Raw genomic sequence first — 576,716 nt, 5'->3', positions numbered from 1 at the left:
AATCATGAAAATCCAGATTGTGGGAAATTCTATAGGACAAATGATCAACAAATAAATTGGGAGGGGAAGAGGGAGAGAGAGACAGAGAGAAAACTCTAGATTAAAGTAGATTTTAAAGAAATCAATTAATCGCAACTCATGGACTATATTATAACCCTGATTTGCTCAGGTGAAAAGTTATCTGTGGAAACTTAAACACTGATTGGACACTGAATAATATAAGAAAATATTGTTACTTTATTATAGGTATGATAATGGTATAATGAAAGTGTTAGTTGCTCAGTCATGTCTGACTCCGCGACCCCATGGAGTGTAGCCAAGCTCCTCAGTCCGTGGGATTCTCCAGGCAAGAATACTGGAGTAGGTAGCCATTCCGTTTTCCAGGGAATCTTCCTGACCCAGCCCAGGGATTGAAGCTGGGTCTCCTGAATTGCAGGCAAATTCTTTACCATTTGAGCCACCTTGGCATAATGGAATTAACACTCTCACCTATATTCCTGCCCACCACCCCCATTCCAACACATATACCACTTTGTTTCTAATTTCACCTCATCCTGCTCTCCACCAGGGGCTTCCTTGGTGGCTCAGCTGGTAAAGAATCCTCCTGCAGTGCGAGAGACCTGGGTTCGATCCCTGGGTTGGGAAGATACCCTGAAGGAGGGCATGGCAACCCACTCCAGTATTCTTGCCTGAAGAATCCCATGGACAGAGGAGCCAGACGGGCTAAAGTCCATGAGGTTGCAAAGAGCTGGACACGACTGAGTGACTAAGCACTACTCTCCAGCACACACAGCTCAGCTCAGAGACCTCCCTGTTGCTCCCTGCCTGTATTAATACCAGAGGCACTCCTGTTTCAGAGCCTTTGTTCTGTTACTCTCTGTGCCTGGATGTTTCCCCCCAGGTATCTGGTTGGACCCTAGCTCTTTTAGGTCTTTCCTCACTTAAGCTTTTCTCAATTAACCTTTTCCTGACTTTATTGACAAATTCAACAAGCCATCCTCCCTACATTTCTTATCTCTGATTTTTCTTCATAAAATTTACCAGTACATACCAAACGTTCTGGGGCTTCCCAGGTGGCACTAGTGGTAAAGAATCTGCCTGCAATGCTGGAGACGTGGGCTGGATCCCTGGGTCAGGAAGATTCCCTGGAGAAGAAAAAGGCTATCAACTCCAGTATTCTTGCGGGTTATAGTCCATGGGGTCACAGTAGAGTTGGACATGACTTAGGGACTAAACAACAATGAAAACAACAATCATACACGTTACTGTCTTCCTCCACTGGAGTATAAGCTTCAAAAAACAAATGTCTATTTTGTACTTCAGTATGGTTCAGTCCTTGGGTCAGAAGATTCCACGGGAAGGAAATGGCAACCCACTCCAGTATTCTTGCCTGGAGAATCCCATGGACAGAGGAGCCTGATGGGCTACAGTCCATAGGGTCACAAAGAGTTGGACAGGACTGAGTGAGTACTACTATCAGCAGTTCTAGCATGCAGCTTTTCTCAAAAAAAATGTTAAATGAAAGTGCTTATCTCAACTAACTTGCCAACTCCTTAAAGGCATATGTATCTTACTTGGCAAAATGTGTCTAAGCTCCAGCACACAGGATCAAAAGTTAAAGTAACTGTTTTCTGAAAGATTAGGAGAGAAATAAGGAGGCAGTTGGTGTTTGCAATACTTTATCCTCACCCTGCACTCTCCATAGGCAATTTCACCCATGTCCACTGTTTTTTCTACTACCCATGTGCAGAAGACAAGCAGGTTATCTTCACCTAGATCCTTCCTCTGAGCTCAAAACCTGTACTGTATTCAAGTTCATACTTGACACTCTCTGGACCTCAAATTCAGCGTGGCCTAAACCTACTTCTTCCACTGTAACCAAACTCAGCAAACGCCACCATCTAAGCCCACTGTATGTCACCCTTGACATTTCTCCCATTTCACCAATGTCCATCACCCAGCCCCCCAAATTTTATCCTCTGAAAAATCCCTAAATCATCTACTTGCCCATCTCCAACACCTCACTCTTCTCTACCATCAAGGATCGAGCCATAAGCCTCTGTATCCTTGCATCCAATATGTGCTTAGTTGCTCAGTCGTATCCGACTCTTTGCAACCCCATGGACTGTAGCCCACCAGGCTCCTCTGTCCCTGGGGATTCTCTAGGCAAGAATACTGGAGTGGATTGCCATGCCCTCCTCCAAAGGATCTTCCCAACCCAGGGATCAAACCCAGGTCTCCAGCAATGCAGGTGGATTCTTTACCGTCTGGGCCACCAGGGAATCCCAAGAATACCAGAGTGGGTAGCCTCTCCCTTCTCCAGAGGATCTTCCCAACCTAGGAATCCAACTGGGGTCTCCTGCATTGCAGGCGGATTCTTTTACCAGCTGAGCTACCAGGGAAGCATCCAATATGACCTCCACTGAAAACCATTCTTCATAAAGCAGCCACTGATCTTTATCAAAATGCTTACCTCATTGGATTCTCATTACCCTCTACTTAAAATTCAGCACTTTTCCATAGCTCTGGATTAAAAGGAGGCATCAACTTCTGTCCTACACGGGGTGGCTTCTACTTAATCCTTCAGATTCTTCTCATGACCAGTCATTCTACTCCAGATGCATGGTATACCAACCAGACCCCCAATGTCCTGAGAACTTTAGCTATGCTGTTCCCTCTGCCTGAAGCACCCTTTTCTCTTTACCCAGAGTTGCCTTTGCCTGTTCTAGGTCAGCTCAAACACTTCCTTCCATTAACCACATCAAACTCTTTTAAAACCCCTTTGTTATACTTTAATGCAATTTTCCTCACCATGTGGTCAGTTTCCCTCACAATACCAGAAAGCAGGCTGTTTTTACTTCAATGCATCCACCATGCCCAACAAAGCACACAGTAGGATGTTGGTGGAAAACATGAGCAATTCAAACGGGGCAGAGTTAAGGGAGGAGTGGCTGTGTTAACTTTGGTGAGTACTTAAAGCTCTTAATAGAATGAAAACATTTAACACTCCCAAAACCAATTACACACACATCTGTATTTAGTTGGAATAGTCAAAATCTGGCAAAACTATTCTACTGGCATTAGGATTCACGGCCCATCTAAGTACCTAAGGTACTACCACCACCCTGAGATATGGCTCTAGTACCTCCCTTCCATTAATTCTCATCTACAATTTGGAGATTGTTAACCATTCTGCTTAAAGAAAGTGAAGAGGAACTAAAGAGCCTCTTGAAAGTGAAAGGAGTGGAAAAGTTGGCTTAAAGCTCAACATTCAGAAAACTAAGATCATGGCATCTGGTCCCATCACTTCATGGGAAATAGATGGGGAAACAGTGTCAGACTTTATTTTGGGGGGCTCCAAAATCACTGCAGATGGTGACTGCAGCCGTGAAATTGAAAGACACTTACTCCTTGGAAGGAAAGTTATGACCAACCTAGATAGCATATTCAAAAGCAGAGACATTACTTTGCTGACAAAGGTCCATCTAGTCAAGGCTATGGTTTTTCCTGTGGTCATGTATGGATGTGAGTTGGACTGTGAAGAAAGATGAGCACCAAAGAATTGATGCTTTTGAACTGTGTTGTTGGTGAAGACTCTTGAGAGTCCCTTGGACTGCAAGATCCAACCAGTCCATTCTAAAGATCTGTCCTGGGTGTTCTTTGGAAGGATTGATGCTAAAGCTGAAACTCCAATACTTTTACTCATTGGAAAAGACTGATGCTGGGAGGGATTGGGGGCAGGAGAAGGGTACGAGAGGATGAGATGGCTGGATGGCATCACCAACTCAGGGAGTTGGTGGACAGGGAGGCCAAGCGTGCTGCAATTCACAGGGTCGCAAAGAGTTGGACACGACTGAGCGACTGAACTGACTGCTTAGATTTCATTTACACATTGTACAAAGATAGACTGTTGATCAAATCTAAATATTTTATTATATAGTTACACCCAACTGTGTTTTTGCTATATACTTTTAACTTGAGGACGTCTGTAAAACCAGTACATTAGATAAATCCTGAAATTCCACTAGCTATAAGCTATTTAAATATTGCTTATACAAAATATTTGGGGGTGGGGGGGAGGTGGACAAAAGCTTATTTACAAAACAGAAATCAGATGCAGAAATCTTATGATTACCAGGGGATACGGGGGAGAAGGATACACTGGGAGACTGACACTGGCACGTATACACTACTATACATAAAACAGATGACAGTAGGAAATGGCAACCCACTCCAGTATTGCCTGGAGAATCCCATGGACAGAGGAGACTGGCAGGCTACAGTCCATGGGTTTGCAGAGTTGGACACAACTGAAGCAACTTAGCATACATGAAACATATAACTAAAGAACTGCTGTTATAGCACAGGGAACTGTACTCAGTACTCTGTAATGGTCTACATGACAAAAGAATGAGTGGATATATAACTCATTCACTTTGCTATATACCTGAAACTAACACAACACTGTAAATCAACTACACTCCAATCAAATTATAAAAAAGTATTAAAGGAAAACCAGCACCGTATGAACAGCATACACTTAAATAAAAGATGAATGTTTAACATACAGAGTAATGTTTTTTATTCACTGATAGCCTAAAGGTCCATTTCAAGATGTTTCTTTTGTATGCTTAGTTTTATTAGCAAGCAAAGCCCTATGAAGGATGGCAAGATCTAGTCCTCAGACTCAGATTCATCTTCATCTTGACTAATCTGGAAGTAACGAAGCTCGTAAGTCTCCTTGTCAGATGCAACCACACGAAGCCAATCACGAAGATTGTTCTTTTTAAGGTATTTCTTGGTAAGGTACTTCAAATACCTTTAAAATAAAAATAAATTTCATTAAATATAATACTTAATAAAGGCCTATATAAGATGCACTGTCATATTCATCTTCTGTGTTCCTAGTTCCCTCTATTTCATTTGTACTAAACACTGAGCAAGGCTGCTAGGGATATAAGGTAGCATTCTCAACCCCAATTAGTATCAATTTATGCCCTACAACAAAACCCTTATTCTCCCCCACCCTCGCAATAAACTTTATATGCTGGAGACTAATATGAAGGATAGCAGTAATAGTAGCTTCCTCTTCAGTCTTACTGCGACGTTAGATTTTTAAATTAAACAATATGATCTCATTCTTCAAATGTTACAAGCCAATATCGACATTCTCTTTACCACCAATCTCCCTAATTTCAATCCCATCTTGGATCAACAAGAGGCAACCTGTCAACAGGGTTGAATCTTATTCACAAGTTCAAGATTATCCAGTCTTAAAACATGCATATGGCACAGTCCTTGTAAAAAAAGCTTTCAGCGTGGCCTGATTTCATTATTCCAATCACTCTCCCTTTATGTTTTACAATTCTGAACTCCTACGCATTCCTCTCAAGCTTCCCTGCCCTCTGTCAATGTTGCTCCCCATTAGGAATCTCATTCCATTGGCAACACTAAGCTTACTCTCAGGTTCTCCGCAAACTCCTGCTATCCCAATCTCTACCTGCAATGCAGCAATTACAATATTGCATTTTTAACAGTTATCTGCATGTTCATAAGAACCTTGGGGACAGATACTTCATCTCCAAATCCCTAGTGATTAATTCACAGCCATAGCTAATATGTACTACCACCACAGGCATCTAAGTCTTTGGTTCACTCCTGTATTTCATTTAGATGAAGCTTTGCCTGACCACTTTAAACAACTTTCTTTATGCACTTACACACAGCTCTTATCAACTACTTACATTACTGCATTTCATTATCTCTCTTCTATGCTTAAATTTAAGTTCCTTGGTAGTGGCTACCTAGTGTGTTTGGTTCATGCTAGGCTATGCAGTAACAAACAGTGCTGTCACTATGAAGTATTAATATTTACTATCTGTTAAGAAAATTTTAATGAATGAAAACTGGCCACAGGACGAACACTAGAGAAATTTACCTCTGACTGGCTGCTCTATTAGAAGCTAGGACACTACTCCCGTATTACACAACAGACATGTTTCTTCAAACACATTCTAATATTACAGCACCCAACACTGTTTAAACAAAACACGATAGAAAACACATACCAACCTTTTAGAGAACTGTTTCTCAGAAACGACTATGATTTTATTCTTGAAGCGTTCAATGTGAACGACATTCCCAAGATTTCCAGTTTTTCCATTCACTTTAACCTTTTCCCGCAGAAATTGTTCCTATTTTAAAACAGAAAAAATGCCACACTAGGGAAGAAAACCCTAGATATTCACTAGGGAAGGTACCCTAGGAACAGAGATTAGGTTAAAATCCAAGATTATATAATTTATTATTAGAAATTCTACTAAAATGATAAAACCAAGCTGAGTAGAGTGATACTTACAAAATTTCCAGAATCAAAAATTCCATCTTCTACTGGATGAGTAAGATCCAAATTAAACTTCCAGGTTGACTTCTTAGGCTTCTTGTCTTTCTTCTACAGAAAAGTTAATGTAAGTATGGCTCTCTACAACAATTTATTCACATATAAAACCAAAACCCTGTTATCAGTGCAGAGATGTACAATGAGGCTATATATGTTTGAAATGGTGCAAAATTCTACACCCTAAGTTTTTCTAACCTGGCTATGAGTAGGGGAGTACACTCATTAACTTGGTTAAAAACCAAGTTTCATGAAATCTGCTGGAAATTTCCCTTGTTCATCATATAAATGTTTCACAACTGCAAAATTCAAGAAAGCTCAAAGTACATGGTGACCTATAGTTTCCTTCACCAGAAGATTCCCAAGAATCCTATTTTTCAAATGGAAAAAATTAAGAGAATCAACCTCCTTTCAACAAGTTACCTAGAGCTTGATCAGAACTTCTGATCAGGTCCATTTTTTCCCCCCTCAAATTATCAACACTAAGTTTTGTGGGCTTTTATTATTTTCCAGACGGCACATGTTCAATTTCAAATTACCAGGTATGTCTTTACTACTGCCACCCCCACTGCAGGTGGGGAATCAGGTAGCCTACCACTTGGAATCTTTAATCTGTTCTGCTTTTTAAAAAAACATATTTGTGTCAAAATTTTTTATCCAAACTTTGAAACAATCTATGGTTTTTCCAGCAGTCATGTATAGATGTGAAAGTTGGACCATAAAGAAAGCTGAGCGCTGAAGAATTGATGCTTTTTAACTGTGGTGCTGGAGAAAATTTTTTAGAGTCTCTTGGACTGCATGATCTAACCAATCAATCCTAAAGGAAATCAGTCCTGAATATTCATGCTGAAGCTCCATTACTCTGGCCATCTGACGAGAAGAACTGACTCACTGGAAAAGACCCTGATGCTGGGAAAAAACTGAAGGCACGAGAAGGGAACAACAGAGGATGAGATGGTTGTATGGCAACACCGACTCGAAGGAAGTAAGTCTGAGCAAGCTCCTGGAGTTAGTGATGACAGGGAAGCCTGGCGTGCTGCAGTCCATGGGGTCGCAAAGAGTAGGACACGACTGAGCGACTTAGCTGAAACTGGTATAAGAGAATACTAGCAGCTGGACTTGACTGGGCAATTTATACCTCTGAGTACCAATTAGGTTTAGAAATGCAGTTTTACCCTAACATTTCAAATGCTCTTTGGATGGCTTTAAAGCTCTTTAACCGGCTTTAGGTACTGGTTCCCTTATTTAGTAAGTAAAAATTTTGAAAAACGCCACTTTTACATTCGCCTAAGAGTTCTGGCTTTCACCATTTAAAAAACTTTTATCGTGAGATAATGAAGAAACCTCTTCCTAACTTTTAACTTCTCTGAAACTTCTGCAACCGCGGCTATTCCGGAAGTTGAGTGCCTCAGCTCTCTCCCTCCGCCTGGCAAAGCCATTAGACTTGCTGCATTACCGACCGTCGCTTCCTTGTGGAAACAAACAGGGTATCATCGGCGTTATCAGGCGCGAGATAAAAAAAAAAAGTAATGGCCCAAAGGCTGTCCCACTAGCCCCGCTCACCGTCCTGCCTCCTCTTCGTTCCCTGCGCTGCCACGACCAACCATCGTAAGCCAATTCGGGCCTACCTAGAAATGCACAAGACCGCATGGCAGTCGACAGGAGTTAAGAAAAAACTCACAACCTTTACGTTCTGCTTGTGTTCCTAACCGAAGTCCCCATTTTACCCTTCCTCTGCTTAAAATTAGACGATCTCAACTAGCCAGCTACAAAACTCATCTACAACAGGCGAAAAATCAGCTCACTCCCGGCACCAACACGAACACTCACCTGCGCCATCTTGAAAGCTTGCCGCGCGATGAGAGAGAGCGAGGCTGCCGGCCGCACGTATTTATACCACAGCGTGCTGCGTCACGCGCCAAGAACGTAAGATCGCCGTTTCTCTGAGAGAACATGGGAGGAGCGCGGAGGCCAGTAACCCAGGAAACCGGGGGTTGGCTCGGAGGGCTGCAGGCAGTCTGTTTACTAGGGAGCGCCGGCTGGCGGGTAGGAGAAACCGTTCAGGGTACTGCGCTGGTGACTGCAAATGCTGGTTGACCGCAGTGGTCTCTGCGGTTACTTTCTGGGAGACCGCTCCAGCTGCACACACCCGAGGGATGCAGGAAACGTTTTTCACTAATCGCCTGGGTCTTTCGTCCAAATCAGGGCAAGGCAGTGTCTCAGGTTCCTTTGGGATCTCCTGTCTTATATTGCAATTATAATCCTCTAGCAAAAAAGTTATTTCTATATATATGCTTTGACCCTTAAGTCTTGTTTTCTAAATGACTGTTGAGGGAAATCAGTGTTTTGTGGAGCCAAAACTAGGTTCTTGAGGGTAAAAAGAAAATCTTTTAAGAGAAAAATACGTAGTGCTCGCGTTTTCACACATTGTGTGTAATTTATTATATTTTATTCTATTTATAGGTTTTAGAGTTAATCCTGGACTTCCCTGGTAGCTCCGCTGGTAAAGAAACCGCCTGTAATGAAGGAGACCCCGGTTCGACTCCTGGGTGGGGAAGATCCCCTGAAGAAGGGATAGGCTACCCACTGCAGTACTTTTGGGTTTCCCTGGTGTTTGAGATGGTAAAGAATCCGCCTGCAGTACGGGAGACTTGGGTTCGATTCCTGAGTTGGGAAGATCTCCTGGAGGAGGGCATGGCAACCCACTCCAGTATTCTTGCCTGAAGAATTCCCGTGGACAGAGGTGCCATCCGCCCTCCCAGTAAACATTCGAGGAATATTTTCAGTTCAATTCAGTCGCTCAGTCGTGTCCGACTTTTTGCCACCCATGGACTGCAGCACGCCAGGCCTCCCTGTCCATTGCCAACTCCCAGAGTTTACTCAGACTCATGTCCATTGAGTCGGTGATGCCATCCAAAGAATATTTTGCTGAGATCTAACTACTAAAATGTGCAAGACACAAGAGGATGGATATGTGGTGGTGACATACTTGATGAGAAAAGAAAAAAAAAATAGTTTCTGAGCTTTGAAGGATTCTAAGTTGATGTCATTTCGGAAATGTGGCATGCCTCTCAGTGTTCTGCGGTGTTTTTGTTTGTTGAAGTGAAACTGTCATGCAAGGGGGTGGGGTGGGCAAGTGTAGAGGCTGCGGTGGATTTTTGTTAGAGAGCGACCCTAGAAAGGGATAGCTGTGTATGTTCTTGGTGAAAATGATTAGTAATAGAGCTATGTTTAATGAAGCATAAAACGTGTAGATTCTAAATTGAAGTGTTGAATTTCTAGAAGAAATTCATTTCAACTTTTTTTGCTTGTTTGCTTCAGGAACCACTGTAATTTAATTTATTTTATAAACATTAAGGAAGTGAAGTGAAGTCACTCAGTCGTGTCCGACTCTTTGTGACCGCATGGACTATAACCTATCAGGCCCTTCCGTCCAGGGGATTTTCCAGACAAGAGTGCTGGAGTGGATTGCCATTTCCTTCTCCAGGGGATCTTCCCAACCCAGGAATCGAACCCAGGTCTCCCACATTACAGACAGACACTTTACCGTCTGAGCCACCAGGGAAGCCCTAGAGCAATTGGCATTTTCTCCTCCAGGGCTGCCCAGGCTGAAAAGTAGAAATGATCCTTGTACTATTGATATTTTGAAAATAAGCCATTAATTGAGGCCCTTATTACTTTATTGCTTGTTTTGGCAGTCTTGCATGCAATGACCAAAAAAATCCTTAAAACTAGTAAGTCATTTGTATAAAGTGGATATCAAAAACAATCCCAAGATAATTAAATAGAAACTATAACAGAAAAAAATCTTTTAATTATGAAAAAAACTTAAGAATATTAACCAGAAACATAGTAAGATTAAATATTATAAATAACCAAATTTTAAACACAGATTCTCTGTCTCAATTATATACATAGTATATGTACATACATTGCCTATCAACACCCTACGAATATTTTTTATTTTGACAATAGATTCTAAAACATATGAAATAATAGGTGTCTAAAAAGAGCCAAGATAATTTAGAACAATGAAGGGAAGTTGTCTTTTCTGCTATTCAAATATAGATACTATAATATGTGATAGATATATTTCTAATATAACCTTCAATCATTGGGTCTATATTATAATAGTTTCTGAATAGAGTAGTAAAATAAAATATTGAACAATATGGCAGGTTAGATTCACAGGGACACCCTCCCATTTTTTGGAGGCAGAAATGAGCAGTCCTCATGCTCATACCAATTTAGGGCTAGAATTAGTTCTGCTCAAATGGTATGAGACAGCTCCAGCCTAAAAAGACAGTTTAAAAGTGTGCTTGGCTTGATAGTGCCAGGCAGAAGCAAATGCAAATAACTATCTTCAATATATTTAAAAGCTAAGACTATTTAAGATATGATAAAAGAACCAGGGACATTTGAAATTGGCCAGAAATTTTCTAAAAACAAGAACAAAATAGAACTTCTAAAAATTAAAACCAAAATCTTTAATTCGGAAGAGTGGATGAGTTAAACAGAAGAGTAGACAACTGCAAAGAAAATCAGTGAATGGGAAATTACTTGAAATGCAACATAGACAAGCAAAGAGAAAATGTAAAAAGGTAGGGTAAGAGACAAAGATGTTACAGTAAGAATGTTCTAGTTATGTCAGATGGGAGATCTAGAAGAGTACCAGGTCAGTAAGGTCCCCTGGAGAAGGAAATGGCAGCACACACCAGTATTCTTGTTTGAGAAAATCCCATGGACAGAGGAGCCTGGCGGGCCACAGTCCAGGCGGTTGCAAAGTTGGACATGACTTAGCAACTAAGCACACACACACGCACAGAAGGGTACAATAGAGAAAATGGGGGTAAGGCAAAATTTAGAGAAATAATGGCTAAATTCTTAGATTCAGGAAGCCTCAAGCAGGATAATTGAAAAGAAATGCATACCTAAACACATTGTAGTGAAACTTCAAAACACAAACACAGTTATTTCCAAAGCATCCAGAAAGAAAAACCAAAATGTTTATTAACAGGAGATATATTAACAGCTGATTTCACATCAGCAACAATTAAAGCCAGGAGCAGAGAATTATTATCTTCAAAGTACTAAGAGGAAAAAAAAAAATGGAGAAGGGCATGGCAACTCATTCTTGCCTGGAGAATTCCATGGACAGAGGAGCCTGGTGGGCTACAGGCCATGGGGTTGCAAAGAGTTGGACACGACTGAGCAACTGACACATACACAAGAGAAAATAACTGTCTACCTAGAACTAAAAAGTTTAAAAGTATCTTTCAAGAGTAAAGATGCGTTTAAGATATTTTTAACAAAACTGAAAATTTGCTATTAACAACAACAGATCCCTAATAAAGGAACTCTGATAAATATACTTTGGGATAAAGAAAAATAACCCTGAAAGAAGGGCTATCTTCCAAAAGAAATAGTGAGCAAAGAAAAGGTCTAAGATGTGAGTAAATCTAAACAAACACCTAGTGCATATAAAAAAAATTTTATTTTGTGGGTCTGTTATGCTAGTAATGTACTGTTTCTTGATCTTGGGGGTGGTTACATAAAGTGTGTGTGGTTTGTGAAAATTCAGGCTCAGTAGTTGTGGCCCAGGGGCTTAATTGCTCCACAGCATTTGGGATCTTCCCAGACCAGGGATCAAACCTGCATCTCTTGCATTGGCAGGTGGATTTGTTATCACTGACCAACCAGGGAAGCCCTCAGTGTATGTTTAGAAAAACCAAAGTTATTTTAAAATTATTTTTAACAATTGCAGTTTCAGAAGTAAGATTTTATTGCTATACAATGCCAAAAGAATTCTGAATAATTGATCAACCGTTAAAATAAGAACAAGTATCTGTTTTCATTGCTTAATTTTATTACTTATCATTTTTATCATACTCATTCACCTATTTGTGTCCATTTAGATTATTTCTATTTTTTCACTACTGTAAGCAATGCTTTGAGAAACTTTAAAAACAAAATTTTTATCCTCTTATGCTGAAATAAATGGCTCATAAAAGGAAATATAAAGAAGTAAAAAAGATAATGCATAAAAATATCTAAAGTCACACCTGCTTAAAATAGCTATTTAATCCTTTGGAACATGCATGTTTATGAATGTGTATTTATATATCTATATAATTTAGATTATACAAGTAATTTTTACATTTGTAAATATTAGTTGGTACAATACATACTTTTTTGAAATGTAAAAAACTTTTTAAACTATTTCAAACTTAAAATTGTAAAAATATTTCAAAACACAATATATACATATATAAATACATGAAAATCTGGTAAAGAATATATAAATATATGTTTGTGTCTATGTATCTTTTATCTAGACTTTTACCTACTATTAGCATTTTGCTCCATTTATTGTTTTTTTATCTACAATATATCTATATAGCTATAAATCTTTTTATTGTATCTGGATTTTCAGTCATAGTTGAAAGGAAGCCAAGTTATAGAGAAATTCACCCATATTATCTTCTAGGACTTGTAGAGTTTATTGTTTCCATTTGGACCACTGCTTCAATTGAAGTTTATTCTTATGTATGTTGTATGGAATTCATTTAATTTTTTCCAAGTTTATTTTTTTCCAATTGTCCCAGCACAATTTAGCTAAATAAATATTTGCCCAGTGGTTTGCAATACTACTTTTATCAAATACAGAATTTCTGTATATATATTTGGGTCAATTTTGAGGCTTCATGTTTCACTCTTTTGGTCTGTTTATTTGCCAGTACCTCTCTTTTCATTATAGAGTCTTTGTGTGTGTGTGTGTGTTAAGTTGCTTCAGTCCATGTCCGACTCTTTGCAACCCTGTGGACTGTAGTTTTCCAGGCTCCTTTGTCCAGGGCATTCTCCATGACAAGAATACTGGAGTAGGTTGCCATACCCTCCTCCAGGGGATCTTCCTGACCCAGGGACTGAACCCATGTCTCTTATGTCTACTGCATTGGCAGGTGGGTTCTTTACCACTGGCACCACCTGGGAAGCCCCATAGAGACCTCATAGTGAAGTTGCTCAGTCGTGTCTGACTCTTTGCAACCCCATGGACTGTAACCTACCAGGTTGCACCATCCATGGGATTTTCCAGGCAAGAATATGAGAGTGAGTTGCCATTTCCTTCTCCAGGAGATCTTCCTGACCCAGGGATTGAACCTGGGTCTCCCACATGGTAGGCATTGTAGGCCGACGCTTTACCATCTGAACCACCAGGGAAGAGCCTATAGAGACCTCATAGTAAGTTTTAATTTCCATGGTGCTAGTGGACACGACTGAAGCGACTTAACAGAACAGAGTCCCCACTTATAGCTCTTTTCAGTATTTTTCTAGCTATTTTCTAGCTCTTTTCAGTATTTTTCTAGCTATTTCTTGTTTATATTTCCACATGAACTTTTTAGCAACTTGCTTAGCTCCATAAAAAAGCTTGTAGTTTGAGGGGGCTGCATTAAGTTTATAAATGAAGTAGAACTAGCATCTCAATCAGAGAAGGCAATGGCACCCTACTCCAGTAAGAGCCTGGTGGGCTACAGTCTATGGGGTCGCTAAGAGTCAGACATGACTGAGCAACTTCACTTTCACTTTTCACTTTCATGCATTGGAGAAGGAAATGGCAGCCCACTCCAGTGTTCTTGCCTGGAGAATCCCAGGGACGGGGGAGCCTGGTAGGCTACAGTCCATGGGGTCGCAAAGAGTCGGACACGACTGAGCAACTTCACTTTCACTTTCATCAGCCAGGAACAAGGAATATCTTTCCACCTGTTTAAGTCAGATTCGTGTCTTTCAGTAGTGTTTTATAGTTCATATAGGTTTTGAAAATTTTTTTGTATGTTTCTTCACTGTATTTTATCTTTTTGCTGGTCTTCCTTCCATTATATATCTTCTAATTGGTTATTATTTTTGTATATAAAAGTTGTTGTATGTTAATATCTTTCTACTTTGATGAATAATTCTATTGTTAGCTTTATCATTGATTATCTGGGATTTTCCAGGTATTCTATCAGATCATCTAAAAATAGGAAAGCTTCTTCTCTTACTTTTACAATTCTAATGTGTCTTAACTGTTTTCTGTTGTGCAATAGTACTGGCTGATACTTCCAGAACAATATAATAGTTGTCAAGATAGTAGGCATGCTTGTCTATTTCTTGACCTTACTGAGAATGCCTTCAGTGTTTTCCCATTAGGTGAATGGCTAGCTTTTACAATTTTACACACAAACACACACTCACATGTGATCATGCACACACATACACACATATAATGTTACATATACCATGTTATCATGTTTGTAAATGGAGATATATTTATGGTAAATAGTCATCCACCTCTTTTTTTCTTTTGAAGAGTTTTTTTTTTTACCAAGTTCAGGTAAAATAATTTGGTTTCAGAGGTCCCAGATAATCTCTGCTGAACTTTGGTCCCAACTTTGGTGGCACTGGTCTGATCTTGCAGGAAAACCTTTAGTTACTTTTTTTTGAATGGCCCACTTGGGTTGTTACAGAAACCTACCTGTGCTTCATGTAAACAAGTTGTGGGGGGAAATCAAATTTATTGCAAATGGGAACATAGCACTAGTAACACAAATAAGGAATTTTTCTATAATTTCACGAACCTGACACAGCTACCATTTGAGAGAGATGTTTTGAGGATAGGTTTTGTTTTATCCAGAGTTTTTTTCCAGCATCTATGGAAAAAATAATATAACCTTTCTCTTTAGACTCAATATAGTAAATACTATTAAGAGAGATTTCCTAAGATATTAATCTATTTCCTTGGGAGTGAATTGATAATTTCATAATATTGATTTATTTTGCATCTCTGATGTAAACTCCATGTGGGTGTGGGTATCATTTTCTTCATGTGTGGTTTGCATCTATTCACTACTAGTATAGTATATTAAGATATTTGCATGAGTACTTGTATTTATTTTTATCTTTATCAAGTTCAGGTATCAATGTTATACTTGTTTTGTAAAAAGAATTTGGAAGTTCTAATTTTCTATGCCCTAAAACAATCTATGTAACTTTGAGACCATCTGGACTCTAAAAGTTTGGTAAAATTCTGTGAAACTACTTGCCTGGTTTTGTTTTTGGTTGTTGGGTTTGTGTGTGTGTGTGTGTGTGAACAATTTCTTGATAACTTTCTCTGTTTTGAAGTTGTTCTGTTTAAGCTTTCTCTATGGAGGTTGATTGTAATAACTGTATTTTCCTAAAAAATCATATCTAGGTTTTCAAATTTATCCACATAGGATTTATTTTCATTTTCCCTCTGCATTGTTAGTCATTCTTTCTTGTTCTCATTTTTTACTTTTGTTTTCTTCCTTTATTTACCTTAAATAAATTAGCCAGTGATTTGTTAGTTTTTTAAGAAACCAGAATTTTAATTTCAATTTTTCTATTCACCTGGTGGTTTAGTCATTAAGTTGTGTCCAACTCTTGCAACCCCATGGACTCTAGCCAGCCAGGCTTCTCTATCCATAGGATTTCCCAGGCAAGAAAACTGGAGTGGGTTGTCATTTCTTTCTCCAGGTGATCTTCCCAACCCAGGGGTCAAACCCATGTCTCCTGCATTGCAAGTGGATTCTTTACCAACTGAACCACCAGGGAAGTTCTCTAGTCACCTAATTCTGTTTTTATCATTTCTTCCCTTATGCTCTCTTTTGGTTTTTTTTTTCTGGTTATTTAATTTAGGAATTTATTTACATTCCTTTCATTTTTGATATAGATGTTAAGGCTACAAATTTTCTTGTACACAGCTTTACAGAGATTCTGATATAGTTTTCATTATTTTTCAGGAATTCTTTGTTGGTAATACTCCTTTCACTATAGAATTATATAATAGGTTTTCAAATTTCCAGGTAGAAGGGTCTTTTTATTTTCACTTAGGATTCGTATCAGCGTTATTTTTACCTTTTCCTCTTTGTAGAAACTGTTTCTTTGTGCCCTAAATGTCCTGTTCTTTTTGGAAAGTTCCATGTATTTGTATTTTTTCTCTAAGATTTACCTCAATGATTGTACAAAATTAAAATGCACTAGAGTGGCAACAATTTTAAGTGAAACTCAAGACACATCAATGTGAACAAAAAAGGCAGACACACTATCAATATTACGTAGATAAACCTCCATTCTCCCAATTAGAATCTTTGTCAGGGATCTGATAGTGATTGTGGTTGCCATTCTAAACACTAGGACACAAGTCACTGTGATGCTGTGTAGTACCCACGGGTGGGATCAAAAATTGTTTCGACTGGATTCAGATAACTCACAAATTGGACAATGGGTTGATAAAACATTGTAGGAGGGTCCTTTTGAGCTGATACACACCCAGTGATTATAACTGATCCTGCTGAATGTATTGTGGGAATCTATGTTTTAAGTTCCCAGTGGAACACACTTTAGACAGGCAGTACAAGTTCTAAAAGTGGCAATTCCATAGGACATATCCTATTTGGATAGAATATTTGTTTAAATATGAGGTTGGGGTTGGGGGCGTGAAGAAACTCAAGCTGATATGTGACATACAGTTAGTCCCTTTTCACTCTTTTTTCCCTCCCATGCCTAATTCTGGGATACAAGTTATTAGTGTTTGCAAGTGGCAAAAAAGAGTGGGGCTGAAGTGTACAAGACTTTAATCTGGTGCTTCTCCCACTGCCCAGTTATGCTTGCTTAATCTCGAGGGTTATGGGTAACAGTAATACTCATCACAGATATGAGGTGACAACTATGCTGGTAGTCTTGATATGGTCCACACGTCAGGAAGTGAGAGAGATGTTCTAGAATGGTACAGTGGGTAAAAGGAAGAAACTGCTGCACCACCTCAGGATGAATCTGTCCAGATGATGTTGATTAGATATGAGGAGGATTGGGAAAAGACTTTGCTTCTGGGACTTATCACACCATTCACATCAGTATAGAAAGCAAACAGCAAGCCTGGTGGGAAGGAACACCTCAGACCCTGATCAGGGGCTGGGACCACTGAACTCTCTTGCATTATGTATCCCTGGAAGAATGCACAGAAGAGGAGGAAGAGATGTATTTATTCTTGTATCTACAGAATTTTGAACCATGTATTTTATATATTCTAAAAACTATTAAAAACTTAAATTTTTTTAAAAGTATATCTAAATCTGGAACTGAAATTTAGAAATTAACATTTCCAGATGTAAAGCTAGGGTGCTGTATAATAAGAACCTAAAAGATAGAAAAACAAACAAAATACAAGTTAGTTTTTAACAGTAGTTAGTTTTCTAGTATGAAAATGTCTCTAGGAATGTATATATACAAGAATAGTATAAGCTGTTAACTTTATTAACTTTACTTTTATTTAATATAACTGATGAAGTTAACAGACAAATATATTGTAACAAGAAGTTATAATTGATAAGTTTACTATCTACATTTTAAAGGATTTCACAATTATTTTAACATAGTCAAAGGCTTAATATATGAATTTTACTCATTTTTGAAATGTAAAATACACAATTATAATAATACCCATACTACATATCTTACAATTTTAAAGTTTTAGCTAAAACATATGAGTCTCTGCAGGTAAGAGCATGAGTTCTCTTATACCTATGACAAATAAAATGTATTACTAATAAAGTGCCACTGGATTAGACAATGCCATTTCAACTATTTCCTTTTTGAAGGACAGAAACAGTACAGAGCTAGGAATTTGCATTATTCTTTATAACAAGCACAAGAGTGCTTATTTATAGTAGAGATTAACCACATAAAGGATTCCTCTCAAGAAAGATCATAACCATGACTTATGACAAGCTGTGTAGTCACCACTGAATAAAGTTTATATCCAGAGTTTTAAAAAAGTGCAATCTTGAACTATGATAAACTTAAGTCTACCAATATCAAGACATAGTTTTAGGGACTTTATATAAATAAAGGAACCTCTCATTTAATTGTAAAATAAGTTGCAACCTATAATAAGGAGTCAGGAATAGTGGTGGATGGTAAGGCTGGGCAACAAGAATGCTTTTTTAGCAGGTGAAAGCCTGATATGCATTGCTATAAGATGCATCTTTCATGTAAGGAAAACATGTATAGATATATACAATACTTTTCAGGCACTTGACCTCACTTGGTAGTTATGTTGATGCTCAGATGGTCATTTAATGAAAAAATATTAAATTATATAGAACTTCAAGTCATGTTCCCATAGAACATCTGTGTTCTGTAAGCTAAATCCAAATGTTCCCTGCTAAAATCAAATAATACCATATGCCCAATTCAGAGAAAGAAAATTTAATAAAGTTAATGGATTGAATTTTCTCAATTTTAAGGTTTTTCACAATAAATTTTTCTTAAGCCTTTGTTACCTATTACTCGTCCAAATGCTGGGATGAAAAAAGGCTCGTTTTCATAGTTTTCTATGAAATATTATCCCTAGATATCAGAAAATTTTAAACTGTTGATCAATTAATATTATGCTGTTTATGGAAATATGCTTACAGTTTGTACATATACTGCTTAAGAGTCATATTTTCTTATAATAAATTTGTTGCTAGTTCATATACAGAATTCAATCTGTAAACACTTTAATGTACCCCCCAAAGTATTATGAATTTTAATTCTTTTGTTCCTAGACATGTTTTGAGAATTACCACATCAAAGTTTGGCTCTAAAGCTATCTTTGGGATCCATGCCAAACGAATGCTTTCAGGTGTATCATTAAGGATAAGGTTCTAAGGTAAGACCACCAAATTCTTTTCTAAAATGAAAAAAATATGGCAAGATTCCAGTATAGATGTTAGCAATGTTCCCATTTTTTTTTGAATATTTAGCATGTAGTTTAAGTGTGTAGATATTACCGATTTTTATTTGTATGTATCACTGTATTACAATGTGGGAAAATTTTGCAATATTCTTTCAGGCAGTTAGCTTTAAAATAAGGAAACCAGCTCTTAGCACAAACAGCCCTGAGAACAATGCATTCAAATTACAACTAGAAATAATCTAATTGAGAAACTTTAAAATACAAAAACAAATTCTGAAAAAGTTGTAAAAAAAAAAAGTTACCAACATTTGAGGCACTACCAGACTACAGTACTTTTAAGAGTTGGAAGGACTTTGTAAAAAGAACAAACATACAAAGCTATGTGTGCATATGCACACATGTTGTGCTATAATGAAAAACTGTATCCCCAAATTTTATAGCCTAAACATTTTATTGCAGCATCTCCTATTAAAGGTTTCATGCTCCGGCTGCCGGAGAATTTTGGTAATAGTTATAAAGCATCCATACAGAATTTTGTACCATAAATGGAAATGGATTCAAGAGCTTGCTGCTGCTTCTGCTAAGTCGCTTCAGTCGTGTCCAACTCTGTGCAACCCCATAGACGGCAGCCCACCAGGCTCCCCCGTCCCTGGGATTCTCCAGGCAAGAACACTGGAGTGGGTTGCCATTTCCTTCTCCAATGCATGAAAGCGAAAAGTGAAAGTGAAGTCGCTCAGTTAGCAACAATTTCAAGTGACTTGACAGCCCTTGCAGGGGAGCATGAAAGAAACATCATAGTTATGTTTATGATGCAAATGCTAAGTCAAAGTAGCAATAATTTGATCTGTTTCAGAGGGTGTACAACTTGGTAGCAAATAAGATATAACAAAGTCTTCACAGTAGAAATAAAATGTGTCGTTCTAGAAAGAAACAAATATTCCACTTGTTAGTATAATACTGTATATAAATTGGTGAAATGCCTGCAGACAAAAAGGTATATCACTGTATAATCTATCAACGTGACAGTCTACATTCTACACATGGTAACTGTGACATTTAACATTTACTACAAAAAAGTACAACAAATCCTAGGAATCAACTTTTGATATTTCTGATGTCAAAAAGAATGAAGTCATTTCTGTTCTATTAAAAAATGTTTCCTGCTTCCTTTTAAGACAATTTATAAAGCTTTTCTAAATGAAATATATTGTTCAAGAGAAACAAGTATTGACTTACATGAAAATAAGCAGTCCCGTATCTTTAAAATCTATACCTGTAATTATATGTCAGAAGAGTATTTACACTTAATTATAGTATTTGAAGTACTTATGCATAAGTAGCTTTTGCCATTCAATATATGAGTATAGGTGCATTATTATAATTTATATATACTTTGCAATTGAAATATTTTACCTTGCAATTGAAAATATATTTATGTGAAGTTTGATAAATTAGGAAGAACAAGGGCATGCTAATCCAGAATTAGTACTAAACCAGAATACTAGTGTAGTTAACTGGGGTCATATAAATGGCCAGCAAGAAGCACAGATTGGTAACTTTCTGAAATTCCTGCAGGTAACGATGCCAACTAGTCACAAGTAAGATACATACCACAGAGTATTAAAAAAACTAAAGCAGTATCTAGTAGATACCTAAATGAAATTCTGGAAATGAAAAAATTTAGCCTAATTACTAATTGTGCTTTAGATGGGCAAAAGCTAAAATGTTATACTAAAAAATGATTAACTATAACATCAATATTTCTTGTGCTTTAGAAATCCTCTTGCATTTCCTTAAAGCATTTTGCTTCTTCTCCAGGTGGTTTTGCTCAGGCCAATACAAGATTTAAAATGTGGGCAAATTAAGTAACTAAAACTGGGATCTTCTGTTCCTAATGCTATTTCCAATCACTGAGTAGACCGATTATACCATCATGCAGATTTTCCTCTAGGTGATAGGGTACAAAGGCCTTTTAGAAGTCAATGTATGATGGGAGAGGTCTTATAATCAGTCTTAGAGAATGAAAGTATTACTGAAATGGTGATTTTGTTCCAAGTTTCACTGCAATATAATGGCTGTTATTGAGTCAAAAGTCCTCACAAACCCAGTGATAATGCCTAGAATTCTGGAAATAGATATATGATCCAAAAGACTGAACAGAAATGTAGCAGAATCACCTAAAATACTTTTAAAAGTAATTCAGTTTATAGAAATCTTTCCTAGCTATATTTCATACCAGTAAGTGAATTAAGTCACATGACAACCAGATAAATACATATACTTAAGTTAAATAATAATCATATAAAGTAACTTTTCTTCTATGATTCACTTTCATGTTAGAAAAAACATACATAAATTTAACAAGCATTCCAGATAATTTAAAGTAAGAATTTCCAGTTTTTGTTTAACAAATATTCTGATTTCAAAAAAGAAACTTCCTATTTTTATGCTGATTACAAAGGCCTCAAATAAAAAGCTACAGCTTTTACCAACACCCTCTGCCACTGTCCTTTGGGCCATCTTTACAATATGACTTGCTAACAGTCACACAACAGTTTAATGCCTCTGTTAACCACAACAAAGTATTAAAATGACCATAATACAGATTATATTAAGTCTGCCAGAAATTTGGCAAAAAACAGAATGACTGAGGAAACACAGGTGGGCTCCACATGGTTAGTAAGATAACTGGCACTTTTGATAACATGATTTTTGTTTAAGGATCTGTACTTGCCACACCCAGGCTGAAATTCTGACAATTCCAATCCATAATCTACTTATTCTATGATATTAAGTTTGAAATCAATGCAGAGCAATTCAACTTAAATGTGATACATCAATACCACTGGATGCTACATTGTTTAAAACCCTGGTTTATTTATCATTTAACTAAAATTCAGGAATGATTTGCTCAAATCACATCTGCTGAAGCTATCTCATCTGTTTCTTGGACTCACATACTGAAAACCACAGGAATGTTATAGTAAAGACACCTACAAAATTTAAAAAAAAGTTATATATCTTGATTATTTTTTTAAATTACTAATTGCCTACAAAACTAACTCAGCACAATTTCAAAACAACTGAAAAAGAAACGAGGTTGCTTATGAAGGCCATAGCTTTGGTGACAAATCAGAACCAAACTTTAGATCTGTAGTTGATCCAGACCTAAACAGTTTGGTCATGCCTGATGTTTCCATTTATTTGCAGGGCTTTATGGCTACAGCATATTCTTCACTCATTGCACACATGACAGATATCTAGAAGGAAAAAAAAAGCAGGTAAAAAGTTATTCAAAAGGCAATATCTGTATAAGATATATTTAATTCATCATACACTGGATAACTGTGGATCTGTTTTTCACCCTGCTCATTTAATTTTAAAAATTTATTTATTTGTAATTGGAGGATAATTGCTTTTCCATATTGTGCTGGTTCCTGCTTTACATCAACAGGAATCAGCCATAGGTATAGCTATGTCCCCTCCCTGCTGACCCTCCTCCCACCCCTCTAGGTTGTCACAGAACTCTGGGTTTGAGCTCCCTGCATCATACAGCAGGTTCCCACTGCTCATCTATTTTGCATGTGGTCATGTATACGTTTCCAAACACAGAGAACAGACTTGTGGATACAGTGAGGGAAGGAGGATGAGGTGAGTATGTGTGGATGTTTTATACATACTTATTTTGGAAAGAGGCATTCCAAGATCAAATCATCTTTCTATATAGTTTTCTAGAGAAGAATTTCTTAAACTGTGGTTTTTATAACAATTTCCAGGGAACAGGAGAATAAGAACTATAAATGCAGCAATACTTAGATGTTATACTTCTGAAAGTTATAACAAAGATAAAATAAATCACCTTCACTCTTTAGAATTCCCGTAACATCCTTTCTCATTCTTCAGAATAGTTCAGACTGACCTTCAAAACAAATTTGGGGTTGACAGTGTCTATGTAGTGAAAAATGAACTTTGATACTTTCTTTCGAAATAGGCATGGTAAAAGGTATCCTGGGGAAACTGCCTAGTTCTAGAGTTCCTTTTCAACATTTCAGCAGTATTTAACAGCCGTATTTCTTATAGTATTTTATGCTAACTAATTTAGGTCAAAGCTTTTATAAAATAGCTTTAAAAAAATCTCCCCATAGGTCTTTACCTGTACATCTTCACCTGCATTATATTTTCCTTCTATTTCTTTGCCTAGTTCACCCTCTGGCAGCTTAAGATCCTCACGGACTTCACCAGTTTCTGTTAGCAGGGAAAGGTAACCATCCTGAATGCATATCAGCTATTAAAAGAAATTATATCATTTGCACTGATTAGATTATATTTACTCCTTTGTAATTTTAACATGAATTGCCATTTACATTTATTTGTATAAGTACACAGTAGTGATACATTAAATATGTCTTAGAAATCTTTCAATTTTGGAAAATATGGACTTACCTTAATCTCTTTAATCACTTCAGAGCTGCATGGATACAGTTAGTGATTTAACCATTTTTCTATTAATGGGCATAAAAGTTATTTTCAGTTTTTTCATGACTGTAAACAGTATGTTTTATAATTTGATTATAAACAAACTGAAGTGGAAAATTTTTAGTCTCCAGCTCACTACTAACAACACTAGATTTTTTTAAAGAGGAAAAATTAGCTTGTTGATGACATTAATGCAACAAACCCAGTCATCAACCTAACCTGCAAAAAGACATAGTTTTGATATCATTGAATTTTTTTCATTACAGGTATGAGGAAACTGGCAGGCCACATTCATTTATTCTAAAAGCAGGTACACCATCAGTGTGCCTAGAATTCCAAGAGGTTTTATGAAAGGCAACCAGCCAGTACGCCGGATGCTAACACTGAGATACACAAAAGGAATCAGAGACACAGTCCCTGGTCCCCTTCAGCCACTATGACATACACAGGCATACCCCAGAGATAGAATGTCACAGCACTCCTTTATGGCGCCACCGACTTGGGCAGTGGCTTTCCACAGACACTGCACTGACCACAGGAGATTTCAGTTTTTGCACATGTCTGTAATCTCAAAAACAAAAAGCCAACACAAACACTTTAATCTTTTGGTCACTCAAACATTTGTGAGGTAGCTGGCAGAAAACGGAGGGCACCGGGGGGGGGGGGGGGTGGGGAGCAAGGAGGCTGAGACAGAAGTGTAACTTTCAGACAACCACAGGCTCACTGTTTTTATTTTAGCTCCTTTAGCAACTCCCTGAGATAGAACTTGTCAATTTCAAGAGTTAAAAGGTTCCCACTCCATTAGTGACTGAACCACATAAGCAAATAGTAATATTGGTATTTTGAAATTTATATGGTATTTTATTTTTTATGAGCAATTCATAACATAGCATTCATAAGCCATGCGATGAACTATAAAGCATTTCAAACACAAAAATGTACAGACATACTATAAAACATCTTCTAAAGTATTTGTTTATAAACATTAAAATAAATTGCTATAATAAAATTAAAATTTTCAAAAATAAAACTAAGCTATAGAAAAATGAAATTAATAAAAATGAATTATTTGATCTTCTTAAAGAAAAGTCATAAAAGTAATGCAATGAAATCCTTTGTCTTTTACTTAAATTTACTCTTTGTTAACATTTAACCAAGTGCTTTTTTTTAACCTCTAGTATATATGGAATATATAAAATGCTTCCATACACATTCTTATTCTTTTATTTTTACTGAACTATTTGAGAGTAAGTTTCAAACATCATGACTCTTCAGCAATAATACTGTGTTCTTCTCAAGAAAAAGGACATACTCTTATATAATCACAGTTTATTTCTCAAAATCAGGAAATTCAATATTCAGTTCAGTTCAGTCGCTCTTTGCGACCCCATGAATCGCAGCACACCAGGCCTCCCCGTTCATCACCATCTCCCGGAGTTCACTCAGACTCACATCCATTCAGTCAGTGATGCCATCCAGCCATCTCATCCTGGGTCATCCCCTTCTCCTCCTGCCCCCAATCCCTCCCAGCATCAGAGTTTTTTCCAATGAGTCAACTCTTCTCATGAGGTGGCCAAAGTACTGGAGTTTCAGCTTTAGCATCATTCCTTCCAAAGAAATCCCAGGGTTGATCTCCTTCAGAGTGGACTGGTTGGATCTCCTTGCAGTCCAAGGGACTCTCAAGAGTCTTCTCCAACACTGCAGTTCAAAAGCATCAATTCTTTGGTGCTCAGCCTTCTTCACAGTCCAACTCTCACATCCATACATGACCACAGGAAAAACCATAGCCTTGACTAGATGGACTTTGTTGGCAAAGTAATGTCTCTGCTTTTGAATATGCTATCTAGGTTGGTCATAACTTTTCTTCCAAGGAGTAAGCGTCTTTTAATTTCATGGCTGCAGTCACCATCTGCAGTGATTCTGGAGCCCCAAAAAATAAAGTCTGACACTGTTTCCCCATCTATTTCCCATGAAGTGATGGGACCAGATGCCATGATCTTAGTTTTCTGAATGTTGAGCTTTAGGCCAACTCTTTTGCTCTCTTCTTTCACTTTCATCAAGAGGCTTTTTAGTTCCTCTTCGCTTTCTGCCATAATGGTGGTGTCATCTGCATATCTGAGGTTATTGATATTTCTCCTGGCAATCTTGATTCCAGCTTGTGCTTCTTCCAGTCCAGCGTTTCTCATGAGGTACTCTGCATAGAAGTTAAATAAGCAGGGTGACAATATACAGCCTTAACGCATTCCTTTTCCTATGGAACCAGTCTGTTGTTCCATGTCCAGTTCTAACTGTTGCTTCCTGACCTGCATACACGTTTCTCAAGAGGCAGGTCAGATGGTCTGGTATTCCCGTATCTTTCAGAATTTTCCACAGTTTATTGTGATCCACACAGTCAAAGGCTTTGGCATAGTCAATAAAGCAGAAATAGATGTTTTTCTGGAACTCTCTTGCTTTTTCCATGATCCAGCGGATGTTGGCAATTTGATCTCTGGTTCCTCTGCCTTTTATAAAACCAGCTTCAACACCAGGAAGTTCACGGTTCACCTAATGCTGAAGCCTGACTTGGAGAATTTTGAGCATTACTTTACTAGTGTGTGAGATGAGTGCAATTGTGTGGTAGTGTGAGCATTCTTTGGCATTGCCTTTCTTTGGGATTGGAATGAAAACTGCCCTTTTCCAGTCCTGTGGCCACTGCTGAGTTTTCCAAATTTGCTGGTATATTGAGTGCAGCACTTTCACAGCATCATCTTTCAGGATTTGAAACAGCTCAATTGGAATTCCATCATGTCCACTAGCTTTGTCTGTAGTGATGCTTTCTAAGGCCCAGTTGACTTCACATTCCAAGATGTCTGGTTCTAGATTAGTGATCACATCATCATGACTATCTGGGTCATGAAGATCTTTTTTGTACAGTTCTTCTGTGTATTCTTGCCACCTCTTCTTAATATCTTCTGCTTCTGTTAGGTCCATACCATTTCTATCCTTTATCGAGCCCATCTTTGCATGAAATGTTCCCTTGGTATCTCTAATTTTCTTGAAGAGATCTCTAGTCTTTTCCAATCTGTTGTTTTCCTCTATTTCTTTGCATTGATCGCTGAAGAAGGCTTTCTTATCTCTTCTTGCTATTCTTTGGAACTCTGCATTTAGATGCCTGTATCTTTCCTTTTCTCCTTTGCTTTTCGCTTCTCTTCTTTCCACAGCTATTTGTAAGGCCTCCATTTCTTTTCCATGGGGATGGTCTTGATCCCTGTCTCCTGCACAATGTCACGAACCTCATTCCATAACATATTATTCAAAGCTGCAGTATTGTCTTTTTTTCCCTCCCAGCTCCAGGATTGTGCCTGGTATTTTTTTGGCTATCATACCAGTTCTGTCTCTTAATTTGGAACAGCTCCTGATCCTTTGTCTTTCATGACACTGACATTTTGGACAAGCAGATTCATTGATTATAGAATGTTTCTTAGTTTGAGTTTGTCAGTTTCTTAATGAATAAGATAGTGCATTTTTGGAAGGATTACTGCATAAACGATGTGTCCTCAAAGTATCACATCAAGAGGTAAATAATGTCTATTTCCTATTATTGGTGATATTAACTTTGATCACCTGGCTACAGTATTACCTGCCACATTTTTCCACTTTCAAGGTACCATTTCCCCTTTTATAATTTTCAATCTTGTAAAAAAAAAAAAAAAGCTAACTGTCATTTTTGTGTTTCTTTTTTTAAAATTTTTTATTTTTACTTTATTTTGCTTTACAATACTGTATTGGTTTTGCCATACATTGACATGAATCCACCTTGGCTGTACATGAGTTCCCAATCCTGAAACCCACCCCCCCCCCCACCTCCCACCCCATATCATCTCTCTGGATCATCCCCGTGCACCAGCCCCAAGCATCTTGTATCCTGTATCGAACACAGACTGGCAATTCGTTTCTTACATGATAGTATACATGTTTCAGTGCCATTCTCCCACTTTTTTGTGTTTCAAGCTTTTTTCTGTGCAACTTTTTCAATCTTTCCTCAAAGCCCTCTCTGATTCTATAGAGTCAGAAGGAGATGGTAGTAAGGAGACAGTTATAATTCTAAATATTTCCTTCTGATCCTTCACCTTAAGCAAATCTACTCACTGGCTACACTAAAGCCTTTGACTGTGTGGATCACAACAAACTGTAGAAAATTCTTCCAAAGATGGGAATACCAGACCATCTTACCTGCCTCCTGAGAAATCCGTATGCAGGTCAAGAAGTAACAGTTAGAACCTTACATGGAACAATGGACTGTTTCAAAATTGGGAAAGGAGTACATTAAGACTATATATTGTCACCCTGCTTTTTTTTTTTTTTCACCCTGCTTATTTAACTTATATGTGGAGTACATCATGCAAAATGCCAGGCTGGAAGAAGCACAAGCTGGAATCAAGATTGTTGGGAGAAATATCAATAACCTCAGATATGCAGATGACACCACCCTTATGGTAGAAAGTGAAGAGGAACTAAAGAGCCTCATGATGAAGGTGAAAGAAGAAAGTGAACAAGCTGACTTAAAACTCAACATTCAAAAGACAAAGATCATGGCATCTGGTCCCATCACTTCATGGCCAACAGATGGGGAAACAATGGAAACAGTGACAGACTCTACTTTCTTGGGCTCCAAAACCACTGTGGGACAGTGACTGCAGCAATGAAATGAGAAGACGGAAGAAAAGCTATGACAAACCTAGACAACGTATTGAAAAGCAGAGATGTTACTTTGCCTACAAAGGTCCATATAGTCAAAGCTATGATTTTTCCAATAGTCATGTAAGGATGTGAGAGTTGGACCATAAAGAAGGTTGACTGCCAAAGAATTGATCCTTTGAACTGTGATGTTGGAGAAAGACTATTGAGAGTCCCCTGGACTGCAAGGAGATCAAACCAATCAATCCTAAAAGAAATCAATCCTGAATATTCACTGGAGGGACTGATGCTAAAGCTGAAGCTCTAATTCTTCGGCCACCTGATGTGAAGAGCCAACTTGGTGGAAAAGACCCTCGTGCTGGGAAAGATTGAAGGCAGGAGGAGAAGGGGACAACAGAGGATGAGATGGTTGGATGGCATCACCGACTCAATGGACATGAGTTTGAGGCAAGCTCTGGGAGCTGGTGAAGGACAGGAAAGCCTGGTGTGCTGCAGTCATGGAGTTGAAAAGAGTCGGACTCAACTGAGTGACTGAACAATACTCATTTGGTAATTTTGAAATGTTATGAACAATTTTTTTTTGGTAGAAAAAGAAATCATTTTGTTAACAGTAAGCAAGGAGACAGGAGAGGGCAGGGTCAGAAAACTTGTAATAGAAGAGTCAATCATGCAGTGGCATACCAAGCTACTGAATGACATCTGAAATTATACCATACCCCCAAAATACTAGTACCAGAATGTGGTATCTATTATTTCCTACCAAAAGAATCCAATGTATGGTGTTATTTCTCTCCATAGGGCTCCTGGATAAAATGGATAATTCCAGGTCCAGAGTAGGAAACATACAAGATGTGAAAGCATGGTGATCCATATCAAAGGGATTCAGGAGCTAACTGAAATAAGGGCCCTCTGGCCAAAGATAGAACAATTTGAGAATGAATAATGATAATAATTACAATATACTAAAACATGAATTGTGTTTAAATGCTTGAGTTCAAAGTGGCAAAAAAACATTTCACTGGTCATCTTCAGTAAAAGCCAGAGAACCAACTAATTTTGAAAAGTGGTAATTAAAGGGCAAGAATCAAGTACTTATACTGCCTTTCCTATTATATACTGTTTCAAGGGTAATCAAAAAAGCTAAAGGAAAGTTTCTGTTTATAGAAGTGTTCTAGCTTTTATTTTTTTTTAAAAAAAGAACTGATTATTATTACTTTGTCTTCCCTAGTAAGTTAATGGATTGAGGCAGTTATTACATATCTAATAACATCACAAAAGAGCAAACTATAAGATTCATTTACTTGATGACTGCACAGAACATCACCTTTGGGGTAGTTCTTGTTAAAGAAAAAAGATGAAAAAAATAAAAACCTAAACTAGATCTGTACATTTAATTATCCATTTTCAGAAATATATGGGACAAAGGAACATATTAAAGAACGAGGAAAATGCAATTAGCAAAATAAAGCCTGTGGGAAAGTCTACAGAGCAACGTTCTTCATCAAACAATTGAGAGGGGACACACAGAGACAAATAAGGAAGGGAGGAAAGAGAGACTCAAATGCATGTATGAGAGAGGAGAGCCTATAAAGCAGATTTAAGAGATACCTCAACCAATTTCAATGTGTGGACTTTATTTAGGTCCTGATTTAGAAAAACTACAAAATAAAAACAATTAACTATCACATTTGAAAAAGCAAAACACAAATACAATTAAGAAAATGTAGATATTGATTGGATATTTGAATACATTAAGGAATTACTAATTTTGGAGGTGCCATAGTTTGCTTTGATCTTGCTCTTTACAGCCCTTGCCTTTTAAAAATGTGTATCAAAATATTTGCAGATGAAATGATAAATAACATAATATCTGGAATTAGCTTCAACATAATCAAGAGATAGAGGATACAGGATATAAAAGTAGATGGTGGGGTATAAATGAAATAAGATTTGCTATGTATTGATAATTTTTTAAGGTGGATGATGGGTATATGAGGTTCATCATATTTTGAAAATGTCTACTATAAAAAGCAAAAAAGAAAATGCTATGGTATATCAGAATTCTAGAAAGAGCACTGTAACCACTAAATAGCTGGAGGCACAGGGAGCTGAGGAAACAAAGCATGAACTGAAAGCAAGTATGTGGGGAAAGCCAGTGACTGAAGATTCTGTCCATTAGTGGTCAGATAAGAACATGAAAAACGAAAATTATGGGGCAGCTTTTTGCCTGTATTTGTATTATTGGTACACAACAGCAGAAAGCTGGAGAAGGAACAGCATCACTACAGGTGCCTTCTTAGCCCTAACTTCTGAACTTAATTTTATTTCTCTATATATTTCAAAACAGTCAGACTTTTCGGTAAGACCTCCTTTTTTTCTCCTTCTTCCTTTTCCTCTTTCTCCAGCACTCTCAAGCTACTTCTTTAGAGCTGCTAGTCCCTGGCAGCAGGGGGAGGAGTGGGGGCCTGGGGAGGAGATTGAGCAAGAAGGAACTGAATGCTTGACCACTGTTATCAAACAACACAAGTAAATAACACTATTACCAACTAGAGTGCTATCTGACCCATCAAGCCATAAAACTGGGTATGCACAGCGCCACTTCATCAAGTGGAAGCTGCATATATGAGACCAACCTGAGCAGGTCCTGAAGGCACAGGCAAGCTGTATGAGACTCAGAAAGCACCTTCTGCAACATCCACCACTTCCCCCTGAACTCATACCAGTGGCTTTGTTGGGGGAGTTCCCTATGAGCAGCTGACTGAAAAATTAAAAAATGCAGAGTGGTTTCTAGATGGTTTTGCATGGTCTGATGAAACTACTCAAAGAGTCAGTGAGGATGAGAACTTCATACACTGGACTCAGAAGATAAAGAACTGAAGGTTTAGATTTACACGGATGATGGGCAATGGCTCAGAGTCTGTCTGGAAGTTTAACCACACTGAAAGAACAAGATGGGAAAACTGCTGACAATACGGTTTGAGAGAGTGGTACCTGGAGGGGCCTCTCTGAATAGAGAATGTGTCTGTATAAATGCTTACCAAGAGGACATGCTACTGAGGAGGCAGATAGTTACGTGACAAGATGATTCTATCGGTGAATGTCACTTAGTTTCTTACTGTAGTCTTCTCAGTCCTTCCTCAATTGGCTTATCAATGACTGGCCATTGTGGCATAAGCTAATTGACACAGGTTTTTTCTCACCAAGGCTGATGTGACCTACAACCACTACTGACTACAGCTGCTGCTGGTACCTCAGAGCACAGACCAATGCAGAGTCACTGATATGGCACTATTTCCTACGGCAAAGGTCAGGAGCCCAAGGTCAGGGGCAGCGGCCGAGAGGAGCTGCCTCACGTCGAAGGTCAGGAGCAGCAGCTGCGCTTTGCTGGAGCAGCCATGAAGAGATACCCCACGTCCAAGGTAAGAGAAACCCAAGTGAGACGGTAGGCACTGAGAGAGGGTATCAGAGGGAGACACACTGAAACCACAATCACAGACAACGAGCCAATCTGATCACACGGACCCCAGCCTTGTCTAACTTAATGAAACTAAGCCATGTCCTATGGGGCCACCCAAGACAGGTCATGGTGGAGAGGTCTGACAGAATGTGGTCCACTGGAGAAGGGATGGCAAACCACTTCAGTATTCTTGCCTTGAGAACCCCATGAACAGTATTTAAAAGGCAAAAAGATAGGATACTGAAAGAGGAACTCCCCAGGTCAGTAGGTGCCCAATATGCTAGTGGAGAAATAACTCGAGAAAGAATGAAGGAATGGAGCCAAAGCAAAAACAATACCCAGCTGCGGATGTGACTGGTGATAGAAGCAAGGTCCGATGCTGTAAAGAGCAATATTTCATAGGAACCTGGAATGTTAGGTCCATGAATCAAAGCAAATTGGAAGTGGTCAAACAAGAGATGGCAAGAGTGAACATCAACATTCTAGGAATCAGCAAACTAAAATGGTCTGGAATGGGTGAGTTTAACTCAGATGATCATTATATCTACTACTGCGGGCAGGAATCCCTCAGAAGAAATGGAGTAGCCATCATGGTCAACAAAAGAGTCTGAAATGCAGTACTTGGATGCAACCTCAAAAACGACAGAATGATCTCTGTTCGTTTCCAAGGCAAACCATTCAATATCACGGTAATCCAAGTCTATGCCCTGACCAGTAATGCTGAGGAAGCTGTACGGTTCTATGAAGACCTACAAGACCTTTTAGAACTAACACGCAAAAAAGATGTCCTTTTCATTATAGGGGACTGGAATGCAAAAGTACGAAGTCAAGAAACACCTGGAGTAACAGGCAAATTTGGCCTTGGAATGCAGAATGAAGCAGGGCAAAGGCAGTGCAAAGAAAATGCACTGGTCATAGAAAATACCCTCTTCCAACAACACAAGAGAAGACTCTACACATGGACATCACCAGATGGTCGATACCGAAATCAGATTGATTATATTCTTTACAGCCAAAGATGGAGAAGCTCTATACAGTCAGCAAAAACAAGACTGGGTACTGACTGTGGCTCAGATCATGAACTCCTTATTGCCAAATTCAGACTGAAATTGAAGAAAGTGGAGAAAACCACTAGACCATTCAGGTATGACCTAAATCAAATCCTTTATGACTATACAGTGGAAGTGACAAATAGATTTAAGGGACTAGATCTGATAGAGTGGCTGATGAACTATGGATGGAGGTTCGTGACACTGTACAGGAATCAGGAATCAAGACCATCCCCAAGAAAAATAAATGCAAAAAAGCAAAATGGCTGTCTGAGGAGACCTTACAAATAGCTGTAAAAAGAAGGGAAGCGAAAAGTAAAGGAGAAAAGGAAAGATATACCCATTTGAATGTAGAGTTTGAAAGAATAGCAAGGAGAGATAAGAAAGCCTTCCTCAGCGATCAATGCAAAGAAAGAGGAAAACAATAGAATGGGAAAGACTAGAGATCTCTTCAAGAAAATTAGAGATACCAAGGGAACATTTCATGCAAAGATGGGCTCAATAAAGGACAGAAATGGTATGGACCTAACAGAAGCAGAAGATATTAATAAGAAGTGGCAAGAATACACAGAAGAACTGTACAAAAAAGATCTTCACGACCCAGATAATCACAATGGTGTGATCACCCACCTAGAGCCAGACATCCTGGAATGTGAAGTCAAGTGGGCCTTAGAAAGCATCACTATGAACAAAGCTAGTGGAGGTGATGGAATTCCAGTGGAGCTATTTCAAATCCTGAAAGATGATGCTGTGAAAGTGCTGCACTCAATATGCCAGCAAATTTGGAAAACTCAGCAGTGGCCACAGGACTGGAAAAGGTCAGTTTTCATTCCAATCCCAAAGAAAGGCAATGCCAAAGAATGCTCACACTACCGCACAATTGCACTCATCTCACACACTAGTAAAGTAATGCTCAAAATTCTCCAAGCCAGGCTTCAGCAATATGTGAACTGTGAACCTCCAGATGTTCAAGCTGGTTTTAGAAAAGGCAGAGGAACCAGAGATCAAATTGCCAACATCCGCTGGATCATGGAAAAAGCAAGATCTATTTCTGCTTATTGACTATGCTAAAGCCTTTGACTGTGTGGATCACAATAAACTGGAAAATTCTGAAAGAGATGGGAATACCAGACTACCTGACCTGCCTCTTGAGAAACCTGTATGCAGGTCAGGAAGCCACAGTTAGAACTGGACATGGAACAACAGACTGGTTCCAAATAGGAAAAGGAGTCCATCAAGGCTGTATATTGTCACCCTGCTTATTTAACTTCTATGCAGAGTACCTCATGAGAAACTCTGGGCTGGATGAAGCACAAGCTGGAATCAAGATTGCCGGGAAAAATATCAATAACCTCAGATATGCAGATGACACCACCCTTATGGCATAAAGTGAACAAGAGCTAAATAGCCTCTTGATGAAAGTGAAAGAAGAGAGTGAAAAAGTTGGCTTAAAGCTAAACATTCAGAAAATGAAGATCATGGCATCTAGTCCCATCAGTTCATGGCAAATAGATGGGGAAACAGTGGCTGACTTTATTTTTGGGGGCTCCAAAATCACTGCAGATGGTGACTGCAGCCGTGAAATTAAAAGACGCTTACTCCTGGAAGAAAAGTTATGACCAACCTAGACAGCATATTAAAAAGCAGAGACTTACTTTGTTAACAAAGGTCCACCTAGTCAAGGCTATAGTTTTTCCAGTGGTCATGTATGGATGTGAGAGTTGGGAGTATAAAGAAAGCTGAGTGCCAAGGAATTGATGCTTTTGAACTGTGGTGTTGGAGAAGACTCTTGAGAGTCCCTTGGACTGCAAGGAGATCCAACCAGTCCATCCTAAAAGGAATCAGTCCTGGGTGTTCATTGGAGGGACTGATGTTGAAGCTGAAACTCCAGTACTTTGGCCACCTGATGCAAAGAGCTGACTCATTTGAGAAGACTCTGATGTTGGGAAAGATTGAGGGCAGGAGGAGAAGGGGACGACAGAGGATAAGATGGTTGGATGGCATCACCGACTCAATGGACATGGGTTTGGGTGGACTCCGGGTGATGGACAGGGAGGCCTGGCGTGCTGCAGTTCATGGGGTCGCAAAGAGTCAAACACGACTGGGCAACTGAACTGAACCTAGGGCAAAGAGCCAGCTGCCTGGTGATAGTATATTCCCTCCGTCATGGAAGAGGCAGCAGTTTGTGCTCACTGCAATATATTCTTACTTTACATATAAATTTGCCTTTGCTGCCTGCAGTGCTTCTGCTGAAATCTCATCTGTGGATTTATAAACTGTCACATTCCTTCAGTACCTCACACAGTATCATTTCTGGTTAAAAAATTCATTTGACAGGCAAAATAGACAGCAGGACAACGCTCAGAGGATTCACTGCTCCATGTACTCCCATCATTCTGAGTTTGCATTGGCCTACTCTTCTTTGCCACCTGCTGGACAATGCAGGCCTGGGTGCTGTTTTACAAGTTACAATATATTCCAATATATGGTACTATTTCTCCCAAGGGAAAATACACAGGCCTAGGAACCAAAGGTAGAAGGCTCTTCTCACTATTACCCTCACTGACCCTGTAGTAAAATATGTTTCTTCTCCCTGAAATACTGGGATCTGCTGATTTATAGGGTTTTTATTCCAAAGAAACACTGCTTCTACCAGGGAACACAAAGATTCCACAAACAGGTTAAAAAGTATAAAAAGACTTCAAACACAGAGAATTCACTGCATCATTGTTTTCTTTGTTGTTCTATTTTAAGTTGCAACAACAAAATTCGACTCCTTATACAAAAGGCATACACTTATTTGAAGAGTATACTAGGATTTACTATTCATCGTTTTGGAAATTCACCAATAATCCAAAGATACACAATCTATACTTTAACATGTCCTGTAGTGATTAGCTTTCCTTCTGAAAAATGATCTTTAAATGACAGATAAAACTTTAGTGAATGACGAAAATGTATTTAACTTGTGGTGTGGTGCACAGGAACACAGAACTTTCTAAAGCAATATGATTCAAGGGAGTAGCAGAGTTTAAACAAGCGTTTCTATACTAAAGAGTCTGGGGATTCCCAAAAGTGTTCAAGTGTATTTATATTTTACACTATCAGTGAGCCCCACACAACCATAACTAGTTTTGAGAGAAAGGATAGAAATTAGCAATTCCAGCTACATCTTGGAATGGAATTCAGGGGACAATTTTTCTTTCATTTTGAACTTATTTTAAAATACATAAAAATATAAATACTTTTCTTTTCTTAAACAAAGATTTACCTTTTAATTATTATAATGAATACACATACACACTTATGTATATATTTCACTTCAGCTGACTGCCAAACTGGCACTTGAAATACTGAATTCAGCAAACACAAAGGACTACAAGTAGCCAAAGAATAAGCAGAAACTGAATCAAGCCACTTGGATAGTGAAGACCACCATAGCACAATGAATATAACTGGAAAGGTTCATCGAACTAATTTTTTAAATGAACAGAAATAAGTATTCTATGCTGACTTGATAAAGAAGGGGTGTGATCACTGAGTGCTTACTCTGCAAGGCACTGTTCTAAGAATTAATTAATCCTTACAGTGATTCCATGAGGAGTTTATTATTATCCTTATTTTACAAAAAGGCAGATGAGAGATTAAATAACTCGTCAACAAACGCCATGTAATTAGTAGATGGCAAAGAACGGATCTAATCCTAACACTGTTAGGCGTGAGCCATTTTCTTACCAGCTCTGCAACACAGACTATATACCAAAGGCTGGGACTACAGTGAACCATGTGAGGCACTTGTTTTGGGTGCAAAATTTGTGCACACAAACACACAAAACCCTCAGTGATCAGGTTAAGGTAGTATTTTTAAAAATTAAAATGCAAAAATTCTATAATGAACAAATTTTCAGACAAGATCAGAATTTCTGATTTTTCCCTTCTGACTTAGGCCCCTGTGTGGCTTGGCATTGTTACTGGTCTTGTCTTTATGTAAAATTTGTGCTTGAGGCAAGTGGTTTACTAATCTCATTTCCCTCATTCTAGTTCTGGTCCTGCCAAAATACAACTCAAACCAAAATTTTCCTTTATGTTAATCCTGAGTTCTAATCAATGATTGGCTAATTTGATCACAGTGGTAGTCATCTGAACTACTGATACTATTTTTCTGAAACACTCAAAGGCAAAAGCATTATATACTGAATGAATGTTAATGGATATTGCATATTCAAAGCATTCACATGTTAATGATGAAAACAGAAATTCATTTTTGGCAAAAGAAAATTCTATGCTTAGCTTTAGTTGGCTGTACCATCCTTACCTCATTGAATAATCATATATGCATTTAACAAATGTTTACCAAGCACCCACTGAGTCAGATATGACTGAAGCGACTTAGTAGCAGCAGCAGCACTGTATGCAATGTCTAAATTAAATACTCCAAGAATAAGTGATTAAGTGAAGTTTTTATACAGGAAAAACTACTTTGGAGCATATATCTAATTAAGAGGTAATTAGGGGTACATTTTCTCATTTAATCTTCATATTATCCCTCCTTTGTAGATGCGAAGACGGAGGCTTAGAAAGGTTGCATAATTTGTCCAAGATCACCTAGCTTGAAAGTGGCAGGACTAGATCGAAACTCACATCTGCCTGACTTAAAAAAAAAACTTTCTATTATTCTACTAAGACAATTCAAATTTCTACAGACTTTTAAACAACAATAGAAAACATTTATTAAGAGGGAAAATGAAAATATAAAACTGCTTACTAGATTAAAATTGTGTAAAAATATGTTTACATGTGGACAAAAACTAAAAGGAAATCATCGTATATTGCAGTTAATGGTAACATTCTTTAAAAATTATAAACACAATATAAGGTATGGAAAGAAATCAGTTTAAATTGGGTAAAACAAATTGAGCATCACATTTGTATTTTTCACTATGTAAAATGAAAAGAAAAGAGTTCTATATATAGCATGCTTGATAAAGAAATTGAAGACTTTCAAGAAAGACTTTAGTTATGATTAATCTGAGTTCCCACATCCTATGAGGTCAGTGGTTTAGTTACTATCAATACTCCAAACAAGAAAATGCTATCATGTTTATGACTTATCCAAATGTATAACTGGAACTAAAAGTTGCAGTTTATACCTATAATTTCACAGCATGGTCAGTAAACATAAATAAAACAACTAGGAAGCTTTTTTTTAATTTCCTTCACCTTATTCAGTGACCATACACTTTATCCTTTGTATTTATGGCTTTCAACTTATTTCCCTATTTAAGGACACCAAATTCTGACACTCATTAATACATACAAACTTGGTTGTTGGAACATGAATTCCAGAAATTTCTTGAGAATCTTAGGTCTGGTAAGTTTAAAAAAAAAAAAAAATACCCAGAAGGGAATTATTTAAACTTGAAATAATTTACAGCAAAGAGAACAGTAATTTTACTAAACATTGGACTCACAATATGGAGTCATGTGATCTGAAAAACAGGAAGTGTTCAAATTTTTAAAATGCAAGAATGTTAAAGGGCAAACTAGCAGTCATCCTAGATAAAGTACAAGTGTTAAATAGCACGATATTTCTCCCATTTCTAAGATAAGCAGTACCTAATAATGGGTTAGAAAAACCTACAAAACTACTTGTGGGTTTTATTAAATTACAACTGACAGTAGAAAGTATTTGCACCTTTAGGAAACAAGTAGTATTTTAAAGGAAATTAATACTTACTTGATAATCATTTCTCTTAATATTTGGAACATCCATGTTGTGAGTAGAAGGGCAAATATCTTCATACTTCTTGCCCGTGAAAATATCAATTCCAACAAGGTGAACCTAACAGAGAAGGGAGAACAGGAAATCTGTTTAATCTTTGCCAAGATATCACTCATTACATACACAGAAGCATAATACCAATGCTGATTATGACAGATTCTTTCTCCTTCCAAGGTCATCTAATTTTACTTTCTTAAAAAAAAAAAAAAGCAGTGATCATACAACTGAGAAGCAGTGAACAACTAAACAGTATCATGACATATCAAGACCCAATATCATACAGTCTAGTAACTCAATCATAAAAGTGCTTAAGAAAAATTCCTTAGAATGATGTTAGAACAGGTTTTCTCATTTGTAAAACAGATTGCCTAAGTCACTAGGATTCAGGAAAGTTTCAATTCCCAGTTAATGAAACATTATTAGGGCCCAAGAAGGAAATGCTACCTTTCAGTATTCAAATAGCTGATCACCCAGTAATTGTGGGAAGAAAAAAAATATCTGTTCTTATACACTTATAAGTTCAGAAACCTCATGTTCTGTAATGGAATACAAGTGATCAAAACCCCAACGCCAAGGCAGACCAGGATGGGCATTTACCTTGGCATGACCGTGCTTTCCAGTTTTGGAAGTTGACATCTCCACTATCTTGCATGGTCGTCCTTTGAGCACCACGAAGCCGTTTTTGCGCAGGGCGGAACACTGCATAGGGTAAGTGCTGGAAGCCCCAGCATCTCCAGTAGTGAAATCAATTTCATCCGCCATGGTGGGCTGGGGAGATTCCTCTGAGGGTACTATGCAAAAAGTTTGTTTGGTTTTTAACAACTAGCATGCAAGCAGGGAAACGCCTCATTTCGGACAAGTTACGAGCCAAGCATCATGGATCTATTATTTCTGCATTTATAGAACACCCACCCGGAATAGTAGGCACTTTTTAACTCCGGCCTTGCAAACTTTTCCATCCTTTGGTGGGGAGGTGGGAGAGAAGTCGCAGCAGAGCGCGCTGGGGTTGGGGAATACCCGCCGAGGGCGCTCACCCGCTCGGGGGGGCAGCAAATCCCGGCCCCCCACCGTCCCACCGCCGGACGACCTTCCCGTACCACGCCGCCCGGCCCTCCGCCGCCGCCCGGATCCTCAGTGCGGGGGACCCAGCCCAGGCCGCACATCCCTGCGAAGGATGGGGATAACAGGACCTGGCCTCAGCACCTGGCCCTCGGGCAGTGGGCGCACACTTCTCCCTCCAGCCTGCAGCGGCGTCACTTCGACCTCTCAGACACCCTCTGTCCTGCCGACATCCCCGGCCCGGCGCCTCACGGGCCTGAGCCCTGGCGGGTCCCGCGCTCGCCTCGGTCCCCCATCCATCCTTCCTCCTCTTCTTGGTCGGGGCTCGGCTCTGGCTGCCTACCCCAGCCCTTCCTCGCTCCGGTCGCAGCCCCACCACCTTTTCCCCGAGTCTTCACCTTTCAGAAGGTAGAGAGCCTTTTGCCTGCGCACCCGCGCCGGTCCCGCACAGCTGCGGCGGCGGCAGCTGTGGCGGCCGCGGCAGTTCCAAGAGACGGGGCGGGGCCGCCACACTTTCCACACCCCGGCCTCCCCGCCCTTTCCCGCCCCCACCTCAGCCCCACTTCCGGGATAGGTCCCGGCGCGTCATAGGCACCGCCCTCTCGCGCTACCATTGGCTATAAGCTTCCTGAGGCCCCGCCCAGTCACGTGAAGAGCGCCCTGGCAACCCCACGTGCTGCGGATTAGTGCACTTCCGGCGTGAAGAGCACTTTATGGAGTTTGGTTGCTGAGGGTAAACTCGCCGGCAAGGAAACGTGCTCTCTCAAACTTCCAGGTGCGATTAAGTTAGGGTCCCTGTCGAACTGAACGGAAACCAAGCCACGCACTCGACCACCCGTACCCTAAGGTGTTGTGGTAGTTGTCATGTGACGGCTGTCAGAACTCACAAGGCGTGCGAATTCAATGAGTGTATCTCGTGGCTTTGGAGGGAACTTTGGGTTCCAACTTCTGGCCCAACTTGAAGCCCTACTTGGCCTTCCAAACCATGCTTTTTCCTTGAGGAAGAGCCCCAGTGCAGTATGGTGTTACTGGGCTCCCACTGTGGGCTTCGCGGGAGACACCAACCACCCACGATGAGATTCCAGCAGCGGCTGCCACTGCTGATCTGCTCTCAAGCGTGAGAACTCCTGAGACATCCACGAACTAAAAAGCAGCAGTGAAATGACCTAACTCTCTCCTCACACTCCTCACATCAGAGGCTGTTACCGAGTTTTGGAGGCAAGTGGTGTCTGACTCTTACTGCATTGTCCAGCAGAAAGATGTTCTGCCAAACTCAGCTCTTACATCCTCCTGGCATTGGCATTCCTTCGAGTTTGAGGTATGCCCGTACCTCATTAGGCCAGTTGGGTTGTCTTGGAATTAATGTGGAGCCAGTAGTGACTTGAATAGGATTAGGACCGAGTTTCTTAAAAAGAGATGCATTCTCCTTTTCTCAGTGGTTTCACAGCCCACCAAATTCTACTACCTTGCAGAGATGACCTTAACACCCCAGTTTATTTGGCCCTGTGATTTGTACTGCTGTCTCATGAAAAATTCCATTTCTCACTCTTCTGTGTGACTCCATGGTTTACACAGATGTTTCACATGTGTTGTCCAGTCTAAGATTTACAGTAAGCAAGTGAACACCCTAAACTGAGCTCAGCATCTAGCTAATATGTGAAAGAGCCATAGGACCCTGGTTCAGGAGTGCACTCTGCTTTTCCTTACACCCCCTAACCTTTCCCTATTATTGTTAGAAAGTTACAAGTATTTCGAGTATATAAGCGGGTAGTGCAGTAAATGTTTTATGTGCATTATTCCTTTAATCTTGACTGTTACTCCTTTTTCAACCTTCAAATCTACTGTTAGAGTTTATACAAAATGAAATTTACCCTTTTAAGTTCTATGAGTTTTGAAAAACATAGGCAGTTATGTAACTACCACTGTAAACCTATAAACAAGATACAGAATGTTTCTCAAAACTTTCTTTGTGCCTCTTTGTGGTCAGTCCCCTCCCCCAACACCCACCCCAGGCAACCATTAGCAACTATTTTGTCTGCACTTTAAATTGTGGAAGAAGGCAGAGAAAAGTTAAATAATTTGCCCCAAATTAGACAGCTAGCAAGTCAAAGAGCCAGCATAAACTCTAAGGAAGTTTGTCTCCACAGTCACTGTTACCATATACTACTGCATGCTGCCTATATACCACCATATACTGCAGTCACACAGATTTGGGTTTGGAATCAAATAATCCAGCTTCATGCATTCAACAAATATAGTTGATTCTAGTCAAGTTGCTGGAACACTGGATTAGTGAATATTGAACTGTTGCTACTAGAGGAAGTACATATTACAGTCCCATGAGCATCACATTTTGGTCAGCTAACATATATAATCTTGCTTTGTGTGTGCTTCTGTTTGAAGACACTGTATTTAATATAAATTGGTTCATTAACATTTAAGTCACAGCCAACAGCACTGTAATTCATGTACAAAGGAAGCTTATCTAACACGTGTGTTCTCTGTAAGGCACATCACAGCCTACATGTGCTTAGGAACACTAGAGAGCACTACAAAATACTATATTTGGGACCATTTTAAGCAACCAAGTCATCAACGAAAGTCACAAAAAAGCAAAAAGAAACACGGATTGTGAAAAGAACACTTGTTTACAGTTTGATATCTGAAACAAGAAGGCAGAGCACTGCCTTCTTTGACCTTAGCTAGGAAAATGTGTATTGACTGACTAAAGTCTTCTCCTACTTTGTAAATGTCCACAAATGAGCAAGAAAGCACAGCAAAATTTGATTTTGGGGTCACAAGTAAACTTTAGTAATCAGGCATATTCATAAATGTGTAATCTATGAAAAATGAGGGTTACTTTTTATCTTAGTGCATTCAGCACTGAAATGACTGTGTTAATCAGGACAGCCTGTTGTTCATTAGGTACTTGCTGTCCAGTGCAGGATACAATCTAACAATTTTAACAGATATAATGCTGCTTAAGAAATAACTACAGGATGCTGAAATAAAGGTCTTGGCCCTCTTTATCTGGTCTAGGTGTTGTTCAGTTGAAATATAACAATTGATAAATTACTGGAAATGTCCAACCTACCAAGACTGAATAATGAAAAATCTAAACAGATCATTTAGTAGGAAGAATTATAGGTCAGGAATCAAAAGCCCCAACAAAGAAAAGTTCAGAACCAGAAAGTTCCACTGGTGCATTATAACAGACATTTAAAGAAGAATTAATACCAATTTTTTGTAAGCTCTTCCAGTGACCGTGAACTTCCAGATGTTCCAGCTGGTTTTAGAAAAGGCAGAGGAACCAGAAATCAAATTGCCAACATCTGTTGGATCATCAAAAAAGCAAGAGAATTCCAGAAAAACATCTATTTCTGCTTTATTGACTATGCCAAAGCCTTTGACTGTGTGGATCACAATAAACTGTGGAAAATTCTTCAAGAGATGGGAATACCAGACCACCTGACCTGCCTCTTGAGAAATCTGTATGCAGGTCAGGAAGCAACAGTTAGAACTAGACATGGAACAACAGACTGGTTCCAAATTGGGAAAGGAGTACGTCAAGGCTGTATATTGTCATCTTGTCACCCCGCTTGTTTAACTTATATGCAGAGTACATCATGAGAAATTCTGGGCTGGATGAAGCACAAGCAGGAATTGCTGGGAGATGTATCAATACCTCAGATATGCAGATGACACCACCCTTATAGCAGAAAGTGAAGAAGAACTAAAGAGCCTCTTGATGAAAGTGAAAGAGGAGAGTGAAACAATTGGCTTAAAGCTCAACATTCAGAAAATGAAGATCATGGCATCTGGTCCCATCACTTCATGGCAAATAGATGGGGAAACAAGGGAAACAGTGGCTGACTTTATTTTGGGGAGCTCCAAAATCACTGCAGATGGTGACTGAAGCCATGAAATTAAAAGATGCTTACTCCTTGGAAGATAAGTTATGACCAACCTAGACAGCGTATTAAAAAGCAGAGACATTTTGTCAACAAAGATCTGTCTAGTCCAGGCTATGGTTTTTCCAGTGGTCATGTATGGATGTGAGAGTTGGACTATAAGGAAAGCTGAGCACTGAAGAATTGATGCTTTTAAACTGTGGTGTCACAGAAGACTCTTGAGAGTCCCTTGGACTGCAAGGAGATCCAACCAGTCCATCCTAAAGATCAGTCTTGAGTGTTCATTGGAACGACTGATGTTGAAGCTGAAACTCCAATACTTTGGCCACCTGATGTGAAGAGCTGACTCATTTGAAAAGACCCTGATGCTGGGAAAGACTGAAGGCAGGAGGAGAAGGGGACAACAGAGGATGAGATGGTTGGATGGCATCACCAACTCAATGGACATGAGTTTGGGTAAACTCAGGGAGTTGGTGATGGAAAGGGAGGCCTGGTGTGCTGTGGTTCATGGGGTCGCAAAGAGTCAGACACAATTGAGTGACTAAACTGAACTGAAAGATGAGTGATCACTTCTGGACTCACTTTATGAGGCCGGCATTACTCTATTAACCAAAACCAGACAAAGACACTACAAGAAGGGAGAATAATAAGCATAGTGCAATATGAAAGTATTAACAACCTGAATTCAGGAAGGAACAAATTAGAGGTATGGGATTAATAGATAAAAACTACTGTATATAAAATAGATAATTAACAAAGACATACTGTATAGCACAGGGAGTTATATCTACTACCTGTAATAATCTATAATGGAGTATAATCTGCAAAAATACTGAATTGCTATACTGTACACCTGAAATTAATATTGTAAATCATCAATACTTTAATAAAAAGGAAGTCCAGTTGCAATTTCTTCAAAAAGAATAAAATTCTAGGAAATAAATTTAACCAAGGAGGTAAAAGATCTGGAAACTCTTAAGACTTGGAAATTGAAGAAGACACAAATATATTCCATGCTTATGGACTGGAAGAAACAGTGTTGTTAAAATTTCCATACTACTCAAAGCAATCCAATATTCAATGCAGTTCCTATCAAAATTCCAATGGCATTTTTTGACATAAATAAATCATAAAATTTGTATAGAACCACAAAATATCCCAAGTAGTCAAAGTAATCTAGTGCAGGAAGAAGAATAAAGCTGGAGGCATCGTGTTTCCTGATTTCAAACTATACTACACAGCTGTAGTAATCAAACAGTACAGTATTGTGCAAAAACAGGCACATAGATGAACGAATTATAAAAGTAGTCCAGAAATAAACTCATGCCTATATGGCCAATTTGATGACAAAGGAGGCAGGAATATACAATGGGGAGAGTATAGTTCTTCAATAAATAAGGTTGAGAAAATTGGATAGCCAGATGCACAAAAATGGAACTGGTCTCCTATCTTATACCACACATAAATATTAACTCAAAATACATTAAAGACTTGAACATAAGAACCAAAACCATGAAACTCCTAGAGGAAAACATAGAGGGTAAGCTTCTTGACATTGATCTTGGTAGTGATTTTTTTGGATAGTTCATTAAAAGAAAAAGTAGCAAAAGAAAATATGAAGAAGGATTACATCAAACGGAAAAGCTTCTGCATAGTAAAGCAAACCATCAACAATGTGAAAAGACAACCTATGGAATGGAAGAAAGTATTTGCAAGTCATACATCTGATAAGGTGTAAGTATCCAAAAATACATCAAGAATTCATGCAAAATTCAGGGACTTCCCTGGTGGTCCAGTAAATAAGAATCTGCCTTGCAATGTAGGGGACATTAATTCAAGCCCTGGTTGGGGAACTAAAATTCCTCAAGCTGAGGGGCAACTAAGCCCTTGCATCGTAAATAGAATCTGTGTGCGACAGTGAAAGATCCTGAATGATGCAATGAAGATCCCATGTGCTGCAACTAAGACCTGATACAGCCACATAAATAAATATTAAAAATAAGCAATTATTAGAGTTCTTGAATACAAAATTAGCCATTGTTGTTTTTTTAAAAGAATTCATGCAATTCAGTAATCAAAAAAAAAATCTGATTTTAAAATAGAGGAATGGAATATACATTTTTCCAAAGAAGACATACAAATGGCCCACAGGTACATAGAAAATTTCTTAACATCACTAATTATCAGGGAAATCAAAATCACGATATTATCACCTCACTCCTGTTAAAACGGCCATCATCAAAAAGACAAGAGATAACAAGTGCTGGCAGGTTGTGGAGAAAAGGAAATCTTTGTGCACAGTTTTGGGGACTGTGAAATGGTGCAACCGCTATGGAAAACAGCAGGGAGGTGCTTCAAAAAATTAAAAATAGAACTACCATATGATCCAGCAATCCCACTTTTGTGTATATATCCAAAGGGAATGAAAACAGAATATTGAAGAGACATCTGCACTCCCATGTTCATTGCAGTATTACTCGCATAATCAAGGTATGGAGATAACCTAAGTGTTTGTCAGTGGGTGAATGGATAAAGAAGGTGTGGTATATATTCACAATGAATACAGTATTATTCAGTCATGTGAAAGAAGAAAATCCTGCCACTTTTGACACATAGATGAACACATAGATGCTAAGTGAAATAAGCCAGGTGGAGAAAGAAAAATACTGAATTTAGATTTCATTATATGTGGAATCTTGAAAAACAAACCAGAAACAGAGAGTAGAAAATTGTGGCCAGGATCTAGGGAGAAATAGGAAGAGATTAGTAATCAGGTATAAACTTTCAGCTATAAGATGAATAAGGTATAAGGATGTATTGTATAGCATAATGAATCAACACAGTGTTGTATAAGCGAGTAGCATGTGAATGTTCTCACCAAAAAAAGATAAAAATGATATATGACATGATGGATGTGCCAATTAACTAGATGGGAGGAATCCTTTCACAGCATGTGTTTGTGTGTGTACTCAGTCGTGTCTGACTCTTTGCAACCCCGTAGACTGTAGGCCACCAGGCTCCTCTGTCCATGGAATATTCCAGGCAAGAAAACAAGTGGATTGCCATTTCCTACTGGAGGATCTTCCCCACCCAGAGATCAACCCCTGCATTTCTGCATCAACTCTTGCATCTCTGCATTGCAAGCAGATTTTTTTTTTTTTTAAGCAGGGCTAAGAAGTTATTTTCATGCCCAAGCCAGCACAGACCTGGCAGACAGCAGTACCATAGGGCAAAGAGTGAGGGCAGTGTCAAATGGAGCCAGGCCCAGTGCCAGTAGGGCAGCCAGGGCTAGGCCAGCAGGAGGCTCAATGCAGGGGCAAGAAAGGGATGGGTGAGGTAGGCAGAAGCTGGAAGCACCAAGGGGAGATGCCCTGGGTGGAAGACCAGAAAGAGAGGCAGAGAGGGCAGCCAGCCAGCGAAGGCCAGACTACCATTGCATGTTGAGCACATGGGCAGAGTGCCAGGGGTGCCAGTCCTGGAGGTGGGTGTGGCATGGGCTCTGCAGCTCCAGGACAGTTTTCCCTTGGTTTCTTCAGGTGCTTCTCATCAGGTCTTGCATGAACTCGGTGCTCGTGAGGTGGGCGAGGATGCAGAAGGAATGGGACTGGCCTGTCCCAGACTTTGGCTGCCAGTCTTCCATGTCCTCCATCAGCCACTACTTGCTGAGCAGCTGTCCATTCTGCTACAGGGCACTGTCAGCGAGTGGGGTTGCCCCGAAGGCCAGGTGTTTTGTTGAAGGAAGCACTGGGTGCAAAGGTATACTGCCTGGGCGAGGGTGGGAGTGGGGTGAGGGGGGTCCATGGTGAGGGGCCAGGGCCTTCTGCTGTTTCCTCTGAGGGGGCTGAGACCAAGGCTGAGGCTCTCCCCACAGGCATGAATCTTGTTTTGGGCCCAGCATGTGTATGAGGCCCTCTGCATCCTCACCATCAATACTCAGGACTCCTCCAGGATTGAGTGAGCCAGGAGATAGAGAAGGGCACATTGAAGTCCTTGCCCACCTGTGGCCAGAAGCCCCAAAGTGCTGGCCCCTCCAGCACCACTTTAAAGGAATCCACGGTGCTGCTCCTGCTGGGATTGTGAAGGGATTCCCAGGTGGCGCCTGCGGGCAGAACTCCAAGTAGTAAATTTTAAAAAAAAGATAAATTGAATGTCATCAATATTGAAAATGTTTGTACCTTGAAGGACAACATCAAAAAAGTGAAAATAAAATCATGCAAAGGGAGAAAATATTTGCAAGTCATATATTTGATAAGGGATCTGTATACAGAAATGTAAAGGTCTCTTACAACTCAAAAATAAACAGAAAAATAATTTTTTAAAATTGGCTAAAGATTTGAATAGATGTTTCTCCAAAGATATGGAAATGGCTATTAAACACAAAAAACTTATCAACATCATCAGTTATTAAGGAAATACATATCAAAACTACAGTGAGATACCACTTTACACCCACTAGAATGACTGAAATGAAACACAGTAACAATTGTTGCAAGAATGTAGAGAAATTGGAACCTTCATACATTGCTAGTGGGGTTGTGAAATAGCACAGCTGCTTTGGAAAACAGTTTGGCAGTTTCTCAAAATATCAGACTTAGAGACAGCATATGACCTAACCATTCTACACCTAGCTATATACTCAAGAGAATTTTCATCCCTGCAAAAAACTTGTACATTAATGTTCATAAAACATTATTCATCATAGTAAAAAACTAGAAAAAACTTAACTGCTCATCAGCTGATGAATGGATAAATGAAATATGCTATTCTATATAATGGAACATTCAACAATAAAAAGGAAGAAAGTAAAGTGAAAAGTGAAAGTGAAGTCGCTCAGTTGTGTCCGATTCTTTGTGACTCAATGGACCATAACCTACCAGGCTCTTCTGTCCATGGGATTTTCCAGGCAAGAGTACTGGAGTGGGTTGCCATTTCCTTCTCTAGGGGATCTTACCAACCCAGTGATCGAACCCAGGTTTCCCACATTGCAGGCGGACGCTTTACCATCTGAGCCACCAGGGAAGGAAGCCACCAGGAAGAAGTACTTATAAATAGGAAGTGTGGATTATCCTTAAAAATTATGCTACATGAAAAAAAGCCAGTCACAAAGGCTGCATGTTGAATGATTTCATTTATATGAAAGGTCTAGAACAGGCAAATCCATAGAAACGGAAAGTCGATTAGTGATTGCTGGGACTGGGTGGAGGAGAGAATGAGAGATAATTGCTAATGGGTACAGGCCTTCTTTGGGGGCGATGAAAATGTACTGATAATAAATAATATGATGATTGTACAATTCTGAATATACTAAAAATCACTGAATTGTACATTTTAAAGGGGAAATTACATGATAAATGAATTATACCTCAATAAAACTATTACTTAAGAAAAGATAAAAAATGAGGATTAATACTCATCCACTCAGCATAAATAATTTCACCATACTACAGTGAGTATCCTTTTGCAACCTACACCTTTATATGCTTTAAATGAAAAACTCAATTTGTTGTCATTACTTTCCTGAATATTAATTAAAAAGAGAAAAAGTATAATTCACCACATTAATAGAAAAATGTTGAAAAACATACAATTATCTAAGTGGATGCAAACAAAAGGGACAAAATTCAGTACCCATTGCTGAGAGAAACAGCAAACCAAGAATATAAAGGCACTACTTCAGCCTGTGGGGTGGAGGTGGCCAACTAATGCCATACTCAGTGGTGAAAGGCTGAACATATTCTCTCTTTATTTCTTTTCTATTGTCCCCCAAAACAAATTGCAACAAATATAGTACCCTAAAATAACACTCATTTAAAAATTACACAGTATACATCAGAAGTCCATGCCAGTGTGGCTCAGTTTTTTCTCTGGATTTTAACAGGCCAAATTCAAGGTTTCGGCAGAGCTGTTTTTTTGTTTTTTGTTTTTCTGAAGGCTCTGAGGATGAATCCACTTCTAAGTTCATTCAGGTTTTTGACAGAATTCAGTTCCATGCAGTTTTAGTATTGGAGTTCTATTTCTTTGATGGTTGTCAGATGGAGATTGTGCTCAGCTTGCAGAGGTCACTTGTGTAACTTGGCTTATGGCCCCCTTCCTCCATTTTCAAAAACAGCAATGGCTAGTCAAGTCCTTCTTATGCCTTGACTCTCTTTGAAGAATTCTTCTTCATGTGTCATCTACTACTTCTCCCTACTACTTCTCCTTCTTCAGCATCTCTCTGACTCACCTTTCTGCCTTCTTCTTCCACTTTTTAGGGTTTATGTAATTACACTGGACCCAGCACGATAATCTTCCTAATTTAATGTTGAGCTGATTACTACCTTAATTCCATCTTTAGAGTCCCTACACAGCCTACCCAGGTTGGTACAGACATACCTTACAGATATTGTGGGTTTGATTCCAGACCACTGTAATAAAGGGAATATCACAATAAAGTTGGCCACACAATTTTTTTTTGGTTTTATATAAAAGTTATATTTATACTAAAATATAGACTAATAAGTATATAGTAGCACTATGTCTTTAAAATGTATGTATCTTAATTAAAAAAATGTTTTATTGCTAAAAAAATATCCAACCATCATCTGAACCTTCAGCAAGTCATAGTTCAGTTCAGTTCAGTTCACTCACTCAGTCATGTCCAACTTTTGGCAACCCCATGGACTGTGCATCAAGGTCTTTTCCAATGAGTCAGTTCTTTGCATCAGTTGGCCAAAGTATTGGAGCTTCAGCTTCAGCAACAGTCCTTCCAATGAATATTGAGGACTGATTTCCTTTAGGATTGACTAATTTGATCTCCTTGCTGTCCAAGGGACTCTCAAGAGGCTTTCTCTAACACCACAGTTCAAAAGCATCAATTCTTCAGCACTTTCTTTATAGTCCAACTCTCACATCCATACATGACTACTGGAAAAACCATAGCTTTGACTATATGGACCTTTGTTGGCAAAGTAATGACTCTGTTTTTTAATATGCAGTCTAGGTTTGTCATAGCTTTTCTTCCAAGGAGCAAGCATCTTTTAATTTCATGGCTGCAGTCACCATCTGCAGTGATTTTGAAGCCCAAGAAATTAAGTCTGTCACTGTTTCCATTGTTCCCCATCTATTGGTCATGAAGTGATGAGACCAGATGCCATGATCTTTGTTTTTTGAATGTTGAGTTTTAAGCCAGCTTTTTCACTCTCCTCTCTAACTTTCATCAAGAAGCTCTTTAGTTCCTTTTCACTTTCTTCCAGAAGGGTGGTGTCATCTGCATATCTGATGTTACTGATATTTCTCCTGGCAATCTTGATTCCAGCTTGTGGTTCATCCAGCCCAGCATTTCACATGATGTACTCTCCACATAAGTTAAATAAGCAAGGTAACAATATACAGCCTTGATGTACTCCTTTCCCTATTTTGAACCAGTCAGTTGTTCCATGTAATGTTCTAACTATTGGTTCCTGACCTGCATACCGATTTCTTAGGAGGCAGATAAGGTAGTCTGGTATTCCCATCTCTTTAAGAATTTTCCACAGTTTGTTGTGATCCACATAGTCAAAGGCTTTAGCATAGTCAATGAAGCAGAAGTAGATATTTTCCTGGAATTCTCTTGCTTTTTCTATGATCCAGCAGATGTTGGTAATTTGATCACTGGTTCCTCTGCCTTTTTAAAATCCAGTTTGAACATTGGGGAGTTCTCAGTTCATGTACTGTTGAAGCCTAGCTTGGAAGAATTTTGAGCATTCCTTTGCTAGTGTGTGAAATGAGTGCAATTGTGTGGTAGTTTGAACACTCTTTGGCATTGCCTTTCTTTGGGATTGGAATGAAAATTGACCTTTTCCAGTCCTGTGGCTACTGCTGAATTTTCCAAATTTGCTGGCATATTGAGTACAGCACTTTCACAGCATCATCTTTTCGGATTTGAAATAGTCCAGCTGACATTCCATCACCTCAACTAGCTTTGCTCATTGTGATGCATCCTAAGGCCCACTTGACTTCACACTCCAGGATGTCTGGCTCTAGGTGAGTGATCACACCATCGTGGTTATCTGGGTCATGAAGATCTTTTTTGTATAGTTCTTCTGTGTATTCTTGCCACCTCTTCTTAATATCTTCTGCTTCTGTTAGGTCCATACCGTTTCTGTCATTTATTGTGCCCATCTTTGCATAAAATGTTCCCTTCGTATCTCTAATTTTCTTGAAGAGATCTCTAGTCTTTCCTATTCTATTGTTTTCCTCTATTTCTTTGCATTGATTGCTTAGGACGGCTTTCTTATCTCTCCTTGCTATGCTGGAACTCTGCATTCAGATGTATATATCTTTCCCTTTCTCCTTTGCTTTTTGCTTCTCATCTTTTCTCAACCATCATCTGAGCCTGCAGCAAGTCATAATAGTAACACCAAAGACCACTGATTACACATCGCTACAACAAATATAATAATAATGAAACAGTTTGAAATATTGAAAGAATTGCCAGACTGTGACACAGGGACATGAAGTGAGCAAAAGCTGTTGGAAAAATGACACCAACAGAGTTGCTCAACACAGTGGTGCCACAAGCCTTCAATTTCTAAAAAGTGCAATATCTGCAAAGTGTGATGAAGTGAGGTGGAATAAAATAAGGTATGCTTGTATTTGAATAATCAGAAGATGGGAATCTTAGGGGACACTTTTAGAATTCTACTTACCAAGTCCTCTAAGAACAGGAACAAGACAAGGATTCCACTATAATTGCTTGTATTCAACATTGTATTGAAGATGCTACCCAGTGCAACAAGATAAAAAAAGTATACAGATAAGAAATTACTTTATTTATGATGTCATGAACATCTAGTTGCAAATTCCACAGTATATAAAATGGACTAAAATTAACAAATGAGTTCATGAGAATTGATAAATGAGGATACAAAGCCAACAGGAAAATCAGGTATATTTCTATGTTAGTGACAATTATAAATTAAATATTTTAAAAAGGAACCATTTATAATAGCATCACAAAATTGAATACTTATTAATAAAATAGGTGCAAGACCTGTATATTGAAAACTGTAAAATAATAAAAATATTCTGGAGGTAAGGTAAAGAAGACTTAAATAATTGGAGACATATGCCATGTTCATGGATCAGACGACATAATATTGTTAAGTTGTTTGTACTTCCTAAATTGATCTATAAATTAAATGCAGTCCTAATAAAAATTCCAGTAGGCTTTTTTAGAGAAAGTGACAAGCCTACCCTAAATCTATATTGGAAATTCCAAGGACTTCGACTAACCAAAATAATTTATAAAAAGAAGAACAAGGTTCACTACCTTATTTCAAGACTTATAAAACCGCAGTAAAAATTCTCAAAAAACAAAAGACAGTCCATTTTTTAAAAATGGGCAAAGGACTTGAACAGACATTTCTCAAAAGACTATACAAATGTCTGAAATACATATAAAAAGATGCTCAACTTTATTGGTCCTTAGGTAAATGCAAATCTAAACCACAATGAGATACTCTTCACTTTCACTAGAATGTCTGTAATTTAAAAAAGCAAAACAAAACAACATGTATTGTTGAGGAAATAGAGAAATTGGAATGCTTGTGCATGCTGGTGGGAATGTAAAATTCTGTAGCCACTGTGCAAAATAGTTACATCATTTTTCAGAAAGTAAATATAGTATGATCATATGACCCGTTAATTCCACTGATAGGCATACACCACAAAGAACTGAAAACAGATAAACAAATACTTGTACACAAATGTTTATAGCTGCACTGTTCACAATAGCCAAAAGGTGGAAACAACCACGTCTTATTCGTGGATGAATGAGTAAGCAAAATGTGCTATATACATACAATGGAATATTACTCAACCATAAAAAAGAGTCAAGTATTGATACATGCTACAACGTGAATCTCGAAAATGTTATGCTATGTGAAAGAAACAAGATACAAAGTCACGTATCTATTATTCCATTTATACAAAATGTGCAGATTAAGTAAATTTGTAGAGGCAGAAAGAAGACTGATGGTTGTCAGGGATAGAAGGAGGAGAAAAATTGGGAGAGACTGCTTATGGGTACAGAGTTTTCTTTGGGGGGGATAAAAATTATTAAATACATAGAAATATTTATAGCTGTGTGTATTATCAAGGTTGGTATACATGTATATATTTCCTTGCTCTGTCAGCTGAGAAGGCCTGGAAAAATAAGCAAATCTGTTGCCCAGATCTTTGTTTCTAATATCATTCTGCAATAAAAGGAACTAGGACTTCTTGGAGAAATGTCTGATTCTACAATTAGAGCAGGAAATACACAAGATAAGCCTAGAGCATTTTGTAAGTCCAGCTTGTGAAAGTGAAAGTCGCTCAGTCGTGTCAGACTCTTTGTGACCCCATGGACTATACAGTCCATAGACTTCTCCATGCCAGAATACTGGAGTGGGTAGCCTTTCCCTTCTCCAGGGGATCTTCCCAACCCAGCGATTGAATCCAATTGATCGCATTGCAGGTGGATTCTTTACCAGCTGAGCCACCAGGGAAGCCCCCAGAATGTAAGGAAGTGCTCAAAAAACAAAACAGAAAAGAACCAAAACAAAAGAAGGGGGATGAAAAGAAAAAAACCTTACATTGTACAACACCTTGAACAGCAAAATAAAGTCACACTGGATGATAACCCAAAGTATAAAATAAATATTCATGAGTACAGACTGATACAGGCAAGTGATTAAATTACTAAGCAAATGGGAATAATAGATAAGTTATCAGCACAAAACAATTCAAAATAATTTATGTAGCTTTTCCAACCTTAAGGAAGTGAAACATGACTCCCTGTTCCATAAGTTTGAGCTTCATATAGGGACATTCTTCCTAAGAGTTATGGAAAGGGAGAAAAAGTATCAGTGGGGAAGCCTTTCAAACACTACATTAGCCAAATGATCAGGGTCAATAGCAACAAATGAATAGTGTTAGATTATAGCTCTAAGTATAAAATAAATATCATGAATCCATGGTGATGTAAATAAATGATTGAATAAACAAGGAGGAAATGAATGGAGGATAAAAGACAAGTGTCCCTTGTAGAAAAATTCCAAATAATTTATGTAGATACTCTGCCCTCAGACAGAGGGCACATAAATCCCAGCTGTGCCTGGGGATTACCTTTCAAAGAGTACAGTATAGAGAGAGGAAAAAAACCATGCCTTTAGGCTGGAGAAACATATCAACGCTACATCAGTGAGGTGATCAAGGCCAATATCAACAGAGGTAAACAATATTGATAATATGTGCATTTGATATGATGTGAAAAAAATGACACTTTATCTCTGTAGTCTAAAGCCCTAAAGCCCATATTCCCAGTTTAATCATGAGACACACAGCAGTAAATTCCAATAGAGGGACATTATACAAAATACTTGACTAGTACTCCTCAAAACTGTAAGATCATTAAAATAAAGGAAGTCTGAGAAACTTTCACAGCCAAGAGGAACCCAAAGAAACAGGATACATAGAATTAATATCTTGATAGGATTCTGGAACAGAAATATATATTAGTTAAAAATAAAAACCTAAGGAAACTTGAGTAAACTATAGACTTTAGTTAATAATATCAGTTCATTAATTTTAAGAAAATACCATAAGATTTTCTTATGTAAGATGTTAATAATAAAGGAAAGTGAATGAGGGAGTCTATGGAAACTCTCTTACTATATTCTCAATTTTTCTGTAGATCAAAAACTTTTGTAAAAAATATGTATATGGGAAGTGGCTTATATTTTTATTAATTAAAGAAATCCTAATAATAAATGCAAACAATAAAAAATGGGCAAATGACTTGAACAGATACTTCTCAAAAGAAAATATATGAATGCCCAGTAAGTGCATGAAGTACTTAATATGACTAATCAGCAACGAAAAGCAAAAGTAAAACCATGATGAAAAGACCAAATGTTAGCCAGGATGTGTAACTCCCAGAATTATAAAATGGCACAACACTTTTGGAAAATTTTGACAGTTTCTTATAAAACAATTCCAATTTTAGTTACTTAACTTCCAAAATGAAAAAAAAGAAGTGTATAAAACAGCTTGAACATGAAAGTTTATTGCATTTTCACTCACAGTGGTCATGTATGGATATGAGAGTTGGACTGTGAAGAAAGCTGAGCACAGAAGAACTGATGCTTTTGAACTGTGGTTTTGGAGAAGACTCTTGAGAGTCCCTTGAACTGCAAGGAGATCCAACCAGTCCATCCTAAAGGAAATTAGTCCTGGGTGTTCATTGGTAGGACTGATGTTGAAGCAGAAACTCCAATAATTTGGCCACCTGAAGCAAAGACTTGATTCATTGGAAAAGACCTTGATGCTGGGAAAGATTGAGGGCAGGAGGAGAAGGGGACGACAAAGGATGAGATGGTTGGATGCCATCACCGACTCAATGGACATGGGTTTGGGTGGACTCCAAGAGCTGGTGATGGACAGGGAGGCCTGGCGTGCTGCGGTTCATGGGGTCGCAAAGAGTCGGACACAACTGAGCAAATGAACTGAACTGAACTGACTCGCAATAGCTAAAAACTGGAAATAATCCAAATGTCCATCAATACTTATCTTTATTGAATAAACAAGTTGTGTTGTATTTATAAAATGGAACATTACTAAGCAATAAAATGGAAAAAACTACTGATAAACCCTAGTGATATGCATGAGTTGAAAGAAGCCAGAACATTATGTTAGATGGAAGAAGCCAAATATGAAATAATTCATACTGTAATGTATTTTATATGATGTTCTGGAATAGGAAAAATTAATCTATGGTGGGAATAAAATCAGAAAAATTAATTCTAAAAGAATAAAAAATTATTCTGAGAGGTATTTGGATGGGGGTCATGAGTGGACTTTCTTAGGTGATTTAAATGTTCTGTATCTAAACATGTGTGGATTACCTGGGTGTATGCATTCATCATAAGTCATTATATTGTAGAGATATGTGCATTTCACTATAAATTTTACCTAAATAAAAAACTCTTAAGGGATAAACTTGAAGAACAAATAGAATTTTGAATTGGTAATTTTAATAAATTGAACAATTATTTTTAAAGAATCCTTGAGTATTCTGTGTTTAAAAAACTATCAATAGAGACTTTAGAAAAAAATTCAAAATTAAATAATTTTCTCCAGAGATTTTTGCTGAGAAGAGGCGGAAAGAAATATTATGACAGATAGAGTCATATGTGCAGTCAAAGGAAAGTTATTTTACTTGTTTGTATATAAAGTTTCTGTTTGAATGAATCTTAGATTTATAGAAGTATTACAAAGATAGTCAAGAGGTCCTATATACCCTTTACTGAGTTCTCCCTAATGTTTATATCTTACATAACCATTTTATATTAATCTAAACTAAGAAATTGACATTAGTACCATATTATTACTAAATTAGAAATTTTACTGAGATTTCATCAGTTTTTCCATTGATTTTTATTCTGTTCCAAGATCCAGTTCTGGATACCACCCCATTCTATTTCATTACTTTCCTCTAGTATCTAACAGCTTCTCAATATTTCTTTGTTTTTCATGACTTAGATAGTTTTGAAGAGTACTGCTGAAGGTATTTTTTAGAAGGTATTTTGTAGTATGAGTTTATGTGATATTTTCTGTTCTATGTTTCCTTAGATTCTGTATTCATCTATTTGACATCCATTACTCACAGAGCCAAATGAATGGCCAAAGTTCTTTGCACTTCCCCTGTGATTCAGCCTTCATAGATAGGCACATGAAAATCATTTTTTTTATAAACCCTCGAGCCAGTCTGGGTCCATACCCCCAACCATCTCCTTTATCTAACTCTCATATACCAAGCCAGTATGTCCCCTGCCTAAAATCTTTACCCAAGGTACTAGACGTCCTATAGGTCAGAGTGAATTGACATTTTTCAAATTAGTCAATCCTAAGCTTAAGCGCGGCCAAGAGGAGCTACCCCGCATTCGAGGTCAGGGGCAGAAGCCGGGAGGACCCCATGCCTGAAGGGCGGCGACCAAGAGGAGTTACCCCACATCAGAGGTCAGGGGCAGCAGCGGAGAGTGCAGGCTGCGACGGCGCAGGAACGGCCGAGAGGAGCCACCCCGCGCCCAAGGCAAGGGGCGGCGACGGGGAGGAGCTACCCCACCGCTGAGGCCAGGGACGGCCGGGAGGAGCCACTCCACGACCAAGGAGCGGTGGCTGCTCCGGCGCAGGAGGGCCTAGAGGAGCTATCCAAGGTTGAAGGTCAGGAAGGGCAGCGGTGAGGAGATACCCCTCATCCAAGGTAAGGAGCAGCGGCGGGGCTTTGCTGGAGCAGCCGAGAAGAGATACCCCAACCCAAGGTAAGAGAAACCCAAGTAAGATGGTAAGTGTTGCAAGAGGGCATCAGAGAGCAGATAAACCATACTGAAACCATACTCACAGAAAACTAGTCAATCTAATCACACTAGGACCACAGCCTTGTCTAACTCAATGAAACTAAGCCATGCCTGCGGGGCAACCCAAGATGGGCAGCTCATGGTGGAGAGGTCTGACAGAATGTGGTCCACTGGAGAAGGGAATGCCAAACCACTTCACTATTCTTGCCTTGAGAACCCCATAAACAGTAGGAAAAGGCAAAATGATAGGATACTGAAAGAGGAACTCCCCAGGTCGGTACGTGCCCAATATGCTACTGGAGATCAGTGGAGAAATAACTCCAGAAAGAATGAAGGGATGGAACCAAAACAAAAACAATACCCAGCTGTGGATGTGACTGGTGATAGAAGCAAGGTCCGATGCTGCAAAGAGCAATATTGCATAGGAACCTGGAATGTCAGGTCCATGAATCAAGGCAAATTGGAAGTGGTCAAACAAGAGATGGCAAGAGTGAACGTCGACATTCTAGGAATCACCAAACTAAAATGGACTGGAATGGGTGAATTTAACTCAGATGACCATTATATCTACTACTGCGGGCAGGAATCCCTCAGAAGAAATGGAGTAGCCATCATGTTCAACAAAAGAGTCTGAAATGCAGTACTTGGATGCAATCTCGAAAATGACAGAATGATCTCTGTTCATTTCCAAGGCAAACCATTCAATATCACAGTAATCCAAGTCTATGCCCCAACCAGTAATGCTGAAGAAGCTGAAGTTGAACAGTTCTATGAAGACCTACAAGACCTTTTAGAACTAACACCCAAAAAAGATGTCCTTTTCATTATAGGGGACTGGAATGCAAAAGTACGAAGTCAAGAGACACCTGGAGTAACAGGCAAATTTGGCCTTGGAATGTGGAATGAAGCAGGGCAAAGACTAATAGAGTTTTGCCAAGAAAATGCACAGGTCATAGCAAACACCCTCTTCCAACAACACAAGAGAAGACTCTACACATGGACATCACCAGATGGTCAACATTGAAATCAGATTGATTATTTTCTTTGCAGCCAAAGATGGAGAGGCTCTATACAGTCAGCAAAAACAAGACTAGGAGCTGACTGTGGCTCAGATCATGAACTCCTTATTACCAAATTCAGACTTAAATTGAAGAAAGTAGGGAAAACCGCTAGACCATTCAGGTATGACCTAAATCAAATCCTTTATGACTATACAGTGGAAGTGAGAAATAGATTTAAGGGCCTAGATCTGATAGATAGAGTGCCTGATGAATTATGGAATGAGGCTCGTAACATTGTACAGGAGACAGGGATCAAGACCATCCCCATGGAAAAGAAATGCAAAAAAGCAAAATGGCTGTCTGGGGAGGCCTTACAAATAACTGTGAAAAGAAGAGAAGCGAAAAGCAAAGAAGAAAAGGAAAGATATAAGCATCTGAATGCAGAGTTCCAAAGAATAGCAAGAAGAGATAAGAAAGCCTTCTTCAGCAATCAATGCAAAGAATAGAGGAAAAGAACAGAATGGGAAAGACTAGAGATCTCTTCAAAAAATTAGAGATACCCAGGGAACATTTCATGCAAAGATGGGCCAGATAAAGGACAGAAATGGTATGGCCCTAACAGAAGGAGAAGATATTAAGAAGAGGTGGCAAGAATACACAGAAGAACTGTACAAAAAAGATCTTCACGACCCAGATAATCACGATGGTGTGATCACTCACCTAGAGCCAGACATCCTGGAATGTGAAGTCAAGTGGGCCTTAGGATGCATCACTATGAACAAAGCTAGTGGAGGTGATGGAATTCCAGTGGAGCTATTTCAAATCCTGAAAGATGATGCTGTGAAAGTGCTGCACTCAATATGCCAGCAAATTTGGAAAACTCAGCAGTAGCCACAGGACTGGAAAAGGTCAGTTTTCATTCCAATTCCAAAGAAAGGCAATGCCAAAGAATGCTCAAACTACCACACAATTGAACTCATCTCACATGCTAGTAAAGTAATGCTCAAAATTCTCCAAGCCAGGCTTCAGCAATATGTGAACTGTGAACTGCCAGATGTTCAAGCTGGTTTTATAAAAGGCAGAGGAACCAGAGATCAAATTGCCAACATCTGCTGGATCATGGAAAAAGCAAGAGAGCTCCAGAAAAACATCTATTTCTGCTTTATTGACTATTCCAAAGCCTTTGACTGTGTGGATCACAATAAACTGTGGAAAATTCTGAGAGAGATGGGAATACCAGACCACCTGACATGCCTCTTGAGAAATCTGTATGCAGGTCAGGAAGCAACAGTTAGAACTGGACATGGAACAACAGACTGGTTCCAAATTGGGAAAGGAGTATGTCAAGGCTGTATATTGTCACCCTGCTTATTTAACTTCTGTGCAGAGTACATCATGAGAAACTCTGGGCTGGAGGAAACACAAGCTGGAATCAAGATTGCCGGGAGAAATATCAATAACCTCAGATATGCAGATGACACCACCCTTATAGCAGAAAGTGAAGAGGAACTAAAAAGCCTCCTGATGAATGTGAAAGTGGAGAGTGAAAAAGCTGGCTTAAAGCTCAACATTCAGAAAATGAAGATCATGGCATCCGGTTGCATCACTTCATGGGAAATAGATGGGGAAACAGTGGAAACAGTGTCAGACTTTATTTTTTTGGGCTCCAAAATCACTGCAGGTGGTGACTGCAGCCATGAAATTAAAAGACGCTTACTCCTTGGAAGAAAAGCTATGGCCAACCTAGATAGCATATTCAAAAGCAGAGACATTACTTTGTCGACTAAGGTCCGTCTAGTCAAGGCTATGGTTTTCCCTGTGGTCATGTATGGATGTGAGAGTTGGACTGTGAACAATACTGAGAGCCGAAGACTTGATACTTTTGAACTGTGGTGTTGGAGAAGACTCTTGAGTCCCTTGAACTGCAAGGAGATCCAACCAGCCCATTCTGAAGGAGATCAGCCCTGGGATTTCTTTGGAAGGAATGATGCTAAAGCTGAAACTCCAGTACTTTGGCCACCTCATGCGAAGAGTTGACTCATTGGAAAAGACTCTGATGCTGGGAGGGATTGGGGGCAGGAGGAGAAGAGGACGACAGAGGATGAGATGGCTGGATGGCATCACTGACTCGATGGACATGAGTCTGAGTGAACTCCGGGGGTTGGTGATGGACAGGGAGGCCTGGCGTACTGCGATTCATGGGGTCGCAAAGAGTCAGTCACGACTGAGTGACTGAACTGAACTGAAGCTTTTCCCCCTGCCCTGCCTTGCCTTTTCCATGGAAAACACAATGAAGATTTTAGATCATGCTTTCTATATTCTATTCAGTGGAAGCAAATCACTAAATCCAGCATACCCTCAGGAAGATCTATTAATGTCCACCTTTTAGTTGAAGAAATAACAAAGAATTTCTGGACATTTATTAAAAATGCACCACAATTATTCATAAATATATTGGGGTAGGTATTTCAAGGCTATACACTTATCTGGTCTCTCCTTAAAGTTTTTCCTACAAATTATAGCATTCATCCATGGATCTTGGTTGAACAATTGTTACTGTGATATTTTAATGGTGATTTTCTATTTTCCCCATCCCTTCTTATTACTTGAAATTCTTCTATAAAGATTTGTCCCTTCTATTTGTTTATTTATTTTTATCAATATGGACTCATGGATATTTCTTTTTTATTTGGTGTATAATCAATAGTATCACTGTTTTGTAGTTTAAATTTTTCAGGCTTTGGCTATTGGGAGCCTCTGTCCTTTTGACATGCCTCATGTATTTTGTTTGTTTGTTTGTTTAAGTATTTCCTCACTTTTTGGGATTATACAATGCTCCAGGTTCATTTTGTATTTTTCCTGCCTAACTCTGAAATCAAACGGTATTTGTTTACATATCAAGATCTTATCTCTGTTAGGTATGCTTGCTGCTTTTAGGCTGTCTGTATACAGAGCTAGGAGATTTGTGTGTGTGTTCTGAGTCAATTCAGTTACGTCTGACTCTTTGCAACCCCATGAACTGTAGCCCGCCAGGCTCCTCTGTCCATGGGTTTCTCCAGGCAAGAATACTGCGGTGGGTTGCCATGCACTCCTCCAGGGGATCTTCCCAACCCAGGGATCAAACCTGCATCTCTTACTTCTTGTGCATTGGCAAGCGGGTTCTTTACCACTAGCACCACCTGGAAATAAATGTATATATACTAAGTCATGTGTACACAGTGTGTGTGTGTGTTTCCTTCAAATACGTTAATCTTTTTTCCACATTGCCAAATCTGCCATTAATCCTATTCACTGAAATCTCATCGCAGTGATTTGGTTCTTTTTTAAATTTCCAAGTATTTACTCAACTTTGTGAACACGTGGAATTAAGTTGTAAAAACTGTGTGAATGTCTTTCTGTGCTGATTATAACATCTTTGTCAGTTCTGCATCTTTTTCTCATGATTGATTATCTTCTTTTACGTGTGTTGTGTTTTCCTGTTCTGTGCATGCTGGGTAATCTCTGATTGGATACCAGACCTTGTAAACTTTCCTTTGCTGGGTGTTAAGATATTTTTGTATTCCTATAAACTATCTTGAGCTTTTCTCTCAGATGTAGTTAAGCTACTGGGAAACAATTTGATTCTTTGGAGCCTTGGTCTTAAGATTTACTAAGTGGGTCAGAGCAGTGCTCCGTCTAGAGCTAATTATTCCCTTCTTCTGAGGCAACACCTTCCTGATTTATGCCCCTGAATTGTGAAAGTTTTGCAGTCTGGCTAGGGGGAACAGTCGCTGTTGCCAGGTCTGAAAGTTCCAGGCATTTTTTCCCCTGTAATCCTTCCTGATAGTTCTTTCCATGGCTTCAGGTAGTTTCCTTGCACACATGGACTGAACAGTGATGGGAACCCTCGATGCAGTCTCTGAGGCTCTTTCTCGGTGCAGCTTTCTCTTCTCCAGTCTTTCGTCCTTTGAACTCTAGCTGCCGGGGCCTCTTCATACTCTCAGCTACATCTCCTCAATTTAGGAAGACTGCTGGGTTCTGCCTTTTCCCCTTAGTTTCCCTTGTTTGTTTTTTGTTTGTCAGGGACTACTGTTCTTTGTTTTCTAATATCTAGTACCTTGAAAACTGTTGTTTGATGTATTTTGTATAGGTATTTTGTTGTTGTTAAGGGAGAAGAGTAAATCTTATCCTTTTAACAAAATTTTGACTGGAAGCAAAAGTCTAGATCAAAATTTTTTAAAGGAGTAAAAGAAAAAACTGTCAGACTAGAATTCTGTATCTGGTGAAAATGTTCTTAAGAAATGAACATAAAATAGAATTTTTTACATGCAGGCCAAATTAGATCAAGAAAAGTTAAGGGTATATATTGCAATTTCTATAGTAACCACTGAAAACAATAGAAAAATGTGAGAGGAAGTTCTATAAGCTGAAGAGAATAAAGCCAGAAAGAAACTCAGATTTTCAGAAAGGAATAGTAATTTAGAAAAGTTAATATGTATATAAATATGAAGACTTTTCCTTATTTTAAAATATACATATATACAATATATGTACACATATGCATATATTTAAAGTACATATAACTATTTAAAGCAAACATTTTAATACTGTTTTGAAGTTTATAATATATGTGAATGTAATATATTACATATTAATATTACAACTATAGCCTAAAGATGAGAGGTTTCATCAGCCTTCTGATTACATAGTTAAACTATATTTTATGTAAAGTGATATTAACTATGGGCTTCCCTGTGGTTCAGCTGATAGAGAGTACACGTGCAATGAGACAGACCTGGGTTCGATCCCTGGGTTGGGACGATCCCCTGGAAGAATGGCTACCTACTCCAGTATTCTGGCCTGGAGAACTCCATGGAGTCCATGGAGTCACAAACAGTCAGACACAACTGAGTGACTTTCACTTTTTCAGACTGAGAAAATTTAAGGATATATTTTGTAATCTCAGTTCAGTTCAGTTCAGTTCAGTCACTCAGTCGTGTCTGATTCTTTGAGACCCCATGGACCACAGCATGTCAGGCCTCCCTGTCCATCACCAACTCCTGGAGTTCACCCAAACCTATGTCCATGGAGTCATTGATGCCATCCAGCCATCTCATTCTCTGTCGTCCCCTTCTCCTCCTGCCTTCAATCTCTGTAATGACCACTAAATATTTAATGCAAAAAGGTATAACTAAAAAGCAGTGGATAAATAAGTTAAATTTTTAAAATTAAGATATTTCACTAAATAAAGCAAAAGCAAAAATGAAGAAACAAAAACCAGGTAGCACAAGTGGAAAGCAAAATAGTGAAATGATGGACTTAAGCTATATTAATAATTACATTTCATAACAAACATAATAAGACACTTAAGAACACTCCAAGTAAAATGCAATGATGATGATCAAATTGAGATAAAGAAGCAAGACCCAACTATATGCTATGTAAGAGGCACTGTAAGTGCAACTTAAACAACTGTCAACTTAAAATAGACTATAGTATATACAGGTGGCTATATATGACCCTCATGGTAACCACATACCAAAAGCCTGATACATATACCAAAAAAAGGAAGAGAAAGAATACACGAACACTAAAGAAAGTAATGAAATTACAATAGAAGAGAACAGAAGAAGAACGGAGCAAAGAAAAACTACAGGACAACTAGAAAGCAGTGAACAAAATGCAATAAATATGCCTATCAATAATTATGTTAAATGTAAATGGACTAAATGCTCCCATCAAAAAACATAAGATGGCCGAATACATTAAAAAAAAAAACCAAACAAGACTTATATGTTCATATTGCTAGAAAGAGACTCACTTAGATTAAAAGAAGTATAGTATATACTTGCAATGAAATACCATTCAGTCATGAAAGAGAATGAAATCTTGCCATTTGCAACCACATGGATGGAACTTCAGGGCATTAGGCTAAATGAAGTAAGTTCAGTTTCACTTACATATGAAACCTAAAAATAAAAATGAACAGAATAAAACAGAAACAGACTCATAGAGAACAAACTGATGATCGAAAGAAGGAAGAGGAGTCAGTGAATGCGGGAGATAGGTGAAGGGGATTAAGAGGTATGAGCTTCCAGTTATAAATTAGTAAGTCCAGAGGTGTAATGTACAGCATAGAGAATGTATGTACATTACAATAATACTGTAATGATGTGATAGATGATTATTAGACTTATTGTGGTGATCAATTTGTAATGTAGATAAATGTCAAATTGCCATGTTGTACAACTGAAACTGATATTTTGTATGTCAACTACACTTCAGTTTAAAAAATAGAAAGGAAAAACACTTATGTTTCTAAAAATTTATTTTGACATTTAACATGTGTTTCCTGCTATTCAGCAAATGTGAAATATCTAAAACACAGAGTTGGAGATGATTAACCCCTTGATGGTATTTAATAAAAGATGTACATCTAAAATTTTATTTTACATAGACCATAGATTTATACATAAAAAGCAAAACTAAAGCTTTTAGAAGAAAATATTAGCATATCTGTGACTTACCATTAGGCAGAGTTTTTGGGGGACAAGACACAGAAGAGCAATAACTATAAAAGAAGAAAAATATATGAATTGAACTTCATCATAATTAAAAACTGCTTGAGAAAATAAATGATACAGCCAGAGAATGGGAGAAAATATGCATGAAACATATATCTGATAATGAACTCATATTCAGAATACATAAAAAAGTCCTTCAACTCCATCATAAAAAACAAACAACCCAGTAAAAACAGGGAAAAGATTTGAGCGGGCACTTCACCAAGGAAGATAGGCAAATGGTTAGTAAGCGTATGAAAAACCAAAATCTGGGTGCTCGTTATGCTGTTGCTACTGTAATACCTTTGTTTACACGATTGTGGACAGAACTAAGAAGTATTTTTTTCCTTAAATCATGAGTTAATATTTGATATTTCTAGTTCAACTGTAAAATTATAGCATTTTCCCATACTTGATTTTATTTTATATGTGGATCTCTTTTACAGTGAAATCTTGTTTCCTAATTTGATGAATATAGTTGTTTATTTGCTTTATTCTAGAATTATATTAAAAAGTTTCAGAATTGCAATATCTGTGTAATTACTAAGAATATATTAACCAAGTAGTTTAAGTTTTCTTTTTTAGTTCCTTTTGTCTTTAGAATATATTTCACTAAGGATGTACAAAGTACTTGGTCAAAATCTACTTGAATCTCAGTTATTTTCTCCTTTGTTATATCAGTTTGATCTATAGTTAGATTAATCTGTTTCTGTTTAGTAATGCATGTCATAAGAATGATAGAATATCATCATTTTGCAATTCCCAGTGCAATAAGCTGATTCAAGTAAGGATTGTCATTGTATGTTAAAGCCTTTGGCTAAAACTTTGTCAAGGTCAAGGTATTCACATGGCCTCAAAATAACACCCCACACATGATATATTTGCAGTTACTACTTAACCAATTGATCAAACATAACAACACCAGTGATAGGACAACCTGGTATTGTGTTTCCTGAAGTGATGCAAGAAAAAATACACAAAGTCACTTATGAAGTATTCTTGCCAAAATATTTAATGTGAATCTAATCATGAGGGTAATAATAAGACAAATCCAGAATATGGGACATTCTACAAAATAACTGGTCTGGATGCTTAAAAAATGGCAATGTCATGGGAAGTAAAAAAAAAAAAAAAACAGTAGCGAAAATTGTTCTAGATTAAAAGAGACCTTAGAAACATAATCAAATGCAAAATAAATCTTGTAGATTAAGAAAAATACAAACTTCAAAACATTTTTTATGAAATTTGAATAGCAGTAATAATATGATGATGTAAAATTATTGTTAATTTTTCAAGTAAGGTGATGGTATTATGTTTAAGTAGAGGATATTCATTTTTTAGGAACTTCATGCAGAAAATTTTTAAGTGTTTCAGTGTCTGTAGTTTACTATCAAATGACTTTGCATACACACACACACACACACACACAGAAAAAGAAAGAACTAAAGCCAGGCAAAGCATTCAATTCAGTTCAGTTGCTCAGTCGTGTCTGACTCTGCGACCCCATGAATCGCAGCACACCAGGCCTCCCTGTCCATCACCAACTCCTGGAGTTCACTCAGACTCACATCCATCGAGTCAGTGATGCCATCCAGCCATCTCATCCTCTGTCGGCCCCTTCTCCTCCTGCCCCCAATACCTCCCAGCATCAGAGTCTTTTCCAATGAGTCAACTCTTCGCATGAGGTGGCCAAAGTACTGGAGTTTCAGCTTTAGCATCATTCCTTCCAAAGAAATCCCAGGGCTGATCTCCTTCAGAATGGACTGGTTGGATCTCCTTGCAGTCCAAGGGACTCTCAAGAGTCTTCTCCAACACCAAAGTCCAAAAGCATCAATTCTTTGGCACTCAGCCTTCTTCACAGTCCAACTCTCACATCCATACCTGACCACAGGGAAAACCATAGCCTTGACTAGACGGACCTTAGTCAGCAAAGTAATGTCTCTGCTTTTGAATATGCTATCTAGGTTGGTCATAACTTTTCTTCCAAGGAGTAAGCGTCTTTTAATTTCATGGCTGCAGTCACCATCTGCAGTGATTTTGGAGCCCCTCAAAATAAAGTCTGACACTGTTTCCACTGTTTCCCCATCTATTTCCCATGAAGTGATGGGACCGGATGCCATGATTTAACAACTGGTAAATACAGATGATCATACAGGGTGATATAGGGGTGTTTATTTTGGTATTCTTTCAACTTTCTATATGTTTGAAATTTTTTCCAAAAAAGAAAGATATAATTCAGGACAGTTGGGGTAATCTGAGTTACTGTCACCAGGTGGTGCTGATGCTTTTCAAATAAAGCCAAATAAACAGGTCAATTAATTGAATATTTATTTCGAAAAAATTTGGATGGGAGGGATTACCAACTATAAATCCAGCTTTTAAATTTTGCCAGTATTCACTCTTGCTTGCTTTATTATGTCCTACATATATTGAAGAGTCTTAGCTATAAAATTTTTTGGCTCGCTGTCTGCCTCTCTTCTGCTCTTTTCTGTTACTTACTTTTCACAAGGGCTGCTGTAATGATTCCCTATGCCAAAAGCTGCTTTGATCCACACTGCTGACACAATGACCTTCCTGCAGCATTTCTCTCCCCTTCATCAGCTCCCCATTTCCTTCCAAATAATTTCCACTCCTCAGCAAAGTGTTCAAGGTTGATACCAGTCTGCTTCCCCAGTGTACCTCCCATTAAATTTGTCTTGTATCAACTCTACTCATGAGACACCTTGATTGCTGTCTTTTTTTCCCAAATGAATTTTAGATACTTTGTTGCCCTTTAGTGTTTGCTTCATATGTCTCCATATCCAAGGTGCCCTTCTGCTCAACACGCCCAACACTAGACCAAATCTGACCTTATTTCCATCAGAGCTAGATTAAATGTAATTTTCTTTATGTAATCTTCCCAAGCAACCCACTCAGAAATCTTCCCACAGCACTAATTTTCTTAATGACTTATCACATTTTGTATTATGTAATAACTATGTGTGAATACTAAATTACAAACACTTTCAAGGAAGCAGTTTGTCTTTATAGCCTCCACATTGTGTTTAGTTCTATGTGGCATTCACTCCAGGTCAGTGGAACTGAATTTCAGGATTATTCAAAGCTAGTTTACAGAAGTGGTGAAAGTGCTGACTAATCACCACCAATTGCCAGGCTTACTCTGGTTTTTCATTTCACAGATATGCAATGAAGGGCCACTATGGTAAGAAACCAGCCTGGATGAAGGATGTCCATGGCTTGTCAATTACACTAACCACTAACGAAAAAATTAACAAATTTGAAGGTAAATTTCCACCCAATTTGACATCTTATGTGAAAACTCTTAAACCTTCTTATGTCATTTGATGTATATTTCATTCCTAGGTAAGAACATGATAAGAATGCTCAAAGATTTGTTTGAAGAATATTTGGAAGGACATATTTATAAAAGATAAAAATTGGAAATAGCCTAACTAGTCAACAATACAGAGGGAGTTAACAAATTCATACAATTAATTACTGTGGAGACTTCAATAATATTTAATGAACTGAGACTTCTCTAAATATTTAGAGAATAATATTTAGGAACATAGAGGCATCTGATGTATGAAGTGGAAAAAAATTACAGAATAGTATTGATGTCATAATACCTTTTAACAGAAGGAAAAAATACATATGTTTAGAAAAACTAAACATGATGGCAGAGATATTTGTAGGTTTGGGGATTATTTTTAATTTTGTTACTTTTTGAGTTTTAATGATGAGCAGCTATATTAAGAAAAAATAACAAAATTTATTTTTAGAAAATAATTATATCTGAGTTATTCTATTCTATACATAAAATTCAGTATACATACAGTATTCAGAATACATATTATATACATCAAATTCAGTACGACAGGAAGGAATTTCAGTCTGTAATACTAGTCGTTAGGCCTCACACAGAACCAGGGGATTGGAAGGGTCAAATGATGACACAAGGGAAGACAGTATTAGAGAAAAGGTGAGGAACCCAAAGAGGGTTAAGAAGTATGGTTACCGTGCTTAGGAACAGAGGGACACAGGAGTACAAGTAGAACCAGAGAAATCAAGCAGATACCAAGATTTAATGTAGTAGGAAGATAACTGCGCTTAGAAATCTGGTAACAATATTTAGTACTTTTAAAATGTGTGTATATATTTATATGTTTTGGTCCCCCCATGGCTTATGGGATCTTAGTTCCCCGACTTGGGATTGAACCCATGCCCCCTGCAATGGAAGCATGAAATCTTAACCACTGGACCTCCAGGGGAGTCCCTAGATTCACCTAAGGAACTTTTAAAAGATGAGACTGTAACCATAACCAGTCTCATCCCAGAACAAAGCCCCCAGCAGATGTGGGAATAGGTAGGGAGCCAGGCAAAATTAATTTCTTTTCAAACTTCTCAAGCAAATTCTTTAAAAAAAGAATTTATCTGTGCTAGGTCTTCTTTGCTGTGCTCAGGCTTTTTCCAGCTGTGGTGAGAAACGGGGACCGCTCTCTAGTTGCGGTGCACGGGCTTCCTATAGCGGCGGCTCCTCTCGTCTCGGAGCATGCGCTCCAGGCACATGGCTTCGGTAGTCGTGGCACGCATTCTTCAGTAGCCGTGGCTCATGGGCTCTAGAGCACAGGCTCAGTGGCTGTGGCACGCAGGCTTAGCTGCTCTGTGGCACGTGGGATCTTCCTGGACCAGGGACCAAACCCGTGTCCCTCCATTGGCAGGTGGATTTTTACCCACTGAGCCACCAGGGACGTCCTTCTCAGGTAATTCTAATGAGCATATATGGTTCAGAGTCACTGTTTTAGATGAGTGCTATTATCTCAGCTAAAGCAGTTAGGCCACACTAGGCAAAAGATGCTGGTGGTTACACTGAAGCGGCACTTTGATTGTAGTTGACATTGGCAACTGGGGAATAAGAGTGGTAGAGGGGCCTCACAGCAGGCAGCATCCCCAGTGGCTGAGCGCCATCCAAGCCATGCCACCACTGTCTGCAGTACACAGTGATTCGGGCAGTAGTGCTAAGTCTCCAGTTGTGTCCAGCTTTTTTGCTACGCCATGGATTGTAGTCCACCAGTCTCCTCTGTCCATGGGATTCTCTAGGCAAGAATACTGGAATGGGTTACTGTGCCCTTCTCCAGGGGATTTTCCGGACCCAGCGATTGAATCTGAGTCTCTTATGTCCCCCGCATTGGCAGGCAGGTTCTTTACCACTAGCGCCACCTAGGAAGCCATTGGTCAGTAGCAGCTGTAGATACTTTGTAAACAGCAGGCTGCCAACCACACAAGAAGGCAGTTACTCTATTCTTATTTTACATTCCAAAAAAAAAAAAAAAATGCTTGACTTTATCACCAGAATGCCATTTTTGAATATACAAATTCAAATGGCCTGATGAGCTTTGTGAAAGGCTCCCAGATAAGCTAAATGGTGGGAACCAATGGTGGGAATGTGGAGGGTACCAATTGTCTTGACTGGTTCCAGTGGGGCAGTTCATAGGTCTGGGAAACTGTTTATGTAAAGGATCAGGAATGTGGTATGGGAGATGCACACTTCACGATCAGGTTGCAAGAAGCATCAATCACCTGAGAAAGTTTGTCCATCAGCTGTTGCCTGTGGAAAGAGGAGTGGGTGGAGGGGAGGCAAGCAAGTTTCCGTTGGGACATCACAAGCTGCCTTTTCCACAGTGGGGTCTAACTGCAACTTTGTACAACCCGGAGATGGGAAGCTTCCAGTTTCTCCAGTGGATAATCAACACTCAGGACAGCTACACACAATAATTGCTATTGCTAAGTCACTTCAGTTGTGTCCGACTCTGTGCAACCCCATAGATGGCAGCCCACCAGGCTCCCCCATCCCTGGGATTCTCCAGGCAAGAACACTGGAATGGGTTGCTATTTCCTTCTCCAATGCATGAAAGGGAAAGGTGAAAGTGAAGTTGCTAAGTGTCTGACTTAGCGACCCCATGGACTGCAGCTTACCAGGCTCCTCCATCCATGGGATTTTCCAGGCACACAATAATGCTGAAGTATTATTCAGAGGACCAGAATAATTTGTTTTTATTACTCAAAATACTCTCTCCTTCCTAGGAAGGGAAACTGGAGATAATATGCTCAGATGCTCAGTCATATCCAACTCTTTGCGACCTCATGGACTGTAGCTCGCCAGGCTCCTCTGTTCATGGGGTTTCCCAAGCAAGAATACTGGAGTGGGTTGCCATGTCCTTCTCCAGGGGTGATAATAAGTGAACATTTATTATAATGTCAGCGTGTCAAGTGCTATACATTTTAGCATTTCATTTACACTTGAAGAAGGCATGGAAATCATGCCCAAACTCACAAAACTGGTCAGAGTGATGAGAGTAAAATTAAAACCCTCTGGCTGATTCATGTCTATGCATGGCAAAAGCTACCACAATATTGTAAACTAATTATCCTCCAATTAAAATAAATAAATAAAATTTAAAAAACCCATCTGGCTCCAGATTGTGCTAGCCCTCCTGGGAGATTGAGCAAGAGTTTAGAAGGCTGATCAGGAGACAGAGAGAAGCGAGAGGAACGCACCTGATGGAAATGTCATGAAGGCCATAAGAATATTTGCACTACACACATCTCATAAGGTGGTGGATCTCTCTGGTAACCAGAATGATTTAGGTTGTCAAATACAGTGTCTCTCTCTATGTTTTGTTTCAGAGTGCTATGTAATCCTTATTTCTTTTCTTCCTTAACTTGCTAAAGTCTCACAGAGAAGTAAACAAATTTTAAGTTTATACTTAAGAACTCAGTGGACTTTTACAAATGTATACACGTCATATTGCCATCGCCTCGATGAAGTTATACATTATCAGCAGTGCGATAGCTTCCTTCTTGTTCCCCTAGTCAAAGCCCCACTTCATCCTCAGCCTCCATCCCAACCACTATTCTGAACGTATGGATTTGTTTTGCTTATTCTAGAGCATCATGTAAATGGACCAGATAGTATGGATCCTTTGGTATTTGATGTCTTTCACCCTACGCTAGCCTGTGGAATTCATCCGTGTTACTGTATGTAATTCTTAATACAAACCACATGGTCCAAGAAGATACCTATTCTAGCCACAATCCCAGCCTCCAAGCAGTCAGACTACTCGTATTTGATTAGACTTGCTTATTTTTAGTTATAGTGCTGTTCCAAAGACACTCCCTGTACACCCAGATTGGACCTCATATATATTTCATATCGACATCAACTAGATATATAGGCATGATTTCTTAGGATGGGCGGTATCTATAGAGGTTTTAGATACCCATTATGTGCTTGTCCTTATTGTTATCACTCTCAATAGTAATTTTTTTTCCCGTTCAAGTTACTGCCTTTTAGCTACCATAGCTCTCTCTTTAAAAAGAAAAAAAAAGAGCTTTGGGTTTTCTGTGTTTTGTTAATGCATTGTTGTCTCTCAGTATAAACAATTTCTTTCAAGAAGGGGGTTTTTACTAAATATTGTGTTTTCTAATGCAAAGAATTTCTGTGGCTTGTAGGGAAGTCTTGTAATGGTGATAAATGGTTCCCAGGCTGTTGTGTGTATGACTCCAAGGTGTAGAGAGGTGGAGCTGTTTACCTTCTTTATCGTCCCTTGCTCACATCTGGATCATCGCTCCCACTCCTCTCTATTCCTTCTCCCAGTATTGGACACTGAAGTCTAACCCTCCCCACAAAAAGATGGAAGGAGGGCCAGTTTTCAGTGACTCACAGGCACATCCTCCTCTGCAATCCTTCCTCATTAAAAAAGATATATATCCTGCCCATTTCATTGACAATTGAATTCTTTACAAGAGCCAGCAGTAGTATTATTCACCTACTACCTTGAAACTCCGATACTTTGGCCACCTGATGCGAAGAACTGACTCACTGGAAAAGACCCTGATGCTGGGAAGGATTGGGGTCAGGAGGAGAAGGGGACGACAGAGAGTGAGATGGCTGGATGGCATCACCGACTCAATGGACATGAGTCTGGGTGAACTCCGGGAGCTGGTGATGGACAGGGAGGCCTGGCATGCTGCGGTTCATGGGGTCGCAAAGAGTCGGACACGACTGAGCGACTGAACTGAACTGAACTGAACCCTTTCCCTCCTCTCTTACTTTGTTTCCCTCTCTCTCTCCACTCTTTCTTTTTGTTGTTGTGGCAGGGAAAAAATTCAGAAGTTGTAATCTTGACATGACATTTTTCAGAAACTTCCAAGCCTGATGTTATTGGAGGGGAAAAATAGAAAGACCTAAAGAGAACATTAAAAAAAACTGTTTTTGTCTAGAATTTTTGTTTATAACCGCCCCCACCCCCTCCCCGAATCCAATTACACAGTTCTAGGTCAGGAGCAATCACTGTCTTACCCTTGTTTACTTTTTTTCATTTCTACAACCAGCACTTCTTCTTCTTTTCGGTGGCACTTGTTATTATGAAGAACTTGTTATTACTTGCAAGTTTGGTTGGTTGATTTTAACCAGTTCATGGGACTTGGTGCATTCGTTACAATCAGTGGAGAAAGGTAAAAGCATGAATGCTTTGAATACTTTAGTCAAGTTTGGGTGATGATGGTCTATTGTGCTTTTGTTTCCACTTTGAAACTATATTTCTCAAGAGTCACCCATTCCCCTTACACATGCCTACATACAGTATTTGAACTAAAGGATTGACAAAGAAAACATAATTGAGTATATGGGCAGAAGTTGTATGCATTCCTTTTTAATTATTTTATACAAGTAATTTATTTGTATTTAGCAAAAAATCAAAAGCAGGAACAAAACTTTTTATTTTTCCCTTTCCTAATGTAATATATGTTTATTGTAGAAATTTAGAACATACAGATCAATGAAATAAAAAATAAAATTCATTTCTGATTCTATTATAGAGAAAAGCATTATTGCCATATAGGGCTATAACATATCCTTTCATAGTTTTTATGTGTACTATATATACCATTTTGTTTCTCCTTTCCTTTCTGACATGCATGCACAAAAAATGGTTTTAATTTTTTAAAATATTTAATGTATTGAGAATATACTTCCATGCTATTACCCATTAGTTTTCAGCATCATTTTTTAATAGAAGTCTAATATTCCACTGGGTGAACAGATCATAATTTATTTAACTAATTTCCTACTGTTAAATATTTATATTCTTTCACTAGAAAGCAGCATATAATAAGCATAAAAGCATAAAAGACCCTTAACTTCTAGCATGTGTGCATCTGTTTGTCTTTTATTCCCTAGGTTTCATTCCAGGATCTAGTTCAGCAGTAAGACAGCCATTTAACTTGTAGAACAATAGAATGTTACCACTGGTTCATTATATCCTTCATTCATTTATTTTACAAATACTTACTGACTGCCCACTTTGTGCCAGGATCTGTGCAGTATACTCAGGATATAATGATGACGAAGGCACAAGTAATCGTTAATCTGAGGAAGTGTAGTTTTATGTGAGAGAAACACAATAAATAATCATAAAGACTTCGGACACGTGCCATTAGAAGAAGTACACTCATCCAAGGGGGCTTGTGAGAGACAACTATTCCAGACTTTGAGGAAGGGTAGTTAAGGGGAAATGTTCACACTGCGTGAGAATTTCCTGTGCCATGTATTCTCATGGTGAGTAAAGACTTCAGATGTCATTTAGCTCAAACCTCTTTTGCTGCTGCAATTTTCCGTGTCAGCTGGTGATGCAATACACAGGGCTCTGCAGTATGATCAGTGGAGTTAGACTGCCTGAATGTGAGTCCTGGCTCTACTTACTTAGGGTCTGCACATATGATTTCAGGCATATAATATATGATACTCAACCTACAGTGGTTCGACTTAAGATTTTCTTACTTTAACTGAAAACTGATTTAAAAGTAATAGGCATTCAGCAGAAACTGGACTTTGAATTTTGATCTTTTCCCAGACTAGCAATATGTGGTATGATACTCCTTCATGATGTTGGGCAGTGGCAGTGAGTCTCAGCTCCAAGTCAATGAAGTCAGAAGGATAAACAACCGATACCCTATGTGTCCTATGTTTGAACACGTTTAAGGTAGGCTAGGCTAAGCTGTGATGTTCAATTGGTTAAGTGTATAAAGCATTTTCAACTTATGATGTTTCCAGCTTATGATGGGTTTATTGGAATGTTACCCCACCATAAGTGGAGGAGCCTATATGCATATAATTCATGTACACTCAATTCATGCAATGGTCATGTTAATAGGAAACTCACTGTCCACCAAAGCTTTTGACTGTTAGAAAGTTATTCTTGATTATAGGCTGAAATTGGGTTCCTTTAGCTTTTACCTGGAAGATATTTCCACCTTTAAAAATGGAGAAATTTCAGGGAGGCAACTGTTGGTTCAGTTTAATGAAGTCATTTCCAACATTTAGAGCTTTCTAACAGAAATGGACAGCTAAGGAGGGGTGATTTTCACAAGTTACAATAACCACACAGCCTCTTGATTGCAGAGAGTTCCCTGGATAAAATCCAGAATAGCAGACTTCATAGCTTATCTGTACTACAAGTGGACTCTGAAATGCATTTTGAAAGCACGTGAATATAGGCCCATTAAACTTTGGTTTTGTACTATAGGGACACTTATTGGCAAACCCGATGTGATACAGATTTGCGTAAGAACATGAGCATATTATCTTGCATTAAATTCTGCAAAGGAATTAATATTCCCCCAATGCTCAGATTAAACTCGGCTCTACAAGAGAGAACTGGGGATCATTCTCCTTTGTTACTATTGAATCAGTTAGTACTTGTGATGAAATTTAGATTATGACATTGGCAATCAAAACCAGCCCTCGACCCCACGACTCCTGCAATGAAGAGATATTAGAAACAAAAGAAACCATGCTGCATTTTGTTAAGCTGGTTTCCAAGGTTTAACTGAACTAAATATGCTTTTGACTGAGAGAGATTCTCACCATAGATTTCCTAGTGTGAAAGGTTTATGGCAAATTTTAGGCTAATGGAAACAAGTATGCTTTGGAACAGAGCTTATCAGTTTTGAATTGATTTACAATTCTTAAGGGCCTCAGAAAAGAATGACCACTCCATGAGGCACCTCGGGGAGGATAACAGGGGTAGTCAGCAGAGGCCTAAGGTAAATCAAGACTGTGAATGGAGACTTGCAGGCCACTGCTGCTGCTGCGGTGGCCATTCAGTAACACAGAGGGGCTTGCCCTCCCCTCCTGTGTAGCATTTTCATGTCCTTCAATATATAACCTGAGTTATGTAACTGAGCAGCTTATTCTTTGAAGATATGACTCAAGTTGGATTATTTCTAGGGTCAAACTACTATAATTCCTAGCAATTGCATAAAGATTTACATTTGAAAATTAGAAGTAGAACAGTATATAGAAAGGGCTTCCCTTGTGGCTCAGTTGGTAAAGAATCTGCCTGCAGTGTGGGAGACCTGGGTTCGATCCCTGGGTGAGGAAGATCCCCTGGAGGTGGGCATGGCAACCCACTCCAGAATTCTTGCCTGGGGAATCCCTATGGACAGAGGAGCCTGGTGGGCTACAGTCCATGGGATTGCAAAGAGTCGGACATGACTGAGTGACTAAGCACACAAATAGTGTAGAAAAAACATAATATATTGTTTTTTCCTTTAAAAAAAGTAGGTCCTCAAATTTTAGGTGAATTTACCAACTTAGAAGGGGTAATTTCTTTTGGTCATTTGAATTCAAAACTACTGCCTTATCTTGCTCTTGCTTTTATTTCTCAGTTAGTTTCAGCATCATCTTTCAAGCCAACCAGGCTCAAATCTGAATCTCAAAACAGTATTGTCTCATAACTGAATCTTAAAGGATCCTCAGTCTAATCACCTGTATGCTACTTAAAGCTTTTATTTAATTTGTGATTCCCCAAGTATTTGAGTACCTACTCAGTACCAGGCACTGTACTCATTCTACTGAGTAGTACTCATTCTAATCATTTCTGCCCAATATGAAGCACCTCTGGAAAGGAAGGAGATAGGCAGCCATGAAATTAAAAGGCTCTTGCTCCTTGGGAAAAAAGCTATGATAAACCTGGACAGTATATTAAAAAGCAGAGACATTACTTTTCCCAAAAAGGTCTGTCTAGTCAAAGCTATGGTATTTCCAGTTGTCATGTATGGATGTAAAAGTTGGACCATAAAGAAGGCTGAGCATCAAAGAACTGATGGTTTCAAACTGTGGTGTTGGAGAAGACTCTTGATAGTTCCCTTGAACTACAAGGAGATCAAACCAGTCAATTCCAAAGGAAATCAACCCTGAATATCCATTAGGAAGACCAATGCTGAAGCTGAAGCTCCAATACTTTGGCCACCTGATGTAAAGAGCCGACTCATTGGAAAAGACCCTGATTCTGGGAAAGATAGAAGGCAGGAGGAAAAGGGGAAGACAGAAGATGAGATAGTTGGATGGCATCACCAACTCAATGGACATGAGTTTCAGCAAGCTCCGGGAGATGGTGAAGGACTGAGAAGCCTGGCATTCTGCAGTCCATGGGGTCTCAAAGAGTCGGACATGACTGAGCGGCTAAACAACAACACATTCATAGCAAGGCACAGCCTGCACTAGTGGAAGAGACATCTAAGAACATTTTAATACGATGGAGTGAGTGCTTTGCAGAGGTCATGTAGAGGACTGGGGAAAAGAGAGGAAGGGTGTCTAGCCCAGAGGAGGCTCCAGGAAGGGGTGTTGGGCCTGCTTTCTAGAATAAGGAACACTAGAACTGCATGCTGAAGGGTGAGCAGGAGTGATCCAGGTGACTGGCAAGTGTGTGTCCCAGGCAGGGAAACCGGAAGGGCAAAAGTGCAGAAAGTCCATGTGTATCTCTATGAATCTTGGTCTTCTCATCTGTAAGTGTTTACTTTATAGGAGCACTGTAAGGTATAAATGAGAAAATGTTTATAACAAACATACAAAGTGCTCACCAAATTATTATTGTTATTATTCTCATCATCATCATTGTTATTACAACTGCTGTAATATATCAGTGTAGAGATATACATAGTAACCATATAGCAACAAGATGACCTCCCCAGGCCCCACATTCTGGCCGGATAAATATCCTAACATATCTGTAGTTGGAGTGTTCCAATCTGAAACAATCTCAGAGCCTAAAGTTACTAGATACCTCAAGTTATAACATCTCCCCTTGCTTGCTGACATTCCATGTTTACTAAGAACCATGTTGGATTACCTTCCCTTAGATCCCAGTCACATGGCCGGGATCTAATAGATGGGGAATAGATGGCGAAACAATGGGAACAGTGAGAGACTTTATATTCTTGGGCTCCAAAATCATTGCAGATGGTGACTGCAGCCATGAAATTAAAGACTCTTGCTCCTTGGAAGAAAAGCTATGACAAACCTAGACAGCATATCAAAAAGCAGAGACATTACTTTGCCAACAAAGGTCCTTCTAGTCAAAGCTATGGATTTTCCAGTAGTCATGTATGGATGTGAGAATTGGGCCACAAAGAAAGCTGAGTGCGGAAGAATTGATGCTTTTGGACTGTGGTGTTGGAAAAGACTTTTGAGAGTCCCTTGGACTGCTAGGAGATCACACCAATCAATCCTAAAGGAATTGAGTCCTGAATACTCACTGGAAGGACTGATGCTAAAGCTGAAGCTCCAATACTTTGGTCATCTGATGCAAAGAACTGACTCATTGGAAAAGACCCTGATGCTGGGCAAGAATGAAGGCAGGAGAAGGGTATGACAGAAGATGAGATGGTTGGATGGCATCACTGACTCGATGAACATGAGTTTGAGCAAGCTCTGGGATCTGCCAGGAGTTGCTGGCCAGTGGCCCAGAGGCTGGGGACTCCTAGTGTAAGACATCCAAGATTGGTTTCCCTATATACAAAATATACTTTTAGCACCCTATATGCAAAATATACTTATTAGATGAATAATGGAAACAGCAGATCCTATACACTGGGAGATAAAAATTAAAGAAAGTAAGCATGGGATGGAGAAAGCAAATGGAGAAATACTTAATGCGGTAGATGAAATATTGTTCTGACTTCCCCTGGATTTTGCTTGTCCATGCCCTCCTGCTGAGATAGATATGCTTTTGCAAGGCACAACTGGACATGAGTAAACAGGAAGGGGGTTATCCACATCACAGCACTCCACATCATAGTTCAAGAAAATGCTAATGAAGAAAATTTTGTGAGTGTGTGGAATCAGCACCCAAATTACTTTCAGAATTTAGAAGAATCAGAGTAGGAGGACTTCTCGGGTGGTTCATTGATTAAGACTTCACATTCCAATATGGGAGGTGTGGGTTCCATCCCTGACTGGGGAGCTAAGATATCCCACATGCCTCAGGACCAAAAAGCCAAAACATAAAACAGAAGCAATATTGTAAGAAATTCAGTGAAGACTTTAAAAAGTGGTCCACTCAAAAAAAAAAAAAAAAAAAAGAATCAGGGTTAGTACAGCACCAAGCACTTAATCCAATGAAACAGAAAAGCACTAATGGGGATGATCTTCAAGCATTAGGAAAACAACCCCCGGGCTCCCGCTGACAGGACACTTTCCCAAAGTACTATTAGTTATAATGCATTATCAGCTAATTTCAGGCAGTGGACACCCTTTCTATCTTAACTAGAGTGCAACAGCCTTTTAGTTAGTGGGGCTTGCTCAGTCTTTGAAATTGTTTTAATCATTAGTGAACTAGTTAAACAATAACATTAGGAGATAAAAATAATCAGCAGTGTCACTTGGGAACAAGTCTAAAGTAGAACTGGTGGCCAGAGGCTCTGGGTACAGACATTCCTGATTGTGCAGATTGATGGCTGAAAATTCATCAGAGAGAGCCTCATCCTGGCCTCAAGGTTACACAATATCATGAGATCATTGTTGCAGGCTGATTTCTGCTACAGTGTGACAGGTGTGTGAGACAGGAAAAGTGCTACCAAGGCATTTCTAGTCCGCTCTCAATCATTCAGAAATTGATGATGCAGTTAGCAGATTTTTGAAACTCGTGTTCCTTTCAATGCTCTCTTTTTTGGGTCCATTTCACTGATTGTTAATGGCTCCACCTGGGGAAGTCTGGCAATGATGCTGAAACTCAGTCAAGCCTCCTTGACTGTTCTGGAAAAAGGTTTTGAGTGTCAGCTCAGAGACTGTGAAGAGAAGTTCAAATTGTGCTTCAGAATTATCTCTGGATTTTATTGATTGGCATATTCCTCTTCTAATGCAAGTCACTCATAGTTAACAGAATAAACAAGGCTTAATTTATTTGGTTTTGATTCATGTTTTGATGACTGGCCAGATGTAGAAAAAGATGGAAAAAAAAATCTCCAAGTAACCTAAGACAATAAGAAGACATTGCCTTTCGTTTTATCCAGCTTTTACAAAACACTAAATTTACTTTTTATAAACTTTATACATTAAAATTCACTCTATTTGACATATAATTCTATGTTAAGACAAATATATATTTCAATAAACCACCATTGCAATCATAATAATTTGTATGATTCCTTCAACCTGAAAAAATGCTTAGAAAATGTCTTTAGAATTTCTTTTACAATAGTAACAAAAATTCCTTGTTTTTTCCTTCATCTGAAAATGTCTTTTCTTTCCCTTCATCCTGAAGGATATTTTCCCTATGTATACCACATTTCTTTTGGTCCTTCTAGTTGTTGTTTTCCAAATTTGGCACTTTTTCTCCATTTGCAGCTAATTGTTTTGGCTAGTGTGAAGTAGGCATCTATTTTTTTTAACTTGTTAGTATATATTCGGGCTTCCCAGGTGGCACTAGTGGTAAAGAACTCTGCTTCCAATGAAGGAGATTAAAGAGACGTGAGTTCAATCCCTGGGTTGGGAAGATCCCCTGGATGGCATGGCAACCCACTCCAGTATTCTTGCCTGGAAAATTCCATGGACAGAAGAGCCTGGAGGGCTACAGTCCATAGGGTCACAAAGAGTTGGACAGGACTAAATCGACTTAGCACTGCACAAGCATATATTCAGTAACATTTGTCATGTTATAGATAATTTCCCTGGTTGATCAGCTGGTAAAGAGTCCGTCTGCAATGCTGGAGACCCCAGTTCGAAACCTGGGTTGGGAAGATCCCCTGAAGGAGGGCATGGCAACCCACTCCAGTATTCTTGCCTGGAGAATCACGGGGTCGCAAAAAGTCAGAGATGACTGAGCAACTAAGCATAGCACGTATACTTTCCACTTGTTTGAAATACCCATTTTATCAAGTGTTAATTACTTTTATATAGTTGTGACTGCTGAGTTTTTAATTCTATTTTACCATAAGTCTGTGTATTTGTTGATGTTGTCTTTCAGTTGCTAAGTCGTATCCAACTCTTTTCGACCTCATGGACTGTAGTACATCAGGTTCCTCTATACTCCACTAACTCACAGAGTTTGCTCAGATTCATGTCCATTGAGTCAGTGACCCTCTCTAACCATCTTATCCCCTGCTGCCACTTTCTCCTTTGCCTTCAATTTTTCCCAGCATCAGAGTCTTTTCCATTGAGTCACCTCCTCACATCAGGTGGCCAAAGGATTGGAGCTTCAGCTTCAGCAACAGTCCTTCCAGTGAATATTCAGGGTTGATTTTCTTTAGGATTGACTGGTTTGATATCCTTGCATTCCAAGAGGGAGAGGACACATGTATACCTATGGCTGATTCACATTGCTGTATGGCAGAAACCAGCACAACATTATAAAGTAATTATCTTCCAATTGAAAATAAGTAAATTTAAGAGAAAAATCACACTGCTTATAAATGCTAAAAAAAGAGAAAAGAATCTTCTCCAGCACCATGATTTGAAAGCATCAATTCTTTAGCGCTCAGTCTTCTTTATGATCAAACTCTCACATTGGTACATGACTACTGGAAAAGCCATAACTTTAACTATACAGATCTTTGTTGGCAAATTGATGTCTCTGCTTTTTAATATGCTGTCTAGGCTTGTCATGGCTGTTCCTCCAAGGAGCAAATGTCTTTTAATTTCACGGCTACAGTCACTGTCCCACAGTGATTTTGGAGCCCAAGAAAAGAAAATCTGTCATCACTTCCACTTCTTCCCCTTCTATTTGCCAGGAAGTGATGGGACTGGATGCCATGATCTTAGTTTTTTGAGTGTTAAGCTTTAAGCCAGTTTTTTCACTCTCCTCTTTCACTGTCATTAAGAGGCTCTTTAGTTCCTCTTCACTTTCTGCCATTAGAGTGGTATCATCTGCATATCTGAGGTTGTTGATATTTCTTCTGGCAATCGTAATTCCAGCTTGTGATTCATTCAGCCCAGAATTTCACATGATGTGCTCAGCATGTATGTTAAATAAGCAGGATGACAATATACAGTCTTCTTGTACTCCTTCCCAATTTTGAACCAGTCCGTTGTTCCATGTAAGGTTCTAACTGTTGCTTCTTGACCAGCATACAGGCTTCTCAGGAGACAGGTAAGGTGGTCTGGTACTCCCATCTCTTTTCCCACAGTTTGTTGTAATCCGCATAGTCAAAGGCTTTAGCACAGTCAATGAAGCAGAAGCAGATGTTTTTTGGGAACTCTCTTGCTTTCTCCATAATCCAATGAATGTTGGCAATTTGGTTTCTGGTTCCTCTGCCTCTTCGAAACCCAGCTTATAATATCTCAGAATTCTTGGTTTACATACTGCTTGAACCTAGCCTGAAGGATTTTGAGCATAACCTTGCTAGCATGTGGACTTCCCTGGTGGCTCAGACGATAAAGCATCTGTCTACAATGTGGGAGATCCGGGTTCAATCCCTGGGTCAGGAAGGTCACCTGGAGAAGGAAATGGCAACCCGCTCCAGTATTCTTGCCTGGAAAATCCCATGGGTGGAGGAACTTGGTAGGCTACAGTCCATGGGGTCGCAAAGAGTCGGACATGACTGAGCGACTTCACTTCACTTTGCTAGTATGTAAAATGAGCACAATTGTACAGTAGTTTGAACATTCTTTGGCATTGCCCTTTGGGACTGGACTAAAACTGACCTTTTCCAGTCTTATGGTCACTGCTGAGTTTTCCAAATTTGCTGACTTATTGAGTGCAGCCCTTTGACAGCATCATCTTTTAGGATTTTAAATAGCTCGGTTGGAATTCCACTACTTCCTCTAGCTTTGCCCGTAGTAATGCTTCCTAAGGCCCACCTGACTTTGCACTCCAGGATGTCCAGCTCTAGATGAGTGACCACACCATCGTGGTTATCCAGGTCATTGAGACTTTTTTTGTACAGTTCTTCTGGGTATTCTTCTGTGCCACCTCTTCTTAATCTCTTCCGTTTCTGTTAAGTCCTTGCCCTTTCGGTCCTTTACCATGCCCATCCTTGCATGAAATCTTGATATCTCCAGTTTTCTTGAAGAGATCTCTAGTCTTCCCCATTCTATTTTCCCCCTCTGTTTCTTGGCATTGTTCATTTGAGAAGTCCTGCTTATCTCATGCCACAATTTTATATTGATATGTTTTGAGTGTTGCTGGAATTAGCAAATGAAAATATGGGCCACTCAGTTAAATTTGAACTTCAAATAAACAATGAATAATTGTTCAACATATGTATGTTTCAAACATTTCATGAGATTCCAAAATTCAGATCTAACTGATTCACCTGTATTTTTCTCAGTTCAGCTCAGTCACTCAGTTGTGTCTGACTCTATGTGACCCCATGAACTGCAGCATACCAGGCTTCTCTGTCCATCACCAACTCCCAGAGCTTGCTCAGACTTATGTCCATCAAGTCAGTGATGTCATCCAGACATCTCGTCCTCTGTCATCCCCTTCTCCTCTGGCAATAATAAATTCCAGTGTCTGTCACACATATTTCCCATAATCCTTTTTCTTTCACAGAATGTTCTATTTTTTTTTTTAAAAAGTGAAGAGTAGAATCCTTTAAGAAAATGATGGGTAGGTGCTTTGGGAAGTTCTTAGGTGTGAAAGATTACATCAGAGGGACTTCTCTTGTTGCCCAGTGATCAAGAATCTGCATTGCAATGCAGAGTATGAAGGTTTGATCTTTGGTCAGAGAACTAAGATCCCACATGCTGCAGAGCAACCAAGCCCGTGTGCCGCAACTACTGATCCAGTATGCCACAACTAGAGAGTCTGTGTGTTGCAATGAAAGATCCCACCATGACACAATGAAGATCCTGCATGATGCAACTAAGACCCAACTCGGCCAAATGAATAAATGTTCTTTGCTTTTAAAAAAACCAAAAGACTGTACCAGCAAAAGTAAACAAAAATGGGCTACATTTTCATTCTTCAAAATAGAATATTCAGTTCAGTTCAGTTCAGTTCAGTCGCTCAGTCATGTCCGACTCTCTGTGATCCCATGAACTGCAGCATGCCAGGCCTCCCTGTCCATCACCAACTCCAGGAGTTCACCCAAACCCATGTCCATTGAGTCGGTGATGCCATCCAGCCATCTCATCCTCTGTCATCTCCTTCTCCTCCTGGCCCCAATCCCCTCCCAGCATCAGAGTCTTTTCCAGTGAGTCAACTCTTCTGCATGAGGTGGCCAAAATACTGGAATTTCAGCTTTAGCATCATTCCTTCCAAAGAACATCCAGGACTGATCTCCTTTAGGATGGACTGGTTGGATCTCCTTGCCGTCCAAGGGACTCTCAAGAGTCTTCTCCAACACCACAGTTCAAAAGCATCAATTCTTCGGTGCTCAGCTTTCTTCACAGTCCAACACTCACATCCATACATGACTACTGGAAAAACCATAGCCTTGATTAGACGGACCTTTGTTGCCAAAGTAATGTCTCTGCTTTTGAATTTGCTATCTAGGTTGGTCATAACTTTCCTTCCAAGGAGTAAGCGTCTTTTAATTTCATGGCTGCAGTCACCATCTGCAGTGATTTTGGAGCCCCTCAAAATAAAGTCTGACACTGTTTCCACTGTTTCCCCATCTATTTGCCATGATCTTCGTTTTCTGAATGTTGAGTTTTGAGCCAACTTTTTCACTCTCCTCTTTCACTTTCATCAAGAGGCTTTTGAGCTCCTCTTCACTTTCTGCCATAAGGGTGGTGTCATCTGCATATCTGAGGTTGGTTTAATAGAATATTAGAACATGTTAATTCCTCCAAGACAAGTTGGTCCTGTTTCTACTTCCAGCCCTCCCTCATTGTGTCTTTTCTTTTTCTCTCCTGAAGGTAAAAGTTCCTTACCATTTTTTATAGACTGAATGTTTATGTCCCGTTAAATTCATATGTTGACATCCTAACCCCGAAGTGACTCTGCTTAGAGTTGGGGCCTCTGAGGAGGTGATAAAGGTTAAATGAGGTCATAAGGGTAAGCCCCTAATTTGACAGAGCTGATGCCCTTATAAGAAGAGGAAAAAGCACTAGAACCCTTTCTGCCTTGTGACGAGAAGTGACCATCTGCCAGCCAAGAAGAGAGCCCTCACTAGGAACCAAATCAGCTGGCACCTTAATCTTGGACTTCTTAGCTTTTAGAACTGTGGGAAGTTTCTGTTGTTGAACCTACACAGTCTATGGTATTTTGTTAAGGCAGTCTGAGAAGACAAATACATCATTAGAGGACTAAATTATGTACATATTTCATACTGCATTTCAGTTAAAAATGTTTTTTTTAAATAATTGTACCTTGCAAAATCCTATAATGTAAGCAAAATCTGTGCTATCTTTACTTTCATTTCACATTAAGAGCAAATGATTGAAACTTTAGAGGATTGTGTAAACTGCCCAAGATGTGTAAACTCAGCTGATAATTCTATAGGCAGGGTTTAGCGTTAGGGTGCAATTGATTTATAGGAGTTGGTTCAGGAATCAATGAACTTCAGGATTCCTGCTCAGGTAGGAGCCCATCTAGTCCTTTCTCTGCAGAAAATGGAGAGTTAACCTTATACAAGCAACCTCAACCTTTTTACTCTTTGTCTCAAAATGTCTTCATATCATTTTTCATTTTAAATTTTTTTCTCTCACCTGTCTCCTCCTTTCTAATATCACTGCCTATAATTTTTTTTATGTTAAACTTTCCGAGGCTTCACTTATCCTCTCTCATGTGTCTTAAGATTCTTCTGTATTTCTCTTTTCCATGAGTCTGTAAATACATTCATGCATCCCCGCATTGTAATAAAGTTCTTTATCGTTCCGCAAACGGCAGACCTGTTTCTCCTTTTCTTCTCACCATCTATTTCTGAAAGAAGGTTAATTCGCCCCACATTTTTTTTGGCGTATTATAAGCATAATATACATGCACAGTGAAGGAAACCTGGACCACATGCTTACACAAACATACATAGCTGAACACCAACCCCAACCGTAACCCTAACCTAGCTGAAATCCTATCATCTTTCCATAAACACTAACTATTGTACATTCTTCTTCCTCTCTCCTTCCTGTCTCTTCTCCCTCCCTTTCTACCCCTGTTTACCCTCTCAGCCTCTCTCATCTATCTAAATATATTTGGTATATATAAGCTCATCCACCTTTGTGCTGAGTAACATTTTATCAGTTGATTCAATAGTTCAAATTAAAATATTTATTGTTATGCAATAATTTTTTATAAAGTAATACATGTCTATAGTTTAAAGGTCAAATAATAACATAGGCATATATTACATATATTTGAAAAAAACACAATAAGTTCTTGCCCCAGCCTTCTTCAACCATGAATATTCTTATAGGTGAATATTTGAAAAATTTTTGTAGTTGCTGCTGTTTAGTTGCTAAGTTGTGCCTGACTCTTTTGCAACCCTACGGATTGTAGCCCACCAGGCTCCTCTGTCCATGGGATTTTCCCGGCAAGAATACTGGAGTGGGTTGCCATTTCCTCCTCCAGAGGATCTTCCTGACCCAGGGATTGAACCTGCATCTCCTGTGTCTCTTGCATTGGCAGGTGGATTCTTTATCACTGAGTCACCAGGGAAGCCCCTTAAAAATTTTTTTAACTGTTTCTCAAAGCTTTAATTTCTGCATTCAAGTTCACATGTTGTATTCTTTGGGTCTCAACAGAAGCAGCTGGCCCACTGCAAAGGAGTGGTTAAAGAAGCTTAATGAAGAAACAGTTTACAAGGGAGGGGGCCAAGTTAAGGAACCGCAAGGGATGGTCAAGTACCTGGGACTAGTGGTAGTAGAACTCACAGTAGTATGATGCCATTGCCAACTCTGGGATTAAAAGAGGCAAGATTTGGGGCAATGATTACCAGAACCCAGTAATGGATATAACTGGAGCTATACGGAAGCTGTGGCCATAAGTGGAGGAATACAGTCACTGCCCAAGGAGAGGGAGGCTGGAAGCTGAAGGAAACAATAGCCTTCCTTCTCCCTCTTCTTATCCTTCATTTCCCACCAGGGCAGCGCATTAAGCAAACTCAACTAGAAGCCAAAGGCAAGGAGCCTAGATGATAGAGTCTGAAGAGACCAGCTTTCTGAGTCACAGAGCAGAGCACAACGGGTAAACATAGACTGCAGGGGCACAGGGAAAATTTCCAGCACAGGGCCTCATATGGATATTTTTTGCTTTATAGATTTTGGTGGCTGTGTGTCAACAACTTACTGTGTTAATTATCATTGAGCTTTTCCTCATAATTCCTCACCTTTCTTTTCCACATATCTCATAAACAGTACTATTAGAAACTTCATTTGAAAATGAGAATTGTAACAATATCCAGTCTTTTAAATAATTATTCACCATTGAGTTGAGTAGTGCACCAGGACATTTCTTTTCTATGTTGCTCCCTACCGCACTCTCTCCCCAGGAATTCATATTTGCCTTGTATTTGCATTTGTTTATTTTTCTATGTGTTTGGCACTATTCGTTTTTCCTAAAGGTTCCAAATTATTCCTCATATGGCCAAACACATCAGAAAATATTTTCGTTCTGTTTTTCCCCAGAACCTTCTTTTTCTTGCTTCAGTCTGAACTGGTTGTCTTCTAGGCCCTGGTGCTTGCCGTCACCTATGACCCAGGCCCTGAGACTTTTCTTCCATCCTCCCCTTTTGCTGAATTCCATGTCTTTCATTTTCAGTTTTTCCTCTCTCTCTCTCTCTCTTTTTGGCACCGTACACATTCCTCTTGCTTCAGGAGAGAAGGTACAGAATAGGTAAATTTTTGAGTCTTGCATGTCTGGAAATGATAGTACATCTGGGAACAGAATTCTAGGCTGAAAATCATTTTCCCTTAGAATTTTGTAGGTATTGCTCCACAGCCTTTCAGCTTTCACAGCTTTTGTTCAGATATGACATGCTTTTATGAATCCTGTTTCTTTGTATGTGACCTGCCTTTACTTTCTAGATGCTTTTATATGTACATTTTACTTGCTAGTGTTCTTAAATTTCATGATGAAAATTTAAAAATAAGAAAAGGAATAATTTCATCAAAAATGGTTATGGTGAGTAACAAATTACTATGGTAATTAAATGCTATTGGATAAATAGAGCATAGTAATTTTTAAATGTATATATAAATTTTTTGAAAATTTATATCCTTTGAAGCTATTTAAACATATGATGAAAATTTTAGATGTCCACTAAAAATTTTTAAAACCACTAACTTACAGTTTTTCCTATTCTGCCCCTTGTGCCATAACTATTTGTTTTTAAAGTTTAGCTTCTTTATGAGAATGCAGGTGATTGAGGACAGGGACCATGTTTTCTAAGCTTTTTATCTTTTACAAAACTTTAATAAAGTGTTGTGTCCATAATAGGAGCTCAATTAAATATTTACTAATTGAAGTATTTCTATTTTCATCAAAGGGTGTCCTTCATTTCTCTTCAACTGTTCTTACCTAGCCTACCAGTTAGTTTTCCCTACTAAACTGATAATCAAAACAACTGCTTGATGGAAATAATATTTGGATTTAAAATGCAACTCACATGTTATCTTTAGTATGAGAACAGGAAAAGTATTGTGAGAAGGAAATGATTATATATAGTAAACCAATACCAATTTTCTTAAATGTGGTTATTTTCTACATAAAATAAAGTAACACAGTAATTAGAAATATATTTATTGACATAAAACTGCAGTGTATACACACTCTTAACTAAAACCAGTGTATTTTCATGATTCTTTCTAACGTGCACCCAACTGGAAAGCAGTTTAAACACCAGCAGATGGCTCAAGAGTGGTTGGCAATAAACCCTTTCTCCTCAGATCACTAATATACAACTGTAATGAAAAATTATATTTTTGCACACTTTACTCAGCACTTTTGCTTAGGACACTGTAAGCACAAGATAATGCCTAATATTGCTTTGCTATGTATACAATAATAAGCTAGCAAGAAATATTCACGTACACTAGTTTATACACTTTTGTAATTAGTTTTATACCTTTTTAGGTAATCTAATATTTTAAATGGTTTTAATTTTATTTCCATATTTATTTGACTATGCCAGATCTTCACTGTAGCACACAAGGTCTTCGATCTTCATTGCGGCGCACCGAATCTCTTAGTTTCAGCGTGTGGGATCTAGTTCCCCCACCAGGGTTGGAACCTAGGCCTCTGCACCAGGGGCACAGAGTCAGCCCCTGAACCGCCAGAGAAGTCCTCATTTTTGCATCTTATCAAGAAGGCTTGGCCTTGTCCTGTGATTTAATCCTGTTGTTACATTTATATATGATACACAGCATTTTATTTTGTACTTAGCATTATCCAAAGAAATAATACTACATATAGACCTCTTAAAAATAACTTAGGCAGAAGCAAATTTTAAAAATACAAGAAAAACTCTTATACCTTACTTAGAAATATCAAGTATGGGTTTAAGTATTCGACAGCTTAATATTCCCCCTAATTCTTACAATTCCCTTGTCATTGTGGGATTGTTGCTGGAAGTAAGAAAATATTATATTGCGTTTATAAAACATTTTTTTATTCAAAAGAAAAAAACTGGAACTATCTTATATATGATAGCTCTGTGTCCTAACAGTATTGTCATGAATACTAACGTTAGGTAACATTTATTGAGTGCCCTCTCTGTACCAGGCACTCTGCTTAGCACTTTATGTTTAATCTTCACAGCTCTCTGAGGTAGGTATATTATTGAGGGCATCTTATTTACAAAGTGCTCTACACTGAGGTGACGGAAGGCAAGACATGCAGGTGATCTTCCTAAACTCCTCAATAGACTGAGCTCCTTGATGTGAGGCATTCTCTTACTGTGTCTCAGAGTGCATGACAGTGCTGATCCTGTAGAAGGGAGCGGGGAAGAGGAAGTGAGAGGAAACCCCTACACTGGTGTCAGGACAGTGGGCAATACTAGATGTAGCTGATGAACGACCGGACCATGCTCTGAGCAAGTTAAGAGAAGATCACATTTGTAAGGATGTTTGACTATGAAAACGACTCCACAGAAATGATGGTGTATTACGAAAATTAACCATTCAAACTCACATCTAATTTCCCTGGGATTAAATCTAACTAATTAGTCTCACTCTTATTATATATTATGGTGAATATTGCTGAGAACCTAGGAGTTTGTATTATGTGAAGCTAGTTCCTTTTAGTATGAAGCTTTAACCGCTTATTTCATCTGAATGTTTCTTTTCAACTCACTAGTATCTTTGCAAGGAAAAAATTATGAAAGGGAAACAATACATGCTATTTACATTTCTCTGAGGCAGAAAACATCAGGGTCTGAATTTTGAGAATTTGTGCTCAGTCAGAAAAATTAATCAAAACTTAAAAGGGGTCTTGTGGGTTCTTTATTTAAACTCTTACTTGTTGTTCAGTCACTAAGTCGTGTCTGACTCTTTGCGATCCCATGGACTATAGCCAACCAGTCTCCTCTGTCCATGGGGTTCTCTAGGCAAGAATACTGGAGGCGTAGCTATTTCTTTCTCTAGGGGATCTTCCTGACTCAGGGGTTGAACCAGCATCTCCTGCTTTGGCAGGCAGATTCTTTACCACTGAGTCATCAGGGAAGTCCTAAACACTTACTACTTTATTCTAAATGAGATCGGGAATAGTGATTTGAATAAATCACATTCATCACCTATAAATATGTTCAATTTCTTTACTGGTGCAACTTTGGGCTTCTCAAAGGCCACCAGCATCCTGAAGAAGACAGGAGCCACGGACGAGCCATTTTCCTGCTTCTGCCCGACTCCAAGTCCCTACTTTTCTTTTTTTTAAACTGAGTTTACAGTTTAGAAAAAAAGGTCTACCAAACTATTTAAGCTCACTTGGTGTCCTAGAACAGCTAAGGGAACATAGATAATCCCAAACTGGCCAAAAAGAAACAAAAATCAAAGTGAGAAAAAATAATTTCGTCTTGCTTGGAATGTCAAATTACATAAAGGTAAACAACCTTGGTCAAAGAAAAAAAAAGCAAACCCCCTCAAGTGTTCAGTATTTTTTTCCCACTCTTGAAAAGAACTTTTAAAAAGAGACTCTTCCATACATTAAAGCAAGTGTAAAAAGGATTGATTCAGTGCTCCACTTTGTGAGGAAAAGAGCCTGGAGATATTTCAGCTCCCTGCTAAGCCTTTGGTATCCTTCAGAACTCTATTTCCATAGTTGCAAAATTGACTGAGTGAAAGTCTGTTTAATCATCTGTGTATTTCCAATTTGTCTACATAGGTAAAAGCACTTAGTGCTTGGCACGTAAGTAGTATACAATAAATGTTAGCAATCGTAATAGAACAGCTTAGATAGCTCCATATACTGCCAAGGCAAAAAAGGAAACACCAAAAAGAATGATTGCTTTGTCTTTGGGAACTCAGTCTTTCCAGGAAAATTAAATAAAGATTTTCATCAAGGCTGAAATTCAATGTTTTTGAATTTTCGGGAAGTCACCCTCAGGATCTTCCAACCCCACCTTTTCAACCTATTTTAAAACATAATAGTTCAGAAAATATTTTTTAACAAACAGAGCAATCTTTTGCTTCTAATTTCTAGCATTAGACTGCTGTATTTTCACTGTTTGAGTGTATTTTATAAGACAACTCAGAAAACCAGGCTGTGGTCAATAAAAAAGCAAAACAAAATATAGCTCAAGGGATTCAGCCAGCAAGGAATTAGCACAAGTTTATGATAGTTGTTATTATTAACGGATAACCCATGCTAAATGACCAAGCCATTTAGTGTTTAATTTTATAAAAACCATTTGGTCATCAAAGTAACAAAAAAAAATTTTTTTTGGTACTAAATGTACTTGCCAGTTAGTGTAACAAAATGAGCTAGACTTTTTGGTTTTCTTATAGTCTTACCACCCAACATAGATTCTTTAAGTTAAAAGAAAAAAATACTTTTTTAGTAATATTTGATGATACTTCTGATCAGAGCCTATAAAGTCTCTATAAAAAATAAAACAATACTTCAAGATACAGATATAAAATTCTCAGAAAAGTGTCATTAAAAAAACACTGCTTTCTTCCTGTTATTGTTCATGTCAAAAAGCAGGTTATCTCTACATGGTTTCTGTAGGTCCCAGGAATTCCATTTCTACAGCAGCTTTGGGCGTTTCAGCTGAACCCCTCTTCTTTCGGAACTCTGCTGCAATTTCCTCAAAGGATTTTCCTTTGGTTTCTGGAACTTTAAAAAATGTGAACAGAGTAAAGGCCAAGACCACACCAGCAAAAAGGAAAAACACATAAGGTCCGCAGAAGTCCTGCAGAGAAGAAACAGAGTTCCAATTAGCAGCTGTTAAACCTTATCTTCTGTTCAGTAAGTTTGCACAGAACTAGGCTGCTTACCGCAATGTACTGGAAACACAGAGCTATAATGAAATTGCCTGTCCAGTTGCTGAATGCAGCTACTGCTAAAGCAGCAGGGCGTGGTCCTTGACTGAAGAACTCAGCCACCATGAACCAGGGGATGGGGCCTGGCCCAATTTCAAAAAAACAGACAAAGAGGAAGATGGATGTCATGCTCACGTAACTCATCCAAGGCAATTTATTCTGAGGAGAAAAAATAAAAAAATAAAAGTGGAACTGGGATCACTGACTGCTTCTTCCTGTAGCTAAGTCCTTGTTGAGTTCAGAGGGGACAGAGCACTCTTCCTGATGTGTTTATGTTCAGTTAAGTATAAGTTATTCTAGTTGTTCAGTTCAGTTCAGTTGCTCAGTCGTGTCCGACTCTTTGCGACCCCATGAATCGCAGCACGCCAGGCCTCCCTGTCCATCACCAACTCCTGAAGTTCACCCAAACTCACATCCATCGAGTCAGTGATGCCATCCAGCCATCTCATCCTCTGTCATCCCCTTCTCCTCCTGCCCCCAATCCCTCCCAGCATCAGGGTCTTTTCCAATGAGTCGTAGATGAGTCTTTTTTCCCTTTTCCTAGTCTGAGTCATCCTTAAATCTTTTGAGCTATAAGAAATCCCCTGGATTCGGATTTTCTCTGCCTCCTAGTCACTCTTTTTCTGTGGAAGAAGCAAAGCAAGGATCCAGTGACCTCTGCTTCTACTCATACCAAGGTCAGTAGACAGGATGCACAAACACCCTGTAAAGTGGTGGAACGGTCTAGGTACTTGTTCAAGGTCACACAAGCAGCCAAGTGGCAGAGCCAGGGTTGAAACCTGGTTATTATACACCCTGCCTCTCCCGGGTGACAAGCACCATTTACTTGCTGATGTTCAGTCTTTAAACCCTGAAGCTAATTCTCTTTTTCTTTACATTTCTCTTTTGTTTTATATGCTGTTTCTCTTGCTTTATTTTGTTAAGTAAGTCTCATGTTTAACTTGGGGCTCAGAAGTGCTATCATTGGGTAACCAAAAATCTGAGTGCAGGCCCCAGACTCACCAGGAGCACAAGTCCCACCGACATGAAGATGGCACAAACAAACATTCCACTCATTCCAATTAGGAACAGAGAGCGTCGCCCTGCCTTCTCCACGAGGAACACCTAGGGAAGTTTTAAAACATAGTGGCTTTATACTTCAATAGATTCTACTGCCAAAGAGATCTTTTCAATCTATACAGCTGAGAAGAAGCCATTCTATTATCCCATTTTGCAGATGTGGAATTAAGCAGGGAAGTGACTCTTGTCCAGAAAGGTAGAACTGGTCTCAGTGACCAGAGATGTTTAACAGATGCTGTCTTCCTTTTGTCACATTGATTTGAACAGGTCATTCTAGAGAAAGAACCATAGCATTATCACCACCTGATGTTTATCACTTTGGGTGCAATAGTTAGAGACTGAACATCTTGGATGTCCAGTATTTCTTCTACCCTTAAAATATGAAAGTGAAAAGTGAAGTCACTCAGTCGTGTCCAACTCTTTGAGACCCATGGACTGTAGCCCACCAAGCTCCTCGTCCATGGGATTCTCCAGGCAAGAATACTGGAGTGGGTTGCTATTTCCTCCTCCAAAAATAAAATATGAAGGGTCTACATAAATATGACATTAATTTCCCTTATGATAATTATCCTCTTATAATTAAAAGCGTTTGAGCACTGCAGACTTCTGAAACAGTGCAATTATTGACGTGTCAACTATCATCATCCAACTTCCTTACTGCAAACAAAGTCAAATTGTGACCGCTCAGGGGGAAAATACAGAACTTGATCATCTTACCGAAGAGTCAGGTCTGTATTTTTTTTGGTGAGCCTGAATGTACTTGGTCTTGGTAATGAACTATCCACTTGAAAAGATAAGACTTTAAAGCAAAAGGTTAAAGTGCTTTTTTATCCTATTTTAGGAGAGTTGGCATCAACTCCTTTGGGTCGGGATCTTTGCACTAATGTTTAAGATTTACAATTAGTGAGGACCAGAGTTTGCTGAATAGACTCTGGCTTGATCCTTGGAATACTGCCAAGGTTGGTGAGTCAAACACACACAAAAATTACCTGTCATAATTTCTCACTTGGCTGTTCTTAATAATCTATCAGTAAATCAACAGCAATCCAATACTCTTAGTGCAGTGAGCTTTGGCTCTGAAAATATCTGAGAAACATTTCTTTTCACTTATAGCGAAAACCCTTTTTCTCAGGCTTTCAGATCACTCCAGAGTGGTAAGCAAGGAACCCATATTTAATTGTTGAGAATGAAGTGGGAAAAACAAACCTTCCTCTAGTTCATAAAATTTCTCTCTATATTTTGACCATTTCTATATTATGACTTTTAAAGTTGATTTGATGATACCATGTCAAGCCGCCAAGGAAACTGGAGCATTTCTTCAGCAAAAGGGGCTTTCACTACATCTGTTTCTTCTATTTCTGAACAAGTATTACTGATAGGATTATAAATTCTAAAACTACATGCCTTGAAAATTGAGTCAGTCTCCCTTGGGGCCAGGTGAGCACTGCCACAGGGTGAGACTTGGTCAGGTCGTAGAGACCTGGATGCCTGACCTTAACTTCCATTTTCCCCACAGATAGTGTGTAGCACTCAGATCCTCAATGCCTACTTGGAGGCGCTCTTTCTCCTCTAGACCCATGCTGTCTTTCAGTTTGCTTCATATTTCTTTCTGTTTTGTTTTCTCACTCAAGATTACAAGTTTCCATCTATTGGATCATTAGTGTAAAAGAAAATACAAAATATGGAACGTCATTCAGCATCAAGTTTAGAAAGTCTCTCTCTCCAAATACTCATTCAGGAAAAAAAAAAAAAGGATTATATTCCCTCCAAATTGTTGAAACATTACTATGTTGTCAGTACATATTCCTATTTGCACATCTTTATTTGAATGGATACACAGAATTCAGTAACATTGGCTGATTTTGGCAAGAGGTCTGGATGATTGAGAGGTTATCCTTTTGGTATTTCTTTGAACTTTAAAACTTTTCAAAAATAAATATAATTAAAAGTGTTAAATATTACTTGTAGTCCTGGAGGGTTCATTAGGTGGCTGATTAGAGTTAACTTTTTAAAATTATGTCACTCCTTCAAAAATGTTCACCGAATAAAAGAATGAGTTCTAAAAAGGTATATTCAAAATAATCAGGACACTATTTTCAGAACAACTCCTCCCACTCCATGGAGTTGGTGGGGTTGGATGGGTGGACAACAATGGAATTTTACACTAGTTTTCTTTTTAGGCATTCTTAAGAGTTTGGATTACCCTGATCTTGGTAACTTGATTCTTCACAGAGCAAATCCCGTTACACATAAAATATTTTAATCACAATCTCTATATGAGAAAAATATGTTGAAGTGAGATTTGCAAAAATATTATCTCAGGAGACAAAAGAATGCAAATAGTTGCTAGGATTCCATCCCAGTACCAATCCTTTATTGATTTCAGAGTGGCCTTTTGGATTGAACAAGCATTAACTCTAAGGGCATAAGCACTGGTGTTCCCTTATTATCTGTTCTTCCTTCTCTTTCCAAGGTCCAGTTCTGTTTACTGTGGTCTGGACAAACTTGCCTTTTGATCTAGGTAGCAAGGCTGTAATTATTGACCACTCTAGGTAATAGTTAAAAGTCCATGTGCAGAAAATGAAAAACAAGTGATCCCATGAACTGTAGCCTGCCAGGCTCTTCTATCCATGGGATTCTCCACGCAAGAATACTAGAGCAGGTTGCCATTTCCTTCTCCAGGGAAACTTCCTGATCCAGGAATTGAACCCAGATCTCCTGTACTGCAGGCAGATGCTTTTCCAACTGAGCTACATGTGAAGCCTCAGAGCTTCCTGGAAGCTCTGCCCAATGACCTAACATCATAAGAATCTGCTCAATCAGTTTAATTTTGCTAGAGGCTTAGATATCTAATTGAGAGGACAATGTTTATTTTAAAAAAAATTTTTTCCCCCTAAGATATCAGGATAAAAAATTTCAACCATGGATAGGAATCAAGGTGGAAGATCCAGTACTGACAGAAATGACAAGCTGTTTGCTAATATCAGGGGCTTCCCAGGTGGTGCTTCCCAGGGTGCTTCTCTGCTTCCCTGGTGGCTCAAACAGTAAAGAATCTGCCCTGGATCCAGAAGATCCCCCAGAGAAGGGAATGGCAATTTGCTCCAGTATTCTTGCCTGGAGAATCCCATGGACAACAGTACATGGGGTCGCAAAGGGTCGGATATGACTGAATGACCAACAGTTTCACACTTTCTTTCCCAGGTGGTGCAGTGGTAAAGAATCTGCTGCCAATGCAGGAGACGCAAGAGGGTTCGATCCCTGAGTTGGGAAGATTCCCCTGGAGTAGGAAATGGCAACCCACTCCAGTATTCATGCCTGGAAAATCCCAGAGGAGCCTGGTGGGCTACAGTCTATGGGGTCGCAAAGAGTCAGACACAACTGAGCATGCATACACACATTTGCTAATATTAAGGGACTTAAGTACAGAGCAAAGGAGAAAAAGCCTAGGTATTTACACAAAAATACCAAGTGTCTTGTCCCCAAGTGAGTTCCTGATTCACAAGTGAGTGACAAATGACATCTTTGGGAGACAGGGATGCCTAATCAATTATGCCTAATCTCACTACAATGGTTGGTTATTCACATCTGGGACTCTTCTTGTGACTCACATGGTTCTACCTACATATCCAGTACATGCAGACAATAAATCACAGGTTGCTTTTATGTTACAAGGGTTTTTTTCACTCCTATTTCTGGACTGAGGAACAAGCAGAATATTTAGAGTATTTCACTTACAGAGACAGCAGTGAAAACTGTGTTGACAGCACCAACTCCAATGGTTGCATAAACAGGTTGGCTGATTCCAGCTGTCTGGAAAATGCTGGTTGAGTAGTAAAATATCTGAAAGATGAGAATAGTTTAGCTTTAATCAAGAAGCCTAGTACTAAGGCTTTAATGCAAGAATTATTTTAGGTTCTTTATTTTTTGAGTGTTTCAATGGAACCAGAGTTCCGAGAGATCCCAAAAGGTTTTATCATCCCTCTTCTTCCAGAAAAGGAGAAATCACAATCTTCCTTTAGTGTGCAAAACTTCCAATCATTTAAACTATCCTTATATTCAGCTGAAAACTCTACATCTGCATCTAACATTTTTCAGTTTTAAAACTTTTTCTTAAAGTTAAAATACATGCTAAAAGGTACATATATCCTTTAAGTGTACAGCTCAATTAATTTTCACAAACTAAACACACCTGTGTCAGTTCAGTTCAGTTCAGTTGCTCAGTTGTGTCTGACTCTTTGTAATCCCATGAACTGCAGCACGCCAGGCCTCCCTGTCCATCACCAACTCCTGGAGTCCACCCAAACCTACGTCCGTTGTGTCGGTGATGCCATCCAACCATCTCATCCTCTGTCGTCCCCTTCTCCTCCTGCCCCCAATCTTTCCCAGCATCAGGGTCTTTTCAAATGAGTCAGCTCTCTGCATCAGGTGGCCAAAGTATTGGAGTTCCAGCATCAGTCCCTCCACACCCGGGATTGATCTCCTTTTGATGGACTGGTTGGATCTCCTTACAGTCCAAGGGACTCTCAAGAGTCTTCTCCAATACCCCTGTATAATCTAGGTAAAAAATAAATCATTTCCTGCCTTCTGGAAGCCCCCTAAATGTCACCCTTTTTTCAAAGGAAACTCTTTCAACTTCAGCCATTGTAGATAAATTTTGCCTAGTCTTGTACTTGATATAAGTGGAACTGCTTGATGTATATTTTATATCTGGTATCAACATTACCTTTGTGAGAATCATCCACATTGTTGCGTTGGCAGGCTGTTTATTATCACTGCTATTTAGCGTATTATTGTAGTGATATACCACAATTTAGTTACCCATTCTACTATTTAGTCACCCATTCTACTGTTGATGGTTATTTAGGTAGTTATCATTAGAGTGATTATGAATAGTGCTTCTGTAAACATTCTGTTCTACTACAAGCCTTTTGGTAAAATATGTACACATTTACACCTAGGAATAGAATTGTTGGATCACAGTGTGTGTGTGTGTGTTCTCAGCTTTGACTGATACTACCAAATAGTTTTCCAAAGAAGTTGTGTCCATTTGCACTCTTACCAGTGAAAAGGCAGAGGAACCAGAGCTCAAGTCACCGAACATCCACTGGATCATCAAAAAAGCAAGAGAACTCCAGAAAAACATTGACTTCCCCTTTATGGACTATGCCAAAGCCTTTGACTGTGTGGATCACAATAAACTGTGGAAAATTTTTAAGGAGATGGGAATACCAGACCACCTGACCTGCCTCCTGAGAAATGTTTAAGCAGGTCAAGAAGCAACAGTTAGAACTGGACATAGAACAACAGATTGGTTTCAAATCAGGAAAGGAGTACATCAAGGCTGTATATTGTCACCCTGCTTATTTAATTTATATGCAGAGTACACCATGAGAAATGCTGGGCTGGATAAAGCACAAACTGGAATCAAGATTGCTGGGGGAAGCATCAATAACCTCAGATATGCAGATGACACAACACTTCTGGCAGAAAGCGAAGAAGAACTAAAGAGCCTCTTCACTAAAATGAAAGAGGAGAGTGAAAAAGTTGGCTTAAAACTCAACATTCAGAAAACGAAGATCATGGCATCTGGTCCCATCACTTCATGGGAAATAGATGGGGAAACAGTGACAGATTATTTTTTTGGGCTCCAAAATCACTGCAGGTGGTGACTGCAACCATGAAATTAAAAGACGGAAAGGACAGAAGGAAAGTTTCGACCAACCTAGACAGCATATTAAAAAGCAGAGATATTACTTTGCCAACAAAGGTCCATCTAGTCAAAGCTATGGTTTTTCCAGTAGTCATGTATGGACGTGAGAGTTGGACTATAAAGAAAGCTGAGCCCAGAAGAATTGATGCTTTTGAACTGTGATGTTGGAGAAAACTCTTGAGAATCTCTTGGGCAGCAAGGAGATCCAACCAGTCCATCCTAAAGGAAATCAGTCCTGAATATTCATTGGAAGGACTGATGCTGAAGATGAAACTCCAATACTTTGGCCATCTGAAGAACCAACTCATTTGAAAAGACCCTGATGCTGGGAAAGATTGAAGGCGGGGAGAAGAAGGGGACAACAGAGGATGAGATGGTTGGATGGCATCACCGACTCAATGGACATGAGTTTGAGTAAGCTCCGGGAGTTGGTGATGGACAGGGAGGCCTGGTGTGTTGCAGTCTGTGAGGTCACAAAGAGTCAGACACGACTGAGCAACTTTGAACTGAATTGAACCAGTGTGTATAAGAATTTTGGTTTCATTGCACTTAATCCAAAATTTTCCACTTATGTCAGTACAAATGGAGAAATCTGATTCACAGCCTCCTTAATAGCCTTTAATATTAGTTACGTCTTTATGTGGATAACAGTCATTTTCTTTGGCTGTGTCATCCTCTGTCATTCCTTTCCTACAGCCTCGTCCTGCAGACAGGGCTGATGCAGAAGGACTGTTCAGACTGTGTTCAGTGCGGAATGGATTACTCACTGCACACTATCCTACCCAAAAGCCTCTGGTTCAACATTTCCTGGATGCCTCTAAGCCAGGCACTGGGATGGAAGCTAAAGCAGGGACACTCAGAGAGATGAAGTGTTGTGCTCTTGGATACACACGCAGAGCTGAGAGAGAGGATACACACGCAGAGCTGAGAGAGCTCAGAGAGATTTGGTCTCTGAGACCCAAAGTTATAAAGAATTAAGAGATTAAAAAATCAACATCAAGGACCCTTAAAGGATAGAGGCCAGAGCAGAGCATTCAGCTTGTGGAATGAGGCTCACGTCTCCTTTTGCTTCACCTCAGGGGAAATACTTTTTTGCTTCCTCTAAGTCTCTGCCCATCCATCAGTCACCGCCACAGTGTCTGTGAATCTGGGGTTGACTCGCTGTAGAAGCCCAAATCACATTTTTAACAGCATTGAATGGGGATAAGTGGTTTTTAAAATCTAGTTTCTTAACCAATGCTTAATTTTTTTCTTCTAGCAGCTAACCGTCATCAAGACAATTTTAGTCTGCATAATACAAATATTTCAAAACCTAAAAGCTAGCTAGTTTAGTATTCAGTGTGTTCTTCAGTCATGTCTTTTCTATTACCCTCACTCACCAATATCATATCAGTCCCTTCTATTGTTTATTTTGTGTGCTGTCTCCCCAAACAGTGAAAATTTCTTGGATGACAGGAGACTTTGCACTAGGCTATCTGCTACACTTCATTTAAATAGATAGTAGGAACCATGAGTCTTACTGCCTAGGCTATCTGAAATCCTAAATTTGGTACTCAACTCTAGAAGCCCCTGGTAATTCAATCTTCTTGGTATATTTATTCTCCTTTGCCCTCTTTTGTATTTATCATGACTTGCCTTTTAATCTTCATCTTAATTGACATGCAGACCACTGATCACTGACATCTTTTAAAAATTGTAAGGTAATTTTAGAAAGCAGACGAGGCAAGGTAAAATTAATGCTCATTCAAGATATCTGTGATGTCAGCATTTTAACATGTCCTTTAGTTACTTAAACTCCTGTCCTCATCTGTCTTAATTCACTTTACTCTTAAGAGTGAGGGAGGGTGTTCTTAAACTTACCCCATTGATTCCAGAAAATTGTTGAGCCCCATGCAGCATCAATGCCACTAGAATAGGCTGTCGGTAGCTGGCATTGGTGAAGAGCTGAATTATGGAGACTTTCTTTTCATTTGATGCTTCTTCCCTCTCTTTTCTCATCTCAGTGATATCTTTGGTGACATCATCACTTCCTCTGAGTCTTTTCAAGCCTGTCCCCCAAAATGATCAGGTTGACACAACTCAGGTCAAAACAAAAATAAATTTATTTTTGTTATGCTAATGAAAGAACTACAGTTCTGCATAGCCCTTTCTATTACCTAAGAGAATGGGTGTTGGAAATCCTTTCTTGTTAAATCCTGTCTTTGTATTTTTTAAGAAAGCAGAACATTTGGCTTCATCTTATTCCTCATTATCATAGACGTATAATGTAGGGAAGATCTGTTAGAAGTCTCTGAGTTCAATACACTGCATGTGGATTTTCTATTTGGGCTTGTGTGAACGTTTATGGTTGCAAAATGACAGGTACCAGTCATATTAAGTGATCATGCATATTCTTACATACAATCACTGACTTCATTTGAAAAGCATTGGTACCAATTTCATGAGTATCCATTCACGTGCAGTGTTTCTCATTAACTGATAATTCCAAAACAATAGGAAGAAAGGAAAACCACCACAGACTTACTTTTCTTTGCCTTGGCTTCCTCATCCAGCTTGATGTAAAGGTATCTGGGGCTTTCTGGACAGAAGAAGAGCAGCAGACATTGGAGAATGGCTGGCACAGCAGACAAACCAAGCAGGATGTGCCATAGCTCGTGATTGCCCAGGATAAAGTCAAGGCCGACAATCTAAAAAGGCAGGGAGGAAGCATATCAACTACACATCACTTTGGATCCGCCTTCTGAAAGAATTTGTTGAAAAAGCACATTGGCTGTTTGATAGTAATTCCTGACAACTTTGATTCAAGTATGCGCAAGTATGCTTAACTAGTATGTCTCTCCTTAACTGAATTAGGGACTCTGTTTTACAAAGAGTTCACCTAGATTTGTTTTCATTAACTCTTATGGGACATTTAGGATAGAAATCAACCAAACTTTTAAGCACACATTTGATATCTAAAATAACAGCAAAAATCATGCATAACTTTGGACAATTACCCAGAACTTAAATAGAACGGGTTACATAGATAAAGCAATTACTCTGAGAGAATGAGTTTTGTGATCTCTATTGCAAAGTAGTTTATCCTCTGGATAGTCATAAAGTTTGAGGTTCTGAGGACTCCCTCTGAGAACACAGGAGAGAAGGAAAGAATAAGGTAACTGAACAAGATCTGCTACTGTAATCCTTTGCATTTTAAATCTGAGCAGGAAAGATGCTCAGAAAAAAGGAAACCCAGGCAGCCAAAATTTTGAAATTTTTTCCCTTGAAATCTAAATGGAATAATTTAATTCTGGAATAGCTCCAGTAGTTAAGACGTGGCTTACCAGGTCACCTTCAGTGCCAACGCCACCACAACTTCCAGAGGAAAAGTGAGGCGTGGATTAGTAATATTTTAACTTTGAGCTAAAAAGCCTATGTCTCTGTACTGCCACCTCCAAGACCACTTGTGGAACTGTCTTTTCCTCTGTGTTGTTTTACAGTAAGAGTGTCCAGTCGGGGGAGTGAAGCTGGGTAAAGTACAGGATGGGTGAGGGAAGGGATGGGAGTTTTTACCTGACTAATAAGAATGCCTGTGACAACGGCCAGCTGATGAAGAGCACCAATAGCACCCCTGAGTGTGGTTGGAGCAATTTCACCAATGTACATTGGAACCAAGCCTGAAATTAGCCCTGAGTGAAACATGAACATACACATTAAAGTGTAATCAGGATGACATCAACAGCAGTAACCTTGTTTTAAGTACAGTCAGTATTCTTTCTGCGTTTATTGGAAGGAAGAGCCCTTGTCACCAACGGCAGACACGATTTATGGAAAGAATGTTTGTTGATGAGACTCCAAATGAAATTGTAGTTGGAGATATAAATAGGAGGAGATGGTTAGTCATTCATCTGGCAATTATTCATAGCATTGTCTTTATTTAGTTAAAAAATTCATGTTAATATTGAGTTTGTATCATGATGCCTTAGGTTATCTTCAGAAAAGAGATTGAAGAATGCTTTAACAATATTCTTAAAAATACAGTAATATTCTTACTCTAAAATCATGGGATTAAAGGAAATTAGAACAAGTCTATGCCAACCTCTTTACTTGATAAAGGTGAGAAATGACTTACCCAAGATCACAGTGCAATAGAGTGTTAGCAGGAGAACAAAGCCCTTCTTGAGTTTCCACAATGTGGAGGTGCCTCAAAGTTACACTTAAGAGTGGAGGGGCGGGGTGTGTAGAGAGGTGTTAGGGGTTAAGGGACTCAGGGGCTCTTCCCCCAATTACTCCAACCAGAGCAAACTAGCTTCTTTATTCTCTCTAAATAATGGGCTTCAGAAAAGATTTTATTTGAATAAAGACTTCTGATTCTTGCGTGTGTGCTAAGTCGCTTCAGTTGCGTCTGACTCTTTGCGATCCTATGGACTGTAGCCTGCAAGGCTCCTCTGTCCATGGGATTCTCCAGGTAAGAATACTGGAGCGGGTTGCCATGTCCTCCTCCAGGGCATCTTCCCAACCCAGGGATTGAACCCACATTTCTTATGTCTCCTGCACTGGCAAGTGGGTTCTTTACCACTAGGGCCACCTGGGAAGCCCTCTGATGCTTAAAAGAAAACAAAATTTTGAAAAGTTCTCAGCTGTTATGCCTTCTGTAGTTTTCCTAGATGCAGATGTAACCAGTCATGATGAAAATGGTGGAGAATCTAGCCATTTGCTAAGAGCATAAAAAGATCAGAGACTAGTCAAGGAGCAAAACTGAACGCAATGTTTGGCATTTTCTGAAAATGAGATTTGTCAGAGGCTTCCTCTTAGATATACTGTGGGCCTATCAAATGGAAATGTATGGTCTTTGTATAAAAGATGCTTTTGAGAACTGTTTCAATATTTTTTAATGCTTCAAATTGTTCTTAATATCCCATGAACATTTGCATGGCTGATATAGCATCTAAATTTCTGCTTTTACATGCAGCTCTACTGTGTGGTCTGTTGATCTTAAAGAAGCAGGGGGAAAAAAATAAAAAATAAACTTTGTTTGGTCCTATTCTGGACTGTAGTATTTTTGTTAAAGCCAAACATACCTCAAGAACAGAAAATGCAGATAAGCTCATAGGTCTGAAGTCTTCAGTCTAACGCTCTCTCCAACTGAGCTGTTTTGGCCACCTGGTCTGAAGTCTTATGAACTCGAAATTAAATTGTATTTTCTATTAATTTTTATTAATTTATTTTCATTAATTTTTAGCTATTTGAATGTTCATAATAGGATCAGACATAATTTTAGAAGGTGCTTGGAGAGTACAAGTTACTTAGTTATGATAGTAATAGGTTGCTACACACTGTATATAACATTTATTTTCAATTCTACTAAAAATCTTTTATAATTTTTTTTCTTATTGTATTTCAAAAAGTAGAGAGAAAATAAAGAAGAATCTTGATTTGCATCTCTTTGATGGTGTTATTAGTTGCATTTTACAGTCAAGTGAAACTGAATTTGAGTCTTCAAAACTGTAAGAAAACAAATTTGTGTTGTCTTAAGTCACTAAGTTTGAAATAATTCATTAGAGCAGTAAGGGGGAACTAATACTGAGGAGGAAATCGAGCCTTCTATTCAATTACTAAGGCCAGACCAAGACAGTGCCAGAATTGACGCATTCTGAATCCAAAGCTCTTCCCATAAGTGAGTTGCCTCTTTACCTTGATCAAGCTATCATTTCAGTTATTTGTATTAACATTGAAAATAACAAGAAGAGCCATTTAATTAAATAATCTTAGATTTTTATTTTGAGCCTCCCTGGTAGCTCAGCTGGTAAAGAATCTGCCTGCAATACAGAAGACCAGACTTTTCGTTCAACCAATCATTGACGATGCACAGAATTGTAGTCTTTCCTCTTTTTCAGGTAAAAGTGTTAAAAATATTTCATACAGCATTTTGTGCCATCACCTTCCCTCTCTCACCCGCAACGGTTATTATTAGTGGCTGTGATTTGGGACAATGGGTATTACTGGGATTGAGGAACAAAAGATTTGACTATTTTAGAGAATGGACTATCCTCCCTTTCTTTAGGCTGCTGCTGGTAAATTGCTTCAGGAAGATTGAAGAGCTGTTTCCAAGAAATAGTGATTCAGATATTTAGATGGGAAAAGCAGCTTTCCACCATTCTGAACTCCTCTACCGGCTGCTTCTACCTGAGCCCCTCTCCCTATGGCCACCTTCACTTTAACACTTGGACCAGCCAAGTGTGGAAGCAGATAGGGTAAGGGAATGTGGCCTGAGAGATGGGCCAGAACATCAAGGTCTTTCCAGATAGGAGAAACAGAGACATCAGTAGCCGGGCAGGCCATAAGGGTAGAGTTAGGGGTTCTGGGCATAGCAGTCTTCCAGTGTCTACTGAACAACTAAGTAATAATAACAGCTAGCTGTAGTCAGATTTTATGCTGAACATTTTACACATATTCTCACAAGCGCCCCCACGAGGTAGATATTATTATCCTTCTCATTTAATGGATAAGAAAACCAAGAGTTAACTAATTTGTCTTGGAGCATATGACTAGAAATGATGTCATTGCTTTGGATAAGAACATCTCATTACAACTCCACTTACTGGTCCCAAACCTCCCTGACTCAGAACTGAAACTTTGTGCTATTGCCTTTCCTTTTTGTGATGTCACCTTATGCTCAAAAAATTCCCTACATGTAACCACATCTACCTTGAGAATAATTTTCAGATGTACATATGTGTTTGTGTGGAAGGGTGTGTGTGTGTGTGTGCACGACTTACCACAGTAGAGTCCTGATATGCCTCTTCCTGAAATTATAAGAATGTGAGATGGTCCCAATTTCGAAAACCCCATCAAGAGAGCTCCAACTAATGAAAGAATGTTTGCTACCAACAGGGCTTTGATTCTGAAAATTTGAAAAGCAAGGATTATAAATTTAGCATCGAAACTTGATAAAAAGGATTTGCTTTCAGAGCATGCTGAGATTTTTACCAAAGAGTGATTATTTTAATTTTGTTCATAGAGCTAGTTGGGGAATCTTAAACCATGATTGCTACTTTGATTTGTCTATGTGTTAAAGCATTAACAACACATAATATTTTTAATGAGAGAATTTGGGTTGCATGTACCTAATCTCCACATTTTGATAGAGATGATTCCATTGTGATGATGACTAGTTTGCTTTAAGATAACACTTCTGAGACCGTTTTAAATAGTTAACAATTAGTTTTCTACATGCTGACTGTTTTGAAGAATAAATGCCTGGCGATAGCTAAATTTAACTCTGTAGCTGTAACCTACGACACCGACACTTTTTTTTCTTTTAATGGTACAACGTTTTAGCTGCTATAGATCATGAAAGAACTTTAAAAGTTAAATTTTCTTTAGTATAAATTATTTGGAAGTAGATTAAAACCTGCTTTTACTTTAAGCCTTATCAGAGAACTATAATTATTCATATTTTATCAATATACGCCAGCATATTTCCAGAATCTATGAATCAATGTCAACCAATGCAAAATACATAGTAAAGATGATAATAGCAAAAAAACCACCATTTTCAAAATTGATCATACAAATATTGACATTTGCAGGTATCTGATACTCTTTTTCCTGTTAAATGGGAAAGTGATGTACACAAAAACCTTTTTCAAAGTTCAGTCAATGATGATAAGGCCAATAAAAGAACCTGAGTGAATAAATGTGAAGATTTGTCCCACAAAGAAACGTAAGTATCTTGTTGCATTCTGTTTCAGTGTTTCAAACTTTAATAGGTGAGCTTTTTTTAAACAAGTAGCTTAAACACCAAGCAGATTGTTTTTTTCCGGAAGAATAAAACTATATAATCTCATACTCGTTTTCCCAACAAATCATGTGATGAGCTGGATAATACCCCACAATAGTCAACATTTTAATCTTCAGATCCTGGGAATATATCACTATATATGGTAAAGGGATTTTGCAGATATAATTAAGAATTAAATTGGATAATCTCTTCATCTGAAAATTGGGCCCAATGATGTACCTATATTAAGAAGGCAGAAGAGAAGGTGATGAGATGAAAGAAATAAAGCTTTGTAATGATGTGCTTTGAAAATGGAGGAAGAGGCCACAGACAAGGACAGAGCTGGCCACCAGAAGCTGGGGAAGGGTAAGGAAATGGACCCTTCCTTATAACCTCCAGAAGGAATAGGTCCTGCTGACACCTTGGCTTCTGCCAATGAAACTGAATTTGGTTCTCTAGAACCGTAAGGAAACAAACTTGTGTTGTTTCAAGCCACTAAGTTTGTAATAATTCATTAGGGCAGTAACGGGAAACCAGTATATGGAATGGAGAAGGAAATGGCAACCCACTCCAGTGTTCTTGCCTGGAGAATCCCAGGGACGGGGGAGCCTGGTGGGCTGCCGTCTATGGGGTTGCACAGTGTCGGACGCGACTGAAGTGACTTAGCAGCAGCAGCAGCAGCAGTATATGGAAATTATCAACACCCCAGAGGCAGGTGGATAGAGTGATTTAGAGCTGACCAGCTTCAGAACTGGAGAGTAGACAAACATAGGGGTGTTTCTCTATGAAGTTTTTTCTCTACACAAGGACAGAGGGTAGGCAAATTCAGTAATTTATCTTAGGAAATTGTTACTAGCTAGCTGATAATATATTCTAGTAGGGAAAAAAGGGAAAAAGTCATACCAGAGACAGATAGCCTGAAAGTATTTTTGATACCAGATTGCTCTCAAGTCCCTCTTCCTTACCACCAGTGGTTGCTGGAGCATTCTATACAACTTAAAGGATTTTAACTTCTACTCAGATGTGAGAAAGAGCCACGAATAAATAATCTAAAAATACACGAAATGGTTGAATCAGGGAGAAAGAAATATAGGTCTATTTCTTTAAATCTGCGCTGAATGCTTCTGTTAGCATAAGTTTCTTCTTCATTATCATCATCTACGTTTGCTCCCTGCTCACTTTGTGGCGGGCAGTGTCCTAAACCTTTTAGATTCATTTTCATTTAATCCTCACAATAATGCCACAAAAGGAGGTGTTTTTTTCCCCCACATAGCAGATGCAAGGAAATGTCTTCGAGAACCGAGGTAACTTGCTCATTAAGTTACAGAGCTGGGACTTGATCTCTGTGAAACCAAAGGTTAATGCTTTATTTTGGTCAGTTCCATTTTTGGTTCAAAAGGAAGAACACATTCAAAGGCAGCAAGCTATGGATATCTTCCTTCACTCACGGTAACGTAGACTGTCCAGATCATGGTCTCCCCTACCTTACCCTGGTCCTTAAATTTTAAGTAAAATTTGACCTCGAGAACCCAAATCTATACCAAATTTGACCTTGAGAACCCAAATAGTGGCCACAGATACCTATTAACACAATTATAAGCAAAGGCTTTTTTAAAAGCAGTAATGGAATAGTACATTTTTATTTGTTTACTTTTCATGAGTGGAGCAATGATCCTGGCAATAGGGATAATCATGTCAGTGACTTTTCCTAGGAAAATAGTTTTTTTTATAGAGACTCAACAGTTTTGTGTTAATTTTGAAGTTAAATGATTAGTTTCAGGGCTGTCCTCAAGGAAGCAAGCATTTTTCATTTTTCTACTGAAAGCTAGAAGAAACTTTGCTTTTAATCCACCACAAGTAATTAAATAAATCATAATTTGACATTGTTTTGGGGTATGACCATTGTCAATGCTAGATCCTAAGACTTGAGAAGACGTGCATTCTGTTTTCATCAGCAGGACACTAAATGTAGAGTGAGTCACTGAATTGTTAGACTCTTATCTCTAAACGAGGGACAAGGGCTTACATTTTTTTCCTTCAGTGATGAGAAGTATAAAACATCAGTAACTGCTAAAAGAACTGGTCTGTCCATGTTCAAAATTTAATTTAGTTTTAATTTTATTTATTGTAGAGATAAGTAATCTAGAAAAATTTCCAATTACTGCTTAAACTTGGTTCAAACTGAAATAATTTAAAAAAAAATTTAAAATAACTAAAGCCAGTTAATGACCTGCATAATTTATGAATACTGATTTATAAAGTTCAGCTAAGGGGCTTCCCTGGTGGCTCAGTGGTAAAGAATCTGCTTGCCAGTGCAGGAGACATAGGTTCGATCCCTGGTCTGGGAGAATCCCACATGCCTGGGAACGTCTAAGCCCCTGAGCACAACTATTGATCCTGGGTTCTAGACCCCAGGAGCCGCAACTGTTGAGTCCATGGACTGCAGTTACGGAAGCCCTCGCATCCTGGAGCCCATGCTCCAAAAGAGGAGAAGCCACCGCGATAAGCAGCCCGCACACTGCAGCTAGAGTAGCCCCTGCTCACCACAACTAAGGAACAGCCTTCGCCACAGTGAAGACCTAGCATAGCCAAAAATAGAGAAAATCATTTTTAAAAACAGCTCAGCTAAACACCAGTAATTTGATAAAATTTGAAAAACTGATCATTTTCTTTTATGGTAGAGGGAAGTCCCTTTCAAATAAGAATAAGAATAAAACTTGTGTTTCTGTGCTACCTATTAGTTTACAAAAATTCTTACAGTCTTATGAAAAGCTCCAGTACAAAAGGAAGAAATTCCAAAGAATAGCAAGACGAGATAAGAAAGCCTTCTTCAGTGATCAAGGCAAAGAAATAGAGGAAAAGAACAGAATGGGAAAGACTAGAGATCTCTTCAAGAAAATCAGAGATACCAAGGGAACATTTCATGCAAAGATCGGCTCGATAAAGGACAGAAATGGCATGGAGCTAACAGAAGCAGAAGATATTAAGAAGAGGTGGCAAGAATACACAGAAGAACTGTACAAAAAAGATCTTCACAACCCGGATAATCACGATGGTGTGATCACTCATCTAGAGCCAGACATCCTGGAATGTGAAGTCAAGCGGGCCTTAGAAAGCATCACTATGAACAAAGCTAGTGGCTGCTGCTGCTGCTAAGTCACTTCAGTCGTGTCCGACTCTGTGCGACCCCATAGATGGCAGCCCACCAGGTTCCCCCATCCCTGGGCTTCTCCAGGCAAGAATACTGGAGTGGGTTGCCATTTCCTTCTCCATTGCATGAAAGTGAAAAGTGAAAGTGAAGTCACTCAGTCGTGTCCGACTCTTAGCGACCCCATGGACTGCAGCCTATCAGGCTCCTCCATCCACAGAATTTTCCAGGCAAGAGTACTGGAGTGGGTTGCCATTGGAGATGATGGAATTCCAGTGGAGCTATTTCAAATCCTGAAAGATGATGCTGTGAAAGTGCTGCACTCAATATGCCAGCAAATTTGGAAAATTCAGCAGTGGCCACAGGACTGGAAAAGGTCAGTTTGCATTCCAATCCCAAAGAAAGTCAATGCCAAAGAATGTTCAAACTATCCCACAATTGCACTCATCTCACATGCTAGTAAGGGAAGGGAAGGGAAGGGAAAGTCGCTCAGTCGTGTCTGACTCTTTGCAACCCCATTGACTGTAGCCTACCAGGCTTCTCAGTCCATGGGATTTTCCAGGCAAGAGTACTGGAGTGGGTTGCTATTTCCTTTTCCAGGGGATCTTCCTGACCCAGGGATTGAACCCAGGTCTCCCGCATTGTAGGCAGACATGCTAGTAAAGTAATGCTCAAAATTCTCCAAGCCAGGCTTCAGCAATATGTGAACCGTGAACTTCCAGATGTTCAAGCTGGTTTTAGAAAAGGCAGAGGAACCAGAGATCAAATTGCCAACATCAGCTGGCTCATGGAGAAAGCAAGAGAGTTCCAGAAAAACATCTATTTCTGCTTTATTGACTATGCCAAAGCCTTTGACTGTGTGGATCACAATAAACTGTGGAACATTTTTCAAGAGATGGGAATACCAGACCACCTGACCTGCTTCTTGAGAAACCTATATGCAGGTCAGGAAGCAACAGTTAGAACTGGACATGGAACAACAGACTGGTTCCAAATAGGAAAAGGAGTACGTCAAGGTTGTATATTGTCACCCTGCTTATTTAACTTCTATACAGAATACATCATGAGAAATGCTGGACTGGAAGAAACACAAGCTGGAATCAAGATTGCCAGGAGAAATATCAATAACCTCAGATATGCAGATGACACCACCCTTATGGCAGAAAGTGAAGAGCCACTAAAAAGCCTCTTGATGAAAGTGAAAGAGGCGAGTGAAAAAGTTGGCTTAAAGCTCAACATTCAGAAAACGAAGATCATGGCATCCGGTCCCATCACTTCATGGGAAATAGATGGGGAAACAGTGGAAACAGTGTCAGACTTTATTTTTTGGGGCTCCAAAATCACTGCAGATGGTGACTGCAGCCATGAAATAAAAAGACGCTTACTCCTTAGAAGGAAAGTTATGACCAACCTAGATAGCATATTCAAAAGCAGAGACATTACTTTGCCGACTAAGGTCCATCTAGTCAAGGCTATGGTTTTTCCAGTAGTCATGTATGGATGTGAGAGTTGGACTGTGAAGAAGGCTGAGCGCCGAAGAATTGATGCTTTTGAATTATGGTGTTGAGAAGACTCTTGAGAGTCCCTTGGACTACAAGGAGATCCAACCAGTCCATTCTGAGGGAGATCAGCCCTGGGATTTCTTTGGAAGGAATGATGCTAAAGCTGAAATGCCAGTACTTTGGCCACCTCATGCAAAGAGTTGATTCATTGGAAAAGACTCTGATGCTGGGAGGGATTGGGGGCAGGAGGAGAAGGGGACAACCGAGGATGAGATGGCTGGATGGCATCAGTGACACGATGCACGTGAGTCTGAGTGAATTCCGGGAGTTGGTGATGGACAGGGAGGCCTGGCATGCTGTGATTCATGGGGTTGCAAAGAGTCGGACACGACTGAGCAACTGAACTGAACTGAATAACCAAAGAGGGAAAACTATAATTTAAAGTAGGAATTTTAATAATTAAATGAATTGTAACCCAGTACACCAATGCAGGAGAAGTAAGAGATGCAGGTTCAGACCCTGGGTTGGGAAAATCCTGGGGAGAAGGGCATGGCAGCCCACTTCACTATTCTTGCCTGGAGAATCCCATGGACAGAGGAGCCTGGTGGGCTACAACAGTATAGTCATGAAGAGCTGGACACGACTGAGCACACACATTACTAAGGTATTTACCTAAATCATTTAGATCTTTACAAGTTTTTGCATTTTCTAATTTTTCCATATTTGCATATTTTTATCATCAGAGAAAAGTGCTAAAGAAAAAAGTGGATGCAAAGACCAGAAAATAAATATAAAGAAATAACTGTTTGATTTTCTATTTTATTTCCTGTCTATCGATAACGTCAGATATGCAGATAACACCCTTATGGCAGAAAGTAAAGGGGAACTAGAGCCTCCTGATGAAAGTGAAAGAGGAGAGTGAAAAAACTTGCTTAAAACTCAGCATTCAAAAAACTAAGATCATGGCATCGGGTCCCATCACTTCATGGCAAATGGGTGGGGAAACAATGGAAATAGTGACAGACTTTATTTTCTTTGGCTTCCAAATCACTGCAGATGGTGACTACAGCCATGAAATTAAAAGACGCTTGCTCCTTGGAAGAAAAGCTATGACAAACCTAGACAGCATATTAAAAAGCAGAGACATTACTTTACCGACCAAGGTCCATATAGTCAAAGCTATGGTTTTTCCAGTAGTCATGTATGGATGTGAGAGTTGGACCATAAAGAAGGCTGAGCACCCAAGAATTGATGCTTTTACACTGTGGTGTTGGCGAAGACTCTTGAAAGTCTCTTGGGCTGCTAGGAGATCAAACCAGTCCATCCTAAAGGAAATCAATTCTGAATATTCACTGAAAAGACTGATGCTGAAGTTGAGGCGCCAATACTTTGGCCACCTGATGTGAAGAACAGACTCATTGGAAAAGACCCTGATGCTGGGAAAGATTGAAGGCAGGAGAACAAGTGGACAACAGAGGACGAGATGGTTGGATGGTATCACCAACTCGACGGATGTGAATTTGAGCAAGCTCCGGGAACTGGTGATGGACAGGAAAGCCTGGTGTGCTGCAGTCCATGAGGCTTCAAACAGATGGACATGACTGAGCAACTGGACTGAGTTGATGGGGGTGGGGGAACTCTAAGAGCTTTAGTATTTCACATGACTAAATGAAATTTAGATGTAAAGGAGTTCTACTGATGTTTTTAATCCAAAACAGGAAGGTTCAATCCAAAACAGAAAGTTGAGGAATTTGCTTCATTTGTGGTTGGGTTTTGAGACAGCAGTAGCAGCAGCTAGAAACCCCCTATTAAGTACACTGGGCAACTGGGAGTTGGTGATATTGACTTAACCTTATGATTTGACTGATCCAGATGTCAAGTTCTAATCTGAAAAGGAAAAACTGGGTGTCTGAGACATGGAGCAATTTGGTAAAGCCAACAATAGATTTAAAAATTCCATGCCTGACTCTTCCCTTGAGTTTGTGACTAAACCACATGGGCTGTGGTTTCTTAATACATTTTATAAGTTATAAAGTCAGAGAATCAAAGTGATTATCTAGAAATACACACCAAATTCACTTTTTCTGTAAATATCTTCACAATCAAGTAGTTTACTGCAACAGCTTTCTCTATTATTTGGTCCAGAAAGTAAAAGTGTTAATCACTTGGTCGTGTCCGACTCTTTGTGACCCCATGGAGTGTAGCCCACCAGGCTCCTCTGTCCATGGAATTCTCCAGGAAAGAATACTGGAGTGGGTTGCTATTTCTTTTTCCAAGGGAACTTCCTGACCCAGGGATCAAACCTGGGTCTCCTGCATTGCATTCAGATTTTTTACCATCTAAGACACCAGGGAAGCCCTTATTTGGTCCCATACCAACCTAACTCATAAGGTCATGAGTTGAAAAAAACAACTCTAAAACTATCCCACAAAATGGAGGATTATTTCTTTCTAAACAAATTCTGAAACCCCAAATAGTGACTTCTCTGTGTGTATGCTTATTTATGAAATTTGCCTACCTTCCAAGCTTGTCCCCAAGCAACCCTCCAAAGAACGATGCAATCATTCCACCAACTGCAAAGCTGGACACAGACAGGGACCAGAACATGGTGATGAGGCTAGCTGATGTCATAGCCTCTTCCTCAGCCCAAGAGACTGGTGTTGGATCTCCTGGGCTTGTGGGCAATTCCTCTGTACTGTTGAGAGCATAGTTGTTGATAGCTATTCCATCATCCAGTGAAACACCCAGAACATGTCTATAGTGGGTTATAATTACCTAAGGAGATAAAATAAAGAAAAATAGCTGAAATATTTCAAACATTCTATATATTTTTGGCTTGTTTTTCCTTGAAAGTATTTGTTAGGTGTTCAAGCAGGATTATTTCAATTACGTGTGTTATGCACATACTAATGCATATAGATTGCTTACAGTTGACCACATCCTATAAAACAGGTCACAGATTCCAGTGCCAACAGGAACCTGGCAGGAACAAACAAGTAAAGGAAGCAAGAAGAAGCTTGATAACTTGAGGGCTGAAATATAGTCTATACTATTGAGAATATGGGCTCCAGTGGTAAAGAATCTGCTTGCTAATGTAAGAGACATGGGTTCAATCCCTGAGTCAGGAAGATCCCTGGAGAAGGGAATGGCAACCCACACCAGTATTCTTGCCTGGGAAATCCCACGGACAGAGGAGCCTGGTGGGCTACAGTCTATGGAGTCACAAAGAGTCTGATATGACTCAGTGACTAAACAACAACTATTGGGAATAGAATACTGAGTGGGCAGGATTTATTTGTCCCATCTGAAGGAGGAAGCTGCAAGTTGAGACTAGCATTGCATGGCCTTTAATTTTTAAAGAGAAGCCAGACATGTGTATTTCTATGTAAAATTCTTCAAGTTTTAAAGATCGGCAACTGTCCATATTGAAACTATCCTGCAAGCTGAAAAGATACATTTCCATGCCACTGTTAGCCCTGCATAGCAGGATTTAAATTAGCTACTGTAAATATTTTAACAGAAACAAAAAAGTAAAAAGTTTGAGAAAGTTGAGGCCAAAAATATATTTAGCATACAAAATTCAAACACCAGGTGCTCTATCCTTGCTTTAGGTAAGCTACACATTTATTAATAAGTTTCCCAGCAGCCAGTGAAAAGAGAGGAAAACAATCATGTATATGGGTGAATTCTGAAGATCAAAACCAACTCAGAAGTGGCTGAGAAGGTATTGGGACCTAAAGAAAGTGTCTTGTGTGGATCCTCAGAGTGCAGTAGGCAACAGAGTAAACAGTGTTCAAAACTAGATTTGACAGAGCCATATTTTATAATGATTCAGTAGAGGCAAACTCAAACAAAAGTATAATTGAGTAAAGGCACATCCTTCCGGCTCTTCCTTCTTCCATGCCATTCCTCCGGATGATTTGGTCACCACTTGGCAGCAGTGGGCTGGGAGGACCTCTAACAATGACCTGGAATGCAGCTCTCCTAGGCTGCCAGACCTGGGCAAAGTCCTATGTGGTAAAGTCAGCTGATGAAGGAGAGAACTTACATCCTCTTATGATAAAAGAACTCCAATCCAGACCTTTGCCTCATGGGAAGGTCACTCTATATGGATAATATACACAGAAGAAAGGCTGAAAGGAAATAGCCCAGATGTTTTCAGCAGTTTGCCCTACATGAATAATCATTAATGGTTTTCTTTCTGAAACTTTCTGCAACAGGTATGCATAATATTCACAGTCATAAAAAAATGTGATTTTAAAAATACCCTAAAATAATCCCAAATGTCATTCTGCTAATAAAAAACAAATTCTTCTTACACAACAGTGTTTAAACAGCTCTTTAAATACAGATGGAAGGGGCTATAGAGGGGCACTAATCCTGATGCTGGAGAGGGATGACCTCTGTTGTCAGGTCTGGCTCTAGGACTTGGATTAGAGGAGGGGAACCTTAGGTTAATATTTATGTCCGACACTGAAGAGGATGGTTTAAATAAGGATTTGAAAAGTTCTCCAAGAAGAGAAAAGGTTCTACCAATGCCAAATTTCAGGAATCCTGCTACATTGGCACATGTTATCCGCCACAGAAAAAAAGATATGACCCCCTAGAGTGATTCCTTAAATCTCTCAGCCTTGGCAAGACCTGCCACATTCATGATGCTATGTGGTGCCTAACCAGAGAGCATCTTTTGGTCCAAGGATCAACCCTTTCCAAAAGATGGACTTGACAAGTACACATTTCACACATTCACACCCTGTAGTCTCTTACATCTTCCTTAGAGTCCACTATGTTAAGAGAAGCAGACGAAATATGATGGGTTCACAGAGAACACCCAACAGAATCTTGTATTGTCACCTTATGCCATCCCTTTCCCCAGCTTCTCCTCTCTGTCTCTCTCCCTCTTCTTCATTCACTAAACGCTTTATGTTTATATCAATCACTGTGCTTGGCACTGGTGTTAAGAGGAACACAATATCAGTCCCACCCTAAATGACCTGGTGGTCTGAGTTAGGGAAGAGGGAGTAAAGTCCTGATTTCCCCCACTTGCAGGCTGTGGGATCTGAGACAAATGACATCTCTCTCCTGTGTATTTCCTGGAAACCAGAGTAGGGATGCATACAGTAAAAGTGAAAAATGATAGAAAGTATCCAATATTAAAAATACTCAAAGAGTCAACGTGGAGAAAATTCAAACTTTGTTGGACTTCTTGACTTATTTAAAAGGTTTATATTATTTTACTTTGGATCATACATGGGAGACTGACGTAGAGGGAAGGACTAGAATCTTTCCAGTGTTAGGCTCCTACAGAGTTTCTCCTTTGCTTGTCTTTTTTTTTTCTTGTGATGAGAACTCTTAGGATTTACCCTCTTAACAACTTTCATATATAACACACTGCTGTATTAGTTATATTTAATTACATTTGTCATGTTGAACATCACTTCTATAGTACTTACTTATCTTACAGTTAAAAGTTTGTACCTTTTAACTACCTTTATCTGATTCCACCCCCTCCCCACCCAAGGCTCCAAAATGCTTTGATCTGGACAAAAAATGGGCATAACCAGGTTGTTGGGCGAATCAGCAGGGGAGAGCCTATGTTGGTTCCTGACACACAGTGAGTTGGTGCTCGGTACATGTTTCTGCACTGAGAAAAACCTATACTCCCACTGTTTCTTCTTACACCCTGGCATTTCTATCCATTTTTGGCTAGGAGCTCTGAATATATGCTGCAATAAGCTCTTTAGCCTTTTTTTGTTTTTGTTTTTTAATCCTTTTGGCACGTGGTATTCTGGCTGAAGTTTTCTGTGAGCTCAGCGAACAGCAGAATCAGAGATCAAGAATTATTCATTACTCTTTCTTTTTCTATGAGGGTTATTAAATGAGGAGTAAAGGTCAAGTTATCAGCATTGGAATCAGGCACGTGGTACCTGACAGAAGACTGGATTACCACGTGTTCCCCATGTGGGCACACTTTATCTCTCTGGATGAGGAGCTGATATCTTTCTGCCACTGACAGAAATTGCCAAAAAGAGAACTTGTATGTTTCACTTGCCTGTTGAGGTGCATTGATCACACCAATGTCATATCCAAACTGGAAGGAACTCAGCACAGCAGTGAAGACAGCCAAAACCAAGGTCCCGGTGACCTGCGGGGAATGAAACACAGGGCTGGGAAACACCAGGCAATTTCAGTTACCCACCATCCATCAGTCTGCAGCATGGGCTTCTGACAGGTTCCATGGGCTGGTTCTTGCCACTTGATATTTATTCATCATATACCCCTATGTTCCTGGCAGGGCTCATTCATATGGGAGTGTGGGTGTCTTTCATTTCTCCTATACTGACAAAGTAGCAAAAAGTCTGGGACAGCTTCCTCCAGGGAAGGAACCAAACATCCTTCTCCACATGTGTATGTGCTAAGTCACTTCAGTTGTGTCCGACTCTGCAACCCCATGGACGATAGCCTGTCAGGCTCCTCTGTCCATGGGATTCTCCAGGTAAGAATACTGGAGTCAGTTGCCATGCCCTTCTCCAGGGGATCTTCCCAACCCAGGTCTCCTGCATTGCAGGCAAATTCTTTACCGTCTGAGTTACCCGGGAAGCTCAAGAATACTGAAGTGGGTAGCCAATGCCTTCTCTAGGCTTCTCCTGCATTGCAGCTGGATTCTTTACTGAGCTACAAGGGAATCTGAGTTCTTTATATGAATAGGCAGGGTTTTGAGATAGGCGATAAGAGGGGTTCCTTGTGTCAGACTTGGTGTGTACTGGGAAGCATGAAAAAATTTTCAGTTAACACAAAACCCTAAGTGATGGGATCAGGGCATATATGTTTAAAGAAGCACCCACAGGACACGATACTAAATTGTCTCCGAGAACTGCTTTACAAATGAAGTCACTTACTTTGCATCTTGACATGGAAGCATGATGCTGTATGTGCAGAGTTGTTAGTAGCACCCAGAAACTTGAACTCAAGAACCAAACCAGAAATGCAACCAAGAGGGCTGGGCATGGAAGTTACAGAACGCAGAAGAGCAGCAAGGCAGGAGGCCCAGAAGCCGCTGGCTGGAGACCACCTCTTCCCACAGTGCTCAGCTCTGCCCTTGGCAGGCTGATGTTTTCTCCTGAAAGACTGTTGTGCACCTGCTCTCTGTCATACATGGTTCTGCATTCTCATCTTTGTCATTAAATCTGCTCTCCTATAAGACAAGGGGCTTCCTAGGTGGTGCTGGCGGTGGAGAGCCAGCCTGCCAATGCAGGAGACAGATGTGGGTTTGATCCCTGGGTTGGGAAGATCCCCTGGAGGAGGAAATGGCAACCCACTCCAGTATTCTTGCTTGGATAATCCCTTGTACAGAGGAGCCTGGCGGACTACAGACCATGGGGAAGGACAGAGTCAGACATGACTCAAGTGATTTAGTATCACTTCACACACACTTTGTGTGTGTGTGTGTGTGTGTGTAATAGTTTTCTCTTGTCACTATTACAAAAAAATCAACAAACTAGTGGCTTAAGTAACACAAATGTATTGCTTTACAATTCTTGTAGGTCAGAAGTCTGATACTAGTCTCAGACTGTAATTAAGGTGTTGGCAAGCTGGGTTCTTCTCTGGAGGATGTAGGGGAAAATTCGTGTTGATAGAATTTTGGTCCTTCTTGTTGAAGGACCAGAGTCTGTGCTGGCTGTAAAGCAAGGGCCATTCCCAGGTCTGGAGGCCACAACATCCCTTGATTAGTTGTGCCCTTCCTTCATCTTCATAACAGAATCTCCCTATCTCAAGGTCCATAACAGTAAAGATGTTTGGAAGGCCCTTTTTTTCTGTGTAAGGTAACAGATTCACATGGGACAAAGGACACAACCAGGGACAGTTAAGAGTATCTTTCGAGGGCTCTTATTCTGCCAACAGCACTCCTCACAACAGTACCATTAGTATCCCTATTTTATAGATAACTAGGCTAGGTTATGGCACCCCGCTCCAGTACTCTTGCTGGAAAATCCCATGGTCGAAGGAGCCTGGTAGGCTGCAGTCCATGGGGTTGCTAAGAGTCGGACACGACTGAGCAACTTCACTTTCACATTTCACTTTCACACATTGGAGAAGGAAATGGCAACCCACTCCAGTGTTCTTGCCTGGAGAATCCCAGGGATGGAGGGGCCTATTGGGCTGCCGTGTATGGGGTCGCACAGAGTCAGACACGACTGAAGCGACTTAGCAGCAGCAGCAGCAGGCTAGGTTAAGGTCTTACAGCCAGTAAGTTGTAGAATAATGATTTGGATCTAGAACCTATGCTTTTAATTACTTGGTTATTTTGAATTTCTCATGAATCAGAAGACATTCAAAAGCCAAACATATCTGAAAATCTAGGATCCTAATTTTCCTAAATTGGAAAAAATATCCAAGAGTGCACATATTCATAGAATTTGCCAATTTTGATGCTGAAGCCAAATGACCAAACACCCACCAATTCCAAGCGCATTTTCCTACCACTCATCACACAAATGCCCACCATCCTCACACACCCACAGAAGACTTTTGTGAAGTTTTTGGCAAAAATTGAAAAGACAAACAAAGGCTACTCAACTGCTCCTCTGTAGCTCAGCTGAAGACCCTTAGGTTCTACCCAACACCAAGCCCAGAGCCACAATATACTCTCCCAGTTTCCCCTCCACATCCCCTGTCCCTCCGGCGGCAGGGTCTCCCAGCACCCGGTGTCTTAGTGACGCCCCACCCACCCCAGGCTTCTGCTCTCTGCTGGCTCTCTGCTCCCTACCAGACAAGCATATGGTTCCTCTCTTCTTATTTTGAGTGCAACCAGGGACCATGGCAGTGGTGAGCAGGAATGGAAGTTGGGGGTGAAGGTAGTGGCTGCAGCAGGTTTGGTCTGCTGTACCCAGGTGGTGCAGCGGTAAAGAATCCACCTGCCAATGCAGGAGACCCAAGAGATGAGGGTTTGATCCCTGGGTCGAGAAGATTCCCTGCAGGAGGAAATGGCAACCTGCGCCAGTATTCTTGCCTCGAAAATTCCACAGACAGAGGAGCCTGGCAGGCTACAATCTGTGCATGCTGCGTGCTAAGTCGCTTCAGTCGTGTCCAACTCTTTGTGACCCTATGGACTGTAACATGCCTGGCTCCTCCAACCATGGGGATTCTCTAGGTCAGAATACTGGAGCGGGTTTTCCCTTCTCCAGGGTCTCTTCGCGACCCAGGGATTGAATCCGCGCCTCTTACAGCTCTTGCATCAGCAGGTGGGTTCTTTACATTAGCACCCTGGGAAGCTCCAGGCTACAGTCCAGAGAGTTTCAAAGAGTGGATACAACCGAGTGCATGTGCTTGCATATGGATGAACACACACACACACACACACACACACACACACACACACTCCATCAGCCTTCCTCTGACACTCCAAATGAGTCTCAGTCACAACAGTGTTAGCTGTTCCTACATTTCTTTGACAAAAATAAGTTAATTTTTAAAGATAGAACTCCCGTTTCATTACCTCCCAATTAAATTGTTCTAAGCCATTGCTGTAGAAATGCTGGAGTTGCACCTAAGATCACTTTCTTCCACTTAAAGATAACAAAAAATGCCACTGAGAAGGAGACAGGAAAGAGAGGTTTTTTTGTTTATTTTTTAATTGTAAGAGAATTGCTTTAAAATGTTGTTTTGGTTTCTGTCATACAACAACTTGAATCAGCCATAATTTTATATATATATATATATATACACATATATATATCAACAAAGGTCCATCTAGTCAAAGCTTTGGTTTTTCTAGTTGCTGCTGCTGCTAAGCCGCTTCAGTCGTGTCCGACTCCTAGCGACCCCATGGACTGCAGCCTACCAAGCTTCTCCATCCATGGGATTTTCCGGTAGTCATGTATGAATGTGAGAGTTGAACTATAAAGAAAGCTGAGTGCTGAAGAATTGATGCTTTTGAACTGTGGTGTTGGAGAAGACTCTTGAGAGTCCCTTGGACAGCACAGAGATCCAACCAGTCCATCCTAAGGGAGATCAGTCCTGAATATTCATTGGAAGGACCGATGCTAAAGATGAAACTCCAATACTTTGGCCACTTGATTTGAGGAACTAACTCATTTGAAAAGACCCTGATGCTGGGAATGATTGAAGGTGGGAGGAGAAGGGGACGACAGAGGATGAGATGGTTGGATGGCATCACTGACTCAATGGACATGAGTTTGAGTAAACTCCAGGAGTTGGTGATGGACAGGGAAGCCTGCCATCCTGTAGTCCATGGGGTCACAATGAGTCAGATATGAATGAACGACTGAACCGGAACTGGAACTGGAGCTCCTCCCTCCTGAGCCTCCATCCCCTCCTCCCAGCCCACCCCTCTAGGTCATCTCAGAGCACCAGGCTGGGCTCCCTGTGTTGTATAGCAACTTCCCACCTGCCACCTATTTCACACATGACAGTGTACATATGTCAATGCTACTTTCTTCACTCGTCCCACTCAGGAGAGGTTTTAAATGCTTAGGAATCGTAGGATATTCTTAAAATCTTTGTCCTCTGGTCTTCCTGGCTTCTTTTCTTTAGTGAAGGCTCTGGTCCTGCCACTCTATGGCCTGTAGTTCCCCACTTTAACTCCTCGAGAGAGAAATTTTTGGTCAGATAAGGAGCAATCTCATTTATTTTAAGCGGGTTATTTGAATTCCCAACTGAAGCAATCATTCCAAATATCGAAGTTTCTGGAACTGTTTGATTGCATGTTCTTTTTTTTGTTTTGCATCTCTTTCTTTCAGGCTTGACTTCCCTCTCTGAACTCCATTCTGAACTGGCTCTTTGCGTCCCATCTTTTCCTTTTCCATTGTCAAATAAAAAGAGGTAACATTTGTAGTCAACCCTCTATGTGGTTAGATTTGGTCAAAGTTCTGTTTATGAGAGGGAGAATTTCTGAAAACTACTACATTTGAATTAGCCCATTAACCCTAATTCATTCAATCTATCATCCAAGAGATTAACCCACAAATAAGTACATAGGAGCTAGTGATAACTTAGCTGGGAGATCACTCTGTCCAGGCTCTGTGACTAACTGGTTTGTCTTTTCTCTCAATAACCTTGTAGGTTGGAATTCTACCATTTTACCTATGGGAAAACTGATACAGAAAGGGTACGGAACTTGTCTGAAGCCTGTAACCACCAAGTGGTAGAAGATATTCAAGTCTTTTCTCAACCTTTCATAGGCTGCTGCTGCTGCTAAGTCACTTCAGTCGTGTCTGACTCTGTGCGACCCCATAGACAGCAGCCCACCAGGCTCCCCCATCCCTGGAATTCTCCAGGCAAGAACACTGGAGTGGGTTGCCGTTTCCTTCTCCAGTGATGAAAGTGAAAAGTGAAAGCGAAGCCGCTCAGTCGTATCCGACTCGCAGCAACCCCAGGGACTGCAGCACCAGGCTCCTCCGTCCATGGGATTTTCCAGGCAAGAGTACTGGAGTGGGGTGCCATTACCTTCTTCGTTTTCATAGGCAGCAAAGTATCAAGTCTGCACTTTTTGAAAGACATTGGGAGCTTAATAATTTTAAGTTAAAGAAAGCTATGCTCTATATCCAATTAAAAATATGCTGCTGGATAAATGTAGAAGAAAAGAATGTGGGCAAGTAGGGTAAACCTTAACATAGAACAAAATGTGGTGTTTATTTTGTGACTTAGAGGTCAGATGGAGTCCATCAGGAAAAACAAAACTTGGGAGTCAGAAAACCTATACGAGTCCCATCCAGGCCCTTAACATCCCCAAGTGTCAGTTTCTTTGCCCCCAAAATGGGTATAATAGTTATGCATAGCAGAGAAGGCAATGGCACCCCACTCCAGTACTCTTGCCTGGAAAATCCCATGGATGGAGGAGCCTGGTGGGCTGCAGACCATGGGGTCACTAAGAGTTGGACACGATTGAGCGACTTCACTTTTGCTTTTCACTTTCATGCATTGGAGAGGGAAATGGCAACCCACTCCAGTGTTCTTGCCTGGAGAATCCCAGGGACAGAGGAGCCTGGTGGGAGGCCGTCTATGGGGCTGCAAAAGCAGCAGTTATGCATAGACTTATTATAAAGACTGAATAAGACACACACTATGCTCTTCCTATAAACAGTAAAAGGGCTATAAAACAACTGATTTTTAATCACATCATTATCATCTTGTTCATCACTCTTGCCAAAAAAACCACCTGTCAATTTTTCAAACATATAGATTTCACAACACTACTATAAAATATCCCCATTTTGCAGGTGAGGAAACCAGGGCTCAGAGACTAAGTGGTATTCCCAACACACATAGCTGGTAAATAACAGATACTCTTTTATTGGAACCCAAAGCTCATCTTAAACTCCCACTGCTGAACAGAATGATTTTCAGATTTTCAGCAGCTACTGATTGACTAGGCCGGGAGGAGAAGCTTGTACTCTTTCCTCTACAAAATACCACAAACACCAAGTCAAAGGCGATCTTGCACTCAGCTTTGGAAAAGTCCAGGAGTTTCTCCAGCTATAGAATTTTCAAGTTTCAAGGGACCTTTGAGAGCAATGGATTCTAGTCTAATCCTTCTTTTTTCAGTTGGAGAATCGAAGTCCTTTAAGTTGTACAACGCATTACTGGCTATATCCAGAGTGAGAATCCAGGGCTCCTACCCCTCAGTCTCCTGCTTAGCTCCTTTCAACCCCGGGTGAATTTACAAAGGTGACAGAGTGCTTTACGTTAGTTCTCATTCTTTCTGGGTTCCCTTTTTAGCCAATTCTTTAATTCTCAAGAGAAGTGCTATAGCACAATGTCTAGGGCTGCTAAGGGAAGGTAATAATCACTTTAAATGAAACTTGAGTATCTTCTCTGTGCCAGGCACTGTGGACAAGCACCTTCTGTTTTGCAGTATCTACCAAACTTCAGTTGTTTGAACGCTACCTTCATGATTTTTTTGCCAAATCTACATATCATCTGTATAGTTATTAACTCAATATTTATCTTTATATTGCTTTTAAAGTTTTATCTACTTCAGCTGTATCCTGGGCTATAATAAGAAATCATGAAATCCTAGTTAGTATTCCTTAAATATACATTATACAAACACACAGCTATTGATAGTAAACTGTTTGTCATCTGAGTTTCTCTAATATTATCTCATTTAATTACTCCCATACAGTAAAAAGAAAGAAAGAAAGAAAGTAAAGTCACTCAGTCATGTCTGACTCTTTGCGACCCCATGGACTGTAGCCTACTAGGCTCCTCCATCCGTGGGATTTTCTAGGCAAGGGTACTGGAGTGGGTTGCCATTTCCTTCTCCAGGGGATCTTCCCAATCCAGGTATCGAACCCAGGTGTCCCACATTTCAGGCAGACACTTTACTGTCTGAGCTACTAGGGAAGCCCCACACAGTAAAGAACTATTATAATCCCTATCTCCCATACTATATCCTTATGTTCGATTCCAATGTGGTTTTAATTTGTTGCAAGACAGAAAAATCATTTGAGAAAACATTACACAGACTAGTCAGAAAGCAGAGCAAATATTCTTAAAATCTCAAGTGGTAGATAGGCCAATTAAAAAACTTAACCCTCATATCACAGCAGGTAGGCAACATTAGCACACTCCCAATCTAGGATCATGACCACAAAGCCTGTGCTCCTAGCCTTGTCACTTACTGACATGAAGGAAGGCTCGGCAGAGTAAGTTACACCAGATCAGAACTCAGAGGTCCCTCCTCGAACACCCATTTACCTACTTGTATGATTGTGATTTGGTTGGGGGACACTTATAAGGGAGCAATAGCACTATACCCTTTCTCTTTTCAAGTTTTTGTTTTGAAAAGTATTTTTATACAGAGAACTTGAAAGGATAGTGCAGTGAACACTCCATAACCTTCACCTGTGTTCACCAATGGTTAGCCTTTACATTTGTTTCACTCTCATTGTGTGTGTCTGTGTGTGTTATTTTGGCAAATCATTTGAAAATAAGTATCAGATGTTATGTCACTTTACTCTTAAATCCTTCAGCATGTACTAAGAAAAAGACATTCTCCTACTCCCATTATAATTGTAATACTATTATCATATCCAAGAACGTAGTAGTTATAAAATATCATCTAATACACCCACAATTTCTATCCCCATATTGTCCCTTGGAGCTGTTTTCTTCTTCCTTCCACAATCTAAGCTCACTTGTTGCATTTGGCTGTCAGTTCTTCTTTGTCTCTTTTAATCTAGAATAGTCCTTTTTAGTCTCCTTTAATCTAGGACAGTCATTCTCATATACTGATATTTTTGAAGATTTCAGATCAGTTTCATGATTAGTTAGATTTGGGTTAAAGTGCCCTTTTTTGCACATTCCTTCAGTAATATGGTTATGCCATACCGCTTGAGAAAACATTACACAGGCTAGTCAGAAAACAGAGCAAATATTCTTAAACTTCCAATTACTGAAAAAAAATATGATTTTTTAGCAGCTAAATTAGCTATCAATTGGCCAAGAGAAGAAGGGTTCATCTGTAGTTCTGTAGTAGCTACACCCAACGTTCCCCAGATCTTCAATATACGCCTACAGAATCCTCCATATGCTCACTGACTTGAACAGATTTCCCTATTCGTGTCCTCAAATGGACATAATACAACTGTACCTTGTCTTCTGTCATTTTATGGGCCGGAGTCTTCCTCTTAACTCCAGGTCTAGAGTGGCAGATGCAGTGGCCAGCTTCTGACTGTCCTTCTCCAGCTTTCTGAGACTAGTTATACATTAGAATAGGAGGGGCCAGGCTAGGAGGCATGAGGCCAAGTGTAATCTTGGGCAGAGGTGAATATTGATGAGAATCTAATCAATAAATGCTTTGCCTCTGTTACCTGTGGCTTCAATGTCTTTGTTCCACCAGGAAAGAAAACGGGAGCAGGTTTCTTCTGTGTAAGTTACAAACCAGAAATGGTTGTGTTTTAAGGCACGTGCTAAGTGGGGCAGTAACCAGGGGCAAGGGAAAAAGAAAGCTTATAGAGTCTTTTATAGAAAATGAGATATGCTGGGCTGCCCTGGTCTGTTGTGCGGACAAGAAAGACAGGCGTACAGGAGGCAGACGCCCTGCAGAGAACCAGTGCTGTGGTGCTTCTGCTTCAGAGCCCAACTGTGTGGTCCGGGGTCACTGTAGGCTTGAGTGGTTACCTGAATGAACTTGGACAGTCATGAACTTGGGTTTGAATCTCACCATTTTTCTAGTGGTGTCACCTTAAGCATGAGACTTTTCTGTGCCTTAGTTTTTTCACACGACAAAAGAACAGAATATACCCTTTTATTGATTGGGTTAAATGTGGTAATATATGAAAGAATAAGTGCTCAGCAAATGTTGGTTGCTGTTGTTTTTGCTATTACTATTATTGGTTCAGTGTATGTCAGGAAGTACCTGTCAGGGGCAGTAGTGGAGAGGTCTCAAATAAACCTGCTCACAGGGCCTGGGCTTGTGCCCTTCTGTGTATCCTCTGTGATGTCCAGTCCTTGTGGGGAGACGGGTGACATCTCATTCGGTTGAGCTTGAACTATGTCTAGCAGAGAGTGTTACTGACTCCACTGAGGCTCAACTGGAACCAGTGTCCAACAAAGAAAATGTAACGAACAGCCCCTAAATGAGGGGTGTTACAAAGAAACAGAGGGTGAGGATGTAAAGGACACTCAGACTTCATTTGTCTTTTATTTCTCCGCCCTCTTTCCATTTCTGTCACTTCTACCCGATAATGCAAGTGAGTCAATAATAATTCATTTCAACTCACAGTCCCAGGCTCTGCAATGCACGATATAAAAAGAGACTTCAGAGCTCATAATGCACACGGAGAGATAAATGTAACTATAGACAACAATACAGTAATTTCTTGGTGGAAAGGCATGAACAAGTATTATTAGCAGAGATAGTTAATCTTTATGAGTTCTTGCTTGGTGCCAGGTGCTGATCTCAGCACTTTACACGCATTAACCAGTTCAATCACAACAGAAGGCACTCTCCGTTGCACAGCCACGCTTTAGGGGGCAGTTTTGAAATCAGACTTTGAAGACCCCTGGTAGCTCCACTCCTCTTCGTGCATAGCCTGGCTCCTGGCTTTCTGCTCTAGTTTCAGTTGGTGATGTCTACAGCCATTGTCAGAGCGTCTTAAATCAGGAGAGGACTCCTTAGCAATCATTTTCCAGTGACATGATATTCTGCCAGAAAGTCTTTGTGCTGCTGTCAAAAATAATAGTCCCCTCTGTTTACCAACCTTTGTTTATGGAACTTACCTTTTAAGAGATGGTCTTGAGTGCGGCGTGAGGTCAGGAAACCTTTAACTTTTACTAGGTTGGAGCCACGCAGCGCGCGCAGGGTAGCTGTTCTCTCCATTGGAAGTGCACCCTGCTATTCGTTAACCCGGGATGCGGGACCTTAAGCCACCCAGACCAGTTTCCTCTGGTTTAGCCCAGACCTCTCCTGTTCTGCTCTTACTCAGAAACAAGTAATCTCTGCACCTTTTAGGGATGGGCTGGAACTTTATCTCCAGTTGTAGGGTGGAGGAATTGTTAAAAGTGACTGCACTGGCACTTAGCTCCCGGAGAACTGATAATGTATTTCAGCCTCTCAGGAGAGTCTGCCTTAGCATCCACTCGAGGAGCGGCGGGTCCGGTTGCCTGGAGTTGTCTCCATGCTTCCCTGGTTGTGAGATAAAGTCAGCCTTTTCTCACTTTGCTGGCGGGATGGTGGCCACCCAATGAGGTACACCAGTGCCTAGAATCACCCAGAGATGCCCTGTGGGTGGTATAAAACCAGCTATGTGTGGTGGGTTTTGTTTGTTTTTTTAGGATTCGCTTTTTAAACACTTGAAGTCATATTCTGATTACTTCTTGATTAATTTAATCTTCATAGTAGGCACCAGTGGCTCTAACTGGAGAGAGTTTTTCAAGGATGGAAAAGAGCTTCCCCTCCTTTTTTCTGTGTTATCTTTGCCCTCCCAGTTGTTCAGTCATGTCCGACTCTTTGTGACCCCATGGACTGCAGCTTGCCAGGATCCTCTGTCCATGGGGATTCTCCAGGCAAGAAGACTGGCGTGGGTAGCCATTCCCTTCTCCAGAGGATCTTCCCCACCCAGGGATCGAATCCACTTCTGCTTCTTCTGCATTGGCAGGCGGGTTCTTTACAGGCTGAGCCACCTGGGAAACCCCATAGTATCTTTACTTTGAGTGAAATGAGAGTTTATTTCTATAAATGGAAGAAAGACAACTCACTCTCTTAGCATGCTGCATCCCTCTCTGATAGGCTCAGGTATGGAGAAGTGCAAAGGCATCTCTGCTGCTGCTGCTGCTGCTGCTGCTGCTAAGTCGCTTCAGTCATGTCTGACTCTGTGCGACCCCATACACGGCAGCCCACCAGGCTCCCCCATCCCTGGGCTTCTCCAGGCAAGAACACTGGAGTGGGTTGCCATTTCCTTCTCCAATGCATGAAAGTGAAAAGTGAAAGTGAAGTTGCTCAGTCGTGTCTGAAAGGCATCTCTGGGGAACCAAATAAAATGGGTTCAAACTGGGCCGACCCAGGAGTGCGGGAAGAATATTGGGAGGTCCTAGATTCCGAAGAAAGCCAGTGTATTTTAAGATTTCTGAGTCAAGTTTGTCCTTATTGTAGCCTGCCTCTTCTCACCCTCTCCACAGATCCCACTCTGATCCATCCCACCAGTATCTGTCCTGAATGTGTCTGCCCAGCCTGGCTTCCCTGCCCCCAGTCTCATCCTATAGTCTCTTTTTGACAGAGAAGCCAATGGTGATTTTGGCAATGACGACCCTGTATGCAAGACAACAAAAAAGACACAGATGTGTATAACGGACTTTTGGACTCAGAGGGAGAGGGAGAGGGTGGGATGATTTGGGAGAATGGCATTGAAACATGTATACTATCATGTAAGAATCGAATTGCTAGTCTATGTCCGATGCAGGGTATAGCATGCTTGGGGCTGGTGCATGGGGATGACCCAGAGAGATGTTATGGGGAGGGAGGTGGGAGGGGGGTTCATGTTTGGGAACGCATGTACACCCGTGGTGGATTCAAGTCAATGTATGGCAAAACCAATATAGTATTGTAAAGTAAAATAAAGTAAAAAAAAAAAAAAATCAGAAAAAAAAAAAAAAGTAAACCAGACAGTAAGGCATGCATGCTAAGTCGCTTCAGTGGTGTCTGACTCTTGATGGCCCCATGGACTTCTCTGTCCATGGAATTCTCCAGGCAAGAATACTGGAGTGAGTTGCCATGCCCTCCTCCAGGGATCTCTTCCTGATCCAGGATCAAACCCACAGCTCTTATGGCTCATGCACCAGAAAGTAATACCCCTTGCTTAAAAGTCTCCAAAGGCTTCCCTGTCACCCTTAGAAGGAAACCCACATTGGTCAGCACAGCCTGAGAGGCTGATTTGATATAACCTTCCCTGACACTGACCTAGCCTTTTACTGCTCTCCTTCTCCGGGCTTAGCCACACTGTCCTCAGACTTGGTTAACATGTTCCAGTCTCAGCTTTGTACTTGACGTTGCTCTGCCTACAGCACTCCACCAGGCTTGTCTGAGGTTGGCTCCTTTACATTCCCTTGAGGATTCAACAAGGCTCTCCAAGCAGGCTCCTTAAGGTGGGCACAGCCTACCCCCAACTCATTCTCAGGCCTGTTTCTTTGCTTTATTTTCTTCATAGATCTATGCTTGAAATCTGATTTACCATTATTTATTAAAAATTAAACATTTAATAAATTGAAATGTCTAGTCACAATATCTAATTATTAAAATATCAAATATTGAAATTATTTTGTTATTTAAATTTATTGTTACTATTTTATTATTTGGACTTCCCTGGTGGCTCAGATGATTAAGTGTCTGTCTACAATGCAGGAGACCCAGGTTCAATCCCTGGGTCAGAAAAATCCTCTGGAGGAGAAAATGGCAACCCACTCCAGTACTCTTGCCTGGAAAATCCTATGGACAGAGGAGCGTGATAGGCTACAGTCTATCATGGTCCACTTTCCTCACCACATTTAAGTTCCATGAATGTGGAGGAGATCTTGCCCTTCTTGTTATCTGCAGCGGCTTGAGAGTGCCTGGTACATAGTAGGCACTCAATATTTGTTTAACAAATGAAAGAAGTTCAAAAAGAGTTACTTTCTTGCAATAGTCTGAGGCTGGCATTGGGACATTTATTGGTTTAACATTCAATAAATGCAGTATTTACTGAACATCTTTGTAGGCACTAGTCACAACAATGAACAAAACAGAGTATCTGCTCATGTGGGGTTTACTTTCCATGAAAGAAACTAAACAGGTGCTTAGGAAGAGAAAGCAGGGGCACTCACTTTCAAAAAGAGTCGGACATGACTTTGCAACTAAAGACCAACAGTAATCTGTCCAGGAAGTCGAGAGAGTCACAGCCCCAGTGACCAGGGATACTTCCTCTTCCCCGCACCTGGGGGCCACAGGTTTGCCTTTGGGAGGCGGTCAAGAGGTCCCCAGGCCTCTGTGTGCATTTGGGTTTATCATCTGAGAGTGTCTGAGTGTTGCTACATGATCACTGAGCTAGCCAGAAGAATCTACTAATCCCTTTTTCTGTGTGTTAGGCCCTTAGCTGTGTCTGACTCGGGGACCCTATGAACTGTAGCCCGCCAGATTCTTCTGTCCATGGGCTTCTCCAGGCATGAATACTAGTGTGGGTTGCCATTTCCTTCTCCAGGGAATCTTCCCGACTCAGGGATTGAACCCAGGCCTCCTGCATTGATTCTTTACCATCTGAGCCACCAGGCAAGCACTAGTTCCTCCTAACCCACCTATGGATTAGTTATTGAATTGACTCAGTAATGGGCAAGTTTAAAAGAAAGAAAAGGAATAAAGGAAATAGGCTAATTTATTGACTGCCACGGACAGAACTGGCACAAACAACCTGCCCCATGTCCTTCCCTCTTAGCCTCAGCACAGGACAATCTTCTTAAGGTCCTCAAAGGTTACATGCTGTGATGATTAATGTGATGTCTCAACGTGGCAGGCCACAGTGCCCAGACATTTGATTAAACATTAATCTGGATATTTCTGTGACGGGTTTGGGTGAGATTTGTATTAAAATCAGTAGACACTAAATAAAGTGTGTTGCCTTCCAGAATGTGGGTGGGTCTCATCCAATCCGTTGAAAGTCTGATAGAACAAAAACTTGACGTCTCCTAAGCAAGAGGGAATTCTCAGGCTTTGGACTCAAACTCTAACTCCTTCCTGACTTCCCAACTTGCTGGCCTCCCCCATCATATTCTGGACTCACCAAGCATCCACAACCACATGAGACAATTCCTCAAAATCTCTCTCTCTCTCTCCCTGGGGGACCTCTTGACCCCCTCCCAAAGGAAAACCTGTGGCCCCCAGGTGCAGGGAAGAGGAAATAGCCCTGGTCACTGGGGCTGTGACTATCTTAACTTCTTGGACAGATTGTTGTTGTTTAGTCACTAAGCCATCTCCGACTCTTTGTGACCCAACAGACTGTAGCCTGCCAGGCTTCTCTGTCCATGAGATTTCCCAGGCAAGAATATTAGAGTGGGTTGCCATTTCTTTCGATCTTCCTGACCCAGTGATTAAACCTTATATCTCCTTATATCTCTCTTGTATTTCCTGCATTGGCAGGTGGGTTCTTTACTGCTGAGCCACCAGGGAAGCCCATTTTGGACTGATATAGTGACCTTAATAGCCATTCAGTGACTCACACTGGGAGTCTCAGGTACCACTTGAAAAGCTACCCAATAGCTGTGCAAGTCTAGACACTGCCCTCACCTTTCATTTATCTGTTTTTCTCCTTTCAAAAATACTTACTTCATTTTAATAGCAAATTAAATATAAATACATGAGACTATTGTCACTGAGAACATTTTGTAGGCTACAGATAAAGCTGGAATGACCCTCTGCCACCACTTTCAGCCACAACAGTTGGTTAGCAATGTCTTTGTTTTCAGTTTAGTAGGTACCTTTCCAATTCACCAGCCCCTTTGAACCTCCTACTTTTGTTTCTATCCCTTTGCCTCCTCTCCAGATTTGTCCTGTCTGCCATGTTAGGGTGAGGTCTTAGTTTAACTCCTCCTCCTCGAGAAGCTTCCTCTTAGTTTGCTTTCCTAGCGTGGCTCAGAAGCTGTACACAGTGATGCCCAGTTCCTCAGGTGTCCCAGTAGCCCTTTCCAGCACCCCAGGCCTCTGCTGGTCTGAGAGAGAACATGAGAAGAAGAGCAGCTGTGTCTCTACTTCTGGCCAGTCCAGATGTCACCTGGCTGACCCCTTTAGCCTACAGGCCATCAATTACTCTGGACATGATGGAAAGTTTCCCCTTCTTGGAATGGTTTTATGTCTTTTCTGAACTCAGTAAACCTTGTAAAATGAATTCTTGCCACCCTCTTACAAGGGTTTGGAGCTCTGGACCGGGGTCAAGAGATGTCCTTTGGGTTTTCCCTCCCCAAAAGGTTAGCTCTTTGACTATGGGCAAGTCTTGCTCAACTTCTCTAGGTTTCATCTATAGAACAAACTGGATAATCTCTGTCTCGTCACATGAAAGATGAAGATTGGCTCAGTCTCTAGGGATTGTTGTGAGGGTTAAATAAGATAGCACGGGTACCGTGCTTAGAATAAAGCCCAGAACGTCATCAGCTCTCAGTACATGTCAGCTCTTAGAATTTTTCTGCTCTTAGATTCTTTGTTCCTAACATGCTCTCCAAAAGCTATGACCCCCAAGGTTGACTAGCTACGTGAGTTCTGTTCCTTCTTTTAGCCTGCGGTTTGTGTTATTTGTCCTTGAGGTCAATGAAGGCTCATGAAAAGAACAAGGGCCACCTAATGAGTGGATGTGTGTCATTCGTATCACGGGGATTTGACAATCCGTGACAAATTCCTTTGACAGATGTGCACCTATAGCAATCTATCAGTGAGCCCTGTCTCAAATTAGTTAATCACTGGGCCATTCGGTCTAAATTGAATGGTGCTGCTGCATGCAGAAAGTTTTTGTTTGCAATTCTTGAGTCATCTCAGTTTAAATTAAGTCAATTAAAATTCCCTGTTCCTAACCATTTTTATATCAAGTGTGCCTAAATGCCCACAATACTCTGCAGGGCATCTTTCTATTTATGAGTTTGTGTCTCTTTAATGTCTGTGAGTTAATCATTTCCCGACACTGTGCTATTTTCTTTCACTGCCTTCTGTACCATTTGCTGCCTAATTTTCAGGGTGCTAAGGGAGGTTGATATATAAATTGGGAGTGAAGATCATGAGGTCATCATTGAGGTTTAGCAAACAATGTTGCTCAGTGCTCTTGACCAAGAGGTCACCAGTAAAAGAAGCAGTGTCAGGGAGAAATGGTTCTCGTGACAGCTGTTTACCAGACAGAGAAGAGTTCCAGGAATGTACTGTAACAGGCAGATGGTGCAACTCAGTGGTGGGCGAGTTGTTGACCAGGTGCTTTTTTGTCTTGTAGAACTTGAAGAGACACACTCAGCTATATTTGTTAATCCCATTCTCCTCAGAAAGGGCTTCCCTGGTGCCTCAAACAGTAAAGAATTTGCCTGCAATGTGGAAGACCTGGGTTTGATCCCTGGATTGGGAAGATCCCTGAAGGAGGGCATGGCAACCCACCCCAGTATTCTTGCCAGAATAACTCCATGGACAGAGGTGCCTGGTGGGCTACATTCCATGGGGTTGCAAAGAGTCGGACAGACTGAGCAAGTAACACTAACTCTCCTCAGAAAATCCTCACTGTTTACAAACAGCCAATGTGGGCTCTGGCATCTCTTCAGAGACTTGGAACGTCAGTGGCAAGACAGGTAAAAATAAACCCAAATGGAATATCTCTCTCCCTTACATCTTGAAATCACCTTCCCTCTTTGAACAGGGCAAATGGATTTGGGGAAGCACTTTGCGGTGGTTGGTGGGAAGAGGAAGTGGTTTTCAAATGAATACATCAAAAATTGAAGCTCAAGGGTCTTCCTTGGTGGTCCAGCGGTTGAGAATCTGCCTTCTGGTGCAGGGGACACTGGTTCGATCTGTGGTTGGGGAGCTAAGAGCCTACATGCCAAGGAGCAACTAAGCCTGTGTGCTACAACTAGAGAGGCGTGTGCACTCTGGAGCCTTGGTGCCACAACCTGCTGAGCCCACTTGCTCTAGAACCAATGCTCTGCATCAAGAGAGCCCCAGCTTGCCATGACCGAAGAAAGTCAGAGCACCATAATGAAGACCCAGAGCAGCCAAAAAAACAGAAAAAAAATTTTTTAATGAAGCTCAGTGCGTCCGTGCTTCCATGTTGTAGATAGCACAGTGTCCATGGTCCTAGGAGCAACCCGCTGGGCCTCTAGGGATGTCTGAGACTGCTGAAGGATGGAGCCTTCTTTGTGGTGGCCAGTCTCCTCTCATAAGAGGGGTCTACCCTAAGGTTGTGCCCTGCCTGTCTTCTCGCTTCCAGTCGCTCCTCTTTCTTCTCTCTTTCTAAGGTCTCCCCAGGTGGCCTATGCTGAGCTGAAGGTGGAAATTGCTCTGCTTTGCTACAGCAAGAACACAGGCCTCTTACCCTGACAAATGTAAGACTGCAGGTCAAATGTGTATTGGTTTATCCAAAAAGGGAAAGAATAGGGTGTTGTGCTACTCTCGATACTCCAGATCATATCCTCCCCTTCTTTTCTTCTCTTTTTATAAATCAGATTAGCTTTTATTGACTTTCTATTGTTTGGTGCACATTTCCATCCAGAGCTCTTGGGTTTATAGTCCTATGCTATATGCCTGCTTCATTCCTCAAGTTCTGATGGATTTTTAAAAATGGATATAACACTACCTTAAGGAAAGATACATTTGGTCAACGTTGTAAGACCAAATGTTGTGGGTGGGCTCTGTTGCCTCTGTTTTGTCATTGATGTACAGGGTGAAGAGGGTCAGAAACGTGGGGAGGAAAGAATGTCGTCCTAGGAAGCTTCTTGCTCCACTGCTGATGCAGGCCTCCAGGCCACCTTGAGTCACTCAGGGACTTGAGGGTCTCTGACGGGAAGTTGTGAGTTCTAAGTGAAGAACTTCTAACTGAAGTTCTAAGTTCCTTGCAATTTTGTCCTTCCAAGACATGTAAGATCAGAGTAAGGCGTGTGAGATCACGTGTGAGATCACAGCGAGGGATAGGTTTCTTGCCTATGGCTTCATACTAAAGGGCAAGAAGATGGTCAGGTGCTCTCACACGTAAGTGTCCTGAGTGACAATTCTATTCTAGTTCTTTTCTGGTGGTTGTAGCACTGGCTGGGAGGCACCTCCAGGTCTAGAATGTTCCTGATCCGTTGTCCTCATTAGTAACATCCATTGTTCTTACTCCCACGTTGCTCACCAGTGAGAATTTACTCAGCATTTTAATCCATTAATTTGCTGCAGCAGAGCCCGTTCTGCCTCGGAGATAACCACCCCAGATGCCAAGGCCCTGAAAGATTGCTGTCTGAAAAGTTTATTGGCTAATGAAATTAAAAAATCATCTCGAATACCAGATGTGCAAGGTAATGCTTGTTCTCATTGTCATTGTCAACTTCCACAAAGATTGTAGTGGAATGTTGGTGGGAATGTAGAAGTAAGAAATAGGTCAGGGAAGAAACCACAAGTTTGCTGCAGAAGTCATTGCTTGATTGGTAAGATCAAATTTGAGTCTAAAGACAGAGTTTCTTATAAAGTATTTTTCTTTAAGGTATTGTTATATTCATTTTTAAAAATCCATCAGAACTTGAGGAATGAAGCAGGCATATAACACAGGACTCTAAACCCAAGAGCACTGGATGGAAATGTGCATCAAACAATAGAAAGTCAATAAAAGCTATTTTATAAATAGTTGATTTATAAAGAAAAGAAAGGGAGGATATGATTTGGAGTATTTAGAGCAGCACAACATCTTATTCTTTCCCTTTTTAGATAAACCAATATACATACTAATATTTAAAAAGTAAAAGTGGTGTTCTTTATAATAATATTCCTCTAATATTTCTCTTGAATTTTATAGGCACTATAAGAACAACTAGGCACAAAGTTTACAAAGAACTTTTCTGTTGGTGCTCTGATCTGATCAACATAACAAAAATGTAAGTATGGCAGGAATAGCCAGATGATTCCATTTTAGGAACAAGAAAACAGAGGCTTAGAGTTGTCTGTTTGCTTAGAGTGTTTGCACGTTGTGTTCTGACTTCACACCCTGTTTTTCTGTGTATTTTACAAATAAAGTCAATTCTTGGCTTTCCCTTTTTCACATTACTTCCACATGTTTTTTTTTAGTGAAAGGTCAAGAAAAACCTTCTCCCGGGGTGATCACTGACACTGAATCACAGTCTTGACTCTAATGTCTTGTAAACCTAATGTTCTTGAATGAGATGCTACCCAGGCTTTCTTTATTTTATTGTATTTTATTTTCCTATTTTTTTGGCTGTGCCACAAGGCATGTGGGTTCCCTGACCAGGGATCGAACCCACCTCCTCCACCCTGCCGACCCCGCCCCTCATAGAAGAAGCACGATGTCTTAACACTGGACCTCCAAGGAAGTCCCTGGAATTCTTTATTTTAAAGAAAATGGGTACTCTTTGCACATGCGTGCATGCTAAGTTGCTTCAGTCATGTCTGACTCTTTGTGACCTGTGGACTGTAGCCCACCAGGCTCCTCTGTCCATGGGATTCTCCAGGCAAGAATACTGGAGTGGGTTGCCATTTTCTCCTTCAGGGAATCTTCCTGACAGAGGGATTGAACAGAGTCTCCTGCAGCTCCTGCTTTGCAAGTGGATTCTTTATGATCTGAGCCACCAGGGGACCATACTCTTTGCGCAGTCATTGTTATTGGAGTGGTTTCCTTGAAAAGCACAAGACTGGTCACCAGTAGAGCCAGCTTCTTATTTAGGTTCCATCACTGCCCATCTTAAGATCTTTAGCAAGTTTTTTCTAACTCTGCATCTCAGCAATTTCATTCACAAAATGAGGAGATTAAGCATAAAGCTCTAAATTAGAACTAGGGAAATTTTTAAAAATATGATGGAAAAAATTAAAATGTATAAGGAAAAATAATTAGAACATATAAAAAATAGGCAAGACTAATGAAACAACCAAGAGACTAAGGAATTAAGAGAAAAGAAAGATTATAAATGTAGATTAAAGCATAAAATGTAAATAAAAAGAGGGAAAGGGTTGAAAGCAAATAACATGAGGTAAATGGAGATATTTATGCATAAAAATATTCAAAGAAGGAGAAAATCAAATTTAAGAAGAATTTTAGGTTGCAAAGAAGCAGAGATCAAGACAGTTGCCAAATAAAAGGAAGAGGTTAAATAGAACAAAAAATATATATATAGCTAAGTAAGAGAAATTAGAAGTTGAGTATAAAAAGACAGGGCTTCCCTGGTGGCTCAATGGCAAAGAATCTGCTTGTCAATGCAGGAAATGCAGGTTCCATCCTTGGGTAGGGGAGATCCCTTGCAGAAGGAAATGGTTGCCTACTCCAATATTCTTGCCTGAAGAATTCCATGGACTGAGGAGGCTGGCAGTCTACAGTCCATGGTGTCTCAAAAAAGACAGGACTTGGCAACTAAACAACAATGACATAAAATGACAAGTATTAAGCAAGTAGCAATAAAAAATTTTAATCTCAACCTAATTCTAAGATAAAAAGGATGTAAAAATAAATGGAGGTTTAAAATTTTGAGACAGAAGGAGGGTCAGTGTGAAAAAAGAAAGGAAGTTCTAAGTCATATAAATAAGAATAGCAAAGTACAGGCAAATAGGCGAAAGTAGCTTCCCTGGTGGCTCAGAAGGTAAAGAATCTACCTGGGTCAGGAAGATCCCCTGGAGGAGGGCATGACAACCCACTCCAATATTCTTGCCTGGAGAATCCCATGGACAGAGGAGCATAGTGGCCTACAGTCCATGGGATCATCAAAGAATCGGACAAGACTAAAGCAACACACACATACACACACACATAAGCAATAGAATGTGCTTTTCAAAAGGTATATTTTAAAAGTAAAAGGTATTATTAAATTAACTTCACGAAAACAAGAAGAAGATGTCCTGTGTAGGAGAGCAGGTAGGCGTCCGGTGTCTTCAGCAAAGCCTCTGAGCTGAGGCCACAGGCTGCAGTGTTGTGTCTCCAAGTAGGTGGCTCAGGCCCTGGGGGCAGCAAAGCTGCTGGCTGTTAGGAGAAGAATGCCCCAGTGATGAAGGGAAGCAGCAGAGGAGATGAGAAGGGTCGGTGGCCTAGGTGGCCTGACCCATTTGGCTGGTCATAGCAGCTTCTGGGTAAGTCTTCTCCAATCCCTACTGGGGTCAAAAAATGGTACCAACATGCCTGCACAACATGAGAAGGGGTGGTTGTTTGGAAATACTTTTGGTGTCTAGACACACTGGAAATATGCTGAATCATTGAAAGGGGAAGAAAGGAAAACTCTAGAAGTGTAGCATTTCTCAAAGTATGAGATGTTGTTGTTCACAGTTGTTCAAGACCATGGACACCCAAATTACAGACTGCTGTTCACAGCTGGGTGGGGGTATTCCAGAAGCTTGTCTTAGTAACAAGCACTTGGGTGATTCTTAGGAGCAGGGGAGTTAGGGCAAGTAGGGCCCAGGATAGCTTCATGCTTCAAAGTTGGGGTTCAATAAAGAAATTTGGCGACTTGCTGCTAGAGACAGCAAATGAAAGAATGCTGGGAATAACATGCCCAAAATGCTCCATTCTCACGGGTTTCCACCACCAACACAGAGAATTAACCATGTTCCTTACTGATGGTATGATTCATTCATCAGACATTGCCCACGGAGGCCAGGCAGACAGCTGAATCAGGATTTTGAACTCCTGGGGCCTGTGTTAGAGCATGGAGTGTGAAGAATACGCTCACCATCTAAGTAGGCATGTGACTGATTTTCCTGCTCCATCAGCACTTTCTCTAGTCCTGCTGAATTCCTTGCCTGTTTCAGGGCCTACATCTTCATTCCTTTCTACCTTTGTTCCAGCCCCTCCCACTCAATGGAATATCTCTCTCCCTTTTCTTCCTGTCCCATAATCTGGTGAAGACCACCTCTTCTTGGAAGCCTTCCATAAACATTCCAGGCAGAGGCCCTTTCTCTTCAGTCCCAGAGCAGTCCCTGCCTTCCTCTGGCAAATGCTGGGCTCTCCTTTTGGTGTGGTCTCTGTGTCTGTTGGTGTTCTTCCCTTGCCTTCCCCACCTTCCCTTTAGCAAAAGGAGACTGCAGCTCCTTGGAGGCAGGGATCATTTCTTCATCAGCTTTCTGCCTCAGCATCCAGTGTGAGGACTGCTATGTAATGTGTATGTATGCTAAGTTGCTTCAGTCATGTCCGACTCTGCAAAACCAAGGACTGTAGCCCGCCCGGCTTTTCAGTCCATGGAATTTTCCAGGCAAGAATAATGGAGTGGGTAGCCATTCTGTTTTCCAGGGAATCTTCCCAACCCACAGATTGAATCTGTGTCTCTTCTGTCTCCTGCATTGACAGGTGGGTTCTTTACCAGCAATGCCACCTAGGAAGCGCCCCTGCTACGTCATATGTGCCCTGCGTGCCAAGTCGCTTCAGTCATGTCTGACTCTTTGTGACCCTGTGGACTGTAGCCTGCCAGGCTTCTCTGTCCTAGGCATTGCTTGGTTTTTCTCTACCTAGGTGGGTTTGTGTGTGGCTTGTCAAAAGTCAGATTGTGGCTATCTCCAACACTTCTAAAAGAAACAAGATGGCATATACTTCCCTGGTGGCTCAGTTGGTAAAGAATCCGCCTGCAATGTGGGACACCCGGCTTTGATCCCTCGGTTGAGAAGATCCCCTGGAGGAGGGCATGGCAACCCACTCCAGTATTCTTGTCTGGAGAATCCCTATGGACAGAGGAGCCTGGTGGGCTACAGTCCAGGGGGTTGCAAAGAGTCTGACATGACTGAGCAGCTAAGCACAGCACAGCACATAAGCAGGCAAAAAATAAAAATACTTTTTTTTTTTTTGAGTTCTCTGATACTTGAAGATGATAAGGCAGCTTTGTTAAGATGAACTGAACCAATGACCATTCATATATCCACATTGCTGCTGCTAAGTCGCATCAGTCATGTCCGACTCTGTGCGACCCCATAGGCGGCAGCCCATCAGGGTCCCCCGTCCCTGGTTCTCCAGGCAACAACACTGGAGTGGGTTGCCATTTCCTTCTCCAATGCATGAAAGTGAAAAGTGAAAGTGAAGTCACTCAGTTGTGTTTGACCCTCAGCGACCCCATGGACTGCAGCCTACCAGGCTCCTCCATCCATGGGATTTTCCAGGCAAGAGTACTGAAGTGGGGTGCCACTGCCTTCTCCGTATCCACATTAAACGCTGCCATAAAACACAACAAAGATACAAAAGAAGGTTCTGGGACTTCTCTGGTAGACCAGTAGTTAAGACTCCATGCTCTCAATGCAGTGGCAGGGTTTGATGCCACATGCTGCAGAACGCAGCCAGAAGCAAGCCAAACAAATGAAGGTCTTTAGGGAAGATGCAAACAGTTACAATTTCCAGATTATGGACCCAGGACTTCAGCAGGGCTGGGGGTATGGATCTAGAACAAAGGGTCCAGTACCCAAGTGTATACTGAGCATTGTTTGTAGACTAAATGACTCACACGTACAAGGAATTTTTTCAAATGATGTGGCTTATAAAATGCAGTTATGTTTAGAAGCGCTAGTGAACTTTTTGTGCTTTTTAGTGTCTTAGGTGATTATGGGAAGTCATCATATTTAAAATGATTGGGAAACGCAGGCTTATAAGGTGACTGGGATCCAGTTAGCTGACGCAGTGGCCTCTGTCTTATGGCATGGCCACTCTGTGCGGTACTTTGGCCTGTAGAAGTGCTTTGAATTCTGCCTAAGATTAACCACCAACTACCTGGGTAAAGCTAGCAACAGAAATCTAAATATGGACACCAAGTGGGCCATCTGCTTTGAGCCTGATGCTGGGTGATGCCCCTCCCTCTTTCTTCCCTTTCTATATTTATCCCATCAATTTTTGAGATGGGCAGTACATTCCTATACTAAAAAAAAATGATCTGGACTTTCATAAGTTCTCTAGAGCAGTTATTGGGCTTCCCTGGTGGCTCAGTGGTAAAGAATTTGCCTGCCAAGCAGAAGATGCAGGTTCGATCCCTGGATCAGGAAGATCCCTTGGAGGAAGGCACGACAACCCACTCCAGTTTTCTTGCCTGGGAAATCCCATGGACAGAGGAGCTTGGCAGGTTAGAGTCCACGGGGTCACAAAGAGTCAGACATGACTTAGTGACTAAACAACAACAATGAACAATTATTACCACATTAAAAAAATTTCCACTAAGCAGGGAAATTTCAAAAACAAAACTAAAGTGTTCCCTATGCTACCCCAAATCTTCTGGGGACCAACAAAAAGGGTGCCAATTAAATTTACCAAACTAGAACATTCAATGAAATGAATGTATACATATTTTTATCAGACTCTCAAATACATCTTCTTCATTATATGAGAGCATGCCACCTGCAAAAAGACTGTCTTTAAATGAGCGTTATGGAAAAGTCACTCTGTTGTTCTTGGTCTTGGACCGGTGATAACTTTGGCCTGTCAGATTGATGGGCCTCCAATTATTAATGGCTGTCCCAGTGAGGAGGAAGGATGAGATGAGGGAAAAGCATCAGATTATCCTGAAGGCTATACTATTTCTTTCTGCTCCAGTGATGCCTCCTAGCCCTAAATTCCTCAATCTTAACTGGCATCTCTTTTGCAAAATGAGTTTAGTAATACAGGATAACCTGAGATCCTGCGGCATGGGCATAGGGCTAGAACATTCTGTCAGACCATAATGCTGCTGGTCTGTGTCGTCCTGACATTATCTGGTAAAGTAACTTTGAACTTTGGAATCTAAGATGACTATCTTTTGGCTGGAGGTGACCCTTTTAAAATTGTTATTGTCATGGAACATGAACTTAGTTGCTTACAGATATATAAAAACACATATTCAAGCTGATGTTATTCAATTTTAAACAAAACCAACACTCTAAAATATTGTCACATAAATTATTGAGAAATTATTTTAGAAACATTTATGGTGTCTTTTACAACTGCAATTTGTGATGCTTAGATCATCTGCCATGACTGATACCTCAGGCATTACTTAGCACCTGTTTCACGTTCTTCATCTATAACGGAAACCAATACTCTCTATCTTCTGTAAAGGACTCCAAGAATCAACAGCATTTTTGGAATCCAAAAATGGCTTTGGTACTAGAAAAGGTTGATTAAGACCATCACTCTTGCTATTTAACTTGAATTACACATTATCCTGCATCTCAACAGATTTGTGAAAAGACATGAAAAGTAATAAGCAAAATAATTCTGTTATATTGCTTTATATCACTTCATTATTTTCTTCTTTTATTTTTAATATTTCTTTTATTAAGTGAGCAGGAAAATACATGGTTGAGCAAATTGAAACTACAAGTTGTGCCCTTTACAAGACTGAGTGAAACAAAGATTCATCAGAAGGCATGTGTCAATTTCCTACAACAGAACTTCTTGCAACAACATTCAATGGAGCTGAATACATACAGATGTTACAGGCTGCCCAGGGAAGCCTCATAACTATTGTCACTTGGAAGAATGATAAAACCAAAATGTCATTAGGTTTTCATTAGGCTTTCTTGAAGCTGCATTTAGCAGGAGATACATTTAATGTTGTTTATTTCTTGTTTTAGAAAAAAATAATTGTTGTTATCATGTTTAAACATTTAGACCAAAAAAAAAAATTTAGAATCCTCTTCCCACTTCTAGCAACTCTGCACTTACTGCAGTGCCAGTAGCTTAAAATGGATCACTATCTGTATAAATGTAAGAATCTTGAAATACTATTTTTCTTAAGATTCTATATGGCAGCCTCTCTTCCAACCCTGCAGGGCTTCAACCCTTGACCTGTTAAGATGATTCATGGAGCCAGAAAGTACAGCCAGATGCTTTCCATCCACAGAAGCCTCCCAGGAAAGAAAATCCATTGAGGGTTTCATTTTCTACATGGAAGCAGACCTATGTTTTTATAATATAGAATTTGGACACAGCTTTTTGTTTTGATATTGAAATGAAAATGGTCTTATAGGCTTATACCTTAATAAAAGAATTCCAAAACTCTGTTATTATTTATTTTCATTCATTTTTTCATCCAATATTTACTGATTACTATTTGCCAGGCATTCTTATAAGTACAGGAGATAGGCCAGTGAACAAACTAGATGTTGATAAGCTCTATAAAAGGCAATAAAGTGGAGACTAAATGGGGAATTGGGAATTATCTTGTATAGGTCTCTGATAGGATAGGAATATTTGTGCAGAGACCCAAAGGTGGGGGAGAGCACATTTTACAGATACATGGAGGGCTTTCTAGACAGAGGAGACAGCCAGGGCAAAGACCTCAAGACAGGCGCATGCTTTGAGTGTTTCCTGGATAAAGCAAGGAAGGCAGTGTGGCTGAACAAAGTGAACCAGGGAAAAAGTAGATGAAGTCAGAGAAGTGGTAGCCGTGGTTGGGGATGGAGCAAAGTGTAGGTCAGATTTATGAGGGCCTTATAGGCCACTGTAAGGACACTGACGTTCTGAGTAAGATGGGAAGACCTTGAGCACTTGAGCAGAAAAGTGGCATAACCTGTATATTAGTCGATGTTTTAGAAGTGTCATCTTGGACTTCCCTGGTGGTCCAGTGGTTAAGAACCTGTCTGCCAATGCAGGGCACACAGGCTCCATCCTGGTCTGGGAAGATCCCATGTGTCATGGAGCAACTAAGCCTGTGTGCCACAGCTACTGAGCCTGAGTGCTGGAACTACCGAAGCTGGCATACCTAGAGCCCATGCTCCACAACGAGAGAAGTCACCTCAGTGAAGGAAGTAGCTCCCACTCGCCTCAACTAGAGAAAGCCCTTGGGCAGCAGCAAAGACTCAGCACAGACAAAAAAGGAAACTAGAATATCATCTGGTCTGGAGGAGCAAAATTGCCATTTACTGACAGAGAATACTGTAATGCTGGGGGAAGATTGAAGGCCGGAGGAGAAGGGGACGACAGAGGATGAAATGGCTGCATGGCATCACTGACTCGATAGACGTGAGTTTGAGTGAACTCTGGGAGCTGGTGATGGACAGGGAGGCCTGGTGTGCTGCGGTCCATGGGGTCGCGAAGAGTCGGACACGACTGAGCGACTGAACTGAACTGCATACTGTAATGGGAGTAGATTGGTAGGTGGAGTACAAATCAGTTTGATTTTAAACATGTTGAATTTGAGATGTCCACTGCACATCCAATGAAGATGTCAAGTGAACAGTTAGATGTATAAATCTGGTTTTCAGAAAAGAGGTTAGGGCTGGCAATAAAAATATGAGTATTGTCTTTACATAGTTGGTTTTTCAAGCCCCAAGACTGGAAGGGATCACTTAAGAGAGAGGATATCCAGTGCTGGGCACTCTAGGAATTCAGCAAAGGAGACCCAGAAGGAATGGCCAGAGGGGTGAAAGAACATGAGGGGTGTCCCCAAGCTGAGACACTTCTTCAAAGAGGAAGGAGTCATTACCTGTGTTAAAGACTGAAGATAAATCAAGAAGCATGAAGTCAGAGACCTAGATACTGCGTTTGACATCATGAATGTAACTGGTGCCCTCAGCAAGAGCTGCTTGTGGTGGGGATAAAAGCCTGATCTGAGGTTTTCTTGTGTGTGTGAAGGGGAGAAGATAAGATAGCAATTAAGGAGGATAATGGGGCTGAGAGTGTTTATAACACAAGAGATTACAGCATGAACATGGTGAAATTCTCCAATAGAACGGGTAAAGCTGGTGATGCAGAAGAGGGCGGGGGGATTCTTGGGGTGATGACCTTTATTTGGTGATGATGGATAGACAGCTCCACCAAGAGCAAATGAAGATTGACTGCTACCAGCTTAGGAGGTGGTGAGGTAATCTGTAATCCTTAAATTTAACTGGTCAAGATCAGGAAACTGAGAAGCCAGGGTATTTAGAGGATTATCTAAGTGGTTACTGAGATCACAAGAACTAATCAAGGGTGCTGTTGGAGATAGTGAGAAGGAGCTAAGAGCCAAGATACTGAAACAATGAGGGGGAGAGGCTGAAGATAACTGGAGACTTCACAGGCTAAGGGCAAGAGCTTCAAAGCATTCCACTGTTTGGGAGGAAGAAGGGATAATAGTTTGGGTATGGACCTAACAGAAGCAGAAGATATTAAGAGGTGGCAAGAATATACAGAAGAACTGTACAAAAAAGATCTTCACGACCGAGATAATCGTGATGGCGGGAGTACTCTTGCCTGGAAAATCCCATGGACGGAGGAGCCTGGAAGGCTGCAGTCCATGGGGTCGCTGAGGGTCAGACACAACTGAGCGAGTTCACTTTCGCTTTTCACTTTCATACATTGGAGAAGGAAATGGCAACTCCAGCGTTCTTGCCTTGAGAATCCCAGGGACGGGGGAGCTTGGCGGGCTGCCGTCTATGGGGTCGCACAGAGTCGGACACGACTGAAGTGAATTAGTAGTAGTAGTGATCACTCATCTAGAGCCAGACATCCTGGAATGTGAGGTCAAGCAGACCTTAGAAAGCATCACTACGAACAAAGCTAGTGGAGGTGATGGAGTTCCAGTTGAGCTGTTTCAAATCCTGAAAGATGATGCTGTGAAAGTGCTGCACTCAATATGCCAGCAAAGTTGGAAAACTCAGCAGTGGCTACAGGACTGGAAAAGGTCAGTTTTCATTCCAATCCCAAAGAAAGGCAATGCCAAAGAATGCTCAAACTACCACACAATTGCACTCATCTCACACGCTAGTAAAGTAATGCTCAAAATTCTCCAAGCTAGGCTTCAGCAATATGTGAATCGTGAACTTCCAGATGTTCAAGCTGGTTTTAGAAAAGGTAGAGGAACCAGAGATCAAATTGCCAACATCCGCTGGATCATGGAAAAAGCAAGAGTTCCAGAAAAACATCTATTTCTGCTTTATTGACTATGCCAGAGCCTTTGACTGTGAATCACAATAAACTGTGGAAAATTCTGAAAGAGTTGGGAATACCAGACCACCTGACCTGCCTCTTGAGAAACCTATATGCAGGTCAGGAAGCAACAGTTAGAACTGGACATGGAATAACAGACTGGTTCCAAATAGGAAAAGGAGTACGTCAAGGCTGTATATTGTCATCCTGCTTATTTAACTTCTATGCAGAGTACATCATGAAAAACGCTGGACTGGAAGAAGCACAAGCTGGAACCAAAATTGCCAGGAGAAATATCAATAACCTCAGATACGCAGATGACACCACCATTATGGCAGAAAGTGAAGAGGAACTAAAAAGCCTCTTGATGAAAGTGAAAGAGGAGAGTGAAAAAGTTGGCTTAAAGCTCAACATTCAGAAAACGAAGATCATGGCATCCGGTCCCATCACTTCATGGGAAATAGATGGGGAAACAGTGGAAACAGTGTCAGACTTTATTTTGGGGGGGCTCCAAAATCACTGCAGATGGTGACCGCAGCCATGAAATTAAAAGACGCTTACTCCTTGGAAGGAAAGTTATGACCAACCTAGATAGCATATTCAAAATCAGAGACATTACTTTGCCGACTAAGGTCCATCTAGTCAAGGCTATGGTTTTTCCTGTGGTCATGTATGGATGTGAGAGTTGGACTGTGAAGAAAACTGAGTGCCGAAGAATTGATGCTTTTGAACTGTGGTCTTGGAGAAGACTCTCGAGAGTCCCTTGAACTGCAAGGAGATCCAACCAGTCCATTCTAAAGGAGATCAGTCCTGGGTGTTCTTTGGAAAGAATGATGCTAAAGCTGAAACTTCAATACTTTGGCCACCTCATGCGAAGAGCTGACTCATTGGAAAAGACTCTGATGCTGGGAGGGATTGGGGGCAGGAGGAGAAGGGGACGACAGAGGATGAGATGGCTGGATGGCATCACTGACTTGATGGACGTGAGTTTGAGTGAACTCCGGGAGTTGGTGACGGACAGGGAGGCCTGGCGTGCTGCGATTTGTGGGGTCACAAAGAGTCGGACACGAATGAACGACTGAACTGAACTGAATGAAGAACAAGCAGGCGTCCTACTACTATCAATATTTTATTATTCACATTTTGATAGAGATAACATAAAATAGTATATTCCAGGGTATGGCAGTCACAGTCAAGGAAAACCTTGGCTTAGAACCCACCAAATCATTTCTAACTACTGCTTGAACAACCTTAGACAACAGTAACTGAAGACTTTGTGAATGCAGGGAAAAAATACCTGAAAGTAACCAAAAGGTTCAGACTAGAAAATATGCCAAGAAGATTTTCTTTCTTTATACCACTACACAGGTGAGAATGATCCAGTTTCAGCATATTTTTGACAATTTAAAACACATTAGAAAACTGGAGATTTAAACAGCATTAAACACTCTTAGGCATAGCAAAATGATAGTTTTCCCTTCCAATATTATAAATTTGGCATTTCTACAGTTAGGTTAACATTGTTAAAAAAAAAAAAAAAAGACAGCTAAATGCACAAAAACAGTTTCACAACATCCAATTTGAAACTTCATCTATGCTGTCATCCTTTTTTTCCCCCTGCTACAGATTTATTTCTTGCTGTCACCTAACGTTTGAAATTCTGATTCAGGGTGATGTCTGAGGTTTTTAAATAAACCATAATACAAAATTACTATTCCTTAACACTAACCCCAGAGGGAGAAATACGAGGAAGAGACAACTGGGGCATGGATGTTTGCTACAGATGAGCAATGATCCATTGCTGGAAATGAAAACTTACCTTTCCTCCAGCCCCAACTGTGCAGTGCAACTTGGCGTGATAAAAACCAACTATCAAAACCAAACCCTATCACTCAAGGAATTGAGTTTGTTTGAAGATATGTACACAAACCCCCCAAATCTGGAAACTTTAGGACATTTCTATTTTAAACTGTATTTTCTAGTCTTCCTCCAAATGTTTGGCATCATGGACACAGAGTCCAAGATTTTGATGTGAATTTAGAATATCTCAAAACTTATTCAGAGATTTTTGTTTTAAAAATGCTTTTATGAAGATTTTTATTTCGGTGCATTCTGGCATTTTCTGGGATGACAGCCTTAGAAGAATAATTTTCAAAGCAGAGAGTTATGGTCTCATACTGTTTAATGTTATGCAAATTTTTGAATATCCTAAGTAGCTACAGAAAATCCCCCAAATCCCAATGATACAATTTGGAAATCAAGAAATACTAGAAAATGTTTGGTGGACATGTGTAAATGGTCAGTTTTTTTCAGCTGTACCATGCAGGGTAAGGGATCTTCGTTCCCTGACCAGAGATGGAACCGGTACCCCCTGCAGTGGAACCGCAGAGTCTCAACCACTAGACCACCAGGAAGTCCCTCAATGGTCAGTTTTAAACTTGCAAATTCTCAAGAGGTTTTCTTTTTAGCTGGGGCTTCTGAAAGAAGATCAGTTTATATCCATTTTGAGACCCATACAAGGACAGAGCATTTTAAGATTCTTTATATTGCGACCCTGATCAAGGCCAAAATGTAATGGTATTTATGAGAAATATTGACAGGCAAATGAAATCAAATTTAGATTTTTGGATTTTAGGTTGTAACTATATAGTCTCAGTTAAGTCAGTTTTGGGTTTGTTATTTTTTTGATTTGTTTAGATTTAAGGTTAAGAGGAATGAACAAAAAAGTGACTAATAATTCACCAAAACTGTTGAGATGGTTAGAGCATGACAGAGTCATTCAGAATTGCCATCAGCATGTTGCGGATATTCTATTTTCCTCCAGAAGTTTAAAAAATTTTGACCAATAACGGCATGTTCTTTCTTAAAAATATGGCACATCTTGTATCTTGAAGCAATCAGCATGAATGAAAGTGATGCCTGTTCAAGCAGACTTTGAAAGACAACACACACTATTAACACAAACAGCTCTTCAACATTTCAAGAATACAGTGACAGGAACTCGGACACGTACTAGTAGGGAAATTTTTTTTTTTTTTTTAGCTTATGGAATGTGAGGTTAGACTTCAGCTGCTTCCTTGTCTGGGCAACAGACAAAACCCGAATGGCTCCGGCCTGAATTTTTCAAATCTTTCTAATCTACTGCACAGGAGGGACCAGAGACACCACTTACCAATAAGTCACAAGAGCAGACAGAAAACTGTTAGTAGGTCTTGACAACCAGGAATTAACAGGCTTTAAAAAAATGTGTACTTGATGCGATGTACGTAAGAAGTATGCCTTAGAAAGCAATGTTAAAGTGTGAGAAAAATGGAATACCTGTTTGAGTGGCCTCGTGGGATGTCATCTGTATCTTAATCTACACTGTTGAAATAGCCCTTGGTCTTCTTGAGGCTGTTAGAAAGTCTTCAAGAAAAATGAGCTCTATTTAAATAGTCAGTAGATTTTGGGTGGCACTTAGTGCAAGATATCTTCCCTTAGCTTGTGTGCAAGGACAACGATCTGAATGTAACTGGCATGGGGAGAACTCTCCCCATCTTAAAGGATCTTGTAGGTCATCTGCTCCCACCATGCGCTGCATGGAGGAATCCTCACTAATGTCCCGGACTAGTACCCAGCAATGACAATCACCTGACAGACCCTGGCCCCCGACTGTGGTGTAAGCAGCCACACTGGATTTCATTGCATGATCATCAATATTGAGTAGCAGGGAATGAAACGATCTAGTGAAACTAGAAAATGGCACCCCACTCCAGTGCTCTTGCCTGGAAAATCCCATGGACGGAGGAGCCTGGTGGGCTGCAGTCCATGAGGTCGCTAAGAGTCAGACATGACTGAGCAACTTCACTTTCACTTTTCACTTTCTCACATTGGAAAAGGAAATGGCAACCCACTCCAGTGTTCTTGCCTGGAGAGTCCCAGGGACGGGGGAGCCTGGTAGGAGGCTGTCTATGGGGTCACACAGAGTCAGACACAACTGAAGCAACTTAGCAGCAGTGAAACTCTGGGGGAGGGAGGGCTCCATTTCTCTTTGTATACAAATCTTGATAAAAACTTTTCTAGCTTTGAAACTAGTTTCAGTTTTAGTTTTTCTCACAGGTGAATTTTTTAATCTCTAAAACTGGCTCATTTTAAAGATGATATTGAGGGATGAAAAGCACAACCACCCCCTTGCTTCTGCCAAAAAAAAAAAAAAAAGAATTAAGGCAAACTGAAATGTTGGTAATTGTTATGAGCCACAAGAACAGTTATTCTGAAATATTCTGCATGACCTAGGCCTTCAGTATTTCAGGGCTAGGGCCTGTCCTTATGGAAGAAAATGTATTTTTGGAGATAAAAGCGTCAAGGAATTCTTTAGAAATCTTTTAAGGAGCACAGATTTGTGGGGGGCTGTTTTAAATTTTGTTTTGCTTTGTACTCTGTGTAAAATATTTGTACAAAAATATAAAAAGCATGGCTTGATGGTTAACGTCTGTGTTTTATTTTTCTTGGCACCAGAAAAGCTCATGGTCTATGTCATGTCAGTGTACATACTGTAAACAAGACTGCATTAATATTGTTTTCTTATGATTTTTTGTTTCAATGAATCTAGATTTTAAAAAATACATTCACAAACTACCTTATGTTTAAACACAATGATTCCCTTTTATTTCTTTACTGTACCCCAAATCCCACAATAAAAAAAATCAGTTAAAGCTGTGTGTTCCGAACTTATCACTTAGAAATCAAAACGGAACAAAACATAAAACAAAGATCAGTTTGCAACATAATTGAAAGAAGCTTCTGGTTCAAAATACCACAGCAGCAATATAAAGAGCTGGTGGCAATCACATGCGGAGATGAGACCCAAATCAATGTCTTGTCCACGTCAGCATCCAATGACAGTAGTTGCTATTCGATCCCAAACCTTATTGCTGAATTTGTGGCATGGAATTTGCAAAGATCCTATTGTTCAGCAGCAGAACCTTAGCAGTAGAAATGAGAACGGGAGGATTTCATTGCCTTTGAGTGCTAAAGGGACCACAATGAGGACATCTTGGTGACCGCCTGAAGATAATCCTCGATTCCATTTGTGTGTTACCTGCTTTAAATAAATGCAAATGACAACCACCTTTACAGGAGGGGCAGAATCAGCCACTTCAAAAACTAGAGTAGTTCCCCTTCCGTGTGCCCCCCTTGCCCAAGCCACCAGATTGAAATGGCGCTGTTTTCCTAATGTGTGTTTCGTTCTCATTAATAGTACATCAGCTGCTCATGTATTTAGGCAAAATCAGTAGGCTCATATTTTTCGTTTTGGATCTGTTTACAGTAATTGTTTTCTCCAGAAACGAGCCACATTAGTTTTGTTGCTGTTGGATTTTTTTTTTTTTCAATTTTTCAAGAACAATTTGGTCAACTACTGTTTTGTTTTTTTTTAAATGTGAAATACACCTGAGATTGCCAGTTGAGCTCTCTATATGTCTCCTGGAGATAACACTGCTGTGATGAACAGTGAAAGAAACAAACGAAACGAGGTAGGTTAAAACAGGAAGCGCAACACAGATACTGTTTTGCAACACCTTGATACCACAGGCGGCCATGCTCAGAGCTTTGGAAAAAAAATCCCAGACAGTCACGCAAAAGTTCAAATCATCCGTGGAAGAGTTTATAAGGACACAAGTCAACCTGAACGAAATACATACATATCTCTGCACAAACGTTGTTTACCGGATGTTGGGTAATTTAGAGGAAGGTAAAATGATTAGGGTCTCAGAATTTTGGCCAAAGCCTTGCTTTCAAGTTCTATAAAATCTGAACCAATGATGCCTGCTGGGTCCCAGGCAGGCTTAGTAGTCTAGTCCCTTCTCTCACCAACCCAGAGAGAACACAGGCAGCTCAGAAACATTTATTATTATTATTATTTCAGTCACAGTTTTCATCTTGAGACAGTGGCACCTCAGGAGGAAGCTGGAAGTAACTAGAGCCTGGATGTCATCGATTCTCCAATTCCCAGAAAGAACAAGGTCTTAACTCCTAACGAAGCCCAAACAGAGTGACTTCCTAGCTGGGAAGTTTTGTGCATTTGAAAAAAAAAAATGTGTGTGTGTATATATATACATTTTTAGCTTGTTTCCAGAAGCTCTTTCCATCTGACCCCCTCTATCATCCCATCTTTTGCCCTGATCTGTTGCAGTAATCACTGAGGCAATGTTGTATATAGAGTCCCTCATTTACTAGAGTCAACTTAACTCAATGGCACTACTATCCCATGAGACACACTCTGTTCTGTACAGGGCCCTATAAAATAGGGCCTGCCAGACTCACAAAAATGGTAGTTGATTTTATTAGTCTAAGGCTAGTAGTTTAGCCATTTAAAATCTATTTCCCAAAAGAGGGGAATACTAGTATTTTTCTTCTCTTTTAAAAATTCATTAGTAGTTGCTATCAAAAAGCAACCTCTTGGGTTGGTGAAGGCAAAAGAGTTCTAAAATTACCCCACTGTGTAGTTATGGCCTTCAGTGTAAAGAGATAAGGTACATTTATTGTGCCGTCTCTCACCATTTGAAGTTGGAGATCTTAACAACATATCATATACTTAAAGCTAGCAGGCAGACAGAATTAAAAACAGACACTTTCTCAGTATGCATTCTCTCCCCATTCTTACAAAGTAAGGGGGTAAAGAAAAAAAAAGGTAAAAAACAAAACAAAACTAAAAAATCCACCGTAACACAGCTTAATCATAAGAGCACACAATATTTGTTTCTATCCCTAACTCCGAAGGGCACATGGTCCATCTCTGTCCATAGACAACGCAGCATTCTTGGGGATCTCCTGGAAATTCCTGCCACCTTTTTCTCTCCTTCTCAACCAGGCTGCAACATTGAAAGATGGACTGTATCGGGACGGGTGGAGGGAGAGGAAAAGGGGAAAGCAGTATGTTCAACCAAGCCTTCTGATTCTGCCTCTAGACTGGCATTAAGTCCACATGAGTTATGTTCTTTTAAATTAGAAATAACGCCATGAAGATAAGTGCCAAGTGCTCTTCTGTTACCAGTTCATCATGGAATTTCTGTTGAGGGTCATGAAAAACACTTGGCTACTTCCTCCAGATCGCACGGATGCAAAAAATACCTGTTTGAAATTAAAAAGAAGTTAGTTCAACTGCATGGTTTCTCTCCCGCTTTTCTTCAACCGTCCATCCATTTTTCTCTCACATGTCCTATCCTTGCCATGTGTCAGCTCTTAAGACTCAATGGCTGGTGTTTTTAAAGCATCTTTTAATACACCGCATCCTCTGTAGGCATTCCTGCGTTTATTCCTATAAGGTTACTATTACTTATCATGGTATTGGCCTTCAGGGACCCAGAAGGGACTACATCTTGATTTGCAACAACCCTCTGGGTGCTCACTTTTTACAAGGGAGTTTCATGCTAGGATAATATGCTGGATTTCTGGTCAAGAACACAACAGGTCCTTTGTTAATTTCTGGAAAGTCACAAGGGCTCCCCTCATCTCTCTCCTAATGACAAGAGGGCAGACTTTGGGAATGAAAGTCAAGAGAGAATTTGAGGCCTACTGCCTACTATACAGCTTCATTTTTCAATTAAAAAAACAAACAAACAAACAAGTGGCTCTAGTCGGATAGGATAAGGTGTTTAATGCCTATTCACTCTGGCATTTCAAGAGTTAACACTTGGCTTCTCTGCTGATGTGATGAAGAAGGCATATCCTAGGCTGAAGGAGATCATGGCATTCATAAGGAGAACCGCAGTCCATTAGGTCTGGGTCTGCTAAATCATTTTATCCAACAACTGAGAGAAGGGAGCAAGATTTGGGGTACTGCTTGCCTGAGCCGAACACCCATGAACCGCTGCCTAGGAAAATAATATTACGTGCTTTGGCCGAGTCCTTTAAGAATCAGCCGACACCACACTTTGGTCCAAGGCATTTACTTTGTCACTAGTATAAAGTCTCTGCTACTTCATTTCCACAACTTCTTTAGAACATTGCTGTCTCTCCCAACAGCTTCTTAGGAAGCTCTGTGGAAATGTGTGTCGTTCAGCTAATGCTACATATGTTAGTAAAGCTACTGTGGGGTCAGTGATCACGGGGGGAAGCACAGAGGACGTGTGGAAACACAAGGGGAGGAAAGGGCTGCTGCTCTCCAGGTTGTGTGTGCCCCGGCTCTCAACCTCAGCGCCCTGACACTGCTGTGGTCTCAGCCTGTTCCTGAGGGTGTGGACAGGCCTTGCAGTAAGGGCTTCTAGAGTTTGGGGGTCCGTGCCTAGATCAGTCCTGACCTTAGGATCCCCGGAGACTAGGTGGGGGCTGGAATTTTACTTGGGGTCAGGTCTGTTTTCTGGCATATTCTGATGAGGCCTTGGAAACCATTCTTGCCCCTCCCAACTGTTGTCCACCCAGACCACACCATGTCAGATTAATTGGCTGCTCCAGGGTCATACTAAGACCAGCCTGGCTTCTAGGGAATGGGGGAGAGCCAAGAGACATAGGTCTGTTCAACCCATCACACTCTTTTCTATAAATGTTTACGTTGGCTGATTTGGGGGACAGCATTTCTAAACTGACCATAGTCACAAAGGATGAATTCACAAATACAGTATAGCTTCGCTACCGAGAACTCTGGGTGAGTCTACAGGGAGGGCAAGGGGGAAGAATACCCTTCTGGGCGACTGTTACGCCAGACGAACACCGCCAATTTCACTGGAAAACAGTCCCCCTATGATACTTCAGAAGAAACATGGCTGGAATGACACAGGACATGGCACTAGTTGAGTTTGTGACTGTGCATTCCTCAAGGAATGGGTGGCACTTCTCAAAATCTTTATATTTCTACATGTCACAGGTTTTACATTTAAAGCTGAATATAATGTGATGGGTTATGCCCCAATAGTGATTCTGTGAAAAGTCTAAACATGGAGTGTAAGGTTGACCCTCTGTGAAATGATTAATGATGGGCCAACTCTACTAAGTGTGTAGGAGAATTTGGGGTATTTGCTGAGTCATCTTAAGGCCTGCAGGCCACACGAGTTACTAAGAGTTTACAAGAAATTTTTAGATGTTTCCATGTCTTTTTTTGATGTGTGAATAGTATATTTTGAGGGTTCACATGAGTCAAACCAAATAATGCCATTTCAAGATAATATTGATTGTTTAACACAGATGTGATTCAAATCGGTATAAAGGAAAATGAAGGTTTCACAGGTACCTGGTGGTCTCTTAAAATGCAAACACTAATGCAAATGTTGAAACGGATTTACCTTATCATTTCTTTCACATAGAAACTTTAACCTTTGAGCTCGCTTATGCATAAATACTCCATCCAAATGTCCTGTTTCCACTGACCGGATCTCAATAGCTTTCTCGCCCCAGCCCATTATCTGATTGGAATGAATGTAGGCTGTCAAAAGGAATTTCCAAAACTGCATTAAAAACATTAGATGGGCAATAACTCACAGCATCTGTTCACATCTTAACCACAAAAATGACAAACGACTTGAGATAAACAGACAAAGCAAGTCTTACAAGTGTTATTCACAGACTTTTTTTGCTTTTTTTTTTTTGGTGGAATCAAATGGTTGTTTCACATTTCTTGACTTTCGTTTCATTTGGGGGGTGTAACTGCTGAAGGAGATAAGGAATGGTTAACCTACCCACAGACGTGGGCATTTCTCCCCATTGGAGCACCACATCCTTAGTTATCCGGCCGTAGGTGTTTACATACACCCCCTCATCCTCATAGCAAACAAGCATTTCCATTCCATCTGTCTTAGGCAAGATGACAATGGCATGAGGAGTGATATTGCCCTGAATCTGGAAGACAAAGAAAGGCCAGGCATTATTCTTTTTCAAAATGAGACAGTATCTTAACTATCAACTTCTAAGAATTGAAAAAAACAAGTTCTTTCATTTCTCTTTTTCATTTGCACTCTAGAGACTGATGTTTTGCTTTGCTTAATTTAACCACTGACCTGCCAAATACCCTGGTAAATACAAACTTTGGGATGAAGTCAAGAATCCAATTCACCTGTTCCTAAAAGCAACAACTACAACGTCGGAGCACCTGCCTTGTGCCAAGCATGGGCTCTTTACATACGTAACTTCTGGGTCTTAGAACAGCTCTGCACGGTAGGTGTTTCTGTCTACAGGGGAAGTGACTGCATCTCAGAGGGGTTATGTAACTTGACCAAAGCTGTACTAGCATGTGGTGGTAAAATTGGGATTTGCGCATATTCTCATGAACATTGAAAAAAATCTCGTGTTTTCTGTCTACTTTTGAAAAAGATGAGGAAAAGCGCAAACCAGTTGAATATTCGGGAAACAGCCTACATGGGACCAAAAGTTGGGACCAAAATAGGCTGTGAAAATTCCATACAGATTGTTTATCTGGGTGACCAAATTAAAGAGTAATCCAAATTAATGGCTTGTTGAGAAAAAATTTTTAAATTACCATTCATTAAAAAGAATCATACTATTCAAATAAGTGTAGACTGACGTGTATGAAGACAGACATGGGATTGCTGTGACCCCCTGGTGTAGAGTGTCATGGCTGTCCAGTAGGTGCAGGGTGGACATGACCGAGGGGCTGGAGAACGATCATGGGGTGGCTTGGTCCCCTCATAAAAGAGCACGGGTTGCGAGTCCGTGTGCATGTACACACACGTGAGGGAAAGCTGCAACGTGGTAACAAATGATGTGCGTGTGTCATGCACTAAAGTAACTTTTTTCAATTGTTGTGCTTCTGTGGAGTAAAGTCTTTAAACTCTTTAAAAAGCAACAGACTGAATCTCAGACTTTGTTGATGACTAGTTTCTACTGTATGTTAGCCTTGGGACTATATATATATTGGAGACACAATTTACATTGCACTTCTACAATGTGAAACCATGGGCAGCATTTCCCTTAAAAAGTCATGTTTTAGGCAATGTGTCAGGATAGTAATATTAATACTGCAAATTGCAGGACCCTGTGCCATGTTCTTTAGATGCATCACCTCATTTAATGCCAATGAGAACTCTTTGTGATAGGTCCTCTTAGCCCATTTTACAGATGTGAAAGCTGAAGGCCAAAGAGGCTGCCCATTATGTGTCCATTATTGCAAAGTGAATACATGCTAGAGCCAGAGCATGTGCTTGGGGGTGTCTGATTTGACCACATGATATTGCCTTCCATTTGAAGAGAGGAACGAGAGCAGAAAAAGGACCACTGGCCTTCTTCCACATAAAATGAACCAATCTCCTTCACAAAGTAAAAATAGAAGCGCATTTTTACTCTTCCCCTTGCTTTAAAAAAAAAGAATTTGTGCCCTTGAATGAAAACATCATATGTATTTTAATATAAAATCCAAGGAAACAACATGTCCAGTAAATGGCAAATAATTGCTATTACATGTTACTCAGTTTCAAGCAGCTGTAAAAATTAGTTAAATTTACATGTTTTATGTATGAAAAGTATAATCTATTTGGTGAAGGCTAAAAGTCTATCTGCTTTACTGATTAGTAAAAGTTAGCATGACTTTCACCACAAATGTACAAAAACAAATCTCTACATGCAGACTGTCGAACAGAGAGTCTTGACAGTCTGCTTTTGGGAACTTACATGAGATGGTATGTAGATATCATAAGAGTTTCCTGAATCAACATCAATTACATGGAAACCAGTGTGTGAACCAAAAATAACCTTTAATCTTTGACCTTCTTCTACTGTGAGATCAACAAGCAGTGGCTTGTGCTGGAGATCTGCAAAAGACTTTAAAAATCACCCTGTGAGAGTCCACATCATGCAAAGACATTATCATAATGGATTTTTCCTTTAGTTATTTCCTGTGGAAGTTCACGTCTGACTTTTCTTAAATCAAAAAGCTAGGAAATCTTTCTTTCAATTTTAGAGCTAGTCATATTCTGGCTCTAGGAGGAAGAGTCTAGCATCCATTCGTGCCCCTTGCTCTACCCCTTGTCCTCCAGGGAAGAGAAGTTGGTTTACAGTTGTCAATTTTGATAGTGTTATCATATACTAAACATATGGTGCCTGGATACTGCTGTTCTTTCCTGTTTATATCTGGCCTTTTCCCCAAGAAGGTCCGGTCACCTCTCTGGCCCCTCTCCTTCCTGAGTGACAGCCAGGCCCATGCATGGTTACTACCTATTTAGGGACAGCCTGAGGAGGGGGGCAGCTGGGGCCAGTTCTGTGCTAAATGAGCCTGTTCTGAGTTATCATGCCTGCTCTGGTTCTGATTGTCCTGGTGAGTGAGTGCCCATCAGATCAGCACCTTCTCTAAACTTAATGCAGAGATCTGAGACTTGGGTTTGACCAACAGAGAGGGAAGGTTGAGGTGGTACATCTCAAGACGTGTGGCTTACATTGGCTAGCTGAGTTTACCTAGAAAGAAAACAAAGAGCTCCAGCCACAGCTATCAAAGTTCTGTGTGTGAGACTCTGGAGTCTAAGCCCCAGGTAACTGTTCAGTCTCCCCTCCTTTTCCTCTGCCAATATTTCAATGCCACTCTACCTGTACTGGCCTAGAAATCTGGGAGAGAATCTGTGAAACCACAAGTGCCGTGGCCGCTTAACAGACTCCTCCTTCCTTTTTCACTAACATCATTTTCACATATGGGAGGTTTGAGCCAAATCCTCGTGTCCCATAGGAGGGCTCAACCTCCTGCCAGCTCTAGACTTTTCCTATTCAAGTCCTTGCCTTTGCTCATCCTCCTTCCAGGCTGGGCATGGTTTGCTGAACAAAGCATTCTGCCATCAGTTCTGCACTTTGGCTTGTACACTGATGGCAGTAACTTCAGAACTGGAACAGGTCTCGATGGAAAAGCTTTCGCAAAGAGAGATTTTGGCAGAACAGCAGCGCCACTGTAGCTTTCAGGAGTCATGCCAAGTGTTATTCCTAACCTAACGCAGCCCAAAAATTCTTCTCCATAAATGTGGGGTTATGGAGGGGTACCCATTTCCATTGATGAGCCCACCTTCCTGAGCACATCACAAACGAACTCCTCGTGCTGCTAAGAGAGTAAGACAGAACTGGGGTGATTCGGCCCTGAAGAGGGGCTCATAATGTTCCCAGGGCAGCTTCTGCCCTCACATGGCTTAGGTGGCAAGAAATAATACATAAAGGGTCAAAGAAAGACGAGAGTTGTAAAGGTGGGGAGAAAAGTGAGAGCCAAGGAGATATAAAGAGAGAGATGTAGGCAAAGAGAAAGAATGAACAGAAGATAAATTAACACTGGCTATGGGTAGACTGTGTACCTCTGAAAACATCAGACTGCCTGTAAGTCCTGGTCCTTCTAGCATTTGGGGGTCAGCTTTCATGAGCTGGAGTCAATGGGACCAGCATTACTCCATACTACTTCTGTTGATTCTCATGAGTGATCAAGCCAACCACGGTGAGTACCGATTTAGACAAGATGAAAAAATGAAAAAGCAATGAAAATTGAAGGATGCAGAGAATCTAGGCCATTTCCACATGTGACTCTATTCAGTATTCACTTCAATGAAGTCCAATAGCAATGGGGATATATGACCATCAAGTGAGTTTTAGGGACTTTAAACCAAAACGGCTTAAGAGGATTGTAAGATTAACAGACTCAGTTCAAACTTGAGATACAGTGCTGCTGTTGGTCTGCCTTTTTCAGATGAAATATCAGAGTTAGGTGGGGGTATAATGAATTTCATTGTCTAACATTACAATGAATGCTTTGCCTGGTAACCATTCCCCATTAAATGCCACTTAGACGTGATGGTGCATAGACCTGAAATGGAGGAGGAAGGTACACCCAAATTTTAATTTGATTAATTTAATAGCATTTGATAATACCCAGTCTTTACTTCTAGAATAACAAACAAGAGTTCATTCACTTTTAGAAGAGAATTATTCTATATAGAAAACTTGGTACAAGTCTCTGTGTAAGATGGAGCAGTGTTACCTGATAGAAACCTACAGAAACAAGCCCTTGTTAGGTAATTTACATGTCTACTTACCTTAAATGCCATGAACTTATGATACGGTTTAGGAGCCCAAGCATATATCTCCACAGCATTCTTTAAGGCAATCACCAAGAATTTGATCCTTTCATATTTAACTGCAATAGAAACATTACGAGTTAAGTTTATTAATTTAATCCAGTTTCTGTGTTGATGACTGGTTCCCGGTGCCTCAGTGGTAAAGAACCCGCCTGCAGGATTCGATACCTCAGTCTGGAGGATCCGCTGAAGGAAATGGCAACCCACTCCAGTATTCTTGCCTGGAGAATCCCATGGACAGAGGAGCCTGGTGGGCTACAGTCCATGGGTCACAAAGAGTCGGACACAGCTGAGCAGGCACGCACGCAAACACACACATCACTATATATCACCCTAACTGAGAGTAGTGCTCTGGTGTGGGATGTTCTTGAAACTGAAAGTCACTCGGTCATGTCTGACTCTTTGCTTCCCCATGGACTATACAGTCCACAGAATTCTCCAGGCTAGAATATTGGAATGGGTAGCCTTTCCCTTCTCCAGGGGATCTTCCCAACCCAGGGACTGAACCCAGGTCTCCTGCATTGCAGCTCTCCGGTGTGGGATATTCTTACAGGTATGGATTTAACTTCTTTTAGTAAACTTGTCTGCAGAATACCTGGGGCCTTTTGTTTCCTCCTGAAAGCTCTATCTAAAGATGTAACTGGTTAGGACTGCCTCTCTCACCACCAAGTCTAGATGTGAATTACTTATTGTAAGAAGAATCTGTATAAAAATCCTTCATGTTTCCTTGCTCGGCTTTTATGTTCACTCACATGTAAGCAGCTGAGAGCTGGTATGTCAAGATGGCAGAAGAATCAACAAGTGGGTAGAGACAGAATGTCTGCCATTTGCTTATTATTCAAACTTGGATTCCAGTTGTTGGAAATTTAAAAGGGACTAGTGCCCTTAACAAGAGACCCCAGAGAGATACCGCTCCCTTCCTACTATGTGAGGCTGTAACAAAAAGACAGCTTCCTATGACCCAGAAAGCAGGCCCTCACCAGACACTGAATCTGACAGCACTTTGATCTTGAGCTTTTCGGCCTCTAGAGCTTTGAGAAAGAAACTCCTGTTGTTCATAAACCACCCAGCCTGTCATATTCTGTTATAGCATCTTGAACAGACTAAGACAATACACATGGAATTGCTTTAATTCTTTCCTGGCCGCACAGCATCGTATGTGGGATCTGTTTTCCAACCAGGGATGGGACCTGTGCCCCTTGCACTGGAAGGCGGATTCTTTTTAAAAATTTTATTTTTAATCAAAGGATAATTGCTTACAGAATTCTGCTGTTTTCTGCAAATATTAACCTGAATCAGCCATAGGTATATATGTCCCCTCCCTCTGGAACCTCCCTCCTGTCTCCCTCTCCATCCCACTCCTCTAGGTGGATACAGAGCCCCTGTTTGAGTTCCTTGAATCATACAGCAAATTCCCACTGGCTATCTATCTATTTTACACATGGTAATGTAAGTTTCCATGTTACTCTCTCCATACATGTCACCCTCTCCTTCTTCCCCCGCCCACCGTGTCCATCAATCTGTTCTCTATGTCTGTTTCTCCATTGCTGTGGAAGGTGAATTCTTAACTACTGGACCGCCAGGGAAGTCCCAGCAGTTGTTTTATTTTATCTTTTATAAAATGTTTGAACAGTCAGAGTATTCTGTATCCTAAAGAAATTAGCCTAGGATAACTGACCAAATTCTTGCCCTCTGAATTCTTTCTCTAGAGCATACCTCCCCATATTCTGTCTTTAATATATTTTCAACTACTTCCTCTGCAATTCACGTCCGTATTTCTCAATGACATGCTAATAATGTCTTATTTAAGTTTCTTCAGTTGTAGATATTATCTGATATTAGCTACTGACTCTGGAGCATGGAAAGGATCTCGTCTCTTATCACTGCCTCCTCTCTCTAGTTCTCTCTCTCTCTCAAATGTACCCATTTCTTCTTCCCTCACTCCTCCAACACAGTTATAGTTACAACTTTTGGTTCAATATCTTGTGTTAAAATCATTACTGTTCATAGATGAGACATGTGGTATACCCTTATTATAATTCCTTTCTTGTTTTCCCCAATTTTTTTCCACTCCCTATTTTTTATGCATCTATCTCTAAGCACATGGAAATTTTCTGTTAGTGTTATAAATGCCTTTAATACAGTCAAATATGACAGGTAATCTATTAGTAACATTTTTTTTCTTGGAGGTACCTCTTCCTAAACTCTCCATTGTCCCACTCTGCTTGGACTAATTTCTTTCTCTCTCTCTCTCCACACACACACACAAACTGGTTTTGTTTCTCTGGAGAACCTTGGCTAATACAGATGGGTTATAAATTACTAAGTGAAAAAAAATGTTTCCTTTAGAACTTTGAAGGCCTTGCTCCATTGTCTTCTAATCTTCCAGCATTGCTATAAGTCCCAGGCCATCTAATTCTGGGTCTAATTATAAACTGTTTATTTACTTATTATTTATTCATGGTTGCATGGTGCAGCTTGGGATCTTAGTTCTCTGACCAGAGGTCAAAACCAGACCTTTGGCAGTGAGAGCGTGGAGCCCCAACCACTGGACCACCAGGGAATTATTTACTTGTAATTTGAAAGCTTTAAGAGCCTTCTCACTTCCTGGGTACTGAAATCTCATGTTGCTGTGTCTTCTCGTAAGTCTTTTTTCATTCATTTTTCAGTATTTCATTCATTTTCATATACTGGGTACTCAGTGAATCTTTTTATTTGGAGATTTTTGAGGTCTTAATTCTAGAAACTTTTCTTGTATTTTTTCTTTGACGCCTTCTTCCCCTTCCATTTCTTAATTTCTCTTTTTCTTAAAACTTACATAACTTAGATTTTGAACCACTAGGATTGAATCTTTTTTTTTCTTACCCATCCTCTCCTTTTTCTTTTCATTCCACTTCCTAGACATTTCTCATCTTTATTTTCCAAGTCTTTTATAGTACTTTTTATTCTTGCCTATATATTTTAATTTCCAAGGTGTTTTCCTTATTCTCTGAATGACATTCTCCAACCTTGTTTCATCTTTTTAACTTCTTTTAAAAACCCTATTCTTCTTTTATGGAAATGGTATTTCTAATCTCCCTGAAGCGGCAAAATTTGGAGAGCCACGCAGGATAAGAAGGTGTGTGTGTATATCCGTGTGTCCTCACAACTCACTGTTCCCCATCAGGAGGCTGGCTGTGCCCGCCTTCCACCTCCCGCTGCAGTCAGGGAGGGTGCTGCCTGACTGGGCTCTGCAGGATTTGCTGTTCACGAGCTTTTCCAACAATCCTCTCCTTTTTCGTCCCACCCTCACCTCCACCTCAAATACACCTGGGGCCTCAGGTCCCAGGCCTTTCTGGGTTCTGTTGAGTGACTGGGTTGATTTTGATGACTTTCCTGAGAGCAGACTTAGAATTCAGCATTTCCTGATCAGTCAGGTCTATTCCAAGTCATCTAACTACTCCTGTTCAATTTGTTGACATCTCTTGTTATCTGGTTTGTCTTCTTCTGGTCCCTTTGTCCTGTGGGTTGATAGCATTTTTATTCCTTTATTGTCATTTTAATGGGTCTTTGGGAGGGAGTCAAATTGGAGCCTAGGACTTTATTCTGAATGCACTCTTGGAACTTCACCGATCTGACTTTTGGGGAAATAATGCAAGTATATTTAAGGTTCCAGCAGTGTCTTAAACTGGTCACAGATGCATCACCAGTATCTGATAGAAAAAAACTGAATGAAACTTAACTGAATAGTTTGGATTGAGCAAACAATTCCACATCTTGAGACTTACCAACTTTGTAATGTATACAGCCTTCCAAGTCTCCCACAGTGATCCAGCCTTGTTTCTTTTCTACTTCTGGGTCATTGTGTAGTATTCTGTTTCTTAACCATGAAAGATAGTAAACTCGTAACTTATTCTTCTTTCCTGTTAAAATAACAGAGCTTTAATTTCAAGGTCTGGAGACAGCTTTTTCTCTTAATCCTTCCCCATCTCCATTTTATTTTTATTTACAATTGTGTGCATGTGTGAAGGCATAATAACCAGTGTCTCCAGCATCATCAAAGTATTGCATCTGCCAGAACTTATAATTAAAACAGGTTTAAGTGTTTTGGGCAAATAATCATTGTATAATCTGGCCACCTGATGCGAAGTGCCAATTCACTGGAAAAGACCGTGATGCTGGGAAAGACTGAAGGCAAAAGGAGAAGGGGGCAGCAGAGGATGGGATGGTTACACGGCATCACTGACTCAATGGAGGTGAATTTGAGCAAACTCCAGAAGACAGTGGAGGACAGAGGAGGACTGGTGTGCTGCAGTCCATGGGGTCACAAAGCGTCAGACATGACTTAGTGACTGAAGAACAACAACAACTTTTTACTTTCTGGTAGCTTCTTTTTTTTCTTTCACATGAACTCTATTTTTAAATATTTATTTTAAAAAATGAATAGTTGCCAGGTCTTTGGTGTGGGATCTAGTCACCCTGCCAGGGATTGAACCTGGGCCCCCTGCATTGGGAGCACGAAGTCTTAGGCCCTGGACCACCAGGGAAGTTCCTGGTGGTCTCTTATTTGAGCAAGCTACTCTTATTCCCTTCTCCCAATGCAAACGGCAATGTCTGCTCAGTAAGACCTAATTCTGTAGCAGAATAGATGATCAGCATTCCAAAACATTCTAGATCTAATTACATGAAGGAGTGTTGATGGACATTTTAGCATACTCAGGTGTGACTGCCTTTTCCTCATCTTCTACCAAACACACCATATGTTAATGCAGAGCCTCTTACTCGCCTCCTCTCTTACTTTAAAGATGACAGCTGGTCGTAGTTTCATTTTACTAAACAGAAAAAGGCATTGCATAAGGATATGAGAAACAAGTTCAGTGAAGGCAATCTGGGCTCAGAAAATAACCCTGGAAGAATTTATGGTGCTGAGATCCCTGAAAGAAGTACCAAACAGAAATAAGAACCAAACAGAAATAAGAATGGACAAAAAGAGGTGTACTTGTGCAAAAATGTACAAGTTCCCTTTGGGAAATGTTGGTAAAGTGATCCTAGAGTAAAGAATTCTTAGGATGACAAGAAAACACCTTAAAAACATTGAGGTATATACAGGAGCTAAATTTAATCAACCATCTGAGATTATCTAAATACCAGATAAGAAACGGTCCTCTGGGGTGGCTTTTTCTAAGTGATCAGAAATTTACCCACTTCTTGGGTACTTACTTTTCCTTTGATTTCTTGTAAAAAAATATGTTTTGCAGATGTGATATATAACAGAGGAAGAGAATTCATTAAAGCATTGCACACTTCATTTGACAGAAGAATATCTTTATTATTGAAATTGAGGGAACCACTGTGCAGTTATTATTCCTCTTGGTAGCCAAAAGCCTTGAGTATGTGTTGATCACAATAGCCAGGATGGGCAGGAGGTTGGTGCTTTCTCTTCTCTGTGCCAACACAGATCAGAGGGCACTTCAAGAATCTTTGGCTCCTATTTTCATTTTCTTCTTTCCCTACCCATGTGCTTCATGAGAGCAGGGAATAGGTACACTTTTAAAACTGATACATCATATATTGAAGCTTGAACATGAATTTTCTGATATCACTTCCCCTTTTGGTAGGTGTCTGGCAGATGCATGGCTGTAAATTTGATTTGGGGGTATAGCAATCAAGAACTCATTACCCAGACCAAAGGATGGTGTTAGTCCCTCAGTCGTGTCCTACTCTTTGCAATCCCATGGACTGTAGCCTGCCAGGTTCCTCTGTCCATGGGATTTTCCAGGCAAGAATACTGGAGTGGGTTGCCACTGCCTTCTCCAGGGGATCTTCCCAACCCAGGAATTAAACCTGGGTCTCCTGCATTGCAGACAGATTCTTTACCATCTGAGCCACTAGCAAAGCCCAAATAAAGGACTATAGTGAATTAAATGATAATATAGGAAGAATTTACTTGGTTAACGTTTGTTTGGGGAGGATAAAAAGATGAAACTGAGCATCCAGTGGAAAAGTAAAAGACAGAGAGAACCATGGCATCTTGTGAAGGTATCTTCTCAAAATAGAAGCACAGCTTAAGAGCTAAACCCTATTTGAGACTCAACCCACGAGGAACCCAATGTGTCTCTTTGAGAAACAGAGGCTGGTTCTCCAGCTTGGCTGCACAGTGGAGACACGTCAGTAGCCACCAAAGCCTCTGTGACCCGGGCCACATCCTAGACTCTGACCCACTAGTCTGGTGGCATCCTAGATTTTTCACATCTCCTCAGGGGGTTCTAATGTGCAGGGGTACAGTTGGCTTCATACTGGAGGGGATGGGAGGGAGTAAGAGGGGCATTATTTATCAAACTCCTTCAAACACCATCTATAAGGAAAAACTTTCAATAGACAGAGCCTTTCAGGTTACATTTTTAACCTGTGAGTAGTAAGGCCTTCACTATTGTCTCCATATTTTTTATTTCTTTACTTGCTGCGTCGGGTTTTAGTTGCATCATGCGGGATCTTTGGTTGTGGGCCACGGGCTCTCTAGTTGTGGCACGTGGGCTCAGTACTTACAGGACATGGGCTCAGTACTTGCAGCACGTGGGCTCAGTAGTTGTAGCACGTGGGCTTAGTTGCTGCACAGCATATGGGATCTTAGTTCCCTGACCAGGGATTGAAACCTAAATTTCCTGCATTGCAAGATGAATTCTTTTTTCTATTTGTTTTTTCCACATTGATTAATTGTATTATTTTTATTGAAATATAGTTGATTTACAATCTTATATTGGCTTCAGGTGCACAGCATAGAGATTCAGTATTTTTACAGATTGTTTTCCATTAATGCAAGATGAATCCTTAACCACTGGAGCACCAGGGAAGTCCCTGTCTCCATCTTTTTTAAGGCTCTTTGTGTGAACCAGAAAGCTGCAGAGTGTAGCAATAATGATTCCTACAGTCAAATCTCCTTGCAGACACAATCACCTATGGGCCAGCAGCACTAAGTAGAGCATCCATGAACTACAAGCTAAAGCAGTTCTTATAAGAAAAGAGACCAGAGAAATTTCTGCTTACAAAATTTCTCACTCCCAGAAGCCTACATTTTTATATTCTCCTTCTGAGAACAGACAGTGGTGACTGGAGTACAGACACCTTAAAAAGATCCTTGCTGAGTCCCAGTAGAGGTAAAGCCCCATAAGCACACAGCTATCATGTCTCTGTCTGATTCAGATTTCGGGCAGAGGTGAGAGACTTCCCTTGGAAGGTCAGCCTCCAGAGTTAGAAAATACGGGTGATGTCACTCGCTGCACTGTCATAATTCACTATGCCACTTGCTGGTGGGACGAGCAGAGCTTACTATTCCTTCAGAAGCGAGGCAGTCACCTTTCCCACCCATGCAGACCTGGTCACCTCACAACATACCTGATATTGTCACGAGGACATTCAGTCCCTCGAGCACATCCATCTGCTGAAATCGCCTCCGGTTGATCAGATTATAAACTTTGCCTTGCCCACTTCGGTCCAAAAGCATCAGGCCATTTTCAGTTCCCACCAGGAGGTTTACACCTGCAAATTTATGAAGGATCCCAAGACTGACTCTTACAGGCTTTACTCTTCTGTGTCTGGGGTCCCTGTAAAACCTAAGAGCTGTACCTTGTAAATATAAACTAGTGAGCAAGTAGGCATAGCACAGTAGAGAGTGTAGAAGTAGAAGCTCTGAGATAGTAATTAAATCACTGTTGCTCTAGTAATGGAATTAGTTTTCTTTTATAAAGTGCCAGCAGCATTCATTACATGAAGCTGCTCTACTGCCTAGAATAGTGTTCTTGAGAGGAGCCTGAGGCATGGCTGTCATGCCAGCACAATCTGCCTTTATTCCTTTCCTGTGACACCCACCCTTTTCTTGGCTCTCTCAGTAAATCCCACCTTGAGACTTCGCCAAGGTTCACCCCGCTCCTATTCATGCAGTGGTTCCTGGACCTCTCACCTTTCTCATATGCTCACACTGTGGGCACACGGTACGTGAGCATTGAGTGGGAGCTACATCTGCTGTTGGTTTGAGCCCATCCCTGATGTGCGAAAAGATCATTTTGGATCTCCTTCTGTTATCCTGAGTATACCAGTTCTTTCTAAATATAAAATTGCTCTCGATCTTTCTTGAGGCCAAGACAGTCCCAAGTCAGGTCTCTAACACCCACGATTGAATCAACATTCTTCTGATGGTAAGATTCCTCTTCAATCCATTAATGAATGTTACAAGCACCAACTTACCCCACAGAGCTGCACAAAGTATTTCTGAATTGAATCGCTTCTTATATTTTCTGATCTCCGGTGTGTCGCTATGAGGCCGAATGTTGGTTGGGTTTACATTTACCACTGAAATCTTTCTTGCTTCATTTAGTTTGGCCTGTTCTTGCCTAAGAAGTTCGCTAGTAAACAGAGCTTTGAGAAAAAGAATCAAAGATGTCAGTGGCATCTTGAAATATAAACCAATGGAGACATGGAGAAGGGGCTTCAAAACACTAGGATTTTTCCTTGTTTAGTGTGCTTTATAGTAAAGGCAAAGAAATGCTGAAACTATAAATATTTTACACTTTTTTTAGTAGAATCAAGTACAAGTCATTCATAAAAGCAGTATTTTATCTATTAGTAAGACAGGTTTATAGACACGACTTGAGCAGTTGAGGGAATTAATGTTCATCTCATAAAATTAAATATACCATCCCCATCTCCTGTAACATATGCAAGAAAGATTACTTTTTGAAATGCCACGTTATCCATCGACAAACTGGCCTAAGGTGAGTCTGATGATTAGTGAGTTGCAGAATTCTAGAAAGCAAGACTCTCCTCTAAATCAGCCAGACTTCTGCAGTGGGAAGCACACACCTAGAACTCAACACAACTCAACACGCATTTATTAAGTATCTACTGCGTGCACAGCATTGTACCCAGAAACTGCTTTTGAGAAATAGGTGGTGAGTTTGGAGATCTTGGAGGAACAGCTTTTCCCAGGGCCCCTGGATACCTCTGGGTTCCTACCAGAATCAAAACAGAAAAGATGAAAAACAAAACAAAACAAAAAAACAGAACTTTGAGGAATCCTATAAAAAAATTAAAAGTCTTCCTTTTAAGACAGGGCCTAAGCAGTTAATGGCTTAACTACTGAATGAAGAATTAATTTTTTTATCAGGCCATAAGAGAATGGAAAAGCAAGCTGTTTCTAAAACATCGGGGACTTCTAGCTTACCCGCAGCTGATGATTCCTCATCTTCTTCATCTTCATCAGTGGGAGACGTCTGGTATACCCTGGGGTCCACAAAGGGGGTGAAGGAGGCTTTGGTGCTGCTCCCCAGGCCGTACTAGTCAATAAGCAAGAAGATTAAGAAGAGCAGATAGGTAAATACCACAGCAACCAACAACACTAACAATACTCTGCTAGGGCTTTAAAATTACTAAGTGAAAGTGAAAGTCGCTCAGTTGTGTCCAACTCTTTGCAACCCCATCAACTGTATAGTCCAGGCCAGAATACTGGAGTGCTTCACCTTCTCCAGGGGATCTTCCCAACCCAGGGATTGAACCCAGGTCTCCCACATTGCAGGCAGATTCTTTACCAGCTGAGCCACAGGGGAAGCTTACTCAAGACTCTTCAAACTATCCAACTGTATATACTCTAACCACCAAGTCAAAGTGTGTGCTTCTTTCTCTAGCTTCTCCTGGTATTGGTTCCTCACTGAGCGCTAGATCTTGGTAGGAGTTCGTGAATCATCAGACTGCAAGAGCTGCAGTGAGCAAATGACATTATGTGCCACATGTAGTACCTGGTAAGATGGCTGTGGAGACAGAGAGATTATCACTCTCTCAAGTAAAAGCAACCTCCCACTGACTAAGTAGTCTTAAGAAAAGTAGACAAATTGGCAACGAGTTAAGTAAGCATGTAAACATAGCAGCACTTCTTCCCGGACATTGAGCCACTCGACTCCCTCCTGGCCCATTTGAGGCCTTTCATGCTCCCTGGTGATGCAGGTGGACTGGTGTTGACTCAAGAAGTCTTAAAATCTGCAATTCAGAGACAATTTCTTCCAGGGAATAAAGATTTTTTTCCTTCTCATGATGGTTTCCTTAAAACAACTCATATTTATATGCTCTCTCTAGAGTCCTCATGAAGATACTAGGTTTGCAGGCACCTCGACAGCCTACTTAAAAAATAAACTGAAGGGTCTGGACTGCACTGTTTAACTATGAAACCAGAACTAGACTAGGAAACACTAAACTTTCAAGGTTTCACATCACGATATTCTACATTTGACTTTTGCCAAAGGAGTTTCAATAACCATCTCCTTGTTTTGTCTATTATTGTCAAATCCTTTTAATATCACCAACAGATTTCCCTTTCTTGTGTGATTTGGAGTCTAGGAAGATGAATACTTTGAGAATGTATTTATTTTTATTTTTTATAAGCAAATCACTTCAATCTTATTTCATCTGCTGCTGCTGCTAAGTCATTTCAGTCATGTCCGACTCTGTGAGACCCCATAGACGGCAGCCCACCAGGTTCCCCCATCCCTGGGATTCTCCAGGCAAGAACACTGGAGTGGGTTGCCATTTCCTTCTCCAATGCATGAAAGTGAAAAGTGAAAGTGAAGTCGTTCAGTTGTGTCCGACTCTTCGTGACCCCATGGACTGCAGCCCATCAGGCTCCTCTAATTAATGTAAATATGAATCTCAACCATGAACATAAGAAGCATCTTTTTGAGGGATAAATGCCTTTTAAGTTTTCAGTTTTTAAAAAGGTTTTATGGAAAAATAAAACCTGTATCCCAAAACCCCTAAACATATAAAGAGAAAACCACAAAAGCCTAATCTGATTCAAGATTTCCCCTTCACATTATGAATCAAAACCATTTCATCCTTCACAAGGTAGGATTCCCCTTCCCAAACAGAGCACTTTCACAGACATCCTCTCCTTCAATCTTTAGAAGTCTGTGAAGGAGGTGTGGCAAGTACCAACACTGCCACTTAGAGTTGGGAAAGCAGCAGAATTTTAAGCAGAGTCCAACCACAAAGAATCCTCCTTGGTACCCAAAGAGGTATTCAGATAGGAAACACCTGTCCACAGTGCATGAAGCTGCAATATTAATAGAATGCTCTGTGTTCTTTTCCCTGCAACAAATAAAGTTCATCTGCTCTATAACTTTTGAATCCAAATGGGTGCATTATAAAACTCAGCATGTAGACAACATCAAAAAGTGCATAGTCTATATAAATACATGTAGAGTCTATGGTGATTCACAGGACTATTCATTCATGAAACATGGCCAAGCACCATGACCTCACCCAACCTGCTTGGTCAAGGACATGCACAAGCACTGCCCAACAGACTGCTTTTACTTTGGCTTTTTCCCCAGACTCCTTTCTGCGCAGGAAAGATAATATCCCATCTCTCCCTTCCTTGTGCGATTTGGAGTTTAGGAAGATGAACCCTTTGAGAATGCATCTACTTTTCATAAACATCATTTCAACCTTATTTCATCTAAGTCAAATTTAGTTTGACTAAGTTAATGTAAATATGAACCTCAGTTATTGGCCTTGGAATCTCTACAGGCTGAAGTTTTCATCCCTAGCCTGAGAGACGTGCTTAGTCACTCAGTCATGTCTGACTCTTTGCGACCCTATGGACTGCAGCCCGCCAGGTTCCTCTGTCCACGGGATTTCTCCAGGCAAGAGTACTGGAGTGGGTTGCCATGTCCTCCTCCAGGGGATCTTCCCAACCCAAGGATTGAACCCAGGTCTCCCGCACTGCAGTAGATTCTTTACCAGCTGAGCCACCAGGGACACGCAAGAATATTGGAGTGAATAGCCTATCCCTTCTCCAGGGGACCTTCCTGACCCAGGAATCAAACCAGGGTCTCCTGCACTGCAGGTGGATTCTTTACCAGCTGAGCGACAAGAGGTCCCAGTTCTGGTCCCAGGTCTGTCACAAACCAGCTGTGTGCCTTGGGCAAGGTACTTAATCTCTATGAGCCTCAGTATTCTCATCTGTAAAAACAGGTATTGGTTCAGCTGCTACCTGTGAACTTTTCACTGCTCTGCTCTAACACTGCCTCCATTTGAGTATATGCATAAGTAGTTATGTGTGTTCAGTCGCTCGGTCATGTCCAAATGTTTGTGATCCCATGCTCTGTAGCCTGCCAAGCTCCTCTGTCTATGGAGATTCTCTAGGCAAGAATACTGGAGTGGCTAGCCATTCCCTTCTCCAGGGGATCTTCCCGACTCAGGAATCGAACCTGGGTCTCCTGCATTGGCAGGTGGATTCTTTGTCATTGCACCACCTGGGAAGCTTGCAGAGCCCAACCAAACAGGTTTCTGGGAGCTTGTCAAAACCTCCTCCTTGAGGAGACCAGGGTCTCGGAATCTCCAAATGAGAACAGAGCTGTTGTGGCTCCTACCCAGCACCTACTTCAGTCCCGGCGTCCATTTCCTGGGGGTGGGTGGAGACGCGCCCCAGGCCCTCGGTGGGGGTCCCCGCAGGGGAATGGCTCTGCTGTACCAGGTCCGGGAGGTTGATGTGGCCGGCAAAGCCATTGCTGTCACTGTGGCCAGGTCGCTTCTTCTCTCCGGACGGCTGGGGGGCACACAACACACACAGAGTGGCGTCAGCCCTCACACAGCACAGGCACGGTGGCCTGCAGGCCGTCCCACCGGGCTGCGGGGAGGCACTCAGGCTTCAGTTTCATCCAAGAGAAAGGTTAGGGTTGCTACTGCTTAGTACACGGACTGACCCTAGGGCATTATACTCCTGCACGAGGGGCAGTCAGGGGCACATGTGATGTGGGGGTGCCCTGTGGGAAGACAGTAACACCACAGGCGAACTGTGGAGCGGGGCTTGGCGGGGACCGCACATGATGCTCCTCTTCTGCAGTGCGTCTGTGTGTGCACACCAGGCCACATCACGAGGTTACAATGACATAAATAAAAAACAGTAACATGACCTAAAACATCTCTGAAGAGAAGCAGTATTCTGAGATAACATTAACAATCCATGCCTAGGATACTCCAAGAAAATGCAGAAATGATTCCCAACTCACAGGGTTCTTGGTCAGCTGTGAGGTCAAACCAACGATTAACTCATCATAGCTGATGGGAGTGACAAAGAAAACATGGAAGTAACCTAAAGATAATTTGAAAATAAGGCTTTACATCCACTATCACTAATGTTGAATCTCTTAGTAAGCAACTATGGTGCCTTGTGCCAGGAACTGGTTAAAAAAAAAAGAAATCAACTCTCAGATGTAGAAAACAAACTTATGGTTACCAGGGGAAAAGATGGGGGAGGGGTAATTGAGAGATTGAGAATGACATTTACACATGACTTTATATAGAATACGTAAGTAATAGTGACCTACTGTATAGCACAGGGAACTCTACTCAATACTCTGTAATGGCCTAAATGGGAAGAATCTGAAGAAAAAAAGGGTGGATATATGTATATGTGTAACTGATCCACTCTGCTACACACCTGAAACTAACACAACACAGTAGATCAACTATGCTCCAATGCAACTTTCCAGAAACATGAAGTCATCATGACCAGCACTGCATCTGAAGTACTGTTTATAGCACCCACTCCGCCCACAAGTATTATCTCATTTATTAACTGCAGTTCAGAGATGTTAAGTAACAGTCCAAGATCACACAGCCCAAGATGATGAAGGCAGCAGGGCCTGGCCATATGTTGGCTTTGGCTGGATGCCCCTGCCAGCTCTGGACTGGGCAAGCACCAGTCAGGCCCTTGAGGAATCTGTGCTCCAAGAAAAGTCTTCCTCAAAGGTCTGGGAACGAAGGAGTGACTCTGGGCCACTAAGTTATCAGCTGGGTCAGTCCTCCGGCAGGGGCCCAATCTTCCCCACTAAGACCTGGGAGATCCCTCCCATTTCTGGTTAGGTCCTTGTACCACTCCCCCACTGCCCCCCCCACCCTCCCAGCCTACCTGTCTCCTCTCTCCCCCTTCCCAGGACAGCTGGGAAAGAGTGTGCTGACTCAGCATAAATGCAGTCCTGAAGGGAAGGGTGGCCTGTAGTTTCACCTTTTCAATGTCCTTTAAAGGTACTTTATAATATATATACTATGTTAGTGCCAAAGGGCAAATGCGTGGTTTATAAATAAATAAATACACTGTATTATGTGGCATTCCCTGGATGTCTTACTGACAGGGCTGCATCACTTAACAGGTTGGAAATCATTGCCCTGGAGGGCAAAGCCTCCTCCCAAAAATTTTAGAAAAGAAACAGAGTTGCAAGGAAATTCTGCTCCCAGAAAGCCAGGGCCCACACTGTAGTCCTGTCCAGGACTGTACTTCCTAACTTAACATTTATGTGGCTGGCTCACTGAGGTTTCTTATAGGAAACCTAATTTGAGTAATGATTCCTTTCTTTGACTTTTCTGTTTTTCATTCATTTGACCAAAATTTCTGAGCATCCACTTAGTGTGGAGCATTTTGCTGAACATGAAGACTTGATGAGGAGCATGGCAGGTACCCTCCCTGCCTTGTTTGGGCCTGGCATGGGCAAGGGTTGGTGTTCCTTCTTTCCGGAGCCTGTCCCGGTCTTGCAATAAAAGCTCTGCACCTGCTTCTGGCTGAAGTGAAAGGAGGCCCTTTTGGGGGAAGACGAAAGACTCCCAAGTTCCTCAATGGGTGCATGTAATTGATGTCACCAGGAAGCTTGAGAAATAACTGGAAAGCCTTAGTGTCCTCCGTGTCTCTTGGCACAGTGCTCCTGGCCCATGACTGATCAGGAGAGGGGCATTTTCTGGATTCATTTTGTCACAGTGCTCATCTGAACATCTCATCTGTTAAATGACATTTAAGAGGTTCAGTCCTAATTTACTTTATCATCTCCTATGTGTCCTGGGCAGCTCCTCCGTCCTGCTAACTTCTGCTGGAATATTGAAAAGCTTTCCACCATTTTCCCCACAACTTCCAAGTAGCATAAATCACGCACTGTTTCTTTAGAGTTTTGTGGTCTCTCTTGGATCAGCAGCATTCCGTCTCAAGCCAAAACTCAATGTAGACATACTGGTTATAAAAGAAAGAGTGGAAGAGTCTCACAGGGGAAATGGTACAGACACTTAGAAGCCTGAAGGGATTCAGCGGTGACCCCTGAGTTTTCCCACTTCTGAGTCATCACCCTTTTGTGCGTTCAACCAGCACCCTCTTAGAATTAAACACCTTCTGTGTGCCACACATTCTGCTGGGAACATGAAGAGAAATGACCAGCAGCTCTGTCCTTTAGGATTTCATTAAAAGAGTCCCAACTAACTCTTCATGAGCTCACTAGTGCCATGGGGTGGGCATTGGAGTGTTCTGAGTATCCCTATATGCCAGGTACTTTTCTAAACACTTTAGGTTCGTATCCTTACAGTACCACCAGGAGCTAGTTTCCATTATCACCGTTTTACAGATGGAAAAACTTCAGTGTAAAGAATTCAATTAATTTGCCCTGAGTGACATGGGCTGTAAGTGGTGAAATCCGGGTGTTGCGGCAGAGCCTGGGTGCTCTGGCCACTGCTGTCCTGGGTGGCTCTGCTCTTGGCCACAGCTGATCGATTGGACCAGGACACTTGAGCTAACTACAACTAGACTCCCATTGGAATTTCCAGTTAGTCTGAGAGATACCAGTCAGTCTCTGTTGGGCAGCTGAACTGGGATGTAATGAACACCTTGCAATGTTGGTGGGGGGGGCGCGGTGGGGAGAGGTCAGAGCACAAGGCTGCAGAAGAGAAACCTGGTATGTGGAGAGAGAGAACAAAGGAGAAAGCAGAGGGGACAGAGATAAGGATAAAAAGAGCCAGGTGGCAAGAGGGCCGGAGACCAGCCCATGAGAAGCTGCTGAGCACCTAATCCCTTTGCAGTTTCTGATTCTAACTCTACTGAGGGTCCCAACACATCCTCTGCTTTTGATTCCTTCTAGGCAATGCCTCTGAATCCTTATTCCCCAATCGTTGATACCTGCTCAGCCTTTATTTTCCTTTTTAAAATTTATTTTATATATTTGGCTGTGCCTGGTCTTAGTTGCAGCACTCAGGATTTTTCGCTGTGGTGTGCAACTTGTCCTTGGGGCATATGGGATCTAGTTCTCTGACTGGGGATCAAACCTGGACCCCGTGTGCTGGGAGTGCAGAGTCTTAGCTACCGGACCTGCAGGGAAGTCCCCTGCCTTGTTTTCTTAAGCTGTTGTAAGTGGATTCTTTTTTTTTTTTTTTTCTATTACTTATAACCCAAACAGTTTCATGGGTAAGCCAGTATCCTGGTTCAGGGCATGAACAGACCCTGGAGAGATACCATCTGGGTAATGAGGAAGGTACTGTGGACAGAGGCCCATGGAGAAGCTTCCAGGGGGAAGGGAAGCTGAGCCAGACCCCAGGGGTCTTTGGGGTGAACAGTGGGCTGTGAATAAGAATAGCTCTTTTCAGCAGTTGGTCCCCCGTGGACAAAGTGGCAGATGACAGATGGTGTGGTGGTGTTCTAGAAAGTGAGTAAAGAAAGGTCCTATGGGGTCGTAGGCAAGGGAAAGGTAGACCTGCGAGGCAGGGGTCTGTGCTGCAAGGGGGATTTGTGTCTCTGACAGGGCCATGGAGGGGGGAGCCAGTGCATTCCTAAAGAACCATTTCATCCACTCTTATGAGAAAGATGAGCTGAGTGATTCTCTTTAAAAAATATATATATTTTTGACCTTGCTGGGTCTTCTGTGCTGTGCGGGGTTTTTTCTAGTTACGGAGAGTGGGCCTCTCTCTAGTTGAGATATGCAGGCTTCTCATTGCAGTGGCTTCTCTTGCTGCAGAGCATGGGATCTAGGGCATCTGGGCTGAGCAGTTTCAGCTCAAGGGCTCTAGAGCATAGACTTAGTAGTTGTGGCACACGGGCTTAGTTGCCCTGTGGCATGTGGCATCCTCCCAGACCAGGGGTCGAACCTGTGCCCCCTGCATTGACAGGTGGATTCTTAACCACTAGACCACTAGGGAAGTCTGAGTTGAGTTATTCCCCTTGATGTTCATCTTATGGAACTGAACCATTAAGAGTTTCTACTTTCTTATTCTCTCGGTCACACTTTAATTTGTACTTATCTTTTTAATACACACATTTTAAATGTGTTGTTATTTTAAAACAGGTTGTTATTTTAAAAGCCTGTGTTTGGAAAGAGTAGAATTTAGAAACCGAGAGGACAAAACAAATTATAGGGTCCTCAATAGATCAAACTTATATACGACGCTGGTGAACGCAATTTTCAAGGTGACTGGCTGCGGTCGTAGTGTTGGAATGCTTTAAATATTACAGAGTCATTTGATTGGTGACTGAGCTCAAAATGTGGCTCCAAATAACCATGTCATGGTATTGACTTTGTCCTAAAGGTTCCAGCAAATCTGAAACCACATTAGAAATGGGAGTCCTTTAATTTGGAGTCAGAGAGTAACTCATTCCAGAACATTTCCCCTTATGTTTTCCCCGGTGACGGGGTCTAGTGAGAGAAGCCCTCTACACTTCCACTGAAATTATCCATTTACCACGCAGGGAGATTTATATGCCAGCATGACACAATGTCAACTTCAGCAGCCAAGTCCATTTTTCATTCCAGGCTTCCGTGAAAGGGCTCTTTAAAGTCTACTTGAAATATTCGGCAAGGCCAAATGAAATTCCAGAAATCTGCTTTGTGAACTAGTCTTCCAGTTATAGCTTTACTGCTCATCATTATTTCAAAGGCCTTAGTCATCCTAAAACTACAGTTCCTTTCTTTCTTACAAAAATGAGATGCCCTTTGCCTTTTTGGAGAGCAAAGCTTGCGGTTAGTGTTTTCTAATCAATCCCAGCAAAGGAAGGGGAATGACAGATGATATATGCTAATGTTTCAGAAAGGAAGAGTGGGAATTGATAGCAAGTAAAAGGAGAGCCTGAGCCTGTGGGGAGAGAGAAATAAAACAGGTAACATTTAGTGGATGCTTCTAGGCAATTAGTTTGACTTCACATTCCAGGATGTCAGGCTCTAGGTGAGTGATCACACCATCGTGATTATCTGGGTCGTGAAGATCTCTTTTGTACAGTTCTTCTGTGTATTCTTGCCACCTCTTCTTAATATCTTCTGCTTCTGTTAGATCTAGACCATTTCTGTGCTTTATCGAGCCCATCTTTGCATGAAATGTTCCCTTGGTATCTCTTAATTTTCTTGAAGAGATCTCTAGTCTTTCCCATTCTGTTCTTTTCCTCTATTTCTTTGCATTGATCGCTGAGGAAGGCTTTTTTTAATCTCTCCTTGCTCTTCTTTGGAACTCTGCATTCAGATGCTTATATCTTTCCCTTTCTCCTTTGCCTTTTGCTTCTCTTCTTTTCACAGCTATTTGTAAGGCCTCCCGAGACAGCCATTTTGCTTTTTTGCATTTCTTTTCCATGGGGATGAAAGATGAAGTTGTGAAAGTGCTGCACTCAATATGCCAGCAAATTTGGAAAACTCAGCAGTGGCCACAGGACTGGAAAAGGTCAGTTTTCATTCCAATGCCAAAGAAAGGCAATGCCAAAGAATGCTCAAACTACCGCACAGTTGCACTCATCTCACACGCTAGTAAAGTCATGCTCAAAATTCTCCAAGCCAGGCTTCAACAATACGTGAACTGTGAACTTCCTGATGTTCAAGCTGATTTTAGAAAAGGCAGAGGAACCGGAGATCAAATTGCCAACATCCTCTGGATCATGGAAAAAGCAAGAGAGTTCCAGAAAAACACCTATTTCTGCTTTATTACCAAAGCCTTTGACTGTGTGGATCACAAGAAACTGGAAAATTCTGAAAGAGATGGGAATACCAGACCACCTGACCTGCCTCTTGAGAAACCTATATGCAGGTCAGGAAGCAACAGTTAGAACTGGACATGGAACAACAGACAGGTTCCAAATAGGACAAGGAGTATGTCAAGGCTGTATGTTGTCACCCTGCTTATTTAACTTATAAGAAGAGTACATCATGAGAAACACTGGGCTGGAAGAAGCACAAGCTGGAATCAAGATTGCCAGGAGAAATAATAACCTCAGATATGCAGATGACACCACCCTTATGGCAGAAAGTGAAGAGCAACTAAAAAGCCTCTTGATGAAAGTGAAAGAGGAGAGTGAAAAAGTTGGCTTAAAGCTCAACATTCAGAAAACAAAGATCATGGCATCTGGTCCCATCACTTCATGGGAAATAGATGGGGAAACAGTAGAAACAGTGTCAGACTTTATTTTTGGGGGCTCCAAAATCACTGCAGATGGTGACCGCAGCCATGAAATTAAAAGACGCTTACTCCTTGGAAGGAAAGTTATGACCAACCTAGATAGCATATTCAAAAGCAGAGATATTACTTTGCCAACAAAGGTCCGTCTAGTCAAGGCTATGGTTTTTCCTGTGGTCATGTATGGATGTGAGAGTTGGACTGTGAAGAAAGCTGAGCGCCGAAGAATTGATGCTTTTGAACTGTGGTGTTGGAGAAGACTCTTGAGAGTCCCATGGACTGCCAGGAGATCCAACTGCAAGGAGTCCATTCTAAAGGAGATCAGTCCTGGTGTTCTTTGGAAGGAATGATGCTGGAGCTGAAACTCCAATACTTTGGCCACCTCATGCGAACAGTTGACTCATTGGAAAAGACTCTGATGCTGTGGGAGGGATTGGGGGCAGGAGGAGAAGGGGACAACAGAGGATGAGATGGCTGCATGGCATCACTGACGGGATGGACCTGAGTCTGAGTGAACTCCAGGAGTTGGTGATGGACAGGGAGGCCTGGCGTGCTGTGATTAATGGGGTCGCCAACAGTCGGACACGACTGAGCGACTGAACTGAACTGAGGCAATTAGCTCATTGAGTCCTCCCAATCATCTTGTGAGTCATTTACTATTATTTATGAAATTTTATAGATGACAAAACGGCTGCAGGGAGAGGTCAAGTAACTTTCCCCAGCGTCATCAGCCACTAATTTCCTTCTAAGAAAAGACCTGCTGATAAACTCACACAGTGATGATGGAGTGAAAAATGAGAAAAGATGGATTCTAACGTGTCCAGGCCTTTCTGGTCAGGACAGATACAATGGGAAAGCACTGCATGCTGGAGGGGCAGGTGAAAGGAAATGTGTGCCCCTGCCCTCCAAAATGATGTTCCTAGAGTTTAAAAAAACAAAATTACTCCAAATGCTAAGGTGCATTTTTTTTTTTTTTTTACGTACATCTCGTTATCTCTTTGTTCTTTCACCTGGACAGCTTAACAGTCTTTAATGTTCGTTTAACTGGATAAGATGATATCACCATTTTTGGAACCAGAGAACATTTTCTACATAAAATGCACAAGGATAAAACCTGGAGTGGGATGAAGGAGGCACAGCAAGGCCACTGATGGTATCTGAATAGACTATTTGTTTCTGTTTTCCTGTGCTAGGAAACATCTGGGTTTCCAGTTTTATATCCTTAGGCTCAAATGCTATATTCTAATTTGCATAGCTTCCACTGAAGAATCTGGACTAACGTGATTAAGTCACACTGCAAAAGCTCGGAAGGATGTGGGGAAGAAGGTGGACAATTAAAATCACCCAACCATTTAGAAACATGGGCCCTTCTCCCTCCCCCACCCTTCATTCCCTAAAATACATGCTGTAAGCATCCTCTGTGAAAGCTCTAATATAAAAACCAATTAAGAAATACACTTCTATACAGTTTTTATACCAACTTACTTCTCTTATCATCAAGGTTCCTTCTCTTGAAATACTGCTGCCGAAAGTATCCGCGTGAGAGGTCTCCAGTCCGTGTGTGCTGACCATTCCCACATTGTACTGCTCAGCACTCCCGGGGGCTCCTGTGGGTCTGAAATAGGAGGAAACAGTATTCATGACAGTGTATGCTTGAGAGTCTCTTGGACAGCAAGGAGATCAAACCAGTCAATCTTAAAGGAAATCAACCCTGAATATTCATTGGAAGGACTGATGCTGAAGCTCTAATGCTTTGGCTACCTGATGTGAAGAGCCAACTCATTGGAAAAGACCTTGATGCTGGGAAAGATTGAAGGCAGGAGGAGAAGGGGATGACAGAGGATGAGATGGCTGGATGGCATCACCGACTCAATGGACATGAGTTTGAGCAAACTCCAGGAGATAGTGAAGGACAGGGAAGCCTGGTGTGCTGCAGTTCCTGGGGTCGCAAAGAGTCGGACATGATTTAGCAACTGGACAAACAAATGCTTAGGGAACATCTGTTTCCTGTCCACGCTGATATATTTTATTGTAGTAAAGTAGATATAACATAAAATTTAAGTGTACAGCTCAGTGGCCTCAAGTACATTCCACTTTATTCTTTAATACTGCAAGGATGCTTGAACTGGGCTCCCACTTCCCCAGTGTCCCTTGTCTTCCTCCTAATAGTCCTCCCCTCCGCCTGTTAGCCAGGGTAAGCAACTGGGCCCTGCAAGATCTCCCAGTCCTCCCTGCTCCTCTCTGACCAGCAGACGCCCTAAATTCTGTCCATGCTGTCTCCTCTGCCTGGAAAGCTCTCTTCTACCCCGCTTGCCTGGTTCCCTATTATCCATCTGATTTCGGCTTAACCGATAGTTTCCCAGAGAAGACATCTCTCACCAGCCATCCACATCTTATCCCACCAGCTCCTCTTCTTGCTCTGCACCCTTTTTCTTTAATAGTCCTCATCATGATTTGCAATTCTAGATCTTTCTGACTCTTCTAATTTTCATCTTTTTTCTCATTAGAAAAGATGCTTGTGAGGGCAGAATTCTTGACTTTTTGCTCATCCCTAAATACCCAGTATCCAGCACAGAACTTGGCACAGAATAGGAGGATAAAAACAATCATTGATAAGTAAGTTTTACACTATTTTATAGAGAAGAAATATCTATGAAGAGCATTCTGGTGTACCAGGCATTCATTAACAAGGCTATTTAACTCAAGAGCATCCAGTACTTTAAAAAATCTCTGTAATCACCTCACACTGTGGTATATTTATTTCAGTTTGTTTCTTGCTCTTCTATTTAAGATACAGTGGAAGAAGGGAATCGGATCTTGACATACGCTCTGAGAGCAGACACTGATGTTTGCTGTGGCCCCTGGCACAGAGCAAAGCACTGTGGGAAACCGAGGACCAGATAGGTGCTGTGGGTACCTGCAGGACTTCAGTTCTCAAGGCTGGACCTATTGTTACCCTACTGTGCAGCTAACTCTCTTTTATACTGAGGCTGAATTCTGAATTAAATACATCTAGGTATGGGTTAGAATTAATGTGTCTGGGAAGAAATTTCAAAGAAGTATTTTTAATATTTCACTCCCAGGAAGGAGCTATTAATAGTGTTACAGAGACAGGGAAAAAGAAATTGATGTAATGAATTCCTGGTGTCTTGCTAGATCGGTATATCAGAATAATTCTCATAACTATGATTTCTTTACTCATTTATTTGAAAATCTGTTTTATCTTGTATTTTATTTTTTCTTAGCAGTTTTAAATTCTTTTTTGGGATAAGATGATGTAAGACAAGCAAGTCAGTAAATTAAGCATTTATCAAGAGCCAAAGCTTCCTAGGAAGGGAAGCACTTTCCTTTGTCACTCAGGCATTTTTTGCCCACTGTCAGAGGCTAGACTGGCCTGGTGGCCACCACCAGGTTGACACCATACAATCAAGTTCTCTCTCACCATTAGAGAGTCCCACCTGAGTTCAAATATTAAGGATATTTTGCCTCCACTTATCTTCTTTATTCTGATAATGTTCTGATTCTGAAAAGTGAAAGTGAACTCAACTCTTTGTGACCCCACAGACTGTAGTCTACCAGGCTCCTCCGTCCATGGGATCTTCCAGGCAAGAATACTGGAGTGGGTTGCCATTTCCTTCTCCAGGAGGTCTTCCCAACCCAGGGACTGAACCCCGGTCTCCCGCATCATAGGCAGACGCTTTATCGTCTGAGCCACCAGGGAAGTCCAAACATTCTAATCAGAAATATCTCAATATGGATGAATATTCATGAAAAAAGTATTTCCTAGGGCTCTTTCCAGTAAGACAATTCCTTACTTAATTTTTTACATATCTCAGTTAAACTCTTCCCCAATTTTTGCATTTTCATCATAATTTTAGTAAAATTGCCGTTACTGGTTCTAACTCTTTTCTATGCAGATGTTACGGCAAAGATATGATACATCAATCAGCTTCTTTGTATAATCTTCCCAAAGCTTCTGTGGTCACTACTTCTACCAGGTCCAATTTTTCCTGGCAACATGAAAATTTTATTAAGATTTATCTGTCAATTTTCAATCAACAGCAAATTTTACAGTGTAGAGTATTAACCACTGTCAGTTTTACATTTCATGGAATATTTTTCTGTGACTATTTCTTCCTGGGTCAATTTTATGAGCCAGAACTGCTTCATTTAATGATAAATTTTAATGTTGATCAGTTTGGGCTGTTTTGAATTTTATTCTACATTAGTTCTACTAGTAATATTCCTTATAGCCTGACTAAAGGATGCCTATATCTCTTCCTTAGTCAGTCTTCTAAAATGGTAATCAATTCCTCTTAGAACGGTTGTTCTATTGTGCAGGATTTGTCTGCTGTATTGTGAATCCTCTGAATATATCTGCTCATTCAGTGTGTCTTGTATTAATGGTCCACACCATCAATTTTTCTGTTAACATGTAGTCTGATGTAAGATCATGGCTTTTGATGATGAAAATTCACATAAATTTCTGTGTGCTCCAACGCACCTCTCTCTACATTTTTTTTTTAAAAGGCAAAGTGCAGCCTGTAGTTCATGTTTCAGGGACTGGAAAACATTTTTAAATCATAGAAGACTTCTTGCTGTGTCTGTCACTGTTGGTCACTTCCTTCTGTCCTTCTTACCCCCACCCCTGGCTGTCCTTTAAATTCTGTCCCCGTATGTTTCTATTATGGCTCCAAGCTCCCAGCTCTACCACGTCAATCTTTACCAACCCGTTAGAAATTCATGCATTCATTTAATTATTAAAAGTTTGTTATGTGACGTATGTTGTACCAGATGCTAGAAAAAAATACCTAAAAAATGAGACACAACCCTAAACTTCCATAAGATTATAATCAAATGGAGGTTGGGCAAAAACCAAAAGACTTAGTTTAGAAATGCAGTATTTCTAACTCAGTGAGAAGGGTAACTAGAAGAGCAGAGGACCAGTGTTAACTGGAAGCTACTCCTATCCTCCTTCCTGTGTTTCCACTCTCCCGTCCTCTGTACTGGCTCTTTCTTCCAATCAGGAAACCTGATGAGGTCTCTCCTCTGTCCCACTTCATTAAAATCTCTCCCTTGAGCCTAATTCTGTATTTACCACCCACACATACACTTCTCTTTTCTGAAAGTTCTCCTTACAGAGTTCTCCAATTCATCCCTCATCACACTCTGGTTGACTTCTCACGTGACCTCCTCCTCTGTTGCTGTTCAGTACTCAGTTGTGTCTGACTCTTTGCAGCCCCGTGGACTGCAGCACACCAGGCTTCCCTGTCCCTCACCATCTCCCAGGGCTTGCTCAGACTCACGTCCACTGAGTTGGCGATGCCATCCAACATCTCATCCTCTGTCGTTCCTTTCTCCTCCTGCCCTCAATCTTTCCCAGCATCAGGATCTTTTCCAATGAGTTGGCTTTTTTTACATCAGGTAGCGAAGTATTGGAGCTTCAGCTTCAGTACCTTCCTATATGTAACATCAAGAACCTAAAGGAAACTCTTCAAGTCACTTCTAAAGTCTCAATGTCAGTGATTCCTCTTGGACACTGCGTTTAGTCCCTTGCCTGTGTCTGATAATCACTCAGCCCCACTCTCCTCTGGGTTTTGAGACAACTTTCCCAGGGTTTTTCTTTTGCCTGTCTGTTCTCTTCATAAGTTCCTCTTAAGATGCTACTGATCCCCAGTACTCTGCTTCACTCTATATAAACCGCTACAATGTTAATGATAAGAAAATGGAAAACTGTGTGGGAGAGGGGTGGGAGGGTAGAGGAATAACATGGACATCTACTATTTTCTTAATTTTTCTATAAATCAAAAATTGTTCTAAAACTACTTTATTAATAATAAAATAATTTTAAAAAGCAATAGTTCAAAAACACCGAGGCTCAAACAACTATAACAGCTTACAGTTAAAAAAAGATCCTCTGTTCTAACAATTATTTTTCTGATATAGAGTCTGGGTAGGAACAAGCAGTTGTCTGAATTGCTACAAAGACTGTAAAAAACAAAACACATCAACTAATTAGAAGGAAAACTATAGAAAATTTACTGTAATTAGGCCACATGTCTAGAACAATAATTCCTCTAATTGGATTTGTCAAAGTGTTCCTGCAGGTATTGATTTAATTCAATTTCAATATACATTAATCGAACACCTGCTACATGAAAGGCCCTCAGTTTGGCACTGGGTAGTGGATATAAAAGCTGAAGAAGACACAAGCCTGAAACTAAAGAGATTAGCATCTGGAAGAGCATAAAAACATAATGCAAATATTCCAAAGCAAGGCAGGATGTGAGAATGTGGGACATAGGGAGAGGTCATTCCAAGAAGGGGCACAACCCTGGGAAAGTGCATGGCATTTGGAAACGAGGAGGTCAGTGTGGCTGCAGCATATGCTGTGTCATGGCCCCAGGAGTGGAAAGAACTCTTTGTTGTAAGGTGTTAGGCAGACAGCACAACCGCAGCCATGCTTCTACAACAGTCCAGAGCCTCAGCACTGGACAGGAAGGCAGAGAGGATGGCAGGCGGGGTGGGGGCAGGGCACAACAATAGAGGGGGGTGAATGGGGCCAGATCCACAGCTTTCTAGTGAGGATGGGAAAGAGGGGACATGAGACACGGGGCTTTCACTGTCCAGACTGTATTTTACGAGACTGTACAAAACTCAAGGGCTATGACAGAAATAGACGGTCCTAATGATGAAGACTGCACTCCATAGGTACATCTAAAGCACAAAATGGGACCTGAGTGAAAGTGGAAGTGAAAATCGCTCCGTCGTGTCCAACTCTTTGTGACCCCATGGATTATACAGTCCATGGAATTCTCCAGGCCAGAATACTGGGGTGGGTAGCATTTCCCTTCTTCAGGGGACCTTCCCAACCCAGGGATCGAACCCAGGTTTCCCACATTGCAGGTGGATTCTCTACCAGCTGAGCCACAAGGGAAGCCCACAAGGGAAGATGCTGATATAAACGGCTGTCTCTTCGGCTTGCTTGGGCTGATGCCAGTCAGCTAACATGGCTATCATTCCTTCCTTCCTAGTCTATAATGCTTTTATTATTTTCCTGATTATAAAAATAGTGAGTGCTCACCATAAAATTGGCTTCCCTGGTGGTTCAGTGGTAAAGAATTTGCCTGCCAATGAAGGAGACTCGGGTTTGATCCCTGGACAGGGAAGATCTCCTGGAGAAGGAAATGGCAACCTACTCCAGCATTCTTGCCTGGGAAATCCCATGGACAGAGAAGCCTGGTGGGCTACAATCCATGGGGTTGCAAAAGAGTTGGACATGACTAAGTGACTAGACAGCAACAACAACATCATAAAATCAGGCATATATGTAAGAATCCCTTACAGTAGTATAATCCAGTGTGTAAGTTGCTTCAGTCATGTCCGACTCTTTTGTGACCCCCATGGACTGTAGCCCACCAGGCTCCTCTGACCATGGGGTTATTGTGGCAAGAATACTAAAGTAGGTTGCCTCGCTCTCCTCTAGGGCATCTTCCTGACCCAGGGATCGAACCCATGTCTCTTATGTCTCCTGCACTGGTAGCCAGGTTCTTCACCACTAGTACCACCTGGGAAGCCCTGCTTAGTCTGGAGGTAACTGCTATTACGATTTCCCCTCACTTATTATTTTTCTAGGCTTGAGGCACTGGGAAATAGTGCAGTTGGTTAGTTATGGAATACAGTCTTTGTTATGTGCAGTCTTATAGGTTACATTACACACTACTAATATGAAGTCAATATTGTATATAGAAGTCACTGTTTTGCACATTGGCATCTACAGCTGCTTGTTGGAATGGTGGGGCTCCATTGCTGAAAAGCTCTTTAGTGTACACTTCATGGTAGTGAACTGTGCTGCAATAGATTTTGATTTTTTGCTCCAAAAATACACAGTATGAAATGTGAAGGTTTAGCTTAAGAGGAGAAAATAAAAGTGATAAGAATATGAGAAGCAGTCTACCTCAGAAATGTCTTACTCCTAAAGAAACCATGGATTTTTTAATAGTAAGAAGTTTTTTAAACATACAACTATTCATTCTACAGCAGAACATAGTGTATATATTTTATATTCACAAAAATGTCTATATTTAGCAAATAAAGTACACATACACACATCTGTATCTTGTTTTTTCTCTAAAGTGTGTTTCACACATAGTTAACTATTTTAAGTGTTCTTTAATGGACAATTGTGTCAATTTGCCTAAAATTTACCAATTCCTCAAAAGCTCCATCAAGTTTTGCCTCCACTACAAGCATTCAATGATAGCCTATTTATTACTTCTGAGGAATACAATAATAAATTCTCTGAATGCCTTTACCAGTATCTAGTCTGTTCTCTTTCCAAATCACCTTGGTGAAACAATTTCTCTCAAACATGGCACCAACAACATCACTCCCCAGCTCAGGACATCTTCCATGGTTCCATGCTGGCTGCATGACCAAGTGCACACTTCTTGGTCTGGCTTCACTAGTCCAGACTTTTCCCCTTTATACCAGCTTTATTTCCACCAAACTTAACCTTCTGTGCCTTTACTTCAAATTCCCTGCTTGCCCCCTGCACCTTACGCGCCGTATTCCCCGCCCCGCCTCCGCCCAAGCATCCTGCCTGGGATCCTAATATCACTGCGTTTTCCTTTCCTCCTTGATGATAGTTATTTGTGTACACATCTTTCCTCTGGATTAGGCTATAAATGCTTTAAAGCCAGGATACACAATTTCAGTTCAGCACAGTCATGTGTATCCTGCGCTCCATCAAGTGGCAGGTATGCGTAGAAGATACCACGCAACACAGATGACAGCATGGGCTCTGCCGCATGGACTAGGCTATGATAGGCAATCCCCAAAGTGACAAGAGTGTGCCAGATGGCACAGGAGGCATAGCGCAGCAGGGACATCTACAATTTTAGAAAGATGGGTGTTTCTACGCACAAAGAGATGGGTTTGCCTCTAGAGATATGAGGATGAACACCATTAACAAAATATGACAGGGGGCTTAAAAACCCAATGAGATTTAACATCTCTACCAAGGTGGTTCTTGGTTATTCTTCCAACTATTTATACTACTCTGAAGTTTTCCATGTATAATTATGTCTCTCGTCTACTCTTTGTGACCACATGGACTGTAGCCCACCAGGCTCCTTTGTCCATGTGTTTCTCCAGGCAAGAATACGTGAGTAGGTAGCCATTCTCTTCTCCAGGTGATCTTCCCAACCCAGGGACTGAACCTGGGTCTCCCACATTGCACGTGGATTCTTAACTGTCTGAGCTACCAGGAAAGCCCCAACTAGAATGTAAACTTTCGGAAAGCAGAATTCATGTACACACTTCTTGAATGTCTCAAAGCCCTCTCAATACTTTGAATATCCCAAAGTATGGGGTCTAACACATAGTGGAAGTCTTATCAATCTCAAATCCACCCTCAGAGTTGTGTGCCCAGTGCTTAAAGGGAATTCAAAACATCTGGTAGAAGAATGAATCAATGCTGAGTCAAGACAAAAAGTGAAAGGACCAGCATATTTTGCAGGAACGTTCTGGATTAGTGATTTCGCCTCTAGAACAATTTTATTTGCTGTTAAAAAAGCAATTTAAAGCAATCTGTTTTCAAATGTCATATTTTAGCATACTTATGGCTGTCAATAATGGGGTAATCAGCAGTAAAATAACAAGAATGGATTTTTCAGCTACGATAATTGGATTTGTCTTTCAGAATTGCTTGTACGTGAGGATGGTTAATCAATGGATGACATTTCCAGCAGACTAGATGGCCCTGTCTCTCCAGTCTCTGCTGAACAGGACAGTCATCTGTGGCCTGAAATTCCATCTTCTCTACAGGGAATAAATGTGGTGTGATGACCAATGTAGTAGCTGAGCCAAAGAAATGGAAACAAAGAGGAGCGAAGGAAAAGTTAGCACCGCTCTCTATCAAAGTTATAGCAAACCAGAGCTGGGCATCTTGTGTTTATTTGAGGGAGGAAACAAGAGATATATGTGAGTGTGCTTGTATGAATGATTGAACTGGGCAAGTAAAGGGGAAGTGGAGAGGTTCTTTTGCAAAAGGATCCATTCCAGTGAGAAAAAAGGGAGTCCCCCTTCACTAAAAAAAGAACAGAGAAGAAGGAAAGACTGCAAATACAAAGGGAAAGCGAGGTAGCTATCAATATCTAAAAAAGAAGAGGATATGTGGTGAAGTCAGAGAGCAAAAAGGATCACATAAAAGAGACATGGGGAAGATGACGTAGAAAATCCTAACAGGAGGGCATTTAAGTCAAACTCTCAGAGGTTTCACTGTAGGCTTTTGCTGGGATGCTAACCCATGCTGTCTCCTGCATTCCACCCACCTTTGTGGTGGTGGTGATGGAGAAATATATGAATCATGTTATCAATGTTAACCTCGAAATGTTATTGCCTATAATTTTGCTCTTCAGTTTTAGGGTCTGACTTTCAATATCATTTGCCCTGAGTTGACAAGGACCAACAGAGCATCACCCAAGGGACAGTCAACCTCACAACAGCCTAGATAAAGTATATGCAGTCCTTGAAACACTACATATTCTGAGTTACTGTATCTAGGGAGAAGGGGTGAATGTAGAACGATGCTCTAAAAAGTATGTGAATCCCCAAAGTCAACCGATCCTGCCAGAGACCCATATTTCACATTTCTTGTCTTCTTGTTTTGGAGAACGAACTCCTCCTGGCCTACAGTGAAAAATCAGGTCACTTACATCAGTCTGGGTATGTCGCTGACAGCCACCGTCCCGTCCTGGGTCTCACTCTCTCCATCTTCCTCCTCTTCGTCACTGCTTTCTGACTCCTCACTGGAGGAGGAGTAATCTGTTACCTTCTTCAGTGGGCGGTTTGTTTCTTCAATCCGAAGTTCTCTTAATTCTTTGGCCAATGCCGTCAGATCCTACAAAAGAGAAGTTTGTCCAGCAGATATGACATAGATATGAACAAAACACTATCTCTTAGCAAGCTTAAGCAACAAGAAAAAAAAAGTAAAAAAAAAAAATTAAAAAGCTCTCTACAGAACCATTACAAACATAGTTACTGCATGAAACCAAGAAAACGATGTTTGTAGCGTGGAGAAACTAGAAAAGAAAGATGAAATAAATTTAAACTTTGTTTACAACCAATTGCTTGACTAGACGGAGACTGCTGGGTTCTGAATCTGCACATGTATATATGTGTATGTGTGCTGTGTGTGTACACATATATACAGACTCTGGGTTCATCTTTTGGGAAGGTGAAGTTGGTCACCCACCCTCAAGAGTTAATGGGAAAATACACAAGATTAGAAATAATTTTCTGGTATTTCAGGATCGCTGCCCAAGCCACAGTCATGGCCTCTTCTTCATTATGACTGCTACTGTACCAAAATCTAGCATCAGTCACAGAACAGAGCAATTCCCAAGGTTCCAGCTACTAAATGACTCATTCGGTGTGTCATCATTCCCTGGAGAGCCGAGGCACCGTGTCAAAAAATGGCCCACCCCAAAGCCCAGTGCCACTGAAAGTGATAGCCACAGAGCTGAGTGAATCAAGAGGAACAACAAAATAAAACCAAAAACAAACAAAAACAAACAGAAAAAGAATTCTTTTCTATAATGGTAGGTGTTTCAGTTTCTTTTGTTTTAAATTGCAGTCGACTGGCAGAAATCCTGGCAAAGAACACAGAAATGAATGTGCAAATACCAAAAGGAAGAGGTAAATTTTCAGTTTTCCATGAATATGATGGAACCTTTAGCCTTATGGATGTGATGAGGTGGTATTTAGTCACCAGGCACATGGCAGGCAGTGTGCTGAAGATCTGACTACCTTTTAATTTACATGCTTTCAGAGCAATGCAGAGGGAAGCAGTTCTGCAAAAGCATGGCCGCTCTATGTACATGGGTTAAACTGCCCTTGGCACACAGCATGCACATGAAGAAAAAGCAATTTGACATCAGTCTTACCATTTCTCCCTATATTAGTGACCCATGTGGGAATCAGAGCATTCAGTGAGAGACAGGGGATTAGGGAGAAAGAAACTCATTTGAAAATACTAAATCCCACAGTTTTCTTAAAGGCCATATTCTCTCTTTATTTTAATCCAAAAATGTATTTGTCCAATTTGTCTGATGTAAGGTCAGAGTAACACAGATAATGTAAATAACATCTGATAATCTATCCTAGTAGATTAGGAGAAAAACTGTGATAAATATGTGTAACTAAATTATAAATATAATTTTATTTTGAGAAGACAACAGGTCATCCTGTTTCTTTACTGTTGCCTATATGTCAGGCATTGGTATATTGGTTAAGACTAAGGGCAGAAGATGGCTCAGGTTTTTCATGGTCAAAATTTAGGAAGTTAAGTGAAGAATTTATTTCTAATTTCATAAAAACCAAAGGGGCAGCAATGACAACTTCACATTTGTTCTGTAGTCATTTGAATGGAAGCCCTTGGAAAAGGGAAGCTTCTGAAAATTCAAATTGTGCATTTTCCACACAAACATGCTCACTGGGCTTTTACACACATGCACACAGCCATGGCCTCACTCTCAGTGGATATATTTATCCCATCCATGAAGATGAAAACACAATTGTATTAAAAAGACTCAAAAGATGTTTGAATATAGTGTATACCATTAATGAGGAGAAAAATTATGGCACAGAATTTAAGGTAAATTTATTATTGGTTTCTTTGGCAATAAGCCAAAATTCAAAACGCTAATACTCAGATTTCAGCTTTTTCCCTCTTATTTCCTCGTAACAATTGCCAATGTTTATTTACCTTTACCAAATTGAGGAGAAATGAAGGGTGTTATACCCTTGAGCACATTGAGAAAATACAGTTTAGATATTTTTAAGGCAATTAATGAAAAAGGACATTATAATCCTCTAAACCAATAAAATAATAAAAAATTAGATAAATTTATTTTGTATTTTTTGTTCTCTATGTTAGGACCATGATACGTCTCATCAAAGACTATATCTAGTATTTAAAATGTACTTATTAAAAATTTTAATTATAATTTAAAGAGAGAATATGGTTTAAAAGAGTTTATTTCTAATGTCAATAATTCTGAATAAAATATAATGATATTAACTTTTATTTATTTAAATTAATAGTTCATTTTCCCCATGGGTTGGTTTTCCTTATTGCTGACATTTCAAAACAAGACAATTAAGATTTTAAAAAATCAAAGCTATTTAGCAACATTTAGCTGGTCCAAAGCTCACTGATTTAAAGAAACTCTCAATTGTTAAAATGATCTAAATTTCTCCAAACACTGTATTTAGGAACACTTTAAAGCTCTGACATCTTTATAATTTCACTTTTAATTGGAGGGTTTTTTTTTTTGGTTTCTGTGTTATTAAAACGTTATCTTTCCTGAAGCATTACAAATAATTGCAATTTCCTTTTAAGTTTAATTGGTAATAGCATGGTGGGTGAGACATATATAAAAATCCCAAGGTAACAATAATGGGTAACTTGAAACTAACACTCCAGCCAAAAAAAATTTAATCTTCCATTGCCCATAGTCTATACATTTAGTTGAAGATTTGTTCCTTGTTCATCTATCCTGGAGAAACTTACAATAGTAAACTTATAGGAAACAAACTTGATCTAAAATTGACACTATTGGGTTCAGATCCATTTTCATATGTTTTATTTTCTGACAATACCCATTTTCTCCATGTAATGAGTTTTTGTGGTAATTTATTGCTTGACTGTCACAAGCCTGGAGCTAAAAAGTATTAAAAAAGAGAAAAATGGTGCTATTTACCATGAAAATATTTGAGAATATATAACTGAAAAAGAAATATGGCAAAATGGTAAGTTTTCTGACTACAGAGTACAGATAGTTAAGCAGCTCTTACCCAAACTCTTTTTTATGCAACACTTTTTAGAATCAATTTGGTATAATTTTTCTTTCAACAAAGTTTACTTAATCTGACAATTCAATATAGTTTACGAAAATCAGTTCAATTTTTTAAACAATTAAAATAATAGTTAAAAATTTTAAAGTTGGTCTTTTCTTTAAAATTTACTTATTTTTATTTTTGGCTGTGCTGACTTCTCGTTAGAGCATGCAGGCTCTTTGTTGCCCTGAGGCATGTGGGATCTTAGTTCCCAGGGATAAAACCCACATCCCTTGCACTGGAAGGCAGATTCTCAATGACGGGACCACCAGGGAAGTCTTGGTCTTTTCTTCACATTTTAAAATAATTCATTTCATTTTTAGGAAGTGTGAAGATATGACTTGGGGAAGTCACTTGTCATCAGTATCTTCAACTGGGGAAAAAAAGGTTTGGACCACCTGTTATCATTCCAGTTCTGTCCAATCTATATATGTGCTCTGCCAATTGTCAGATTTCTACGTACTAACGAAAAAAATGCTGGTAAAGCCAGTGTTTGCTTTTGTATCTGATCTTCATGACATCTGTTTAATTGTGCTAAAGTGAAAATAATATTTATTTTGGAAGGTGTATTCAGTAATCAGACTACTCTGCACAATCTCATAACTGCATTAGGAAGGAATGCCAAGTGAATGGACTCTCCCCCAGACTGACTTTTATAAGAACTCAAACCATTAAATTAGCAATAAGAAGCAATTATGTCTTTGGCATTTTAAGACTGCTCATTTCAATCTTGGGTTATCTAAATGGCACATCAGTCATTGGAGACTGGAGAAGCCATATTAAGACCTAGGAATGAAGACAGGAGAGAGTTAAGTTTCTTCCCCTGTGGCACCACTGACATTTGGGGTGGATAATTCTCTATCGCAGGTTATGTTCCTGTGCACTGTAGGGTGTTTAGCAGCATCTTTCTGCTCTACACACGACATGTCAATAGCACTGCTTCCCATGTCCCACTCGTGACAATCAAAACTGACTCTCGTGCGCACTCAGTTGTGTCCGACTCTTTGCAACCCCGTGTACTGTAGCCTGCCAGGGTCCTCTGTCTATGGGATTTTTCAGATAAGAATACTGGAGTGGGTTGCCATTTCCTCCTCCAGGGAATGTTCCTGATTCAGGGATTTAACCTATGTCTCCCGCACTGGCAGGCAGATTCTTTACTGCTGAGACACCAGGGAAGGCCCCCAAACTGACTCTAGACTTTGCAAACGTCTCCTAAGAGGAGGGCAGCTGGGGGATAGTCATTCCTCCTTGAGGACCACCAGGTGATGGAGAACCAAGGAATCCCATATTTTCAGTGGTTGGGATCAGCGATACTCAAGGATAGAGTTATAAGAATCACCTTGAGGGCTTTTCCCAATCATCTATTGCTCCAAGATTTTGGTGCACAGCTTATATCCTCTCAATTACTTATACCTCTGTTTCCTACCCCTCATCTCTGCCCAGTGTGCTAGAGTATCCTGAAAGAAATAAAGCAATTTTTAAAAGCCCAAAATAACCTGGGTTAACCAGACGAAATCCATGAGAGTCCTTTCCCCCACGACAGCCACCTCCAAGCCAATTTCTGGACTCATAAGAGGAAACCTTGAGTTGTGTACACATACAACTATTTTATTGGTAGCCTGAGCACCAGAACTGTGTGGGAGAAGGTTGATAAAAGCTGTGATAATCCCTGTCCTTCTCACTCTCATGAAGAGGAGGGGCAAGGCTGCAGCACAGAGCAATTCCAAACAATTCCCTTTTAACTTTCTATAAATGCACCCACACACTGTGGACATGTGGAGTCTCATTCTTTTGTGAACAATAATTCTTCAACTATGAAAACTTTCTTTCTAAGTCACTCTGAATGGTAAGGTGGTTGTAATTCTGAAAACGTGAGGCTTTTTGGTAAAGATCAGACACATAGAAACATGCTTTTCCCACCAAACTAGTCCCATGCCTCAGGCCTTGCCTTTACATAGCATTTCACACTTCAGAAAATGCTCTCGAACACACACGATCTTGCGGGAACCTAAACAATCTTGTGAGTGAGGCAAGGCAGGTGCTTTTATCCCCACTGAACAGATGAGGAAACTGTGACCCAGAGAGTTTGTGAGATTGGCCCCACCAGTTATTTATTGCGGGAGCCAGAATTTGAATGCAGCTCGTTGACCCCAAAGCCAGTGCTTTTTCCATGTCATTTCACAAAAATGGTGCTCAGCAGAGTTCAGCCTGAAAGCCATAATGCTAGTCTTCAGATTTCATGCAATTATAGACTCTGCAGAAGGCCTGTCTCTTCCAAAACAACTCCACTACGTTGTATTCATGCAGGCCTGACAAAGAGCAGTGAGGCAGTCACCCTTCTTAGCGAGCTACCTAAGAGCGGCAAGACCATATATTTTTCTAATGGAAAAATGTCTCCACCGATAAGGAAATAAAATTACTTAACTGCTCAGGATTCATTAACCAAAGTTGATGTTGCTGCTGATGCTGTAGTTAATGTCCCACAAAATTAATCTAACAATACCCAGTGACTCCTTGTTCACAAATCACACTCTATAAATTTGGACGGCCCTAGAAAAAGATGTCTCTTTTTTCTGTTAGTAAAACCACCATCCCGTAGCCAGGCTGGCGAGTATAGGTGAAGAGCTCAGGATTTGCTACCAGAAGATACTAGAATGAGAAACTGCCGATATCAAAGCACTAATGCATATCTTCAGCCAGACTGGAACACTGGAAATGTGACATTTTGGCTTTAGGAGGAAGGTCTCTGGAGGTTTAAACGGTGTCAGAGGCACTCAGGCTGGCTTTTGTGGGAGGGATTCTCCTCCCAGTAGATCACTCTGAAGGAATGAAGTTTAAACTGAGATCCCATTGGCCCCCTTTCTGCATATCAACCTCAGGAAGTCAGTTTATATTCACATCTTGTAAAAGCATGACCAAGAAAAGATAATACTAACCTCATCTATAGCTTTCTTATAGCTCTGAGATAAGAGGAACCCAATCCAGAAGAATCCACGGGAGGGGAAAAGACGAGAAGAAAGGCAGCAGGTTAAACACAAAACGGGAATGGTTAGTACACAACTGGTAAAGGCAAGGGGAAGGAGAACCTCTGCCCAGAACGGTGTCAGTTCCCTTCATTGCTGCCCTCACTGTGCTTCCTTACTTTTAAAGGTGAAAAAAACAAACTATCTTCACATTCATTTCACAGAAAAGACTCTTGAAAAATTCAGACAAAACAAGTGGAAAGTAAGTCATCCCAAATTAATTTCCAACTTTGAAATTTCGGCCTCCGAGCTCTTTTTTATTTCTTTAAGGCTATCTGGGGTCTGATGTGCTAGAGCAGTGGAGCTAGATTTCAGGTTGTCCGGTCCTCTATGAGATCATGCTTATCAAGTTTTGGTCCAGACAATGCAGTCCCAGAGCAGCAGAAACGTTGCAATATTAATTCACATGGAAAATAATGTGGAGGAAAGGCCAGAATATTTCAGAGAAATCCACAGAAAGTGCCCAAATATTCTCAACTGCTAGTTTCAACATCTCTTTGCCAAAGCTGCTGAGTAGAAATCATGGAATAATAGGAGTTATTTCTCCTCCTGTTTTGTTTTCTAACATAGTGCTGCTGCTGCTAAGTCACTTCAGTCGTGTCGGACTCTGTGTGATCCTATAGATGGCAGCCCACCAGGCTCCCCCGTCCCTGGGATTCTCCAGGCAAGAATACTGGAGTGGGTTGCCATTTCCTTCTCCAAACATAGTGCTAATGATCAGCAAAATATCCAAAGGTAGGAAAGAAATCCTGAATCAGCTCAGTTCTTTCCTAATCAGGTATGACTTCCTTCCAGATGCTTCTAGCACCTGTTCTTAATAAATTTAACAATTTTTGTTTCAGAGTCATGAGCGCATCCCCAACTACTTTACCCTGTGGGTTCTCTGGTGAATGAAAAGAGCTCAAAACTCTTCTGAGAAAAAAAGCACTCACAGCTGGGCGACTTGGTCGGGTAATTTCCCTGGATTCTTCTGGTTTCACCTTGGAGGGCTCATGGGGGAGCACAGGTGATCCTTCCGACTTACTGTTGGCTAGAGGAAAGAACAGAGGGCCAAGAAAGATAATGACCATCAGAAGGTGCTGGAGTCCTCTGGTGAGTCATCCTTGCGATGACTCAGCGGACAGCTCACTCAGCCAGACAAATCCTCAAGCACATCTGTGAAAAAACAGTAAATGTTCCGGCAAACAAAAGCAGCCATACACATTTAGGCTTGTCACCTGGAAGTCACCAGGAACAATAGGAAAAACTTAAAAAAAAAAAAAAAAGAAAAAAAAGAAAAACTAGCAAGCCCCCACCATTTACGGAGCACCAATGTCATGCCATGGTTAGGGTCAAACACCTTTTAATGTCAGTTGTCTCATTGAATCCTTGCTGTAACCCAATGGCCTGGCACTGGTTTCCTATTTCACAGTTGAACACAGAGAAGTAACACAACTAGCCCAAGGTCACACTGAAATTGTTCGCAGAGCTGGTATTCTGTCTGATTTCTCAAAATCCTATTCTCAATTATCATGGTAAACCAGCATCTGAGTTATTCTATGTTTGATTTTTTTCTTTTACCACTTACCCATCAGGATAAGTGTTTTTGATGAAATGTTGTGGAAAAAGAGAAACTTGTTTTATTTAGGGGAATGATTTTTAAATGGGCAGAGGGGAGGATGAGCTGGTTGTCTGGGTCCTTTAAGGAAGAAAGAATGAGGTGAGGGAGGGAAGGAGAGTTTGGTGATAAAGGGGATGTGCCCTGGAACAGAGCAAGGGTTGGGGCAGGGCTGCTACAGAGTGAGGACATCTCTCTGATTTATGAGCTTACAGGTTAGAGAAGAAGCAATCTCAGGTGGGAAATACTCTTTGGTTTGGTTTCAGAGTGGTTTTTCCTGGGTAGGGACATAGCAGGGTAGGACACACTCGCTTTTAACCAGAAGAACTAGAGGTCAAGGGAAGAAGTTAAGAATTAAACCTGAACCAGATTAGACAATTAAAATGACATGCTTAAGTTTGGATTTTCTTTAGCATTTGCTCTAATGAAACATATTATTTTATTTTATATGAACAGAAAAAAAGGTAAGAGAATGGCACTTTTCTAAAGTTAGTAAGTCTATATCTGGATCAAAGCAACAGAAGCCTCCACAGTTCTGGGTTGTCATGGATGTCAGAAGATTGTAAGAAGAGGCAGCTGCAGGCCAGTCCCCGCCCCAGTTCAGAGACAAGGCACAGTATGTCTGACATTCACCTTTTCAAAATAGACATACAGTGAGTTTACTTAAAAAAAAAAAAATTAGGAGGTAAAGAATGATTGTGTCTATTAAAGAGGCTAAGAAAGAGTAAAGAACTGGTGCTTTTCATCAGGCAGAGTATTAAGTGTTTTCAAATTGCACTTAAAAAAATCCCAGCCTTCATTACTTGGAAGCAAAATTATCTTCTGAAGAAGGTTTATGCAGAAAGAGTACATTTTGATTAGCTAGAAACAATAGGTTGTCATGTATAATTAGCTGGACACATTAATGTTTTTCACGAGTTTCCTCATTATTGAAAGCTAAACAATGAAGGATGACTTGAATTAAATGGTCAGAGAGGCTAATTTTTACCTCACTAATAGGAATAACCAGAAGGGTCAAGTATATTTTTTTAAGTCAGAGATTTTATATCTTCTCTCCAGTGCATATTTATCCTACATTTAGCCTTTATTAACGTTTAGTTTGAGAAATACCTTGTATTCTGAACAATGTTGACACAAGGGGAAGAGGATACTTGTGGGTCATGGAACTCTAACTAAGCAATCAAATAGAAATGGAAATTGAGCTGTCTGATGACTACATTTTCAAATGAGACCAGTATTCTGCAATCTCCCTGAAGAATTCTGGTATCTGCAATTAGAAAGGATTGGGTCCACACTGATGTCACACACGTGACTGGGATGGTGGACCACTGCCCTAAGGAGACTGAACCCAAGTGGAGTTAAGGGGCTTCTTGGCATCACATAGTGGTGGCCACACCAGGACCATGAGTCACAGAAGTCAGGAAGTAATCTGATTCCTTGTCCAGAGAAGCCCTCCTGGAAAGGTAGGGGAAAGCTTTACCTCGAACCCGGGTCCGCTCGCTGGATCCTGCTTGTGACCCAGGCTGAGAGCCGCCTTGGGAGCTGGGCTGGGAGCTGGGGGTGCTGGAGCTGGAAGAACTGCCACTGCTGGTCCTCTGCAAGGAGCTCTCCAAGACGGGCTCGGTTCTCCGGAGGTCGGGGTTGCTGTAGGGACAGCGATGCACAGGGCTTACATTCTCAAGAACTGGCCACTGGTAGACACAAGTGTAGTCCAGTCCCGCCCTCAGTACAAAGGGATGAAGACAGTGCCTATGTGACTTTGCATTAAAGGGGTCAATGTTAATGACAGTCATGCTGTCTTCTGTGGAGCTCCTGGCCAGATTCCGCATCTGGACAGGATGAATTCTTGACCCAACTCTTGGGTCATCTCACATCAAACATATTAGCTCTGAAATGGTGAATCTTCAAAGGAGGCTGGCTTTGAAACCCCTTTCCCTATGCTCATTGTAAAACTGCTACTGCTAAGTCACTTCAGTCGTGTCCGACTCTGTGCGACCCCATAGATGGCAGCCCACTAGGCTGCCCCATCCCTGGGATTCTCCAGGCAAGAACACTGGAGTGGTTGCCATTTCCTTCTCTAATGCATTAAAGTGAAAAGTGAAAGTGAAGTCGCTCAGTCATGTCCGACCTTCAGCGATCCCATGGACTGCAGCTTTCCAGGCTCCTCCGTCCATGGGATTTTCCAGGCAAGAGTACTGGAGTAGGTTGCCATTGCCTTCTCCATATTGTAAAACAGTAGAGAATATTAAACGATAAAAACAAGGGAGCAATGCATGCCATCTCTGAATCAAGAGACATTCAACTGTCTTTTACTGGACGATATATTATCTTCTAGTCTTAGAAAAAAAAATATTTATTTATTTTTGCCTGCACTGGGTCTTTGTTGCTGCCTGTGGGCTTTCTCTAGTTGCAGAGCACAGACTCCAGGGAGAGTGGGCTTCAATGAGTTGTAGCTCAAAGGTTTAGGTGCCCCGTGGCAAGTGGGATCTTCCCAGACCAGGGCTCAAACTTGTGTCCCCTGTATTGGCAGTCAGATTCTTGACCACTGGACAACCAGGGAAGTCCATTTCTAGTCTTTTTTCTTTTGTATGTATGGAAGCACACTGTGTATTCAATTTTGCATATTGCTTTTTTCCCCCCTTTGCCTTTTGAGCAGCTTCTAACACTTCTAAAAACAATAATGGCTGCATAGTAGTCCATTATATAGGTGAATTAGTTCAATCATTCTTCTGTTATTAGGTGCTTCCAATATATCGCTGGGACACATAATACTGAAATAAACATCTAGAGGCAAACAAACGTTCAGTCACATCTCTCCTGGATTTGGAATTCTTGGGTGGAGGGGCATGAACTGGGGTATGCATGTGCACATATGTATGTATGTGAACATATAAACATACAGCAGGTTTTCACTGCAGTGTATGAGACTATCCATCTCATTGAATTCTTACCAGTCTTTATTATGAACAGCTGACTTGCAAAAAATTATATTTTGCTGTTTTAATGCAGTTTTAAAAAATTACTGTGGAGGTAGAATAATTTTTATTCACATTTATTTGTTATTCAGAATTCCTCTTCTGTGAATTACCTAAGTTCTCAGCTCACATAGCTAGTGGTATCTTTGCATTTTTAAATTTCTTGCAGGAAATCTTTATATACCTTGGCTATTACCAAAGGGAAGAATGTTTGAAAATAATTATTAAGTGCTAAACCCAAGAACAGTGTTCATCTACTGGCAGGCTAAAAGCCCCCACTGGTTATAAACGCTGCTCTATTATTCACTCTCACATCTTTACTACTCCCAAAATAGTGCATTTATTCATTCACTCAGCTGGTCTATACCGGGCACTGGGTCAGACCTTTGAGATACAGTAATGAACAAGATCCAGCTCGTGCCCTCTGCCAGTGTCGCCAGGCACACACAGCAGTCTTTGCTCATGCTGTGCCTGCAGTGAGCGTGGGGCAATATGGGAGCATGAAGCGGACTCCAAGGCCACTTTTGGTGACCACAGGGCTGCAGAGGCGAGGAGGCCACTAAGCAGTGGTGGTGGGAGGAGACTGGGAGGATTTTAGGATTTTGTTATAAAAATAAGCAGTATTTTCCAAGTTTCTTCTAAGCTCTTCCTTTCAAATTTATAAGCCATAGACCTCTCCATTTCTTCCTCTAGACTTCTGTACTGCTGGGCCTAAGTGGTGATTTGGTGAGATCTGAAATTCAAAGATCCTATCCACTGCCATCCACCTGCCGAGGGAGAAACATAGGCTCCTCCATGATTTCATTGTCTTCAGTTCCCCACACAGAATTTCACTAACAGAGTCATCACAGTGCTATTATTTTCATGCAGTGAGCTATCACATTAAAATGTAATACTATGCTTTCATTTTTCTCTGCCCATTTTAAGAGTATCAAGTGGGAACCAGGCACTCTGTGTTGTGTTGGGTGTCAGATGCTTCACATGTAAATGTGAAAATAATATGGCCCCTTCCCTTGAGACACTTGCAGTTTGGCCCGTGAAAATCTGGCCACAAAATAGCAGTTATGGCAGCTGCTGCTGCTGCTGATGCTGCTGCTAAATCTCTTCAGTCGTGTCCGACTGTGCGACCCCACAGACGGCAGCCCCGGGATTCTCCAGGCAAGAACACTGGAGTGGGTTGCCATTTCCTTCTCCAATGCATGAAAGTGAAAAGTGAACGTGAAGTCTAAACCAAATAATTTCTTTCTGAAAACAAAAATATTTGGCTGAATTACAAAAATTCTTAAACATTGAGTTAGTGGAAGAGATGGTAGGTGATTCTGGAAAATGTAAATATAACTATATCTTCATGATTTATTAATTTTGATAATATAAATGTAGATTTTATGACAATATTCACCTTTCAATTTTTTTTACAGTAAAGGGGTGGCTAAGTCAACCTAGCAGTAAAAATTGACTGCAGAATAAAGTCTCGGTAAACTTCAGGAAGACTTTAAAAATTCTTGGTATTTTTATGGCACTCCTTTGGGTAGTAATTAGCATTTAATTGATAGAGATAGATTTGGATCCATAAAAGAAAAAACCTCCCTCCTATTTGGAGAATATCTAATTATTATCTAGATAATAATTAGATAGTATTAGATCATCTATAATAATATTTAGATATCTAAATATCTATAGTATATCTAATATAATATTCTAAATAGAGTAGCACAATAAATGAATGCTAATTCTGCAATATCTCACATTTCTAATTTTTCATTTTTTTCCAAAAAAATAATCCTATTTAAATTCCTAAATAATAACTTCTTCCCTACTGTTCTCTTTCATTAAACAGTAGTGGTCAGGAATTATTTATGTATAATTAATAAGTCCTAAAAATTTTTTTTTTAAATTACACGTTAGGTTAAGGTTTCTTGGTGGCTGTTCTCATTTTGTAGAGACGCAGTGTTCTTTGTATGAAAAAAAAAAAAACTATTGGGAGAATGGAGTTCTGTGAGCTCTGAGGATCCAGCTCTTTGCTCGAATGCAGCACTTCTTTGATCATTTAGCCAAAACCTTTCATTAAACACCTGCCTTTGTGAGACCATGAGGGATGGAGGAGAGTCCAGGTCACAGGACAGACAGTCAAGTTACAACATAATCGTAGCAATGAGACATGCAGTGGAGGCCGTAGCCAGCAAGGCAAAACTCTACATGCTGTGCGAGCATCTGTAAATGGTGGCAGAGTCTGGGGAATGCAGTGTAATGCAGCCTGGAGTGGTTGGTGGTGGTGTTGGGAAAGAGAAACGACTTGATTAAACTTCAGGGGGTTAGCAGCAAGGCTAGGGGAACAGTCTGAGCAAAGACATGGACCTGAGTTTTCCTGGGGCTCCTTGGTATAAAGACGACCCCATCCTGGCTGAGTACCAAGTCTGTGTAGGAAACCCTGGGATAGTGGATCATCAAAAGAAATGGGAAGCTTCTATAGCAATTCTCTTAAAGCCAGGCAGAAAACACGGGCCTCCCAGGGCCGGCTTATGAATGACTGGTCAGGACAGAGGCAGGCTGACCAGGGAGGAGGCTGCAGCCACGTTAGACGATAAGACCTGGGCCAGGGCTGCCCTGGGATGACAGAGGTGCCAGGGCATCAGCAGAACCAGCTGGAATGAGCCTGCGTCTCTGACTGGGGCTCAGGCCTCTCTTGGTGTGAAGCTAATTGGATCCCATGAGCATTAAACCCCTGATCTGGGCTTCATTAGCACAAGTCTGTCCCCCCCATCCCCCCACTGGAGCTAACCAGTGTGGGTACTGATCTTAATAGGTTGCTATTTTTGCTGCTGGAGTCTGAAGGAAGTGTTTAGTTTCTATGTAATCACACATAGAAATAGGGAAAATTTCTAAATGTCTTTCCTACCTTATTATTATTTTTTTTTTTGGTAAAATATGAGTGTTTTGAGAAAATGTCACACTGCCATGTTCCTCTCTTCCTTACTATGGTGTCACCTGATCTGGGCTTGGGGCCAAGGTGCCTGAGATAAATGCTCTTTAGAGGGATCAATTTCAGAACAATTCCATGAAATAATAGATTTCCTGTGTTTTTTATGTATTAACTGATCCTATTCAGATCCAAATATGTAAAAACTTGAAAACATTCATATAGATTTCTTTAAATGCTAACTTTTAGTTCAGACATTTGGCATACTGCAGACAATGCTGTTTGGTTTATAAAACACACAGTAAAAAGAAAATTATTCCATTTATTTGAATCATATAAAAAAGTCAAAACAAAAAATTAAGATTACAAAGTGATTTCTTGGCCCAAATATTTGGGCCAAGTCTATAATTAACTGGCTGCCTGCCTACATTCATTTTCCTTTGTTCTCTGATGACATAGCCAATGAGAACAAACCAGCCATAAGCAGATAGGTTTGGGATAGGCCAGAGAATTATTCTTTTTGAAATTAAACATTCAGTCATTGGGCTTTGACTGGGTATTATTGGATTAATTGAAAAGTTTTCATATTCTGAATGTATTCACTTAATCAAATTTTAATTTGTTTTAAAAGAACACATGAATCAAAGTTAAATGTTAAAGTGCATGGGAGGTTTTAAAACAGAAATTTAAAAAATGAACAAATCAAATTATAATTTAAACTCACCAGTTCACCTTGACAGTATAAGGCATTTGGGAGTCCATACGGTAATGCAAAGGACAAAATATTTAAAAGCAATCTTTTTATGGCTTTATGGATGGGCAGTTATCTGACAAATGGTACCAATAAATCTATAAGGACTTTATTACAACCAACAGAAAATAGGACAATCTCTGTCCTATCACGGTAATCCACCGCCCCTCTACCCCCCAACCATTGGTGGATCACATCATTAGCAAAGATGATGGAAGCAAAAGCTTCAAAAGTGCTTGTATTTGCAACAGCCGGGACATGGAAGCAACCTAACTGTCCATCACCAGATGAACAGGTAAAGAAGATATGGTACATATATACAAGGGAATATGACTCAGCTATAAACAGGAACAAAACTGGATCATCTGTCCTGATGTGGATGGACCTAGAGTCTGTTATACAAAGTGAAGTAGGTCAAAAAGAGAAAAACACAGATTGTATATTAACATGTATGCATGGAATCTAGAGAAATGGTGCAGGTGACCCTATTTTCAGGGTAGGAACAGAGATGCAGATGTAGAGGATGGACATATTATGTGGACATGGGGGAGGGGAGAAGGAAGGCTGGGCTGAAATAAGGAGCAGCGCTAAAATATATAGACACTATTGGCTTCCCTGGTGGCTCAAATGGTAAAGCGTATGCCTGCAGTGCGGGAGACCTAGGTTCGATCCCTGGGCTGGGAAGATGCCCTGGAGAAGGAAATGGCATCCCACTCCAGTACTCTTGCCTGGAAAATTCCGTGGACTGAGGAGCCTGGTAGGCTACAGACCATGGGGTTGCAGAGTCGGACACGACTGAGCGACTTCCCTTCGATAGACACTACCATGTGCAAAACACACAGCCAGTGGGAAGCTGCCACACAGCACGGGGAGCCCAGCTCCGTGGTCTGTGATGATGGAGATGGGAGGGAGGGAGGCAACATATGTACACATATGCTGCTGCTAAGTCACTTCAGTTGTGTCTGACTCTGTGTGACCCCATAGACGGCAGCCCACCAGGCTCCCTCGTCCCTGGGATTCTCCAGGCAAGAACACTGGAGTGGGTTGCCATTTCCTTCTCCAATGCATGAAAGTGAAAAGTGAAAGTGAAGCCGCTCAGTCGTGTCTGACTCTTAGCGACCCCATGGACTGCAGCCTATGAGGCTCCTCCATCCATGGGATTTTCCAGGAGAGAGTACCGGAGCGGGGTGCCATTGCCTTCTCCGATAGAATGTGAGAAATCATGAATAGTTACCGTTTCAAGCCACCACATCTTGGCATGTTTTATTATACAACAAAGGTGAACTAAAGCTGTCTCTAGCACAATAAATACACCGAATCCCGAAACGTTTCAAAATGCAGTTCAATCTAGAGCTGCAGAGTCTGTGTCACATTTTTAAGTGCTGGTCACTTAGAGATATGTGATAGAAAGGACTGTTCTACACGGCAGAGACGGGGATTCTCCAGCCCCCCTCCCCTGCAATGCTTTTGATTATCATTGCAGGTAAATAATTATTACTGCTAAGTTCATTTCCTCCCTACATTCTCTGTAAGCAGAAAAATGTTAGCTGTATTCACAAGATCTCCTTTTTTTGGACAAAATACAACATTTAAGAGGTTCCAAGGGAAAAGCACATGTTTTGCAAGCCACTGACCATTTATTGGGCTTCCCTGGTGGCTCAGCAGGTAAAGAATTCACCTGCAATGCAGGAGGCTTGGATTCGATCTCTGGTTCGGGAAGATCCCCTGTTGGAGGGCATGGAAACCCATTCCAGTATTCTTGCCTGGAGAATCCCATGGACAGAGGAGACTGGCAGGCTCTAGTTCATGGGGTCGCAAAGAGTTGGACACTACTGAAGCAACTGAGCATGCATGCACGACCACTTATCAGTTATTTTGGAGCCTTAATATTATTAAATTAGTATCTCAGAGGGAACAAAGGACTGCTTTTTATTTGACTAGAGGAAGACAGTTCTCTTTCTTTTGGGTTGATAGAGGGAAAAAGACTTGAAGTTGAAATGATGCTTGATGTACAGAAACTGAAATTCTAAACAACTTTTCTCATGAACACAGCCTAGAAGGCAGGGTTCAAAGGAGCAAGAAGCCCTGATAACTGGAGGTTTACTATTGCTTGGAGAGAAGGACTGGTGAAGTTCAGGCTAGCAATCCAGCCTCACATTCCTTTCGCTCCCTGGTTACAGTCCACAGCAGGGGTCCTCAGCCCTGCTCACAACACCGGCTCGGTGTGAACCTGACAAGCTGCTGGACAAAAAAAAATTCAGAGCTTCTGCAACTGGTAACTCCACTCAGAATGAGCTAGCTTCTTTGCCCTCCAGAGATGAATGTTCTTAGTACAGTTCTGTCTTATTTACAGACTGACTCCTTCCTAAGGCTTTTCATATGAAGAGAAAAATGAAAGCCTTATGATCAAAACCATTCCATATTTTAGGATCTGTACAAATAGTCATAACCTTCATTTCCAGTCTCTCTTTCTTTGACTAGCAAGAGACTGTCCTCTTATGAACACAATGAAGAATAAAACAGTACCCCTAAGTTCCTTTTTATAGTCTCAACAGAGGCCATTTGCTATTTCAGCTGATTCTAAAAAGGAGTGTACTCATGAAACATGTGAGGGGAGTTTGATGAACGACAGCAACAAACAGCATCTGTTACCCCATAAAATCTGCTGTGATACTGTAAGGATATTGTTTATTTTCCAGCTTCTGTTCAGACCTCTACACCCACCAGTAGGTGGATGCAACTTCCTGATTGTAGGAATATACATGGTTGGTAAAAAATTCCAGAAGAGCAAAGAGCATCACTGTATTTCAGTGACACTCCACAATGCCAGAGATGACTTCCTCATGAGAACTGGTCCTTTTGCAATTTGCCAAACTAGGACAGCTCTGCAGCTGGTCACTATGGCACTTCTTTGCCAATTATTTTCTTTCTTTCTTTCTTTTTGGCTGTGTTGGGTCTTCATTGCTTTGCAGGGGCTCTTTCTAGTTGTGGCGAGCACGGGCTTCTCACTGTGGTGGCTTCTCTTGTTGTGGAGCATGGGCTCTAGGCCTGCAGGCTTCAGTAGTTGTGGTGCATGGGCTTAGTTGCCCCAAGGCATGTGGAATCTTTCCAGACGAGGTATGGCACTGAACCTGTGTCCCCTGCATTGGCAGGCTGATTCTTAACCACTGTACCACCAGGGAAGTCCTCTTAGCTAATTACTTTCTACTGTCTCAATAGTCCTCAGGGCACATTTCTTTCTTTTTAAAATTTATTATTTTTATTTTTTAATATAAATTTATTTATTTTAATTGGAGGCTAATTACTTTACAATATTGTGGTGGTTCTGCCATACATTGACATGGATCCGACACGGGTGTACACGTGTAAATTGGAGTATAGTTGCTTTACAATGTTGTGTTAATTTCTACTGTATAGCAAAGTGCATCAGTCACACATATACGCATATATACTGTCTTCCTTGGATTTCCTTTCTATTTAGGTCACCACAGAGCCACAGGGCACGTTTCTTTACCTGATGCTAAAAATCATCTCAGATCAGGCCACTTTGTTCGGCTGGCTTCATCAAACGGTCTCTGAGGTTAATGGTCAGGGGTACCACACCCAGACTTTATTTGTAGTTTTACTCCCACATTTGAAAACCTGCCAAATAAGGTAAGCCAGACTGGCTTCTGCATTGATTCCGTGATTCATTTACTCATTCATTCATGAGCCCACATTATACACTGGTTTCTGTGAAAGGCTACAGAAGAAATAAAAGACTTGCCTCTGGCCCACCAAAATTTACAGTCCAGGTGGCCAGTCAACATGCCTTAGAAGTGAAAAAAGAACAAAGATAGTATTTTAGGAAAGCAGTAATGACAACGGTAGGTGGGGCTCTTCCCTTCACCTTACCCATCTTCCTTCCCTTACCTTGCTCTGATGGGTTGAGATCCTAATCTGGGTCCCAGAGCACTACCATTTCCAGGAGAATTCTTTCTTGCTAATGCTGGGGATATAGAAGTTGTTCTTTGAGGCACCTGAAAGGAAACCGGAATTCAGAAATATTTTCCATAAAATAACTTCCATGTGGTACTGCCTGAAATGCAGCCTACTCCTTTCCTAGGATCTGCCAGGAGACATGGAATGATCAGAAACAGGAAAGAAACATCTCAAAGAAATACTTAACTCCCTAAACAAAATCAAAGGAAAGGCAATGAGGCACATTTTGGCAACTATTAATGAGTACTGCCTTCAATGTTAAAAACAAATTTAGAAACACAGCAAGTGAATTACTTTGATGTACAGGGCTAAAATAATTGCCTTCCCTTGTGTGCACAAGAGTGGTGGACACCAGAAATTTCTTTGGGGTATCATGAACTCAGTTGGCCATTGGCAACTGCATCTGATGACAGTCATCCAGATAAATAGGGTTCCATTTTTAACTCACAGCACAACTGATAAACAGATGAGGAAACTATGAAATCTGGTGAGAAACTAGGGTATCAGACTAGAACTTGGGACATAAGCTCAGTGAGCTCAGAGAAATGACTGGAATAGGTCCTAAATATTTCCACTTGCTAACCAAGTTGCAATTGCTAATTCAAAACAAACTCCTAACACTGCGATTCCAGAGGTCAATTTGCAAATGTAGTTTAAAAAATAGGATTAATAATGAAACTGCTGGAAGGTCTTCAAAAAACTATGTGAGTACCAGTTAGACAGTGAACTACAGTAGGAAATTGTATCATTAGCTTATTGGTCAAGGGACTTAGGTAAATTCAAGTATGCCTCATTGTATAAAACATTTTCTAATGAAATTGAATACTGTTAAGCACACCAAAGGAGTTTCAACATGAGGGGAGAGGAGAAATTTACTTTATGAAAAGTGACCAGGAAACGAAAATGTGACAGCTAGGTGGGCTAAACATTCTTCAGGTGCTTTGATGTTTCTTTTTTGGAGGTCCTTTTAAAGTGGATTTATATTGGGTTGGCCAAAAAGTTCATTTGGTTCTAAAAGTAAAACTAAGAAAATTTTTTTTCATTTTCACCAAGAACATCATTGAATAATATATCCACTAACAGAACGAACTTTCTGACCAATCTGATATTTTGTACTAGATATTTTAAAATTATGCTTTGTTTTGATATTATTGCTTAATACGTTAAAGAATATTTACCATGAATACAAGTTTTCTTGGTTATTATAAAACATTTTAAGATAAAGACCTAGAAAGATAAGTCAGTGAAGTGATGCAGAATGACCAAAATCAGTGCTCCCACCTGCTCAGTTAAACATTACTGCTATTTTTCCTTTTGTATTTGGTCACCTGAAATAGTTGTAGAGAGGGTCTAATGAATCATTAAAAGCTAAAACCCTTGTATTGATCTAAAGTTTTTCTTCCAGAGTTAATAAATGTGTGCTTGCATGTTTGAAGAGAATGGACCAATGACCTCAAATGTCTCCCCAGCATTCCTGTCTGCCCCTCTGCCCATCCTGTTTTTCAGGTTGAACTTTGCTCCATAAATAACCTTGCCTAATGCCATCCCCAAGACAAGAACAACAAAAAAGCCGTCATCAGCCAATTTCCTTTGCAAAACCATGGAAAATTTTTTGAGAGGAAGATAGGAAAAATATTTGAAAACATTTGGATAAAAAGTACTATTTTTTTTTTTTTTCTAGAATCAGTAATGGTATGGATCTATGGAAACTGTGAGGCATTCCATTTGTCCTGGCTCCTCAGCTAAGTTCAGGAGAAAGGGAATCCTGAACCAGGAAGAATCTGATGCAACATTTCTCCAGTGTTTTGAAATACTTCAGGTTGTCTGTAGTGAGATGCACAGCCATGTCTTAGGACATTTCGGAATGTATAACAGCTTGATATAGGCAAACACAAAACAGATGGAACCAAGCCAGTGCAATTTAATCCTCGGTACAACCTGGCCTAGCTTTCCTTAGTGGAACCAACTAACATATTCTAAGAGCATTACTATTTTCTGAACACCTGAAATGTGGTTTCACTCTGTGCTTTAAAAATAGAAATAAACAAATTCTTTACTTTTTAATCTGGAAATTTTAAGTTTGTCTAGATATAGATTAAGTCATCAGTGAGAATATCTGTATTATTCTATTTCTCAAGATGGATAGTATTAATGAATAATTTGGAAGGCTTGGGGTTGGGAGTTCTAATTCTGGATACAGGATATATGCTTTCACGTAGAGCCTCCATTTCTTTGGGGAAAATGGAGATTAGGGATAATGAATGACAATCCAAGTCTTAGCCTGGGAATGAAGAGGGACCAATATAAATGCTAGAAGGGATGGTGCTGTGTTACCATGTTCTTTGGTATTATGAATGGTCTGCAACAGGGGTAATAATGATAACAATAATAGTTAGTAGTAGTAATAATAAACATTGATGACAATGATAGAGATGATGATAAAAACTCCAGTAATGTTACCTTTGGTGGAATGTCTTCTTCCTGTCGTAACCAAGAGCTTCGGTCAAACTTCTCAATGCGAGTGGGGAGAGGTGGGTTTTCAGAGGTGGGATCTGAGTTCTGGCGTGGCATCTCGACACGGTGAGAGCTCACATTCAGAGCCTCCTGAAACCCAGAGAGGCCCTTCGTGGGCTGCTCATGCACCGACTGGGAGGCGGTCAAGGCAGGTCCCTGGGATTTCACAGCTACCAGATGCGGGATCTAAGCATCAAACCAACATCACAGCAGCATTATTAGAAGTAGTAGTAGTAGTTGCTCACTTGTGTCTGACTCTTTGTGACCCCAGGGACTGCAGCCCACCAGGATCCTCTGTCCACGGGATTCTCTAGGTAGTGATTCCTGGAGTGGCCATCCCCTTCTCCAGGGGATCTTCCTGACCCAGGGATCAAACCTGGGTTTCCTGCATTGCAGGCAGATTCTTTACTGTCTGAGTCACCAGGGAAATGCAGATCAACTAGGATCCCATGAGAAAGGAGGATAAAATTTTAGGGAGAAAGAACCAGAGCACATGGAGCCCATAGCAGCTCTTTGCAGCATGCTTTTCAAAGCTCTCCCAAATTTCCTATTTTAGAGCTGGAGGGCTGGACCAGACTTGCTGGCAAAGAGTTAAATGATGGACTTGGGACTGTTAGGAAGTCAGTGAAATAAGTGTCATGATAATAATGATTTTCAGTGAACATTTATTGACCAGCAATACATTTACAAGCACTTCTGATCATACAAACTTCCTCCTTTCAACCTCCTAACTTGGACTTCAGAGAGTGCTCTGTGAAACAAGAGCTGCTCTCAACATCTTTCTTCTTATGAACTCATTAAATACCATGAGCTGGACACAATTATTCTTCTCATTTTACTCATGAGAATGTAAGGTATAGAGAAGGTAAATGACAACCTAGATTTCATAGCTAACATGTGCCAGACACTGGATTGTAACCTACACATACGCCTCATTCCAGTTCCCATGTTGTAACAGCCTAACTGCTATGTGATCCCGCTTCTGGTGAACTGGCTCTTACCACCTAGGATATTATACATCTCACAACACTAGGAGTTTCTTTTAGAGCTGGAAATCTCACAGTTTGGCAGGTATTGATATCATTCATGCAGGGAAGAAATGCAGACTTTAGGTAGAAATACAGCTTTTTAAGACAAATCATGACCACCTATAGTTTGGAGAACCCTTCATCGCTCACACTTCCTTGTTCATGCTCACGTGAGCCTATCTTCTCCTCCAATGTGCAGGGAAGCTCCCAGGAGACAAGAGCCACGTCAGACTTCCTCTCTATGAGTCTAGCACCATGCCTGGCATATTGAAAGTGGTCATTCAATCCTGGCTGGGAAAACATCTAGAGTATTTTCTAAATTAAACTGTTAATTCAATAAAGATTAATCTAGTATTTGCTTTGTACCAGGCACCTATCAGACTCTCTCTGGTCTGAAATCTCAGTGCCCAGACTGCTAGAGGACACCGCCACAGCCCTCCTCCACCAGCCTGGCCCTGTTCCTTCTGCGCTTGAGGTCTCATCTCTGGAGCAGCCTTGCCCCAGACTCTTCAGACCCTCTTGATTCGGGAGACTGGAATGTTGCTAACTATAGTTCCAAGGAAATTCTCAAAGTCCCTTTCAGCTGAGTGTATGCTTCAACGAGAACAGAACTGTAACCAATCAAATTTATATTAAGGTTGTGTAGGTGTGTGCTCAGTTGTGTTCGACTCTTTGCGACCCCTAGGACTACAGCCTGTCAGGCTCCTCTGTCCATGGGAATTTCCTGGCAAGAATACTGGAGTGGGTTGCCTTTTCCTTCTCCAGGGGATCTTCCTGACCCAGGGATCGAACCTGCATCCCCTGCATCAAAGGCGGATTCTTTACCTCTGAGCCACCGGGGAAGTCCATATTAAGGTTAAATATCATTAAATATATTAAGCATTAACACAAAAACAAAGCCTGTCTTACAAGTATGTACCTCAGTGTTCATAAAAGCATGATTTACAATAGCCAAGACATGGAAAGAACCGAAATGTCCGCTGATAAATGAATAGATACAGAAAATGTGGTATGTGTGTATACGCATACATGCATACACACAAACACACACACACACAAACACACATATATACAATGGAATACAACTCAGCTATAAAAAAGAATGAAATATTGCCATTTGCAGGAGCATGGATGGACTCAGAGGTTATCACACCAGGTGAGGTAAATCAAGAAAAGAAAGATAAATACCACATGGTATCACTTATATGTGGAACTTAAAACATGCCACAAATGAACTTATCTACAAAACAGACTCACAGACATAAAGAACAGACTTGTCATTGCCAAGAAGGAGGGGGTGGGGAAGGGAAGGATTGGGAGTTTGGGATTAGCAGATACAAACTATTATATATAGAATGTAAAAATAACAAGGTCCTACAGTACAACACAGGAACTATATTCAATATCCTGTGATAAACCATAATAGAAAAGATTGTGGAAAAGAATGTGTATATATATGTGTAATTGAATCATATTGCTGTGTAGCAGAAACTAACACAACATTGTACATCAACTATACTTGAATAAAATAAATTTTAAAAATATGCAGTACAAAACACAAACCGACTTTGAAAAAGAGTCCCTTAAACAAAAACAAAAACTGAAGCTCCTGAAAAATGCTTAATTCGCTGTCTGTCACAGGATATCAACATTTTTATTTCCTAGTCACTTTCACATAGTTTTTTAAGTTTTCTCTCTACTCTCTCCTTTTACAGGGAAAAAGTTTCCTAAAAGGTCAAAGTTAGGGGTTTTTAAAGAGGAATTTTGTGCGTTTTGAACCCATGGATGCTTAGGCCTGAATTCATTATATACAAATTAAAAAAGGCAAGATAAGCTAATTTGGCTAGTACTGAAGAATTTTGGACCTCATATACTAAAGGCAAACTTAAAATCAAGAATTCTTGATTGTATCTGCTCTGAAACTCCAGTTCAAATAGCATTACATATATCAAAGGTGCCCTCAGAATATCTGTGGGAGTGTAGACAAAGGTGGAAACCTGGAAGAAACTTAAGACATTTAGGTGAAAACTGCTGCATAACCTTCTTTTTTATGAAATTTCATACTACATCTCAATTCCTATTTCATTTTTGGTTTACACAATTTAAAAAATTCCTTGAAAACTTCCAGAAACTTCCCGCTTACCTAAAAGTGAGTAAATCTTTTCTTTTCCAAATAGCTTATAACAGTGGTTCTAAAACTTTGAAGTGTATCAGGATCACCTGGAGGCTGTTAAATCACAGACTTCCAGCCCCGCCCCTAGAGTTGCTGATCAGTAGTCTGAGTTGGGCCCGAGAATCTGCAATTCTACCAAGTTTCTGGGTGATGTTGATGCTGCTGGCCCAGGGACCACACTTTTAAAACCACTGGCTTAGAAAACACAATTTTACTTCACCTAGTCCATTTAACTTTTCCAGTTTCAGGCTCATGTCAAAATTCCAAGGAACAAAAGATAATATAACAGTGTATATACACATCAAGCTTCCTTGGTGGCTCAGATGGTAAAGAATCTGCCTGCAATGTCAAAGACCCGGGTTCGATCCCTGGAGAAGGGAATGGCTACCCACTCCTGTATTTTTACTGGAGAATTTCATGGACAGAGGGACATGGTGGGCTACAGTCCATGCGGTCACAAAGAGGTCTACATAAATTTTAGCTTTGGTAATTTCAACTCACAGGATGCCTGTTCTGGACTAGCAGGAACTTCTATGGGTCTCTTGAGAGGCCAATTTACCAAGAAGTGACTGCAGTTAGCTTAAAGTTAAGAATGGTGCTTTTTTCCTTCTCATTTCTCCCTCTATCTTGCACATTCAGTGGGGTCTCCTATCTTACTAGAGATTTGTTATGAAAAGCCATGATTTGGCTGGTCTCATACCCAAATCCATGTTACTACTCCCTGTTACTTTTATTAGACTTTATTGTACACCTTGTTGAAAAATCCAGTGGAATGAAGGGACACTGTACCTGGGGATCGACTGATCTGAGCATGGGGGGTGTCCGAGCAGGCTGAACCCCACTGATGCTAAAGGACTCCGACCGTGGGGGCAGGTTGGGGTCTGATATCCTGTTGGCAACCTTGTGAGGCATGGCAGGTGAACTCTGCCGGTTGAGCCTTGACCGTTCTTCTACCTAGAAAACCAAAAAAAAAAAAAAAAGTACTTCAATGGATAGAAGCTGATTTATTTCCTAGTCAGGATTTTGTGTAGTCACCTGCACAGCCATTTTGCATCCCTCCAATCAAATCATTTTAGAAAGCCGAAGCTCTATCTGCTCTGCATCAAAATTTGCAGAAAGCTCTTTTCTGTCAGAGTAAATAACAGCATGGAAAACACATAGAATACTTGAGGCACCACCCTTCCATTACCCATTATCTCATGCTATTCTATTGGCTGAGAATTTGGGACCCTGCTTTTTAAAAGTTTCTCATGTATTAGCTGGAACACTATCCTGTTAATTGGTCACAAATCCAGGGCTCAGTCAGGGAGAGAGGCAACTATGGCAAGTATTACAATTGCTTGGGGAAAATAGAAAATTGCTTTGAGCTGACAAATGAGATAGGACGGGGAAGAACACAGAAGGGCTGATAAGAGGATGTGCCGAGCACACTCACCCTCCATCGCTTTCTGTGCACTACTCATGGGCAAGTGGGAGTCTTGCTCAATGAGCATGGCTTGTCTTAAACTGACTTCCTGTATCTTTTTTTTTTCCTCTCTTGAGGGCCTTTTCTTTTCAGGTGTCTCTCTTCCTGTTCCCTAAAATGCACTGCCCCACTGCATTTTTGCCATTCCAGCGTGGACTCCTCTCTCTCTCTTCCCCATCTCCTGCCTGCATTTCCACACATCGCGCTTGTTCTTGCTTCCCCTCCTCTCCTCTCCAGCCCTCTGGACACTTCATTCCTTTGTCACTCCCTTTTTTGCAGAGTCTGTCTCAGCCGAGAGGAGATAACTGAACAGAAGTGCTTCACAGGGAAGGCTCAAAGGACCCGGAAAGGCTATCTTTATAGGCAAAAGTCACCCTTCGTACTTATTTGTTGCAGACAATCTGTGGCAGAGGACAAATTATAAAGAAAAAGGTAGATAAACAAAATGTACACTGCAAGACATTTAAAATCTTCGACAGCTTTAAAAGGTCTAGCACTTTTCTCCAGATCCACCTTGTCTTGTCCTTTATTTCTTCAGGGTCAATTTGACAGTTGTAATTTCCAAACCCACTGGGGCAATAATTCCACCCTGATGCCCATTAACTCTCTTCTGCTGACTCACTATCTTTGTGTTGTAATAGCCTGTTATGGAACCCACATGTGGGTCCTCAAGACATATTCGTATGTAACAGCTAAGATCCTTTATTCATTTTACTTCCTGATTTGAAATAAGTCAAAAGGGCTCTTCTTTCCCATCCTATTCTGAATATTCCTAGAGGCAGACTCAGTCTCATACACAAAGTAAGTCTATTTTTAAAACTCTCAAATTAACTATAAACATGTTAACATGTTATGATGTGCTACAGTAGAGAAAACCACCCTTCTGCCTCTACACAAGAGCCATCTGAACACCTCTCCCCTGGCCAAGGCTATGCATGTATGTGCAATTGACATCCAGTTGACTTTGGTTTTGAAATTCCATGTCTCAGAAGCTTACCACATACCAAATAAGATACTCAGCAAAAAACCAGGGATATAAACCCGAACACATATACTTTGTGGAAGTATGTGTGTGTAAAAAGTATTACATCAGCAATAATTGTTTAGCTATTGTGTTGAGCAAAAAGAAAGAACAAAGCCAGCTCTGAGATGAGAACACAAACAGAAAGTCCTGCAAAGATAGCCCTAGATAAACTGAGACCAAGGCATGCAATGTATTATTTTCCCAAATACTAGACTCTTTGAGAAGAAGATGACTATTTTTAGACCACTGGAATTAGTCAAATATCAGTCATTTTCTTATTTCTCGGGAAGATCATTAAATAGAAAAATCACATGTATAGGTACCCCTCAATATTCAAACCATTGCAGTCTGAGGTCAGAAATCCAAGAGGTTCAATTCATCTTCAGATAAATAATTGTTTATCCAAACTGAAGCCACTTATTACCTGATATTTATGAACCAAATATTGTAAGGAAGTTAAGATACCTGCCATTCTTTTTTTTTTTTTAGCTGTAAAATATCTTTAGACCTTTTTAAACCCACATTCAGAAACAGTACATTAAAAACAACAGCTAAAATGTCTGTCCCCAAAGATCTTCATTGAACAAAGAAACCATTTTCGAGATGAAGAATTCTTTTGGCAACTGCCAGCAACAAACCTCCAGGAAAGGAAGCAGCTTTGTCTCTAATAAGACCATGGGCCACATATGCCCTAAAACTGTTGTTAGAAATCAGTGGCGCACAAAGAGGGATGCTGATTTTCACAGGCAGTTAATGGGTTTGATTAGTCATGTATGGATACCGTTGTTGATGTTCAGTTGCTAAGTCATGTCCGACTCTTAGCGACACCATGGACTGCAGCATACCAGGCTTCCCTGTCCTTCACTATCTCCCTAAGTTTGCTCAAACTCATGTCCATTGAGTTGATGATACCATCCAACCATCTTATCCTCTGTCACCCCCTTCTCCTTCTGCCCTCAATCCTTCCCAGCATCAAGGTCTTTTCCAGTGAGTTGGCTCTTGAAATCAAGTGGCCAAAGTATTGGAGCTTCAGCTTCAGCAACAGACCTACCAATGAATATTCAGAGTTGATTTCCTTTAGGATTGACTGGTTTGATCTCTTTGCTGTCCAAAGGACCCTTAAGAGTCTTCTCCAGCACCACAATTTGTGTGTGGATATTACTAATGTATTTCTAGTAACATTGCCTATGCCTTCTCTCAGTTCGTTTATATACTAAATCCTACCATCAGTCTGTTTCAGTCTTTACCATCATAAAATATATGGTATGAATAATCTATTGTTATACTCTGCAGATTATTTCAGGATGAACCCAATGTGATAAGATTTCCTGGGTTGGAGTTTGTCCCAAGAATCTGAAAATCTGAATAAGTGTAACAGTGAGGCATCAGGCTACTCTGTCTCAAGAAAATCTTGTCCTAAAGTCTTCAGGAAGATAACGCTGTCTGTTGCTTTTGCACCAAAGGAACATCATGAATACTGGAGTAAAGACACCAAATCAAACATCCTAGTAACAGTTTCAGATGGACAAAGGTCTGTCTCCTGATTCATCACGTCCAATGTTTACTAATTGAACACTGAGTGAGACAAAAGAGGTGTTTTTCCCCAGATTAAAAATATATGTGATTAAAAACTGGGTTTCAATGGAGATATATTTCAAGCTTCCTTTTATGACATGATTTAAAAAATATATGAGTCTTCGCTTCAACCTCCTGCTACCAAGATGTAAAATATCTTAAGTACCACCAAAAAAGTGTTCTAGTAGCATTGTATAAAGAATGTCAAGATGCCATTCCATAACAACAGAAGACATCTGTTAGAAAGGAGCTCATACTTGATGGGATTATCAATAAATATAGAGAACTATATTAGGAGAGAAAGATCAATTTTACCATAGAATCAGGCTTTTTTCTTAATAAAGAATCGTTTTACCATCAAAACTAAAATAACTTTGAATAGGTTTGAATCACTTCTGCAGAAATGCTATACTATTTATTACAGCATTACAGGGAAAAATAAAAAAAATAACTGTGGTCTCAGAAATAAGATTCTACTCCAGGCAGGACTGTGTTACCCACTGGGTAACACAGGAATGACATCTAAGCCCTCTGAGATATATAAAAGTAGCACAAATACAGAAGACCTGAAAATAAATGTGTTGATTACAAGATTGAAAAAAATTTTCAAAATAAGCAACTATGTTGCAACATGTATACAAGTATAAACATTACATCAACATCAATTGTTAAATTGTTTTGTACATCTGAAAACAACTTATAGCTTCTAATGTCTCACAGAGCAGTAAGAAATGTTATCTGCTAAGAGATTTCAAAACAAAATCATAGAAGGAGTTTTTTAAAATGTTGACAACAAAATATATTTACTGTCATATGGGTGTATTTTAATAACACTTTATTAAATATATGACTGTAGGGTCTGTGGGAGTCTATGTAGGTCTTCAAAGGCCTGCTTAAGAGCTAGTATGTGGTGAATTGAACACAACTGTATGGGAAATTTTCCCCTCTAAGTGGACAAAACATTTGATTTTTGTCTTTATTGGTAGTGCCGGAGGAAGAGAAAGAAGCTCAATGACCTTTAAGTCCTGATTAGGTATTCTGACCCTGCTCTCACTGGGCACATGAAGAGGTGAGTCATGATGTCTTTTGGCAAAACCACATGGGCAGATGGTTACTGAGCAAGACTGGGGCTATCCCTTCTCTGGGGGCACCTTGGAGGACAGAGGAAACACTCATTCCTTGTTGAGTTTGCTCAAATTCATGTCCATTGAGTCAGTGATGCCATCCAACTATTTCATCCTGCCACGTCCTTCTCCTCCTGCCCTCATTCCTAGGGAATGCTTAAAATGTAGTCTTGTGAAAGATAAGGCCCTGGAGTACTTTACCAAGATCTACTCCTAACCAATGACTGCACAAGAAAAGTATAGATCCTCAGGTGAATGGACAACTTAAAAGTAAGGAGGCCAATCTTTAGCAGGCTGAGATGAGCAATTAAAAAGTGTGCATCCATCTCTGGAGAGAGATAAGTGGAGGAGATGGGAGATGCACGTGAACTGCTCATGTGAAATCCCAACCAGAAACAACAGAGGCAAAACACCTATTCCTTGTGGCCAACAATAGCCTTTGGAGCAAAAGAGAAATACGTTGACTACTTCATTTGCAGTTGTAGAGTGCCTACAGTTTCAATGGCATAGTCACGTACATGATTGCCCAGGATCGTCCCAACTTTGAGAAAGAAAGTACAGATGGGTAGGCTATACCCCAGGGAATGAATATTGGAGTAAAGATACCAAATCAAACATCCTAGTAACAGTTTCAGATGGACAAAGGTCACACAGCCTGGAAGTGGAAGAATGAGAACTCAGACGAGCTCTTTCCTATTTCCTGCCAGGTCTGTTTCATGCTAAATCTTAAGAGAGATAAACAGAAACTAAGGAAAGATGGGAACATAGCTATAAACTCTCTAGTTATATGAGAGCTCATATAAAATAACTCATATAAAAAGAAAAAAAAGTATCAGTGTAGAGCAGAGAAAACAAGTGGAGAAGGAGTTCTTATATACAGGGATTTCCAAGCCCAGTGAACTGATGGGATATAAAGAGACATCTTGGCCCAGCATTGGCTAAATAAAACCATGACCAGATGACTGGCATGTATCACAGAGAAAGAACATGATGAAGTGTTAAAAAAAACTGAAAATGCCATCTCATGCAATACTCATAGATAGAGCATTCTGTTGCTGCTGTGTGTTGGTGAAAATTAAAAAAAAAAAAATATCGTCAGGCCCCAGTAATCACAAGCCATTATAAGAAACAGGAATCTGTACCATTATAAAGAAAAGGGCCTTAAAAGAAAAGAAGTATCCATCTTTCAGAAAGAGCCAGTGCAGGGGGTGGGGGGAGAATCTTTAAATTTTGCTGATGTTTTTACAGAACAAATCTGACTTATATTCCATTCAAAAATGGCAGAGAATTTGAAAGGAGTGAGAATGTCCCCTACTTCTCCTTTTAATGGAGACATTAGTGTTTCTTTCTGGCTGAAATCTGAAAATCAAAGCTAATGTGACATTTAGGACAACCAGAACACTCCGGGAAAGGATAGAGAAAAGAGTTCAACAAGATTTGCCAACAATGGAGTGTTTCCATTTGTTCCCGCTACATCCGACAAATTAATAAGAAAGGAAATGAGAAACATGATGATGACTTATGTTTCACAAAATGAAGAAACAAAACCAGGAAGGATGAACCATTATAACAATGTTAAACTGCTAATGAAAAAATGCCGATTTGCTATAAGGAAGAGAAATCAGTGGATGGAAAAGTAATCAAAGAAGGAAAACTCAAGATGATGAGAAGCTGTGGTGGTGTTTTAGCTGCTAAGTCCTGTCTGACTTTTGCGACTCCATTGACTGCAGCCCGCCAGGCTCCTCTGTCCATGGGATTCTCCAGGCAAGAATACTGGAGTGGGTTGCCATTTTCTTCTCCAGAGGATCTTCCAGACCCAGGGATCGAACCTGGGTCTCCTGCATTGCAGGCAGATTCTTTACCAACTGAGGTACCAGGGAAGCCCGGAGGGTATAGAGGTGAGTTAAAAAACAAATATAGAAGCAGATTACAAAAGAGGCAGCTGTAAGTGGAAGATTGCTGGTTGGTGTCTTCAAAGGCATATGGTACAAAAAGGCTCAGAGCCTCTATCACAGGAGACCATGCCACTGCTGCGGCCTTATCCCTGGTGAGGATATTTTCAAATTTATATCCTGGGATTTGGAAAAGAAAATGGCCCCTCTTTTTATACCTCCAAAAGACAGTTAAACCTGGGTCCTTTTTATCGATTGATAATTAAAACACTGCTGAGCTAGAAGTTCTGTCTATATCTAAAGTCTTGAAATGTATTTTACTGTTTGGCTACCTTCAACTTCCCTTACCTCCCTACTTAAGAAAAGAAATCTGTAAATAAAGCTCTAGAAGAAAAGTTCATACATTGCTGATAGAAGCACTGAAAGATCAAGACAATAAGGATCCTTACAGTCATTTTTATTCCCATTTTAGGAAGTGGGTGTTAAAAAAATGATGAATCAAACTCAGGCAGACAATCATTTGTTTTTACTTGTATACCAGTTGCTATAATCCCCAATTTAGCACTGTCATTCATTCTATCATTTAAATGTTTCATCTTTCTTCTAAAATAGGAACCCCCACTCAAAGACTCGGGAACTGCTTCATGAAGAGATAGGTGGTTAGTTGGAAGCTGCATTATGTTAACCACACCCAGGAAGATAGGATTAAATATAAAATCCAAAAAGACAGTGACCCTAGTGGTAAAGGATCTACCTGTCAATGCAGGAGACAGAAAAGATGCTGGTTCAATCCCTGGGTTGGGAAGATCCTCTGGAGTAGAAAATGGCAACCCACTCCAGTATTCTTGCCTGGGAAATCCCATGGACAGAGAAGCCTGGTGGGCTACAGTCCATGGGATTGCAAAGAGTTGGACAAGAGTGAGTACACAGGCACACACACACATGTCCAAAAGTGCATGAAGCCCCAAAGAAGAATTCCAGCTATCAGGAAGCCAGAGACCCTGGAAGACGTCACCCACCAGAGGTGGGCCAGACTTAGGATGGCCTGGGAACCTGACATCAAGAGTAACTGATGACACAGCCATGCTGTTTGCACGCCCATTATCTAACTTTTCTTTACCCTAGGAGCCTGGCCAAGAAGCACAGGGGAATTAGGAGGTCTAGAAAACTTCCCTGATGATATCTGCAGAGATGCGTCCCCAGGAATACCATGGCTCCTGAAAGCTTGGCACCCTTGAATTAGTTCTGAGTAGAGAGGACAGGCCAGCCAATTTAATGATGAGGACAGATGGTAACTAGAAGTTAAAATGAAGTTAAAATGTTTGAGTGAAAATAAGAATGTGCTGAGTAGCGGTGAAAGGAAGGAAGTGGAAACTGCTTCATGTTTCTTCCCCTTTCCTGGTACATTTGTGTATGAGGGAGCTGCCCAGGGGAAAGGAGATTCTGGTATACTTTACAAGGCATCCCAGTCCTCTCCAGGTGGTGTCTGGAGGGATCTGTAGGTGTCCCTTTCCTAAACTTATGCTTGGGGCTGGGAGCACTGAAGGACAGGTGGTCATGCATCCCAGAGAGGTCATTTAGCGATGCAGCACTTCTTGGAGGAGACGAACTACTTGTATGGACGCATGAGTTCATGCCCCGAGGTCCACATGGGTCTCCAAGGCCCTTCTTACTTGCAGAAATAGACAGCTGGGGGCTCATCACTTTGGAGATGTTTGGAGAGGACACACAAATGACTTGGGGTCCTGACTCTCAAGGTGGGCTACATCCTTGGGAATGAGATCGCTTTCTTGATCTCACTGTGGTCCTTGAAGCTCCCTGAGGCTTCAGGTGATCTTCAAGACCAACTCTAATAGGATAAGCTGTTTCATCGTTCTTCTGTGAGTGATGCTCAAACAAGAGTCCTGATCTGGAATCATTAATTTCTGTAGGTGTTACTGGTATTAACTTAGTAGAGGCTAGTTTTTCAGCCGTCTGAACATCTGCCATGACCAGGAGCTGTGAATCTGCCTTAGCTGAGGGTTTCAGCTTGGCATGGTTTAGCAGTGGAGGAAAGTGGCACATCTCTGCTAGCCAGGAAGCACGTGAGCTGCTGTTTAACAGCAGTGACTCTGCTTAACTGGAAGAACAGATGAGTTGCTAAAGGGTTGGTGCTATATCTGCGGGTAGGATCACAAAACTGAATTACTGACCTGGGGGAAAGAGGCAGTTTTTACAGACATAGGTAAATATAAATCACATTTACAGACTTTAAGGGAAAGTGATCAAAAATGTTCTTTATATCGAACAGAATGATTTTCTCTACAGATTAAGTTTTTAAGTCTTAAAAGAAAAAAGTTACCAGTTTTATAAACAACAGTGCACAATCATAAAGGATTTAAACAAAAAGCCTAAATAAAAGACTCTGTAGTTTCTACTCCTCATACACAACCATTTTTTATATTACGACAACATAATTTCAAGTGTTTTCTATACATATGTAAGATAGAACAGAAAATTAAAAAACTTATAAAAATAGGGTCTTATGTAAGAAATCCAGTTCTAGTAATACTGTAGTCTAGATAACTTGAAATAAGCTCTAGCTATAAATATCTGAAGACACTAGGACAAAATGTAAAGTAATATAAATCACTCTGTTGAATGACTAGTTATGCTTACAGGAAAATAAAGGAAATCACTAGGTGTTAACCCTAACCCTTCTTTAGTCTGGTAGTTGAGCAAATGAAGGATCATTCCCATGAAAATATTTGTAAAAAATATAAATGACCTCTGACCCTGTAAGTGAACCACGACCACAAGTCTGGGCCCAACTGTATCTTCACTGGTACCACAGAAGGATATAGGATATTAGTGACAATACCAACGGTCAGTTTCAGGGTCTAGGTATGGATAGGAAATTATCCTACCTAGAATTCCTGAAGTCTTAAATCACATTCTTCCACTGAAAATCCTCCAGCCACAAACTCAATTGGATTCCAAATACAGAAAAAGATCTTCTGCTTCCTGCTGTTACTTACAAAAAAGAACCACAAGTGGATTGCGGTATAGAAATAAGGTAGTAGTTCTTCCCAAAACAAAGCATGTGTGTCTCGCAAAAGTTGTTTCCCAGCTTTGTAGTTTAACTCTCTGTTTCCACAGGAGAAACTCATTCCGGCCCCTACACTCAAGGCAGGGTAGGTGCAGGCTGTGCTTGTTCGCTTGCTTACCTCCTTGGCCCACGCTGGTTTCTCACTAGGACTCATCCCTTCTTTGTAATGATATAGTGGCTTCTTCTCCACAGGCCTCTGCTCCTGCCGCTGATGCTGAAGAGAAACCAAGTAGTCTCTCTCTTGCTTTAGTTGCCTCTGTAGCCTTTCTGCTTGTCTCTGTTCTTCCAACTGCTTGCGCTTATATTCCTGTCCAGATCAGGAAAGGAGAATTAAGAAGAGGCTAAATTACCATAGGGAAACCACTGGCCAGTACCAGGGAAGCATGCAATGGAAGCAAAAGAGATGATAAATCACAAAGGACCTTAATACCAACTAAACCACAAGAGGACACAGGGATGAGCCATAGAGATAAGGTACAGCCTCGGGTTAGCATCAACACGGAAGGTGGCATTTAATGAAAACACTACTGTTTTAATGGCAACCCCTACAGAACTCCACCCTTCACAAAGTGACTCGTCCTGGATGAATTGCAACCAAGAAAATGGCAACAATGAGGATGTTTGGACGGTCAGCGTGCAACCCCTGTAAGGAACTGTCCAATTCCTGGTTTAGTCATTAAACTATTCAAACATGTACAATTTACAAAACAAAATAAGAACCTAAAGATACTGCCTAAATCATCTTTCGTTTGACAAAGCTTAGACCAACAGAAACCATTAGCAAAAACATGTACCGGCTTAAAAAAAAAAAAAATCACAGTGCCACTGAATAAAAAGTTAAGTTAAAAAAGCAGCCCATTTGGAGAGCAGTGCAATAAAGCTAAGGAAAAAAAAAACAACAAAAAAAAAACACTTCAAGTGGAAGCTGCCTGAGCAGGGAACACAAAATGTTCCCATCGTGAGGGTAAAACTAATAGTCTGCAAATGAAATATGACTCCAGAGCTGAGTGGTTTCCTACGGATGAGGGATACTCTGCTGTGATTGTATTCCAGCATGTTGCAAATGACTGCGAACATTACTCTGCAATAAACACAGTGGGTCTCAGAAACAGTCTGAACTTGTACTAAGACTGGATTCACACTGAAGTTTTGCAAATGGCTGGTGTCCATAAAGAATGTGCAACAAGTATATTCAAAGTCGTGACTCGGCACCTTGGGTCAGGAAACTCGTTAAGTTTTGGAAGATTTTCCAGGTCTATGAGGCTGGGTGGATCCCCATTTCTTGACTGGCACATTCGAGGAGACCACACACACACACACACACACACACGAGATGGACACAGAGCAGACCAGTGGGCTTGGCATTCCCATTACCAGAAGTAGCGCTTGTTCATGCAGTAGCTGCTGCTGTAAGATCTCTAGCTGCCTCTGCTCCTCCTCCAGCTGTCGCCTGATGTACTCCTGGAGAGGCAGGCAGCAGAGAATGCAGAGGAACACAACGAGAGGGAGAGGGAGAGGGAGAGAGAAAGAACCGGTAATTTCAAAGGTGAGAAGAAACTGCCAAGTAAAGTGTGGAAGGAAGAAGGAAAAAAAAATACCCAAACACCTCTTCACTAAACAGGAAAGATACCCTGCACCACAGCAAAAGCACTTCAGTGCAGTCAAAGGCACAACAGCAGCGGATGGAGACAGCTCAATGCTTTGCTGTGACTATCTGGTTTTGAGAACCCAGCTTCTGTTGTTGTTAAAGTATTATCCATATATATTTTTTGTTTTTTGGCCATGTGGCATCTTAGTTCCCAGACCAGGGCTTGAACCTGTGCCCACTGCAGCAGAAGCATGGAGTCTTAACCACTGGCAAGTTCTGAGAACCCAGCTTATTTTAAAACTTTTCATTATAGGCTCTCTCTTTACGGGCTACCTGAATTAACAAGGCTATACAGTTCAGAGGCTCCCCGTTGTAAGCAGTGGGGATAAAATAATGGCTGAATGCTGTCATGAACCGTCTTTGTAAAGGAACCATCCTGCAGTTTCACTGCACTGTCAGAACATGATTCTAACAAAGAGAGAAAGGGCCTGCATCAATGGCTCAGAGTCATGGAGACCAGAGCAGCGTGAGTAGAAAAGCTCTTCTGAAGCGATGAAAGAGGAGGACTTGGCTCATTTATCATGCCTCAGTGCTACTTTCAAAGCAGGTGCCCTGGGCTGGGAGAAGCACGAAATCAAGGTGTCACGGGACTTCGGCCTGGGGAGGAAGCCAGGTTGAATGAGCAGGTTTTGCCACGGTTGTGCATTCGACTTCTTGAATAGGTGAGAATAGTTGCTGGAGCAGAGTGAAAACCGGCTTAACCCGAGCAGACCTAAGAGAAGGTGGCCGCAGCCCAGAGGCGGCCGGTGCTGCTGTTCACGCGGGGCCATCTGTAGGGCTCCCAGGTCCCCGCTGTACCTGCTCGTGCTCTGCGCGCCTCCTCTCCTCCTCCCGGCGCATCTGCTCCTCATAGTGTCTGCGCTGCTCCCTCTCTTGCTGTTTCCGCAGCTCCTTCTCTCGCCTTTGTTGCTGTGGGGGACAAGCAGACAACCATGAAGGAAATCAGCAGAGAGAGGTGCACAGCTGTGGGTATGACTGTTCACAAGCTGCCTGCACGCCTGAGGGTCTCTCACCTGTGCTACTTGGGGACACATTGGTCAGGACGGGGTGACAGCAATTCAGTATTTATCACACAGGTGAGCTCCCCAGGTTTATCCGCCTCCCAAGAAGTTCCTGTTCAGAGTATCCTCCCAGTTGCCTGATGGCGGTTTTCAAATCAGGGGTGGGTAACACGGATGGATAGCTTCCCTGGTGGGTCAGTGGTAAAGAATCTGCCCGTCAATGCAGGAGACGTGGGTTCAGTCCCTGGGTGGGGAAGATCTCCTGAAGGAGATGGCAAGCCACTCCAGTATTCTTGCCTGGGAAATCCAATGGACAGAGGAAGCAGGCGGGCTTCTGTCCACGGGGTCACAAAGAGTCAGATATGACTTAGCGGCTAAACAACACCACCACTGATGTATAATAAATTAGTCATTGGTCATGTATGGATGCAAGAGTTGGACTGTGAAGAAAGCTGAGCGCCGAAGAATTGACGCTTTTGAACTGTGGTGTTGGAGAAGACTCTTGAGAGTCCCTTGGACTGTAAGGAGATCCAACCAGTCCATTCTGAAGGAGATCAGCCCTGGGATTTCTTTGGAAGGAATGATGCTGAAGCTGAAACTCCAGTACTTTGGCCACCTCATGCGAAGAGCTGACTCATTGGAAAAGACTCTGATGCTAGGAGGGATTGGGGGCAGGAGGAGAAGGGGACGACAGAGGATGAGATGGCTTGATGGCATCACTGACTCGATGGACGTGAGTCTGAGTGAACTCCGGGAGTTGGTGATGGACAGGGAGGCCTGGCATGCTGCGATTCATGGGGTTGCAAAGAGTCGGACAACTGAGCGACTGAACTGAACTGAACTGAACTATCATCAAGCTGTGAGATTCTATAGACTTTAAAGCACATTCGCAATGCAAATGCTATTCAATGTTTTTGACACCTTGTAGGGCATAAATGGGGCCTTTTGGCTCCGATGGTAAAGAAACTGCCTGTAATGTAGGAGATCTGTGTTCAGTTCTTGGGTTGGGAAGATTCCCTGGAGAAGGGAATGGCAACCCACTCCAGCATTCTTGCCTGGAAAATTCCATGGATAGAGGAGCTTGGCGGGTTACAGTCCATGGGGTTGTAAAAGCTGGGCATGACTGAGTTAGTGACTAAACCACCAGGGCATATACAGATGAAGAAAGTAAAAACCAGAGAAGTGAAATGACATGGTCAAGGCTATACAGCAATGATGGCTGAGGGTGCAACAGAATCCACTGACTCCCACCTAGTCCATTCCCCTTTCTAATACACCATGTTGTCTTTCTTTTCTGGAGTGTTCACAAGTCAGTGTCAATTTCAACTTGTCACTCAAGTAAGACTGTGAGCTCAGGAACCATCATCATCTCATACAGTTATCATGCCTCTGAAAGTGACACCGTGACCAGCACCTTTCATGCTTTATCTTATTTAATTTTCACAAAAATTGTCTGAGATATATACTATAGTACTATTATCCTCCATTAAATGAGAAAACACAGGCATGGAGAGATTAAGTAGTTGTTCAAGGTCATACTCATATGTTCAGGGTCATGTTGAGTAAATGGTAAAGCTTGATTTGAAAGCCTGACAACATGACTCCAGTCTGAACTCCATCAGTACAGAAGATGAAGGGCAACAGGAGCGACAGATCATAATTAATCCAGCTCTTCATTATGCTCCCAGTAAAGGAGAACATCTCAGGAGCAGGGAGAGGGGCCAAGGTTTCTCAGCCAGGGATGGTCCCATTCCCCAATCCCTGGAGCATGTGGCATGTGCGGGGGCATGGAGAAGGTTTTCTGGTTGGTGCAGTGACTGGGGGGTCATGACTGGCATTTAGCCAGGGATGCTAAACACCCCACAATGTGTGGGACACACAAACATTACAAAGTATTTTCCCTGACCATGCGCCTTTTGAGAAACACTGAAGCCTCTTTGGGTAGGAGCCCGTTACTGGCATTAGGGTTTCTTCTTCCTCAAATATGGGGTTTGGAGGGGCTGACCAGAGGGTCTCTTCCCTTGTAAGAGTCTCAACAGCGCTTGGCTGAAGAAATATGAGTATCCAAGATAAGATGGACTGTGACTGTATCACATTGATGAGCTGGCTCTAAAAAACCTGGAAAATAGCTCTCTAGTACAAAAAGTTTGTTCCAGCCCCAGCTAAACCAATGACAGATATTCAAAGCTTCCCAAAGAAGCCCCTTCTTGGCACCTGCAATCCTCTAGACCTGCTCTCTTCCAATAACCTCCAAGGATCATTTGAGACTCAATGTCTATCATTTCCAGAACAAGAGTTGGTTGTATATCTTAGATAGTAGGTGATGGGGAGCTTCTGGAAGACCACAGGTACATGCCATCAAGTGTCTTGACCAGATCTGCATTTTCAAAAGGGCTCCTACCTGCCTTGAAAAATGGGCAGGACCAGAAGCTGAGAATGCAATGTGTGGCCATTTGATGGGTCCAGGGCACCCATGAGCTAAGCAAAGGCAGCCAGAGACTCCATGTTTGTTATCGCTGCTGAGACACAGGCAAAAGGAGGAAAAACCAAAAAACTGTCTGGATTTCCAGTCAGTACAAGGACTGTAGTGGATGTCAACTTAGAAGAAGAAATTAGAATTAGGCAAAAATAAAATGGGCAGAATTTGGTGACTGTGGGGCATGTGAGGCTGAGCCGTGAGTGAATTTCTGGCCCAGGAGCATGGCAGATGGTGTGATACAAAAGTTTAGGGAAGGGATGAGGCGTGTGCTGGGGAATAGAAATGAGTCAAGTTCCAGACAAGTGATTATTTGTTTTACAGAAAAATAATACAGGAGGATAGGAGTAGAAAACATTGTCATACGAACTGACTGAATAATTCGGATTAAAGACCCAAAACAGAGATATTTCCAACACTCAACCAAAGTGAAAAATGCCAGCACAGAGAATAAAATAATTATGTGTACAGATCTGGCTCCTGGCAGGAAACAGCCCTAATTTAGCTAACATTTCAAGCTTTTCTTACTCCTATCATCAGTCTCTTTCTTGAGAAAAAAATATAATCAAAGCTTCTGATGATTTAGCTGATTTTTCTGTGAAGGATGTGTACATTTCCAACCCCCTTCTTAGGAATTGATAATGTTTGATATTGACATGCCACTCAGGTTCCTATGAAAGGTATACACAGTATTGATTGCAACTCAGGAGGGTCTGAGCTTCCCGAATACTCTGCAGTTTCTAAGAAAGACACTCGAAAGTGACTAATAATTAATAATGATCTCATCTGGCTCAGTCACCACTAAGGCATGGAGGCCTCTGCCAGGGCTTCGGCTCCTGCGGTGAGAATGGAAAAACAAATCACTTCTCCAACCTTCCGAAGGTACTGTGCCAATTCCAGCTGCCATGCCTCAATGTTACACCGTTCCAGGAAAAATGTTTGTGCTCTCTCCTCCTGGCTATGGGATGGTTTGAGGGGACACACCAACACAGGTCCAAGAAAGACCAAGTCCCTGGCCTCCAGTAGACAGCTTTACAAGATCTGAGGACTCTTGCTGGATGTAGCAATTGAGGGCAAGGCCTGTGTTTGATCCCCACTGGACTGCCCAGCCCCTCACTGGGGGCCTGGCACCTGGCCAGTACAGAGATTTTGTTGAACTGAACCAAGCATGAAACTCAGGGCAAAAGAAGACAGTACCGTGCCATTTGGTGGCCCCGTGGCAAAGAATCTGCCTGTGTGACTTAGCATGCACGCACACCAATGCAGGAGACGCAGGTTCAGTCCCTGGGTCGGGAAAATCCTCTGGAGAAGGAAATGGCAATCCACTCCACTATTCCTGTCTGGGAAATCCCGTGGACAGAGGACCCTGGTGGGCTACAGTCCATGGGGTTGCAAAGAGTCGGACAAGGCTGAGCAACTAAACAACAACAATAATAGTACCATCTTAATTTGGGGAGGGATTTCTATTCTTATCAATACTTATAGTTTAGAGCACACTGCGCCTTACCTTATGGTTATTTGAGATGTCTCAACTACTCCACAATATAGATTGTGGACAGGGTCTCTGATGTACTCTGTTTTTTACCTCCTACTATATCCCATAAAGGGTCTGATATCATTGATGTCTGTTGTCTTACAAGCTATAGATGGAGCAACAAGAGAAAAGCAGAAAGGCTCCCAGAACCTCAGGCCACTCCTTCGCCCTTTGATGCCCTCCTGAAAGAGGAACTCCCCAGGTCAGTAGGTGCCCAATAAGCTACTGGAGATCAGGGGAGAAATAACTCCAGAAAGAATGAAGGGATGGAGCCAAAGCAAAAACAGCACCCAGCTGTGGATGTGACTGGTGATAGAAGCAAGATCCGATGCTGTAAAGAGCAATATTGCATAGGAACCTGGAATGTCAGGTCCATGAATCTAGGCAAATTGCAAGTGGTCAAACAAGAGATGGCAAGAGTGAACGTCGACATTCTAGGAATCAATCAGCGAACTAAAATGGACTGGAATGGGTGAATTTAACTCAGATGACAATTATATCTACTACTGAGGGCAGGAATCCCTCAGAAGAAATGGAGTAGCCATCATGGTCAACAAGAGTCCGAAATGCAGTACTTGGATGCAATCTCAAAAACGACAGAACGATCTCTGTTCATTTCCAAGGCAAACCATTCAATATCACAGTAATCCAAGTCTATGACCCAACCAGTAACACTGAAGGAGCTGAAGTTGAATGGTTCTATGAAGACCTACAAGACCTTTTAGAACTAACACCCAAAAAAGATGTCCTTTTCATTATCGGGGACTGGAATGCAAAGTAGGAAGTCAGGAAACAGCTGGAGTAACAGGCAAATTTGGCCTTGGGATGCGGAATGAAGCAGGGCAAAGACTAATAGAGTTTTGCAAAGAAAATGCACTGGTCATAGCAAACACCCTCTTCCAACAACACAAGAGAAGACTCTACACATGGACATCACCAGATGGTCAACACCGAAATCAGATTGATTATATTCTTTGCAGCCAAAGATGGAGAAGCTCTATACAGTCAACAAAAACAAGACCAGGAGCTGACTGTGGCTCAGATCATGAACTCCTTATTGCCAAATTCAGACTTAAATTGAAGAAAGTAGGGAAAACTGCTAGACCATTCAGGTATGACCTAAATCAAGTTCTTTATGATTATACAGTGGAAGTGAGAAATAGATTTAAGGGCCTAGATCTGATAGATACAGTGCCTGATGAACTATGGACTGAGGTTCATGACATTGTACAGGAGACAGGGATCAAGACCATCTCCATGGAAAAGAAATGCAAAAAAGCAAAATGGCCATCTGGGGAGGCCTTACAAATAGCTGTGAAAAGAAGACAGGCGAAAAGCAAATGAGAAAAGGAAAGATATAAGCATCTGAATGCAGAGTTCCAAAGAATAGCAAGGAGAGATAAGAAAGCCTTCCTCAGCGACCAATGCAAAGAAATAGAGGAAAACAACAGAATGGGAAAGACTAGAGATCTCTTCAAGAAAATCAGAGATACCAAGGGAACATTTCATCCAAAGATGGGCTCGATAAAGGACAGAAATGGTATGGACCTAACAGAAGCAGAAGATTTTAAGAAGAGGTGGCAAGAATACAGAGAAGAACTGTACAAAAAAGATCTTCAGGACCCACATAATCACGATGGTGTGATCACTCACCTAGAGCCAGACATCCTGGAATGTGAAGTCAAGTGGCCCTTAGGAAGCATCACTACGCACAAAGCTAGTGGAGGTGATGGAATTCCAGTGGAGCTGTTTCAAATCCTGAAAGATGATGCTGTGAAAGTGCTTCACTTATTATGCCAGCAAATTTGGAGAACTCAGCAGTGGCCACAGGACTGGAAAAGGTCAGTTTTCATTCCAATCCCAAAGAAAGGCAATGCCAAAGAATGCTCAAACTACCACACAATTGCACTCATCTCACATGTTAGTAAAGTCATGCTCAAAATTCTCCAAGCCAGGCTTCAGCAATACATGAACCATGAACTTCCTGATGTTCAAGCTGGTTTTAGAAAAGGCAGAGGAAGCAGAGATCAAATTGCCAACATCCGCTGGATCATGGAAAAAGCAAGAGAGTTCCAGAAAAACATCTATTTCTGCTTTATTGACTACGCCAAAGCCTTTGACTGTGTGGATCACAATAAACTGTGAAAAATTCTGAAAGAGATGGGAATACCAGACCACCTGACCTGCCTCTTGAGAAATCTGTATGCAGGTCAGGAAGCAACAGTTAGAACAGGACATGGAACAACAGACTGGTTCCAAATAGGAAAAGGAGTGCGTCAAGGCTGTATATTGTCACCCTCCTGAGTTACCTTATATGCAGAGTACCTCATGAGAAACGTTGGACTGGAAGAAACACAAGCTGGAATCAAGATTGCTGGGAGAAATATCAATAACCTCAGGTATGCAGATGACACCACCCTTTTGGCAGAAAGTGAAGAGGAACTATAAAGCCTCTTGATGAAAGTGAAAGAGGAGAGTGAAAAAGTTGGCTTAAAGCTCAACATTCAGAAAACGAAGATCATGGCATCTGGTCCCATCACTTCATGGGAAATAGATGGGGAAACAGTGGAAATAGTGTCAGACTTTATTTTGGGGGGCTCCAAAATCACTGCAGATGGTGATTGCAGCCATGAAATTAAAAGACGCTTACTCCTGGAAGAAAAGTTATGACCAACCTAGATAGCATATTCAAAAGCAGAGACATTACTTTGCCGACTAAGGTCCGTCTAGTCAAGGCTATGGTTTTTCCAGTGGTCATGTATGGATGTGAGAGTTGGACTGTGAAGAAAGCTGAGTGCCGAAGAATTGACGCTTTTGAACTGTGGTGTTGAGAAGACTCTTGAGAGTCCCTTGGACTGCAAGGAGATCCAACCAGTCCATTCTGAAGGAGATCAGCCCTGGTATTTCCTTGGGAGGACTGATGCTAAAGCTGAAACTCCAGTACTTTGGCCACTTCATGAGAAGAGCTGACTCATTGGAAAAGACTCTGATGCTAGGAGGGATTGGGGGCAGGAGGAGAAGGGGACGACAGAGGATGAGATGGCTTGATGGCATCACTGATTCGATGGACCTGAGTCTGAGTGAACTCCGGGATTTGGTGATGGACAGGGAGGCCTAGCGTGTTGCGATTCATGGGGTCGCAAAGAGTTGGACACGACTGAGCGACTGAACTGAACTGAACTGAACTGGACCAGAATATTCATTTATGCTGAGTATAGGCAAGGCTTGGAATGCTTTTCTAAAAAGAGCCACCCATGATGGGCACTGGCATGGGATTTATTTTCCATCCTAGAGAAAGGAAGAAAAATAAAATAAGAGAATAAGACTCAGGGAATCAAACTGAAGCTCAGAGAAATATACTGTTCCATGTCACACAGCTGGAAAATGGTAGCACCTCCAAGCAAGCCCAAGGCAGTCTTACTCCACATCCTTTCCACTCTACACCCTACTATTTCCTGATCCCTAGTACCTGAAAGAATACTCTATCCATTGGAGATGTATCCAATGCAGATAGGCTAGCTCACTGCTTTTGTCTACTTACTGAATGTTCAGGTCGAATTTGAGTTTGATTCTTATGACATACTGGTAGATTTGGGGAAAACACGATGCCTTTGTGTACAGGTTTTGGGACCTTCTATCTTTTACACATATCAAGTTTCCCATTATACAGACTCAGAGGTAACATCCACATTTGAGAATTAATATCCCATAGTTGCAAAGAGACAGATCATTGTGGAGAAGAGAGTAGTTATGAGAGGCCACAGGACTTGGGGGAAAGAATGCTGGATCAGAAATAGGAAGACTAGATTCCAGTCCTGTTCTGCCACTGATATTAATGCAAACACTGCAGACCACCCAGTCACAGTAAATTTTTGTTTAATGAATGAGTGAATGCTTTATGACCTTGAGTGAATCACCTTAACCCACACCTTCAGTGAGGGGGCAGATTAGGTGATCAGACACGTCTGTTCATTCAAAGAGTCTAAGCAAGAATGTGCTATATTGTAAAGTAAAAACTGACTAATTCAGAATGAGAAGTGAGGCAAAGCAGAATTCTGCCTGCTCTTGGAGACCTCCACTCTTTTCATCCTGGGTGACCCCCTGGAAGTGGTTAGAGGGGACCCTACTGAGTGTGGAAGACCAGAGGCGGCCTCCAGAGGACAGCGCAGCAGCTGGTGCAGGATCAAGTCAGGCTCCTTGGGAAGCACCTCAAACCGTCCCCTCCACACAGGGACTCTCGGTTCAAAGACACTCAGAATGAAAGGCTCCAGCGTAGTCTTTTGAGTTGACCGCACGGCATACATGCCCCCTCGCTTAAATAGGACTGTTCTGTGTAAACCTGGCAGCAGCAGAATTTGTGATGAGAGGGATCAAGCTTCTAGGCCTTCCACTTGCCCACTTTAACACTTGTGAATGTTGCCATTTGGGAAAGACCACTGCATACCATCCACTGCAGGGGAAAAGGCCTGATTCCTTGCAACTGACTCTGGGATTCCAAGCCTTATTTTATAGGATGGTTGTGAGAGTGATGGTGAAGTAGTCTGCCAACTCTGAATTCAATATACAACAAAGTAATCAGAATCACAACAAAGAATAGTAATTATTCACAATAAGAACAAACGGTTTTGTAGAGCCTCCTATGATGCCAGGCACTAAGCCCTTCACTCATAGTCACTCATTTAGTTCTCATCACAACCTTTTAGGCACATACTACCATCATTATCTGCACTTGACAGATAAGGAAACCGAGGCACACACAGGCCAATGTCTTGCCCAAGCTCACTCAGCTGGTAGTGCAAAGCCAGGTCTACATTCTGCATCTGGCTTTTTTGAGATGCTGCGTCTACGGATTTGAAAGACATCTATGGTGAAGATACCGACATATACAAAGCGAAGGATGTTGGTTGTATGAATGGTTTCTCAAGTGGCCATTTTCCATCTTTTCCTCACAGAAACAGCAATCAGAGAACCATTGAGAAAACTAGTCCAACTAAATATACCTGATTCTTTTCTTTTTATATCTACTGAGTGAGTGAGTGAGTGAAGTTGCTCAGTTGTGTCCAAGTCTTTGTGACCCATGGACTGTAGCCTACCAGGCTCCTCTGTCTATGGGATTTTCCAGGCAAGAGTACTGGAGTGGATCGTCATTTCCTTCTCCAGAGGATCTTCCTGACCCAGGGATGGAACCCGGGTCTCCCGCATTGTAGGCAGATGCTTTACTGTCTGAGCCACCAGGGAAATCTTATATCTACTATACACTATTAAAGATAAACCATCCAACCTACTAATTTACAACTTTCCTGGAAGATTAACAGCCTACATGAAACTCTTCCTCTTACTCCCCAGCCAGCTTTTGATCAGTAGGCAGCCTCATGGCTAAACACTGTATGAGCATATATGTGCCAAACTGGTCTTTAAGTACGTAGAATGGAGAACCAAAGTTCTAAGTACACTGAGCTTCGAGAAGGCTTCATGAAGAATTCTGGTACTGCCTCTTTGGATGCTGGTCAGTGTGATTATTTCAGGAGCTCCTGTTACCTTTGAGCTACAGTTTCTTTGGGGAGACTCTCTACTTGGGTTTTCCTGGGTTTCATATAGAGGAACAAGATGGCCCAGTGGACATCCTGGGTACCTATGACTCTGTAGGTTAGGGTGAAAGTCAAGTGCAGATGTAACTCTCAAATTTCTGCTGCAACCATCATTCTGAAGACTTAACATGAGACTCTCATATTGAAACCTATGAAAAGAAGCCCATTATACACCAGTTTATTAATACTATGTATATAGAGAGGGTCATTGCTGCTCATCTGGGATGCTGGTGAATGCGCTAAATTATATCATATGGAGAAAGGGTGCAGGAACGGGTGACATTTGGGCAAGATGGCAACTACCATTGCCTTCAACATTTCTGGGGCTGATGTGGAAGGCACTGAGTTTTGTTTTGTATAATTGGTTTTAATGTAGGGATAGCACAAGGATTTGAATCAATAACAGGATACATTTTCTAACAGTAGGAGTTGTTCAAAAATAGAACAGGCCACCTCAAGCCTCTGAAAATAAAAGCAGAGATGAACACTAAATAGGTTAAATGACTTTGTGAATACTGTCAAAGGGGCTCATGCTTTGAGAGAAGAAATGGCTTAGACCACTTTTGAGGGAGGTTCTTCATGTTCCCCCACCTCTCTGAGTCTTTGAAACTGCTCATTGACTGAAGAAAACAAGGGTGAAATGAAAACAATTGGATTTAAATGTCATATGATATACTGCTTTCTGTGAAACTATTCTGTCATAGTTGTATGATTGGGAACAACTAAGAATAATGACTGTGAAACACAAGAGATGGAAACTAGATTTAAGAGAGATTCCATGAAGACCCTGGACAATGCAAGGCTGCTGTAGTGTCCATTCCTCACTGTGGCTTAAAAGCTATGCCTACCACCCCTCTAAGCTGCCCTAGCTGTACCAAGGGCCAGAAACTGCTTAACGCTGTTTCTCCCACCCCCTACCTCCCGGTATGAAATGCTATGGGCTTCCCTGGTGGCTCAGCAGTAAAGAATCTGCCTCCCCTGCAGAAGACACAGGAGACACAGGTTTGATCCCAGGCTTGGGAAGATCCCCTGGAGAAGGGTATGGCAACCCACTCCAGTATTCTTGCTTGGAGAATCCCATGGACAGAGGAGCTTGACAGGATATAGTCTATAGAGTTGCAAAGAGCTGAACACAACTAAAGCGACTGATCACACATGAAATGCTATGACTATAAAGTATTACATATCCTTCCCATTCCCTGAAAATGTAGGAAGAAGTCTGAGCAAAAGGATTTCAAATATTCAGTTCAGTTCAGTTCAGTCTTTGCGACCCCATGAACCACAGCACGCCAGGCCTCCCTGTCCATCATTAACTGTGAGTCCACCCAAACCCATGTCCATCGAGTTGGGGATGCCATCCAATCATCTCACCCTCTGTGGTCCCCTTCTCCTCCTGCCCTCAATCTTTCCCAGCATCAGGGTCTTTTCCAATGAGTCAGCTCTTTGCATCAAGTAGCCAAAGTATTGGAGTTTCAACTTCAACATCAGTCCTTCCAATGAACACTCATCCTTTAGGATAGACTAGTTGGATCTCCTTGCAGTCCAAGGGACTCTCAAGAGTCTTCTCCAACATCACAGTTCAAAAGCATCAATTTTTCAGTGCTCAGTTTTCTTCACATTCCAACTCTCACATTCATACATGACCACTGGAAAAACCATAGCCTTGACTAGATGGACCTTTGTTGGCAAAGTAATGTCTCTGCTTTTTAATGATTTAATATGGTCATAATATTAGCAGCATTTTAAGCTGCAGACCAGAAATGGCAGCCCAACTTCCTCACCTGGTCAGGCAATGCCTGCCATCACAGGACCTAGGTGACAAAGCAGACAAACCCAGCTTATTGCAAGCATGGCAAGTAAGTCAGAATAGGGAACCATTTTGGGGTCCATTGGAAAGTAGGGTTTCCTGCACTCATTCCTACAGTGTCCTGAAGCACGTGCCTGAATGACACACATGTGTAATGCAGAAGCCCATCAGAGGCCATGGGCAGGCCCTGCCCCAGGCAGTCGGCATCCACTTTGCCAGCCTGTGTCCCAGCTGTTTCATAATATCTGTTCAGTCTGTGAAATAACAGGGCAAAAAGTCCAGCTAGAAAGTGTTCAGTCTTCATGCTGATGCTAACAGCGTCCAGGAAGAAAGGGCTGCTTTGCCCCCCAGCCGTGGCTGTGGCTCGCAGCCCTCATTATGGTGCCTACAGCTCATGATTAAGTGAATTAAAGCCCACTTCTCAGCAGTGCCAGCGAGTTAACACTCCAGGTCCTGAAATGGGAGACTTATTTTTGCTTACAGTGCTCTCTTCTGGTGGAGGGCCTGGGATTGTGGCCCGTGGGTAGGAATGCAGCAATCCCTGTCTCCTGCCTGCTCAGGCCACAGTGGGCTGTGAGCCCTCACCTGGAAGAGAGATGACTCACAGCAGCCACAGTAGGCAGACAGATGATAGGAAAGAAAACCATTCCCCTTTATGGGCAACTCTTTTCCTTGATTATTCATTCAGGTACTTACTTGGTGCCAGGGACTGTTCTAAGAGCTTTGTACATAGTACCTCATTTAACCCTCAAAACTGTTACTGTCCCATTTTACAAATGTGCAAGGATTCCCCAGGGAATCAGTGGTAAAGAATATGCCTGCAATGCAGGAGATGCAAGAGATCTGGGTTTGATCCTTGGGTGGGGAAGATCCTCTGGAGGAGGAAATAGCTACTCACTTCAGTATTCTTGCCTAGAGAACCTCATGGACAGAGGGGCCTGGTGGGCTACAGTCCATGGGGTTGCAAAGAGTCAGACATGACTGAGTGAATAGTCATGTATTTTATGAACTACATAAAGGTGGAAACTGACACATAAAGAAGTCATGTCTTGCCAAATATATCACAAAAGTATTAAGTGGCAGAGCCAGGATTCAAACCCAGGAAACCCTTTCTCTCGCTTTTCTTTCTTTCTTTTTTTTTTTTTTTTTTTGATGTGGGCCATTTTTAAAGCCTTTATTGAATTTGTTACAATATTGCTTCTGTTTTATGTTTTGACTTTTTGGTCCTGAGGCATGTGGGATCTTACCTCCCTGAGCAGGTATCAAACCTACACCCCTCGCACTAGAAGGTGAAGTCTCAACTACTGGACTGCCCGTGAAGTCCCCCGGGGTAATCTCTTACAATATCCTTTACCGTCCTGTTTCTTTCTTTCTAGCAATAGGGTCCCTCCCAAAGTGCTGTGTCCCTGGGGCCTAGAAGCTTACTATTCAAGCATCACCAGATCTCTGCCTCTTCAGGTGTTTTGTTTAGGTACTGGTAGGAGGGGAGACCTGGTGCAGTCCTGGCAACGATGGGATCATAATTACACAGTGTTGGAAGTGACAGCAAGAAATACTGATAAGAATCCATCACAAAGCAGTTTCCCCAGGAGAAGGTTCTCTGAGGGTTGGCTAGGAAGGAGACCTTCCAAGCTGAGCCTGCAAGATGAGGTGCATCCAGAAGGATGAAGAGTGGGCTGTGTGCTGGCACTGGACATCCAGGATGGCCAGCTATGTTACCAGTAGGGGCGGACCCTGGCCAGACAACAGCAAGAGGGGTGCTCTCAGAGAAGTCCTCAAAGAGGGATGGAAACGTAAATGGGGAAGGCCCATTAGAGTGAAGGAGGACAGACAGTGGAAAATGCTATTCCATTCTCCAAATGCTGTTTCCATTTGGAAAATCCTTAAAACCAGACAAAAAAAAAAAAACAACTCTGAAATCACCAGTTGCAAAATGACAATAAAATATTCACCCAACAATGTCAACCTGTTCTGTCGGACATCGTGCCAACCCTTCTGTACCTATGACTCCAGCTACCTCTCAACATCCTGCCAAGTAAATAGCATATCAGTTGTGTATATAAGGAAGCTGAGGGTCAGAGAGGGCAAGTAATTTGCCCAAGGTCACACAGCTAGAACGAAATCGTGGTCTCCACAGCTTCAAAGCCAGCGTACTTTGCCCCTACACTAATCTGCTAGCCAGTCAGTTAAAAACTGGATAATTTTTTTTTTCCTCTTAATGAACATAACCAAATCATCCCTAGTATGTTAACAAATATTCTTTCCAATGTATGAGTAAAAGTTTATCTGTTGGTACATTTATTTTAATAAACTCAAGAAGGTTTTACTGCTGCACATAAAAGAGTACACTTTTGGAAATTAATCTCAGACTTCAGCCAAAGGCACACACTCCAGTAATACTAACAGCTAATGTTTATTGAAAAAGTGCTAAGTGTTGCTGCTATTCTAGACTCATTTAGTCTTTCCAATAGACCTGAGAGGTAAATGCCATTGTTATTTCTAGTTTTACAGGCAAGGAAACGGAAAGGCACAGGAAAGTTCAAGAACTTACATCTAATATGGCAGCTAATGTCAGCCAAAACACTACCCTCAACAGAAGTTCCCCAAATGCTCTCCTCAAAGAAGCTCCCCTTGGCAGGATTGTTGCTCACTGACTCTTAAAGAGACATGTAACTTCCCCCTGGTTCCCCTCCCCTCTTTTCGGTCTGAAAGCATCTGGGACAAACTGCTTAGGTCCCAAAGAGTAACCTTTCCTGCCAGCGGCCTTTCTGGGCTGGGGCTCCAGCTGCCACAGCTTTTGTGAGGCTGGCTTAGTCACCTGAGTGAAAGCAGATCCTGAGAGATGAGGTGAGCAAATCTGACCACAGTGGACCAGCAAGTAAATAGGATGGGCTCTCCGAATGGAAGCATGAGATGGTGCCTGCTGGCCATGTTTAACCTGGATTCGACGAGTCCATCGAGTGTGACATCTGTGGGGCTTCTGCGTGTGTGCTCCGTCACTTCAATCATGTCTTTGCGACCCCATGGACTGTAGTCCACCAGGCTCTTCTGTCCATGAGATTCTCCAGGCAAGAATATTGGGGTGGGTAGCCACGCCCTCCTCCAGGGAATCTTCCTGACTCTTGCTGGTTGATAAAGCCAAGTCTTTCACAACCATTTTCCTGGTGAATCCTCACAACAGGTTTGGTGGTAGGAACACACTTTGTTAGAAGCCTCCCTATAGAGCTCAGTAAGCTCTGCGAGGATCAGAGAGTTGCCCGGGCAAGCAGGTGGCACACAGTGGCCCAAATCCAGACCTTCTGCCTTGCCGAGCAGGTTGCTTCCCTTCCCCCAAAGCAGAGAGGAAGCAACTGTGTTTTCAAGAGAGTACTACACCAAAACTATATTTTGGATGTCCTATTTGTCACTGAAATGAAGAGATGCTGCTGGCTTACTCCTTTGACCAGCATTCTGCAGAGCTGGCCCTATAACTCTATTCTCCACTTGAATATTTGGTTTTCTCTGCAACAACATCAAACCTACATCATTAGTCTTCTGTGCTCAATTCTGCTCTACGCTAGTTCTCAGAGAATTTAGTTCCCAGACTCTCATCCTCTCAATGTCTACTTCCATGACCATAAACCAGTAATTCCCATTTTTCTCCTCATTCTTGATCCTTCTTCTGTGGCTCTATCTATATAATCCAATTGCATCTTTGCTATCGCCACTGGCTGCCCCATACATATCTGTTTTTAAAATTTTTTATTTACTTATTTATTTATTTTTGCAGGATCTTCCTTGCTGCACGGGCTTTTCTCCAGTTACAGTGGTTATTCTAGGCTATTCTGTAGTTGTGATGTGCAGGCTCCTCATTGTGGTGGCTCTTCTTGTGGAGCACAGGCTCTCGGGCCCACGGGCTTCAGTAGCTGTGGCATGTGAGCTCAGTAGCTGTGGCATGTGAGCTCAGTAGCTGTGGCATGTGAGCGCAGTAGTTGTGGTTCTCAGGCTCTAGAGCGCAGGCTCAACAGTTGTGGTGCACGGGCTTAGCTGTTGTGCAGCAAGTGGGATCCTCCTGGACCAGGGAGCAAAGCTGTGTTTCCCACATGGGGAGGTGGATTCTTTACCACTGAGCCACCAGGAAGGCCCAGATGCATCTTTAACTTACTGGTGTAACTTACTACATTCCAAACAAATCTCATCCTTTGCACCCAAACCTGGGCCTCCATTTGAATGCTCCAGCCTGACACTGGGGAACCTTCTGTGACCACCACCCTCCTTCATGGAAGACATCTGATCAACCACCACGTCCTACACGATCTATACGCTCCATCTCTCTCAAATATGCCCCTCTCCATCTCCACCTTCCATCCTCCTCCACCTCTCCATCTCTTTCCTCCATCTCCACCCAACCACCATCCACCTGAAAGCACCACCCTCTCCGGCCTGGGCTAACCAGTCTCTCCTATCCACTGTTGCTTCCTCCCAATCACTTTTCTTGTAGCAGCTCAAGTTTCACTTTAAAAATGCAGATCCAATCACATCCCCTTGGTTGAAACTCGTCAACGACTTCCCACTATTCTTAGAGCAAAATATGACGTTCCTTAACCAGGCTTATGAAGTGCCTTGGCTTCCCTCCCTAGCATCCCTGCACGCCCCTCACTGCCTTTGGCTGGATACTGACTGACAGGCCTCCATGCCAGTCTAGGTGCCCACTCCTGCGGCCTGCTCCTATACCACACTATTCTTTTCTACCATAGAAATCTGGCAATGGTCATGAATGGTTAGTTGGATGATTATTTGCCCAATGCCAGTCTCCCTCACAGATCTCATCTGTACAAGGGCAGGCCATTCCCAATGTCCAGCATGGTTGTCTGCACAGTGGAGCTAAGCATTCACTAAATTTGTCAAGTGACTGCCTATATAGGAATAGGCAGTCACTTAAATTTAAAAAGTTTTAATTCAACTGCATGCTTCAACAAAGAAACATTTGAGCCTAGAGTCCCTAAAGCTCCATACTGTGTGCTTAGTCACTCATTCGTGTCCAGCTCTTTGCGACCCCATGGACTGTAGCCTGCCAGGCTCCTTTGTCCATAGGGATTCTCCAGGCAAGAATACTGGAGTGGGTTGCCATACTCTCCTCCAGGGGATCTTCCCAACCCAGGAATCGAACCCAGGTCTCCCGCACTGCAAGTGGTTTCTTTACTGTCTGAGCCACCAGGTAAGCCCTAAAAGCCCCAGGCACTCATAATAAAAAGTTAGAGGCTTATAGGGAATTTTAGACTCTAGGCTCTCATTTTGTATGTCAGTGCCCAACTATTTCTGGACAATGAGATATTTGCTGTATTTAAATTTTTTTCTTGGTGATGGAACCAAAGTGATATAATATCTTCCAGCTTGTTTTTATAACTGGTTGATGTCACTAAGGCCTTGAGGCACCAAATGAGATCTAGGGGCTTAAAGATTAAAGCTTACTACCACGGAGCAGGCTGGTGCTCCTGGGGTCAGTGTCATTCATTTCTGTGACTGAAAGATACTCTCCCCCGAATGAGGGTACAGAGGGCTCTCAGCAAGTTGAAAAATATATATAGCAATTACAAATATCATTTCAAAACTCTTGAGAAGAATCAAGCATCACAAATCATCTTCCCAAGGTTAGTTTGAAAAGATGACCAGAGTAGGCACCCCAATACCTCAAGGTCCTGATTCCTGGACTCTGACTCCATGAAAAGTTGTTCACTGTCTAAGCCAAGAGTCAGAAATTTTTATTGAACTGAGAAAAGATAGAGGAAGCCCTCTATGTGCTTTTTCTCATTATTGATGGGCTCATTCAGCTTAGCTAGGTTTAATCAGATTCCTGGAACTTAGTTATAAATTGCACTTTATTATTGGTCAAAGAGGAGTTGTGTGCCTACCATGTAACTGGCCTGAAGCCACGTCCTTTTCATGAAGCTGATAAATGACCACAATTCAGTGTACAGTCAAAGTCCTTCTAAGAATACACAGATCCTGATTTAGAACCTAGCCAGAACCACATGCTTACCTATAAATAGCAAAGGACATGCAGGGATTCCTTAGACACCTCTGGTCAGAGGTGACATTTGAAATCCCTGTGGAAGTCGAAGAGTACAACCTACACAGCCTCATGTCACCAAAGGGTTGTCTCTGTGTGTTGTGTTAGACTCTTTGAGACCCCCTGGACTGTAGCCCACCAGGCTCCTCTGTCCATGGAATTTACCAGGCAAAAATACTGGAGTGGGTGGCCATTTCCTACTCCAGGGGATCTTCCTGACCCAGGGATCGAAACTGTGTTTCCTGCATTGGCAGGCAGGTTCCTTACCACTGTGCCAATCTGGGAAGCCCAAATGAGGCATCTGAAGGGCCTTTATTTGGAAAAGGGAATGTATACTGCAGGGTGCCAGCACAAGGCCACCTGACTCACACTGAAGTGAAAGTCACAAGCCTAACTACGGACTTTGGCTGCTTCTCTGTGACCATGTGGTGTGAGTTCCTACTCAGAACCAGAACCAGAAGTGGTCACCAGGGCAGGGCAGCAGGCGTGGATGGGATCCGGCAGGACAGGAGGCAGGAGAGAAGTCCTGGCGGTAGGGACAGTCATTACCCAGGGGTTCAGAACTTACAGCCATCTGAGTATTTAGCATTTCCTTTTTTCTCTATTGAGGAATAGGGGTAAGAGAAAGGATCAAAAGATAAAGGTGGTATAATCTCTTGATGCCTTGTGGTTACAAGCATTTCTGCCCCTGGTGAGAAGCTGGGGCGCATAGACGTGGCTGCCCAGAGCAAAGTATTGCCGTGCATACCTTCTGTGCCTGCAGGGACATAGAGGGTGTGCCCCCCTGGATGCTGTGCTCCACTGAGTCTGAACTTTCTCCTGCATCCATTAGAGGCTCCAGAAAATGCAGCAAAAAACAGACACGAGGAGGCCTTGGCAGGAGCTCTGACTGGCAGACTGAGGGACAGAATCAAGTTCGAAGATGAGCACCTACTGGGCACAGCTTCTTTGACCTTGCTCAGAGATCCTTAAATTCTCAGCATAAAAGACCACAGAGGCTGGGGCCAGGAGAAGACTATGGAAAAGCACACTGGCCCTGGCTTACCAAGGGACAGGCAGGACAGACACAGTGACAGTGGCTGGGCTCTGGAGTCCAGTCCACTGGGTTTGAAACCTGGTTTTGTCTCAAGCTGTGTGACTGTTAGCACGTTGTTAACCTCTCTGAGCCTCAGCTGCTTTATCTTTAGACGGGGAATTATTTTGAAGATTGAATGAAACAACTCACATGAAGTACTGGATAGAGTCTCTGTCCTATGGTTAAGTGCTTTATAATTGTTAGGAATTGCCATTCTAGCAGTTTGATGAAAAGAAAAAAAAAAACATATAATGTTAAATAAGTCAAAATAAGTATGAAAGGAAGAAAATCTAAAACAAAATAATATGATGCATTCTCTGAAAAGACTTCATGCCAACTGAGGATCTTGGCCTCTTCAAAGGCCAAGAGTTCTTGTGTAAAAAATTTTTAAAAAGAAGAAAATCTATATGTGTGTGTGTGTGTGTATGTACACATGTACATGTCTGCCTACTTGACTATGTTAAATGTTTTATGGGACGACAATGGGGACTTTCTAAGTTAAATGGTAAATGCCTTTGTGCTCAGCTGGGTCTGATTCTTTGCAGCCCTATGGACTTAGACTGTCAGGCTCCTCTATCTTTGGAATTTTCCAGGCAAGAATACTGGAGCAGGTTGCCATTTCCTCCAGGGGATCTTCCCAACCCAGGGATCGAACCCATGTCTCTTGCATCTCCTGCATTGGCAAGCGGGTTCTATACCAGTAGCACCACCTGGGAAGCCCAAGTACCTTTAGCTTGAGACAGTCTGGCAAATCACTAGGTAAGGAACTCACCAGCCAGACAGGGTAAATGCAAATGGCCAAGATTTTCAGAGTGTGATGCGCCAATGAGGTAAAGGCCCTAGGAAATGCTCTTGGAAGGAATAAAACACAAGCCAGGAAAGAAGCAGGAAAGGCAGGATTGGGGAGGACTGCCTGGCTTAGGAGAAAGGTTTGATTAGAAGTCAGGGGGAGTAAGTCTTGGATTCAAACAGCAGAGGCCCTTGGCCCTCGGGAGACTCAAGAGACTGAAGGAAATGGTGCACTACTGGGCTGGACGCCCCTGCAAGAGGCTGCAGCCTGCCTGGGTGGGCGGAAGGAGGTGACACTGAGGGATGGCTGCAAGGATTTGTCTGAGAATTTCAGTGTGTGCCCAAGAGAGTAATCAGAGGTGATGCAGGCACCTCCACGTCTCCACTTTGGACTTCACTTCTGAGAGCTGGCTGATTAACACCCACACCTCCCTTTGCCCTGCCCTAGCTGTCTCCTTTGAAGGCATCCGACCTTGAGCATGATAGCACCTCTGTCTACAACAGTGTAGTTCTGAGAACAGAGAGCAGTAGGTGACCTTCAAACCTCTCATGGGCTGTGTGTCATGCCGACAACATCCTAGACTTCCTTAGATTGGAAAGAGCTTCATTCGCCTGCTGCTGTGCGCAGATGCTTACAAGGTTCAGTTGTGCAGATCACAGTTCAAGGCTCTGATTACGTATCTATACCTACTGCCTCAGGGCCTGTGTGGCTATGGAAAGCAGGAAGACCTGGGTGTGAATCCTGACTTTGTACTTCCTGGCTCTGCGACATGGGACCAATGACTTCTCCTCCTTGAACCTCAGTTTTTCTGTCATTAAATAGAGATACGTGCTCTTTGCACAAGAGGTAAGATACATATAAAGAGATGATAGCAGGTGATGAGATCCTGGGTTAAGCGACGCATTTCACCCAGTGTTTGGCATAAAGAAGTCATTCAATCATTGTAACTGTTGGGTGTTGCTGGTCTGCATATTAACACTCCAGGGACATAGTGAGGTTGATGGGACTTATTGCAAACCGGAACAGAGGCCCTCACTGATTTAAGCCAGGAAGGCCGGACCTGGATGTACCATTTAAAAAGCAATCTGCTCCCGGAGTCTGCAATTCACCACCCTCTGACTGCAGTGGCCACTTGACGGAGCAAGTGAATTGCAGTAAACTGTTAATGAGGAGCAAGACAGTGTTTGGGAGAATCGTAAAATCACTCCCCCATTACCGGGCACTCAGTGAAACCTTTCATCTGCCATCCAACTTCCCCAACAGCTATGGTCACTCAGCTTCCTAATTGTCTAGAGACTTTGATTTACCTGGCACAGGAAGGAGGCCCTGGACCAAAGTTCTTAGAAGGAGGCTTTAATAAACAACTGTAAGACCACACGTGAGAGTCTGGCCTAGGATAAGCCATGCAGAAAAGCCTGGCTGGTGGTACAGGTGCCCTCACAGATGAAGCACGCCTGGTGGCGAAGGCAAGTCATGCCCACTAGCTACAGGACAGGCTTCTCTAGAAAGAGAGAGCCATAGGTGGGCAAGGCTTGCCTTGCATTGAACACCTGTATCAAGGAGTGTGTGGAAGGACTTGTGAAATGCCTTCTCCAGCATTCAGAACAGTAACAAAACAGAAGCAGCAGGCAGGCCCTGCTCTTCCACACTGGACATTTCACTTCTCTGCCAGGTCTCTGCCTGGTTCACTGTGCTCTAATTAACGCCTATATTCCACCTCTTGATCACCGACTCATTCACTCATATATTAGCTCCTTCATTCCACAAATATTTAGAAGGCATCTAGTATGTAATGGGTACTGTTTTAGACACTAATATCTAGATACATGGGGTTTCCCTGGTGGCTCAGATGGTAAGGAATCCGCCTGCAATGCGGGAGACCTGGGTTTGATCCTTGGGTTGGGAAGATCCACTGGAGAAGGGAATAGCAACCGACTCCAGTATTCTGGCCTGGAGAATCCCATGGACAGAGGAGCCTGGCAGGCCACAGTCCATGAGGTCGCGAAGAATCAGATACAACTGAGTGACTAAGCGCATACACATCTAGATACATAAATCTGAGATACACAGTGATAAAAGGGGGGAAAAAAAGAGAGATACAAAAGGGATCAAACATCCTGTCCACAAAGAGCTTACTTTCTAGTGGGGAGAGACAGACATGAAGTACACAGGTGTGAAGGTGATTAAGAAATACATAAGAAAAAAATTCAACAGGGAAGGGCGACAGGATATGCTAGAGGGAGGGGCTGAGATTTTAAGTGAGGGGGTCAAGGAAGTCTCACTAAGAAGGTGATGCCTGAGTAAGACTGGAAGGGGCTGAACCCTTCACCTGTCTTTCTGATGTGACCACACCAAGGTCACACCACGCCTGCTGGTAAAGTGCCCTTGGCCACCTCCTCCTTCGCAGCTCAGGCGTGAGTGCTCCAAGCAGGCTGCAGCCTCAGGAGGGGACCCAGGGCCACGGTGGACACCCAGGAAGGGACCCCAGGTGCCAGGGCACGCCCTCACCTCCTCCAGCCGCCGCCGCTGCTCCTTCTGCTCCTCGATGCGCTTCTGGCGCTCGGCCAGCAGCTGCCGCTTATGCTCCTCGTTCTCCCGCTGCTGCTGTTCCAGCTGCTGCCGCCGCAGGGCCTCAGACCGCTCCTTGTTGGCCAGCTGGAGCCTCAGGAAGTCCCGCCGCAGCGTCGACTCCCCGGGCAGGTTCAGAATGGAGCTGTGCGCAGGAGAGAGAGACAGATCAGGGCCCACTCTGGGTGGGGGCATCGCTACCCTGGGGTCCCCGTGGAGAAGGAGAGCCAAGCACAGGCTCTCTGAGCCTCCATCAATTCCACTGCTCACCTCGGCAAAGAAACTGAGCCCAGGGAACTAACTCAAGTCCAGCCTCCCCTTCAGTGTGATTACTGCAGGCACAGGCTGTCTCCATCGCCACAGAGCTGTCCCATTCCTGAATTCATCACTTCTCTCCAGGAAGGTCCACAGAGCTCCTTCCTCACCCTCTATTTCTAAAAGCTTTTTTGAGTACTGCAAGCCCTGAGTCCCAGACTGGTTTATTTTCACTTTTGAGAAAGAAATAAGCAAGAACTAAGCCAACAAATAAAAATGAATAATCAGAAGCGGCGAGGAAACCTGCTCTACATAGATGGATATATCCTCAACCACTTCACCTCCGAGAATGCAAGCTACAGACTCCTTGGTTCTGCACAGCAGCCCAGCCAGGAGGGGAATGTTCCTACTTGTTCAAACAGACCTAGTCTTTTTAATATTTCTGGCAGCTTCCTCTTGAGATAAATCCATTCAAAAATCACTGAATGCCTACTATGTGGCAGGCACTGTAATAGGCTCTAGGGGATACAGCAGTAACTAAACATATTCTCTAGTTATTTTCTTGTGGGGAAGAGAGACAAATAATTCGACAAATTCTACAAACATCATCATTTCAGACGATGAAATAGGCTCTGCAGAAGACAAAAAAGTGTAAGTTTTAAGAGGGACAGTGGCAGGGAGCTGGGGAGAGGATGAGGGCTCTCTTTTAGATCAGGGAAGACCTCTCCTAGACGGTGATGGCTGAGCTAAGGCCTAAATGTTGAACATGAAGAGGTAGCGGAAGACTCTTCCGGGCAGAAGGAAAAGTTTAGAGGCCTGTCATGGCAACAAGGGTGGCCTTTGTGGGGGACTGAACCCCAAGCTGTCTTCCCAGAGCAGAGTGAATGAGAGCAAGAGGGGTACAAGAGGAGGGCAGAGACGGGGAGATAGGGTAAAGCAGGAGGCTGTGGACGCCATGTGTGGAACATTTATCAGCAGGAAAGTAACAGGATCAGATTCATTTGGCTGCTCAGTAGATGCTATTCTGCAGGGTGTTTGAGGGCAAGCAAGGCCACCCATTGGGCTGCCACTGCAGTGACCCTAAGGTGGAGACTAACCAGGTGGGAGTGGTGGGGTCAGAGGCTGCGAGAAGCCTTTGGGGACAGAGTTAGTAAAACCTGTTGATGGATCCGATGTGTGGAGTGAGGGATGACTTGCAGGTTTTTTCTTGGCATCTGGGCTGTGGTGGTGATGCAAACTGGGATGGGGAAGGACAGGGGAAGAGTGGGTTTTGTGGTTGACAAGGGGATCATTCTGTCTTAGAGAGCGGGTAGCATGCTCTGTGAGATACTGCCATGCGTGCGTGCATGCTAAGTCGCTTTAGTCCTGTCTGACTCTTTGCAATCCCATGAACTATAGCCCGCCTGGCTCCTCTGTCCATGGGATTCTCCAAGCAAGAATCCTAGCGTGGGCTGCTGTGCCCTCCTCCAGGGGATCTTCCTGACCCAGGGATCGAACCTGCGTCTCTTATGTCTCCTGCATTGGCAGGCAGGTTCTTTACCACTAGTGCTCCCTGGGAAGCCCAAGGTACTGCTATAAAGTGACATAAAAAGGCTTGGTTCATAGATAGTGCTTGGAGCCTACTAATAAGTCTCCTTTAAAACTACAGCCTTTGTGTAGGACTCTAAACCAACCCCAAACGATGGTCACATGCTCTGTGCAAAGGCAGAAGGGCTTAGGGAACTCAGCCTCCTGTGCACATGAGGACGATCTATTAATATTACCTGATGTTGAATCAATGTCAGATGATATGAGCTGTATTACTCACCCAATCATTAACTCCATGTGTGATCTGATTGCCAGTGTCGGATCATTACCTCATTTCCATAATGAAATAAACACTGTCCCTTTTTACTTTTCAGGATTTCATGAAAATTAATTAGATGTGCCCATAAAACAGGACTTGAAAGATAATCTTCAGGGTCATATACAGACATGTTACAATTATAGAAGTGTTAAGGGACAGCTAGGTCACCCATTAAGTGACTCCTAACATGCGATATAGCAAGTATTAGTTAAGACAAGGGTCTCAGCTCCATGGAGAGTGATCAGAAGGGCTGATGTGTCTGTCTGAGCAAGCTTTGGAAAAACAGTGTACAACTTCTCGGAAAGCAGGGCATTTGGTCCTTTGCTTTATAAGAATGTTTATTTTCCATATCACTACTTGGCAGTCATCATCTTTATGCAGCTAAACTGGGGGCGGCCAACATGTTAAGTATCCAGATGGAAGGAAAGAATTCTCCTTCAGTCTTTGACCTTGAAGATTCCCATAGCCGGTGAAAAGAGAAAAATGGATGGCCCTGTAAGTTCAGTTCTGTTCTCTTCCAGTAGTTTTAACAATAATTCAGCTCGGTTAGGTCCGAGTTAGCTCAGAAAAGGGATGCACTAGCTCACTCCAGCAGCAGTGGCTGAGTTGGACCCTTTGCTGGTTTGGAAGATCTGCCTCAGTCATACAGAATCTGTTCCTTATTGAGTACTGGGCTCCATCCTTGGATGGCTAGAGTGTGGAGACCAGTGACCCTTCTACTTTGTCCATTTCCCCAACAGATCTTGCTTCACGTGAACACTGCATCTGCCCTGGTGTGCATGGCCGTGCTCTTTGATTCACCAAACTGCCATCAGTTGAATTCTCTTACAAAAAGAAAAATTCTGGTGGTGTGAGCACACTGGCATCAATTATTTATAAACACAGACTAGGCAAAAGTCAGAATCAAAGTCAAGTGAAATTTAATACATAGGGATGATGGTAATAAAGTAGCGCTTGATTCTGGGAGCTAACATATGAGAGCAGGAATGGGCGTGGGAGTTCTGTTTAGGGCTCACCTCAAGAATGTAATTTGACTTCCTGGAAGCTGTTTCCTCTTGGATTAGGCTGTGGTGAAAATACCATGGCATGTGACAAGGACAGTGGCCGCCTAAGTGTCTCAAAGGTATGAAGCAGTAGACTGAATAACTCAAATCTAAAAAGTACCACTTAGGTCTCCAGAAAGCTGCAGTGTGCAGTACTGTTAGACTATTACCCAGCTAACTGCCTCCTCCCCATTCTACAGTGTTATGTATACGAGGAAACGAGGAAATAAATCTTGGAAGACAAGATAAAGAAGATGCTGATTTCCATGTTTTCCTACAGCCTGCCTAGGGAAGTTTTCCCAAATTAATGAGTACGTGCATGGGCAATAAATTAGATAAGACCACCCTGCTGGATTCTTAAAAATGAACCGATTAATCAAAAGGATGTGAATTTCACACTAGCACAATTCACAATGTGAAATGAGAGGATGGTCTTGTTTGCCTACCTGGGCTCTCCGGAGTCATTCTCCTCTTCTTCTTCCTCACTTCCGCTGTACTCATACTCCGTCTCATCTAAAGAGAGACCCACGGAAGGTGAGTGCACAAAAGGCGCTGCAGCTCAGCAAAGCCCACCCTTCATTTTCTGTACAAGTAAACCAAGCCCCAAAGGGCTGTCCTAAATGTTGACCTGGGGCAGGCTCCAGGGCTCCTGACTTGTGGTCCAACAGCACCCACCAGCTGGATTCAAGCACATGGAATTAACATCTGAGACTGCTGTGGCTGACTCTAGGCTCTCTCTGTAATGCCTGGCATTCACATGCAAGTGAAGACAAGGAGCTGAAACAGAACTTCTCAATTCCTGTTAAGTTCCATTATAGAAGCACCTAACCCAATCTTATAGAAGCACCTAACCCAATCTGGGTACTCTTGCCTGGAAAAATCCCATGGGCAGAGAAGCCTGGTAGGCTGCAGACCATGGGGTCGCAAAGTCAGACACGACTGAGTGACTTCACTTTCACTTTTCACTTTCATGCACTGGAGAAGGAAATGGCAACCCCCTCCAGTGTTCTTGCCTGGAGAATCCCAGGGACGGGAGAGCCTGGTGGGCTGCCATCTATGGGGTCACACAGAGTCAGACATGACTGAAGTGACTTAGCAGGAGCAGCAGCAGCAACCCAATCTGGGCCACTGTTAACTTACTGACAGTAGTAATCATTTTTTTTTTTAAGTAGGAATTTTATTATAACTTAACTGGACTCACAAATTGCCTTTCACTATCTCAAGAACAGAAAGAAACTTTTGACAGCATGTGTGACTAAAAATATAGGGTTCAATGTGTTTTTATTGACCCACTGGGGACATTCATTTAATTCACAAACATGTTGAGCGAGTTAACATGCAATAATGAATAAGACTGAGTCTCTGCTTTGGAGGAGATTAGAACCTGATGGTCAAGATGGACAAATATATAATCAGAGTTACCATGATTTTGAAGAAAAATAACTAACTTTTATTGGGTATCACTCATGCTGGTCACTATGCTAGATTACTTATGTTCTCTCATCTACTTCTCATAACAATCCTTTAACATGATACCCATTCTGCAAGCAAAGGTACTGAGATTATAAGCGGCTAAGTAATATGACTAAGAAATCTGAGATTTGGATTTAGAATTCAACCCAGAATTTTCCCAACTTTATAATTAGCATTCTTTTCACCACATTATATATTAAATAGGAATACATAAAAAGAGCAGTGAGGTATCAGAGGAAAAAAGCAGCTAATTCCATGGGTCAAAATGGGGAAGGAACAGCAAGGTCTTTGGGGAGGAACTAAGCTGGACCTTGGAAGGTCAGTAGCCCCTTTACAGGCAGATGGAAGCTGAAAGTGGCTGAAAAAGGAGCATTCTAAGCAACATAACTACCTGAGTTAGGCTGCAGTACTATAGTGCATGAATGTTCAGGAAACACTGGTTTCTGAATGTTTGGTGTGAGAAAGCAGATGAAGTGAGAAAGGCCAGCAGGTCTGATGTGACTTGCTGATCTTTAACATGCTGAGGCTTTTCTGTGGGCAGTGGGGAGCCTTTTGGAGGAGCTTTTCATTTTAAGCAAGGGAGGTGGTCACAGGGCTATCATCCGTTGATAGCTGTGGGTTAGTAATTACAACTTTGAAGACATTTGTGTCCCTGAAAAGCAACTGAAACTGCAATTTGCGTATGTTACCACCAGGAGGCAGCAGTCACATGATAAGAACTATGGAATTTGATCACAAACACACTTTGCTTTCCATCCTACTCCATAAGGGAAGATGAAAGGAAGGCATAGCATGATGACCTCAAGTGTATTTTTAAAAATCATATAAAAATTTGCTTTACATGTTTAGATATGTATGAAGCTTTCAGACCACTTTTTTAAAAATATTATTCCACCAAAATGTAAAGACCCTTCATAAAATGTTTCAAAGTTCCACACTGAAAGTTTAATATTCCAAACTTTCCTGAAACAAAGCAACAGAGAATTCAAAGTAAACTGCAGAAATTTTATCTATTAAAGTAAATTAAAGCAAGAAACAGAGGCACACAATTAATCTAATTATTTGTCCTCAATAGGGTGAAACTTTTGTTTGTCAGATTCCTCATCTGTAATACTTCATCAGAATCCGGCATGATTGCTTTTGCACTGCTGTCTTAAATTAGCATGTCTCAACATATCTTAAGGGAAAAATAGTATTAGGTTACACATGCAAGCTAAGTCACTTCAGTCATGTCCCACTCTGCAACCCTATGAACTATATAGCCTGCCAGGCTGCCCTGTCCATGGGATTCTCCAGGCAAGAATACTGGAGTGTGTTGCTGCACCCGCCTCCAGGGGATCTTCCCAACCCAGGGATAGAACCTGCATCTCTTACAGCTCCTGCATTGCAGGGGATTCTTTACCCCTGAGCCACCAGGGAAACCTAAGTATCAGGTTAAGAAATCTTAAACAATGCATATTAAAATTTTTGATTCTCCCCAAAACTGGTCTTAGAGCTACTAAGAGAATGAAAAAGTACTAGAAGGAGCAAATTAAGTCACTTATCAAATCAAGCAACTGGAAGGAAGTCTCATTTGGGCAATACTCTTTCTTGGAGCAGACAGAAAAAGGCTGTTGCTATCTCTTAATCCTAAATAGAATTAAGTTTCTTAACTCACCATGAACTCTTGAATATGCCTACTACCAAGAATCTTACTCTTCTACTCCGCAGAGAAGGAACACATTAAAAATAGTCTGCTGTCACAGGATGGTGAGTTCTGAGTCCCAGTCCAGAGTCTGTGCTCCCAAAATGTGCAAACAACCCAAGGAACACGCTTTATCCATTCTTAGAGTTCTGAGGCAAAGAGGTCACAAGATCTCAGAAAGTAACCCTAAATACTACTGTAAAGTTATGTCAATATAGAAGTTTCTAAATAAGTATTTGTTATTCAGTCACTCAATTGTGTCCAACTCTGTGATCCCATGGACTGCAGCATGCCAGGCTTCCTTGTCCTTTACTATCTCTCAGAGTTTGCTCAAACTCATCTCCACTGAGTCAATGAGGCTATCCAACCATCCTATTCTCTGCCGCCCCCCTTCTCCTCCTGCCCTCAATCTTTCCCAGCATTAGGTTTTTTCCAATGAATCAGCTCTTTGTGTAGCTTATATTTATTGAGTACATCGATGTGCCAGAAGTTGTAGTAAGCATTTTACATGCATTATCTCATTTAATCTTTGCAAAAGTGCCAGAGAATAGTAATTATTCTTATACCCCCATTCCTATTTTAAAGATGAGAAAACAGGGGTGGAGTTCACATAACTAAGGGGTGGAAGTAGAATTTGAACTCAGAATTTGAGTGTGAAAACAAGAGTCTAAGTACTTAACCTAATCTACGTATGTATAGGAGAATAAATTTTCTTTTTAGAAAAGCTGGCCTTTAATGGGCTACATGTCTGACACACTGCTCTAAACTATTCCCTTTCAAATTCTGACTTCATGGAGTGGCCCAAGACCACTATTAATAAGTAGCAGTTGAAAAAATCAGTCCTGGCACTTTTTAACCTCGACTCATGTATTTCTCTCCATGCCTAGTTTGTGCATCTTGCACTGCCCTCCCAGCTCCTTGGGTTCTCATTGACACGTCACGCCTAGGTTTCCTTTTTGGCCTAGCCTCAAGACCTCCTGCTCCTGAGTCTAACCTGACCACGCGTTCCCCTGAGTCCCAGAGGCTGTCTGCAAAGAAGGAACTCTTTCCTTGAAATGTTCACTGAGGATTTCTCCTCCTCCCTTAGCCTTTGCTGATCTTCCCTCTGCCCAGTCCTGACTCTTACACTGCTCACTCCCCACCCCTAGGACCCTGCTCATACTTTGCCATATGACAGATATTAGCTGTAGAGACAAAGAAGAGAAATTCAAATACAGTTGTGAACTTTCAAAGATGCGAACGTGCATGCCAGCTCCAGTATGCCAGCTGGTGTACTGTATTACTGTACTTGTCAAGGTACTGTACTGTCAGATTAAAAATGTTTTCTTTTTTGTGTTTGCTTTTTTAATGTACATGTTATTTGTGTGAAAAGTTATTATAAACCTATTACAGTACAGTACTACATAGCGGGTTGTGGTAGTTGGGTACCCAGGCTAACTTTGTTGGGCTTATGAACAAATCAGACTTAGGAAGAGGCTCTCAGAACAGAACTCGATTTTTAGTAGGGGACTTACTACAAAAGGAGGGCACCCTCTGTTCTTTGCTGCCCACCAGCCTCCTCTGCTGCCTCTGGATCATGAAGAGCAGAGGAGAAAGGTGGAGAGGGCAGAAGTGGAGACAAGCTCATCACCGTGGACCTCCCACCCTCGGCCTCTTCCCTTCCCCTCTGCTCCACCCACCCAGGCTCAGCGCTTGCTTCATCAGACCGGAACTTCCACCTCACTGCCAGCCGCCCCTTCCTGCTACCACCAGGGAGCTCTTGCCCCATCTGCTCTCTGCATTCTCCCCCTTTCCTTCCCATCCTCAACCTTCCCTACTGCCCTACCCAACTAAGTCATAAAACCTGCCCCAGACCAGGTGAGTTCACCTTGGTCAGGATGCTAGTTAAGGAATTCTGAGTCTCTATTCAAACAACCTTGTCCCGGGACCCCAAGTTGGACTCATGCCTTTCCAGTGATGCAGTGAAAAGACAGGGTGGGACAACAGATAGAGCCATAAGAAAAAAGAGGTTTTGAATCTATGAAATGAAGGGGAAAACGCAATGTTCTGTATAGTAGCCTGGCAACCTCCTTAAAATTCCTGTGACTATAATAAAAGTCCTTCTGACTTCCAAATACCTAAATTAGAAATGAGCCTCAGAGCACAAAAACTTAAATGGTGAAAAGTGCCAGTACTGAAAAAATGTCAGTTAGATGTGTGTGTGTATATGTGTTTAAGGTTGCCTGTCTTCTGTAGATTTTGCCTTTGAAACATGAATATTCATTTGAATTAAGAAAATCACTTGTTATATTAAACCACTTCCTAGTATCACTGAACACGACTTGTTGTTCACTGTCTGGAAAAGGTACTACATCTTGCAGTTCTATTCTTTCATGAAAGATTCCATTTCAGCAGCCTGCCCCTGGTGATGCCCACAGGCTGTGATCTCTGAGGCAGTCCGCACAGTAAAGAACAATGCAGGCTATCTGAAATCCCCTCGGTCCCTCCAAACACATCAAGAGCCCATGACACTTGGTCTTTTGTTTCCCTCGCTGCAATAAAAACGTGCACCTCACCTTTCTCTCCTCGCTTCTTCTTTGTTCTATCGATATGGTCCTTGAGCTGGATGCGGACCTGTCGCTCATTAGGTTGGTCTCGTATAAATGGATGCTTCATCAGTTGTTCCGTTGCTGGTCGCTGGCTGTGGTTCTTTACCAAACAGCTCTCGATAAATGACTGGAATTTTTTTGACCTGACAAACAGAAGAGATGAACCCATGGATAAAAGGACAATCCAAAGAAAAGGAAACATACATTTTCTGAAATACTGGAACAACAACAACAAAAATAGGTCCAATCAGCTACAAAGGGATCAACCAGTCATGGAGTACATCTAGCTCTTTATGAAGCACAATGGGGTTCAAAGGAATCCTTGGCACCAACACACAACTCAGGCAGTGCATGGCAGTTACACCGTGAAGGCATTTTTGCCTCGTTTATATGGTCACACTGAAGACCAACAGGTACCACTGAAGAGAAAGACCCCGATAAAAATCACTCCTGGAAGGTCTGTTGGAATGAGCGAACCAGAGCTGGGCCTTAAAGAATTAGGTAAAAAATAATTATTGGGAAAGAACAGTTCAAGGAGATAGGAATCAGTGAAAAACTAAAGCTGAGATTGAGCATACTATATATCAGGGGACACTGAGGTAAGCTAAGTAAGGCAGGAAATGCAAGCTGGAAAAAGTAACACTAAGGTTGGATAGGAAAAGGGGACAATTTGTAGAAATGAACAAGATTCTTACATAGTAAAATGAAATTTAGGCAAAATTTTTTTAACTGGCAATTTCAGAATCACTTTTGGACTTTGCTTTTCAGTGAACAAGAATAGGATGTATGTGAATGTCTGCTATCGATCCATGGACTTGGAAACTTAACTTCAAGGGACTAAGTTCACACCCAGAAGCAAATTTATCCCCTTCTAGAGAGGCACCATCTCCTCAGAGATAAGCCCTGTGCCAGGGACGCAAGGGGCAGGGGAGAGCCGGTGAGGGATACCAGCGATTAGGGCATAAGTCCACAGCATGGTAGAAATTAATGATGACTTGAGCTATGATTCATGAGTTGGGCATGCCTGTTCTGGCTGAAAGTTCCAAGAAACTGTCCAGCATCATAAATAATTAAGCTCATGGTTCTATTGCATGCCTTTCTGAGGTGCTCCACTGTCAGCAAGGCATATCACTCTCGGAGACCTTCTGGGAGCGCTGCACACCCTCCTCACTGTTCTCATCTTGATCAGGAATGGATCCATTCTGTGCTCTCTGTCGCCCTCCTGTGGATCACTGGGGAGTTACAGAAGCAAATCTCCAAAGTAAAGCTTTCCCAAGCTTCCCAGCAGGTCCTATGTATAACCTTCTAGCCTGAAAGGTGTCCTCACCATACAGAACAGAATGGTGAGCGTGTTCTTCAAAGTTCAGGTGTCAGCGGGCACTGTGCCGTTCTCTACTTCTGCCCAAGTCAAAGCAGTGTTTCACCTTACCCCATGTTTAAAATACTGAATTACGGGTATTTTTTCCCTCCTTGACATTCTAGGTGATGTTTAAGCTTTTAAATTATTTAACATAGAAGTAAAAGTCACCTGAGGGTCAGCTCAGGATGAATCAGGGTTGGCAAAACCAAGGACTAGACAGAGTAACCACAGGATGGACATTCTAAGTATCTCTCTTAAGTCCTTCAGCCCGTACCCCTGCCTTCTGGACCCCGGAAATTCTCCCCAGAGCTGGGATATGCCTGAGCCATTTTTGTATTATGAACACACTATATATCGGACAAACAAGTGGATGTATAAATGGTTATCAGGTGAGAATCCCACCCAAGAGCTGTAATGTGGCTGCCTTCAAATCTGTGCTTGTGAGAGACAGACAGGAAGGTTTAGAGAGAAGGTATTATTTCATACATTTTATTTCTATCCATCCGATTAATCTGTGGAGGCACTAATGTGATAGCACCTAAGGAGGGACTTTGCAAAAAAACAAACAAACAACCCATAATGAAATAATGGACTGTGTTAAGCAATAAACTGAAGAGAAGAAGGTTAACCTTCATAAAGAAATGGACACACTCCAGGCTGTACACTTCTAGGTAAGAAAATTAGTATTAGAAAGATGAAAACAAAATCAAATGAAGACAGAAAGTTATTAAATATTCACGAGAATGCAAATGGCAATTCTCTTTTTTTCTATTAGAAAACATGGAAGAAAGAGTTTGTTCTTTATAAAGTGCTCGACTGTTCATTAGGGGATGATAAATAAAAGAAATCACATCCAATTTAAAAAGAAAGTCACACTTAATAGACTGTACATTCCCTTCCCGGATCCTGGCACCTCACAAAAGCCAGGGACATCTCCAGGATGAGAGCGTGTTCAGGGAGTTTAATGGAAATAGCTATAGCAGTCTTTTTTCCAGTATGTCTCCTGGTGGGAAGGAATCTCATGATATACTCAAGAGAATATCTTTGGGCCCAGAGGATGAGCCAAGATGTGTGAAATTACAACGCTGGCAGTTTACCCCATGTCCTCTGCAAATGGTTCTGCTTCAAGAGAAAATAATGCTCACTTACAACAAATCTTCAAAGATGTACTGTCTCTATGTAAAGTTAGTGTGACCAAAGAATCAATGTTTAATCACACATTTAATTAAAAGTAAAAAAACTTCACCTACATGGAGTATCACCAGACTCTTTGCTGAGAGTCCTAGTGGGTTTAAAGTACAGTTCTATACCTTTATTGTTTTAGTCTTGAGTGAGTGAAGTCACTCATTCGTGTCCAACACTTTGCGACCCCATGGACTGTAGCCTACCAGGCTCCTCTGTCCATGGGATTTTCCAGGCAATAGTACTGGAGTGGATTGCCATTTCCTTCTCCAGTGAATGAACTGAACAAGTACAGTAATGCAGACTAGAGGAGAACAAAGGCATATTTCAGGTCCCTGAAATGTTTCAGTCTTAGTTGCCTATAATTCAGTTCTGTCACTTTTTAAAAAGCCCAAGATTAGCAAAACCAATTTCCCAAGGCTTGGCACGGAGAGATAAATGATAGTGATTGGTACTTTTCATCTGAGACACTAGTTCTCTAATACCAGTGTCACTGAGCACTTTATCGTCTCAGATTTTCCTGTTTATGTGTTAAATTGTGTTGTTGTTGTTCTTTAGTTGCTAAGTCATGTCAAACTCTTTGGTGAACCCAGGGACTGTAGCTCACCAGGCTTCTCTGTCCTTGGAGATGTTAAAAATGCCTGAAAGATCATTACATTCATCACTATAACTGCTTGGGCTAAAAGTTTCTGGTAATCTTCAGACTGCCTAAAGGCAATTTGATCTTTAAAATTTGTACTTGCCTGCTGCTGCTGCTGCTGCTAAGTCGCTTCGGTCGTGTCTGACTCTGTGCGACCCCATAGACAGCAGTCCACCAGGCTCCCCCATCCCTGGGACTCCCTAGACAAGAACACTGGAGTGGGTTGCCATTTCCTTCTCCAAAGCATGAGAGTGAAAAGTGAAAGTGAAGTCGCTCAGTCGTGTCCGACTCTTAGCGACCCCATGGTCTGCAGCCTACCAGGCTCCTCCATCCATGGGATTTCCCAGGCAAGAGTACCAGAGTGGGGTGCCATTGTGCTTGCCTAGAACTATCCTTTTTCTCTACTTCAGGTTTTATCATTTACTAACTGTGTGATTTGGGGCATATTACTGAACTTTTCTGTATCTCTGTTTCCCTGGCTGCAAATGGGGATATACTGTTAGCACTTATTTCAAAAGACTGCTGTGATAAATAAATGAGTTACTTCATGTAAAATACTTAAAACTGTGCCTGTGACATCACAAATGCTATGATTATTATTACTATTAATACTTTGACTATTGATGACAATGTCCCACCCTCTCTGACCATCACGAGGCTTAAAGAACAGTAGGATCTGCCTTGAGGGCTAAGAGCAGAATTGTGATGGTGTTTTTCCCAACTTGTGTTGAATTGAATAGTATAGAATTCTTTAACAGAATTACTTTACATGTATTAGTATTGGATGCATTAGCAGCAAGAGTGAGGACTCACTCATCTCCAAGGAGACTGCAAAATATGCTGATTTTAAAAGACTCTAGTAATTTTTGTTTTGATTTCAATAAAGTCCAAAGTCACACTACTATAAGTACTTTCTGATATTTTCTATTATTATTTCATCTAGAGCTCCCTGCACCCCTAAGAAAGCATTGTTATTTCTAAAACAAAAGTGCCAGAAAACTCAGCAGGAATAGGAAGTGTAGTTTCATAAAATAAGAGAAATGGTTGGAAGCTCTGGAGTAAAAGCAGCAGGCTTGGGTTCCAAGCTGCTGTGAGCCTGGAACTCAGGATAAGACATAACCTCATCGGGCCTTCAGTCTCCATCTGGAGCCTGAGTGGTTGAAACCAGGAATCTTATCTCTCTTCCCAGAGATAAGCAGTAATGACTTCTCCAATGAGCTCAGTCGAACACTGCTTTGCCTGTGTGGAATCTTCACATTTAAAGGGCATGTGAAAAGGACAAGACCGACCACCTTTTACAGGAACAAAGTCAGCCCCATCCTTCTTCAGCGGTCCCTGCAAGGAAGCTACAGCATGCAGTACAAGCGTGAGGGATGAGGGGCCAGGGTGAGCACAGCGGGAAGAGAAGGGAGGGGAAATCCTTTGCAGGAGATGGTTATCCACGTAGGCTGAATCTCACTACACATGAGCAAGAGGAGAGCGAGGAGGGAAAGATGGGAGCCCCGCTGCACCGGTCACTTGGTGACATGGAGACAGAGGGTGACAGCGTCCTTCTCCTCTGACTCAGCCCAGGTTGTAACCCTCCTGGAGGCTTAATCAAATGTCTGAGCCACCTGAACACTGACTGGAGCCCAGACCACCTGGCTTCTTTGGCGCCAGGCCTCTCCTCACTGCGCTGAGGAAGGCCAGGTTCCTGCTCCCAGGGAAGCTCTCCTTTCCTCCTACAATGAAAGGGGCAAAGAGCAGTGATACTGCCTTTCTTCCCTGATATTAAGGCTCAAGGGAAAAATGCTCACTTGGAGGGACTGGTACAGCTCCTTCTCTACCACTTTAACCCTGAACTCGGAGAAGTCGAACGGCGCAGTAGAAAACACACGGGTCACAAACGTGGGACAAGGACCATAACCCACCCAAAGCCTCAGACTCGCGCCCATAATATGAGGACTCAGAGCATCTGCCCAGCAGGGTTGTGGCTAAGAAAATAAAGGTTATTACAGGATTATATGAAATCATGTGTGTGAAACTTCTGAAGACTGTAAAGCACTATCGAATTTAATGAATCCTGAATTCAATAAAAACAAAATTTTATATATATTAAGTATATATATATTTTAAATATACACACACATAAATATGTCGCTGAGACTACAACATACATGTGTCTTGTATGCCTTGTATGTCGTAGATTCAGTCAATTCCTTGGAAATGATCCTCAGCTGAATGCTTACAATGAAGAGCTCATGGCTGTCTCCGCCACAGAGGTGCCCCCTTTGGTCATATGTTGGAATATACCCCAGGAATAGTGCACTTCACCTGATAACTCATTAAAGCAGAGAATAGGTAGATATAAAAGAATACTTCAGAGTTTTGTTTCTTTTGGTGGGGGATAAGAGAAAAAAGGAAAAGGAAAATAGAAATATTTTATTTCCTCCCAAACCCTGACCTATTTTAAATCACTCTGAACCTGGTTGTTCAATACGAGTACTCTGAAGTGCCTAAATATTTTCATTTAAAAACTGGAATTCTAGTGTAGAGAAATTTGAGCCCCACCAAGTGTCCTGTGGCTGGGGGCTGCACGGCCATCTTTATAACGGCTGGGTTCTGAGTGAGAAGGTGCATTTTTCCAGGGCTTTTGCTTCCTCCACTGGCTCTCAAACAGCCATGTCATCTTCCCGTCCACCACCTGGCATGTGGCACTCCTTCTCCTAGCTGGCTCTCATTCTGAACCACGCAAGGCCATGCAAGGAGGCTGGTGAGACGAAGGCAGCCTGGACTGATCCAGCTCCCTGCAGCATTATAAAATCGGCTCTCATCGCCAACGTTTTGAAGCAGAGAAGTCAGCCTGTATTTCCCCTCACGTCTGTGCTTCTCAGGCAAGGTCAGTGCAGGGTGGCTCCTGTCAGAACAAGGTCAATGAACTAGGAAATGGTAGAGCGGGGGCTGGTCAGCCACTTTTCTGGGGGCCAGACGGGTCACACAGAAGGGCACTGCAGACCAGGGGTAAAAAGAAGGCAGGACCAGCAAGGTGACCAAGGGATTCCAGCTTCTGGGCTGGAAGAGGCAGTGACGGGGGCAGAAGCATAAGGGCTCACCCTAAAAGGGAGCAGGAATGCTTGGGCAGGGCAGTGTGGCTGCACCTTCGTGGGAAAAAAGGCCAGAGATCTCCATGGACTGCTCAATTGCCAGGTTTTTTTTTTAAAGCTGGCAATGAACACAAATATTTCTGAACTGCAATGTGTGGCCACACCATGCTGGGCAAACAGCACAGGTAGGGGTGGTCAGTTTGTCTTCTGTGGTAGAGCCAGGAGCACCTGTCCAGTGTCAGTGAAGGCAGAGGAGGCAGGGAGGGGCAGGGTGGGCGAAGCCCACTGGACACAGCAGCCCCTCCCAGCCTTCCTGGGAGGCGTGGCATGAAGCACAAACAGAAAGCTCGTGGAGAGCTTCACAGTGTCCCTGATGTTTCCAAGGATCTTCCAGAACTGAGCCAGTCCCTTTCTGGGAGCTGTTCCGGGGAGAAGGGAGGAAGCAGAGCCTCTGGGCACCTGTGGATCATGTGCCGCGTGGTGCCCAATGGAAAGCTGTTGCTGGGGAGAGAGTGATGTCTCACACCACGGCGACCCTCCGGAGAGAGGAGGAGGGATGCTCTGCCTCCTTGTTACCAATAGCAACTCTCACTCTCTCCCCATGCAGCCCTTGGCAACTAACTCTGAGGCTGTCATCTATTCTGGCTATTTCTTTTTCCTCTCTCTGTGCAGTATGCCTTTCTCTTATTCTGCCAGGGTCACTATGTCATCCCTGGATAATGGTATTAATTAAGATTGCTCTTGCATCGTGGAGGGGGAAATTGTGGGTGAGTGTGTGAGAAACACGAGGACCTGATGATGAAGTGATATGAGAAAAGGCAGAAGGGTCTTGTCCCTTCATGCTAAAAACTGCCTGGAAGGCATCTAGAAAAGGATAGGAGGTCTCAAATGGTCCAGGAATTGGCCCCATGGCAAAGAGAATCAGAATTGAGAATGTATCAAGGAAGATACACCGTATCCACAGGGGAAAGGGAAGAAGCAATGAATTTTTGCTCCAGAATAAGATACAAAGACTCTGGTGTGAGTGCACAAAAAAGCCAAAAGTTCAAATCCTGGTCTAATCTGTAGAACTCTGTTTACAAACTCCAGTCAATCAGACACTACCAATATAATTTTTACCATACCCTTCATCATCCATGCAAGTATTCACTTAGTATTTTTCTTTAAGTCACTTTTTATGTGAATCATTTTATTAAATGGAAAGGTTAGATCACTGCCACAAAGAAGAAGCCAGTATCACCTGCCATAAAGAGCAAGCAATAGCAAACACAAAAATTATAAATGTTCAAGCACAGAGCAGGAAATCACCTCACACAGTACCAAGTGTGTATATACATTTAGGGAATTAATGTCTTAAGGAACAGAAGAAAAGTCAACCAATCTAATGGGCTGACCCTTAACTATCACCCGTTCTGATGAGATGTTCTGCACTGTTAGGAAAGATATTACTCTGAGTGATAAATCAAAGTGTTTCCATATTACTTCTTGGGTTCTGCTACCCACTTTAGCTAATATCTCCTCATAGTGAATAAGGACTTACTGTGCAAACAGTAGGTCCTTAATATGTACTTTAAGATGAATAACAGCATACAGAAAATCATTCAACAAGTCTTAGTACATATTCATCTAAACCTGTTAGCAGGACCTAAAGATCTGAGCTCATTCCAAACAGAAATGCAGAAACTCTTGACATTAAATCTGCAAAACACCGAAGACCAAACTCACCACTTCTTAGACTTCAGCCGAGGCGCTGGGTTCCGGGGGATGAGGAAGAGAGCTCTCATGGGGTGCATGTCACACAGAGCTGCAAGAGACCAAAACAAGGGCCAGCTCAGGTTAGGGGGCCAAACCTGGGCCAAGCCCGTCCTTTCTGTGCCGATAATGCTGCCAAATGGCTTCCTCAGTCCAGGCATGACCAGTGAGCAGAGGCAGGAGATCATAAAGCTTCCCTTTGGTGAGCGTTAAATGAGACTGATTACAGGAGTCTCATAAAATCTAACACCTTTCAACTAGAGATCGTTAACATATTTTTACTTGCACTTCATTTTTAAGGAAAACAAGTCAAAGGCTCAACACCCTTTGCTTTGCTAAAAATAACCATCTAAGACTCCAAGTAAACAACATCCACATAACAACTACAATGGAGACAGTAAGTTATTTTTAATTAGTAAAGTCCCAAATAATCCATGGTACATCTCTTATACAGTGAAGGCTTCCCCATTTGCAGTGTTATCTATTAATATTAATACATGGGTTTTTCAAGTATAAAGCACTAGACCAAAACACCTTTCTCTCTGTACTGATAAATACCTTAAATGGCTTTCAGGCTTTTCATGATGGGTTTTGTTTGTTTCTTTGGTTTTGTTCAATGGCCCCAGGAAGACCAGAGGATTAAGGCAAAGGAAGTCTGGTAGAAGACTCATAAAAATATCTCACATTGTAAAGATGACATTATCATTTATAGTAAAAACACTCACACATTCTATTCAATATTTCACTAGTTTACTCTTCAAACATCTGGGAATATCTTTTCCTGTGTGCCTAGAACAAGGACACATTCTCCCCCAAAGCTAAAGGATTCTGCTGGGAGAAAGTTTATTTTTAGCTCCTTCCTACTACTCATCAGGGGCTTCTCAGGTGGCTCAGTGGTAAAGAATCCACCTAAGAAAAGAGATGCAGGAAACACGAGTTCGATCTCTGGGTCGGGAAGATCCCTGGATGAGGAAGTGGCAACCCACTCCACTATACTTGCCTGGGGAATCCCATGGACAGAGGAGCCTGGAAGGCTGCACATGACTGAGCACACAGGCAGTAACTGCTCATTAAGCATGGTGATATAGTTTCAAGACTGCCAATATTATCTTTCTGATTCATAAATGCCTACCAGCATTGTGGATAAGGGACATTTGGTCAACAAACACCCTAGTCATGCTACAGGTGAATTCTACTAATTCTTGAGTGAGAAATAACACCACGATCACTTGAGGGTAAAATGTCATATAAGCACAATGACTCGTCATACTAACGTAGGGCCTGTTTTGGTCCAGGTCTTCTGAAAAGCAAGACATTAAGGTGATATTAAACATGAGAAAATATCACTGGAGGAAATTCCTGCCTGAAAGGAAACAGCAAAGGAGCCAAGGAAGGCTGGGAGAGTTGTCAGATTGCTATGAAGGTGAGAGGGAGAAGCAGTAGGTGGAAGGGTGCTAGGCTGTCCTGCAGTCTAAGGAAATCAAGGAGGGAAACAAAGGAGCGACAGCTGCCTTCCAAGGAGCCCCCGTCTTCCAGGAAAGGGTCTGCTTGTATCCCTGCCACTCCCGGTCACTGGAGGGGGTGGCCCTTGGGAGGAGCCGTCGTGGCAGCTGTCCCTGCTCAGTTGCACTTCCTGAATGGAGTCTCAGAGGTGACGACCACACAGCTGGGGAGGGTCTCGGTGGGGCCAATGCTCCAGATTCCCAGGAACTGGAGAGGTTCTTTGGGTAGCCAGAGCCCTGCCCACTCTGTCTCAAATAAGCAGGGAAATCTAACAACCTAACCGTTAGTATTTTAATACGAATGAGAGCAACCGAGTGCAAGTGTTCCCATAACCCAAGCCCTGAAAATCAGCTTTGAATTTCTGATATGTTGGCGTTAACACTCTGTGGTTTAGTTCCAGTTTGACTACAGGTGAAGAGTAGTTGAAGGATAGACTATACACTGAGTACACAAGATAGACAAGACTTCTCAGAGTCTGCTTTCCTCTCCCTTCTGGTCTCGCCTCATAAATACAAATCCTCACACCACACTGAAATGAATGGATTCCTGGTTGATTTAGATGACTCTGCTTTCTCGGTACGCCAGCTTGAGTCCACGCAGGGCTCGGTGTAGCAGAAGTAAAGCTGTTGGCAAGGAAGCATCCGCACCTGCAGAGCAGGCCAGCAACAGATTTCACCCAGAGGAAGGTACTTACGGGGAGCACCTTCTGCCATCTCGATAGCGGTGATTCCCAGAGACCACAAGTCACTCTGCAAAACAAGGAAGGCACAGAAGCATGGGTAAACGCAGTCAACAAAGGCTCCCTGGGCTAAACCAGGCAACTGCTTCAGAAATGCCTATGGGAGAGCTGTCCAGCCATCTCTTTTCAAACATACTTCAGGCAAAAAACAGCCTTGTTTTCTCCTTGTTGATAATACCTTTCATGGTGCCTGACACATGGTGAGTTTTCCATACACGTATGAAAAACAAATAGAAGGTTTCAAACATTAATTCATCACTAAAATTTCCCTACTGATTGGACCACAAGGAACTGCTGCTGTTTGACTGTTTTTAATACCTTCACTGAAACAAAACTGTCAAGTAATTAATTGCACATACTCTAAGTGTACCAAGTGAAAGGGTTTGGTGTTTATGTACACCTGTGAAATCATCAGCACGGGCAAGGCAGCAAACACATTCATCTCCCCAAAGGTCTCACTTGCCCCTTTGTAGTCTCCATTTCCTGCCCATCTGTCCCCGACCCCAGTTCCTGTTCCAAGGCACCCACTGATCTGCTTTTTGTTACTATGGACTAGTCTGTATCTTCTAAAGTTTTGTATAAAATGAAACCTCCTGGTCTCTTTCACTTCAGATGATGTACTTAAGGTCCATCGTGGTGCCTTGTGTATTGGTACTTCAGTCCTTCTTACTGCCAAGTAGCACTCCATTGTACCAACACAGATGCTACAATTTGTTCATTCATTCACTTGTTGATGGACATTTGGGTTGTTTCCATTCAAGGCCATTAAAAATAAAGCTGCTACAAATACTCATGTGCAAGCCTTTGTATGGATGTATGTTCTCATTTCTTTTAAATAAAGACCTAAGAGGGGAATGGCTGGACCATATAGTCGATGCTAGATCATACAGTATTTACAGTCATTTGTTTTTAACCTACAAAAAAGCCCAGCAATTCATATCATTTAACCAAACAAGATGAGGATGGGGGAGCTTTTGTTTAGTTTTGTCTACTGCTGTATCTCAGTGCTTAGAATAGAGCTGGCCACAGTAGTGGGTGCTCGATATATTTGTTAAATGAATGAACAATATTACCATATATTTTTATCTGGTAAGTAGACATATACGCAAAGTAGAAATCCTATACCCTTATTGTCTTTCTTATTCTCAGGTTAACTTTCATGCTCTTATCAGAATTTTCTGGGCTAATGCCTCCACCTTGACCTATGCAACCTTGAACAATATGCTTCTCCCCAGCTCTGTGCACACCGCTCAACTGTTTCTAAATAGTGCATAGAAGGGAAGCAAATTGAGAGAACGGAAAGCAAGTCAGGAAATGCCAAAAAGACTGCTAAGAAAACACACATAAACACTTGGTTCAGTGGTTCACAATCCTGATGAAGACTCTCACACTCCCTTTCTTTTTAAATATACGTTGCATTCTGTACATCATTCTAAATTCTCACCTGTAACCTCACAAGATTTCAGAGATCAAAGTTAAGTTCCCTTGCTATTCCCACCAAGCAAATGTCAAGGCCACACGTCAAGGAGATATAACTGGAAGAGAACTATGAACTCCTCCCTGAGCCATTCCCTAGAACTAAACTTCTCAATGTCCTGTGGGTGACACCTAGGCCTGTTCAGTATTTGAACTTAGGCCCATCCAACCTGAACAGGGCTTTCAAGGGGCTCTAGACTCTTGCCTAAAATGTGATCTACCTTTGGGCAAGTGGCTGGGGCACATCCTAACCCCACACTAGGACCAAACAGGGATTCTTTAATTCACGAGCCCATCAACCGGTCCACATAAACGTTACAAGTTCTCAGTCCATTTGAAGATAACAACGCACCTGCACAAAACCACTGTCCATAGATTCCAAGAACATCTCTGCATAGAACATCGCTTTATCATCCTTTTTTTGTTTCATTTCAAGGTATATTCAAATGTGTCACTGAATACACACACACACACACACACAGACAAGAGTGGCACAGCCTGGCACTTTGCTAAATCTTCCTGCAGGCTGCTGGTCTTGCTCACTGAGGTTCTTTTTGGAGCTAATGGGAAAAGCCCAGCTCACTCATCACAGGCTGGCTCAAGAGCAGCAACTGTAAAGATGAACACACAGCTCTCTTGTACCGGAACATGATGGTTCACTGACAAAGACAATCATTGGGGAACATGACGAAAACCCTGACTCACTTACTGCACGGGAGGCATTCAACAGAAAACAGTCTGGAAATGGTGGCAGGATTGGGCTGTTCTGATATGACTCCAGGCCTCGGCAGGTCTCCCACCACCTATCCAGCATCTTGGGAAACCGAGTGTTTGTGCAGTGTGAACCAAGATGCAAATACGAAGGCGGTGGCTGGGCTCTCTGTCCCCACCTGCCATAGCGAAGTCAAATTAAATGGCTTTCAAGTGTAGGAAGCTTGAACTGGTTTGAAAGCCAACCCAGCTGAAAGGAAGTGATGGAACTGGGATGAGAAAAGCTCCAGGCTAGTCTTCAGACAGGGGAGGAAGATACTCAGAAAACTCATGCCAACTCCTGCCTCAGGGCTTTTGCTCTAGATATTCCCTCTGCCTGCAGCACCGACCCTAATCATGTGCGGACTGACTCTCTCCGCTCCACGGAAGTCTTTGCTCAGGCGCTCTGCTCTTAGTGAGGACCACCCAACCTCTCTCCCAGTGAGGCCAGACCCTTCCCCCTTTCCCACTGTTGTTCTCCAGAGAACTGATCACCTTCTGCCAACTGTATAATTGACTCATCACTAATTTATTATGTTTCTTGTTCACTGTTTGTGTCCCCTGCCCTCAACACACACACTTCATCATGAAGTCCACAAGGGCAGGGAATCTTTGCTTTGTTGACTGGTACATAGTATTAGAAGAGTGCCTGGCACATAGTAGGCACTTCGTAAATACTCGTCAAGTGAATAGACACATGAGAGAAAGGAGCAAAACCTAAGTGTCTTAAGGCTAGACTCTCTGTAGAAGGATGGTTTTGTTTGTTTTTGTTTACACAACATGTGGGATCTTAGTTCCTCGACCAGGGATTGAACCTGTGCCCTCTGCAGTGGGAACGCAGAGTCTTAACCACTGGATCACCAGGAAAGTCCCTTAGACCTTTTGTAGGTCATTTAGTCCAACTTTTCATTTCACAGAGGAGAAAAAATGACTTAAGATCACAGAGCAGCTAAGCACCAGGTTTTAATCAGAGCTGGGTCTCCTGCCTCCCAGGCTAGTTCTTTTTTTAAAACTATCATCACAATATAAGAACCTAATAACTCACTTTAAAAAACTTATTAGGGACCCATAAAACAATTGCTTCAGATTCCTCCTTTGTCTACAGGTACCTTAAAGTGCTGGTGACTCAGATGAAGGTGTTGAGATTCAGTGAGGCACATCCGAAACCAGTGCTCAACTTCCTAGAGGCAGTGTGAATAAGTCAGACAGACCCAGATTCAAGTTCAGGTTCCTAATTTAACTGCATCCAGAAGACCGCACAGAGCTCAGCTTTCCACTACACAGCAGACAACTGTGACATGTATGTACACAGGCATGCTGCCTAACACAAAACCCGGCACACAGTGAGCTCAAGAATAATTAATCATTTCCTTGTCTTCTACTGTGAGGTAAGACTGCCTTTGCCTGCCCAGTTTAGCCTTCTATGGCTTCCCTGGAATTGGGTGTGGCCAGTACTGTTTGTTGGCTAACCGAACAGGCATTTCAATCTGCACTGCCCTTGCTGCCTCCATTTCAGAGCACAGGAAAGCTAAACTTGGTATCCAGATTTCCCTCAGCTAAGGATGGCAGTCAAGGAAGTGACCTAGTTCTGGCTGCTGAGACCCAGGCAAACATCTTCTGGGAAAGCTTTTGCTTTTCCTGAAATAAATGACAAATACAGCTGGTGTCTTGACAACTCTTTCCCACTTCTTAGTGCCTTGAATACAAACATGCCATCTGGAGTTACAGCATCCATCTTGCAACCATGAGGCAATAAGTCAACAAATTAAGGATGACAGGGCAGGAAGGTAGGAGCCCGTGTTTTGAAGACATCAATCAATCCTCACCTGCCTTCCTCCAGACTTCTGGTGACACAAGAAACGTAAGTATGGCTAAAAACATTTCTTAGTGATCGTATGTACAGAGAAATCATTTGAGGAAGCATATTTTGATCGTAAGGAAAAAGAGAGGTCCCAGTTGTTAGGTGATCCTCCCTTTATGCCACCAGAAGCGGGAAGGGTTAGTGAAAAGAGCGACGTTTCCTTCATTCAGTACACAGCATCTCAAATTTTCTCTCTGGCTGCTTTCCCCAACCCCGCCAAACAACCCCTTCAAACGAAAGATCACAACATCCCAACTCCGGTGCATCCTTTGTCACATGACCAGGTCAGAGATTATTTCTTCTTTAAGCCTTCATTTGATATCATTATTAGGATCTTTTTTTTTTTTCCCCCTTTCTGGGATTCTCTTGTATTCCAAAAGGAACATTTATATTCCTGGCCATATATACCCAGAGCTGCTTGTAAGCTATGCTTAACTGCCCATGCTAGAAAGCAATAAACGTCCTTGATGGGCCTTGTTTAAGCCTTTGGATATATTAGCAAGTCCCAGAGACACTTCAGAACTTAAATACGGGAGAAAATGTTCCAATTACAAGTGGCAAGACAGATCACAGGAGATGAGAAAGGGAAGAGGGAGAAACAAGATGAGGAGAGAGTTGGGAGAGATAAGTTTCCTCCGTGGCCGTGGTGTGACTCATTCTGGCAGGAGTTGGGTAATTCATTATTCTAGAGGTGCTGTGCAGCCTGGCCAGCAGCATGATTAATAGCCCAGTGCTGTGTGCATCACCAACAGAACAGAGACAAATTCTAGTGCCTCCGAGAAGGCAGAGGCAAGCACACAACTTCTGGCTGGTGGGGGGCTAGCTGGCACAAAGGAACTTGAACAAAACAAGAGGCCATTCCTTGGGGCTGGGTTGCTCAACAAGTGAAGAGGACTTTCAGAAGGCCAAACCAGCCATACAAGGAGCGGGCGGCGGGCAGGAGAAGAGCCCCAGTGTGCCCTGACAGGTAGAAAGAACACATGTTGTGTAGTGAGCAGACCTGGGGTGACCCCCCTTGACCCTCTGAACCGATGTCCTCACTTGTAGCATGAATAGAACACCTATCTTGCACGGTTAATATGAGAATTCAGTAAGATATGCAGGATACTTCCCTGGTGGTCCACTGGTTAAGTATTTGCCTTGCAATGCAGGGCATGCATTGGTCCCTGGTTGAGGAATGAAGATCCCACATGCCTCAGAGCAAAGTCCACGTGCCGCACCAGCTGAGCCCACATGCCACAACTGGAGATCTGCGCAATACAGCGAAAGATCCCATGTGCCGTAGCTAAGACCCAACACAGCCAAACAAATTTAAAAAACATTAAAAATAGTAACAATCAAAAAACAACATATATATGCAAAGTTCCTAACACAAGGCAGTGTACATAGTGGGTATTAACAAATACTGGCACAGACAAATCCTGAGGTCCAATTCTCACTGACTGGCAGTTCAACGAGCAAACCAGTGAGTGACAAGGAGCCCTGGTACTCAAAGAAGTTTCTGGGGTGTTACAGGAGTAAACAGGAAGCTTAGAGGAAGCAAACAGGAAAAGCTGTGTCCTTCCTCCTCCAGCCTTGCGATCTACCCAGATGGCCAAGAAGGAATGGGGTTAGCTGAGTCCTGACCCCATCTCCCCTGAGCAGAGGCTAGCAGGGTGGTCTAGAGCTCACAAACAAGAGCTTCATAACAGATGCAATTGGTGCAGCAGAGTCTACCAAGTTTTGCCAAGACCAAGAAATCAGTCGTTGTTTTTTTTAAAAACGAAGACCAGAAATCAGTCTTTCAACATGTAACTTATTCTCTTTTTGGAAATGCTACACCTGGAAAAAGCAAAATGAATTTATTTTATGTGGTCCCTAAGGGCAGCACCTTAATCTAGGGGTGTAAGTTGTAGAGAAGCAGATTCTGGCTCATGTAAGCAGAAAATTAGAGGTGTATAGTACAAAGAGGTGGCTCAAATTCTACGATATTGCTGGGATTTTTTTTAGGTCAAAATGTCTCCAAATGGCAGTACCTTCATATAAAACATAAACGTGAATATTAACTACCATACATTGACTACTTATCAAACGGTAGTGAATTAATTCCTTTATACATGTCAGTTCATTTTATTCTAATATAGCCTTGTCACATACAATTGTTACTCCCAGAGGCTCAGAAAGGTTAAATAACTTCCCTGAAGTTATACAGTGCAAGGAAGTGATGTCTACATTTGAAACCAATCCTATCCAACTTCAAAGGCCTGACATGCCCTACATCATATACACTACATTATATATAAACAGAACCAAGGTGGTGCGATCAGGGTGACTGAGGTCATTCAAGCAGAGGTTGTTCAGTTGCTCAGTCCTGTCTGATTCTTCACGTCCCCATGGACTTTAGCACAGGCTTCCCTGGCCTTCACTATCTCCTGGAGTTTGCTCAAACTCATGTCCATTGAGTGGCTGATGCCATCCAACTGTCTCATCCTCTGTTGCTCCCCTCTCCTCCTGCCTTCCATCTTTCCCAGCATCAGGGTCTTTTTCAGTGAGTCAGTTCTTTGCATCAGGTGGCCAAAGTATTGGAGCTTTAGCTTTAGCATCAAGGCTTCCAATGAATATTCAGGATTGATTTCCTTTAAGATTGGCTGGTTTGTTCTCTGTGCTGTTGAAGGGACTCTCAAGAGTCTTCTCCAGCACCACAAATTGAAAGCATCAACTCTTTGGTGCTCAGCCTTCTTTAGAGGTAGTTATTCACAATCTCATTTCCCCCAGAATTCCTTGTTCATGCTGCTGCTAAGTCACTTCAGTCATGTCCGACTCTGTGTGACCCCATAGACGGCAGCCCACCAGGCTCCCCTGTCCCTGGGATTCTCCAGGCAAGAACACTGGAGTGGGTTGCCATTTCCTTCTCCAATACATGAAAGTGAAAAGTGAAAGGGAAGTCGCTCAGTCATGTCCGACCCTTAGTACGGACTGCAGCCTACCAGGCTGCTCCATCCATGGGATTTTCAAGGCAAGAGTACTGGAGTGGGGTGCCATTGCCTTCTCTGTCCTTGTTCATATACATTTGTAATGTGACCATAGGGAAATATTGGAAGAACAGGTTATTTTCTTCACCTGGGGATCAACTGAGAGCCTGGGTGAGGTGGTAGTATATCCAACTAAAAAGTCCTATGCAAGTGGGTGTGAGCATGGAGCACAAGGAATATGTTGGATAGAAGTTTGTCTCTGCCAGGAACAGTAACGTTGGTGTCTGTATCATCCTTTCTTCCTGCCACACGGGGATGGGAGTTTTGTTGAAATTTCAGTAGACAGAGGTCAGGCCTTATGTGAGAGGCCAATCTCACTCTGCAATGTGAAGATCATCCTCTCACAAAGCACATCGCATACACCTCGGTGATGCTCCCTGGCTAGGCAAGTGTTCACTTTCTCTCCAGCTGAGCCTCTTACCTTCAGGGGTGCTTTTCACTCTGTCTGAATAAAGCCAATTATCTGTAACACAGGAGGATGAGTACTTGCTCTACAGTCAGAGCACAATACTCACCCAAACCCTGCAGGAGACATCTATGTCTTTAAATGGTCCACAGCACCTGTGTGCAAAGTCTCAGAGTTTAGGTGGATAACAAACGACATTAGCACAGATCAGGCCAGTGGATGGGTGGTGGGGTAGAGGGGATACACCATTTCACCATACTTCTCTTACTTGACTAAGCTACTGTAAAAGCATGACCAGTTTATGGTTTAAAAAACTAGAACAGTTACAGAAGGATATATAAAATAAAAAGTTTAACATGTACATTCTGCTGTGTTTATAGTGAATAATCAACAAGGACCTACTCTGTAGCACAGGGAACTCTGCTCAATGTTAAGTGGCATGCTGGATAGGAGGGAAGTCTTGGGAGAGAATGGATACACGTATATGTATGGCTGAGTCCCTTTGCCGTCCACCTGAAACTATCACAGCACTGTTAATCAGTTATACTTCAATATAAAAAGTTAAAAGAAAGAAGTTTAAGTTCTCCATCCACATGCCATTCATCCATCAGGTAGGGGAGAACCAGACTCTACTATGTGTACCAGAAGCTGCTCTGTGCATCTCACACTATATCTTGGAATCTGCCCAACATATACACAATCTCATTGTTCAGATGGCTGTGTAGTACTCCAGTGGACAGCTGTGCCAGCCTTTATGCAACTACGAACGGGCTCCTGCCCACAGACAATGTCCGTTAGTGAGTAGTTCCGTTAAAGCAATAAATACACAGGACTATAAAACACTTGGCAAATCCCCATCTAACTGAAATGAAATTCAAGTTAAAAAAATAAAAATTTAAACAGCCTAGGAATTTTGAACAGTTTTATTAATTCCAAGTCTTTTGAATGCTTATTATTAAATGAGAAAGCTTTCATTATTGCCCCACGTACTTATCAGGAAAATGAAACCTTGCCTTTTGCTTGAAGTGTTTTGACAGATGTTCTGAAAACAAGCAAGGAAGGGCTCTAGGGGAAAGGGAACACACCAGGCAAATGAGATTCTGGCTCCTCCTTAGGGTAGGGGCTACTTTCAGTCAGTGGCATACTGTGCCCGGCAGGTATCAGACAAAACCAGACTGCAAGAAAAAGCATGGGCTCTTCAGCCTATTTTCTTATATAGAAGCTCCCACTTTATTGAATTACTATAGTTAAAAAAAAAAAACAACACAGCAGTTTCTAAAGACATTGCTGCTGCTGCTAAGTCGCTTCAGTCGTGTCTGACTCTGTGCAACCCCATAGATGGCAGCCCACCAGGCTCCCCTGTCCCTGGGATTAGGCAAATAAAATAATACTCAGGGGCTTTCCTGGTGGCTCAATGGTAAAGAATCTGCCTGACAATGCAGGAAACACAGGTTCAATCCCTGCCCCAGGAAGATCCCACATGTTGCAGAACAGATAAGCCTGTGCACCTCAACTATTGAGTCTGCGCTCTGGAGCCCAGGAGCTGCAACTACTGAGTGGAGTGCCCTAGAGCCCATCTTCGCAACAAGAGAAGCCTCCTCAAGGAGAAGCCTGTGTGCCATGACCAGAGACTAGCCCCCGCTTGCTGCAACTAGAGGAAAGCCCGCATAGCAACAGAGACCCAGTGCAGCCAAAAGTAAATTTAAAAAATCTTAAAACAAGAAATAAATAATAAAACCAAACTATATTCCTTTGCATTTTGTCTTTATTTGAAAGAAAGGGCTTTTGTGAAAGAAGAGCTGACAAAGCCCAGTGGCCTTCAACTCATCTTTTATTCTAAACATGCCCTCTAGGCTGAAAGTATCTATAGCACGTGAGAGTGAAGTGCTAAGGTCAGTCTCTGAGGCCAGGAAACACACTGGGTCAAATGGACAACCAAACACAGCAACAAACCACTGAACTTTGATAAGGTCGCAAATGGACTTTCTAGTAAAAAACTGCATATACAGGTAGAGCTTGGCTAATTCCTTTTGCATAGTGAGTATTCAATAAATACACACTGAGTGAATGAATAAATGGTTTTGAAAGTCGATGTATTGTTGAGCTGTCTCCTGGTGACAGGCCACATTCCTAAGAATAATGAACAGAAAAAAAAGATAAGATCTGATGCTGAGAAAGAAATAGCAAGATTATTTGAAGTATAGCTTCTTCTCTGATCCACAGAAAATCTGCAAAGTGGTTGGAACGAATCTTCAAAGAACGCCCAAATCTTCCTTTCTGCTTGGTCTTCCTAATCCACCCTTCTGTTGTGCTCCTTCTTTCACTCATGACAAGTGGACAATGAAGCTCATATTCTTGCCATGACTTTTTCCTCCTCTTACACAACCTACATTTATGACAATCCAAACAAGTAAGTCGCACTGAAGGTCTAAAATGGCTGATACGGTTGAATCTGTTCTCTCATCACGATCCTTTATCTTTTAATAAAAGACACAGAAATTAATCTTTGATTTCCTAGTGTCTCAGGACCTTCCAGCACCTCTGAAATCTCCCAGTGCAGCACAATCCTCCCTGTGTTTATTCATACATTTGGTTGTGTCCACACCTAGGGTTATGCATCAAGCTTTGTCCACACCTATGGTTATACATCAGGCTTTGTCCACACCTACGGTTATACATCAGGCTTTGTCCACACCTACAGTTATATATCAGGCTTTGTTCACACTAGGATGATGCATTAAGCTCAAAAACTTGTCACCAACCCCAACCTTTATTCCTTAATCTGACTATAAACCATAATCTGAAGAAAGAGATTCAAGATATCAGTTTAATTCCAAGCTTCGGCTTGATCAGAGGAGTTCTCTTCTAGTTACTCTACTGAAAATAGCTAAGTCACAGGGATCTATTTTATGCCATAGAACAAAAGTCCCATATATATTATAGGCAGACAAAATACTTACAGGCTAAAATGAGGTTAAATGTTTGAAACACTCTGACTCTCTATGTGTTTAAAATATCTGTGGCCAAGATATAGACCAGTTAGCACTTGTTAAGTACAATTATAGTTTGAAGAATTGCTTATAGCCAATCATGGTACACATTATCTGGTCTGGGACATATATTTTGTAGTGGCTCCTCTGAAGGGATTTGCAAATTAAATTATTTCAATGTGCTTATCATTAAGAGTTTAAATAAATGACATTTATTTTGGCAAAAGATTAATTTTTAACTTGGCAGCTGTGTTCAGACAGATTGTTGTCAGGTTATTACAGTGACTAACTGTGAAAGAAGGAGGAAATTTACAGACGATTATTTTGTTTTTAGACCTTCAAACTTGCATTTCTCCAAAGAGGCAAATAATTTTGTCAGTGCCCTGAGACACTGGGTCCCAAAGACATTGCAATGTTTGCATCTTTGTGACCTGATTTCAATAATAACACCATATGTGGAGAACTAAAAATGTTCTTTAATAGAGGAATTCTTCAAATATACTCTTCAGAGGCTGTTTTGTTGGTAAATTGGACATTTATATTTTATATATTGGATATTTATACTCCTATATATATTTATGTAGGAGTGCATCATAGAGAAACATGGTAGTATTTAGGAAAATCTCTGAACAGAGAGCTTGGAGATAAGGGGCCAAGTCTGTGAGAAGACCACTAACTGGGTATGGATTGTGCAGTTCCCACGTCTGTAAGATGAGGGTATTTCAAAGTAATCATTAAAGTCCTTTGGTGAAAAGTCCATGCACCTGTGGAAAAGAGGAGGGCTTCTTGGAGAAGGAGAAAACTTCCACCTCTCCACTTAAACACTGCTTTGAGTTACTAGCAATTTTCCAGTTGATGATACAAAACATCAAGCCACAAATCAAATTTCTATCAAACATGGCAATAGGCTATAGAAACACCATAAAGTAGCTATCAACATCCCATCTGATTCTCTCTTATTTTGAAAAGAAACTCTAATAATTAAACTTTGAACTATGTAGAAATGTCTAAATATAATTATTTTTAACCAGAAAAAAATGACCTAAGAAAATGAACTCATGTCTTGATTTCTTTTAACATAAAAAGCTCTCAGAATGCATATGCTTTGCCAAAAATCTAAACTACAACCAAAATAGAAATCTATTTTCTAGTAAGAAGCAAGAGAAGATTAAAAGAACATAGAAAATGGTTTAAACATATATATACATTTTTTTTACAAATAGGCAATGAGATATGATGAGTTTGTTAAAAAGATTCTCACTTGAATGTCATAATTTTAAACTCAAGAAATGGCTTTTGTAGCTCAGTCGGTAACGAATCTGCCTGCAGTGCAGGAGACCTGGGTTTGATCCCTGGCTTGGGAAGATCCCCTGGAGAAGGAAATGGCAACCCACTCCAGTATCCTTGCCTGGAAAATCTCATGGACAGAGGAGCCTGGTGGACTGTAGTCCATGGGGTCACGAAGAGTCGGGCACGACTGAGCAACTAACACTAACACTAACTAACTCGATTTATACAAATCACAAGCCCAAAGCCATGAGCAAATTCTCTACAAGTCTCAGAGTGAGATGTTTAGGCATGGCTGGAAACTTATGAAGAGTAAGAAGACATACCTTGAAATCATACGTGGCATCTGGGTTTTCATCGCAGGCAATAACTTCTGGCGCCATCCAGTAGGGTGTTCCGATGAAGGTATTCCTCCTGCCCACTGTTCGATCAAGCTGGGCACTGACTCCAAAGTCCACTAGTTAAGGGAAGACAAATGAATAGTTTGTGATCTAAGGTCTTATACGATGATAAAGTGAATGAGTATTTTTTTTTTATTGTGGTAAAATATACAACATAAAATTACCATTTTAACCACTTCCTAGCGGACAGTGTTGTGGTATTAAGTACATTCAGTTTCCGGTGCAACCATAACCACCATCCAACTCCAGAACTTTTTCATCTTCCTCAATTGAACCACTAAACACTAACTCCTCTTTCTCCCTCCTGCCCCAGGTGCCTTGAAAGCAACATTCTACTTTATGTTTCTATGAATCTGTCTACTATAGACAGATATCTCATATAAGTGGAATCATGCAGTATTAGTCTTTTAGAGACTAGCTTATTTCACTTAATGTAATCCCTCAAAGGTTAATGCATGTTGCAGCATGCATTAGAATGTCCTCCCTTTTCAAGACTGAATATTATTCCACTGTCTGTAGGTGCCACATTTTGTGTACGTTCATCTGTTGAGGGCACTCCGGATGCTTCTTCCTTTTCACTCCTGTGACTGCAGTTAAATTAAATACATATATTTAGTTATTTTAGATTGGAGTATAGTTGATTTACAATGTTCTGCTAGTTTCAGGTGTACAGCAAAGTGATTCAGTTATACAGATTCACAGATCTCCTCTTTTTCAGATTCTTTTCCCTATAGGTTATTACAGAGTACTGAGTAGAGTTCCCTGTGCTATACAGTAGGTCCTTGTTGATTATCTATTTTATATATAGCAGTGTGTACATGCTAATCCCACCCTCCTAATTTCTCCCTCCCCCACCTTTTCCTTTTGATAACCATGTTTATTTTCTATGTCTGTGAGTCTATCTGTTTTGCAATTAAGTTGATTTGCATCATTTTTTTTTCAGATTCCACACATAAGTGATATCATATGATATCTGTCTGACTTACTTAATTTAGTATGGTAATCTGTGGGTGTGTGTTAGTTGCTCTATTGTGTCTGACTTTTTGTGACTCCAAGGACTGGAGCCTGCCAGGCTCCTCTGTCTATGGAATTCTCCAGGCAAGAAGACTGGAATGGGTAGCCATGCTCTTCTCCAGGGGATCTTCCCGACTCAGGTCTCCTGCATTGCAGATTCTTTACCATCTGAGCCACCAGGGAAGCCCATGATAATCTCTAGTGAATGTATATGTTTAAATTGCATATATTAATATAAATGAATAAAGTACACCAATGAGAAAATCACAAGGAGTTATATCTGGTTATATCAGGGCTCCATGGAGGACCAAAAATAGGTGTTAAATAAAAGGCAAGCTTGGACCATAAAGGAGAGTGTTTAGAAGATGCAAAGAAAGTGGTAATCAGCTAAGTTTTCGGAGTCAGACTGCCTATATTTGCATCTCATTTCTGACACTTATTCGTACGTGACCTAGTAGATAAATCTTTTGGAGGTTCATTTTCTTAATCCATAAAATGAGGATGCTGAGAGTCACATGGAGCTGCTGTAATGTTTAAGTGAAATCATCCACCTTCAAGCATTTTGTACATGATCTGGAACATAATAGTCTCTCACAAGTAACTGTTAATAGTGATGAGTGAACATTCTGAGGATAGCTTATGTAGTCAGTACATATATAACTGCTTTCCCTACCTAATGTATGCTTTTGTTTTAAAAGGGAATATTCATGAGATGAAAGCTTGGTCCCAAATGCTAACTAAGAAAAAAAATGGAAATTATCTATTTTAACAAAAAGGCAAGAGCGAATGTTTGGGATATAAACACAGAAGATATTTAAATCTCTTTGAAAAGAAACAATCATATGGACAGTGATTCTTTTCTAGAAGACAAATTGCATATCTTATAGGATATCTGTCAATGTATGCTCTTACTTATATACATCAAGCAGTCAAATGCATGTGGGCATTCTCTACCTTATCTGGAAAATCCCAGATTTATTGTGGGAAGGGCTCTAATGGAAAGGACCAGAGAAAAGGATTCCCTCACTGATAACTCTGGCAGACGGAAGTGGGATAATCAACATGTGTGTAAAGTAGAATTTCAAGCATCCATTTTGTATAGGTGCCCTAGGTAATAATGAAATCGATGGAAATAGCACTTAAAATACAGGGGAATATAGCAGGAAATTCATTATTCTAAATGTGTGTGGATATTTTCAATTAAAAAATAAGTCATCATTGTTCTGTTACAGCAGCAACAACATAGACAAACTATAAGATATGGGAAACCGTTTCAAGGTCAGCCACTTCTAATCTAAAGGCTCTTTGCTTAAAAAACAAGCTCAGTTATTTCTACACATTGATTAAGCACATGGTTCTGCTTATAATATTGTATACCAATTCACTCCTGAAAGTGCTTTTAAAAAATGTTTTTTAATTAGGAAAAGAAACATGTTCCTTTCCAGTCTAGGTATAATGACCTCCAAATACACAGTGATACATTTACATTCATTATTTAAAAAGAAAAACAGCTGAAACAATCCTACCAATTCCTGTAATTCCTAGGCTCATTGGATTCTGTTCTTACCTAGTTTAACTTCTGCATTTTCAGTCAGCAAGACATTTTGCCCTTTAATATCTCGATGAATCACTTTATGCTGGTGCAGGTGACTCAGCCCCTGGAGTGACAGAGAGTTGGGAAGCGTTAACAGGAATATAAATCCAGGTGCAAAAAAACGTATTTTGGATGTTAATGATCCAAAAAGTTTAAACTTACCCAGAGACACTTTCATTATTGTATTCATGTCTTTCATGTGGTCATAATTCAAATGTAGCACAATATTTATTTATCCTAAGCTGCAAGCAACTGATCAGTATAAACTGAAATATACAGGCAGGCCTTATGATGCACGGTACTGTGCTAAATGAAACGCTTGCCCATCAACTCTGATCTCGGGTAACAGGGAACCACACAAGCCATGATATGACTGGTTCCAACATGCACATGTTTCAGCTAACAGCACTCTGAAAAGTCAGGACCACCTGTATTTGCCAGCTGGTACCCGGAACATCTACAGAGTCTGTACAGAAAACTGATTTAACAGAAGTCCCCACTTTTGGGGGCAATTTTTGAATTGAAAAGTTTAAAAGTTAGCTTCTATTACATAATTTTAATTAAGCACAGTATTACTCAGACCAACCAAGAAATTTCCCATTAGCTTTAACCAATGGCTCACATTAAAAAAAGAGGAAAACAGCAATTTTTATTTCCTTTGTGAATGTTCACCACCGTCATTTTTTCGTGCTTTATGATATTTGTGACTTTGTGCTCATTATGTGAAATAATTATTCAGTGACATCTCAACCTCATTGTGCTCCATTTTTCCATGAATTATCCTGACTTTGGCTTTTATGTGGTATGAGTTCTAAAAACAGACTTGTTCTAAGGTGGTTTCTCAGATACACTGTAACCTAAAAGAATCTAAAAATGGCATACTGAAGTAAATCATATTATATCTATGCTTGTAAATGCAAGCATCGGATACCCAAGTGTTGTCATTTTTTATTTATTTTCTGTACTTTCCCCATGCACTGTAGCACTGCTCCGGTTGTAAATCAGGTGACCAGAAGAAGTGGGTCTCTCTGTTGTATTTCCTTGGGCATTTGCCTATCCTTATGACAATACCACCCTGTCTTAACTACTTAGCAACTTTATAAGAAGTCCTGAAAACTGGCAGCATAAATTTTTCACCTTTGTTCTTCAACATTGCATTGATTATTCTTGGCCTTTTGTTATTTTCACATGTTTAAAAAATCAGCTTGTACATCCACAAGTGTATCTAGAAGGATCTGAAGAGGCAGTTTATGATACCAAGGATCAGACTGGGGAGAAATAACATCATTACAATACCAGACATTCCAATTTATGTAATAGTTTCATGTTTTGTTCCCTTATATCAAGAGGGCAGAACAAATAAATAAACGTCAAGCAGATCTGGTAAGGAATGTCCAGTGGACGTACAGTAGCCTCCTCATTAATAGCAAGAGATAAGTAAACTGACCCAAACAAGCTAAAATATGACTAGTTATCTTCCTGAAGTGAACTCAGCAAATATGGCACTGCTGTGCAGACTGGCTGACTCTGGAATTTGTGGGCGAAACTGGGCAGATGGGCACATTCTTGCCCAACTGTCTTGACTGACTTTAGAGACTGTCTCAAAGAAACGTTTTAAGGTAAAATCAGTTAAACTAGGTTTTCTGTACTAAAATGGCTAACGTCATACAAGCCTAAATTAGTTATACACTTTCACTAGTTGAAAACTCAAACAAGTGACCAAAATATCCTTAAACAAGCCATCTCCTAAGTAGAAAACTATCTCTGTGATCTAAAATCAGAATTCCAACTGGAAATCCCATAGGAAATGAATCCCAGGTTAAGGGAAATCACCCAACTAACCCTTCAAATGAGAGCGCACATGCCTGTTCAGTTATTTTTTGTTTGTTCAGTTTTTTTGCTCAGTTGTATGTGACTCTTGGTGACCCTATGGACTGTAGCCCATCAGGCTCCTCTGTCCATGGGATTCTCCCAGCACAATATTGGAGTGGGTTGCCATTTTCTCCTCCAGGGGATCTTCCTGACCCAGGGATCGAACCTGTGTCTCCTGCATTGTCAGGCAGATTCTTTACCACTGAGCCACCCGGGAAGCCTATTCAGAATGGCTCTCCCTTCATAACAGCAGACCACAACACATACCACTGCCACCATCACTGTTAGAATAAAGCTCTAAGGAGGTTTCCGACATGAATTATGGAACGAATTAGTGGAAAGTCAGTGTAAAGTTCAATACCTCCCAAGGTTTCCCATGTTGTCACTTACTCGTAAGATTTCCCTGCAGATGTACGCAATCCACTCCTCCTTCAACGTGTTACCTTTTGTGTTCTTGATCAGGTCAGTGACAGAGCCTGCACCACAAAACTCCATCACCAACTGGCAAAGGAAGCAAATAGGCCATTATTATAATTATATTTCAAGACTTCCACTGTGTTAAGAAAGTATAAGGTATCCAGTTGGTTGCTTTGTAATGCCATTTCTGCAAAGAAAAAGTGATCATAAAATGACATATAAAACAAATTTTTATCTTTATTTTTTCCCCCAAATGATAGATTTTTTTTTGATGTGGACCATTTTTAGAGCTTTTATGGAATTTTGTTACAAATATTGCTTCTTTTTTAATGCTTTATTTGTTTGGCCTTGAGACATGCAGGATCTTAGCTCCCTGACCAGGGATTGAAGCCTCATCCCCTACATTGGAAGGTAAAGTCTTAACCACTGGACTACCAGGGAAGTCCTGGAAAGATTATTTTTAATTTTCGAAACTGAAAATTACAACTGGAAATTGAGGAAAATCTCCATATTCTAAGTGCGTGTTTTAAATGAGGGCAGCTAGGTTGGTTCAGATGGAATTGAGACTATCCTTGTGGTTTTACTTAGCGGTCAAGCCCATCTTTCCTACAGAAGTAGGCTCATCCCCCTCTCTGAAAGAGCTGTGGTTGTCTTGGCAATCCCAAGCCAGAACAATAGAAGCGCACATTGTTTATGTTATTGGTTTGTAAGTGGCACTGTAAGCTGTCAGAGTGAGGACTATCTGCTTTTAATTAACTTCAGCAAATGTTCCCAAGAGGCTGGACATATCAGATAAATTCACTAAACAATAAGCCCTAATTTAGCACCTTTCATCCAGAAAGCTCCAAGTTCTCTATAAATATAAACTCATTACAGGACTCAGTAACTTTATAAAATAGGCAGAAAATAAACATCTCCCTTACTTAATGGAGAAGTAGAGACTAGAAGAAAAAAAGCAATCCATCTGCTTTTACATTAATTTTCTACATTTAGAAAAACACATCCATTTCCATACATTCTCCCTCTTCTTCAAAAGTCTTCAGCAAAGTCAACTTATTAGGTACCTTTAAACATAATTATAAGAAAAGAGTTTAGGATGACTAGCAATCAGTCTCTGATTTGACGCTAGAAACAGAACTAAAATAGAGACATAATGAAATCACATTGATGATTTTGGCTTTGTCCAAATGTGCATTCCTAACATCAGCACCACGTCACCAGGTCCTAAAAGATAACCCATCAGGCTGCAAAAAATCTCTGGGCAGAAAGAACATTCTCTTTTTTCCCCTAAATGCCTAGGTGAAACTAAAAAAATTATTTTAAAAACTCATAAAATTAGTTTTCTGAATGAGTTTCCAATGTCATTCTGATTTGTCTTCTTATGATTTTATAAAGCATAACAAAACTCTCCACTCTTCTCCAGAGAGCTGGTGAAAGTACACAGATCAATCAAGGGCTCTTGTAAAGAAATTTGAAAAGTGCCACACAAGAGCATGCTTCAGCCCCTGCAAAAAGCTGTAAAATTATCATATATGAGAGCCAGGAAGCTATGAAAGACTATAAGATCATGCTAGAAAAGATCAAAGAGTCAACTTTAAGAGGTCTCACTGGCCAAAATGGGATAATCTGAGAATCAGAAGCAACTGACAAAGAATTAATCTCAAAAATATAAAAGCAGTTCATGCAGCTCAATTCCAGAAAAATAAACGACCCCATCAAAAAATGGGCCAAAGAACTAAACAGACATTTTTCCAAAGAAGACATACAGATGGCTAACAAACACATGAAAAGATGCTCAACATCACTCATTATCAGAGAAATGCAAATCAAAACCACAATGAGGTACCATCTCACACCAATCAGAATGGTTGATATCAAAAAGTCTACAAACAATAAATGCTAGAGAGGGTGCTGAGAAAAGGGAACCCTCTTACACTGTTGGTGGGAATGCAAACCAGTACAGCCACTATGGAGAACAGTGTAGAGATTCCTTAAAAAACTGGAAATGGAACTACCATACGACCCAGCAATCCCACTGCTGGGTATACACACCAAGGAAACCAGAATAGAAAGAGACACGTGTACACCAGTGTTCATCGCAGCACTGTTTACAATAGCCAGGACATGGAAGCAACCTAGATGTCCATCAGCAGACAAATGGATAAGAAAGTTGTGGTATGTATACACAATGGAATATTACTCAGGCATTAAAAAGATGCATTTGAATCAGTTCTAATGAGGTGGATGAACCTCAAGCCTATTATATAGAGTGAAGTAAATCAGAAAGAAAATCACAAATACAGTATACTAATCCATATATATAGAATTTAGAAAGATGGTAATGATAACCCTGTATGCAAGACAGCAAAAGAGACACAGATGTAAAGAACAGTCTTTCAGACTCTGTGGGAGAGGCAGAGGGTGGGATGATTTGAGAGAAGAACACTGAAACGTGTATACTATCCTATGAGAAACAGATCACCAGTCCAGGTTTGATGCATGAGACAGGGTGCTCAGGGCGGGTGCACTGGGATGGCCCTGAGGGATGGGATGGGGAGGGAGGTTGGGGGGCGGCGGTTCAGGATAGGAAACACATGTACACCCATGGCTGATTCATGTCAATGTATGGCAAAAACCACTACAATACTGTAAAGTAATTAGCCTCCAATTAAAATAAATAAATAAAACTTTTTAAAAATAATAATAACTGCAATGTCTTGAAACACACGGAATATGCTTAAGTAAATGCATTAATAAAAACATCCCCTCAAAAAGAATATAACTGGCACTGTTTGAAGAAACTGAAGAACCAATTTCTTATACTTAAACTGGTAAATAAAGGGAAAAAAATCAAGAATTTACACTGCCTTTCTTTTACAAGTTTTACTACCATGATTACATAATAAAAGAGCTAAAACTTTTCTTCACAAAAACAATATTTCATCTGATAAATGAAAAGGACATAATGGAATTAGAATATCACTATTTCACAACCTCTGATAAATTAGTGGATTTAAGCACCAATCATCAATGGCTGCTCGCATGAAAAGAAAATAACCAGCTAAGATTTATCTCTTGATTAGGGTAACACAACATCACCTAAGGAGTAATAGTGCCTAAAACAAAGCAAAACAAAAACCCCAAACTAAATCTGATCAAGCATCTAGTTCCAGTTACCAGTTTATAGGAAATTAAGAGGACTGAGGAGCAAACACGTTACATGATGGGGATACAATCAATAAAACCTAGGATAAAAAACTCCAAAAAGTAAATGGCCCATTCGCTTCAACAAATATATATAACGAAAGAAGAAGAGATGGAAGGGAAATCTGTAAGTTTAATAACATTTAAAACAGTCTACTAACAAACTGCAGTGAATGCAACTTATCTGGACACTAACATTTTTTTAAAAAGCTATTGAAATTTTTGAGAATAATCTACGGTCTAGATATTTGCTGACATCAAGGAAATGTGGTTGACATTTTTTAAGGGTGATAATAGTATTGTGGTTATGTGAAAAAATAATCATATTTTAGAGAAGCCTCCTGAAGTATCAATACTAAGGATAAAATGATATGATGAGAGTCTCTTCTACAAATGAGGCTGGGTCAACTGGATATCCACATGTAAAAGAATAATGTTGAATCCTTACCTCATATCACATATAAAAAATTATCTCAGAATGAATCAACGATGTAAATATAAGAACTAGAACTGTAAGACTCTTAGGAGAGAACAAGGGGTAAATTTCCACCACCATGCACTTGGCAATGGTTTCTTAACTTTGACACTAAAAGCACAGACAACAACAACAAAAATAAGTAAAAGGAGAGAAACTGGATTTCATCAACATTAAAAATCTTGTGCATCAAAAGACATTATCAAGAGGGTGAAATGACAGCTCACAGAATAGACAAAACATGTGCAAATCACATATCCAATAAGGGTCTAGTATCCAGAATATATAAAGAACACTTATAACTCAACAAGAAAAATATAAACAACACAATTGAAAAAGGGGTGAAACACCTGAATAGGCATTTCTTCAAAGAAGATATACAAATGACTAACAATCACATGAAAAGATGCTCAACGTCAACAGTCTTTAGGAAAATGCAAGTGAAAATCATAATGAGCTACTACTTCACACCCTTTAGGATGACTATAATTTAAATTAAAAAAAAAGTAAAACAGAAAATAATGTGTTGGCAAGAATGTGAAGAAATTAGAACGCTTCTACATGGTTGGAGAGAATGTAAACTGTGGCCAACAGTTAGATGGTTCCTTTTATATATATATAAAAGAAATAGCATAAGACCTAGCAATTTCACTTCTAGATATATACCTACCCCTCAAAATTGAAAACATGTGTTTAAACAAAAACTTGCATATGAATGATCAAAGCAGCACTGTTCACAATATACAAAATGTGGAAATAACCAAACTGTCCATCATCACAGATGAATAAATAAAATATAGTATATCCATACAATAGAGTATTGTTCAGATATGAAAAGGAATGAAGCACTGATGCATGATACAATGTGGATGAATCTTGAAAACATTATGATATTAATACCTGAAAGAAGCCAGAAGAAGAAAGCTATATGTTGTATAATCCACTTACATGAAATATCCAGAATTGGCAAATCCGCAGAGAACGGAAGCAGATTCGTGGTTTTTCAGGGGGAGGGAAGAATGGGAGTTGCAGCTTAAGGGGTAGAAAGTTTCTTTCTGGGGTGATAAGAAAGTTTTGGGACTAGACAGGAGTGATGGCTGCACAACATTGGGTGCTTAATCTCACTGTTATACACCTTAAAATTATTAAAAAGGCAACTTTCAGGCTATGTGTATTTTACCAGACTTTTTCTTTTTTTAGAAAAGATGAAATTTGTTTCAAAATAACAGAAGGGAGGAAGTAGATGAGTGTATAGATGGGGCAGGATTGACAACTGGTTGACGATTGTTGGGGCTAGTTTGGGGCACATTATACTGTTCTCTAGTCAAGGCTATGATTTTTCCGGTGGTCATGTATGGATGTGAGAGTTGGACTGTGAAGAAAGCTGAGTGCCGAAGAATTGATGCTTTTGAACTGTGGTGTTGGAGAAGACTCTTGAGAGTTCCTTGGACTGCAAGGAGATCCAACCAGTCCATTCTGAAGGAGATCAGCCCTGGGATTTCTTTGGAAGGACTGATGCTAAAGCTGAAACTCCAGTACTTTGGCCACCTCATGCGAAGAGTTGACTCATTGGAAAAGACTCTGATGCTGGGAGGGATTGGGGGCAGGAGGAGAAGGGGACGACAGAGGATGAGATGGCTGGATGGCATCACGGACTCGATGGACGTGAGTCTGAGTGAACTCCGGGAGTTGGTGATGGACAGGGAGGCCTGGCGGGCTGCAATTCATGGGGTTGCAAAGAGTCGGACACGACTGAGCAACTGGACTGAACTGAACTGAACTGATACTGTTCTGTCCATTTTTGCGTATTTGGGGGATTCTCTATAAATACAAAGTTAAAGAAAATCCTATTTGTGTAAACTGTGTTTCAACAGCAGCAGGATGGACCAAAGAAACATTCTTGGGTAGAGAGAGAACATTTTCTTCTAGAGAGCAAAACATGTTTGTGTTCCTTTTCCAAATCCCATTTTGAAAAGCAAGTGACCATACCCCCTACAGGTGCATCCACTGCTCCTGCATCTGCTGGAGAAAATGCCCCAGCGTTGAGCTCTATTAGGCCACGTAATTACACTTCCCAAGGAAAGCAGTGGAAGCCCACTGACTCCAGTCTTTCAAAATTAGATTGGACAGAATACTTTCAAATATTCAGTAGGAAACAATCCCGTGCTAGCCAGGCACTAATGTCAGTGATTTCTATAATTTGCTTCTCCATTCAGCTCCAGCTGAAGGCTGCTAAGTTCTTTTCAACTCACTATGGAACAAAATGATTGTTAAATTATGTAATGGGATTTTTTCTTTTTTAAAAAAAAAGAGAGAGAAAAAAAGAAACCAGCATTTGCTAGCAGTCGGTTCCCGCAGCCTCACAGCAACACTGATAATCACTGCCACTGCACAGTGGGGACCCTCCTTCACCACAAGTAACCTCATCACATTAATAAACAGAAACAGGGCTCAACATGCCAAGCCCAGCAGCGATAAGTCAATAACTTCACATCTTGCAAAGCAAGAAATAATGCATCATTAATATTTTCCCTGACAGGAAGTCCTCAAAGAGTTGACACTGGGGCAACAATACTTGCGAACATTTACTGAGAATCTACCATGTGCCAGGCACTGGGCTGAGTGGTTTGCACTTACTGTTTCATTCATTTTGCTTCCCCTCAATTCCCTTTCCTTTCTTTATTTGGAAAAGAAGCTTAGCTTTGGTCCCCAGCCTTATTCATGGTATATATACTCATTAAGCAACTAGAGCGGGTTGAAAGCATCATACTTTCTCAGTTACTAGCTTTATGACCTTGGGCATGTTCCCTAACTTCACTGGGTTCAGCACTCTGCCACCATCACTATTAAAACAAAAGCATCAGCCTTACACAGTTGATGTGAACACTGTCTTACAGAATATAAAGCTTCTGGTAGCCAGAATTCTCAGATTCTATTATTTATCCATTCTTTGGTCTGTTTGCCTTTATTAAAAAAAAAAATTCCAGCTTGGAAGACAGCATTAATAGCTTCCCAAGATCCACTTCACTTGGATGGTTAGGAAATGGCTAAAAGGGCACCTATAAAGGGCACTGGGCACGTGTGCTTCTAAAACTTCTATTAATGAAAGAGGACCAAGGACGCAGCTCTTTTTCTTCAAGCTTGTATCACACAGCAAGAAGACACATAGGTGCATCCCAGGACACTGGAGCTTTTTATTTGGCAGGTTGGAAGACGGTGGGAGATGTTTAAAAAGAATCTTATATTTGAAATTCTCACTCACTATCACCTACATAACTGGGTCAGAAAATGAAAATACACATGCATGTCACTTGGGAAGACAGAAGGAAGGTTAAGTTGAAGGTGAACACAGAACTGCGCTCAACCACGATGGGGGCTGGGCTGGGGCCGTACCTGGAACCGTGTCAAGGAGAAGATATTTAAAAAGCAGCACAGTGTGTATAGTGCAACCCAGTTATTAGGGAAAAGGTTGCTTGGGTTGTTATACGTGGGAAGCTATTTCTATCTGAACTAAAATGATAAAAATTTTAAAACAAAGAGTTCTAGCATATTTCACAATTTGCATGGTTGTTTATCACTTTTTTTGTGTGTGTGTGTGTCTGATGAGCAGGAGGTTTTCTCTTAGAGCTTGTGGGATAAGGAGGTTGTTTTCTTTTAATGCCCTCCTGTTCATTCTTCCTCCTTCAGGACAGTACAGAAGTCAAGGTTCTCTGGCCTCAGCGGATCTCAGATGGAGTGTCCGAAGCACTATCTCAGCCCTCCCTGAGGTCACCCCCTAACTGGGAGGGGTGTGGGTTTGGAATCAGCAGATGTGGTCACTTTTAACTTGCCCTTTCCAACCCTAGTCACCTCTGAAAGAATTTTAAAAGGTCTATTCTCAGAACCAGCCTAAGAGGCTTAGGATGATTTCTGGGGTCCCAAAGGTATTAACTTACTCGCTAACAAGAAACAAAGTTTTAAGCTATTTTAAAACTGTGGGACTAGCCCAGACTGCCTTGACAGCAACATATTAACCCAAATGTCACTAGTCAGTCACCCACAAGAAGAACGACCACTAACAGATTCCTTCCCTTTTATAGCAAAAGAGGAGATGAGAGAGAGGACAGGAAGAGGAAGGAGCAAGGGGATGAAGGTTGGCCTAAAGTGAAGGAAGTCTGCACCAAGAGCCTCCCTGGTGGCTCAGTGGTAAAGAATCCACCTACCAATGCAGGAGATGCAAGAGACCTGACCTGGGTTCGGTCCCTGGATTGGGAAGATCCCCTGGAGAAACAAATGGCGACCCATTTCAGTATTCCTGCCTGGGAAACCCCATGGACAGAGGAGCCTGGCAGGCTACAGTCCATAGGGTCACAAAAGAGTCGGACACGACTCAGTAACTAAACAACCGCACCAAGCGATTGCACAGACAATCTAAGAAAAGGGAAGGAAGATAAACTTCTAAGAATTCAAAAGTCTGCAAAGGATCAGCCTATTGACCTTGAAGGTCCAGAAACATCAGCAAGGCACAGGATATTTGTATCATGTGTAGCTGGGAACAGCCACAGATCCCATCTGCATGATTTATGAAGGTATAAATAAAACCCAAACTCAGTACTTTGTTACAGAATGCAGCTTCATTTGCCAAAGGGAGTTTAAGTCGCACAATAAAAAAAAAAAATGTGTGTACAGAGGTACAACAATTGCTGGGTTTACATTTATCATTTCAATCAACTGATGGAAAGGTAAAGCAAACTGTTTTGCTGTAAAGCAACAGCAAAACTGTTGGCAATTTCAAATTGGGAAACCAACTGAGAAACCTAAACAGGTTTTTGCATTTATTTTTAAACCAGCATGTATTTGGGGAAACAAAAACTCCTTTGGCTTCTGAATTATATTTTTAGACTCGAAAAGAGAATGCTTATAACTACATATTCTAAGTGTTCCAAAGATAAAAAGATGAGCCCCAATGATGTGAAATCTCAGATTTTGTCAATAAAGTTTCTAGACATGTATTTTGAGAATAACAATCAGAGTTTGAATGTACTAAGCCAGCTGGTTTTCTTAGCAACAAGAAACCTGCCCAATTGACAGCTAGAAATGCTCTGTGGTCGCCCATGTCTAAGGAGAGAGCCGTCTCAGAGTTAGCATGGTAGCATTCAAGGAAAGAGAAGTTAGCTGCCTCCTGGATTTGGTATCTGGTGCTCAAATTTCTCAGAAAGCATGCAAGATCTTCTGAAGCGTATATCCTATTAGAGATAAATCATAACATGTCCATTTGAGCCTTGGATCAAATCAGAGACTAACCTCAAAGGTTATATGAAATTTACAAGTCTCCCTCTTAGAAAGAATTTACGGGTAGTGACAGGGGAACAAGTTTTCAGAAAAGTTAACAACAGAAAAAGGAAAAAACAACACTGGCTTTAGAAGACTTAGGACTCACGACTAAGAAACTTGGTAGTTGAGAATTCTGAGAAGTGTAATGCAAATAGGAATATTGCCGTTGACTCAAAATTAATCTAGAATAGGAACCAGAGGGTTATGTAGACCATTAACAGAGTAACTTTCTGCTAAGTTGATTCAGTTGTGTGTGTCCAACTCTTTGGGGGCCTATAGACCATAACCTGCCAGGCTCCTCTGTCCATGAGATTCTCCAGATTGCTATGCCCTCCTCCAAGGGATCTTCCTGACCCAGGGATGGAACCCTAGTCTTTTATGTCTCCCGCATTGGCAGGTGGGTTCTTTACCTGGGAAGCCCAAAAGGAAGCTTAGCAGAGGATGGCTGCTGAGCAGAGAGAGTAACTTTGGGCATACATCAAGTCTACCTTTTGCTAAGGTAAAAAGCAGTTTAGGCACAGTTCAAATGAAATTCATTAGAATAAAAAAAGAAATCATTTTCACACTCTTGTCACTTAATCACCCATTAATTCATAAAAATGGCTCCATTAAAGCTGAACTCAAGCTCAGTTGCACAGTATTAAATCAGGTGCAACTTTAGCTCTGTGCTTGTATTTAAGTAACTTACATTCTGTGTCTATAGCTCATGCAGTGGGGCAGCTCCAAGACTGGGAACCAGTGTACAATCACTCTTCCTACTATTTACTCAGTCTTAAAATTTTCCACTCACAAATAATAAGACTCAGTTACTTCTCTAGACAAATAACCTAGGTTGAAAATACGAAGGAAGGGAATTCTTTAGTAATAAAACTAAAGAATTTAGTTTTATTTACATGTGTCCTCAGTCACTCAGTCGAATCTGACTCTGCGACGCCACAGACTGTATCTGCCAGGCTCTGTCCATGGAATTCTCCAGGCAAGAATACTGGAGTGGGTTGCCATTTCCTTCTCCAGGGGATCTTCTCAACCCAGGGACTGAACCTGTGTCTCCTGCATTGGCAGGAGGATTCTTCACCACTTGAGCCACCATCTTACTAGACCAACCTACATTTTGGAGTCTAATCAAATTTATTTCCTTTTATAAGATATTCTAGCCCTGTGATTGTTGTGGTGGTATCAAAAGAGATGGCAAAATATGTGTGATTTTGCTTTCAATTCGCCCATTTAATAGACAGGCCTTGTCACTCCCAGTGTCTGAAGGGCACGCAGCAAAGTGGAGGGCCTCTCTTTGCTGAGACGGTGCAGAATGAGATGGCCGTGTTGTGTGTCAGGGTGCCTTGTTTCGGAGAGATTGGAATCTTTATTGAAAGAGCTCCCTTTTTTGATTTCCGGATCAGGCCCTGAGCAGTTGATAAGGGAGAATTACTTGGCCATTATCAGAAGTAGTTGTAATTCCACAAAGAGCTGGGACTAAACAAGAGTTTATCTCTGTGACAAGACTGATAGAATTCACACAGATTATAATTCAATCAGACACCTAAAACAGCACTTATATTGGCTGGTGGCATATGTGCAAACTTCTGGCCTCCAGCCACAGCACAAGAAGTACCTGGGGAATAGTTCATGTGGTCTGAAAACTGGGAATAAATGTTAGAGTGCTACTCTTGGTTGCTACAGGCTCTGTCTCTATTTAATCCATAATAATATTTTTAAAGAAATGTAATCCTAAAAGAATGCCATTAACCCAAAGAGTCAACTCTCTGTGACCTTTGCAATTATTTGCTAAAACACTCCAAAGGGTTTAATGTACTTTTCAAAGTATATTTCTAAGACTTAAGAAATACCATCTTTGTAGCAGCAGCTAACAGGTCTCGCTATCCTCTCGGAAAGCTGGGGAAACTGAAAATTTTCACGGGAAATTTTCATGAATGGAAATGAATAGTGAACTCAAAAATAAATTTGTTTAGGGACTTCCCTGGTGGTCCCGGTGGTTAAGACCCCATACTCCCACTGCAGGGGGCTAAGATCCTGCACGCTATGGGGTGCAGGCCCCTGCCAAAATACAGGTTTAAACACAAAGCTTCAGTCCTACTTGAAACACCAACCTTTGACCTATTTTTTGCAACTTCTGAAACTATTTTTCACAAATAAAAGGAGAAGATTGCAGGGTTTGATTCTAGCATCAGGCAGCTTGAGGTTAGCTAACACACTGGCTTCATCACCCAGTAGCTGTGAATCCTCAAGCAAACTTCTTAAGTTCTCTGAGCCTAATTTCCTCATCTGTAATAAAGTGGGGATAATGAGAATATTTAATTTGTAGAGTAGTTATGAAGATATAGTGAAATAATATGACAATGCAAACAAATATATGACTCTGCAAATGTTAAGCAGGTGATAAATATTACTTGCCATTGTTGTTAACACAGAATGCCTGTGGTTTGACGAGTCAGAGGCCTTGGACCCAGGACACACTATTATATTCTATAACCAAGTTTGCATCAATATTGTGATCTGGTACTAATTTCCCAACTATTATGTTTCTGTTCTGCCTTTAATTTTCTCAAAGAAAGAAAGTGAAGTTGCTCAGTCGTGTCTGACTCTTTGCGACCCCATGGACTGTAGCCTACCAGGCTCCTCTGTCCATTGGATTTTCCGGGCAAGGGTACTGGAGTGGGTTGCCATTCCTTCTCCAGGGGATCTTCCCAAGCCAGGGATTGAACTCGGGTCTCCCATACAGCAGGCAGACACTTTACCATCTGAGCCACCAGGGAATTTCTTATCAAATCGAACAACTATAAAAAGAAATGATGCTCTTGTACCTATGAGATATTTCATAGCTTTGTATTTTCATCCTCAGTGACACAGAAGCTGATGGACTAGCTAGTGGGGACAGTCAGAACAGTCCTCTGCATGGGCACAAAAAGGGCATCTGACAAAAGGGAGGTCCCCTGCTTCCTAGCAGGATGTGGGGCCTGAAACTACTGTGTTTTGCCACCAGCATCTGATTGCAAGTGGGAAAAATGGAATGTGAAAGCAGGGGTCCTCCCCACGTGGCCCGTGATCACTACTTACAAATGCCCTTTTGTGAACTTCAGGAAGGGGACTGGCTTGCTCCAACAGTTTCCTTCCTGGTCCTTCCTGCTTCTCCTCTGACCCCTATCTGGCCTACTCTCAACCCAGCAACTAGAGGGACTCCTTCACTCTGTGAGTCAGATTTTCTCCCCCACCCCCTTCAAAACCCTTGAGTGGCTCCCACCTCACTCGGAGGGAAAGCCGACATCCTGCCAATGCCCTGTAAGCCCTTGCCTGATCTGGCACCATCTCCCACATCTTTTGGTCACATTGGCCTTGTCGATAATCCTGAAAACACCAGGCCTGGAGTGCTCAAAGTTATTCACAAGGGGGTTCCCCTGGCCACTGCAGCCCCTATCTGCATCCTCATTAGCCCTTCCCTGCTCTTCTAGGCATATGCACTTTCAGCTTTTCGAATAGTTTTCTGACTTAATACGATTGTGGTCTGTAGCAAGCATGTACACTGCGTGCAACTAGGGGCTTCCATCAGTTTCGTTCACTGATGTTTCTTATCTTAAGTGTCTAGAAGAGTGCCTCACGCCTAACAAGTGCTTGGTATGTATTTGTTGGATGAATGAATGAGTGGGTGAATAGATGAACACATACGCACGCAAGCTCCTGGTTCCCAGCCACCACAGCCATCTCCACGACAAGAGCAATGGGCCAGGTTGAGAACTGGCAAGCAGTGACTCATTTCTAGAGCATCAAACCTCCTGTTTGTACCCTGCAGATGCAAGCAGGCTTGCTGTATCCTCCCACTGCCAATCTGAAAACGGACTGCAAATTCTGCTCATTTAAAACGACAACTTCCAATGTCTTTCACAGAACTTCAGGCCAAGCTACATGGTCATATTTCAGGATGTCTGCATTCTTATTCTGTGTCCATCCATTAATGAGCTCAGAGGCTCTGAGAAAGAAATTAGCTTCACTGGGATACATAAAATAAACGACAGCTAATTTTGTTTTTCCAGCTTAAAAAATCTCAGCTTTTAGAAAACAACTTTGACCTGTTTGACTACTCCTCGCCTTCCTTCACCAATGCTTTACAATATATATGCCCAAATTTTAATATTAATAGCTCAGCCTAATAAGAAAACTACCTGGTCTGGCCCATCTCACAAAAGGAGTAATGTTAACAGCTAGGTGTGACTCATCTGGAAATAGTGGTGCTACCTCAGGTGATAAACTGGAGGTGATTCCAAAGCTATATTAACACTTTCTTTTAATCTAAAGCCATAGCTCTGACCAAACTAAAAAATGCCTCTGCAGACAGTATCAAAACAGCTATCATTCTCCTCTTGTCATCTGCTGCAGCTTATGGCATGGCAGGAGTCCTTGCTAAAATGCTAGATTCTTGGCAGTATAGAAGTCCTGTGGGAACACAGAGATATTCACACTCATGCCATCTCATCACATCCTCCTGAACCTATAGGCCACGGGGAAGCTGAACTTTCAAAAGCACCTGTAGCAATTATCAGTTTGAACCAATAAAAATAATAGCAACCAAGTGTGTACCAATAACATTGCTTTCATTCATAAAACAACTCTTTTGTCAGCATCACATGCCCAGCCCCTTCCTGGTGTTTAAGACACTGAGATGCAAAAGACACTTTCCTTGTCCTCAGAACTTGTCTTTGTAAGGAGCAAAGATAACCCAATGAGAAGCAATTAAAAATGACATGGTGGCTCAGTGGTGGGGAATCCGCCTGACAAGGCAGGAGACAAGGCTTCAGTCCCTGACCAAGAAGATGCCACGTGCCTTAGAGTAATTAAGCTCGAGTGCCACAACTATTGAGCCTGTGTTCCAGAGCCTGGGAGCCTCAGCTACCGAGCCCGAGGGCTCTGAAGCCCGTGCTCCGCAACAAGAAAAGCCACAACAGGAAGTCCTCACACACAGTGAGAGAGCGGCCCCTGCTCACTGCAACTAGAGAAAAGCCTGCACAGCCATGATGAACCAGCACAGCTAAAAATAAATAAATATATATATTTTTAAAAGACATTGGAAAAAAGTTTCAGAAATTAAATTACTGAAATTACTACCCAGAAACAAACATCTTCAATGTTATTGGTGCTCACTACTCTAGACATCCCCATCGTAATATCTGTGTACATATTGGTCCTTTTTCTTTCTTTTTTTGGAAAAAAAATGAAAATGTGTTATATCTAATCATAGCCTCTAAAAAGGCTCTAAAATATCCTTACTATAATTGTTCATGTTCATCCATTTGTAAACATAGATCTACATCATTTTAACTGGTTGAGTATTGTCCCCTAATGGATTTATTTAAGTGATTCCCTATTGGTTAGCATCTATAATGCATATATTTCTATGTAGTTAAATTTAGGATACATTCCTGTATGTGAAAATATTGAGTCAAAAGTAAGGCATTTCCTTTGGGAGATTAAATATAGATAAAGATATCTGTGTGTGTGTGTGTGTGTGTGTGTGTGTGTTTTCCAACTGTCCTTAAGTAAAGTTGTACCAACATTCATTTCTATAAGCAGAGGATGTGACTGTCCATCCTGAGTATACCATTAAAAAAAAAAAGAAAAACCTTTGCCAGTCTACTGGATCAGAAGTGGTATCTAATTCTTGTTTTCTTTTGTATTTGTACTGTTAGTAAGATTATACTTTAAAAACATCTTTATTGGTAGTTTATATTTCTTATTTTTAATTGCTGCCTTATCTTAACTCAGTCTTTCCATTAATCATTTCACGTATTTTCTTACTGATTTATAAAAACTCTTCATCCTTAAAGGCTACTAAATTCCTTGTCATCAAGTGTTTAAGCAAAAATACAGGTTTTTTCACCCCTCAAAATGAAGATAATAATGTCTACCTCAAAGAGCTGGAATAAATGATAGAATTCATAAAAAGAAAATAATGTGGTGGGCATTCCCTGGCAGTCCAGGGGTTAGGACTCAGTGCTTTCAATGCCAAGGCTCAGGTCAGGCCCTGGCTGGGGAACTGAGATCCTGCAAGCCATGCGGCACAGCAAATAAATAAATGTAAACATATATATATATATTTGTGTGTGTGTGTGTGTGTGTGTGTATACACATATATATTATAATATAGCATGGTACCTAAAGTATAATAAAAATTCAATAAAGGTAGCCATGTTGTGGAGAAAAAGAGAACTTAACAACTAGCTTTAGAGATGGTCCACATTAAGTGATAGAAGACAGACAGGTATTCAAGGAAATGAGAGAAAACGTTGCAAACACAATGTTATGGAAATTATGGAATAAAGGACAAGTACCTACTCAAACTCAGTAATTAGGATAGAGAAATGAAACATTCAGTTTTGGTGGTTTTTTAAGTAAGAAAAGCAAATGTGGACAGTCCTACATACCCAAAGTTGGTCATCCATGCCTGGTGGGTTCTTTTTGATAAAAGCACCATAGTATGTAGCTATATTCCGGTGATGAGAGTATTTCTTCAACATGTTAATTTCTTGTTTGATTTCTTCCTCTTCATCCTGTGTTAGAACCATAAATATTCTGTCATGAAAACCCACTGTCTTTAGTAGGATTCTATTTTTCATAACCATCTATATCAACTATGCAAAAATTTGAGTTTTTTCTTCTGTGGTAGCAAACAAGCATTATTATCATACTACTTGACTTTGTCTCTTGACTACAAAGGAAGAATTTACAAGACAACACATGGGCGGTTGAAAGAGGTCTTCTGTTTGTAGAGCAAACCAATACAGTATGCAACCTGATAATAATAAAAAAAAAATTCCTCATCTTTTCACCTGGAAGAGATCAGGGCAGACTTGTTATTGAGATAAACCTCATTCTAGGCCTCTGGGAAATTTGTCCATCAAGTACCTATCACTGATCATACTTGGTTCAAGGAAGACTAAGAAAAGTGAAAAGAAAGAAAAAAATACAGGCTCTTCAATTTAAATTTTGTTAGGTTCATTTTCTTTGAAGTCTCCTTTTATTGAAGTCCCCAGTGGAAGATTATGAAAGTCAGATGGGAAAGGAAGCAAGGGTAAGTTCTCTCGATCTGAGGATGTTCACAAAGCAGGAGTACCCATCTCACCTCCAGGAAAGTACACATGAAAAGAACGGGGACATGTGGTAGTGCCACGGATGTGAAAAGAAAGAACCCCCCGACAGAGTAAGTTTCAGGATTCAGACTTCATTCATTTTGAGTTTCAATTCGGAGTCCACTAACGTGAGCCTTTTTTTAGAAGACGTGGCATCACTAATGAAGGGTGTGCGTGTTCTTCTGTAATTTTATTTTGATGTGTACACATCAATTGGACTTTTAAATAGGATTTTATTTTTGAGGTTGGTAGAAAAATTTCTGAGCCCAGGAAGTTTGTTTTAGATGCAACAGTAAGAATCTCGGAGTATAAGATTTTACATCACCATTACCTGAAAGAACACTCACAGAGTGTCCCTGTCTGTATTCTTGCCTCCTCCAGCTACTCAGTCTCAACAATGCTGGGCCCTTCTGTAGCCTCCCATGAGTGTCTTCTTTTCCCTTTCTCTTCACATAATTTCTACTCATTATTCCTGATTGAGTTTAACGGATACTCCTGAGGGATGTCTTCTCCAATTCTCTTGGGTAATGTCAAGTCTCCCCACTGTATCTTGTCCACCCCCAAAGCCGCACATTTGCTGGTACTGGAATAGAGGTAAGGGTCATCCTGAGTCATAGTTGCCCTTGGTCTTGACTCTCTTCTCCATGGGCTGTAAGTTTTCCTGCCTCCAAATGTCAGTTCCAGAGCCCCTTCCCCAACAAAGCTTTCTGATCTGCCTGACATGCTTCTAGTCCCATAAATCATCACGGATCTCTTTCCTCGCAGCCCCTACCAGAACTGCAATCCACATTTATCTATTTAAACATTTGACTGAAGCCTCTCTTCCCTATCAATCCATAAAAACTATAAACAAAGAGATCCTTCCTGCTTTAGCTCTTTATAATATCCTAGCATCAAGCAAAATGCTGTGAATAAATATGAAAAAAAAAGTGGATACCTATAAAACGTCCAACCACTTACAGTAGCCTTCCTTATAGCTTGAAAGGAATTGGTAAAAATAAGAGGAGTGGTGAAATGCTGGCACTTTCTGACCACACAAAAATCAGTTTTCCTAAAAAGTGATGGAGATTTGCAAACCTAGGAGAATGAAGTATGTTACATACCACATGGCCTATCCAAGTCAAGGAGTAGGTAATCTCAAAATAGAACGTGTGCTTGGGATGCTGAGCTAAGAAGAAGCACATGGCCTTAACAATGGAAAGGAGAAGAGGAGTGAAGGGCTGGGAAGGAGGCTGGGGGAGGGGATGGCACACTGCTGACCCAGCAAATCTTCTCTATGGCCATCAGAAACTGCCTATATCTTCACCACAGGTATAAGGAGAGAATGACCTTCACAGTCCTTCAACTTGCTGCACACTCCTGCAGCAGACCTCAAAATGTCTGAGGATCATGCATATTAGCTATTTTAAATCCACCACGTAGGGCCAAATAATCATGGGTGAATGTAGGATGGGAGCAGATGTACTTTGGGAAAGCCTAGATACAAGGGGAGAAAACAGGGTTTCTGGGGTGACCTGGCATCTGCTTTCAACTAAAGGGACAAGTAAATGAGACAGTAAAACATCAATCACTTTCCAGCAGCAGTGAGACAGGCTCAGCCTGGGTCATTCTTACTGAGAAGCTGGGCTGTTCTATGAGCATTTGCTCTCCTAGGTTCTCCACAGGACAGTGGCTGACATGGGGGAAGCAGAGAAGGAAAAGTGCCCCAAAAGCTGACCATATCATTAGGAAAACAAGGACTTATGAAACAGTTAAACAGCAGTGTAATTCAGTATAAAATTAAATCCAAAATAAACAGTACTGGGAGACCAGAATGAAATCAGCACATCCTCCATCGCTTTGCAAAGGTAAACTGAGGCAACAAGATAATGAAGAAGGCATATGCATTGAGCCAAGAAAATGAGGGGGGGGGGTCAGGTGGGGTGCATGTCCAGTTTGGGCCCCACTTCTTTCTGGCTGTATGATCCCAGGAAAGTAACCTACCTTTTAGAGTCTAATTTTTCTCATTTATATGGAGATATAGATGGTAACCCACTCCAGTATTCTTGCCTGGAGAATCCCAGGGACGGGGGAGCCTGGTGGGCTGCTGTCTATGAGGTCGCACAGAGTCGGACACAACTGAAGCGACTTAGCAGCAGCAGTAGCAGCAGCATAGACTTTATAATAGTATTATTATATGTCCTAATCTTTTGTGAAAATTAAATGAAGATGTGAAAGTTATAAAATATAATACAAAATAAATGTTATTATTAATCTTCTCAACCAAAAAATAAATAATAAGAATAAGAGGTCAGGAATATAAGTAACTTGAATTTTAGGTTTAAATTGCACTGTTGCAAACACAGTTACAGAACCACCGTGGGTCATGGTGATGTAGCTCTAATATAGAACCCTGAGCTTGATCTTATACTACCTCCTAAGTGAGTAGGCAATTTATCAGGCCTTCGGGGCTACTGTTTATCCAGATTTCTAGACTAGGGCATTGATAGCCGTAAGTTATGCAGTGAAACTGAAAGGCAGGCACTTCTTATGACCATAAGAACTCATTTAACCCCTTCACAAGCAGTCTGACCTCTTACAACATGGCCTATTGAAGAAGATGGGTTATGAGGTTTTCAAAAGGACAGACAGAAACAACTGAGGATAGAATTAGATTACAAAGCTATAAGAAGCTTTTCTTCTGTTTCATAAATGGATTATTCTTATGTCTTAAGAATTAAGCAAAGGGATCAAGCTCACTGGGAAACTAATGACCATTGGGTCATAATTTAAAAAACAAAAGAATGATACCAAAATTGTAAGAAATTTTAAAAGAGAGTAATTTTAATCAGCCAAGTCTGATAGTCTAGGAAGAACCATAATTTCAATCAGAAGACTTCAAAAATCTTGTCCAAGCTGATTCATTATGTAAACTCAGATATGGCTATTTAAACTCTAAGAATGTCAGTTATTTTCATCTATAAATGGGAAAAAGAATACCTATCTAAGTCACCTCTCAGGTCTTGGAAATGATTAAGTGCTTATTTAAGCAGAGCACTATTATCAACATAAAGAAAATTATTATTTTTTCTTAAAATGACAGGAATCTATTGCTTAGTATTTGTGGCAGACTGAAAGGAAAAATGGCCGTGATATTTGGCATTCACTGGAAGGACTTTTGCTGAAGCTGAAGCTCTAATGCTTTGGCCACCTGATGTGAAGAGCTGCCTCACTGGAAAAGACCCTGATGCTGGGAAAGACTGAAGGAGAAGAGGGCGACAGAGGATGAGATGGTTGGATGGCATCACCAACTCAATGGATATGAGTTTGAGCAAACTCTGGGAGACAGTGAAGGACAGGGGAGTGCCTGGCGTGCTACAGTCTGACTCGTTAGGAGTCAAACAAGACTTAGCAACTGAATAACAACAATACATAAAAAGGTGGAGTCCATCCCCTCTGCTTATCTCTGGGCTTGGCCCCGTGACTTGCTTTGGCCAATGGGATATTACCTAATGTGATATAGCGGAGACTTGAAAAGTTTCTGTGTATTGGGGTAGACTTCTAATTGCTTGCAGAGAGCACTTGTATATGAAAAACCAGAACCAGCATATCAGGAGGATGATAAACAGGTGAAGAAACAGTGCTTTTCAAACGCAAGGAAAAGGATGATTCCAGACGATGCTTGCTGACCACCAACTACCTCTGATGGCTATATGATGATCACAACCACAGTCATAAAATACAGCCAAAGCCAACCCGATGTAACGCTCTGTCCCATAGGTTGTATGTGTATTACTGAATATCCAAAACACATCTATGAAAAACCTGTTTTTAATGATCCCATTGAACAAACAAGAAATATGAGTTTCAGAGAGTATATTCCTATTTTAGAGCTTCCCAGGTGGCTCAGTGGTAAAAGAATCCACTTGCCAATGCAGGAGACACAGGTTCCATCCCTGGGTCAGGAAGATCCCCTGCAGGAGGAAATGGCAACCGACTCCAGTATTTTTGCCTGGGAAATGCCATGAACAGAGGAGCCTGGTGGGCTACAGTCCATGGGTCACAAAGAGTCAGACACAGCTGAACATGCACACACAGCACATTCCTATATTAAAAGTAAGAGCTAAGATCTAAAGTCAAGATTTGTCTGACTTCAAAGTCAGTGTTTGTAATTCTAAAATGAAAACTCCTAGATAGAAGGGTGATTACCCACAATGATAAAACCAAAGCTGCTGCTAAATCATGAAAGAAGAGTATAGGAGCACCTTAAGTCAGGGTTGAAGAAGAACTGCCTTTGGTCCTCCAATTAAAAGAGCTTTTTAGCACCCATTAAATATTTGCTTATGAATGATTTCAAGGGATAAAGGAGGGATTTTAAGTTGCATATCTATTACACAGGGGAACATACTTTAAGAATCTACAATACAGCAGGATTTAAAACTAAAATTAATGAGACATTTAATATTAGTGTGCTCGATAACACAGCTTTCAATCCATGGAAGAGGAATAAACCTGTGTAATTCTTACAACAATCCAAGAGACTGGTCAGTTTTAACTTTACAAAAAAGGATGGGGTGAGCATGTGTGCTAAGTTGCTTCAGTCGTGTTTGACTCTTTGTGACCCCATGGACTGTAGACTGCCAGGCTCATCTGTCCATGGGATTCTCCAGGCAGGAATACTGGAGTGGGTTGCCATGCCCTCCTCTGGGGGATCTTTCCCACCCAGGGATCAAACCCATGTCTCTTGCATCTCCTGCATTGGCAGGAGGATTCTTTACCAGGTGTACAGACTGATAAATGCTCCTGTACCCTATATGCTTGGATACTAGCTACGACTACCTCTGCTCCTCCTCACCTGTGCTCTCCACAGTGGCTGCGGGCATCACGCAGGCATTTGTGTTAACATGTCCATCATTTTCATCTTTGTTGTTGACTGAATGCGACAAAATTTGAAGACAATTCATTGTTAAAGAATTACAGACTAATAGAATTTGTAGGGATTACTGACATCTTCTAACGTGATTTTTTGAAAAAAAATTAATAATTTGTAGCACTGAAATCCCTTTCCCCAGTAGAAAATGTATTCAGGATGCCAATATATAGCCTCAGTACTGGAGTGGGTTGCCTTTTCCTTCTCCAGGGGATCTTCCCGACCCAGGGATCGAAGCCGGGTCTCCCGCATTGAAGGCAGATGCTTTAACCTCTGAGCCACCAGGGAAGATTTAAAACCAGTAAACATTTATTTTTATAACTTTAACTAAGTAATACCTAGTTATACAGTTAATCAGTGACAACAAAGTGGTTATTTTAGTGAAAGCAAATTTAGAATTTGTGAAACAAACTGCAAGTCTTATATCAGTTTCAATATCTTAGTTATTTTCAGTTTTGTTTTGGTTCCAAAGGATAGAGAAAATCTACATTTCCTAAGAAATGCAATTGCATAAATAGCATGACTTGCCATTTCAGCGGAAAATTGATATTGAATGACATTCTGCACATGAATGAAGTAACCTGGAGTACAAATTGAGAGGCTGCCATTTTCTTTTAATAAAATTTATTTTATTGACATATAGGTGATTTTAACTTCCCTGGTGGCTCAGATGGTAAAGAATCTATCTGTAATTCAGGAGACCCAGGTTTGATCCTTTGGGTCGGAAAGATCCTCTGGAAAAGAGAATGGCTACCCACTCCAGTATTCTGCCTGGAGAATTCCATGGACAGAGGAGCCTGGCGGGGTACAGTCCATGGGGTCGCAAAAAGTCGGACATGACTGAGCAACTAACATTTTCACTTTCATAGCTACAAGGTTGCGTTAATTTCTGATGTAAAGTGATTCAGTTTTACATTTATGCACGTTCTTTTTCACATTCTGTCCCACTATGGCTTATCACTGGATATTGGTTATAGTTCCTGTGCTACGCAGCAGGGCCCTGCGGTTTATGCATTCTATAAATAATGGTTTGCATCTGCTAACCCCAAACTCCCAATCTGTCCTTCCCTCATGCCCCCCTAAGAGGCTGCCATTTTCTCATGTGTTCAAAGTTGGTATATTATATGCAGTTTGAGGGTTTAAAAATCAGTTTATTTAATATTCATACTAAAGTATATTAAACATTGAGACTTAAGCATGTATGGATCCTCTAAAATTATCTCGAGGTGGGGTTTGAGGTCTTAGGAAACAGACCCAGGGTGGTTCAATAACTTAGCTAATCCCACATCTCCTCATTGCAGCATTGCTAGAATTTGAAACCTTGCTGTGGCATTCTCCAGGCAGCAACTGGATTTGTTGTATATGTTAACCCTAAACTAAATTAATTCATTCAACACATATTTATCTGTCTGCTCTATCTCAAGCACAATGCTAAATAACATTAGTGGTAATAATAATAATACAGTCATCCCTCAGTATCCACAAGGAACTGGTTCTAGGACCCCCATGGATACCAAAACCCACGGATGCTCCAGTCTCTATTGTAAAGTGGCACACTGCAACCAGCCTGCCATATCTGTGGGTTTCAACCTCAGATTCAACTAACACTGTGAATATAGAGAGCTAACTTTAATACAACAATGGACATAACACTTTCAAGCTCTTCCACAATAAAACTTACTACAGTCTCATGGGGAACACGAATGGAAATCAAATAATGATACAGATACACGCAAAATTATTAACATGAGAGGTTTGAGTAGCTTATCTAATTAGGAACATCAGGGAAGACAGCCAAGAAATCCAAGTGTGAGCTGAGCTCTAAAGGCCATGTGGGAGCTATCCAGTTAGGGGAAAAGAACAAGTATAATATGATGTGACTGAGGAGGCATTGGTTTCCTGGCAGAAATAGTGACTGCCAAAGCCTGTTACCTGGATGGGGTAGGGCATATGGTTTACTATAGGAATCATTGATGCTATGGAGAAAAAAATGAAAAATATATGCAAGAGATGTCATAACAGTAACAACTGTGTGCTATGTACTAATCTCAAATGCTTTATAAATACCCACATTTACCTCTCACACTAACTTTACGAGAGAAGTGATATTATCCATATTTACACATGTAGTCACTCAGTCGTGTCCGACTCTTTGCGATTCCATGGACTGTAGCCTACCAGGCTTCTCTGTCCATGGTATTTTCCAGGCAATAGTACTGGAGTGGATTGCCATTTCCTTCTCCATTCCAGGTGGCTTAGTGGTAAAGAATTCGCCTCCAATAAAGGAGACACAAGAGATGTGGGTTTGATCTCTGGGTTGGGAAGGTCCCCTGGAGTAGGAAATGGCAACCCACTCCAGTATTCTTGTCTGGAAAATTCCATAGAATTTTAGAGGAGTATGGTAGGCACCAGTCCTTAGGGTCACAGAGAGTCAAATACGACTGAACACACACACACACAGCACAGTAACATACATGGAATAAACGGAGAGTAAGCAACATGCCCAGGATAAGAGAACCATGAAGTGTCAAAGCTAGGACAAACTGAGATGAGTGACAGTTTGCTTGCTCTTCTTTGTTGCTGTTGTTCAGTTGCTAAGTTGTGTCTGACTCATTGCAACCTCATGGACTGCAGCACTCCAGGCTTCCCTGTTCTTCACTGTCTCCCAGTGTGCTCAAACTCACGTCCATTGAGTTGGTGATGCCATCCAACCACCTCATCCTAGGCTCACCTGCTCTCTCTATACTAGGAAGTGGTGTCCCCTAGAGAAGCAAATACGACAAGGGTGGCATGCATCCTTCTCATACCCATGCCAGCACTGATATATGACTCCCAAGAGAACTACAAATTTATAAAATAGGTTCTAATCCTAGGAATATTTCATTTATTTGGCTAAACTCTATCATCAATAAGACAGCTTTTCCAACAACATGGATGAACCTAGGGATTATCATACTAAGGGAAGTAAGTCAGAAAAAGAAAGACAAACACCATGTGATATAACTTACATGTGGAATCCAAAATATGACACAAATGAATCATCTATGAAACAGACCCACAGACAGAGAGCAGACTTGTGGTTGCCAAAGCAGGGAGGCTCTGGCGGGGAGGGCTGGGAGGTCGGCATTAGTGGAGGCAAACTATTATATTTAGGATGGATAAACAATAAGATCCTACTGTATGGCACAGGGGGCTATATTTAGTATTTTGTGATAAATCATAATGTAAAGGAATATGTAAAAAATATATATATAAAGCTCTGACAAGCCTAGACAGCATATTAAAAAGCAGAGACATCATTTTGCCAACAAAGGTCTGTATAGTCAAAATTGTGGTTTTTCCAGTAGTCATGTACAGATAGGAGAGTTGGACCATAAGAAGTCTGGAGCCCCTCAGAATTGATGCTTTCAAACTGTGGTGCTGGAGAAAACTCTTGAGAGTCCCTTGGACAGCAAGGAGATCAAACCAGTCAATGCTTAAGGAAATCAACTCTGAATATTCATTGAAGGACTGATGTTGAAGCTGAAGCGCCAATACTTTGGCCACCTGATATGAAAAGCTGATTCACTGGAAAAGACTCTGATGCTGGGAAAGATTGAAGGCAGGAGAAGAAGTGGGTGACAGACGATAAGACGGTTGAATGGCATCACTGACTCAATGGACATGAGTTTGAGCAAGCTCCAGGAGATGGTGAAGGACAGGGAAGCCTGGCGCTGCAGTCCATGAGGTTGCAAAGAGTCAGACACAACTTAGCAAACTGAACAACAACAGTCACTTTATTGGGGAACAAATGCACTGGCGACCAAGATAAGTGAGCTTCCTTCTTAAATTCTCCCGTAACACTCTCTGTATACTCCCTCAAAGTTAATCAGAACTCTACATATCTGTTCAACTGTTTGTTAACTACCTTTCACTCACACTGGAATTTATGATTCCAGAAGATAGCACCCTTGTCTGTCTTATTCACTACCATCACCCCAGAGGAGAGCACATTCATTCATTCTTAGTGAATGAATAAATGAATTATTGTAATTTCAGTCTTTAGCTTCTAGAATCTAGCCTCACTTTCTCTTTTGGATTCTGCTCTACAGTAAGTCATTTTGACAGCTCCCCATTGTTCAGGGTAAGACTAGTAACTTTGAGGTGGTGGAGACTGGGCTGATTCAAGCTATTTACACATACTGACAATGAACTAACCCACTTGTGCCACATGCAGCATGGGGTTCATAGCACAGGCTACCATCCCAGTATAGAAGTTCAATGCACATTATAACATCCTCTTTTCATTCCTATTGAATGTCCCACTCAGGCATTCATTGTCTCTTACCAGGACCTATATATATTGAGGAAATGTTATGTACCAGGCACTAGATAGTATATAAATTTAATTATTTATTTATTTTTTTACTTTATTTTAATTTACAATACTGTATTGGTTTTGCCATACATTGACATGAATCCACCACGGGTGTACATGCGTTCCCAAACATGAACCCCCTTCCCACCTCCCTCCCCATAACATCTCTCTGGGTCATCACCGTGCACCAGCCCCAAGCATGCTGTATCCTGCGTCGGACATAGACTGGCGATTCGATTCTTACATGATAGTATACATGTTACAATGCCATTCTCCCAAATCATCCCACCCTCTCCCTCTCCCTCTGAGTCCAAAAGTCCGTTATACACATCTGTGTCTTTTTTGCTGTCTTGCATAGATAGTGAAAGGTCAGGGCGAGGTCAGGATGAAAGGTCAGGGCGAGATCAGGATGAAAGGTCAGGGCGAGGTCAGGACGAAAGGTCAGGGAAAGGTCAGGCATGCTGAGGCATGCCCGGGCATGTCGGGACATGCCCCTGCAGAGAGCGCTGCAGACACACCCCAGAGACGGGCCAGCAACCAAGCCGACCAATCAGGAGCCGACATGAAGCCCTCGCCGTCCAATCAGGAACCGACACGGAGCCCTTGAACACCAATCACCGCTGAGCCCTCGTTTTCTTCCTTATATGGGAGCCCCGGCCTGGGCTATAAAACCCCTTCCCCACCCCTCACACCTGGCAGACTCCACAGACTCCCTTTACCCGGCAGACTCCCTTTGCTTCGCAGACCCCCCACCCCCACCCACCCCCACCCACCCCCACCCCCGCTTACCCGCCCCAGGGAGTTCTGCCCGAGAGCGACCGCCCAATAAACCTGTTCAACGGTCCATAGGGGTGGTTCCTTCTTCCCGTGGCGTTTCTTACAGATAGTATATAAATTTAATCTCAAAACAAGTTTGCAGTGTTTATATTTACATCTAACAGATAAGAAAGAATGAGATTCAGAAAAGTTAAAAAGTTTGTTCACGGAGAGTAAGGAGAGGAGGGAGGTGTGAACTCAGCTCTGCCTGAATCTGAAGGCCATGCTCCTGCAATGCCCATCCCCATCTGTCATTCTAATAACAGGGCTGTGGAGAGGTGGATACACCCTGACTGGCTGGATTTGAATTCTAACTCTGGCATTTACTGTCTGTGAAGCTTGGGCAAGTTATGTACAATTTTTATGCTTTCAATTAATTCCTCATTTGTAAAATGGATATATTAGCTTGTTCCTCTAATGAGAATTGTTTCAAGGACTAAGTGAGTTAGTATATGTTGTATTAAGTACTAAGAACAATGCTTGGCAGATAATAAGCAATCAATGATAGTAATCTTTATTCTTGACTATGGCTGCTGTTGTTATTACTGTTACCAACATTATGTTCTATGCTACCAATCACTCCACTGAACTGTCCCCCTCTGGGAGGGAAGAACCAAAAGTGCCTGGAGCAGTATGTTCTCTAATTCTTCCAAATAACCCAAGAAGAAAAGATTTTTTCCTTGGTCCAATTTCAGCAAACATTCAATGAGTCCATTAACTATGGGCAAAGAACTCTACCAGAAGCTACTGGGAGAAGGCCACTTCCTTACTCTTTAAGGAGAGATGGAGACTGGCTGAAAGCTTCACCCACAGGAATTCAGTTAAGTAAGACAAAAATAGAAACTCAGTCAAGCAGGGCTTATATTGCATCCTTCTAGTAGGCAAATCCCATCATGTTACTTTGCTATTTAACTTCTGGTTAAACACACTGGCTCTAGCAGTGGTGTGAAGGGGCCAAGACTGACAGCTTCCCTCCCCTTGTATGAAACAACCCCCCTATATCTCTTCCATATAATGGGTTTTTGCCTAAGCCTACTTGATCTAAGGGTTTTATTGGAAAAATTGAAAAGTGAAAAGCTTGTAATGTCTTTGCCATAGCACCCAATGCCTTCATGACCTGGCCCTAACCTGTACAGATCCACCTTGTATCACTCTCTCCTTAGAACTATTTTTATTCTAAAACTAATCTATGTAATGCTTCCCTGGTGGTTCAGATGGTAAAGAATCCACCTGCAATGCAGGAGGCCAAGGTTCTATCTCTGGGTCAAGAAGATGCCCTGGAGAAGGAAATGGCAACCAACTCTAGTATTCTTGCCTGGAGAATCCCATGGAAAGAGGATCCTGGTGGGCTATAGTCCATGGAGTCGAAAAGAGTCAGACATGACTGAGTGACTAACACACACACACACACACACACACACACACACACACACACACACACGTGTGTTAACACATAACAGTTTCCAGAACATGCTGCATACTCTCTCAGCTGCCATGCCTTGCACAGGCTGGTTTTCTTGTGGACAGAAACATTTTTGTCTGATTGTCCTCCTGGACTTAATTATTACCCCTCACTATCACATTAAATTTTATACATAACTGTATAATTTCATGACTTTATTATAAAATGGATTAGCTTTACTTACAAATATTTAGGGCAATGTTGTATTAGTGTAAGCTCCCTTCAGCCAAAGAACCACTTTTTCATCTTTGAATTTCTAGTGTTTGTTATAAAATAGGTATTTAGTAAATGTTTATTGAATAAATTGATTTTAAAAATCACACTAAATGAAATATTAAATATCCTTCTATATTAACTGAAGACCTAAGGTAATGTGATAAACAGGGTGGACTTAAAGGAGTTAAAATACTTGGGTTGAAATATTCACTCCATCATTTACATATTACATTGAACAAGATACTTAATATGCCTAGTTTTCTCATCTCTACAATGAAGCTAATAATGAAGTCTGGTGGTTATTGAGGGCATTCAGTGAATCAATATACAGAAAATATTTTAAAGAGTTCTGACTCCATCAATAATAATGACTCCATCAGTGTTAGCTACCATTATTATTATTTCAGGCTGAAATATAAAAAAAAATGTAACTGAGAGGCACCTTATTTAAGGACTAAATCAGTTTAAAATAATGTTGATTATAATGATATAACCTCATAATAATATAATTATCTTGTTTTTCCCTGCTCAACATCCTTCCTATCCTTTGATCTTAGCAGTTATCAGGTTTTTCTTTGAGGAAGCCTCCTTTCCACTGTTAGTCGTTACGTACAGCTCTGCGACTCCATGGACTGCAGCCCACCAGGCTCCTCTGTCCATGGGATTCTCCAGGCAAGAGTACTGGAGTGGGTTGCCGTTTCCTTCTCCAGGGGATCTTTTTGACCCAGGAACAGAACCTGGGTCTCCGGCACTGCAGGCACATCTTTTACCATCAGAGCCGCCGGGGACCAGATGTGGCTCAAGAGAAACAGAACTGGCAGTGGGATGGCGAGGTGACACAAGCAGGGCCACTGATGCTGAGACTGGCACTCTTGCTGAGACTAAGGGCAATGAAGTAATTAGAACATGAGCCTGCAGCTGCTGGTGGAAAGAAAGCAGAGTCCAGAGATGGAGAGATACACAATTCCCAACTAATCATGTGATTTCCTAGACCCTGCTGAGCTTTTCTTTTTTTTTTTTTTAATATACACAAAACAATAAATTCTGTTTTCAGCTTCATCCATTCTGAGTGGGGCTTTGGTACTAAAACCCAACATGTCCTGAGTAATGATCATAACCAGTCATTGTTAAGATGAAAGCCTACAATACTAAGTTATTATGTTATCAAGTCCTACATGGGCTTCAAGGTATCATTGTAAAGGGACTGGGTAAACTAGAAATTTTGTGTATAACCAGAAATTTTGATCCAAATGAAGATGGAGATTATTTGCAGGGTTATCAAAGAATCATAGTCTCCTCATACTTGGCCAGAAACAGTAAGTACAAGACCCTAGAAAAGTGCTCTTCTGGTGTGCATGAAGGTCCTGAAGAGTTTGTAGAAAAGGCAGAGTCTGCCACACTCCAGACCATCAGGGATCAGCAGACATCACCACGGAAAATTTCCAACGCTTACGTCTTTACTCCTCCGATTATTTGACATTTCTGTCTCACAAGGAATTCTCTGATTTTACCAGTTTAGTCATGAATTGTAAAAGATGATCTTTTCAGATAACATCCAGAATTTTAAAGGAAGTGTGCTGTTCTATAAGCGGTTCCTTGTTTGGCCTAATATTGCTAAACACAGAAGTAAAGGAACCTCAGTAACAATTAATGTACATCAAAGATGTCATCTGGTTATTTTAGTTATGTTTGCACAAGTAATGAAGAGTGGTTTACCCACTGAAATTGCAGAGGTTATATGACAAATGGAATTTACACAAACTAAATTTGTGAATTGACTAAAACAGAATCATCTAACCAGACTGAACTAATTCTGTGCTTCTCAGGATTGTAACATCCAACATGATAAATATAATTAACATGGCTGTCTATTATATGACTGTTGTAAACCCTGAGTTCTCATCACAAGAAAACATTTTTTTCCGTTTCTCTAAGTTTGTATCTATACGAGATGATGAATATTTATTAAACTTATTGTAGAATCTTTTTTTGATATTTGTAAGCCTAATCGTTAGGCTGTACACCTTAAACAGTACTGTATGTCAATTATATCTCAACAAACTTAGAAGAAAAAAAAGCAATAAATAAAAAAATTCTGTGCTTTTCAAAAAAAAAAAGAGAGAGAGAGAAAAGGCAAGTTCTGAGGCTCCACCTAGAAATTCTGCAGCAAGCCCAGTATTTTTACATTTCTGATGAGAACCCCAAGTGTGCTGAAAGTCCATAGATATTAGCCGTCCACTATGAGGAATACTGCCATAGAGGATACAGTTTTGTTTAGCTAATTAAAGTACACAAATCCAGCTGGGAATGAATCCCCAGAAAACACTGAAATGCAAAAATTCTCATAATTATTTCAGAAACCAAAAGAACTTCAAAGACTGAGTTTAAGCCCTAATTCTGAAGCAAATATGGGGGAATTTGGAAGTGTCTCAGCTTTAAAACTAAAGAACATAAATATTACACTCAGTTTTTTTCTGTTACTTTTTTCTTTAAAAAAGGACATGGCATAGAATAAAAATAATTTAAAAATTGATTTCAAGTTTATAGTTTTATCAGTTCCATTACAATAATCTATAGTAACTTTTTAGTAGATCTTTGCTAACAATTAACAAAGGCGACCTTTGAGAATTCATCTCGGGGCAGCTATAATGAGCACAATTATAATAATTGGTAAGGAGCTTTTACAACATTCCATAATACACAAAAGACAACATGGCAAAATGAAATAGATTGTTTTCTGAGGATACCACATGAATTTCACAAAGGAAATCTTATGTTGACTATGATGTGTACAGGGGTGATACAACAGTCATTTGATGCTGGATCATACACCATGGGAAATAAGAAAACCATTTCCCGATGTGTATCCATGTTTGCCTTTGTTAAGGGTCAGTGGTTATATAATGGTCAATGATGTAGCTAAAACAGGGAACTATCCAGCCCTTTCAATAGAGGTTTCCCCAAGAGAATCAAGCCCACATACTATAAAGCATCCATTGTACACGATGGATTGACTCTCCTGTGCATTGAAATGGTGCCAGCTCTTCACCATCCTGGGGAGAATTGAGGAAATTGTCTCTAAATCATCTTCTGTAGGGTTCAGTTGCCTTGTGAAACCCAGTTTAGAGAGGCTAACTAACATAGCTTAAACTGAAAATATATACTCTGGGATAAACTGCTGTGTACCTTTTTTCCTTCCAAGCAAGGTGGTCTAAGAATAGTAAATAATTCTTTGAGCAATTTAAAATCTCCGAAACAGAACCAGAAAAGTGATATTCAGTGCTCTCAAGTCATACTTTGTGCATCAATATACAGCTCTGTGCACAACTGTGCACCGAGATTAAAGATGTCAGTGGAACTCAACTGCAGTTCTCTGCAGACCCACACAACAGAACTTTACAGCGTGAATGTCTTGGACTCCATCCACATCTATTAGTTGTTCAATGCCAAGTGTGCCGCACTATGTGGAGATCCTGTTCAATCCAAGGGAAATACAGTAGTACAACTTCAGCAGAATTGCAAAATAAATTCTTGCTTGATTTTTGCTGGGAGCTTTGTGAAAGATTTACACATTTCTAATGGGTTTCTGTGTAGAGACTGATAATATCTGCTCTTGATTTTTGTGTCAGACCCTGCTAATGAAAAACACATTCTCCCTTCACTCCTGACTAATAATAGAACCCAAATAAACTGGGCACATTGGCAGGATGAGACTACATTTCCCAGCTTCCCTTACAGCGAGGTAGCCAAAGAAAGCAGAAGTAAATAAAAATGTTGTTATGTAAGTAGAAAGAATTTCACTGAAGGGGCTATATTCTGTATCCTCTTCTCCCACCAACTCTCTCCCCACCCTACCCACCTGTTTTTTGCCTACCAAAGAATGTGATCAATGGAAATCCAACAACCACTTTGTGTCATGGGACTTACCTTAAGTGTGGAAGCTATGTGTCAGAATGGTGGAACAGAAAGATAAAAACACCTCCTACTCTGTCACATTGCTGCTACACATTTCTGGGCTGTCGACTCTAAACTCATTTTACATGTGAGGGTATAACACTTTCATCATGCCTAAGTCTCTGTTAATTTTAATTTTTTTTTTTGCAAGTGGCAGAAACTAAACCTTATTAATATAATCTATATGCATTTTTCTTATTCAGTAAAGGCCAGGTGAATTAATAAACTATTGGGATGAATATTTGAGAAGGTTTGCAAGCCCTAAAATTTGAGTAATGCATATAAGCATATAAAAGACAGGAGTACTTTAAGTGGTTCTACACATATGGAAACAAAATTTTTCACCTGTTAAAATGCACATAATTTTAAAACTGCATATAACATAAAGAGGCATACAGATTAAAGAATAACTAAGGAAAGAAAGTCAGTACAATGTATACTATAAATGAAAATTACTAAAATTAGTATCGTTGTTAATAGCATAGCATATAATGCATACTTATCAAAGGTGACTAACAGGACCAAAGAAGATAAGGCTTGAAGTCCGACTTATGGACAAACTGTGTGTATTTCCTCTTTGTACACTAGTTCTTGGTATCTTTGTGTGACCTATTCATTCCACATCTCTTTACACTAAGTAATCCACTTCTGGGACAAATGGAAGACTGTGGTCTTTTAGCTTTTATGTACTGCTGACAGACATCTTTAGAAAAATTCCCAGGACAATAGAAAATCATTGACATGCTTTTGATGTCCAGTGAGACTTTCAAGTCTGATATTTGCTCTGTACTCTAGAAAAGGCATTAAAATATTTTAAATAGGTCTAGCAAAAGGGATTGAAAGCATAAGGTTGTATTTAAAATAAAGTCTATTTCTTAGATTGCTTTTGATTATCTAGGCAGAAATTTTATTTCAGTGTTGCTCAATAATAATAAGTATTTGTGCATATGGTGAATATTTGCTCCATAATATTTTTGGGAAGAAAATATTCATGTTATACATCCTACTAGGATTTTAGAGCCATCCAAACTCTTGCCTATTCCACTGTTAGGTGGACTTTGGGGAAAACTGTTAAGACCCACCTCTTATGTAATCTCAGTATTATTCTCTTAATACTTTCAAATCCTTGTTTTGTCTTCATATGCAAATGTCCTCGGTCGTGTTTATGTAAATCATTGGCACACACCGTTCTTCACTCTGACTTACTTAGGGCAGTGCGTAGGTATCTAATTAGAATGATTTACCCATGGTCATCTCAGTTAATTGCTGAATACTCTTAATGTTAAGCAAACGTGGAAAAGATTTTAGATGTCTAAAAAAGATTCTATTTCCAAAAAATGATTTTTCTCTATCACTAACTTCTTATGACAAATATATAAAACAACTTTGAGATGGCAAGATAAAGATACATTACCCCTGTGACATCCATAACCTTGATGGCTGCCAGCTGGCCCGTTTTGACATGACGACCCTGTAAAAAAAATTTTTAAACAATTCAGTTCTGATAAGCAATATTAGCATTAGGCTTCAACTGTAATGAACAATTATATGGATCAGTGTTACAGAGTGCCAATGGGGAAGACAGATAGATAGACAAACAGACATACAGAGAAATCTTAAATGCTTTGTAGATCAACCTCTATTTAATGTTTATTTTGTAACACGTGTCCATCGCTTTGTCTTTTGAGTTTGTTTTAGCAGCTTTTGTCAAGTTTAATAAAAGAGAAAATGTCAAAGAATGAGGTTCTACCTCCTCTCCAAGGTGTTAGGGGCTTGAGTTGGAGGAGGGGTGTACATGGAATATCTGGGTGGAGCAGACGCAAGCAGCTAGTTTCCCTGATTATTAAAATCTCTTGATTATTAAAATCTCTTGTATTGTGACAGTCTCAAATGGATCTGACTCTGCTGGAGTTCACTTGAGACTGCTAATTTATCTTCATCTTAAAAGGGGACCTAAAGGAAAATAGAGAGCAATCAATCTGAATTTGTGATCAAAGAGACACAATTGAGCCCAAGGAACTGCTTCCCAGAGTGGGTATCTCTGGGCTTTTTAACTACAGGAAGCATCAAGCACTTGGAGAGAACAGGGTGTGGAGAGCAGGATATCCTCAAAGAGAAGCTTTATCTGTATAAGAAGCATAAAGTCTATATCTGACTCTCAGACAGGAGCAAAGATGGTCAGTCTCATTATTTCTATGCATTCTTTATGTGGCTTTTAAAATACATTTTACCTGCCACAGCTATCAGGCAGTATAATATACCTTCCAAGGCAAATCCCTTTCACCTGAGGCAAATCCCTTTCACCTTCTAGGTCTCAATTTCCTCATCTGAAAAATGGAAATAATGACAGTACCTAACTCATAGCATTGCAAGGAGGATTAAATGAGACAGTAATTGCTAAGTGCTTGACGGTGCCTGGCACAGAATAGCTGTGAGAAGATGCTGGCTGTAGTTGTTTATGGCCCTGTCTTTAAGTGCTGTCTTCTCTTTTAAGTTACACGTTTCACGGAGGAAAGTGCATGCCTCATCATTGTAGCCCTAGTGCCTGGAGTAGCGGGTGCCCAGCCCATAGACGGGGTGGCATGTTTCTGGATGAGCAGCAGCAGTTAGCGAGGGCACATCCGCCTGAAGCTGGAGCAGACAGGCTTCGTGCTGCCTGTCACTTTTCTTCTCATACATCCCAGCGCTGTGTATGTGTCTACCCGATTCTAACAGTGCTTCCTTCACCTTTCAACCACCATTCTGCTTCCTATCTTTCCTCCTCATTCAGGAAAAAGCACAAGTAAGAAGACTTTAAATCAGTAATCTAATATGGTCGCAGACATACTTCAATTTTCAATAAGCTGAGGGAGGGGGTTGGAGTTACCACTCTAAGAGTCCTGGGCCAGAATTCCAGGGGCCTGGTTCTGCCCATGACCAGCTGGTTCATCAGAAGCATATTATAATTATCCATCTGGGCCCTGGTTTCTCCATCTGCAAATTGCACTCTATGGTTGGAGATGGTGGGGGGAAAGGTATCATTCTTAACACCCCAAGGAAATTCAGGAAAATTAGTTGGAAATTTAGTTTTCACAGTGACTGAGTGGAGGAGAATAGTACTGTGCTATTTAGAGCCCAGGGGCCAGCAATACTGACTTCCTGCAGAGCTGGAGGGCAATCTCATACAGAGGAGTAGCAACAGTGCCCTCTGTTGATAAACACTGAATGACCTCCAGGGTTTTCCTGGTCCCAGTAAGTATATGATGCTGCAACGGTGACCTTAACAAAGATCAGCTGCTTCTCTTCGGGAATAGAAAGTCTTTAAAGTAAGGGTCATTAAACAATGACTATTTCTCTAATATAGCACTAAAGAAGGGTAGGAGCACTGCAGACAGAGGGTCTGGCTGATCACACAGCTGAAATTTCACCCTGAAATTCTTTTAATGGTGCCATGCAGCCAGGGAAAGGGAATGTTTGGGTATGTCTTGTGGGGACCTCTAAGAAGTGACCCCTGCCTGGCTCACCACTGGTGGGCTCCCACCTGCTCTTACTTTGTGGTCCTTAACAAAAACTCGCAGCAGTGGCCACAAGACTAGAAAAGGTCAGTTTCATTCCAATCCCAAAGAAAGGCAATGCCAAAGAATGCTCAAACTACCACACAATTGCACTCTCACACGCTAGCAAAGTAATGCTCAAAATTCTCCAAGCCAGGCTTCAACAGTACATGAACCGTGAACTTCACATGTTCAAGCTGGATTTAAAAAAGGCAGAGGAACCAGAGATCAAATTGCCAACATCCACTGGATCATCAAGAAAGCAAAAGAGTTCCAGAAAAACATCTATTTCTGCTTTATTGACTATGCCAAAGACTGTGTGGATCACAACAAACTGTGGAAAATTCTTTAAGAGATGGGATTACCAGACCACCTGACTTGCCTCCTGAGAAATCTACATGCAGCACTGGAAGCAACAGTTAGAACTGGACATGGAACAACAGACTGGTTTCATATAGGAAAAGGAGTATTTCAAGGCTATATATTGTCACCCTGCTTATTTAACTTATATGCAGAGTACATTATGAGAAATGCTGGGCTGGATGAAGTTCAAGCTGGAATCAAGATAACTGGGAGAAATATCAATAATCTCAGATATGCAGATGACACCACCCTTATGGCAGAAAGCAAAGAAAAACTAAAGAGTCTCTTGATGAAAGTGAAAGAAGAGAGTGAAAAAGTTGGCTTAAAGCTCAACATTCAGAAAATTAAGATCATGACATCTGGTCCCATCACTTTATGGCAAATAGATGGGGAAACAGTGGAAACAGTGAGACTTTATTTTGGGGGGCTCCAAAATCACTGAAGATGGTGACTGCAGCCATGAAATTAAAAGACGCCTGCTCTTTGGAAGAAAAGCTATGACCAACCTAGACAGCATATTAAAAAGCAGAGATATTACTTTACCAGCAAAGGTCCGTCTAGTGAAAGCTATGGTTTTTCCAGCAGTCATGTATAGATGTGAGAGTTGGACTATAAAAAAAGCTGAGCGCTGAAGAATTGATGCTTTTTAACTGTGGTGTTGGAGAAGACTCTTGAGAGTCCCTTGGACTGCAGGGCGATCCAACTGGTCCATCCTAAAGGAAATCAGTCCTGAATATTCATTGGAAGGACTGATGCTGAAGCTGAAGCTCCAGTACTTTGGCCACCTGATGTGAAGAACCTACTCATTTGAAAAGACCCTGATGCTGGGAAAGATTGAAGGTGGGAGAAGAAGGGAACAACAGAGGATGAGATGGTTGGATGGCATCACTGACACGATGGACATGAGTTTGAGTAGGCTCTGGGAATTGGTGATGGACAGGGAAGCCTGGCGTGCTGCAGTCCACAGGGTCACAAAGACACTGAGCGAACTGACTGACTGATAATCTAACACTAGAAAAGAAAACTTACTTCTCCTCCATTTAAAATCTCTGTTTCAAGTTAAAATAACTCGATGAGTCTGAAAGACGACCAAATAATACACCTTGGGGATGGCAGTTTGGGTTTAAATGAGATCCTAGAGGTGGAAAAATTAGCAGTCTCAGTTCAGTGCCAGGAAGGGTCCATGCTCTGGAACAGGAAGGCGGCTGAGCTGTCAACCTTTGATAAGGGGGCCACCAAGAAGGCTGCCCAGCATGAGTTGCCTTTTACATCACTGGGGAATGCCAAACTAAATTAGGATCCAGATGAAGGCAGGCTCTGAGGGGATGGCTAGGAATCAGCTGACCTATAAGATCACTAGACACCTGAGGCACATCAGCGTTAAGACAGCATTCAAAGAGGCGACTTCATAAAGTCACAAATAAATTGAGTAGGAAAAGCCCTCAAGGGGCCTAATCTAATCCTTCTTTTAGAGATCAGGCCAAAATCTCACAACTAATGAAGACCTAAACCCAGCATGCTTCTTCATCTGTTCCACTTCTGCTTTCCAGCTCCTGAATGGGAAATTTTATCACTAAAATTTAAACATAATTTTTTAAACCAACCTTTTCATATTTTATTTAATTTGAATTAAACATGAGCCATTTGTCCCTGTTTCATGTAGGATTCAATTTTTTTTTTGAGAGCAGGGAAACAGAGAGGATGTTATTATTACAAAAATATGTGAAGTGAAAATTCAATACTACTAATTTTAACTTATTCCCAATTACAAGAGAAATTAAAAATATAGACTCTATTTAATTTGGATCTAAAGTACATATTCAGCCAAGGAGTAAAAATTAAATTTTGGGGGAAAAGAAACTTTAAAGGAGACAAAGAGTTAAAATTTTTTATCCATGAAAATTAGGGGGAAATATCCCATTAAATTGCAATTGCTGAGTCATTTCTTAATGAAAGATGAAGTAACAGTGTTTTTTCTACTGACATAACCAACAATAACAAAAATAACAGACTAAATCTGGAAAAACAAAATTGGTATTCCACTAGGACCCAAAGCCTCAATCATGTCCTGAAACATAAAAAGCCCTCCGAAAGACAGGAGGAAAAAAAGAGAACATCAAATCAAGTCAGGGAGAGCAGAGGCCATGGGGTCACTCAGCTGGCATGAACCTGCGTCCCCCCAGAACAGAGTTTCTCTGCCGAGTTTATGATTAACCTCTCTATCCAAAACTTTATTCCCTTTCTAGTTCCACACCTGTTCCCCTTAAAATTGACAAGTATCATAGAAAAGGGAGGACTGGAACTGAGCAGGACCCTGTGGGGCCCTCCTGGGTACAAAGCCCCTTCGTGTCTCCCTTATCTGGTTTGTGGAAAAAGACTTTAGTCTCCTTAGGCCTTCCCTGAGTTTCAAAGAGCAGAGTCAAGAAGTTAATGATTCAGACAAGAGTCACTTGGCATCCAGTTCCCTCCCAAAGGGGTACAGATAACAATCGGATGTGTATCTTTGAATTATTCTGCAGAAACTAAGATACCCACCCAGGTAGAGGATTGTGACTACATGCTGACCACAAGCATGCAGACCCCAGACTGGGAGGAACCAGAAGGCTGAGTTCCAGAAACACCACCCTGTTACCTCACCATAAACCCATCAGAAGAAGGTCCATGAGCTGATCAAGGATCCTTACGACCCTCTCCCCTAATACTGTCTTTAAGAACACTTGCTTGAATGCCATTAGGGAGTTTGGGTTTTTTGAGCATGAACCACCCATTCAACTTGCTTGGTCCCTGCAAGAAATAAAATTTCTCTGGAGAGAAATCTGCTCCAGACTCTCGGCATTTAGGCTTGTTTGGCCTCATTGTGCATCAGGCACGTGAACTTGGACTGGACAAATAGGTGGGAGCACTCCATGCAGGTGTTTAGACAGACTTACAAACCCATTCTGCTTCCCCTTCTTTTTATCCTTCTACCTCACACTTGAGGAGTACAGTACCTTCAAGGATTACAGTTCCTTCAGCTCTCTAGATCCACAGGTTCCACATTCACATATACATTCAACCCAACTCAAACAGAAAATACTTGGGAAAAAAATTCTGCAACGTTCCAAGAAGCAAAACTTGAGTTTATCTGCATGCCAGTTACTATTTACATTGTATTTATCACTATTTAGATAGCATTCACATTGTATTAGGCATTATAAGTAATCTAGTGATTATTTACACTATACCGGACAATGTGCACAGGTAATATGCAAATACTGTGCTATCTCATGTAAAGGACTGGGGCATCCACAGACTGTGGGACCCAAGCAGGATCCTGTAATCAATACGCAGCCCAATCCTCATCCCATCATAGATACGGAGGGACTACGTTGCCCCTTACCTACTCCCTAAAATAAATACAAGAGGAAAACAATGGTTGTGTCCAAAACAGCCATTCAAGCCTGGTCTCTTCTATTGTTGTTATTTTCTAAGGAACAGCGTGATGGCTTAAAACTGCTGGCTCCAGGCAAGCCTGGAAGAGACGTCTTTCATTTCTAGGTCACTGAAATACATTTGTTTCTAACACAACACAGGAGAAAATCAGGGCTGAGGAAAACGCAGAAATTCTGTCCACCATCTCCATCCCTCCTTGCCCAAGGACTCACACAGGTAGAGTGCTTTTAGTTCTTTGTGCTTAGCTTAGATTTGATCTTGCCTTTATTGAGGAAGACTTCTTCAATTTCCTAATTTCAAGCAAGTGCCCTTACCTTTGTGTTTTCACAGCATCCTACACTAACCTACCAATTGTAATCCAATACTGTAATTTTCAAAATGTGCACCATAAGAACCATGAAAATAAATCAAATGAAATAGGAAAAAAACAAAACAAAGCAAAATGCAGTGCAGAGCATGTAGTAATGGTAGCTGTTGTTTCACAGAATAAATGTTATGGCTACACTGATCACCTGTCTATCAATGATATTGTAAAATACAACCCAGATTCTCCTTTCAAGACTGAAGTAGCTGACAGCTCTCAACCAAGGCCCTCTTGGAAGTGCCAGAAGCCCAACGTCATGCTCCCTCCTGGAGACAGCCAACTCCAGTGGCTGGCTGATACAGAAGTATAAAGGTTCAGGCCTTTAGTTTTAAAGTTGGGCAGTTCTGTAGAGGCTGCTCAGCTCCTGACCTCTCCTTGAGATGGCTGAGGTTTGTCTTGAGACGTGCATGCGTGCTAGGTCGCTTCAGTCGTGTCCAACTCTTTGTAACCTTATGAACCTTAGCCCACCAGGCTCCTCTGTCCATGGGATTCTCCAGGCAAGAATACTGGAGTGGGCTGCCATGCCCTCCTCCAGGGCATGAGATTGCATTGCAGGTAAACTCCTTCCTCTGCACAATACTGTGCGCGCTGCTCAGTCACTCAGTCACTCAGTGTCCAACTCTTTGTGACTCCATGGACTATAGCCTTCCAGGCTCCTCTGTCCGTGGGATTTTCCCAGCAAGAATACTAGAGTGGGTAGCCATTTCTTCCTTCAAGGGATCTTTCCGGTCCAGGGATCGAACCTGTGTCTCCTAAATCTCTAACACTGCAGGCAGAGTCTTTCAACATTTTGCACAATGTCAGTTTATTTTTGCTCCTACAGGTGTAGATCCTAAGAACACTCTCCAGTATAATTCCTACATACATGTATCTCCATCTCAGAATCTGTTCCCTGGGAAACTCCATCTAAGACAATTGGTACCAGGAATGGCCTGAGGAGACACGCTCTCAGAGGAGCTGTCAGTAACACTCCCATCACTGGTGGCAGGTGGCTCACTGATAGTCCCTGGCACACGGCAGCAGCGTTGCTGTCAACACGTTCACTAGTGGGGAACTGGAGTAGGTTACAGGTGCCAGGGAACACACCAGTGAGCCCAATATTTCAGACTTCTGAGAGGTCCTTAGGAAACAGTAGTTTTAAAAAGTAGAATCAGATGGCTTTTGCAGAGAGTCACTGATGTACTAGAGAAAGACAGTGAAGACAGTGAAAACCACAGGTGACTGATCATCAACTGAAGGCAACGTGTGAAAATCATAAGGGAGGTCAGATCAAATTCCGAGGTCTGTGCAATACCTTTAACCAAGACGGGAACATCCCTTCTGAAGACGCAGAGGGCTCCAGGGATGAGGGGTTTCAAGCATCCAAGTACATCAACTTGAATGTCTCTATTCCAAGTTGCAGAGCTCATTTCTTCTTAATCAGGCTTGAACTCATGATTCAACTTTTGTTTTACTCTAATAATTCCTGAATCTGGTCCTCAGCTGTTGATCCTGACAGCACCTCCCAAAACACTTCCTACAAGCAAATATCTGTCCTCAGAATTTGTTTCCTAGGGAACTCAACCAAAGTATCTATCTATCTGTCTATCTGTCTATCTACCTACTTACCCATCTGTACTCTCAATATTAATGTAACATAATAATTTTTACTCAATCTGGGGTGAAAGATTTTAGACAAACTCTGACCTAAAGGGTGAATAGAATAAACTAAGGACTTTATTCACGCACTGGGAGTTATATTCCAGATAACAAGAACAGCATGTTCAAAGGTCCTGTGGTGTAGTGATTTGAGCATTCAAGTAACTGATGGCAGGCCGGTATGACTGGAGTAGACAGTATATGTCTAATGAGTACATACAGGGTCTCACAGGCCGTTTCAAGAAGTTCTACCTTCATCCTAAGACTGATGGGCAGTCACTTTAGGGTTTGAAACAAGGTTGTAGGGTAATTAAGTTTGCCTTTTGAAAAAAAATTCTCTGGAGGCAGGGCAGGGAACAGGAGAAACTAGAGAAGATGACGGAACAGTAACACAGTATTGCTTAGCAATTCATTTACAAGATAATGGCAACTTGGACTAGGATGGAAGTAATGGAGAAGATGAGAGGGAGAGAGAGTCCAGAGATATTCAGGAGGCCAAATCAACAAGATTTGAGAACGGATGGGATATATATTCACCCCCATGTTTTCCAGAGTGTTTGACATAGCAGGGATTCAGTAAACATTTGTGAAATAACAGACTGAATGTAGTGACATCTGAGGGTTGTATTCAGGTTCTTGGGCAATACCATCCATATGACCATATCAGTTTCTTCCATTTCCCACTCCCGAGCCCTATGTCAACACACACACACACACACATTTTTATCCAGTCACAAAGTGTATAGGAGCAGATGAGGCAGGGTTGTAAGCAGGAATTACAACCATTTCACCCATAAATAAATTAGAAGATGATTTTAGTGGATGAAGTTCCTTTAAACTCTGTAGAGAGGCCAATTTACTTCCCCTCTGCAGAGATCACAGAGAAACTAGAAATTGGTTTTAGCTTTCCTTCTGAGAGTGAAGGTGAACACCGATTTTCCACTCACGATTAGGATTAAAGCATAGTTAAGATACCTATTTGAACATCTTCAGGAATGCAACCCTTCTTTGATATGTGACTTGAGGCAAAAAGGTAGATAAGAAAAGTTTATGAAAAGACTTTGTAAATCCTTATGATCAAGGAACAAGAATGTTCACAGAATATGCTTGGCATGGTGTCTGCTCCTACGGTTTCCCCAGGTTATTGGGGCCTCTATTTATCCTTGGCCTGCACATGCCATTCATCTGAGACTTAAAAATTCCTCCTGACCACATAAGCAGAGCCCTCGTTGCTCCCAGACTGTGGCAAAGCTGAAGCAAGGTAGCGATATAGGACAGCTCTCAAGCAACAGTTCTCTCTCTCAACAACACGCACTGTGAATTCCTTTGCTTGGCACCTCCAAGAAGCAGAAAATGGATTGTTTTCAAGATTGTTCAGGGCTGGGCCAACTGAAAATTGAGGCTTGCTCACAGAAACAGGGCAGGAAGAAAAGCCCGTGTCTCATTTTTCTTTTTAGAAACTAGCATTCCTGTCTTCATGGCTGCCAGTTTGGCTTAGTTTATAAAAATCAAAATGGATGCTTAAAGGGGAAAAAAAACCAAATAGCTACAATTTTTAGCAGACAATAGTTAATATATGCAGATTTCGTGGCAGGAAGCCTGATGCCTGTACCCAGGAAAGGCGTGCACAGCTGAAGTGACAGCAGTGAGAAGCAGACAGGCTGTGGGGTGATGAGAGCTCAAAAAAGGAGCAGAACTGGTCTCTTGGCCATGGCCTTAGGCCAAGAACACATTGCCCAATAACCTCCTCGCTCAACCCCTCAAATGAGCACAAAACAGAAGATCTTACTGGCTCTCATCTGATTTATGCCACAGAATTACCACAGTCTTTTGCGGCTTCTATACATTAATTTCAGGGAGGACTAAGCCCCCTAGACGTGAAGGATCAAAGGCAGGGGATAGAACATCTGCGTGCAGCCAGCTCCCCAGCCTCCCCAATATTCTACCGCTCCCCATTCACCATGACAGCCTTCCTTGTCCTCCAAGTCAGGGTGGTACGTGGGGATACGTGTGGCATTTAAAAGCTCTGGTTCCTGGACACCAGTACAGAATGAAGTTTATACCCAACCTCAGTAAAGGCTTGCCAGGTGTCTCAGTGGTAAAGAACCTGCCTGCCAGTGCAGGAGATGCAAGAGACGCCGCTTTGATCCCTAGTTCGGGGAGAGCCCCTGGAGTAGGAAATGGCAACCCATTCCGATATTCTTGTCTGGAAAATTCCCTGGACGTAGGAGCCTGGCAGGATACAGTCTATGGAGTCACAGAGTCATGCACAACTGAGTGCGCGTGCGCTAGCATTCAGTAAAAGGAGAAGACAACCTGCTGACCAAATCTTCCAGAAGCTAACAGCATTCAACTTAAGCAGCCTTCTGACAATTTCTGTCATAAAAATGCTCATTAATTAAATGTTCTCAATTTTTTAAAAGTCAAAGCAAAAACCCTATCTTGGCTCCCAATGGTTATTTTTGGTTTTTATTGGGGTGGCCAAGTGAGATTTCGAAGTACTCTATGAAATCTGAGAGTCAGGCACAGGTGTTTTAAAATACATGTGCATAGTATGGTAGAAAGGCCAGGAACCCCCTTAAGATACAAAGATGGGCTGTTCTTGATACAGTCTGTAAAAACTTAAATGTAATAAAATATATAGCTCTTAATAACATACACTAAACAATCCATGTGAACTATACGGAGGCCAATTTCTCTTTCCTCTTTAGTCTGTAATGCCATGGGCCCTTCAGTCCTCCAGGCACATGGCTACTACACGATAGGAAACTCCTCAGGACTCTGCCTTATGTCCATTCAATTCTCTGACATTGTCAAGGACAGAATTTTGCCAAGAGTAGGTACTAAATCATGCTGGGAAACAGGGAGTTTCCAGGCCTCGTGGACCTTATATGCTGCCCCCAATCATGGTGAAAAGCAAGACTCCAGTGACCTGGTGGGCTGCTGTCTATGGGGTCGCACAGAATCAGACACGACTGAAGTGATTTAGCAGCAGCAGCAGCAGCAGCAGCAGCAGCAGCAGCAGCAGCAGCAGCAGCAGTGACCCATCATGGCTGAATCTGTGGGGTGCCTGATGGAACTGGGGGAAATGCCTACTCATGAGGGGCAGAAAGCTTTTTTCTTAAGAAAAAAGAGACTGTAACTATGGCTCACGGTATGGAAACTGTAAAAGACTCACTGGAAAAGACCCTGATTTTGAGAAAGATTCAGGGCAGGAGGAGAAAGGGGGCAACAGAGCGTGAGATGGTTGGATGGCATTAGACTCAATGGACGTGAGTGTGAGCAAACTCAGGGAGATGGTCAAGGACAAGGAAGCCGGGTGGGCTGCAGTCCATGGGGTTACAAAGAGTCAGACAGGACTGAGCGACTGAACAATGAACAATAGGACCTGGAGGAAGAAGCCACACAGTCCGATGTGAATGTTTTGCTCAAGAACGTTTGTGTTTGTTCTTTCAACACCCACACTGGGTCACAGAGTAACCTGGAGACTGGAGAAGGCCTTAGCATTCTGCGTTTCAGATTCTCAGTTTACCCGAGAGGCAGAGGAAGATATGACCAGAGAAAATCAAGGTCCTGATGCTGCCCAGCTACAGTTCCTCCATCTCTGCCTCCCCTTTCCTGAAAGAATGCTAACCCCAGGCAGGCAGGCACGCTCTCGGTGAAGGGCAGCCTATTTTTTTAGATTTCGAATCAATAGCTCCTTTTCTAGGGACTATTTTACAGGCAACTCTGTCTTCTGAGGACCTCAGGCAGACCCTGTGCTCACTTCATCCCACCTCCCAGCTGCAGATTAAGAAGATATATTATGTTGGCCCTCCAGGCCTTGCAAAGGTTTGTCAATTACAGCCCGAAACCGGCCCTGTGGTCAGATTTACGACCACGTGGTCAGGAGTGGGTGGGATTGGCTTTGCATCATGAGGCACCACAGGCGCGGGGGCAGAGATTAATCATAAAAAGACGGCGCTGCATTTCATTTCACCTAATTTATGGCTTTCATAGGAAGCCAGTCCACCCACAGCACCGTCTGGGTCACTTAATAACAGAATGTCTTCGGCAGCAGCCAGAGCGGGTTTCGGGGCTCAGAAGTGTGCGGAAACAGAAAGGACCGCACCCCAAGTAGAGAGAAAAACAATGCAAAGGACCACAGTGTTCCCAGCCATCATTCGTGGGGCGGCAGGAACACACATAGGCACCCATCTGACTTTTTATCAGGGCTGCTGATGAATAAACCCTCTCCCGCAGTGTCCTCAAACCTCCAGAAGTTTTAATTAAAACAAAAAAAGTGTCAGCAAGAGAAGCACTGGAATGTAATTAGGGCCCACCAAATCTAAAGTAATATGGGAGGGAAAAAAAAAAAAAGACTAGTAATGAAAGGGAAGCTTTCATGTTCTTACTGAATCCCTGCTCTGTTGCTGACACAAAAATCAATTTCAATAGGCTTTAGTTGTATCTGAGCAGGAACACAGGCGACAGATGAAATTTAGTGAGCAATTTACTGGAGTCAGAAAGATTTCCATGAAAGAGAGGCTACAGTGAGTGCTCTCAACCAAATGCCCCCTCTGTAAGAACACTGCAAGCGTATATGTGTGTGCCTGTGCATATGGATATAGATGGCGGTGGGGATTTTGAATAGTTATATATCCTTTAACCTAAAATAAAAAAAGACATCCCCCCCCTTTACCTTTAAGGGGAAATTTTAGCTCCACCCCAGGTGATACCTGGCTTCCCAGGTGAATCAGTGGTAAAGAATTCACCTGCCAGTGCAGGAGACTCAGGAGAGGTGGGTTCAATCTGGGTGGAGAAGATCCCCTGGAGGAGGAAATGGCAACCCACTCCAGTATTCTTGCCTGGAGGATCCCATGAACAGAGGACCCTGGCAGGCCACAGTCCATAGGGTCTCAAGGAGTCGGACATGACTGAGCAAAGGTGATGTGAGGGGATACCTGGAGACACTTTTTGATTGTCATCACAGCTCACTGCTGCCACTGATAGCTAGTGGGTAGAGGCCAGAGATGGTACCAAACCTTCTACAACTTACAGGACACTGCCCCCACCCCAACAAATAATTACTGGGCTCCAAATGTTAATCCGGCCAAGACTGACAAGCCCCAATTTAAAATAATTTCATATTTAATAGGTGCTGAATGAATGCTGAATTCTTGTCAATGCCATAATCCCCCAGAGGCAAAGTTTACAAAGATCAAAAGATAAATAAACTCCTAAAAAAAAAAAAAAGATAAGGTCTTGCCTTCTGGGATCTCCAGTGCAGGTGGAGAGCAGATGGAGGTGTCATTGTTCTTTCTTTGCTTAGCAGTATTTACAAATGAGGGGCTTGTTCTCAAATTCCAACACGCATGGCCTTTTATAGGGACCTCCCTGGCGGTCCAGTAGCTAGTACTCCACAATCTCACTGCCCAGGGTATGGGTTTGATCTTTGTCTCTCACATGCTGCATGGCACAGCCAAAAATAAAATAAAATGATGGAGCATTTATATGAACAAGGTTTTCCTCTTATCAACATCTATGGCCTTTTAGAACACAGGTAATATCCAATAGCCTGTGAGATCACTCTCCATCTGGCTTTTGTGTGTGTTAGGAGGCCAATTCCAAAATGTTCACTGTCTTCCAATGAAGCAGCATATTCTAAATTGAAAAAAATTGATAAATATTGGGGCTAAAGAGAATTTGGTTTATATTTGGACACAGAAATATAATTTTTGCTAATTATAATTTTGGAAAGAATATCCTATTTTCATTTCTCAACCACTCTTCTCAATTCTTCAGTGTGTGTATTCTTCCCCCCTTCTCAAATGTTTATAGTTTTTAACTGCTGGCAGTTCAATTCAGGAATATAGTATTTTGTTTGATGGTGAAACTTCCTGCTAAAATATAAAGGTCAACTATGTAAGAATAAAGGTGTTTGCCTTTACCCAACGTAAGTTCTTCAAATGAACAGATATAAGAATCTTGCCATTGTTGTAAGTGATTTGTTTCTAAGAAAGAAGGAAAGGAGGATCCATCTTTTCTTTAAAAAAAAAAAAAGATGAGCAACATAATTCTACATTAATGACACCATTCACCCATTTTAGGCAACGGAGGATTAAAGAGCTCAAGTTTCTTGAAAATGGCCAAAGAAAAACATCCCAAATACAGATCTGGCCCAGTTTATACAATGATTATGTCTCGGTCATGGTTCCACCTGCAACAGCAGAGGACCCAGATCTCTGCAAAGGCTGAAAACCTTTCTCCTGCCAAGGGAGGTCGTCTGTGTCAGCAGACTGCATGAGCAACTGTGCTTTCCAAGCCAAGGCCTGCAAATCGTTCTTTGGGTGGGAGGGCGAGAGGACAAAAAGGACATGTGAAAACTGAAAGCCGTTTTATAAATACAGGAGGACTCCTACATATGTATAATCTATCAAAGTGGCGGTGACCACAGGCTGCGGCAATTTCTCAACAAACACATTCATCCCTGGGAAGTGAGCTGCTGGAAGTACCGCTCAAGAGCCTCTCAGAAGCTTCCACCCTCCCTCCAAAGCAATAACGTTGGGCAAAAGATGACACCCTGGGAAAGAAAGAGGGGTCTTTTAAGTAAATCTGACGTGCCCCAGGATCTGGGCAGGTAGCTGACTAGTTTATAAGTGCATTTATTTGCAGCTAATTTTAGCTGCAATCCAACTGTGACCTGTCAGGTAGCTTCCTCTCCCTTGAGGTGAAGTTTCCCTGACTCCAGTGGAATTGTCTACCACCACACTTCCATGCCTCCAGCCTAGAGTGATTGGTCAGGGACTGTGAGAAGAGCAAGGAGAGCATCTTGCTGGCTTTTCAGCCAATCTTCTCTTCTCAAGCAGGCATTTCACCTGGTCCGAGAGAGTCACCAAACTGAGCAGGAGCTTTGGAGGACCTAAGAGATGAGGATGGAAAGTAGGAGAAAAGGCTTTAGAGGAGGCTGAGGAGCCCTTGCATGACTTCCTAGTTCTAGAATTACTTTTGGGCGATAGTTTCCTTATCTGTGAATCGCATATAAAGTTATTTGCTCACTGAAGGGACTTAGCACACACACACACATAACCATATGGTATAGGCTGTGGATAAGTGATGATGATGTCTGTGCTGGTCACTCAGTCGTGTCTGACTCTTTGCGACCCTACAGACTGTAGCTCGCCAGGCTCCTCTGTCCGTGGAATTCTCCAGGCAAGAATTCTGGAGTGGGTTGCCGTTTCCTCCTTCAGAGGATCTTCCCAACCCAGGGATTGAACCCAGGTCTCCTGCACTGCAGGTGGATTCTTTACTATCTGAGCCACCAGGGAAGCCGTATGATGATATTTCAGTGTTTTCAGTGCTACTAAAGATTGTGTTCTGACCTCATACCCTGCTGTGTGTCTCCCCTCATCCCACGCACACCGCCCTCTCCTCAGCCTTGCAACTTTACATTTCTCTTCCTTCTGTTTTACTTGCTTGCTCATTTCCTTCAGATTTTGACTCAAAAGTCACCTTTCCTCAGGAGTCCTTCCCTAACCCATCCAATCTAATGATTCCATTCCACTGTAGCTCTTATTATCTTCCATCCCAGCTTTACTGTCATCAAACAGATGAGAAATTTATCTTGTACACTTCGCAGTTCTGACTCTTGAAAGGTGTCTTGAGGGCAGACAGTTCTCTTTGTTATGTTCATTCTCTCTCTTCAATGACAGATCAGTGCTTGCACTCAATCAATATGGGCTTTAAGAATAAATCTCCAAACTCAGTGGAAACACTTGTCCAGGCAGGTGCCTCTGTTCTCCTTATAAAAAACCACAGCATTTCTTATTCAAGGGCATAACAACTGATAGAACAAGTACTGTCATCAAATGAGGAAACTGAGGCTCGGGGGAGCAAGCTTTTAGCAGGTTGTATTTTCCATTCAGATTGGCCTTGCGTATAAGTAAACCAACCAAGAATGTATTACTCCTTTTTTATTCTGTGTAAAATCCTCCCTAAGGCTAACTAAAGAGCATAGAAGGGAAGTGAAAGTCACTCAGTCGTGTCTGACTCTTTGCGACCCTATGGACTCTACAGTCCATGGAAATTCTCCAGGCCAGAATGCTTCCCTTGCGGTTCAGCTGGAATCAGCCTGCAATGTGGGAGACTTGGGTTTGATCCCTGGTTTGGGAAAATCCCCTGGAAAAGGGAAAGGCTACCTACATTAAGCTCAGGAATGCTGCATCTGCAACATTAATGATTTATTTCAACCATGGCTTCTGTCTTCAGAAAGGATGGAAAGAAAATCAAAATGGTGCTCATTTAAACAAATAACTGAACTGATAGTTTTTATTATTAAAGTGTGACTTATGATATCCCACGATCTCCTAACCAGAAAACCTGTCTTAGATTCAGTAAACCATTAAAAGCTAGTATTTAATGCCAATAATAATACAATGTATTAATTTATTAATCACTGATAGACATTCATTAATTCATAGATGCAACTATTGAAAGATACATCAAGAACTGTACATAAATACTATGCTTAAAAGTCTTGATTAAATCATACTTTTTAATAAAAACACATTATACTTCTGTTTTTATATGTTTTAATATTTACTTTTTGAGAAAAATACCTTTTAGATAATAAATTCAAATCGATGAAAAATCTTTGGAAGATGGTAGAGGCAGGGAAACTGAAGGGATAACAATATACACATTCTATTCAGAATTTGATCAGTTTCTCATTTTTCAATAAGGCTTGAGGCAAATCTCTTTAACTTTTCATGAATTTTATAAAGAAAGAAATAGAAATACTTGCTATGTCTGTTTCCTTTTATAGAACAAAAATGCAGATAATAAGAGCAAGCAGATAGGGTGAGATCTTATGACTCACCTGATTGAGTCAACATTTCATTGTGCTGCTCATAATAACTTCCAATAGAACTGTCTAACCTTGACAATTTCTGTTCAGGGGTTCACAACATATCACAAATACAATCAGCACAAGATTCCATTATTAAGTAAAATGACAGTCCATAAAAAACTTTCTAAAAAGGCATCACTTCTATAAATAGAAATGGATTTCAGTACACACTGGAATGTGGTCAAGTTTTTACAAAGAAAGGTCTTATAAAGGAAATCTAATTTCACATAAAATGGGCACAATAATTAAAATAAGTAAAAAAAAAAAAAACCTTCTTACCCTAGTCACAAGCCACATTGTTACACAATTCCAAGAAACACTAATACCATTCTTTTCTAGATGAAGGGAAATTTCCTGGAATTGAACAACATAGCAGCCCTGTAATTTAAATTTAAATTCACAGACAACTTACTGAGCACCTGTTTTATATATAAAAAGTGGTGTGTCTATCTCTGAGTGGTCTGAGTCATAATAATCATAATTATAAAATTCTTGCATTAATTTAAGTTCATTTTAATAGATTTTACTTCTAAAAGAATATTTATAAAAATATAATTTTGTTTCCTATTTGTTTCATTTTCAGAGGCTTCTTCAAGTCATGACATCTTATTTTGGTGGAAGACATCACTAAAAAGAAAATACATAATATATGTTGTCCTTACAAGACACAGTAATTAAAGAAAAATAGCAAGGGAGAAATCTACTTTATCTCATTGAAAGAGAACTATTTTTATTAGATCCAGAATATTCTTTTCTAATTTACTTTGCAAGGTCCTCCCAGGACAACTCTACTGCAGAAAAAAAACTGAAGAGGGCTGAGATTTAAAGAGGCTGTGTTTTAAAGGCCATGATACAATTTTAATTTTATGCTTTGTGCTATACTATTCTCATCCAAAGTTCTTTTTTTTTTTAACTCAAATAATCAACATTATAATACATTCTCAAATATTTTCACTTATCCAGAAAAAAGCAAAACAAATGACAGCTGGAAACTTCCTGCATTTCAATTTATATCTGCCAGTACAGAATCACTCTCCAGTCTGGTCACATATTATTTCTGCCACAATTTTAGGGGAAGATACTGTTAAGAAAATATCATGCTTTTCAATTTTAAATTTAATCTACCAGCCTATGTGTTACAAAGGTCAGAAGGAAATGAACTTTATGATTGTATTTTATTAAATTGACACACCCATATTTGATAATATTTCACTCACTTAAAAAATTAATTCAGTGGTAGTAAGATAACAACAAGTTTACTGGTTCTCTATAGATCAAAGGAAATTGTCTAGACTTCAACAACAGACCTGAAATTACTATGAGATTATGAAAAAGGAGTAAGGAACCTACTTAGAAACAGTTCTCTAAGTTTCCTAACTATTTGCATTTAACTTACACCATTAATTATATACCATTAATTATTCATGAACAATATTGGTACTGGATTACCAATATTCTCAGATACTTCTAAGAAATACAGTATTAAAGCAAGTGATTTGGAAAAGAAATTTAGAATAAAAGGAAACAGGAATTCAGATCTGTTGAAACGTCTACCTCCATTGTGTATAAAGGAACCAGCTGTGTCGGGACTTGGGTCTGATAAAGCAAAGACCTTAGTCCTTTACTCTTTAACAATGCACTTAGGTACAGATGTAATTAATACTAACTCCACAACCTAACTCCAAATTAAAGAAGTTAGAGTCACTCGTGAGAGCAATCTGAATGATGTCAGAAAAGGAGTCAACATATTCATGATATCACAGGCTAAGGAAGAAGCTGAGAAAATATATATAGTAACAGACACTAATCATAAACAAGTCAACAGAGCCGTGATCACTGTTTTCTATGAAAAATAAGTGAAACAATAGATTTCATGAATAATTTGAAGTTTTTAATATTCTTATAGATTTGTGAAGGTAATAAAAGACAGTTATCTATGAAGGTTGGGACATCTTTTTAAGATACTTTTATAAAAATAGATCCTCAGGATTTTGGTATGATGAAGTACTCCATAACGTAAGAGGGGAAGACTAGAGTAGATGTTAAAAATCTGCATAGTGATTTTTTTTTTTTTTACAATTTATGCATTTCTTTCCCATAGATCGCCTCATTTGCTTTTAATAATTTTCCCCTGAGCACCTACTAACACAAATATGAATATTGCCCTCATGGAACGTATAGTCAGTCATAGTTTTCCTACATTATATGTTTTTAATACTATAAATATTTTTAACTTAAGTAAATGAATATCAAGTCCTGTTGGAAATGGTAAGAGAAAAAGAAGTGGAGGTAGGGAGCAGAAAAAGAACAGAAGTAGGTGTCAGTATAGGGCAGTCTTCAAAACATGAAGGAAGCAACGGCAAGGAAAACTAGAGAGTGGAACCTCAGGTAGAGGGCAAGGTGTGTGAATGAGAGAGAAGGGAGAAGGAGGGAGGGAGAGAGTGCAGACAGACAGAAGGTTGCAGAAGAGGTTAATGAACCCAGATCAGCCTCTTCTGCTACATTCAGGATGTCTTGGACAGCGCTAATCCTGAGCCCTGAGGAAGGGAGTTGAGAAATTCATACTAGGTTACTGTGAGCTGGGCTTACCTATTAGATGGACATCACCCAGACTCTTCCCAAGTCAAATAAAAAGGCACCTGTCTGAGACAACAGTAGCAACTAAGATGACCCCACAACTGTGAGTAATAAATTAGATACCATTGAATACTTAGATTGAAGAATGAGTGAAAGAAAGTGTGTCTTCATATTCACACTTCAAAACAAAACAGATTCTAATTACATTGATACAAATAGGGAGCTGGAAATAATATAAAGTATGTGGTTATCATAGCTGGTAAGTTAAAAGCATTATTAATAACTAATACCTATGTATTGCTTACTATGCCAGGCGCTGTTTAAAGCCTTTCATATCTTATCGTAACCAACTATGAGGTGGGTATTAGTATTATCCTCATTTTATAGACAAGGACACTAAGATACAAAGTGGCTATACAACTTATCCAAAATATCTATTATTTAAGATATGTAGGTTCTCACTGGAGTTCATCTTGTTTTTTGCATTTTCTTTATTGCTTAATTTAATAAAGAAAAAAAAATATTTTGCAGGGCTTTCAGGAGTTCACTTGCAACCTTAGTCTTTCTAGCACTAGTTACTCTCTCAAGATTATTCAGCTATGATTTTTCAAAATGGAGTTTTCAGAAACTCTCAGCTTGTGAAACTGATATTATGATAGACAGATGACCAAATATTCCACAGAATCAGAGCCAGAACTGCCAACTCAGACTGAGCTGGACAGGAATGGTAGCAAAGTTAAGACTTTAATTCAGTCCTAAATGATCAAAGGGACTTGATCAGGAGAAACACAAGGAAGGACACTTAAGACACTGAAAACAGTTCAGTATGGGTCAACGTTTTAGGAAGAGTCAGAATCTGCGTATGGCTATCACTGCAGATGGTGACTGCACCCATGAAATTAAAAGACGCTTACTCCTTGGAAGGAAAGTTATGACCAATCTAGATAGCATATTCAAAAGCAGAGACATTACTTTGCCAACAAAGGTCTGTCTAGTCAAAGCTATGGTTTTTCCAGTGGTCATGTATGGATGTGAGAGTTGGTCTGTGAAGAAAGCTGAGTGCTGAAGAATAGATGCTTTTGAACTGTAGTGTTGGAGAAGACTCTTGAGAGTCCCTTGGACTGCAAGGAGATCCAACCAGTCCACTCTAAAGGAAATCAGCCCTGGGATTTCTTTGGAAGGAATGATGCTAAAGCTGAAACTCCAGTACTTTGGCCACCTCATTCCAATGAGCTGACTCACTGGAAAAGACTCTGATGCTGGGAGGGATTGGAGGCAGGAGGAGAAGGGGATGACGAGGATGAGATGGCTGGATGGCATCACGGACTCGATGGACGTGAGTCTGAGTGAACTCCGGGAGATGGTAATGGACAGGGAGGCCTGGCGTGCTCCGATTCATGGGGTTGCAAAGAGTCAGACACGACTGAGCGACTGAACTGAACTGATGCATGGAAAACATCAGGAAATAAGGCTGGAGAAATAGACAGGGTCCCAATCAAGAAGAACTTCCCATGTCATGGTAAAGAGTATAACATTAAAGGGTTTAAGCTGGGAGTCACAGGATCAGATTGGATGCCAAAAAGGACACCCTATTGCTGTCTTCCACACACAACCCCATCCTCAACTCCCCACACACCATCATCAGCTCCAGGACTGTAGTTCATTCATCCTCTACAACAATTTGGAGGCTATTAAATCAGTCAGGATCTGAAACAACATCTGCACCAGGGAGAAGAGAATGGATCTAAGGAATAAATAAGTAGAATCAACAGGACTTTTATATGGGAACATGCTGACATCCCTGGTGTGTGAATCTGGGTAGGTCAGGGAACCACTCTTTGAAAAAGAAGATTCATGGGAAAACACAGAGAGGAGGAAGTGACTTCAGTCTGAAACATACAAGGTTTCAGGTGTCTGATAAATACCCAGACTCTCGTGTCCACCAGGAAGCCAGCTGAGTAGCCTAAGCTTCAGGGGGATGCGCTGGTTTTATTGAACAGAAGAACTCACAAAGGACACTAAGAAAAAACAACCAGATGGTGGGAAAAGAGAATACTGCAATGTCAAAGGAAGTTAAGGAAGAAGAAAATTTCAGAAAGGAGAGTATGGAGAGTTTCGGAAAGGAGGGTATAGTCAGAACTAGATGCTACAGGGGACCAAGTAAAATAAGGGCTGAAAAAGGCTCATTCAGTCTGACAATGATGAGGCCCCTGTGGATAGAAGCAGGAATTGTGAGTCAGAGACAGAAGCCAGATTAAACAGAGGGAAGGAAAAAAGTAGGAGGTGACCGAGCAGAGACAAAGAAAGTAGAAAAAAGGTGGTTCAGTCTGGAAAGAGATGGAAACAGATCCTGAGGTCCCACTGATAAAGTCTGTGCTGAGAGGAAAGCAGTAACACAGGGAGGGAGGAGCAAGGCCCAGAAACAGGAGGCGGGAGCCCACATCCACGGAGGAGGACGAGTCTTGAACAGAAGAAGGGGAAGGCCTTGCTCCAAGACAGGATGGAAGAAGGTAAGATGGTGTGATGAGCTGGTGGAGGGAGAGAGCAGCACTGGCTTCTCTCCCGCCCACTGGCTCCCGTTTTTCCTAGAGGCAGGCAAGGAGGGCACCTAGAGAGTACTGCAGCCAGGGGTGGTGGGAGGAAAGAGAGGTGAAGTTTTGGAGGAATTCTTCCAGGAACAGGAGGAACTGAGCCATTACACACCATAGATGATTAAATAGTCTCAAGTGTCACTGGGATTGGGGTTTGTGCTTTTCACTGTAGCCAAAAAGGAGAAAAAGAAAGCAAGTGGCTGGACTGACCTTAGGGAAGGTGTCTGCAAGGTGGATACTGGGCAAGAACAAAGGGCTAAGAAGATGGCACACGTTGGCTTAAAATGATTAAAATTAAGAATCCTGGGGCCCAAGACTGCATAGACAAGTTATTAAAGTTTTAAGGGGATTGAGAGACTGACAAAGGGACCAGAAGGTTTATTCACAAAGAGCAGGCGTGCAGGGTGTGAGGGAGGAAAAAGAGGAGGGTCAAAGACTGTGCTAAAATTGTGTGTGTGTGTGTTAGTTGCTTAGCCTCGTCCAACTCTTTGCGACCCCGTGGACTGTAGCCCGCCAGGCTCCTCTGTCCATGGGATTCTCCAGGCATGGATACTGGAGTGGGTGGCCATTCCCTCCTCCAGGGGATCTTCCTGACCCAGGGACCAAACCTGGGTCTCCCGCATTGCAGGTGGGTTCTTTACCGTCTGAGCCATACTGAGATTGCTGCTAAGTCACTTCGGTCGTGTCCGACTCTGTGTGACACTAGGGACTGCAGCCACCCAGGTTCCTCCGTCCATGGGATTTTCCAGGCAAGAGTACTGGAGTGGGGGGTGCTGCAAATTTAAGACTTTAAAAGCAGAACAGACTTGGGTCATGATAAGTCCAGGCTATGAGTCACAAGAGTCGGGTGTCATTACAGGTAATAGTAATACAATTATAGTGTCAATATTACCCCCATTTCATTAGTGAGCCAAAGATTAAGGGGACTTATTCAAAGTCACAGCTAATTAATGGTAAGGCCATAGTTTTAATCCAGACCTTTCTGTCAAATCCTGTGATCTTTTTATACAAAATCATTTCACTTGGTATTCTTTTCTTCCAGCCTTTGAATAAGAAATAGTAAGATGGTGATTTTGCTTTCAATCTAGAACTAGGTTATAAATAAAAGAAAGCTATAAATCTGACTTAAAACGCAAGGGAAAGTGACAGTATTATTTTCAATATTCCAGTTATTATCTCTAGTGTAGAAGCTTATGAAATTCTGTTAAAATGTATCTTTTTATACAGTGTTTTCTTATTGTAAAAGCCTTAAATGTAAACAGCTATCTAACATGGCAACAGAAATAGAACCATTTTAGCTTGTAAAACATAAATCCAGCCTTAAGTGGCAGGTCGGCCATTATTTTACTACACTGTACCTCACTTGCTGTCAAAGACCAGGCTGCTTTAGGATGATTTAGGAAGATAAGGAGATATAACATCACATATTTTTCAACCAGGTGCACTTAGGTATATACCCAAAAGTAAGCATCCGATCTGTTCAAATGTATTGTAAATGAGGCTGTCATCTTCTTTAAGAAGACTCACTCCCAGAAAATACAAAGAGGTTGAGGATGCTGCAGATGGCAAATTAAAGCCCTTTCTGCAGTTAGTTACTACTGACCCCATCCTGGGCAACCCTGAAGATATGATACATTAAGAGGCATATTCAAATGGATCGATGGTATAAAACATAATTCAGCCTGGGAGTACATGCTATACCAGGCCTGGACAAACAGCAGAGACTAGAACACAGATGTAAGGACTTACTAAAGGAGGGATGATTTCTTGCTACCTTTAAGAGATGATGAGGCTAAGAGTGTCAAGACTGCTTTGGTCTGTTCCAGCATGAGGTTCGTTACTCCTGTTACTGGAGGCCTGAGATGAAGCCTGAACATGTTTGGGGCATGATTTTGGTGACATGGGTCGAAAGCTGAGCCCAGAAGTGAAAAGCAGGAAATGCAATAGTAGTTATCAACTTTCCTGCCCCTGTTTTGGGGTGATTTCCTCTGGCCGAGGCAGGTTAACAACCTAGGGCTGTGATGGAAGCAGGGAGCATTGCCAAGGTACTCCTTATTAAAAGATTTTTCATCTAATTCAGACCCACAGAATATACGTACTTAGTTGGGCCCTAAATTATCAAGAACTTGAAATTCCTACTAGACTATTTGATATTTAATATAAATAATGTGTCCAATTTTATATAACAAAACTATAGGCACTAGCACTCAAAATAAATTTTGTCTCTAGGCATTAACACCATTGATATTTAAATCATTTTGAAACTGCTTTCACCTCATTCCTCTCAATATTAAAAAATAATTATGACCTATCTATATTTGTTAGTGGCTTCTCTGGTGGCTCAGATGGTAAAGAAACCATCTGCAATTCAGGAGACCTGGGTTTGATCCCTGGGTTGGGAAGATCCCCTGAAGGAGGGCATGGCAACCCACTCCAGTATTCTTGCCTGGAGAATCCCCATGGACAGAGGAGCCTGGTGGGCAACAGTTCATGGGGTCACAGAGAGTCAGATGTGACTGAGCAACTAAGCACAGCACACATATTTGTTAGAGAGCATACACGATTTTTTGAAAGAGTTTAATATCTTTCCAAACAGGTAAAGAAGGAGGAGGATCAAGATAAAACGATGTGACCACAAAGCTCAGACTTATAGAATATATATGCTAAACTGGGGCCTAAATTATCAACAACCTGAATTTCCTATTAGACTACTGATTTTTAATATTTGGGCACCTCATCTCCAAAAGAAGGTAGCCCCCAGGCCTGAATGGGAGACGCCTTTGGGGGAGAATGGACACATGTATATGTACAGCTGAGTTTGCTTTGCTGTCCACCTGAAACAATCACAACATTGTTAGTTGGCAATCCTCCAATATAAAATAAAATGTAAAAAAAAAAAAGAAAAGTAGCCCCCAAATACATAGGTGTGAGTGTGCTAAGTCGTTTCAGCTGTGCCTGAGTCTTTGCAACTTTGTGGACTGTAGCCAGCCATGCTCCTCTGTCCATGGGATTTTCCAGGCAAGAATATTGGACAGGGTTGCCATTCCTTTCTCCAGGGGATCTTCCCAACCCAGGATCAAACCCACGTTTCCTGTGGCTCCTGCACTGCAGGCAGATTCTTTACCGCTGACCCACTGAGGAAGCCCTAATATACCTAGGGCAGTTGCATTACTTTTTAAAGAAAAAGGTACAGTCTTCTACTTTGAAGGAAGGATATTGATTCACACAAATTCTGGGGTGTGCATGTGTTCTCTTTACTTAACTGATCACCTAAAAAACCTTTTGTGTTTCTATCATAAATATGTCTTCACTGTAGGCAGTTTACGGAGACAGAATGTCTCTTTTACCTTTTCTATGCTCACTAACTGGCTCCAGGCTAGTGCTGGGTATACAGCAGGTACTGAATAAATGACTGACCAAGCCTCGAAATGTAACTCTACATAAATACTCTGAACAAAAGAAGTGGAAAACAAAAGGGATATTTTGCAGAAAATTAACATGTTCATTTATATGAGCAGGTGATATTAAACAGACAGGGTAGGAGAAGAGAAGATGGAAACAAAATCATAGGAAGAACCAGATTCTTGTATACAATATTATACCTGAAAGTGTCATAACTTTCCATTTATCTTCTGATAATTCAAGATAGACTGCATATTATATAAAATATAATGGTGGGAGCATTGCTTTCCCTACTCAAAGCCAGCGTATGGCCTACCAGTGTGCATTCAATCAGAGCAATATTGCCCATCACTGCACAGAATTGGTTCTTTGACATTCACAATGTAACTTTAATGTCAGAAAGCAGTTTGGTTAGTTTATGTCTATAGGAGGGAAACAAAAAATCCAGGTTTTGTAAGAAAGCAAAAAAGGGATAAGGGCAGGGGGCTAGGGGAACACTAGGCCCAAGTGATACCATCCAATTCCCTTAGAACGTGAAAATCAACAGGGATACTAGCTAAGAGAGAAAATGGGCATTTAAAGACATGGAGTAAGTGGGTGGTGAAACATATCATATTTTAGAAAGCATGGTTTTACTAGGGTAGAAGTAAGCCCCTCTCCTTCGATTTTGTGTATTCAGAAAGCTGGTTTAGCCGCTATGTTGTGTCCGACTCTTGTGACCCCATGGACCATAGCCTGCCAGGCTCCATATACGAACTTTGGGAAGCCCCAAACAACAGAAGTATCACTAAATATTAAGCCAGGACTTCAGAGCAGCCCCCCAACCCCCCGGCTCTGGCAGCCTCTGGAAGTCTGGGAAGGCCTGTCACTTCAGGCCCCTCACTCTCGGGCTCCATTCTTCCACCCTTAGATTTGGTTTTTCTGGTAAATCAAGCAAAATCTGCCATGAAGCTTCGGCTTGCTCTTGTTACCCCAACCCTGCACTGGAGCTTGGAACCATATGGGTGTTTTAACCCTCCTTCTTATAGATCTGATTTCAAGAATATAAGAAACCAAAGGGCAGTTATTTTTAAAATTCTCTCCAGTGTCATAACTAGGAAGAATTGTCATCTGGCAGGGCCAGCAAGACCTTAAAAGAGAGTGGAGTGCAAGGAGATCAAACCAGTCAATCCTAAAGGAAATCAATTCTGAATATTCATTGGAGGGACTGATGCTGAAGCTCCAGTACTTTGGCCACCTGATGTGAAAAGCCAACTCATTAGAAAAGACCCTGATGCTGGGAGTCGCAAAGAGTTGGACACAACTGAGCAACTGAACAACAATAAAACCTTCTTCACCATCCTTCTCACAAGGAAATCTGATCAATGGATCCAGCCACCTTCTCCCTTACAGAACAAAATCCACAAAATTAAATAAAAAGCTAGTTACTGAAGATTGGAAAATAGTCGAAAATGTCTTTATTCTGCTAATAAATACTTCCACAGCAAAAGAGTTAACTAACTGGCCTTCCGTTGTTTAAATAAACTCTTTTTAAAAACACACAACTGGCAAAATTATGAGATGCTTCATAATTTTCAGGATTTTGATGGGGCTTAGATAACCAGCTATCTCAAACTGTCTTTATATTTCATTAAAAAAACATCTGCTCTTAAATCCTCAATTCACACCAAAATACAAATGACTAGTAACTACATTAAGCATCCTCTTTCCTAAGGATACATTCATCTTAGCAAGAAATAATAGGAACTTCTGGCACTCATAAAACAGCACAATAGACATTCTGCAGCTCATTTACACTGATCTTCTTAAAGTAGGCTATCCATGATTAAGGCATTTTATAGAATAACATCCCCAAGTAGTCTTTAAAAGATGAAGTGACTTTCTTAAAGTCCATTCTCCAGTTCTTCTGACCCCAAAGACCACCCACACTCTTCCCGTATCAGGCTGCCTCAAGATGCTGTTGCTGTCGTTCAGTCCCTGAGTCGAGTCTGACTCTTTGCAACCCCATGAACTGCAGTACACCAGGCTTCCCTGTCCTTCAATATCAATTACAGAATTTGTAAATTCTGTAAGTATTTTACTTTCTGTATGTACTACTTTCTGTAAGTAAAGTAGTCAAGCATTACCCAGACTACTGGAGAACTCAGTTCTTAGAATTTTAATATTTTGGCTTCCCTGGTGGCTCAGAGGTTAAAGCGTCTGCCTGCAGTGCAGGAGACCCGGGTTAGTTCCCTGGGTTGGGAAGATCCCCTGGAGAAGGAAAAGGCAACCCACTCCACTACTCTTGCCTGGAAAATTCCATGGACTGAGGAGCCTGGAAGGCTACAGTCCATGGGGTCTCAAAGAGTCGGACATGACTGAGTGACTTGACTTTCTTTCTTTCACTTTCCTCTTATAAACCCAGACTCCCTGCAACTATAAATTCAGTTTCTAGATATACAGCACCAAAATAAGTTAGATATAAACATTGCCCAGAAGTTTCATGCTGTGTTGATATTAATAAACCCACAAGCCTCTCTTTTTCATGGAAAACAATATTATTATGAATCAAATTTTTATTACTGGAGGAAAACACTCAACTGCTTACCAATAGAGACACATTATCCATCCATCTCTTTTTAGCTAAGATTTAAGGGCTAAATGAAAATCTTAGTTTTATAACATTAATCCATCATTTTGTGATAAAGTTTGTGGACAGATAACAACAGAGACCCATTGTTTTAATTCTATTTCATAATCAGAATGTGATATGCAAAATATAAGCAGAGAAATGCTATTTGCAGAAAATATGATTTTTTTCAATGTTTTCAAATAAGCAAGATAAGTATTTCCTCATTTGGAGTATGGTAATAGCTTTGGCAATTGTGTTCTAAGAAGCAAAATGAAAAGGGATTTAGTATGTAGATGAATCACATGGCTTTTCCAAAGATCCAAAATGAGAAAGCCATTTTAATATATCTGAAGACTAGTGTGAGTTTGACATGCCCATCCCACCTCAGCTCCATCCCCTAATTTTGGTTCCTTGTCATTGTTGGGCAGTCATTCATTGGTGTCCGACTTTGTAACCCCACGGACTACAGCACGCCAGACTTCCCAGTAGTTATGAATTTTGGTTGTGAGTACATCTTATTCTGCCGGGCTGGAGCTGATTTTTGAAGTTGCAATGTGTTTCACTTGATGCCAAATCAATTTATAAAATGAAAGAGTGAAGTTCTTGAATGAAACATCTGGCCAGCAACACCTGTGATACTGGTAGAGACGCTATTAATCACTCCTTTGGTTTATGGAAAATGTCAGGTTCAAATAAACCCCAAAGATCCCTCAGCTTCTATCCCCTGACTCTCCGTGAAGCAACAGTAGATTTTTCTAAAGCAATCTGGGTGACAAATGCTGTCTGGTCATAAGCAATGCTCCCTGGCTTAGGCAAGGCCAAGGCGGGTTCAGAATCAAACTACAAATCATTTTGAAAGTTCCTTGATTTGTAAACTCCAGATCCAAGCTTTAGCTATTTCTTTATTCATGACCTAGACATCAACAGCTCATCAACAGATTTTAAAACATCTTGCAGTGGCAAATTTTCAAAGAAAAGGTGTTCACATGTGACCCAAGTACTTATCCACACTGCTATCTCTTCAAAAGCAGCAGAGAGGAAGCATGAAGCTATCTGATAAATCAGCCAATGAGATGAATTCAAGCTGAGGCACCTGAATATAAGCAAAGGAATGATTTTTGTCACAGGCCCAACGGAACAAAGCTGATTCTGGTGTGTATCTTTGGGTGTTGTGGCTCACAAGTTTCAGAAATGTCCTTCTGTTGAAAGGACAACTGAAAAGTCAGACAACACAAGAGTTTGCCCTATATGTTAAGCTCTTAGTCTGTCACATCTCCTTGGGTTCACATTTAGAGTAGGAACAAAGTTATCTAGTTTCCTAGGTAGAACAAGAAGGAAGGTTGAGCTATAGGACTACAGAGAGGAGTAGACAGCAGTATTCTAGCAGCCTGTAAGACAGATACTTGCTTCATCATCATGCAGAGAAACAAGAAGGAAAACATACACCCCACAAAAAAAAAAGGAAGAGTCTACAGCCTCACCTTGGACCACCTAGCCTTGCTTGTTTGAAGCATGGCTGGGGTTTTAGGATGTTTCTGACTCTTGTTTTCTTCTTCATTTATTGTCTCCTATTTCTCTGTGAAGGAGAACTGAAAGCAAAGTATTAGAAATTCTTACACTGCCAGAGATTCAGCAAATGGCTCTATAATTCCCAAGGCCCAAGGCCTAGAGAAATACTAGCTGAGAATTAAAATAAGGAGAAAGAAAAAATCTATAAGGAGGTTAATTAGCTAATGTGGTACAGTTGAGAGAGGCAGAGCATTTTGCAGGGAAATAGCTAGGGGCGTCCCCATGGGAAGGCTCTAACTTCTTAACCAAGTGAGATATTTGGGGAGCTCCTTTCTGCAATACTTCACAGACACTCAAAAACAAAAGCCACAGACATGGAGGACAAAGGGCTCATAGGGAGCTAGTTCTTGAAGTCTCAGGAAATACTGCGTTTCCCCCCAGCCAATTTCCTCTTAGCTTCAAGGTCAGATGAGACATTAAAGACAGCGAACAGGTGAAGCATGATCTGATTTACTTCCTACTGATATGAAAGAGAAGCCATTTGTTCCCATTAGCGGGGAGGGATGGACTGTGAACCATCCCCATTCTGATGCCAGGACCTTGATGTGACACCGGAAGGGCATTTGGAAGAAGCCTAGGTGGGCTGAGGAGATGCAAGAGATGCAGGTTTGATCCCTGGGTCAGGAAGATCCCCTGGAAAAAACGGCAACCCACTCCAGTATTCTTGTATGGAGAATCCCATGGACAGAGGAGCCTGGCAGGCTACAGTCCACAGGGTTAGAGTAGGGCACAATTGAGCATGCATGCTCATACACACACTAGCTGGGCTGAAGACTGGAACTCGAGGCCAAGAATCAGAGTAAACCAAATGCTCACACAGGACAGCACAGTATTGTGTGGTCCTACTTCACACACAGAGAGTCCTCTGCCCTTCACCAAGGAGTGGGTGTGTGACTATGCATGTTTCCAGTTTGGTGTCAAAAATCAGGAAGAAAATAATTCTACCAATGAGAGACACTTCCATTTCCCCAGATTTGAACATCTTTTCCATCCTTCTTTAAACCTGAACAGTACCCACCAGGAACTATTTATTCTAGCTCTAAAGTGGGGCAGACATGATGAGTGGCTGCATCGAGATGGCTGGGAGGAGAATGAAACCAGGACGGAGGCAGCTCTAGACCTGTCTTCAAGGAAGATGCTGCTTGCCACTGTGTGGCACTCCAGGGAGGTCTCAAGGTGTTTGAGGAATCAGGGAACTGTGTGTGGGGAGGATCAGGGTACCTGTTGCCCTAGGATCACCTTCCACATGCTCAATGGAAAAAAAAATTAAGCCATTACATATACCTGTCCACCTTATGACAACAAGCTAGTTTACTGAGCACTGCAGCTGTGCAAATCCTAGCTCTACCCCTATCAGTTGTGTGACCCGTAATCTCCTCTCCTAAGAATAATAACATCTCCCATTTCAGGCATTGGGAGAGAGTCCATGTAGAATACAAAGATACTCACGATATGATGACTACTGTTATTACCATAATCCTGATTTAGTTGTCTGTATGTTCATCATAGCACCCTTGTGATCTGGCTTCTCAGAATGGGAAACAACACTTTGATGACAATAAAAGCAAGCTGGGTGTGGGCATCTCAGATACTTGAGAACCCATGCAGCTTGTAAAGTGCAGCTTAGGTTCCAACAGGCACCCGAATGAGCCCGGGAGGCCATTTGCACAGAGTACCTTCTCTGGGGACATTAACACCCCATTCATCTTTGCCATAAACTAAGCTGCACTGAGGATGGTGATGGCAGCCATGAAATTAAAAGCCACTTGCTCCTTGGAAGGAACGCCGTGACCAACCTAGCCTGTGCTTATACTTAGTTGCTCAGTCGTGTCTGACTCTGTGACCCCATGGACTGTAACCCACTAGGCTCCTCTGTCCATGGGGATTCTCCAGGCAAGAATACTGGAGTGGGTTACTGTGCCCTCCTCCAGGGGATCTTCCCAACCCAAGAACCAAAACCAGGCCTCTCACACTGCAGGCGGACTCTACTGTCTGAGCCACCAGGGAAGCCCAAAAGTACTGGAGTGGGTAGCCTATCCCTTCTCCAGGGAATCTTCCCTATTCTTTACCAGCTGAGCTACTAGGGAAGCCCCAAATCTAGACAGGTGTTAAAAAAATAGAGACATCATTTTGCCAACAAAGGTCTGTATAGTCAAAGCTATGGTTTTTCTAGTAGTCATGTACGGATGTGAGAGATGGACCATAAGGAAGGCTAAGCACCGAAGAACTGATGCTTTAGAAGTGTGGTGCTGGAGAAGACTGCTGAGAGTCCCACAGCAAGGAGATCAAACCAGTCAGCCCTAGAGGAAATCAACTCCAAATAGTTATTGAATGGACTGACGCTGAAGCTCTAATACTTTGGCCACCTGATGCGAAGAGCCAACTCACTGGAAAACACTCTGATACTGGGAAAGATGGAAGGCAGGAGAAGAGGGTAACAGAGGATGCGATAGTTAGGTGACATCATCAACTCAATGGTCATGAGTTTGAGCATACTCCAGGAGATGCTGAAGGACCTAACGACTTAACCACAAAGCTGTGCTTGATGGGCTGCTCTGAAGAGCAGGCATCCCCACCCTGTCATCACAGCCCAGACTCTGTGATGACACTACATTGGCCCAGGGGATGGGATCCCACATATGCTAACAGCAGCACAGCCTCTCCAAATACCTCTGCAATACCAACTGCTGGCCGGGGAGCTAGTTTTATTGCTGATGAATCTCATTCCTAAGGTACAAGTCAGAGCCTTTTTTCGGTTTTTACAATTAGAGATTGTCCCTTACCAGTGCAGACAAAGGCATCACCCTTGCCAAGACCGGTGCTTTTCTCCCCCCCTTGTCTTCGTTTTTCCACCACGGGGATGATTGACGCCCCTAGATCTCATGAAGAATAACAGCAGCAAAATGAAAAACATATGTGTCATCTCAGGGAAGACACGTGGGCAGTAAAATATAGCTGTACCAAGGCTTCGTGGCCATAACTCTTCGTATCTCTGTGCAACTGGAAATGATAAAAAAAACTTTATGATTAATATTTTATCTACAACTCCCACCACTATGGAGGAACAGAACAAAAGAACTGCACATTCCAAAAGGCCCTGGGCATTGATGAATATGGAACCCTTCAAGAGCTACAGTATTCCACTCATGGATTCCCAGCTGACCCAAATTGACTTTCAGAGAGAAAATGCAAGTAATAAAGCCCTAGGAGATGGGAGGATGACTCATTTCTTTCTCCTTCTAGCTGTTCTCTAATTTCTCTCACCTATTTCCAGTGCTCCCTGTCAGTCAAAGAAAGGACAGCCAAGGTGGCATCCAGGCTCAAAACAACTGCTTGCAACCTGGCACAAGCTGCCCGGGGAGCCGGGGAAGAAAAGCACAGCTCGGGCGGCTCTTGCTGAGGGTCAGCCAAGTTCCAACTGACAACAGATGCAAGGGAATTTCTTTCACAGAAGCCCCAGTTAGGATTCTCTCTATTTCTTCCAGGGATGCCATGCCTTGTCCTGCCCCTTTTCTGCCCTTTCAACCTAGTTCCCAGGATTTTCATTTCTGTTCACCTGGCATTCTCAGAAACTATGTGAGTGGTGTCTATCTTCCCCATGAAGTAAAAGCACAGACAATTTCTTTGATGGTGTTTCTCATTACAAATGCAGTAACAAGAATTATCCTTGCCTATTCCTTGTACTGCTCAGGTCACTTTCTCTCTCGTGCTCTCTCTCTCTCACACACACACACACACTCACTTTAAGTTTGATTTCTCCCTACAAATGTCCATGAGTCTGTCAGCCTTGTAATGACCTGTGTTTGTGATTTTCATGTCCACAGCTTATGCTTGCAAATGACTGCATTTTATGTGTCTGTGTGTATCTGGCACACTGTGCGCTTTATAAATTTTTAGGGAATGAATTTTAGATGAAACCTTACATTCAGGCACAGTGCTGACTCTTTTAAGTAGGACTCAAGCATGTTAGTCTAAGCAGGACTCAGCCATGTTGGTCTTTTGGGGGCCACCATTAGGGACTTATCTCATGGATGATGGAAGAAGCCTTTGCTTTTAAGATAAAGGAACAATTGGTAGTTGTCGACTGGCAGCTGAAAACTACCTCTGAAAATTATGCCTGATGCCCAAGAAGCTGACTCTCACAGGAATCCAGCCATGACCACCAAAGATGTAATAAGTCTCTAACACTAAGTCCTTGATTAAAGAGGCTGAAAGAATTTTTGTGCCTGACAGCTTGCTTCTCTCACATGCTAGGAAAACCCAAGTACTCAAAAATGGAAAGGAGTAACCCAGTGGATTACTGTATAGGAAGAGCAGAAAGGGGACTTCCCTGGTGGTCCAGTGGCTAAGACTCTATGCTCCCAATGCAGGGGACCCCAGGTTCGATCCCTGGTCAGGGAACTAGATCCCACATGCTGCAACTAAAAGTTTGCATGCCAAAACTAAAATCCCACTTCTGCATGCCACAAATGAAGATCGTGTGTCCTGCAACTAAGACCTGGTGCAGTCAAAAGACAAAAAGTAGGAGGGAAACAAACCACCTGCCTAACCACATGGCCAGAGATCAAGAATTTGCAGAAACGGAGGCCAACCCTGAAAAGTGGCAGCCACAACTGAAAAGCACTCACTTCTAGTGCTTGTTAGCCAGGCACTCTTTATCATATCGTAGACTCATTGTTCTGAACTCTGTTGTTGCCTATTCATTGCCCTCACCCTTTACCCCACGCTCTTTGAGAGATCTGGTCAAGATCAAGTGCACTCCTGACGAGCCTTGCACGTTTCTTATCCTCCTTAACTACAGCCCCAGAAGTGTTCATCTGCAGGGCAGGGTTGATTGTTTCGAACCATGGAAGAACATGAAAACCTAGGGAAATGTCATGCCTTCCCACCCTCTCCTCCTCCCTAAGACACATAAACGTTTTACTAGGAACAATAATTTCCAGGAGGGGAAGGATGTGTTGATTTGGCAGGGATGGGGTAAAGAGGGTGACTAGAGTACAGAGGCTCCCAGAATTAATAGCATCTTTGTCCTGTGAGTTCAGTGGAGCTAAACTGACATGCTCTTCAGAAAACAAGAGAGTTGCACTCGGCTCACAATGGCGGCTGCACCATCTGGTTCCCAATGAGTTGTTTTTAGCTAAATGTTCCGCTAGGTTCATTAAAATCTAAGACACTTCAATGTTTAGTTTAAACAAATAGGCTCACACAGCGTTCAAAAAACTCAATAGAACTTTCCTTTCCTTTAATGGCTAAAATGTTTTACAAAATCCCTTTGGGTCAAATGAGGTGTTTCTCCAAAACCAACTGCTTTAAGGATAACTGGGGCTACTACTGAAATATTGCAGATTCTTATTTTTAAATCTTTTCCTAGATTAAGGGTTTACTTCCCATTCCGTGTTTAATAAAATCTAGGACCAGTAATACTTGATTATTTTAAAGCTGATGAGTTACATTTTATGGAGATTTTGTCTGCTTTCCTTTCTTCCTCCATCAAGGGCCTACTGTGTGCAAGCAGGAGAGAAGAGGAGAGAAGGGGATGGTTGCATTAGAAACCTCTTACCAGATAGATGATGGCCCATAAATCAGCACAGGGCTGTGTGAGAAGCCATAAAATCAAGCCAGCTCAACTTCTATCTAACCAGCATATTTTCATACATGATGTCAAGACACAGCACTGAATATTACATCGCCTAGTTTAAAATTTCTTGATAGCTCTTTATATTGTATTCATATGTATTTTACAGACTCCAGTCAAAATCCTTAGTGTAATACATGAAGCTTTCCCCATAAGGCCTGTGTTTGGTCTGCAAATCTCAGTCCTGGTACCACGCTCCCTCCCTCCCAGGCCACCTTTACTCTTCTTCCCAGGTCCCTCTCTGGCCCTTCAGGATGACAGCATTTCAACCATCCTTCCAGGCACTGGCACCTTTTTGCTTGTGCTCATTTCCTTGCCAGGATTGCTCTCCTTTTTGTTGCTTGTAAACAATCATATACATTTCATATTTCATAATCCAGCCCAAGCATTGTTTTCTGTGTACAAGTCTTCCTGACATTTCTTCCCAGGCAGAATCCATTGTTTCCTCCCTGCCCTGTATAGAATTTTGATCAGGTTATCTGCACATTTACATATGAATGTTTGTCTCCGCTGCTAAATGTCAGTCTACTTTCAAACAGGGGCTCCAGCACCAATAATAATTCCTGATTAGTAGTCAAGAAATGTTTGATGAGTAAGTGAATATCATTTTTGTGAAAATCAAGGCAAATGGCCATGTTATAAAACCAAGGATGAGGAAGTCTATTTTAATTTCCTGTCTTCCTTGTAGATAGTATGACTTCCTTGTATAAAGTATGACTCATCTATTCAACAACGGGGCACCTACCCTATGGGTCACTCACTGTTCTAAGTGTTGGGGCTACAGCAGTAGGTGAGACAGACAATGTCTTCATTCTAATGAAGTTAAAGAAGTAAGTACACAAATGAAGATCATTCCAGATCAACATACGTGGTATTCAGAAAATAAAGTAGGAGTCGTAAAACAGGGGCAAGATGGTTTGCTGAGGCGAGTACACCCCACTATAGACTGGTTTGGGTATAAAAAGTCCAAGACGTAACATTTGAGCTGATTCCTGGAAAACACAGTATGAATAACTCAGACAAAACATAGTTACTTCTGCTTATAACCTTTTTGACCCTAACCCAGCAGCAGGGTCAGGGGTGGACCATTCAGCAATCACCAGGAGCATGGCCTCACTCTGCTCACCACAGACCTTCAAAGGGGTTTGTCACCACTCTGCTGATTAACCATCCTTGAGCAAGAGTAGAGTGACCCAGAGATTTCCCTTTCCTTAGTTCTGCTTGTAAAAACTGTCTGCTCTGTTTGATTTCACTGACCTTTTAAGAAAACAACCAGATCCAGCTTCTGCTTGTCTTCCTCCTGTCCCCCTCTCATCACACCCCACCCCACCTCCTCTCAAAGATGAGCCTGAATGCCATTCTTCATCACACGCACCTGGACACTGACAGGAAAAACAAAAGCTGGCATTCTACATCTTAATTTAACTGCCTGCTCTCCAGAGCCTGTAAGTAAAACAAAAAATTCTAACATGACTACTAAAAATACTCTGGAAGATGAAAGATCAATGTCTGGAGACTACTTACCTCAAGCTCCAGGCAGAATCAACAAGTGAGAAAGGAAGCCCCCCATTCCTGACCTTGAAGTCATTCCACCTGGCATTCCAAATGGAGTAGGGTATGCCAAGCCCTGTGGCTGAAGCATCATGGGAAGCAGTTCTACTAATACATCTACGGAAAATTGCAAAGGAACTCAAGTTCTAGGACTGCTGATAAGAAATCCATTGTCTACCAACATCAAATTATTCTCTCTTACTTTCTGAATTAGGAAACCCCAATTTTGTTTTAGTATCCACTCCTCAAGAAAACATCACTACTCCAAGTAAAAGTATCAATCCTGACCTATTTGATAATCCCAATCCTCTTGCAACTGACTGGCTTAGCGTGGGTGTGACCTCTTCTATCCAACAAAGTAGGAGGCAAAATCTGCTGGAGGTCTTCTGGGTAAAGTTTCTTGGCTGATGAAGCCCCTCTAAGGTTATGGACGTCATCGCACCTGCGTTTGACACAGGGAATTCAACAGCCATGTTGAGTCATGTTGAGCCTCCAGGGAAGCTAGCCTATAGACAAGCGGAAAGCCTTCCAATTCATTACCTCTGTCACCTTGAAAAGTCACGTGCTACTCCCAGACTTAAAAACAAGTGAGTTGTGTCATGTAAATCTTAAGGTCCTTTCTAGCTCAAAAAAGTGAAGGATTCTCAGGGAGGTACATGCAGCAGTGTTTTAGAAAGCAGAGCCTTTTTGCATGCGATGCGCCCTGCAAAAACTCTGTCAGGTGACCAGTCATTGAGGTTTTTGTTCATAGAGGATGCACTGAGATTTGTATTCCTGAAAGCTTTCAAAATTTAATTTTAGGAATGAATCAAAAATTACAGGGGGTTAAGGAACGGCATTAATTAGAAAAAATATAAAGTACTGACTATGTCAGACTGCAACTCTGTTAATAGAACAAAACAATTTTGAGAAAATAAAAAGGGAGACTTTCAAATTTCAGTGATCTACTTTTAGAAACAAATAATTTCAGTGCTTTTTTTTAAAAAAAAATTTGATTTATTCATTTATCTGTTCAATAAATATGTATGCAAGGCATAGTGTTTGGCAAGCGATGCCTATATGCAGTGATGTTTTAAAGCACAATCCTTTCCCTCAGGGAGTAAACGTGCAGTGAAGGCCACAGAGAACTAAAAAGATATGACACCATTTCTGACAAGAACCTGGAGGATTATAAGAGGCCAGATAAGGGTGTGGAGCAAGTGGTACAGGGAGGGCTTCCTGATGGAAGCAACCCTGAATCTGAGATTTGGAGTAGAAGGACCTGATGTGAAGAGTGAGAGGAGGCCTGGTGCATTGTGGGAACATGGTGTCTATGTGAGGCGGATGTTGGGTGTAAAGCTGGAGGTGAAAGCTAGGGCCAGATCACATGAGACGTGCTAAGGAGTACAGGAGCTCTTATTAGCACCCAGAGGACTGGGAAACAAAAGGAAGTTCATCTGCAGTAGTGTTCTTCCCCTCCTATACCGACGCCTCTCATCCCCACTTCCCTCATATTTTCCAGTCCCTATGCACATCTCACCTCAGGAGGCTCTCACATTGGAAGGAGATCCCACAAATTATCCTACACTGTAGAATAAACAAATGAAGCTCAAAGTACAATTGCATACACAAAGGAATGAAGCTACAGTCCTGCACTTCAGAGATTAAGGAGATCTCGGGAAGATCCCCTGGAGAAGGAAATGGCTGCCCACTCCAGTATTCTTGCCTGGAAAATTCCATGAACAGAGGAGCCTGGCAGGCTAAAGTCCATGGGGTTGCAAAGAGTCTGACATGATAGAGTGACTAACATTTTCACTTTTACTTTCAGAGGTTAATTCGGGTCAACTCAATTTACAGGTGAGGAAATGGAGGGCCGGAAATGCTGTGAAATGGTCCCCAGGCTCACCCGTAGCATTCAGGCCACTGAGCCATGAGACAGCAGAGATACTTTTGGGTGGTGGTGGTGAGGTTCCTTTCAGAGGCTGTGGACTAAAGCCCTGGGGGCTGCCATCTACTGAGAACAGTTGCTCTTAGCTTCCTAAGCTTCCTTGGCCACAAGCTCCATAAGGACAGGAATCATGTCAGTGCCTAACTTAATGGCAGGGCACACAAAATACGTGCCTGTTAAACATTTACTAGAGGAAGGGAGGCCCCTGCTGTTGCTCCTCATATAACATGAGAATGTGCAAGTGAACGCTGCTTCTCCCCAAACGTGGGCACCAAGAAGCAGAATATGGTGCTTGAAGTGTATTTTGGAAAGAGAAAGCCGGCAAATGACAGAATTCAAGAAAATTGGACAGCTGCTTGCCATCTGAAGAATCAAATACTGATAATATTTCAAATAATAAAAGAAAATCTGGAGAAATTGTAACTCCCCCATCCCTGGGATTCTCCAGGCAAGAACATTGGAGTGGGTTGCCATTTCCTTCTCCAATGCATGAAACTGAAAAGTGAAAGTGAAGTCGCTCAGTCATGTCCAACTCTTTGCGACCCCATGGACTGCAGCCTACCAGGCTCCTCCCTCCATGGGATTTTCAAGGCAAGAGTACTGGAGTGGGTTGCCGTTTCCTTCTCCAACTTAGGACCAAACTGGAAGATTTCTAAGCAGAGAATATTCAGATGTGCGGATGCTCATTTTCAAAACTGACATTGACTTTTTTTCAGAAGAGCTGGACTAGAAGAGCAGCTTCCTTAGCTGACCTTAATGCTTTTGTTTTTAATGACACAACAGGTATTTCAGGGGTGTGGTCTCAGGCCTGCATTCTTCTCAGTAAAAACACAGACTTCAATCTGTCTGCTAGAAAAAAAAAAGATTGGAAAAGTGCCAGTCTTCAAGTGTTTAATTTCTCTGCATTTTCAACTCAAGCAGATGCTTCCAACCAGTACATATGCAAGAATGGCTAAAGGTTGCAGGAAAATGGTAATTAAAATCATCCTCATAAGGTGATTCATTTGTGAATATGCTACCACTGATTCAACAAGCCCATGTTAATTTAATCAAGGTTAACTGGAACACAGGAGAAAAGAGGGACTTTTAAAAAAGAGATTGGACAGTGATTGAGTTCTAAAAAAGATTGGCCTGAATCACTAGGCATCATGAAGAAGCACTTTTCCTTTGTAAAGTCTGGAAAAGGGAAGAACTATCAGACAAGGATCTACAGTTGCCTGTTTAGTAACCCTGCTGCTCTTGGGATTCTCCAGAAACAGCCAGCCTGTCCTGGCAGCTTGAATTTAAGGTACTTCCTGGTTAAGCATACCTCCAAATGTAGTTTAGAATCAAGAGGGGGTAGGTGTAAATGGGACAGGATCTCAGAGAGCTGTTAAGAGTTGAGAAAGAAAAAGAAAAGAAGGCAAGACAGGGGAAGGAGAGCAGGGAGGAGAAAGAAATAATGGAGGGAGGGCAAGAGAATGGAAAAGGAAGGGGTGGAAGGAAGGAGGCAAAGAAGGGGCTCCTATTCTACAGACCTGATCATTGTTAGATGGGTCATTTACAAAGGATCATGGGCATGAATTTTACACAGTGAACATAAAAATAATGTAAAGTGCAGAAGTTTCTAGGAATTGTCATTTCACCACCCTTTCCAAGGCACAACTGCTCAGGAGATAAGGAATTCATAGATATTTTGAAATTCTATAAAATCTTACATTAGGGTCTAATACTTATGAACACTAAAGAATAACAACAACCCAGCATCACCCCCTCTTGCTTCCTTCTACCTTCTCCCAAAGTAAGGGGGAATGAGTTTTGCTGAGGCCATGCTAGATTTGTGTCACCTAAGCTCAAAAATAGGACTGGGCTCTTCTTTATTTGAAATGCCTGCTTGGGAGTTCTCAGCCCTCATTATTCTGTCCTTCTGCTGATTTAGAATGCAGCCCTGCTCTACACACTTTCAGAGTTGCCAAGAGTCTAATCCAAGTGAGTTGTGAAATCTGGATGCTTACATGGGAAAATCTGGGTCTAAGCTGGAAAAGGGTACATTTTACACAAAGGGAACTAAATAGAAATTTGGAAAAAACCACTTGAAAAACACCAGAGACTGCCTTGAAAACACTTCCTTCCCCTGGCCTTTGAGAAACCAGAAGCCATCGTCTTCCAAGTTGAAAAATTAGTCCAGCTTTAGTGAAACTGCCTTCCTTCTGTTCTCCAGAGCAGATGATTATCATATTTGACTATTCTCACTTAGAGTCTGTTCAGAACAGCCTGGCCAGTGCAAAATCCAAAAACATTTCACTCTCAGATAGCCGTTTAAAATGCCTCTCATAATGACAAGACTAGACATGGCAAATGGCATTTTCAGCTTCACTAGTCTTTTTTCTAGTGATAAGCTGGCACAGATAAATCCATGCTATATTTCCTGGCATGCACTTTATCTATTGATTTATTTTTTAAGGGTTAGTAGGGAATATTATTCAGGGTGTATGTAAAAGGAGAGTTTGGGATCAAACCATCTTGGTGTTACAGTGGTATTCATTCTTGTGGCAGGGATGAGTCACCATGTGAAAGCTGATAAATACAGAATTAACACACTGCTGAGAGGAGCCAAAAGGTTCTCAGAAAGTCAGGCAAGGTTGCTGGTGCAGGGCACTCTCTTCACCTGGCTTGGTTCAATACAGTACCAGAGGATTCCTGGCTCAGCACAGGCTGAGAGAAAATGAGAGGCCAACCTCTTCCAAAGAGAAATAAGATCCAGTTAAAGGGAGTACACTTAATTTAGAAAAGAAGTGTGGCAAGGTAGACAGGAGCCTGAAATCAGAATCAGATAATCCCAGCTCTAATTTGTCTCTCCTCCACTGGCTACATGTTTACAGCCCGAACGTTCCAGTCATGGGAAATGGTCATCAGTTCAAAAAACGCTCCTTTCAAGGCAAGTCTCTGGACTACAATAATCTAGTGTGAAAGTGAAATGCTGTATCTTCATCCTTCTGATTCCAGAGACTAAACACATGACAATCAAACTATGTCGCCATATGGAGGAGTTACATATAGTGCCATTATGAAAAAAGTACTGACAATTATCTAGTGACTATAACCCTTGGATAGGGCAAGAAAAATAGAGGCAATTTTTCATAGAACTGAAATATATAAGAGAACAGAGCAAGGTTTTCCAATCTCTCTATGTGCCAGTTTCCTGACCTGTGAAATTCATTCATTTAGCAAATTTACTGAGCTCTACTGAATGGCCCCTGAGGAATTCCACAATATACGAGAGAGACACAGGACTTGTTGGTCCAATGCAGGAGGCAGTCCCTGGTCTAGGAACTAAGATTCCACATGCTGTGGGGCAACTAAACCTGCACCACAACTACCGAGCCCTAAAGCCCATGCTCCACAACCAGAGAAGCCCGAGCGCCACAACGCAGGCCCAGCGCAGCCGCACAACCAGAGAAGCCCGAGCGCCACAACGCAGGCCCAGCACAGCCACACAACCAGAGAAGCCTGAGCACCACAACGCAGGCCCAGCGCAGCCACACAACCAGAGAAGCCCGAGCGCCACAACGCAGGTCCAGCACAGCCAAAAAAGAAAGGAAAGACACGGACCTCACAGCACTCCCTGCCAATTCCAAACTTTGGCAAAGGCCCTGAACGCTCAGCTCCCTTTCCCTCTTCCTCAGAAGAAGCCTAACACAACTCTCCCCCTGCAAGGCATTCCCGTCAGATGCAATCGGAAGAGTCCTCTCAGAGGTCTGTCTCAAACTAGAGCCAGACTGGGAGGTGATGTGCTCCTCATTCCATATGCTGGCTCAGATAGTACAGAATCTGCCTGCGATGCAGCAGACCGAGGTTCAATTCTGGGTCAGGACGATCCCCTGGAGAAGGGAGAGGCTACCCACTCCAGTATTCTTGCCTGGAGAACTCCATGGACAGAGGAGCCTGGCGAGCTGCAGTCCATGGGATCACAAAGAGTTGGACATGACCGAGCTACTAACATTTTCATTTTCATTCAAAATACAACTCTTATTCTAAGAATAACAGGATTACCAGTGACAATGAGTCTCTCCTTGACTAAACTTTAGTCCACTTCTTCTGTACTGTCTTTCCAATTAGGTCTCAAATTTTGGACTTTCGTGTCCATCCTTACCTTGCCCAGTTTTAGCAAGAATTCCGTCAAGTGGTTTAGCTGGAATTCCCCACCCTTGATATGTGATCACCCTCCTCAACCCCCACCGCCCCCCAGGTAATATCTGATGACCCTGCACTGACTTAAGCAAGAATCCTATTAGGTCAGTTAACAAGAATCATCCTGCCCTCTGAGTAGTTTTTTCCATCCGAGACCCCTCCCTACCCTGCTCTCTGCCTATAAATCCACACTTGTTCTTGTGGTATTTGGAGGTGAGCCCAGTTCTATACTGAGGTCTGTTTTCCTCTACTACAGTAGTCCTGAATATAATCTGTTTTTTGTGTTTTTTTTGCTTTCATTATTATCTAGTTCTGGCTTTCCCTGACACCAATTAGCCAAGTGTTAGTCGCTCATTCACGTCTGACTCTTTGTGACCCCATGGACTGTAGCCCACCAGTCTCCTCTGTCCATGGAATTCTGCAGGCAAGAATACTGGAATGGGCTGCCATTCCCTTCTCCAGGGGGTCTTCCCGACCCAGGAATCGAACACAGGTCTCTTGCCTTGCAGGCAGGTTCTTTACCATTTGAGCCACCAGGGAAGCCAGTTATCCAAACCTCAACATAAATTACTTCAATCAACTCTGAGATCTAACCTTAGGCAGAGACCAGCTGTGGGAAGGAACTAGAGTTTTCTTTTGGGTGAGGGGGAAGGTGGAAGGTAACTGCAGTGAGAAGACCCGGGTGGTGTGCCACAAAAGGAGGCATTGGACAGGCTGAAGATCAAGAGCTCCAGGGAACTGGAGAGAGGATTGGAAGAGGAGAGCAGGAAAGGGGACATACTACTGTCCCCTACTGTCACTGTGCCAGCGACGAGAGCTGGCAGCTCTCAGGAGTGCTTCACTGCAAACCCAAAGGCAGGCCCATGTCACAGTAATTTCTGTTTTCCAGAAGCATATTTACCCCATGTGTAGAAAACCTATGTTGCATTCTACAGAGTAATTCAACTCCTTTGATAGAGCTCACTCAAGTTACCCAAGTTTTCCTATTGACATCTCAATACAAAAATTTTCAGGATTATTAAGTGCTCATTTGAAAAGCTTCAAAAAATTTTAATTAAAAACACAAAATGGCTGCATTTGCCTTCTTGAAAAAACTATAATTTTTCTTACAATGAAAGTAATGCTGTCTATAATTTATCTACAGAGTATCTAGTGTAAAGCAGACATGCATATTAAACACTCTCTATTTCATTTCATCTGACTAAATGAATAAATACATTATACCATCCAGACACATAGTTGAAACATTTCCCCGAGTATTCTTTAAACACAATGTGCAAGATTGCAATGGCATCATGACTGATAAAAATGACAAAGACGCTGTTAATCAAGTGAATAAAAAGCAACAGTATGAATTATTTATGCCAATAATATTTGCAACTATACAAATTATATATTGATGTTATATTGGAGTGTTTAGTATTTCAGCTAACATACATCACACAATGCCCCCTCTCTCGCCTCAATATTTAATTTCCTTGGATAGCTCTAATGTAGTGGTACCACTTAGAACCATGGATACAAAAGCAATTTGGCGGGGGGGAGGGTTGTCTCAAAATGTGCTTTCTCTCTTCTTAGGAAATACTCCACAAACCACAGCCATGGCTGGTGTTCTTTTATAACTTCCTACATGAAGACCACTGAAATGAATTATGCTGGGGACAATGAAGTTCCACTTTCCTTCATTTTCACCGAGAAGTTAGTATTCAAGACAATCACTGCTGAAATGGTTTTTCTCTCTCCTGTATTAAAATCAGACTGAAAAATTTTAAGGGAGAGGCAGCTAAAACAACTATTCTAAAATAGGGGTCACAGAGATTTTCATTTGCCTTGTATGTTGCAGAGAACTTCAAAAATAATGAACATCTAGAAGGATTTTCACTTCTTCTTCATCTACGGGATCGGTCATCTACACTGCTTCCTATACTTCAATAGAAAATACACTTACAACCACACACACAAATTCACATATGCCCAGACTCACATTCTCACTCATTTTAAGCAGTTCAGTTCCTACCTGGAAAGTCAGAAGTGTGTGTGTGTGTGTTCCTTTTTTAGGCTAACCCTCCCTTTCCAAGTTTGGAAGGAGTGACTCAGGTACTCCACAGTTGGGCTGGACACCCACCAAACTGTGAACTCCTCAAGGGTGGGAGCAAGTAGCTCATGGCATCACTCCCACAGCATCCACTGTTATTGAAGATACTGTCCAGTTATTAAATTGGAGTGAATTCTCAATGAACTCCCTAGGAAAGAGCTTACAGGTATATACATTTTCCTCCTTGAGATCTACTTCCTTGCTCACACAGAGATGAAATATATATGGAATACTCTAGAGCGCCTGCCAACACGGACAGGAAAGGGGCCAAAGAGACAAAGCTTGGTAACTTCTCCAAAAACACTTATCTCCGTAGTGAGACATCCTACCTAAATATCACCACAGCAGTCAAAGGATGCCCCAAATGAAACCCATCTCTCCTCTCCCAACTCATCCTTGAATTCTCTCTATGCTTTTTCATGTGTTGCTTTCATTTCCTGAAATACCCTCCCCCAAATCTGCTGGCCCTTCTTACAGCTGCCCACCACCCAAACTCCTGAGTAGGTTTCGTGGCTACACCAGGGATACCTGAATTCTGCCTCTTGGGTTTGAACCCAAGAGCACAGAGTTGGGTTTGAATCCTATCTCTACCGTTGTCTCATTGGATGATCCTGGGGATATTTCTTCATGCTCCATGGCTCAGTTTCTTCATCTATATGAGAGAGATCATAACAGTTTCTGCTTCACAGGGCTGTCAGGAAGGTTGATTGAGTTAATAGGTATAAAATGATTTCACTAGAGAATGGCACATTCATAGGCGGATTTTGAGTGATGGCCACTGTTTCTGTTCTTTCATCCCACAGCTAGACCATGTAAATGTTCTTAATATAGCATTCATTCTTTCCCCTTTCTGCCTCCTCTACTAAGATGAATTCAGAGACTATTGCTCACTCTTCCTGCAGCCTCTGAGCATGGCTCCTAATACACGATCCAGATATATGACATTGGGTGGGAGAGGGGGGGTTGTTGTGTTCTGTCTTCCCCTAAGGCCAGCCTTATCCTCCCTGGGTCTGGTTTCAACACCTGTCTTCAAGTCCTGTAATGCCTCTGCTTCTAAATGTGCCCCTTTCCCACTGTGCTGCCAACTCTAATAGCTTGGGCATTTATACATCACTTGCACATTCACACTATTCTTATTTGCCTTCCTTCTCCATCCTCTTACCCTGTCATCTGAGTAATCTTTGTAAAAGATGATTAATTTAAAAAAGAAAATGGTTACTGGCTGCATTCAGATCATCAACATCAAGTTTAAGCTCCCCCACCAGGCCCTAAGACTTCCTTACAATAAGACCCTGACTTAGCTTTTCAATGTCATTTCCCAGGACTTGCCCTACATATACATCCCTAACTCACACTGCATTTCCTGTCTCCAAGCCTGAGCTCAAACTGGGCCTTCAGTCTGGAAATACTCATGACCATCTGTGAAAACTTTATTTTTCAAGATCAAAATAAAATAATATTTTCTCTATAAAGGTTCAAAAAAAAAAAAAAAAAGAGGAATTCCCTAGTGGCCCTGTGGTTAGGACTCAGTACTCTCATTGCTGTGGCCTGGGTTCAGTGTCTGGTAGGGGAACTAAGAACCCACAAGTTGCAAGGCACAGCTGAAAGAAACGCAATTAATCTCTACTTCCCATATAGTTTCAAAGCACTCCTTCCAGAAAGATTATTTTTATTAAAGTATTTGAAACTGTTTTGACTTTAGTTATTTATATATGTTCAGTTCAGTCGCTCAGTCGTGTCCAACTCTTTGCGACCCCATGAATCGCAGCACGCCAGGCCTCCCTGTCCATCACCAACTCCCGGAGTTCACTCAGACTCACGTCCATCGAGTCCGTGATGCCATCCAGCCATCTCATCCTCTGTCGTCCCCTTCTCCTCCTGCCCCCAATCCCTCCCAGCATCAGAGTCTTTTCCAATGAGTCAGCTCTTCGCATGAGGTGGCCAAAGTACTGGAGTTTCAGCTTTAGCATCATTCTTTCCAAAGAAATCCCAGGGCTGATCTCCTTCAGAACAGACTGGTTGGATCTCCTTGCAGTCCAAGGGATTCTCAAGAGTCTTCTCCAACACCACAGTTCAAAAGCATCAATTCTTTGGCGCTCAGCCTTCTTCACAGTCCAACTCTCACATCCATGAAAACAGAGACCATGTCTTAATCATGTCTGTTGATTAAGGACTGTGCCTAGAGCAGTGTTCTATAACCTATTGTATATAATTTTTAAATTGAATTAAAAAGGAAAAATAATTTAATTGATGCCTAGGATGCTAACACTCACATCTGCTTATGAGCAAACTTAAAATTTTAATTAATTAAGTTCCAATTAAGTTTCACTGTCAGAATTACCCTTGAGTGTTAGACACTTGCCTGAATACCACTATTCAATTATAAGACTCAAAAGTCTTCTTTGTATGCTCTGAAGCATCTTGTACATAATACGCACTCAAAATATGTTGAATTTAATTGTTGAATTGTTTATCTCTGCAAAGTCCAGGAAAATGGGTCAAAAGAAGGAATCTACAAGATTATAACTGCTACCTGGTGATTGCAAGGGTACAGCATGATGACGTCAAGTGGAAAGAAAAGACAAACTAGCTCCCTTTGCTGGTCCCTGGTTGCCACAGAAACACATGCATGGCTTACAGAACTTTTACTTCCCCCATGCCAACCTCCTGGAGCCATGACTCGTGTTGGGATTTCAAAGTCCTGCTGTTGGGAGTCTGTAGGCAAGATGTGAGCATCCAAGACTTCACTGACAGAGAACGTAATTGGAGTGTGTCAACCTCTGAGGAAGTCCAGGACCCAGAAGTCAGTCTTTTAGCAAATGAGAAAGGCATTTGATTTCCACATCTCGATCGTGGGCTAGAGTTCTTCAAATGTGAGTTGCTAAGCGGCCTCTCCTCAGATGGCCCACCCTACACAAGGAGACGGCTGGGGAGCCAGGAAGAAACAATCCTTGAAGAGGCTGCTTTCAGGTTAAGGAGGGAGAAGCCAGACAATCGAATTGCTTTTAGTTTGACTTTACCTAATTTGTTTAATTTTGTGTTGACTGAGGCATCCTCCCAGTCTTCAGTAAAGTGTCCTGTAGTCATTCTAGCCATCTCAAAGCATGAACCATAGAGTAATAAAAGAAGTATCCAGTGTTATGATGGTAAAAGTTGAACAACTAGCTCTCCAGGGGAAACGCCCCTAGTGCTTATTAGTATCTGTGATGTAAATGCTACCATCATGGCCAATTTCAGACTACCAATATGCTGTCCATAAACTGAGGATCGAGGAAAGATACACACCATCAGCTACAGGGAGTACCACCTGGCTAGAACACCCTTTACCTCTCCCCCACAACATTACCAAAGTCAGTGAAGGACCTATACCAGCCGAAGATTCTCCTTTCACACACACTTTGCTGGTGCGAAGTTCTATTTTCATTATGGAGGGCAATACACCTTTCCTACACGTACCTATATCCCAAAGGGAGAGGAAGTGGAGGTGAAAACCACCTCTGAGTTAATAGCAAAGCCTTCAGAGCCTTCCACTTTTGTATCTACAGCCTGAAAACACAAAACTTGGTGAGTCGGGAGACTGGTTAGGTGTTCCAAACTCAGAAGCACAGCTGGCTACAAAACCCGGTGTCCCTGCTGTTAAGCCTAGCCAATCAAATATGAACAAAAACAATATACAGTCTTCACAGGGTCAGCTATAATATTCTACTTATATGGTCTCTTTATCACTGACCCAAGTATTTCCTCTTCTGTAAGCTCGAAGCAGACAAACACTGCAAGACATACTTTTTTTAATGGCAGAATCAAAAAATGGAAGGAGTCTGGGTACCTGAATCACTTCTTGAAAAATAGCTGTTCTTTTTACAAGGAACACCTGTTTTAGACCTTTCATAATCAAGTAGGAAGCTGTAATCATATATGAGCTATCTAAGGGTTTGTTTGTTTAGCAGCTAGTATTAACCAGTACCTGTGGCAATACCTGCCATGATCCTGTGTCCCTACTGGGGACCATGAATATGCTGGAAAAAAATTTTCAGGCAAAGCTAAAGAAAAATTTAAAAGTAGGTATTAGATACATAGGAACCTCTATCAAAACCAAGAATAGATGTAGAAAATGGACGTGTGAGCACAGCAAATAAAGGGGAGGATGGGACAGACTGGGAGATTAGGACTGACATGTATATACACACTACCATGTGTAAAACAGAGAGCTAATGGGAACCTGCTAAACAGCACTGGGAGCCCAGCTCCAGGTCCTACAGTGATCTGGAGGTGCGGGATGGCTGGGTGGGAGGGAGGACCAAGATGGAGGGGATGTATTTACACATATAGCTGATCCACTTCATTGTATAGAGAAAACTAACACAAAGCAATTATATCCCAAATAAAAAGTAGATATTACAAATGAAAGTCCAAGCTCTTGTTTCACAAACTGCACTCTGTTCTTTTGGACTTGTTGAAATTTAAGCCCTCGCTGAGAGATTTTTGTTCTTGACGTTTTATTTGTTTAAAGCTTAACTTTCAGACTCACTACTCTACATGAGGACAGGAAAAAATTAGAAAAGATTCTGAGAAAGTCAAGTGAATCAAAACAGAGTTTCATGCCTCGCTGATGATACTGTAACTTCCTTACAATTTGTTTGCATTTAAACACATGCACATATGCTAAGATAATAAGTGATAGTTGAAAATTAACAAAACAACAAACATTTTAAACTATGCCTATATCAATTCCACAAGCTGGAAATGTCTATTAAAGACTTTTAAAAGTTGTATTTTGCATGCTGCCAAACCTTATTCAAAAATCAGTTTATATTTGTTTACATAATTTTAAGAAAGCAGTGATAACACATAAGAGTATACTCACCCAATTTAAATGTGTCTCATTTTGCACTAAAGCTATTATATAATTGCTGCTACTGCTAAGTCACTTCAGTCGTGTCCGACTCTGTGTGAGCCCATAGATGGCAGCCCACCAGGCTCCCCCACCCCTGGGATTCTGCAGGCAAGAACACTGGAGTGGATTGCCATTTCCTTCTCCAATGCATGAAAGTGAAAAGTGATAGGGAAGTCACGCAGTCATGTCCAACTCTTTGCGACCCCATAGACTGCAGCAGACCAGGCTCCTCCGTCCATGGGATTTTCAAGGCAAGAGTACTGGAGTGGGGTGCCATTGCCTTCTCCCATTATATATTTCATTCAGTTCAGTTCAGTCGCTCAGTTGTGTCCGACTCTTTGCGACCCCATGAATCGCAGCACGCTAGGCCTCCCTGTCCATCACCAACTCCCGGAGTTCACTCAGACTCACGTCCGTCGAGTAGGTGATGCCATCCAGCCGTCTCATCCGCGGTTTTCCCTTTCTCCTCTTGCCCCCAGTCCCTCCCAGCATCAAAGTCTTTTCCAATGAGATAACTCTTCGCATGAGGTGGCCAAAGTACTGGAGTTTCAGCTTTAGCATCATTCCTTCCAAAGAAATCGCAGGGTTGATCTCCTTCAGAATGGACTGGTTGGATCTCCTTGAAGTCCAAGGGACTTTCAAGAGTCTTCTCACAGTTCAAAAGCATCAGTTCTTTGGCGCTCAGCCTTCTTCACAGTCCAACTCTCACATCCATACATGACTACTGGAAAAACCATAGCCTTGACTAGACCGGACCTTTGTTGGCAAAGTAATGTCTCTGCTTTTGAATATGCTATCTAGGTTGGTCATATATATTTAGAGTATATTAAATACATTTTATTATATTTACATATGAATTGGTCTGATAGCTTAACCTAATATAGAATTATAATAAATACTACAATATACTTAATATATTATACTATATTATATTCAAATATATTATACTTGCTTTGTATGAAATTTATTTCCAAAGACTGCCTTACTTGGCGGCACAAGCCTCTCAGTGTCCAGAAGGGCTGGGACTGTGAACCATACTTAAGCTACCCACTGCATCTCACATAGTGCCATTCTATGGTGGGCAAAACAGTGTGGGATGAATTACTAAACACGCAGGAAAAGTCATTTCCCAGGGTAGGGACTCATTTGGATTTTCATTAGTAGTTCAGTTCAGTCGCTCAGTCATGTCCGACTCTTTGCGACTCCATGAACTGCATCACGCCAGGCTTCCCTGTCCATCACCAACTCCCAGACTCCACCCAAACTCATGTCCATTGTGTCGGTGATGCCATCCAGCCATCTGATCCTCTGTCATCCCCTTCTCCTCCTGTCCTCAATCTTTCCAGGCATCAGGGTCTTTTCAAATGAGTCAGCTCTTCCCATCAGGTGGCCAAAGTATTGGAGTTTCAGCTTCAACATTAGTCCCTCCAATGAACACCCAGGACTGATCTCCTTTAGAATGGACTGGTTGGATCTCCTTGAAGTCCAAGGGACTCTCAAGAGTCTTCTCCAACACCACAGCTCAAAAGCCTCAATTCTTCGGTGCTCAGATTTCTTTATAGTCCAACTCTCACATCCATACATGACCACAGGAAAAGCCATAGCCTTGACAAGACAGACCTTTGTTGGCAAAGTAATGTCTCTGCTTTTCAATATGCTATCTAGGTTGGTCATAACTTTTCTTCCAAGGAGCAAGTGCCTTCTAATTTCATGGCTGCAATCACGATCTGCAGTGATTTTGGAGCCCCAAAATAAAGTCTGACACTGTTTCCACTGCTTCCCCATCTACTTGCCATGAAGTGATGGGACCAGATGCCATGATCTTCGTTTCCTGAATCTTGAGCTTTAAGCCAGCTTTTTCACTCGCCTCTTTCACTTTCATCAAGAGGCTCTTTAGTTCTTCTTCACTTTCTGCCATAAGGGTGGTATCATCTGCATATCTGAGGTTATTGATATTTCTCCCGGCCATCTTGATTCCAGCTTGTGCTTCTTCCAGTCCAGCATTTCTCATGATGTACTCTGCATAGAAGTTAGATAAGCAGGGTGACAATATACAGCCTTGACGTACTCCTTTTCCTATTTGGAACCAGTCTGTAGTTCCATGTACAGTTCTAACTGTTGCTTCCTGACCTGCATACAGGTTTCTCAAGAGGCAGGTCAGGTGGTCTGGTATTCCCATCTCTTTCAGAATTTTCCACAGTTTATTGTGATCCACATAGTCAAAGGCTTTGGCTTAGTCAAGAAAGCAGAAATAGATGTTTTTCTGGAACTCTCTTGCTTTTTCCATGATCCAGCGGATATTGGCAATTTGATCTCTGGTTTCTCTGCCTTTTCTAAAACCAGCTTGAACATCTGGAAGTTCACGGTTCACGTATTGATGAAGCCTGGCTTGGAGAATTTTGAGCATTACTTTACTGGCGTGTGAGATGAGTGCAATTGTGCGGTAGTTTGAGCATTCTTTGGCATTACCTTTCTTTGGGATTGGAATGAAAACTGACCTTTTCCAGTCCTGTGGCCACTGCTGAGTTTTCCAAATTTGATGACATATTGAGTGCAGCATTTTCACAGCATCATCTTTCATTAGTAGTAACCCCTTTTTAAAAGTCCGTTGAGTCCCTCTTCCCTTTTAAGTCCACACAAGTGGTCCCGAATGCACACAACTGGGACCTACTAAGGCCAGGGCTGTCATAGGAAGCCATCGCTAAGAAAGTCTCCAGCATCTATTAATATATATGGAGGCAAAATTTGAATGCTAGATCACAGGACAAGGAGAGCTTGCAGTCAACAGAAGTATGCATATTCCTACTTGATAGCCACTGCCTCTCTTTTTAACCATTCCCCATGGTTAAAACCATGTAGTTTAACCATGTCATTTTCATTACATTTTGGTTTCATATACATAGTAGCCTACTCAGTGCTCAAAGAGATTCTCCCATTTCAGAGAGAAGTGTTCTGTCCAGAGGGATGGACTGGAAAGACCATCCCAGTCTGGACATGGGTCATTATGGAGATATTTTCTTATAACAGCAAATACGTTCCAGGTTTCTGAAGACCAGTCTGGATAAGCTTCCTGGAAAACCCACAAGCATTTAGAAGGGGATGATATACAGTGCTCTCATGGACACTTTATCCAAATAAGGGATGTGGATGTAGAGAAGTGACCAGCCCTCATTCACACAGGGAGTAATGAGTTCAATAGGAATTAGACGGAGCCTTGAATTCCATGTGACAGGCCACCACCAGGACCATATCTGGGAAGCCTTATGACAGCCTTGGGTCTCACAATTTCTGAGTTTATAAAAAGGCTTCGAAAATTACCTTCAGCTAAAGAAAAAGAAGTCTATAGCTTTTAAATAACTTTTTACCCTAGGAGTTAAAAACTTACCACTTGGATAAGTGTTACTTTAAAATAAAAACTTGCTATTTAATGTGATTTAATGTAATAAAAAATGTGACTAGAGTCTAAAAAATTGGCATGGGAATGACAGAGACTTTCTGACAACTGACAATGAACCACAGAAACTATCTATGCTGTTCTGTTTTCGCAGGAGGGAAATTAGAGCAAGAAAATCTGTGAATTAACAGCTTAATTTACTTTAAACTTTCATGAAGAAGGCTGGAACATCAATAAGACATAAATCTTACTAAGGAGCTGAGCTCAGATACCCCAGACCCTCAATTTCTCTCTGTCTTCCTGCAGAACATAGACATGTACATTCATACTGGCCAGTGAGAAAATGGGAGACAGGAATGAGTTAGCAGTCTCCATAATCAGCAATGCTTCGCTCTGGTTCAAGGTGAAATAAGTAGCCCAGAGCCCTGGATCTCAGAGGGAGACTGGCCAGCAAACATGCAGGGAGCGTCTCAGCAAAGGGAAAGCACAGAAGACACATGTACGTCCTCATTCCAATTTCCTATAATTCTCCAGAGTTAGAGAGAATCTGGGATGCTTGGAAATTTTAGAACTGAAAAAGCAAGACACAATCAACTGTGGGCTACTCTAATGTATCAAAATACAATTTATTGTCAAAGTTATGGATAAATCCATTCTTTCTCTTAGGTTGCTTGTAGGGATAGGAGTCAAGGAAGGAGTAGAATCACCTAAGAAGCGACCGACGGTTTTGGCTGACTTAGGAATAAGGAGCTACGCCCTCCAGTCTCCTGAGTTTCTGCCAAACATCACACAAGATAAGAGGAGGGATTAAGAAGAGAGAAGTAGAAGAGGTAATGTTACAATGCAGGATAGAAATATGGTCCTAAAATCCTGAGTTTTAACTAATTCTCACACAGATGAAGGCCAAGTTGGTAGGCCATATACGGATATGGATATCCACATACGGATAACAAATAGACAATAGAATAAAATGTTGCCTAAAGCAATTCAAACTGCAGGTGTAGAAAACAGTATTGTGACTTCTGGCTGACCACACAAATTGGTTGTCTCTCTCTCAATCAATATGACTACAATAAGAGTTAAAAGATTAAAAATGGCATACATACACATCATTTTTTAAAATGTAAAAGTGAAGTCGCTCAGTCGTGTCTGACTCTTTGCAACCCCATAGACTGTAGCCTATGAGGCTCCTCTGTCCATGGGATTTTCCAGGCAATAGTACTAGAGTGGATTGCCATTTCCTTCTCCAGGGGATCTTCCCAACCCAGGGCTTGAACCCGGGTCTCCTGCATTGTAGACAGACACTTTACCGTCTGAGCCACCAGAGAAGTCTTGCAAAGGGCCCTGTGAAAGTAAGAGATTCAAGCAAAGCTATAAGTCAGAAAGAAGACAGAAGAATGATAATGAAATATGGCAGAGGAGTCCACAATGAGGAAACCCATGGAAGTGACCCAACTAATCTTATACTGAATCTCTTTTCCTTTATTTGTGTCTTCTTCAATTTCTCTCATCGGTATCTTCTGGTTTTCAGTGTACAAGTCTTTCACCTCCTTGATTAAATTTATTCCAAGGTATTTTATTCTTTTTGATAAAATGGTAAATGGGATTGTTTTCTTAATTTCTCATTCTGATAGTTCATTATTAGTGTGTAGAAACATTACAGATTTCCATATACTGATTTTGTGTCCTATGACATTCAGTTCAATTCAGTTCACAGCTATGACATTACTGAATTCATTTATTAGTTTTAATAGTTTTTAGTGAGGTCTTTAGGGTTTTCTATGTATAAAATCAATGTCATCCACAAATAGTGGCAGTTTCCTTTTCTTCCAACTTCAAAGTCTTGTATTTACTTTTCAGGCTAAGCCTTCCAATACTATGTTGAAAACTTAGTGACAAGATGGGGTATCCTTGTTTTGTTCCTGATCTTAGAGGACTAGCTTTTAGCTTTTCACCATTGAGTATGATGTTAACTATGGGCTTGTCATATGGTCTTTAGGATGTTAAGACATGCTCCCTCTGTATCCACTTCGTTGAGTTTTTTTAATCATAGATAAATGTTGAATTTTGTTGAAAGTTTTTTCTGTATCTATTGAGATAATCATATGATTTCTATCCTTCATTTTGTTAATGTGATGTAGCACATTAATTAATTTACAGATGTTGAACCATCCTTGCATCCCTGGAATAAATCCCTGTTGGCAATGGTGTATGATATTGCTAAATTTAGTTGGCTAATATTTTGTTGAGGATTTCTGCATCTCTGTTCATTAGGAATACTGGCTTGTAATTTTCTTTTCTGGTGCTGTCCTTGTCTGGTTTTGGTTTCAGGGTAATGCCTTGTAAAATGAGTTTGAAAGTTTTCCCTCTTCTGTAATTTTTGGGAAGAGTTTGAGAAGGATTGGTATTAATTCATCTTTAAATGTTTCATAGAATTCACGAGTGAAGTCATCTGGTCCTGAACTTTTATTGTGAGTATACTAGCATTATTATAATTAAAAAATAATTTTAAAATAGTACTGTTGTATACATACGAAGTAAAGACAACTTACAAGATAAATAATTTTCTGTGATCTGGTCTCGGAAATGAATGGTCATTTATAACAAGCATTGACAAACTAAATCTGGTTCTTCACCTGTTTTTATAAATAAAGTTATATCAAAACACAGTCACACACTCATTATTTACATATTGTCTAGAGCTGCTTTCCGCTACAATAGCAGAGGTAAGTAGTTGCAACCAAGACTACAGAGCTCACAAAACCTAAACTATTTATTATCTGGCCCTTTATCGAAAAATTTCACTGATCCCTGATTTGCAGCACTGGTTTTCTGGGGAAATGTTACCTACAGTCAACCTGAATTTTAGAGAAGAGTCATTTCTAAGTTGAAGGCTGCCTCTCTTATGAACATAAGGGCTTCCCTGGTGGCTCAGAGGTTAAAGCGTCTGCCTCCAATGCGGGAGACCTGGGTTCGATCCCTGGGTCGGGAAGATCCTCTGGAGAAGGAAATGGCAACCCACTCCAGTATTCTTGCCTGGAGAATCCCATGGACGGAGGAGTCTGGTGGGCTACAGTCCACAGGGTCGCAAAGAGTCGGACACGACTGAGCAACTTCACCTTCACCTTCACCTTCACCTTCTCTTATGAACATAGCTCATCTAATAGAAATAGACATGCCCCAAGACTTGATGGCCAATGTTTTTTTCCTTCTTTGGGCCATGTTAAAGATCCCTGACTCCAATATACATCAATGGAAGAGTCTGTCATTACATTATAATTCTCCTGACCTTTCAGCAATAAAAACCTGGCTCTTGCATTTTTATTGCTACGTGCTGGACACTACCTGTCAAAAATAGAGCAACCTTTAAATGCTCACATAAAAATGAATTTATGTCGATAGTAGAATGAAGTCTATCAACACAACTAACAGAAGCAGTTAGCATTCGAGGTCAAATACACAGCAACTGGGCATTGAAACACATGCTATCGTTTTTTTTTTAAGATACACTAGTCTGAATGCCATGTCCTTGCAACTTTCTCATCACAGTCCTTTAAACTGCCATAATTGCCTGGAGCTAAATCCAAATTATCAGAAGAGAAAAATAGGAAAGAAAGTAATGGTCTGCTAATGAAAAACATTTTTTTTTAAACCACAGTATTCCTTCTAAAAGACGAGTGTTGACTTTACCTAAACTGTGTACTTAGACTGAACAACAATCACACCTCTTCAGTGCTAACGAGTTTATAGGAGGTCTTACTGCATAGAATTCATTTGACCTTCAAAAGAACTTAACGTTTGAGACAAAAATCTTTATTCCATATCAGAGATTCTCAATATATGCCCAATGATGGAATGTGTAGAGTTCATGTTCCTAAGAATTGTATCAAAATTTCAGGGTAGGAGGAACTTTTCAAAATCATACTTTCCCAAGTTAGTGAAAAATATTATTGGACTAATTAGAATCTGCAGCATTTCTTAGGACTGTCAATGAGAAAGATAGACTTATATAATTCTTCTTCACAGGAGAAAAAAAGACTCACTAAAAAAAAAGCACAGTCTCATCATTCTCAGTATTTGTATGAAAAGTTCATATGTAGACACTTACGGGCAAAACTGTGTATAACCAGCAAGAATAAAGTGCAAGCCAATTTTGAAAGTGTCATGTTAATTTATTACCTCTGGCTTTAAACAAACTAAGAAAAAAACTCACTTGAAGGTATCTACTAAGACATATTTTTAATAGGAGATTTCTATATATAGTATCTGTACCTTGCTTTTCTTTGCTTACTTTATCACATCTTTCCATATTCATAAATATAAATCTCTATTTCTTAATATTTTCAGTTAACATCCCTCTGCCCCATTTCAGCACATGTCAAATTATTTCTAGAGGCAAATCTAGGTCAAAGGGCCTGCACATTTCTAGGATCTTTGATAACAGATCTCCTAACTGACTTCCCAAGAATTATATCAATTTGCCCTCCCATTACCAGTATACAACTGTGCCAGACAGCCACCCCTTTGCCAACTCTAGCTCCTGGTGCTCATTTCCAGAACTGCCACCTTAATGACTCCCAAAATTGTTCATAATTTGGTCAGGGTTGTCTAAACTGCTTTATCCAAAGCACTTAATGTTTTTCACATCAGCAACAACAGTGGTGGTGGTGGTGATGGTGGTAACAGTCATTAACATTTACAACAATAGCTCTGATCTAAGTATTTCATATGTATTATCTACTTTAATTGATACAACTCTATAATGGCATATTATTGTTATTATCTTCTCTATTTTATAGATGAGGAAACTAAGGCACAAAGAGATGATGTAAATTGTCTAAGCTCACAAAGCTCATAAGAGACTGGATTCAAACCCATGCAGTCTGGTGCTAGAGTCCTTGAGAATCAATCTTTTCTTTCCAAGTATTAATATATACCTGCTTATAGTTCTGCTTATACAGGAAAAGATTCATGAAACTAGAGACATTACCATCCATTCCTGCCCTTGGGAAAACGGTCTTTCCCATCTGGAATCTGTTCCCTTTTAAATTGGAATCTATGCCCTACCTGTTCCCTCCTGGATACAGGACACTCATGAATAGGCAGGTAATAACTTTCCACACCTCTTGTACCTGTGGGTCACATCCCTCAGCCTTGCACCTCCTGGATTATGTTAGCCCTGCCCAGTATCCAGATAATCACAGGAAGTGTCAGCTGAGCCTCAACAGCTCTCAGAGGTGCTGTGGTTCTAGCTGATCACTGCGGATGAGATGTTCTGAACACTGTAACAGTCTCCTGGGTTTTAAGATGCAGTTGAGCATCACGTGCAAGATCCCAACTTTCAGAGTCTACCGCTTAGAAGCTGTGTGCCTTTGTGCCCTTGGATCAGATGCTTCACCTCTGAAAGTCAGCTTTTTGTAAGTAAGGATAAAAATAATTACATCTCATAGAGCTTATGTGGGAAAAAAAAAATATATATATATATAATGTTTATCACTAGGCCTGACACACAGTAAATTCTTCATTTTTTTGTTTTCTTGTTTGTTTGTTCTTACTCGCTAAGTCATGTCCGACTTTTCTGCAACCGCATGGACTGTAGCCCATCAGGCTCTACGGTCCATGGGATGTCCTAGGGAAGAAAATGGGAGTGCGTTGCCAATTCCTTCTCCACAGGTTCTTCCCGACCCAGGGACTGAACCTGGCTCTCCTGCTCTCTCCCAGAGACCCGGGTCTCCAGGTCTTTCTCAGTGGCAAATTCTTAACCACTGAGCCACCTGGGAAGCCCAAATCCTTGATAAATAGCAATTACTGTTATTTCCAGACATTTCAAATGTTAACTCCCTTTTGTGTTTCCTTTTAATCCCACCTTGAGAATTATCACGATGTTATATAGTCCAAACTGTTTCTAAATTAAAATTGCCTCCAAATGAATAATGCTTCAGAGATATATCAAAAGGTGAAATAAAAGCATTCTTCACTTTAAAAGAAATCAATAGAAATGTATAATATTATTTAAAATTTTCTTTATGTCAGATCTATGCTGCTACTATAAATTAGGGCTAATGTCTTAATAGCTATTATCCCCAAAATATTAAGTATCAATATTAATATACTATGTATTAATATTGATGCAGTCAACTAATAACTATAATAATTAATATTAATGTGATCACATACAATAATTACTGTAATAACAGTATGTGATCACATATAATAATTACTGTAATAACAGTAGAGAGATATTTCATCTTACTATAATGCTGACCATAGCTCTACAGAAATACCCTGACGACATCTAGAACAGTCAGTAAAACAGACGGTGCTGGGAACCTACTAAATAAACAGTCTCAGCCACACTTTCAGAAGTATCCCTATGGAGAAGCAAGAGATTAACAATATCCTTATAGAATGCATAGCATTAAACACAAATAGTTCCTATCTCTCACCGGGAAATATATCTGTTTAAATTGAGAAGGATGATATCTAGTCCCCTAATTTTGCTTGAATGGGATCTATTTTCTATTTCCCTTGTACCTTTAAAAAATAAAAGCACCCTGAGGTGAAACACTAGAACAGAGGAGAAGAGAGGTGGGAGGCAGCCTCTCATGCCCTTTCTCACATGAAAAATCCAAAGCTGGCAAGGAAGAGGAACGGCACTGCACGGTCAACAAGTTGAGACCAAGGAAGATCACAACCAGAAGTCTCCTCAGAGCAGCAAAGCTTGGAAGAATTTTGCTTTCAAGCCAGATAGATATAGGTTCAAATTCTAATACTGATAGTTACCCTCTGTGAAATAATGAATACCTTCTTTTAACCTCTCCTAGTCTCAGTTTCTTAATCTATAAATGCGGATTGTAACATAATCTACCTCACAGGGCTGTTGTGAGGATTAAATAAATTAATACACATAAAATGCTTTTAACACAGCACCAAGTCCAAACATTAGAAACACTTCATTTTAAATTTCATTAATATTTCTAATTATCTCAACAGTTAACATTTTCATTAATATTTCTAATTATCTCAACAGTTCACACTAAAACAGTAAAAGGTATACATTACTTTGCTCTCTTACACACACATATACACATCCATAAACATCTCAGACAGCCCTCTGGATCTTCCACAACTGAACGTCAGTGAGGGTAATGTTTGCTGCCGTTGTAAGGTACAATTTAAAAACTGTGATTATATGAACTGGCATTCCATCTTTCACTCAGAGCACGGATTTGAGATGCGATCTAGACAAGGAGTGTTTGGGCTATGAGAAATCATCCAGGCCAGTACTTCAATTCCAGTGCGTATTACAATCTTTGACTATCATTTATTCACAGCATTGGGCCAAGATCTCCATCCCAGTGAATCACAAACAGGAGGAAGAAGAACCAGCAGTAGTATTTATAGGTCACTGACTTGAGGCAGCGACAAAAGTTGTTTTTTTAACCACCATCTCTGCCAAAGGAACTATCTGTGGATTCTCCTAATGGTATCTTGAAGCTTTTAAAATAACAAATGAAACTGAAAAGAAAAGTAGAGACATCAAAACAGTTATAATGAACTAGTCTCTGACACTCATGACAAATGATGTAAAAATCTCAGGAAAAAAGACAAAACTTCGTGAAAGATAGGGAAGAGAAGAGACGGCAGAGAGAGGTGAGTAGAACCCTCTATTCTCACAGACCTGGGCAACTGCTGTTCTTAATGATTCCAAATGAATGGTGAAGGTGGGCCCCTTAGATGCTGGGATTCAGTTTATGTCACCCGTACAATGACCCTGGCACACACTGGTTGCCTTCAACACTGCCTGCTTATGGAGACTCTTGTGGATAAGAAAATTGAGGCTTTTAGAGAAGAATAATTTTATCTAAATTAGTAAACTGGATGTTTTTCAGGGTCTTATGGAGGAGAGTGGGGCTTCCCGGGTGGCTCAGATGGTAAAGCATCTTCCTGCAACGCAGGAGACCTGGGGTTCAATCCCTGGGTTGGGAAGATTACCCTGGAGAAGGAAATGACAGCCCACTCACTCCAGTACTCTTGCCTGGAAATTTCCATGGATGAAGGAGCCTGGTAGGCTACAGTGCACAGGGTCACAAAGAGTTGGACACAACTGAGCGACTTCACTTTCACTCTCACTTTATGGAGGATGGGGGAGAAGTGAAATTTTACACTAACTTAAAAAAAAAAATCTCATGTAATGTTAGCGAGTGACCAAATTCTCCTTGAATTTCATATGTATCAGGAAAAGGAGCTAAGAAAACACACTTTTGAAATGTTTCCTGGATTCTTTCCTCTTTTTCCACAAAAATAGAACTACCCTTTTTTCTTTTTTGATGAGAGATGAGGATTATATATGAGATTTGGCAACCTCAACACACACATGAGAAAGCCAATTGTATAACTGCAGGAAGTAGATCCCCCAAAATTATTCACTTAGGAGAATTTTAAACTTTGGTGCTAAAGATTCAAAATAATAACCACCACCATCACTGAATACTCTCAGGTTGCTGAGGAGTTCAGTCGTGCAGACTACAATTAAGGGCTCTAGAAAAGAGAGCCTTTTGGAAGTGAGACAAAGCTGGCTCATTCAGGAGAAACCATAGCTCCTACCCTCTGGAAATCAAGGAGAAGAGGAAGCAGAATTCTATGAAGCCTGGAAGAAACTTTATAGATAGAAGGCTATGTGGGCGGCAGCTGAAGAACAGGAATTCCCACCACCCAAATAGGGTTCTGGAAGCCTTGGTAAACTGCCAGGCATGGCAACACCAGTAGTTGGTTCCCAGAAGTGCCTTAAGTTACAGGGACTAGAAGAAGCCAGGCAGATATGCAACTGCACGGGGATGCAAGGAGACCCATCTGCCCAGAACTAATGTGGGTACTGCCTCTCCACCATCTTCAGGTTTCCCACAGTCCCCAAAGTTTCCTCCATGTATGCGTGCTCAGTTGTGTCCGACTATTTGTGACCCCACGGACTGTAGCCCACCAGGCTCCTCTGTCCATGGGATTTATCAGGCAAGAATACTGGAGTAGGTTGCCATTTCCTTCTCCAGGGGATCTTCCTGACCCAGAGGTCAAACCTGGGTCTTCTGCATTGCAGGCGAATTCTTTACCACTGAGCCATCTCCCAAGTAAACATAATTTGAGTTACTTACAGGACGGACTTGTGATACAACCTCACTCACCTGTCAGACCAATGCTTTCTGGGTTTCACTGATATTTGCTCATTATTCCTTCAGAAGTAGCAGCACGTGGGAACTTGTTTGTGAATGCAAAGTCTTGGCCCCAGAGCAGACTGATGATTGAGGTTTTCTGGGAGGGACCTGGCAATTTCTGTACTAACAAGTTCTCCAAGAGATTCTGACACCCACTAAGAACCCATGAGCATGCTGCTGCTGCTACTGCTGCTAAGTCACTTCAGTTGTGTCCGACTCTGTGTGACCCCATAGACGGCAGCCTACCAGGCTCCCCCGTCCCTGGGATTCTCCAGGCAAGAACACTGGAGTGGGTTGCCATTTCCTTCTCCAATGCATGGAAGTAAAAAGTCAAAGTGAAGTTGCTCAGTCGTGTCTGACTCTTTGTGACCCCATGGACTGCAGCCAACCAGGCTCCTCCATCCATGGGATTTTCCAGGCAAGAGTACTGGAGTGGGGTGCCATCGCCTTCTCCAATGAGCATGTGCTAGAACAACACAAAAACTGGCTTTCAAAACAAAATCTGGATGGATGCTGGGCAACAGATAGATGCATGAACAGAAGAAAACCTCTCTGTCCACAACTGGTTTCTACTCTCAAATTATTTTACCTAATTGTTCCCCTTTGTCAAAAATGTCCCCTCCCATGCAGCATTTTATAATGAGCAATCTATTACCAATAGCCAGTCTTAAATAAATTCCCCTGCTTTTGTAGTTCTCTCAAAACTGCACTTTATTTAACAGGCCTGTCTTTTGCACATGTTTTACAACCTATAGAGTAATACAAATCTTCCACAAGCTCTATCTAATATGAACTAACACAATAATAAGTAACTTGGGAAGCTAACACTCAAATTAGTAAGGTCTGGTTTCCTGTAGATTACCAAAGGGTTAGGAGGTGGAAAGGGGCAGAATTCAGATAAAATACACATTGACTAAAAGGCAGAAAGGAAGTACAGAATTTATTCTGAACAAATGCCAAGACTTTGCCACATGCTTACAGTAAGAAAAATGGAGAGTAGGGAATATTATTTTTAAAACCTTCTCTCTTTGAGAACTAAGTTAATAATAGCCCTGCTTTAAGATATTAGGTAAATACTTTTTCAATGAAAAAAATTAGGCAAACACAGAATATTAGTGTGAAATATGCCTTAAATTATTTAACTGATAGAGACTATTTATCTTCCATGGACAGGAATTACCTGTCTTCAATGATAAAGTTCAAGGAAATAAATTTTTGATAAAACTGTTTTCTTTATAAGTTGTTAATAATGTATCATTTATACCCAAGCCTGGGACAACACATTAGCCATTGAAATTCCTCAGCAACACTCAGGCTGCTGAATTTGTTAGTAGTAGGAATATATATTAGCCTGCCTGATTTGAACTGCATTTCCTCCAAGAAAAAAAGGTGATGAAAAAGCGACAGTGTAGAGATGATATGATAGAGTAGAAAGTAAAAAATGATTATTATTAAGAAATACCCATTTCAACTTTCAATCTATTTGTCAAATGTTAACAAAATTAGTCCTTATTTTTCCATTAGGCAGATAAGAAGATGTAGCTCAGCAGTTCTCAGCCTTGGCTGCACATTAGACTATCCTGAGAGCTTTCACACACAAAAAAAAATATCTGCCATTCTCACCACAAAACTGTACCACTGGGTCTGGGGATGAGGCCTGGGCACTGGTAGGTTGACAAACATGGTTCTAGGAGAATTATTTATAAAAATCAATTTAAGACAAATTGGCTATTTCAGGACTTAGTCATTGAGTGGACTGGTCCACTCCATTCCCAAAGAATCAGGGATAAAACAGTCCTGGTCTTTCTTAGCTTTCCTGGGAGATGTCAAATATACACTATGAAGAAGAAAAAAATACCAAATTCAGTATTTCCTGGTTACCTTTTGATGGGAGGAGAGGGAAATATGCTTATGATGAGTCATTGAAATAGCATATCTGGATTGACTAAGATAAAAAAGAGAGTCAGAGAGCCCCATTAGCTGTTATTCTCAAAAGTGCTTTTCCTTCTCCTTAATCATCATCATTATCGCCTGTCACTATAACTGATACCCAATGAGGCCCTACTATAGTACTCAGAACACAAACTGAGAGTAACTGACAAGTGCCTTTACTCATTACCTGGAAATTAAAGGGAGGAGACATTTCTAAAAGACATTTCTACTCAGACATTTCTAAAAGAAGCCTAGATCTTCCAGAAAGAATGACACAGTCTACGTCATTCTTTCATAATCTACCCCCGCTGAGCCACTGAGCAAGATCCTCATAGTGAAAGTAAGCATTGTACCTTGAGACAAAATTTTAAAGGCAGATACACCACCTTGGACAGTAAATAGATGTTTTAATATGTGTTCTGACTCAAGTAACATTACTGGAACCAAATATAAGCTATGGACATGCAAAGTACTTCCATTTGCACAATCTCATTTACGACACAATGTTGTCGTTTGTAGGGCTGTGTGTACCTTTTTCTATTACAGGGAGATCTCCTGTAATGGTCAATTCCTGTAGAAGCTTTATGACACTAGAGTCATACTCTATATCTCATATCTATTTTTATAGCTTACTGTTGGTAAGATGGCTTCTAGGATGCCAAGTCTTTGTTTAGAAAAGCTGTTCCTCTTCATAATAGTGTTCTCATAGAAAACCATATCTGATTTATGAAAAATCACTCTGTGCTACTGTTTTGCAGTCATATGTTGAGGCAGATGTAGGAGCTTTCTCTATGATCCTCAAGCTTCCTCTATGGTCCATGATAATCCTGGGTATTATATGCTGTTGCAAAGCTTTTTCTTTTCTTAGCAAAAACTAGCCCAAAATTCTCATTTTAATTGTTGAGAAAGTTCCCAATTCTATTACCATAGTATATAATGTCAAATCCTATTTTTATCATTGATCTTTTTCAAATTCAATATAGCCAAACTTTAAATACATTATATGTAAAAAACTGAATTGGTATGTTTAATCAATTCATCTTATGGTTTTTCCTTTGGTTTGAATGCAAACTCTAGGATCAAAACATCTAAGAAGGTCACTCCAGTTATATAGAATTTAAATCTAACAAGATTCTGTGCCTACTGGCTTTAACTATTGGCTTGGTGACAACTATGTCTTCTAAAAATTTCCTCATAAGTTGAAAGGATATATTTTGGAACGTTTCTAGAAATGTTACTATATTTCACAATGATAGGACTTTAAAAGATTACAAGTTTTCATTCCAATCAAATCTAGCGTACCTGTAGGTCAAATAAGGTCTTGAATGTTGTTGAGTATTTTATCCAAAGTCAGTATTTACAGTACTGATTTTTTAAAAACTTAAGATTACTAAAATCAGTGAACTTTCTGCTTTACATTTCTTCCTCTCTTTAAGCTTATGAACCACCTTCAAATGATAACTTGTTCCAAGGTGGATTAAAAAATTTAAGTTACAGCATGTACATTTTCATTAGAAGTGCCTTTTCAGAGATAGTTCAAGGGGTATTAAGGGAAACCTCTCAAAGAGCTCATTACCTCAAGAACAGATTGAGGGGAAGTGAAAATAAAATGCGCTTTTGTTTAGGACGGCCCTAAATCCAGACAGGATACCTGACTGGTAGCCCGGGTACTAGGATGACTAATTGCATGTCTCTCTCCCTCTGAAGTGGACATTAAAATATCTCTTGGTCTTGAGAGCGCCTGTATTAAGAGAGTATGAGAATGGCTTTCCCCAAGATTCCTTCACACGTTTAAAAGGCTAGACTTCTAAGTAAAACTGAAATTCGGTTTTAGCCAAGTCTTTCAAAGCTCTTCATCTTTCCAATTAAAAATGCACCATCTCCTATAAACGGCACTACCAGCCCGATGTCCTGCCGTGACAGTCCAGACATGAGACAGGAGAAAACGTGACAGGCTTCTGGAGACGCTGTTCCCAGCTTTGCACTACCCTGACTTTGCCAGGAGCCAGCTCAGTCCTGGAACACTTTGAAAAACATGTCCTTACCACTGATGTTCTGGAATAGGGATTCAAAATTAAAATGTGAGAGAAGGCTTTAGTTTAGACTGAGCTCAAACATATGACTTCACACCTAGCTCTTACATGACCATTCATTTGGACCCCAGTTTATTCCTCTGAATAGCAGAAAAGAACAAAGTACTTTTGCACATGCTATGAAATTTAAGTAGACTAATATTTTAAGAGAGAAGTAGGAGTATGGTAAAAAAAGCTTCTAGTATCTTGGGCTTTGGGGTAGGCATGTATCTCTCCCATTACTATTGGATCACATAACTTGTTGCAACTCTCAAGAGCTCAAAAATATCTATGATTGAATGACGATAACAAAGCAGATATCAACAATGAAATCCAAAAACTTCAAATGGAAGGAAATGTGATAGTGTGGGAAGAAGTTTAAATCCAAGCTAATCATCATAAAGTTATGACCAACCTAGACAGCATATTCAAAAGCAGAGACATTACTTTGTCAACAAAGGTCCGTCTAGTCAAGGCTATGGTTTTTCCAGTGGTCATGTATGGATGTGAGAGTTGGACTATAAAGAAAACTGAGCGCCGAAGAATTGATGCTTTTGAACTGTGATATTGGAGAAGACTCTTGAGAGTCCCTTGGACTGCAAGGAGATCCTACCAGTCCATCCTAAAGGAGATCAGTCCTGGGTATTCATTGGAAGGACTGATGTTGAAGCTGAAACTCCAATACTTTGGCCACCTGATGGGAAAAGACCCTGATGCTCATTTGAAAAGACCCTGATGCTGGGAAAGAATGAGGGCAGGAGGAGAAGGGGATGACAGAGGATGAGATGTTGGATGGCATCACTGACTCAATGAACATGGGTTTGGGTGGACTCTGGGAGTTGGTGATGGACAGGGAGGCCTGGCATGCTGCGGTTCATAGGGTCACAAAGAGTCGGACACAACTGAGCAAATGAACTGAACTGACTGATAGAAGGACTGGTACATAATCAATACATGATAAGTGACAGTTTGTATTATGCAGCAAAATTTAATTTACTAAAAAAGTCAAATATCCTGGACATAAGATTCCATTTATCCACTACTACTAATATTATTGCTCTAGGGCTTCCCTGGTGGCTCAGACGGCAAAGAGTCTGTCTGCAATGCGGGAGACCTGGGTTCGATTCCTGGGTCGGGAAGATCCCCTGGAGAAGGAAACGGCAATCCACTCCAGCACTCTTGCCTGGAAAATCCCATGGATGGAGGAGCCTGATAGGCTACAGTCCATGCGGTCACAAAGTCGGACACAACTGAGTGACTTCACTTCGCTAATATTATAAAAGGTCTCTATAGCAAAACTATGTTTTTTTTCAGTAGTCATGTATGGGTGTGAGAGTTGGACCGTTAATAATGCTTACTGCTAAAGAATTGACACTATCAAATCATGGTACTGGAGAAGACTCTTGAGAGTCCCTTGGACAGCAAGATCAAACTAGTCAATCCTAAAGGAAATTAACTCTGAATATTTGTTGGAAGGACTGTTGCTTAAGCTAAAGCTACAATCGTTTGGCCATCTGCTGCAGTCAACTCATTGGAAAAGACCCTGAAACTGGGAAAGATTAAAGGCAGGAGGAGAAGGGGGTGACAGAGGATGAGGTGATTGGAATGCATCACCAACTCAGTGGACATAATTTGAGCAAACTCTGGGAGATAGTGGAGAACAGAGAAGCCTGGCATGCTGCAGTCCAAGAAGTCGTAAAGAGCTAGACACAACTTAGCAAATGAACAACAACAACAAATAATATTTATGAGCTACCTTTCAGCCTGCCACGGTAATTTTTTGCTTATAATTTGTCATAAGCTTATCTTTAAAAGAGTAAAGTCTGTATTTCACAGAAGATAATGTATTATACATTGTTCTTCATCTGATACTTTCTAATCTTCATCATTTTAACTGTGGAAGGAATAGCAGCGTAAGTTTGAAACTTACACATGAATAGGGAACGGGAAACATGGTGACGAAATACAGTGGACTCTATGGGAAGAGTTTTTTCAATGAAAGCAGTCAGACAAGTAGAAGGTAATGGTAAATGATAGAAGGTAAATGGTAAATGGTAGAAGGAATGGTAAATCAAACATGATGACTCCATGATAAGCCCATAGAACCAAAAATGTCCTGCTCCCTAACTATGTTCATCTATCCATACAACAATTTATTTATTTTATCCATACAATTAATTTAATTCATTTTAATTTACGCATTGGCTTTTTAATCTATGTTCTTTGCTCTATTTTTTTAAACTGTTGTTTTAGAGAATATAATCCATAACCATTCACCATGTATTTAGAGTTAATACTGGTGGCTCAGATGGTAAACAATCTGCCTGCAATGTAGGAAACCTGGGTTCAGTCCCTGGGTAGGGAAGATCCCGTGGAGAATGCCATGGACAGAGGAGCCTGATGGGCTACAGTCCATGGGGCACAAAGAATTGGGCACTGCTGAGCAACTTCATGGGAAATAGATGAGGAAACAGTGGAAACAGTGTCAGACTTTATTTTGGGGGCCTCCAAAATCACTGCATATGGTGACTGCAGCCGTGAAATTAAAAGACACTTACTCCTTGGAAGAAAAGTTATGATCAACCTAGATAGCATATTGAAAAGCAGAGACATTACTTTGCCGACTAAGGTCCGTCTAGTCAAGGCTATGGTTTTTCCTGTGGTCATGTATGGATGTGAGAGTTGGACTGTGAAGAAAGCTGAGTGCCGAAGAATTGATGCTTTTGAACTGTGGTGTTGGAGAAGACTCTTGAGAGTCCCTTGGACTGCAAGGAGATCCAACCAGTCCATTCTGAAGGAGATCAGCCCTAGGATTTCTTTGGAGGGAATGATGCTAAAGCTGAAACTCCAGTACTTTGGCCACCTCATGCGAAGAGTTGGAAAAGAGCCTTTTCATTGGAAAAGACTCTGATGCTGGGAGGGATTGGGGGCAGGAGGAGAAGGGGACGACAGAGGATGAGATGGCTGGATGGCATCACTGACTCAATGGACGTGAGTCTGAGTGAACTCCGGGAGTTGGTGATGGACAGGGAGGCCTGGCGTGCTGCGATTCATGGGGTTGCAAAGAGTCGGACATGACTGAGCGACTGAACTGAACTGAATCATTTCTGATGTTTTACGTTACTTCCTGTAAAATCCAAGTTTCCCTCTCATGGTTATTTCCCTACAGCTTAAAGAACTTTATTTAGAATTTCTTATAACACAGGTCTGCTGGCAATGAAGTCTCTTATGTATCTGTTTATTTTAAAATATCTTTGCCTCTATTTGCAAAGGATATTTTCACTGGACAAAGATTTCTGGTTTGACAGGGCTATTTTCTCCTCTCTAGAACTTTAACGATATACTGTCCTACTCTTCCAGCCGTTATAGCTTCGGATAGGAAGTCCAGTCACTTGCATCAGTTATCCAGTAGGTTCAGTTCTGTTCAGTTCAGTGGCTCAGTCGTGTCCGACTCTTTGCGACCCCATGAATCACAGCACGCCACGCGTCCCTGTCCATCACCATCTCCCGGAGTTCACTCAGACTCATGTCCACCGAGTCCGTGATGCCATCCAGCCATCTCATCCTCTGTCGTCCCCTTCTCCTCCTGCCCCCAATCCCTCCCAGCATCAGAGTCATTTCCAATGAGTCAACTCTTCACATGAGGTGGCCAAACTATTGGAGTTTCAGCTTTAGCATCATTCCTTCCAAAGAAATCCCAGGGCTGATCTCCTTCAGTACCTATCCGGTAGGTAGTGTGCTGTTTTCCTCTGACTGCCCTCAAGATTTTCTTTTTATCTTCAGTTTTCAGCAACTAGACTATAATGTGCTTTGGTGTATCGTTTTTTATATTTATCTTGCTTGGGTTTCACAGATCTTTCTGAATCTATAAATTTATGTTTTCAAAAAATTTGACAACTATTTGGCCATTCTCACGTCAACATTATTTTGGGGCCCATCTCTCCTTTCCTTCTGGGACATAAAACATATGTTAGACTTTAATATTGTCCCTTAGGGTTCTGTTCAGTTTTTGCAATTCCTTTTTTCTTTTTCTCATCAGGGATAGGTTCTATTGATTTATCTTTACGTCTATTGACTCTCTCCCCCGCTTACTTCCATCCTGCTATTAACTAAGTCCATATGGAGGATTTTTTTGTGTTTCAGATATTGTACTTTTTAGTTCTAAAATTTCCCATCTGCGCTTTTTCATGTTTTCTACTCTCTTGCTGACATTCCCCATACTTTCATTCATTTGTTGCAGGAATATGTTTCTTTATCTCAATACAAATAGTTTTAAAATCACTGTCTGACAATTTCAACATCAAGATCGTCTAAGGGTTGGCTTCTGACCATTTTCTCTTGAGAACGGGTCATAGTTTTCTGCTTCTTTGAAGGCCAAGTAATTTTGGATTTTACACCGAACACTGTGAATGCTACTTTATGAAGACTCCTTTTGTTATATTTCTATGAATAGTATTGATGTTTCTTTTAATGGCAATTAACCTTATTAATCTGAAAACTCTGTCTTGCCTGCTGTAGGTTAAATGTCTCTGAAGTTCTTTTACTTTCACGGTGCTGCTCTGAGTCTGTCCAATACAGGTCAACCAGAGACTTGGGCAAAGTTTACACATACAACCTGGGGCTTCCCTTACCTGACTCTCTTCTTTCTGGTTCCCAACTCTGCTACTTTCAGGTAGCTATGACCACTCCACCTCTGTCCCTTTGTAACCCAGGAAAGAAAGATAACATTTTTCATAATAGGGCTTCAGCTGTTCTGGGCCAGGCAGCAACTGCAGACTGCTTCAGAGTCAAAGCTACAAAGACAGACAGCTTAGCCCTTTGGAGTCCCTGCTTTCAGATTCCCCGCTGCTCTACAGAATCCGCCTGTGCCTTTTTTTCCCTCTCAAAAACCATCAAGTGCTTCCCCGGCGGCACAGTCGTAAAGAATCCGCCTGCCAGTACAGGAGACACAGATTCAGTCCCTGATTCCGGAAGACCCCACACGCTGTGGAGCAACTCACCCTGTGCACAACTTTTGGGCCTGTGCTCGAGAGTCCAGGAGCTGCAGTTGCTGAAGCCCGCACATCCTAGAGCCTGTGCTCTGCAACAAGAGAAGCCACTGCAATAAGCAGCCCATGAAGGGCAATGAGAGAAGAGAGCCCCTCGCTGCAACGAGAGCCCTTGCAGCAACGAAGACCCACCCCAACCAAAAATAAATTAAATAAATAAATAAAATGCTGAAAGTAAGTTATTTTAAAAACCTTTTCAAGTAGCTACCTTTAAAGATTTTTCCTGAGTCATAGTTGTTATCTGTGGAAGATTACTGTGTTCAAATCTCACTCCATCATCCAAGGAGTGGAAACCACAAATATCTCAATTTTTAAAAAACCTCAATTTAAAAAATATGTATGTGATCAAACCTTAAATGGTGAACCATAGGCTGTCACGCCTTTCTTTACCCACTTTCATCTCATTTTACCCAACCCCTACAAGAGTCTCATCATGCTGGGTCTACTTATGATGGCCAGTGAGCATCTTTTATTGTGCATTCAACTCACCATCAAGCTTTCATTCTTTCATTCAACTCACCATCAAGCTCTATAAGTCTGCTTCCTAAGAGCAGGCTGTGCTTTGCACATAAACCAGATGACTTCAGGTGGCTGAGACACAACATTAAATAGCACTGAATCACAACTCTTCTGATTCTGTCAAGGAGTAAATCTCAGTTTGGTGCTAATATGTCTTTAACACCTTTCTAATAGTGGCTAATTTCTCCCTTTTCAAACACAGAGAAAAAAGGTCTCATGTGAAGAACATTCTCCAGGCAATAGCATCTAGCTAGAAAAGAATAAGATTATTTTGTTTACACTTAATGCATTTTTAGAGTTACTTTCTATTTGTAGTGATACTGTTTTCCATTTGTGATAATCATATGAAGTTTAATTTTAAAATCAAATTCACAAAAAGTGAATTAATTATAATATAATAAATGACAGTATGGACATAAATAAGAACAGGAAAAAGATTTATAGTTGAGTAGATAATTTCAGTTGCTATAACAGATATTCACCACCACCGCCACCCTCAGTTCAGTTCAGTCGCTCAGTCGTGTCCAACTCTTTGCGACCCCATGAATCGCAGCACGCCAGGCCTCCCTGTCCATCACCAACTCCCGGAGTTCACTCAGACTCACGTCCATCGAGTCAGTGATGCCATCCACAACCCTACCCCTTCCCAAATCTCTGTAGCTCAACACAACAGAACTTAATCCATGCTCATGAAAATTCCCGACTGTTCTGATCTATGGTAGCTGTCCACATGTTCATTCAGAGACTAGAAATGACAGCGTCTCTACCAAGTGCGACACATGGATTCTAAGATCACTTTGAGCATGGCTGGCCAGCAGTCAGGGAAGAGAGAGAAAAAGCATTTTACAGAGTATGGCAGATTTTTAATGGCTAGGCTTATAGAAAATACATACCCTTCTGCCCACATTCCACTGGCTAGAACTCAGTCTGTTTGTTGTTGTTTAGGCACTAAGTCACGTCCAACTTTTTTGTGACCTCAAGGACTGTAACACACCGGGCTTCCCTATCCTTCACTATCTCCCAGAGTTTGCTCAAATGTCTGCTGAGTCAGTGATGCTATCCACCATCTCATCTTGTTTCCCTTTTCTCCTCCTGCCCTCAATCTTTCCCAGCATCAGGGTCTTTTCCAATGGGTTGGGTCTTTGTATCAAGTGGCCAAAGTATTGGAGGTTCAACTTCAGCATCAGTCCTTCTAATGAATACTCAGAGTTGATTTCCTTTAAGATTGACTGGCTTGATCTCCTTGCAGTTCAAAGGAGTCTTCTCCAGCACCACAATTTAAAAACATCAACTCTTCGGTGCTCAGCTTTTTTTATGGTCCAACTCTCACATCCGTAGATGCCTACTGGAAAAACCACAGTTTTGACCATACAGATGTTCTCCAGGCAAGAATACTAGAGTGGCTTGCCACACCCCCCTCCAGGGAATCTTCCTGACCCAGGGATCGAATCCATTTATCTTACATCTCCTGCACTGGCAGGCGGGCTCTTTAGCACTAAGGCCACCTGGGAAGCCAGGAAAATGGATCTAACTCTATGACAAGGAGAAAGAGGGTTTGGGGTTGTGGTGAGCAGAAAGTTTAGGAAACTCCACTGAAGTTTGGGAAACTCTGTAACAGGGTGTGTTCCTTCAAAGCAGAGGATAGAAGGGAGTCACCCTGTCTCAGAAATCTCCCTTTTGTAAGGATGACTCCTGATATGAATGTCTCTGCTTCCTACTCACCTTCCAGCCCCCAGTGTTAGGCTTCCTCCCAAGAAATACAGAGACAGACAGGTGGTCCTCAGAAGTGTTTACCCCATTTCAGCAGACTTCTCTCCACACAGGAACTTGGGATGCTCGCTTCTGCTTCAAGTTGCTCAAGGTTCCTGTCCCCCCATTTCTCTCCTGCTGCTGCTAAGTTGCTTCAGTCGTGTCCAACACTGTCTCTCCTAGCAGTTGGGTACTCACAATTTACTAACCCTGCCTCTCACCATCTCCACAAAGTCTTTCCTTTCCAATAGTCCAATTAGCTAACCTGAAAAAGTAACCAGTGTTCATGTCAGTTGAAAGCTCTTCCTCCTCACCCTCCAGGGAAATTAAGAACATTGTACACAGCTGCTTCCTGGAGCCCATGACTTTGTTTCCAGTGTGACCGAGGGGATGCTACAACTGTGGCTCCTGCCTGCACTGCCTTGGACCAGGCAGGGAGGGATCCCCATCGTGCAAGGTGGCACCTTCCTGATGGGATAGCTGTCATTCCAACAACCCCACTCCTAGGGTATTTGGCCTGTTCTGATTTGGCCACTCCCTCAGGTAAGAAAGGGCTTCCTGGTGGCTCAGATGGTAAAGAATCCCCCTGCAGTACAGGAGGTTTGATCAATGCAAGGTTCGATCCCTGGATCAGGAAGATTCCCTAGAGAAGTGAATGGCAATTGACTGGAGTACACTTGCCTATACAAGAATACTGAAGTATTCTTGTCTCGGAAGTCCCATAGACAGAGGAGCCTGGTGGACTACAGTCCATGGGGTCACAAAGAGATGGACAAAACTGAGTGACTAACACTTTCACTTTTTTTTTTCCATGTAAGAAAGGGTGCCTGCTCTTTAAAAGCAGGACACGCCTCCTTTATGATTTTTCTTTGACCTCTGCAGATCACAGAGGACCTCATTCAGGGTCTGAGTCCTCTGTTTAGGCTCAGTAAATGTAACTGAATCAATTTCAAATTACTGATTCATCACCATTGAGAAATTAGCAGTCATTTAAATTGTGTCCTACATCTTCCTTAAAAACAGTATTTTTAAACAATCAAGAACAATAAGTGTCCAAACTGCTCATTCTCAAAATGCTATAATTTAAGAGTCAGTGCCTCACACTTGTCAGAGCACAGTGGAAGGCCCCCATGGATGCTGGTCTTCACTTGGACATGACCGACGCTTGACCCTCGCTATTTTAAATTCATGAACTGTTGGCAGAGTGCATCAGCAAATATTAATCTCTATAAATATGCTTCAGAAGAGAAGCAGCCATTGTAATAAATTGCTCTTTCAAAAGTGTATCAATAAAATATCATGTCAATGGAGAAGCCTTCTAATACTGCATCCTAAACCCATCCTCCACACACTCACGCAAACCCTTTTAAGAAAATATGTAGAATACCTAGATTCAGAGATAATTTGAAGATTCCCTGCAAGGTTTTGTTTGCTTGTTACATCGATTTTAAGAACAACTCCATCTAAGCGGTCTTCTCAGCTGCCTCGTCTGTTCCACAGAGCAAGGGGTGCTGGTGCCAGAGATTTGAATCCGGGAGTCACCACTTTTGAGCCATGAGATTTGGAGAAGGTCAATTCACGCAATATTTAGGATTTGTCTTAAAATTCTCTACCCCACAAACAAAAGGGAAGTGGAGGTGGTGACACAGTAGGTGAAACAGGATGGCCAAAATACAGATGATTTATAAGATCGTTGATATAAGTAATTCATTCTATCTTTAATGTTTGTTTGAATTTTTATAACTAATTTTCAAAGGACACTTTTATAATTATCTGGAGCATTTTGATGCTTTTAAACTGTGGTGTTGGAGAAGACTCTTGAGGGTCCTTTGGACTGCAAGGAGATCAAACCAGTCAAAGCTAAAGGAAATCAGTGCTGAATATTCATTCTATTGGAAGGACTGATGCTGAAGCTGAAACTCCAATACTTTGGCCACCCGATTCGAAGAACTGACCTATTGGGAAACACCTTGATGCTGGGAAAGATTGAAGGCAGGAGAAGGGGATGACAGAGGATTAAATGGTTGGATGGCATCACAACTCAGTGGACATGACTTTGAGCAAGCTCCAGGAGTTGGTGATGGACAGGGAAGCCTGGCATGCTGCAGTCCATGGGGTCACAAAGAGTCGGACACGACTGAGTAACTGAACTGAACTGACTGAGAACATAAATAATTTTCCAAGTCCTTTTACAGAACAATTTTCTCATCTATTATAGAGATAAATGGTAGTGAACACACAGGGAATTCTATCCTTACTCTGCAGAACAATTTCTTTTCGGCTTCCCTCTTCTCAGAGGTTAGTGTTACAACAAGATCTTTACTTTTTTCCCCTCTACCATTCAGCTGTTCAGACCTAGGAAGGAATCAGATTCCCTGACATGCATTTCACTGAAGTCCTTGCCTCTTACAAGCCAGCATAGATGCTAGGTGTCTGGACACAGCTATAATTAAGAGTCACTCTCAGTGTCTGCTCTGAGACTCCAGCCCCTCTCCGAAAGGGGAGCAACTGGAGGCGGGAGGAGGAGAGGAACAGGGAAGGGATGTATCGCATTCCGTTTCAAGCACCAACACAACTATGTTTTCCTACCACTGACTCTTCAACATCTGGACATGCCATCCCCATAGAGAGAGGAGGCAAGCAAGGTGATGTGTTGGCTCGGTAAATACTTTTCTTTTCATCCTCACCTCTACTTTCACATGTAAGCAACGCACTGAGGAAAAAAAAAAGATGATTTCCTGCTTGAGCTCCACTGGCACCAACATAAACTGCTGGTTTCCTCCAAGTTATATTAATATAACTGACTCACGTGATCCTTGTCAGGGCTGCCTATGATAAGGTCAAAACTGTGTGTATCGGGGGAGGGCTATTTGAAGCACTTTCCCCTCCAATCATCAATTTTTACTTGAATACCAAGGAAATCTGGACATCTCTTTTATTACTGACAGATCATATAAAATTCAGAGACTGTTTTCCATCACATCTTTGAGAAAAAAGGAACTCTGAATATAATTTTATTACTTCTTTCATATGTCTTCATCAGCTAATTTAAACTGAATCTGTTCTTTCAAATCATTTTTAAGTGTAAAAAACTGAAATCAGTTTGAATTTTATGTTAAAAATTTAATAACGACCACTAAAGTAAAGGTTAAAAATACATTTAAAACCAGCTAATATCAGCATCAGAGGAAGAGAAAGTATATAATGACAGTTCTAATTATTGCATTCTCGTTTGCACTTCTGAAGAGTAGCAATTAAGTCTCTACTTAACACTTGTGTGGAAAGACTTAGTTTCTGCACCTGCCAAACAGATACCGTGTTATTTCCTCCACGTACAGAGAGGTCTAGCTCCTTACACTTTAGACAGGGGGTCAGCCTGGTGAATGCAAACTGTTTCAAGAGTAGCAGTGTCTCTGATGATTTAGGATGGCGTTCATCCAGCTCTTAGTTTCCATTCTATATAAACAAGTACAAAATTATCCTCCTACCCTCTACCAAAAATCAATACAGACTAAAGTGTCTGTTGATTTCCATCCAAGCAGTACATAGGGACCAAGTGTAGTTTTTGAGGTCTAGAACACGGGCATTCACTGTCTGGGTCTTGGGCAAGCCCCTTCCTTTGAATCTCTCATTCTCTGCCTCTTTCTTCGGACATTTATTGTGAAAACACTTTGTAAAATTTAAAGGATTCACTCATGCAACTTTAATGGGTCAACAGTGTGTCAGTGGTACAGCATTCTCTGTTGGCAGTTACACACTATAGCCATGCTCTCTGGTATCACAGAGAATGCTATATAGTTTTGCTTCTCTGAAGTATACAGACATTCTATTAGGAATAGACATCATATTTTGATGGCTGTAAGAGAGAGATTTTTCTCAGGAAAAGATGGGGGGAAATACCTCACATTATTTCTGTAAGAGAGACGTTGTTTCCTTACAGAACTTGGAAATACGTTGCTTTAAAGGTGATGCTGGGGAAAAAATGGTGAGAAGAACTCTGTACTTTCAGTGAAAATGATGGTGGTGAAAGAAATGCTGCTGCAGGGTGGTAAAAACCACACTGCACACTGATAAAGCCCTCAAATAGCCACACTTTTCTGAAAGAAATGACTGCTGTTCTTTCTAATAACGGCAAAAATATTATAATTAATTAAACAGAAATAGCTAAGTGCACATCCCTCTTACTAGCCTCTAAACCACAAATGTTCATCTAAGTCTCTGCGCCATGCATAATGCTAGGCAGAAACAGTAAGAAGATGAATAGGATACTTTTTTTGTCAATCAGTACCTTGACATTTTTAATGCCTTAAAGCTCTATTTTCTTGGCCCTTCCTTCGTTCTTACAGTAACCAAGAGCACTGAGTTAATAAGTTCTAGATGTCAGCAACTATCAAAATAATACTTGATTCAGGCAAGAATTCACAATGGATGTCAAAACCACTGGGTCAAGGTTTGGAAGGAAACACGGGAGTCATGTGATTCTCCAAGTCTTATCCCACAGGTTACTTATTAACTATAAAAAGGAAAAAGAGAAATCTTGGCAATGGGGAAATCTAGTGGCTACTAATTTAACCAAGAGATAAAACTCAGCACCACCAACAATGGGACTAGCATTATGTGACTCTTCATATGATGCAATAGGAAGGACAAAAGACTATTTACGTGATAGTCTCGCAAAATTAAATGGAATCTAATTATAAGGAAGTAAGCAGACAAATCCAGATTGTGGAACATTCCACCAAAAAACTGGTGAGAACTTTTTCAACACCACACTGCAGTGTTATAAAAGACAAAAAAAAAAAAAAAAAGTGGAGAACTATTTCAGATTTGTTGTTGTTGTTGTTAAGTCGCTTCAGTCGTGTCCGACTCTATGCAACCCCATAGATGGCAGCCCACCAGGCTCCCCAGTCCCTGGGATTCTCCAAGCAAGAACACTGGAGTGGGTTGCCATTTCCTTCTCCACTGCATGAAAGTGAAAAGTGAAAGTGAAGTCGCTCAGTTGTGTCCGACTCTGCACAACCCCATGGACTGCAGAACACCAGGCTCCTCCGTCCATGGGATTTTCCAGGCAAGAGTACTGGGGTGGGCTGCCATCGCCTTCTCTGTATTTCAGGTTAAAGAAGACTAAAGCAAGAGAACAACTAAAGGCAACACAAAATCCTTGATCAAACCAAAGAGCTGTACAGATAATTCTCTGAACCACTTGGGAAACCCAAATAAGGACTGTGTATTAAATGGCAATATTATGTTACACAGTGTCAAATTCCTTGGTACCTTGGAATTTGGTACCTCAAATTCCTATGGTTTCATGGTTACACAGAGATCCCTCCTTGTTTTTTGATGATAATGCTGAAGTATTGGGGTTGAAGGACCATGGTGCTGCAACTTATTTTCAAAGGTTCAGGAAAAAAAACATGTGTGAATGTACATCCATATACATGAGAAGAGACACAAAGCAAAATTGGTAAATTAAGATGAAAAGTGTGCATTGTACTATGCACAACTCTTCTGTTTAATTTGAAACTTTCCATTAAAAAAAGTGGGGGAGGGAGGGAGATTCAAGAGAGAGGGGACATCTGTACACCTATGACTAATTCATGTTGATGTGCGACAGAAGTCAAACCAATATTGTAAACCCATCATTAATCAATTTAAAATAAAATCTTGTTTAAGTGGGGGGAAATTTTTAAAATAGCATCTTGCTGAGCATGGGTTACAGTTGTAGGTCACAGAAATCAGAAATGCTAAGGAACCACCTGGATGAAGTCTATGCTCTTGGCCACACAAGCTCCTCCATGACAGGTGGGCCTCATCAGAGTGATGGGACAGTGCCCAGGTTCACCCCTCCTTTAAAACGTTTCAAGATGCTTCAACTGCCACACCAGAAGAGAGTCATCCATTTGATTATACCTACAGACTTAAAAAACAATAATGCTTCCAAAAGAACACCTTCTCACTTATTTAGGCCAATGTAAATCCCATGAACAGAAGAGCCTGGCAGGCTGCGGTCCATGGAGTCGCAAAGAGTGAGACATGACTTAGCAACTAAAATAACAACAAAACTTGTGCAAATTCTACAATTGAATAGTATGCAATGCTCAGTCACCCACTTAGAGGACAGTGTTGGCAGAGCTTTGGTACAAGGTGGGTGAGTGTGCCTGTATCCTAAAATGTAGTCCAAACTGAGCCCTGGCTGCAGTGGGAACCTAAATATTAAACTTTAAAATATTCTTTTGAATTATGAATTCTCTGCTGAATAGTCAGTAACAAATGCCTTAAAATTCTGGCAGAAGTCCCACATAGGAATGAATATGTTTTAAAGGAAAGTCGTGAATTCTTTGTAAATAACCTTTTGGTATCTAAAGAGAACAATCAAAGGATGTGCTGTGTACATACCTTTCACCCTCTCGCTGCCCTCTCATAAAGCCCTTTGCTCTTGCAGAAGACACTGAGATATTTCCATCCCATGGTCTCCATCTCCTCCACCATCTGCTTCACATCTGGACCAAATCTCTTTTTGCTCAGGCCATTTGGATTCCTTCTCATTATCAACCAGTCTTTCCAGTTGGTCTGCTGCTGCTGCTGCTAAGTTGCTTCAGTCGTGTCTGACTCTGTGCGACCCCATAGACAGCAGCCCACTAGGCTCCCTCGTCCCTGGGATTCTCCAGGCAAGAATACTGGAGTGGGGTGCCATTTCCTTCTCCTTCCAGTTGGTCTACATGATGGAAAGTCAAATTTGGCTAACAAAGTGATTGTTCTTCTTTACAGACTGTCTTGTACTAACATTATAACAAGCTACCTTAATAATAGGTAGTGGAGCTAACACCAATCAACACCAAATTCATTAAGTCAAGCAAATTTTCTGTTTATCACGCAACTCAAAAGCAACATTCCTATTTAAACTGAGGAGGATCAAAATGCCCCTTCCCTCATCGTTCACTGTTCAATAATAAAAAGTAAAGAGGTACTACTGGGACAAAAATTGAAACTGGAGACAGTGAGCCCTCCTCCTCCACTCTTCATTCCCAAATTCCAGACTCTATTTGGCCTAATGTATTTAAATTAATAATCTGTGGTGTTTTATAACTTATATTTAACATTATGAAACACATTCCAGGTATCAAAGAATCTGATATCAGTGCAGAACTGGAATATAGACTTTCACTCAATGTAAGTAAAAATATTTTTTGACAGTCCAACACACATCTTTACTTTCTTAAATATATAAATATAGAATACATAACATTTCCAAACATTCTGATTATAGGACTAAATGCTTGAACTTGGGGCATTATATGGACATGACTTTGAGCAAGCTCCAGGAGATGGTGAAGGACAGGGAAGCCTGGCATGCTGCAGTCCATGGGGTCACAAAGAGTTGGACGCGACTGAGCAACTGAACAATGGTGCAAATTTCACGCAAAAAGCTTAGAATTAGGTACCCCCAGGTTCAACTCATACATTTTTTCTTTGCTATCTCCTGTCTGTCTAATGTGTGTTGAACTATGCTAAGATTAGCTCTTCCAAAGCTAGCACGTGCAAGTAAATCCTCTAAACACGGATCCTGGCTCCACCTGAGTCTGGCAATGAGAATGTCATTGCTAGCCTTTGGTCTCATCCCAGGAGGGAGCTAACCAAGACCTGCAGGATAATGCAGAGGGTAGACTAGATTGTGCAGAGCCACCTGGGAGAGTCGATCAATATGGACTAATGTCTCAGTTGAGGCAGTCCCAGGAGGAAGGAGGACCTGAGCTGGACCTTGAAGGAGGTCGATCAATATGGACTAATGTCTCAGTTGAGGCAGTCCCAGGAGGAAGGAGGACCTGAGCTGGACCTTGAAGGAGGGGAATCCAGAGCAGAATCAAGGTAAGAGAAATGCAAAAGGATGGGCAGAAAGAATACAGCATGGGATGTCCTCAGGGAAGCGAGACAACCCAGTCTGATGAGCACAAGGAGTGGGAAAAAAATTCTTGCTTCATATGAAAGCTCTACTGGGAAAGAATGGCAATGGGGCTAAGGATGGGGCCATGGGCAAACTTAAGTAAGAAAGGGGCTTGGGAAAGTCAACAAACACTAGGTGACAGCAGTCTTAATCTAAGAGAGCTAAATGTGACCTTGCTTTAATGTGGCCATTATACAGTACAGATGATTTTTTGTTTTTCTTCATTCTGTTCAATCAGACCACTAAGAAAAAGGCCTCACTGAGCAGAAACCTGGAAATTCATCTGGAAATGTTTCAACAGCTTTGCATCACAGGTCTGATAGTATGGGGTAGAAAGCAACATTAAAATAGGAAGATAGGTTACAGATGCTAGCTGTGCCCCTCAGTTCAGTTCAGTTCAGTTCATTCGCTCAGTCGTGTCAACTCTTTGCGACCCCATGGACCGCAGCATGCCAGGCTTCCCTGTCCTTCACCAACTCCTGGAGTTTACTCAATCTCATGTCTATTGAGTTGGTGATGCCATCCAACCACCTCATCCTCTATCATCTCCTTCTCCTCCTGCCTTCAATCTTTCCCAGCATCAGGGTCTTTTCAAATGAGTCAGCTCTTCACATCAGGTGGCCAAAGTATTGGAGTTTCAGCTTCAACATCAGTCTTTCCAATGAATATTCAGGACTGATTTACTTTAGGATGGACTGGGTGGATCTCCTTGCAGTCCAAGGGACTGTCAAAGAGTCTTCTCCAACACCACAGTTCAAAAGCATCAATTCTTTGACACTCAGCTTTCTTAATAGTCCAACTCTCACATTCATATATGACTACTGGAAAAACCACACCCTTGACTAGACAGACCTTTGTTGCCCCCCAGGCCATGCTAAATGACTTGTTGTCAGATTTAAAGCAGAAAAAATAATCTAATGAAACTGTTAAAATCTTTCCATTTCAGTAATCAATGGGAGACTGTTGGACGTTGGACTCAATTTAAACCAAAAAAAAGAAAATTATTTTTGGATGCCAAGTGTCTCACTCAAGTGGATTTTCATGAAACAGTGAAATGACAGGGCCTAAATGTAAATACCACCAAAGCCCAGGAAGCTGGAAAGAAAAACAACCAGTAGGGAAAATCTGCTGCTGGTGGTCAGACCCAGCAGCACTGATGCCCAGCAATTCCATGCTCAGCTTCACTTGAAATAACAAATTCTTTAACGAGGGAAGGTTTGTGTGCTCCGCTGTCATGGTGATGGGGAAATCTCTGCCAGCAGCGCAGGGAACTGACTGGGCAGATTTAACAGACACTAGCCCTGGGAATAAAGTCCAAATGTGCTTCATGTTGGAGGGAGGTACATTTGTGTATCTTCAGAAGAAAGACTGACAGTGGGATTCACAGCCACGGTCAGAGGTCGGCTAGAAAAAGAGCAGCTTGTGTCAAAAACATCTGCCCTAATACCAATCTTCCTTTGCATAAGCCTCCAAACCCTGCTTCCTCTTTCATTCTTTTGGCCTTTGAATTATTCAGACACAGAAATCTAAGCGTAATGTTGGGACAAGGGTATAATAGGCACAGACTTTGCTCTCGGGGGCTATCTCTATAGGAAGAAGCTAGAAAACTGGAAGAGCCTGGCAGGCCACAGTAATTAATCCAAACTCTGCTTCCAGGCTTATCTACATCAACCAGGAGGGAAGGTTTCTTCTTAAATACTCCCAGGTCTGGAGACCACACACACATTCCATGCTCACTTACTCTCCAGCGTCAAGAAGTGGCTTATGATATATGACTAACATACATTCTCTCCGCTCAACTGACTTACAAATCTAATTTAATGTGTTTAAAACAATTAAAAAGTTAGAAACCATGGAATGTTTTTCTTTTGTTGCTGTTATTACTGTTGAGCTTGCTTTCTTTTCACTACCAGCAGCTCCAACTCCAGACCACAAAGCAACCTGTGAAACTCAACCTTCTTTCTTTTTAAGTCTTCATATAAAGTTATTCTTTCTGGAAAAAGAAGGGAATGATAGTTTACTGAATGAGTACAATCACCTCCAACTGAGTATAAATGGCTATGATGTCAATGGTGTAGAGCCGTTGTGGTCTGGGGACCTGTGAGGGTCTCTGAGATCCTCTGGGGCAGAGGAGAGGGGAGGTGCATGAAGTCAAACCATCCAAGGTATAACTTGTCTTTGTATACTCACTTCCTCCATGATCGTACAATGGAGTTTTTCAGAGGCTACATCCCTCTGGATGACACCATCACTCTGCTGTTAATGAAACAGGTGCCTGTAGATTCTTGTACTTTAAAAACTTCTCATTTTATCAATTTCCATTTTTTGATAATGCAATAAGCATCGATAGTTATAACTCATATAAACAAAAGATTTGGGGTGACTTCTCAAGTGGTCCAGTGGTTAAAATCCTCCTTGCAATGCAGTGGACACAGGTTTGATCCCTGGTGGGGGAACTAAGATCCCACATCGGTGGGGCAACTAAGCCCCCTTACCACAACTACAGAGTTCGGGAGCCCACAGCCCCGACGAAGAGCTGGAGCGCCGGGAGCACCGCAACAAAGATCCAGTACAGCCAAAGCAAAATTTTTTTTTTAAAGGCTTTTGGAGTCCTCAATAACTTTTAAGAGTATAAAAGGATCCTGAAATTTTACAAGCAGTAGAAGTCTTACTAAGAGAACTCTTCCATTCAGAATCTAAATAATAACTTTGTAACAGTGTCACACAAGCAGCTGGGTGTTTAAAAATAAAAAAAGGTAAACATCCTTTGACTTTTTCCTTTAAGTGGTAGAATTCCAGTGATCTCCAGCTCTTCCCAATAGTTTGGCTTTTTCCTTGCCTGGGACTGTTTGCTTTTTCTCCTCTTGGAGAGAAGGCATTCAGCTAATTCACCAACCACTGTTCCTCCTTTCTGTTTTTACAAATAAATCCTTTTCCTGAAATGCCATCCACATGGTCACGCACTGAGGTTCTAAATCACGTATCTCCTTGCCTATTACTTAACTTCTCCCCATTGTAATGATCACCTTTACTTCTTGACTCATTTTTGATGATTATTTCACGATCTATCTGTTCTTTTTAAAATGTAAAGTGATCTATCACAGAAGATACACATTACTGTCTCTCCTAGAGTGTCTTTCTTGTAGCTCCCTGCCTGGCAAACTAAAAGGTTCCCTTGCACAGCCCTACCCTCTATCTGGTCAGCTTCTTCCTGCTCCACAGACAGTGGGTCAGGGTTTGATGGAATACAGCCTTGCTGAACTACAGCTTTTGTTTACACACCAGGTTTCAACTACCATGACTGTGAGACTTTTCTTTTTCTTTCCGTTATAAATAGCATAGGAAACATGTTTGAGGACTAAATCAATGAGTGAATATAGAACTGTAAATTTAGAAATAAAGAATCTGAGAAAGAAAAGGGGAAGCAAGTGAGCAAAATAGCAAAGCTACACAATTACTGCTTACGGTGCATTGAATCTGGTTCTGACCTTCCTGAAGGCTAAGAGAGAAGGCTAAGAGAGAAAAAGGGTCTGACTTCATCTGTTCCCTTCCCTCATCTAGTAAAATAGGTATTTAATAAATACTCCTCGTAAACTGATGCTTCTTCTCAAGGGACAAAGTCTGAGCTTTCTGTTCAATGATATATTGAGCATCACTCAAGATGTGGCTCAAGGCAGGTGGGATTTCTTCCAAAGGAAACCTCTTCTAAAGACAGACTCGAGCTTCGGACTCTCCATATTACAACTTGCAGGATGAATTTAATGATAAAAATAAAGTTACTTCACCAAGGGAAATGTAATATACCTAAAGGAATTCAGTTTATTAGAGGAAATGCATCGAGCTTAGAAAAGTGAGATAAATTGCCAGGATGGAAAGAAAGAAATTTCATTTAATTACTTTCATTTTTTGTATGACAATTTTTCTCAGTTCGTTTTACTGTTCTGTACTATTATTAAGCCATCTCAGGTTATATATTAATATTTATTATTTAAATAAGGCTTGCCTTTTCAAGCATTATAGTACAAAGTCTACTAGCCCCTCATCTTATATGTTGATAAGCTGAGGGGGAGAAAGCTGAGGCCACTCTTCAAAATGGCTGCCACATGCAAAATGCACAAATATTTACCTTTTTATTTTCTTCCAGGAAGATATCAAGCACATATAAAGCATGGGTTCTACCCAATACCAACCAACCATCATGATGTTTCCCCAGAGGTGTATATCTTTTCAACTCAAAAATAGTGACCCTCAAATCTCAATATCCACTCACACGAAAATTTTGGAAGGGGGGCTAGTGGTGAGAATGTAATAGAAAGATATATTGCAAACTTTATTCACAAATAAAAAAGTGTGTTCTGACAGCAAAGAAAACTTTTTTCAACTCGGGCACTTTCTCACTCAAACCTTTGTAATATGAGAGAAGGAGAACTCAGATCATAGTACATGATGAGATCCTTTTCTGCTAATTAATATTCTGTGCAAGGTGTCTATGTGACATTTTATTATCATCATTCACTGCCTTGAAAATGAGCTGTATTCCTTCTGCAGACTTCCCAGAAAATTCTAGGGAAAACAGAAGAAATCAATTCCCTAAGTAAGCACCTACTATGTACTAGGAAGGGCTTCCCATTGGCTCAATGGGAAAGAATCTGCCTGCCAATGCAGGACACACAAGTTTGGCCCCTATGACAGGAAGAGCCCCTGGAGAAGGGAAAGGCAACCCACTCCAGTATTCTTGCCTGGAGAATCCCACAGACAGAGGAGCCTAGTGGGCTACAGTCCATGGGGTTGCAAAGAATCAGACACAACTGATCGACTAGGCACACACAGACATGTGCTAGGCACACAGCACATATATTCATCTCAGTTCTCCTAACCATCTGGGAAGTATGCCTCACCATCCATGGTCCATAGATGAAGAGAACAATGCTCATCATAGTTAGATAACAAGCTCAAATTCACACAGAGAAGTAAAGGGAAACCAGCATTTGATTCCTGGTCTATCTGAGTCCAAAACTCGTGTCGCTTCCTCTATACTAGGCTGCCTTCTGGAAGCAATCTCTTAATATCAAGAATCTTCCCAGTGCCAGTTGTCACTTGCCATCTGGTTCTACAAGAATGAAGTCATTAGCCACTGCAGCAGCTGACCTTCAACACACCCTGAAAGGAGTTCAGGATGGAGATCATGAATGTGGTACTCCATGCTCTGGGAAAAACTGGTAGGATAGGCCTTCAGATAGATATTTTCAGAAGATGCTATGAGCCCAATTTCTTGCACCTTCTCATACCTAAAAAAGCATGAAAATCATTAATGGAGACATCTGCTCCTCATGACTAGAGCAACCTTCTACCAAAATATGTGCCTGACTGTACATACACCCCTTCACTAAAATCACATATATGCTGACCTCCCACCTACCTCTTTAGAGCAGTTCTTCCTTGTTATCTGAGAGGCTGTCTCCCAGGATATAGTCCTCATTTTGCCCCAAATAAAACTTAACTCAAAACTCTCACATTGTGCTTTTCTTCAGTCGACACAAACAACCAAACGTGAGACTACTGACACCAGCTGACCTAGAAATACTGATCGCAAAGGTTCTCCAAGCATTTCCCCCCTGGCTTTCCCTGCGATGTTACTCTGTTCTGTTAAATAGAACAATGCACCAATAATACCTTTTCTTTACAAGGGAATTTAGAGAGCAAAACCTATCATTTCTATTTTGCTCCTTCCTCATCATCTTTGCTGTAATTTAGATAAGCAAAAGCATAGCCACTGAGATTTATTTTTATAGCTGGGTTGGAAGAGGCAGGAGAAGTTTTAGCAATTGAAGATACACGAGAGGCCAGGAAGTGCCAGGGCCCGTAAGAGCACATGTGACCTCCCCCAGAGCATGGCAAGGGAAGGTGCCCACACACTGCTGACGGGGACTCTACATGAATTCAGCCCTTCCCTCAGGAAGCCGCCTGCCCACCCGCCACCCACTGGGCCGTGGGGAAAGGAAGAGGGAGCAGAGGCGCTTTGTCACGGTGACCTGCATGCCCTCAGCGGTCCCCAAAGGCTGCTCCAGATCAAAAGGCATATCTGATTTTTAAAATGTATGCACCATAGGAAACGTGCTACACTTAAAATATATTTTTAAAAAAGACTGGAAGGAAATACATCAAAAGGTTAATAATAGATTATACCTGGATAGTGGGGTTACCAACTGTGCATTCCTTCCATATTTTTCTTCTTTATCCAAAATTATCAGAAAATGTTATTTTTCTAGTAAGAAAGATCTATGTAACTGTATGTAGGTAGCATTTTAAATATTTCCATTTTCAAATTAAAAAAAAAAAAAGACTAGAAGGCAGTGGCTTGACTACACAGAATAGCTGCTCTGTGACAGCCCCCCCCCCCCCCCCCCGCCAAACAGAGGTCATTCAGAAGATTTAACTACTACAGGCACAAAACACCTAAGACATATGTGCCCAAACTGCCCTGTTCTTGGCGGGTATCCAATGGGTCAATCTCCTTAACTGAATGCTTTCAATCTTTTGTTCCAGGACTCGTCTTTTAACAGGGGTCTCCTTCCTGTTTTATTGTCAATTTTCAAATTTCTAAATTATATCCAGTAAACTTACTAGTCTTCTTCATCTATAGAGTTGAAATTTAATAAACTGCCCCAATTTTTTTTTTCAGCAGGAATGGCACAATTCCCAGTTCATTCATTCTATAGCATCACCTGTGTGTCTCTGACATTAACTACTTTGGCTTTCACAAGATGCATATTCCTGAATTCTGGTTTATGGCCAAAACCCAGCAGCTCCCATGTGAGCACTTCCGTGAGTATCCATGGCAATTACTAATGCTTAAAGGTGAGGGTACCGACCACAGAGTACCATTAAATGTACTTCTGAGCCTCAAGACCTGTGTGTGCTTCACTTCTCCATGTGGATCCTGAATGCTCCCAGCATGCTACACAGAATAAGAAATTACATTTCATGGAAACTGCTTTGCAATAACAAAGACAGTGTTTTGAAAATGAAGGAAGTAAAAATACAAATGTTTAGAAACTACTCAAGAGATTTTTACCAGCAGGTAATTTATAAATTTAAAACCAAGAATATTGCCTTCAAGGATTCCAGCTTGTCCAATTTTGACAAATTTACCTTTGCCATTATTTGTGGTACTGTTTACCAAATTTTAGTTCAAGGGGAAAAAAAAAAGCTAGAATTACATTATAGATAAAAATCAGAGAACAGCCGAGCTGCAAGGGAATTTAAAGATCTTCAACCTGCTCATTCTAAAGATTAGGAAAATTGTGAATTAAAAATGTAGAGAGAGGTGGTCCAGTGGATAAGAATCTGCCTTGCAGGGAAAGCGGGTTCAGTTCCTAATTGGGGAACTAAGATCCCACACCCAGTGGAGCAACTCAGCCCACATGCCACAACCAAGACTCGACAGAGTCGAATAAAGAAATGTATTTTTTAAATGTGGAGAGATGGTGGTAGTGACTTTAGTCGCTAAGTCATGTCTAACTCTATGTGACCTCATGGACTATAGCCTGCCGGGTTCCTCTGTCCATGGGGTTTCCCAGGCAAGAATACTGAAGCGGCTTGCCATTTTCTCCTCCAGGGGATCATCCTGACGCAGGGATTGAGCCTGGGTCTCCAACCCTCCAGCTTGGCAGGCGAATTTTTTACCACTGAGCCACTTGGGAAGCCCATGTGGAGAGATACTCCACTGCATATATGTAGGAACTCTGCCAGTGTTATGTTGGCAACTGGATGGGAGGGGACTTTGGGGGAGAGTGGACACATATACATGTATGGCTGAGTCATTCTGCTGAGCACCTGAAATTATCACAACATTGTTAATCAGCTATGCTGCTGCTGCTAAGTCACTTCAGTCGTGTCCAACTCTGTACGACTCCATAGACAGCAGCCCACCAGGCTCCTCTGTCCCTGGGATTCTCTAGGCAAGAATACTGGAATGGGTTGCCATTTCCTTCTCCAATGCATGAAAGTGAAAAGTGAAAGTGAAGTCGCTCAGTCGTGTCTGACTCTTCGCAACCCCATGAACTGTATGTTGCATACCAGGCTCCTCCTCCCATGGGATTCTCCAGGCAAGAGTACTGGAGTGGGGTGCCATTTAATCAGCTATACTCCAATGTAAAACAAAAAGTTAAAAAAAATGTGGCAAAATTCAGTGACGTGACAAAGGACACGTAGGCTGAATGGCAGAGAAGGTTCTAGATTCAGCTTATTGCTGTTTTCTTTACCTATCAATCCTAGAAAGTAAAATAAGAGAGTAAAAATACTTCCAATAGCGTAAAGTTCACTAATAATAATAAAAGATTAATATATTATGAAATAAATAACAAATATGTGGCCATGTTCCTCAAAGCAGGGTTCTGGCTTCAGGGAGAAGTGGGAGAAAAAAGATCCCAACATTTCAACAATGAGTAAAAACACACGTACACAAGGAGCAGATCCCTCACCCTAAGAGCCACACTCTCCAGGGTGAGGGATTGCTATGTTCCCTGCTGCTGGAGTCAGATGACAACCCCATCCCTCAGTGCAGCCTGTAGGCTCCAGGCATCAGAGATTTCCAGATCAGGAGCATCTCGACTCCAGCCTTAACTCTCTGTATGAAGAGCTAAAGCAACTGACCTCGCCTGTCCCATCTGGTTATGACCCTGCGATCTTTGGCTGGCACATCTGAGAAGTGGTCTTAACAACCACTGAGCCTGTGAAAAGAGCTGACTCCATTTTTCATCAATAACAAGACCAAGAGATCCATGCCGAGCTAAAGGCTGACCTGGAGGTTCCTCAAGCTGGCACAGCTATCTGGTTCCTGCCCCTTTGGGACTTGCATGGGGACTCACCGCAGAGTTTCACGGTTATGGTCTTAGACATATAAAAAGGGAAATCGTTGCTAAAATTCAGGGGATTCCTGGCCTAAGCCAACTCTGGGAACTTCATTCATTCGTTGACTTCTTTATTTGATCACTCTCAAGAGATGGTTCCTACATGCCCACTGGCACCTGTCCTTCCAAGACTCATAATCTACTTGGGAAAATGCACAGACAAAACTTCATGTAATAAAGTGAAATGGAGATGTGAGAGACTGAAAGAGGTCACAGAAGCTTTACAGACTTTGGCAGTGTGATAGATCAAGAGTGAGAATATTCAGGAGGCGGAAGGAGCTGAAGGGCCTACAGGCCAAGAAGGTGGGGCAGCACCTCAGATGAAAGAACATCTGATTAGTATAGCTTTCAATGGTCAATACACATCTTCATCCTTTCATTATTTTTCCTTCACAAACAAAAATAAAAAGCATCATGAATTCCTGAGGACTCTGAAAAATAACAACTAAAAAATAACAAATAAAAATCAAATAACAACTATAAAGTGCTCTGAACATATAAAAAATGGAACACAAATTCTAACAACCATTAACAACAACCAAAAAAGAAGTGTAATTGCTGCTTTATCTTAAAGTGAGCCATTCAACCAGAGTGATAAATACACAATGCCTGGGGAACCACGGTTGGAGACATAAGGACTAAGATTCTACTTCAGAGGGAGAAGGGAAACGGTTATTATTTCAATATTTAGTGATTTTGGCTTTTTGAAACCCCCTCAGTAGCCACAGTGACCAAAAACACAGCTTTATGTCTAAAGACGGAGCTTTGTGGGCAAGTAAGTAATTCAGTTCAGCCTCTGCTTCCCTGGTGGCTCAGATGGTAAAGAATCTGGGGAGACCTGGGTTTGATCCCTGAATTGGGAAGGTCCCCTGGAGAAGGGAATGGCAACTCACTCCAATATTCTTGCCTGGAGAATCCCATGCACAGAGGAGCCTAGCAGGCTATAGTCCATGGGGTCATAGAGTCGGACAGGACTGAGCAACTAACACTTTCACTTTCCCTAACTGATAATGATGTTGTTAACTGTAAATCCACATTTTTTCACTCTTAAAAGAGAGGCAGAACAGAAAAAATATCCTGAACTCACCCTGGTCTTTCAACATTGAGGAGAACAAAGACAAGAATCTATTCATTCATTCAATCATTCATGCCAATTCATTCATTTATACAAACATGAAAGCACTGGACCCTAGTTCCTATGAACTTCCCTCTGGGACAGGACAGTCACTTCCTAGGGCTGCTATAACAACTTACCACAAACTGGGTGGTCTAAAACAACAGAAATTTATTCTCTCACAGTTCTGGAGGATGGAGTATAAAACCCATGTGTCACCAGAGTTGGTTCCTTCTGGAGGCTCTGAGGGAGAATCTGATTCCTGTCTCTCCTCCACATTTGGGTGGGTGCTGCATTCTGTGACTTGTAAACTCATCACTCCAGTCTCTCCCTCCCTCCTGTCTTCACATAGCATTCTCTTCTATATCTGTGTCTTTTCTCTTCTTCTTATTGGACAGCAGCTATACTGCATTATGGGCTTCCCTGGTTGCAAAGAATCCACCTGCAGTGCTAGAGACGTGGATTTGATCCCTGGGTTGGGAAGATCCCCTGGAGGAGGGAATGGCTACCCACTCCAGTATTCATGCCTGGAGAATCCCCATGGTCAGAGGAGCCTGGTGGGCTACAGTCTGTGGTGTTGCAAAGAGTTGGACATGACTGAGTGACTAAGCACATATCGGATTATAGCCCACCCTTATCAGGTATGACTGCAACTTAATTTGATTACATCTGCAAAGACCCTATGTTCTTCTAAAGTTGTATTCATAGATACTGGGGGGTTAGAACTTTCACACATCTTTGGGGAGACACAATTCAACCACAACAGAGAGCATGTACCCCCACTGTAGGGTCACAGTTGGATTATCTTACCACCTTTTCCACCAAGCAAGAGGCTATCACTAATGTTATGGAGGCTACAGCCTAGAGAGACAGAGATATACAGATCTCTCTATCTCCCTTGCTCTTATTGGCAGTTGTGGTTTTAGCTCTGAGGATTTCACTGTGCCCTTTCTGCCCATCCCTGGCTGAAGACTGTAAGCTCTCAGAGCACAGGCACCATATCTGTTTTCTGCTTCCCATTACATTCCCATCTCCTTGTAGAGTGCCACTAAGCATTTAAGAAATAATTTTTGAATGAATGGATGGATGGATGAGTGAATGAATTGATTAAATACAAGCAGGAATGACAAAGGCCTATGCAGGTAGTAGTGATACATACAACAGGTCAACAGTGAGAAACAGAGAGGAAGAAATAATTTATTCTGATTAGTAGGATGGTATAAGATTTCAAGAAAGATTGAACTCAGTCTTGCGGGATTAGTAGGAGCTCATAAATAGGTAAGGAATAAAAGGTATTCTCTGCTGACCAAACAGTATGAGCAAAGAGGTATAAAGCAGTTAATATACCGTTTTGGGGGGGAACAGTTAATAGACCAATTAAGCTGGAGGAAAGGGTACCTAAAAGATGTGAAAATACTTGGGATGAAAAGCAGCTCATAGAGGGAGGCCTTTGAGCAGAGACTGGTCTGAGTGCAATAAGACGCCGCTGATCTTTGTTGAGAAGGAAGATGATACAATCCTACCTGTGCTTCGAAAGGAGAAAACTTAAAAAAAAAATTAATTTGAAAAATATAAAATTAAAAATAAAAGGAAAAAATATATAGAAATGATTCATGTTCATGTTCCTTCTTTATCCTCCTGCCTAAGTGATAGTTCTTATATTACTACAAGGAGTATTTTATATTTAACTGTGCATCTACTATGTATTTATTTGCCTAAAGAAACAAGAATTATACACAAGTGATTACACTTTATAGTTACTAATTATCACCTCATATATGCCATTTTATTATATAAATTATATAATTAATTATATAGCATAATTAAAAGATTATATCTGAGGAGTACTTAATAGGATGATGTCACACTTCTTAAGGGCTTTCCAGGTGACACTAGTCGGTAAAGAACCCACTTACCAATGCAGGAGACGTAAGAGATGCAGGTTCAATCCCTTAGTTGGGAAGATGCCCAGGAGCAGGGCATGGCAACCCACTCCAGTATTCTTGCCTGGAGAATCCCATGAACAGGCAGAGCCTGGCAAGCTGCAGTCCACAAGGTCACAAAGAGTCAGACAGGACTGAAGTGACTTAGCATGCATGCACGGACGCACAGTTCCTAAACCTTTTCTCAGGACAATAATCTGGAACTGAAAGCCAGGGGAAGATGGACTATCTATCAAAGAAATAAGTTATTTCACCTGTAGCAAAGCATTCCAACTTCTGAATCAAGGCTAATTTCTTTTTCTTTTTCCTGCATTTGGGCTTGGCAAGCCCACAGGCCAATAATGCTCACATCTGAGGACGTAGCAGGGTTACCATCTGTTGTTATCTCCATGAAGCACCAAGGACCCCACTGATATCTGGAGAGTAGCCAGGCACCATTAGAGTGGGGCCTGAAGGAGACGCCCCAGTTACCCAGGGAGACCTGTTCAGTGGCAGAAACGCTGCCAAATGAAGAGATATTTACTTATATTCTTGATGCCTCCAGAGGTCTTTGAAAACAATACAAACATTCTTAGAAAGAAGTATTCAACCATTCACTCACCTTATAAAGGAATTCATGACATGGAACTGTTAATCGAGATAAATAGCAGGAAATCAGCCCCAGCCAGCAAGTTCTGGTTAGGTAAATGGGACACTGGGTGCATGGGGAGGGCCTAGTGAGCAGAGTGGAAGTGGCATGAAGAAGAAAGAAAATTTATTTCAGCCTCACAAACCCTACCAGGTAGGCCCCAGAACTACTCACTGACAGTCATCTCTTGTTATTTAGGCTATAAGACACCAGCACAGTCAAGACTGTGTTACGTCTCATGCTGGTATTTAAGTCCTAGCACTGTGCGAGCACATAGGTGTCCAATTAACACAAGCTGCCAGGCAGGAGGGTCCCAACTCCACGGTACTCTGAGTATATTTCTCTGATCTTAAGCACACCCACTATATATATTAAAGTTAGGCATATGAGTGAGTTTATCTCTCCCACTGAACAGTAACCTTCCAAAGAAAAGAAAGGGTGCTTGTTTATTCCTAGTACAGTGCCTGACACTTGGAAAGTATATAATTCCTGAGCCTAGGAGCACTTAAATACCTTGTACAAAGTTAAATAGCTAATTAACATGAAGCTTAGGTTTGAGCTACATCTGTCTTAATCTATTAATGAAACCTATGCTTTTTCCTACTACTTGGCTTGGCCTAAACCTAGTCTTATGAAAGGACTAAGATACCTTTGGAAACAGTTAGCCACTGTACTCCAATCTTGTAAGACAATCTGTGTAATTATTTACTATGAGTATCTCAAACATTTAATGTCCAGTCAAAACACAAGCATAAATTAAACATATGCAAAACACAAACATTCTAAATACTAAGTCCAAGATGTCATTTTCCAAAATATAAATTTTTAGGTACTAATGTTCCTAAATTTCTGTTTAGAAAGGATCAGTTTAGGTGGGCATAGAAAGTTTTAGAGAAATCGAAAGCAAAAATTTTAAAAAGTCAATTCCCATTTTATATATAGTTTAGTTCCTATTAGGAAATGTTGTAAATTTCCTGTACTGACCCATTCTTTTAAAACTCCTAACCATATTCTTAAACTAAGACAGACCGAAAATAGCCTTTCAAAGATAATTACTTTTAAACTGCATTTTCTCACATGGCCTAGGGACTGTATACTTTTGCCAAAAGATTAAAAAAAAAAACAAAACTGAAAAACCAACTTCTAAAATGCACTAGGCTTCTTTTATAAATGCTCAAATTAAGACATCTTAGTTCAAGTATTTATGCAATATATTTCATTCCAGTAGACTGCAAAAATTAACACTCTACCTACAAATATATCAACAATATGAGTGTAAAAGAATATTTATACTAGACTCATTGTGTTAAAAAAATACAGGTAAAAATAAAAGGAAATAAATTCTATCTTGAGGAATACTTTATCCTTTTTTACTTTAGAATTTAATAGAATTATAGAATGGACAACATTCTGTAATTTTTTAGAAAATGCTATCACTGTTAGGCAGAAATTCCCCACAGTTGATCTCTAACCATAGTCTAGAAAAAACTTAGCATAAAGACATGTTAATATGACAGATAACATTCTTCCCATTACTGACAAATTTACAAGTTTAACTGTTATAGTTTATAAAAGACACTTTTACCATCCTTTCTTGGAATTGTTAAAAAGTTTTGGGAAGATTTTAGGAAAGAGTTCTAAGGCAAGATATTCAGCAAACTTGGTTGGTTGATTGGTTGGCCAGTTGGTTGGTTGGTTGACTAAGTAATTAGTTGCTTGGATAAACAAATTTTAAGTGTCCATCTTGGATTCCCAAACCAATAAAATGGATTTCTGAATATCTGATTAAAGAATCAAGTTTCTTAAAACTTCTTCAAAGCTTCAGTTTCTCAAGAGAGTCAATGAAAAGCATTGGGACCTTTTTAAGGTACCAGAAGTTAACAAGGAAAATGCCCTAAAAAACAATCATCAAGAAATTCTCCAGAAGGTTATAATCACCTTGTTGTATATTTGATCCCTGGGTAGGGAGGATCCCATGGAGGTAGAAATGGCAGCCCACTCCAGTATTCTTGCCTGGGAATCCCATGGATAGAGGAGCCTGTCAGGCTACAGTCCATAGGGTCGCAAAGAGTCAGACATGACTTAGCACACACACACACACACACACACACACACACACACACGATCATGATGTGCTAACTACTCTAATATATATTCCAATGATGTCTTCCAGAAGCATCAACTTAAGAAGGCAGGATGTCTTAAGTGTCTGCTTACCAGGGAAGCAGCTTTCTACTAAAATTTCAAACATTTATTCTTACAGGAATTTGGAGAGATCCTAAGAAGCTTAATAAAATGATTCTGAAAGCCTCGGAAAGGACAGTCATGAAGTATACTCAGTATTTGATGGCCTGTGCCTGCAAAAGAACCTCATTCCCAGAAGTTGACCTCCTTGGTATATTTCTTCTCTTATTACTGATCAGGGCTTCCCAGGTGGCACTAGTGGTATAGAACCTGCCTGCCAATGCAGGAGACATAAGAGACATTGGTTCAATCCCTGGATGGGGTAGGTCCCCTGGAGAAGGGCATGTCAATCCACTCCAGTATCTTTGCCTACAGAATCCCATGGACAGAGGAGCCTGGCGGGTTATAGTCCATAGCGTCACAAAGAGCTGGACACAACTTAAATGATTTAGCTCATACACATGCATTACTGATCAAGTCAAAGGAAAGGGGGCCTTCTGTGAGCCCCTTGGCTTCTTCCACATTGGCCTATTATACCTGAGTGGCTTACCTGTACTATAATTAGCAGGCAGCACTAAAGAGAACAAAGATGTTCTGATTTTAACTCGCTAGTTAAATATCCATGATGACATTCTAATGTGTCTTGGCTTTTGTCTATAGAGTTAGTAATAGAATTATATAAACAGTTATTAAGGATTTTGAGAGTGAAAGTCGCTCAGTCGTGTCCGACTCTTTGCAACTCCATGGACTATATAGTCCACGGACTTCTCTAGACCAGAATACTGGAGTGAGCAGCCTTTCCCTTCTCCAGGGGATCCTCCCACCCCAGGGATCGAACTCAGGAGATATTAGTTCAATCCCTGGATGGGGAAGATCCCCTAAAGAAGGGCAGGTCATTACATTGCAGATGGATTCTTTATCAGTTGAGCCACCAGGAAAGCCCAAGAATATTGGAGTTCAGCCTATCCTTTCTCCAGCAGGTTTTCCCGACCCAAGAATGAAATCGGGGTTTCCTGCATTGCAGACCTTCCTGGTTCTTTACCAACTGAGCTATCAGGGAAGCCCAAGGGACTTTCAGTTCAGTTCAGTCGCTCAGTCGTGTCCGACTCTTTGCGACCCCATGAATCGCAGCACGCCAGGCCTCCCTGTCCATCACCAACTCCCGGAGTTCACTCAAACTCACGTCCATCGAGTCTGTGATGCCATCCAGCCATCTCATCCTTTGTCGTCCCCTTCTCCTCCTGCCCCCAATCCCTCCCAGCATCAGAGTCTTTTCCAATGAGTCAGCTCTTCGCATGAGGTGGCCAAAGTACTGGAGTTTCAGCTTTAGCATCATTCTTTCCAAAGAAATCCCAGGGCTGATCTCCTTCAGAATGGACTGGTTGGATGTCCTTGTAGTCGAGATCCACAAATAAAGAGTTAAATCCAGAAGATGATAAAAATTCAGTAAAATTATATATTAAGAGAAACAAAGAAATTGATTTACCTATATCACCATCAGCTTCCTCAGGTTGAAAATGTAATGAGAAAAGAGATATGATTGAGTTTCATGACACTTACAGGGAAAAAGTAGTTCTGATTTCAGTACTATCTGAAAGGATATAGACACTATTTCTTTGTGGTTCAAAGGTAAGAGTTTCTCATCATCAACATTTCCTTCTCAAATATGTGATTCATGAAAAATGAAGCAAAAATACTTAATGCATATCTATTGGTTTTCCTTTAAACAACAAGAAACTTGTTAGTAGCCTTTCAATGAAATAATATTAATCCCAAATGGGTGGACACCACGCAGAGTAATTTTACCTGGTCCTCACATTTTTTAAAGTCTTTTGTCACCTTTGCAGATAACTTTCCAAAAGATAGGGCAAGCAAAGGGCATTTTAAAGAGGTTGCGTTAGAGAGAAGAAATACATTTGGTTATTAATTTTCTCATTATTGTTGGTTTGCCTCAATAGGACTGGCTGTATGTCTTTGTCCAACATGGAGGACCAAATCACATGTCAGACTCTACAGGCACCTTCACCAGGAAGCAGGGTATCAGATGCAAGATCAGAGGCTGTGACACCTGTAACTAGGATCATTCCAATTAATATTAGGAAAGAAAACAAAATAATAAAAATAATTTTTTAAACTGTACCATAGTGAACTAGGAGAGAAGAGAACAACCATTTCTTTAACAACAGCTGTGTAGACTAATTTTTTTTAAAAATCATTCATATACTTTCAAAACCACTCATTCCCAACTGCTGCCTTCATACTGGCAAATCCAAGAAATTCAAGACATGTAAACAAGAACAGATTTGCCCTTAAATCCCAAGGTCAAAGGCAGCATCTGTTGCTTCAGGGTAAAAGAAAGGCTTTCTTTTTTTGCTGGCTAGTTCATTGTGTGCTTCTTTATTTTAACAGAAAAAAAAAGTAAATGCATATTTTCTAAATGTTTCCACATTGCCTTTAGGTGGTACAAAATAGAAAAATCTGTATAAAAGAGAATAAACATCTAGTATTTTGATATTTGAGTTACATGGATGAAAGCCTGGCCCTGCTGTGATTTTTGAAGCTGACAGAAAATATTATTTTCATACCAAGTCCCCCTCTTGCCATTTGGCTATTTAATTATTCAAGGAATTTCTCTGCTTATAAAGATTAATAACATCAACTCAAGCCATTTCTGAAAAGTATTTCACCTCCTGTAGGAGACAGATGGACCACAGGAAAACATCCTATCACATTACATACAGGCAGACAAAAAGATTTCAGATTACCAGATTAACACAACCAGCAGGAAAAGAATGGGAGAATTGGAAGATAGGAAATAACTGACAAATGGAACCAAATATTCTTCAGAGCCATCATTTTGAAAATAAACATAATTTGGAGCCCACTGTAATTCAATTTTACCTGTTTCGAGCTTCCAAACCTAGCTAATTACCATAAATGTCAGTTCCAATTTAACCAAAGACTTTGAAAATCCAGTGGAACCTTATTAAAACACATTGGTATCAGGGGACCAAGACACCACCTGCTTTCAAGGTCTTTTGTGTGTTAGAAAGAAACATGTTATGAAAGCGAGTATATGCACTGGATCCACAGTATAGGAGACTGTGGGATTTTACTGTACTTTCATGTTATTTTAATTACCAGCATCCCTTGAGAAGATATGCTTGCTCCTACAAAATCTAAACACTTCCTATCTATCAATTCTCTCATAGATGAAGGGACTTCCCAAAAGCATTTCCAGAAGGATGAATATGAAAAGATTGCAATGTCATTAAAATCACAGACGAACTGTATTTGCAGATTCACAGAAGCAGGTGGCATTTACTTTTTCATGAACATATTTCTAAAATCAAACACTTACTTTTAATTCCACAAATCATATAAGGATCATTCTCATTTTCAAGTAAATAATTCAGAAAAAAGTCAAGTACTGCCCCTTCATCAGTTGTGCTCTCAATTCTCACCAATAACCCCTTATCATTTACTAAATATCTTCTAGAACTGTTTACAAGCATATATAAAACACATTTTTATATAATGTGCTTAAAAAAAAACTGGGATCGTACTGTATTTTCTACAATTCCCTTTCACCATCCCAAGTGGCTCAGAAAATATACCAAACGCAATCTGAAAACTCTACCACAGACCTATGTGGACACAGAGGCAAGCACGCATGCATACTTTAAAAGAAGTGCTAGCAAAAAGAGCTCCTTTGTCTCTTATTTCAGCAGTTAGCTACATAAGAAAGCTACAAAGCAAAAATGCCATTTTTTTCCCAACAAAGGTTTTACTTTGGTACTAGTTATTTTACTTTAGTGCAGGGCTTACACTGGCCAGCAGGCCAGATCAGATCCAGTCTACCACCTGTTTTTTGTACTAGCCAGTGGGTTTAAAATGACTTCACATTGTTAAACATTTGGGAAATTTTTCCTTAAAGGATAATATTTTGCGACATGTGAAAGCTATACGAAATTCACATTTATGTCCGTAGATGCAGTCTGACCGGAATACAGCCATGCTCATTCCTCTGCCTATTATCTAAGGCTGCTCTCATGTTACAAGGGCAGTAACTGAGTAGGTGTGACAAAAACCCAATTCCCAAAAAGCCTAAAATACTTACTTTTGGCTCTTTACAAAAAGAAGCTTGCCAACCTCTGTTTTAGTACATGAGATTTATTTTCCCAATATCTTACTTATGAAAGTTTTTTTCTTATATGCCATGTGAACACTCTTTCAGTGGGTAGTCAGAAGTCAGATGGGAGACAGGAGTACAAAACAGTCTCTTAACCCAACAAATAGGTAATTTGCATACAGACCAAGTTCCAGCTTCAGTCAGCTCTAAAGTCTAATTGATTCATCTTTCTGTTGAGCACCGGTGTTCCAGGTCAGCACTGGCCACCGATGATTCCAAAGTCAATTAGCTGGACACCAACTCTGCCCTCAGGGATTTCCAGTCCAATATATTCATTACACTTGTAAGAAACTACAAAAGCATAGATTGGAGGACTGAATGTGGTCTGAGGGGTGGGATGGGATTTGAAAAGATATGAAATAATTGCAGTATCATCAGGTTGAAAACTCTGAAAACAGTGTGTAGTTGCTATCCACACCCAAAGTCAAGTAGCAGTGAGGAAACCTGCCACTACCCCACTATCTCTGTGTTCTCACACTCTGTTCTTTATAAGCTGTTATTTAGAGCAAAAGGAGCATTGAATCGCTAATGAGATCTTCATCCAGTTTATGACTCATATCAAAGTCTGAGTGCACCATCAACAGATTGCGAGGGCAAATTTTCTCTTTAGTGTGTGTTAGTCACTCAGTCCTGTCCAAATCTTTGTGACCCCATGGTCTGTAGTCTACCAGGTTCTTCAGTCCATTTGAATTCTCTAGACAAGAATAATGGAGTGGGTTACCAGGCCCTTCTCTAGGGGATCTTTAAAACCCAGGTCTCCTGCACTGCAGGCAGATTCTTTACCATCTCAGCTACCAGCAAAGCCCTTTTTTAAATGTATCTAATCTAAGCTGAAGTTGAATGGTTCTATGAAGACATACAAGAACTTTTAGAACTAACACCCAAAAAAGATGTTCTTTTCATTATAGGGGACTGGAATGCAAAAGTAAAAAGCCAAGAAACACCTGGGGTAACAGGCAAATTTTGCCTTGGAATACGAAATGAAGCAGGGCAAAGGCTAAGAGAGTTTTGACAAGAGAACGCACTGGTCATAGCAAACACCCTCTTCCAACAACACAAGAGAAGGCTCTACACATGGACATCACCAGATGGTCAACACCAAAATCAGACTGACTATATTCTTTGTAGCCAAAGGTGGAGAATCTCTATACAGTCAGCAAAAACAAGACTGGGAGCTGACTGTGGCTCAGATCATGGACTCCTTATTGCCAAATTCAGACTTAAATTGAAGAAAGTAGGGAAAACTGCTAGACCATTCAGGTATGACCTAAATCAAATCCCTTATGATTATTCAGCAGAAGTGAGAAATAGATTTAAGGGACTAGATCTGATAGATAGAGTGCCTGATGAACTATGGACTGAAGTTCGTGACACTGTACAGGAGACAGGGATCAAGAACATCTCCATGGAAAAGAAACGCAAAAAAGCAAAATGGCTGTCTGAGGAGGCCTTACAAATAAACAGCTGTGAAAAGAAGAGAAGCCAAAAGCAAAGTAGAAAAGGAAAGATATAAGCATCTGAATGCAGAGTTCCAAAGAATAGCAAGGAGAGATAAGAAAGCCTTCCTCAGCGACCAATGCAAAGAAATAGAGGAAAACAACAGAATGGGAAAGACTAGAGATCTCTTCAAGAAAATTAGAGATACCAAGGGAACATTTCATGCAAAGATGGGCTCGATAAAGGACAGAAATGGTATGGACCTAACAGAAGCAGAAGATTTTAAGAAGAGGTGGCAAGAATACATAGAAGAACTGTACAAAAAAGATCTTCACGACCCAGATAATCACAATGGTGTGATCACTCACCTAGAGCCAGACATCCTGGAATGTGAAGTCAAGTGGGCCTTAGAAAGCATCACTACGAACAAAGCTAGTGGAGGTGATGGAATTCCAGTGGAGCTATTTCAAATCCTGAAAGATGATGCTGTCAAAGTGCTGCACTCAATATGCCAGCAAATTTGGAAAACTCAGCAGTGGCCACAGGACTGGAAAAGGTCAGTTTTCATTCCAATCCCAAAGAAAGGCAATGCCAAAGAATGCTCAAACTACCGCACAATTGCACTCATCTCACAGGCTAGTCAATCAATGCTCAAAATTCTCCAAGCCAGGCTTCAGCAATACGTGAACCGTGAACTTCCAGATGTTCAAGCTGGTTTTAGAAAAGGCAGAGGAAGCAGAGATCAAATTGCTGACATCCGCCGGATCATGGAAAAAGCAAGGGAGTTCCAGAAAAACATCTATTTCTGCTTTATTGACTATGCCAAAGCCTTTGACTGTGTGGATCATAAGAAACTGTGGAAAATCCTGAAAGAGATGGGAATACCAGACCACCTGACCTGCCTCTTGAGAAACCTGTATGCAGGTCAGGAAGCAACAGTTAGAACTGGACATGGAACAACAGACTGGTTCCAAATAGGAAAAGGAGTACGTCAAGGCTGTATATTGTCATCCTGCTGATTTAACTCCAGAATACATCATGAGAAACGTGGGCTGGAAGAAGCACAAGCTGGAATCAACATTGCCAGGAGAAATATCAATAACCTCAGATATGCAGATGACACCACCCTTATGGCAGAAAGTGAAGAGGAACTAAAAAGCCTCTTGATGAAAGTGAAAGAGGAGAGTGAAAAAGTTGGCTTAAAGCTCAACATTCAGAAAACGAAGATCATGGCATCCGGTCCCATCACTTTATGGGAAATAGATGGGGAAACAGTGGAAACAGTGTCAGACTTTATTTTTTTGGGCTCCAAAATCACTGCAGATGGTGACTGCAGCCATGAAATTAAAATACGCTTACTCCTTGGAAGGAAAGTTATGACCGACCTAGATAGCATATTCAAAAGCAGAGACATTACTTTGCCAACAAAGGTCCATCTAGTCAAGGCTATGGTTTTTCCAGTGGTCATGTATGGATGTGAGACTTGGACTGTGAAGAAAGCTGAGTGCCAAAGAATTGACGCTTTTGAACTGTAGTATTGGAGAAGACTCTTGAGAGTCCCTTGGATTGCAAGGAGATCCAACCAGTGCATTCTGAAGGAGATCAGCCCTGGAATTTCTTTGGAAGGACTGATGCTAAAGCTGAAACTCCAGTACTTTGGCCACCTCATGCGAAAAGTTGACTCATTGGAAAAGACTCTGATGCTGGGAGGGATTGGGGGCAGGAGGAGAAGGGGACAACAGAGGATGAGACGGCTGGATGGCATCACCGACTCGATGGGCGTGAGTTTGAGTGAACTCCGGGAGTTGGTGATGGACAGGGAGGCCTGGTGTGCTGTGATTCATGGGGTCACAGAGAGTCGGACACGACTGAGCGACTGAACTGAACTGAATCTAATTTGATTTCAGTGTAACCAAAACCAGGACCCCTCCATGGAAAACAGAAAAGGGACTACCATCAATCTTGTAAAAGCAAAACACCACCCTGCCTAATTTCACAACGTGATCCCAGCAGCCACTGGCAGTGACAGCTGGTCACTCCCAGGCAGAACTCCACCCAAATAACAAAGGCTCGTGTTCAAATAAAATAAATCAACACTATAGTTTTCATACACTTGAAATTCCCAATCACACAAAGTGAAAGGAAAGGAGAGGAATGGAAAAAAGTTAATTTCAGCAATAGTCTACAGTCCCTATGTTGAGAGGACTTTGGGTGATGCTCTAGTGACTTCAAGGTGGTGCACCTTTAAGGCTTGAATTCTTGGAGTAACTGAGCCGTGGGGACATTGAAACTGGGTCGGAGTCTCTCTCTCTTCCAGGTTTCCTCAGTGTCCTACGTTCCAGCTGACTTCATAGAGAACTAAGCAAGCATAAAAAGTCTCTAGAGAGAAGCAGCAACTGGAATCTGGGACAGAAAGAACAGAATGATTGTATATGGCTGCTGCCTGGTCTCTGCTTTCAGGCTGAGAGTCCCATTCAGCGATTTGAATCTGACACTGTCTACGCTGGTTCTCACATTAAAACCGGAGCTGGTGGGAGTCAGGCGTTCTATTCATTTAATTGATGGTAATGAGATGGTCACCTTCACCCACACAAAGACAGTACCTCCACCCACACAAAGACTCAGTTTGAGAGTTTGTTTCTGTGATTCACCAAAGATAATAATCATACAAGAGAACTGGAGTTAGTCAAGCTTTCAGAAACACCAGGCATCTGACCTACAACTATCCAGATAGCACTGAGCTCCAAAATGGAAAGTTTAACTCAATCTTCAAGGCAAGACTAGTTGGTTAAAGGGAAGAACTCAGATTGGCTGATACTGTTTCTAATACGAGGACAGCCTTTCTCTGCAAACAAGGCAGAGGCCAGAAAGATGAACACCAAGAGAGGAGAAATGAGAGGCTGTCCAAAACTAGAGTGGCAATGACGAGGAAACAAGGGCTTAATAAACAAAGGGTCCAAAGGCAAAATGCCTCTGCTGACTTGGGGCTAGGTCTGGAGATTAATAAGAAGCCCTGGACATCTTAGTGGCCTCCAAGTATTTCTGTGCCATAAGTTACAAGGATTGTGTTTAATAAAAAATATTTAACAAATGATACTACTGGATGCCCAGGTAGATTACTTACATTTCATATAAATTAATACCTTAATATGTTTCATAACTAAGTATGCAATGCAGGATATACTCACACTAGAAAAAATTAGTCATTTACCTAAAATTCAAAAGGTCACACTTATATTCAAGCAGTTAACTTATTCAAATATTTCATACTTACTGGTTATGGGACATACTTAGACCAAAACACTATTTTTTTCTTTCTGAAATTTAAATTTAACTGAGTATCCTGTATTTTATTTGGCAACTTCAGTTGTAGCAAACAAAAATAGCCAAGGTCAGTGACATTTTAAGGGTTTAGGGGAGCAGATGATAGTTCCCTAACATGCCAAAAGGCCAGTTTGGAAGGAGCTTATTTTGAGTTTTGATTCATTCATTAGTTGATGTTAGCAGAAGGGCCAGGAGGTCAGGAGTTTTTATTTTAAATCTGCTTCCACTGCTTGCATAAAAAAGAAGAAAATCTTGCTGATATCAGGAACCTGTGCCTGAAAGCAATTCCCAGAGTCCTGCAGGGTAGGGTCCACTGTGTTCCTGAGCTTCATCTTCCCCATCCTACAGACATCACAATGACTGAGGTCCATAATCATGTCCTAGGGTTCCCCTTGGTTTACCTTGTTAGTACTGTTCATCTAGGATAGCAAGAGAGGAGGAAAATTGGAAATGTTTCCAATAAACAGGAATACCCATTTCAGAGCCCTTAAAAGTCATCAGGACCAGAGTTCCAGGTCGACAAAGAGGAGAGCAGCCAAAGGTAATCAGTAAAATCAAGAAGAAAACTACAGAGGCATTTTGAATCAATCTTGCTTTTAAAATGCTTTTAAAACTTGTTAGCCTGTTTCTTCTGCTTGATTATGTCATGTGTGTGAAAAAGTAATGGGTAATCTTAGGCACTTGAATTGTCTCAAGCTAAAGCTATTGATTCTCCCTAAAGAGTGTTATAGGCAGACATACAAAAGAAGTATGTGTTAATTGCTCAGTTGTGTCCGACTTTTTGCAAACCACGGACTGCAGCAGGCCAGACTACTCTATCCATGAGATTCTCCAAGCAAGAATACTGGAGTGGGCTGCCGTTCCCTTCTCCAGGGGATCTTCCAGACCCTGGGATTGAATCCAGGTCTCCTGCATTGCAGGCAGATTCTTTACCATCTGAGCTACCAGCAGGCATCTAATCTAAGAGTAACAGTTTCCCTAACAAATGTCCTAAAAGGCTTATGTCCATCTCTTTCTCCCACAGGAAAAAAAAAAAAAATTATCATTTAGACTCCTTAATTACTATTAATACTTAGATCTAGATATTAATAAAACTGTAATCAGGTATTAATAAAATATATGCCAGTGATTCTCAAACATAATGTGCATATAGAGCACTTGGGGGGGCTGTCAGAACACGGAATGCTGCCCTTTGTGCCCAGAATAGTAATCCTATGAGTCTTGGGCAGGCCTGAGAATGTGCATGTCTGAAAAGTTCCCAGTTGATCCTGATGCTTCTGGTTCAAACTGTCCTTTGAGAAACCAAAATCCATGCCATTACAGGTAGTGGCATCATTTAATGCCTCAGTTCATACTGAGTACTTGTGAGTTGTCATACCATAGAGACACACCATCTCTGCCCTTGAATGTGCCCCTCCTAGGATTCCTATCTCGCCTGCCTGTACTTTTAGACTGTCTAGAAAGCCTCAACTCACAAACACCTACTTAGAATCATCCACTCCTACAGGATGTCTGCTCTGGCCTATAAACATCCCCACTGCCAAAAAAGCAAGAAGCCTTGTAAAAATGATGGATTTTTACAGAATCTCTGGTAAAGAGAGGAAAGAAGCTGTGCTGTCCCTGGGATGGGATTCCTACTCTAAGACAGAAATGATTTCTGGGGTGTTTGGGATTGGGAGGGGGAGGTCCCTTGTGCAATTATATCTCAGTGGGATTTGGTTGAACCAGGTTGGGTTCTTTCTCGTGCTACATCATACTAGTATGGAGGGTGGAGAGGTCAATAATCTGGATAATGTATTAGAATATACAGAAGACCTGGGTGGAAAAACACTGGAACCTGCAGCAAATTGCACTGAGGAGAGGACTATGGATTATGGCTGCAGACCCAGTGCTATGTGTGTTGGCCTAGGCAACACAAATATTCTATTGACCCCTGAGCACATAAGCTCCCTTTCCTGCCCCCTTGCATCTAGGTGTCAAGTTCTACTTAATGGAATGCAGATAGAATGGCTGGACAGTTCCAAGCCTGGTCCCTAAAATGACCCACAAAAATGGATACTCTCTTCAACTGTCTCTGCAGGAATCTCTGAGGAAGCCCGAGGGGACAGTGTGATTGGATCAAAGTCACCAGTGTGCACTGCTTGAAAAAGAACCGCCCATCAAAATACTGATCCTGGACTTTAAGAGCAAGAAATAGACTTTAGATCATTAAGCCACGGAGATTTGGGGGGTATTTGCTACTGCAGCATAGCCGAGCCTTCCCTAACTGATACAACTACATAAAATAAAGTGCAACGATTGTCCCTTTGTCATCTGAGCCACGCCAGACTAGTGGCCACTCTGTTCTTCTGTACTACACAGAACCCATATTGACTTTACTCCAAAGCAGTGGCTCTCAAACTTGGAACACTGAGAGAATCACTTGTTCAGGAACTTTCCTGGCAATCTAGTTGTTAAGATTCTGTGCTTCTGTTGCAGGGGATACCGTTGATTCCTGACTGGAGGAATTAAAATCCCACATGCAGAAAATCACTTGTCTGAAAAACAAATACTGAGAATACGGAGCCCTCTACCAACTCACTGAATCAGAATCTCCAAGACTGAGGCCAGACGGCCCTGCAGACTTGCCTTCCTGGGGCTACAGTGAAGTCCTTTCAGAGGGCCATTTGGCTCCTATTTAGAGACTGTATAACGAACGTTTCTCCAGGTGCCTAGTTTAGGCCATTTTGATAGGGTTACTAATCTTTACCAAATTATTTTGAAGTGAAGACTTTAAATTATGTATTGGCAAGAATCAGATATTCAAGTGTAATGGGTTTAATTAATTTAAAAAGCTTCTCTTTCAAGATGATGCAATAACTGGCATAAAGCCTGAAATGCCTGAAATACCTACCAGAGAAAAGGATTTAAATACTCAATTAAAATGATTTGCATTTTATGGGTTGTGAAGGGAGTATTTAAATATGTAAATGATATTGGCTTCCCACCCGCTCCAGCTTGGGTGTAGCTTGTTTGCCTTTCCCCACCCCCTTTAAAGGAGTTACTTTGCCCCTTGAGAAGGGAGGCAATCATAGGATGGACTTTGGCCGTCCCAGGAAGTCACTGAGGAAGCCTAGCCTGAGGATCCTGTCTCAGTCAGAGCAGAAGAGTCCCATTTGAGTTGTCAGAGACTGGTTGTTGTTTTTTAGGCGCTGAGTCAGGTCTCTTTCAGGGCCAGGCTCCTCTGTCCATGGGATTTTCCCAGGCAAGAATACTGGAGTAGGTTGCCATTTTCTTCTCCAGCAGATCTTCCTGACCCAAGGATCGAACTCGGGTCTCCTGTATTGGCAGGCAGACTCTTTACCACTGATCCAGACTGCTACTTCCCTGTTAATTCTCAATATACCACCACTCTACCTCAGGGCCTTTGCATTTGCCATTTCTGCCATAGTCTTCCTCCAGATAGCTGAAAAACTTGCTCCTTCACCTGCCTCATATATGCTCAAATGTTACACTACCCTTGAGGCCTTCAATGAAGCAAGAACCATTGCTACACACACACACTCCTTATACCCTATTTAAGTTTTCTTTATAGCAACTTCAGCATCTGACTTATTAAATATTACTTGTTTATTTGTATAGCATCTATTTATCTCACATGAGATCCATGTATCCCTGGGGTTTAGAACCTGGCACATAGGAGGGTACTAGATAAATATTTTGAATGAGTACATGACCAATCTCATTTTCTCAAATATTAGTGAATTTAAATAACCTAAGTATTCAGGGGGTCTTAAATAAAAGATGGACTGGGCCCTGATATCTTGGTTATACAAATAAGAGCAGGGTTTTCTTAGGATTGGACAGTTTTCATTTCTTACTGCTTGGTGTTTTGCTTCATTCTGGGCAACTCTGTCACCAAATTAAAGATACAGTAAAAGAGCTGCCCTAAAAATATTCAGTTTTTCATGTCTATAATAAGTATACTTGAATTAATAGTTTCTGTTTTTTGCTTACAAATTTATAGACTAAAATACCATGTATTATAGGAAGCCTGAAGCTTTGCAGAGAGGCTGTGCTCTAAAAACAGGTAACTCAGGGCTTCCTTCCCCTCAAAGAGATGTTATAAAATGGCACGGTGGCCAGTTCACACTGGTGGGGTGGCTACTGAAGCACCCCTCCCCAGCCTCTGCGATGATCATGTGCCATGGGAAAGCACGTCTTAGGCAGGAAGAGAAGGTTCATAGGGTCACCCTTCTATCATCTCAGTGCAGGACTGGCTGTAAGCAAAATGGCAGAGGAAATCTAGTTTTACCAGGATCTTTCTAATCTCTCATGAGGCCACAGTCTCAACCCTGCAGGGAACCTAGTCCCCACTCTGCAAGAGCACCCATCCAGAGACTTCATCCTCAATCAGTCTTTCATACGAAGAAAGAGCACCCCTTCAAGACCACTTTGAGGTTTGTTCAAAATAAAAGGGTTAGAAGAAAAACACACACTGTAATTATTTACCCATGAAAATTATTGATACTTTAGCTCCCAAATCTTATTTGCCTATAATACAAGTATACAACATGAACTCAAAAGACTAATATTTCATTTCATTTCCGCTTATACTGATCATTTTTAATGCTAAACTCAAGTGGCTGAAGTGAGATTAAGTCCTTGGACTATGAAGACAGCAGGGTTTGTGTCTTGGTTGTCATTAACTGGCTTTGTGACCTTAAACAAGCACCTTAACATTTTGGAGGCTCATCAGTAAAACAGCAGGAAAATGGAACTCAACCTCTGGATTCTTGTGAGGCTTAAATAACACCTAGCTCAAACTAAGGCTCAATTCAAATCAGTGTTTTGTGTTACTGTTGTTTCAAAAATTATTTAATATTATAGCAAGTATTTTTTCTTTGGTTTACAAGGTGTTAAGATTCTTATTTCTTACTAAGAAATATCAAATACAAAACTTTTTAAAATAAAGATGATGTAGTTGAAAACATCAGGGTTTCTGGACAAAAAAAAAAAACATGTCCAATTTTCAGATCTTTTACTAATGAGTTGTGTGTCCTTAAGCCATTGACACTGAACTATGTGCTTCAGTTCCCTCATAGATAAAATGAAGATAAAAACTTCCAACTTTCAAGGTTGCTATGAGAAACAAACAAAAAGGTATAAAACTTTAGCACACAGTGGGCTCCACTGATATTCTGAAGAAGTAGATGGCAAAATAAAGAAAATAAGAGAATGAATCCAGTTTTACTTTGGCCAGTCATTAGCTAACAATCAGCCACTGTGAATGAAAAAAAGCCTAGCAAAGGCAGTGAAATATGAAGTGAAACCTAATTCATTTTTACAATATGACCTACTTCGGGCTATTTTTGATTCACAGGAACGACCAAAGTTACAAGGAGCTGATTCTGCAAAGACTGTTCGTTAAAAGCATTTTCTTTTCTTTTCTTTACGGCTTTCAGCTTTGAAAGATAAGAAAACACATTTTCAGTGACAAGCATCCTTTGAAAGACCCCTGGCACTAATCTCACAGTGTTACTTTCAAAATCTATGCGGTGTCAAAGGTTGCTGCAGAGACTGGGGAGAGATGGAGAGACTGGAAAGAAAGTGGGTTTTAATTCCCCTCAAGTATGCAGCTTCCATTAGGCAGCTCTGAATGCCCTAAACAGATGACTCAGGTCTTAGTATTTGAAGGTTTGCAAAAATTAAACACTGAATGATCTTCTTTCTAAGAAGTACCAGTAGATACACCTAGGTGTATGCTCTGTGGAGAAGGCCTAGCTGTGACAGGACACTTTTCCATTTGGGACACAAATATGCTTCTTAGATACTGATCCCTAATCACTTAAGGGCTATTTAATCTTAAGACAGCAGAACAGCTGAAGGAAAAATATTTTCAGCTGCTTTGTAGTATCTCTGTAAAGTGCCATTGTCTTTTCTTTCAGAGACCACAGTATTCTTAAACCAATTTAATCTACCGGCTAACAAAGATGGATGAAGAAAAGCTTATTTTCCCACAGGGCTAAACAAGGATTAAAGATAACCAACCAAATTGTTTCTTAATTTTCTTTTCTTTTCCCTCCCCAGCTAGCCTTTTTCAGAGAGAGTGTATAGATTTTCCCTTAGTTAAGAAATGTTAACAGAGAAGGTAGCAGTATTCTAAAAACAGAGTTGATTTTTGGTGTTTTTGGTTTTGTTTCTGACATCCCAAGGATTCTGCCTTATAAACTGGAGGAGGGATGGGGATGTTTTATAACAGTGGGAGGGTAGGGGCACTAGTATTTTTAACCTGCAGATGGAGAATGTGGGGGACAAAAGCTTGTGGGGAGAATCTGATATATGATATTGCCACTGTATTCTCCAAATCAAACCCAAATGAGAACCACTGCTATGTACTTTAGACCTTCCGTCTCAATTATGATGACCACAAATGAGTTCATTAGGACAGTCTCTTCCCATCCACGCAGACACTTGAGTTAAAGCACCCACAGGGCTCCTGCCGAAGAATAAATGGCTGGTGTGTAGGTGGGATAGGTCTGCTTGGCCTCATTTCAAAACATAGGGACAAAAGGCATTAGACGGTCATCCCCTAAAATAAGAGAAAATCTTAAGTTATGGAGGTGCCAGTTGTGACAAAATTTTTGAATTGAATAATATAAGCCTTTGAAACTGACATGAAAACAAGACTCCATGATCTTCTGAAACTGCAGTGCACGTTCTAATGCCTGACTGGGGGCAAAGCTCTAGGGATCAGTGACTAGTTCCCAAACCTTGGGGTGAACCAGCTCCTCTCCTTCTTGAGTGAAGGAAGGAGCTGCCCGGATGTCAGGCCTTTCCCCAGCGCCTACCTCAAGAGCTTCCATTCAGGAACAGCACGGCAGAGAAAACCTGCTCAATACCAACTGCTGTCATTATCTAATGCCTTCTCTGATGACTTGCTAAAATGACAGGGTTTATTATTTTTAGCTTTCAGCTTTGGGGAGTTGATCAGTCAAAATAAAAGTATGAAAATAGCACCTACTTGGTAAATGCAATTTCAGATGACTGCATCTTAAACTCATATCCATTATAGACTCATATAAAACTGATTTTTATTTGACTAAGGAAGGTTGAGAAGAAATAATAATAAATACTTTTAAGAGGCAGAATGAATAACTTTTGTCTTAAATACAAGTCTATTTCGGAATCAAATCCAAAAGTAAGTTAATGATCAACAACAGATTCTTTTAAAGTACTTCAGGATAGATAGCAAAGTTAAAGAGGGTTTCTGAATGTTCTAACATTCCATCTAGTACCTGTGAAATGCTTGAGAGCTCAGTTAAACATAGCATTATAAATAGGTGGTGGCCACACACGCCTTTAATGAAGAACATAATTTTTTTTTTCCTTAAAAACCTCCTTTCAAATAAACCTACAGACTTCTCTGGTTGTCCAGTGGTTAAAGCTTCGCCTTCCAATGGGGGGATGAGGAGCAGGAGGCGGGGTTGATGTGATGGTGGTGTGTGTGTACAGGTTTCATCCCTAGCTGGGGAGGTAGTAAGATCTCACAGGCTCACAGCCAAAAATAAAAAAGCCATAAGACAGAAACAATACTGTAACGAAGTCAATAAACTTTGAAAATGGTCCACATCAAAAAAAAAAAAAAAACTTAAAAAGTATGCAGCTTGTGATAATATTAAACCACAGAAAACCCTTTTTATCATTTAAATTTAATTTTTATTTTCATTTTATAAAGTTTATAGAGGAAAATATGTAAGATATAGTGGAACCCTATCCTTTCTTTGAAAAAGAAAAGCTGTTCTAATATTAAAAGTTTATTTTTTAAAAAGTAATGATTGCTTTTTTAAAACTGTGGAATATTCAGGAAAACACAGAAAATTATAGAAAAGAAAAACAGGTATAAAAATAGGCATATATATATATATAACTATATATAAACCTGTGTGTATATGTAGTTTCATATCCTGTTTTCTTTGGAATTAATATGGCATTTCCCCATGTCATTTCCTCATTAATACTGTTTTGAAGGGCTACTTATAATATCATATGGTTAAGCTCAAATTAGTTCAATCATTCTCTTACTGTAAATCATTCGTTTACTATTTTTAGTGATCAGAATTAGCTTTACAAACAATATAATTGTGCACATTTCTGATCATTTCTTCAGAGACGGATGCACATTTTTACACATGGTCAAACTGCTTTCCAAAAAATTAACTTACTCATTTCTTTTTTTTTTTTTTTTTAAATTTCCATTTTATAGACTTACTTTTAAAGAGCAAGCATCACCCAACCTCAGCTCCAAGCACAGCCACACATGACAACCTTCCTCAGGGGCCGGAATCCTGCCAGTTTCACTTCTATAGCTCTTCCTGGAAAGCGAGTCAGGATGGAATATCTGCGGTGAGTCAGGGCTGCTGGAGCCAAAGAAAGGTGTGAGATGCACAAATGCCTCCGGGTGATCCTTCTGCCAGCCAAACCACCTCCTGATTCAGCTGTAACCAAAAGCCAGGTGCATTTACTCAAACAGGAATCACTGAAATTGGAGAAGGGGGCAGGATGGCTGAGATGAAGAAAGATTTTTATCAAGAGTTTCAAGTGTCAGATTTGGCACAAGATTCTCAGTAAAAGAAAAACAGAGATACTCAGACACTGTCCACGATGAAGTGCAGCAATGCTTGGAGCTGAGGTTGGGTGATGCTTGCTCTTCAAAACTGGAAAAACCTCAGCTGGGGATTTTGTTTCCCTAGAAATTATTTGTGAATTTGAGGGCATTTTGTTGGACAGAATGACCGAAAAGCAATAATGGATGGGAGGAGGAAATGAGAAATAATCTGTGATATGCAGGTGAGTTCCATTTAAAAAAAAGAATCATTTAGTACTGACACTCTTGAAGATATTTTGTTTGACAAGAAGAGGGTAGGAAGGAGAATGGAGTCTCTTTTGAATGTAATTTTATTTTGCTTTTCATTTATTTTTAATTTTATACTGGAGTATAGTTGATTTATAATATTGCATTAGTTTCAGATGTATGGTGAAGTGATTCAGTTATACATATACATGTATCCGCTCTTTTTCAGATTATTTCCCCATATAGGTTATTCCAGAATACTGAGTAGAGTTCCCTGTGCTTTTTCATTTTAAATTCAAATTTAATCATTTGGAAATTTAACATAAAATCTGGCTTCTCTCAAAAAAAAAAAAAAATCATAAGACCTGACAACAATTTCCATGGCAATGACTGGGAAATGAGTAACCAGGCCCCCTTTGACCTGAGAGGACTGATGGATTTTACTCAATAGAATGACCTGCCTGGAAAGCCTCATCCTCCTGTAAGGTCTCTCAGAGGTTTTCTCAACTCTCTAGACCGGGGAAATTCTAGAAAGGCCGCATTTAGTGCCCATGCACCCCATGCTCAGTTACAGGAGAGATACAGCACCCCTCCTGCCAAAGACAGTTTTCATTGCCACCTCCCTTCCTGCCCTGACTGACTGAGCTGGACAATCCAGAAGTACTCCGAATGGAGCCTGAGAGCAAGGCTCCCAGTGCCGTGCAGGGGAAGGTTTTGTTTCCTCCCCTACACCATCACCACCATTACAATCACCACCACTCCCTGGACCACTCAAGCACCAGGGCCTCCTCCACGAAGAATCCTAAAGAGGATGCAAGCTAAAGAGGATCTTTCCAAGGCCCATGAGAAACTCCAAACCCAAAAGCCTCAGGCTAGCAAGAGCCAAAAAAAAAAGATATACAAAACACTACAAACTTCGCCAAGGAAGCAGATCCTGTTAGATTCACAATCTCTGGTCCAGATTCAGGTCTCTCTCCTGGGTTTGGCCTTGTCACCTAGGCCCTCTAAGTCCTCATTTCCCTTTCTGTAAAATGGGGATAACAAGACACCCTTCACAAGCTCGCCGGGGGTGTAATGAGATCTTGAGCATGAAAATGTCCTTCATGGGTCCTGGTGTGCAGTATGGGGCTTGGTGGATGTTAGGCGAAGGTGAAGTAAATTAATAATATGATTTTACTTCCTCTGCACCCAGGGTAACATGTCTTTGTCTGGACAGCTAGCTACACCTGAGAAAATAAAGTATCAGTCGCCTTATCTGCCCCTGGGTACAGGGTATATTAGCTCCTTCCAGTAACTTCTAGTGTCAAATGGATCCATTTCTTTTATCATTGTTTATTCATTGATGTGCTGAACAGAATGACAACTTCAAGTAAAAGACTGGTGCCAAAAACAAGCATAGAAACTGCATCATTAGCGCTGAGTCTAATAAATCCTGTATCAGAGATCAGAAATGGAGTTCAGGGCACGAAGGGTGACTGACTACTTCCTTGTGAAAGAGACCCAAGAGGTCAGGGCAGAAAAGGAGAGGTGTAAGTTCCACCTAAAGGCAGATTAGAAGTTCACCTGGAAGACAATAAGAGATGCATTTCGGACAGAAGGCCCTCTGTGCAAACAAAGACAATGAGACAGTGTCAAGTGCTTTTGAAAAAATACAGGTAGTTTAAATAACTAATGCACCAGTGCTAGTGAGAGAGAAAGGCAGGCGCTGAACCAGAAGACCCAGCATCCTCCCACAGCAGGGCTTGGATACTGGAAATGAGAAGGTTTTAAGAACTGGAAAGATGGTGTCAGGGTTGTCTTTTAGAAAGATCACCCATGCAGCCTGCAATCTGTCTGTTTTGGTGTGTCTGTCTGTCTTTCTACACACACTCCTCCACTATGACTGTAGGAACAGAGGGCCCATCCCCGGGCAGATGGAGTGAGCAGATTAGAATCCTAGAAGGGGTGCATGGAGAGATGAAGGGGAATGATGAAAATCGAAGGGTGCACAGAACATAGATCGTTTCCATCAGGACCCCTGGGCAACAGAGATTTTTCAGGCCAAAGGGCTGATGCAAGGCCACATGAGGGCATCTGGAAATGCCCTTGCTCTGCAAGGGTCTCAAAAACATGATATTCAGTGTGAAAGAGCCTTCTAAAAATAGTCTAGCATCAGCTACCTTCCGGCATTCCTTCTTCTTTCTTTTACATGTTAACTACCCTGACACTGTGCCAAAAAAGAAAGGGTGGCCAGGGTAGGGTGGGGGACAGACCCATGAAGGCCTGAACAGGTGCCGCTGTTTACTCACCAAGTCTAACAGCACCACAGTGTTATCAGACCTCAAACATGAAAACCATTTCCTTAGGGAGAAGCAAAGTATAAAGGGAACATGACTTGTATTAAGTTCAAAACCTGAGCCCTGAATAGTTGATCTATTCACTTGAATAACTGGTAGCAGTTTTTTACCATAAACCGTCACAACCCCTATGATGACAGAATCCATTATTCGACTAGAGTTAACATCAGATCACTATCATTTGAGGTGACTTTCTTTTTAAAAAAATTATTTATCTATTTTGCTGTGCCAGGTCTTAGTTGCAGCACGTGGAATCTTTGATCTTTGCTGCGGCATGCAGTATCTAATTCCCTGATCAGGGATTGAACCCAGGCCCCCTGCATTGGGAGCGCAGAATCTTAGCCTCAGGACCAGCAGGGAAGTCCCTGAAGTGACTTTCCAAATCTAATTTTCAGAGAGAGAGAGAGAAGACTGATCATGTGTCCCTTCAAAAAATGTTCTCCTTCTAAACGCTAGTCACTAGCAAACTGTCTATTAGCTTGGGCTATACTGGGCAATCTCCATAATGCAAAAGGGCCTGGCTGAGCTCACACACAGTCTGCTCAGGGTCATGTTTTACTGGTATTCCTATCCCCAGGGGCAAGCACAGTGCCTGGTCAACACTGGCATGAAATAAAATTTTGTTTAGAAATCTAGACTAACAAGAAAATGCTTAGATCATTTACTGCTTTAGTAAGGCAATCATTCTCAGGTTTTTAAAATTGGCACGTGACTTATACAGAATAAAATTCACTCTTTTAAAGTATACAGCTTGATGAGTTTTAACAAATGTATACAGTTAGGTAGCCACCGTGACAATCAGCCCCCAGAGTTCCTCAGGCTCCCTTGTAGGATCCCATAATTCTACTCCAGGGAATCTGTTCTCCATCCTCACAGTTTTGCCTTTTCTAGAATGTCACAGAAATGAAATTGCAGAGTATACAGCTATGGAGGCTGATTTCTCTTATTTATATTAAAGATTTTGAGATTCGCCTGTTGTTGCAGTATCAGTTGTTTATTTTCATTGCTGAGTAGTATTCTGTTATTTAGATGTACCTTGTATTGTTTTCCCATTCTCCAAAGGATAGATACTTGGATCATTTCCAGCTTTTGCCTATTATGACTAAAGCAGCTATGAACAGTCACATATGGATTTTTCTATTAGCTTAGGTTGTATTTCTCCTGGGTAAATACCTACAAGAGGACTTGCCTGGTCATAGTGTAAGTGTATGAACAAGTTTATAAGAAACTGCCAAAATGTTTTTGAAAGTGGCTGTATGATGTTATATTTTTATCAGCAATTCCACGTGCCTCATATCTTTGCCAGCGTTTGATACTGTCAGTCTTAAAAATTTTGGTCACACTCACGGTACAGAGTGTGTCTCACTGAATTTGAACTTGAATTTGCCTGATGACTGAGCATCTTTACATATGCAAACAAGCTGCATATGCTTTCTGTGGTGAACCAAGTATCTTTCAGTGAATTTAAAACTATGTTATTCACTTAGATTTCTCCAATAATTCTGAATAATATTCAAAACTGATGAAACAGTTTTTCATTTTCCTTTGTCTTTCATGAAATGTTTCTAAGATAAATTAAACACTTCTTTGACTTCTCAGATTTCTTAACCATTTTCTTGTGGAAACAACTAAGGCGTGTTGCCCACACCATTCAACTATGTGTTTGTTTGTTTGTTTTTAATTAGACCTGTATCTTTTTCACAGTTTTTCTATCTTCTTCCTCTCTCTCAGGGGAACTCTCTCTATGTTCCCCTCAAGTCACCCATCACACCAGCCATTTTAATCCGCTATTTAATCAGCTACAAGCTTCTGTAATTATTTTAAAAATAAGCATATGGCTCTAAGTATAGGCCTGAAAGACTCTCCAAGAATCAAGCCCATAGGCTTCTCCATGGGACCTGATGACATACGTTTGAGGATTTATTTTCATGTCAGGGCTCTGTTAGACATGGACAGAGTCAGTTAATAATTGTCCCCAAGATCAGTGAAAAGAATCTCTATCAGCATTTCCAGATATTCCAAGAATATCTGAAGGGACTTACCAACCAACTCTGATGCATCTCTGAAGGAGTCAATTTTTCCAGTTCTATATCCATAAACTATTCCAACTATTCCAAACATAAGCATACCTCAGTAATATTGTGGGTCTGGTTCCAGACCACCACAATAAAGCGAATATCAAAATAAAGCAAGTCACATGAATTTTTTGGTTTCTCAGGGCACATGAAAGTTATATTTACACTATACTTTAGTCGGTTAAGTATGCAATAGCTTGATGTCTAGAAAAGTACATACCTAACTAAAAGATACTTCACTGCAAGAACCTGCGATATAGTACAGGGATCTCTAGTCACTGCTCTGTGGTGACCTAAATGGGAAGGAAATCCAAACAAGAGGATATATATGTATTCATATGTTGATTCACTTTGCCATACAACAGAAACTGACACAGCAGCGGTGTAAAGCAACTGTATTACAAAAAAGAAACGAAAACTGATAGAAAAAGTGATCAGATTGGGGTGAAAGGAGAACTGGATGAAGGTCGTCAAAAGGCACACACTTCCAGTCGTAATATAGATAAGTAATAGGGATGTGGTGTACAATATAATGAATATAATTAATATTGTTGTATGCTATATATGAAAGCTGTTAAGGGAGTAAATCCTAAGGCTTTTCATCATAAGAAAAAAATTTTTTCCATTTCTTTAATTTTGTATCTATATGAGATGAGGGGTGTTCACTAAACTTATTGTGATAATCATTTCATGATGTATGTAAACCAAATTACTATGCTGTCCACCTTAAACTTACACAGTGCTATATGTCAATAATATCTCAATGAAACTGGGAATGGTGGGGGGTAAAGAAAAAATTTCATTGCTAAAAAACACTAACCATAGTCTGAGCCTTCAGTGAGTCATCCTCTTTTTGCAATAGTAACATCAAAGATCACTGGTCACAGATTACCATAATATAACAATAATAAAGAAGCTTGACACAGTGAGATAATTTTCAAAATGTGACCCAGAGACACGAAGTGAGCAAATGTTACTGGGAAAATGGTGACAACAGACTTGCTTGATGCAGGGATGTCACAAACTTTCGATTTGTAAAATATGCCATATCTGCAAGGTGCAATAAAAAAAAGGAGGTGGGCCTCAACATATTATCATGTTTAAGGCCTGTATATTGGGGCAGGAATACAGAGCCTGCTCCAGTGCAGTGTATTAAAAATAAGCTCCAAGTGATTCCCTTTTGTTCATTTTAATGACCTTATGCTCACTGGAACCCTCATAGGTAACTGAAGTCCAGGTTCTCTCTGCCTGGAAGAGCCTCTGGTTCCAATGCAGCTCCAGTCCTTCCAGCAATCATGGCCTACCTGCTCTATTAGGGATATTATTAGGGAATAACAAAGTATATACTTTACGCAAAAGTATATACTTTAGGTTAATTGAAGTCCAGGTTCTTTCTGCCTGGAAGAGCCTGGCAGCTCCTGTCCTTCCAGCAATCATGGCCTCACTGCTCTAAGACAGTTTCCTCATCTATAAAATGGGAATAATAAAGTATATACTGCCCACCTCAGAGCACTCTGTGCCAGCTAAACAAGAAAGAGAACATGACAGCATTACTTTTATAATATGAAAACTCAGTAAATATCTTATTGCAAACACATACTAAAGAGATACAACTGCATCTTGGAATGCTTGGCTCATGTTTTTCAGCCATTGGGGTCTGAATTACTAGCCTGTGGTTCACCAATAAGCCTAATTTAATAAAACAAGATGAATACAATTCAAATTTTAATTTACTCACATCTTTTTCAAGCTAGTGAACAGAGTGCAGCCTGCTCACACAGCAATTCTGCTCAAGTCATCCAGAATGCCTCATGTTCTGGTCCTAATTATGCTTACTTGTGAACTCTACTCCTTTCTCCCAAAAGGCTACCAGCTCCCTAAGAACAGTCCTGGAATGCATATATAGAACCCACATGTAACTGGTGTACCAAAGATACTTGGGCAGCAAATTAATTTTCAGAATGTGCCAGACTGTTCCAAAGCAGTCACCTTCCAAAGATATCATGGAAGAAATAATCAGGCAGTAAAATGGAAATAATCCCTTCTTTGGTGCAAAAGTCCCTCTCCTGTCCCTTTCGTCACAATGGCATAAAGATCCCCGGTCTTTTAAAACACAAACACACACACACACCCTACAAATTCAGAAATAAGCAAGGTTTCCTACTCTTCTAAGGCAGAACAAAAATTGAAGAAGGATAGATGGATGGATAAAGGATGGATGAAGAAAGCTATTTAAGAGGCAGATGGAAGTACTTGAGGCATCTCAATAGTCCAGTATATCAAAATTGTCACATTATTAAGACAGACCACAGACTCAGACACTTACCTGATAATTCAGGCTATGCCAAGGTGATTTCAGGAGCCCAAATCTGCCACAACCCCACACTCCATGCAAACATTCCCCATCCACTAACTGGTGCCTGCAGTTTCACAATGTGGTAGACAAGCCTCTCTCTGAAATGTTACTCAAAATAGCTTAGATGAGTGACATTTGGGGTGATATTAGGACCAATATTTCTATTCTAAAAAATAGGCACTGATTTTAACATTGACTAGAAAACAGTCAACATTACAGTGATTACAAAACCACAAGTTCATGGCTATTAATATAGTTGTAAATTGAGTAAAATTGTCAGCATAAAGTAAATTAGTAATACTATATTACTATTAGTAATACTACAGATAAATCTGTCAAACCCCATTAAAGTGTATACTGAAGAACAGTGTTATTTCATCATATGTAAATTCTCCTTCAATTCTTAAAAAAATTAATAAAACAGTACAAGTGGATGTAGGAGGTAGGTATCCTAAGGTATTATGTGGAAACAAAAGCCCGGAAAACAAGGTGATCATTCCACAGACATTCAACGAGTTCATCCATGTATGGACCAGGCACTAGTGATAGCCATAACCCAAAGAAAGTCTTTATACTTAAGGTGCTTCCAGTCTAATAGAGGCAAGACCTAAAACCAAAAACATCCCATATATTCATTCTGGTTCATCAAGTACTGTTGAATCCACTATCTCATTGACCCTAATAGAGGAATTTCTGAAATCAACAGAGCTGTTTCTAGAGATTTAGAAAATGGACACAGTGCCCAGCAAGCCCTGGTACCCCATCTCTAAGAACGGTTCCTCCACATCAGTATATTTTAAAGATTTCTTCCATCTTCTTTACATTCCTTACAGGTTATGAAACAGCCACAAAAATGTCTCACTTCAAAGTAGGGGTTTTGTGGTGATAATGGTGGTGGTGATGGTAGTGGTGGTGTCTTTGTGTTTTCATTTTCCTTTTTTTGTAAAGCAGCAGTTTTATGGAGGGAACGTATTATGGCCATTCAGTACAGAAAACCGTGTAAATCACATCCAAGAAAGGAATTACTTACGGCCTCATTTCAGGGACTTCCCTGGTGGCTCAGATGGTAAAGCGTCTGCCCGTAATGCGGGAGACTTGCGTTCGATCCCTGGGTCAGGAAGATCCCCTGGAGAAGGAAATGGCAACCCACTCCAGTATTCTTGCCTGGAAAACTCTGTGGACAGAGGAGCCTTGTAGGCTACAGTCCATGGACTCGCAAAGAGTCGGACACGACTGAGCAACTTCATTCACTCACTCACTCATTTCAGGGAAGTATTAGACGATCAGACCTTCCTTGCATTTGCCCAGCTCAGAATTATAAAAGCCAAAGGCTAAGTTTTGTGAACACTGCCTTAAAATATAATCACACCAAAATTCTATTATTTAACTCACTGTGGTTTTTTTTTTTAATCATCTCTTTTGACATCAACATTAAGAAATTCTCATTTTTCTTAACTGATTCCTACTTGAAACTATCCCCATTTGATTAAACAAATCTGCTAAGATGGTTTAGGATTCTTAGCCTTGCTAAAATTATGGACTCTATTTTAGTAAGAATATTTAATTCTGTATCATTTACAACATAGTTGTCATAAGGATCCAACCAATATAGAAGCTACTGAGATTAATAACTCATTTGTATACATATCATGTACTTAGGTCTCAACTCCAACACCATCAACACTTTTCCTAAATTGGTGTTCCCTATCCCTTTATTAGAGATAATGAATCTATCTCATGGACAGGAGCAGATAATGATTTCCGTGGTCTCAACTGATGTGAATCAACCCCCTTGAGGCTGGGAATATGTCTTAATTGCATCCTTGTTCTTGAACTAAACTACTGCTTCCATTTGACTTCTTCTCTTTTTTAACTTACCCAAATGATTTTCATTCTTACCTCACTCATCAACTTGTCAATTGGAGAGCAGGAGCTATTTCCTTTCTTTGTTTGGGATTCTGGCTGCATCCCAGGCACCATTTTCCAAGTAATTAATGAGCCCTGCAATGTCCTGGCTTGTGACCACCAGCCTCTTCCTTTGTTACATTTCTTGCTGGGAGAAGGACTGAATGTAAGAGCAGGCAGCAGACTGCCACTTAATGAAGAGCAAGCTGCTATTTTTAGGTGAAAATATCCTAAGTTCTTTTACTTTAGCCACAAGGCAGAAGTGTGTGTTTCTAGTTGCATGGAAGGCTCATGAAGAAATCTGAGAAGCAGAGGCATTTACAAGTTAAGAGATTTCTGACAGGCAGGAGCTGTCACAGGACACAGTCTGGTTGGCGGGACTCAACCTTTGTTCCCAAATGCCAGCCCAGAGTTGCTTTTTGTGTATCAGCAAAGAGAAAACATGAGAAGTAGTTTTCGGTGAAGGATAAAAAGAGGTCAAAAATGAAAATGGATTTTGTTTCCTTCCTTATTCCTTAGAGGCAAGGGGATAACATTTTGAGGTTTACTTCCCCATGATTATTCACGTATTCAGAAAGTATACTTTTAACGTCTTCTAGGTATCTAGCATTGATCTGGGTGCTAGGACAGAGTACTCTAAATAGAGTCCTTATCCTCATGGAAGAGTTTGGTGGAAAGAGACTGAAATGAGTAAGTGAATGAATAAATGACAGATTCATGATGAGTGCTATGTTAGAAAAAAAATTAAACAGTAAGGAGAACAAGACATAGGAAGTCCAGAGGGTGAGGTATGACTTCCTAAGAGGCAGTCCAGGAAGGCCCCCTAATAAAATGACATTTGAGCAGACACCTGGAGGAAGTGAAGGATCAAGCAACAGGGGTATCCCAAGAAGAAGATTCCAAGCAGATGAAACAGCAGATACAAAGAGACTGCAGTCAGTTCATGCTTAATGCAGCTCATCAGTCATTTCTCTAAAAGCTTGATAATCTATGCAGAATTGAGCCACTGTAGATAAATAACCACTCTTTTAGCACCCAAAATATTGATTTTACCATTTTTGCAGAAAAATCATTGAATACGTGTTATGTAATCTTCTGCTTTGTTAGAGATATGGTCCATAATTAAATCCTGTCTGATGATTTCCATGTGTGAGTATCATACTTCATTCACTGACAAATTAAGCACATAATCTAAGTATCACATTCTACTTATTTTATTTATTGAACCTAGTTTTTACTGGTAGTGTGCAGGTTGCTGGAAATAGTATGATGGGCAAAAAAGATAAGTCCCAGCCCTCAACAAAGCTTACAGTCAGATAAAGGAGAAAGGCATTATTCAACTGCTGCTGCTGCTGCTGCTGCTAAGTCGCTTCAGTCATGTCCGACTCTGTGCGACCCCAGAGATGAGAGCCCACCAGGCTCCCCGTCCCTGGGATTCTCCAGGCAAGAACACTGGAGTGGGTTGCCATTTCCTTCTCCAATGCATGAAAGTGAAAAGTGAAAGTGAAGTCGCTCAGTCGTGTCCGACCCTCAGTGACCCCATAGACTGCAGCCTACGATGCTCCTCCGTCCATGGGATTTCCAGGCAAAAGTACCGGAGTGGGTTGCCATTGCCTTCTCCGATTATTCAACTAGATATACCTTAATCTGAGAGTAGCACCCTGAAGGTATGTGGGTGGAGCATGGGCTAGGAGAGCTCAAAACAGGGACTGGGATCTTCTGGAGGATGAGAAAAGGTTTTTGTAAGGAAGTGATATGAAGGAGTTAATAAAAGGAGAAGCATTCCAGGAAGCTGGAACAGCATGTGCGAAAGCCCTGAGATGGGTGGGAACAAACTCGGTTTGCTGTATTAAAAGAAAGCAATGTGTCTGAATCCCAGAGAGTGAGGGAGAACAGCAAGAAAAGGAGTTAAGGCTGTAGTCACATCTGAATCGTGTCTTGATCAAATGGGAAACCATCTGAAGGGTTTCAGGAAGAGAAAGACAGTCAAGTAAACATTTTCATATGACTCACTGTCTGCACGGTGGGAAAGCAGGGCTGCAGGGGTAACTTCAGGGGACAATCCACTGCAGATACTCAAACGAGAGATGTTCATTGCTTGGATGAGGACAGGAGTGGTGGAGACAGAAAACAGAGGGAAGAGAGAAGTAAGCAAGTAGAGTGAGCTGAGCTTGGTGATGCAATCAGATTCAGAAGATTAAGATGTTATGGGTGACGCCTACTTGGTTTTTGGAGTTATAATGTTCTTCATTCATTTGTTCATTTGATGGAGAAAAAAAAATTACAAGATATCCTAGCTCAGGCACCAAACAAAGAGAGCACAGTACATCTTGGCAGTCAGGCTGGTTCTAAGCAGAATCTCAATCTCTGATACTCAAGTTCCTCAGTGGCCCCAAAGCTGGCCTCTGGCTGAGAAGGAACCGCCACAAAATAATCTGAAGAGAAGCCTATAGGCCACATTAGGCTCTGGACAAATGAGCTCCTGAGCCAGATGACTTCTGTTTCAACTCCATTATGGTGGCACTTAGCCAGTCACACCTACAGAGAAATTAGCAAACTGGGTGATTCATTAGGATTTTCTTTCCAGAGAGCAAAGCACCTAAATAAAGACCCTTGCATTTAGCACACAATACCAAGAAGACATCTGAGCAGCAGCAGCAGCAATTTGGGAGAACTTCAAATGTGGCATTTAGGTTTGAGAGAGGAAGTTCCAAATCAGAGAACCGATTTCACAAACAAAAAGCTTTTATAATGGCCTGTCCTGGAGAAGACAGTAATGAGAGGACAAAGAGTAAAGCCATCCTCTTCTAAATACCTAGGGAAGTGACTTCTTAAAAAAGAGCAGGTGGAAAGAAGAATTTTAATGTCATCAAGAGTGACTGTTCTTCTTCTTTGCCGGAAATAGCTAAGAGAGGCTAAGTCACTCATGAGGGCATAAAAAAGGAGGTGCTTATAAATGAGCTTGAAGCCAAACAGTACTTTATAGTTTTTTTTAATGCTCATCCAAGAATTTAATGGACTTTATTCACCTAAGATTACCTGTTTATGGTCACAACAGGTTAGGTTAATAGCTGTAAGTTTGTTTTTGACATATATCCATCATAAACCCAATTCTTTTTGTTTTTTTTAAGCCTTCAAAGCCTTAAAGGTCTTATGGCTGGGATTCCAAACCAGACAACATGTACCCCTGGGGCACATGTCATCCTATGGAAACTGAGTGTAGTCATCAGTCAGTCATTAATAAATAAACTGTAATCTGCCTTCACTGATCAAGCGTGCTTTAATTGCTTTTACAAAAACGTGTATGTTCTTCAAGCATTACATAGCTTAAATAAAACATTTGCCCAAGTTGTTTTTCAGAAACTTGGAGTCAGCTGTGTCCAGTTTGAACTAGCGCTGGCTGGTTAAGACTGGTTAGGACCACTAATCCTCCAACTAGGCATGTGCCAGTGTCCACTAGGTGATTCTTTGAAGTCAGAGGGCCAAAAACCTCCACCCTCAGATCTTGTTCAGGCTGCCATATTCTGTATACACGTCCCAAGAAGAAGTGTGTAGCTGAGTTATGCCTTTGCAGAAAAATAGTTATCTCACTTTTTTCTCATCTCCAATCACCTTTCCTCACACTCCCCATACCTCAGCTTTATCCCATAAATAAACAGGGTCCCCATCTTCTGGGAGGTGGACCTGAGACTTATCTCCTCACTTGGCTGCCTTGAGAATAAACCCTTTCTTTGCTGCAAACCTCAGCACCTCAGCATTTGGTTTGCTGCATAGATGGCAAACGAACCTGGTTTGGTTAACACTGTTGGTGTGACCAGTAAGTGTGGGAAGCTACAAACCCCTTTTAAAATCTACCTTTCCATTAGAATTACATTCAAACAATTTTAAGGTGAAGCAACAATGACCATTCTAGTGTTTATAAAGCAAAATGCACCTGAATTTTCTAGATAAAACACAAAATTCCAAATCCGTTTCATGTTTGCGGTTTCCCCACCACCACCCTGGAGGAGCCCCCAGACGTCTTGAGATCAGGGGATACACAGTTATAGGCTGACACCTTCCTCAGGCACTGCGGGTACAGCGCCTGGGACCACAATGCTTGTTGAAACTGACAAAAATGTCCTACGAATTTTAAAACCAGAAGAAAACAATGAATTCTTAGAGCAAACTAAATGTTTTAATATATAATGTTAATACATTTGTCTTTATAACAAGGAAGTTGTAAAATCTAACTTAAAATGCTTTTTATGGAGTCAAAGAGACCACAAAGGCAAAAGTAAGTGCCAAAGGCCCATGGAAATCACACCGTGAAACTTGGTAGTTGGTTCTGTCATGCTGGTAATCCTCAGAACACAAGGGACAATGGTATTTCTTAAAGTGTGGTGGTCACATAACACCATGATATGGTGGGACAATGGCTAACATTTTTAATTTGAAAAGTATGTATCATATATTAAAGTATAATTGAAAATAACGGGTTTTCCATTTCTGGTAGCAATGAAGTTTCCTTTTTGGAAAATTAGAAATTTGGATGCTGGCCTGATTGCATAATTCCATTTTCAATCATACATCATAATTGTTTTTCAGAATTAGTAGGTCACAGTGTTGAGAGCAAGAGATATTTGTTGGCTGGAACAAAGCACCTCCTTTCACTGGCTCATGAAATGCTCCTACTTAAGTTTTGCATTGTACACAAAGAGGCAGATAATTGATAAAGATTCCCTGCAAGAATAAGACATTCATGTAAAAATGAGATCAGCCAGTCCAGTCCATCCAGCTGGGATCATTTTACAAGGGTCAGACAGTTTTGGAGCATAAACTAATCACTCCAGGTCTGGAAGACGCCAGCTCCTAATTCCCAAGGGGCAGCATCACACAATCAAGATTGTTTACCCTGGCTCAATACAAATTTGACACATTTTCCCAAAAATGCCTGTCTGTGGCCCTGTCAAAGCAGGATGATGGAAAGTCAGAATGATTTTCTGGCCTGGTATATCTAACATTCCAATAATTCATTCCATTTCAGTCTTATTTTGGAGGCAGGGAAGGATATTTTCCCCACCATACTTGAAATCCATTCATTCTTGCATGCTTTAGTTCCCCAGATCTCAGGATCATTGTTGAATTTGAAGCAGCCAGTGGCATGCAAAGACTTTTGAAAAGTAGCTTTCTAGGGCTTCTTTTCCTGTTGTATGTCCCTGGTCACTCAGTGGTAAAGAATCCGCCTGCCAATGCAGGAGACACAGGTTAGATCCCTAGGTTGGGAGGATGCCCTGGAGGAGGAAACGGCAATCCACTCCAGTATTCTTGCCTGGGAAATTCCACGGACAGAGGGCCTGAGGTAGAGAGGGAGATCATTATTCCACATGTGAGATTAAGGTCATCTCGTCTGTCACTGAGCCATCTGAACTCCAGTGCCCAGTGATCCAGAGGAAGCAACTAATAATGTCAAATTCTCCAAAATGGCGAAGGCTTGACCTAAACGTGTTTAGTACTCAGTGGTGGTGGTGGTTTACTCACTAAGTCGTGTCTGCCCCGTGGGCTGTAGCCTGCCAGGCACGTCTGTCCATGGGATTTTCCAGGCAAGAATACTGGAGTGGGTTGCCATTTCCTTCTCCAGGGCATCTTCACAATTCAGGGATCAAACCCCAGTTTCCTGTACTGCAGGCAGATTCTTTACCATCTGAGCCACCAGGGAAGCCCTTAGTACTCAGTAAGCTTCACTAACTCAGGGTACTTTGGATGTGAGAGTTGGTGAGTGAAAGTCACTGAGTCATGTCCGACTCTTTGCGACCCCATAGGTATAGTCCATGGAATTCTCTAGACCAGAATACTGGAGTGGGTAGTCTTTCCCTTCCCAACCCAGGGATTGAACCTAGGTCTCCCGCATTGCAGGCAGATTCTTTACCAGCTGAGCCTCAAGGAAGCCCAAGAATACTGGAGTGGGTAGCCTATCCCTTCTCCAGTGGATATTCCTGACCCAACAATCGAACCGGGGTCTCCTGCACTACAGGTGGATTCTTTACCAACTGAGCTGAGCTATCAGGGAACCCCATGAGACTTGGTACCACTATGTAAATAGGGAACTATTTTACTGTATAGTTAAATGAAACAAGTACATGCAGTACAAATTCTCTGGAGGAAATGCTTTAATACTGAAGAACAACTTGTGATTAGCATATCAATAGGAATAAATAAACAGCAGTTTTAAGATACCTAAGGGCATTTAAGGACAGAAGTTTTTCGACAAACTTCTTAAACTTTTATGCTCTGCAACTAGTTGGAAAATTCTTCTGAGATACTTTAAACGGTCAAGTACAGCCCACATCACCTCTCTGAAAATTAACAAGGTTTTAATATACTCAGAAATGCAGAAGTGGTGTCAAGGTTACTTGACTGACCCGGGCCAAGGAACCTTCTAAAACAGCAACATATTTTGGCTGGGTTTTTACCATGAAGTTACCTGTCCTCTTAAATGGGCTATTTAAAGAACATTTATTTCAACATATTAGCAGAATTACTAGGTCACTTATAAGCAGCAAGATAATTAACATTTTTTAAATGATCACAGAGCAGAAATAAATTATGTAAACAATTCTGAAGGAAAAATGGCTTGCTAGTGTTACCCCTCTACTTTAAAAGGGACCCTAAAAACTAGGGACAGTAGATCTTAGTTAAACCAGAAACTTTTAAGTTAAAGGTTACATCACTGAATGCCTGAGTTCAGCCCACCATGCATTCATTCTTCTAATTAATTATATTTGCTTAAGTCTTTGGCATCAAAAGGTTGTGGGTGGTTTCAGCTTTTAGCACAAGTCAAGTTTTCTAAGGTCAGACTCTTCATCTGAACAGTAGGGATCATAAGCAGTAAGTATCTACATTTTATAAGCTTGTGGAAGGAGCCTTTCCTATAATGGGTACTCTGTGTATACCCTATACATACATGTTTGTATACAAGTACTGCTTCTATTGTTAGCAGAACAAAGTCAGTCCTTGAACTTTAAAGAGACACATGAACCACAAAAAAGTCAAGAACTTTCACTTAAAACCGCAATGAGATACCACCTCACACCTGTCAGAATGGCTATCATCAAAAAGACAACAAATAACAAGTGTTGGTGAGGTCGTGCACTGTTGGTGGGATTATACGTTGTTGAAGCCACTATGGAAAACAGAATAGAGGCTCCTCAAGAAATTAAAAATAGAAGTGCCATATGACTTAGTAATTTCACTTCTGGGTGTTTACCCTAAGAAAACAAAATCATAATTCAAAAAGATGTATGCATTCGAATGTTCACTGAGGCATTATTTACAATAGCCAAGATATGGAACCAATCTAAGTGTCCATTGATAGAAAAATGGATAAAGATATGCTACACACACACACACACACACACACACATATATATATGTCAGTATCACTCAGCAATAAAAAAGAATGAAATATTGCCATTTTCAATAACATGCATGGACTTAGAGGATATTATATTACATGAAAAAAGTCAGAGAAAGAAAATGCCACAGGCTCTCACTTATGTGTATAATCTCAAAAACAAAGCAAAACAAAGACAGACTCATAGATACAGAGAATAAATGGGTGGTTGTCAAGAAAAGGGAGGGGGAAGATGGGTAAAGGGGATGAAGAGGTTCAAACCAACAGTTACATATAATAAGTCACAGGGATACAGCATTAGGAATACCATCAGTAATACTATAATAACTCTGAATAAGACCACTGATTATTAGATTTATGATGGTGATCATTCCATAATATATGCAAATATCAAACCATTATATATATGTATATATATACATATATATGTACCTGAAACTAAAGTAACATTGTACACCAACTATATTTCAGTTAAAAAAACTGCCACCTAAAGTGCATATTAAATCTAAGAAACTCTTAACATAAGAGAGGACTCAGAGTAAAAAAATTTAAGGAGATTGTTCTTAGAGTTCTGAATGCATCTTAACTTCTAAGGTTTAAATCTAGAAAGGTAGAAACATTCTTCCTCAGTGTGACCTTTGACGGCACACAGGTCACTGGGGTGTGTTTGCCGGTAAGCCAATTCTTAGGCTTTGAGCATTTCATCAGGTGTGCCAGTCCTTCGTCTGACCAAAGCTGGTATCTGTTATTTCTTACAACTTTTATTCTGGAGAATTTTGGAAATATCCCCCATCCTCCAAATCCCACCCTCCAAAGTATATGTTAGTATGCGTGTGTGCATGCTAAGTTGCTTCAGTTGTATCCGACTCTTTTCAACCCTATGGACGGTAGCCCGCCAGGTTCCTCTGTGCATGGGACTTCTCAGACAAGAATACTGGAGTGGGTTGCCATGTCCTCCTCCAAGGGATCTTCCCGACCCAGGATCAATCCTGCATCTCTTATGTCTCCTGCATTGGTAGGCAGGTTCTTTACCAATAAAACCATCTATTAAGTGTCATTATTCTTGTGGCTCAGATGGTAAAGAATCTGCCTCTGATGCAGGAGACCCAGGTTCCATCCCTGGGTTGGGAAGATCCCCTGGAGAAGGAAATGGCAACCCACTCCAGTACTCTTGCCTAGAGAATCCCATGGGCAGAGAAGCCTGGTGGGCTACAGTCCAGGGGATTGCAAAGGGTCGGACATAACTGAGCAACTACGCTTTCACTTTCATTCTAATATAATCAGCTTTCCTGACCACATTTATATTGTAGGGTGAGACTGTACCACCAGAAAGAGAACTGACCTCAACTGCTACCTCTTCTCAGGGAGAAATCCAGTTCAAAAACATACAGAACTCTGTCGACATAAACACCAGATAATATACAAACCCTTGTACATCTACTCAGTTTTTTAAACTAACATTCAACACTAGGTACTTAATCGCTTCTATTTTAACCCAAAACACAAACTTGGAAGAGGGAGTTTTCGCCCCCATATTTACCCCGGAATAGACACTAGACACAGAGGAGTCAGTTAAATCTCACCTGCTCACAAACCTGAGCTGGTCAGCTCCCTGAGCTGTGCTCCTCGAGGAGATCTGAAAAGAAAACCTCTGAGCTTTACCCAAGACCACGGAGAGGATGGTTCATTAGTAGAGCTCTGTAGGCCTGAGAGTTCTGTGCATCACACCCTTCTTGAGAGGTAACGTCCTGAGTAAGATGTTTGAAACCTCTGGATGTTCATGGTCTCAGTCGGCAAATGGCTTTCATGACCCCACATAACCTCTGGATTCAAGTGTTAGAATAACAACATGAGGACCACAGACTTGGAAATGCAGAGATGTTCCCTGGAAACAAACGTACAGAATAAGGAAGCCCTTTGACACCGATAATGTAGACGGCGGGATGCTCGTGGTGATGGAAGCAGGGAGTGGAGTGGGACAGGAAATACAATCAGCACCTGTTTTGTTTTTATATGGGCTTCCCAGGTGGCGCTAGCGGTAAACAACCCACCTGCCAATGCAGGAGACATAAAAGATGTGGGTTCAATCCCTGGGTCAGGAAGATTCCCTGGAGGAGGGCAAGGCAACCCACTCCAGTATTCTTGCCTGGTGAATCCCATGGACAGGGGAGCCTGGCAGGCTACAGTCCACAGGGTTGCCAAGAGCTGGACATGACTGAAGTGACTTACCACGCACGCTTACTTTTATGTATTCATAAATACGTGGATCTGAAGGAGAACTAACACCATGATGTACAGTATTAACGCCAGACTTCAAAAACTACAATTGATCATGGTATTACTCGTCAGCTGAATCAGGTACTCGTAAACCTCTTTCGCTTCTAGACTGGAAAGGAATGTTCAAACAAAGAGTGTTTTGTTTGGACACTGCTGTTTCGTTTTGGGCTTTGTTGGCAGGCTTATTGTGCCCCCCTCCACCCCATTTTGTGTTTTTCCCTATCCCCTACCAACACTCCAACACTGGTTTCTTGGCCACGCCTTACATATTTACTCAGATAATTAACTATAGCCATTAGTCTTGTTCAAGCAAGTCTTGTCCTGAGCAATGGATAAGCTGGAGACCAGAGGAAGAGGGCAGCCTTGGCTCCTTGTTAGTCATCCTTGCCTCTCGTCCCATGCCCATCCTGCTGTAGACCATCAGGGCTGGGTGTCAAGCACCATCTCCTTTCAGCACTCAGAGGCGGGCATATCCACATGGGGACAGGAGTGCTTTTGGTGCTTAGCTTCCGTGATCGGTTTCTTTAGAAAAGGATTTGAAAGTTCTGAAGGATCTCTCAACATGGATAAATGGATACAAAACAGTAGAACAAAACGTATTAAACATCTGGGTAACAAAACATTCCTCTTCTGCTGAAGTCACGAGGTGAATTAGCTGGGGGAAATCAGAGTCTGCTTAATTTGAAAATCCTTTTCAGAGACAATCAACTCTGCCTCCATCCCAAAAAATAAAAAGCACATTGTCCTTTGTTTTCACTAACTTTCACTCTTTTGACACAAAAGGAGAAAGAAGGAGATGAATGCAGGTCAGACTTCTCACTGAAGCACCGGATACTTGAGAGGCAGTGCTGGCGTACTTGGGTCATGGGTGCTACATACTTATAATCTGTACAGGAAAAAAGTGAATAGTGTGGTCCTTAATGGAAACAGAAATGGAAAGCCTACACAGGGATTCTCAACCTGAACTCATGATTCAACAAATAGTTTGTATCTTGACACTGTTGCCAGATCATTCTCAACTAAATTACCCAGGAATTCTTTCCTTTTTTCCTCTGTTTGTCTCTCCCAACCTCAACCCCATATACACAAACCTAGGCTCCCCTAAGAGGGGAAAACACAAAAGCAAAGAGTAAGCAATTTACCACCATGCCACATCGGGTTACAGCTAACCGGTCTTCCCTCTGCTCAGAAGAGAAAAAAGTACAGATATGCACCCGGCAAATATCGGCATGGTGTCCAGTGCAGTAAGATTCAACCATTTGCTCACAAAAGTACACAACTGCAGCTGAGAGAATAAACCAATTCAATTCAACAAACATTTATCAAGCTCCAGTCTGACTGCAGAGTCTTTTCGGAAAAAAAAAAAAAAAATCATGCACCTGGCTATTGGAGATGATTTTTGAAGAAGTCTAGAAATATGCTATTCCCGCCTCCTCCCATCAAAAACAAGGGATGAGAAAAGAAGCAACCAACTTCAGATGATCAGTACAGCAACATTTTATGCCGTAAAATGTAACAAACTGAAGCCATGCCAGTTTCTTTTTGTAGATGGAAACGAATTAACTTCTTATCTTTCTTGGGAAATAACAATTTGGTTCCTTGTATAAAAAATGTATTACTCAACCATCAATCACCCTTCGGTATTTTCGATATAGAGATTAGATGAAGTATATACTGAAACAAGTTAAGGCATCATTGCTTTATAGTACACATTCAAATTGATCGGGATCTATCCTAAATTAATTTTAAACATGCAATGAGAACAGGGTAAAGCCAATCCCTGCCAAAGATTTAGGGGGATTTCCACATCTCATCCTCACCCCAGATTTCTTCTTAGGAAACTTGCCTGTGGAGCTAAGAGAAAAATTAGGGTATGAGACCACAAGTCAAGCTTTATTACCTGCCTGCTTGGTGACCTCAGAAAAGTCATTTATATTGAGACCTCAACTTCTTCAAACTTTAAAACCAGAATAATCATACCCTCTTCTGTCTCACTTGTGGGGAGACTGTGAAAATCCAATGAAATAATCAAGATAAAGGTTTTATGAAAACTGTTCTAATCATGGATATCGATGTTTAAGCCCACAGTCCTAGAGACAAAGTGGCAAAAGGAGACCCATCTCTGTCTCCAGAGTGTGCACCAGGGCCTTTGCTAGTTTAACTGGCCTGTAGCCTCTTGGATTTAGGAACAGGGTCAGTTTTAGACTCATGTCCATGAAACCACCTTCAGAAAGAAGGGGAAATGCTTTTTTCATTATCCTATTTTTTTTTCCTATTATACTGCATAGTAGGTGGACACTGTTTTTATTTAATGTATCAGTATTTAGTGGGTGTTGGCTATTATGAAATGTTGTACTGAGTGTCAGTCTCCTTGTTTCACAGGCTTCCACAGCTGAGATTAAGCAAAAATGACACATATTCTACTGAGACTGTTGCGGCGTTGTTCAGTCACTAAGTCGTGTCTGCCTCTTTGCGACACCATGGACTGCAGCATGCCCAGCCCCCATGTCCCTTACCGTCTCCCGGAGTTCACACAAGTTCATGTCCATTGAATTGGTGATGCCAGCCAATCATCTCCACTGAGATAGGGCGTTCCAAAATCAGCAAAACATGGAAGTAGTATACTTTGGTTTTTAATCGGTATTTTTAGCCATCTACTCTGTTTTGGCAGTAGAGAAATAGTTAGGTAATGTTCCAGAACTCAAGGAGCTCAGAGTTTATAGAGTGGAAACAGCCAGACAGAACAGAACAAAACAGCAAGGGCAAGGTGAGAAAAGAGAGGTCAGCAAGGGTCCCAGGGAGCAGAGAAGGGTTAAGCATGCCGGGCAGGTAGCAGAACAGCCTGTGGGCACTGTGACACCACTGAACCCACGGGAGCCAGGATCTGCCAAAGATGAGGCTGGAGGGGGAGGCAGAGGAATCCAGGCCTGGGGACCTCAGCGTGGGGCTGCTCTACGGATGGATGCAGGAGGGGAGTTCAGAGGAGTAGCTGAGAAGGGATGTTACACTGGGGCCACCCCAACTATCCTCCTTCTAGAACATTCTGTCATTCTACGAACTGCTGGATTTCCTATGGAAAACAAACATTTTCCTACTAAAAAAAGAAAACAGTTGATGCAGTAAAGGTAAAGGGAAATCTCCCTGTAAAACTGTATGGAAAAGAATCGCAGCCCGAAACAACTGATTAAAGAAAACACAAACAACACCCTGAAAGGATTCGTATAAAATGCTCCAACGGAACTGACCTCTTCCTCTACTTCTAACTCCACCTGAGAAGGGTCATTTTATTTAGACATAAACAGGGTAGAAAAGTCAAGCGTGTCAGCCAGTTTCAGCTTCTTAGAACAAGATGCTGCTCTGCAGGTACTGGGTGGTCAGTCACCTGGAGGACAAAGCAGGCCGGTGAGTCCTCATGAGAAACACAGGTTTGCAGGACCCTTTGGGGCTTGATAGAGAGTTGGTGTTACAAGAAGCTCACAGGAAGCCATCCCTTCTACAATTAAGTTTACCAGGAATATTTTAGAAAAGAAAGGCAAGGTGGGCTGGTGCCGGGGAGAGGGAGTGGGGAGTAGGGAGTTACTGTTTACTGAGTACAGAGTTTCAGCTGGGGATGATGAGAAGAAAGTTCTGGATTGTGGGGATGGTTGCACAACACGTGAATGTACTTCATGCTACTGAACAATATTTTATAGCGTTGGTATTTTACCACGATAAGAGGATGGGGGGAGGAAAGAGGCAAAGAGAGACAAAGAGACAAAATTTAAAAGTAGTAAGATTTCTAATAAATTCAGCTGAGAAACTCCTACTACCTTCCTCAATGTGACACACAGAACAAAACTGAATTTCTCAAGAAATATTTTAAAGAAAGACATCATTTGGAACATGCTAGTGGTCTGCCAAAGACGGTAGTCCCAACGGGCTGTATTATGTAATCATGGGCCAGTTTTCTAAAACAACAGAGCATCTTCTCCCTAAAGGAGACTGAACTCTTTACATACTTTAGTTCATAACTCTTCAGTCTAGAAAGATGACTTCATTATTATCATCATTATGATAGCTATTTTGTATTTGTTAAGAGTCTAGTAAGCCAGCTGCTGTTTTCTCTTCTTTCGTTGCAGATGGGAACAAAACAGACAGCATGTCTGTGCATTGCCTGGGAAAGCAAGGAACAGGACCAAAATCAGAATCCCTGCCCAAGGCCACAACATTCGGCAGAGGAGGCTGTGCTCCGCCCAACGTGGAGTTTTGGGCAATGCCTCGTCCCCCTACTCCAGAATCTTACCACCGAGCAGGGCTCCTACTCAGTGGAGAGCACATATTTGCTTGCCAGACAGCAGCTATTTATTTTTGCACGTGCAAAAACATCCAAGTGGACTTAATACAATTATATTTGAGGTTAAACCACAGAGATAAGAAATTCAAACTAGGGCCCCAATTAATCACTCTTTTTAAGAGTTTCAAATGTTTTCCATGTCTAAATAGTTAAAACCGTACATGGCCCTAAATTCTGTGCCTATAATCCCGATGGAGTTTCATTCCACAGGTCACAAATCATCTCCCAGTAATGGTAATTACTTAGTAACTATTGATTGTTTAATTACTTGAGGCTGCCTTATACTCACCAAGTCATTAATGGTGTTAGGAGATCTAAAAACTTTAAGTCGCCAGGGTGCTGTGCATCAAGTTATTCGGCAAGTCACTGACATGAGATGGACGGGAAGTATTTTAAACTAAAGCAATCTAAACACTTCAAAGGAAAGGTGGGTATACATGTGCCAAATTGCTAATGATATTTATTATAAAGGATGACACTGAATAAGTAACTAAACAAGGTAAACAAAACCCCCGGATACAGGTAAGAGTAGAAGAGATGTCTCCTCAAAGGCAGAGACACCTAAAAGAGCCTTTAAATCCCCTGACAGGCAATACCTTAATCCAGTGGATCTCAATTCTGGTTTTGCAGTAGAAGCATCAGGGAAGTTCTGGAAGCCAGCTTTACCTAGTCCTACACCAGACCCACTAGAACCAAATCTCCAGAGAAAGGCCCAGATATGTTTAGTGTTTCAAAACTATCCAGATTATTTCCATAGACAATGAGGGCTGAGCAACACTGGTAGCTACAAGAAATCCAACCAACTCCCCTGTGGCAGGTTTTGGGAGCAACTCTGGAGGTCTGGCCACCTAGCAAAAAAGCGACCTTCCTTATGCATACGGCACATGGGCTCACAAAGGTCTACCCAAATGCTGCCACGGCAACCATCTAATTCATCACACCCAATGGATCACAGCACGAGGTGGCACAGTTTTGAGCCAAATTAGATGCAAAAAACACAGGGATCTATGAAAAGCTCGACAAGCCAACCCACTTCAAGGGTAAGTGATTCTACTTACGGGGCAGGAATAAAACTGTTCCCTGTAATTCTGCCCAACTACAATGACAGTGCCCTCTGAGGTGAAGCAATAATAACTAAATAATCCCAAAGGCTCAGCCATGGTCAAATGAACCTATGACTAGGAACAATGCTCCGCACGTGCTACAGCATCTTAGAGACATCTTTCAAAAGATCTATTTGATGTTAAAAATCACAATTTATACACTCCTAGAAAAATAGTGCTGGGGTATTTTTGGTAGCTACCTTTTTTTAAGAAAATTGAAAGAAACCAACTAGTACCCTTGGGCTATATCATTAATTTACTTTAATAGATAATCTGTCACTATGAACAGTACAAAAATTCTTTTTAAAGGCAGCCAACATATTAGATCTGGCCCAAGAGCCCGGTTTATAAGAGAACAGGAAAGACAGATCTGCTCCAAACTCCTTTTCATTACACTTCTTTCCACTAATGAAAATGCTAAATTACACCGCATGATGTGCAGATGCCAAGGCCTCCAAGCTTTTTCCAAATCCCCTTCCCATAGTCCATTTAGGTCCCCACTCTGATTCACAATGCTCCACTTTTATACTCCCACTGTCTGTCTGTACATCAGTTTTAAGAGTTTTTGCTACATTGTCTTATCCTTATAGAAGTGGTCCTTGAACGGGGCAGGGAGGGAGACAATTTTACCCCCCAGGAGACTCCTGGCAATATCTGGAAACATTTCTGATTGTCAGGACTTTGGGAGTGCTCCTGGCACCTCATAGGTAGAGGCCAAGGATGCAGCTAAACACCCTACGATGCACAGGACAACATCCTGACAAAAAAGAGCTACTTGGTCCAAATGTCAACAGTGCCAAGGTTGAGAAACCCTACCTTTAAGGGATAATGTGGTTTACTGAAGTGTGCTTTAGTTTCCTCCCCTATAAAATCATGAAGAGTAACTAAGACACAACATTTGAAAACTTTAGCACACAATAATTAGTTAACCTGATTGCACGCTTCTTAGACTAGGAACCACCTCGACTGGCTCTGCATTTTCCCTATACAAAGCACAGGGCCTTTTCACTGGCACTCAACAAATGTGAAATAATGTATTCTTTATGTTGGAATTCTTGTTTAAAAAAGTAAATGCCATTATTATCTAAGAAATTTGACATTCTCCTATAATCACTCCTTACCAAACAAGAAGTAAACAGTGTAATTCATGATTCATTAGAAGAGAGTATGATAAACTATGGTGAATCCTAAGTATGTCACAGAATCACCTCCATATTAAGATTGTTAATAAGCTTACTATTAAAATGCTTTGCCTTACTTCAACAGATGGTTTATTAAGAGATCCCAATCTACACATGTAAGGAAATCTCATGCAGTGGGCTCAGATTCTACTATACCAGGTCAGTTTTGACCTTTCAATTCTCAGGTTTTGTTTTGAGTTGAATTATTCAGAAACAACCTTACTTGTAATCATAAGCAGGTCAAATAAAAACAGCAAAAGTAAAATCTCAGAATGAGTATGTCAAACCTGGCTAGCATCAAATCTCAAATCAAAATCTTTGTGTTTTTTTAACTTTTCTCAGTTTATGCATGTTAGAGTCAGCAAAAAACTCTGCTGCTACTGCTAAGTCACTTCAGTTGTGTCCGACTCTGTGCGACCCCATAGACGGCAGCCCACCAGGCTACCCATCCCCCAAACTCTAAATGATTACAAAAAAACATTGGGATTAACATTCACTCAAGGAGCCCTGCGTATATGCAAAGTCAGTCATGTTCAAGTCTCCGACCCTATGGACTGTAGCCCGCCAGGCTCTTCTGTCCATGAGATTCTCCAGGCAAGGATACTGGAGTGGGTTGCCATTTCATTCTCCTGGGGAATTTCTGACCCAGGGATTGAGCCCAAGTCTCTTATGTCTCCTGCATCGGCAGGTGCGTTCTTTACCATTAGTGCCACCTGGCAGCCCTACCACAGGGTAACTGACAATCATTTTTGCAGAGTTTCTGGAAGTGTGGCCCCAGGGCTCTGAACGTTAGCAAGACTCTATAAACTTATTAGAAGTGCAGATTCCTGGATCCCAACCAGACCTACTGAACAAGATTTAAGAGGTTAGGCCTGGAAATCTATATTTTAAATCATTTCTCAAACATTTGTTTCACACAGTAAAGTTGGGGAACCTCTACCAGGAGACTGAACCTCAGAAAACTGATTGGCCTCATTTGTAAATTTCTAGAATGGGGCTTGCTTCCACAGACTATCGATAATTAATTTAACATAAAATCCACACCCAGCTCCTACCGTAAGAAACAAGTGGAGAATTCTGTTGATTATTTTTGTCCATATATGCATGTCTGAAGTAAGCAGATATTTTATGGGAAATGCTGAAAAAGTACTGGGAACAAATATAGACAGAACTATTAAGGAAAACAGAGCTCAACTCTGGGCCCCACACAGGTCACCACTTAGTGTACCTATGTACCAGATGCTGCATACAGCAATTGCTAGACAGACTAGGCCCCTATCCTTATTTTTCCTTTATGGTGCATTTCAACTGTTTAATATATACATAAACAAAGACGTAAGATAATGTCAGAGAGTGTCAATGCCACAAAGGCAAAGAACTAAGTTGATGTGATAGAGAAAGTCAGTGAGGGAGGAAGGCAATAGCAGTGGCTGCCTGAAAAGTAGATTCCTTGAGGAGGTAACATGTGTGCTGGGTTCTGAAAGACAAAGACCCAGTCATGAGGAAACTGAGGAGAAAGTGCTCTAGATAGAGAGAATTGTTTTGATAAAGACCCTGAAGTGAGAGCAAGATTCTCACGAAATTATTATAGAAATTAAATCAGAAATCAGATTATATGTACAAGATGTTTTATGACATAGAAAATACTATTGTATAGTATCAAATATTATTTTCATTAATATGTGAGAATTGTTTCAGGACAAAAGTCAAGATAATGAAAGACCTCAAGTCTAAGTCATAGGAAGAATTAAGTAACTGAGGCTCTAATGCCTGGAGACCAGGAGATACAAGTATGTGTTTGGGGGAAGAAGAGAGAAGTCTTTTGAAGGACTATGTTCTTGTGGAAGAGGATTTACTTTTTTTTTTTTTAAACAGGTACATGGAATGAGCTTGCACTGGTAAACATTTCAGGAAGGCAGAATTTTGGCTCAATACGACAATGAACATTCAAAGAAAATTGCAGGTAAAAAGGATGACTGGGAGGCAATGAGTTCCACATGCGTGGAGGTGATCAAGGATGGAACAGATTGCTAGCAGAGGAATGACTGGGCTAGATAACCTATAAGGTAGGTGATATATCTGTAAAGTTTGCAACCCTTTGAAAATACACACACACACACACACACACACACACACACAGTTTCAGTGTTCTCTCTCCACAAGCACTATAAACACTATAACCAACACTGCCTCTTGATCTCATACTTTACAACCTAGAGGAGGTTTTAAGAGAAACCTCAGAGATACAGAGGAATCTACCCTATTCCTGATTTACACTGTCACTCAGTAATAAGGTCTTCACCCCTGCAATCATCAATATATATTTCCAAAGGGCAAATTAAGAAACAAGATAGATGAATGTTCACTTTTGAAAACTGTGGCTAAGATTTAGTGGTGTTTTAGCGATGAACATTGAACAATTATTTGGATCTATTAAAACAATTACTCTATTTTAACAAAAATGAGATGAAATTTGATTTCATCAGGTCCCAATAAATGGCATGCCAATGAACAGCCAAAGTCTTCAGCAAGCAGGTATGTGGCCTTTTGTTGGTTTATTTTTTAATGGGAGCCATAGGCCCAAGAAGGAAATGGCAACCCACTCTAGTATTCTTGCCTGGAAAATCCCCATGGACAGAAGACCCTGGTAGTCTATAGTCCATGGGGTCACAAAGAGTCGGACACGACTGAGAAACTTCACTTTTTCACTTTTACAGGCCCAAGAAGATGATTTCCTCATTAAAAAAATAAAAAAAAAAACCCTGACAGAGACTCTCTACTCTTCATTATTTATGTATTCTGTCTAGTAAATAAAGCAAAAAACAGATACTAAACTATCATCTGACCACACAGAATGCAAAAGATAAACAAATCTACCCTTCCAAGGACAGAGAGATCAAGTTAAACTTGGGAGTAAAACTAGAAGCTACTTTGAAAAGCTGCTACTGCTGTTAAGTAACTTCAGTCGTGTCCGACTCTGTGCGACCCCAGAGACGGCAGCCCACCAGGCTCCCCCGTCCCTGGGATTCTCCAGGCAAGAACACTGGAGTGGGTTGCCATTTCCTTCTCCAATGCATGGAAGTGAAAAGTGAAAGTGAAGTCACTCAGTTGTGTCCGACTCCTAGAGACCCCATGGACTGCAGCCCACCAGGCTCCTCCGCCCATGGGATTTTCCAGGCAAGAGTACTGGAGTGGGGTGCCATTGCCTTCTCCATTTCAAAAAGCTAAATGTAACTAAATGACCTTTATATAAAATATACTTCCACATCTAGATGTATGTGGCTTAAATGAAGATACACTCCAAGCAACATTCTCTTAATATCTGCATATACTTTTGTTTATTCAGTTAAGTATGCTTCTTAAAAAACTACCTGTAGAGCTTCCCGGGTGGCTCAGTGGTACAGAATAAGCCTGCCAATGCAGACACAGTGCCTGGTCCAGGAAGATCCCACATGCCGTGGAGCAGCTAAGCCTGTGCACCACCACCACTGAGCCTGTGCTCCAGAGCCCGGGAGCCACGACTACTGAGCCCACACACCGCGACTACTGAAGCCCAAGCGTTTGAGAGCCCGTGTTCTGCAGCAAGAGAGGCCACTGCAATGCGAAGCCTGAACACCATAAATAGAGAGTGCCCCCCCTTGCTGCAACTAGGGAAAAGCCCAAGGAGCAGTGAAGATCCAACACAGCCAAAAACTAAATAATTAATTTTAAAAGAGACGCTACATCTTAAAAAAAACTGCTCGTAAATAAAATTATGTTATGACTCTTTTAGCACAACTTATTAAAAGAAAGTTTTAAGAATCTTTCCAGAAAAGAAAGGCTACATCCACATCAATGTTCATAAAATTATACCTCATTTTATGAAATCTAGGAACAATAAAAGCTAGAGTTACAAAAATTAAAAGATTTAATATTTAATGTAAAGAAAGTATTTATCATAGAATTTTTGATATAGAAATCTGTTCCTAGGGCTATAAAATTTATATTCATGTGTACAGTATTTTTAAAATATACCTATTCCATAAAGGTTAAATATAACCTATAATGTGAACAATCACTTCCTAACTTATTTCTCTTTAAGTTCACGTATAGTTGAAATCCAGTTTGGCAGTTTTATTAAGCTTTAATCCTCCAGAGCTCAGAGTAATGCCAGGATTGGATTAGTGACTCAGGAAACCCAGGTGTCTCTGTCCTGGAGGGGGTGCCACCTAATGTCATCTAGGTTGCCTAGAAACCCAATCCTTAACGGGTATGGAGGTTTAATTCTTCAGATAAATCATTCCAAGTCCCCAAAGCATTTATAGAAACACTCTCACTTGACTATTGCACAGAAAAGCTGTGGTGCCACAAAACAACACAAAGGGCTGGTACAAGAAACCAGTCTCCTATCTGCAAATCCAATGTGATCGCCGTGGCCAGCTTTGCAGTCTCCCCTAAGCTTGAGAGGGGCCAAACTTCTGAATCAACCACTAAGAGAAGGGCACCCTTTAGAACAATAGTGTTCACAACTTAGTTGGTGTATTTTTTTTCCTCTCTAAAGAGCTAAGACCTCTTGCCACTTGTTTTTTTTCCCTCAGGTACCAAAAAAATTAGAGCTAATTTTGGATTTTCCAAACATTCTCATCCTTAATTGAGAATCCTTATCTTGTTATTATCCTCTCTTGCAGGAGTGTACAGACCACCTCTTAGATTAGTGGACAAAGCTGTGAAGCACCTTCCAAACGTGCCTTCCACAGGTGGGAAGCAGAGCACAATGGAATGGCACTATAAAAACAACAGCATTATACAGAGTTGTTTCTCCATATTGACAGCAAATCAGAAGTAATTTTCTGCCTAAATCCAGGGCTTAATTCATTAGCTCACATTAATTTACAAGTTCAATCCAATTTCTCGAAATGCAATAACACAATCTTCCAACCTAATTATCTTCACTGAAAGTATTTAAAAGCATTTGCTGAGACACCTTTCTTTCTTGTGTCAGACAGGATCAACATCAAGTGAACAGCTGGGGTAGACTACATTCTTTCTAATTGCAGGGGGTTGACCTTTTAGGAAATAATCTAATTTTGCAAGAGAGAAATTTTCCTGAGTGGACATCAAAGGGTACCACCTGGTAAAAAAAGTTTAAATGTTTATAATTTACATACACTTAAATATATACACACATATTCTTTTGACTTTCTAGAGTACTGAAAATATTACAATCTGGTGGACTTCAATAATTAAATCAAATAAGAGACGTTTAAGATTCAAAGAAGGAAATTTTTAACAAATAGAACAACAAGACAGAGAATTTACAGTTGAAATGTCATCTCATATCACTACGACTTAGGAAAAGTGATAGACATTTCTCTTAAAATAATCATGAGGAAACAGTTGGTCTGTTTTGAAGGCATTTATTTCAATAGCTCATTCACTAAAACCCCCTGAGCTTTAGTCCAAAAAGGTAATTTCGATTTTCTTTTGATAATCAGGAGAATCAAGCCACTTTTCTAAACAATCACTTTTTTAGGTCATTTACTGGGAAAAAATATCTTTTAAAAGCATGTTTAAGGTGAATCTGAAAGCAAAAATCAGTATAAGAACAAGAACATTTTATTCCTCAATTCAACCTCAAGTTTAGCTTTTAATTATTTCCTATTTTGTAAGAGTCATTGCTGCCATTAGTCCTGCTTTTTGTGAGGCAGCCAGTGTTCTCCTAACACTGTTCACTAAACTCATTTAACTCATGCCCTAGGCCAGTAGCAAATCTCCTTTTCCAGCTGTGATACTTTAATAGCTTAAATTTCTAAAGTAAATAGCATCATTCGTGCCTTTAAAAACCAGTTCTGGCAGCGATTAACGAAACTAAACAGTTCAGAGAGCTTCAAGTATGTAGCATTAGAATTCACACATCAGATATAAGCTCTGTAACATATAATGAATGGAAATGCCCAAACCCCAGAATCCAGTTTAGGCAATGGGACTACAGATTCATTGAAAAAGATGGACAGTCAATTAACAAGTATATTATTTCATTTTAAATCTGTTATGAGACATGTATGAGTGAGAACAGACAGTACTGCTATTCAGCATTCATGAACCGAAACCACACGAGCCATGTTCAAGCTCAATGAACTTACCTTATATACTTGTCCATACGTTCCATTGCCAACAAGTTCCACCAATTCAAAGATTCCTGCGGGGTCCTGAAAGAAAAGAAATAAACAATAAAAATTCAAAACAATACTCTAGCCGTTGTCTTAATCAAAAGCAAATGCACATTTAAAATTAGCAAATAAATAACAGCTTTGGGGAGGCTCTCATATGTTAACATTAAAGAGTATTAAAATTTAATTCAGCTGCAGCTATGAAATGAGACAAAATCCATTTGTTTCTATTTTACACTTCTATGAGATGTGTTTAAATCAGAACAAAAGGAGACAAGACTTTCATGGAAACAACAACAACAAAAAAACTCATTTCATACTGTCAAATGGAAACACACTCATAGGTACATCAGCATAAAATGAAAGACACATCCATCTAAGGGGGCTCTAATTTTTAAGACCTTTCTGTTTGACCTTTCTGATCTGCTGGCTGCACAGAGCACTGGCAGTTGGGAAAGGAGCTATACTGTGGGGCAATCTTCCGGCGACAGTCAACAGTGTTCAAGAGAAAATGGAATCGTATTCCTCTGAATTCATCTCCCTTCCCAACAATGCTGCCTCTGCAAAACACGCTTTTGCAGACAGCCTCCAGTTCTTGCAGGACTGGGAGGCTCCCGGCAGGACCAAGAATGCAAAGGAAACTGGAGAATGTCACACATCCTTACCCACGAACAGGTGTCTGCTAACCCTGAGAGTCACCGAAATGTTCCTGTGCTCAGTAAATATCCAATAATTATGTCGATTATTCCTGAATTACCAACCCCAAAAGTCAAAAAGAAAAAGCAAAGCCTATAAAATTCAACTCACAGGCAGAAAGTGACTTTGATCTCTTCTGATTCCTACTTGGAGAGAAATGATTTCTTTAAAGGCCTAGATCAGGAATCACAAACGCACATGTCCACAGAGGGCAAGCAAGTAACAGAGAAGAGTGAGGTGGGCCACGGAGGCCTTTGGCAAACTGAGGAAGTCGTGTCTCCTTTGTAGGTGGAGGGGGGTGCCTAGTTGCAACCAACAGCTGTCGCTTCAACCTATGAGCACAGTCTTACCAGGTCTAAAATGAAATGAACATTTTGCATAATGTGAGATCTCCTCATTTTTAAATGTTAGGCATTAACTCACCTAAAAAAAACACAAACATAAAACAAAACAACAACAACAAACACTGAGGGACAAATGAAAAAGACCTCAACCTCTGACCTGAACAGCATTTCCCATCTCCAGTCAACAGGTTTTCAGAACACTGCCAAATGGCATGACAGTGACTGAGGGGCAGAGGGGCAAGGTTCAGACATACCTCTCAGGTTTTTAGACAGACCTTTTTGGATTTTACGTTCAGACAGACCTGGGCTCAACACCAGCTCTGTCTGGTGTGGCTACCTGAATCCAAGACCCCCTGGAAGAGCAATACAGTCTCTGTGCAGATAAAATGGGGATGACATCTACCCAGGAGAGTCCTGGGAAAGAGCAGGTGAGAGCTTAGCACCCACCTGCCCAAAGTCAGCAATCTAATATCTAATAGGAATCGTTTTTAAGCCGAGGAATCCCATACCTCTATAACATTTAAAGGGAGAAGTGCTCATATTCATGGAGAAGAAGATAAATGAGGTTAATGTGACAAGTTAGAGCTCATTAAAGTGACAGCTTTTATTAAGTCAGGCCCAAGAAAAGCACTTTATGATGTGCCTTCAAAGATCCCTCATAGCGGGACTTTACTCGCGGTTCAATGGCTAAGACTCTACGCTCCCAATTCAGTGGCCCCGGGTTCGATCCTTGGTCAAGGAGTTAGGTCCCATGTGCTGCAACCAAGAGCTCTCCTGTCATGACTAAAAGATTTCCCATGTCACAACTAAGACCCAGCACAGCCAAATAAATAATTTAAAGAAAATAATAATTAAATAAAAGATCTCAAGAACCTCAACTAAAGACCCTACATGCCACAGCAAAGATCGAAGATCCCATGTGCCACAACTAAGACCTGGTCAGATAAATAAATAGAAATATTCTTTTAAATTATGCATTTAAAAATATCTCACATAGGAAATAAGAAAAATAGTAAGACAAAAAACAGTTGAAGCACTTGGTCACTCACAAAATTGGAATTAGCATTATCCATTGTTATAAAGCCAGGAAGCCAAGAAACCCCACTCCAGACTGATAGAGAAGTCTAGAAATTCCATCTCTGCCTCACTTGGTCAGGGAAGTAGGTGTGGACAAAGTCCCAGACAGAACCATAAGACAGGACAAAGTGGTGAAAGGGCCTAGAGCTCTGAGCATGGAGACCCTGGAGCTGAAAGTCACTGTCAAAGCCACCTGGGAGGCACCTCAAGATGGGAAAGAAAAATTGTGCTTGTTAAACTACTAGGCCATTAGAGCAGTAGGTTTTATTACAAACAGAGTTAGAAAGAAGTGAGGGAAATGGGTGTGGGGGAGGTGGAGGGGAGAGAAGCCCAGAAACGGTGGCAGCTGCTGTTTGTTTCTAAGCTGCGCTTGCTAGTAGTTTGTTTGCTCAGTGGTGTTTCTGCAACAAATTTCAAGAGAGGTTCTACATTTGCTTGAAATATCTCAACTGTGTTTTCAACGCTCATTTTTCTTGATGTTAAAAAAAAAAAAACATGAACAAAAGGAAGGAGATGTAGGATGAAAGGGAAAGTGAAAGTCACTCAGTCATGTCTGACTCTTTGCAACCCCATACAGTGCATGGAATTCTCCAGGCCAGAATACTGGAGTGGGTTGCCTTTCCCTTCTCCAGGAGATCTTCCCAAGCCAGGGACTGAACCCAGGTCTCCCACACTGCAGGTGGATTCTTTACCAGCTGAGCCACAAGGGAAGCCCAAGAATACTGGAGTGGGCAGCCTATCCTCAGTAAGTGTTGAATGAGTGAATGAACGCATTCATTTATTGAGCCCTTGCTGCCGCTGCTGCGATGTCACTTCAGTCGTGTCTGACTCTATGCGATCCCATAGATGGAAGCCCACCAGGCTCCCCCATCCCTGGGATTCTCCAGGCAAGAGTACTGGAGTGGGTTGCCAGTTCCTTCTCCAATGCATGAAGGTGAAAAGTGAAAGTGAAGCTGCTCAGCCATGTCTGACTCTTAGCGACCCCATGGACTGCAGCCTACCAGGCTCCGCGCCCATGGGATTTTCCAGGCAAGAGTACTGAGTGGGGTGCCATCACTTTCTCCGTTGTTGAGCCCTTCAGTTCAGTTCAGTCGCTCAGTCATGTCCGACTCTTTGTGACCCCATGAATCGCAGCACGCCAGGACTCCCTGTCCATCACCAACTCCCGGAGTTCACTCAAACTCACATCCATTGAGTCAGTGATGCCATCCAGCCATCTCAGCCTCTGTCGTCCCCTTCTCCTCCTGCCCCAAATCCCTCCCAACATCAAATATGCTAAACACACTTATATGTATTATCTGTAATCCTGGCAAGAACTCTACAAGTGGACATGATTTTCTTGACCCAGGAATTGAACCAAGGTCTCCTGCATTGCAGGTGGATTCTTTACCAACTGAGATATCAAGGGAAGCCCCAAGATGTAGGATGGTGACTACTAACTGCCTTAAGGAGCCTGGGAAGCAGGGGAGGGTGGTGGTAGGGGAGGCAGAAGCAAAATCAGGGTGCAGAGTAGAGATACCCTTCTACACCAAGGGGTCACCCTACCTCAAAAACCTCTCCTTGGGACTGGGGTCTAATGGGGAGGTCTTAGGAGGAGCCAAGCAGCTGACTTCTAGGTTCCTTCCCCTCCTCAAATAGTCCATTCGCAGGTATGTGGCCCTGCCAATCAGATTCAAGAAGACTCAATGCCAGGACTCTCATTCCAGCAGCTTGAAGATAGGCTGGACACACTCAGGGGGCTCAGAAGCAAAGGTCAGAGGGACTACAGAGTTTGATGGCAACTTGTCTTCGGCAAACACCAAAACTGGAAACAGTCATCAAGTTAGGGTGGTTCCCCAGGAAACAGACTCTTGAGAATGGCTGAGATTTACACAGAGGGAGTTAGTCAGAGTGTGCCTCAGAATCAACACCAGTGGGAAGCGAGTGAAGAGGGTCTGGACTAAGCAGAGGAAGGAATTAGAGCAATAGGGAGGAATACAGATTCCAACTGCTCCCACAGATGCTCTGAAGCCAGGATGACTCTTCAGGATCACCCTCCCTTGAGTCACAGGGACCTCTGCCTCACCTCCAATGACCAGTCATTACATGCAGGCTGTCCCCCAGCCCAGTCCCAGAGGTGATGATCTTGGGTGAAGGGATATTCTTTCAGCCGAAAACAATTCCCAGTATCGCTAGCCACCTACACTCCCAGCAGGTGGACAGTGAGTGCCTCAGTAGAGGAGAGAGCCCCGTAAGCATAGTGGCTAGAAATGAGGCTTCCCTGGTGGCTCAGACGGTAAAGAATCTGCCTGCAATGCAGGAGACCTGGCTGGGTTCAACCTCTGGGTCGGGAAAATCCCCTGGAGAAGGAAATGGCAACCCACTTCAGTACTCTTGCCTGGAGAATTCCATGGACAGAGGAGCCTGGTGGGTTACAGTCCACAAGGTCGAAAAGAGTGGGACACTTAAGCGACTAACACTTTCACTTTCACTTGCAATTGAAAGCAAAGTCTCCAGGCATCTACCTACTCCAGGATGTTCACAGCAATAAGACAAAATAGCACAGAGTCATGGTGTTTGAAAGAAATCGGCTCTCTGAGACCCTAGAGAGCAGACAGAGCTAATGTTCAGGAACACTTGAATTGACAGCTGACACTAAGATTCCCCGACTCTTCTCCCTGAATCCAACAGCCTGGGTAGCTGGATGTCTGTGCATGTTCCCTTACACAAATGCATATAAATGTTAGAGATTTTCCCTGGGAATCACGATACAGCTTGAGCACTGTAAGCGTTCGGCTATGTTCTCCATTCTTGCAGGACTCTAAAGCCATTTCTCCTGTGGCTCACCAGCAACCTGGATCCCTTGTTTGCAATGGTCTCTTCTCAGCCTGGCCTGGTTGTTCCCTATGAGGCACTGACACTGCTGAGCCTCACCACTCTTGTTGGAATCCACGCTCTCCATCCTCTTCCATCACTCTACTCAGTCTCTCAGAGAGATTTTTATTTCTTCTGCCTATCCCTTAAAGGTTGGCCAACCCCAAGATTCCATACTCATGTTTGGCACTAAGTGCTCATGATTTCATGTCCCAAAGTCCAACATATCCATCTATTCCAATCCATTCACACAACAGGGCTCACTCTCTCTTGCTGGGATTATTTACTTTCAAGCAATTCTCTCCTCCTTTCAATCTTTCCCACCAGTCTTCCTAAAATAGACATTTCTAAACACAAAACACCACGGTTTAAAATCCTATACAATGTAATTCAAATTGAAAGTAAAGAATCGGTCATTCTGAGGCCCAGCTTTCAGTCCCAGCCTCGTGTTCCATCCTTCTGCCTGCCAAGATTATCCCTTCTACCATTCTCTTTGAGGCAAGCCCATCCTTAAAGGTCCAGCATCACACCTCCCCTGTGAAGCCTATCTCCAATGAGTGCCCCACCTCTCTGCACCCATAGCACGCTGTGCACGACTCCATGATAACCCCTCTCATACAGTGTGGTCTCCTCTTCCATTTCTCCCCCTTGATGCGTTACAAATGGCCTGAGAGCAGGCTCTGGAGCATATTTATCTCAGCGTTTCCCAGTACTTAGCATGGCGTCCAATACACAGCTGCTAGACAAAACTCTTTACCCAATAAGACTGAGGTCCCACTTCCCATGCTCCACAACATGAGGAAAGGAAGTTGCAAACAATGGGATCGTGTATACGTGTGGCTGAGTTGCTCTGCTGTGCACTGGTATCAGCTATACTCCAATACAAAATAAAAACCTAAAAAAAAAAATGGGATCAGAATGCAGAGCCAAAGGTCTAACAAACCTACCTTGTTGCTTTTTCCATCTAGACAAAGCTGTCCCAGGCACTGTCCCTTCCACAACACCCTGACCCAGTTCCCAATCACACAAAACCGTCACATGCATCGCTTCCCACGTGGCACAGTGGTAAAAAATCTGCCTGCCAATGCAGAAGACACAAGAGACGCAGGTTCGATCCCTGGGCTGGGAAGATCCCCTGGAGAAGGAAATGGCGACCCACTCCAGTATTCTTGCCCGGAAAATCCCATGGACAGAGAAGTCTATGGGACCACAAAGAGTCAGATACGACTGAGAAACTGAGCATGCATAAGCTCCTACGGTATTCCCAGCTCTAAAGAAAATTCCAAGGCCCAGTGGTATAAGCTGTGCCTCAGGTGAGTGGACAAAGCAGCTTGTCAGGATGTGACCGCGTACAATGCAACAAGCAGAAGACTGTGCCTAATGATCATGTTACAAAGACAGGAAAGGTAAGAGGCAAGAATCAGCTTAATGCTTCTCTCATATTTGCTTAGCAGCTCGTAAAGCCGGGATGGGCAGCATGAAAGAAGGCTACATATACCAAGGAGAAAAGAGCACATGTTGACATTTACCAAAGTCAGGAACCTAGGAATCTCTGTTGGCTACGCATGCCTTTATTCAGATCGTAACCTTTGCTGCAAGACTGAAAAGAAAATTTAATTTTAAGGTAGAGTAGTTTACATTATTTCATAATGAAATAGAACAACATATCAAAAGACAAGCTGTTCCATGAAAGAAAATGTAACTTTTCAGCAAGTACTAATGAAGGCAAATTTGGTTAGTCATAATAATAAAAATCACAATAATCACTAACATTTTATGAGCACTTATGTGCCAGGTACTATTCTAAGCATTTTCCATGAATAGGTTATTTCATTATCACAACTCTATCAAGTGAATGCTGTTGCTGTCTTTGGTTTCAGAGGAGGAAACTGAGGCACAGAAAGAGAAAGCATTAAGTCAAGGTTGCACCATCAATGGGTGACTGGTCAGACCCCCTGGGCTCTTCACCAGTCAGTACCCCATCTGCTTCATGGAATCAGAGTTCCCAGCCCCTGATTTAAAACTTGCTGGAAGGCAAGTTTCAAAACTGCCCTCTGTCTCAGTTTCTCCATCTTTAAAATGGAAACAATAGTATCTCCCAGACAGGTTTGTACTATGAAGACTGTGAGGGTGTCCAGACTAACTTAGGGCCTAAATAAGATGTCAGTAAATATTAACCTCTTTTCCTTCCTTTCTTATCCTCTTTAAAAAGAGTTCATTTAATATACAAGGAATATGCCACAGGAAAATTCAGTCTGTGTTTCAAATATTTTTAACTATTAATAATAAAGCCAGTAAAAGAAAACCAATTGTTTGTTAACCGGGACTACCATGTGCATAACAAACAGGGTCAGATATTTATGGACAGAAAAGGGTCTCTTTAGAAATTAGCGAGACACTTGGGAAGACATATTCAATTTTGAGGTTTCCTGGGATGCTGGAATAAAATTCTCTCAGCTATCAGCTGATGAAATTCAGGTGGCATTGACAGGCTCAAGTCTGACTTCTCAGCAGGGTGGAGTGATTTAAGATCTAGGAGTTAATACTCCCAGTCACTGAGTTATACATTAATTCTCCCAGGTCCCCTGAATGACAATGGATTTATTGGAACACTAAATAACATATATGGACTAAATCCCAAAGACTGGGAAAGGCAAACCTAAATATATACCTAAGAATGGCTACTTCCTTAGCATCATAAAAGATCATGCATGTTCTTCCCAGTCTTTCCCCCTCCTCTGAAAATGAAATCAACAGAGAAATTGGGAGCATGCAATAGATTCTAGATAACCCTTCTCCCAAACTTCTCTCACAGCCGTTCTGTGACTGGTCTTTCACTTGAGGTCACCAGTTCCGTGCCAGGGTGAAATAAACCCCCACAGAATACGGACGACTGATAGGGCTCCTAGAATGACTGTCTACCCCCAGATTCCCTACTGACATCTGCCAAAAGACTGTGCTTACTCTAAACTAAAAGACCAAAATGTTATTTCTCTTAGAACCATATTTAGCAGCTGTTTTGTTCGGTTCCAGCCCTAACTGACAAGCATATGCTTACAAAAGCAAAACAACAAAGAAAACAGGAACAGCAGGAGAACTCCCCACATTTATCTTGAGCCTTCAGGCTTCTCAACACCATCATTATTCCAAAGGAGGCAGCACACTGGGAATCACTGCGCTGATGCACCCAGCACCCCCAATCCTAGTCTGTGATGCACAGGCAGCCAGACAGGGTCCCTCCCATCATTTCTCACTGACCGTCTCTTCTAATGCGAGGGTCTGAGAAGCCAAAGGTCTTGCCTCCCACAGTGAGGTTCATTCAGTCCCTGGGTACGAGCCTCCAGTGCAATGCAAGCATGCTTCGTTGTGTCCAACTCTTTGTGACCCCCATGGACTATAGCCCACCAGGATCCTCTGTCCATGGAATTTTCCAAGCAAGAATACTGGAGTGGGTTGCCATTTCCTACTCCAGAGGATCTTCCCAACCCAGTGATTTAACCCATATCTCTGGCGTCTCTTGCATTGACAGACGGGTTCTTTACCACTAGGGCCACTGGGAAGCCGCACCCTCCACACCCACCTAATGTCAGAAGTGGAAGCGGGTGGTACACGGGCCCTGCCTCTTGATGCTTCCGGTCTGATGAAGGAATAGACATGAGCACATTAACTACACATACACAGTCATTAAATTACGATGACAAGTGACATGTAGGAAAATCCCAGAGTATGAAGAAAGATCTACAATATAGCTCAGATCTCTTCATTAACATACTGCCCAAGACATGCCTCTCAAATGCAATAGATAATTCAGGTTAAAAAATTATATATATATATAAAATAATATAAAACACTGCTGAGTCCTGCTTCGAGTGGGGCAGCAGTGGCAGGCATGGGGAAGCTGGTAAACTGTCTCTGGCTGCTGAGCAGCAGGTGGACCTGGGACTGGAACAGGAAGTGGAGAGGCTCTGGTCCAAATTCTCAAGGGCTAGCAGCTACCACCATCAGGGACAGTGTCCTTGATGCTTACTTTTCTCACTTGATCATCCATATAAACTATGCAGAGCTATCAGAGGGTTGGTGTAAAAAAGTTAGGTTTCAAGTCAAGACTCTGCTCCGCTAGTGTTATGTGACCGCTCATATTCTGGTTTACCCATCTGTAAAATGGGATAATCCCACTTGGCCTGTGGTCTTTGCAGGCTGTCTCCCATACAAGCTGGGCACCTCCTGAGCCGCACATGTCGCTGGTTGTCCTGTGGGAAGGGTGGTGCTGGGGCAGCCCAAGTCGATGATGCCAGCTGCCCTTACAGCTATGCTTGGCTAGATGGTATTGGTGTTTGGACATGGTCCCAGTCAGACCCCAAGGAACACTGTCCTTGATGGTGGTAGCTGCTAGCCCTTGAGAATTTGGACCAGAGCCTCTCCACTTCCTGTTCCAGTCCCAGGTCCACCTGCTGCTCAGCAGCCAAAGGCAGTTTACCAGCTTCCCTCATGCCTGCCACTGCTGCTCCGCTCCAAGCAGGACTCAGCAGCTCCAGGCTGTCCCCAAGAAGGCAGCCTTTAGAATGAAATCTGAACCCCAGCTCCTCAGATTAATAGGGGTGAGACCTAAGCTATAAGTCATTATCGCTGTCCCTGAGATAGACAATGGCCTAAATGCTTTATATACATTTTCCTATTTAATCTTCATAGCGACTGTAGCAAGTAGATATTACTAACCCCAATTTTCCAATGATGAAACAAAGGCTTTAGGAGTTAAGTAAGTTGCTCAAGGTTAAATAGTTTGTGGTAGAGACAGCAGCCAAGATCAGACTGAAAAGGGAAGATAAAAAAATACCCCCCATGAGGATTGTTCTGAGGATCAGAAAAGCATTTAGCACAATGCACAGCGTCTGTATGAGCGGTAAGTTGCATCAGTCATGTCCGACTCTTTGTGACCCCATGGACTATAGCCTGCCAGGCTCCTCTATCCATGGGATTCTCCAGGCAAGAATACTGGAGTGGGTTGCCATGCCCTCCTCCAGGGGATCTTCCTGACCAAGGGATTGAACCCATGTCTCTTATGTTTCCTGCATCAGCAGACGGGTTCTTTACCAACAGTGCCACCTGGGACACATGGTACCAATGCCCACAACACATGGCAGTGCTAATAAAAAGAAGCTACTACTATCATTGCCGTTGGCACTGGTACCATTAAAAGCTGCCCAAGATGACAGCATTGTCAGTAGTAGAGGCAGGGGATGGTTGAGCTACAAAGAATACTGACTACTTGAAGTGAACAAATTAATTGACAGTGAGAGGCAATAAACCATAGTAGTTAAGACCATAAACTATAACCAGAAAGCCTGATTCTGATCCCACCTTCACCTTTTCCTAGCTCTGTGACCTTAAACATATCATTTAATTTCTCTGTGACTCAGATTGCTCAACTGTACAATAGTGACGACAGCAGCAGGATTATTACAAAAAATACAGAAAACATTTCAAGCAGCGACTGGCATATTCCAAGCACTCAGAAGTGTTTGTTAATAGTCATTATCCTAGAATGCAAAATCTAAGAAGGAAAGAAACATGCTGGTTTTGTTCACTGCAGTGTCCTTACCACCTAGATAAGTGACTGGGACATTACAGGCAATATATTAACAGTTGCTGGATGAATTAGGTCCCCACACCACCAAGTCTACCACCAAAAGCCATAATATGATAAGATCTCTGACATTTGGAGCAGGGGTTTCTGAGACTGTACGAATAAAATCCCTCTCCTCATTGTTTACAGAACAAAGTGAGACTGAGGCAGCTCCTATATACTCATACTCATACTCTGTTTTGCCAAAAGAAATAACTGAAGTGGCATGTCCAAGGTCTCAACTAGTTACTAGCAGATTTAGGTCAAGAGTCCAAGTCCTTTGACTTCTAGTCATTCTCTGTGCAATAAAATCCTTTGAGAAACAGAAGTAATCACTCACTGTCTTTCAAACAGTGGGCCTGGAAGGCAAGCGAGCAGGAACTTTGAGGAAGGTAAAGAAGATGTAGCCACTAGCTTTCAGTTGTCCATTTCAGGTACTTGGGTTGAGAAGTGAATTTATTTCATACCCAGAAACAGTGTAGCAAGATTTATCACACATCGCCAAGTTGATATCACTGAGACAATCAATTCAGTAGTTCATAAGTATATATTAACATAGATTGAAAGGGATTTGAAAGGGGTTTTTTCAAAATATATTTTTCTCACTTCACAGGCTATATTCACAGTCACATTTAGCTTAGTTCCAAATTACAGCTGACCCTTGAACAACACAGGGGTTGGGGGGCTGAAAATCTGTGTATGACTTTACAGTCGGCCCTCGTTTCCACAGTTCGGCATCAGTGGATTCATGGATGGTGCAGAACTGTAGTAGGTATTTATTGAAAAAAATGTGTTTATAAGCGGACCTATGCAGTTAAAACCCGTGTTGTCCAAGGGTCAAGTGTATTTCCTTACAAGATAAAACAAAGATTTCTGCATAATTGTTAATTGTTGTTTTCTGGCTTACATTGGGAAAATGGGCCTAGATGATCAAAAAAATCAAAATTTTAAAAAGAGCAACCCGAGAAGGACTTAAAACATTAACTTGGCTGTTTAGTTCGATCTGAGTACACAGGTATTTAAATCCTTTGTCAACTGTTAGAATTCACCAGCCAGCCCGTCTCAACCTCCCTGAGCTGGAGTCCCCGAGCCGTGGCCACAAACCTGCCTGTGCACATGTGGACTAAACAGAACCCACCACTCTCTTCAGGGACAATTTCCAACACAACTGCAGTCAGGGAAAGGCACACTAACTGCACGAAGCAGACTGATAGAATTCTCCAGGATACGAGGTCATGAGGCAGGTTTTGGACAAGAAGCAATTGATGTCCACCTTCCAGAACTTTCCTCAAATCTCCCACAGTCACTCCAGCTCAAACATGTCAAGTCATTCTAAAGATCAATACGCACATAAAGTCCTCCCACCTGTCCCCCTTCCTTCCGAACGTCAGGTTGTTGCAGAGATTATACAGCAGTTTGGGGAAATGTGTCAGTTTAGAGATACATAAACGTGGGATGTCTCTAGGCCTGTCAGGACAAGGTAACTTTCCAGTATTTCCAGCAACACGAGGTCGAAATGATAGGGACCAGACTAGCAAAGATTTTGGCAGTTTGCCTTTTCAAAGACGCTCAGATGAAGAAAAAGGATAGCAATTGCAGCTGACGGACTTTAAAGACAAGAACTGATTACCTAAATAATTAAGTAAGAAAGATTAGGAAACCATCTAAGGTTCCATTTTGGGGGAAAAAAAAAAGAGCCTTAACTCTGTCCCCCAAAGGGTAACCACCTGCTTACAACAGACCAAGGACACACATGTGCTTGCAAGCATTTTCAGCCTTTTTGCCCACACCTACAAGCAATCCTGCAGTGGACAACAGGCTCTCTCTGTGGGATGAGGAGGTTATATTAGCTGGCTCAATCCCCTACGACTCTCACTTGCAGAGGGCAGCAGCACAGCCAAGAGCCATGAAGAAACTGTCAAGAGACCCTGAGTATCAACCTGGGCAGCAGTCTGTCATCTGGCAGCAGGCAGAGCCCCTCCCCGTCCATCACTTGGTGTCACCACGAATGGCTCCGATGGCTGATTAATGCCAACGCTTACACAGACTGTTTCTGATAAGGGTTCACTGGCATCTGATCTACTTTTTTTCTTCAAGGTTTGTGTCCTATGGCCAGGCTAGCACTCAGGACATACTACTTCATTCGTTTGTTTTACATGGCAGATACTTTTTGGAATGGGGACTTTAGACCATCTTTTCAAGGCTCTAAAGAGTTTTTGTTTTTGTTTTTTTAACAAATCTAAGAAGCTCAAACTAAACTTCTATTAAGTTCTATTAAGTCCCTCCAGGCTTCCAAAAGTGCTGAATTTCCATTGTCAAAGAAGTTTAGGAATACTGAGTTTAAAAGATTAGCAATTGAGCTCTTCTCTGTTGCAGGGCCTCTCAGAGCCTTTAATGTATTACTATATACTGAGAATCTCCAAGAGAGTGTGAAGCTTTCCGCACTGGCAAACCTGTCTGGCTGTAGAACACCTTTTAAGGGACCCTGTTGTCTCTTTAAGCGCTGGTGTTCTGTGGAGCACAGGTTAGAAAATGATAGCATACAGAGCAATCTTTCCCTTCTCATTCATGCTTAACCAAAGTTTGCATCTTAAGTTACTATAGCAGAAACTGTTCAAAGCACGCAATATCTATTCTCCCATTGGTCTTTAGTAACAATAACAAAAAAAAAAAAATCCCAATTTTATCTGGAAGACAATGTACCCAGATCAAAAACTATATGCCCTAGATTCTTTGAAGCTAGGGGTGAATATGTAACTAAGTTCTGGTCAGTGATGTGCAAGCAGAATTATTGTGTGGGGCTTTCAGAAGGGTTGCTCAAATCGAGCTGACCTATCTGACAGAAACACTCTATTGTCCTCCACCCTCCTCAGTCTGGCTCCCTGGAATGTAGATGTGATTGCTGGAGCCCTGAAACCATTTCTGACCCCAGGTGAATTTCATAATGAAAGCCTCAGGCTAGGTTGGCAGAACAATAAAATGATTCTAAGCCTCTAATAGCCACCATATACCACTGGTCTGTCTATATCTGGACATCTTTAGATTGAGTGAGAAATAAACTTCTATCTTCCTTAACCCTCTAATATTTAGGGTTTTCTGTTCAATACAGCTAATTCTAATTCATTTACTTTGAAGTTTACTGTTCAGGTATTTTTATTCATTTATGTTTAACTAACAGTCCTTCTTTAAAGTACTCTTTTCCCGTCAGCCTTTGCTTTGGTAGAGGTCACAGGCATTACAGTTGTTCAACAGACAGTCCTGTTCTCCGTCTGCTGCTCTGTTATAAGATAGCACTTGTTCACCCCTCTTTATGTTGAGTGTGGCCACATGATTTGCTCTGGCCAATGCAAATTGAGTGGAAGTGATGTGCCACTTTCAGATGGAATATTTGATTGCTAGCGTCAAAATATATGGTGACTATGGAATCCTATGTGGACATGAAGTCTCCATTAGTCTGTATCCTTGGATAGCTGATGAATAGAGTCCTGTCCTGATGGGCTCTGGACACGTGGCTGCTGCTGCTGCTGCTGCTGCTAAGTCGCTTCAGTTGTGTCCGACTCTGTGTGACCCCATAGACGGCAGCCCACGTGGCATGATAAGAAATAAACTTGAGCTGTATGAAGTCTCTAAGATTATTAATTATCACAGCACATCTTAGCCTGTCCTGACTGATAGAAATGACCCAAAGATGGTGATGATGATAATCTCACTATATAATGCTTTATGATTTCCGAAACAATATCTGAGAAGAGTCACTTTTTACTAGGTTATCTCCTACACCTCAGACATTGTGTGGGACATTTTTCAAAAATTCTTTTATTTGGTTTCTGCATTGATCCTGTAAAGTAGATTGTTCACAAGAAAGAAAACTGAGGCTAAAAGAGTAACCACCCATATAAAATCAGCGTCCAGTGCCAAAACCTACATCGGTTTGCACTGCCTCCAACCCCGGAACATCTGCAAGCCAGCCCTAGGAACACTGAAAACCTTACAAAGTTGACTGGCAACACAGGAACTCCTGGCACCCTTTGTTACCAAGGAGGAGGTGGGGGAACCAAATTTTTAAAAAAATGGCGTTTGCTCTCTCATGTGGCTGACCACATCCTGTACGGACTAAACCGTGGCATACTGGGGCGTGCAGTCCTGGTACCACGCTGAGGACGGCAGGACTGCAGGTCCTCTGACTGCTCATTCAAAGGCCTTTATACTCAAAACCTGCTTTCTGAGCCACTGTTAAGATAACCTAGCAGCTGAGATTAACTAATTGGGCAATATTCTCTGACTGCTGGCATGAGCAGTTTATAATCTTGGCATCACCGTGGCAACCTGACTGGAATGCTGGTTATTCACACGAAGAAAAACTGGTCTCCATTCAGACCAGGATTGAATTTTGCCTCTATTCCACTTTTTCCCATTATAAGTTGCTACCAAAGGAACAATGCTTCTTTTAAGAATAATGTTTACGGTCTGTGGAAAAACAGCATTTTCATAGTCTGGAAAAATTCAGAAAGAGGGGGAAAAGTAATATATCTTTTATTGCCAGCAGAAAAGAGACTTTATTAACACAGGCTCTATACAAACAACATTGTGGAGTAAGTGGCCACACAATTCTATGGAAATGTCAGTGCACAGCATGGGCAGTGGGTTACTAACAACTAGATCACATTAAATTGATCAGGTCCCATGTCCTGGGCACCTACAATGTGCTACCATAAACCCCTCCTCCATGTCCCAGTGGCTCTCCTGCCTATTCTACTCCATCATCCAACCCCAAGTTATATCTGTCAACCCCTCTCCATGTATCAGTTACAGTCAACTGCTCACCAGGCCCAGAAGATGCTCTTAAATCCTGTGTCTTTTTTCTTGTTGTCAGGAAAGCCCTTTGTTCCCATCTCTGTCTAAGTCTTATCAATCCTTTGAGGTCCAACTTAAATCATGTATCACACCTAAGGTCCTTCCATTATATGGCACTGGTGTAACCTCCACATTAAAGCTGCCTTGATTGTATCTGTCTTACTACACTATAAGTCAACTCTTCCAGGAACAAGGTCTGTGTCTTCATTATCTATCTCTGAATCTCCCAAGGTATTTAACAGTGATGCCTGACACATCAGCAGTGTGACATGGGAGGATGAGTATCAATTTGTGTAACAACAGATTAGGGTTTTAGTGGGGCTTTGCCACATCCACTTGCATAATCTTTGAAAAATTACTTAACTTCTTTGAGTCACAGTTTCTTCACCTATCAACCAGATGCTACTCAAAGTGTGGTCCACGACCAGCAGGGTCCACAGCACCTGGTAGGGTTAAAAATGCAGAATCTTGGGCTCTGCTTAGAACTATTGAAGCAGACCTAACATTTTAATAAGATCCCAGGTGTAAGTGAAGCTTAATATTGCAAAAGTACTGATAAATCCACCCTGTAGAATTATGGTGAGAATGAGGGAAAGTTTATGGAAAATACCCAGCAAGGAACATGATACCTAACAGATCCTCATTAAATGAGGAAACTATTACTAATGATAAGAATATACCAATGCTTAATAATTTACTAATGTATGAAAATTCCCTAATATAAAATGGAATGAAAATTGAGTTGTGTGGTGCTATGGAGGATCCATATATGATGGCATAAGCTTCCTTCAAGGAGCAAGTCTAATTAGTAAAAACACAGAAAATGAAGAAAAATGAAAGGACTATGGTTTAGAAGATCATAGTTCTCAATCTGATTCATCATTTACAGTTTTCTCTGACATTGAGCAAATCCACTGAAATTCTCTCCACACTTGGTTTGTTCTCCTATAAAGTTGAAATAAGAATATCATTTTACTGCCTGCCTCTCAGGGTTGTACTAAAGTTGAAATGAAACAAAAGCATTCAAGAATTTGCCAGAGCAAAGCTGAGTTGTTATCAATTAGCACTAAAATAAAACATATCCATCATAAATTTTCTACTCCTGAATCCACGCTCAAGGGTGGCCACCCCTGAAAGACAAAATGGCACATTTGGGTCACTGCAAAATAATGTTCAGCCTATTCCATTTTATAGGATTTGAGGGTGGAGTTTTAATGGAAGGAGTGAGGAAAGAGGTGAATGGTTTAGGGGTTGGGGTTGGTTTTCCCTGCTCAGGCAGTGAGCATGGTAAAGTAAGGGCTGAGGGCACCCACAGCTTAGAAATGCTGAGGAAGGCATGGTTATGGAGTGCCATCATAAGCCCCAGGAGAAGGAATTCACAGCAGACCATCTCAGCTTCAGATGTTAGGAAAGAGCAGTTATAGGAATCCTGGGGATTCTGGTTTGCCAGGCGGGGGACCTAAGACTGCAGGGCCCACAAGTTCTGAGGAACAAGGAGGCAGCATTTGTCGGAATCCATTTCTCAAGAACCTGACTCACAAAACGAGATGAGATGGAGATTAGCAGCCATGTTCCAATCAGTCCAACAGGCAGAACACAAAGGAAATCCTAAGAGCTCAGATGGGTGGGAGATGGACACAAACACAGTCAAGGAAAGCTGTAAACAAGAGGTGAGCATCGGGCTGGACTTGGAAATACACACAGGATTTGCATAAGCAGAAGGAGACTGGCAGAGGCGAGAAATTTCTTTCCCAATGGTATTATTTTAAAAAAATACACGTTAATCGCATGTATCACTTCTGCGAGAAATAACCCAATCCTGGAAACATCACTCATAGGGCTGCACCTTCATTCAGCAAGCTTTAGATTATTTCTAGAAATCTTAGATCCATCAGCAATTTCATGAAGCAAATAGATTTCAGGCACCAAGCCCATGTGGCCAGGGCAAAGTGGCAGACACATATGGGATAACAAATATAAAATCATTACTTTTTTAACAAAATGTCATGTCTGAAGTCTTATTTATTCCAGGCAACAAAGGAACAAATATATACATTACACTGCTGTAGCAATTTGTTTACATTCATCTTCCCAACTCATCCAGGCTCCCTCTTCCCAAAAAAGCAGGGGCTGGGCTCTCTTCATATTAACATTCTGAATAACTTACACAGTATCCATGTCACAGAGGGCACTTAAATTGGTTAGGTAAGTAAAAAATTTTACCAGTATGACAATACGATAGCACATAAAAGCTGTTATTTACTTTTTCTTAAAAGGGCTTCCCTGATAGCTCAGTTGGTAAAGAATCCGCTTGCAATGCAGGAGACCCCGGTTTGATTCTTGGGTCACAAAGATCCACTGGAGAAGGGATAGGCTACCCACTTCAGTATTCTTGGGCTTCCCTGATGGCTCAGCTGGTAAAGAACCCACCTACAATGCGGGAGACCTGGGTTTGATCTCTGGGTTGGGAAGATGCAGGAGACTTGGGTTTGATCTCTGGTTGGGAAGATCCCCTGGAAAAGGGAAAGACTACCCACTCCAGTATTCTGGCCTGGAGAATTCTATGGATTGTATAGTCCATGGGGTCGCAAAGAGTCAGACATGACTGAGCAACTGTCACTTTCTTTAAAACTCAACATTAAAAAAACTGAGATCATGGCATCCAGTCCGTTCACTTCATGGCAAATAGAACAGGAAAAAATAGAAACTGGGACAGATTTTATTTTCTTAGACTCCAAAATCACTGCAGATGGTGACTGCAGCCATGAAATTAAAAGAAAGCCATGACAAACCTAGAGAGTATATTAAATAGCAGAGACATCACTTTGTTGACAAAGGTCCGTAGAGTCAAAGCTATGGATTTTCCAGTAGTCATGTACGAATGTGAGAGTTGGACCATAAAGAAGGCTTCGCGCCAAAGAATTGAGGCTTTTGAATTGTGGTGCTGGAGAAGACTTTTGAGAGTTCCTTGGACAGCAAGGAGATCAAACCAGTCAATCCTAAAGGAAATCAACCCTGAATATTCATTGGAAGGACTGATGCTGAAGCTGAAGCTCCAATACTGTGGTCACCTGATGCAAAGAGGTGGAAAAGACTGTCATGCTAGGGAAGATCAAGGGCAGAAGAAGAAGGGGATGGAAAAGGATGAGATGGTTAGATAGCACCACCAACTCAATAGACATGAATTTGAGCAAACTCTGGAAGATAATGGAGGACAGAGGAGCCTGGTGTGCTGCAACCTATGGGACTGCAAAGAGTTGGGCACAACTTGGTGACTGAATAGCCAAAAATTTACTTTTTCATTGGTGGAATCAAGAGTAAATCAGGCAAGCTTTATATATCTTAAGATAAGGATATGTATTTCTCAAGAGTACACAGCTGGGTACCAGAGAATTTGTGAATCCACGCTTAAATACCCTGTATCCTTCTGGAAAGCCACTTTTCCTTGAGGACCTAAGAATTTAATATATTAAATTAAGCATGGATAAGTTCATGTCTATGTTAAAAGTAAAGCTTCTAGTAAATTCCAGAAGAGGTAGTCCCATCAGTATCTACCAGTCTCAAATTTACTCTTTTTCAGCTACAGGGATGTTTTGGTAAAACATAAATAGTCAGAGGTATATCGTTCACCTATACCACCCATACACCTAAATTTCTAATAGAGAAAATGCCCTTTATTTCACCTCTATTCATTCAGAACCTGCAATTACTTACATTAGAGCAGAACAGTAGTTTAATTTTCTATTGCTCATACAGAATAGGTTTTAAGAAAGTAATATATTTTTAAAATAATAAAAGGGATACTTAGTTTTAAAAAAGACATTGCAGTCAAGTGCCATTCACATCTGATCACGGACTAATTACAACGAGACATCTCCACCACAGCTGGCAATCCATGACCTGTGTTAAGACTGCCATTCTACTTCTTCTCAGGTGTCATCTAAACTTAAAAGGGATCAAGACTCTACAGATTATTGTCTTTTCACCGATATAAAAATGCCCCCTGCTTCTCCCCCTATTCTTTGGATCAGTGAGGTTTTCTGAGAGGCAAATAGAATGATTTTAGTTCTCAAATAAAGAGATGGTCACGCTGGTGCTTATTAAATGGGCTAAACATTTTTGTTCTATACACTTTTCAGTATGTTTCACAATTAAAAGGCTTAAATAATTTAATCAAGAAGACAGATTTAGTTCCAAAGAATGAGGAAATAGATACAAGCAACCATCCAACAATTAAATTATCAGTTCTCTCTCTTAACAGTGCTTCAGAGATCCGTAAACTAGGGTTAACTAAAACCCAGTAGATAAGCATCTTTTGTTACAATAAAGAAATTCTCACCCCGACTGCTGAATTCCACTCAGTAGCTAACCATACCATACAGCACAATGCTAAAAATTTAATATTTACAGATAAAGTGCCTACTTCATTAGCATACTGTTTGCCAGTATCTAAAATGAGCCTATGGTCACATCCTCATGACCTGATATCAGCTCTCACATCTCCCACACTTGTTCCAAATCTTTCCAGGGATAGTTCTTCCAAGCCTCCCTGACATGCACCCTTCTCAGCCACTGTATTCAAATGCTTTTTGAGACAAGAATCTTGGGAAATACGTGGCTGGAGATGTTTCCAGAAAGAAACAGAATTTGGCGTAGTTGATTACTATGTCAAGCAATGAATTTAAAATAACACCTGAAAAATCTACAGATGATTAAACTTTCCTCTTGAGTGGAACCATTTCATTCATCTCATACCAAAGCCACTGTGGGCTTCTCAGGTGGTGCTAGTGGTGAAGAGCTCACCTGCCAGTGCAGGAGACACAGGAGACATGGGTTCAATCCCTGGGTTGGGAAGATCCCCTGGAGAAGGAAATGGCAACCCACTCCAGCATTCCTAACTGGAGAATCCCATGGACAGAGGAGCCTGGCAGGCTACAGCCCATAGGGTTGCAAAGAGGTGGACACGACTGAAGCGACGGAGCAAGCATGCACAGCCACCACAGTACTGAAAGCTCCTAGCCACTAAGACTGAGGCATGTGAAGCTCACTCCAGACCTGGCAAGAAGACACTGGTTCTTAACTAGCTGCATCTTCTAGGTGCAAGTGAAAGAATGTTAAGTTCACAGCGGGAGAAATTAACAATTAAAGTGGCTTAGTAGTTCAGAGCTTGAACTCCAGAAGAAGAAAAGCAATGGGTGAAATATCATTATTCATCAGGAGTCATGGCAGAAGAGCAGGGGATGGGACAGACCTTTCCAAAGTAAAGAAAGGGTTCCTACCCGTGAACTACATGGGTATTCTGTAGGTTTAGTTACTAGAACCCTCTCCAGGAATAAAACAACATAAATAAACAGTCTACAAGCATTCTGGTGATTTCTATAGGCCCTAAAGTACTCAATGGAAATACGCTCCAGGGTGGAGCTGGCAAGACTGCCCTTAGCTTCCATCTCTTAGTACCATCTCATCCCTCCTGACCACAAGGACAGGTTTTCATTTTCTCCTTGTACAGTTACAACTTGGCTTGCTGGTGAAGGCCAGCAGATCTCACTTTACCAAACAACCCCTGCGGAAAAGCCTGGTTTAGAGCCTCATCTTTATAACTCGGGACTTGCCACTGACACACATTACTAACTAGAGACACTATCCTCTTGAAAAGGTTGGGGCTCTAAGACATAATATGAAGCACACTCAAGAAAGTAATTTACATACATTTAGAATTAGGTATTAGAAGGTGGAAAGAGTACTTCCGTTGTAGAAAGTGTTTCAGTTCCAATTTTAGGCCCAGCTACTTGCTAGCCATGTGAATTTCAGCAAGCTATTGTATTTTGTTGAGTTTCCTAAATTTCTAGGGAAGAAAGTGTGTCTACCACTGAAGATACTTCTCCTACCGCTTCTGCACACACACACACACACACACACACACACACACACACACACACACACCACTCCCCTTGCTCTAACCACCTTCAATTAGTCTGTTCACAAGTATCTTTCTTACCAGCTGGTTTCCACCCTCAAATCAGCTTAAGCATCATGTCCGCCAAGTCCTCCCTAAAACCCACATCCTTTCCCCAGGAGAGCTTAGTTGCTCCTCCTCTCTGTTCTCACAGTATTTGTTCTAGAAAATGACTGCAGCACCTGCCGTGTACTGTAATTATGTGCTCAAGTGTCTGACTCCCCCTTCTAAACTGTGAGTGAGCAACTTGAAATAGTTCTGAGTCATACTAGTATCTCTAATTTTCAACAGTGTCAAACTCTCAAGCAGCTCCTCAGTAAGTGCTGAACGAATGAATGAATGAATGAATGAATGTGTTCATTTATTGAGTACTTACCTATGTGCTAAAGGCACTTACATGTTTTATCTGTAACCCTGGCAAGAACTCTCCAAGGCAGACATGAGTATTTCAATTTTACAGGTGAGAACACTGAGGCCATAACAGAGAAAACAAGCAATTAAAGTCAGGTCTGGACTGACCTACAACCTGCCCACAAGAAATCTAGCACACACCTAACACTTTTTAGGCCCTCAAAAAGTGGCATTTTCCTTTCTTCTGCTTAAACAACAGTAACAGTGTGACTGCTGTCCTGAAAGTAAGTGTCAGAATCTAAGTTCACTTATGTTGGTCAACACTTAGCTTGGAAAATGTGAAACAGAAAGCAGCTTTCAACAAACTCTGCATAAGGACTCATGAACATTTTTTTCAATCGCACATTATCATTCCCCAGTATTTTCCAAGTGCCTGCTCTACACCAGCACTGTATTGTACACTGGGGGGCCACAGATGAAAAGTCCCAGTCCCAGTCTTCCAGGAGCGGACACCTGGAGGTGCCAGCATTCAAGGAGCACCAGCGATGGGAATGTCTGAGTGCCTCCGAGCACATATTCTTAATCAGCAGATGTAGAACACCCATTACGTCTGCTATTAGGAGATCTATGAACCATTTAATGGAACACTGAGCAGCCTGCTCTGTGCCACGTATGTGACCACAGAAGATTCTTTTCAGAGGATAATGTTCACACTACAATTGAAGAGCAGCCCACATGTGGACACCTACCTCCCAGGATCCTGAAATGAGTCCTCAGAGAGATGCTCAGGGTTTCTAGTGAAATGGCAATATGACTGCCACTCAGCAAACCAGTGGGTATCAAGACATCAAAGTATCCATCACTGAGGCTCTATCACACATGTCCCGCCAGTCCCTCCTGGAGGAGCCCTTCATTTGCACCAATTCATTATGTCCATCTTAAGACTGGCAACCTGTGCTCACAACCCCAAAAGGTACCATTCACTTAGCATACTACATGAATGGCACCCCCAAAGCACACCTCAACAGAACAGGAATACATCGTGAATGGTGGGCAACAGAAGAAGTCCTCATTATCAAGGGAATTAAGGTTTCCACACACCTTCAGTGGCCAAGCCACTGAAAATGCAAATCCAACTTTCAGGCAACATTTGAGAAGTTCACTGTCCCTTTCTGCCACTGACTCACCAAGCAAAGCCTGATGACCAGATGCCTCTTCCTGCCTCAAAGTGCACACAATCAGCCACATATAAGAGGCCCTGCAACTTTCCTGGTGGTCCAGTGGCTAAGACTCCTCTCTCCCAGTGCAGGGGGCCCAGGGTCGATCCCTGGTTGAAGAACTAGATCCCACATGTCACAACTAAAGATCCCGAATACCCCCAGTGAAGATTGAAGAGCCCAGGTGCTGCTGCAATTAAGACCTGGCACAGCCAAATAAATATTTTTATATAAAAAATGCCCTAAGTAACTAGTCTTGGCACTTTAATTAAAATGCCACCCAACTGAATATACTCTTGTCGGATCCCGACTTGCTGTTAACTCTATGTTAATAATTGCCACAGCATCTCTGAAAGCAACACAAGTAAGATTGAAAGTGGATAATAATAATGGCGCAAGAGTGCAGCCTCATCGTATGCTTTTTGTCACAGTAACCACATCTGATCTCCCTGCTAGGCCTTCAGTTCTCATCATCATTTCCTTGTGGACTAAGCAATTATGTTTTACACACCCCTCTGAAGAGCCCTTATTTCACAGGGTCTCTCAAAGAGTCACTCAATTAATAGAATTAAAGGTCTTAGGTTTACAGAAGCTGCCAACACACTGCCACACTGCACGTGGCCTTTGCTTCCAAGGAAACACTTGATACTGGCTGATGCTGAAGACCCCATCTCTTTCAGGTGAATGTCCAAAACTATCAACCTGCTTCCCCCGCTAGCTGAGTGGTGGTGGTTTAGTAGCTAAGTCGTGTCCGACTCTTGCAACCCCATGGACTGTAGGCTGCCGGGCTCCTCTGTCCATGGGATTCTCTAGGCAAGAATACTGGAGTGGGTTGCCATTCCCTTCTCCAAGGGATCTTACCAACCCAGGGATCGAACTCAGGTCTCCTGCATTGTAGGCAGATTCTTTACCCACTGAACTACAAGGAAGATACATGTTAATCTAATACCCACCCTTCATGAGATGTGGCTTCTGAGGGGGTTCAGAATATGCTACCCCAAAATATACCACTTTGATATAAGGATTCTTTTGAGCATGAAGACAACTGAAGAAGTGCACATGAGCACATAGGTGTATGCACACACACACACACACACACACACACACACACACACACGTGTGCGCTACCCTCTCTGTTCTCTCAGAAAGAGCAGAGTGATTCTTACTAATCGCCAGAGACAGTTCTAGATTTTTATGACCCAGAGATGGCACCACAAGAATCTACATAACAAATCTAACAAGTCCTTTGTCTTCCACTTGTTGCCCAGTATAATTACCTTCCCACAGTTTACAGCTCTTCGAAGCCTAATCCCTGTTTTCTTTGTCTTTTCTCTTCCATACAGATGCATTGCTTTCTTGTTAATAAGCTGTATAAACCCAAGTTCTAACCACTCCTTTGAGTTATTCATCACTGAGTTCTTCCTTGTGTATGGATGAGTACATGTTAAAAATAATAAACTCCATTTTTGTCTTGTTGATCTGTCTTTTGCCAATCTAATTTGTAGGGCCTCCACCAATAGACCTAAGACAGGTAGAAGAAACACTATATTCTTCCCTAGTGGCTCAGATGGTAAAGAATCTGCCTGCAATGTGGGAGAGCCGGTTTCAATCCCCGGGTCAGGAAGATCCCCTGGAGAAGGAAATGGGTACCCACTCCAGTATTCTTGCCTGGGAAATCTAACAGACAGAGGAGCCTGGCAGGCTACAGTCCACAGGTTTACAGAGAGACACAACTGAGCAACTAACACACACACACAGATTACATATTCTATTAAACAATTCTTAACCTGTGCCCATTAAAGCCTGTGAACCTCCCGATAGTAGATTCCATGTTTTATGCACATGCATTTTTTAAGGGAGAAAATCCAAATATTTGATCATTTGCAAGGGCTCTAATATCCAGGATCTCAGTTGACCCTTCTACATGGGCTGGGCTGGTGGTACACTCAGCTCTATGTCATATGAGAAGAACAAACTCTGAGCTGTTACTAGCCTGAGTCACCTAAGAATAGGTCAGGACCCACCCCCCCTTCCCACCCACCTCCCACCCTGCTCCTTATCCACAGCTTACTACAGGATGCAGCCACCATCTCTAAGACTTATCTCACTCAGATCACCTTGGCTGAGATGACTCACTCTCATCTAGACTCTAAGTCCTAAGGACAGAAACAAATAATCCTTATCTGTCTCGCATTATGTATGTGAGTATCCGTATGTCTGTGTGTATTAGGGGGTGGGGTGTTTGTGTGTAACAGTAACCATGATTAGCCAATTTAAGGAAAGCATCCTCCATTTCATAAATATCTACTTCTGTTTTCCGTCATAAGACACTTGTAGGACAATTTTTTACTGTATGTAAAGCCATAAGATGTGGAGGGACGAGACTTTGACAAACTTTAGCAGATACCAAGAAAAATCTGCTAGATGACTGAGAGGAAAGAACTTCAAGGTCTGGAAGTTCTGAACACTTTATACCTGCTAAAGATTAACTGAATAAAATTCTAACAAAGTAAGAGTTCAAAATATTCCTTCAAGTCTTCACAAAATCAACTAATTCATTACAAAAAATGGTAAACAACTAACCAGGGTAGTTGTGTTTGGTCTTCCAAAAAAAACCCACAGGATCAATCAGGTTTGCCTCCTGCCCCCAGTACAGACTACGGTGGGAGAGCGAACAGAGACTCAAGAGCCGACGCACCTGCAGACTACCTCCCTCCATAACAGCTTCCAGATGCCTCTTTTTAAAAGTTTGTTTTTCCTTTTAATTTTATGTATATTGCAGTATAGTTGATTTACAATGTGTGTTAGTTTCAGGTGTATAGCAAAGTGATTCAGTTACACAAATAAATACACATACATGTATATTATTCTTTTTCAGATTCTTTCTCCATGTAGGTTTTTACAGAATATAGAGCTCCCTGTGCTATACAGTAGGTCCTTGTCGGTAGGAGCTTACTATATAGTAGTTTGTATATGTTAATCCCAAACTTCTAAATTACCCCTCCCCCGTACCTTTTCCCCTTTGGTAACCATAATTTCTTTTCTAAGTCTGTGAGTCTGTTTCTGTTTTGTAATGTTTTTACATTCCACAGATAAGTGATATCACATGATATTTGTCTTTCTCTGTCTGACCTACTTCTCTTAGTATAATCTCCAGATCTTTTTTTTTATGGCTAAGTAATACTCCCGTGTGTGTGTGTGTGTGTGTGTGTGTACTCACATACATACAGAAACTGTATCCACTTCTCAATAAACAGTATCTTGGCCATACAAAAAAATTTTATTGCTAAATTCGAAACAATATTTTAAACAAAATATGATGTGAGACAAATATTAAGTTACACTTCAAACTCAACTGGTGAAATATCAGAATGATGTATAGAAGATTTTGGAAAATACCAAACTCAGTCAATAAAAGGATTGCTGCTGGCAGCATATTTATGCACAAAACAATTCTTAGTGATTGGGAAGCTGAGTTTTAAGCATTTTATTTATTTATTTATTTAAATTTATCTTTTAATTGGAGGAAAATTGCTTTACAATGTTGTGCTGGTTTCTGCCATACGACAACACAAATCAGCCATAATTATACATAGCAAAGAAGCTTACTTATAGGTATTTCTACTGTGTTTTAGCTACACTCGAGGAAACTGGTTGGGGCTACGGAGTTAACATGTAGCATATTATTGTTTTTCTTCATTTTTTTTAAAGAAAGGGAAATGTGTCCCAGGTAGTTTTTTAACAGAATGTCTGGTTTTCAGGAAATATTAATGCTTGTATCTGTCACATAAGGCAGAAAATAATTAAGGAGCAAGAAAAAGTACCCAGAAACCCATGGAAGTTCAGAGGAAGGAGAAATTCCTCCAGTAGGCAAGAAACAAGCAATATTTTTGTTTAGGGGCCTGAATTTGAGCCCAGATCCTGAATCTGAAAAGAAGCATCTGGGCAAATGCAAATGGCAGGAGTCCTCCAGCAAGACTAAAAATTGGGCAGGAAGGTTTAAGGCAGGAGTGGATGGTGGAGAGCTGGGCATTTAATGCAAGTTCTAGTCACAATATCCAAACTGATGGCTGTGAGCAAAGGGAGGAGAGGGCTGGAATAAGCAAGACCGGAGGAAAGGCAGTGACAGAAATGCCCACAAAAGGTTCACGGGGTTCCACCGAAGGGAAAGGCATATTGACATATTCACGTGCAGCATTTTCAGTATATGAAAACAATATATTCTTGATCTGCCCAAAGACAGTCAACAGCGATTCTAACTCCTTGTTAAAACAGTTATCATACACAAGGACCTTTTAAAGGCATTCTTTAGTCTCCTAAGAGAAGAAACTTTCGATCATTTTACTGGGCACAAGAATAGCCATCCTAGTCTGTCCCAAAGAAAGAGGCTCCACAACCATTCCTGCCTTCTTGTCCAATAAAAACAGCGTCTGCCCACCTTCTACACAGTGTGGCATGCCTATATAAGCCAGAGTTCTGGGAACCAGTGTAAAAGGGCCACCTTATCAGTATATCTAACGGCAGACAGCACTTTCCACCACCTCCCTCACCCCTCTCCCAGCTCACTGCCTGTTCTCCGGTTGCACAAGTACAAACACACGGAGAATGTGAAGAATGCATCCAAGTTTGGCAGCCTGGCCGCATTCTGCCTGGAGAAGTACCCCCAAATGGTGAGAACTGAAGCAAAACAGCCACAGAAGCAAAATGCAACCTTGAGGTCAGTGCGGACCCAGCTGCCCTTGTCTCTTAAGACATTCCTGGCTGGAATCCCACTGAGCAAATGTGGGGGAAGAGCTGACAAGACGGGCTGAGGATCAGGAAAGACCCAGCTGCAGCCAGAGAGAACAATCACCAAAAAACATAAGCTAAGCATCCAAACAGCAATTTCCTTCCAGGAGTGCCCCCACCGAGGGCAGACCTGTAAATTATCCCTGGGGATTTCTTATCAATCATGCCAGGACCTTATCCCTGATATTTAAACCCCACCTGTTTAACCATATGATGTTCCCCTAGGGGGACAACTGTAGGTCCACAAACACAGCTTCCATTATTTGATCTGAAATCTAAATGGAATAATGTCACCCTCACAGAGCATTTCCTCATTCAGCCAATTCTGAAATCTTTTTTCTAAGATATTCTATCAAGAGTGATCACTACACTCACAAAAGGACAAGTGTTCAAGGAAAAGAATCAGCCATTCATTTCATAATTTTAATGTGTCAACTAATGTGTCAAATGCAATGTTCATTTCTCAGGTATTTTATTTTATTCCAAGTCTACACAGGACACTGATAGAAGAAAATCATTCATTCATTCTTTGACAAATATATATTAAGTATTTAAGACTGTCTTTCATTAATTCTAAAATATACTTTTTTCACATTTTATCATCTCTGGAATTGAAATACAGCTGGAAATTAAGATACTGGTTTTCTTCTTTTAGTACATAAAACAGCATCTGACAATCAATTATACAAACCACACAGGAACTGTTTAATATTTCTCAACTGAATAAAACCATCTTTCACCTTGAATCTGTTCTTCCCTCTTCAGTGCAACCCTGGACACTGCCATCAGAACCATCACTCTGCTTGTGTGATCCTTCCCCCGACTTAAATGAGTCAGTGATTCCCTTTACCTATGGATAAGGAAGGAGTAAGAGGCCCCCAGGACATGCCCAGAGCTACTTTCTCAGCCTCATCTCCTCTTGTTTGTGTGTGCTCAGTTGCTCAGTCGTGTCAGACTCTTTGCGACCCCATGGACTACAGCCCACCAGGCTCCTCTGTCCATGGGATTCGCCATGCAAGAATACTGGAGTGGGTTGCCATTTCCTTCTCCAATGCGTGAAAGTGAACTCACTCAGTTGAGTCCGACTCTTAGTGACCCCATGGACTACAGCCCACCAGGCTCCTCTGTCCATGGGATTTTCTAGGCAAGAATACTGGAGTGGGTTGCCATTTCCTACACCAAGGGATCTTCCCAACTCAGGGATGGAATCCGAGTTTCCTAAATTGGCAGGCAGATTCTTTGCCACTAGCATCACCTGGGAAGTCCATCTCCTCTTACCTCCTGCCAAATTATGAACATTCTTCTCAATGTACCAAATGTGTCTCAATTCCATATAACTTTCAGCAATCAGCTCAAGTATTAACTACCTAAAATCTCTCCTTCTGAAACCTCCCCATCCCTAGAGATAAAATAAATGTCCATCTTCTCATGTCCCACAATCTCCTTGCTTTATTATACCCCCATCACACCATAATTTGGAGTTCTTTTTCTGTATCTTCCAAGACCATGATTTCTGTGAAGGCAAAGGCTCCATCGTGCATGCTTCTGAAACAAAGCCCTTGAAATGCTGCCCAGTATGGAGCTGAGATCAAAACAAAACTAGTGAAAGGATAGATGAGCAAACCTCATGACATTCTTTCTCGTCCTCAGTTCACAAGGTGACTCACAAGTTCACAAAGTTCACGACTTTCCAGGTCATCAGCAATCAGATAGGATTTCACAGCTTCTTGGTTACTCTTAAAGTCCCAGGTCCCTCTCATTCGAAAAGTAAAAATTCTAGAGTGATGATCTCTAAGTTCTTTCCCAATATCTAAACTCTGCTATTTACCCTCCAGTGAAAGCTGCCTGCTATTCTAATATCTGGCCCAACTTTCCAGTATGAAATACCCTTCGGAAAATGGATTCTGAGACTGGCAAAAAAAAAGCCTTGTGCTCAAAACTTTCAAGACTGTATGCTGGGGACAGAGGGCATATCTAAAAGTCCAGGAGAAATGTGTCATTTGAGAATAAAATATTCAGCATAATTTTATACCTAGAAAACAAACATTCTCCTTTTTCAATACAACTAAAGAATATAAGATTTGACAAAGCAATCTTGGCAGATGGAGAAAGAAAAACGACAGTGATTCTCAACTATAGGAAGAGCATGATAATTTCAGAAAGTGGAGCAGGGGTTTTAGAAGCTCAAGGAATACTGGTCTAGTGAAAGTTAACATAGCATAGTCATTAAGAGCACAGCCTCTCGAAATTTCAAATCCACCTCCTACTAACCAGTTCTGTGATTCTTAACACTTTACTTAATGCCCCCCAACCTAGTTTTGACATCAGTAAAATAGGGATTAGTGTACACATCTCATAGGGTCATTTTAGGAATTAAATTAAAGATTGCATATAAAGCTCCTCTAACAGTGCCTGGCATTTAACAGGTCTCTAATAAATGGCCTCAATCATTACAACTAGCGCTACTAATATCTCCTTCTGCAATCACAGAGATCCCATTACATGCTCTATTACATTGCACAGGACACTGGAGATGCACAAAGCCACTCAAGAAATTAGAAAATGGTGGTGGTGATGATGACAAGGATGATGATCGCAGTTGGATGAAGAAATAGGTAAACATGGAATGATATTTCTTTTTTTTTTTTTTTACTTATACATTGAAAAGAGATCTTTTCTATGGTCTACCAACTTTTCTGCATCACAGATTTTTTTTTTGGGGGGGGGGCGAAATATAGATTCCAGGAGTGCATACAACATCTGAGTATAGTTTAAATAAAAATTATAATAAACTGAACACAATTAACATCCACATAACCACTAGCCAACTAAGGAAACAGAACACCACCACTCTCTGAAATCACCTGGATGCTCTCCTCCTTAACATACCCTCCTCCCACTTCCCACAGTCACTGCTACCTTGAATTTTATCTTTCTTATCATTTCTTGTCTTTTTTTTAAAAAAAATAGTTTTCTTCAAACGTAATTCACAAACCATACAATCACCCATTCAAGTGTATAATTCAGTGTGTTTAATCGCTCAGTCGTGTCTGAGTTTGTGCAACGCCATGGACTGTAGCCCACCAGGCTCCTCTGTCCAAGGGGATTCTCCAGGCAAGGATTCTAGAGTGGGTTGCCATGCCTTCCTCCAGGGGATCTTCCCAACCCAGGGAATGCACCCAGGTCTCCCACATTGCGGGCAGATTCTTTACCTACTGAGCCACCAGGGAAACCCAAGAATACTGGAGTGGGTAGCCTATCCCTTCTCCAGGGAAACTTCCTGACCCAGGAAGCAAACTGGAGTCTCCTGCATTGCAGGTGGATTCTTTACCAGGTGAGCTATCAGGGAAGCGGTTTTTAGCATAACCACAGATGTGTGCAGCCATCACTAGAGAAACCCCATGACCTCTGGCTGTTCCCCCTCTCCCTTCACCTCTCTACCCTCAGCCCTAAGCAAGCACTCACCTGTTTTCTGTCTCTGTAGACATTCCTGTCCTGGATGTCTTACATGAAAAAAAATCACCTAATATGCAACCTCTTGTGACTGGTTTCTTTCACTTAGCATAATGCATTCAAGGTCCATCCACGGAGTAGCCGGCATCAATATTTCACTCCTTTTAAGGCCAAATAACATTCCATTTTACGAAGATGCCAAATCTTGTTTATCCATTTGTCAGCTCATGAATTGAGTTATTTCCATCTATTGGCTATTAAGGATAATGTCACAATGATTTGTGTGGACATGTGTTTTCATTTCTCTTGGTACTATACCCAGGAATGGAACTGCTCAGTCACAGGGTAACTCTATTTAGCCTTTTGGGGAACTGGGTTCACTACCTTTTATACTGATTCCCAGAAGACAGAAGGATAAAAGTATATTGACTTTATACAGTCTGTGACTTTATAAAAGTATAATATATAAAGTATAATGACTTATGGTGCTAAATCAACCTATTCAGCCAAAGGTAGATACTCAATGCCAGTGGCAAGCTTTCATCAACCTTATACATAGTAACATATCAATTATTCATATACATGTAGATGGCATTTTCTAAAAATTAAAGTTTTCTAACTGTTAAAGATAGACAGTATCAAGAAGACAACTGAATTTAATAGAATCAAGACATCACCACTTTCTAGTCATTCTTGGATCACTTTTTGGACTCTCAAAACATCATTTTAAAAGCATTCTTCTTTTAGACCGGTCCACAGTTTTTGTAATTTTAACAATATGATCATTAAATGTGGAATATAAAAACAGACCAATATTAAAGACCTATAGAAATATCAACCCATTAGGTATAGTCTATTTTTACAGACTTACTTTCCAGCAAGTATGTTTATAAAAATTAAGATAAATCTACATCCCTCCGGGAGTCTATATTCCCAGGAATGTGCTGACATTGTACATATCGGAAAGTATATCTGATATGTATATGATTATCAGAAAGTGGGCAAGGGGGTGGCAGGAGACAGATTAAAGTGCAGAAGCTCCATCTCAGGGCCCCTGAGATATGGCATCTGGAAAATCTCAACAATCAGTAGGGATCTGATGTGCCAGTCTCTAAAGGCCTCAATACAAGAGTGCTAAGGGCATCTGTCTTAGATTTTCATACTGAATGCCTGCCTTGTTTTGCACGGTCCACCGCACACCGCTTCTGTGAGTCATGGCCAGACTGATGGAGAGAGAGAGGTGACGGACCAAGGAGTACATTCCTTACCCCTACATTGCCTCTGTTGAGGGGGTTAAAAAGCTGACCAATACAGAAACGCCACTGAATTTTAATGTGATATTTCTGAGTGTCTCAGACTCATGTTGTACCACTGCTCAGAACGATGTGGGATCAGTCCCACACACTGAGGATTCTAAATACCCTATGACGACTGCCAGGAAAATATGCTGACTGCTCAGCTACTCATGTGAACTCTACACTCCTCTCATCTTGAAGTGCAAGAAATTCCTCCACATGGTAACAACGGAAGTTACAAAATGACAACTTATGAAAAATTATATTTACATTTGTCAACAGGGATATCACTATAATACATTTACATTTATAGAAAATACACAAAGACTTGTATAATTTCCTAAAATCCAAATTTATTGATGATCCATACACACTAGACACTAGTATGTGGAGTTTGTCAACGGAAACTATTTGACACAACAGAAGCACGATATTTTCGTTTTCTACTTTGTTTGATGGCCTATATTCACAATATCTACAAAACAAAAATACAGTAAAGCAAAGAGCTATCTAATATCCCTTTAGGAATCTTAACATCTTTTTTTTCTTAGCCTCACTGCTGAGGAATTCTTAGACCTCGGATATGAAGTGAGATGTAATAAATAGGAAATGCTGGAAAAAGAAAATACAGTGGTGAGATGCTGAGGTTTAATTTATATTGGTCAAAACACAGTTTTCCCATGTACTGATTCTTTTCACACCAGTCACAGTAAACAGCACAGAACTTTTAAAATAACTGATGTTTTACTATTAGCACGTTCAAATCATTCCTCCTTAGACTGTCACCTTTTGCCAGCTCAAAACAGACTTCACAACTGCAAGTTTCCACTGTGTAGTTCCAACACGGCAATATTTTCGCCAAAGAGGTGTGAAACAGGTCAGTGTGCAGAACTAACAGCATCAGGTTGTTATTGGGAGAAAGAAAGCATATTGCAGAATTGCTAAGATGGCAAAGGATATGCCAACTGAGAGCCAACTTGAGGACCCATATCTTCTATCTCTACAGTGGCCTGTAACAGAGGAACATCCTGAAATAGCAGACAAAGGAATCCAAACTCCTCCTTGTAGGGCCCACACAGCCCTTCACAATCTGTCCCCAGCTCAACTTCTTTGTCCATCCCCCACCATCCTTCTATGTGTCCAAGTCATGTTGCTTAAGCTTTTCCACATGATGCATTGTGGGAAATGGGTGAAAACTGCTCAGGACCTACGGGCTTGGCCCTGGGACTGACAGGGTCACTGTCTGTGCAGACCTGTTGCCACGTGTGGCACAGAAGTTTGGGAAGTTCTGCTGAGATGCCACCTATGGAGATGCTCATGGTTCCCCTGACTTATCAAGTCACCATCACAATTCCACGGTTTGGAACATGCCCCTCCCTCCCTTTGGAACAGCTTTCCCTCACTGCAAAAATAAATGTTTCTCATTCTTCAAGGTTCAGTTCCGACATCCCTTTTGCACTCCAGGCCTTTCCTGGTTTTCTGGCCCATGCATACCTGCTAAGTTGCTTCAGTCGTGTTCCACTCTTTGTGACCCTATGGACTTTAGCCCACCAGGCTCCTCTGTCATGGGATTTTCTAGGCAAGAATACTGGAGTGGGTTGCCATGCCTTCCTCCAGGGGATCTTCTCAACCTAGGACTCAAACTCAAGTCTCCTGCATTGCAGGTGGGTTCTTCACCACTAGCTCCACCTTTGCCTACAAATTGGAGACCTTTCTGTGTTCTCACAGTGATTCTTACCCACGATAAGCCTTTCTTTGTCTGTCGCTGCAGTGCAAATCAGCCCCTTGAGGGCTTACTTACTTTTGTATCCCTGGAGGTAAGCACATTCCCTGACAAACAGTAGGTGCTCCACTGATCTTTGAAATAAATGAGAACTCACCCAGAGCATGCAAAGAATAGAGAAAATTCAGACCCAGTCTCTAGCACACAGGGATTTACTCTGAAGACTATGTATTCGGTTTCACCTGTGACAAAGCTTCCCATGTGTGGGCTCCTAAAGAAATCCCCATTTATGGATTTCTGAAGAAATTCTTTTTTCAGAAATCCAACGAGCAGTTTAGGAGATCTTGAGCAGATGTAAACAAAGTCAAGCAGCAGGTAAATTCCCTAGGCCCCTCAGCCTCCCTCCCTCTTAAGAAGCTGGTTTAGTTAAAGGCCAATCAATCATGACTGCTGGTCTCAAACTGCAAAGCTGAACAACATTCAGCATCCAGAAATATGTCCTAAAGAAATAATCAGCAATGTGCCAGCAATTATATTCAAGGTTATTAAATGCGGCATTATTTATAAGGGCACAAATTGGAAACAGCCTAAATGTTCAACAGCAGGGTACTGATTAAATAAATCATGAACATCTCAATGCTATAATACTAGGCAGCCATAAAAAAAATCATGTTGATAAGAATTTTTCATAACATAATAAAGATCATTACCAAAAAAAAAAAAAACAGAATAAACAACATTATATAGAGTTTGATCTAAATTTAATTGATAAAAACATGTACTTGAGTATTAGCATAAATAAGAATGGAAGGAAATATACCAAAATGTTTAGTGGTATCTATATCTAAGTGACGGAATCATGGGTGATAATAAAATTTATCTTACTCTCCATCCTTTTGTTGAATGTTTTCTAAGTTTTCTACACAAAGCAAACTTTACTTTTGTATGGAGGGGAGAAGGAAGGAACAGCAACAACCAAACCAAAGCATAAGGAAGTGAAGCGTGAGAACTGGTAGGGTGCCCTGCTCTGGGCTGCAGATAACTACCCAGGAGGTTTCTAGGAAGCGGGTTCATTGTCAGGGTCCCAGAACACATAGGTAGTAAAGCTCTCCCAGGAACATGCACACAGGGTCCCCTAGATCTGACTTAGCTTCCAGAAAGCTTATCAGAATCAGAAAGGATCTAGGGGCTGACTGGTTTTCTTGAATTGTGGAAACCACACTCTGGACCCACAATTCTCTTTTCATCCTATGATTAAACCAGAACCCTAAAACTTTAGGTTTTCTGAGTTTGATTTATAGGCGTTTTAAGAAATCATGCCAGATTCATTCCCTGACATATTCATTTTCCTAAGAGATGCTAGATTCAGACCCCTGCCAAAAAGACCGTCGCTACCCAACAACACTCTTCCACTGTCTTGTTCTACATTGTGTTTGTTGCTGTTCAGTCACTAAGTCATGTCCGATTCTTTGCGACTATTTATTCTGTTCTATAAATAAATTGCCATTTCATTCTTAATCTTTCTGAAAAAATTTATCCTTTATAAACACTAAAAATGAAGGAGATTGATCAAGAGAATTAGGAGAGCCAGGAGTGGATGGTGTCACAAAAGGAAAAGCAAGAGTCTTCTGGGCATCACATGCTTCAGAGAAGCCACGATGGGACAGATCCCAAAAGTGCCCCTGGATCTGGCTTCTAGTGAGCACTGATGTTCTTTGCCAGAGTGATTCAGGTAGGATCAAAGTCAGAACCACACAGGGTAAGAAAGGTAAAGTATTCTTTAAGGGCTTAACTGGGACTGACAGGAGAATCATTAAAGGGCCAAGTGAAGAATCCAATCTCTGTTTAAAGTTATAATGAAGACTATAAAATTCAGGACAGAAAGGAATGATAGTAGGGCAGGTCTATACCTAGAAGAACAAAAGGAGGGGTTAAGAACCAAAGCCTGGATAAGGATCTCTGTCAGCCAAAAGAGGCATCCCATCGTGAGGAGCTCAGTCCAGTGATTCTTGTCCAGGAAGTTCATCAAGAGTCTCCTGAGAAGATATTACAACCCCGGGACACCTGGACCCCACAAGACCTGTTAAACCACCACCTTTAGAGAGGCTGAGTATTTTAAGTTCTCAGCAGTGCAGAGACCAATAAGAAGCACATGGTCAGATGAATATAAATGTGGGAGCTTCCAGAGAAATAAAAGAGCAAAGAATCAATTTAACATCAACTCCATAGAACAGCTGGAAGAATCAAGTTAAATGTAGTCCAGTGCCTTACACAAAATATCAATAAAAGCTCAATAAATTAGCTAGTATATGGTCCTTGTGGCTACTGTTGTTGCTGTTATTTATTTCTGGAGCCCAAACAAGTGATGTCTGTTTCTTTGGGACTAGTAAAATCTAAATCAGCAATTACTGCTCAGTTAAAAGGAAAATTCACAAGCTTTGTCGGGTGCCAAAGCCCCCAAACAAGAGATGTTAATGACCATATATTTCTATAGGTTTCCATTCATACTTTTGAATAGTTGGAGGTTGAGCATTATTGGAGTAATGACTAAAAATAACTGATACCATTTCTACTATAAATATGGCAATAAAAAGACTTTTTTTAAAAAAAAGAACAGAAAATAATTCTCTCTTTAGAAAGCCCATGTAAGGCCGTCTTAAGGTAAGACATTCTGAGACTATGTGTTCCATTATTACTGACTCCGCCTCATTTGAAAAGAACTTATGGAGGTTGGCAAAGACATCACAGACCAAAATGTAGAAAAGAAAGAGGGGCAATCAGTCAAAAGAGAACTAAAGGGAAGAGGAAATTTTATTTGGTGCCCAACGGAAGTGCATGGACATGCAAACAAGTACCTTTTCTTGATCCTAGCACTGAGTTTCAAATTTGGTTGTGAATCATCTGGCAGTGAATGCCAAGAGTGAAACAGGATCAGCAAAATAATTAATGGCTTCCAAAACTAAGAGGAAACACTAGTATTACTGTTACTGAAGCACACACACTTTTTTCCTCCATAAACTGATATTAATACAATGAACAATGTCTACAATACTATCCTTACACCAATACTTAACCACCTGATTAAAAGTATCCTTTCAGGCTCATAAAACAATCGATTCCTAGTAGGAAAGACAAAGTACTAGAATCAAAGGATGTGCTCAGTGAGCTTCCTTTGATGACTCAGCAGGTAAGGAATCCCACTGCAATGGAGGGTTGATCCCTGGGTCTGGAAAATCCCCTGGAAGACAGCATGGCTACGCACTCCAGGATTCTTGCCTGAAGAATCCCATGGACTGAGGAGCCTGGCCGGCTACAGTCCATAGGGTCGCAGAGTCAGGCATGACTGAAGCAACTGAGCGCACACAAATAATCACACATCTACAAAGAAAGCACAGCCTCCAACCTAGACTTCTTTACCAAGCAAAACTATCCAGAAATCATGACAGCACTAATAGAGAAATACTGAAACTCACAACGTCTGAAATTTTCCATCCTTCTTCTGAAAGCTCCCGAAAGATGTACTCCTTGAAAATAAGGAAGTAAACTAAGAAAGAACAGACATGGAATGTAGGAAAGGAGATCAAAGAGAGAGGGGCAAAGGAGGAAGATGAAAGGAAAGTCCAGGATGGCAGGGAAACAGGCCATCCAGGCTGGAGGTGATTCAAGGCTCCAAAAGAAATGACTCCAAGCAGATGAAGGAGCTGAACGCCTGCTGTAGCTAACCACACTGTGAAAGGGCAGTTCTTCCAAGAGTAAGAATGTAGAGAACACAAGGGATGAGCACAGAAGAAACTAAGAAAACAAATAGACAAGAGTTTTGTTTTGTTTTGAATCAATTTATTTAGTTTAATTGGGGGCTAATTACTTTACAATATTGTAGTGGTTTTCACCATACGTTGACATGAATCAGCCATGGGTAGAGAAGAGTTTTGCATCAGAAAGAGATGTAAATTATCTATTCACATTTGCTCAAATAAAGAAACAATGGAGGGACTTCCGGGCAGTCTAGTGGTTAAGACTCTGCCTTACAGTACAGGGGCTGAGGAGTCTATCCCTGGTAGGGAGCTAAGTTCCCGCATGCCTTGAGGCCAGAAAAGCAACACAGAAAGCAGAAGCAATTTTGTAACAAATTCAACCAAGACTTTAAAAATGGTTCACAAAAAGAAAGAAAGAAAGAAAAAGAAACAAGGAAGCACAGTAAGAAACTAATAAAAATAGCCACTTACAGGAGGTGCATGAAAGCAATGGGTTAGGACTAGAATAGGAATGAGACCTTGTAAAGTATACCTTTAATGTGGTTTTAATTTTTGAACCATGGCAGTGCATTACCTACTGAAAAATACATTAAAAGAAAGTATATTCTAAAAATTAAAAAAAAATGTTGTTAGAACAACAGCTTTACTCAGTCTGGTTTTTCACAGCAACAACTGGGGACCTATACCTGACATCCATACCTCACTCATCTACAGACTCAGAGGCAAAAGGTGCCAGGACACGGCTACATCTGTGAAAATGAAATCAGCATAGATGAGAGATGTGGGAGAAGCATTTCCAATTAATTAAAACATGAAGTACAGCCACTTGTTTTCTGTAAAGTGGCACTGGCTGGGTACCACCTTAAAAGGTCACTTGGAGGACCTATGTCAAGAAACAGAAATCAGGTAACAAGTTGTTTTTGATGGAGACAGTATTAGAATCTTGAGCAGGGCAATTCTTTGTTAAGCTGGACAGCCCTGCTCATTGCATGGAGGTTAGCAAATGCCCACCAAATGCTATTTTGATGCCCCATTCATATTGACAACCAAAACATCCCTTCTCCCTTCAAGGCCACAGTTCCAAAAGCCTCTAAGAACCACTGTAAGGAGTAAACAAAAAGAATAAAAATTAAAATGTGCCAACTTTGCTTCCTATCACTGCAACTAATTTTCATCAGTTCATTAATTTAATGAATCTTCATAACACATTCGTTAAGAAATCATGAGCAATCTGATCTCACACATGTCTGGCTGTTACTAAAGATAGTTTGTGTCTTCAGTTTTTTTCTTTCTTTTTTTTTAATGAGCTAAAGAAAATCTGAGCAATCTCGAATTCCTGCCAGTCTTCAGTCAAACCCACTTCACAACTTCAGGGTGCACAGTTTATTTATTTATTTCTTTTTTAAAAGAGAGTTCACATATATTCTTTTATTGATTATACAAATTCTCAATTCCCCTAAGTTTCACAAGGAAAATATTAGTTTTTCCATTTTCCCAGATAGGGAGTCCAAGACTCGGAGCAGTTAAGTGATTTTTCCAAGTACATGACTGACAGAATTTGGGGAGAAACCAGGTGATTTTGGTTGCCAGGCTGGCAGTTTCTCCTCTCAACTACAATCGTTATTGTTACTCTAGACAGTATTTCCTCTATGCTGAGCCTCTAAGCCTATAGAGTATTTCCTCTATAATTGAGCCTATTGTTGGCTCAATTTAAACCTTTAACACAATTAGAAATTTGAAACCCAGCATCTCCTTTTTAAATTGTTATAATGGTTCTTGGGATCAAACCTGAGTCTCCTGCATCAGTGGGCAGATTCTTTACAGCTGAGCCACCAAGGAAGCTCATAATGGTCCCAGAAGGGTACAATTTAATTAATAAATAAAGCTGACTTTATAAACCCACACAGGTTGGTAGAGGTAGGCAGAGTCATTATTTCATTGTACAGATGAGGACAGACAGAGGGGGGTAAGCAATGTCTTAAAGGTTACACGTTGCTAAGTGTGGGGACTGGAATGCAGGCAGTATAACTCTGCAGGAAAAACTTAAAATCAATCAAATTAAAAAATAAATTATAAAAAAAGAGATAAATGACATGGAAAATGGGTGGGTGGAATGCTTTAGACAAACAAAGAGATGTTCTCTTTAGCTTTGTAAATAACATGTAAATTAGCATCTTTCATAGAACTTTTCTGCTGATTTCTACAAGTGATCTCACAGTACACAATCTCATAACCCAGTCCTTTGTCAAATTAACCAGTTTTTCCAACCACTCAAGTAAGAGGTATTTACTAAGTTACCAATTTTCTACCCCTTGTTTTTGTGGAAACAAAGTAACCCTAAAATAATCAAATAAGACCCTTGACCATTTTGTTTAGATGGCATGAAAGTCTTATAATTTTTCTACTCTTAGTTTACCAGTGTATATCCTGAAAAGACTAAATAAGTAAATCTATGAGGTACTCCTGTTGTAGCCACGCATTCCGGGAAACAAACTCACTCAGAAGGACAATGCAGATAGTGGAGTGCAGTGTATTACACCAGCGGGCCCAAGGCAGAGTCTCCTCTTAGCCATGGACCCTGACCAACATTTGTGAAAATCTTTTATACCCCATGTGTACATGTCTGAACCCACCACTCCAAATTCCTTGAGACTTGCATAAACCAAGGAAAATACAATCCCAATAACCCCATCATTCACGTGCTATGTGCTCAACAGTCAAACAATTAGCCAATAATCAATAAATCCGAGGTTACACTCCGATAGATACAGAAAAATGTATGGCCTGCCTGGAGGAAGGGGTGATTAGTGTATGTTTTCTCTTAGGCGATGAGTAACCTAGAAACGATCTTCAAGGTTCCCCTGTCTGGAGGGGGTCTTATCCTTCTGCTGTTGTTTTCATAGGCACTAAACACAGCGTTCAGAGTCCATTGGAAAGGTGGCTGAGCACGATCAGCATGAACAGGCCTAAGATGGAGTCCAGGCCCTATGAATTTCTTCTTCACCAAATACCAATTTGGTAAAAGATGACAACACTAATTTAGAGACATCACTGAGTAAAAAAGCAGTCTAGAGAAAATAGATTCATTTAATTCAAACAACTTCAAAATAGAAATAGAGAAGCAGGCTCTATCCTACTCCATGTAGCAGGTAATGTTGGCCATGACTTATAAACAATGCAGAAAGCTGATAGATTTCTCCTCCACAGTTTATACAGAGCATCCCCAAACTATTATTTTTTAAAACCAAATTTAATCTCCAGAAGTAAGAGTATGATATCCTGCTAGGGAACACTACTTAAAACAAAATTCACAGTCAAATAGAACTAGTTTAGTAGAACACCATAAGAGTCATGCTCATGCTTCAAAAAACAGGCCAGGTTGAGGGCAAATAAGAATTTAAGGGAACCCCTGAGCTACAGCCAAAGAAATCATGTGTCTAACTCTTCAGATGAACCACAGTTCTACAGAGCCAAGAATGGAAAGGGCTAGAGAAAATATAGCCATTAGTAAAACTATGTGTGGCCTAAACTTTATGATAAGTTATATTTGATGCTACAATATAGATTGACAAGTATATTGGGGTCTATAATGCCAGGACCTCAAGCGCACAACTGAGTTAATAGTTAGGTATTCAATGATGGATGACCAAAGACGAGCTAGAAGGAAAAAACACAGCATCCCTTTGCTTGTAGTTCAGTAGTGGTCCCCATTGCTGGCACACCGCCCTTAAGGGCAGAACCTTAAAGCTATTCCATTACACTGCCTCCCTAGATGTCAGAAGTCAGAAGCCAGGGTGAATGCCCGGCAGGAATCTCAAACCAGACCTCAGAGAGTCAGGGGGTGAGAAGAACCCAGAGCTTGGAGACATGTAGCAGACATTCCACACAGAGCAATCACACTCCAAAGACTCTCTAGAAAACATCCCACCAGGACTTCCCTGGTGGTCCAGTGGTTAAGAATCTGCCTTGTAGTGCAGGGGACCTGGGTTCGATTCCTGGTCAGGGAACTAAGGTCTCACGTGCCATAGAGCCACTAAGCCCACGTGCCTAGACTACAGTCCATGCACTGCAACAAAGACCCCACATGACGCAACTAAGACCCATCTCAGCCAAAGAAAAGAATACATATGTTTTTTAAAATTCCCACCAATTAACTGCTCAGAGTAAGTGACTACACCCCCGTTTTACAGACAGAAAACAGAGGCATCCAGAAGTGCGATATTCCTCAGTTCACTGAGTCTATAATGAACATGCTGGACAGCACAGTGACTGCTGACAAAGATCCTAACAGATCCCATGAGACTTCATCCAGAGCAAAGCTGGGCAGAGGGGCAGAATGGGAGTGAAGGAGGTCTCCCAGTCACTCACAGTAGAGGGGACAGAAGTGGGAGGAAGCAAAAGAGGACAAGGATGGGTCCCTCCAGGAGGGGTCAGGAGGCCTGGGACCTGGGAACAAGGGGAAGGGGTCTCCTCTGGTGTTTAGTGGGTGAAAGGGGGTAGGGAAAAGTAGCTGATGAGCTGAAGAAAGTGGGAGAAAGAATTCAAAGAGAACTAGGGTGCTCTCTACAGTGGACAGTGGGGGAAAGGGGATAAGGTGGGCACAGGGGGTGATGGTAACCTTGGGAGGAATGTCATAAAAAGAAAGCAAGCATCCATCAGATGACCTTGAGCACCGCCAAGGCTCTATTAACTTTCCACAGTTAGCTGTTCCAAATTTAGAAACTCTTTTAGTTGTAAAATGGAAATTGCCTTGTTGCTTTGGTGCATTTTCTCTAGTTTTTAATGGAGTGCAGTTAGGGAGACAATTGGCCACCAATCATATAAAACAGTAATTTTTACTGGGTTCATAGCATCTTCAACCATCTGGGAGGTAGAGACTCCCCCAGCCCCTGTTCTCAGTTGTCAGGAGTGAGAAGACAGGCAGGGAGCAGCAGCTGCCCTTTGCGAATCAGCACTCATTAAATGCCGTTTAGCAGAAGAGCAGAGATTTTATTTCCATTTTCCAAGGAAACAGAAACATCGAAAGGTTTCATGTTTATAACTTTAATTTAACACGCACTGTGTGGTTCCTGCTGTGGCCCCAGCTTCCTTAAGTGTGCACACTGAAACTTCAGCCTCTCCCTCGCAGGATGCACAGGAGCATCTCAGAGCTGTGAGCCGCACCCACCTATCTCATCAGGCCCGTGTGAGCATAAGGAGATCACCTAACCATCCAGAAAGGAGCAGCTCAGGCGCCTCATGGCTGTTTCCTGTCTCCAAGCCCTGCAGTAACCTCCATTCCAAGTCAGCTTTCCCAACCTGCAGTGAGTGACACCCTTACTCTGAAGTCCTCATTCCCATAAAACAATGTTCAGAAAAGGTTAAAGATGAGGAGGAAAATCCTAACAGTATGATCAGAATCACAGTAAGATACAGTTTCCATTAAAGCCATTTTGGTGGCAGCTTCTTCTTAAAAAAGTGAGAAAAGGACAAAGTAAACATAATCTTTCACATTATGTTTATGTTCTGTCCCTGATATAAATTCTATTTCTTCATTAAATAGGAGAGAGAGAGAAAAGTCTATGTAGATAACGGAAAGGCTACATTAGAGGTTTTTCCCCAACTCAATTTGAGAAATTCTGCAAAATTCTATCATGTATTTAAGGAAGCCCTAACTTTCTCACCTTATTTAATAAGGAAAGCTTTAGATTCAAGGAAGGAAAAGGACCACAGGGGCTCATTTAGCCATGAAAGGAGGCTTTGACAAGGCCAGGGATCCAGAAAAGCCTCTATAGTAGTGGGGACTGGGGAAAGGGGTGTCAGACTCATTTTGCCGCGAAGTGTCCCGAGATTTTTTGCTCTTGAGATGGAAGACACTAGAAAGCAGGCAGATCTGGATCAAACCTGGGCTCTGGCCTCAAAAGCTACCTCAGTTTTCTGTCTCTCTCTCTCCATTTTTCAATACAAGTAGCATTTTTAATGATTTTTACTCTCTCCTTTCTGCCAATTTCTAGGTTCTTCCTAGCTGTTCATACTCCCGATCCCTGGTTCCTTCGATGGTCAGATGAGAACAGCAGTAACAGTACCTACCTCAGTGGGTTGTTGTGACAGTTAAATGAAGTGACATGTTAAGGATTTGAGCATCCACCAGACACAGAAACACCTATCAGGCTTCTTCCACCTCTCTTCCCTCCCCTCTGGCTGAGTCCCAGACCATCCAGCAGAACACCTTTAAATTTCACTTTCCTCAACTGCAAACTGACACAGGCTAACATACGTGAAAGCTTTAAATCAATACACAAATATTAGGAAATACTGTTATTAGCACCAGTCAATACATCTCCCACACAACTGCATTTCACAGAACAAGAGTAAGGAGCATCTTCCAGGCCGTTTTCTCTACCTCACTGTTGACTGCTACATGTTGCTATCCTTTTAGATTAGTGTCCCCCAAGGGGGACTCAACTGCGCTCTGTACCTATCTCTGCTTGCATTTTGTGCTTTTAATTAATGCTGTTATTTCTGTGCTCATACTCTGGAGTAAAATGGGAGAAAACCTGAATTTGAAATACTAAAGACAAATATTAGCAGTAAGCAACTTGATACTCACTTATCCCTGCACCAACATCAAAAAGAAGTCGGGTATTTGGAAAACAGATAGTGGAATTAAAAAACAAGAGTCAAAAACAAAAGCAATTCCCTTGGAGTGAAACTTGCCTTAGAATCCTCAACACCTAGCGAAGTGCTCTGCACTTTCTCTATCTGCAGAAAAACAAAACTTCAATCTACTGTCACCTATGAGTGAAAAAAAAAACAGTGAAACATGAAATCTGAAAGGCACTAACATTAGTTTGAAAGTGAAAGTCACTCAGTTGTGTCCGACTCTTTGCAACCCCACGGACTATACAGCCCATGGAATTCTCCAGGCCAGAATACTGGAGTGGGTAGCCTTTCCCTTCTCCAGGGGATTTTCCCAATCCAGGTCTCCCACATTGCAGGTGAATTTTTACTTATACGTATTTTCCCTGACCGACTCATTCATAGAAAGGCCACATGTAAACTTTAGATATATATGGTCTTCAAGCTGTTGAAAATATAAAGAGAGCAAACAAAAGTCTCCACAACTCTCATTACCCATACGGTTGAGAAGATGATGAACTGGATGGACACAGACAAAGCTTAGGACAGGACCTTATCTTCTGGTCCCCTAGATACCATACACACCCCAGGGGGTTTCAGAGGAACCGAGTCACAATGAATTGTCTTTTCATTCATGCCAAATGTTAAAATAAATCAAAACCAAAACTTCTGGAGTTTTTTTTCTCTCTCTCTCCATTTTTCAATACAAGTAGCATTTTTAATGGTTTTTACTCTCTCTCTTTTCTGCCAATTTCTAGGTTCTTCCTAGCTGTTCCAATGTTTCTTCCGGCCAGTGCAACTCTAGCTTTGCATGACTATTTTGACAGAGGAGTGGAAATTTATATTCGCCACAACTCTGCACAAACAAGTAAGGTGAAGTTAAGTAAAAAGAAAACAGAATCTAGGTAAGGAGCAGCAATTTATACAGGGTCCTTTGGTCCTCTAGGAAATTCAAAAGAACCCTGATAACATCAGTCTAAAGAGGTTCCCATACCTCAACCTAGAAACAAAAATCCTCAATTCTAGACCACCAAAAGCATCTTTTCTTCTCTGACAGTAAAAAATAAAATGTGTCCCTGTTCAGGTTATCTAATGCTGGATAACTAACCCCTCAAAACTTACTGGCTTAAAAGAACATCTTTTTATGGTTCTAGGAGCTTTTACTTCCCAGCCAAAGCTGGAATCATCTGAAGACTCTTCACTCACATGTCTGGCACCTTGCTGAGACAGTTGATTGGCATCTCTTTTCCACACCACCTCTCCAAACAAGCATCCTGAGCTTCCTTCCAGCATGGCGGCCTCAGGTCTAACATGCAGTGAGTGTTCCAACACACAGGAAGTAGTGGCTGCAGCCTCTTGAAGCCTTTGCCCAGAAAACTGACACAGAATCACTTCTGCCATATTGTACATGACAAAGCACTCATTAAACCCACTCAGATTCAAAGGGAAGGAGGTACAGACCCCACTTCTCAACAGAACTGAAACTAGCATTAACACACTACCCTCAGACAGCCTTGTGTAGTCTCCATCACAAACAAAGGGTTGACGGCAGCGTGAGCTCCAGTGGGTCAGCCTTCTGCACACATAAATGCCTTCACCCTTGGGTCATCTATCATATCAGCATTGGGAAATAAAAAGAGGCATTGGCCAACTATGTGAATTAGCTATTTACAGTGTTTTCATTTCATTGCCAATCTCCAAGGCTGGGCAAGCTGTTAGAAAGAGAAGTAAAAGAGTTGGCTCTAATCACTGACACTCGTCACATTTACATATTTATTGCAAGTGTTTTCATGTCTTCTGGATTAAAAAAAATACTATTAGTATTTTTCATGGAGGTGCAATAGGTTTAATTTCAAATTTTGATTGTTGTAAGACTTCGCTGCTCTTCTGCTGGTCGTTCAAGCGGAAATGAAAGCATAATTAGTACTGGACAAACAGAGTTTCAGAACATTAGCAATGCAAACTTGGGTTTGAATTCCTGTTGCGAATAGTCACTGAAGTGAGCGGGAATACTTGGGGTTATTTTAAATTAGACCCAGAAATCGATACTACCGGTACTAGAGAATATATCTGTATATAAAACTGCTCATTAAAGTCAAGCAAGAAAGAAGTAGCTCCTAGAAAGGCCAACTGAGCAATTACACCAAAGCTTATCCCCACCAGTGACTCGTTAATGAATATCTCTGGCATTCTAAGCCCTAGAAGAACACACAAAGGACATGGTGAAGAGTTTTTAGTTTTCGATGACTAGTAAGCCCTGTGGGAACTGCTTCTCTGAATTCTCTGTCTTCCTCCACTCCTGATAACTGCAACCAAGTAGGTAGCTTTTTTTGCTTGGCTTGTCTGGTTATAAATAGTCTACTGCAAATTTGCTGAGTGACTTCTTCCGAAATCTTATACCACCTTGAGGACACTTGAGTTTGCCCTTGCCCTGCAGGTTCAAGTAAGGCAAGACAGCCCAAATAACTGTTTTTACAGTCCTAAAAGGACTGCAGTTCTACCCTGTTGAGGAGACGGCAAGACTGGCAGTGAGACAACATCAAGTTCCTTCTTGCCTCACCAAATTTAATAGCAGCTGATGAGCCCTGAGATGGGTACAGAGGGAAATGTGTGCAGCATTGACGTGGAAACTGGGTTAAGAAAATCCCAGGGAAAAAAAAAATAGACAGCTAATTAGTTTTCCAATTAATATGCACAAACTGGAATGAATATTCAAAGATGTTCCTTTTTCCTTTGTGCCAGAATTGGAATCTTTTTCTGAGCACCAGAGAGTCACAGCCAACAGAAGGATTTGGTGATAGAAAATAATACTTAAAAATTAATCACAGAAGAGCTATTAATTGAGCTCTTATAACATGCCAGGTAGATTGTATGACTATCCTCATTTTATAGATTAGGAAAATCAGGCACAAATATATTTCATAACCTGCCCAAGAGTACTTAGCAAGCTAGGGAGCGGGGATGGTCAACAATCAATTTCATACTCTTAACCACCACAAGGATGGAAGAAAAACCAGCAGTGTCCTGACTAAATAATCAAGCTTAATGCCACTGATTATTGGGCTAGTTATATGACTTTAATTTTTAACCTCTCTGAACTTCAGTTTCTCATCAGCAAAACAGAAAGAACATTTAATTCTTTCATTTGCTATGAATGCTCAGAAAACACATTTTTGAAAAGCAAATGATAGCTATTTTTATTATGCAGGCCAGAGGGAAAATGGTCAGACTCAAGCAAATGAATCACAAGAATGAGAAGGAAACCTAGAAGCATCAGGAACCCGAACACCCCTTGTCAAGCCCAGCATGGAAACTGTACTTTAGACAGGGCTCCCTCTCTACATGTAGCCTTGACCCTGTTTTAAACACAGACTGACCATAGCTCTGAGAGAGACTGCACAGCCTGTGTTCATAACTCATGGAATCAAACTATGTTTTCCTTTTCCCTTTCCCTAGAGATACACAAATATATAATAACATTATACAAAGATATGCCTTGTTCATATCTGATCTTTTCAACTCTAGTAGATCTTTATATCTGATTTCAAATGAAGTCCTCTCAGGCACAACTTTCATTAAATCACTAGCTGGCTTCGGGGCCACGTGAGGTCCATAGTGTTAGGGGAGTAAAATCCAAGTCCTGGAGTCTGGCCACCAATATCTCACAGCAGAGATGCAGGCTTCTATTCTAATCTTCTCTGTTCTTATGCTTCATCTGGAACTCTCCCTTTAGGAAGGACAGCACCCCTCAGCCCCCTTGTCCCTGGCTATATATACTTTTATCCTTTGGGGAAACAATGGAAACAGTGACAAACTTTATTTTCTTGGGCTCCAAAAGTCACTGCAGATGGTGACTGCAGTCATGAAATTAAAAGATGCTTGCTCCTTGGAAGAAAAGCTATGACAAACCTAGACAGCATATTAAAAAGCAGAGACATTACTGACAAAGGTCTGTATAGTCAAAGCTATGTTTTTCCCAGTAGTCATGAATGGATTTGAGAGTTGGACCATAAAGAAGGCTGAGCGCCAAATAATTGATGCTTTTGAACTGTGGTGTTGGAGAAGACTCTTGAGAGTCCTTCGGACTGCAAGGAGATCAAGCCAGTCCATCCTAAAGGACATCAATCCTGAATACTCATTGGAAGGACTGATGCTGAAGCTGAAGCTTCAATACTTTGGCCACCTGATGCGAAGAGCTGACTCATTAGTAAAGACTCTGATGCTGGGAATGATTGACGGCAGGAGGAGAAGGGGACGACAGAGGACAAGATGGTTGGATGGCATCACCAACTCAATGGATATGAGTTTACATGAGTCTGAGCAAGCTCTGGGCGTTGATTAAGGACAGGGAGGCCTGGAGTGCTGCAGTCCATGGGGTCACAGAGTAGGACCCAACTGAGCAACTGAACAACACCATCAACAACCTGTATATCTGCACTTGCTCGTTCTCCTGAACACTTTGGCTCCTGTTCATTTTTTCCCACTCTAGCCCCCTCAACCTTTTAAATCTCTGTTAAAGGGCATCCTCTTCCAACAATCCTCCTGATATGGTCTGAATGTGTGTGCCTTCCTAAAATTCATATGTTGACATTCTCATCTTCAAGGTGATGGTATCAGGAAGTGGGCCTCCGTGCGGTAACTAAGTCAAGAGAATCATCCTAATGAATGGGATTAGTGGCTCTCATAAAAAGAAAGCCCAGAATGCTAGAAGTCTGTGACTCTGAAGAGGACAACCACTCAGTTATGCTGGTACCTTAATCTCAGAGCAATGAACTTCTGTTTTTTATAAGTTCCCCACTGTATGGTATTTTATTATAGCAGCCTAAACAAACTAAGACACCTCCTACAATCAGTTCAGCTCCCAGTAACCCATTCTCTTCCTACTCTATATTCCTCCATGACAGCCTTCCTCTCCCCACTGCACATACATGTGGTTCAGTATTTGTTAGGTAACTTCCCTTAGAGGAAACTCTTCTCTCCTCAGTGATACCATATGCAACTGGCACATCCAAAGTCAAATCCCAGCTCTGCAATTTTCTAGCTCTATGACCGTGAGAAAGCTGCTTAACCCCTCTAAATAGTATTTGCCTCCCCTGTAAAGTGGGATAATAATACTGGTTACCTTCTATGGTTTGGGGGAGGATTCATGCAGGTACACATAAGTGCTTAATAATGTCAGCTATAATTGTTATCAATATCCATTTCTCACACATTTTTCTATCCCACAAAGCACCAACCATCTAGTCTACTTCCCTACCTGCCTGCCTATCCATCCATCCATCCATCCATCCATCCATCTTTGCATCTATCCATCTGCATCCATATTAGACCCTCAATGAATGTTGGCCAATAGCTTCATTTAGATGCACCAATCCTTAAGTTTCCATTTCTCTAAGAAACACGAAGCTGTTTCTCGTGTATTAATCCAGGCTTGAAACTCAACAAGATTCTCCAGGTAGTATCTCGGACAGAGCATGCTCATTTCCAGAAGACAGAAATGGGAGTGAAAAGTGATCATTTCCTTACTTCAGATATGCTGGTTTGAAGAACGGTTGAATAATTCATTAGGTCCTTTAAGGTGCACTGATCAGACTCAGCTCTTTTAGAAGCATTTTACCTTGAAGTAACTATTTGTCAGTCCCCTTTCAAAGGAGAGGTAGATAATAGACTGCCTCTGTTTATCGAAATTATAATAAAGGTCTAAATGATAATAATACCTTAGACTTGCAGACTGCACCACAGTTTATAAAGCGCATTCAATCCATCACCCCCTTCTCTCTTTCCAGCAGCCCCATCAGACACTCAGTGGACTTATCTCAGTGTGATAAATAGGAATGCTAGGATACTAGGGAAAGTTTAAGACATTTCCCTCATGCCAGTTTGTTGGTTCAAATCTTCCAACTCCTAGCTCAATGCTCCTTTCATGGCACCACAGGATTTAAAACTATTTGCACATCTTTACAAAGAGATGTCCAGCTGGAAAGAGCAGAACCCACTGCTAATTTGTATCTTGACTAAAGTACTTGTACCATCACCTTGGAGATAGGAATGAAAAGCAAAATGGTCGAACTGTTTTTAATGCAGTTCTATACCACATGGGACAAAGTGGGAGAACTCGGTTAACACTGGCCATTTTTAGGGTCTTCCATACTTGTTTTTCTTGCTGTAAAGTAGGTACAGACAGCTCCAGCCTGCAGTAATTTCCTGTTACCACACCTAGCAGGGACTGTATTTAAATACTCTTTCTAGACCCAGTTTTCTACCAGGCTCCCCTCACTCACTGCCCACCACCTGCCCAGCCAGTTTCCTGGCTCTTCTCAGACAAACAGAGGATGCTTCACGTGAATCCTGTTCAGGGACCACCCCCACTGTATGGCCTGCTGCCTAACCTCAATCACACCTCTGCATAAACATCACCTGAGTGAGGCCTTCAGCCCATGTCATCTCATCAATGTCCCCAAACACACTCTGTTAACACTTTCCATAATGTTTTATCATGGTGTGTGTGCGTTAGTCGCTCAGTTGTGTCCAACTCTTTGCAACCTCATCGACTGTAATTCACCAGGCTCACAAGACGACTGGTCAGGACACCCAAAATTAATGTCAAGAAGATCAAAAGAGACAGAAAGACTCTCCCACATTTAAAAACAAAAAACTAGGTTGGGGATCCTGGATTGGGAAAATTCAGCTATAAAACTGAGAAACTAGAAAGCTGAATATGGACTGCATAGATTACAAAAGCTTTATCAGCTACAACTATTTATTTAAAGCCAAGATCCAATTTATCATTAGTCACCCCTACAAGTAATTACTATGCAGATATTTTCCACATATATCATGTCCTTCTCCAGTTACACACAGTTGGTGACAATAAGATCTATATCCTGAGCTCAACAGAGCTTAGACTCCATAGGCCATCTTTAATGCTAATCAGAGGAGACAGAGCTTACAAATCCTTATTTACAAGATGATTATAGAACATGTATTTTCAAAGCCTGCCTGCCTTTCGTGCTTCTCTTATTCTTTTTGTGTATTTCTCTCTCTCTGTCTCTCTCATCATTGACATTTAGCATACTTTTTGTTAAATAGTATTTCAATCATTAAATTGTAAATTCCTGGAGTAGAAATGATCCCTGGTTAATCCTGGCATTCCTTGAGGCTAACAGAAGGCCTCACATAGAGTATATAGCTAACGAGCAGTTGTTGAATTTTTTTAACTAATATACTTTAGTTTAGACTGTAATGACTGTTTATTTGCTTGAATTTTTAAATGAACCCCGAATCTCTCTGTGCTACAAAAGGTACTGAGGAACTAATATATCTTTCATATTTTGCAACTTTCATTCAATTGCCAAGCCTCTTATACATTTTGTGAAATGTTTAACAATAAACTACCCTTCACATCTCAAAAAATGTTTTATGAAGAAATTGGAAAATCAAGACATTCTTTCCATGTATAAAAAATTCAATAAGTGGCTCAGTAAGTCAGTATCACACCTTATTTCAAATTGAGATGACATTAGGAATATTTAGTGCCATCTTCTGAATACTCGCTAACAAGGCTTGTTTCACCAAATCATCCTCGCATCATGGTTTATACACCTTCTCCATTCACATCGACTGCATCTTCACTCACCCTCTTCAATGAGAAATTTTCCAGCTGCTTATTTCTTTAGTGCTTATTGAATTGATTTCAGCATTATGAAAAGTGTTATAACATCTAAAAATCATTTAACTTTCTGCTTTTCATCTCACACCTTACTTTTTTAATTTCCATTTCCATTTGTGATTCTTGACATTTGTAAATGTCCTGGATCATTAGGCTCTGAAACATTCACATTCTACTTTACCGAAATCAGACTGCTCACTGAACTTCAACAATTATTTGAATTTCTTTTATACTTACTAACATTCTTTTGTGTCAGCCTCCAAGGCCAACCTCCAAAGATTCCCCCACCACCTTTGCTGGGGGCTCTTACACCCCTTTCCTATAATCAAAATGCTTTGCAAGCCAAGCTTTCTTCAAGGCCACACCACATACCCCAAAGAATTACAATGACCTAGTTCTAGGATGTCATTCCAGATACATTTCAGCCAGTGGCAAACTATATGAAGCAACTTTCCTTCAGCAACTGAACCTCATTTCTAAGAACCTCCCCTCTTTGAGAAGCTAACCCAGTGGAAATCAAGCCCTGGGAGAAAAAAGAGACCATGTATTTAGTCTGGGTCCAGTCAGCTATACAATCTTGAGAAGTGAGTCTCTGAGCTTTAGCCTCCTCATCTTTATAATAAAGCAGTTAGGAGACTAGGTCACCTGTCACTTGCTTTCCAATTCTAAGATTCCATGATTCCACTGAGTGATCCTATGTGGGACAGAAAAGGGGAAATGATTGTCAAACCTCAAAAATACTGCATAAATCTTTGGGTAACTCTTCTGTATTCTGCTACCTCAATGTGTTTGGGTACTCTGGCAATTTCCAAAATGACCTATACAAAACCTTAGAGGTTAAAACGTGGCCTAAACCACATGACCCAGCAATTCCAACCTTAAGTGTATAACCAAGACAAAGGAAAACATATGTCCACCCAAAACTTGCACACAAATGATCACAGCAGTATTATTTACACTAGCCAAAAAGTGGTAACAATACAATGTCTGTCAATCATGAATGGACAAACAAAATGTGGTATATGTCATTAACAATGGTACACTATTAAAAAGGAATGGAATACTGACACAATACAACAACAGGTAGATATGGGAACAAGTGTGCTACAGAAGCCAGTCACAAAGGACCACAGGTTATATAAATCCATTTTTATGAAATGTCCATAATAGGCAAACCTATAGATATAGAAAGCAAAATTAATGGTTGCCTAAGGTTGGAGTGGGCCTTCCCAGGTGGCTCAGTGGTAAAGAATCTGCCTGGGCTGAAGTGAGGAGGGAGTTGAAGGGAAATGAGAAATGACTGTAATGAGTAAGACGTTTCTTTTTAGGATGATGAAAATGTTCTGAAATTGGTTGTGATGATGGCTACACAACTTTGTGAATACACTAAAATCCACTGAGTTACATACTTCAAATGGATAGATTCTACGGCATGTGAATCAAATCCCAATAAAACTAGTTTTTAAAAAATAAACAATCATGGTCCCAAATTATTGCCTAAGGATGAAAGACCTTTGGCAGAAGCCCTGGATTCAAATCCCAACACTCCCACTCAATAGCTAGCTGTATGATCTTGGGCTAGCCTCAAACCCTCCGTTCCCCAACTTGTGAAATAGGAAGAGCACTGCAATCTTTCTCAGTTGGCATGAGAATTAAATGAGGTGATATACAACATACACCAACCACTTAATAAATGATGGCTATTGTGGATTCCATTATGATTCCATCAGTAGAAGACCAAGCTATTTTTTGAAATGAATTGGTTTCAAAGCTCAGGCAGTGAGTGTTACTGCAAGTTTTTAGTAACTCATGCATAAGTAGAAATATTTCATTTTTCATCTTCTGACAAGAAAAGTCAGTACCACTTACCCATAAGACTCAAGAAGGGGCCATGTCATCAAAACTACAATGAGGTACCACCTCACACCAGTCAGAATGGCCATCACTTTGGAGGGAAACTTCAGGATCTATTCTCTTAACAACTTTCAAATACATTATTGTATTTTAAATACAATAATACTGTACATTAGATCCCCAGAACTTCATTATCTTCTAACTGGCACCTTTGATCAGTATCTCTTCATTTCTCCCACCCCCTGACAAAAAAAAAAAAATTTTTTTAATCAACCAAGCTAATTATCTTCACTGATATAATAATGAATTCTCATTAGTGCTCTAACACTTCCCAGATGGGGTGGTTTTGAACAACTGATGTCTTCAGAACTTTGGAATCTTCTTTGCACAAATGCGAAGGCAGACTAAGAAGCTTATCACATCCCTTCTCCAATGAGAATTCGTGATTAACTGCCACTTTAAACCAGGGTGAACTTCCCCTCCATTTTCACAAGGTTCCACGGCTAAAGCTACAGACATTTGACCAACGTGTACATCAGCCAACGCATGGCATCCTGTCACTATGTAAACAGACGTTTATTGCACGGCTGTATAAACCTGTGCATGTTACTAAATAGAGGAAATGCCTACAATTACCTAGATCATTTAAAACCAAACTCTTAACATTAAAACATAATCCAAATTCATATAAACTGGCATATTGCATGTATGTGCCCTCTCTTTCGATTACGTTTGGTTAATTTGTGCTTTACAAGGCAATGAAATTAATGTTTGTTTTTAATATGCATGTACTAATGTCCATGAAAGCCACAATTTAAGCAACCTGCCAAATATCAAAACATGGTTATACAAACAAACAATTTTTCTCAGATAGATGTTTGTAATGTTATAAATAGTAACACTAATTCACAGAAATATAAATATCAACTTTTTAGCACCTCTTTGGCTAAATATAGATAAGTATGCATAACTTGACTATCTACAAATTCTAATTATAAGGGATTATATTTAACACTCATGATGTTTATTACCCATATCGATATAGCATTTACCCTTAATTTTAGGCAGAAAAGCATCTCACTGGTAACTTTTTCCATATTTTTTTTAAAAAGTTTTAATGCGAACAATATATGTTCTGCTTATCAAAACAGGAAGAAATGACAGCACATGAATGTAAAAATGCATATTTTTTAAACATCAAAATTATCTTGGAATACATACAAACTTATTTTAAACAGGAATGAGTTTTATTCAGTTCTACGTGGCCTCAAATCTCTCCCAACTTTGACTGGTGCTCCATCCCCTCTAGACCCTCCAGATCATCCTCCCCTCCTTCGTATCTATCTGTTAACCTCCTCTCACCGCCCCCAACTACTACCAACCCTTCACCGATTTTCTTAGAAGTCCACAGACTCTCCAAGTTCAGCACAGATACCAGTGACTGCGGAGGCGAAAGATCATGGTAAATGGAGTTGGGTAGGACAATGAAGAGCAAGATCCATGTGTTGAATAGTAGTTGACCTGGACAAATAATTACTCAAGAATGATGAGGACAGAGGTGGCCACTATGGAAAACAGTATGGAGGCTCCTCAAAAAATTAAAGATAGAACTCCCATTTCTGATTATAATATTCAAAGAAAACAAGGACATGAATTTGAAAAGATACCTGTACCCCCTTGTTCACCACGGCATCATTTGCAGTAACCAAGACATGGAAACAATCTAAGTGTCCATCAGTGGATGAATAGATGAAGAAGTGATGGTATACATATACGATGGGATATTACTCAACCATGCAACAAGAAATCTTGCCATTTGGGATGAAATGGATGGACCTTGAGGGCATTACGCTAAGTGAAATAAGTCAGAGACAGATAAATGCTATATGATCTCCCTTGTATGTATTATCTTAAAAACAAGAAACAAGTCCACAGATACACAGAATAGATTGGAAATTACCAGAAGCAAGGGGTGAAGGGATGGATAAAGGTGGCCAAAAGATGCAAACTTCAATTTATAAAACAAGTAAGTCATAAGGATGTAATATACAGCATGGTAGCTATTGGTAATGATATTGTATTGCATAATTGAAAGTTATGAGAGTAAATCTTAAAAGTTCCCATCATAAGAAAAAAAAAACTGTAATAATACATGGTGACATATGTTAACCAGACTTATTGTGGTGATCATTTTGCAATATACACAAATACTGAATCATCATGTTGTACACCTGAAACTAACATAATGCTATGTCAACCATAACTCAAAAATAAAGAATGATGAAGATAATACACAAACCAAAAAACAAATGGAAAACTGATTAAGTCAAGATCTTTAAAGATGAGTGGAAGTGACCAATAGTCTCGGTAGATAGCAGACAAAGGGATACAGAGTGATTAAAGTGTTGATTTAAAATTCAGGAGTTATATTAAATGATCTCAAAGATGCCATTCATTGCTAACATCTTTTTGTTGACTGATTGGTTACTCTTAACTGGGCCATTAAGACATCTCAAGCATCCTATTGTTTGATCTTCAGTAGATCCTTCAGCAGACTGCCCAGATCGATCTATTTTCATACTTTCCCTGCCCTCCTAAAATCCCCAGATGTCTCCTCTGGATCTGAATAGATAAGCTGGCTTCCTTCTCGACTACAGAAAATCAAGGTCACAGAAAATAGATTGCTTATGCACCTTCCTTTCGATCTCAGCTCTTACATTTCTTCACCTATCTTCTCTTCCTTTCTTCCTAATTTGAGAAAAGGTCTTCCTGACTTCTAAGACTAAATCCTCTGCCTTTGATCCCCTTTTCTTAGTCGGGTATATGAGAGTGCCTCCACAATCTAAGAACTTGTACAAGTTTATTAACCCTGTGAAAGCTTGTTAATCTCTCCAATACTCAGCTTTCACAGCTATAAAACAGAAATATATTGCCCACTGTGTAAGCACTTGTAAGATCTAAATGCAGTAACACATTAACTGAGTGTTTTTGTAGCTGTTATCATTACCCTAAGGCCTGTCTCCCTCAATTACCATGCACACACTTTCTCTCATATTAATTAAAAATTCACCTAGAGCCAACTTTCAAGCAGGTGTTCTAGGCACTGGAAATATAGTAATGTACCAAACCAAGGGACAAATCATTGCCTTCATGGAGTTTTCAGTCAAGCAGGCAGAGACAGACTGACAGACAATTAAAAAAACAAAGTAAATTATATAGAGTTAGAAGAGGCTAAAGGCTTCCCAGATAGTGCAGTGGTAAAGAATCCGCCTGCCAATGCAGGAAACACAGGGGGTGCAGGTTCGATCCCGGGGTCGGGAAGATCCCCTGGAGTAGGAAATGCAACCCGCTCCGGTCTTCTTGACTGGAAAACTCTACAGCCAGAGGAGCCTGGCAAGTTACAGTCCATGGGGTCGCAAACAGTCGGATATGACTGAGCAACTGAACACACACATACGGAAGATGCTAAGCCCATGGAGTTGCAATTTATGAAAGCAGGTCCTGGGAGCCCTCACTTAAAAGATGGCATGTGTGCAAGCAAAGACCTCACAGAGGCAAGATGCCAACAGACACCTGGCGAAAAGCATTCCTGGAAGGGTTGAGGTATAGCTAAGAAGCCAGCGTATCTGATACCAGTGAGTGAGGGGGAGGCAGCAGATGAAGACAGAAGAATGACGGAGATGGGGAGAGGGATACAGATCAACTGCCAGGGCCCTGTAAGCCATTGTAAGGAAGTCAGCATTTACTCCTATCGAGTAAAAGAGAAGAAACCCCTGGTAAAATGTGTATAGCTTCATGACCCAACATAACTGCTATTAGGATCACTACAGCATGCATGCAGACACAGTTGAAGATAGACTCAAAGTCAAGAAAGGAGCTGGGAGATTGGTTAGGAGACTATCTCAATAATTCAGGAGAAAGGCAATAATGGCTAGGGGTCGAAAGGTATGACAGGTTGAGATTCTGGATACATTTTTGAAGGGAATATAGTATCAAAAGGATTTTCTGATAGATCCGATGTGTGGTGCAGAAAAGGGAAGAGCCAGTGATGACTCCCAAGGGAAAGGACAGAGTAGCCATTTACTGAAATGGGCAGGACAGCAGGGTCATGCTTATATCTCTCCCGCACGGGTGCTTCCTGGCCCCCATCATCCACCACCCAGAGGTCTTTCTCATTTTAAGAAGAGGAAAGCAAGCACGGTTAGCTGTCTGCTGTCCTATCTGCTGGAATGCTTGACCCTACACTTCCTACACAATTGCACTGTAACCACTGCCTTCCCTTACAGACTCTCCCCCACTACAGAAGGCGCCTCCTCTGCCTTCCCTCACAACACCCCCACAGGGTCACCCAGACACTCCAGTCATCTGATCCAGCGGCTGGAATTCTGCAGCTGCAGCATCGGGCAGTGTCTAACCCCCTCCTCCCGCAGATGCTCCCTCGGTGCGAAGACCTAACTTACTGTGGTGGCTGCGATCTTTCCATATTCTCCTTTCTCTTTGTCTCCTCCTTATATTGGGTTGACCAAAAAGTTCATTCAGGTTTTTCCATAAGATGTTATGGGAAAACCCAAATGAACTTTTCAGCCAACGCAATACTTCTTTCAGATATCATAGCCTCTGGCTTTTCTCTGTCCCTCTGAAGCCACACTACTAGGATCTTATACCTGCAGCCATTCAGACAGTTCCCTTCATTCCCAGTTCTGAGCCTGGGACACTGGTGATTAAACAAGCAAATCAGACAATCCATCCAGCAATTGTCCTATCTCTACCTGTTACCCAAGCTCCAGCTCTGATCCATAGCCAGGAAATGGCACACTCCTGTAAGAAGTCACACTGCTTTGTCAGATTCCCCAGGCCCAAACCAAACACTCCACCTTATCCTAACTCCCTTGTTCATTCTGAGGACCTAACAATCCTAAGCCTAGGATTTCTACAAGAGCCTCCCTTCTCCCCCACTTCATTCATTTTACAATGTCAGTAGCTTAATTTTCTTAAACCCTGCTTCCATCATGTGGCTCATCAGATGAACACTATGTATTGGCTCCATATTGCTTCAGAAGTTGAGAGGGAGAGAGAAAGAAAAGAAAGAGAGAGAGAGTGAGGAGGGAGAGGACAAGAGTGTATGATCTAGGCCTGATTATGGGTTATTTGGTTATTCTTCCTTTTCTTTAAAAAATACTTCTTACTAGATACATTCCTCCTGCCCCCTAGAAATTCTGATGTATTCCACCAAGCCCCTTGACTAACCAAAGTATAATACGACCATTTAACTCAACATTAAAGACTTTAAAAAATCCAGTCTCTACCGACCTATCTGATTTTATTCCAATTATTATTACTGTTACTGCTGCTACTAAGTCGTTTCAGTCGTGTCCGACTCTGTGTGACCCCATAGACAGCAGCCCACCAGGCTCCCCCGTCCCTGGGATTCTCCAGGCAAGAACACTGGAGTGGGTTGCCATTTCCTTCTCCAATGCATCAAAGTGAAAAGTGAAAGTGAAGTCGCTCAGTCATGTCTGACTCTTAGCGACCCCATGGACTGTGGCCCACCAGGCTCCTCCGTCCATGGGATTCTCCAGGCAAGAGTGCTGGAGTGGGGTGCCATTGCCTTCTCCGACTGTTACTAGTAGTGGTATTACAAATGTCCAGCACAAAAAACAGTCTTTCCTTTCAGATGGTCTCTCCACCCTTCAAGTGAGCCTTACCCAGGCTGGCAACTTCCACCATGCCTTCTGGCAAATCCCAGGGCAGGTTCATCACCTCTTTTAGGGAAAGTATGAATAGAAATACAATAGCAATAATAGACCTGTGACACCAAGACATTAGTCTAATGGGTCTGTAACTCTGGGTCATTAGCCCCTTTTCTTAGTCTGCATTATATCCTAATGACTCAAAAGAAAATACAGAAAACATTTAACACATAAAAATTTTAGAATGTACCTTCATGGTGTCCTCAAAATGTAGAAATGCAAGAGAAGACGGCCTCCGTAAGACTAGAGCAAACAGTCAAAGGGAAGAAAAAACAAAGATGAGGACAGAAATGAAATAAGAACACAAAGAAGTCTAAAATGCAAATGGAGAAGCGGGGTCAGTACAGACAGAACTGACATTGTGGAAGGTAACAGCCACCCTGTGAGAGACAAACATGAAATACTACACATGCAGTTTTATAAGGCAGATGCAAAGATGAAGATAGGAAAGGAGACATAAAGGGATCATAGGAGACAAAGATCTAAACAAAGCAAATAGATATTTATTCCACAGGGAGAAATTCAATAGTGAATAATAAAAATGATAAAGGTAAATATTTATACATGGGCCAAAACCAGCTGCCAGAAACAAAAGTGCACTGATTCCCAAGCAAAATAACTAAAAACAGGCCCCACCTGTGCCCAGAAAAATGATTTTACTAAAATTTTTCAGAACTCATACAACTAATCAGGCAGAAGGTCAGGTACAAAGCAGTAGCACCAGCCTCAAACCTCTATTTCACAATATTAAACACCACAAGCCAATGAACTATTTCCAAAGTTTAGTGAAGAAAGGGTTGTAATAAAATAATTGTATTCCTTTTTTGTGAAAAAAAGGGAAAAGATAAAACTGTAAGCTATGCATGAACTCATAAAATATCATACATACACAATGTTCCTTAGGGCTTCCCTTGTAGCTCAGTCGGTAAAGAATCTGCCTGCAGTGCAGGAGACAGTGATTCAAGCCCTGGGTTGGAAAGATCCCCTGGAGGAGGAAGTGGCAACCCATTCCAGTATCCTTGCCTGGAAAATCTCATGGACAGAGGAGCCTGGTGGGCTGCAATCCATGGGGTCACAAAGAGTCAGGCACAACTGAGCGACTAACACTTACTTATACTGTTCCTTAAAAAAGTGTACATTCCAGCTAATCAAAGATAAACCATAAAAGGGAACACAAGATATAACTGAAAAACAACCAATTTAGTATAACCAATCTAATGCAAATCACAAAAAGCATCCTTGAAAAACAATGCAGTTTTAATATATGGTACTCAAATTTAAATATTATATCCTTATTTTAAAATAGAAGGATATAATATTAAACTGGGTTCAAAGAAGATCTCAACCTATAATATCAGACTGAATTAAACATTACGAAGTATAGAAACACGGGATCAGAGTAGGGAAAATACAATGTCACTATTATACAACAAGGACATTAAAGAACTGTATTTTATTATTAATTTGCATTACTAGAGAGCTGTAGATTTAAGTATATATAATTTAAACTGTACATTCAAAAACAGTCTACATAGAAAAACAAAGCAGACACAAAGGAAGGTGGAATTAAAAACATAACAGCAGATCAAACGTATCAATAAAACCAAATGGTTTAACTCTTTTGAAAAACAAAACAAAGTAACAGCAAAAAATTAAAAGAAACAAACTCTTAGGTTAGGTTCAAAAACAAATTTTTACTATATATGTTGCTTTTAGGACACACAGTGACATGAATCAAGAAAATGTCTAGAAATAAAAAGGAAGATCAAATACATCAAGCAAAAATATAAAGAAGACAAGAAACTAAAAATAATTCCTTAATAAAGTCATTACCTGAGAGTGTTTTGATATTAATAATAGTCATAATCTAACATGAAGTTATAACTGCTAAAACTTTTATACAACAAATAACACCATATGGACATTTCTAACACACACAAATGACAAAAACAAGTTTACCAGGAGACTCAGAAGCTACTCTTGTCTGATAATTCTTTCAGATGACATTTAGAATTATTTTGTCAAGTCCTTAAACAAATTCAGTATCTTTTCATCCTAATTTAAGTCTGCTATCCGGGAAAATGGGGTACTCCACAATTACTCAAATCTTCAGTATGCTTCTTGCTATGATTTACATTTTCCTTCATACAGATCCTACAGAGTTCTTGGTAAATTTATTCCCATTTTTCCATTTTTTGGTCATTATTTAAAGGTATGATTTTTTAAATGTGTTTTATAATTGGTTATTTTGTCTGGTTTGGGTATACCTATTTTGTAACCAACCACATTGAATTACTATTGCTCTAATAATGTTTTTCAGTTGATTCTCCTAAGTTTTAAAGTTCCATTCCCTGGTGGCTCAGATGGTAAAGAATCCACCTGCCACTCAGGAGACCCGTGTTTGATCCTTAGCGAAGGAAGATCCCCTGGAGAAAGAAATGGCAACTCACTCCAGTATTCCTGCCTGGAGAATTTCATGGACAAAGGAGTCTGGCGGGCTACAGTCCATGGGGTCACAAAGAGTCAGACATGACTGAGCAACTAACAGTTTGTATGAAAAAACAATATTGTCCCTATCAACTAATATTTATAACTCATGTTTCTTCTCTGTCTTGCTGGCTAAAATTCCCAAAACATTATATATCATTATTGGTCCTTGTCTTAACCCTAACATCCTTCTATTACCCCTAACTTTAAAAGAAATATTTATCAATTATATATATATATATATATATATATATAGTGTTTACATACATATAGTGTTTGCAACTGCAAATAAAAGAACACACAACTACAACTGACTTAAACAATAAGGAAACTGTTGGCTAGTATTATCTGAAGTCTGGAGTCAGGTCAGTTCCAGGGTTGATTAATTCAGCTGCCCCACAATGCACGGACCCAAGTCCATTTTTCTATGACTCTCCAAACTCTCCCCTCATGGTTGCCAAATGGCTGCAGCAAACCTAAGCATCACAGTCTTACAAATGATTTCCAAGTCCAGGACAGGCAAAGTCTTATTTTTTAAAACCCATTTTTCATTGCAATACTCTTTACAACAGCCAAGACACGGAAGCAACCTAAATGTCCATTGACAGAGGATTGGATAAAGAAGATGTGCTACACATATACAATGGAATATCACTAGGCCATCAACAAGCATGAAATAATGCCATCTGTAGCAACACGGATGGACCAGAGATGGTCATACTGACTGAAGAAAGTCAGACTGAGAAGGAGAAATATTGTATGATATTCTTTATGGTGGAATCTAAAAAGAAATGATGCAAATGAACTCACAAAGCAGAAACAGACTCACAATTGTATATATGGTGATTTGGGTATGCCTATTTGGTAACCAACCACATTGAATTATCATTGTTCTCTTACTTAAAGAACAAACTTTTAGTTGCCAGGGGAAAGGATGAGGGGAAGGGATAGTTAGGGGGTTTGGGATTGACATGTATATACACGGTACACATCTTGGTCCACTTCCCCACCTTTCTCACCCCATGCCACTAGTCATCTACCCCAGTGCCCCTACCAAATATATCTACTTTTGGCTGCCAGGGGAAAGGATGGGGGGAAAGGATAGTTAGGAAGTTTGGGACTGACATGTACACATTGCTATATTTAAAATGGATAACCAAAAGGGATCTACTGTACAGCATATAGAACTCTGCTCAATGTTACGTGACAACCTGAATGGGAGGGGAGTTTAGGGGAGAATCACCCCTGGATACATGCATATGTATGTCTGAGTCCCTTCACTGTTCACTTGAAACTATCACAGTATTGTTTGTTAGTCGGCTGCTTTCCTGCTTCTAGTGTGCTTTGGGCTTCCTGAGGGCAGAACCTATACCTTGTAAACCTACATATACCCAGTTGCCCCAGATCCATAATGGGCTTTCCAACTGTTTGCAAAAATGATGCTGGCATTGAATGTGTTAAACATTTTATGCATGCATTTGTAACACGGCAAGCACTGTGCAAAGTACTTTATATGAAATGTATTTTTATTTTGTTAATTTATTTTATTCAAGTATAGTTGATTTACAATGTTAACTTCTGCTGTACTATAATACATTTTTGAAATTCTTACAATATCCCGAGATGTACTATTATTATCTGCATTTAACAGGTGTGAGAAAAGCCTAGAGAATTTACATAACTGCTCCAAGTTGCAAAGCTTTTAAGCTGTAGGGCCAGGACTCAAATCCGGAGTCCGATTCCTGATGCAACCTCTAAGCCATTCTGCTTCCTGTGACTCAAACCAAATGAGATAAGCCCAAATTATGTCATGGTCAGCTCACACATAGCTTACTCTCCGTGGAATTGCCAAAAGTGTTCTGGCTGCATCCACCACCAAGGTGTCATCTGGAGAATCCTAACCAGATGCCAGAGGCCATCATTAGTCACTGACATTCCCTGATGTTAGAAGGACTGAGAACAAGTTGGATATTTACGTATTCTAGCACAAATCTGCATCAAAATAGGCAGCACACACTGCCTACTCCACTTGGCCATCCTTTCCAGATCTCAGTCCTCTCACAGAGCCCTCCTCGCATCTACCCGCTAGGGATCACTTGGCCAGGTTCTCAAGAATCTCAACACACCTCAAAGAGAATGAAAGTGAGCGCGGCTGTGTCCATGCCAGTCCCCCTTTCCTTTTATTACAGCCCCAAAGCCTTTAAAAGCCTAGAATCTATTAATGCTAGTTTATAGCAGGAATTCCTACTCATTATTACCTGAGAAAGGAAGAGTCAATTTCATACACTTGATTTCAAAGATTTTATACAATGAAGCCAGAGTCTATTACAGTCAGATTGGCTAATTACTGTGAAGTGCAACAGTCTGAAGAAAAAACTATCCAAGCTTAACAGGCCGTACCCAATAGAGAACCTGGAGACATGGGAATCGTTTTTGTCACTTAACTGTAATTTACAGACCTGATGAATAAAGCTTCTCTTCTAGTTTGCTCTGTTCCCTGAACGGCATTCAACTGCCACAGGCCTTATCTCACAACATCTGTAAGAAAGGGACCACAAGAGCCAGAAAACACTCACTAAGGCTAATCAATATTTAGAAACTGAAAATTAAAAAAAAAAAATAGACAGATGTCAGCATAGACAAAGGAAAAGAGCTTTTTTCCTGTGCCCCCAAGACCTAGCTCTAGGCTAATACCTCTCAGTTTCTGGGCTGCTCTGGGATTTAACAGCCACATGAGATACTCAGGCTACTTGGCTAATAAAGAAGAGCTCAGTCCTTCCTTGTGTCCCAGAGCAGATCAGCCATGGGCAGAACTCTCTCCCACAGCAGTCAGAGAGGCCAAAGTGAGTCTACTGCCAAGACTGATGCAAGTCCCATCATTCCCAGCTCCTCTTAGGTCACAGAAACCCCGTATCATCTGCTGACTACACCAAGAGGCAACTCTGGCACTTCACCTGATGCCCCTGGATTAGAGGGAGAATCTTTCTCTTTCATACACTTCTACAAAGTAAACTTAGAAGGTTTTCAGATGACTTCATTCTGCAGATACCCGAGTGCCCACAATGTGCCCAGAAGACAGGTGCTGAGGAAATCCAGGGGTTGGCTAATGCTGATCAGGAGCGAGCTTTCTGGTACCACGATGTAACACAACGTCCTCCACCCTGCCTTCCTGCTAGTCACTGGTGAAGCTGCCCCACAGGCAGTGCATGTAAAATCTATGGAACAAAACCGTGAATATAACTGCTGTACTTTCACTGTGACTTGTCACCAATAAAAATTCACTCGTGTGTCATTTATCTGGCCTGTGCTTATAAAGAGGTTTATAGTCTGTTGTGTTAATGAACCACTTTAAAGTCTGAGGGGAGAGAGAAAAGCAATAATTAAAGGCCATTTCACCATCTCAGAACTTCTTTCTGCTTCTTTCCACTAAACTTTCTAAGACCCCGTGCTAAGTCACTTCAGTGTCCAACTCTTTGCAATGCTATGGACTGTAGCCTGCCAGGCTCCTGTCTGTGGGATCCTCCAGGCAAGAATACTGGAGTGAGTTGCTGTGCCCTCCTCCAGGGGATCTTGCTGGCCCAGGAATCAAACTCGCGTCTCTTATGTCTCTTTCATTGGCAGGCAAGTTTTTCACCACTAGTACCACCTGGGAAGCCCTTCCAAGACGCTGAATGTGTTAGTCGCTTCAGTCGCGACGGACTCTTTGTGAGCCCCTGGACTGTACCCCGCCAGGTTCCTCTGTCCATGGGATTCTTCAGGCTCCATTCTCCAGGGTATCTTTCCAACCCAGAAATCGAACCCAGGTCTCCTTCATTGTAGGCAGATTCTTTACTGTCTGAGTTACCAGGGAAGCCCTTCTACGATCTTGCTGCTGCTAAGTCACTTCAGTCGTGTCCGACTCTGTGTGACCCCACAGACGGCAGCCCACCAGGCTCCCTCATCCCTGGGATTCTCCAGGCAAGAACACTGGAGTGGGTTGCTATTTCCTTCGCCAATGCATGAAAATGAAAAGTGAAAGTGAAGTCGTTCAGTCATGTCCGACTCTTAGTGACCCCATGGACTGCAGCCTACCAGGCTCCTCTGTCCATGGGATTTTCCAGGCAAGAGTACTGGAGCAGGGTGCCATTGCCTTCTCCGTCTAAGATCTTATGTGGGTTCAAATAAGGCCAACGTTAGTCCCACAGGTTCCTGAGACACGGGTTTTTCAATTTCTTTGGAGTCACTTGCACTTTCTTAAGGTTTCATCTGCCAGTATCACAATCTTTCCTCTAACAGACTAAAAAACACTAAATATAAAACAAGACCCCTGTCCATTCAGTGCACAGTGAAGCTGCGGGACCCATACAGGTTAACTCTAAGAACATATCCATCACTGAATTATGTGATAGGCATTATAATGCATCCAAAATGTAAGCCAACTAATCAACTGTCTTCAAAATCAGACCAACCTGAGTTTGAAATAAGACTTCATCATTTTCAACAAGTTTCATAATCTATGCCTCAGTTTCCACATCTGTAAAATTAGAATAATTATATAATATATAACACATAAAGCAACCACATTAATACAACTAGACTTTCATAATAATCACCCCAGTGTCTCCCATGTGGCAAGTGGTCTCAAAGGGTAGTAGATATTAAAACTGATGTTATTATTATTATATGAATTATGTTGCAGATGGCTGTCAGGTGTATCCATGTGTTTGTGTGACTTGGAACTTGGTATCTCGACTACATCACCTCCGGGTGCTGCAAAGCTGAGGACCAAATCTCTGCCCTGACCGAAGCATGAGTCACCATCCTGCGCCACTTGCCTGCTAGCCCCTCACTCGGCACCGGGCACAGCCGCTGCCAAAAGCTAAACCTCCGCTCAGTTTCCACTGGTGTCATGAATGTCCACTGTGTATTCCAGCTGCTCAGAAGTCATACTCTCCCCAACCTCACTGGCGCACATCAGACTGTACAGGCCTGCAGGCTGCCCCTTACAGCTTTCCTGTGCACAATATGACATGTCCAAGGCTCCTCCTCTGTCTCTGTCTGATATCAAGGCTGTGCCAGCTTGAGGCGTGACCACAGTGAGAATCGGCTCTGAGCGCCCACCCAATGCTGCTATTTCTGGGAAGCTCTTGAGCCTCGTCCTTTCCCCACATTTCCCAGAGGCTGCTCTCATAGCTCTGATGGCTCCTGTCATTTTCAGCAACTCATTCCTCAGTGACAATTGGCCCTTTCAGTCCCCCACTGTTACCCCTGGAGCTCAGCTCCTCTGCTCTCAGGATCCCTTTCCTCAACTGATCAGAGCTCCTCTCAGCATCTCATCTTCCTCAAATCTCTACAGACACTAATGTCACTGAACTCTACGAAGAGTAGCAGAGCACATGTTTAACTCATCTGAGTTAAAATGTGAAAGATGAATAGCTGTCAATCACAGAGTTGGTGGAGCAAAGATGGGGATTGGGCTTCCCAAGCAGAAGAAACCACAGCCTGCACCATTCAGTCTTTTGGCCTCATAGCAGCTCTTGTGTTCACCACTGCGTCCAGGGCCATAGTAGGTGTTTCATAGATGAACAAGAGGCCTAAATCGGCTAGCAACTAGCAACTGCGGTTTGTTAGTTTCTCAGCATGCAGAACACATGCATCTGAATTATGGGAGGCATAGGAGCACAGATTAGTGGGACCCTGGTTCAACTAATGAACTAGAACCCGCAAATGAAAATCCCTCTAAACAGTCTTATGCAGTCCTGTGGCCTGAGCTGGAGCAGCAAAGTTCACACTTCTAATGCTAGTACCTTTAAAGAAATGCACTCTACACACACACGCATACACAATACAGTACGTACACAGTAATATTTTTCTACAGCATTCTAATACATTTTTTTCCCAAAGCTGACCGCAACCCATTTACCTCACTCCACCATGCATTACAATGTGAAAAACACTGGGTGAGTGTCTAGAGAGAGAGTGGGGTGGTGACTGCTGATATTGTAAAGAAGTGGAAAATGTTTAAATAAATCATAGAAGCCCTGGCTAAATTAAAGCGTTTGGTTTCGTGTTGTAAATCATGAGAATTCATCCATCTCATTAACAATTAGATACGAGGAAAAACAAAACCTAGGTCCTATTGTTGTAGAGATTGAAGTCTCCTTTGGGGGAGGAGTAGGGAAACAAATTATCTGCCAGCAGCAGGGACTGGAGAAGTCAGGCGGAAGGGACAGCACAGGGTGAGCCCCAGCCCAAAATATTTTGAAAGAAGTTCAGTAACGAATGGTTTCAGACAAGGAATATAGTCGTCCCCCTTTTCCACAGTTTCCATTTCTGTGATTTCAGTTACCCATAGTCTGAAAATATTACGTGGAACATTCCAGAAATAAACAATTCGTAAGTTTTAAATCCAGCGCCCTTCTGAGTAGCCTGATGAAATCTCCCGATCTTGCGTCATCTTGCCGAGGCCTGAATCATTCCCTGCCCACTGTTATCCTGCCCCTTAGTCACTTAGTCGCCACCTCTTTATCAAATCAACTGTCACATGATCGCTGTGTTTTGTGTTCAAGTAACCCTTCTATTTAAGAAGGCCCCGCAAGGCAAGACTAGTCATGCTGGTCATTCACATGTGCTAAAGAGAAGCCATGAAGTGCTTCCTTTAAGTGAGAAAATGAAAGTCCTCAACTCAATAAGAAAAAAAAAACTGTATGCAGAGGTTACTACAATCTATACTAAGAACAAATCTTCTATCTCTGAAATTGTGAAGAAGGAAAAAGAAATTCAGGCTGGTTTTGCTGTTGCACCTGCAAAAGTTATGGCCACAGTGCATGATGCATCCTTCATTATGATGGAAAAGGCAATAAATTTGTACAATAAGATGTTTTGAGAGAGAGAGAGACCACATTCACATAACCTTTATTATAGTATATTGTTAAAATTTTTCTTTTATGATTTTTTGTAGTTAATCCTTATTTGCCTAATTTATAAATTAAACTTTGTCATAGGTAGGTATGTATAATAAAAAGGGTAGTACTACTACTGTTTCAAGCATTAACAGGGGGTCTTGGAATGCATCCCACAGTGGATAAGGGAATTACAGTAGTTACCTTAGTCCTGGCTCCAAAGTCTTCCTTTCTTTGGAAGGAAAGATAAGTTATATCGACCTTATCTTGAAGGAAATTACTATAACAATTATAAAGTTCTAGAAGCCCTTCAGAATAAGGAATGACATGAAGGTAAGTAGAAAATAGAAGATAAGACCAGAGTCCCCATCCCTCACGGTGTTGAAGAGAAGGCATTCCTAGAAATGCCAGAGTAACCTTACTGGGGAATTTGCCCTCATGGTGTATGGAACTGGTCCAACTATGAAGTAATGTCTTGGGCATATTATATTTTAACAGCTTTACTGAGGTATAATTCACTCATGTTACCACCATCCAATTTTAGAACGTATCTCTTCAAAAAGACCCCCCACACCCATTTGCAGTTACTCTCTGCTTTCTTCTCCAGCACTAACCAACCAGTAATCTACTTCCTATCTCTCTAGATTCACCTTTTCTGGGCATTTCATATAAATGGAATTATACAGTATGCGGTCCTTTGTGTTTGGCTTCTTTCACATCCACGTTGTGGCATGAAGCAGTATTTCATTCCTTCTTACTACCCCAAAGTATTCCATCATCTTCCACCATGTTTTGTCTAACCTATTCATCAGTTGCTAGACATCTGGCTTATTTCTACTTAGGGCTATTATGAATAATGCTGCTATGTACAAGTTTTTGCCTGGACAGATGTTTTCCTTTCTCTTGGGTGGCTATTCAGAAGTGTAATTGCTAGGTCATATAATAAATTTATGTTAAACTTTTTCACAAACAGCCAAACTGTTTTCCACATGGCTTAACATTTTACATTCCCACCAGCAACGTACAAGCGTTCCAGTTTTTCTACATTCTTAAGTATAGTCTAAAATCCAGACTCACATTTATTACGGCATGAAACATGGCCTGAATAAGGTTGGAACTAGCATTTCTGTGAACTGGGGAGTGGCTGCAGCCTTATAATTCATTTGCATTCCAAAATTCATGAGAATTTAGAAAAGAAATGATCAAAGATGTTCATTTGAAACACGCCTGAAATCATTTAGTATCAAAACTCAATACCAAAAAACTCACATAGACTCAATCACAGAACATTTGACCAAAATATTTGTCAAAGAGAGTTATCAAAGAACCATGACAAATAAGAATGTGTTCTGGGAGGACAAAATCTCAACTGTGAACCCAACAAGCCAGCAGAAACTTGCAGAAGGCAGCAACCACAGCCAGGAACACAAAAGAAAGTCAGGGAACTATTTCTTTAAATCCAATGCAATGTCCTATATCAGGTGATGAGCTGCAAAGAGGAGACCCTGCTTCCAGAAAAGAAAAGAAACAAACCTGGCCTCAAGGGGACACAGAATAGTCACAGGAAAGGGCCTGCTGCTTTGAAAACACCAGGTACCTTTTACAAACAGACTCACAAATTCAAAGAGGGGGTGGGCCCCCAGAGGACTGGCAAGAGCTCTGGTTCAGAGACCACAGAGGGACACAAGCTCCCAGACCCTTTCCGCAAACACATTTCCAATCCAGAAGATAACTTCCCTGTCTGGGGAGTGGATCTGTGTCCCTCTAATATTTTACTAAGTGTCATATAAATTTCACTGAATGTCTACAATCGCCTCTCTGCACCTACAGTTTTCCTCCTTTGGCGTGCGTGCTAATTCACTTCAGTCATGACCCTTTGCGACCCTATGGACTGTAGCCCGCCAGGCTCCTCTGTCCATGGGATTCTCCAGGCAAGAATACGGGAGGGGATTGCCATGCCCTCCTTCAGGGGATCTTTCCGACCCAAGGATCGAACCCGCGCCTCTTATGTTTCCTGCATTGGGAGGCGGGTTCTTTACCTTTTTTGTTCCTAGAGATGAAAACCTAGTAGGACCCATGCTAATTACCGACTAGCACTCTTTCTGGTGCAATCAGCTAAGGGGAGGTTTAGGTACGCAGCTCGGTAGGTTCCAGGAGATTTCCCCTGCTACATTTCAGTCACTTAAGGAAAACAAAGGAGTAACTAAGACTGGGTTACCATGATTTTAAAGCAACCCTATCCCTCCTCCCTTTACCCCTGCCAAAATGTGTAGACTTCTGTATTTCACACTTTTACATCTGTTCTTCTCCAAAAATAAAAGCTGTTTATATTCAAGAAATGATGACTACAATACCAGCACGAGTTACATCTTTAAAAGACTCACAGAGAGAACATACATACATATTGTTCAAACCAAAGAGTGCATGCAGTGTCTCTTCCCAGAACAGCATCTGGATATAAAACTGCAGAAGAGCTGAGCAGTGCTTTTATTTATTTGTTCGCATGGAAAGAAAATTGTATTCTCTCTCACTGGTGCTAGAGCTACCAGTTGAAAGAAGAAAGAAGAGGGAGTGGCCTTTTCCAAACAGCAAACACTTGACTTTGACCTTAGGAAACTTAAGACTACCCAGTCTCTGGCCTCAAAGAGAGTCTTAGGAGTTCCAATAGAAAACCACCGTACTCCCAAACTCAAAGGGCCCTTTCAATCAAGCCATTTCAAATTCATAGTTACTTCAGAGCCCGAGATACCACCAGTACTAAAATCAGCGCTGTCCCTAACTTGATCCCAAACAGAACCTCTTGAATAATACAATTAATTCACTCCCCCATCCAAAGAGCAATTAACATTTCTGATTTAAATGCTACACAATTCCCCGGTATTTTAATAATATTAAAACCCCTTCTGAGACAGTCGAGTATACCCCCTTAAACTGTCAATATTGCAAAAAAATTCAGTCACCTTCATCCAGATATTTTTAATATCCAGTCTACCGATTATTATCTAATCATCTTTTTCCTTTAAAAGAAATCTTCCAAGAGGGATCTTTGAAGTCAATTTTTCAAAAGCATCTTCCCCAGCCGTGAGTATGAAATAAAATTTTGATATGTGCTCACTATTGAGTTGTGTACAAAGCTGCCTTAACTACCATAATCGTCATCAATCTTCCCCCAAATAAAAAGACATGTAATATAAACTGTGTTATCTAAGAACTGTAGATTAAATAACACCATAGGGCATCTTTGTGGCTAGGTAATTGTTACAAGGAATGTCTATGGGATTTCTCAATAAGGAAACTCTCTAACCTGTCTAGATTCCAAACATCCATTCCACTTTCCAAGTCTCAAAATATAAACCACCCAAAGATTTCAGACTGCAAACAAAAGAAGGGCTGAAAGAGACTGTGAATACAATTCTTTTTTTTTTTTTCAGCTTCTAGGCAAATGTCAGAACCTTCTGGGGCTATAAACTGAATCCCTACAGATCTATAGGGAAAAACAGGGCATGAACATCAGATGGATGCATCTTGTTGAACGTGGGTGATAGAAGGGACTTTTTCTGCCCCATGAACATACTTGCTAACAACAACAACAAATGACAATTCAAAAACACTCCAAGATTATCAGTTGAAATGGCATCAGTTGATACTTTATACCATTTCAAGTATCCCCTTTCTAACAAACAGTTCATACAAATATAATACAGTATTAGTGTGAAGGGTTTTTTTATTCAATTAGTGTTAAGTTTTAAAGTTCATATTCCTAGAAGTATGCGCTTTCCACAATTCGAAGTTATAAGCCTTAAAAGAAAGTTGCAGTTACCTTATGTAAGTCACCATTTCCTACTCGGCAACATTTCCAGGCAAGCTCAAATTTCTGTGGATATATTCTGTGTTCTTCCAAAGTGACTTGCTTTTAGTAAGTCATTTTTATGATTTAACGTATACTCTCATTCATCAGGGGATAAGATTAATGAGGACAGCATTCTCGTGTGTCTTCATCACCATATCCTCCACACAGTAAACAGTGGATGCTCAATAAATATCAATATTAAATGAATGAATGAGCCAACATGAAAAAAGAAGGAAACTGTCTTCAAAACATTTAGGCCAGTGGTAACTCTGCATCAGAATTACCTGAAGGGCTTCTTACCCACCCGCCACGCCCACCCCTGCCCCAGAGTTTCCAATTCCCACCTCCAGAGTAGGTCAGAGAGACAAGATCTGAGATGATCCTGAAGCTGTTGAAACGAGGATCTCACTTTGAGAACCACTGTTTAGGCAATTAACCTATCAACAAGCTCTTAGAAAATCACAACGCACAGGGCAGCATTTACCGAGAATCTACCAGCTGCAGAATCCTCTAGCATCTACTGGATAAGCCACACTGGTCCTTGCTCCAAACACTCAAAATTGCCAACATAGGACATACATGCAAGGGGACAATACACAGACATGTGCCCAAAACAGCAAGAAGTCATTACTGCGGTGAGATTCAAGATGTTTCATTTCTCCAGTGCGTTTCTTTATGATGTATCCTACCATGCAGTTTAATGTATTTTTTTCTCAGATGGAAATTACTAAACCACAATGCATAGCCACTCTCCCTCACACTACCCCACTTCACTGCACTTACTAATGAGAATTTCATCTGAGATCAGGGCATGAAATGTAGTGAAGGAGCCCATTTTAAAGTTTATTTATATCATGAATATTTTAGGGTCTGTAAGGACCAGAGCGATGATCAACACAGTCCTTAATGGTCAGATATCAAGCAGAAGCATTGATAAAGTACAGATATAATCTGACTTTGCTATGAGGTTGAACAAACAGATGCACAAAAACAATCCAACGGAACCCCAATCTAACTCACCAATTACTGTATAGGTTTTTAAAGCCTAGCAAGCACTAACTTTAAATGCATACTTTTCTCATGACCCTGTTCTGGATTTAAGTACATTTATATCCAGATTATAATCAGAGAGGGTATTTAATTAGATAATGTTTGCAAGTACTTTGAAGATACAAAGTGCTCTATAAATGCTAAATATTATTATTTAAATACAGTTAGCAATTACTGCTTACAACCTATTCCACCCACCACACTGCTATAATTTGATTACAGGCAGCTTAAAAAAAAAAATACCTAGAAGTAGAAATGATGAAACCATGTGCATGTGAAGTTCAGATTTTTACCCTAGGTATAAATAAATAACAGGCATTTTAAATGGAGGATTAGGTTATAAAATCTAGTAAAGAGAGACAGTTGGCCTCTGACACTGAGAACCACAAGGTTATGTTGGTTTTAATAGTTTCTTATAGACCAGGTAGAGAGTGAACAATGGGTGAAACACAGGACTTTACACTTTTGGCTGCCAGTTCCATCTTCCATTTTCTCCACTGTAATCTTAAAATATCTTTATCCATGTAAAAAAATGTTTAAGTCCAGATTTTGATTTGAATAACTTCTGGCAGATAAAAGCTTGAGAATGGCTCCTGTTCTAACATGTCTTCCCATCTTGCCATCTTCTGTAATAATTGTAAACTCTGTGGTCTTCACTGCTTTCAAAAATGGAAACCTTTGGGTCTGATTCCGTATGCCTTCCAGACAAGTGGCAGATACTTCTCCAAAGCAAATGGCAAATTAAATGTAAACATACCTTACACACAATGTAAAAGAAAATCACTGCTAATCCCCAAGTGGCTTGTACTTTTTGCTTTTTAGACAAGAAAAGGAACATTTATTCTAAGATAACCTTGGTTACTTTAAAAAAAGAAAATCACAAGGAAGAAATGTTTTGGAAATAGCACTACAAACACAACTATGCTCATCAAAGAGATGTGTGCCTAAAACGAAAGGCTTCTGGATAATCTGTGAACCCAGGGAGATAATATATCAGATAAATCTGATGTCATGACAAGGTCCACGAGTCAAATGCTGGCCATGTGAGTTAATATGGGCTCTGGCTTTGGCGCAGATCAGTCATAAGCTTGGCCATTTAGAGGCTTTATGATCTTTGAAAAATTAATTGATTTTTTCCAAGCCTCGTCTGTTCATTTGTACACTTACCTCACAGGAAATTGGGGGATAATTTGACAACATCAGGAGCCTTAAAGATCATATATAACTTTCAGTGTAAATTGCACTTCTAAGAAGTCTAGAGATGTCTAGAAATATTTACATATTAATATAAGGATAAATAACTCTAATGCATAATGTATTAAAATAATGTGTACAAGGATATATATTTGGATGTTTGATTATCAAAGTACTACTTACAAAAGCTGAAAAGTTTAAAATAACCAAAAGTTTCATCAATAGGAATTGATTAAATATTTTATGATGTATCCTCACAGTAAAATGCTAAATAGTCCTTAAAACATATGATTAGAAGTTTGAACACTCACTGAATATTTGAAGAAATTAAAAATTACATTCAATTTTTTTAGGCATGATAACTGTATTGCAGTTATGCATTTTAAGAGTATTTATCTTTTGGAATGCATACTGAAGTATTTACAAATGCAAGAGTATGATGTTTCAAAATAAGATGGGGGAGGAAGTGGATAGGATGAAGGTTAAATAAGATTGGATATATGTGGATGACCATAAGTGGGGGCTCACTGTACTAAATAACAATCTTACTTAGACTTAATTCACACTCCATAAATTCACCCTTTTGAAGTATACAAGTGGTTTTTACTATATGTGCAGAGTTGAGCAACCATCACCACTATCTAATATTTAATATTAGGACATTAGCAGTCACTTCCACTCTCCCTCTCCTCCAGTTTCAGCAACCACTAATCTACTTTCTGTATCTATGGATTTGTCTGTACTGGACATCTCATATAAATGAATCATATAACATGTAGCCTTTTGTGTCTGGTTTCTTTTGCTTAGCGTAATGTTCATCCATGTTACAGCCTGAATCAACACTTCCTTTCATTACCAAATAATGCCATCTTATGGATATAATGCATTTCATTTATATATTCATCAATTAACAGATGTTTAGGTTGTTCAATTCTTTGACTATTATGAATAATGCTACTAAAAACAAGTTTTTGTGTGGATATATGTTTGCATTTCTCTTTGGTATATACCTAGGAGTAGAATTGCAGGGCCACATGCTAACATTCTATTTAACATTTTGAGGACCTGCCAATCTGTTTTCCAAAGGAGATGCACCATTTTACATTCCCACAAGCAATGTATGAGCATTCTATACATAAATTTTTACATAAACTTTTATAAGTTTTAAATTCAACATAATTTTTTAAGTTATGGTATAGAAAAACATTAATAGTGTGAAAAAAGGCTGATTATTTTTTTAAAGTTGCAGGTAATATATACAATATGATCTTAATTTTTAAAAACTACCTATTTAGCTATGCATAGGGAAAAACTGGGGCTTTCTGGGTGGCGCTAAGTGGTAAAGAATTCACCTGCCAATGCAGGAAACACAAGCTTGATCCCTGGGTTGGGAAGATTCCCTGGAGGAGGAAATGGCAACCCACTCTAGTATTCTTGCCTAGAAAATCCCATGGACAGAGCCTGGTGGGCTATGGTCCATGGAGTTGTAAAGAGTCAAACATACCTGAGCACGCACAGGGAAAAACTAAGCTATGTACTAAAACATACATGTGATTATCATTGGGAATCATGAATGATTTTTGCTTCTTTCCCATTTTCCAAGTTTTCTGCAATGATCACATGCTTTTAAAATGAGAACAATGAAAACCTTTTCTTTTAATATTTATGTAAATCTTTTGGCCAAGCCGCTCGGCATGCAGGATCTTAGTTCCCAGACCAGGGATCGAAACCCACCCCCCTGAGTGGCAGCATGGAGTCTTAACCACTGGATCTCCAAGGAAGCCCCTTTTTTTAAGAAACACTTTTTTAATTAAACAAACTTTTAACAATTTAGCAGTCTTTGCTCCATTAACAGCCTACATTATCCAGACTTTGGAGGCCCAGAGGTCATCCAAGTGGGGTTCCTAAGAAAATCAAAACTACACACTGCCTTCATGAAGCTTACTGTCTAATAGTAAATAAAATCCTAGTAATCTAAAAAAACAAACAAAGAAACAAACCAGGTATAAGCTCAGTTCAAAGAGGATTTACAAGTCAGAGGCATAATTTCTATCTGAAAGAATCTGGGAAAATTTTGTGGAAAAGGTGGCATTGGAATGTTGGATGTTGGGGTAGCAGGTACAGAAAAAGAGAATAAAGTAGGCAACTGCTTCGAGAAATAGCAATAACCTCAGATATGCAGATGACACCACCCTAATGGCAGAAAGTAAAGAGGAACTAGAGAGCCTCTTGATGAGGGTGAAAGAGGAGAATGAAAAAGCTGATTTAAAATAGAGCATTCAGAAAACTGAGATCATGGCATCTGGTCCCATCACTTCATGGCAACTAGATGGGGGAAAAGCAGGGACAGTGAGAGACTTTATTTTCTTGGGCTCCAAAACCACTGCAGATGGTGACTGCAGCCACGAAATTAAAAGATGCTTGCTCTTTGGATGAAAAGCTATGACCAACCTAGACAACATATTAAAAAGCAGAGACATTACTTTGCCAACAAAGGTCCATCTAGTCAAAGATATGATTTTTCCAGTAGTCATGTATGGTTGTGAGAGTTGGACTATAAAGAACGCTGAGCGCTAAAGAATTGATGCTTTGGAACTGTGGTGTTGGAGAAGACTCTTGAGAGTCCCTGGGACAGCAAGATCAAACCAGTCCATCCTACAGGAAATCAGTCCTGAATATTCATTGGAAGGACTAATGCTGAAGCTGAAGCTCTAATACTTTGGCCACATGATGCAAAGAACTGACTCACTGGAAAAGACCCTGATTCTGGGAAAGACTGAAAGCAGGAGAAGGTGATGACAGAGGATGAGATGGTTGGATGGCATCACTGACTTGATGGACATGAGTTTGAGCAAGCTCCAGGAGTTAATGATGGACAGAGAAGCCTGGCGTACTGCAGTCCATGGGGTTGCAAAGAGTTGGACACAACGGAGCAACTGAACTGAAAAGCACTGCAGACAGTGACTGCAGCCATGAAATTAAAAGATGCTTGCTTCTTGGAAGGAAAGCTATGACCTAGACAGAGTATTAATAAGCAGAGACATCACTTTGCTGACAAAAGGTCTGTAGAGTCAGAGTTATGGTTTTTCCAGTAGTCATGTACACATGTAAGAGTTGGACCATAAAGATGGCTGAGTGCCAAAGAATTGATGCTTTTGAATTGTAGTGCTGGAGAAGACTCTTGAGAGTTCCCTGGACAGCAAGATCAGACCAGTCAGTCCCAAAGGAAATCAACACTAAATATTCACTGAAAGAACTGATGCTGAAGCTGAAGTTTCATACTTTGGTCACCTGATGCAAAGAGCCAACTCACTGGAAAAGACACCAATGCTGGGAACAATTGAGGGCAGGAAGAAAAGGGGGCAACAGAGGGCAACAGAGGATGAGATGATTGTATAGCATCGTTGACTCAAGGATATGAGTTTGAGCATGCTCCTAGAGATAGTGAAGGGACAAGGAAGCCTAGTGTGCTGCACCCCATAGGGCTGCAAAGAGTTGGACACGACTTAGTGACAAAACAACAAGCAACAAGCCCCTAAAGAGCATCCATGCGGAGAAGGAAGCTATGCCCTGTAGCAGGTGAAAAGGAATGGTTGTTAAACTGAAGGGCATGGTGAAGTGCCCAGTTGAATTTTAACTGGTCTTGAGGTCAAGACTTCAGTCTTTGGTCTGTAAACTGTGAGGAGTCAAGGAAGGCCATGAATAAAAAATACTCAGACTGAAACTGTGCTTTTAGGCAGACTAACATGGCTACAGTGCACAAAGGAGACTAGCCAGGAGAGGGCTGGTGGTAAAAGAGTGTCGCCTAGCAGAGAGTAACTGCAGCAGGAGTACTGGAGACAAGGGGACCCATGCAATAGATATTACGGAAAGATTTTTAAGGTTGGGGTAAAATATAACATGTTTTGAGAATTTCCAGGCACCCCCTTGAGACAAGTGGAGACAGCTGGGGTATGCAAAAAAAAAAAAAAAAAAAGTGGTTAGAGAATCATCTTTCTCTATAGGGAAATAAGCTTCCAACCAGAAGGGAAGAAATTATAAGCGGAATTCATCCAACATTTTCTATTTAAGTCTTCCCTCTCTCTCCACGAGGAACCTTATATTTATATGTGCAGAATAACATCTCATTCAAAAATATCACCCAGATTTTCTTGGAATTCTCAGCACACTGTTAGTTCAGGCCCTGTTTGCACAGAGCTACTTTCCCCACAGAAATGGAAAAAACAACTTGACGTGAAAGCATCTTTCAGACATAGGACATCCCATATTCTATGAGACACAGAGACTCAGCATGATTCTGCCCAGCTGGACACAGACGCCATGATTCGATCACAGTAGCTCAAAATTGGGTGAGTCTTAGAAACTTATCACTGAAAGAAGGAATGGTGTAGAACAAGAAGAGCAAAGAAAATTAACTGCAGGCCAGAAAGAAGAAAGGGCCAACCGGTAAGACTCAAAATTACAAGGTCACAAAGAGCCTACAGATAAGGGGGGAAATATTATCTACTCATGAAGGAAGAGTGTTGGGTATTCTTTCACCAACAAAATGTTTCATAACCTCCTAACTCGCTAATTAGGCAAACAGCAAGCCATAACTTACATTAGGTTTTGCACAAAGATTACTCTAGCTAATAATGGACACTGAAAACGGTTATACATATTTTCTCTGATGTTATGATAACTACCAATACACCCTACTTTATTATGAGGCAATGTCATGGCAAAGAAAACACCTGTTTAATACCACAATGCATGTATCTAATTAAAAAACTGTTATGCTACTATCATTTTAAGATACTGTTACCTTACCAATTCATGCAACTTTACTAAATTCTCATTTAAGACCAAATGTAAATAAATACTCTGGGATAATGAATTACCAATGGTCAAGATTTCTCTGACCAAAAGGTTTTAGATACTGGACTAGAGCTGTATCATTTCAGGCACAGCCTCCCTCCCCCACCCCACCCCCACACAAACTTTGAAAAGGCACAAGCACAATATGTTTTTATTTGAACAATGTTTAATCCATAAAGAGGAGAAAAAAAATTTTTAAGAGAAGTTTTTAATGAAAGATGCTGATACTTGCTACTGGTTTAGAAATATACCAATCTCCAAAAGCTTCTGGGCTGAAGTCACCTGGAGCAAAGGTCAACCCAGGCCATCAGGGGATCGGATATAGGCCATGAGAGGTCAATATAAGGCCATGCTAGTACATTAAAAGGAAAAAAACCTCTCAAAATTCCCATATCTTTTTCTCAGGATCCCTTTCTATTACATACAATCATTGGGATCAAATGCTGGTGGAATCAAATTTCCCATAAAATTCTATGTAATCATAGAATAGCATATTTGCGTAATGCTTTACAGTTTTCAAAGCACTGCCATAAATACTTTATTGATGAAACCAGTGTATGAGGAAGGCAAGCAGTTGTGATCATTCTCATTTTTAGTTAATAATGGATAAAGGACTCATCTAATGTCACAGAATTCAAATAAGACATGGGCATAGAACCCAGCGCTCAGTCCACTTCACTCACTCACTCATTCCTACATTTATTCAACTAATTGGGACTATGGACTCTGAAACGAACAAAACCTAGCCTCTGGCCCCACGGAATGTACAGTTTAGTGATCAGGTAGAAAGAAAACCCTATATGGTTTATAACACAAGTGCAAAAAGTATAGCAGGAAGAATGCATGCAAGTCTTGCAGATGAGGTTAATTCTTAAATCTAGGTTTCGATGGAGAAAAAAATAGCTAGGCCTAGAAGGGAATGAGGGGTAAAGGGAGAAAGACAAGCAGAGGTCATCCAAATTCTGTTCAAAGAGAAAAGTGAGTGAGAGTCCTGGCAGAAACTTAAGAGTATGAAGTCACCAGAGACCAATCTTGGCCTTGACTGCCTTACTCTGTGGGCCAAGCTAAGGACGGCCAACGTGGTCAGATTCAGATATATGCTAATCTCCAAAAAGCTTTCTGGGCTGACCTCACCTCCTATGTAATAAAGCATACTGGTTCACATTTCATTTCTTTTTTTACTGTCATATCTTGAAGGAAGAAAGACTCAAGCCTTGTATTTGAATGACTGTTTTCTGTTGTCTATGTATGTATACACACATTTCATATACCCACATGGATCATTTATATCCGTAATACTATATAGAATGTAAGTCTCCACATACATTATACAAAACATACATAGAACCCTATAAATCTTGCATGCAGAGACATCTGAATAATGTGTATATCTAGACTGACCCCAAGAGATATGTTTAGATGGAAAAGGGTTACGGAGACAACCATCTGTCCTAGATGATTCAGTCACTTGCCTGCCGAAGAGAAACTGAAGGGAGGTTGGGCAAGATGAATTCCAAAGATACCTTAAGGCTCCATGGTTTAATGTTTTATGAACTTATCTGCATGAAGCAGTTTCTCTGTTTTTGATAAATAAAATCCCATGACCCTGGTGAAATAATTTCTGTCTGCCTCTCAGCAGAAAATGTAGCCAGACAGTGTGACTTACAGAAAAGAGCACTGAATGAGAAGTCAGGGAACCTAGATCCTCCCCAAATCACCCTTCTCTCCACCCCCACTCACTACACCTCCAAACAGGAAGGGGGCTGTATGACCTTGGGCAATGGACTTCACCTCTCAAGGCTTCAGCTTCCAGAGCATTAAATGAAAGGCGTGGTTAGGTGTTCTACGGTTCTCTTCCAGCTCTAAATCTGTGAAGCCATTCCCTTCCCTCAAGACTTAGCTTATCTTTAGAGCTCTAAACATCAGGACTAATAAAACTGGATTCAGATCACCTCTTTTCTAACCATCCTCTCTTTTCTGACTTTTTAAACCATCCAAATCTTGCATACTTTAAGTTATCAGGGCTGTCGCTTGGTGCTCTGGTCTAAATTATGTGTTGTTGCTATTTGGGGAAAATTTAGACTGGGTCCAATCTGGGATCACTGACTGAGAACAATAAAGGCTTCTCCAGACAGGATCTGCTTTTAATGCATTGAGCACAGAGTTTACAAAAAGGGCATTGATTGTGTACATTAAAGAGCCACCAAAACAGCAAGAGACTGGTGAGGCTTGCAGCAAATTCTCCTAGATGCCACTGACCTTGGCTGCATTTCAGGGGTCAGGCATTCCCCAGGAAGTTCTCAGCAGGCAGGCTTTCCTGAGGATTTAGGAAAAAGGAGACCTTTCATCTACACATGAGCCCATCTCTCCTTATCTACAAAGACAGAAAAAGATGGTCTGGCCTCTGATTTGAGGAGATTACCTCTTAGCCTCTGGACTCAATTCTGGATCTGCCCAGCTCGCCTACCACCAGACCGGTCACAAACCCCAGCCCTCCAGAATGCAACTGTCCCCACAGCTACATTTAAATTCTCCAGCCAGCAATTCCCCATCTTCTGAACGAGCTGGAAGCAGGAGCCCTCTCTCTTTCCACACCTCCTGCAGGCAGAAATACAGTGTCAAAGCACTGAAGCCCAAGCCAGGAAGAGAAATTTCAGTGAATTGTGCAAAAATATCTTTTCTTAATACTGATCTAAGGAGCACAGGTCTCCCGTGTGTGAATCGCACTCCATGTCCGCCGTTAGCAAGGTGAGCCCTTGTAGTTGCTCCTAAGCCTGGGAGCTCTGTGCCTGGCATCTGAGAAAACCTTCCCCAGGAAAAAGCCCACAAGAAACACCTCTAGATCAAGCCCGAGTTAAAATCACATCACAGCGCTATCCATTAGAGAAGCTGATGCTGAGATTCCAGCTCAGGGAAATCTCAAGTCTTGCCCATTGTTCATACTCCCCCTCCCCATCCCCTCCCCTGCTTTGCCACTCTCCTCCACCCAGAAGTCTGGGCCATCCATCCACCTGATTAACCCGCTGGCAGCAACTCCCAGCGCAGAAAGTAGGGCAAATGAACACACACAGTCTATAAAGCAGGAAGCCACACACTTGGCCAAAGCACCCACCCTGTTACCCAACCCCCACCCCCACCCCAGCTGCCCAGGGGCCGCGGGTTCTCACTGTGGCATTTCAGTGCCAGGGAAATAGACAGCTTACTGTAATAACGCATGAATGAGCTTTTGCTACCCAACTATCAAAAAAAAAAAAAAAAAGCCATTTCCAATGGCATCTCTGTTTCTTCTCAGCCCCTTGACTGCTTCGAAGAAACCTCACCTCTGAGATGGAAGGATTAAGGAGAAGAGGAAAAGGAGTTAAAAAGAGGGGGGTAAGCAGAGACGGAGAATTAACGAGACTAAAGAAAAAAGTACCACTTTGGCCATAAAGGTAGTTCTTTAACCGTGGAGAAGGAGGCAATGTCAAGGAAAGTACTGAAGATTCAAGTACATAATCCCAAGATTTAGCATCCATCTAACAATGTACTCCTCAGGAGGGCGTGTGAACTTCCAAGCTTCACCCCTTCTGTGTCTGTGTTCAGAGCCACCATCAGTTCCGTCTCACCGACCGTCCTTGCCTCAAGTATATACAATCGCTTTTTTTGGTGGGGGGCGGGGGAGGGGGTCAAGCGAGGAAAAAGCCCTTTTAAGATCGGTAGACAGTCCTTCTCAGACCCCCGGTGCTCCTGCCACCCCCACCCCTCACCCCCTTCCCGGCAGGCAGCATCCAATTAATACGGCAAGAAGCTCAGCCCCCTTCCCCGAAGGAGTGTGCTGGGATTGGGGGGTGGGGGTGGGGAGGCGTCGAGGCGGCACTAGGATTCCTGGTATTCCGATCTCAAAACAACAGCAAAATGGATTCTATATCAGTGATGTCTTAGTCAATACAATGAAACGGCGTCTGAGGCAATTCACGTGAGGGTAAATTAAACCAGGGGGGCTCGGGGCGGAGGGGGGAGGGGAGGGGAGGTGCTTTACAAAGGACTGACCACAGACACACACACACACACACACACACATACAGACACACATACACACACACTCCCAGGAGTTCCGGTCTGATTGGGGAAAAGCAGAGAACAAACACATCCCTTTCACCTGCTTAAATTCATCCATAACACTGAAATGTCACAGCCACGAAGTCAGAAAGCACAGGCAGGGCTGAGTTAAAACCATAATTAAAGGTGAGTGGCAAACCGGCATTTCAGAGAGCGCTGAGAAGGAGTCCGGGCGCGAATAGCTGAAAAGGGGGAAAGGGAGGCAGTTGCCATCTACAAGACTGGCACAGCAAGAGCTGCCCCCGAAGAGTGGCAGGTTCGGCTTCGTGGAGCCAGCCAGGCTCACAATGTCCTCTTGCAGGCTGATGGAAAACGTGAGGAGCCAGTGCCTTTATTCACGCTGTTGCTATTCTTTTTACAGGAAAGGACAGTGGGGTCTAGAGCCCACCGGGGCTTATGCCCACACACACTCTCACACACTCGAGCCTTTCAATTTAATGCTCTTACACCGGTCTAAGATGAAACTGGCATAAGCTCTAAGGGTTTTCGGGGGGAGGTCTGGCTCCCACCAAAGGAGGACACGTACCGCACAACCTCTGCCGTGGGGGCTAAGCCTAGAACACCTCGGCAGCCCCTGAATCAACGCGAGAATCCAGGTTCCCTCGCGTGGCATTCGCCCGCCTCTGCCCACCAGCCCCAGCCCCAGTCCACGCACCGAGCCCTCTCACTCTGACCCAAAACACTGGAAAGAAATCAGAAAGCATGTTCTGCTCACCCTCAAAGCCGAGAGATCTATTTCATCCAGGCTGCGAGCCGGGGAGTCGCTCGCCATGTCGACTTCTTGCAGGAGAGATGGGACCAAAACCACCCCGAAGCTATTCCCTTGGAAATTCCACCTTGGTCTATTTCACTCGCGTCCTCATGCGGCTGTCGCGCCAGAGGCCCGGGGCCCAGCCTCCTCCGCCCACCCCGGCTCCCACAGCGCCAGATCGCGATCCTCCGGGCGTCGGTCCTCCGGGTCCGGGAGCCCAACCTGAGCGGATCTCCAAGCCCTGGAGCCGCGGTGCGTGTGGGCTGCGCGCCCTGAACGGCTAAGGGCGCTGGGGCTGCGTGGGTGTATTTAAATGGGACATGCTTCTTTGCTTGTGCGTGGATGGCGGCTGCATTGGCTGTTATAATGAGACACATCAACTCCTCCACTCAGCTGGGGGGTGGGGGTGGAGAACCACACAGAACTGTCTATCACCGCTTCCTGGGAGGAGTAAAGCGAGGTGGGAGGGGGGAAGAAAGGCGGAGGAGGCGTGGTCTCCGACTGGGGAGAGGCCGCGCTTCCTGACCGGGTCCCTCTGCACCAGCGTGGATGGGGGAAGGGCGCACACCTTTTCAGCCTAGGCTTTTGCGGGCTAACCGCGCTGCATCTGAAGACCTTTCTTGAACCCTGCCGTGCTTCTCGTAGGGACAAGGGGGCTTTATTGTGTGTCCAATTCGTGCGCTGCAGCAAAATGGCCCTTCAGTCGCATATTGAGGGATTCTCGGCAGGGTTCAAATGCTCCAGAAGGGAGGAAAAAAAGAGCGACGCCCTCCCTCCCCCATTAATTATTTGTGGGGCTGGAGTAGCGCGGGCTGGTGCAACCGGTGCATATAAGGACTTGTGTGCAAAGAAGGGGATCCGCCTCCAGCCGCGGAACAAATGAGAAAGAAGCGCACTCGTGTGGGCGCCCAGCGCCCCCCTCCCCGCCCTACCCCCGGCCTCGGCAATCTGCAACTGCCGCGGGGTCGGGTCCTCCAGCGGCCCCGGGAATTCCGGATGGCAGTTCTTCTGGACGGGTCACTTCCCGCCTCGGGGCTGGGAAGGTTTGCCAGAAGCGGGAAAGTCGGGCGATCTGAGCTCCCTCTTGGCCTCGCCACACCCAGGACCTGTCCATGCCGCAATTCCCCCACGGAAACGACCGAATTGAAACGAGAATTGTTCTCCGGGTGCAGTGGTTTGAATGCTTCAGGTAACTCGGAAGGCAACGTGGGTTAAGGCAGCTCACGCCGCCGCCGGTCCCGGCATTTTCCTTTCCGGCTGCGTTTCTGCTGCTCTACCCAGATTAATAGAGAAAGTTTGGCTGGAGGATAAGATGTAACCCAGAAGATGTACGGCGTGAGAGCGATTTCACTGCACCGGCTTTCTAATTTAAAGGCTGAACGTTTACAGTGGTAAACCTGATATTTTGTAATCCGGTGTATCGAGTCACTTCCCCCAGCCGCGTCTCCGGCCTTGGCCACGCGAAATACCTAGGAAGAAAGGCTAAAATTGAGCTTTTCCCCCAAATACAGTTGTAGCTTTGAAGGCATTATCTCCATCTCTGTTAAGATGAGAATTTTCTCCTGGCCAAGTGTCCTGAGGAATTTTTAATTGTGTAGTGTGGATATCAGCTTCAGAATGATGCTTTTGAATGAATGAATAGAAGCCAATGCAGTTAGTTCCTCAGGACTTTCGAGCAGCATTCCATATGCACTCTGCTGTTTTTATTAAGCATATTGTCTTTATTTATATGCATTGTGCATCAAGAAACTTGAAAATTGTTCCAACATCTCAGTGACCACAACAGTTTAGGAGCTTTTGCCGTTAAAACGTCAGATGTTTAAATGCGCCATAATTCCAAACATATGATTTGATCTCTCATATTCTATAAAATCGTCCAGCTCAAGGTAGTAACCTACAGTAAGCCACTAAGTAATGTCGAAATGACATTAAAAAAAACCCTGTCATTTCTCATCGTCCTTGTTTTTTCCCTTCTCTGTGCCTTTTTTACCCTAAATCTAGATGACAAGTTAATGTATTTTCTCAGTGTTGAAAGAAAATCATTAAGATCAGGTATTGAGATCTACGAACTGAGCTATTTTTAAAACTTCAAACACATGAAAAATGAGAAAAACATTTTTTTCAAGAAGAACCTTCATTTTATACCCCCAATTTTATTTGAAACATCACAAATCATTCATTTCTTTTAGTGTTAATCAGCTGTTCAGGCCATAAGGGTGTCATGATACAGGCATTAAATTCTACCCTTGGTTTTAGAATCAGTTTAGCAAACCATATATATGGTGCAGTGATGTGTACCAAGAGGAGGAGGGCTTCCTAGGAGCCTGAGACTCAGCTGATGAAAGTCAGGTGGAGGCAGGGATGCTGACCGCAGGAAGTACCATAAAAGGAGAGGTTACAACAGCCAGGGCCCTTCCAGCTGCTAAGGGAAGGAGGAAACTCCAGGCATTTTGTGCTGAAGGTGAAGTAATTCTGGTAACTGGGCTGAGAAGGAAAGTAGAGGTCCGATCAGGTAGAGCCTTGCATACCCCAAGAAGGAACTTGGCTTAATTTTTTTTATGTCAAGTGTGTATCATAATTCAACTATTTCAGTACAAACATCTAAATTTTTTGTCATATATGTATGCCTCCTGGACAGTTATTTAACATTTTTCTTTAAATCAACACTTTTCATTTTTTCTTATATTTAATTTAAAAGGAAATATATGTCACTACTGTGACATATGGAAAATTAGCAGCACCTGCTTAACAAAAAGAAGGAAATCATTAAAATGAATACAATGGAAAATAAAACAGTATTATTAAATTCTACTTAACTATCTATCCTGAGGCTTTAATTTATTAAAAGAGAATTTAGCAAATGCCAGAAAAGACATTCAAAATTTGACCAAAGTGAGATTTTCTTCTTGGTATAATCTGAAGGGTTGAAAGAATTGTTATTATTAATGTACAGTTTGAAAGCCTGTACAACATTATGATATGCTGTTTATGTCTGTCTAAATACGTAAATGGAGATCCCCAGTAAGGCTAAGGGCCAGCGCCGCCAAATAAGTAAATATTTAAAAAAAAAAAAAAAAAAAGGAAGAAGAAGAGGGGGAAGAAAAGAGAAGAGAGTGGATTCAAATCCATTTACTTCGTACTTTGGGACTTCCCAGGTGGCATTAGTGGTAAAGAACCCGCCTGCCAATACAGAAGACTTAATAGACCCTGGTGAGATCCCTGGGTCGGGAAAATCCCCTGGAGGAGGAAATGGCAACCCTCTCCAGTGTTCTTGCCTGGAGAATCCCAGGGACAGAGGAGCCTGGCGGACCACAGTCCATGGCGTCGCCAGGAGGCGGACACGACTGAAACGACTTAGCACAGCATAGCAAATATGTAGATAACCATAAAATACATGAACACGGGAAGGAAGGATACAGAGGTATGAACTTTGGAGCAGTGAGAAGGGAAGAAGAGAAATGGACTGGGAAAGCACAGTGGAGGCTCCAACAGTGGTACCTAATTTAAATTTTTAAAAGATCTTAAGCACGGATTGTTTGGAATTAAGTCTGTGTTGTCACTAATGGACACTTGGGCCAAGGAAACACTATCACCCCAAGGGGCTGCCCACCAATTTCCAGGAGAAATAAGACCACACCCACACATAATCTGAAAGTAAACTACCTACATCCCCTGCCCTGCACCATGTCCTGCCCTGTCCCGCTTCCCAGCACAATAAGCAAAGCAAACACTCAGAATTGGCAATGCAGATAGACAAGTGAGATTTCCAAACACTAAGATGAGCAGCCTGCCTGCATGCTCAGTCACTCAGTCGTGTATGACTCTTTGTGACCCCATAAACTGTACCGTGCCAGGCTCCTCTGTCTATGTCCCAATGAAAATACTGGAGTGGGTTGCCATTTCCTCCTCCAGGGGATCTTCCTGACCCAGAGATTGAAACCACACCTCCTGTGGCTCCTACATTGGCAGGCAGATTCTTTACCACTGAGCCACCTGGGAAGCCCCAAGAAGAGCAGACCAGTCACCAATTATTAGTAAAAATCTATTAGTATGAAAGAGAAGCACTAATTTCAATCAATAAACAAATTGAAAACTCCAAGATATTTTTATAGGAGCAAAAAGAAGTTTTGTAACATACAGATTTTTTTCACTCTCAGAAGGATAATGCAGGACCTCACATCCATTGAAAACAGCCAGGTTACTGTAAAAACAAATCGGGTAGAGGACTTATTAAGAACATATTTATTGAAATTGTTTAAGTAAGTTGAACAATAATCAGTAATACTATGCTGCAGATACTCTTATAATAGTCATATATTAACATATTTAATCTTTATAACCTTACAAAATAGGCAACATTATTAGCATATTTATTTTACAGATGAGTAAGCTGAAAAATAGAAAGGTTAATTAATGTACTCCAGGGAGCACAGTCATAAATGGCTAAAACAGAACTTGAACTCAAGCTCTTAATCACCATGCTATACTGACTCAGGCTAAACTAAAGGACGATTTAGTAAGCTAGAAGACTGGGTCGTTTTCTCCCAGATTACAGAGAAAATAAAAGCAATGAGCCAAAATTTAAGTAATATCGAGAATAAATCCAGAAATTTCAATATTTATTTAACAGGAGAGCTAGAGAATGGATATAAGGAAATATTCAAAGAAATCATAGAAAATGTTCCAATATATTCAGATATTCAAATATTCCAATATATTCAGGTTAAAAGCTCTCATTTAGCATTTAAATAAAAAATACCACACTAAACACATCATGAAGGAATTTTAGAACATCAAGGATATCAAGGAAATTCTCACCAAGTTTACTTCTCATGAGCAACAATCGATGCTAGTAATAGTAGAAAATGGAATAAAATATTAGAATTGATTTTAACTTAGAATTCTCTACCCAACTAAACTATCATTTAAGAAAGAATACAAAATAATGACATTTTCAGATATATAAGGATTCAAATGATTATTGAAAAGTGCGTTCCACTGAAAAACTGAATCAAAAAAGAAAACACGCAATACAAAAGACAATGATAAGCAAAGGTAGCAAACTGTTTGTTACCCACTCAAAGTCATTCTCTTTCTTCCATACTGGAAAAATTCTGGTTTTTCAATAAATTTGAGAATTTATTCTCCATGTGTTTCAAGAATATGAGTTCTTCCCAACCCCAGAGAAAGAATAAATGTTAACTTGTCTGAAGTCATCACAGTAATTCTCTTCTCTCTCCTAGAGATTGGTTTAGACATAGGTGTCTCATGCAGCACTGACTAGAATAAAGAGAAGTCTGATGGGGGTATAAGAATAGTTTTCCTATTCAAAAACTTTTAAAGGAAAAAAAAAGAAGGAAGCAGGAGAATAGAAAAGAACCAGGAAAAGCTTCCCACCTGTGGTAGCCTTCATCCAAGAGGGCTCCCAGTGAGCCTCACCTGGTATATACACCCTTGTGTTAGTTCCCTCCAACATAGAATACAGAGGACTTCCAAAACTGGGTAACAAAAGGCATTTTAGCTTTTACCTTGTTTTCTTGGTTCACTTGCTCTAAAGCAGGGTTTCTCAGCCTCAGCACTATTGGCATTGTGGTTCTGAGAACTCGTGGAGGGCTGTCCTATGTAGTGTTGGATGCTTAGAAGCATCCCCACTCCCTACCCACCAGAGGCCAGAAACACTTTCCCATTTTGGAAAACTAAAAATGTCTCCAGACATTGCCAAATGTTCCATAGAAAGCAAAAATCACCCCCAGTTGAGAACTACTGCTCTAGGGGAAGTCAGCCACCAAGACCTGTGGACATTCATGCAACCTACTAGCCATGTCAGCTGCCTTGAAGTGGAACCTCCACACTAGTCAAGCTTTTAGATGATTACAATCCCTGCTTGCCCTAACTGCAGCTTCATGAGAGATCCTAAGTTAGATCCATCAAACCAAGTTCCCAAATACCTGACCCACAGAAACCCTGTTAAATAAGAAATGTTATTGTTGTTGTAAGCCACTTGATTTGTTATGCAGCAGTCGATAACCAATACACTGTCTTCAGACAGAGTTCTGTGTGGCTATATTAGCTGGAGCTATAGCAGCCATCTTCCTGCCTGAACTTGAGGAAAAAAAGCAGAAGATGAAAAACACTTCAATCCTTAATCACATTGTTGAGTCACTAAATTAATCCAGGAACAAACTATCTCTGAACTTCTTCCCATAAGACATGAAGTCTTTCTGTTTGTTTAATCTGCCTTTAGTTACTTTTTCTGTTATTTGCAGTCAAATACTTCCTATTAACAGAAAATAAGAATTAAAACTTTTAATATTTTATTATTGCTGATTCATAAAGTAAAAGGAAATAATGATAATCTAAAATTGGAATAGTTTATCATGAGGATAAAGGGAAAGGAGAGAGAAAAAAGCATGTTAAGATTTTGGTCTTATTTGGAAATGTATAGAGATACTTCGGAGAAGGCAATGGCAACCCACTCCAGTACTCTTGCCTGGAAAATCCCATGGACGGAGGAGCCTGGTAAGCTGCAGTCCATGGAGTCACGAAGAGTCGGACACAACTGAGCAACTTCACTTTCACTTTTCACTTTCATGCATTGAAGAAGGAAATGGCAACCCACTCCAGTGTTCTTGCCTGGAGAATCCCAGGGACAACGGAGCCTGGTTGGCTTCCGTCTATGGGGCTGCACAGAGTCGGATACTTCTGAAGCGACTTAGCAGCAGCAGCAGCATACAGATACTTCCTCTAAACACAGGAAAAATGTAAGTCAATTATACAAAATAAATATAGAGGTCACCATGTAGGCAATTATAAATTAGATGTGTAAGTTATAAACTACCTGAATCAAAAGAATGGAACAGGGATAATTTGATGAATTCAATAAAAGAAATAAATATAAATCAGACTATGTCTTGTAAAGGACATGTTTGAGGGTGATGAGGCCCTCTCAGCCTCTATTCCGCTTCTGTATACTGCAGTAGGTACACTAATGCCTCAGCCCCTGCCAAAGATGTTCATGTTCCAATCCCCAGAACTTGTGAGTATGTTACCTTACATGGCAAGTGGGTCTTTGCATATGTGATTAAAATAAGGAATTTGAGATAGGGAGATACCTGGATTAAGCAAAGTGGACCCCAATGCAGTTCCAAAGGTTTGCTTTTTTAAAAAATTTATTGGCTGCACTAGGTCTTCATTGCTTTGCATGGGCTTTCTCTAGTTACAGAGAGCAGAGGCTACTCTGTAATTGCAGCGCACAGGCTCTAGGGAGCACAAGCTCAGCAGTTGTGGTGCTTGGGCTTATTTGCTCCATAGCATGTGGGATCTTCCCAGACCAGGGATCAAACCCATGCTCCTGCACTGGCAGGTAGATTCTTAACCACTGGGCTGCCAGGGAAGTCCCCAAAGGTCTTTAAAGGTGAGAGAGGGAAGCAGAAGAGGAATCAAAGCTAGAGGAAGAGATGAAATGGAAGAAAGGCACAGATATGTGTAACATTACTGGCTTTGAAAATGAAGGAAGGGTGCCATAAGCCAAGGAACATGGGCAACCTCTCTAGAAGCTGGAAGGGCAGAGACATGAATTCTACTCTAGAGCCTCCAGAAAGGAAAGCCACCCTGCAAACACCTTAATTCTAGGCCAGTAAAACAGACTTCCAGACTGTAAGATAATTTGTGTTGTCTGAAGTCACTAAGCTTGTGAGAATTTGTCACAGCAGTGATTTAAACAAACACACACACACAAAACTAAATTTCCTGTATATAATTTTCCTTTGGAATGATTATCTCTTTCCCTCTGGTTACAGATTGTTGGAGCCGTAACTCGGGTTTCTGCCCGTCAGTATCCAAAGGGTGATAGGTGTCTGAAATCTGAACAGAGAAACCTGGAAGTTAAGAAGAACAGCAACAGACTGAAAATGGTTAGTGACCCTCACTTCCAATTATGGTGCCCTGTTTACTACAGTCCTTTCCTCTGTGTTGTGTCTCAGAAGTTGCCTTTTTCCTGTCTGTTTCCAAGCATGATCCCCTATGGTAGTTATCTACTGCTATGTAACCAACCACTTCAAAGCTCAGTGAATAAAACAACAGTTATTTCTTTTGCTCACAAATCCGTCATTTGAGCAAGGTTTGCTGGGAAAGGTTGGTTTGCTCCACAGAATATCAGCAAAAGCTGAGGGACCCATTTCCAAAATGGCTCACTCATGTACTTAGCAGATTTGGTCCTGGACTATGCGCTGAGGGCTCCTCTCCAGGCTTGTCTCTGTATGGGCTCTTAGGGCTTCTTTATGGCATGGTGGATGAGTTCCGAGAGCAAGCATCCCATGAACAGCAGACAGAAGCTGCATCACCATTTATGACTTAATATCAGCAGTCATGTGATGTCAATTCCACCACTCTTACAAATCTTACCAACTTCAAGAGGAAGACACATATACCCCACCTTTTGATGGGAGGAGTGTCGAAGTCAGATTGTAGAAGAGCCCAGAGGCCAGAAGAAATTGTTGCAGTAGTTTTGGAAACTAAAACCTAGCACATCTTTCCAACCATATTAGCAATTCTCTGACCTCAATATCTTTGCCTTTTGCTCATGTTAACCTAACCATGGTTGGCTTCTGCTATTGCTTTCAACCAGAGAATAATGTCTCAGACATAAGCACAAACACATCACAATAAGAATAAGTCATTTAAATGCCCATATTAGAATCAAAGCATATAAAAAGCAAAGCAAAACAACCCAAATAAACTAAGAATACACAGTTCTGCCACAAGAAATTGATAAAATCTATCCAGAGTACAAGGCACAAGGTTTGATCATTTCCAAAACCAGCAGTTATGGATACCAGTCTTAGACCACATTACTAAGAGATTCTAATATTCATGTTACAAATTTTTCTAAACAGATTCACAGTTCTGAGATTTGTCTTCACTAGAATCACTTTTGTCTTTCTCTACAATTAAACTTATTCCTAGGGACCCAATCAGAAATGTATCATCATCTTAAGCAGCTCTGCCTATAAAATTCCAGTTTTCCACTGTCCAATTACACACCCTATCCTTCTAGCTTCCTGGTGTGTGTGTGTATGTGTGTGCTAAGTCCCTTCAGTCACATCCAACTCTTTGCCACTCTATGGACTGAGCCTGAAATTCAGTATTTTGTATTCCATACAGTATGATCTGAGGTGAATAACATGGTCCCTGGAGTTGGACTGCCTGAGAGCAAATCTCAAAATAGAAAAAGAAAAACAATACAGTTGTTTTAAAAATCTCATTTCTTATTTCAGATAGATATATTGGTACAGACAGACTTTTTTTAACCTAATTACCTTGGCATAATACTGCCAAGTGACCACATTTAATTTGTATTAAATGGGTTCAGAGCAATTTTCCTAATTAACTAGCACTTTTTAATCCAAAAGACAAGCACAACACTTTATCTAAAATACCAGTATTACACTTTCCCCAAATATGGAAAACTATTTTTACTAAAAATTTGGCAAGCCCTTTCAAAACAACATTTTCTGTTTTCATTCTCTGAGAAATTTCTAACAACAAACATGTATAGAAAATTTTAATATGCAGCTGTAAGCTTTCAATATTTACTATAAAATTTGTTTACAAGTTTTTGAAAGTTCCTTGATCTTCTTAAATCCTAAAGCAGTTTTAAATTTAATTATGTTCTAGTCAAATAATGGAGTTTCCAGCCTGTTTTTTCCTCAGTGTTTTTAAGACCTACCCCACTGTCTTTCAACAGCATTCTATACATGTCTGGTCAGTGACCAAACATACTTTAATAGAAATGATAAAGGGACATTTCTTTCTTCTGACCACCAGGGCTTGTCTGGGCCATGTCAAAAGCTGATGGTGTGTTATTTCCTGCTGGTTATCTCAATTAGTTTTCACTTTTTCTATAGAGCTTTTCTCCTGTTTAATTTCAGATTCTAAGCCTGCCTTACCCTAGCATACACAAAATAATTTTCAACTTTTTAGTTTGTGTCCATATATTTGAATGACATAGCCTTACAGGTTAGCCTAGAGCTGGCAGAGGGGAGGAGTTGCCCAACTGATCTTTACATGAAGTCATAAGGTGCATAAACGTTTTTATCAGACTTTAAAGCTGGAAGGAACCTTTGAGATAACGAGTCCAGCCCTCTCACTTTACAGATAAGGAAACCAAGGTCCAGAGACACTATGTGACTTGCTCAATGTCACAGAGTTACTGCAGGAAAAGGCTTCTTGTTTTGTTTTTTAAAAAAGAAAAAAAACCAAGGCTGTTTTTACTGTTCTTGTTTCGCTGAGATTCCCAATCCTCTGTTTCCCTTCTACCGTTCTATAGCAGTACTACTCCTGCGAGAAGGACTACTACTTCCATTGCATCCATTGTGTAGTGGATGGTATCTAGAGTGCAATATACATATCTAAAAGAGACTGTAAGGTACACAGTTGATCCCATTTCCCTTAATGTGTGAGCCACCTGAAATCTCCAAGCTAAATGAGTGGGTGTGCCATGTTCGGTATTGCCTCTAATGGGGGAAGAAGTACCCAAAACAGAGCCCAGCAGTTTGTCTCAGAGGGTTTCTCTAGTCCAGAGAACTGAGACAAAACAAGGAATAGGGAGTTGTTTTGGTCAGTTGGCCAAGGAAGGCAGAGGCCAAACCTCTCAAAGAGATTTAACATACTTTCTTTGTGCAATTACATAGATGACTTGTGAGGTCTACACTGAAAAATATGTGTTATCTCTCTTATAACACTTAAGATGCTATATTGTGTTTTGTTGCTTTTCTTATCCACAATTCAGCTGTTGAGCACAAGCAACTTTTCTTGTTCAGCTCTGTTTCTTTCGTACCTAGCATAATGCCTGCAATGAAGTGGTGCTTATAAGATTAATCAATAAATCAGTGTAAAGAAGTAGCTAATAAAAGTAGACAGAACTGGCCACTTTGAAGACAGAAAAATTTGGACAAGTCTTTTCAACCCTTTAGATGTCAACATTTTTATATTTAATAGATTTTGCATGACGATTGATTCTGAGAGCAAACCAAGAGTCCCATGGCTATGACTGTGTCAAAAGCTAATAATAAGAAACAGTTGTGGATATTCCTTTCTCATGCATTCACAAAGAGTGTAAATTCATTTACTTATTAGGAGCTTCCCAGGAGGTGCTAGTGGTAAAGAACCTGCTTGCCAATGCAGGAAATGTAAGAGATGCAGGTTTGATCCCTGAGTCAGGAAGATCCCTTGAAGTTGGGCATGGCAACCCACTCCAGTATTCTTGTTTGGAGAATCCCCATGGACAGAGGAGCCTGGTGGGCTACAGTCCGTAGGGTCGCAAAGAGACACAACTGAAGCAACGCAGCATGCATACACACACATATTAATATATGTGTTCACTAAAAACATGTATTGGATACAGGGATCATCAAAATGGTATCTGCTTTTATATTTTAGGCCTTGTTTCTGAATGTGCTGTCTATGGGTGGACTTCCCTGGTGATCCAGTGATTGAGACCTCATCCTGCCAGTACAGGTTCGCTCCCTGGTCAGGGAACTAGAATCCCACATGTCACGGGGCTGAAAAAATAAGTAAAAGCATTGTTTATGGGCATTTGTGTCAAAAAAAGAAATAGGGCCTAGTTAGTATATAGATTCCCAGAATATGAGGGAGCAGGAAGTAAGAATCTCTACTTTTAAACAAACACCCTCCAAGATCATTTTTTCCCATTCCCAAATATTTATCGAACATCTTTGGTGGGCAAGGCTTTTAATTAGTCGGACCAAAGGAATAATGAACATTGATTATAGCTTTTAGTAAGTATCTTAGTCTGTTTGGGCTGCTATAAAAAAAAAAAATCAGAGATTAGATGGCTTATAAGGAACAGAAATTTATTTCTTACAGTTTCAGGGGCTGGGAAGTCCAAAATCCGTGTGCTGGCAGATTCAGGATCTGCTTCCTCATAGACAGCCATCTTCTCATTTGTGTCCTCAAATGGCACAAATGGCAAGCCAGCTCTCTGGGGTGTCTTCTGAAAAGGGCACTAAGTTCAATCATGAGAGGGCTGCCCTTGTGACCTATCACCTTCCAAAGACCCCATTACCCTGGAGATTAGGATTTCAACATGGAAGTTTGGGAAGGTTGGACAGGGGACACAATATTCAGTCTATGTAAAATATTCAGTGTATGTAAACATGAGACAAAATCTAGTGTCATAAATGAGCATAATGAAACTTGGGTTAACTGTACTGCTGTCAGGAAAGCTGAAAAGAGTGGAAGGAATTCAGGACAGAGTTTAATTTATGAAGAAAAAAAAATTAGTATCCTGTAACTGGTTGGGCAGAAAGTCTAGACATTTATTGATATTGCTGGTGATCTCTCAGTGAAAAAGGCCCAGAAAAGCTGCTTAAAATTCTTTGTCTTCTGGTATATACGTCACCAGCTTCTACAATCAACAGCCTATCACCATAGTTATTTTTATATTTCTCCCCGTCCACCATGCTTTTTGGGCTTCCCTTGCGGCTCAGCTGATAAAGAATCTCCCTGCAATGCGGGAGACCTGGATTTGATCCCTGGGTTGGGAAGATCCCCTAGAGAAGGGAAAGGCTACCCACTCCAGTATTCTGGCCTGGAGAATTCCATGGAACAGTCATGGGGTTGCAAAGACTCGGAAACGACTGAGTGACTTTCACTTTCACCATGCTTTTTCTTCTATTTTGTTTTGTTTTGTTTGCTGATTGGTTTTTTGCTTTTTTTTTGCCACATCAAGGGGCATGTAGGATCTTTAGTTCCCTGATTCTCCAACCAGGGATGGAAGCCATGCTCCCTGCATTGGAAATGCAGAGTCTTAACCAATGGACCACTAGGGACTTCCCCTATTTTTATTTGCTGAAATATTTAAAAACAAATCTTTGACATCATTTCATTTTACCTCTAAATATTTCAATTATGCATCTCACAAAGAAATGGAAGGATTTGAATGTGGCGTGTGCTTAGTAACGTGCTTCTGCAGCATAAAGTATGAAAGAGGCAAAAGTACCTTTACAGTAGAGAAATTTAGCAAACAGCAAACACTGTTTTGGTCAAGTAATCAAGGTTAACATGAGCAGTGATAAGTGATAGTGATAGAATTCACCCCTGACACGATGTAATGAGAAAGGCATTAGTATATTTTAATAAAATGTGTTGTTTAATTAATAATAATGTGCTGATATTAGTTCTTTAGTTTCAACAAAGTTACCAGAATAATATAAGATATTCACAATAGGGGAAACTTGGTATGGGATATGTAAGAACTATGTACTATCTTTACAACTTTGGGAAACCTAAAACTATTCTAAATTTTTAAGTTTATTATTAAAAAGGGAGGAGTATAACAAAATGAATAACCTAGAAGAAATGGATAAATTTCTAGAAACATACAAGTTTAAATCATGAAGAAGAAAATCTGAACAGACCAATATGAGTAAGAAGATTGAGTCCATAATCAAAAACCTCCCAACAAAGAAAAGTCCAGGACCCAGTGGTTTCACTAGTGAATTCTACCAAACCTTTAAGGACTGTTGTAAAAACAGGCACAGAGACTTATGAAACAGAATCAAGAATGGGAAAAGGATAGTTTTTTTCTATAAATTGATGCTGGAAAAACTGGGTATAACATGCAAAATACTAAATTGGACTTTATACTATATTACTTACAAAAAGTAACTCAAACTGGATTAAAGACTTAAACATAGGCCTGAAATCACAAAACTCCTAGAAAAAAATATAGAGAAAACACTCCTTGATATTGATCTTGGTAATGACGTTTTAGATATAACATCATAAGCGCAAGTAACGAGCAAAAATAAACATAGAGCTACATCAGACTAAAAAGCTTCTGCATTAGAAAAGAAATGATCAGCAAAATAAAAGGCAACCCATAGAGTAGGAGAAAATATTTGCAAACTATCTGTCTGAAAAGATTAACATCTTAAATATATAAGAAACTCATGCAACTCAATAGCCAAAAAGAAAAAAAAATGTGATTAAAGGAAATGAAATTTCTGCACATTTGTGTTCAATGCAGCATTATTTACAATAACCAAGATATGGGAACAACCTAAGTGTCCATCTTCAGATGAATGGATTAAAAAAAATAAGAAAAAAAAAACCATGGAGTATCATTCAGCCATGAGAAAGAAAGGAAACCCTGTCATTTGTGACAACATGAGTGGGCCTTGGGGGCATTATGCTACGTGAATATGTCAGATAGAGGAAAGACAAACAAACACTGTATGATCTCATGTATTAGTAGAAACTAAAAAAACCAAACTTCGGGCTTTGCTGGCAGTCCAGTGGTTAAGACTCTGCACTTTCACTGCAAAGGATACAGATTCAATTCCTAGTTAAGGAACTAAGATCCTACATGGTGCAGCCAAAAATATTTTTTTTAATTCAAAAATCCGAATTTGCAGAGACAGAGTAGAATGATGGTTGCCAAGGGTTGCAGGATGAGGACATGGAGAGATGCTGGCCAAATGGTATAAACTTCCAGTCATAAAATGAATAAGTTCTGGGGATCTAATGTACAAAATGGTGACCATAATAATATTGTGTTATATACTTGAAAGTTGTTAATAGAGTACATCTTAAATATTCTTGCCACAGATATACAAAAATGCAATTATAAGAAGTGATGGAGGGTTTTTTCAAATATATATTCATTTTAATTAAAAAATTAAACTATAGAAAAATTGCAAGAACAAACAATGAACGCTATAATACCCTTTGCCTGGATTATTCAATTTAACATTTTGCCACATTTGCTTTATCTATTTTTGCCAAACCATTTGAGAGCAAGTTGCATGTATCAAAACTTTTATCCCTAAATACTTAAGTGTATATCTCTTTTAAATTTTGTTTATTTTATTGGAGTGTAGTTGCTTTACACTGCTATGTCAGTTTCTGCTGTACAGCAAAGTGCATCAGTCACCTGTATACATATATCCCCTCTTTTTTGGATTTCCTTCCCATTTAGGCCACCACAGAGCACTGAGTAGAGTTCCCTGTACTATACAGTCAGTTCTCATTAGTTTTCTATTTTATATATAATAATGTCTCTATACATTTTTAAATGTTTCGTTATTGATCCATTCAAATGCATAGTTAGGTTTTAATCTACCACAAATACATCTTCTCAAATGTCTTTGAATTGATCTGCCTCTACCTCCAAAAAATCTTTTTTTAAAGCTTATTTAGAATTTCTGAACACTTTCAGATATGATTTTAGGTTTTTCATACTTTAAAAATATTATTATAATTTTCACTGGAGACTGAACCTTAATATCCGGGATTTCATGAGCAGCCGTATCTCTGGTCATTCACTTGGTGACTTGGTGAAACCATGTCAGATTCCACTGTGATGGCTGTAACAGCAGAATGGCCTCCAGAGGTCTGTTGAAACATTTAAAGCCTAAGAATTCAAAGTCAAAGGAGAAATCCACCATGTGCTGAGCTAAACTGTGGGTAGAAATAACATCTTCCATAATTGAACTATATATGTTCCATTTCTAATTTTAAAAAAAAAATGGTGAAAAAATAAAAAAAACTACTACAAAAAGAAAATTCCCCTTCTTTGCTTTACACTTCAAAAACAATATCACTTTCATTACTGAGTCATGGAAACTTCCTGAGTCTTGCTTTTTTAAGTAAAAAGACCAGTTGCTGATCTGTTTTCTTTTGCACCCTGCCATCTACATCTACAGCAAAATCAACAACTCAGAAATAGTCTTTGGTGAAACTGCAAAGTGGGTGAGGTTCTCCTGTGGCTTTCTTCTCCCTCCTCTCCTGATCTCCCAACTCCAGGAGCTCCCAGCTTCTCCCAGCCCTTCTGAGCCCATGGACCTGTAGGGTATTTTATTCCCCAAGGCTACTTTTCCTCAAAGTATCCACTTTTCCTTCCTTTTCTGACAATCCCGACCCCCATCTTATACTGCTCCCAACCTCAGCCGGCTGCTGCAGTCAGCCCTTTCATTTATTTCTAGTTTACTTCTTATCACATTCCCCAGCTTCTGGTCCCAATGTTTTCCTGCCTTCCAGCCTCCACCACACACTCACCTTGCTATCTATGGAGGCAGGTCACTGACTTCTGCCATCCACAATGTGTTCTATGTAAATGGGGTCCCCCTGGAGTCATGCCCAGTGAACACATTGAGTATAAAGCCCAGAGGTATGGAAAGTCACTGTCCTAGATGCAGCCTTACAAAGGGAAAGTCCATAACTGAACTCCAATCCTCAAGTTTCATCTTTGCCTTCATTTCTGGTTCCTCCTTGGCAGCACCCTCTTCTCCTTGTAAAGCACCAAAATGGGTTTAGGAAGACCTGGGTTTGAGGGGTGACACTGCCACTTCCTAACTGTACAACCCTTGGAAAGTTACTTAAGTCTTTTAAGTATTCATTGTTGTTTTTTCTAATTTATTTTATTGAAATAATGTGTTAATTTCTGCTGTACAGCAAAGTAATCAGTTTTACATATCTTTTTCATACTCTTTCATTATGGGTTATCACAGGGTATTGAATACAGTTCTCTGTGCTATACAGTAGGACCTTGCTGTCTGTCTACTCTCTATCTAATAGTTTGTATCTGCTAATCCCAAACTCCCAACCCATCCCTCCCCCATGCTCCTCCCTCTTAGCAATCCCAAGTCTGTTCTCTATGTCTGTGAATTAGTTTCTATTTCATAGATAGGTTTATTTGTTTCATAATTTCTGTTCATTACAGTCGTTCAGTCATGTCTGACTCTTTGCGACTTCATGGACTGCAGCATGCCAGGCTTCCCTGTCCATCACCAACTCTCTGAGCTTGCTCACACTCATGTCCATCGAGTCAGTGATGCCATCCAACCATCTCATCCTCTGTTATCCCCTTCTCCTCCTGCCTTCAGTCTTTCCCACCATCATTCTTTTTCAGTGAGTCAGGTGGCCAAAGTATTGGAGCTTCAGCTTCAGCATCAGTCCTTCCAATGAATATTCAGGACTGATTTCCTTCAGGATAGACTGGTTTGATCTCCTTGCAATCCAAGAGTCTTCTCCAACACCACAGTTCAAAAATATCAATTCTTTAACACTCAGCCTTCTTTATAGTCCAACTCTCACATCCATACCTGACTACTGGAAAAACCATAGCTTTGACTAGATGGACCTTTGTCAGCAAAGTAATGTCTCTGCTTTTTAATATGCTGTCTAGGTTAGTCATAGCTTTTCTTCCAAGGAGCAAGCGTCTTTTTATTTCATGGCTGCAGTCACCATCTGCAATGATTTTGGAGCCCCCCAAAATAAAGTCTGTCACTGTTTCCATTGTTTCCCCATCTATTTGCCATGAAGTGATGGGACCAGATGCCATGATCTTAGATTTTTGAATGTTGAGTTTTAAGCCAGCTTTTTCACTCTCCTCTTTCGCTTTCATCAAGAGATTCTTTAGTTCCTCTTTGCTTTCTACCATAAGGGTGATTCCACATATAAGTGATATCATATGGTATTTGTCTTTCTTTTTCTGATTTACCTAAGTATTCATTTTTGATTAGAGAAATGAGATAAAAATAACACTTTCCTCTGTTTTATCATGTGAACTAAATGAGATAATGTCTGTCTGAGCACTGAACCGGGAGCATGCTCTTTGGAAATTCCTTGTTGATATAAGTCTTAAGGGTAATGCCGAAGTTCCACCTGTAAAGTCCACAGAATCCCTCTGCAAACTGTTTAGAAAGTATCTTTATGCTCTCCTTAGTTCTCCAGACTAATTCTACTTTCTCTCCATACTTCTGTGAACACATTTTATGGTACTGATGATTGAAATTCAAGTTAAAGCAATCCTTGATGCTTTAAATGATCAACTTATTAACACAGACAGTCTAGCTCAAAGATTCTGTCTCTGCTCTCATCTGAGCTTTTGTATCTCTTATCCTGTGCTCTATTAATCCTGTATTCTTTATCCATAATAATAATAATAATTGCCATTTACTAAATGTGTTTCATGTCAGATACCTTATTACATTGCCCAACTGAATCTCCACAGTAGGTTGATGTTATTATTCCCTCAGCTGAGGAAACTGAGTTTTTAAATACACCACCCAAGATTTCAAAATTTGTAAAATTGAAGCCAGAAATGCCTTTTCTAAAACCTATTCCCACCCTTTGCCCCCAGCAACCACTGACCTAGTTGTTGTCTCCATATATAGAATCTTTGTGCATGATACTGTGGATTTGCCTATTCTGGACATTTCATATTAAGAAAATCATACAATCTGTTACCTTTTGTTACTGGCCTCTTTCACTTAGTATCGTATTTTTAAGGTCTAGCCTTGTTGTAGCTTATACCAGTACTTCATATTTCTTGTACGGCTGAATTTTCCAGGCAAGAATTCTGGAGTGGGTAGCCATTCCCTTCTGCAGGGCATCTTCTCAATCCAAGGATCAAACCTGGGTCTCCCACATTGCAGGAAGATTCTTTACTGTCTGAGCCACCAGCGAAGCCCATAGATATACTATCATTTGTTAATCCAATTATCAGATGATGGACATTTGAGTTGTTTCCATTTTGCCTATTATGAGTAATTCTACTGTGAACATGTAAAAAGCTTTCATGTGAAGTTATGTTTTCAGTCCTCTTAGAAGTGGAATTGCTGGGTGACCATCTATAAGTGTAAGTTTATGAAACCACCAACCTCTTTTCTAAAGTGCTATATCATTTTGCATAATATATGAGGGTTCCTACTTCCTCACATTCTTGTCAACACTTCTTATTGTCCATCTCTTTCATTATAGCCATGTTATACATTCCAAATTTAATATAACATTTAAAATATTAATTTGCTTTTCTGCACTAGCTGGGGCTTTCCAGATGGCTCAGAGGTAAAGAATTCATCTGCATTGCAGGAGATGTGGGCTCAATCCCTGGATCGGGAAGATCCCCTGTGAATGGCAACCCACTATAGTATTCTTGCCTGGAGAATCTCATGGACAGAGGAGTCTGGCGGGCTACAGTCCATGGGGTCATGAAGAGTCAGACATGACTGAAGCAACTTAGCACTTCCGTGTGTGTGTGTGTGTGTGTGTGTGTGTGTGTGTGTGTGTGTGTGTGTGTGTGTTTGGCTGGGTTTGTTTTTAAATGAAGAGATTTGGTTATAAAAGTAATAGGTATAGACACTATTGTTCTCTAAACCGCATGCTATCAGCCCACTTGACTTCAGGGAGACGGCATTGGCCAGTTCCATGTACGTATTTCCTGTACGTGCCTTGAGTACACAAGCCTTGCAGGATCTGTTTTGAGCCTTGGGGCTTTTTCCACAGCCACAGAAGGTTGCTGAGTCAGATCCTAGAGCCCAGAGTTGCCAGGGAAAGAGAGAGTAAGAAGGTGGAACTTTCAGTCATAGAGCTGGAAATTGATGACAGTCTCCAGCCTCCTGTGCCCTGTGCAATTCCAGGGCATTCTACTCCATCCTTAGAAACACCCGGCAGTAGTGAGCCACAGTTGCTCACAGCAGAAACCCACTTCTAATAAGCACTTAAATTGGCGTTTCTTCTTTCCCAACTCCCACACTTCTGCTTCTTGGGTTCACTTTGCAAATAAGCTTCCTGCTCACAAGTCCTCATCCCAGTCTCTGGTTTCATAGAAACTCAAATTAAGCAAAATTATGTAAATGAAATGTCAAAAAGTCAGCATTAACTGGCTGGAAAGTTAGAAAGTTAGAAACTTTGTGCTTGGAAAAATCCCTTGTGTTTTTCCACTCTGGACTTAATGTTTTTTTTTTTTCCACACACAAAAATTATAATTATGCAGTAATAATAAGTTATTGTTTGAAGTTCTGCTTTATTTTTTTTAAATTTTATTGGATTGTAGTTGCTTTACAATATTGTGTTAGTTTCTACAGCAAAGTGAATAAGCTATGCATACACACATATCCTCTCTTTTTTGGACAGCCTTCCCGTTCAGGTCACCACAGAGCGCTAGGTAGAGTTCCCTGTGCTATACAGTGGGTTCTCATTAGTTATCTATTGGATACATACTATCAATAGTATATATATGTCAATCCCAGTCTTCCAATTCATTACAGCCCCCCCATACCCCATTGGTATCATATGTTCACTCTCTACATCTGTGTCTTTATTTCTGCTTTGTAAATAATATCATTCATGCCAGTTTTTTTTCAGATTCCACATATATTGTGTCAATATACAGGATTTGTTTTTCTCTTTCTGACTTACTTCACTTGGTATGATTGTCTCTAGGTCCATCCACGAAAGACAATCTGCTTTAACTATCAGGGTTTTCCCACCAAGATAACATCAGTGTGACCAAAAAAGCAAAGATGACTGGAATTTTAACTAACCTGCCTAATCTTACTGTGTCTAAATGTCTGTGGTATCAGATTTGTTCAGAACAGTCCCCAAAATAGGATTATTACTTCCATATTCATGATCGAGTTGCCCAAGTACATGGGTGAGCCGGCAAGTTGTTCACATGGAGGACTTTTGGGGACTGGGAAGTGGGGCAGTGCCAGTCCTTACATCATAGCTTCCTTCAGAGCTTGTTACAGCCTTGTCACTGCCTACCCTTGCTTTGACCTGTGGTATTCCAGTTTGACTTGCTGGCCATGAGCATTTCACAACTCCCTTGCCTATGTTATCTTACGTCTGTACTCTTCCCCCTTAATCCAGACTTGGCAGCTCTGTTGCACCATATCTCCGCATGTGCTTGTTGTCCCCTGATACCCCATTCTATCCAAACTGCCATCTCTGCTAAGTTGAGAAATGGCGAGACTGTCAGAGACAGGATAGAACAGTGGCATGGACTTAGAGGCCCTGGACACCAGGTCCAGCTCTCCCCTTTCTAACCCTGAGACACTGGACAACACAGAATCTCTATGTGATCATTATTTCCTTGTTTTTATTAAGATAATTTTAGAGTGATTTTAGGCTTATATGAAAATTGAGGAGAAAGTATAGAGATTTCCTGTATACCATCTACCCCTACACATAACTTCTCCCATTGGTAATATCCCCCATCAGAGTGGGCTTCCCTGGTGGCTCAGATGTTAAAGAACCTACCTGCAATGTAAGAGACTGGGTTTGTTCTCTGGGTTGGAAAGATCCCCTGGAGAAGGGAATTTATTACAATTGATGAATGTCCATTGACACATCACATATCATAATCACTCAAAGTCCATAGTTAACATTACAGTTCATTCCTGGTGTTGTCCATTCTATGTATTTGGACAAATATATAATAACATACGGAGAAGGCAATGGCACCCCATTCCAGTACTCTTGCCTGGAAAATATCCATCATTATGATATCATGCAGAGTAGTTTCACTGCCTAGTATTTCCTCATCCTAAACATGGCAGTAACATGATTAATTCTGAACCCTCTCAGGGTTAGAGAAGATAAAAACTGCTTAACAAACAATAAGGAAAGAAAGTTCAGTGTATTGTGTTGAGAGTGAAAAATTAGAATTGGACATAGTCTAAAAATCTTAACACAGGAGACCAGTTAAATAAATTATGATGCAATCAACCATATATTTGCAATAATTAAAAATTAAGTTGTACAATAGTTAAAGGTGTGGGAAAATTAAGTGAAAACAATTACAATGTGTTCAAGTTACCAGGGGCTGGGAAGGGAGGAATGGGGAGTCACTGTTTAATGGGTACATGACTTTTCATTCATCTCAAACAGAAACCCTGTACCCATTAAACAGTGACTCCCCATTCCTCCCTTCCCAGCCCCTGGTACGGCTACGCAGCATTGTTGGAGAAGGCAATGGCACCCCACTCCAGTATTCTTGCCTGGAAAATCCCATGGAAGGAGGAGCTTGGTAGGCTACAGTCCATGGGGTCGCTAAGAGTTGGACACGACTGAGTGACTTCACTTTCACTTTTCACTTTCATGCATTGGAGAAGGAAATGGCAACCCACTCCAGTGTTCTTGCCTGGAGAATCCCAGGGACGAGGGAGTGGGCTGCAGTCTCTGGGGTCGCACAGAGTTGGACACGACTGAAGCGACTTAGCAGCAGCAGCAGCAGCAGCACAGCATTGTGAATGTACTTAATGCCACTGCACTGTGTACTTTGAAGGGATTAAAATGGTAAATTCTGTGTCATGAATATTTTACCACAATAAAAAAAATAATAAGGTAACTAGAATGTTGCAGGAAGTTCTTCAAAATGCAAAAACAATTCTTATATGAAGCCGTGGTGGTTTCTTACAGTTTGCTACTGTTATGATTATGAGGAGCATATAATTGGATATTTATTAAATTATTAACTAAAACTGTAAACACATATAAAAGTGTTTGGTTTAAAAATATATATGTACAGGATGGCCCTCTTCTTTAAATGTATCTTTATCTATGTCTCTTTCTATATATATATATATATATATATATATTATATATCTATGCCTGTCTACATATATACACACAACATTCATATATACTTTTCTCAGTTTTCTGGGATGAATATATATTGCTCCTACACCAAACTACCAGGCTTCCCTGGTAGTTCAGCTGGTAAAGAATCAGCCTGCAATGAAGGAGACCTGGGTTCAATCCCTGGAGAAGGGAACGGCTACCCACTCGAGTGTTCTGGCCTGGAGAATTCCATGGCCAGTCCATGGGGTCACAAAGAGTTGGACCCTACTGACCGACTTTCACTTTCACACCAAACTTTATTTATATAAAAAAGGTATGAAGTAGTACATCAATATAAACCATAAGGAGCTTCTATGATTAATAAAAGAGGCTTTGGCCTATCATAGTGTAGAATATACAATAATTTCCAACAGTTTTAAGACAGTGGTTGACGTTAATCTGCAGGCATAGAAAACTGTATATCCAAAGTTTGAAAAGTGACCAGGTAGCTCATCTGAAGTATTTAAGTAAGGACGTTGTGTATGGAGCATTAAGTCTGTGGGTGGGTGTTGCTGAAAGCAAAGGGCTGTGATGAGTCTGGAGAGGTTGGCAGGTAACAAAGGGACAGCTGACCAAGTTAGAGTTTGGACTTTATCCTAAGGATAACAACAAACCATTGATGGGTTAGATTTGCATATTGGAAAGACTAGGGTGTCAAATGGACTAGAGAGATATAAGACTGGAGGCAGAGAGGTTGGTTATGAGGCTGTTGCAGTCACACGGGCTTGTGGGCAGTGAGTATTAAGTGTGTGGGACTGAGACACATCTAGAAAGTAGAGCTCTTGTAGCGCTTGGTATCAGTTGGAGACCCAGAGTGAGACTGAGGACTACCTAGGATATCTCTTGATTTTAGCCTTGGGCAATCAAAACAGACTAGTGTCACTCATGGAGATGGAAAGCAAATAGGAGCTTGTGTGAGGCCCAGGTAAATACAGGGACCAGGATTTAGAGAAACATCAACCTGGATGATTTTTCTGCAGCAAATCACAGGATCTTTGGTGCAAGTGAGAAGAAAGTAACAGTATAAATCTTCCAAAGCTATAGATTTGCAAAGAATTGTGAATAAAGGACGGGGGTGGGGCAAAGAAAATGAAGAGTCAAGTAAAAATTAACCATAGAGGGACTTCCCTTGGTTGTCCAGTGACTTGGGACTCCAAGCTCCAACTGGGGGCCCAGGTTCAATCCCTAATCAGGGAACTAGATCCCACAGGCCACAACTAAGAGTTTGCATGCTGCAACTGAGATCCACCCATGGTGGATTCATGTCAATGTATGGCGAAACCAACACAGTATTGTAAAGTAAAATAAAGTAAAAATAAAAAAAATAAAAAATAAAAAGAAATACAAAGATTAAAAAAAAAAAAAACGATCCAGTGCAGCCTAATAAATAAAAGAAAAGAATTAAACATATAATGATGTACCAGTTGTCAAAGCTATATATTAAAAAAAGTGAGGGAAGAAATGATAGAGAGAAAAAATGAAAGTATCTAGAGATTGAAAGTACTAAGGTATACAGCCAGCCAATCCATGTGCTCCATGGTTCGTTTTTTAAAGGGACTTTGTTTTCATTTTTGTTATTTTTTTAAAATCACCATGTGTCTTGATTCAGCCATGCCGTAATTTGATCATGAAACCTTGACCAGAACACAGAAGGTAAGAGAAGCCATTTGAAATAAAATATCTTGTCCCAACCTAAACAAAGACAACTGTATAATCATTGATTTCTCAGATATAGGACCAAAATTAATCAGTAAGTATATCTTCCTTCCCAGACTCAAAGACCAGTACTACTTTGTACAAGTAGCCTGTGGACTGGGTATTAGATAATATTGGAGATTTCTAAATATTCTTGAATGTGTAATGGTAAATTATGCAGGTCAAGATTCTTGAATTTAGGATATGCCTGCTAAAGTATATGGAGGTAAACTGCCAGCATGCAACTTATTTTCAAATGTTTTTTTAAAAAATTGTATAATAAAGCAAATACAGCAAAATGGTAACTGTTTGATCTAAGTGATTCTAAATGGGGAGGGAGGTGGGGGAAAATGATTTTGCTTCCTAGGAAATATCTGGCAGTGTTTGGAGACATTTCTGGCTGACAAAGTTAGGGGTGGTGTTGCTACTGGCATGTAGTAAGTAGAAGCCAAGAATTCTGCTAAACATCTACAGTGCACAGGACAGTCCCTGACAACAGACAGTTATATGTATGCAAATGTCCTAGTCCTGAGGCTTTGAAACCCTTTTCTGGGTAGTAGATATATGGATGATCATGGTGCTAGTACGAGTCTTTCATATGCCCAAAATATTTTAAGCTTTTATTTAAAGCAGTTTGAAATGAAAAATAAAATATAAGATAAAAGGAAAATCAATCTTTTCTAAGTAAATTATTTTTGATGATGGCAGAGCCTTGTTTTGAGTGTGGTGATGCTCTTGGAAACCATGACTTTAAGGTAGATGGCTGGAAATCATTCTTTACCTTTCTTCAAGGAATCAAAATAGATTGATATTGCTGATATTAAAAAAAAAAAAAAAACACACTCACCAGTTCCAAGGTAGTGCTGGCATTAGACACCAACAGCCAGGTAAGAGATGTATTTTTTTCTTTTTTCTCTTTTTGGCCGATCTGGGTCTTCGTTGCTGTACAGGCTTTCCTCTAGTTGCAGGGAGCGGCAGCCTCTCTGTAGTTGCAGTGCACGGGCTTACTGGAGTGACTTCTCTTGTTGCAGAGCATGGGCTCTAGGTCGCTCAGACTTCAGTAGCTGTGGCACAGGAGCTTAGTTGCTCTGCGATGTGTGGAGTTTCCTGGACCAGATCCCTGCATCTCCTGCATTGACAGGCAGACTCTTTTTCACTGAGCCACCTGGGAAGCCCCCCCTTTTTTTCCTTCCTTATGCACATATGAGTGCACACATCAATAGGCTTCCAAGAAGTGGGTTCAACCAACACCTCCCTCCTCACCGCCACCACCCCCCTCAACTTCTGGGAGAGGGCTCCTGGCTTTGGTCTTTATTTGGTATTTGAGTTTTTGTGCAAAATGTTTTAAGAGAGAAAGGAAGCAAAGAAGAGAAGAACAGACGTTTCTGTATCACTTAATATGACCCAGGCACCATGCTGGACACTTTTGGTATATACATAATCCTATTTGGCTTGGAGTCAGCTGATACTCATGTAGGTTTTAATTGTGCCACACAATGACTAATTAGATTCATTCATTTAATCATCTATTTCTCCATTCCACAAACCTTGATTAGATACCAGCTGTGTTCCAGATATGGGCTAGGTCCTAGGAATATAAAACTAAAATATATCCCTTGATCTCAGAAAGCAGTGTGGAAAGGAGGCCAGAGTTGGAGATTGAGACAGGACTGGAGGGTGGTCCAGGCAGGTGGGACAGCATGAGGCATGGCCTAGAGGTTAAGAGAGATGCAGTGGGATGCCTTAGTTGTTATTGTTGTTCAGTTGGTAAATCGTGTCCGATTCTTTGAGACCCCATGAACCGCAGCATGCCAGGCTTCCCTGTCCTTCACCATCTCCCAGTTTGTTCAAATTCATGTCCATTAAGTTGGTGTTACATCTATCATATTATATTCTCTGCTGTCCTCTTCTTCTTTTGCCCTCAATCTTTTCCAGCATCAAAATTTTTTCCAATGAGTCGGCTCTTCACATCAGGTGGCCAAAGTATTGGAGCTTCAGCTTCAGCATCAGTCCTCCAATGAATATTCAGGGTTGATTTCCTTTAGATTGACTGGTTTGATCTGCTTACAATCCAAGGGAGTCTCAAGAGTCTTCTCCAGCATCACATTTCGAAAGCATCACTTCTTTGGCGCTCAGCCTTCATTACGGTCCAAATCTCACATCTGTACATGACTACTGGAAAAATCATAGCTTTGACTAGACAGACTTTTGTCAGCAAAGTGATATCTCTGGTTTTAAATACACTGTCTAGGTTTGTCATAGCTATTCTTCCAAGGAGCAAGCGTCTTTTAATTTTGCGGCTGTGTTCACTGTCTGCAGTGATTTTGGAGCAACGTTATGTATATAAATTTAAATCACTATATAATAGGCCTAATTATTATATTCAACTCATTTATATTTGTCAATTATGCCTCAATTAAAGCTGAAAAAAGCAACTCATTTAGAGACAAAAATTTTGTCATTTTCCAGATAACAAAACCAAAGTCCACCGGGCAGAGATGGTACCAGCCAAAGTGTCCCAGGCCTGACTCCTGCACACTCACCACTGCACCACCCTGCCCCTCCCTTCCATACCAGTTCAGAGGAAGTGTTTCCCAGGGTCATAAAATCCCTC

General features: G+C 41.1%; 4 protein-coding genes, 1 long non-coding RNA gene and 1 pseudogene across 6 annotated transcripts; 1 reads left to right on the top strand and 5 right to left on the bottom strand.

The window, feature by feature from the left end:
• Nucleotides 1-3,964: 3,964 nt before the first annotated feature.
• On the bottom strand, nt 3,965-8,240 carry RPL22L1 (ribosomal protein L22 like 1). Its single transcript, XM_068978676.1, has 4 exons — nt 8,228-8,240; nt 6,359-6,451; nt 6,073-6,194; nt 3,965-4,819 (listed from the first exon to the last, which is right to left on the bottom strand). The coding sequence occupies exons 1-4, from the start codon at nt 8,234-8,236 to the stop codon at nt 4,675-4,677; spliced, it is 369 nt and encodes a 122-aa protein (XP_068834777.1). The 5' UTR covers nt 8,237-8,240; the 3' UTR covers nt 3,965-4,674.
• Nucleotides 8,241-22,330: 14,090 nt separating this feature from the next.
• On the bottom strand, nt 22,331-39,333 carry EIF5A2 (eukaryotic translation initiation factor 5A2). The gene is made up of 4 exons (XM_068986327.1): nt 39,169-39,333; nt 38,527-38,631; nt 23,284-23,415; nt 22,331-22,390 (listed from the first exon to the last, which is right to left on the bottom strand). The coding sequence occupies exons 1-4, from the start codon at nt 39,331-39,333 to the stop codon at nt 22,331-22,333; spliced, it is 462 nt and encodes a 153-aa protein (XP_068842428.1).
• A 7,635-nt stretch (nt 39,334-46,968) lies between these two features.
• Nucleotides 46,969-49,173, bottom strand: LOC138076610 (PDZ and LIM domain protein 7 pseudogene; annotated as a pseudogene).
• A 40,245-nt stretch (nt 49,174-89,418) lies between these two features.
• On the bottom strand, nt 89,419-126,979 carry SLC2A2 (solute carrier family 2 member 2). Its single transcript, XM_068993113.1, has 11 exons — nt 126,934-126,979; nt 118,372-118,464; nt 114,838-115,094; nt 106,666-106,790; nt 103,460-103,575; nt 102,432-102,594; nt 101,768-101,955; nt 97,933-98,037; nt 94,141-94,242; nt 93,094-93,297; nt 89,419-93,008 (listed from the first exon to the last, which is right to left on the bottom strand). Exons 1-11 carry the CDS (start codon nt 126,946-126,948, stop codon nt 92,808-92,810), a joined length of 1,569 nt encoding a protein of 522 aa, XP_068849214.1. The 5' UTR covers nt 126,949-126,979; the 3' UTR covers nt 89,419-92,807.
• A 178-nt stretch (nt 126,980-127,157) lies between these two features.
• On the top strand, nt 127,158-144,363 carry LOC138096931 (uncharacterized). 2 transcript variants are annotated; one of them, XR_011146436.1, is made up of 5 exons: nt 127,158-127,211; nt 134,774-135,119; nt 136,702-136,817; nt 137,312-137,390; nt 144,226-144,363. It is a non-coding gene; the product is annotated as an uncharacterized lncRNA (long non-coding RNA). The 2 variants fall into 2 exon arrangements; XR_011146437.1 differs by having other exon boundaries at nt 136,699-136,817.
• Nucleotides 144,364-153,473: 9,110 nt separating this feature from the next.
• TNIK (TRAF2 and NCK interacting kinase) lies at nt 153,474-549,997 on the bottom strand. The gene is made up of 32 exons (XM_068983499.1): nt 549,941-549,997; nt 464,906-464,971; nt 319,568-319,624; nt 301,735-301,860; nt 286,288-286,398; nt 283,999-284,089; nt 281,343-281,473; nt 269,191-269,245; nt 266,967-267,045; nt 258,944-259,119; nt 253,678-253,744; nt 250,028-250,232; nt 227,998-228,108; nt 226,926-227,012; nt 225,670-225,858; nt 216,173-216,337; nt 212,129-212,368; nt 209,600-209,706; nt 200,525-200,688; nt 198,380-198,477; nt 191,241-191,425; nt 182,008-182,137; nt 173,729-173,893; nt 170,519-170,630; nt 169,543-169,713; nt 168,694-168,837; nt 165,090-165,224; nt 161,281-161,381; nt 158,897-159,046; nt 156,952-157,111; nt 156,559-156,698; nt 153,474-154,411 (listed from the first exon to the last, which is right to left on the bottom strand). The coding sequence occupies exons 1-32, from the start codon at nt 549,995-549,997 to the stop codon at nt 154,328-154,330; spliced, it is 4,059 nt and encodes a 1,352-aa protein (XP_068839600.1). The 3' UTR covers nt 153,474-154,327.
• Nucleotides 549,998-576,716: the final 26,719 nt, after the last annotated feature.

This window comes from Capricornis sumatraensis, chromosome 1 (assembly GCF_032405125.1).
Source record: "Capricornis sumatraensis isolate serow.1 chromosome 1, serow.2, whole genome shotgun sequence".
NCBI classification, from domain to species: domain Eukaryota; kingdom Metazoa; phylum Chordata; class Mammalia; order Artiodactyla; family Bovidae; genus Capricornis; species Capricornis sumatraensis.
The sequence above is the reverse complement of the archived record's forward strand: the minus strand, read 5'-3'. Positions and strand labels throughout refer to the sequence as shown.

What these genes read in the sequence shown, in the direction of transcription:
- TNIK (XM_068983499.1), bottom strand. Translation starts at nt 549,997, where the DNA reads ATGGCGAGCGACTCCCCGGCTCGCAGCCTGGATGAAATAGATCTCTCG. An exon ending in AAGAAGACATTCCACCAAAG is followed by an intron (nt 209,707 to 212,128) that starts GTAACATTACTG and finishes GTTTCCTTTCAG; the next exon opens with GTGCCTCAAAGAACAACTTC. An exon ending in CGAGCGGACCCGGGTTCGAG is followed by an intron (nt 198,478 to 200,524) that starts GTAAAGCTTTCC and finishes TCTTTCCTCTAG; the next exon opens with CCAACAGTAAGTCGGAAGGA.
- EIF5A2 (XM_068986327.1), bottom strand. Translation starts at nt 39,333, where the DNA reads ATGGCGGATGAAATTGATTTCACTACTGGAGATGCTGGGGCTTCCAGC. An exon ending in GAAAGCACGGTCATGCCAAG is followed by an intron (nt 38,632 to 39,168) that starts GTAAATGCCCAT and finishes CTTCTCTGTTAG; the next exon opens with GTTCACCTTGTTGGAATTGA. An exon ending in TTAAGAGAAATGATTATCAA is followed by an intron (nt 23,416 to 38,526) that starts GTAAGTATTAAT and finishes TTCTTTTAATAG; the next exon opens with CTGATATGCATTCAGGATGG.
- RPL22L1 (XM_068978676.1), bottom strand. An exon ending in TTTTTGATTCTGGAAATTTT is followed by an intron (nt 6,195 to 6,358) that starts GTAAGTATCACT and finishes GTTTTAAAATAG; the next exon opens with GAACAATTTCTGCGGGAAAA. An exon ending in GAGAAACAGTTCTCTAAAAG is followed by an intron (nt 4,820 to 6,072) that starts GTTGGTATGTGT and finishes TTTATTTTAAAG; the next exon opens with GTATTTGAAGTACCTTACCA.
- SLC2A2 (XM_068993113.1), bottom strand. An exon ending in TGATCAATGCACCTCAACAG is followed by an intron (nt 115,095 to 118,371) that starts GCAAGTGAAACA and finishes TTATCTCCTTAG; the next exon opens with GTAATTATAACCCACTATAG. An exon ending in GGAAGCCAAGGCAAAGAAAA is followed by an intron (nt 101,956 to 102,431) that starts GTAAGTCTGTGG and finishes TTTGGGGGACAG; the next exon opens with GCTTGAAAAGACTCAGAGGA.